Source organism: Ambystoma mexicanum, chromosome 9, assembly GCF_040938575.1.
Source record: "Ambystoma mexicanum isolate Mex_15411 chromosome 9, UKY_AmexF1_1, whole genome shotgun sequence".
Taxonomy (NCBI): domain Eukaryota; kingdom Metazoa; phylum Chordata; class Amphibia; order Caudata; family Ambystomatidae; genus Ambystoma; species Ambystoma mexicanum.
The window spans coordinates 1,044,286,602-1,044,863,317 of NC_090931.1; the positions used below are offsets into that span (position 1 = coordinate 1,044,286,602).

The 576,716-nt window shown below is 47.0% G+C and overlaps 1 protein-coding gene across 2 annotated transcripts; it reads right to left on the minus strand.

Annotated features, from left to right (window-relative positions):
- Positions 1–127,592: 127,592 nt before the first annotated feature.
- GCA (grancalcin) lies at positions 127,593–422,920 on the minus strand. 2 transcript variants are annotated; one of them, XM_069616319.1, is made up of 9 exons: positions 422,459–422,839; positions 382,635–382,793; positions 354,156–354,284; positions 268,708–268,777; positions 220,117–220,160; positions 204,272–204,419; positions 183,463–183,576; positions 174,029–174,087; positions 127,593–128,844 (listed from the first exon to the last, which is right to left on the minus strand). In XM_069616319.1, the coding sequence occupies exons 1-9, from the start codon at positions 422,480–422,482 to the stop codon at positions 128,818–128,820; spliced, it is 774 nt and encodes a 257-aa protein (XP_069472420.1). In that variant the 5' UTR covers positions 422,483–422,839; the 3' UTR covers positions 127,593–128,817. The 2 variants fall into 2 exon arrangements, with proteins under 2 accessions (XP_069472420.1, XP_069472421.1); XM_069616320.1 differs by lacking the exon at positions 354,156–354,284 and having other exon boundaries at positions 422,459–422,920.
- Between the last annotated feature and the right edge of the window lie 153,796 nt (positions 422,921–576,716).

Consider the following 576,716-nt stretch of genomic DNA (forward strand, 5'->3'; position numbering starts at 1 on the left):
ACCAATATGTGATGTCCCAACACGTCTGTACTGCTTAACCGTCAGCTGAAGATATGGGAATGGTTCAATCCTGCAGTGGCTGTTTTTCATGCAGGCAGCACCATTTCGGAGGAAAGGATCAATCCTCCAATATAAAATTTCATAGACTCAAGGGGTACACCCAGAGATTCACAACTCTCCCGTTCCCTATATAAATGAGAAAAAAGGTCAGAACTGTTGATAAGGTCGAGTTGGGGCGAAGCAAAAGTCACTTGAATCACAATAACAATTCGGGTAGAACTCCCGAAGCAAAGATAATCAATTGCCAGGGCTCACGTTACTAACGGGAGAGTGCTCGGCATTGGAAGGGTGTCAGCAGCCGGAGGCATATATAATTCAACAAAGTCAAAGACTCACTGTATGCAAGCCTAATAAATACCGGGTAGCTCGTGGCTGAAAAAATAAATAATGCTTTCTAGCAAGAAACAGGAAGAGTCTACTTACTATTCCGGGACCAGCTGTTAAAAATATGCTTGCTCGCAGGGTCTGTGTGGTCCGTAACCCGACGGCGCCCCTCTGGCGACGTAAGAACTATTCCTACGGCTTCTTAAATACTATACTAGCGCTCACGTGACTGCAAGGGCCGCTCACGTGACTGTAGCTTGTCAATCAAGGTGAAAAACGGACTATGAATGGTATACCGGCCTGTTTTTCTCGTTCTCAGTGGCATCAGAGGGCTCGCGATGGACGGGACCTAAGGTGTTTCCCACGTCAACGTCTCAATGGTGGATCCCCTTTAGGAATATGAAAGACCTGGTTCTAGTGTGTTCAAACCATTACTTAAAGTTTTTAGGTTAAAGATCCATAATTGTTCTTTGTCATTTGGGTTACGTTGGAGGCAATTACTTTTTCAATACAGAACCCCTCCATTTGTTCCGCAGTATGGCCCATTTGAACAAAATGAATTACCATAGGAGCATTTAGATTCCAAGTATTAATTTTTGAGCGATGCTCATTAATTCTGGTGCTTACTTCTCTCGTGGTTTTTCCAATATACATCATTTTGCAAGGACATGAAATTGCATAAATGACGTTTTTACTTTTACACGTTGTAAAGGTGCGTAAGTCCCAGGTTTTATTTTCCATTATGAAAGAAGTCGTTTTTTTTGAGAACTTGCAGGCATTACATGACGTGCATGGATAATGCCCTATCACTGGGTTAAAGTTGGTGTCCCTGATCGCGGTTGGTTTAGCTGAGGTTCTACTTGCACGTGTCATTTTTTGTTTTAGATTTTTGCCTTTCTTGAAAGCAAATAAGGGTTTTGGCAAAATCATGCCGGATTCATTCAGGACCCGCCAATTTTTTAAAATGATGCCTTTAATGGTATTACTGTATTGGCAATAGGTCGAGACACAAACCAATTGTTCTTTTTTAATGTTCTCATTTTTAGGTAATAGTAGCAGATCTCGATTTGCATAGCGGGCTCTCTTTGTAGAGTGTTTGATGAGCTTTTTAGGGTAGCCTCGTTCTAATAGTCTATTTTCTAGGATGGTAGCATGTTTGATAAAATTATCAATATCAGAACAATTCCGGGGTAACCGTAGGAACATACCGAAAGGTAAATTCCGTAGCAAGCTGGAGGGATGTTGACTCTCAAAACAGAGTGTGGTGTTCCTTTCTGTTGTCTTTCTGAATAATTCAGTTCGTAAGACACCTCTTTGTTCAAAGATAGATAAATCTAAGAAAGCAATCCTCATAGTGGAGTACTCAAACGTGAAATGAATATCTGAATCAACTTTGTTGAGCCAATCCACAAATTGAATTAAAGACTGAGTATTGCCTTCCCATATTAAGAGTATGTCGTCAGTGTATCGGCGGTATAACTTAATCTGTTGCCGGAACGGATTTGAGTTTGCCAGGATTTTTTCTTCCTCAAGAAGAGCCATAAAGATGATGGCTAGATTTGGGCAAAAGTACAGCCCATAGCAGTCCCTTTAATTTGTAGAAAGAATTCTTCCTTGAATTTAAAAAAAACTGTTGGTTAAAACTAACTTGGCAGCTTCACACAGAAAATTGGTGGGAACACTATGTGGATATGGTTGTCTATTGAGTATGATTTCTAAGCTCTGTATAGCTCTTTCTTGAGGTATGTTTGTATAAAGAGCCTCAATATCTAATGTGACCAATATTTGTGTGTCGGAATCAAAGTTCAGATTTTCTACCAAATTAATCACATCTCTGGAATCTAAGAGGAAAGTAGGTGTTGCCATGGCCAAGGGTTTGATGAAAAAATCGATGTACTTTGATAGTGGCTTGAGAATCGATCCGCATCCTGAAACAATTGGACGTCCCGGGGGATTTTGAATATCTTTATGCATCTTGGGCATGATATAGAACAGAGGAATGCGATCATCTGAGTGGTTGATGTATTCAATTTCTTTTACCGAAAGGAAACCTGCTAGGCTGGCTTCTTCCGTGAGTTGGAGTATTTTAAGTTTAATCAACTTCGATGGATCTTGTGCTATTTTGGTGTAATGACCTGGAATGTGAAGAAGTCTGAACACTTCTTGGTCATATTTATTGGCATCCCAGACTACTATCCCCCCGCCTTTGTCAGCAGCTTTTATGACTATGGTAGGGTCAGAGGCCAGTGTCTTAATGGCCTGGAATTCTAGTAAATCTAAGTTTGGTCCTGATTGGTGTCTGTAATGGCGGATCTGCTGTTCTACTTCTTTAAGAACCAATTTTTCAAAGATGGCTCCTTCAGGGGGAAGGTCACTCAAACTCGGAGTGAATGAAGAAGGTTTTGAGAGACCGGAGAGGTTAGGCTCCCTTAGTATCGTATGGTCCATAAAATAGAACCGAAGTCTAAGTTTACGTAGAAATTCTTTAATTTCACTTATCAACGCCATTGCACTAGGATTCTGCGATGGAACAAACGATAGGCCACGTTTAAGTACTGATGTTTCCGATGTTGTTAATATACGGGATGAGAGATTAAAGATTGGTAATATTTCATATACCATCTGTAAGCCCGGTTGCGGGTTTGAAAGTCCCGGTGTGTCATACTCTGTCCCGGATTGTTTTGCATGGGCATTCCCTGGGACATTCGGCCTTGGGGCGCTACTCTGCGGCCTTTTCGGCCGCCCCTTCCTCGAAAAGGGGGGTCGCCCAAAGATTGATTAGGATCATCATTGTCCGAATTACTGGACGACGTGTCCGAAAAAGTGACCCATCTTTTTTTAGGACCTATATTCTGATTTATGTTAGTTTTCCAAAATGTTTGGGGATTGAAATCTTCTGCAAGGTATGGATATACCAATTCCTTTTTGAAGAGTGAGATGTCTTTTTTTAGTTTATTCGTCTTTTTTTCAATTGTTAAGTTCTTAAATTCTAGAAAAGATTTATCAATCTGCTCTAGTTTTTGTTTAGCTTCTGTGATTAGCGTATTTTCCAATAGCGTTTCCAAAATCTTACCACTTACTCTCTGGGCTGTTATTATAGTTAGCACCAAGAGGTCACGGCTACATTTGGTAGCTACTTGACTAAATGCTATCTTATAGTCATTGCCATCCAGAAATAAACATGGGATAATTTTCACCTGTAATCCCTGCGGGATGATACTTGATTTTAGATATTCCTTTAGTACATGTCCGTGCATTTCAGTGCGAAATTGCTTCTTTTTCAATCTCAACAGAGATTCGCTTGTAGACCCTTGATTTTGTATGGGTAATTGCAAATTTTCAAAAAATGAGGGACCCTCGATGAGTTCAGCTATCTGTGCCTCCGTAAACGAAATGGTGTCTGATTCAGCCATGTTGGTGTGATACTCTCCAGCACTAGAAAGGGGTACACCAATGCACATGCAAAGTGCACAAAAATGTCAAAACAAATTCCTCAACAGGATCAACACACAGTCAATAACAAAATAAAATAACCTGCACAGCCAAGGGCTGAATTTTATATATTTATCTGAAGGACACAGGAAACCCCACACTCTGGGTCAGGGTATTAGTACATTACTAATTACGGAAGAAAACCAAAGGATACATTTTGGAGACAGAAGGAATCAAGAAATTTAATTGAACCTGATCCATTATTTAAATATCAAATTTTAATCGAGAATTAATCATAGCACTCAATAATTTTACATCGCAGGAAAGGAATTAAGAGCACATAATTAAACATAGTTTCACATATAATCCATCTCATTCGTACACAGGCATCCAATAACCATTCATACATCCATCACAATAATACATGCAAGGTAAAACTTTATCCTAAAAAAGTCATAACAATTGATTTACTTATTGTCTTCATAAAAAAGAGAGAGAAAGAGATATATAATAAATATATATGAAAAGCCACAACAACAGATAGTTCAAGTGGTCATCAGTTTAGGATGGGTCACATCGATGTCCAAAGTGGACCTCATCACTGGTTTCTCAACCGGTTTTGGCGTATTTAACTTTAATTGAGTTACGCCTTCATCAGGAGAATAACAATTCAACTCTAAAAAGACAGGGAGATATACATATATGAGAGACCTCATCATAGAACCACTAGAGAAAACAAAGGGAAACCCCCAATTATCAACCAATTCATATTCATTAAAAGTGATTTAAAATCAAACACAACCTGCCCCCTACCTTGTGCCATAACTCCAAGGGGGTACTTTGCATGCTATAAACAGTGCTACCATGATCATTGATGCCCCAAAGTGCAGAGAGAATCAACCCCTCGTGGCCATCAAGCGGACCCATTAAGTTAGTGAGAAGATGCAAATTCCCATGTATTAAACTTGCGTGATCTATTTATACAGGCAGTGTGCTATGCGAGCGCTTATAGGTCTAATTTTTAATAACTTACCTTCATGAATGAAGAGAGAGAAGGAGAGACAGCTGAAAATTCCTGATATGAAGAACAGGAGTACCAGCTATACCAATAAGCGATGTCCCAACACGTCTGTACTGCGTAACCGTCAGCTGAAGATATGGGAATGGTTCAATCCTGCAGTGGCTGTTTTTCATGCAGGCAGCACCATTTCGGAGGAAAGGATCAATCCTCCAATATAAATTTTCATAGACTCAAGGGGTACACCCAGAGATTCACAACTCTCCCGTTCCCTATATAAATGAGAAATAAGGTCAGAACTGTTGATAAGGTTGAGTTGGGGCGAAGCAAAAGTCACGCGAATCACAGTAACAATTCGGGTAGAACTCCCGAAGCAAAGATAATCAATTGCCAGGGCTCACGTTACTAACGGGAGAGTGCTCGGCATTGGAAGGGTGTCAGCAGCCGGAGGCATATATAATTCAACAAAGTCAAAGACTCACTGTATGCAAGCCTAATAAATACCGGGTAGCTCGTGGCTGAAAAAATAAATAATGCTTTCTAGCAAGAAACAGGAAGAGTCTACTTACTATTCCGGGACGAGCTGTTCAAAATATGCTTGCCCTTATTTGCTTTCAAGAAAGGCAAAATCTAAAACAAAAAATGACACGTGCAAGTAGAACCTCAGCTAAACCAACCGCGATCAGGGACACCAACTTTAACCCAGTGATAGGGCATTATCCATGCCCGTCATGTACTGCCTGCAAGTTCTCAAAAAAAACGACTTCTTTCATAATGGAAAATAAAACCTGGGACTTACGCACCTTTACAACGTGTAAAAGTAAAAACGTCATTTATGCAATTTCATGTCCTTGCAAAATGATGTATATTGGAAAAACCACGAGAGAAGTAAGCACCAGAATTAATGAGCATCGCTCAAAAATTAATACTCGGAATCTAAATGCTCCTATGGTAATTCATTTTGTTCAAATGGGCCATACTGCGGAACAAATGGAGTGGTTCTGTATTGAAAAAGTAATTGCCTCCAACGTATCCCAAATGACAAAAAAAACTGGTTTACAAAGAACAATTATGGATCTTTAATCTAAAAACTTTAACTAATGGTTTGAACACACTAGAACCAGGTCTTTCATATTCCTAAAGGGGATCAACCATTGAGACGTTGACGTGGGAAACACCTTAGGTCCCGTCCATCGCGAGCCCTCTGATGCCACTGAGAACGAGAAAAACAGGCCGGTATACCATTCATAGTCCGTTTTTCACCTTGATTGACAAGCTACAGTCACGTGAGCGGCCCTTGCAGTCACTTGAGCGCTAGTATAGTATTTAAGAAGCCGTAGGAATAGTTCTTACGTCACCAGAGGTGCGCCGTCGGGTTACGGACCACACAGACCCTGCGAGCAAGCATATTTTTAACAGCTCGTCCCGAAATAGTAAGTAGACTCTTCCTGTTTCTTGCTAGAAAGCATTATTTATTTTTTCAGCCACGAGCTACCCGGTATTTATTAGGCTTCCATACAGTGAGTCTTTGACTTTGTTGAATTATATATGCCTCCGGCTGCTGACACCCTTCCAATGCTGAGCACTCTCCCGTTAGTAACGTGAGCCCTGGCAATTGATTATCTTTGCTTCGGGAGTTCTACCCGAATTGTTATTGTGATTCGCGTGACTTTTGCTTCACCCCAACTCGACCTTATCAACAGTTCTGACCTTTTTTCTCATTTATATAGGAAACGGGAGAGTTGTGAATCTCTGGGTGTACCCCTTGAGTCTATGAAAATTTATATTGGAGGATTGATCCTTTCCTCCGAAATGGTGCTGCCTGCATGAAAAACAGCCACTGCAGGATTGAACCATTCCCATATCTTCAGCTGACGGTTACGCAGTACAGACGTGTTGGGACATCGCATATTGGTATAGCTGGTACTCCTGTTCTTCATATCAGGAATTTTCAGCTGTCTCTCCTTCTCTCTCTTCATTCATGAAGGTTAGTTATTAAAAATTAGAGCTATAAGCGCTCGCATAGCACACTGCCTGTATAAATAGATCACGCAAGTTTAATACATGGGAATTTGCATCTTCTCACTAACTTAATGGGTCCGCTTAATGGCCACGAGGGGTTGATTCTCTCTGCACTTTGGGGCATCAATGATCATGGTAGCACTGTTTATAGCATGCAAAGTACCCCCCTTGGAGTTATGGCACAAGGTAGGGGGCAGGTTGTGTTTGATTTTAAATCACTTTTAATGAATATGAATTGGTTGATAATTGGGGGTGTCCCTTTGTTTTCTCTAGTGGTTCTATGATGAGGTCTCTCATATATGTATATCTCCCTGTCTTTTTAGAGTTGAATTGTTATTCTCCTGATGAAGGCGTAACTCAATTAAAGTTAAATACGCCAAAACCGGTTGAGAAACCAGTGATGAGGTCAACTTTGGACATCGATGTGACCCATCCTAAACTGATGACCACTTGAACTATCTGTTGTTGTGGCTTTTCATATATATTTATTATAAATCTCTTTCTCTCTCTTTTTTATGAAGACAATAAGTAAATCAATTGTTATGACTTTTTTAGGATAAAGTTTTACCTTGCATGTATTATTGTGATGGATGTATGAATGGTTATTGGATGCCTCTGTACGAATGAGATGGATTATATGTGAAACTATGTGAAATTATGTGTTCTTAATTCCTTTCCTGCGATGTAAAATTATTGAGTGCTATGATTAATTCTCGATTAAAATTTGAACTTATAACATATGCCAGTACTTTTTATTTTAAATATGAGTAGAATGGACCATTTTGCAATGCCGATATAATGCTGCAATGTATTGCCACCATGTCAGCCCACTTAAACGTCACAGCAAAGATTGTTTATCTGCCCAGCCAGCCATACATTGTATAATTATTGTGACTCGACATACCTTTACTAGCAAATATAGACCTTTAAACAGCACTATCCCTTATAGTGATCTCCCTTACCATAGTACTCTATTGGCAAATTAAACCATGCATGCCGTTAGTACCACTATTGTATGCCTTTTGGTGGTACCCACCATTAGTAGTAAACCTGCTCTAGATGCAGTTACCTCCATCCCTACCATTGATCCCATAACTATCACCTCGTGGGCCTCAATCAAGGTTTGTCTTAATGACTACCACTACCCAGCTCAACTGGATTAAGCCAACTAAATTTATTCCACCCATTAAGCCTATCACTCAGTCAAATCTCATCAAACCAACTAAATTGATGCCACTGCCACAGTTAAATATAGGAGTCACCAATCTGAACGCCAATGACATCCGCACTGCTGGGACCCCTTGTCCTTTAACACCTAGACAATGGATTCAACTATTTGCCACAAGACCCACGCCTAGCTAAACCTGCCCTACAATAACAAGAAATCACAGGCTATGTTCCAGACTGAGCAAGCTCTACTTACCATCATCTAACCCTAAACTTAATTTTTAAATATCTACCTAAGAAGAGCCCTAAGCCTAAGACCCACCAATTTAACAGGAACTTGGCTCGGCAGACTACCGTGTCTAATGACCTAATCCATTTAAACAACCATTCTCCTCATATCAAAGGTGCTCTCATCAATGCGCGATCTATGGAAGTCCATGCTGTAGACATAGCCGACCTGATTATCACTAAACAACTAGACTTTTTAGCATTAACAGAGACGTGGCTCCATGCAGCTGCAGGACCTTCCCTTGCACTTGCTATTCCAAACAAGACTATCATCCTGCGGTTAGACAGAGAAAACTCCAGAGGCAGTGGTGGCATTGCCGTCATTGCTAAATGTAATCTGGGACTTGGAGTCACCACTCACCCTTCTTTCGCATCAGGTGAACTCTTGACAGTTAAATGACTTCTGACTAACACTCGTACTATAACTATGCACCTGCTATACAGACCGCCTAGCCCTATTGGCTCGTTTGAAGAAGATATTACCACATTACTTTCAACCAATACTAAACCTACCACACAAATTCTAGTACTAGGAGACTTTAACCTGGGTCTCCATGACCCTAATGATCTACAAGCCTTGGCTATTGAGAACATCATCGCTGAATTAGGCTTTACCCAAAGGGTCAACATGCCTACCCACTCTAAAGGTAGAACCCTAGACTGGGTGGCTGACCTTAATTGTGAATCAGTAATAACCTCTATCAAACCTTGTGTCTGGACCGACCATCACTTACTAGCCTTTACTATCCAAAACAGTCCTCTAAGTCCTCTACCGAGCAAGACAAACATTATGGCCCCTCCACTTCTTACCAGAAAGAAACGTAACATCACAGTGGATAATCTACTGCCACATCTCCTCCCTGTTTTGAATCCTCTGCCTGCTAGTTCAGACCCAGCAGCTCTAGTAGACCTATACAATTCCACCTTTACCCAAGCTTTAGATAATATTGCACCTTTAAAAATGTTCAAAAGCAAGCCGAAAGCCCACCTCAACTCGAGGTTTACCCCAAACCTCAAAGCCCTTTGGGCAGAAAAAAGAGAAGTTGAAGCAATTTGGAGAAATCAGCTTACAATCTTAAACAAAGACAGTCTCCTGAAAACTATAACCAAATATAAAGTGGAAATCCTCCAACCTAAACGTGACACATATAATGATAGGATCAATAAAGTTAGCTCAAGTACCAGAGAACTCTTTGTTATCCTAAGAGAAAAGGAATCCCCTATACCACTGAGCGACACGAGCATTAAGTATAAGACCTGGTGCTCTAATATTCAAAAAGTGTTGTCCAACAAAATTGGCCTTCTACAAAACAAAGTAGAAGTGAAAAAACGTAACCTTCCCAATCCTGGCACCCTACAGAGACCACAATTAGACGCCACCAAACCCTCACAGCGATTTAAATTTGCTCAAGTCTCCATCCAGGAAGTAGAAAACATTACAGCCTCGGTTAAACCTTCTAGATTCCAGGGAGATACATGTCCGGCACCTACAATCAAAGACACTGCAAGACACATAGCCCCCTTCATCACCACTCTTATTAATTTTTCATTAAAAACATGTACTGTCCCTACCAATCTAAAGGACGCCTGGATCCTCCCGCTCCTAAAGAAACCTACACTTGACCCAAATATCCGGACCAACTACAGACCAATAACAACGGTCCCCTTTCTCTTAACAATCATTAACAAGGTAGCTTACCTTCAGATACAGAGCTTCCTAGAACTCAATAATCTTCTGGGGCTCTGGCAGTCTGGCTTCAAACCAAACATGGCACGGAGAGAGCCTTGATTGATCTGAAAACCCAAATTGATGATTTGAAGGACAAAGGTAAATTGTCCCTTTTACTGTTACTAGATCTATCGACCTTCTTCGACTTGGCGGACCATAAAGTCTGTAAGCACCTGTGTACTGCCGCTCACTTCTCACCGGAAGCAACGGCCTGGATCCAATCCTTTCTGGATAATAGGTCTATGAGAGTCTTCTCACCATCTGCTTCGGCGGATCCAGTTCCCTTAACATGTGGAGTGCCTCAAGGTTCTTGCGTATCACCTACCATGTACAATATTTTTACTAAGCCTTCAATGCCTTAGACAATTTGGGTGTCACCTACACTAACTATGCAGATGACACCCAGATCCTCATACCTATATCTGACGATTATGACACTGACTTGGCCTTACTCAACAAAATCTATCGCATCATCCAGGCCTGGATGGCTTCTCATGGCTTATGTCTAAACAATGATAAGACAGAGCTTCTGCTCTTGGGAGCACCTGCAAAACTCACCAAACTAATTAATCAGTTTCAGACATTCAAGATTGATTGTATCGAGATATTAAAGTGGCCAAGGAGGTAAAAACCTTGGGTTTCTACGTAGGTTCAACCTTGAATCTACACAGGCAAGTCAACGCCACAGCCTCAGTAACAGCTTACAGCTGCAAGCTTATCCACGCCTGCAAATAATTTTTATCGACAGCCAACCGCATTACACTAGCAAGAGCCCTAATTCTTTTGAAATTAGACTAGTGTAATGCACTCTATCTTGGCTCAAGTAAACAGAATGTAAAAAAACAACTCCAAATATTACAGAACAATGCCTTAAGAACTGCACTAAGCATCCCAAAAAGCCAACATATGTCTGAGGTCAGACACAATAATAAGTGGTTATCTGTCAAGAACAGGATACAATTTAAAGCGGTCTACCTTACCCACAAATGCCTATTTAACTCGGCCCCAAAATACCTAGTGGAGAAATGTATTGAAAATTCATCAACTTTCCCTACTAGGACCATGCACTCCTTCTGCCTGAAGGTCCCCAGATATAAATTGAAGAAATCTGGGTGTAGTAGCTTTCGTGTTATGGCAGCCCAGCTTTGGAACTCCCTGCCAACATCCCTAAGAGCGGACCAGTCATTCCTTAGTTTTAGAAAAAATACTAAAAGTTGGCTCATGGCTCAGGATCTCTGACCAGCACCTGGCTCCCACTGTTGTTACTAGTCAGTATATAATGCTACTTGTTTCTATGTAATTAGTTATTGGATTTCTCTGTTGTATTATAAAGTTAAATGCACTGTGTAAATCTCAAGAACTACCTTGTAATTTTGATTTGAAGAGGAGATATTGGTGCACTCCTAGTATTCAGAAGTGAATATCTCAGAATCTTGGATATTATTTAACCCATCAAGGGTTTCAAGGTGCAGGGGAGGAACTATGGTTTTGGCACAAAACCACCACAAAACACTAAAGAAAAAAAGACGATTCAAAGGACGGGAGGATTCGAACTTTGAATCGTCTTTTTTTCTTTTGTAATTTTGATTGGTCCTCCTGTAACCAGTAACGCACCCAGATATCCCTGTGTGTGAAGCGCTATACAAGTAAATAAATAAACAAACAAAACAAAAAAACAAAAAGCTAAAAGAAACAAGACTATTCCTACACCTGGAAGCGCAGGTGTTCAGCTTGTACAGCCAACGGCTGCTGTGACAGTACATGGCGACCTATTTTATTTATTTATTTGGATATTTGTAAGGAACCTAAACAACAAATGGTGTTTGAAGACACCAGAAGACAAAAAAGGGGCAGGGGACAAGGGAGAAAGATAACAATAATGGTCCTACTAGGCCTTGTGACATTCGAATCGTGCAAGTGCAGTAACAAGAAGTGCGAAGGAGAGGGGGTGGTGGAGTGGCAGTCTGCACGAAATGTGAAGTGCTAGGGTGGGAAGGGAAGTGCAGGGTAAAGAAGAGAGAGTGCAAGTTAAGGGGGAGGTGGAGGGAGTGGGGAGAGGGACACAGGGGCTAAGGCTGTGCTAAGGGCAGGCCAGGAGGGCACGTCCCAGGGATTGCATGGGATGCAGGGGGTGAGATTCCACATACTAAGTGCAAGGAGGGGGTTGGGCTGGGCAGGTGGGACGTCTGGTGCCCTGTAGAACTCAGAGGGAACTAGACAGCCAATCACTGCGGCACACAGGGGTGTTAGCAGGGAGGGGGAGAGGGAAGAAAGAAGAGAAAAAGAGGGTCTTGAGGAGCTTCCAGAATTTAATGAGATCCAGTTCAAGCCTGAGAGGGCAAGGGAGACCTTTCCAGAGGGAGGCACCTGTGGAGGAGGGAGATCTACCCCCCTCCTCGCTCTGCTTAGAGAAGCATCTGATCTCCAGAGAGTTGGAGCTAGAAGACCAAAGGGCTCAAGCTTGGCGCCATTTAGGGAGAGAGATGCGGATGTAGCTGGGTTCCAGGCCCCAGAAAGTCTTGTGGATGATGCAGAGGGTCTTGAACATGATCCTAGCAGCAAACGGGAGCCAGTTGAGAGATGTTAGGGCTGGAGAGATGCAGTCCCTGGGCTTGAGGCCAAGGATAAATCTTGCAGTCCTATTCTGGATTAGTTCAAGGTGGTGATGGTGGGACAAAGGAAGATTGAGAAAGAGGCTGTTGCAGTAGCCCAGCCTAGAGAGGACCAGCGCTCTGGATAAATTGAGTTTCTATGTTAAGGTGAGGAAAGGGAGAATGCCTCTCAGAAGGTGTGGCTGATAGTGGGCCTTCTTGGCAAGGTATGCTATGTGAGAAGAGGAGGGAGAAGAGTCAAAGATGACACAAAGGATTTTTGCTTCACAAGAGGGTGAGGGGAGGAGACCCATAGAGGGCGGACAAAGGGTAGGCGGGTAGGAGGGAGCTGGGGTACCATTGAGAAGGATCTTAATCTTACTGGCATTAAGGCAGAGTTCATTGGCAGCACACCATGCCTGAATTGTAGTGGGACAGTCAGGGATGAGATAGGAGGAAGAGGAGGCAGTAGAGGGAAGAAAGAGTAGTGCTGAATATGAAGTGGTTTTTGTCTTAAACTAGGAAAAGTTATACAAAAAAGTGAAATTGAATGTTATATTTTCACTGTAAATCAAAGGGCACTGGTTTTTATTTTACTTTTCTACTGCACTGATAGCTGCCACTGTTCAAAATAAGCAATGGCAAAGTCCATAGGCATGTCATTTTAAAGTTGAATGAAAAGTGTGTGTGCCCCAAGAGCAAAGTTGTGATTTATGTATGTTTTAAAACAAAATGCTTGAAGAGTATAATTGCATGTGTAGGTAGATTCAGCACAGAAGGTAATGAGTGAATTGACATGGAATCACAACGCTCTGTTTACTACCCTTCTCAACTGTAATAAATGATGGCGGAATATGTGATAGCTTATTTTTTCCATCGAAATGCACTTGACTTTTGCTCACTATATCGCGCTACCCTTCACTTGGTATCTGGACATCAAGTGAACTTCTTGCAGCGCATAGGCAATTTTTTTATTGTTTTGCCTACTTTTATCTGCAGTTCTTGGTGAATCCAAGAAGGCTGCAGCCTTCTCGGCGTGCTGAATGGCAGTGTGCTGTGGCCTCCCTGCTTTCCTCCTGCGCTCCCATTGGTCACTGGAGTGCTTTTCTACACCAACTGCCGGCCCAATCTACAAAGGCCCACCTCTAAGGCACCCTTCTGCTTCCCTGACCTCTACCGGGACACTACATGAAGCTACTACTACAACCGGACCCTCACTGGTGCTGCCAGTTCTCTAAGCCATGAATTTGGACTACCAAGACTCTTGCACTTCCCTCTCCATAGGTTTGTTTTCCCTTCCTCTGCCTACCGTTTCTCTTCCCTCTGCTTGCTCTAACTGGTCTCCCTGTATGCTCTCAAATGCCCACGCCTTATCACCTCCTTCTAACTCATACCTCATTTCTTTCACATATGTTACCTTAGTATTGGCTTTGAAAGTCAAATCTGGGTATGTTTTGAAATTTGGGTTGTTTTTGAAAAGTCAAATCTGGGCGTGTTTTGAAATTTGGGTTGTTTTTGAAAAGTCAAATCTGGGCGTGTTTTGAAAAGTCAAATCTGGATGTGTTTTAATCCCTTAAGTGCCATGGGTCCCCCCCCAGTGCCAAGGCCTTTTTTGGTGATTTCGGTATGTCGCCATTCAATGCCTTGTAACTTTTTTGTTACATGAGATATCTCAGCCAAATTAAGCCCCTTTTTTTCCTACATGTAGGCGGTCGTAACGCCACCCAGGAATCCTAGGTTGCTGTAGAGGGGTGAGAGAAAATAACCAAAAAGGGCAAAAATATTGTGTTTTTTCAAAAAATGCCAATAAAATAATGTACAAAGAAGCCTGTGTTTTTTTCCTTGTAAGAGGTAGGAATAAATGGTTTGCTGTGCTGAGTTCCCCGATTTCCTGGCTTTCAAGAACAGGTTGAGTGGAAACAAATAAAAAACATTTTGATGTGGTTATCAACCGTTTTGTGAGAGGTAGGCGATTTTGGCAATTTTTGCCTATTGGACATGCAAGACGGAATGGAAGAAAAGGGTAGGAAAGCTAAATTGGAGGACAGAAAGACATACAATTATGAAAAGTAGACAAAATTCCAAGTTTAGGAAGGGGTGATTTGCACAGGTCGGGCAACAACTAGGTATGGGAAAATTCCATAGTTAGGTGAAAAAGCAGGAAAATGACCAAAGAAAAAGGTATGTGGTGGACATGGTTGGCTTGGTACGGCAATGGCTTCTATCAATTATGAGAAAAGCAATGTTCCGCTACATTCCCCTGACTCTTGCAGTTAGGATATCATACATTTTTTGGAGTGTTTCACAAAACAAGCAATACCACAGGCTAAACACTGAGCCATGGTACACAGGAGTTTTATGCTTACGGCCTGAACAGACGTACTTAGCATGTGTAAATCAGGAAAACCAATGTGGTGGGGAACGGCAAGCATACATTTTTTTGAAAGAGCACAGGCTGACCTTTTCAAGAGTAGGTGACTTGTGCAGGTTAAAAAAGTGCATGGTGCCTAAAGCAGCGACTAAATGCAAGGCACATTTGGAAAATGAAAGGTTTGTGTGACAAAGGGCACCAGCAAACGGGTCAAAACGTTATGAAAACCACACAAACACAACAAATCTCATACCTTTGTCCGTTCCCACACGTGTCCCAATGACAACGGTACCTCACATGTGTGGGTGCACCTACCTGGACGCCAAGGGGAAAGGCTAAAACACCCCTAACCCCAAGTCTTTTCCGACAGCTGAATTTCAGAATTTTTCACCAACAGATGTCATACCTTCCCGCGTTCCCAAAGGGGTCCCGACGAAAACAGTACCTCACATGTGTGGGTGCACCTACCGGGCCCCCCCCTTGCAAGCCATCCCTGGTGGTCTACTGAAACCTTACTGCCCCACCCACTGGGGGGCCTGTCCAACAATTATTGGTAGCCCTCTCCCCCCTCAACCCAAATGGGTGGCAATTGCACCTCATGCAGGCCTCCCTGGGCCTCCTACAAAAGGCTGCATGAGGTACACGCCCCTCAATTTGGGGTGGGGGCGAGAGGGCCACCAAAAACTGTGGGACAGGCCCCCCAGTGGGTGGGGCAGTAAGGTTTGGGCACCCTGGTGCCAGATTGGCACACCAATGTGCCCCTCTGTGCCAAGGCAAGGTTGGTAAACAAAGAAAACATTTGAAAATGGCAGGCTGCACTTTAGGGGGGCTGCGGGGCTCCCTACTCTGCAGAGGAACTTTGTAATGTGAAGGGGGTGCACCTGTCCACCCCCACCCCAATTGGAGGGGCGACGCATCTCGTGTAGCCCTCCCTGGGGGCAGATATTTATTTATTTATTTATTTATTAAATTTATATAGCGCGCAGGCAGCCCAGGGGCATTGTGGCACTGTTACTTGCAAGGAAGACTTAGTTACAATGTGAGCAGGTTGTGACTTGGGTTACAGTAAGGCAGTGACCTGTGATCAGATATATCACATAATACATCCTACAATACAATTATGAGGGCTAGGCCATGTAATTGTTAGATGAACAGGGTCGTTTTCAGGGTTTTCCGAAAGGCGGTCAGTGAGGGTTCAGAGCGCAGGGAGCTAGGGAGGGTGTTCCAGTGTACGGCAGCGAGGTACGGGAAACTGGAGCCCCCTGCTCTGGTTCTTTTTACCCTGGGTACTGAGAGCATGTTGGCATAGGGTGATCTAGTGGGTCTTGTGGAGGAGACCAGGTGGATCCTCTGCGAAAGGTACATTGGGGCGGCAAGATGGACACATTTGTGGGTGATGCTTAGAGCTTTGAATAGGATCCTCTCCTTTATGGGGAGCCAGTGGGAAGCTTTTCTGGCAGCGGTGATGTGCTCTCTCTTGGCAATGCCTTGTGCAGCGCGTAGGGCACTGTTCTGTATTACTTGGAGCTTCTCAAGATTTTTGTTGGAGGTCCCAAGGAAAAGAATATTGCAGTAATCAAGTCGCGAGCCGGTTATGGCCCTGGCTATGTTAGTGCAGGTGTCTTTTGACAGATAAGGTCTGATTGCGTTAAGGAGTTTTGCATGGTAAGCGGCCGAGGAGGCAATGGCGTTTACTTGTCTGGTCATGGATAGATTGGAGTCTAAGTAGACGCCTAGTGTTTTTACCGTGTCAAGTACTGGGATCGTGATTGAGTCAATAGTGAAATGGCTGAACTGAGCGTCAAGTTTCTTGATGGTGTCAGGGGAGCCTACGAGTAGGAGCTCAGTTTTGTCGGAGTTAAGGCAGAGGCCGTTGATAGCCATCCACATTTGAATTGTGTTGTAGATGTTGTTGAGGGTAGCAGAGTCCGTGTCATAGTCGCCTGTCAGAGTGAGAAGGATCTGTGTGTCGTCGGCGTAGTTAGTGTAAGAGATGCCCATGGCGTCAAGGATGAGGAAGAGGGGGTGGGTGAAGATGTTGTAGAGGGTGGGGGAGAGGCAGGAGCCTTGGGGCACCCCACATAGCATGATAGAGGGTGATGCAGTGGCTAGGTCAGAGAAGACCTGCATGGTCCTGCCTTGGAGGAAGGAGGTGATCCATGTAATGGCTTCTTGAGAGAAGTTGGCTGTGGAGGAGAGGTGGTGGCAGAGGATGTCGTGGTCTACAAGATCAAAAGCTGCCGACAGATCCAGGAGAAGGAGCAAGACAGGTTTGCCTTGGTCCCTTGCGTCGTCCATTTGGTTTTTTAGGTCGAGTAGGGCGGTCTCTGTCCCATGCCTAGGGCGAAAGCCGGATTGTCTCAGTCCAAGGAGGTTCTGTTCTTCGAGGAAGTGCTGGACCTGCAGGTAGGCTGCTTTGTCTAGAATCTTGAGGAGGAAAGGGACAGTGGTGATGGGGCGGTAGTTATTAGGGGAGGTGGGGTCAAGTGTGGGTTTCTTTATGAGGGGTCGGACCCATGCTTCCTTTAGGCAGGCGGGGACTCTCCCAGTGGTGGTGGTGAAGGAGGCATTGACGAAGGCTGTTAGAAAAGGGGCCAAGGTGTCTGCGCAGTCTTTGATGATGGAGGCAGGACAGGGGTCGCCTTTGCAATTGGAGGGTTTTATGTTTTTCATAATGTTGATCATGTCGTTTTCTTGGACGGTTTTAAACAAGAAGGTGGGTGGGGCCTCAGTGGGTGATGGGGGCAGTGGTGGTGGGGAGGGTGTAGTGTGGGTGGAGAGTGTTAGTTTGGTGTTCAAGATTTTGGCTTGGAGAGAGCTGATCTTATTGCGCATGGCTGTTTGGATGTTGTCACACCATTCTTTGTCCTTAGTGAAGTTTTGGGGGGTGGGTGTGGGGTTCTCAAGTTCCCTGAAAATGGCGAACATTTCCTTGGTGTTCGACTTGGCCTCAGCAATTCTATCTTCGAAGGATTTAGCTTTGGCTTTAATGATGGCTTTCTTGTAATTAATTGCAAGGGATTTGAAGTTGAGTTTGTCTTTCTCATCCCGTGATGTTTGCCAAAGAGCTAATGCTGCCCGTTTGTCGGAGCGTAGTTTTAGAAGGTCTTGGGTGAACCACGCATTAGCATGTCTAGTGGGTTTGGTTTTCCGAAGTTTAAGTGGGGCGATGGTATTGATTGCTGCTGTGATGGCCGTATCATAATTTTTTGCCAGAGTTTCCGGGTCGTTGGAGAATGGGGCTGTGAAGGCAGGTCCCTGTAAGAAGGGTAGGAGTCTTTCTTTGGTCAGTTGACGGGCACTCCTTGTAAGGGCAGGAGGCAAGGGAGGAGGGGGGTGGGATGTGGTTGTAGTGGTGGGGATGTTAAAGGTGATGGTGTGGTGGTCGGACCATGGGGTGGGGTGTTGCCCGTGACTGTGATGGGGCAATTGTGGTGGGCGATCCAGTCTAGTGATCTGCCTAGGGCGTGTGTGGGGTTGTTGATGGTGTTGACGAATCCTAGGGTGCCTAGAGCTGTGTCAAGTGCTTTGGCTGTAGGGTCTTTGGCGTCATTCAGGCCAAGGTTGATGTCTCCAAGGAGAATGGCTTTGGATGACCTTTTGAGGTTGTCCGCCAGGAGGTGGGTGATGGAGGCCTGGAAGTCTCCTAGGGGGCCTGGTGGTCGATAGATGAGGTGCAGGGTGATGGTGCATTGGTGCGAGATGGTGAGTTTTAATTGAAGGTAGTCGCTGTTATTGTTGATAGTTTTGTCAGCCCTTCTGATGGTGATTGAGTCTTTGGCTATGAGTGCGACACCGCCTCCAGTGGTCATGCGATCTTGTCTCGTGATGGCATAGCCAGGTGGGAGAGCGAGGGATAGGGCGGGGCCTGAGGCTTCATGTAGCCAAGTTTCGGTGACCATTAGAAGATCTAGATCTAGGGTGGTAATAAGGTCGTGGATGTCTAGTGCATGCGCATTGATGGAGCGGGCGTTGATGAGGGCACATTTGAGGTGCGGTTCAGGGGTGACATTGATGGTCGGGGGTGGCCTATCCGAACCGGTGGGAGGCATGTTTCCTGGGGTCATAGACACAGATAAAGTGGCATTTGCATCATTAGGTAGCAAGGCAGTGGTAGAAGAATTGCAAATAGCGGTAATTTCATTCAAACCAGTGGGGGGCATGTTTTCTGGGGTCATAGACACAGATAAAGTGGCATTTGCATCATTAGGTAGCAAGGCAGTGGTAGAAGAATTGCAAATAGCGGTAATTTCATTCAAACGTGTGAGTGACACATTAACAAGAGTCTTAGACATTGTATCCAATGCAAATGGCTCACGGTGGTGCTTGATAAGTGGGGTCAGCTTCGTTGTGTGGATTAGATTGTGGTATAGATGCAGTACTGGGGAGGTGGCCTTTCGGTTAGTTGTAGGTAAGGTTCTCGACTGTAGTCGTGCATTGCGTGCACTTGTGGGGATGGGCAGAGTGACCAATACGCTAGGTAGAGTACATGTGCGTAGACGGTCTCACCTTTTTGCGAGTGTGTGGGGTAGTTCCGGAGTGCGGGACTCCTTACCTTGTGATTCCAGCAAGAGTCCGTGGTAAACGGCAGACTTCGAGCAGCGAAGAGCTGCAAAGAGGAGTGCAGGCCTTGTCCTCTGGCCTTCTCCTTGCGGCTTCGCCTGGCGGTGAGCCCCGTCTCTCTTTATGGTGGGGGGGGTGGAGCCGGCAGGGCGGGAAGCCGTATGAGGCTGCGGGCTGCGGACGGGAAGCGGCGTCGTTTCGGCGCCAAATTCAAAAGATGCTTTGTCGGTGCCCATGCCTTCCAAGGCGGGGGCCTTCGCGATGTGCGCGAGATCAGCTGGCGCTCCGAAAAGCAGATGGAATTCTGCTGCCAGCTGATCGAGCACAGCTGATGGAGGCACTCGCAGCGGAGCTGCAAAGAGGAGTGCAGGCCTTGTCCTCTGGCCTTCTCCTTGCGGCTTCGCCTGGCGGTGAGCCCCGTCTCTCTTTATGGTGGGGGGGGTGGAGCCGGCAGGGCGGGAAGCCGTATGAGGCTGCGGGCTGCGGGCGGGAAGCGGCGTCGTTTCGGCGCCAAATTCAAAAGATGCTTTGTCGGTGCCCATGCCTTCCAAGGCGGGGGCCTTCGCGATGTGCGCGAGATCAGCTGGCGCTCCGAAAAGCAGATGGAATTCTGCTGCCAGCTGATCGAGCACAGCTGATGGAGGCACTCGCAGCGGAGCTGCAAAGAGGAGTGCAGGCCTTGTCCTCTGGCCTTCTCCTTGCGGCTTCGCCTGGCGGTGAGCCCCGTCTCTCTTTATGGTGGGGGGGGTGGAGCCGGCAGGGTGGGAAGCCGTATGAGGCTGCGGGCTGCGGGCGGGAAGCGGCGTCGTTTCGGCGCCAAATTCAAAAGATGCTTTGTCGGTGTCGGATAAGGGGGAGGCTAAGGGGGAGGCTGTCCTCCACTCCTCCCTGGGGTCAGGTGTCCCTTCCTAGGAGCAGTTATCTGCCCCGAGGGAGGGCTGCATGACATGGCCTCCACTTCATTGTGGGCGGGGGTCACCACCCCTTCCAATTAGAAAATTCCCCGTCGGTTTGGGGTGCCCCAGAGCCCCCACTAAAATGCGGTCTACCATTTTCACTTTTTTCCTTTGGTAACCCAACACCCCTTGGCGAAGATGGGCCCAATAGTGTGCCAATCTGGCCCCAGGCTGCCCAAACCTTACTGCCCTACCCACTGGGGGCCGGTGCCACAATGTTTGGTGGCCCTCTCCCCCCTCACCCTAAATGGGTGGTGGGGGCACCTCATGCAGGCCTCCCTGGGCCTCCTACAAACGGCTTCAAAAATTGAAAATGGCAGGCTGCACTTTAGGGGGGGCCGAGAGCCACCCTAAACTGCCAGGGAATTTTCCAATGTAAAGGGGGGTGGCCCTCTCTCCCCCACACCAAATGAAAGGGCGGCCATCTCAATTAGCCCTCCCTGGAGACGGATAAGAGGGGGCATCTCCTGCAGCCCTCCCTGGGGTCAGATGCCTCTCCCTAGGAGCAGTTATCTGCCCCCAGGGAGGGCTACAAGGGGTACCCCCATTTCCCATTGGGGTGAGGGGGAGAGGGCCACCCCCCCTCTTCCGTAAAATAAATCCCTGGCGGCCAGTGGCCCCCTGTCAGGTTTTGATTGTCGTGAAGAGTATGAATACCTCCGTCCACAAGTACCTCAGAGAGAGAATACAAGATTACTCCATATGCAGTCATTGAGGCCACAGGTGGGTGATCCTCGATGATAGCCCCAAGACTGCTGCAAAGGAAAGCGTTAATTAGCACCAGATGAGCACAGTACCAAGATCACTTGAATAAACAAGAACTGCTACCTAGCAAGGGAGAAGGTGTGGCTGTACCCCCAGGGGCTTAGTGCCGTGGGAGGGGCACGTGAGCTGGTTCCCCGATGGTAGAGGGGTGATGAACAATGGCCTGGGAACAATCCCCAGCCAACCCGCCTGTGGTGAAGTCTTTGAACGGAACAAAACCAGTGACCAGAAGTTCGGAGGTAACAAGAACAGAAAAGCGCCAAATCCAAGAAGGGTGATCCAAAGCAGTCCGAGTTAACAGTCCGAGGTCTGATGATCTGTTGAGGTAGCAAACAACCAAAGGACAAAAATCAAAGCAAGTCTGTGAAGAATTCCGAGTCGTAAATCCTTGAAACAGGTAAGTCTTGATCGCCGTACAGAGCTCTTGAGAACAGCTGTGAAGCAAAGATTTGCAGGCAGTTCAGTGTTTAAATAGAGTACGCCTCCGTGTCACGTGAACCGCGAGAGGAACAGGTGAACACATCACGTGACCCGTGAGGGAGACACGTGACCGCGAGTTCAGCGTCTCATGTTGCGGAAGCGAGTGTCCGCGAATGCCGTCCCGCAGGCTCCATGGGAGACGCCAACGAAGCAACGGAGAGTTCCATGAACGAATGTTGCGTTTGTGCACTTGAACACAGATGCGGTGGCCCCGTGGGTGAACCTGCCACTCACGTGACACCCTCCCCCCATGAATAGCAGGAAGGGGGGCTGCAGGTAGTGTGAATGCAGTGTGATCCCTGGATGTATTAGGTGCCTGCGTGTGGTGCAAGGTAGAAGGTGAGGAAAGCGTGACACCCCCCTACCCCCACCCAAATCTCCCTGTTTTGTTTTGTTTTTTCATTTTGCTCCCTTCCCTGGGGGAGATGCTCAGCCATCTGCCCCCAGGGGGGCCCTAACCTGCAGGTCCCATCCTTATTCCTGGTGCCCCCCCCTCCAATTGGATGGGGGGCCACCTCATGTACTCCTGTCTGGGGGCAGGCATTTGCCCCCTGGGAGGGCTACAAGGGGTGGCCCCCTTTCCACTTGGTGTGGGAGGGGGAGAGCCACCACCCTTTCATGTGTACAAAAATACCTGGTGCCTAGTGGTCCCCCACCCCCAACCCACATCGCATTTTTTATTTTTTATATTCAATTTTCCCCCCTCCTTGGGGGCAGATGTTCAGCCATCTGCCCCCAGGGTTATCCATATGTGCCCCCATGCTTTGGGGGCCAGGGGGAGAGGGCTGCTTACTGTAAGCAGCCCCCACCTCCCCTCGCTTCTCAGACAGATCCCTGGTGTCTAGTGGGCATTGCTGGGTGCGGATCAAGCGCTCTGCGCCCGATCCGCGCCCAGCAATACTTTCACAAAAGGTGTCGTTGGAAAGGGGAGAATCTCCCCTTTCCAACTACACCTCCCTCAATCTCCGGCTTGAAATACAGCCCAAGATCGAGGGGGAAAAAGGTGGAGACTCACCTTTCATTTTCACTGCGGCAGCCCGCAATGATTGCCGCATTGAAAATTACTTTCACTTTCTCGCCAGCGTGCATTACGCACGCCGACGTGAAATTGAAGGTAATCCAGCCCCTGGCAGTGAGTGGGGACCTGCCCCTCACATAGCCCATGGGTTGGATTACTGTTTTGAGCGATCCCTGCTTTGGAGGACTGCATTACTGACCTAGAAAGACAGATTCTAGGTGACCAGCTACCAGAGGACATCACCACAGTGACACAGCTCACAGATCCAGGTACATCAGAGACGGCTTCTGCCAGGTTTGCGGCCTCTACTACAGACTGAGGTGCCTGTGCGACCTGTGAAGATGGCAGACAGCGATGGGAAGCCACCTGCAGCAGCAAGGGTGGTGAGGAGGCAGCATGGGTCATTACAACCCATACAGGAATTCGACACATCAGGCTCACCATCGAAATTGGGCCCAAGATGGCTCCTATGGATTAATAAACTTGATATGTTTTTGCTGCGACTGGTGAAACTGATGACGATGCGACAGGTACAGAAGTGCTGCGAATTTACAAATCCCTCAATTTGCCAGCAGTGACCTACACAGCCGTCAAAACAGCACTTCATGATCACTTTATCCCCTTATCAAATGTTGACTTTGACCGGTTCCTCATGTGTGGGGAGAAGCAACATGACGACGAGTCTTTAGATCAGTTCTGCGCACGCCTAAGGCAGCTGGCGAGTACCTACAGGTGGCCCGACGCAGAAGTAATGATTTGCAATCAGCTGATCCAAGGCTGCAGCTCCGGCAAGCTGCGCAGGCAGATCCTGAGGGAGCCGGGCATGACTCTAATGCAGATTTTGGACAATGGCAGGGTGTACGAGCTAGCCAAGTGTAGAGGGGCGAAAATGGATGCTGCAGTACGCCCATGCAAAAGCGAGGAAGCCTTTACTGTGGAGAGACAAGCCCTGTCGAAACCACGCTGGAACCAGAAGAGACAAGAACCAGCAACATCGCAGAGTGTCCCTGCCATATGCCAATATTGTGGCTATGATCTGCCGCATTCGGAAGACTGTCCAGCAAAAGCAAGAGTCTGCGGGAGATGTAACACGTCTGGACATTATGCCAGAATGTGTCGGGCCACTGCCCCGGTTACCACACAGAGAGGGCCAGCGAGATCAGGTGGCGGTTTCAGGAGGCAACGCAGTGTTGCCGAGCTGGAGCAGGACACCCAGAGGCTCAACATCGCAGAGTAGGAAGAGGAAGACGAAGAGATCTTTTTCATCTTGAATCTAGCTAAGGGGTCGAAGAGACACAGACAACCGAGGTGTGTCGTGGACATTCAGGGGGCCCCCACACAAGTACTAATGGACACAGGGGCTTGGTGTGCGTGCTGGCCACAGAACATTACAAGGCCATCCCGGGCCCGCCACCCCTGGACAAATCGAGAGCCAAAATGTTCACGTTTGGAGATGACACTCCCCTACCCATCAGAGGGGTGTTTGTGGCATCAGTGTCCCGTGGAGCTAAAGTCATCAAAGCAAGATTCTTTGTCACAGACGTCAGCCCGCATTCCCTGTTGAGCTGTGCCACTTCGGAGGCCCTAGACATTGTGCACTTCGCACTGGAGGTGTATCAAGGGGACATTGACCTGCTTCTGGAGAGGTTCTCCAGCACCTTTCAGGGGATAGGAAAACTGAAGGCAGAACCAGTGCGGCTGCACATTGATGAGACCATTCGGCCCACGGCACTAAAACACCGTCGTATACCGTTCCACCTCCGGTCCCAAGTTGAAGAAGAACTTCAGTCACTTATAAGGATGGACATCATTGAGAGGGTTGAGGGGCCGACTCCATGGGTCTCGCCGATTGTCGTGGCACCAACGCCCAAACAACCTGGTGCTGTCTGCATCTGCGTAGACATGCGGCTTCCGAATGCGCCCATTAATATCAGAGAACGCCACATAACTCCCATGCTAGATGACATCACTGGTGAGCTGCAGGGAGCCAAGATATTCTCTAAACTGGATCTGAGGGCTGGATATCACCAGCTTGAGCTACACCCGGACTCGAGGTACATTACCACCTTTACCACGCACAAGGCTCTATACCAGTTCAAGCGCCTCAGTTTCGGTGTGTCATCTGCCGCAGAGGTTTTTCAGAATACAATCAGAGGTGCTTTGGCGGGACTTAAAGGTGTCATCAATATGAGTGACGACATTCTAGTTTTCGCCACATCCTATGCCAAGCACATGAAGTGTTTGGAGGCAACCCTACAGAGACTGAAAGACCTAGGCCTCACCCTACATCGCGAAAAATGCAAGTTTTTCAAGAACCGCATTGGGTTCTTTGGGTTTGTTTTCCACGCGAGCCGGGTATCTCCAGACCCGGAAAAGATCAAGGACATCCGTGAGGCTGCTGCCCCCCAGTCACCTACAGAGGTACGCAGCTTTCTGAGGATGGTAAACTATTGTGGCAGGTTCATTAAAGGGATGGCATCTCTCTCTGAAGCACTCCGAGCCCTGACAAAGAACGACGCTACCTGGGTCTGGGACAAGAGTGAACAAGAGGCATTTTTGGCAATCAAGAGAGCTCTCTCTGATCATGACAAGATGGCATACTTTGACCCTACTGCGGAATCAGAGATCGTCGTAGATGCCAGTCCGGTAGGCCTAGGGGAAGTTCTCATGCAGGCGGACGCCAGAGGCGACATGCTGCCCATTGCATATGCGAGCAAGGCCCTCACAGAGACGGAAAGACGCTACTCGCAGATCGAGAGGGAGGCGCTGGCAATCCTGTGGGGCTGTAGGCATTTTAGATTGTATATCCTCGGAAAGCCGGTGACGGTCTTAACAGACCACAAGCCACTTCTGCCCGTCCTAGCTGGCGTATCCTCAAACCCCCATCCGCGGATAGAGTGCTGGATGCTTGCCCTCATTGAATATGGTGTCAAATTGGTGTACCGACCGCAAACAAATAATCCAGCAGATTACCTGTCCTGCCACCCGAACAAGGAAAGAAGGATAGGTCAAGGAGAGCTGGAGGAGTGCCAATAATTCATCTACAACATCGTAGAAAGCGCAATGCCGGTGGCGCTGGCCAGGGATGTCGTGGCCCGAGAGTCGTCGAGTGATGAGGTGTTCAAAATCATCCAGGCCGCTATTCGCAGCGGGGAATGGAGAGATGTATTACAGAACAACACCAGGCGGGAAGACAGAGCCCAGAAGGACCTTCAGGCGCTATGGAAAGTTTGTGATGAACTGTCAATTTCGGATGATGGGCTGCTGCTACGGGGGTGGTAGATAGTCGTCCCTCGTTCGCTAAGGCCCAGAGTCCTGGAGCTGGCCCATACAGGTCACCAGGGGGTAGCAAAAACGAAAGCGAGGCTGCGACCGAAAGTATGGTTTCCGGACCTAGAGGGCCTGGTAGAGTCACATGTGAAGAGATGCCTGCCATGCCAAGCAGCAAGCCTCCTTGAAAGAGCGCCACCGATCAACTTCATGGAGAGGAGTGAAAGGCCATGGGGCACTGTGCATGCTGATTTTGGGTCAACCAGGAGGGGCATGGACTTTTTAGCAGTGGTTGACCAGTGGTCGAGGTATACAGAGGTGGAACTAGTCGACTCGACAGCAAGCGACCATACGATACTGGCCCTGGAAAAGATGTTTGCCACGCATGGCTTCCCGGAAGTTCTATGTTCGGACAATGGCCCACCATTTACCGGAAGCCTGTTTGCGCAATATATGAGGGAAAAGGGGATCCAGCACCGAAAGGTATCACTGCTCTGGCCCGAGCAAATGGGGAAGCAGAGAGACTCATGAGGACGCTCAACAAGGTGTTCCGCATAGCAGCAAACGGTGGAGGCGAACTGAAGAGAAACCTCTTCGAATTTCTCAGGGAGTACAGAACAACGCCCCACCAGTCGACAGGAGTTGCACCAGCAGAAGCACTGTTCGGGCGCTGCCCGAGAGGACTCCTCCCGGAAATTGAGGGCCGCGAGCCGGGGGTCATAGACAACGACCAAGTGAGAGAAGAGTGTGAGGCCCACAACGAGAGAGAAAGCGGAAGGAGAGGACTGCAAGACAAGGAGGTAGCCGTGGGAGACTCAGTGCTGGTCCGAAACCGCAGACCCGAAGGGAAACTGTCGTTGCCATACGAACCACAACCCTGGACCGTCACCCATGTAAAGGGGTCAATGGTAACCGCGGCGAGTGAGAGGCGGACCGTCACCCGCAACAGGTCATTCTTCAAAAAAGTAGACGTCCGGCCCCGAGAGACTGAGGTGGCGGAAGCCACCCAGCCAGAGGATGATGTCCAGATCCCCGAAAGGGGCACAGCCATGGACCTGCCACCGGATGCAGGGGCCCTGCCACCAACCCCGAGGAGTGACAGGCAGTATCCGGCGCGACAGAATCGCAACCCACCTGCTCGGTTCAAGGACTATGTCCTGGACTCAGGAGACTGAGCAGGCGACGGGTGCCACGTGTGGTAAATTCAAAGTTGTTGTTTGTTGCACCATTTTGTTTAAAGAAAAAAAAGGGATGTTACGTCTTGAATTTAATCGTGCGCATGCGCGAGCCTCGTTCTGGCCACGCATGAGTGTTGATAATAAAGACGGTCCGTGAGGCAGTTGCCGCCGGGACACTGGAACATACGGACGTGTGGCTCATTGTGCCTGCGGATGCATGCGTGCGTGTATTTGAACAGGGCTGCCCGAGGCACTGGTTCGCCCATCACAATCCCCACTCAAATGTACTCTTCTTTTGAATGCCTTGTCTGCAGGCTCTCTCTCTCTCTCCTAGCTACTCTCTCACTGTTGCTACACTCTACCGGCCCCCTGGTCAAATTATCTCTTTTCTCTCCGAGTGAGCAGACCTCTCCTCCTCCCTCCTGGCCTCAACCACTCAACTCCTCCTCCTTGGTGATCTCAACATCCATCTTGATTCTACCTGTTCCTCATCTGTGCTCTTTCACGACCTCTGTGATTCACTCTCCCTCTCTATCCTCCCCTCCGGCCCGACTCACTCTGCTGGTCACACACTTGATGTCTTGATCCTCCTCTGGCCTCCCCCTCTCTACTCCCCTCACCACTCCTCTCTGCTGGAGTGATCACTGCCTCCTCTCCTCTCATCTGTCCATCTCCTCCCCCCAAGCCAAGCTTTCCCTAAGATTGCCACCCACCTTCTCAGACATCCGGCCCATTAACGCGTGTGTCAATTGAGGCTTTCGCTGCCACCTTCTCTCCCCCCCGTCCCCTACCTATGGTTGACTCACACCCTGACACAGCCCTGTCCCTGCTCTACTCCTCTATTTCTGCTACTCTTGATGTTCTTGCCCCTGTCATGAGGATCAGTTTGAAGTCCAAAGCCAAGTGTAATTCCTCGTATGAATCTGATCTAGCTACACTTAAACACAAGTGAACGGTGGCTGAGAGGAAATGGAGGGCTTCCTGCTCCTCCTCTGACAAACGGGCCTGCCACCTGCTCCAAAGGCAATACCGTCTTCCTGTCCGCTCCAAGAAGAGAGGCCACATTCAAGCCTGTTTCTCTGCAGCATCTAACAACTCGGCCGAACTCTGTAAAATCTGCAAGGAGCTGGCCAACCCTGCTGCAGCCCTCCTCTCGCCTCCCAGGCTCTTTGCAATGCCCTTGCCTCTCACTTCAATTCCAAAACCCAGGACATCTAGTCTACCCTTTCCTCCACCCCCCTCCTGTCTTCTCTCTGTCCCAGCTTGATGACCCTCCCTTAGCCAACCCCCATCTCCCTCCTTCTCCTCCTTTCCTTTTTTCTCCCCAGATGAGGTTGCTAGACAAGTACGATCTATGAAAGCCTCATCAAAACAGGTCCATCCCTGTACCTCTAAAACCATTAAGGACCACATTGATACCCTTGCTCTGACCCGTGCTGATTTCTGTAACCATTATTTTTCCTCTGGATCTTCCCCTCCCCTCTCAAGCACTCCCTTGTGCACCCTCTCTTCAAGAAACCCACAGCTGATCCCTCCTGTCTGGCTAACTATCGCCCAATTTCCATTACACCCATTTAGGGGAAGCTCCTGGAAAAGCTGGCCATCTCCGATCTTAACTTCCATTTCGACTCTGTTGGCTCTCTCCATGACCACCAATTTGGATTCAGAGCTGCCATAAGCATGGAAACTGCTCTCCTGAACATTCGTTAAAACCTGCTCTCCAACCTTGACTATAACATTCCCTCCGTCCCCATCCTACTTGATCTCTCCTCTGCTTTCGACACGGTCAACCATACTATCCTGCTCAATCATCTCCGTGACAACCTGGGTATCACTGATCAGGCCCTGGCCTGGCTGACCTCTTTCCTTTCTGATCGACCCTCCCAGGTACAACTTGGGACCTTCCTATCCTCTATCTCCCTCTCTGCCTGTGGTGTTCCCCAGGGGTCTAACCTCTCGCCCTTTGGCTTTTCAACCAATACCTGGCAACCCTTGCCTACTGCATTTCCGTTTTCTGCTCAAACTTCCAGTGCTACGCTGTTGACACCCAACTCGCCTTCAGGCTTCCCTCAGACACCTCCTCTCCTTCCCTCATCTCCGATTGCCTAATCGCCATTCAAAATTGGTGTGCCGCCAATGCTCTTTCTGAATGCCAAAAAGACTGAGATCCTCCTCATTGGTACACCTTGAAACACTTGTGTACAGGCGCGTGCTAAATGCCAGATCATATCATCTTCACCATCCTTTCCCCTCACTCTCTGCCCTGCATCTCTTGGTCCTTGGTCCTCCTCCTACCCCTACCTGTGAGGCTAGAAATCTCAGGGTCATCTTTGACTCCATACTTTTCTTCTCTGCACACATCTCTGACGTGTCTAAAAAGTCAAACTTCTTACTGCACCTCCTTAGAAGTACTCTGCCTTTCCTCTCCTTACCTTCAGAAGCTCACTGTCTCCCAAGCTCTGGTTCTCTCAAGGTTGCACTACTGTAGCAGCCTCTTTCTAATACTACCTGCCTCCACTCTCCGCCCTTTACAACTAATCCAGAACAGGACTGCAAGACTTGTCCTTGGCCTCAAGCCCTGGGATCGTATCTTGCCAGCTCTGAAATCCCTTCATTGGCTCCCAGTGTATGCAAGGAGTAAATGTAAAACCCTCTGCATTGTCCACGAGGCTTTTTGGGGCCTGGGTCCAAAATATCTTCAACTATCCCTCCGTAAATACCTCCCGTCTCGAGCCCTTCGTTCCCCTCTTCTAACTCCCTCAGTGTCAGTCGTTTTTCAAAGAAACGAGCTGGGGGCAGATCTCTGTCTTCGGCTGGGGCCTCCCTTTGGAACAGCCTCCCAGCCGCACTGAAACTTGAGGAGAACCATCTCAGGTTCCGGAAGCACCTCAAGACCTTCCTCTTTGCTTCTGCCTTTGCCCCTCTTCTCCCCTGCTGATCTGTTTTTCTCCCTCAGCACTGTGCACCTGGCCACCCTCTGTCCTTCGGGGCCAGGTTACCTGCTCACCCTGTCTCCCTCCTGCACTGCCTCCGGGCCACCCCTTGCACTGGGATCTGTATCTGTACCCATACAGTCTCCTTTCTTCTGCACTTATCAGATGTACCCTATCTGACTAATCTTGCACTTCCCACTTGCTGGCTGCACTAACACTTTTCACTGCCTTTATTTATTGCACTTATTATTTATTTTTCTGTTCTCTCCTCTTTTCCGCACTTTCCACTTCTCCCCCTTGCACGCACGTTCCCCCTTTCCCTTCTCCATGCACTTGAGCGTTCTAAATGTCACTAGGCCTAGTAAGATCGTTGTTTGTTCTCCCTTGCCCCCCCCCCTTTGCTTGGTCGCGCTCTGAAACACTTTGCATGAGCGTGATATAAATAAAACATCATATATCATATCAGAAAAAGCTTCAAACAAGGCTGTTATACTTATGAAATAAGACAAACACTCCTAAACTGTTATGTGATGTTTTTACTAAGATATTATAGTAGTTATAGCCAATGTTGCAATATTGTTAATGGCGAAGTATCACACGTTCACATCAGGGCCTCTATGTTTTAATAGGTCCATTCATAACATGTCATTAGAGTTGAAATGCAGTATTACAATACTGTCACTAGTTGCAGGTTTTAGCAGGGTAGCCTAGGGGACAAGGATTTAAAGAGCCTTCTTGAGGGGGTGTGATGAACAATGCATGGTGTACACACAGTAATTTTAACATATCACTTTCCCAGTCATATCAAGTTTTTAAAGAATTGTCTATGTGAAATGGGTGTGGCAAGATTTTGCCCACACCCAAAGTAGATAGAACATGCATAGCAGTACTGGTATTCCATTTAAGCATTGCAATCCTCTGGATCTTGTGTATTTTCATGGGTGGATGAATAGGTTGGACAGTGCATGGGTGGGTGACTGGATGGACGAGTGGGGGATCAATTAAAGTTTCATGTGTGATCTAATGGGGGAAGTCAAACAGTGATTTTGCTGTAACCATACCAGTAACAATACCTGCCTTACAATGAGAAACACCCTCATTGTGAAATGTGTTTTCCTATAAACAGAAGCTCCATTGCTTGCTCTTGGGCCCAGCGAGTGTGCACAAATACTGTGTCTTTAGTTTGACAGCATCTGACAAGGTCATGCTTCCGACCATAATCTAAACCTACTCATAACTTGCACTCGATATTTAATATGTAATGGATTGTGCATTGGCGTTGTCAGTACTTTCGTGGATAAATAAATGTCGAACGTTCAGTGTGCAAGTCCATTAAAATATAACCTTTCAGATAAGCTATGTGAATTATAGAAAGTAGCCTACATACCTCAAAAACCACAATTTCTGATGGCAAAAATATAAAATGTGCTTGTGTAAAAGTGACATGATAATGGTAAATGTAGAAATGTAAGTGCAATACGTGTCTATGAAGCAACAATTTCTAGTGTAAGTATTATGACAAGCACTTTCAGGGGAGACAGAGACTATGCATGTGCCTAATAAAATTAATGAATGATCCCTCAAGTGTGGCTTGATGGAATGGTTAAGAAAAGGTACGCTTATCCATCAAGTTGAAACATTCTTTAAACATGTCTATATGTTTCTAATACCAATATGGTTTAAGCCACGATGCAGTAAAGCACATGAAAACAGTAAGAAATAATAATTGCAGTTGTACAGAACAAATTGTATGTTTGAGAAAGTGTAAAGATGTCCTTTTGCATTTCTATTACGCATGGACTATGACTTAAAGGAGGAAGCCATATTGGAACAAATGGAAAAGAGAATGAATGCCCAATTCCAATAATGTCTCAGCTACATTTTGCACTGGTCTTGTATTGGGCTCCATGTTCTCCAGAGAGGTGGTAAGTCCTATCTGGTTCAATTAGGATATAACTCACTTTCCAACTCAGTGGGAGTTTGAAAAGAAAATTGGATTTTGCCTGTAGGTCCTGTCTCACAGGACTTGCTACATTCTCTGGTCTCCTGATTTGATGGATCGTGCAAGAGGCCTGCAAATAAAAAATATGCCACCAACTCCCCTCTCTGAATTTCGCTGGGTTTAGGAGAGTAGTTTAGAAGGATGAGTTGGAACTCTCCTTCACAGGGAAAAAGGGAAAAAACTAGTAACCAGGTTTTCCGCCAAGGTTTTGCCAGCGGGGTTACATAGACCTGAAATCTTGGGTGAATGTCTACATGAAGACCTAGAATAAGTATATCCTTTTCCATGCCAGATATCCACTGATCACAGGGACTAGAGATCTGATAGTTATTCTCCTCTATGTTCTTCTGAATAGGTAGGATGGTTTTGGAATTGAAGCGGTGCAAGGTGAGACCCAACCTACTTCCATCAGCATGTTGGTGACCACAGGAGTCTTGCCAAGTGGGGTGTAGGGGTCCTAACTCAACTGTGAAGTAGCCCAACTCCCTGTCAGGAGTGTTAATGTCGATGTCTGGTTGATAGACTCCATTACGTGGGCCAGCTTTGTGTCGGGTTATCCATATCCCACCTCTGACTCCATATATGGTGAATCAGAAGAAAGACTCGGACAAGTGTGTTCCATGTTCAGGATTTTTATTGAAATGAAAAAGAAAACACCTATCTAACACTCCCAATATGAGGGAAGGCCCCTACCTAATAAAACTAAAACTAAGAGTGCTCATCAAAGTTAGAAAATAAATAGTCCTGAATCCAAATCCTAGTAGCTAATCGACCTAGCACTTACAAGAAAAACAACAGAAAGAAGGAGGCAGAAGCATAGCCTATGTCTTTGGCTTTTGCCTAGTCCAATCACTTAGATCTCTTTTTCTCATGTACAAAGATCGGCAATGTTCCAAAATACAGGTCACAACCTCTCTGTAGGTTCTGTTGTCAAAAGTTAATATCGTTCATATGGTTTCCTCTTCCTCAGCAAAATTAAAGTTTTTCTTATACAATTTCCTCAGCTTCAGCTAGATGCATGAAACCCTCCAGTGTCTCTTACTCTATTGTTTTCCTGAATAAACTACATGGTTCTCAGACTCAGCAAAGTCCTCTTACCCTCTGACAGGTTTACTTTCTCTTATGGGCCTCAGCCCATTCACGTTTGTTTGGTTCCCAGAGCCCTGATGGCACGCCCAGCCTTGGATGTTATAGTCTATTTGTTTCTCCGGGCACCCCAAAGTCCTCCGGCTTTCTATTTGCCTTGTTGCAATTTTGTTTAAATAATGTGTCTGCCCACTCGTGTTTATCGGGCTCCCGTAACCTTGTCTGCTTCTTCAGCCTTGACTATCAATGTTCATACCTCTCAATTGTGTTCTCTCCATGGGAGCGTTCGCTTTCCTTCTGTCGCTCATATCAGCGGCAAATGCACTTCTTGTGCAGAGTTTGGGTATCCAGGCTCCCTTATGCAATCTGGTCTTGGCGCTGGTTGCCAGGCCCCAGGCCCACCACGGCTTCCTTGTGGTCGCGTCACTAGATGAGACGGTTACTTCTCCGTCTCTGACTTTCCCGACCATGGCTTCCCGGTCAGTCAGAACACCAGTCTTCCATTGCCAGGCTAGAGATTTACTTGCTCTCCTTGCCACCACTGGCTCTGCGTCTATTGTGGCACCCCCATCGCCCCCCTGCAGGATGTCTTCTTGTAAGAGGCTTGCCTCTGTGGAGGAGTCACTCTCCTCCCAGCATAGGAGTTACTCTCTGATTCGAAGTTTCTCTTGGTTTTATACACGTCCTCACAGACACAAGGGGTGTGCCCTTCTTTGACTGTAGCATTCAGGTGAGATCCAGCATTACCTGAAGCCAAAAAGATAGAAGAAATGTCACTGTTTGGTGGAGTCAAAACAGAACTAACAACAGTCTTTCCAATGTAGGCAGACAATGTATTCCAGACTGGGAGTTCCTTATCGAAATGGGAGTCCTTGTCTTCCAGAGGGGAGTCACTCCCAGTGAGATCCCACTTATTCAGACCCTTAGGGAGGGTTTGGCTGAGTGGGCCCCCCATCCCTAGCCTCAAATGGGGTGGCTCCCCTAGGGGAGAAGAGGCAGATACCTTGGATTTGTCACATACCTGTTCCATTAAATCCTGATTGTCCCCTACTGGGGTGGCTATCACCAGAGTCATGATACTTCTTCACCAGTCATAAGGGTTACTTAAGAGTTCTTCTGTGAATTCCTCCCATGAGGACAACAAGGAGTAGGTTTGGCCAATTTCTTCTATTGATGAAACTGAACCATGGTCTCATTTTTTCTGAGAAATCCTCTAATTAATCTGAAACATCCACTGATGCAATGAAATTGTGGGATTCTGCTACCTAGCACTATGTATGGCAGCCCTAGAACCATACATGGTCCTTCCATTCAACACCCATCAGGGGAATGGAGACAGAGCCAGGGCTTCTCAGGACTTTGATAAACAGCAAGGGAAGGCAGTGGCAGTAGACATCTTACCTTTGCTGAAGAAGCCATTCATTCCGATGGCAGTGCCTGGGTGTCCCAAAGTGGGGGAAAACCCAGAGCTCCTGCAAAATCATCATATAGTTGCCACCAACCCATAACTTGCTCTGTGGGGCAACACACAGGTGCCTAGAAACACACACTAGGGGTACCAAGGTGTACCTCTACCCATGGGTGCCATAGAGGTATCCCACAGGTCTTGTTCACCAACACTAAAACATGAAGAGCTGCACTACCAGGAGTCCAAACTAGACTCCTGAGAAGAAGACGGACAGAAAACACAGGCTAGGGGAGTGGTGGGAAGAGGAGGCTGTGCCCTTCCTAAGCATTTGTAGCATCACAGCCATCCTGTGGATTTTAGCCAGATCCCAGTTCACAATCTACATCAAAGCCAGTTTTGACCACAACTCCAAGAAAGGGGCCTCCACTGAAGGTTTGGAGGTTAGACGGGCAACCCTCTGTGGGTCTAAAGAAAGAATGTCAGTCATTTCAAATTGCACCTTGGGTCTTGAAGTCGCTGAAATACCTAGGGTTCCTACCACTCTCGCCATCAGGCACTGAGGCTTACCTGGTATAGGTGCTGGAAGCATGTCAAGTTCTAGAGAAGTATACAGACCACTTTCCCTTTGCAATTCGGTAGCAGTAGCCCCATATAATTCCTCAGGGAAGTCCCCAAATACTCTGGTGCCTAGGTGATCCAGCCCAAAAGGGACAGGATATCCACCCTCTTCATAGATGTCTTCCATTCTCTTTCTAAGCCTAAACATGAACCAGTGCGTAAAGTTGTTCAGAGAAATTATAAGGCCCTCACAGCAGATGAATTATCTGAGTGCATGGTTTCCCTTATGAAAATAACAAGAGAATTAGATCACTCAGATACACTTGTGGAGAAATACAACATAAAGATGAAAATCCTGTTGGATAATGTCGCCCCCACCTGAGCTGGTAAAACCAAAAGCCAGCAAGAGACATGCAGAGCATGCCTGGCTCAAAGATCAAAATGTAAATAACAAAGGGGCCAGGAAGGCACATGAAAAAGCTTACAAAGAAAAAAATCACGGAATCAAAGCGCACTTATTACAATGCCCATATAGAAATTGCAGGAAATAAAACAAAATCACTCTTCCGACTTCTTAGGTCATGGGAGAAACCGCAAGTATTAAATCACGCCATTACTCTCTGTCAAGAGGACTGTATCAGAACACATAAAGCTTTTTCTAATAAATTGCTATGTGCTCAAAATAAAATCAGAAAAGAACTACAGAGCCAAAAATCTGATATCGATTCTTTCACCTTAGGGAATGTTGAAACCAGCCATATGACTAATCACTCACTACCCAGGAATAAAGTTTCGAATCAGGAATCATCCCCTATAGGGTTTACATTTCCAGAGACATTCGTTTCTGAAATCACGGCTATTATTAGAGCTATTAATCAGACTAGTTGCCCTGGTGATCTCATGCCTTCCAAGATCATTTTGGATCCCTCAGATATCTTTGCATCTTTCCTGTGCAGATTCATCAACGCTTCGTTTAAGTACAGTACAGTTCCACAAGCTATTAAAGTGGTGGCAGTTACACCTTTACTGAAGAAGATAGGCTTGGATCCTAAGGATGCTTCAAATTTCCGTCCCATTACAAACACCTTGTTTTTATTTAAGTTGGTTGACAAGGTGGCTACAATCCATCTTCAACTTTATATAGAAAACTCTGGTCTATTGCATGGAAGACAATCAGGTTTTCGCTGCTTTCATGGCATGGAAAGTGCTTTGGTGGACCTCCAGACCTATAAGTTGACACTAGTGGAGAAAAGCAGCTCAGAGCTGCTGATACTGCTGGATTTAAGTGCAGCATTTGATCTGCTAGATCATGAGATCTTATTAAAGCGGCTGCAAGACACGGGTGGACTTGCCGATGTGACAGTAAATTGGGTCAGCTCTTTCCTGGAGAGTAGAAAATCTAGGGTGTATTGGGGAGATTCATCCTCTGAGGTGGAGACCATCTTGTCTGGTGTCCCCCAGAGGGCATGTTTATCCCCTTTATTTTTACACATTTAAATAGTACGCCTATGTAGAGAACTGGAAAGATTGGGTTTTTTCTTTACAAATTATGCAGATGACTTCCAGTTGTCATTAGAGTTGTCAGGAGACCACCAGGAAGATCAGAACAAATTAAATGAGGTCTACCAAGTTATTAAAACTAGATGACCACAAACTGGTTGTGCTTAAATGCCGGAAAAACTGAGCTTATGATATATGGATCTAAGAAGTCCAGCGAGACCTTAGCTCCCACTTTTTCTAGTTTTATGATGGAGGGCAGCCAGATAGCAAGATAAAGACCCTGGGTACATATTTGGAAGCTACTCTGGATGCGGGTGCCCAAGTAGATACCATCGTAAAAAATACTCAATACTACCTGAGAGTATTAAGACAGGTGGCTCCACTCATTTCTAAAAGTAATCGAGCCAAATTGGTGAGGGCCGTTATTCTTCCACGCCTGGATTACTGCAACGCCTTGTGGGGGGTGCCAATAAGGAAGATATTTTCAGATTGTAAAAAATCCAAAATGCGTCTGTTCGCATTGTTTATGGTATGAACTGTTTTTGGGTAAACTGGAGCATAGCAAGTTGGGGTTGCTGATGTTATTAGATCTTTCGGCAGCTTTTGACTTGCTGGACCATAAAATCTTGCTCAACAGAATGGCTTTGGTGGGTGGACTCTCTAAAAATGCTATTTCTTGGCTTAGATCATTTCTGGAGGGTCGCCAGTCTCGTGTTCATTGGGGTGAGTGCGCTTCTGAGCCACAGGTTATCAGATGTGGAGTCCCACAGGGGGCATGTCTCTCCCCCCTGCTGTTCAATATTTACATTCTTCCGTTATGTATTGAGTTGGAATCCCTCGGGATCTTCTTCTGTAACTATGCAGACAACTTCCAACTAGTACTGAATATAACTGGGAATCATTAGGTTGACCAAGAAACGGTAGCCGAAGCTTACGACATCATAAAACAATGGATGTTAACAAATTGGCTCTGCTTGAACGCTGCCAAAACTGAGCTGACGCTTTTCGGCTCCCAGCATGTTCAATCCAAACTAAGCCAAGATTGTAATTGCTTTATGATAGAAGGTGCCAAAATTGAAACTGTGAAGAAAGTTAAGACTCTGGGTATCTATATGGAGGAGAATCTTGGTAGTGAGGCACATGTCACAGCCATCTCTACCAATACCAGCTACCATCTTAAGGTACTTGGACAAGTAGCCCCGTTGATATCGGTAGAAAATTGCATAAAACTCGTAAGAGCAATAATTTTGCCCCGCGTGGACTATTGCAATGCACTGTTGGGGGGAGCTAACAAGGCTGATATTCAACAGCTACAGAAGGTACAAAACGCAGCTGTCAGAATTATCTTCCAGATGAAAAGCTCAGAATCCACCAGTGCGGCCAGAAGAAAACTTCACTGGCTTCCAGTGGCATCGCGGATTCAATTAAAAATATTCACTATTTGCCACAAGTGTATTTTTGGATACGATCAACGCTTATCAACCAACAAGAAGCTTACGGTCTTCGGATGTATCTTTGTTGATTTTACCACGGATAAAAAGATCCGTGGTCTAGGACAAGCCTTTGGTGTCCAAGGCACGCAGGCCTGGAATGCTTTACCGATCCAGATGCGCAAGATTGAGAGTCATCTAGTTTTTCGTAAACAGTTGAAGACAATGCTGTTTAAATAGAATAACCTAGTTCTGCCTTTGCTACTTCTATCCCTCGGCGCCTGGATGCCTGCGGGCTTTGGCGCCTTATAAGTGTAATTAACATAACATAACATAACATGAAACAGTATTAATCGACTAACCTTGCTAGGAAGGAGTTACACTGGCTACCTATATCAGCCAGGATCTCTTGTAAATGATTGACTCTTTGCCACAAGTGCATTTATGGGCTTGCACCCAGCTATCTAAAGGAAAGAGTTTCCATATACCAGCCCACCAGAAGTCTTCGATCAACTTCCGCCCAGTTTCTAAAATTGTCAAGGACCAAGAGAGCACGTGGAAATGGATGCTCATTCCCAGTGCTTGTGGCATATGCATGGATTGACAGGCCTCAAGTGCTCAGAGAAGAAACAAATCACTTTGTTTTCAGAAAATCCTTGAAAACGACACTGTTTACAGAAACATTGGCCATCCTCACTGTCCTTCTTTCTGCTTGTGAGTGAGCGCCTGGATGCCCTAGGGGTTTGGCGCTATATAAATGTTATAACATAACAACATACAAGACATAAACGGGAGCGGGGCATACGCTCAGGGAATCGCTTTGCCAGACAGCGCAGAGCAGTGAGGAGCAGAAGCCAGAAGATGGAACGGTGCGGTGTAGAGATGGGTCCTCGCCTGTGTCAGCCTCTTGCAGGACCTCTGTCAGCTCGTCCAAGCGCGCTGCACCCAGATGGCACTGAAGCCACCAGTGCCTTGGCAAAGGCTTCAAGCATCTTGAACCAAAAGACCTCCCATTCCTCTAGCATGGAAGACTGGGTATGGAAAGGTACCTGTGGTGTATATTCCTCAGAGACGACCCTGCAGCAGGGACTTTTCTTTGAGGAGAAAGAAGAAGAATAGTGTTTAAACAAACCACTTGGTGAAAAAGACATCTTGAAGTGTTTTGCGGACCAAGGTCTATTCCTGGATTTGGAGCGCCACACGTGGCAACTTCTAACAGATCTGTGTGTCACGATCTGTGTGTCACGTTTGTCCCTATGGAGAAAAGTAAAGAGTTTCACTACTAGCTCTCAATGTGCCTTGGTGTGCATCGACTGACCAACCTGTGTGTTCTGTTCCTCACTGAGACAGCACAGGAAAGTCCTGTGGCAGTCAGAGACAGGCATTTGGTGCCTGCAATTAACATAGGGTTCAAAACCAGAGTCCTTTGGCAGATTTGGCAAGGTGCAAAATGACAAAGTAGAATAATTCTAACAAAGTGGTGTTCCCAAAGCGAGCACAGTGTGTAGAAAAAAGGAGCAAAGTTCATCCACCACAGTATCTCTCTATAAACTGGCCAAAACTGGCCTAGATGTAATGTCTGGCATTGGCCACAGATGTCGGACAGAGTCTATGCAGAGCCACGCTGCCCCTTGCGGTGGAAAAGTGCCCAAAGAGTAGCTGCGTTGTGAGATAGATATCAAAGATGAGGAATCCATGGAAGGAAGGTATCCATTAGAAGTGCTGCGGTGACAGCAAGCACCTTGGTGAATACACAAGGCGCTGATGTCATTACAAAAAGGGGCAGTTTGAATTCATGATGACTTTGGTGTATTTTAAAGGGAAGAGGCCTGCAATGACGTCGGAACATTGAAATATGAAAGTATGCATCTTTCATATCCAATGTGATATGATATGATAGTTCATTTATATAGCGCCTATACAAAATGTGTTTCAAAGCACTTCAATCATGGGAGAAAACAAGGGAAAATACAATTACATTCTTACAGGCCATGACCAGTAAGGATGTGAAATTAACTATTGTACTCGGCCTGACGACATTTCACATAGTGCAAGAGCTAAGACATAGATAAGGAAGGGAGGGGGATAGTGGGAAGGGAATGGAAACAGACAGGTTACTGCCGTATTAGAGCTGACGACATTTCTGGCAGAGCTGAAGAAAAAGGTGAGGGAGAGGGGTGCAGAAATGGAGGGGACGAACAAAACAAGTGACTATCGTACAAGGCCTGATGACATTTCAGATAGTGCTGGAGAGGGTGGGGGGGATAAGGGGAGGGAGGAGGAGACAGACGAGGTTGCTATCATACTAGGCTCAGGGACAATTCTGATAGAGTAAGTGCATAGAAGAAAGTAAGGGGAGGAGGGGAGGAGATTGGAAACGGGAGAGGAAGAGAGAACAGAGAGTAAGCAGTCCAAAAGAGTGGAGAAGCAAGAGGGGAGAGCGAATACAATTACAGAAGTCAGTAGTAACAGATAATGTTGCAAGCCAGGATACAGGATGAACATGGGAACAGCATGATTCAGGGCCACCATGAGTACAAGATGCAAAGGAAGTCCAGCATGACAGTTGAGAAAGGGTGACGCACCGTGAATCAATGAAGTCCATAAACGTAAAATCCAGCATTGTCCACAAGATGGTGATGGTGAAACCAGAATGTAATGGTAAAGACTCCTGCAGAAGGAGGATGGAGTGGGGCAGGGGGGAAGCAGGGTAAAAGAATCAAAGAATCAAGCAAAACAGGCAACACCTGTGTGCAAGAAGGGTGGGGGGCACAAGGGAACATCACAGGGGAACCAGTGTGTTCATATAATACTTTATTGAAGGATTGGGTTGTCAGTATGTATGTGTGCACCTCTAAAATGGGGCAATTTGCCCAAGTAATTCCTCTGGAATAGGCTGCTTAGTAAAAGAGGGTCTGCATTGCAAGAAAGGGAGCCATCGCAAGCAACCCTTATGTCAAGGAAATTATGTATAACATTTAAGAGAAAAGGTTCGCTTATGCATGCGCCTTTGTTCATTGATAAATATATTATTCAAAGAGAAACATAGATTCAGTACACCTGCGTGTGATACTGTGTGTTCTCGTATCACACTCAACTAAGGATACAAAAATAAAAAAAGTTTATCATTGTATCACACGTGGCTGTACCGAATCAATTTTCCTCTTTGAATGATATATTAATCAATGAACTAGGATGCATCCATCAGGGAACCTTTTCTATTAAACTGTGTTCATATAAAATCCCCTTTTTAATAAAGGGATGACTTCCTGTAGGGTGGGTGGTCATCCTAACATTTTGTGGAATTACGTATTTGTTCTCTGTCCTTCGGAATAAGACAGGACTTCTGTTTTGTCTTTTTTTGGAACTAGGAACTATAAGAAGTAAATTATCTTGTTTACCTTTTCTGGGGTATTTGTTCTGTTGCTCCATTCAGAATGAGAGCTCGAAACCCTTCTTGTGGAAGTGTCAGGTGTTCTTGAGGAAGCATCCTGCTTCTTGGTGTCAAATCGAGTGGCTTGTCTAGGCGTTCCACACAGCCCCCCTCCCTGACCGTAATGAAAACCCACTTCTCTGAGGTGATCTCCTCCCATGCATGGCCATATCATGTTAATGGACCCTCCCCCTATGGGGTAACATGGGAGGGGACTATTATTGGTGAGTCATTTTGTGGCTGCGTCCACCCCTCTAGGGGAATGGCCTCTGCCATATGCCCTGTCTCTCTTTTAGAGCTGTTGAACTCGGTATACAGTGATTTAAACAAATCCAAAATAACAAATTAATTCATAATGAATCCCAACAAATAAAAAAGAAATAATTTTTGGGTAAAAATGTATATGGGGTGGGAGTTAAGGGGGTAAAACAGGTGGGGAGGGGTTTGGTGAGGGCTTTCAAACATAGGGAAAAGGGGGGTATGGTGAGGGGACCCCCAAATTAAAATAAATACATCAAAATGTGATATTTTCCATTGTTATAGGTTCGTTATTAATTAATTATCCATTATTTCATTAATTTAAATCTCATGGAAACGTTGGGCTCCCGTATAACCTGTGGTTTGTGTCCCTGAACGTGTGAACCAAGAACTGACTGTGGGTCATTGTAGTGGCTTTTAGGTTTGGCTAAAGGGTTGATGATGAGAAGAGGGCCTGTTAGTTGATGCCCTCTTTGTTGATTAGTTTTCCCTATTTGGCCTGGAATTTCAATGGTTTCATGGTCATTTTTTGATTTCTCAAGAGCTTCATCTGCTGATTTGCTAAATGAACAGGGATCCTCAAGAGGTTTATCAAGTTTGAGTCTTTGGTTTAAAACCTGATCTGCTGAGCAATGCATGTCTCTTAGTAATGTTGGATCCAGCTATCAGTCACCAGTTGTGTCCGCCACATCTAGAGAATTTGTAATGACAGCTTTGGCTGATATTTTCCCCTCAATAATGATTTTAGACATGGCTGTTGAGTGACTCTGGGACCTCTTAAATTAACCAATCTATCAGGTCTCATTGTGCTCTTATGTATCTAGCCATTAGAACTGTGGCGTTTGCAATTCTTAATTCGTATGGTGCAGAAGTAGCAACTTTATGCTAAACGCATATCATTTTTTACTTTCTGTATCTCTATGCACTGTGAAGATTCCTACATATCCCTCACTAAAACCCTTGCTAAAGTCTCCTCCCAGGTGGCATGGGAAGGGCAGATGCTTTGATCCTTTCTTTGGGGTGGTGAACTGCGGGAGGATCACCTGGGAGGATACAGGGCCCAGGGTGGTGAGGGGATCCTGTGGATTCCATGCAGTATTTGTTTTCTGAAAGGAGGTGCCTTTCTGGATTGCCAAAGCAGGTAATGGCATATTGTTATTATATTGTCCCTGCCCCACATATAAGATATGTGACCTGCGGTACAAACTCTTTTAAATCTGAGCAAACTTGTCAATAGAAAGACATGTAAGAATAAAAACCGTCCTTACTCCCTAAGGTATAATGTAAAGGGATCTAGAGAAAATGTCTTGAATCCAATTTATTCCTCTGTAACAACTAATACTAATACTCCCCCTTTTACTGAGTTTAAGGCAATTAATTCTACCCTTACAAATAGCTCAACTGTTGAAAAAACTAACTTTGTTACAGGGGAGTACAAGTCCCATAACCCTAGATGTACTGGAATGAGGAAGAGGGCTGAAAAGGCATGCAGTTGCAGGAGTCAGGCAATTAAGCCTAACAGCCCACACCTGGAGGAACCCGGGAAGCATAAAAGACCCCCTGAGGTGCAGGCAACTAGAAGGATTGGAGGGAACTGGAACTATGACTGGAAAGTGAGCTGTAGCAGTAGTAGCAGAATGAAGAAGGCACAAAGCTGGCAAATTAAGCAAAAGTAGAAGAATAAGAGGGACGCCAGAATGTGGAGACAGCATATTTCACCTGCTTGTTTGGAAGGGGTCCTGTGCCCCCAAACTCTGAAGTGCAGAGGCTGCGCAGTGGAAGATGTACAGGAAAGAAGTCTTTTCACATGTGAGCCTGATTACTGTGGTTTCCGAGCTGCAGAAGGCTGAGGCAAGAATTCATTATCAAGCCATGGGTCTCTGGAGTGTAAGGAATTCCCAAACAGTGTGGCCGAACCAGAGACACCTTTTCAGGAGAAGGGTATCTGTCCTCAGCGAGCCAGAAGCAGTAGAGGTTGTGGCAGAAGTTGTGAAAGCAGTGCAACCCGCAGAGGAAGTGTCTAAGAAGCCGGTGAGTGAAGCAAAGCGTTCTAACACATTGTGCAAGCCTTGCCGGTAACAGTATCCAGCTCCTTTTGCACTCATGTAGCGAGTAGAAGTTGTTTGTTGATTCTAAAATACGTTGAACAATTGAAATGTCGTAGCAGTCGCATGTACCGGTAAAACTCTTTACTCAAGTGAGAAGCTAAAGTGACTGAAATCCATTGTTCTGCTATTCTAAGGCTGTTATTGCTTGAAGGAGTGGTCTTGTATCCCCAATTAAGGAGAGGAACGCTGCTGGGGCCATTACCGAATACCTGACAATAACAATACAAGAGTTTCAATATTCAACTTGTGAAAAATACATCAGCGAATGGTTGCATGTGCCTAGTTGTGATTCCCAAAGGAGACTTGAACTCTATCCTTTACTTTCACACAGGAATACAATTAGATACCAATCTTTAAACCCTGAAAACTATTTCAAGAAGTGACTGCATGTGCCTAATTCTGAAATTCAAAGAAAGACTGAATTCTATTCTTTATTCTACCATGGAATACCGTTCATTATAAGAGGTTTAAATTGTATAACAATTGAAAAAGAAGACAAGCATTGTCCAGGTCAAGAGTCTCCCCATATTCCCACTGAAACCAACCTTTCCCACAGTTGAGAAGCAATTTAACTGTACTGAGGAGATGATAACAGTGTATTGCTCTAAGATACAAGTGTGCAAGTATTACCTGAATCGAAAAGAGTGGCACCAAAGCTTCTGGATAATTGGTTGGGCTAATCACTAGCAGAAAGGTGCAGATACAGTTGTGGAAGGGAGACTGGTTGCTTGTAAAGACTATTATAAAGTTGACATAACCTGTAGTGCCAGAGACACTGGATGACAAAAAGAAGTGAGTCTCCAAGGCTAACGCAGAGTATTATTGTTGTGGCAGCCAGACAAGAGAGGCAAAGAGGCTGTCCCTTTTGGAAAGAGTTATTCAGAGGAAGAGTGCCTTGCTTACTTGAAGTTGGTGAAGTACTTTGAAGTATATCTTGTCGGAGCCTGTCTAAAAGTACACATCCCTGTAGTCGTGGTAGTAGTTCAAAATACTGAAGCACTAGTGGTATATCTGATTGCCAGTGGATGCAGTGTTGTAGTAATCCAAACCAAGAGGAGTACTTTAAGACAAAGGTGGCTGTTCTCATAGTAAATTCAGCAGAAGTAAAGTGGTTGAAAGCTGAAGCAGCAGTACTACTAAGTCATACTGACAAATTATCATTGTGAAGTTCAAAACTGCAACAAAGTCAATCCAAACTCTTAACCAAGAACTGTATATCACTGGTGTTAGTGGACATTGCATTTCTTTTTGAACTGTGGCAATTCTTCTTGAGGAAGATGACAAAGCACCATGGCTGGGACTACCATTGGTGCTATTTGGAGGAAGTGGAAAGTGGATATATAACCAAGCAGAAGAGATTTGCCAGTGGAACATTGGTTAACACACTTTTCCATTGACCTTGAAATATCAAGAACTGATTTGAGACATTTCTTTCTTTAGTTGAACTCTAACAGACCTGACATTGAATCCTGGGGAAAGGAAATCACCCAGGATATTAGAAGGTTATTCAGAGATTGTGAATGTTGTTCATGTGATGTTACATTGCCATATATCTTCTTTGTATATTTATTGTGAGGGCCTCTTATCCTGTGTAAAGTGTGTTCCCATAGCTTTAGTTAGGCAGGGAAATCCTCAGCAGAGTAGGGATAGTGAGGCATTTTTTAACATAATTTTTTTAATAAAATAGCAAGTGTTGGTAAATCACCAAACAGTTTTCCACCTCGCATTACTGAAACCTCACAGTTCTCAGAGGATAATCGGGTACAATCTCGTTTTCTTGAGGTAGTGACAACTGGGGAATCTGGTTTCAAATGACCTTCAACAATAGTGGTAAGGTGGGTACTGGCTTACATTTTTTCTCAATTCTTTGATTACAGGTTTTGTTAGTGCTGGATTAATTAGTTAGGATATTGCCCATTTTGTAAAAGTTTAAAAGGGTATCCAGTGATTATACTGAGGATTTATTTGAGGGATTTTTTACAAAAACATATTTACCAAAAAAAGACCAATTTCTTTTTTAAATATATATATATATATATATATTACATGGACGCGGTAGCGTCCATGTAGTTATGGTTAAGTTGGTGTTTCCATAGGAAGAGCATTTTTTGGGTGGTTTATAACTTCGCTCCCTCTGGACGAATCCTCACCAAACTTTGCAAAAAAAGTATATGGCCCACTCTGAATTTTTTTTGCAAAGTTTGGAGAGGTTTGGTCCAGGGGGGGCAAAGTTATAGGGGGGTCCCAAAACTTTTGTTTTTTCCCATAGACATAATGGGAAAAAACTTTGCGCACACCTTTAGCCCAAACCGCTTGACGGATTTACACCAAATTTGCGGCAGGAGCGGGGAATTGGTCCCGAAAGCGTGCTTTTGCAAATTTGATGTAAATCCGTCCGGTAGTTTTTTTTTAAAATTACCAAAATGTAAGGCAAAAAAATTAGTGATATCTCCGTTCGCTCCGCGGACGGACTTCCCGGTTCGCTCCGCAGACAGTGCCCTGATTGGCCGAGCGGCTTGCGCGATGACCGTGGACATCCGACGTGTTCGCTGATTGGACGGCGTGAGGCGTGGAGCGCGTCAGATTTTTGGTGGTGCCCGACATCTTGCATTCGCGGACGACCGCGGACAGCGCGATGAAACTTGGTTTAAAAATTGTATTTAGTGCAGTGTGTTGGTATGTAAGAGTGTTTGGGGAGGGTGGGGGAGTATGAGATAGGTTCAATGTTGTATTTTTTTAATGTGCTACACGCTTTTGTTGTGTTCGATTTGTCTGCGGACACCACGGCTGTTCTGAAATGTTCGTAAATATACAGAATGGATTCTGTGTCAAGTTGAAAGTGTTCTAAGAAGACTTGTGGGGTCCGGGAATGTTCGCAGCAGGTGTCCTGAAGACGTTGTCTGTATTGTTCGTTGTCAAACTGAAAGTGTTCTAAGAACACTCGCGGTGTCCTGAAATGTTCGTACATAAAGAAAATGGGGGTGTTCTAAGGACGTTGTCCGTATTGTTCGCTGGCAAGTTGAATGTGTTCTAAGAACACTCGCGGTGTCCTGAAATGTTCAAAAATAAACAAAATGGGGGTGTTCTGAGGACGTTCTCCGTATTGTGTGCCTGCTTAGGTGTATCCAATGAGGGAATGGCACAGAGAGTGAAGTGGAAATGGTAGAAGGGCTGTCTAAGAGTTACGCGGTCCGCGGACAGGGCGTGCTACATCTGGGGTTTTCCAGCAAATTCAGCATGGAAAGAAGACTGTAGGGATCAGCCAATCAGATTTTGAGGTTGTGGATTTGTGTTCAAAGAGACTGTGTGTAGTGAAGATGGCAGAAGTGGAGAAAGTCAGGGTGTTGGTGCTTGGAGATATGTTTGTGCATGGTTTACAACAGTATGCTCAATGCAGGCATGTTGCAAAGAATTTTGATGTTAAAGGAGTGGAGGTGGTGTGGAGTACTGTGCATGATTGCAATGTACAGGGAATTGTGCAAGTTTGTGAAGATATGGGCAGGATGAACAGTCCCCATTTGGTAGTTTTGCACTATGGTGCTTTCCATTTGGGCTATGTCAGTGCCCCTACTTTGTTTGCAGATTTGGAACACTTGGTTCAAGCAGTAATGAACATCCTTCCAAATGCCAAAGTAATTTTTTCTGGATTAGTACCTAGGGCAATATGGGACAATAGTTCAGTTTTTTGTCCTCAGCAAAACAATGCTAGGTGTGTAATCAACCGAGGCATGTGTGCCTTCATGCTTAGAGCTGGTATGTTCTTCTGTAATAATGAGAATATTGATTCCAGTAATGCTGTTTATTTTAAAGAAGGTGGCATTTCCTTATCTTTTATGGGAAATACCATTCTGTTTTGGAATGTAAGGGTTGCTTTGGAGAAGGTTATGTGAAGATTTTAGGAGTAAAGTAAGAAAAGAAAAAAAATACAAAATAACAGGTGCCTGTCAAGCATCTGCAAAAAAACCAAATAAAACGGCTCTTTTCAGAGCCAAACTAAAAGGGGAAATGGGGCACACTATTTAAATTTAAATTCACCACGCTCAGATTTTCGATATGTCCGCGAACATGGTGGTAGTCCGCGGACATCGAAATCACTAGCTAGGTGTTCAGTATGTTCTATGTTACATGTATATAAAGTGAGGGATATTATGGTTAAGTTGTGCTACTAAAAACCTATGAAATTCAGTAAAAAAAACTTTGTTAAAGGGACGTTATGGTTAAGTTGCACTAATAAAAACCTATGAAATTCAATGAAAAAACTTTGTTAAAAGGGACGTTATGGTTAAGTTGCGCTATTAAAAACCTATCAAATTCAGTAAAAAAACTTTGTTAAAGGGACGTTATGGTTCAAAGTAAAACCGAAAAACCCCTGAAATCCGGCAGTTATGGTAAGATAAGCAACCGTAACTCGCGCCACCATGCACTGCTAACACTAACACCCAGGACATCAAAGATGACATCACAAATGTATAAAAGATGAGCACATTTTATGTCTAAGAATCTGTAACAAAACATGTCAAGAGCAGATTACAATATAAGATATTTTTCAGCTGTGTGATAGCAATTTGTCTGGTCTAATTCTATTCAGTTTTGTAAATTGAAGTCTATATTTGCTTTTCTGAGTTCATGTTGCATTGTATTCAAATGAGAATCTCAAAGTATTCGGCAAGAGCCGAATAGCTTTTTTTCAGCCGGAATTCGGCCGAATACTTACTCGAAGCCGAAGTTCGGTACACCCCTACTTTTATCAAAGTTTTTTCATTGAATATATATATATATATATGTATATATATATATATATATATATATATGTTGTAGTCCCTGTACCTGAGTGCAGGGGAATTGGAAGGCACTCCAGCAAGCGGTCTTGCATGCAGGAATCGCGGCAAAACACAGAAGCAGCAGACCATTTATATCAGCCAAAAAGTCTTCTTTAATACATTAAATGTCCAGGACAGAAAGAAAAAACAGCACAAAAACGACGCGTTTCGCTGTAACAAACCGCTTGCTCACGTTAAGGGCGAGAGACACAAAGGAAGGACCATTTATACAGATTTACACTCTATGATCGTGGTATAGAGTGTCACACACACATATCCTCTGACTCTATTGCACAAATCGGCCATCTTTGATTGGGTTAAAAAGCTAAGCCACACGTAATTGCAAAACAAAAAACAAATCCTGCTTATTTGTTTTTTTGATTTTTTGGAAATAAAGCATTCTAAAAAGCCGGCAATGACATATTACAGAATAGTAAACATTTCATAAAACTTTCCTATGAAATAAGCGGTACGGTCTTTCAAATTTAAGTGCCTAGTGCACTACTTTAAGACTCATGTGTATTAAAATTACTTGTTTTAATGCAAATACCTGTTTAGACTTGCTGTGCAAAATATGCCATATCAAACAAATGTTGTTAAAGTGCTATGTGCAATCAGCAGCCACAGAGTACAACTCCTAATAAGTAAAGTGCAATGTGCATTTAGCAGCCTTACAATATTATTCTCGGTATGAGAATAAAATAAAGTGCTTAGTGCATAAACAGTTATTTTATACTATAAAAATACACAGATGTCATTAATTACTGCAACCATTAAAAATTCTCAACAGTCCACAAGTCAATTGCCTGCATATAAGAAAGCCTTAGTATCAGAATAAACCATAAATAATATTGCCAACCCAAAAATTATGGTCAAAGATGGAAAGAGACAAGAGGAGAAAAATGTGTGTATACAAATAATTGTGTGCCTCTGTTAATTAATACTTCAACAAAAAATGAGTTGCTCGCCCTGACAAGAGAAAGAAGTGAAAAAAATATTAACAAAATATGAAAATAAATATATATTAAAAAGGAAAAGCAATATAAAGGGAGAGGAAGATCTAAAATATGTTCAGTCCTTCATTGATAGAAAAACAATTTTTGATTTGAAAGACCCTCTAACCTTTATACTAATAGATAACCAGTTTTCTGTCTGAACTGCAAACAAACTAATAATCAACTAAAGGAATTAGCATTTACATTGGCACAAGGCTAATGATAAAATTAATCGTGAAAGAAATCATTAAAACACACGTTATTCGAGGAGACAGGAACTACACAGTCTTTGCTGGTATCTGGGATTTTCTTAGGCAGTTCATACTTGTACTTATTTCAAAAGTTGTTATAGAAAATCAGGTGCCTAGAAATGTATATAATTCTTCATCTAGATTGTGGCCCTGTGGTTTCTTGGTCTCATAATCCAGAATATATCTGGTTTCCGTTTGTCTCAGTAAAAGTTCCCTGTTTCCGCCTCTTACTGGTTTTTTAATGGCATGTATTGCAAAGTACCCTAGACCATCCAGTTTCCCTCTGTGTTTCTCTTGGAAATGTAGGGCCATCGGATATGTGGGATCGACATTTTTTATCGCTCTTATATGTTGTAAAATTCTGAGTTTTAGTTTGCTGGTCGTACTCCCAACATAACACTGGTTACACGGGCAGGTAAGGACATACACAACGTACTATATATGGGGGGATAAGCGTTTGGGGGTGAGTCCCCTCCAAATACATTTTCTTTTTAAATTAGGTATTTTTTCAGAAGAAATGTTTCAGTAAAAAATAACTCCAATATCTCAAATAAAAAATCTTCAGTAAAATCAAATAGAACCGTTTAAAAGTGGTATTGAGACACTGGGGCTGATTCATGGAATTATTTGCACCGAAAAACAGGGATTTGTGCACCATTCTGCCTGCAAATCCCCATTTCTTAAACAGGGATTTGCTGGCAGAATGGCGCACAAATCCTCATTTTTCGGTGCAAATAATTCCATGAATCAGCCCAACTGTCTCTTGCAGAATATCTTCAATGAAATTACCATATTCCTCTGATTCGTGAGTTTGGATATTAAAGTTGCCTGCTACTCTTATTAAAAGGTCAGTGTAAATGCATTCATTGTTGGTAGGTGGCGAGGTTATTGAAAGTTCCACAATGCCTGGGAAGATATGGGGTATTCAACGGGGCCAATATCCCCATCATCTAAAATCACCCCTTCTTCAGGTAAATTATCTTCCTGGTGATGTTCAGAATTGCTCACCTTTTTTTTTTAAATGTTCTTTCCTCAGACAATCATTTTTTATTTTCCTGGGTAGTATGTTCGTAAAAATCCATAAAAGATTCCATCATACTTAAAAAGGAGCTGAAACACTCCTTAGACCACTGTTTTCCCTTGCCCTCACTATGGACTGGAGGATGTTTTAAGGCATGTAGGCCTATGAAAGTAAAATCAGATAAAAGGATTAAGGAGACAGATTGGAAATGATCAAAGAAAGAAATTCTTTATTGTTGATTTGCCCACTGCCTACACGGACCCAACCCAACTCCAAGATGCCTTTCCCTTATTTTCCCCCTCATGGTCTGGTCCTTCATATTAACCATCACATCAGTTTTACCTCTTCCGCCCCAAGACATAACAATAATGATCATTGTGTACATCTGTAGACCATCTTCTGCTTCTCCCTCATCTCCGGTTATCATGCGATCCTTCGCTTCTGGGTCAGTTGCTCTGGTCTGACCATATCTGGTGTAGTCCTCCTCTAGCGAGGGGTGTCAGACTGATGCCCCCTGAAGCACTTGTAGCTGCGACTAAGGTCCCATTGTTCAAGATGGTTTGAGCAAGCATGATCCAAGATGAACGCCCCGATGAGCTTCACCCAGCGCACGCCAGAGCTTTCAAAAGCGCTGTATCAGCAATCCTATAGCACATGTCTGTTCTATGAGGCTCTCGTGCAAGTATTGCCTAACGCCAGTTAATGGTGATTTTCCTATCCATTGTCTGTTACAATAAAGAGAATAATAACAAACTCTCAGGCATATATATATATATATATATTCAAGGAAAACACTTTATTTGCTGGGATGTTTAAGGTGGGAACTTAATGCAACTAAACCTCTGAAATTCAGCTAAAGCCACCTTATCTTTGTTGCCCCTGTTGCGCAGCCTATGACCACAATGATGGCATCACAGATCACATCACTAATCACAATGACATCACTAGTTTTTCCTTGCATTTCAAAGGTTTTGTAATTCCATACATAATTGATATCAATAATACAGCGAATTGGGCTAATGATAATGATGTATCATGTAAAGAAAGTAAAACAAAAAGAAATTGAACAACCGCATATTTTAAGTGTTTACATTTATAAGTAATGTTGATGAATACAAAGTTGATAAAGTGTTACTGTAACTGTACAAAGACTACACTGAATATATCTTAAAATAAATCTTTACAAGACTATTGCCCACATATATGTGTAGATATGTTTTTTTTTAAATCAGATTCATAGCCGCGGCTATTAAAATGCATGCATAGCTAAATGCAGCAATGACTGGTGGGCTCTAACCATGGCTCACAAATGCATTCACTGCGGCTATAATAAAATTCATAATGGCATGTCTTTTTTTTTAACAAACACTGTATAGAAAGGATCAATTAAACATATTTGATCCATATTTACATTGTGTTTTTATTTTCTATTTTTATAACTGAAAAATTGGCCCTGAAGGACCATTTTGGGGAATAATGAAAAAAGAGTTAGGAACTGGGTAGGGAACACACTAGGATTCATGCATATAACAAAGAATGGGGTTAAAAAATGGACACTCAAAAATATACTTAGCATTGGCAATTGGCTATATGTTCCGAAAGGTCCTTGCTCAAACTATCTAGGGTGCCACCTCCAACCTCGATCAAGCTGTAACACGTTTTGCACATCACAATAAAGTTCGAAAGATCAGGTGCAGGCAGGATGGACTGAAGTTGGGAATTAGATGGTGGAAAACAGTTAGTAATCATGTTCGAAGTCTCTAGCACAGATGACAAATACTTGCAGTGCTGAAGTTTGCTCTGTGTGCTTTTACCTTATGTTTTACATGAGCCTTCCTATAGGATTCTTTAACTTCATCCAAATGAACATGAACAAGATGTTGGATTAATGTCGATGTCCCCAAGCTTTGCAATGGCTTCTGTGAAGCTCCCATGCGCAAAACCTTTCCACAAAAATTACACAAGACCTCCTCGATCTCCTTTTTGCTGTGTTGGTCCTTTACACTGAAATATTGCCAACTGTCAGCTATGTGTTTTGTGCACATTGCTTCTTCCGCAAGCGTAAGTCTAAAGCCACCCACACCACCTCATCATCACTGCTGGTCATAGTCATATTAAAATGCAGGACCATGGAGGAAAAATAAAAACTATAAAAATACACAACACAAAAAAGACTCTTAATATAAAAAAAAGTTTTACAAAAAGAACAGGCTAAAATAACAAAAAGTGAAACTGCAAAGTACAACACAAAGGACAAAGGTATAGCAAGAACAAAGGTAAAAAAGTAATGGATAAATCAACGTACTATTTTTCTTGCAGGTTCACAATGAAGTTTACCAATCAAGACATGAAAAGCAATGCCAGAAAATGTGAACAACTTGTTTATGAGTGGGGTATAACCGCGGTTACACGATATAATAAACCAGAATGTGTTTTCCACATGCGCAGATAGGCCCAAGCGCAATGACGTGTTTGCACCTACATAATTAACCAATCAGATCATCCAATGAGGATTCGCGCCTGCACGTGGCAGTATCCATGTCAATGTAAGACCCAATAACTTTGAAAGTTACGTTCACGCGGCTATGCGTCTTTGCGCCTGTATTTACCAGCCAATAACAAAGTGGTTTGCTGCCCATCTAGCCGTGTCAACAAATAAACCAATGACACACTGCAATATAATCACGCAACTACGCTCATACAATCCGTGCATACAAAATGACCCAATCATATCACATGCTGCATCTCCACTTATACATGTGAATTCTGTGTTAACAAATGGTTTATTCACATGTTGCGATTTATTTAGGAGGCTACGCCCATGCCGATAGATGAAATCCATGCATGCAAAATCACCCAATAGGATGTCGACCACCTTCAACGTGGCTATGCATCTGTGTGCTTGATGCACCAGCCATTCATATCATGGACTCCGGTTCCGTGCCCACATTTGACTCCTATCCGTGTCAATGAAAGGTCAAATCACTCATTGCAATGTATTGATACGGCTACGCCCACACCCTATGAGGACATCTGCGCATACGAAAGTGTCCAATCTGCACATGCAGCAATGTGTAGCTGTGAATAAACACCCAACTGACAACACAAAAAGATTTATATTGATCATTGCTATCAGTGCTTGTTGGTGAAAGGTTATACAAGTAACTGCAAGAACTTTTACCACTTTAACCCTTTAATCCTTATTCCTTTATTTCCCACTTTTCACCTAATCCTCTTTTCCCTTGTCTTGTGATTTGTTCAGTATGTCTAAGTTTTTCTTCTTTTTTTTTTAAGCGTTTTCATTTTTTTGAGGGATTAGTGATGTCATTTTATTTTTTTATATATTCCTCCCTCGTTGGACATTCCAACATGTCCAGCCAGAATGGAAGCAGCAGTGACAACAAGGTCACATGGTTCTCCAATCCGTTGCCACCCAGAAAGAAAGCAAGTGGAAAGAAGACCGATGCAGATGGTTGGTGATAATTCAGGGTGAAATAACTCTGTTAAAAAAAGAGCCAGAGGACATACTATGCACATGGTGCAAGTAAAACGCTACGAAGGGGCCCTTCTAATGTTCTGCCACAAAGCCTAGAAACATTAATATTCATAGACCATCTGGTGTGAGTCCACTGGGATTATGTGGATGATGCCTATCGGAAATCGCACAAGCACCACAAAATAGAAATGCATTGAGCTCATGCATTACGAACATCAGCACCACCTGCAACATCTGCATCTACCAGTGGAACATCAGCGACACTCAATGAAGCCTCAATGAAGCCTCAACTTCAGCAGCAGCGTCAACTGCACCAGTTGCAATATTACTAGCTTTTGATCTCTCAGTGATGAGTCATGTGTGGATGATGCCTCGCATGGCTAGTCATTTGATGTGCCACAACTAAGGAATGGGAGAAGTTAATTGGTGAACACCAGGTTAACTGTCGTCCTGAGAGAAAATACATAAATGTTTTTTTTTTATTCCCTTTGTTATATGTCTCATCCTGATGTGTTTTCCTCCCCTGTTGCACCCCCCTCTATACTTCTCCCCAAACTGCCCTTTTACGGGCCACACTAAGTTACAAAAATAGATAGAAATGAACACAGACTGAATTTATTTTATGCAGTTTGAGTGCCTAAAATCCCCCCACATTTTTTGTTTATAACTGTGATTACAATGTTAACAGGGGAGTCATTTAGCAGTGGATAGTACTACTCCATAATCCTATGACTCATTGGCTGATGCTGTAGCAGCGGCTAGAAATAATAATATTAAAAAAAATACAAATCTGCGCCTATACATATGGGCATTGCACATATATGTCATATTTATCACATTTCTGACCCAATACCTTTATATATTTTTGCTTCTTTCTTCAATATTACTAACTCTGAAACAGAATGAAATGTATTTTATAATAAAATAAAAACAAGAATATTTTTTTTATTTATAATGGTACTAAGTGAATACTGAATGTATTCCCAGTACACAACCAATAAAAGGTTGTATTCATTAATCATGCAATAGAGGAAACAAACTTTGCATTGGAGAGAAAAAAATCCTCTACTGAGTTCTTTAAAATATGATTCAATAAATATATATGCATATACAAATGATACATTATCTCACTTTCTACAAGTATATCTATATAACATGTGAAATAAAAATGTAAACAATTGTATAAAATAAATATTGTATTAAAAAGAAAATTAAAAATAACACTTTGAAAAAGAAAGGGTTGCTACAGTGTACTATAAGAAAAAAGTGCAGTATGATTACCTCAACTATACTAACCATTTGGGTAACTACGAAATTGGTTTTGCATAAAGCAAATTCTAAAAATAATTGGCCACAAGAGTACGCACACCTATAAAGGCATTTCACTACAATGAAGATATGTTAAAATACTTTGCAAGCATTTTTTAATATTAAATGATGACACATTCATAAATTAATGTATGCAACCTTAACCTGGAAACCAACACATATAACCGAACTAGGTCTTCAGTTTTACAAATAAATAAATGAAGACATGCAAACAGCGTAACATGATTTTAAGTATAAATGTTTTTAAAGCATAGTCATACCAATATTTAAAATAATAGGTAGACAATAAAATCCTTTGTGTGTGCAAACATATTAACACTTAGCAAAAACTACACTATTAACCTAACAAATGTAATTTCTATACTTCTTATAAAATCTGTGTGCATCATTTGTTTGGCCAGCTTCACACATGAGAAGTTCATAATGACATTTCAAAATGTAACCATCCTATTTAAAAAAAAAAGTTTACAAACTCAGAATTCTTAGTTATACTTCTATTAGCACAGATAGTTGTGTGTAGTGTGGAATACTTTTTTATGATATCAAAATTAATTCTACAATATAAAAATGAGATCTACATTGCCATTGCATTACTTCTTTTATAATTTAGTGTGCCTCCTTTTTTGACCACCTACACACCTAGGAATCTAATGACAATTTTCTAAAACCTACTACAAAAAAAGAAAAACCTCCACAGTTGAATGACTCAATACATTGTATGACTTCTCTGAAAATGTCCAAACTGCACATAGAACATATTTAAACATCGAACAAACTAACAGTTCAAGTAAGTTGTTTTCCTTTTTTAATTGAATTGCAATACTTTTTTAAAATGTTGGGTGCATACTTACTTTCACCCCCTACACACATAACAATTAAACACAGTACATCTAAATGCTTCCCTAAAACTCTTATTAGTAGTTATATCATTTATTTTACACACATTTGGCCTCATTACGACCCTGGCGCTAAGGGATTACCGGTACCGGTAAGGGTACCCGTACCGGTAATCCCTTAGTGCCTGATTACGAGGTCCCTTTACGGGTTCCCACCTTAACGGCTGGTTTTACCAGCCGTTAAGGAATGGACCCGCAAAGGGACCTTGGTGCTAATTACGGTACCGCAATTTGCGGTACCGTAATTACCGCCTTCCCCATTCCCATTATGCCCTATGGGGTAAAAATGGGAATGGGGAAGGGCCATGGAGGAAGGGGGAATTACCGCCCCACCAACCTTGTAATGGGGTGGTAATTCCCCCTTTCTCCATGGTGGAGTCGGTAAGTTACCGGCATGGACCATGGTGCTATTAGCACCATGGTTTTCGTCCTGGGTCGTAATGAGGCCCATTGTACTTTATTGTTTTTATATCTACAACCTACTGTTTACTTGTTTCATATATAAACAGTCATGACCTTCTAAACTCCCTAACACTCAAAGTAATGTCCCTGGGACCATTTATGTAACCTAGCACATATAGGGAACACTTGTACATATTTAAATATACACTGTTTTACACAATAAAACCAAAGGAGAAGATTGCAGAATGCTGTTTTCTATTCTAATTTATGTAATCTTCATAATCTTACCTCTACATTTATGTTGTACTGTTTTTTAAATATATCCTAGTAACAATCCATCTTCCACTTTAAACAAAACACGTATATCCTATTCTTCCATTTCAAACATTTATTTTGCACGTTTATATTCACAAAGAATACAAAACATACATTTTTAAACTTTGCTTTTGCCAACATTAAGTAAGCATTATTTAAACCCTTTGGCAATCTAGCTTGGTGTGTGACAATAGAGTCATTACAAACAAGCACATCTACTTCTGTACACACCCATGTTATGAAATGGGTACAGCGAATGGATGCCCCATCATGAGAAACAATTGCACATGTCCTAGCATTTTCTTACTGATGGGAACCTGACTATTTACAAAATTAATTACTGATGTGTAAAATGTTCCTACCATCTACACTGTTTAGAGTTGGGTTAGCTGTTTTTTCCTTACCTCTTTGCTTTGGGTTTCTGTGCTCAAACATCTATGACCATACTCTTTTTTAATCTTGTTTGGCAGTCTAGTTGGCATGTCTGTTGTGGAGTGGTAGTTTTCCTCTGTAGAATTCTAGTGGTATGTGGAGATGGATTATGGGGGTGTGTTGTTCTCTCCCAGTGGTCGGATGGTTAAATTGGGAGATTAGTACGTTCCTTCCCTGGCCATCTAGTGGCGGTTCTTTACCTATGGTGGTTACCCTCTATAAGCTAATGTTACCCTCTATAAGCTAATGTTGTATGGACATGAGTGGTCTGGGCCCCCTCCCCACACCCTCCAGTAAGAGATGATTAATTTAGGGATTATGTGTCCCTCCCTAGGCCTCCTGTTTCCAGCTGGGTCTATGTTTCCTAGTCGTTTCATTCTGGTTTGGGATTGAAGAGCCATGTTTGGAGTACTTTTCTGAATTCCATGTGGTCCCTTGTGTTGCGCATGTTTTTTGGAAGGTTATTCCAGGTTTTTGGTGCTAGGCGAGAGAAAGATGATCCACCAAACTTTCTTTTATTGTATGGTTTTGGTTCTAGGTGAATGTCTTGTGTTCTCTTCGTGGTAGTTTGAGCAGTTTGAGTCTGGCTGATGCATTTTGGATACACTGAAGTTTCATTAATAGGCGTTCTGGCATCACTAGGTATAGGCTGTTGGCGTAGTCTACTCTGGACATGAATGCAGTTATGGTGAGGGTTTTGTGGGTGGAGAAGTATGGTAAGATCCTTTTTACTGTGCGCAGGAGGAAGAAATATTTCTTGATTACAGCGTTTACTTGAGGCTCAAGTGTTAGTCTGTTGTCCATCAGGACCCCCAAGGTTCTTTACTATTGTTGACGGTGTCGGTGCTGCTCCCATTTATGTACTTATGCTTGCTCCAGCAATAGATGTTCTTTCTTATTTTTTATTTTTGTCATTTTCATCCAAATACAGAATAAACCAACATGTCCCCCCCTCTGTCACCGGACTTAGAACGTCCTCCTGGTTGCGACATGTCCTTTAGTGGATAATAGAATATACAATAGTCTTATTTTGTGGTGGGCAATATTGTAGCATAAAGTCTCTCTGCAAGTATGACAATACAGTACCCCCTCTTGAGTAAACAAATCCTGAGCTCCCTGAATCTTGTAGGTCACCCATTCCAAAGAGACAAAGAGACCATACTTTTCTGAGCCAATCTTGGTTCATTGGATTTGTCGTTGTTTCCACATTTGAGCTATGGCCAACCATGCTACTATTATGAGAGTCATAAATCCCCTTTTCTGTCCTCTGGAACATCCCTCCCATCTGTACTTTCACTTAATTGCAGAATGGTTGCAAAACCAGGCAATCCTACCAAAATGTGCGCCCAATCTCCTTTGGTTTGACAACTTCTCCAGCAATGATCTGACACCGATGAGTACATTGTATGCAATCTTTCCGGGGTGTAGTGCCATTGAAGTATAATTTTCTACCGCATTTTCCTCAGCTGTACCGAGCACATTAGTTTCAGGACTGTTTCCCACAAATGGGTCCAGTGTTTTGCTGGTAATGTTTCTCCCCATTGCCTCATATATTTCCACTGGACCTGGGGATCTTGCTCTTTGAGAAAGCCATACAATGTAGAAACTAAATTCGTTGAGCCTGATTAGGTTACAATGTATGTTTCGAATGATGTCAGCTGTCGCGTAGCAGCCGCTTTCATATCTGGATTCGTTAGCCAATGTTAAAGGTATTTGTACCACGCACCGTCACCAATGGAATTGGTCCCCAGGCGATGAGGCAGATCTGCAAACGAGAAGACGGGGTGGGTTAGTAAGGTGAAGAGGGAGTAGGATAGTGAGAGAAGTGATGGCCTGTTGGCAGCTTCAGTTCGGTTTTCACCATGCGCTGAGCTTGGGTGTGAGTATCGGATCAATGTCAGTCCTCGTGTGCTGTTGGTGCGACTTATGTTTTTTTTTGTTTGGTGTTGCAGTGTGGTGACGTACGTGAGGTTTGCTGTGCGAAAGGTGGTTGTGTGGGTTTGTGCGAGTTAAGTAGGAAGAAATTTTAACTTTTTGGTTAGTGGGTTATATGTCTCACGACTAACATTCACAATTTGGCTCAATGCCTAGGTTTGAGAATCCTGTATAGTGGGAGAGAGGACCAGGTTTCGCAATACATTATGTTTCACCATATAATAGACGAAGATGGAGGCTACACCTAGATTTAAGAGTCCTGCTTAGTGGGAGAAAGGCCTAGGTTCCACAATACAGCAGGTTTCACCATGCATTAGAGGAAGATGGAGGCTACACCTAGATTTGAGAGTCCTGTATAGTGGGAGAGAGGCCTAGGTTTCAAAATACATTACGTTTCACCATGCAATAGACAAAGATGGAGGCTCAGCCTAGATGCAAGAGTCCTGCATAGTGGGAGAAAGGACTAGGCTTAACAATACAGTAGGTTTCAATAATGTGATACAGTAGGTTTTGTACTATGACAGACATAGATAGTTTGTTATACCTAGATTTGAGAGTCCTATATGGTGGGAGATTGCTAATATTGACAATTCCCTAAGAGAGCGATGCAGGTTAGCATTCACAGCTCCATCTTAATAATCACAGTTCCATCCCAGTGTGGCACTATCTAGATGTGGCTCAAGGCAAAATCAACAGTTCCCCAAGAGTGTGATGCAAACTAATGTTCACAGTACTGTCCCAGTGTAGCTCGGTTAATAATTAACAATTGTCGCCTGTTGTGAGGTTGGTTAGTAATAGAAGCCTGGCCAGCAATGTTCTGAGCTAAGGTATAGTGGCAGGGCTTTCTGGAGTAGAGTGATTGCTCTACTGCCCACCCATGCCACACTTAGCTTGGTAGTTGCTGCTGTTTGACGGCTGGCCACTGTCTTCCCCTGCTGACACCTGCAGACACAGTTTGGAGCCACCAATGTAGGAGCCGCCCTTTGCCTTGGGGCCCTTAGCCGCAGGGGCTGTCGGGCATGGGGCTGCCTGCAGTGCTGAATTATATGCGGGGGAAGGCCCAATCAGCATGCAGGGGCAGTCTGGGAGACGGGATATGGCCGAGGAGGAAGCTGCCTGGCGCTGGGGAGCATGCCGCGCTCCACGTGGTTTACAAAAATTAAATGCCATTCAAATCATGTTGCTCTGCAGCAGGGGGCTTCAGGGCCACTCCCCTTGGCCAGGGAAATGCAGTGGAATGCACTTCTCTTGGAAAAGGCATCCGATAGTCGGCCTGGTGTTGTGAGCTCAGAGAAGCACCAATCAGCATGCAGGGGCGGTCTGGGAGGTGGGATAAGGCCGAGGAGGAAGTGTCTTGGGGCTCGGGAGCATGCCGCGCTCCACATGGTTTACTAAAATGTAATGGCATTCAAATTGGGTAGCTCTACAGCAGGGGCTAAAGGGGCTCTCACCTTGGGCAGGAAAATGTTGCAGATGGTGCTTCTCTTGGAGAAGGCGAGAAGGTATCCGATAGTTGTCCTGGTGTTGTAAGGTCAGAGAAGCACCAATCATCATGCAGGGGTGGTCTGTGAGGTGGGATAAGGCCAAGGTGGAAGCGGCCTGGAGCTCGGGAGCATGCCACGCTCCACATGGTTTACAAAAATTAAAGGCACTCAAAGCGGGTCGCTCTGCAGCAAGGGGCTGCAGGACCACTCACCTCAGGCAGGAAAAGCTTTATTTGATTAAATTTGAATCTGGACCCCAAAGTCCCACCTACACTCCTTAAATGTACATAGGATCTGATCTTGAAACATATCCGGTATCTTCAGGCATCCCCCTTCTAAGCTGTGTATATTCCTTTTCCCATCCCCGGTGGGAACTCCGGACTCCCGAACAATGGAGCAAATGGCAAGGGTAGTAATGCAAGGGATTCGTATCCTACTGCTGAATCCCAAACTTCCACCACCACCACCTATTTCACCAACCCAGACATTAGGGTGCCTATGCTTCTTATTAAGCCACAGGAGGTCCAAAAGAGGCGATCCTGCTACTGCCCTGTCCTGTCTGACACAAATTTTCTGATGATTATCGGTAAACCATTCTCTTAGCACTCGTAGTTGTGCTGCTTCATAATATCTGAGGAAGTGGGGTAGTGCTATACCTCCCCTCTTACTTGAGGCCGTCAGTGTTGACATTGCTACCTTAGGGGGTTCATTTAGCCAAATATAGGAAGAGAGAAGTTTTGTGAGGGAGCAAAGAAATATCCTCGGCACCCAGATCAGCAGCACCTGAAAATAATACAAGAGTCTTAGTAATATTACAATTTTTTATCGCCGTCATCCTACCAACCCAGGAAATTGCAAGAGGATTCCATTTCCTTAAGTCTGCTTTAACCTTATTGAGTGAAGAGAAGGATAGGACTACTATGGCACACCCTAGTAAGGAAAAATATTTGTAAATGGTAAGAATCGACTTGGATACTATGCGTTTGGAGAATTTGATAGTCAAGTATGAGGTGCAGAGGAGAGAGGGGCAACCTTGACACCTTGGTTGCACAATACAATGAAGAGAATATAATTTCAAAAAAATGACATTGAATCAGATAAGGTTACAAGAACCATTCTTCATTGTTTATTCTTGATGTTGAAGCTGTGGAAGGCCCAACGCGTTTCGAGTGATACAACACTCTTCATCAGGGGCAGTAACAACATTTTTCTTATTGTCTTGATAATCCTATAAGGCCAAGAGAATCCCGCGAGGACTTAGAGTGTACCTTCGTCCGACACTTTGCAAGGACAACAAGGAGTTTGTAAAACGATGGGAACACATCCTAAACAAATGTTCCCTTGATCTGATATTACTCACCATAGAGGAACTCGCAAAATCTCTCCATATCATTAACCAAGACATTGAAGAAGTCTCTACGCAACTCTTGAAACTGAAAACTTCATCTGAACTTCAGACAATCTTGGAAGACACCAATAACAAGCTAGATAGCTATAAACGGGACATTGAGCAACGAAAGATTCGTAAATTCCGGAGAGACACATTAGACTATGCCAGAGAAATTGTATATACTTGGCAAGAATACTATAGTAACCACAAACCAAGACCTGGTCCATCTGGAGTCCCTAAGAAACCATCTCCTGACAATAATACTGACAGTAGTGACATCACAAGAGGGGAACAAGAAGAACAACCCAGTACAAGTACACCAACTCCAACCAACACCCTCATAGTGACGGGCAGTACTATTCCAATCCCAAGGATAATAGATACATCAATTCCAACTATCCCGGCACAGCCTTTTTTAGGAGACGCCCGACCAGAAGAGGGCAAAAGAAAACCACGTCAAAAAAACAAATAGACTCATCCCTGATCATCAATATGTCCTCCAGACAACTATCTAAAGCCCAGACTGATACACTTAGTCTTGGGATATCATTCATTCCCACAAACTCAACTAACCTGTTTGAAGAAGAAGTTAACCTTTTCAAGCTGATACGCAAAATGGAACTAAAAGTCTTTTTTGATAACTTGGGAGAAATTACTCCAGCTAATAAACATGATTTTCTAGAGATGAAGAACCAGAGTAATTTCCATCCGCAAATTAATAATCCACTCATCAATCTCTTCAAAACCAAAACTACTCATGATCTGAGGAAAATCAAATATGAGACCTCTACTCAACAGAATATTCGGCGTCATCAACTTAAAATGATTAAAGAGCTGGCCGATGACACTTCTATCACAATTAAACAAGCCGACAAAGGGGGAGCCCTTGTACTCATGGATACAAATCTATACAATACGGGCTGTCTTAGACTCCTGGACGATAGACAGACTTACTTATTGTTAGATAACGACCCTACAAATGACATTAGCACCATCATCAAACAGACAATTGAAAAGGCTAGTACGATGGATTGGATTCCAGACAAAACGGAAGAATTTTTGATTAAAACTAACCCAATCATCCCAGTTTTTTATGGGTTACCTAAAATTCATAAAGATCCCAAAGACCCGCCCTTTAGACCAATTGTCGCTGGTACTGACAGTATATTTCAACCCCTGGCTGTCTACCTTGATACTGCGCTTCAACCTCTGGTACAGAAAATACCGACATATCTAAAGGATACCACACACTTTCTCCAGAGAATCAATAATTTACAGATCTGCTTTCCAGATCCTCTAATATTCTCTATGGACGTCACAAGTCTATACACTTCAATTCCCCACGATGAAGGCATAGCTGCCTTAGAATGGTTTCTTTTACAACATGATGAAATTCAGGTTCAAAAAACCTTTGCTATTGAACTTATCAACCTGATACTCTACAACAATTATTTCAGATTTAATGATAAGTACTATTTACAGATCTCGGGGACCTCTATGGGTTCGGCTGTGGCTCCATCCTACGCAAACATCTTTATGTTCTACTTTGAGAAAACCCATGTCCTGGATCACCCACATTGGAAACACAGAATACACTGCTGGCTAAGATATATTGACGATGTATTTGGCATTTGGAACGGTACACATCAAGAATTGACAGAGTTTTGGCAATATATAAACCAATGCAACCCACGAATTAAATTTACTATGGAAATCGGCACACCACAGGTGTACTTTCTGGATGTAACAGTTGAATGGAAAAACATGGAATTAACAACGCTAATGTACAGAAAACCAACTGACGTCAACAGCTCCCTCCATTTCAACAGTTTCCACCCGAGACATCTAAAAGAAAACTTACCGTCTAGCCAACTACTATGGGCTAAACGGATAACCTCCAATATAGAAAAACTTCAGACAGAATTTGATACTATACGATCAAGATTTTTAGAAAGAGGATTCCCGGAAGAAGTAGTGGTTCAAGCTATTTCCAGGACAGAAGCACACCCTCGTGACTTATTACTTAATAAACAACCGAAACCAACTAAGTCTAACCTCATTTACACACTGAAGTACTCTGCCCAGAGCTTTCAAATCAAAAAAATTATCACAAATAACTGGGATCTTATAAAATCGGATCCGAATCTCAATCGTCTCTTTCCAGCCCCCCCAATGGGGGCGCAGTGTGTCGGGAAACAACCGAAAGAACCAGAAACAGGCTTAGAAAGAGTGAAGTTTTTTGCTACCTGGTTGTATGCTCTGTGGGCAGGATCAAGAAAGTGGTGATGTTTGTTAGGCGATTTTCATGGATTATCAAGACAATAAGAAAAATGTTGTTACTGCCCCTGATGAAGAGTGTTGTATCACTCGAAACGCGTTGGGCCTTCCACAGCTTCAACATCAAGAATAAACAATGAAGAATGGTTCTTGTAACTTTATCTGATTCAATGTCATTTTTTTGAACTAATCACCTTTCTTTATATATTCCAATCTACAGATCTTCTCGAATTTATTAAGAAACATTTCTTGTAAGATAAACCTTACTGTTGGTCTGGTATTCCAGATATTAGATAGTGTGCAGGGGACGTAAGTTCCCAGCTTGGGAACTTATATTCTCTTAACCTTATTGAGTAGCAGAGTGTAATTTACCCCATATAGTTGCTCTATCGTGCTTGTGAGGGTTATACCTAGATATGAAATTCCTTTTTATGCAATCTTTAGCTGTGTTTGGGAGTTTAGGGTTGGGTCGATAGATTCAAAATCTCAGACTTAAGCCTATTCATTTTTAATCCTGACGCTGCTCCAAACCCCTCTAGTTCTTCCATCAAAGCTGGCACCAAATTACCCAGACCAGATATTGCAATCAGCATATCATCAGCAAATGCTATCGCTTTATGTTCCTCTCCTGCCTTTTCAAGTCCCCCTTCTCTGGTCGCTGTCATGGATCTTAGCTGATAAAGGTTCTAAATTTAGTGCGTACTTCATGGGGGACAGCAGGCATTCTTGCTTGGTCCCTCGCCCAAGTCTTATCGTGTCCGTGATAGACCTGTTCAATGACAGCTAAATTGTAGGAGACCTATAGTTGGCCCAGACCATCTGTACATACTCTGGACCCAACCCCATGTGCTCCATTGTGCAAAATAAAAAGAACCATTCTACTCTATCAAATGCTTTCTCAGCATCAAGGGAGACTAGCAGGGCTGGCTTGTGTTTTGCTCGTTTTCTCTATCAGATGGCAGATTCTGCACGTATTCTTGTGGGTCTGTCTCATCGGTATGAACCCCGCTTGATCTTGGTGAATTAATTTTGGCAACACCATGGATAATCTCCCGCCAATATCTTAGTATATAGTTTAGCATTGAGATTAATCAGTGCTATTGGTCTATATGAGCCCGGCAATAAGGGATCTTTGCCCTGCTTAGGAAATACTACAATGTTTGCCTCATTCATGGATGGGTTATAGAGCCCTTTAACTTGAACATGTTAAATAGTTTTGTTAGCCTTGGGACTAAAATGTACTGATATCGTTTATAAAAACACGCCGGGTACCCGTCCGGACCCAAAGCCTTTTTCTTTGGTAACCATTTAATTCCCATGGTCACCTCTTCCTCATGTACGTTCTTGCCTAGGGAATCTCTTTCCGCTTTGGAAATTTGTGTGATCTAGACTTCCATCAGGAACCTTCCTGTTGGTCGCCTGAGGGATTATCCGTTGTGTATAACGCCTGGTAATATTCCTGAAATATCGCCCCAATGGCTTCATTGGCCATCTGCAAAGCCCCTGTTTTATTGTAAAGTCCCAAAATTGCCTGGGATTTCCCGTTATCATTTAGTTGGCTGGCCAACAGCTTGTCTGCTTTTTTGGCCTTTACATAGTAGCATTGCTTAGTAAATACAGCTTTTTCGGCCCGCTTCATGCGCATTAATTCCAACTGCCCTTTGACATGCTTCAGGGCCCTGTGGAGTTTCTTATTCTGACCCTTGGCCAATTCCCCTTATGTATCTCTCCATTTCCCCTCGAGTTCCATCTCCCACTTCCGCCTCCGTTTATCCTTTGCTGCTTTCGTGGCCATTAGTTGGCCCCTGAAAACTGCCTTAAATGCACCCTAAAACATTTCCGGGGCCACATCTGGGGTCTCAATTTCTGTAAAGTATTGTTCTATTGTATCTCTAATTGTTTCAGAAATAATCTGGTCCCGCAGTATTTCTGACTGGAATTTCCACTTCCATGTCCCCCACCCCACCCCAGGTACTTGTCCATTGATACTGAGACTGATATCGGTGCATGATCTGACATGGAAATAGATCCAAGCTCTATACTGATCACTCTCCCTACCAATCACATAGAAACCCAAACATAATCTATCCTAGATAGAGATGAGTGCACCTGCGAGTAGCATGTGCATCCTTGGTCTAGTCCCTTCATTGTTCGCCACACATCATGCAATGCCAGCATATTCAATATTTTCAGGTTAAAGTACCCCGCATAGAATATGTCCCCTTTGGAAAAGTCTTCCAACCTCAACATTTCCCTTCTCAAGAACTCATCCTGGCTAGTGTTGGGAGAGTATACTGTTAATGAATATATTTATATGCATCTACATCGACATTCAAAAAGAGATACCTCCCATCCAAATGTAAGTGTGATCCAGTCACATGTGACCCCATCCCATCATGTGCAATGAGTACCCCTGCTGTTTTGTCTCCCGCATTAGCCTGCTAAATTTGCAAGAACCCCATAATCCTCATATTGCCTTTATCTCGTTTCATTATGTGGGTTTCCTGAATAACATAACAATATCATGCTTTTCTTGCCTCAAGAGCCCTTATACTTTCTTCCTCTTTACGGGGGTGTTCAAGCTCCGTAAACTGAATGACAAGAGCTTAAAGAGTTTCTTTGCACCTCTTAACCCAGCATGCTTCCAGTATAAGCCAGTCTCTTCATGCTTCTCTCAGGTGACCCCCACTCAACAATCCCCAACAAAACCAACTTTCAACAACCCCATCATGTTCACGGTGTCCTTCCATTTCCCTCCTTCCCAAATGCTTACAAGCAGAGGGAGTCAATTTTGACGGGCCTGCTGCCCTCCCTCAGGTCTTGCTCTCACCCTTGCTTTTTTTTCATAACTTTTTTCCATTCCCATGGCCGCCTTGTTCCTGTCTCGTTCCTCTGTGGTTTTTCCCCCCGATCCTCAACAGAACATTCATGCAGGTTCAAAATCCGTTCCCCCTCGTCACAAGTAGTAATGTGATGTTGCCGTCCTTACCACATGAACAGAAGACCGAAGGGGAAGGTCCATGTGCACCTGACTTGTTTCTTCACAAGGAATCTCACCACTGGGCCGTTATGCCTTCTTTTCTGTAGAGTGGGTTGGGCGAGGTCCTGATACAGCTCTACCTCCAGTCACTTTCATCAGGCCCGATGATCTTGCCTCCTGCAGTATCTGCTTTTTGAAGTGATCGCCGCCAAAATGTCCCTTGGTCGCGTGCCCGATTCCACCACCCTCTTAGGGCCCACTCTGTTTGCGATCAATCTGAACTGGTTCTTCTGTGCCAATTGCCAGGATATCGCCAAACAGCTCTTGTACCTTATCCTTCAGGTCCTTGTCTACTACTGCTTCCGAAAGGTTCTTAATCCTAATGTTGGACCTCCATGAGCGATTCTCCAGGTCTTCACATTGAAGTTCCAAATTATGCGAGAGACCTGAGAGGTGTTCTAGAGCCTCATCACTTTTCTGAGTGTCCTCCTCCTTTTGTTGAATTGCCTTTTCCATGTTATCAGCCCTTTCCTCCAGCTTGGCAACATCCAGTTTTAGTTCTTACACCAACTGTTTCATTTCCACCTTCAGGGTTTCGAATTAGGTTTGAAATGAGGCCATAAAGTGATCTGGAAACTCCTTGAACCAGCTCTGCATGTCCTCCTTAGTAAATATCATTGCCCCCTCTTCCCGAGTTCCCTGCAGAAGAGGGCCTTGAGTGCTCCCCCCAGTGGCTCGTGGCGGGTCTCCAAACCCCACAGTTGTTTGATGCTAGTCTCAAAGTGGGCCCGGGGGCAGGGGGGACAGGGGATTCTGTGTTATTGCAGCTTTGCCCCTGCTCTTTAACATGGGGCAGTATGTAGTGTGCTCAGGAAGCACCGCGCTATAGACCACAGTCCCTCAGCAGTCCCTACACCGGGGGGTTGCCCCAGATATCCTGCCATACTGTTTTTCCGGAGAGTCTGCTCTGTCTTGATAGTGCCCCTGGTATTGGGCCACCTATTTCTGTTTTAGCATAGCAATTTCCTCAAGAATTATTGTTCCAGAATCTCATGCGTGTAGGGCCACTTCTGGTCGTTCCTCCTTTTGCTTAGCAGGCCTTCTCCAGTTGATGGGAGCCTTTCCCCATCTCCCCCAAGCTCCTGGGCCTCTTCATTGCCAATTGCCCCATCCCAACATGTGCTGCCATCTTTCTTTTGTGCCCCTCTCCCTATTGAGTTATTCTATGGTGGGTGCAAGGGGGCCTCTTCCCGTTGTCCAGGTTTGCCACCCGGGGCCTCCTGCTCTGCCTCCGGTGCACCGTTGGAGCTCCTTACTTTCACACTGTGCTCAGCTCTCCCTCTGATCTGTCCTCAGTGGTGCCACTCTGCTTTAGGCCCTCACTCCCCTCCGTTTTGCGTCGGGTTGCTCCCAGTGCATTCCTGCTTTTGTCTGCTTCGGGGGAGAGGCTCTTCCACTCCTAATCCCCTTTGCCTGCACGACACCCCCCCAGGATCGGGTGCTTCCTCCGCTCTCTTCACCTTAGCAGGGGATGGGGGCCCTCCTTTGCACACTCCACAAAGGCCACCCGGTTACTGGGGGGGTGGACACTTGGTGCCTCTGGGAAGTAACGGTCACCTCACCTCCTCCCGGTAGATACGCTCTTCACTCCTGCTTACTCTGCGTCCTGGTAGGGTTGATGCGAGATAGCAGATCGCCCCTTCTCCACACTCCACGTTACATGCTCTGTTGAATGCTGATGGATGCAGCCCAGGACAGACCCTCAAACACGTCCGTCTCTGCCAGCCACCGTCTTGGAATGCAGTAGGTGTTCTTCTATGTATTCCTGTGTTATTCTATAGATGTAGTTTTTGAGTAGTTTTGCTGGGTAGGGGATGTTCGAGATGGGTCTGTAGTTGGAGAAGTCTTCTACGTTTCCTGTTGTGTCCTTGAGGAGCAGCTTGATGTATGCTGATTTGAATGAACTCTCTACTTCCCTGTTGAAAGTGATTGGTTGAAGAAGTTTCTGTAGTATTCCATGGGCGTTCCTTGTGGTGTGAGAATTGATTTGTATATGTCTGGGGGACAGGGGTCCATGGGGGAAGCCTGCTTTCTTGCCATCCATGGGGGAAGCTTTGGAGTTTGTTCTGACAATCCTCGATTGGCAGGGCGGGTTGCATGTTGATTGGTCTGTTCTGCATGATTTGGTGGCTGGTGTTGATTTTATTTTTGCAGTGGTCTGCAAGGTCATTGCATAGTTTCAGTGATGGATTCGCGTGTTGTTGAGCTATGGGGGGGTTTCTCATTTCGTTTATGATGTTAAATAATCCTTTTTGAGCAGGCGGTTTTGGTGATTCAGTTGTCGTTGTATTCCTTTTTGGCTTTATGGATTTTCTTTTTGCACCAACAAATTTGCTGTTGGAATTGTAATTTCTTTGCCTGGTTGTGTTTTTCTTTTCTTCATTCTATCTAGAGCTTCCTGTTTTTCTTTTTCATGGCGCTCAGTAGTGGGGAAAAACATTTTGCTGTCACCCTTTTGCGCGATGGGGTGAAAAGTTTTTCCTTGAAGATCTTGTTGATTGTTTCCAGTGATCCATTCATGAAGTAGTTCTGTTTTTATATCGAGGTCAGCTTTGGTCAGGGTCGTTGGTGGTGTTTGTTGATTTCTAGTTCTACTAAATTGCTAGCTTTGATGGTCCTCCAGTTCTTTTCATGGTAGTCTGAGGTTTGTCAGGTTGTTTGGCTGTTGTCGTGGGAAGCGTCATCACGAAAGGGATGATGAGGTGGTCACTCCAAAGGATCTGTGTTGGTAGTGTCGTGGTGATGAGTTTTTGTTGGCGAAAATTGCATCTAGCGTATGTCCTGCCATGCGAGTTGCTCCTTTGACTAGCTGTTGTAGATTCATTGTCTTCAGTTGTTCGGTTAATGAGTCTCCCAGGATTATAAGGTGTTCCTGTTCAATGGCTACAATGGTGATGGCTTCAGGGAAGGTGTCGACCAAGGTTGCATCGTATGTTGGTAGTCTGTATACCAGAACACATTTCAGGTTTGTTTTAGGGTTTGCTGTTAGGTGAAGGATTAGGGATTTGCAGTTGTTGATGTTTAGTGGTCCATAGGTTTTGATTTTCAGGTGTTCCTTGTATGCTACCGACAGTCCTCTTCCTCTTTTTATTTTTCCCCATTTGCTTGTGAGCACTTGAAGCCATCAGGGATGCAGTTATGCAGTGAGATTTTGAAGTTGTCTAGCCATTTTTTCGATTATGATTAAGATGTTAACACCCACGTCACACAAGTCGAAAATCCCTGTGGCACATTTGGACATTGATCACATGTTGATTAGGTTGAATGGATCTTTTTGACGTGGTTAGGTTTGTTTTTTAGTCCTTGTTTTGTCTTGTGGTTGTTCTGTTGGAGTTCTGTGTTGTTGTCACAAATTGGTTGGTGGTCTGTGTAGTTTACTTCCTCACTGAAACGATCTGTTAGATTGATTATTGGGTGGTGGTCTTTGTCTGTTACCCCCTGATCCCAATTAATTGTCCAATGTTCTGTTTAAAAATGCCCAAAGGGATTGGTCGATAATCTTAACAATCCTATAGCAGCACATTTCTGCTAGTAATATATTTCATAGGTTGTGCCGTGTGGCACATATAGTTCCAGGAGCAACACAGGAAATGATTGACCGATATCCATACTAGATGCAGACAGCAAAGTTTAAGCTGCCAAGTTGCTCGAGTATGTTTAAACGTGTGCAGGGGAAACTGACCGCCTTCAAAGGTGGCAGACAGGCTTCCGTAAACAGGTGAGCACATCGCTAAACAGACTAGTGCTAAACTGTGTCCAATCGATGACTTGGACAAAGAAGTACAACTCCGTCTTTGTTGCCACCATTGACCTGTCTGCTGCCTTTGATGTGGTAAACAGAAACTTTCTATGGACAAAGTTGCAGAACTGGGGGCTGCCAGAGGGTTTATTGCATCTCATTGGCCGCTTACATTAGCAAACTGTAATGCAGGTAAGGCTAAATGCAGAAGGGGTATTGTCATATGAAATTCCAACACTGGAATGTGTCAGACAGGGGTGCGTTCTTGCCCAGTCTTTCTAATTTGTGTATGTCTCACATTGTGGATCTTTTAACATCAGCATCATAAGCGTTGCCCAAGTTAGGAATGTTATTACTTGGCTGAGCAACATAGATGATTTTTTTCAATGTTTTGATTGCACAGAGATCGGTCTCCAACGTATTTGAAAAGCTTTTAATACATTTGCAAACAATCACTTTTTAAAGATCAACACAACAAAAAACAGTTATGAGCAGCTGAGCTTTTTTAAATGGTCGGTACAAAAAGAAGTTTAGGAAAGAGTGGAAAGTTTTATATGCCTAGGTTTCCCCATCATGTCTAGACTGCATAGATCACAAATTAGAGAATTGCTGCATACTGGTGCCTCTGTTTTAACCAATCGAACGATGCAGGTGGCAGCTGAAGGAAAGTTCCTCCCCATGAGGTTCACTACTGTTGGGTATTTGAAACCCATGCCACATTGGAGGGTAACTTCTGGTATAGTGTTCTGAACCTCCAGAAATCAGACCCTCTTCTGGCAATTCAATCCAAACTTAGGATTCATGTCATGTTGAGTAGAGCCTAGTGGAGACTTTTAACCTTATTCAGGAATATCATTTGTCCGGCTTTATTTTATTTATGCATTTATTTACAGTGCACCTAACCTGTAGGTATCTAGGCGCTAGTTTCAGTGCAGGTTAATTATAACACGCTTGGTTTTTTCCAAGCACGGGTCCGGGATTCAAACCTGCGTTTGCTTGGCGCGGTCTCGCTTCCAAGACCCGCGCATTGCCACAGAGCTATCCTCCCATCCGAGATGTTATATTGCAAGTTGGATATCCTGACCAAGGCTAAAAGCCTTGAAAGTTTGAATGAATTGGCAGAATAATGTGCAGGTTTGTTGAACAATTGGGGATGTCACAAGATGATTTGGTTAGCAATTATGGCCAAGTGAAATTAACACTATATACCCACGACTGGATTGACTGATTAATAAGCATGCTTTTTTCCCCTCTTTGTCCCATCTCGTTTATTAACAAACACTGTGGTATTGTGGCACCCTACTTGCCAATTTATCCAAACTGTTTTGTGAGATCCTTTCTAACATCTCATTGGAATCTTTCACACTAAACAAATTATGTTAAGGTGTGGTTTATGCCCAGCTGAATTAGCTAAGTGCAAATTTTGTGGTGCTGCAGACTGTTCTACGTTATTTCGCTGAATGATTTTACATCGTGGGACTTTTTATCGCCACCCTTTCATCGCCAAAAACTCCTCTTTTGTTTTATGGGTGGGCTTTGCCCCCCCCCAAACCCCACCTTACTTAAATAATCATACCCCAAACCGCACCAAACACCCCCCCATAAAAAAGTTTAAAATAAAAAGTTTTTGGCGATGAAGTCCCACGATGTAAAATCATTCGACGAAATGCGTGTATACCCTGCAGACAGAAGAATTAAAGCACTTGGGGATTGCTTGTCCCACATTAACAGGGAAGCGTACAGTTAATTTTAGTACATTTGTTAGCATGCAGTATTTAGTTGGTAGCAATTGTCTTTGGCATTATTGTTTGGCCAGACAGACATTCTCAATGGCCTATTCTGTGGTAGATTTTATTAAATTCTGGAGCTACTTGAATGTGAAATTGTATGAAATATAAGTGTTTATGCATTATGTATTTTTGCATCAGTTTTATTCTTGAAGTGGAATGGAGTTGTATAATTTTTATTCTTGATGACTGGTTTATCTTTAGATATGATTACTTATTGATGAACTTGTTGTAAGACACCTTGTGCTACATTTTAAATGCGGTCTTGTTCTTTCTTGTACTGTGTTAAAGCCTGACTTGCCATATGACAAAAACATATTTATATTTCTAAGCACCATCAATGTAGGAAGATAAAAAAATTCTAACAAAGGTTAGATAGTTTTGCTCAAAAAAGGGTAACCTGGATTAGAACACAGATCTAGCAATAATCAAATTTGACACTAGGCAGTACCAGCTTCCCACACAATATGCTACAATCTTTTGGATTTCATGTTCCTTATTATACTGGTGTTTTTATTCCTTACTGAGGTTTGGAAGAGAAGGGAACTGCACTAAAGTAAGCTTAAGGGAAGTTGATAACATTGGTCACGAGGGGAAGCGAGAGCATCGTGTTACAAAGAGTGCAGTTTAGCCACTAAGGTGCATCCTCTTAGCCAGGCCTTTTGGTTTAATAAAGTGCTCTATATCGGTGTTAATTGTATTCCTATGCATGCACACATTTGACAGAAAGTCAGACAGTAGAGCACCAAGAAAGTATCAATGATCAAACTCAAGTCGGGTGGCCTGGATCAGAACTCAGATCCTCCAGTTCCAAATTTGGACACTAGACTTCTTTTCCCCATCCTTTTCAAATGTTACCCTCCCCTTCTCTTTATACTTTTCACTTCTTTCCTCACCGACTATACTCCAAATGTCCTCTCCTCGAATATACATGTAGTCAGTTGAATTTTGTTTGGGGGGGGTCGTTGGGGTGAGTGAACCTGCGGGAGAATAGGGCTGTGGCCATGCAGATTTGGGGGCAAGTGATGTGCTTTTAAGGGTTCAATGGGGTGTTGCTTCTGGTTAGAACAGGAGTTGTGAGGAAGTGCCATCTGGCTAGGGTTCAAGGCGCTGGCTTTTTTTAAAAATTGTTGCACCTGCTCTACTCGTAGTGCAGGTTCAAAGGTCTCAAGACACCAATTAGACCACCCACTGCAGCGACAGCAACGTTAATGCAGCACATGGGAAGCATTTAGGATATGCACCCTGTACCAAAGCAACAATGATCATAGGTACACCCCCATGCTGGTGGCAGGGTAATTTCTATAAAAAAAAAAAGCTATTCCCGAGTTCAGGCATAGTGCATGGCACTACTTATGATCAAGACCGCAACTTCCAAATTGATATCACACAGGTCCCACACTCAGGTAGAATTGTGAATGTTAGCATGTGCCACATTAGTTAGAATTGTGAGCATTAGCCCACGCCAGACCCAGAAAGGATTGTGAATGTTAGACACGCACTTAGTTGGAATTTTGAATTTTAGCCTGCCCAGACCCTTACTAGATTGTAAGTGTTAGCACTGCTGGCTGCACTTGGTTTGAATTGTGAACATTAGCCTGCGACGGACCCTGACAGGATTGTTAATGTTAGCTATGTCGCACTTAGATTTGTAAACATTATTGTGCGTCTCTTCTAGATAGGACTGTAAATGCTAGCAAAGCCGCAATATGAAATTTGTGACCATTAGCCTGCGCCAGAAACGGAGAGGATTGCAAATGTTAGCAATGCCACACTTCCACACTTAATTAGAATTGTGAACATTAGCCTGCCCCAGACCAATACTAGATTGTAACTGTTAGCAATACCGCACTTGGTTAGAATTGTGAACGTTAGCCTGCCCAGACCCATACTAGATTGTGAATGTCAGCAATGCCACACCTAGTTAGATTTGTAAACAGTATGCTATGTCGCTTCCAGATAGGATTGTGAATGCTAGCAATGCTGCACTTAGTAGATCTGTGAACATTGTCATGCGCTTGACCCAGACGGGATTCTCAATGTCAGCAATGCCACTTCCGCACTTAGAATTGTGCACATTCGCCAGTCCCATACCCATACGAGATTGTGAATGTTAGCAATGCAGCACTTAGAATTGTGAACATTAGCTTGCGCCGGACCAGGACAGGATTGTGCATATTGGCAATACCGCACTCAGAATTGTGAACATTAGCCTGCACCAGACCTTGACAGGATTGTGAACGTTAGCCTGAGTCACTTCTAGATAGAAATGCAAATGCTGGCTTGTCCCACACTTGGATGGAGCTGTAGACATTAGTCTGAATCACATCTGGATAGAAATGTAAATGTTAACATGCCCCACACGTGCATCACTGTGTACTCTACTTTCCTGTTCCCCATGCTGTTGCCATTTATCCGTATCCCCCCTCATGTCTCTGTAAGACATCCCCCTGTCTCTGTGTCTGTGTGTCGCTCTGTGCCGTGCCATCCTGTTCATGTGCCTCATCTCAGGCGCTTTAAAGATAACCATCATATCACATCAGTACACTTACTCTCTACTATACACCATCATTCAACTAGCACACAGCTATACCCCGGATTAATTCGGCCTAGCTGTTCACATAGGAACACAAACCCGTGAACACCTCATCACCCTATAAAACACAGCTAGCCGAGCACATTCAGGCCTAGTTGCTCACATATGCGTCCTTCAGGCCTAATGCAGCCAGAGCCCAGTCTGGATGTCCACCCACCAGACTGCACACATCCAACTGATATCTTCAGAACCACACCTAATGCTAGGATGCAGCTACCATCCGGCAATCGCATCATCTGCACACATATCTGGTGCACCCACGCACCCTACGCCACCATCTCTCTCTCTCTCTACTGACCAGAACTACGGTTCCCGAGGGCGTTCAACCTACCAGCGCTTTGAGGTCATACCAATGATATATATAAGGCGCTATATAAATGCCAGGTAACATAAAATGTGTCGGCTCCAGTGAGTCAGCTCTGCTATGGAAGGGAATGTGTATTCGGGCCGATATTGCAAAACGGCAGGACAGAAGCCCAGAGGACCCATACACTTTGATCGTCTGGGTTAGGGCTGTAACTCCCTCCCTGCCCAGAGACAAAAGCACAGTAGGCAAATATCCTGGGCCCAGGTATCACAGGAGCACAACCATTCAGGCAGAGTAGGCTAACAGCAGGGTGCTGCATGTCCAAAGGCCTTTGTTGTCAATTAGGAGGGAAAGGGACAGAGGGAGGTAGTATAGGCACGAAGGCTCTAGTCACTGGAAAAACCCTTCCACAATCTTGTTTCTCGCCATCTCTTTTCCGTCTCATCCACTTCCTCTGGAGCAACGCCCTTTGAGTGTGACAACAGGGCAAAGTCCACTCCGGCCAGCAGAAGGGATTTGTTAGGTAAAGCAGGCAGGCTTTAGACCAATCACTGGGGGACTTGTGCCTTCAAAAGAAGGTGGCTCTCACCATTTGAGAAGATTCACTCAGTCCCTCAAGGATCCTTTAACGCCAAAGAGACGTTCTGAAGATTCTCAATGGAATTCCTTTGGGACAGTTACACTGTCCAAATCCCTCAGCCTGAAGTGAAGGAGCCGTCCAAGAGAGAAGGAAGATCTGTCCCTTAAGAACTCCTAGACCAACCACTCTGCCATGGATCTCCTAAGCTTATAGAGCACACCCTGCATAGAAGCATCCTGTCCTAGAGTCCTCTGCGGGGGCCTCACAGCTACTGGAGGGCCAGACCCGCCGAAGCTCCCCATTCTGCTGCACCAAAACCGTTGCCACAGGTTCGCCGCATCTTGAACACTAGGGAAGGCAGTGGTGTCTGCATTCCTCCAAGCAGCCGAACTATTACTTGCATCTAAACCAGCTTGACACAGCGTAGTGTCCTAGCGAAGCAGCCCACCTACTAGGCCTGAAGCGACTGCTCAACAACAGAACCCAAAACAAATCACAGGAGAGTCGCTCGCCAACTGTAACCAGGGGTTACAACCACAGCTCAGCCCAGGTAGAACTTGTACTGCCGCCCCACTGATCACACATCGACATACTCTCAATCACCATTTCAACGACTGTCACCCACCGACTTGAGCCTCTGGAGTGTTACAACGACCCCTCCAAACAGCAAATACCAGACACTGCATGGCTAACTGCAGAGCATTTGTGGTACCACCCCAACCTGCATCTTTGAAGAGACGCTGTTCTAATGCACAGAGCATACGCATTTACCCCTACTTGACGACCGCTTTCTGCGAGAGCCTCCACGATTCTACATGCTTGAATTAAGCCAGATCAGCTCACATCAACGTTGCCACGGGGTCTTATGTGTTGGCCAACCAAGAAATGAATCCAGGTGCTGTTGAACTGAATCCACAATGTACTTGGACACTAGAGACTGGTTAGGTCATGATCATCCCACTTTTCAACCCCATATCCTTTTAATGGTAGTAGCTTACCGACCACCCCTGGAACTACACCCAGAGTGCCACTATCTACAATCTGTTGCATCTTCTCTGTTCCGTCCTTTGCGGTGGGTTTGTGTATAATCTCTTTTCTTTCTATTTGCAGATGGTTTTATTAAAGTGATTATCCTTTTTATAGAATATTGATTGGACATTCCCTTTATTTTGGACTGCAATAGGGTCGCTACTGGTTCTCCTTCACACCAGACCCACCTCCCGCTTAAGAGTATAGCCTTCCCTCAACCAACATTAACACAAAAGGCAAAGGCGGTAACATCTCTTGATTGTCCCCATTTTACCTTTATGATTGCGTTGGGTTTTGGTTTGTAAAAGTGTGAGGACTGAGTGGGGCATTTTACCCTTACTCGTCCTTGTACTGCTGCAAGGTAGAATCCAATTTGTCACAGGAGGACTGGTAACTTTTGGCCTGGGGCCAAGCACAACTTTGTGGCACCTACCTATCATTAAAAATCTCTAAGGTGACTGGACCAGGTTTACACAATGTTGCTCCTGTGGGAATTTAGGATTTTAACCCAGGTCTCCTAATTCCAAAATCAAACTGTACTCCAACAATTTCTCTCAAATAAATATATCAGTGCAGGTGTACTAAATGCAATCCCAAACCCACACTCACAAATAGATACATGTATTGTGCAGCCTTACTTTCCATGGTAATCTGAGAACTGGATGCAGAAGATTTTTCTTGTGGTCTATTCGAGACACAGACGGGCACTAGGGAAGCTGATCTAAGCAACAAGTCCCTCAATTATTTTTCTTTGTGAAATATGGCTCTAGCATTTAATTGCTGTTAGTGAGCTAAGAGACAATTCAGACTGTCTTGCACTGTGTATATGGATAGAAGGCGCAACACAGTACTCTATATTTTTGTAAAGTGCAAGCGCACGTTTCACATCATCACCCAGGTTTTCAGTTTTAGCAACACAGCAAGTAAAGTGATTTCATCGTGATAAGATCACTTGGTGAAATATGGAAGCTGAAACTTGCTCTAAAGTGTCCTTGTTCCACCGTTTGCAATATGGCAGCATATTAGGTTTTCTCTCATCACATACTGAGTTTTAAAACAGTGTACAATGCTTTCGTCATAGCTGTTTTTCAATGGCTAATGTAGTACTAAACCTTACAAATCATATGGCAATTCAACAATAATCTCATATACATTTTCTTATTACTGATTGTTCACCAGTCAGTTGAGTGGCACTCTCTGTAGCAATTTCAAAATGATGATCATGATGCCGTTTACTTCACAAAATACTTCCTTTATTATTCATTATGCGGAAATAGTCACAGCAATCAGTAAGTATGTCACTCCCATAATGTAGCACCAAATGTGACAGCGTGGACACGTTTCACGGCTGCCTCGCCGCTTGTTCACAACAAATAGCCCATTCAAATGTGCTCATTAAAATATCCAGTGATTGTTGGAATTAGAGATAGAAAGTGGACTTATTTTTCCAATTTTACATTTCGGCCATCTTTGACTAGTTGTTAGTATCCATGTCTGATCCGAGCAATTTTTATTTATTTTGAAATGCTTTTTACATTTTATGACAGTTAAAGGTGTTTTCCTGGTTCATATTTCCCTTTTTCTAACTCAAATAAGAATTCATGGTTGATGCTTAGTGCCCAGCATAATTATGTCTCTGGACCCGCCGAAGAACTAATGCAATACATATTACTCCATGTTTAAAGTGCATAGTGTTAGCAGCATTTTAACAGTGCAAACCAGATTAGCTTTAAAGTGCATAGTGCTTTAGCAGGATAATTGTCAGAGCATAATGGAATGCATATCAGAGCATAATGGAATGTATTCTGTCCCACAGCCTCTGATGGGTACATACAAATAAAAACAATAGTACTCACTGTCACATAAAAGCCATATGAAAAAGTGCATTATAGTTCACATAACGAGTACATATTCACCAGCATAATTATTTCTTTTTTGTGCCTATTCGCACCTCATAACTAGCATAGAGCCCCGCTCTGCTGGAGCGATGGGCATGTAGTTATACATATCATGTATTAATGGCAGAATAAAGTGCATAGTGCTCACTATTATTTGCTTCCAGTATATGCTGGCATGATCCATCTTTCGCACTGCATGAAAAAACATACATATGTGACTTGCATATCTCAGCCCGTTTTTGTACTTAGCAGTAACTTTTAATATAGTGCTACAATTATCCTTAAATGCATAATAACTGGTTGCTAATATTCTTGCAAAATGGTTAACATTCATCCAAGATTGTTTAGCAGACACAAGCCTGTTGAAAATTGTTTTAACTTATAATATCAACACAAACACCTCATTATCAGTGACTAAACGGCCTTATCATCTATCAAATTCTCAACAGGACTAAAACTAACACTGTAATGTGCCCAATAAAATCATGAGTGTAAAATAAAAGAAACAACCACCCATAGAGAAAGAATAAAAGTGCTTATAGCAACACAATTCCCAAAGAGGTAAACATCTACATCCTTATTTCTTCATAGAGGTACAGATGAGAGACGGACAGAGCTTGACTTTATTTGGTAGAGGGGACAGTATAATTGACACATTTCAATGTCCTAGAAAAGCATATAGTTCTTTGTCAATGTTGTGGCCATTTGGATATTTGCTTTCAGAAAATCGGTTTGTTCATTATACAATTCCACACCAATCTGCACCAGATTTTACATAGCTACCCGTTAGGACCCTCTGGACAGTATAGGCTACATGACATTTGAACAACCCACCCCTTTCCCCAGATTTCATCCACATGACAATTACCTGAAATCGGCGAAACAAATGTGGTTGTAGAAGGGCTGGACAAAGCTCATTTTAAGAACCTCAACAAACATAATTTGAAGGTAAAGAAAATCACATTTCATGGCCCTACGACACAAGTTTCCAAGATATTTGCACCACAATGCACTGCACCATGTCAGGGTGAGGCGACGGGTGAGGAGAGCGCACAGAAAGTCCCAGTATGCTGCAGCACTGCAACTGTCGCCTCCCCTCCACGTCTGCTCCGGGGTATGTCAGCCAGCCATATGTGCCCATTCTCAGTGTTGTGCACTGCAGAGTGCAAAGCATATCAAGAGGTAAGCAACTCAGAACAGCGACCTACCCAATAACTGATTTTCAACAATTGAGGAGTGTTAGGTCAATCTACAGAACCCGTGCAGAGTATGGGTACTTTTTGGTAGTGCATATAGTATTCTGCCCCCTCAAATACTAAGTCACCGGCCAACATCCATCAATAGTATTTGTAAGCATCATGGAACATACAAAATAAGGTGCTACTAAACACCATGGATGCACACTGAAGGGTACCAAATGTGTTTATTTCTTAGAATACATATATCTAAAAACAAAGGTGGCATTAAACCATGTAATCTAGTATATCACTTAATGTTATAGTTCAAACAGAGATCGGTGTTTCAAGCTGTGTCATGAAGAAGCCAATCAACAAATAACTGGAATGCAACATATATATTTGGTCACTGTTATTATTATGTCACATCAGTGAAGATTAAACTTTTGAGTAAACCTCTTTTGGAATAACACACAATGTGAACATAATCACTTTTAAGCACACACTGATAACTAAAGTGTGTAATCATCGACACATTAAGTGGAGTAACCGGAATTTCAGACAATGCTGCAATTTTAGCACTTTGCTACTTATGTTCTCAGCTCCGAGTTCTATATTGACTTTGAAGAGGTAAAAGAATACTATGCACGACTTGTAAAATACACAAATCATATGGTAAACTAACATACATATAGAATATTAAATAAATATTAAAAGCCATATGTTTCACATGCAAAAACAGTCATGCCACTATGGAGACTTCTCACAGGCAATGAAGGCCACACCTAGTCTGTTGTCTGTGGTCATGGCTAGAATATTTGGTACCAGCCATTTTTATTGAATAAGGCACGATGTGATACATAATTTGTTCATGATCATAGTGTCTGTAGGGTTTCTGAACCAAAACGTGACTCAACAGTTTTGCAGCCTCTGCTCTTGCAATAGGAGATGGGAATAATGCACAATTGGCTATAGTATGCAACATGAGTCCTCTGAAAATCCTAATTCAGCATAGCTGTGACAATGTGGCATCCAGACAAAATAGAGAAATTCATACTATAAGTGTATGAGTCTCGAACAATAGATTATCAAAGAGGGCAACAAAAAAACGACTATGTAATGGGCAACAGATTTGGGTCAGCAAGAATTAGAATATAAGATAGATTACGTGCTTCCTTGGTCCATTGTATGGCCACAGAGCTGCTCCAGGTTCTTTAGGCTTGGGCTGGCTATACGGCAGTGACCGAAGGGCAGGTCCAACAAGGCAGTGCAGACAGGTTTTGAGGGCCAATGCTGGCTAGTTTCATGACACAGTGCACTATTCAGCAGGTAGTTTCCCAAAATGACACCCCATGCACTGTTCACACAGTCGTGTGAAAAATCACACATTGTGATTCACAAATGTGGTCTATTTGTGTTACCAGTAGGACCCTGTGACAAGCATGTGCAGCAACAGATAGAAGACACTAAAGTCAGCAGAGGACCAGGAATGTAAGTGCATTGTGCGATCTAGCACGATTGCACTTATTCTCTGCAAGTGCTTGACTAGTAAAAACATACATTCTAAGGGAATTTTATTTGGAGGAGTCCACAGCACCATGGAGTGCTGCTGCCATGGAAAGGAATGCCAGTACTCTCGGCCCTCTAGGAAACATGCAATATAGCTAAAATAGACACACCGACTTCTCTTCAGTGATTACGTACGTTAATGATAATCTGTTATTTATGTAGAATGCTTTTATATACAATTATTAACCAATGGAAATTGGTACGCATTTACAGACCTTAGAAGGAAGAAGGGGACAATGTGCCTCCTGGAAGTCAAAGCTGTAGCTCACACAAGCAACAACTTGACCAACTGCACCATTTTACCAGTGATATGCTAAGCAGGCAGAAATATGTAGCACCGCATATGTCAATCATTGTAACATTGCCATTCAAAATTTCACTTACAGATATGCACACAATCTCTCAGCCATTTGCCAATTTTGTTTTAGCACACAATAGGACAAGCAAAGGCCCTTCGAAGCAGTCCCAGTAGAGATGAGGTACGAGTCAGTCTTCTTGCCTTTCATATTGACTCAATTTCACTGCTGTCATGCTGTTTCTTACTGGTTTCCCTTCAATGCCCACTCTCTTCTCAGACACGGTCATCATAGCGCAGTCTGACTCTTATTTCCATTTCCTGGAGGTAGTGACTGGTAGCCCATGCACTCAAAGGCCAGGGTATTTTTCAACAATGTAATGTTTCCTTTCAGTAGCCAGCACCCGATCGGCATACCCCTCTGTTCATTTCAGGCAGGACGCTTTTCATTTTGTAATTTAGTGCTTGATGCTATAACCGGCAGCTCAGGCGCATGCAGAGATCACGGCCTCGGGGTTAAGGGGGGGGGGGGGGGGGGGGGCAAATGTCCCATTGGATCCACACCACTAGTCAGAATGCACCTTTGGGAGTGCGTTCAAAGAGTGGTGCTATGTTGGTTTAGAGATTGATGTGGAAGGAATATTAACAAGTTACTTTCCTGTAACTCCTGTTCTCCAGAATGGAACTTGCATGATTTGCATGCTCATGAATATTCCCAGTCATCAGGCTTTATACTGCCCCTTTGACAATGGGCCATTTGCGAATTCCCCTAGCGTGGTGAGTAGGCCCAGGCCCCCAGCCCCCCAGAGCATCCCATCTTTATTTTACTTGTGCTTTAAAAGCATGTGCAGCGCACTCGGCGACTGCTTGTCCCAGCAAGCCCCACCGCTTCCTGACTCCCTGTGCCCGCCTCCCGCACCGCCCCCGCGACCGGATTGGTGCCTGGAAGCACCCAGCAACAGAGGCCCTAAAAAACCCTGCTGGCTCGCCGCACCCGCGCCATTTGCGAATTCCCCTGGCGTGGTGAGTAGGCCCAGGCCCCCAGCCCCCCAGAGCATCCCATCTTTATTTTACCTGTGCTTTAAAAAGCACGTGCAGCGCACTCGGCGACTGCTTGTCCCAGCAAGCCCCACCGCTTCCTGACTCCCTGTGCCCGCCTCCCGCACCGCCCCCGCGACCGGATTGGTGCCTGGAAGCACCCAGCAAAAGAGGCCCTAAAATCCCTGCTGGCTCGCCGCACCCGCGCCATTTGCGAATTCCCCTGGCGTGGTGAGTAGGCCCAGGCCCCCAGCCCCCCAGAGCATCCCATCTTTATTTTACTTGTGCTTTAAAAGCACGTGCAGCGCACTCGGCGACTGTTTGTCCCAGCAAGCCCCACCGCTTCCTGACTCCCTGTGCCCGCCTCCCGCACCGCCGCCGCGACCGGATTGGTGCCTGGAAGCACCCAGCAACAGAGGCCCTAAAAAACCCTGCTGGCTCGCCGCACCCGCGCCATTTGCGAATTCCCCTGGCGTGGTGAGTAGGCCCAGGCCCCCAGCCCCCCAGAGCATCCCATCTTTATTTTACCTGTGCTTTAAAAAGCACGTGCAGCGCACTCGGCGACTGCTTGTCCCAGCAAGCCCCACCGCTTCCTGACTCCCTGTGCCCGCCTCCCGCACCGCCCCCGCGACCGGATTGGTGCCTGGAAGCACCCAGCAACAGAGGCCCTAAAATCCCTGCTGGCTCGCCGCACCCGCGCCATTTGCGAATTCCCCTGGCGTGGTGAGTAGGCCCAGGCCCCCAGCCCCCCAGAGCATCCCATCTTTATTTTACTTGTGCTTTAAAAGCACGTGCAGCGCACTCGGCGACTGCTTGTCCCAGCAAGCCCACCGCTTCCTGACTCCCTGTGCCCGCCTCCCGCACCGCCCCCGCGACCGGATTGGTGCTCTGCGCGGCCATAAGGAACACTCCAGGGCAGCCCCCTGCCCGGCAGCCCCTGCGGCTAAGGGCCCCAAGGCCAAGGGCGGCTCCGACATTGGCGGCTCAAAGATGTGTCTGCAGGTGTCTGCAGGGGACGCCAAGGAAGCCAGCAGCCAACAGACACCAACAAAAACCGTGAGTGTGGTATGGGTGGGGAATAGAGCAATCACTCTACTCCAGAAAACCCCCGCCACTCTATCTTACCTACCAAGAACATAGACTGCCATAATACTTACATGTCCACTCTTTATAGAATTGTGATTGTTAACACATCCACTCTTTATAGAACTTTAAATGTTAGCATGTCCACTCTTAGATAGAAGCACCAAATGTGATTGTTAGCATGTGCCACACTTAGATGGAATTTCTCAAGCTTAGCCCGCGTCGCATCTAGATAGAAATACGATGGTTAGCATATGCCACACTCAGATGAAATTTCTCAAGTTTAGTCTGCGCCAAATCTAGACAGAAATGTGACTGTTAGCATATGCCACACTTAGATGGAATTTCAGAAATGTGACTGTTAGCATATGCCACACTTAGATGGAATTTCTCAAGTTTAGTCTGCGCCAAATCTAGACAGAAATGTGATTGTTAACATGTGCCACACTTGCATGGAATCCTCAAGCTTAGCCTGCGTCGCATCTAGATAGAAATACGATGGTTAGCATTTGCCACACTTAGATGGGATTTCAGAAATGTGACTGTTAGCATATGCCACACTTAGATGGGATTTCAGAAATGTGACTGTTAGCATATGCCACACCTAGATGGAATTCTCAAGCTTAGTTTGCGCCAAATCTAGGCAGTAACATGATTGTTGGCATGTGCCACACTTAGACGGAATTCTCAAACTTAGCCCGCGGTGCATCTAAATAGAAATATGATTGTTAGCAAATACCACACCTAGATAGAATTTCAGAAATGTGACTATTAGCATATGTGACTCTTAGCATGCACCACACTTAGAATTATGAACCTAGCTTGCGCGACATCTAGATAGAAATGTGACTGTTAGCATGTACCGGACCTAGATGGAATCCCACAATTGCAAGGACAGCAATGCCAACTAACCAACCAACTAACAATTCCATCCCTCTGCATACACCTCTCAAACTATAACCAAACACAACCACAAGCCTTAAACGCAGCAATCCGCACAAACTTCACAACAATGCAACAACAAAACAAACCACACATAGACTTGCACAACAGCACACGACGACTACGGACCATAAAACACCCCAAGCCCAGCCGACGGACCCACCGGGCTGAGGCTGCCAACAGCACATCACTGCTCTCTTGCACTTTTCCAGCTTATTCCTACTAACCCACCCCCCCTCCTCCCCTTTTCAGAGCCGCCAGAGCGCCAGGGGACCACTTCGGTGGTGATAGTGCGCGGTACAAATGACCTTTAACATTAACATTAACATTAACAATGACACTACTAAATCTGAAGATGGTTGATTAGGAGGACTAGAGCACGTAAAGTGGAAGTATGAACCAAGAACAACCACTGAAGGGAAGGGACAGGTGGTTTGCATGTTAATCCATGCAAGACCCATGCTGGAGAACAGGAGCTGGGGGTAAGTGACTTGTTCCATCTCCAGCATAGGGTCTTGCATGAATTCACATTCTCATGAATACGATTACAGAGCAGCACATACACAACCACAGGTGGTGCAAAGGTTCAACAGAAGTAATACACTTACCCCTGGAAAAGATTTGCATCAAGCAAACAGGTTGCATAGCACTGCTAGGCCGACCCAGGACTCCTCCCTGGAATCGTTGATGCAGTAGAATATCATGAAGGTGTGGGTGGACCACCATGCAGCATTCCTGCAGATGTCAAGCAGGGTCACACCAGAGAGAAACACAGTTGTTGATGCAATGGCTCTGAGGGCCTGGACGGGGTCAGTTAGCCCGCCAATGATAGTGCATGATGCAGGTGGAGAGCCACCTGGAGATGGAAGCCTTCCACACAGCCTTTCCGTGATTCACAGGACCAAAATTGACAAACAGCTAAGAAGTCTTCTGAAAGATCTTTGTGCGTGCCACGAGAAACTTCAAGGCACAAGCAACGTCCAGCAAATTCAAGGCCCTCTCTGCGGCGACAGAGGATTCAGGAAGAAGATATGCAACACCAAAGGCTCGTTGAGGTGGAACTCCCGACTGCACCTTTGGCATAAAGGTGGGGTGTGTACGCAGTACCACCATTGAAGCGTGGAAGGACAGGTACAGCTGGTTGCATGACAGTGCCTGGATCTCCCCAAACCGACAGGCCGAAGTGATCGCCACAAGGAACACCGTCTTCCACAATAGGAACTTGAGAGGGGCCCAATGCATAGGATCAAAAGGCGCCCCCATAAATCTAGTCAAAGCTACATTCAGTTCCCAAGCCGGGGTCCAGCCTTCACTGGTAGAAGTGTCCTGAAAAACCCTTTCAGGAACTTCTTGACAAGTCTGTTCGACCACAGAGAAGGCTTACCCGGTGCTATGGTGTAACGTGATATGGCAGCCAGGTGCACCTTGATAGAGGCATGAGCCAGTCCAGCCTGGGCCAAGGAAAACAGGTATGGTAGGAGCTGCAGGGCTGTGACATGCAGAGGGGTAATCTGAGCCCGGCACCACACAGAACCACTTTCACTTATGGCCATAGCAAGTCAATGTTGAAAAGGCCCTGGCCTTGGCGAGAATGTCCTTACACTCTGCAAGGAAGTCGTGGAAACTTACAGGACAGAGCCGCCAACTGACTTAACAGGTCTGGATACCAGAATTGCCGTGGCCACGTCGAAGCGACGAGTATCATCCTGTAGTGACACTGTGTTGATCACTCATAGGAGTGGAAATGGAGGAAAAGCGTATGGAACAGTCCGTACCACGGGAAAGAGAAAGCACCCCCCCATGCTCCTTGGCTCTGGGAACCTGCTGGCAAACCTCTGACAATTGGAATTCGCTGCCATTGCGAAAAAGTCTATCTGGGGTTGACCCCATTTGTGGAATAGGAAATCCACCTGGTACTGGCAAAGCTCACACTCGTGGAAAGAATGCAGTTCCTTTCCGAAAAAGCCAGCAATGGTGTTCTTGGTGCACACCAGGTGAAAGGGGACGAGAAACATGTCCTGACGAATGGCCCAGCACTACAGATCCTGGGCCTCACTGGAGAAAGCCAGAGAGCATGTCCTGCTCTGCCACCCGATGTAGAACATGGTGGTGGTGTTCTCTGTGAAGATCCTCAACATCTTGCCCCTCATCGACGGCAGTAAAGACCTGAGGGCACAGACAGCCCAAAGCTCCAGTACTGTGATATGAAGGGTCTTTTCTTCTGGCAGCCATAGGCCTCTGGAGTGCAACTGTGCAGTATCAGCTCCCCAAACCTCCAGGGAAGCATCTGTGGTGACTGTCTCCTGGTAAGGAGGGCCTTGGAACGGGGCCCCTTGCGTGAGTTGAGAGCATATGCCCCACCACTGTATTGCTTGTCAGAACTCCTCGTTGAGGGATTTGTCCGTCCAGGGTCCCAAAACATGCAGCCATCTTGCATCCAGAAACTCCCGGAGAGGCCTAGACTGTAGTCTGCAGAAAGGGACAAGGTTGATGCAAGAAGACATCATGCCCAACTGCGACTTGATGGTTCGCACTGTGGCCGACAGCACAGACAGTCGCTGTTCCTTCCCAAGGATGGCTAGCATCCTCTCCTCTGAGCGGGCCACCAGGCAAGCCAGGGGTGTTAAATCGCGCACAGAGAAACACAAGCATTCTGCGATGGTTCAAGAAAGGACTTTGAATAATTTATGGAGAATCCCAGATCGGTCAGCAGATGGACAGTCATTGCTGTGTGCTGGCTTGCCAGAGCATGGGAGCGGGATCCAATCGTCCAGGTAAGGGTAAACGTGGATGCCCTTGAGACAAAGATGCGGCAGCACCACGGCCAATCACTTCGTAAAGACCCTCGGACCGATTTCAGGCTGAAAGGAAGTGCCTTGAACCAATGGTGCCATGTGGACCATGAACTGCAGGAACTTGCAGTGTTTCCGATGAAATGGGGAAGTATGCATCCTCCAAGTCCAGAGACACTAGGACGTTGCCTGCCTCCAGTTGGCCGAGCACATGCTGCAACGTAACCATCCTTAACTTCTGAGCCTTCAGGTACTTGTTGAGGTGTCGTAGGTCCAGGATCGGCATCCACCCTCGGTCTTCTTTCGGACCAGAAACTACCTGGAGTACACCCTGGAGCCAAAGGAGGGGCTGGGGGATGGGTTCCATCGCCCCATTTTGTAACGTGGCTTGGCCCTCCTGCAGCAGCTGTGCCAAGTGTTCTTGACATGCTACAGGGGGAATACAGGGCCACGTGCGCAGAACTCCAAGGGGTGCCCCTGTCCGAGAGCACCCAGCACCAACGCACTACAAACCTAGTCAGCCAGCCTCCCACTGGTGTGCACAAGTGGTGGCCCGAGTCCACGGCTGGTTTAGGCCTGCTTAGGCACAGGGGTCCTGCCCTGCGGACGGTGCTGTCCTCCATTGCTGTATGCCTGCGAGCGGCCTCTGTACACTGCCTGCATTGTGGAATGGGAAGGCTGCCGATAAGGGGCAGTGTAGCCCTTGGACGACCTGCCAGGTTTTCCCCTCGAGGAACGAAAGGACGACCGACATTGCTGCAGAGTACCCAGCAAACGTGCAGTCTCGGTGTCAGCCTTGATGAGTTGAAGAGACTCGATCACCTTGCAAACAGGCTCTCCCCATCAAATGGCATGTCTAACACCTTAGACTGAAAGGCTGGTCTGAAGATGTTGGCTTTCAGCCATCCCTGCAGACGAAGAGACGCTCTGCTTCCCATCTGACAGAATCCGGTTTCTGTCTCGATCGAGGTATGCCTCTCCAGGAACTGTAGACAACAGGGTTCAATCCAAAGCAAGCCACCTTCTAACAAGGGACCCTGGGACCCTTGGTGGTCTGAATAGTAGCCCTCAGGCAGGTGGTCAGTCATCAGAGCTAGTATAAATGTGCCCCGGCACACTGGGCTCAGCTCCCAGTTCTGCACCCCATCTAGGGGTCGTCAGGGCCCTACTCTCCCTCTCTCGACAGAGAGAGACTGCTGGGGGTGGGGAGGAAGAGGCTTCTGTCCCCTTTCCTGGGGTATTCAGCATAACTGTAGCAGGACCTTTCAGCTGTGCCGGCAAGGACACCCACAGTGTAGCAACCGCTGTGACTGGGCACCACCTTCCAAGTCGGCCCTCCCTTCGAAGAAGTAGTGATCGTCAATGAGGTTGTTGACGGGGCCAACGATGTGGCAACAGCAGTCATCGAGGTGGGTACCGATGATGCATCTGATGTTGTCTTGTCTGATTGAGACAGTAATAGAGGTGGTGACTCTTGCTGGTAGGCTCACCGTGGTTGTGGTCAGTGATGGCGACCTTGCTCTGCCCAAGCCAGGACCCGCAGCAGCAGCGGCAAACTCAGTGGGATCTTTTGCCTGCAGCCTCACCTTCTTTTGGACCCCCCACAAGAGGGGCTTCAAATTATCAACCTCTTATGCAAGTGAGTTCAATCGTGGGACCAGCCAGACCTGGGGGTGGGGGAGCCTGATCATGCCCAGAGGCCGAGTCAGAGGCCTTACCCTATTTTAACTATGCCATCAGCATGCTGTACGGTCCTTCTTGGTCTTTTCCGAAAACTCACAGCAGACCTTGCATCCCTCCTCATTATGGTCTGGATGCAGGCAGTAAAGACATTTGTGGTGTTGATCCCCCTACAAAATGGTTTTAGTCCACATTTTGCACAGAGTTTGACGAGGCAACTTCTCCTCTGTGATGGTAAAAAGGTGCAAAGTAGTCCCAAGCCTGGGTTTCCGATGAAGATCCTCGATGAAGCTTGATCTTCACTGACAACGGGTCCCTGCAGCCAGTCATCAGCCTAACAATGAATTCAAAAAATCAGTCAAAACTATTTATCAAAAATTTCAAAATATTAGGAAAAAAGCTCAGAGCACTAAGAGGACTCCCAACACTGAAGCATGCAGTAAAAAGCTGAAGATGGCCACCAGGGGTGGAGCTTAGTAAGAGGACTGTCATTGGTTGGGGGCAATATGACCCCAGAGGACAGTGATTGGTTTAGAGAAACAGTTTTTAAGTTAATGTTTTTTCTTTTACTGAGGATTCCCAGCTTGACTGGGAATATTCATGAGCATGTGAATCCATGCCAAACCCCATGCTGGAGAAACAGTCATTGCAGCGATGGCTCAGGTAGAGTGGATTCTCGGCCGGCATGCAAGAAGTCTCTTGGCCCGACGATGACAGTACATGATACAGCCGAAGAGCCAACTGGATATGGAAGCCTTCGACAGGGTCATCCACTGGGACAAAATTGACTAAATTGAAATGTCGTCTGAAAATTCTTTGTACGCGACACATAAAACTTCAAGGCACAAGTAACATCCAGCGAACGCAACAGCCTGTTAGCAGGCGTAGAAGGGTCCGGAAAGTGAACTGGGAGAACCAAAGGCTTATTTAGATGGAACTCTGAAGGAACCTTCAGCATAAAGGTGGGGTGGGTCCACAGCATAACCTTCATAGCGTGGGAGGGCCTGCCTTTGTTCTCAGAGCCTTCACCTGTGGAAAAGTCCCTCGAGGAACTCCTTGACAAGCCTGTGCGACCACAGGGAGGGCTTGCCTGGTGCCCAGGCTATGGCAGCTAGATGAACCTGGATGGAGGCGTGAGCTAGCCCCGTTTTGGCCAGCGATGAGGGTACAGAAGGAGCAGCGAAACAGTTATCTGAAGAGGTGTAGTCCCCAGTCTTGCACCACACCATGAAGCGCTTCAATTTGTGGCCGTAACAAGACAGCGTAGAGTAAGCTCTGGCCTTGACAAGGATGTTCTTGCACTCCAGCAGCAGGGAATAGTGCCCAAACTCTAGGGCTCCAGCATCTTAGACTGAAAGGCTGGTCTGAAGATGTTGGCTTTCAGCCATCCCTGCAGACGAAGAGACGCTCTTCTTCCCATCTGACAAAATCCGGTTTCAACGATGTCCACCGCCACTGTGATGGCGTGGTCCAAGACCACCTCCCACTCTTGGAACAACTCAAGAGCTTTCCGCCTTCTTGTAATCAGGTAGGAAGTCAAGAATCAGGCCTAGCTTATACCAAAGTTCGTGGTTGTAGCGTGACAAAATGGCCAGCGCATGAGCAGCTTTAATGGAGCTAGCAGCTGTACATATATAATACTCTTCCCCATAGCATCCAGGCACTTGGGGCCGATTCCCACTTCTTCTCAAACCTGTCCTGCTTGGGCGGGCCATTGCTTCGGTTCTTCGACACCGATAGGCCTTCCTCCCAGATATCATCCAGCAAAGTAACAGACATGATGGTCCTCCTCCTGAACTTGCGCAGTTGATAAAGGAACCCTTCATTTTTTTGTCTCCTCAGGAACTAGATGAGGATCAGAGGCCCTGGAAATCATCCTCTGGCCCAAAAATCAGCCTCGTCAGTGTCCATCACTGTAGCCACCGTATCCATGTGTGGGGCAGGATCCCCTGTTGGGGTCAAGTCCTGAGGTGGAATCAGCTGGGCATTGGACCAGCAGGATCCCATGACTTCCGTGTGCGCGGTCTTGGATGACTTGCAGACTGAGCAGGGCACGGGGTGGGAGGCAGCCTCTGCTTAAATTTCTGTTACCATTGTGGTCAGAATGTCCAACGAAACGTCCCTGGGTTAAGGTGCATCAGGAATGGTAGGTGGAAGCTCTAGGCTGGTACGCCTCTCCAGGAACTGTAGACAACAGGGTTCAATCCAAAGCAAGCCACCTTCTAACAAGGGTCCCTGGGACCCTTGGTGGTCTGAATAGTAGCTCCAGGAGCCTGGCTGAAAGGCTCAGCGATGCTGGGTCGTGGGGTGCAGTATTGTTCAGTTTTTCCTGTTGACAGTCTGGAAGTGGAGGCAGCCGGATAGATGGGGACACTGACAGATGGAGCAGGTCCGGGTACCAGATGTGCTGCAGCCACGCTGAAGCATCGAGGATCATCCTGCAATGGTAACGAGTGCTGATCACATGTAGCAGGAGCAGGATTGGAGGGAAGGCGTAGAGGGAGAGTCTGTGCCAGGGGAACGAGAAGGCCACCACCGGGATCCTCGGCTGAGGATCCCTGCTAGCAAACCTCCGGCACTTGGGGTTGGCTGCAGTCACGAATAGGCACATTTGGGTTGGCCCCACTTGCTGAACAGCCATGACACTTGCGCCTGCTGAAGCGCCTACTCGTGGCAGGACTGCAGCACCCTGCTGAATGAGTTTGCAAAGGTGTTCTTGGTGCCTGCTAGATGGAAGGGGACAAGAAACATGTCCTGAAGAATGGCCAAGCGTCTTGGGGACTGGGCTTCCACTGAGGGCAGGGGAGCGGGTTACGCCCCGTTTCCGGATGTAGAACATGGTGGTGGTATTGTCAGTGAAGATCTGCACCACGTTCCCCCGCAGCAGATGTTTGAACAACTTGAGGGCCCAGAAAACAGCACAGAGCTCCAGGATGTTTATTTGCAGGTCCTTGTCCTCTGGGAGCCAGAGGCCTTTGGCATGAAACTGTCCTCGGGGGGGGTGGGGGAGACACTCGCCTTCCAGGGAGGCACCTGTGGTGACTGTAACCTGATACAAGGGGTGTTTGGAAGCATGACGTGGAAGCATACCCCATAAGTGTAGAGCTCGCCAGAACTCCTGAGTGAGGGTAACCTTGTCCATCCAGGCACCTGTGACCTACTGCCACCGGTAGTCAAGAAACTCTTTGAGGCCTCATCTGGAGCCTGCAAAAGGGGACGAGATGGATGCAGGACGACATGCCCAACTGTGACTTGGAGCATACTGTTGCAATGGACACTGCCAACAGCCATTGAACCTTCCCCCAAGATGGCCTTCACCCTCTCCTGAGGGGGTTGCTAGGTACGTGACAATGTTGAGGCGGGCGCCCAGGAACAGAGAATGCTGTGATGCCTCTACACAGGACTTCATATAACTGATGGATAATCCGAGAGCCATCAGACAGGGAATGGTCGCCGTCATGTGCTGGGTCGCAAGGGCATGTGACCGGGAGCAAATTAACCAGATGTCCAGATAAGGGTTTACATGGATGGCCTTGCGACAAATGTGCCGCCATTGGGGTCAAGCACTTTCGTGAACACTCTTGGTGCCGGAAAGGCAGCGCCTTGAACTGGTAGTGCCACCCCTGGACCACAAAACACAGGAACGTCTGAAGTTTCCTGTGAATGGGGGGGAGGGGGGGCCGGGGGTGAAAATATGCATCCTCCAGGTCGTCACCAGAAACTCCCCTTCTTCCAGCTGGTCGAGCACATGCCACAACGTGACCATCCTGAACTTCTCTGCTGAATGAATCCCTGCCATCAATGTGTGCAGGGTGGCAATAATGTCCAGCGACATATCCCTGGGTGCTGGCAGGGGTGCAAAGGGGGTAGCCGTGAACAGATCAGGTCTGAAACCCTTTTGGGGGAGGAGGGGACACTGCTGGAATGGTTCTTGGCAAGGAAATCCCTCTTGGGACATGGGCCCCTGGCCCCCTTCATGGTCTCGGGAGATGTTCAGCCTAAGAACTACAATAGAGGTGGGCGGGGGGGTGGGCAACTCCCTCACCCTACCAGAGTCCTTCACGAAGGAGGCAATGATGGGAATTTGCAAGAGAAAGTCATGTTCGGCACAGCAAACTGAGGTTGCAGAGGCAGAGCCACCCTTGGTGGTGGTGTGACGGTGGAAATGACAGTGGAAAACTTCTCTTCGACAAAGTAATGTTCAATGTGGCAGTCTTCGACTGAGGTGTGGTCGCCAACGAGGTGGTAGTCAACGAGGCTGTGGTCTTGGTAGACTAAGGGGTCGTCGACTGGGTCCTTGGGACTGAAGCAGACTAAGAAGCCAGCAATGAGCCTCCCCCGCAGGTCTACCGTTTGAGGACTTGTGTCTGGAAGGGGTCAGGGACTTCCTCACAGAAGGCACCCCACCTACCAGCAGGCTTCAGTAGACTGCAGGAGACTATGGGCCTCATTACGACCCAGGCGGTAAGTTACCGCCTGGGTCGTACCTTTACCACCATGACGTAAACTACGTTTACGCCATGGTGGTTGGCGGACTTACCGCCCCATTCCTAGGTTGGCGGGGCGGTAAGTCCCCAATCCCCATTTACCCTTCCCCATTCCCATTTTTGCCCCATAGGGCATAATGGGAGTGGGGAAGGCGTTAATTACGCCACCGTAAATTACGGTGGCGTAATTAACATCAAGGTCCCTTAGCGCCATGGATTTTAACACCTGCTAAAAGCAGGTGTTAAAACCTCCATGGCGCGAAGGGACCTCGGAATCAGGCGGTAAGGGTCGGCGCTGTTTACGCCGCCGTAAACCCCTTACCACCTGAGTCGTAATGAGGTCCTATGAGTGGTACCTTCCGAACTACATCCCACAGCGACCATCGTAGGAGCAGATGCATGATGTTTCGCATTCTTTTGGATCCATCGGAGGGAGCAGCTGCAAAGGACCTCAGCCTCTTTCTCAGATGGAGCACGGTCATGGGACCTGCCAGTCCTTAACAAGGAATGACTGTGCCCAGAGGCTGAATTAGAGGCATTCTCCTTGAGCCAAGCCACTAACCTGCGATAGCGATCTCTCTTGGTCTTCACCAGGGAACCACAGCAGATCTCGTATCCGTCATCATCGTGGTCTGGGTATAGCCAATACAGGCACTGGAGGTGCCGATTCGCAACAAACTTTCTTCAGGCCACAGGATTCACAAGCCCCGAAGAGACTTCTCCTGCCCACATCAGACATCTAGGTAAGATGTAGGCTCAAGCCTAGGGATGCCGAAACTCACAGAAAAGATCCAACGATGGACACTATCTTCGACAACGGAGCCCCGCTGCCGGTCGTCAACGCCCGACAGTTGATGAGGAAAGGGTTGAAGAACCAGATCGGAAAAACTTGCAGAGTCAAAATTCAAGGAGCAAAATCGAGATGACTCCCAAAACTGAAATGGGCAGTAGATATCTGAAGATGGCCACTACAGGTGGAACTTAGGACTAGTGTAATTGGCTAGGGGCCGTACGACCCAAAGGACAGTGATTGGTTATTGAGGAGACAAGCGGTTTTCAGTCTAAAGTGAAACTGCTTTCTTTTACTGATGATTTCCAGCCTTACAACAGGGAATATTCATGAGCATGCGAATCCATGCAAGACCTCATGATGGACAATGAGGAACTATATGTAGGGAAAGAATAGGCAGCGCATTGCAATGAGTCTGTAGGCAGAGGGAGGTGGACATTGTGATGCTATGTGCATATTGGAGTCTTCAGCAGTGGGAGCGGTTCCTGTGAGGATATGGTTATATCTGAAAATGGGGCTGGCATGGATACCTGAAACAAACAAGTTACTTACCCCTGGTAATGTTCTTTCGACTGGATGTTCCTCCAACGTATTCCTCATCTTTGCCATGTATTATCCAGCCTCGGAAACATTTCTCAGCAGAGGGTGCCCTGCCTTGATGGCATAGAGACGATGTCCCTCGTAGGCCTCAGTCGAGGGTGCCATCGGATGTTTTAAGTAGCATGCACGGCACGCGTTGGCCTCAGTTCTGTTTTTCCCCACATGTATCAGATATGCCCATAATATGGGCCCGACAGTCCCTGTTGGAGCGAAAGCTGTAATAGCATGGGAAATTCTACAGAGGGTTAGGTTGGGAGGGCGATACGTTGGTGGAACATCCAGTCAAATGAACGTTACCAGGGGTAAGTAACTTGTTCTTCGAATGATTGTGTCCTCCAAATGTATTCCTCATCTTAGACAGACTCCAAAAGCAGTATCCATGATAGGAAAATGGGGGTGGGGTGGTGGGGGGCGGGGGGTTTGAGGAATGTAGACATGCAGATTATCATTTTATTTTTTACTGGGCAGAAAAAAAGGACTTCCTTACCAAAAACAACATCCTGAGCATGGGAAGTATCCAGAGAATAATGCTTAGTAAACGTGTATCGAGGACCATGTTGCAGCATCACAGATGTTTTTAATAGGGACTCCCCTTTGCTGGGCTGTCGATATGCCCATGCCACTGGTGGAATGAGCATGCAAGCCCTCGGGAGGGTTCTTGCCGGCCAGTCAGTCTATAGCATTCAGAAATAGTGAGAATGATCCCCCCTAGAGCAGGTCTGTTGAAATAGCCTGCCGAGCTGGTGTCCTGTATACCCTACAAAGAGCTGGTTGTCCACTCTCAATTTGGACATTCTAAAAATATAAAAGCTTAAAGCTCTCCTAGGGTCCAATCTATGGAGCCTTTCCTCTTCTTTACTAGAATGCGGAGGAGGATAGAAGGCTGGTAGCACAATGTTCTGACTTAATTGTAAGTCCGAAACTACCTTAGGTAGAAAAGAAGGTTTCATCCTCAACACCACCCTGCCCTTGTGGAATATAGTAAAGGGTGGCTTGGAAGAAAGTGTGCAACTGCTCACTCTACGTGTAGATGTAATAGCAACCAATAGAATTGTCTTAAAGGTTAACAACCTCACTGGACATATGTGCAAAGTTTCAAAAGGGGCACACGTCAGAAATTTCAAAACCAGGTTGAGGTTCCAAACCGGAACCTGAAAAGTAGAGGGCGGGAACACATTTGTGAGCCCTTTGAGAATCCGATTGACCAATGGAATCTTGAAATACGAGCATTCCTCGGAAGAACACTTAAAGATTGAAAACGCAGCCAGATAACCCTTTATGGTTCCAACCTTTAGACCCTTATGTGATAATGAAAGCAAAAAGGATAGAACATCCGGAGTTGTACACCGAAAAGCATCAACATTCTTTTCTCTGCACTGGTCGCAAAACTTGTTCCAACAGCAACGGTAAAGAGACTTTGTTGCTGGCGCCTGGCCAAAAGCAACACCTCCACAACGTCATCTGGGAGGTCCCAATCCTTGTACCGCAACCTTTCAGAAACCAAGCGTGAACATTGAGAGTCTTGACCTCTGGATGGAGAACCCGACCTTCCTCTCGCAATAGAAGATACTCTCTTGGTGGAACACGTATCGGAGGTCAGATGGACATGTCCAGAAGGTCCTGGTACCACATTCGCCAGGCCAAATCTGGGACAATGAGGATCATGTGGGACCCAAATCGTCTCAACCTCCTAAGTAGTTGAGGAATGACAGACTGGAGGAAGCTTGCACAGTAGTGGGAATTCCCATTCCGCCATGAACGTGTCTCCTAGAGCCTCTCTAAGGAAATTTCCTTGAGCAGTACAGCTTACACTTATGGTTGATACCACTTGCGAACAGATCCACTTGAGGGGTTCCCCAAAGGGCAAAGATCGCTTGAAGGCCTTCCCCTGAGCTAGTTCCCACCCATGGGAGACTGTGCCCTGCCTGCTCCGAGCGTCCACTGCGGTGTTCTCCTCCCCAGCTAGGGGAACTGCTGATAGATTCCTTCCTGTATAGCCCAGTACTAGAGCTGCATTGCCTCGCTGCACAGTGGTAGTGACCCTAATGCCTCCTCTTGTTGAGGTTGTGCATGACCACTGTGTTGTCAGTCATCATCAGGACATTCTTTCCCTGTACAGATGGCAGAAAAGCCTTCAGCACAAGTCTGATCGCTCTCCGTTCCAAAAGATTGATGTGTAGCCTGGACTCAGATGGAGACCAACGACTGCTTACAGTCAGACCGTTGGCATGAGCTCCCCACCCCGTGAGTGAGGCGTCCGTCATTACAGTGATCTCCAGCCATGGTTGCCAAAAAGGTTCCCCCTTCTGAAAATGTTCCTCGCAGGCCCACCACAGCAGATCCTGGGAATCTCTAGCTGGAATCTGAAGGCGGTCCGACATCTTGCCGGAGAACTGGGACAATTGAGTCCAGAGAGCCCACTGAAGGGATCTCATTCTCAGGCAGGCCTCTGGCACCAGAAAAATGCAGGATGCCATGAGGCTGAGCAACCACAAGAATTCAAAGGCCGGAAGACTCTGGGCTCTCTGGAATGTTGACACCATCTGGAGAATGTCTTGAGCCCTAACCTTGGGTGCAGAGCACTTTCCCAAGAAAGTTTCTAACACAGCCTCAATGCACTGGAGCTGCTGGGAAGTTGTCATATGGGACTTCTTGAAAATGAGGGAGAAGGGAATAGTTTACCTGTAACTCCATTTCTCCAGCATTGGTATCTTTCATGGATTCACATGCTTAGAATATTCCCCGTCAGACTGGGAACCCTTGGTACACTTATAAAGCTGTTTTTCATAGGAAAAAACTTTGACACTTTTGTGTCCTATCCAAGTCATTTTGGGCTGCTTACGCATGCCCCAATAGGACGTAGCGGTATAAATGCCCCGGCCACGCGGCACACTTCAGATTTTAACCCCCCCAAAGTAGCATTCTATAGATTACATGGACGCGCTAGCGTCCATGTAGTTATGGTTAATTTGGTGTTTCCATGGGAAGAGCATTTTTTGGGTGGCTTATAACTTCGCTCCCTCTGGACGAATCCTCACCAAACTTTGCAAAGAGTATATGGCCCACTCTGAATTTTTTTTGCAAAGTTTGGAGAGGGTTGGTCCAGGGGGGAGGGCAAAGTTATAGGGGGGGGTCCCAAAACTTTTGTTTTTTCCCATAGATATAATGGGAAAAAACTTGGCGCACGCCTACAGCCCAAACCGCAGGAGCGGGGCTTGCTCCCGAAAGCATGCTTTTGCAAATTTGGTGTAAATCCGTCCAGTAGTTTTTTTTTGAATGACCAAAATGTAAGGCAAAAAAATTAGTGACATCTCCGTTCGCTTCACGGACGGACTTCCCGGTTCGCTCTGCGGACGGTGCCCTGATTGGCCGGGCGGCTTGCGTGATGTCCGCGGACATGCGACATGTTCGCTGATAGGATGGCGTGGGGCATGGAGCGCGTCAGATTTTTTTTGTGGCGCCCGCCATCGTGCATTCACCGACGACCACGGACAGCGCGGTGAAACTTGGATTAAAAATTGTATTTAGTGGAGTGTGTTGGTGTGTAAGAGTGTTTGGGGAGGGTGGGGGAGTATGAGATAGGTTCAATGTTCTGTTTTTTTTTATGTGCTAGACGCTTTTGTTGTGTTCGATTTTTCTGTGGACTACACAGCTGTTCTGAAATGTTTGTAAAAAACAGAATGATTCAGTGTCAAGTTGAAAGTGTTCTAAGAAAACTCATGGGGTCCTGGAATGTTCGCAGGGGGTGTCCTGAAGACGTTGTCTGTATTGTTCGTTGTCAAGCTGCAAGTGTTCTAAGAACACTTGCGGTGTCCTGAAATGTTCGTACATAAAGAAAATGGGGGTGTTCTGAGGACGTTCTCCGTAATGTGTGCCTGCTTAGCTGTATCCAATGAGGGAATGGCACAGAGTGAAGTGGAAATGGTAGAAGGGCTGTCTAAGAGTTACGCGGTCCGCGGACAGGGCGTGCTACATCCGGGGTTTTCCAGCAAATCCAGCATGGAAAGAAGAATGTAGGGATCAGCCAATCAGATGTTGAGGTTGTGGATTCGTGTTCAAAGAGACTGTGTCTAGTGAAGATGGCAGAAGTGGAGAAAGTCAAGGTGTTGGTGCTTGGAGATATGTTTGTGCATGGTTTACAACAGTATGCTCAATGCAGGCATGTTGCAAATAATTTTGATGTTAAAGGAGTGGAGGTGGTGTGGAGCACTGTGCCTGATTGCAAATGTACAGGGAATTATACAAGTTTGTGAAGATATGGGCAGGATGAACAGTCCCCATGTGGTAGTTTTGCACTATGGTGCTTTCCATTTGGGCAATGTCAGTGCCCTTACTTTGTTGGCAGATTTGGAACACTTGGTTCAAGCAGTAATGAACATCCTTCCAAATGCCAAAGACATTTTTTCTGGATTAGTACCTAGGGCAATATGGGACAATAGTTCAGTTTTTTTGTCCTCAGCAAAACAATGCTAGGTGTGTAATCAAAAGAGGTATGTGTGCCTTCATGCTTAGAGCTGGTATGTTCTTCTGTAATAATGAGAATATTGATTCCAGTAATGCTGTTTATTTTAAAGAAGATGGCATTTCCTTATCTTTTATGGGAAATGCCATTCTGTTTTGGAATGTAAGGGTTGCTTTGGAGAAGGTTATGTGAAGATTTTAGGAGTAAAGTAAGAAAAATAACAAAAATACAAAAAAAACAGGTGTCTGTCAAGCATCTGCAAAAAAAGAAAAAACAATAAAACGGCTTTTTTCAGAGACAACCTCAAAGGGGAAATGGGGCACACTATTTAAATTTACATTCACCACGCTCAGATTTTCGATATGTCCGCGGACAAGGCGGTAGTCGGCGGACATCGAAATCACTAGCTAGGGGTTCAGTATGTTCTACGTTACATGTATATAAAGTCAGGGATATAATGGTTAAGTTGTGCTACTAAAAACATATGAAATTCAGTAAAAAAAAAAAAACTTTGTTAAAGGACGTTATGGTTAAGTTGCGCTAATAACCTATGAAATTCAGTATTAAAAAAAACTGTTAAAGGGACGTTATGGTTCAAAGTAAAACCGAAAACCCCCTGAAATTCGGCAGTTATGGTAAGATAAGCAACCATAATTCGCGCCACCGTGCACTGCTAACACTAACACCCAGGACATCAAAGATGATGTCACAAATGTCATTGATGACATTACATGTGCATTTACTTTTCATGAAAACTCTGTAGGAGGGATTCTTATAATGTTGACCAAAAAGTGTCAAGGATCATTTGAATAAATATGAGCTAATTAGTGCATTAAGCAATGCATTGATATAAATAGCATTCTATTATGAAGTTCTATCCAGTATACTAAGCAACTCATGCAGAAACTTAGGCAGTGTGTGCAGTATACATGATGAAGGTGCAATATTCATAATCTTGCCATGTAGAATAATGAAATGATAACTGCTTTCTTATTAGAGTTTTGCGTACTGTGAAACATGTAATAAGTAGCTAATAAAACCCACTTAATACATAATTACATTATTACAGACAAAACACAAAGAGACAACAATACATACAAATATGAGTATATACAGGGATAGAGAAGTAAGCAAAAAAGCAGAAGTAGTAGCAGAAAGAGTTCATAACCTAACTGATTATCTGTATGCAGAGAAATGATTGCTCTGTTTCAAAGCTGCTACTTACTGTATGTATACGTATCAAATGATGTCAGTGAACCCTAAGGAAAGGAGTGTGAGTACAATGTATACAAATATGAGCATATACAGGGATGGTATAGTAATAAAAATAAAACTATGAGAACGTGCTGATAACTCTAATGATTATCTTCATGCACAGAAAGGATTGCTCTTTCTAGGCTGTGTCTTCCGATATATATATGTTTCATATGATATGACTTGACCCCAAGTCTACAAATATAGTACCTTTTCAATTTTTACTTCCTGACTGTTACTGAAGAAAACTATGTGGCTTAGATATGTCAGTAAACAGTAAAGGAAAAAAAGGGAGAGCCAGCCATGTGATGTCATCTTTGATGTCCTGGGTGTTAGTGTTAGCAGTGCATGGTGGCGCGAGTTATGGTTGCTTATCTTACCATAACTGCCGAATATCAGGGGTTTTTCGGTTTTACTTTGAACCATAACGTCCCTTTAACAAAGTTTTTTTACTGAATGATAGGTTTTTAGTAGCACAACTTAACCATAACGTCCCTTTTAACAAAGTTTTTTCATTAAATATATATATATATATATATATATAAAATAATAACAAGGTCATTCCCCTGAACAGGGCTTACCTCACTGAAACATGGCGCAAGACTGCTCTTCCCATCTGCACATCGTCCGCATGTTGCCGTTCGAGGCAATAATGGTGGGTAAACGTGTGTGGCACTGACCAGGACGCCGCTTGGCAAATGTCTGTCAGCGGAATCCCTGCCCACAGCGCTGCCGAAGACAAAGTTGATCTCGTGGAATGAGCACTCAGACCGCCTTCTAGCGATTGTCCCACCTTGGAGTGACAAAAAGCAATTGTCGACGAGACCCATCGAGCTAATCCTTGTTTTGAGATTGCCTTTCCTCTCGTCAACGGGCCATAAGCCACAAACAGTTGCTGCGTAGTCCTGACTTGCTGAGTCCGATGAAGGTAAAATTTTAGAGCTCTCTTCACGTCCAAAGTATGGAGGGCCTTTTCCGCAGCCGACGAAGGAATCGCGAAAAAGGTAGGTAGAACAATTGACAAATGTTTATGATAAACAGTAGGCACTTTTATAAAATGAGGATTAGTCACCAGCACTACTTTGTCCTTAAAGTACCTCAAGTACGGCGGATCTATGACCAATGCTTGTATCTCCGAGAGCCGTCGAGCTGACGTGATGGCTATTAGAAAAGCCAACTTCCACGATAAGAACTTCATGGACGAGGAAGCCATCGGTTCAAAGTGAGCTTTCATTAGCCCCGCTAACACCAAGTTAAGACTCCATGTCGGTGGGAAGCATTTAAAATCGGTGGAAAAGTACGGAATAAACCCTTCATGAAGTGCTTTATCAGCCTATCACTAAACAAGGGAGACGACTGCCTTCTCCGCGTGAACTTGAAATGGCTGCTAGGTGTACCTTTATCGATGAAAAGGATAACCCGTTCTTCGCCAAATGCAGCAAATATGGTAGAAGCTGTTCCGGAGTTATATTCAGGGGCTGCAATTCCGGCTGACTGACACCACATACAGAATCTCCTCCACTTGCATGCATACGAAGTGTTTGTGGAAGGAGCCTGTGCGGCCTGCAGGATTCTCCAGCAATCCGACCAAATACTCAGGGTACCAAACTCTGAGAAGTCATGAACCAAGCTGTGAGGTTGAGACTGTCCAGGTCGTGGTGCCACAGTGTCCCTTTGTCCCGGGACAGGAGGTTCAGGACTTTCAGAAATGTTATCGGCTGCGCTATTGACAGTTGTAGCAGGTCAGAGAACCACGCTTGTCTCGGCCAATACGGAGCCACTAGGATCACTCGACACCTGTATCTGCGAATCCATTGCAGGGTCCTCCGTATGAGAGGAAACGGGGCAAAGGCGTACAGAAACTTGTCAGTCCATGGGAAGGAGAACGCTTCCCCCAGCAAGCCCATCTGTGGCCACCTGCTGGCATACAGTTTACACTTTTTGTTCTCCTTGTTGCAAAGAGATCCAGAGGAGGCTGCCCCCACTTCTTGAAGTTCGACAACTGAAGCCCGTCTAGCTCCCATTCGTGTATTTGGTCCATTTCCCTGCTGAGGGAATCCGCTTGCTCGTTACTTACTCCAGGGAGATAGTGAGCTACGATGGTTAAATCGTGCGTCAGAGCCCATAGCCATACTTTCTGAGCCTCGGTGGAAAGGGTTCTGGACCAAGTGCCTCCCTGCTTTCTCAAGTAAAACATTGTTGTTGTGTTGTCTGTCAATATTCTCACTACCGAGCTCTTTATGTGCAGTAGAAAGGCTTTCAGGGCCCAGCGCACTGCCCTCAACTCCAGTATGTTGATATGCAGGAGCGATTCCCTCGGTGACCACCGACCTTGTGTTTGGAGAGTGCCCATATGTGCTCCCCAACCCGTCAGCGACGTGTCAGTCACTATGGTCACGCGGAATTCCGGTTCTTGCAGGGGTACACCCCCCTGGATAGGTTCTGAAAGTCCTGCCACCATCGAAGAGCTCGTAGGAGCTTGTCATCGACAATCAGTTTGTCCGACCAGAGTCCTTGGGTCTGGGTCCATCGGTCTGCCAGGAACTCTTGAATCGGCCTCATGAAAAGGCGGCAGTTGTTCACCAAAGGGATGCACGGCGCCATAGCGCCCAGTATCAACATATATCTCCTCACCAATACTTTGGTATTGAGCCTCCACTGACTTGCCAGCTGATTGAGTCTGTGGATGGTCTTACCAACCCTGACTGGGTTTCGAACTGCGCACCTAAGAACACTAAGCTTCTCGACTGAGTCAACAAGGACTTCTCGAAGTTTACTGCAAATCCCAGCCGTCGTAAAAGTTGCAAGGTGGCCTGTAAACTTGCTTGAGTTGCCATAGGGGAGGATCCCCTCACCAACCAGTCGTTGAGATACAGGTACACGTGATGGCCTTGCTTTCTCAACCATGCTGCAACTGGAGCTAAACATTTTGTGAACGTCCTGGGGGAGGACGTTAGTCCAAAAGGAAGCACTGAACTGGTAGTGAGTCCGTCCCACCAAAAACCTTAGGAACTTTGTGTCGTCGACGCAAGTACACGTCTTTAAGGTCCAGCGATGTCAGAAAGTCCCCTTCTTGAACAGATAGGCTCACTTCCTGAAGTGTGAGCATCTTGAATTTTAGATTTTTCAACATTTTGTTGAGGTCTCGAAGGTCGAGAATGGGACACCATTTTCCGTTGGGCTTTTTCACTACAAAGTATCGGGAATAAACACCTTGACCCCTCTGCGACGCAGGTACCAATTCTATTGCCCCTTTTTGTAGCAAAAGCACAACCTCCTGTTTCAACATGCTCAGGTGGGGTTGAGCCGAAAACGCTGGTGGAACATGCAGAGGGTTGCTTTTGAATTGCAGGGAATGCCCGAACCTTACAGTGTCCAACACCCACTGGTCTGTGGTTATTTGTTCCCATTCGTCGACACAATGCGATACCCTGCCCCCCAGGACGTTCTGACGCCCGTCATTGCTGGTCTTTGGCCTGCTTATCTTTCGACGATTAGGAGAAGTAGCTCGTCCTCTCCCTGGAGGCCTGGTAGTCTTGGCGTCTTTTCACGGTCTGAGAGGCCCGCCTGTAGTCCTGCGAGGAGTACGCCGGTCTATTAAACGCCTGGTCCCTTGATGTTGAGAATCGGGAGTTCCCTGAAGCTCCTCTAAAGGGGCGAAAAGAATGAAAATTCCTTCCACTCTGGAGGGCACCCAAAGAACGCGCCATGTCAGAGTCCTCCTTCATGCCCTTCAAGGCCTCGTCCACCTTTTCGCCGAACAGAAGGTCTCCCTCAAAAGGCATATCCAGAACCTTGTATTGCACCTCGGGTCTAAAGTTGGTGCATTTAAGCCACGCCTGTCTCCGTAGAACCACCCCGTTGTTGACTTGCTTAAATCCCGATTCTGTGAGGTCCACAGCGATGTTTATACAATGATATGAGGCCTCTTCCCCCTCTCGGACGAGTAACATCGCCGCCTTCCTGTGTTCTTCTGGGAGATATTCTAGTATGGGTGCCAAATCTCTATCATACCTGGCCATTATAGCCAGAGAGTTGCCCGCCTTCACCGTCGTTGCACCCACCGACAACACCTTCTTGCCAAAGGCATCTTGTCTCCTAGCCTCGCTCTCCGGAGGAGTCGTGCATTTGTGCTGGGACTTTGCTTTTCTCGACGCAGCCACTAACACCACCGACTCTGGGGTTGGTTGGGAGGACAAATATTTGGGAGTGGATTCTGGAGCCCTAAATTTCTTCTCCAGCATACCTTTTATTGCAGGCTCCGAGAAGGGATGACACATCGTCTGTAAACCCTCCTGCCACACATGATCCAGGATGGGTACTGAGAACACCGACCTTCTCTTCCCCATATGGTCGAACAGAAAACAGTTTTTTCTCCTCCTCCTGGGCTAATCCGAATTCGGTACAAGCCTTGCTCATCATGGCATGGAAAGACCCAATGTCGTCCGGGGGCGAAGGTTGAGCTGGGCTCCTTGGGGCTTTGAACTCTGCCTCCGACTCCCAGGTTGGATCCCTAGAGGGGGATAACGAAATATCCGATATGGACCTTCTATCGGATTCTGAGTCCAGCTGCTCTCCTTCCTCTGGGCGTGTACATGGAAGGCCCTCACGGGTCGGTACTGCCGTCGACACCGTTGGAGCTGGACGATGGGAAGGACCGGGTTCGTCGACGTTCGATATCGTTGGAGCTGCCACTTGAGGTAACTTCTCATCCAATTTCCTTAATAAGGTCTGCAACGTGGATAGAACCTCCAGTGATAGAACAGTCTGAAGGTTAAGTAGCGGAGTAGTAACCGGGATATTTATCCCGCTGGAAAGAGACAGCTTGCTAACCCTTTGTAACCCGAGCACTGCAGGCCCAGCTACCCGTTCACTCGTCCACAGAGGATATAGACAAGGCCGCCTCCTGCTGCAGCAAGGATTCCGGCAAAACTGGGTCGTATACTTCCGGCTGCCAGGCCTCCTGCGGGATCTCCATCGACAAGGCTAAATTTGGGCTAGCGGTTGTCATAGCCGCCACCTGCGGCATAACAGCAGACGAAACCAACTGCGTCATAGGTAGTGAGGGAGTCGACGACCGTCCTCCCATCGGCGACGGTGGAATCTGCGCAGCTCCTGGAGGCGTTCCCACCTTTTTTGAACTTGACCTGTGTTTCTCAGACTCTCGACTCGAGGATGATCTATGATGATCACCTGAGGAGGATTTCGACTTCTCTTTCCTCTCCTTTTTCGACGATGAGGTTTTCTTCAGTGACGATTCTCTTGCGGAATGGCTTCCGAAGACCCCTTCTGCGCAGGCCATGGTTTTTTCACCGGGGGGTTCAGCCGATGCTGAACGGCGGGGTCACCCCCTCCCCCCCACCCCCCCCAAGGATTTTGTTGTCGAGGCCACGCTGTGCTTGGAGCCTATCTCCAAAGGCGGGTACGCACCTGCTCCGTCGTTCAACCAGGCCACCAACCGCCGACTTCGGTCTTTAAGAGTCTTCTGGGAGAAGCCTTTACATATGTCGCACTTGTTTGCCGAGTGATGAGGGTGTAGACAATATGTACAGTCCATATGGCCATCCCCATCATACACTTTAAGCCTGCATGTAGCGCATGGGCTACAAAGAGCTTTTCCAGACATTTGGGAAAACACAACAAACAACCTAGTCAAAATAGTAGAAGACGCGAGGTGATCCCACTACTTTGGAAGACGGTTGAAATCTGAAGGGAGCCGCGGGGCATTCATACCGCTACGTCCTATTGGGGCATGCGTAAGCAGCCCAAAGCGACATGGATAGGACACAAAAGTGTCAACGTTTTTTCCTATGAAAAACGGCTTTATAAGTGTACCGAGGGTTCCCAGTCTGACGACGGGGAATATTCTAAGCATGTGAATCCATGAAAGATCCAATGCTGGAGAAGCCCAGTTTGTGAAGGGAGTGGCAGGTAACACTGAGATGATCCAAGGCTTGTTCGGAAGAACACACCCTGATCAGCCAGTCGTCCAGGTAAGGTTAGACGTGAATCCCTCTCTTGAGATGCGCTGCCAACACCATCAGTTTGGTGAAGACCCTCGGGCGGAGGTCAACCCGAATGGCAGGACCCAAAACGGATAGTGCAAGCTGCCAACTGCGAACCTCCAATATTTCCTGTGCTGGAGATCGGCACATGAAAATAAGCATCCTGAAGGTCAAATGACACCAACAACTCCTGAAGTTGGAGGGCCTGAAGGATCTGAGAAAGAGTGACCATCTTGAATTTGTCCTTCTTGAGGAACTTGTTCAAGTATCTCAAGTCCAAGATGGGACTTAGTCCCCCGTCCTTTTTGGGAATCAAAAAATAAGGGGAATACCAAGCCTTGTTCCTCTCAGCTACAGGCACTGGTTTGATAGTGCTTTTCTCCAGCAGGGTCAAGGTTCCTGCACAAGGAGCACATCTGGAATCCTCAAAAAGTGTTTCCCAGGTAAATTGCTCTGAGGCGTTTTTAGAAAAAGAAAGGAAGTAACCATGGGCTATTTGTTTCCAGAGCCCAAGCACCTGAAGTAATGTCTCGCCATTCTTCTAGACTGACTCAAGTCCTCAGAGCGATTTTGAAGCGGCTGTAGCAGAGGCCTGCCGGAGCTGGCTAGGCACCTCTACCGCGTCCACCACGAGAACATTTATGTTGGCCCCTTTGACTGTCCATTCCTCTCGCCCTTCCCAATGAGCAATAGCGAAAAGCTCTACCACCCTAAAGCTGTCCGCTAGGATGAAAAGGCAGAGGTTGTCGAACAGCGTCGCCTAAACACTTGGCTGCCGCTTTAGAGTTCTGCAACTTTGAGGCTCTTGTCAGTCTTGCTGCCAAAAAGATCACACCTGTCAAATGGCATGTTGAGAAGCCCAACCTGCACATCCGGTGCAAAACACCACTTTCGCAACCACGCAAACCTGCGTATCATGGTGCTTGCATTCATGGACCTGCTGATGCGATCTGCATAATCCAACCCAGACTGAAGGGACTCACATGGCTTCTTGCCGTCCTTAATAGCCAGGAAGCGGTCCCTTACTTCCCCTTCAGAAATATTCCCCGCCGCCATAGAGATGCACAGCCACAGAGTGTACAAAAACTTTGCCACGGCCCAAGTGGAGTTGGTCGACTTCAACGCCATACTCCTTGCCGAAAACCCCTTATGCGCCCATCCATCCAGACGCTTATCATCCCAATCATGAGGGATGGTACGGTACACGGCCTGCTTAGAGGTGGCCGTGGCTGCCTGGACCACCACACTCTGGGGAGTGGGGTCATTTGACAGGTAGCCTGGGTCGCTACTGGAGGGGTGGCATTTTCTGGTAAGAAATTGGTTAACCACCGGATTAGTCTCTGGGGTTTCCCCAACTCCTGGCAACCCTTTTTTGCAGAGCCACATGGAAAGGCAACACAGGATCCGTAGGCAGACCCTTGTCCAAATTGTCTGTTAGATCATCCTGATCATAATGCAAGGGAGGTCTAGACCAGCCCAAATATTAAACAAATCTAGACGAACAAGTTACTTACCAACTGGTAACGTTCTTTCGACTGGATGTTACTCCAACGTATTACACATCTTTGACATGTAGTGTGTGCTGCTTCAGAAATATTTCCGCCAGAGGGCATCCTGCATCAATGGTGTCGGGCCGATGTCCCTCGAGGACTCAGTCAAGGGTGACGTCAATGGATGTTATAAATAGGACACGGCGCCCGTAGCTTCAGTTCATGTTTTTTTCCCCCTCCACAACATGTGACATGCCCGTACACAATGCCTGCATGACTACACATAGCCTTGAGGGAACGCAAGCTGCAATAGCATAGGAAATTCTTCAGAGGGGCAGGCTGGGAGGGCGATATGGAATACGTTGGAGGAACATCCAGTCGAAAGAATGTTACCAGTTGGTAAGTAACTTCTTCGAATGGATTGTGCCCTCCAACGTATTCCACATCTTTGACAGTCTCCCAAAGCACTATCAGTGAATGGAGGAGGGAGAAGAATTTAGAATACCCAATCAGATGGCAGAATAAAGCACTGCTTTACCAAAGGCCATATCCTGACCATGTAAAGTATCGAGGGAGTAATGCTTGACAAAGGTGTGGATGGAAGACTACGTTGCTGCATCAGAAATATTCTCAATAGGAACTCCCCGCTGCAGGGCTGTGGATGTAGCCATGTCTCTAGCGGAGTGAGCTCGCAACACCTCAGGAGGGTCCTTGCCCGCCAATTCAGCAATGGTGAGGATAATCCACCTGGACAAGGTCTGTTTGGTAACATACTGGCCCAATCGGTGTCCAGTGTACCCCACAAAAAGATGGTCGTCCACTCTGACCCTGGACATCCTAGAAATATAAACCCTCAAAGCTCTCCTAGTGTCCAACCTATGGAGTTGCTCCTCTTCCTTACCAGGATGAGGGAGGAGGATAGAAAGCAGGAAATACCATTTTCTGGCTCAAATGAAACTCAGGAAAAATACTAAAGCGAGACAACTGGCTATCACACTCTGTCCAACCAGGGCAGGCGTGGTGATCTACAGAGTTATTGTGGTGCGGGTTTACACCTTCGAATTTGGTAAGCCCAGTTCATACAAGACACTTTGTGGAAAAAGGAATGGAACCATCCCACTCAATTAAAACACACTAACATCACTACTCTTCAATAAGTCCACGTCAATTTATTAAGTGTTAAAACCAATTTAGAAAACAAGAGAGAACAACAAACAACTATATTAATCGTAGTACATCAAAAAAACATTTTTCTCGCTCAGTTCTTTAAAACAGTATGCTTTGTATGGGGTTCTTTGCCTTAATGAAAACCACTATGTTCACTTCAGCAGTTTACAGATACAAGACTATATTATTTGGCTAGTCCATTGTCAAGTGTCGACATGTTTCGGCCTTTTATGGAGATGAAACACTATCCCTAGTGTCTCTACAACCAAAAACTTTTACGGCCTTCTTCAGGACAGACAATTTCTTTTCAGATGGGCACCTCTTTCAAATCCCCCGTGACAGGGTAAGCACAATATCCTGGTTGGACCCGAGCTTTACACTAGCTTCATCCTAGTCGTGGCAGGGCTTAATTCCTACTCCTGAGTATTCACGGATTAACTCTGGTTTGTTCAGAAATTCCACACTGTGTAAGGAAACTATTCCTAAGTAGATCCTTCCATGGTTCCTAACTTCTGTTGGCCATTCTCCTTGTGAGCAACTTCTCGTCTGCATCAACTGCTTCAGTTTCTTAATTGGCAGGCTCTCATCGGTGCCCCTGGCCCTGTTAAATTGATAAGGATGAGGAGAAAGTGAATCATGTATCTTGGCAGTTCCAATCTCAAGGTATCCTCTATTGTTATATTAGATATGACTTCAGATGTCTCAAATCACAGTCCCTTCACAGTTAATGCACTCGGCTGGGGGTGATAGATATTGCGGTCCACACCAGCTGTATTGCAGTAGCGTTTTTGCACGTCTTCTGCCTGGCGTTATTATGGTGCCAGTGATTCTTTTTTCTATTCGCTGGCACCGTGATAACGCCAGGCAGAAGACGTGCAAACGCTACTGCAATATTTAAGGGTCATCGCTCACAGACAAGAGAGGATTCTCCAACCCAGGATCCCTCTACGCAGGGGCTTCTCTCCATGAGACGAAAGGCAACTAATTCGAGGAGCACATCCTTTCAGATAGAAGGGAGTCAGCTGGTGTGGCCCGCGATATCTATCACCCCCCCAGCCGAGTACATTAACTGTGAAGGGACCGTGATTTGAGACATCTGAAGTCATATCTAATATAACAATAGAGGATACCTTGAGATTGGAACTGCCAAGATACATGATTCATTTTCTCCTCATCCTTATCAACTCAACAGGGCCAGGGGCACCAATGGGAGCCTGCCAATTAAGAAACTGAAGCAGTTGATGCAGACGAGAAGTTGCTCACAAGGAGAATGGCCAACAGAAGTTAGGAACCATGGAAGGATCTACTTAGGAATAGTTTCCTTACACAGTGTGGAATTTCTGAACAAACCAGAGTTAATCCGTGAATACTCAGGAGTAGGAATTAAGCCCTGCCACGACTAGGATGAAGCTAGTGTAAAGCTCAAGTCCAACCAGGATATTGTGCTTACCCTGTCACGGGGGATTTGAAAGAGGTGCCCATCTGAAAATAAATTGTCTGTCCTGAAGAAGGCCGTAAAAGTTTTTGGTCGTAGAGACACTAGGGATAGTGTTTCATCTCCATAAAAGGCAGAAACATGTCGACACTTGACAATAGACTAGCCAAATAATAGTCTTGTATCCGTAAACTGCTGAAGTGAACATAGTGGTTTTCATTAAGGCAAAGAACCCCATACAAAGCATACTGTTTTTAAGAACTGAGCGAGAAGAACAAGTTGCTTACCAACTGTAACATTCTTTCGACTGGATGTTCCTCCCACGTATTCCTCATCGACCCTCCCATCCTACCCCACAGTACAGTTTACGTTTTACACTTTCCTCTCACGAAGTTCCATATATATATATTTTTATGGAACACCCAGGCGTGCCCCATGACCGATACATTGTTCGTGAGAGGACAGTAAGAAACGTAAACTGAACTGTGGGGTAGGATGGGAGGGTCGATGAGGAATACGTGGGAGGAACATCCAGGCGAAAGAACGTTACAGTTGGTAACTTGTTCTTGGAATGGATTGGGTCCTTCCACGTATTCCTCATCTTGTGATAATGCTATGGGAGCCTATCCATTTTTGGAGGCGGGAGTACTCATTTCAGTTTTCGTGGACAGAATGCAGAACTGCCTTGGCAAATAAACCCTCGTTAGAGGAGGCAGTATCCAAACAATAATGTTTAACAAAAGTATGCATTGTTTTCCAGGTTGCAGGTGCACAAATATCTGCTGCTGGGACTCCCCTCTTTAGAGCTGCAGAAGTAGCCATTTCCCTTGTAGAATGGCACGAAGCCCATCTCGTGGTTCTTTTCCCACTAATCTGTAGCATTCAACTATGGCTAATATGATCCAGCGGGAAATGGTCTGTTTTGTTACAGATAAGCCTAATTTATGACTAGTATAACCCACAAATAGTTGGTCCTCTTGTCTCAATTTAGCCATCCTTGAGAAACTAAGAGCACTCTTGGAATCTAATCTGTTTAATCTCTCCTCTTCTTTGCCCAGATGAGGAGGATGAAAGGTTGGTAGTACTATTTTTTGTGAAAAATGGAAGTCCGAGACTACTTTTGGCAAGAATGAAGGTTTAACTTTAAGGACTACCTTATCCTTACCAAAAATAGTATATGGTGGTTTGCATGAGAGAGCCTGAAGTTTGCTAACCCTGCGGGCTGATGGGGCCACAAGGACAGTTTTTAGAGTCAAAAGCCTCAATGGACATGAGTGCAGAGGATCAAAAGGTATGCAAGTCAAGAATTTGAATACTAAATTCAAGTCCCAAGTTGGTACATGAAAAGGTACTGGAGGGTATACATTAGTAAGCCCCTTTAAGAATTAAATCATTAACGGTATTTTGAAATATGAAACCTCTTCCGAGGAGTGCTTGAAAAACGACAGCGCAGCAAGGTATCCTTTGATTGTTCCCATCTGGAGCCCCAGATGGCTAGATGTAGTAGAAAAGAGCACCATTGGGGTGCCACACTGAAAAAGGTTCACATCCTTGTCTTTGCACCAGTTACTAGACCTGTTCCAGCGACATCGGTACAAAGATTTTGTTGCTGGTCTTTTGGCCGAAAGCAAGATTTCCATTATGTCATCCGGAAGATCCCAATCCTTGTATCTCAACCTCTCAGAAACCATGCGTGAAGGTTGAGTGTCTTGACCTCTGGATGGAGAAACCAACCTTTCTCTTGCGAGAGAAGATCCTCTCTTTGCGGAAGACGTATTGGAGGGCAGATGGACAGGTCTAGAAGGTCTGGGTACCAAGTCCTCCTGGCCCAATCCGGGGCAATTAGGATAATGGTTTTCCTGAACTTTCTCAACCTCCTGATTACTCGAGGAATCACGGGAACTGGGGGAAACGCGTACAGCAGTGGAAACTTCCACTCCACTACGAATGCGTCTCCCAGAGCTCCTCTTTGAGGAAATTCCCTTGAGCAGTACTGATCGCACTTCCGGTTGATCACGGTGGCAAACAGATCCACTTGAGGGGTTCCCCAAAGGGCGAAGATCTCCAGAAGGACTTCCCGAGCCAGCTCCCACTCGCGAGACCGTGCTCTGCCTGCTCAGAGCGTCTGCCGCCGTGTTCTTCTCTCCGGCTAGGTGAATTGCCGATAGAGATATTCCTTCTCGTATTGCCCAGAACCAGAGCTACATTGCTTCTCTGCACAGTGGCAGTGACCCTACTCCTCTTTTGTTGAGGTAGTACATGGCCACCGTGTTGTCCGTCATTATCAGGACATTCTTTCCCTGTACAGAGGGCAGAAAGGCCTTCAGAGCTAGTCTGATTGCCCTGAGCTCCAACAGGTTGATGTGTAGTTTGGACTCCGATGGAGACCAACGAGCATCGATTGTCATATCGCTGGTTTGTGTGCTTCCCCACCCCGTGAGTGAGGCGTCCGTCACTACCGTCATCTCCAGCCATGATTGCCAAAAAGACTCTCCCTTGAGAATGTTGTCGTTGCAAGCCCACCATAGAAGATCCTGAGCAACTGCGCTCGGGACTTGCAGAAGATCCGACATATTCCCTGAGAACTGGGACCACCGAGTTCTGAGTGCCCATTGAAGGGATCTCATTCTCAACCTGGCCTCTGGTACTAGGAAAATGCAGGATGCCATGAGGCCGAGCAACCTGAGAAATTCGAAGGCCGGTAGACGTTGGGCATTCTTTGTTACCATCTGCTGGATGTGGAGAGCTCTCACTTCGGGAGGCGAGGCTTTTCCTGATGAAGTGTCCAAAACTGCTCCGATAAACTGGAGTTTCTGGGATGGTATCATATGACCCTTCTTGAAATTGAGGGAGAAGCCCAATTTGTGGAGGAAGTGGTAGGTGATCGAAAGAGGTTCCTGAGCTTGTTCTGGAGAACTTGCCCTGATAAACCAGTCGTCCAGGTAGGGATATATGTGAATACCACCTCTCCTGAGACTTGCTGCCACAACCGCCAACAGTTTGGTGAAAACCCTCGGGCGGAGGTCAACCCGAATGGCAGACCTCGAAACTGATAAGGAGAATTGCCAATCGCGAACCTCGGGTACCTTCTGTGCTTTGGATGGATTGGCACATGAAAGTAAGCATCCTGAAGATCCAATGATACCAACCAATCTTGGAGTTGGAGAGCCTGAAGGATCTGAGAAAGAGTCACCATCTTGAACTTGTCCTTCCTGAGGAACTTGTTCAAGTTTCTCAAGTCCAAGATGGGTCTCAGTCCTCTGTCCTTTTTTGGGATGAGAAAATATGGGGAGTACCAACCCCTGTTCCTCTCCGCTACAGGTACCAGTTCTATGGCACCTTTCTCTAGCAGGGTTAAAATTTCCTGCAACAGGAGCAGATCTGGAAATTTGGCGGAGTTGGCTCCCGGTGGATGATTGAGGCCTTTTTAGAATGGGGAGACAGTAACTTTGGGCTACTGTTTCCAGTGCCCAAGCATCTGAGGTAATGCCCAGCCATTCCTTCAGATGTTGAGAGATCCTGCCTCCCACTGGTGTTTTGTGTAACAAGGTCTCAGAGGGATTTGGAGGCGGCTGCAGGAGTGGCTGAGGGTACAGATGCCGCTCCTGAGGCGGATTTTGCACCTCTTCCTCGTGCTGCAGGAGGGAAGTTTCTTTTGCCCCTTTGTGAAGCCTGTCCTCTTCGTCTACCAAAAGAGTAGTATCGAAAAGAACGACCCCTCCAGGAAGATGAGCTGGAATAGGGTTTTAGAGGCTGGCGCAAAGAGGCACTAAGTGAATTAGCTGCCGCTTTCGAGGTCTGAAGTTTTTCTAGACTTTCATCAGCCTTTCTGCCAAAGAGCCTCGAGCCATCAAAGGGCATGTTGAGAAGTCTGGCTTGCACGTCCGGGGCAAACCCAGACTTCCTCAACCATGCAAATCTGCGTAGCACAACGCTTGCAGCCATGGATCTGCTGATACTATCAGCAGTATCCAGTCCAGACTGGAGACATTCCCCCATTGCCTCCTTCCCGTCTTTCACTATATTCAAGAAGCCTTCCCTTTCCTCACCTTCCGGAATATGATCAGCCGCCGCCGAAATACAGACCCACAGGGTATGGGTAAACCTGGCTAGGGTACAGGTGACATTTGCCGATTTAAGTGCCATACTGCCTGACGTGAAAACTTTACATGCCCAGGCATCAATCTTTTTGTCCTCTCTATCTGGAGGGATAGTTGGATAAGCAGTCTGTTTTGAAGTAGATGCTACCTGAATGACTAAACTCTGAGTCGGATGTTTATTCAAATATTCAGGATCCGTTCCAGCCTGTCTATATTTTCTTAGAAACTATTGCTGCTGCAGATAGCACTTTTCCGGCTTCTCCCAGTTTTTCTCCACAGTCCTTAGGAGGGCTCTGTGGAAAGGGAGAACAGGATCTTTCTGAGGTCCCTTGACGATTATATCAGTCATGTCATCTTGTTCAAAAATGGGTGAAGTATTACCCCAACCCATATATTCAACTACCCTGGTCATAAGACCCCTGTACCCAGCATCTGCATGCTCTGCAGGATCAGGTTTGGCGAACTCTAATTCTGGGGCTGCGTCAAATCCACTGGCAGAATGTAGAGTATCACTCAGGTCTCTAATTCTAGATTCCTGGTCAAGTTCCTTAGGAACTTGTCTTGTACCATAAGTAACTCCCAAAGGAGTAACCTCGTCTTCTTCTGAAGCAGACTCTTCATAGATTGCTGACATAGATTTGAAAAAGTCTGACCTGGGCAAAGGAGTGAATTTCCTTTCTTACTCTTCCATCTGCTTCGAAAGAATTGGCAAATCCCTCAATGTTGTCGAAGGGGTCTTCGAAGATGACTTCGATAATGGCGTCGAGGACGCTTTTGGCTTTGGAGTCGAAATTATCGACGTCGACGAAGTTGTCGAAGTCTTCGACGACTTGTGTTTCTTGTATGGCACTGGAAAAGTGCTCGACGAAGAGTCTTCGACGGTTTTACGTCGACTCGAGGTTTTTTGGATTCCTCGACGCTACCGGTCTTTGCTATGTAGTCTTGGACTTCCCTTTGTCGTCCAATGGAGCGACTTTAGGGGTATGGCTTTTTCGAGGGTCTTTCGAGGGGGTCGGGCCGCATTCTTGAAAACCTCCATCTTTTTGCGGAATTCTTCCCACTTACTGGGAGAATCCGATTTAGTCTGACAACGAATTTCTTCGGTTGACTCTGAAGAAGAAGGTGGAGATCTATGTCTCCTCCATTATTTTCGATGACGACGAAGAGTGTCTCTATCTACTCCTAGATCGAGATCTCTTTGAGTGCCTATGGCGATCCGATTCCTTAGAATCGGTCGCTTTCTTGTGTCTTTGACGAAACCTTTTTTGATGCCTCCCTCCCCACCGACAGTTTGCCTCTCCTCTCACAAAGAGCTTTTTCGGTCATAGATTGGCGGGACCCGCAGACGTCGGTTTGGAGATTGGAACCAAGACACCAGAGACAAATCTGGTGGGGATCGGTGATCGACATCTTAGATCCACAATCTGCACACTTCTTAAACCCAGTCCTGGGTGTCGAAGATGACATTTTCTTCACAGAAAATAGAAGCGCGCCATTCGATAGCGAAGCGATCGGAAAAACAGAACTGAAGCAACGGGCGAGGCTCAAGCTATTTATACCATCGGTGACGTCGACAGAGTACGGAGTAAGTCGAGGGACAATCGACGCCACGACCTCGAGCACAGCGCCCTCTGGCAAGACATTTTTTTTCCAAAGCAGCGAAGCTGGAGATAACGAATTATCACAAGATGAGGAATACGTGGGAGGACACAATCCATTCGAAAAATATGTTTTTTTGATGTACTACGATTAATATAGTTTGTTGTTCTCTCTTTTTTACATTTTCTAAATTGGTCTTAACACTCAATAAATTGACGTGGACTTATTGAAGAATAGTGATGTTGTTAGTGTGTTTTAATTGAGTGGGATGGTTCCATTCCTTTTTCCACAAAGTATGAGATATGTCTTGTATGAACTGGGCTTACCAAATTTGAAGGTGTATACCCGTGCCACAATAACTCTGTAGATCACCACGCCTGCCCTGGTTGGACAGAGTGGGGTAGCCAGTTGTCTCGCTTTAGTATTTTTCCTGACTGTCTCCCGTTCTGAGATACTGGCCCCCCGAAAACAAAAATTGAGGGAGATTACCTTTGTAGCGGTAACTCAAATGAAACTCAGACACTACCATAGGTAGAAAGGACAGACGTACCTTCAATACAACCCTATCCTTGTGGAACACAGCAAGGGTGGCTTAGATGAAAGTGCCTGCAATTCCCTCACTCTGCGAGCAGATGTAACTGCAACCAAGAAAACCTTCTTGAAAGACAGTCTCAAAGGACAAGAGTGCAGAGGTTCAAACAAAGCACCCATCATGAATTTCAAGACTAAATTCAGATCCCAAATCGGCACTTGAAAAGGGGAAGGCAGGAACACATTCCCTTTTAGAAATTGGGAAATCAAATCTTAAAATAAGAACATTCCTCAGACGTGCGCTTGAAAATAGGAAGCTCTGCCAGGTAACCTTTAATGGTACCCACTTGAAGACCCCTCTGGGCTAAAGAAAGCAGGAAAGAACCATCGGAATGGAACACTGAGAAGGAAAAACATTGTCTTGACCTCTGGATGGTTGACCAGCTGTACAATGGGATGAGCCCTCACCTTGGGAGGTGATCACTTCCCTGAAGATGTGTCCAACACAGCCATGATGTACTGCAGCTGCTGGGAAGGTATCATATGGGACTTCTTGAAATTGAGGGAGAAGCCCAGCTTGTGAAGGGAGTGGCAGGTGAGGCCGAAATGATACAAAGCTTGTTCGAGAGAACGTGCCTGGACCAGCCAGTCATCCAGGTAGGGGTAGACTTGACTGTTAGGGATAATTCTCATTTATGGCTAATTTCCCTTACCTAGCGAGTCCCTCAGCAGCTTTGCTGGATTTCTGGGGTTTATTTTTTTCCACCTGGTAAGAGTGCAAAACTTTTTCCCACTCTTACATCTGTTTTGCCATGTGTATTTCTACTTTTTGTGTGATCTTGGGCTCTTGAGCCACACCACTCCATGAGCCCAACTTCTTGTGTGTGTTACACAGCACCTTCAGTGCAGTGACACAGGGCTATCTAAGACTTCCACTGACTCCATTTTTCTGGGGCCGACTGTCCCCCAGAAACAGGTAAAGTTGCCATTTACTTTATGTAGTCATTTAACCTACAGACCCAGTACACCCCATCTTACATGGAGTATTGGAAAGGGTTAACTGATCCCCTTTTTTGTCTGTACCTCCTGGAGCCTTGTTTCGCTCCCTTAACACTAAGACTTGGCTGGTGGCAGTGGTATCTACCCTAACTTTTCTACCGCGATTAAACTATATAAACGTGGTACTGTTTTAGGTTGTTGTATTAGCCTCAAACAAACCACTTGAATGAATACGTTTTTTCGGCTCCGGTCATTTCTTTTTGTTAATATCCTTGTGTTTTACTTTGTGTGGCAAACCAGGTTTGCCTTCTTTGTTCACCATCCTTTGGCAGCTTCTACGAAGAAGCCCTCCTTTGGTGTCTGGGTGTCTAGGTGGGCTGAATGTGAGGGAGGGGTTGAATAACCCCCTGCACAGGGTCTCCTTGGAGACCCAAGTCGCACTTTGTGTCCATTGGCTGGGGTGGTTCTCCGGGCTGGACAAACCCCCTGCTGGGTGATTGACAGCCAGACTGTGAATGGGAGATTTTTGCATAAAAGGCAGGACTCTTGGGCTGGAAGTCAGTCGCCACTGGAACTACAAGAACCAAAGAGAAGCAGACGGCTGCTGCACCTCCTGATTCAGGGTGAAGCCCTGCTGCAGTCCTGAGCTATCTACCCTTCAACGACAGAAGATCCAGTCCGGAGTCATCTTCCCTTGAGCCTGGTGGGATCAACCAGCTCACCTTCTACAGCCAGAGAATCCTCTTCTGGGTCGAAATCGCTGCACAAAGCTGTAGTGGTCCAGATAGCCATCAGAAGAGCCCTCTCCTGTTTTAAAGGAGCACACCTTTTATTCACTAGCTTTGCTGATGTTGGCCTCATTCCTGGGTAGTGCAGATCCCTCCAGACATCCTCCTTGTCCCCACGACTGAAGCTTCAGGAACCATGAGTCTGCAGGAACTACCGGGAACAACTGCCGTAGCACCAGCTTTCTTCATTTGAATAAGGTACTGTGTCGATTTTGTCGTTCTCTCCATCAGACCTTGAGGCATCGGGGTGAACATTTTTTCCTTGCTGAAAGCTTGTCCTTTCTTTCTTACCTCTTAGAACTTTTGCCTCCCTTTCCAATAGCCAAGTACTCCTGGCTACGTTAATCTTGAACTGTTCTGATTGTGTGATCCTCGACAACAGAGCGCTGCTCCATTTGATACTGGCGCAGGCCTATTGACTCTGTATTTTTGAACACGTCCTCCGATTCTAGTGCCTTGACAAAAGTATTGCCTATGATTTTTATCCCCTTTGCCTTGGTTTTTATTCATTGTGCTAAGTGTGTTTGACTACGGTTGCATTTCTTCCCGCGGGTACGCTTTTCTTTCGTAAGACCGAACTGTCATTACTGTCAAAAAGTGAGTGAGTCTTAACTCCTGGTAACGTCTTTTGTTTCACAACATCAGTCTGTCAAATCCTAATGTACTTACCTTGAATTGACCTGAACCAAAGGAATCGGTTGTGTGTAGTATATTTTAGAGTGTGGTTTTGTTTAATAGAAGTGAAGTGCTTTGTGAACAGATGGTTTAAAAATAAATGTACTTATATTTTTTTAACCAGAAATCTTGAGTCAGTGTTTGAGTCACAGTAATTGTAGTTTGTGTAATTCTTATTCATGCTCATTTGCTCTTGAGATAATCCTGGCTGCTCTGCTACTGCTACCACTATAACTGTAGTACAGGCTTGTACCAAAGGTGAAATTGTACTACCACCTGTAGACTTAATTGTCTGTAGTGTTCCCTAAGGGTACTGCAGAGGATTCTGTCTAACAGTGCCCCCCCCCCCCGTCCTGAGATGCTGCAACCACCATTAGCTTGGTGAAGACCCTCGGGGCGGAGGTCAAGCCGAATGACAGGACAAAACTGAAAGTATGAGTTGCCAGCCACAAACCTCAGGTATTTTCTGTGCTTTGGATGGATGGGCAAATGAAAATAGGCATCCTGTAGGTCTAGAGACACCAACCAATCCTGAAGTCGAAGGGCCTGAAGGACGTGAGAAAGAAAGTGACCATCTTCAACTTGTGCTTCCTGAGGAACTTGGTCAAGCGACGTAAATCCAAGATGGTCTCAGCCCTCTGTCTTTCTGGTGACTTAAAAAATATGGGGAATACCAGCCCTTCTTCCTCTCTGCCACATGCACTAGTTCTACAGTGCCTTTCTCCAGCAGGGTCATAATTTCTTGCACAAGGATTGGATCTGGAAACTTGAAGAGATTCCTCGGTGGATTGTCATGAGGCCGCTTTAGGAAGGGAAGGCAGTAGCCGTGGGCTATTGTTTCCAGAACCCACGCATTCGAAGTAATGGCACGCCAGTCTTCTAGTTGCTGAGACAGTCTGCCCCCAACCGGCAAACAATGGGACCTGGCCTCATAGCTGTTTGGAGCAGCTGTGGCAGTGCCTGAAGGCAGAGGCAGCTACCTGAGCGGCTTTGGCACCTCTTCCCTGTCCAACACAGGTATTTTTACAGAAGCCCCTTTGATTAGTGGCTCCTATCACTCTACCAAAAGAGGAGTAGTAATGAAAGGAACCCCCCTTCACTGCTGTCCACTAGGACGAAAAGGCAGAGGTTGACACAGAGCTGCACCAAAGACATAGCAGCAGCTTTGGAGGTCTGCAACCTCTCAAGGCTATCGTCAGCCTTGCTGCCAAACAAATGCGAACCATCATAGGCCATGTTGAGAAGACTGGCTTGCACATCTGGAGCAAAACCAGAGTTCTGCAACCACGCAAACCTGCGTATCATGGTGCTCGCAGCCATGGACTGGCTAACACTATCAGCCGTGTCCAACTCATACTAAAGGGATTCACACATGGAATCTTTGGCTCCTGCACATGAGCAAGGAACCAATCCCCTTCTTCCCCCCGGCAATATGCTCAGCCGCTCGAGAGAAAATTCCAGAGTGTGTGAAAAGCTTGCCAAGGCACAGGTGGAGTTGGCCGACTTCAGTGCCATACTCCCAGCGGAAAATACCTTGCGTGCCCAACCATCAAAGCGCTTGTTCCCATCAGGAGGGATGCTAGGGTACGCCTAATGCCTCAAGGTGGCTGCATGAACCACCAAACTCTCAGGAGTGGGGTGAGTGGATAGTTAGCTGGGGTTGCCATTGGCTGGGTGGTATTTTTTAGTCAACGGCATGTTGACCACCGGAAGGGTCTCCGGGGTCTGCCAAGTAGCCGCCACCCTTTTCTGTAATGCCAAATGAAAAGGCAACACTGGGTCAGTGGACGGACCCTGATCCAAAACAGTCAGGTCATCCTGTTCGAATTCAAACTGAGGGCCGCCCACCCTACCCGAAGGCTTAAGGGTGCAAACAAAACAGACCAATAAATACAAACAAGTCTTACATAAAACAAGGAAAAAACAGGGTATGTAAAACATCCAAGTACAAATACAAACAGCATGGGAAAACAAGGAGTAATGAAGGACCAACAAATCAGTGGTGCATAAAGAACAAAAAATAAAAGCCTCCCTAAACAAAACAGTGATGGGCATCTAATCAGATTACAGCTGGAGGATCCCCTAGGAAGGTATCTACACAATCTTAAGAATGCAGGTTAAGTGCTAGACCCACAGCCCACTAGGACGCAGACATTATTGGATTGCTAGCTCCAGTCTTTCAGATCCAGCCTATGCAGAAGTCTGAAGTTCGATAATCTGAACACACCTGGCCCAGTTCCCCTGCTTAGCCGGGCTAGAACCTTATACTGCAAGGCTTCTTTAGGCTCCTGACCATTCACCTTGCTGATATTAGTGATAATAAAATGTCTCTGGTCCATAAGAAAGTCATATGTACTCGTGTCGTCTACTTTGGGCATTTGACACTCTTACGCACAAGTTCAGTGAAGATCCCAACTTGAGGGTGGCATTCATCAGTGTAAGTTGTTTGGTCGCTTCTTGGCCCAATTTCTGAACGGAAACTGGGCTAGGAGCAGGTAGATCCAGTGTGGGGTCAGTATTGGTGGTTTCAGTACTTCTATTACTAGTCTATTACTAGTCATGAGGGGCATACTGGGCATCAGGAAATCCCTGCTACAGGGGTTAGATTGTGAGGCCTTGTGTAACAGCTCACTTTGAAAGCTGACGACAGGCCTTGTCCAGATTAAATAACTGGATCCCATCAGTTGAACTGAAGGGCTCATTTGTTTGTGAGGCCATGTTCATGCTTGGTGAACATAGATCCGCAACCCAGTTCTTCAGTGAGTCCACTAAAAGCGAAGATCAAAGGGACTAGTACATAGAAGTAACTCTTTGGCAATACTGGCCATGAGATCTGGTAACGGTACTCCATAACTCTCGGCTTCAACCTCCTATAGGAGGATTCAGCATGAGCCCCAGACTCTGGCCTACCAAACTCCATCTCAGGAGATGTGTCAAGGCAACTGGCATCATGTAGAGACTGACGGAGATCCTCCAACTGACTGTTCTCAGAAAAGACCATGCCAGGAGCCTCCGATGTTACATCAGGATTATCAAAGGTCTCCAACTCCACCTCAGACCTCAAATGTCCTGCAGAGAATGAAAGAACTCCTTTCTAGGGACATGAGTGGATCTGGAGGCAAGAACAGGCCTCAGTCTTAGATTGAGCCTTCCTCGGAAGATCCACTGTCACAGGGGCTTCCAATGGAAAATTACAGCCATTTTGCCCCAAAGGCGTACAGGTTGCAGACGGTCTCTGCGTCGACAAGGGCACCGAAGGCTCCTATGGCCCGGCCCGAAGTCAAAGCCCCGACAGCCTCACCTCGATGCACTGCGCCGACGCTGACCTCAAGCCCTTTCCAGATTTCTTTGGTTTCATTGGGGACGAAGAGCGTGATCTAGACCTGGCATGTCTCTGGCGATCCACCGGAGCCTTGTCCGAACGGGACCTCGAAGGTTCCAGATGTTTATCCCGCCGAATGCACAGGGCGCGCGAGCATCGGACCAAGACCGTTCTCTGCCGGCTTCCATCTAATGCCCGGACAGAACTGTGCCCTGGGATTGAAAAAGAAAAATCGCCAGCATTTTCTCCCTGAATGCCTGCCATTCCTCTATAGTAGAGGATTTAGTGGTGCAAGCCACTTTCCTTGCGACGCCATCATCTGACGAGGACAGAGAAGGTGAAAGGTGACGCTGCTTCCGGTAGTGCCTCAACGAGGACGAGTTGCAGGAACCACTCCGGGACCTAGATCCTGTGGATTCCTTCCGACGGGGAGAGTCACCCCTTGAGTCGTCGGTGGAAATAACCGTAGACTTTTTGGTTTTACGAGGTTTGGAAACCCAACCTACCTGCAACTTCCCCTTAAGCTCGCGCTAGGCCTTAGCAGTCAAAGGTTGGCACTTCGAGCAGTCGTCGGTATCCTGGCTTTCGGTGTGGGTCCATGATGGACATCTTGGACATACAGTCCCGGCTTGTCTTAAAACCAGACAGTGGAGTCGGTAGGGTAGAAGACAAACACATTTTCTCGAAGAAGAAAACAGGAGGCGCGCCGAGTTCTCGAAGCAAACACATTTGGAGAATAAGCAGAACTGAGGTTACGGGCACTGTGCGTCCCATTTATAACATCCAGTGACGTCACCCTCGACAAAGGCCTTTGAGGGACATCAACCAGACGCCATCGACGGAGGATGCCCTCTGCCAAAAGAAATGTACGAAGCAGCACAGCTGTGGACAGCTGTGGACATTACATGTCAAAGATGTGGAATACGTTGGAGGACACAATCCATTCAAAATAGGTTGTCTGTACGAGGAGTCGGCGTGCTCCCCCGCTTCTGGATCGCCAAACTCTAGTTCAGGAGAGGTGTCTATACAACTCAGAGATCCTGCATCCGACTCTCCTCTCAAATAAGGCATTCAGGAACATTAGGGGTCACAAAGAGACCAAAAGGGGCCTCATCCTCATCTGAACGTTCCTCCTCCTCAAAAATGGAAGTGAGGGACTTAAAAAATTTTTTGGTAGAGGGGCCTAGCTTTTCTCAGGGGTAGTACCCAGAGGCTTTGAAATTGTCAAAGATGTCTGCCTTCGGATGGTCAACAGTCACCGGTGGATGCGCCGGTAAAATTGCCACAGATTGCGTTGACTGGCGTTGATAGCAGCGTCGAAGGCAGGACCGGTGTCGAGGACCCGACCGGCACCATCATCAGCCGTGGCGCTGATGGCTTCAAAGTTTTTGAAGGCGTTGATGACCTTAACCGCTCTCCACATCTCGAGTTATTCTTCTATACCTTGTCTGAACGAGGCCACAAGGGCTCCCATTGAGGATCACGCCGTTTACTCTGGCTCGAGGGCGCACAAGTATCCGCGAGTATCGCCTGACGAGGAAGGCGACCAGCTGTGCAGTCTCCTCAAACACTTCGAGGAAGACGAAGACTGGCTGGAACCAATCCTAGACTTAGAGCGCTTGGCCTTCATCCTCTGAAGAGTCGCCTCTCGACTCGTAGGCCCAGCAGGTCGGGACTTATGGGGCTTGGACACCTTGCCTACCTTGAGCTTCCCCTGTCGCTCCCTCAATGCCTTTTCTGTCATGGACTGACACTTGGAGCACTTATCCGTGTCATGGCCCTCGCCGAGGCAACCCAGACAAACTCTATGCAGGTCCAGAATAGACATCTTGGAGCTGCAGTCCCGGCATTTCTTGAATCCGGACCGAGGGGTCGGAGTAGAAGACTAAGACATATTCAATAAACCAAAAGCAAATACTTTCACAAGTACGAGGCGCGCAGACTTTCTCACGAAGCAAACATATTTGCGGAAAAACGGAGCTGAGGCCAATGGGTACCGTGCGTGCTACTTATAACATCCGATGACGTCACCCTCGACGGAGGCCTACGAGGGGCATCGACTCGATGCCATCAGCGCAGGGCACCCTCTGTCGAGACATTTTTCTGCAGCAGCCAAAGCTGGACAATACATGGCAAAGATAGGAAATGCGTTTGAGGACACAATCCATTCGAAATACAATTTATGAGTGGTCCGATTTTATATAGATAACCCTGCATGACCTCATTATGATTTATCCAGTCTGGTCATCTATTAATATTGCATATGGTTAGTACCCCCCGTCAACTGATTATAGCAAGTCACTTACCTGCTAATCAGTATTTCTAGGCATGCCCGATAAAGATTGCCGACTACGACCTGATGCTATTATTGACGGTCTGTTGCTTGCTACTTAATGCAAAATCTGCTTGATGGCCTTATTCCTAATCAGGTTTATCTGATGGCCAGTCTTCCTAATTCAGTTTGTTATTACTCTTTGAGGGGTAGGTTCTATCAGCCCAAGAACTTGAGAAATGTGCTTAAAATGCAACAGGAAAAACGTGTTATTACCATGAAATGGTGATGCTTACCTGCTCAGTGACCCCATGTTTTATTTTATAGTTATGTTAAAGGTACTTATATAGCGCACCGTCACCAATGGAATTGGTCTCCAAGCGCTCTGGCGGATCTGTAAACAAGAGTGAGGGCGGGTAGGGTTAGTCGGGTGGAAAGGGAGTAGGAGAGTGGGAGAGGTGGTGTGCTGTTGGCGGCAACTTGGTATGCACTGTGTGCTGAGCTTTGGTGCAAGTATCGGATCGGGCGAGACCTTGTGTGCTGTAGGTGCTGTATGTGTTTATGCAGTGTGGTAAAGTGCGTGCAGATTGCTGGGAGAGAGATGGCTGTGTGAGTGTTAGGTGGGTTAAGTATGCAGAGATTTGAAAGTTAGGTTAGTGAGGTCTGTATTGTTCCGTTTGAGCAGTATTCCTGTGGGTCGGTTGTTACAGATTCCTTCTGGGCCGTCTCGCTGTAGTGTGTGTGAAGGTGCGATGCGGACCTAGCTGTATTCTAGTGAGCCATGTATGGTGTGATAAGTATAGTCTGGAAATATTTCACAGTGATCCATGGTGTGCTTGGCTTTTCTTGCTTTTCTGAAGATCCTGCAGGGTTGCAAGAGTAAATTATACTGCTGAATTAAGTATTCAATTAAAAAGGGGAGGGATGAAAACTGACTCATAATTACCAATTAATTTAAAAAACTGGATTTGAAAAAAGTGAACAAATATAAAAATAGGCGTTACTCTACCTTGACTTGTACAGGATTTGAAAATATTTGGCAGCAATGACACAAAAGCGATCAAGACAAGAGAAGCGAAATTGAAGGGATTTATTAGTTTCACAGAACATCTAAGAAATGTGTCGCGTAGAACATAATTTAAAAGGGAAATAAGGCAAATTGTAAATAAATCCCCTTCTTATACAGAGTTCAAGTCCTAATTTTAATTCATCCTACTTGGAAATCCCATATGAAACCAAATAAGAAAATCCACTGACTCCCAATGATATATTATTTCCTTGTAAAAAAAAGGATTATTGGAAAGGTTCATCTGAATCAACATGGGACAGATATACACACCACTATATTAGCATACACACACAAGGTAGGGTGATCTTGAACCTGTTATTTTCATGGAGGGGATATGTGTCAGAAATAGTATAAGGACTGGAAAAAACAATTATATAAAGAACACGCAGTTGGTGATTTTACAAACACATTAGCTGGAGGGCACACTGACAAGTCGAAATAAGAATCTGAAATCATTTATGTTGAACAGGACAAAACCACCAGGACCAGAAGAATTTTTGGGGGAAGGTGTGAATAATGGGCACTGTTGGACTTCAGTTTCACATTTAGCAATACAAATCTAAGTATAGAATATCTTCTGGTAGTTCTTTTATAGATCCATCCAAGTCTTAATTAAATGCATGATAACAAACGGCACCAGGATATACTTCAAATGAGAAATGTAATTGAAGTTGAAATAAAGTTATTAAAAAAAATGAAATATTGAAAATATGCAAATTGTTTGTTCCAATGGTTTTGGCTAATATACCATTCCAGGCCAGAGAAAGCCATTTTTCCTGAAATAAAAATAAAATAATAATGCAGGTCATACAAAAGTATGGACAGAAGCAGGATATGCATACCATCCTAAACAGAGGCACATCAGACACTCACGGTAAACTGCCCGTGCTTTTGTATTGGGGCAAATGACCTTTTATAATAAACACATTATATTAGGTTGCGTTACATTTCTTTAAACCTGTGAAAATATCATAAAATGCACTCTAATTTGGCATTCTGAATATAAAAATGGCTATTAGTTCAGAAGACGGTAAAATGCAAAACAAAATCCTTTATTGCTCTGAACTGTGCACTAAAATCAAAACATTTATACAAATGGATGTTCCTTTACAGGCATAAACATGGAAAAGTCTACAACAGCTTTAATTCACAGAAGATAGTTTATGTCTTCTTAGCAGAAGAGTTCACAGGTTGCCTCCTTCCTCCTCTTCCATACTTCAGAAACGGGCACTCAAATAGCCATCGTGCACTGCAAAAACTGAAACAAAATGTATATTCAATTATTTCATATGTAATGTACAAAATAAGGGGCCCAAGACTATCCATTCCTTAACAGAAAATGCTTTGGCTTTGAGTTGAAAGTGGCAGATTAGCACCAATTCCTTTTTAAAACCCATCTATGATGTGCATACTGTGTAAACGAAAGGCAATTTAATGATTTTCTAAAGTACACAGCAAGCCCTTAAAAACTCAACTCAAAACCAAGTGGCAAAAGTAAGCTTCTGGATATTAAATTCAGAATACAATAATTCATGCTTTTATGTATTGCAATAAAAAGGATGTGTACTCTACCCATTTGCAAAACACCTTTTACAAGTAGTTATTGGGTTTCAAGCAGGTTATTAAACTATCTTTAGAACAGAATGTTTTAATTAAAATGCAAGGGCTTCATCTCGGTCCGAACCGAATATCGTACGAACGAAATTCACTCGCACAGCTCCTTCATGAATTCATCTATACAAATAAGAGTCAGTCCAGGACTTCCACTCTATAAAATTAAGAACAAGTGCATTTATGCTAAATTCCATGACATAATCAGTGCAAGAACAGCGCAGTAATTGCTGTCCACTGTTGAGCTATGTGCAGACCCAACGTGGAACTGAAAATGCATGCTCAGTCCACCCCAATTCCATTCGATAGCTAGCACCAGTGTAGTGCAGTTGCCCTCCAGTAGTCCATTTCCCTGTGGGTGCATCTAAAAAAAAAAAAAAAATCTAATCTCGCAGTAATGTTTTCTGATGGGTTAGTTCTTCCTTCCACAGATTCCTCATCTCTAATAGTCCATCAGTGCCACCGGTCTTCTGAAACCCTGCCTCCAAGGAGCACAGAGCAGGTACCCCTGGGAAGACAAATGCGGTGCCAAGAGGGGTAGGTGGCGAAAGCAATGAGGAATCTCTGGGAAGAAGGCCTAATTTATCAGAAAGCATATGATGGAGTGGATTTTTGTTCTTTTAAAGAATTCTTTCCTTCCACAGCATTGATAAAACTTCCATACAGTACAAACATTTGGCAAAGTGAGGAGAGGGCAAAATCACCACCTACACCAGAACATTCTGGAGGACAGCTCAGCCACATTGACCATTCTACCTCAACTTGTAATCCAGGAAGTAATGGTTTGGCAAACGTGTGCAGTGAAGCCCATGGCGCCGCTTGACAGATGTTTGATGTGTTTGTATACAAACATGTACTTGCATACACAAACATGTACGTACATACACAAACACACCCCGACCCGATACACATACACCCCCCATTACGCCTCCCCCCACCCCCCAAAATCTTCAGGCACATCTTTCCCAAGCAGATTGCAGCATTTACTGATGCAGAGAATGACCCATCTGGACAGGGTTTGTTTGGTCAGAGCACAGGCTGCACAAGCATGGCCTACAAAAAGCATGTCATCTTTCAAGATGTTTCTCGGCCGAGATGCATAGTAGCGGAGGGTTTACGCTGACCCAGTCAATGAAATTGCTTCTCCATCTTTGAGGGGTGAGGTGGAAAGCCCAAAGTACGAAGGTCTAACTGGAACTCAGTCGCCAGAAGTGATGGCTATTGAGATGGATTTCTAAACGCTGGCCTGGTGGACATAGTTTAGGAGGCCACCTTAGTTATAGTGAAGGGGAAACTCTGGGAGCTGTAGTCAAACCAAGCAAGGTAGCATGGAGTGTGTTCATGGTTTTTAGGACATTTTTTCTCGAGTCCAACTAAGTACTTCATAAAACCCTACATCTGAGGCAGCGCATAATCTCCAACCTTAGTATAATGCTGTACCACCAGAGAATGTGGAAGCATGGCCAGAACAGCCAGATTCATCCTAGGAAGGAGAGGGCTGTACTTGGTACAAAGAAATTGTAGCATACATATGGTCCAAAGAAACACTGACATTTATTTAAATACAATTAGACCAAAATAATTATTGGGCAACACAATCAAAAAATGTAATACCTATAGTATGCAAACCAAGTTATTACCTTATTTAGAGGAGCAATAAGCAAGTCAAGGTGTGGCAAACCTAAGGTTATACATTCAGGATAGTAATATACTATTAGGGAATAAGACCAGGTCAGATGTACTTTTAGAATATAATCAGTATTTGAAGGGTAGCTGACCCAGTCTGTCATACAGTGACAGGGTTATGGAATCACATAATAAACCAACCCTGTTACAAGTATATTCCTTGCAGCATTACTTTTTAGAACTCACTTCAAGACTTTAGTCTTTTACTAAGATATAGCTGTGTTTAGTCTTGTACTCGCTTACATTTTTGGAAGTGGACCTCTTTCCACTATACAGGACACTCAGGTCTAGTCGCGTTTAGTATCATACTCCACTCACCTAGAAGGGTCCACACTGTGATATTACTCTAATAGCTAGACTGCTCTGTGATAGCATTGCAACTACCAGCCTACTCTACATGGACATAGTATTGTGATCACTAACCTGCGTCACAAACTAGTGAACTGGTTGAGGTCAACTAGACTCATACCTAGGGGGGTCCACACTGTATTGTGGCTGCTGGCCTGCTCTACACTGACAGTATTACAATTGCTAGCCTGCTCTACATTACCATAGTCGGTGTGCAGTCAAAAAGTCGTAAAAATAAAGACGAAAGACAAAAATGTCGAAAAACAATGTCGAAAATAAAAGTCGAATGTTTTATTTTTTTATTTATATGTATTTTTTGGGTTAAGTAAAAAAAGGGGTAAAATTTAAAATAAATAGAAGGGGGGTTGGGGTAACCCCCCTCCCCCCCATTTCGAATAAAAAACGTAACGAAAAAGAAATTCAACTTTTTATTTTCACATTTTTTTTCTATTTTTTTCTATTAATGACTAAACCACCATAGTCTAATTACTAGTCCCAAAATCTGAAGCCCAAGCCTCTCCCACTGCCCAGTCTCGCCTCAGATCTGGATGTTGTATTACTGTTCTCTAAAACCTAGACCTTCCTCTAGTTACCAAGGGGTCTTGAAACGTGCTGTTCGAACTACCGTCTAAAACCTAGACCTTCCTCTAGTTACCAAGGGGTCTTGAAACGTGCTGTTCGAACTACCACCTGTGACCACTTGAAACACAGCCCTCGGACCGTCGAGGTCCCAATTGAAGCACTAAGCACTGCGTGCCAATATCGATCATCAACATCTGTGAAACCAAGTCCCCACCAATACCCCCGAGAACCCATCGCTACTTACCTTAACTGAGCCCTACACCATCCGACAGCCGATCGCCTAGCACTCCCCCAAATTCCCCTGAGTGCGCACCCATAGGAAACACCTGATCCAACTACAGGAAGGACAGACAAGGGGCATCCCACCATATCAAGATTAGAGAAACAAATACTGCCCTAACTCAATACATCACAGAGGACCACTTGTCCAGCTATCTACACCGAGAACCAAAATGCTGCGACACAGAAATGGACGCCGAGAAGGAGAGCAAGATCATGCAACAATGGACAGGGATACACAAAACCAACAGCCCCCAGTAGAAGCAGCCTCAAATGCAGGAAATACCTTGTTTAACACCGTTATCACCATAACAAACTAAGAAAAATCCTTATATCTTACACCATACCCCGCGACAACCACAGTGCCCCCGATACCTCAAATACACTGAAATCTCAACACCCAGAAAAAAAGACAGGAACATCCAATAATAGTGGGATGACTCCAACCCCCTTAACCCATACATCACAAGAACAGAAGGCCACCATCAATACCCACAACATACCAGACAAGACGACGAAGCCCTGGCAACCAACAACCCAACCATTAACCTAACAGACCGATTCAATGAAGAAGCCATCGCTGATCTTCAACCAATCGGCATCACCAGAGAAGCAATGATTGAACAGCCATGTAGATCGCTTCAATGAAGCAGCCATCGCGGTTCTTCATCCAATCAACATCAATACAGAAGTACCATGAATGAACTACAAATCAAAACAAGGAACAACCACTAAACAAAACCACACAAAGAAAATCCACTGTAATTTAATCAACGCAACATCAATGTCCAAACATTCAACCGAAATATACAACCTCCTATCTGACTGAGGTATCGACATCCTATTTGTAACTGAAACATGGCTAGACGACAACTACAAGATCACCCTCAATTGCCTGCCTGAAAACTTCAAATGCATCCAAGCAAACAGAAAAACCAAAAGCAGGGGGGGTTAGGGGGTAACAGCTTGGCAATCATCCACGAGGAACACCCATTAAACATTAATGAATGTGAATCCTTAATACTACTACGCCTATCAGTAAACTCCAAAACAAAACTGAAATTCATACGGATATACAGACCTCCGACGCAATCTTCGTAGACTCCTTCACGGAAGCAATCACTTCTAGCCATCAAGCATAATCATCTGATCATCCTCTGAGATTTCAGCATCTGGTTCGATAAAGAAACCTCAAACAAAGTCTTTAACCGCCCGACTAGCAGCAATGAATCTACTAGTCAAAAGAGCAACCCACTCGGCAGGGCATACACTTTAGGCAATTTTCACGAATAAAGAACTCGTTATCACAGCACCCCCAATTCTAATACTCTGGCCCAACCACCTCATCATTTCGTTCATAATCACAATGATCGCTCCAATAAACAAGCAACAAGACAAACCATTGATCACCATGAAAAAATACTGGAGAACATAAAAAATTCCAACCTACCTGAACTTCTGGAACTCAGCTAACCACAAGCAACAATTATGGAAGAAGCTGACCTGGACAAAGAAGTAGCCCTACTCCACACCTGGATCGTAACATCCATAGACTACATCGCCAAAGAAAAACCCTTCACTCCATCACATAAAACAATGGCAAAATGGTTCACCACACTACTCTGCGCCATGAAAAGGAACAACCGAAAACTAGAATGGAGGATCAAAAACACTGCAAATAAACTGAAATTTCTGCAACATATCCGCTCATACAAAAAGGAAATACAAAAAGTGAACAGGAAACACTACCGACAACCAAATCTTCAAAGCACCAGACACCCAAAAAGAACTCTTCAAAATCATAAATGAAATAAAAGAAACACCAGGGTGCAAAAACACACCAATACCATTGATGAAACTATGCAATGACCCATCAGACCACTTCAAAAACAAAATCATTATCATCCAAAAAATCATACAAGGCAGACCACGCGATCATACTACAGACCCCACCTATCCTTATGAGGATCATCCAAACAAACTACAGAGCTTCCCCAAAATATCAGCGGAGACTTTCGTCAAACTGGCAATTCAAATCAGGCTCTCCTGAGGACCTCTGTCCCCCGGACAAATACAAATCAATTCTCAAGCAAGGAACTCCCATGGAATACCACAGGAATATCCTCAACATTTCATCTCAACAGTTAAAGTGCCACACTCCTTCAAATCAGCGTACATCAGGCCACTACTCAAAGATATAGCAGGAAACGTAGAAGACCTCTCCAACTACAGACCCATCTCCAACATCCTGTACATAGCCAAACTGCTCGAAACGTACATATACAAAACAACCCAAGAATGCCTTCCACTAGACCAGACACACGTTGGCTTCAGACCAATGAGAGGAACAGCATCAGCTCTCCTCTCAATATGGCACGACCTAAAAGCAAACGCTGACTCTGACATCTCTACAGCCTTGATACTTCTAGACCTATCCGCAGCATTCGACAGTCAACCACAACATCCTCATAACGAGATTAGAAGGACTGGGAATAACAGACACTGCCCTATTATGGATCAAATTCTTCCTAACAAATAGAACAGAAACCATATGGATGAAACCTTTCAAGTCCAACCCAAGAGACTCCACATGCGGAGTACCACAAGGAACATCCTTCTTCCCGCTATTAATCAACATCTACCCATCTCTATAAATCAAAATCATCAAAAGACATGACCTCACCTGCAAAAACTACTCTGACGACACAATCTTCAAAATACAAGACACCCAAGAAAGAAAACACTAGAGAACTGCCTTTGTGATGTATTCAACTGGATGAACTCTAACCACTTCAAAATTAACCCAGGCAAAACAGATCATGATCATCACAAAAAAAACGGAGGAGACAACTACATCCCTTGGCCAAGAGAACTCGGTACAACCCCAGCGATTATTGTAAAAAAACGTGGGGGTCCTGATATACAAAAATGTCACTCTAGAGCCACAAGTAAATGCTCTACTCAAGAAATGCTTCGTTCTCCTGCGAGTGGGAAACAGGATCCTACTGTTCTTGTCATTCGCCAACAAACCACTTACCATCATTGCTCTCGTAATGTCCAGATTAGATTATGAAAATAGCCTATACCTGGGTATGCCTGAACGCCTTCTAACAAAATGAAAAAGCATTGAAAATGCAGCAGCCAGACTGCTTCTCAAACTGCCCCGAATAGAACCCATCACGCCTGCGCTAAAAACACTACATTGGCTACCAATAAAACAACAAATAAAATTAAAATCAATGTGCATCCCGCACAGAGCAATACACAACCAAGGCGCAGAATTCCTGAGAGGTAAATTACACCTACGACAGACAAGAACGCTCAGATCAAGCAACGACATACGCCTGGAAGCAAAACTCTACGACAAAAGAAAACTGAGGATCCTCGCTCTCGCATCAGGCACAGAAAATTTGGAACATATCAAAGAATATACATAACACAAGAAACCACCTACTATCCAGGAAACTGCTCAAATTCTGGCTCGAGACACACACAGCTAATACATTGATGAAGATACCGATCCCGGTTCCCATCAAGCAATCGACTCCAATCAGAATCCAAGGAACACCGTCCACGACATACCAAACTGAGAGATAGCCATGAGAGGAGGACACTTAAGACTGAAAACATAGGCAGACCAGGACAGAAACACTGACGATTCATCAATAGCATCCTGGCCCTGTACCACACCCAAGCTCCAACAGACCCATTACCTTAGGACAATAGACACACCCAATTACATTATACACAGTTCATTAGAATTCAACAGTGAGTGCCCCGCGGTAACACCTCAACAGTCAGACTGTCAAGGAAAAGATAGTAGCAACTAATCCTACCCATAGCAATACAAATTAAATCCAACAAGATGTGCCACAACCAGGATTCTCACCCCACTAACCCTACCTTCAATCTCTGCATACCCAACTCACCCCAAGATTCACACAACCAACTCTCACCCAGCAAACTGCACGGACTTTACCACACTGCATCAACACAAACAGCACACAAGGTCTCACCCCGGTCCAATACTTACTCAGCGCACGGTGTATACCGAACTGAAGCCGCCAACAGCACACCACCTCTCATTCTCCTACTCCCTCTTCTCCAGACTAACCCAACCCTGCATGCCTACTTGTTTTACAAATCAGCCAGAGCACCTGGGGACCAACTCCGCTGGTGACGGTGCACGATATAAATGTCTTTAACATTCAACATTTAACTACATGAACTCATACTTTCTGGTGGGGTCTTAAGCTACTAAATGAAGTATGAACACTAGTTTAGAATGCACTTAGAAAATCAGGAAACACAACCCTATTACACTTTAAGACAATGCATTTCACAGTTAAGTAATTGGCTTATTGGTCAATAAGGAACAAGTTACTTACCTGTAACTGTTCTCCAGCAATAAGGAACAATTTACTTACCTGTAACTGTTCTCCAGCATGGGTCTGGCATGGATTCACATGCTCATGAATATTCCCGGTCAGGATGGGAATCCTTGGTAAAGAAAGAAATCAGTTTCAGTTTCGTTTCTGAACTGTCTTTCTACTAGTAATCAATCACTGGTCTCTGGGTCATACTGCCCCCAGCCAATGACTGCCCTCTACCTAAGCCCTTCCTCTGGCAGCCATCTTCAGATTTGGTAGCAATTAAAGTGGCAGTAGAAGAGAACGACTGCAAAGGGGTTGGAGGGAGGGTTCGCATGTTAATCCATGCCAGACCCATGCTGGAGAACAGTTACAGGTAACTTGTTCCTTCTCCAGCATGGGGTCTGGCATGGATTCACATGCTCATGAATACAAGAATACATAGCAGTACACATGCACAACCACAGGAGGTGGCAAGGCTCAACATTAAGCATCTATTACCTCCTCACCAAGCTCACCTTCAAGCGAACAGGTTGCGCAGCACTGCTCGGCAGACTCTGGACTCCTCCCAGGGATCCCCGTCGACTCAGTAGAATCTCAAGGTGTGCTTTGACCTCCACGTAGCAGCCCTGCAGATGTCCAGCAGGGGCACACCAGACAGGAACGCCGTAGTAGCAGCGATCGCTCTGGTCGAATGGGCTCTCAGACGGACGGGCAACGGTCAGCTAACAAACCGGAGACAGTGCATGATGCAGCCGGAGAGCCATCTGAAAATGCAAGCCTTCGAGAGGACCTTCCCTTGGTTCACAGGTCCAAAGTTCACAAACAGCTGTGATGTCTTCCGAAAACTTTGTGCAGTCCATGTACAACTTCAGCGCTCTAGCCACATCCTGAGCATGCAAAGTCCTCTCGGCCAGCGACAAAGGAGACGGGAAGAAAATAGGGAACACGAAGGGCTTGTTGAGATGGAAGTCCAACAGCACCTTGGGCATGAAGGAGGGGTGCGTCCTCAGCACCACCCTCGTCTTGTGGAATGTCAGATATGGAGGTTTACAGGAGGGCCTGGATCTCTCCCACTCGTCATGCGGAGGTGATGGCAACAAGAAACGCTGCTTTCCACAACAGGAATTTCAACAGTGCCGAATGCAGAGGCTCGAATGGCGGGCCCAGCAGTCTGGTCAGCACCACCTTGCGCTCCCACACCGTGGCCTGCACTGACGGGAACGAGCGGAATAGTCCTTTCATGAACTTCTTCACAAGGCAGTGAGACCACAGCGACGACCGCCCCGGAGTTCTGGTGTAGTGGGAGATAGCAGCCAGATGGATCTTGGAGGCATGTGCCAGCCCCGCCTTTGCCAGCGACAGCAAGTACGGCAGCACTTGAGGGGCCGTAATCCGCAGAGGGTTGATCTTCTGTGCACGGCACCAGACAGAGAACCTCTTCCATTTAAGCCCGTAGCACAGAGTCGAGGACGCCCTGGCCTTTGCAAGGACCTCCTTGCAGTCTGTCGGGATATCGTAGCCTCTGAACTCTACTGCTGCAGGAGCCAGGCCTGCAGGTTCAGCAATCCCGGATCGTGATGCAGGATGGCGCCTCCTTCCCTGGCAAGAAGATCTGCGTCCGTTGGCAGTTTGACTGTGGGGGGCACTGACAATTCCTGAAGGTCCGGGAACCATATCTCCTCGGCCACGCCGGTGCGACGAGGATCATCCTGCACCGGGACCGTATGAGTTGACGGATGAGTCGCAGAAGCAACGGGAACGGTGGGAACACATACAGGAACAGGCCGTCCCAGGGGAAGGAGAATGCATCGCCCATGCTCCCTGGCTGGGGAAACCTGCTGGCGAACCTCCGGCACTTTCGCGAATAGATCTATCGGGGGGTTGCCCCATCGTCGGAATAGCAGATCCACTTGATCCTGCAGGAGTTCCCACTCGTGGCACGAGTGCAGCTCCCTGCTGAGCGAGTCAGCGACAGTGTTCTTTACTCCTGCCAGGAGTAAGGGTACCAGGAACATCCCGTGGGCGATGGCCCAGTGCCACATATCCTGCGCTTCCTTGGATAGGGCTGGGGATCAATCGTAGTGGTGTTGTCGGTGAAGACCCTCACCACATTGCCCTTGAGGGACAGGAGGAACGACCCGAGGGCCCAAAACACAGCTCGGCGCTCCAGGACATTGATGTGTAGTGACCTCTCCTCCGGGAGCCAAAGGCCTCTTGCGTGGAGATCTCCTGTGTGCGCTCCCCATACTTCCAGTGAGGCGTCCGTCAGTCTCCTGATGTGTCGGGATCTGGAAGTCCATAGCTGCTGCTAGATGTGTGTGGTTGCCCCACCACTGGGTTGCTTGGCGGAACATCTCGTTGAGGGAGATCTTGTCTTCGAAACTGCCCGCCGCTTGCATCCAACGGGCATCTAGGAACTCCTGCAGTGGTCGCATCCACAACCTGCATAGGCGCACGAGGTAGATGCACGATGACATCATGCCGAGTAGGGATTGGATGGACCTCACCCTGGCCTTGTCCATGGTCAACAGCGTTGTACCTTGCCCAGGATGGCCTGCGTCCTTTCCTCCGACGGCGAAGCCAATTGCGCCGAGTCTGGCTCCCAGGAACAGGGCATCTTGCGACGGTACCAAGGGGGATTTTGCGAAGTTGATTGAGAATCCCAGATCCGTGAGCAGTTGGACAGTCTTCGCTGTGTGATCGACGGCGAGTTGCCTTGACTTTGCTCGGATGAGCCAATCGTCCAGGAAGGGGTATACGTGGATCCCCTGCAGGCACAGCTGCCACCGGTGCCAGGCACCGGGTGAAGTCCCTGGGCGCCGACTTCAATCCGAAGGGCAGAGCCTTGAACTGATAGTGTCGCCCTTGGACCACGAATCGTAGGAACTTTAGATGTCCTTTGAGTATGGGGATGTAGAACTAGGCGTCCTCCAAGTCCAGCGACGATAGGAAGTCGCCCTCCTCCAGCTGTCCCAGCACGTGCTGAAGGGTGACCACCCGGAATTTATGGGACTTTATGCATTTGTTTAGACAACGAAGGTCCAGAATGGGTTACCAACTGCCGGCCTTTTTTCGGACGAGGAAGTACTGCAAGTACACTCCGGAGTCCCGGAGCCTCTTCGGGACGAGTTCTATCGCGCCCTTTTTCAGCATTGCTTATACCTCCAGAAGTAGCTGTGGCACAGGGTTTTCCTTTCTGGCCACAGGTGGTAGATGGCGACGCTTTCTTTGGAATTCCAGAGTGTGTGCCCGTGGGCCAGCGCATCCAACCCCCAAAGGTCGGTGGAGATGGACTCCCACGTGCTGACAAATTTCCCCAGCCGGCCTCCCACTGGGGTGCTTGGTGGGGGCCAGACGTCACGGCCGGTTCAATCTTTCTTTGCCGATGCCTTGCCGCCTTGGTTACGACGTCCTCCGGCCTTGCTGCGGTCTCTGTAGGCTTGCGACGATGAGCGGGCTGCTTGGCGGCACCTTGAGACTTGCCTCCGGGGGTCCGAAAGGGCAGCCGTCATTGGAGAGAACCCAAGGCCCGGGCCGTCTCGGTATCCGCCTCGACTCCTCCACTGCCTTGCCGAACAGGTTGTTTCCGTAAAAGGGCATGTCTAGTACCCTGTTCTGAACGTCCTGACTGAAGTCGGTGGCCTTGAGCCAACCGCACCGGCTAAGGCAAACACTGTTGCCCATCTGTCAAAACCGGATGTTGGCGATGTCCGTGATCTGACGCCACCTCGCCTTCCTGTAGGATTTCAAGGGCCTCCGCCCTCTTGTCTGACAGGAAATCCAGGGGGGGTGAATTTAAACCACAGCTCCCTGTCGTAGTACGCCACGATCGCGTTGGCCGCTTTGATGGTCGTCGCCGCCGCTGAGATGACTCGTCATCCCATGGCGTCCAGCTTCTTCCCCTCGCCGTCCGGTGGGGTAGTGGAAGTTGATCCCATCGCCCCAGCCGATTTCTTCTTGGCCGCTGCGGAGACCACTGAATCCGGGGACGGCTGAGCTCTAAGGCACATCGGGGCAGAATCTGGGACCCGGTACTACTTCTCATACCGGTCCCTCTTCGCAGGAGCCGTGGACGGGTTCTTGAGCAGCAACAGTCCTTCGTCCCAGATGTCATCCAGTAACGGTACTGAGAGGACGGTCTTCCTCTTGGCCTCCCGTCGTTGGTAGAGGAAACCCTCCTCCTGCTCTTCGGGACAAAGCTGGAAAAGTTCCGATGCCATGGCAATCATGGCGTGAAAGGAGCCAATTTCGTCGGGAGGGGAGGCCCGGGCAGGGGGTGATGTGAGATCCGTCCCGTCGTCACCACCGTCGTCATCCGTCCCCGCCGTCTCCGTTCTCGTCTCATCCCTTGGTGGAGGGGGAAGGCTGGAAAGGAGGGGAGGAGGATGGATTCACCTCCCGCTTGTTCGGTGGGCTTCCCGACAGTCCAGGCGCTGCTGGATCATCCGCTTGTCCATCTCCGTACACAGGGTCTGGATAGCCACCAAGATTTCTCCCGAGTTGTCCTGTGGCATAGGCATCTGTTGCGACGGCTGGTTAGTGGGGTCCTCCGTCTCCTCCATGGCCCGCGGCTCCTCGTCTGCTTCACCGTTGCTCTCTACGTCCGCCTCGTCAGGATCCCTCCCGTAGGACTTGACTTCCTTGAACCTCTTGTCCAGGATCTTTGTGACGCCTACCAGCTCATCTTCAGAGGTGGTATCTGTGTCAGTTATGGCTACCGTGCCCCCCCCCTTCTTTCTCCTCCCAGGGGTCTTCGCGATAGACTGAAAAGATGATTCCCCCCCGGGGTGGCAGGGAAACTCTAGGCCCGGCAGTCATCGCCACAGGGGTAGCCTCCACGACTCCTTCGATCGAGGCCTTCGCGACCTTGGGTGCGCCTGAGGCCTTCACCTTGGGCGGAGGGTTGCTGCCTCACTCCCCCTTGGCTGTCTCCGCTGGGATCGACCAGGGCTTCTCCGACTTCCTCTTCATCGAGCCAGAGCATTGGCTCGCGGATGATGCCGTTGGTGACATCGCGCCCTGCCTGGCAGCCAAGGAGCCCAAACCATCAGCGCTCCAGGTGCCCGCGGACTCGCAGTGCTTTGCCTTTTGTTGGGCCCCTGTCGCCAGAGCGCCCTCAAAGGTCTTAGAAGACCGCTTGGACTTACTCTTCTCACCTGCTTCTGGGCTCTTCCCCTCCAGCCAGTTGGTGAGTCGAACGCGACGATCCTTCATTGTCTGTTCAGACATGTTCTTACAAAACGCACAGTCCTTCTCCACGTGCGATTTGTCGTCGTAAAGGCAATAGAGACACCGGGAGTGCTCATCTTCCTTGAACACATTCTGCAATCCGCATCCCAGGCAACAGCTTGGATCCAACAGGCGTCGTGTTTCTTTTGTCCTGGGCTATGACCACGCAGGGTAGGCCTCAAAGATCTTCCGGAATCCTCCAAGAAGTGAAAACTCGATGAAAATTTGCCCTTAAGGGGCGTAGAAAATTTCCGAAACGGGTCCGCGTTGATCGGAAGTAAAAATCGGTGGAGCTTGCGGCTCAATTGACTGAAAATATAAGAGTAAACTCTTTGAAAAAAAAAAATGCAAAATGCAGTAAAAGCTCGAAACGTGCTGTAAAAATGTGAAGATGGCTACCAGATGAGAGGCTTAGGTAGAGGGCAGTCATTGGCTGGGGGCAGTATGACCCAGAAACCAGTGATTGGTTACTTTAGAAAGACAGTTCAGAAACTAAACTGAAACTGATCTTCTTTACCGAGGATTCCTAGCCTAACGACGGGGAATATTCATGAGCATGTGAATCCATGCCAGACCCCATACTGGAGAACTGTCCGCTACCTAAAAGCTAGTTATACCCTGTATACTTTTAAGAAGTGCAAAATACAGTTTCTATGATAAGTAAGAACTTTATGAAACTATTTTAGACTGTCCAAAAGCAATTCAGGGTAGCACAATCCAGATTTACAAGTTTAGAAGAACAGCAGCTAATCAAGGGGAGTAGGACCTTTATACTTTTAAGAGGGGCTGCAAGCAACCCATAAGACAAGTATCTGTATAAAGCAGACCAGGGAAAGCAAAACCCTATGATACACTAAGAATGAGACAATGTTATTCAAGGCAGGAAATTACCTATTGGTAAGCTTTTACACTCATTCAATTTAGAATAAAATGGTACCAATACATATTAGTTTTCATAAGGGTGAAAAACTACATTCAAAGATAGTGAAGCAAGGTTTGGAACAAGTTATTTACCTGTAACTATTGTTTTCCAGCATGGGTCTGGCATCGATTCACATGCTCATGAATATTCCCAGTCAGGCTAAGAATCCTTGGTAAAAAAATCAGTTTCACTTTCACTTCGGAACTGTCTTTCTCCTAACAACCAATCACTGGTCTCCGGGTCATACTGCCTGCAGCCAATGACTGCCCTCTACCTAAGCCCCTCTGGCAGCCATCTTCAGATTTGGTAGCACGGAAAGTGGCAGTATGACCAAGAAGCAGAGGGATGGGAGGGAGAGTTTGCATGTGAATCCGTGGCAGACCCATGCTGGAGAACAATACATACAGGCAAGTAATTTGTTCCTTCTCCAGCATGGGGTCTGGCACAGATTCACATTCTCATGAATAAAGAATACATAGCAGTACAACATTACACAACCACGGGAGGTGGCAAGGTTCAACAGAAGCAAATACTCTTACCTCCGGAACAGGCTCACCTTCAAGTGAACAGGTTGCGTAGCACTGCTTGGCTGACACTGTACTCTCTGTAATCCCTGACGAAGCAGTAGAATCTCGTGAAGTTGTGCGTGGACCTCCACGTAGATGTCCAGCAGGGGCACACCAGACAGGAACGCCATCGTTTCAGCGATCGCTCTGGTGGAATGGGCTCTCGGACGGCTGTCAGTAGCTACCCTGGGATGGAAGTCTTGGACAAGGCCTTCCCATGCTTAACAGGATCAAAGTTCACAAAAAGCTGAGACGTCTTCTGAAAACTTTGTTCGTGCCATGTAAAACTTCAGAGCACGAGCAACATCCAGCGAGAGTAAGGTCCTTTCGGGCAGCGACAAAGGTTTCAGAACGAACACAGGTAACACCAAAGGCTCATTGAGATGGAATTCCAACTAAACCTTTAGCATGAAGGAGGGGTGCATCCGAAGCATCAACCTCGATTCATGAGATGCAGGATGGGGCCTGGATCTCATTCACCCTCCTGGCAGAGGTGATGACCACAAAGAAAGCAGGAGAGGGGCCTGATGCATAGGCTCGAAGGATCAACCCCCCTTCCCAACCCTCCCCCATGAGCCTCATCAGCACCACGTTGAGTTCCCACGCCGGGGCAGGAGATTTCACTGGCGGGAAAGATCAAAACAGTTCTTTGAGGAACTCCTTGACGAGATGGTGGGACCACAGAGAAGATCGTCCTCGAGACCTGGTGTAGCGGGAGCTAGCCGCCAGATGCACCTTGATGGAGGTGTGCGCCAGACATGCCTTGGCCTAGGACAACAAGTAAGGAAGAATCTGCGGAGCTGTGACCCTCAGGAGGGTTGATCTTCTGCCACCAGCACCACATAGCGAAACGTTTCCACTTGTGCCCGTAACACAAAGAGTCGACGATGCTCTGACCCTGGGAAGGATCTCCCTGCGGTCTGCCAGCAGCTTGTACTCTTCGAACTCGAAGGCTGCAGGAGCCAAGCCTTCAGGTTCAGTGATCCTGGGTCATGATGTAGGATTGAGTCTCCTTCTCTGGCGAGCAGATCCATGACCACTGGCAGCTTGACCGGAAGCGACGCCGACAGGCTGAGATCCAGTTACCAAATCTGCCTCGGAAACATCTGGACAACAAGGATCATCCTGCATCTGCACCATTTGAGTTGATGTCTCGCAGCAGGAGAGAAAGCATACAGGAACACACCTTCAAGGGAAGGAGAATGCATCCCCCCCATGCTCTTCGGCTGGTGGAACCTGCTTGCGAATCTCAGGCACTTGTTGCCATCGCAAACAGATCGATCTGGGGGTTGCCCCACTTGAGGAAGAGGCTGTCCACTTGATCCTGTTGAAGCTCCCAATCGTGGTGAGAGTATAGCTCCCTGCTGAGGGAGTCAGCGATTGTGTTCTTGACTCCCGCTGGTGAAAAGGAGTGAGAAACATTCCCTGGGTGACTGCCCAGTGCCGCAAGTCTTGCGCCTCACTGGAGAGCGCTGGGGATCTGGTGCCCCCCCCCCCCTGCATCCTGATGTAGAACATTGTGGTGGTATTGTCCGTGAAGACCCTCACCACCTTGCCCTTGAGGGAGGAAAGGAATGACTTGAGGGCCCAGAACACTGCTTGCAGTTCCAGAACATTGATGTAGAGATCCTTCTCCTCTGGCAGCCACAGGAGTCTGGTGTGGAGACGTCCAGTGGGGGCTCCCCAGCCCTCCAGTGAAGCATCCGTTTTGACAGTGTCCTGGTATGGGGGGGGGGGGGGGGGGGGGGGGGGAGGCTCTGGAAAACTATGCCCCGAAATTGTTGGAGCGCACACCCCACCACCTTATCGCTCGATGGAGTTCCTAGTCGAGAACAATCTTGTCTGCAAAGCTTCGACTCCTGGATCAACCGAGCATTCAGGAATTCTTGCAGGGGTCACATCCCCAACCTGCAGAGTCTGATCAGGTAAATACACCACAACATCATGCTGAGCAGTGACGTGATGGTCCGCACTGTGGCGGTCTTCCGTGCCAACAGCCGTTGCACCTTGCTCAGTATGGACACTATCCTTTCTGCCGAGGGGGCAGCCAGGCAGGAGACTGTTGAGCCTGGACCCCAGGAACAGCACGGTCTATGATGGTATCAAGCAGGACTTTGGATAGTTTACAGAGAATCCCAGATCCATCAGCAGCCAGACAGGGCTCTGTGTTTGACAGAGACTTCCCTTGACTTGACATGGATGAGCCAGTCATTGAGATACAGGTACACATGTATCTCTTGTAGACGCAGACTGGCAGTCACTGGTGCCAGACACTTCGTAAACACCCTGGGAGCCGACTTCAGTCCAAACGGAAGGACTTTGAACTGGTAGTGCTTTCCCTGTATGACGAAGCACAAGAACCTCCGATGCTTCGTGAATGGGACGTGGAAGTAGGCCCCCTTGAGATCCAGCGACGTCAGGGAGTCTCCTTCCTCCAGTTGGCAGAGCATGTGCTGCAAAGTGACCATCCTGAATGTTATGGACTCTAGGTACTTGAGACGCCGCAGGTCGAGAATGGGCCTCCAGCCCCCGGTAGTCTTCTTTACCAAGAAAGTATCTGGAGTAGACTCTGGAGCCCCGGAGTAGTTTTGGAACCAGCTCTAGCACCCCTTTTCTTAACATGGCAGTACCTCCTGCAGGAGCGGAGGGGTGTGCTGCTCCCGTCGGTCCACCAGTGGTATCCGCTGACACTTCTGCTGGAATTCTAGTGCCTTTCAGAGGGCGAGAGCGTCCAGCGCCCATCGGCCCGCCAGCTGGCCTCCCAGAGGGTGCATTGGTGGGGGACCGATGGCCTGGCTGGCTCAATCCTGCTTCGGGGCCTGCGTGCCGCCGTGGGAGTGACTACGGCAGCGGCTACCTCTGAATGGCTTGGAACGGCCCCTGTAGACCGCCTGGGTCATGAAACGGGAGGGGAAGGCTGGCGGTAAGAGCACGATCCCCCACCGAAACCCTTAGACAACCTGCCAGATTTCCCCCGAGGCACGAAAGGAAGAACGATGTTGAAGCGTGCCTAGGGGACGGCCGTCTCCGCGTCGGTCCTGATGGCTTGCAATGATTAGTCAACACCCTTCCCAGATTGTCCCCGTCAAATTGCATGTCCAGGACCCCCAACTTCCTGCTGAAAGTTGGTGGCTTTCAATCCGCCACGACGACTGAGGCAGACACTGTTCCCCATCTATCAGAAACACTGTGTCCACGATGTCCAGGGCCGAAGTGATGGCATGGTCTGATGCCACCTCGTCCTCTGAGGATCTCCAGCGCCTCACACTTCTCAGGGAGAAAATCAAGCAGCGGGCCATCTTATACCACAGCTACTTGTCGCACCTGGCCAGGATCGCAAGTGCATTTGCTGCCTTGACCGTCGTTGCTGCAGAGTAGATCACCTTTCTACCCACGTGTCCAGCTTCTTCCCCTCGCTTGGGGGGGGAAGGCGAGAGGGGGACGGGGCACGCCGGGGCGGAGGCTGAGGGTTTTGAGGACATCTTCCTCGCAGCAGCCAAGACCACAGAGTCCGGTGAGGGTTGTGACCACAGACACTTCCGGCACCATGTACTTTTCCAGCCTGTCTCTTCGCCAGGGCTGGATTCCTCATCAGAGCCAGGCCCTCATCTCAGACGTCGTGAAGGAGAGGCACCACCAGAATGGTCCTTCTGTTGGCCTCACAGCGTTGATAAAGGGAGACTTCCTTCTTGGTCTCTTCTGGCGTCAGCTGGAAGAGCTCAGACGCGCGGGCCACCATGGCGTAGAATGATCCCACTTCGCCCGGGCGAGAAGCCCTCAGCGCCTCACTCATCGGTTGCTGAGGCGGCGTAGGGTGCGGCTTCCTCTTCTTCGCCGGCAGGTCCGGGGCCACAGGGGCAGACACTGGGGGTGCCATCTGCATCCTATTCTGGACCTCCAACAACAGCGTGTGGCAAGCTGACAGGCTGTCCAGCGAGACATCCCTGCGCGGTGTCGGGAGGGGGGGGCGGGGCTGGCTTCTTGCTGGGTCCAGTGCCCACATCAGCATTCCTGTCGTAGTTGTCCCCATCGGGATTTCCGCTGTCGTCCTCCTGGAGAGTGTGTATGGACACCTGGTCCTCCTCGTCCAAAGAAGAACTATCTGTGCCTTAGAGCACGGTAGAGGCCTCCACTCCTCCCCAGGCCCCCTTTCTGCATCTTGAGGGGTCGGTCTCGGGCTCAGGGATGGCATTCTCTTCTATGGCACTCTCCACCGGTTTGACCAAAGCCTCCCGACTGGGGGTCGGTGCGGTTTTGTGAAGGGCCACTCTGGGTGCTGTTGGGGTGCCCTGGACCGGGACTGCCCCTTTCGCCTTCGAGAGGGCGACAGCCACCAGCTCGATTGTCGAGGATGACTTTTCCTGGATGACCTGGGCCTTCAAAGGCAGGTCAGATCCCTTACTGTGCGCCTTGGTCTTCTCTGGTTTCTCCCAGTTACCCCGGGTTAGCAGATTTCCTCTTCGAGAAGCTGGAGCGATGAATTGAGATGGAGGCAGACTGAAGATTAGCACGCCCTGCTCACCACAGGACCCACTTGCGCAGCTACCCCGACAGAAACGGACTTGGCCTTGTCTTGGGCCCCACGGATGGAGCACCCTCAAAGGACTTAGCAGCCCGCTCCTCAGACCAGCCGTCCTGGGTGAGGCATGCCCTCGTTTGCAACACAGGGTAGAGGCCATGGCGTTGAGCTAAGTTGCCAAACTACTGTGCCAATCCTTGATGGTGCGCTTGGAGAAACCAAGGCAGATCTCACAATCCGAGGCACTGGGAGTGTATGTCCTCCACAAACGCATTCCTCAATCTGCAGTTGGAGCAGAGCTTCAAGAGGGAACCTCTGTCCTTTTCTTCCAACATGGTCCGGCGTGCAGTGTAGGCCCGATGGCCTTCTGTAATCTTCGATGAAACTCTTGCCGATTCTTGCCCTTGAGGGGCGCTGAAGACGCTGACAAACTGACCCCTGCTTGCTGGTCAAAGAAACAAAAGGAGAACACAGGCTCTATTTGACAAAAATAGAACCTTTTTAACAGTAAAGTGCAAAAACGTAGAAAAGCTCTGAGCAAAACAAGAGGACTCACAAAACTAGAACTTGCAGTAAAAATCTGAAGATGGCTGCCAGAGGAGGCACTTAGGGAAAGGGCAGTCATTGGCTGGGGCAGTAGGGCCCAGAGCTCAGTGATTGGTTTATAGGAGATACAGTTTTGTAAGTGAAACTTTTTTTCTTTTACCGACTATTCCCGGCCTGACAAAGGGCAATATTCATGAACATGTGCATCCATGCCAGACCCAATGCTGGAGAAGAGATTTTTCCTAGCTCTCGAGCAGTCAAACCACCCCCGGTTTCTTTTCCCACCCAGTATACCTGGGTCACACGAGAACAACTGTATTGCACCAACAGCAGAATCTCAAGTTCAAAAGGACTTGATAACACTTCCTTTCTCAAAAGTTCCTCCTTATCCGCCAAGAGGAATCCAGGGATACCTCCAAGGAGTGTACTCTGTTCAACCTGTCCTTCCTAGGCGCTGACTTGATCTCAAGCTTTATCGGGAAATGGTGACTACATATGTTATCCATTACCTCAAATCCCTTTATGTGACCCAGGTAACTACACTGGTACACAGAAGTTATTGACCGTCAAGCTACCTATTTTGCTGACGAAAAAGTAATTTTGACGGCGTTAGGCAAGATTGTATGCAGTACCCTTTGGGTGCACTACAACAACCCTGACCACCTGGCAATAGGAACCCAACCTTTGGTATAAGATTGTACTAGCCAGTTTTGGTAGCGTGTTGAGCAGTCGGGCTCATCTCAAGAGGGGTCAATGTGAGCTGTAGGGGAGTTACACAGAGATTCACAGTGACGAGTATTCAAATAAACTTACACACAAGGTTTCTTGATTAAACTATCACGGTTAGCATTTATAATCAGTCTTAAGAGTTTGTCAAAGAGAAAGGTTATTAGGACAAAACAAACGATCTGAAATAATCTGAAAGAACTTTTGAACAATCCCCAATGCAAAGTTAGTTGACCCCTTCCTGAAAGCAAGACCAAACACAATGACAGACGGAAAGAGAGTCATTCAGGGAGCTAGGCCAAAGTCAATTGGGCAAAAAAGTCTAGATGAGCTGAAGCACTTCTCTTGCACAATGTTTTAGAAGTCTTTGTAGAAAAGAAGAAATTAAAGTAGGGCCACAAGCTGTTTAGGCTTGTGAAGTAAAGTAGCTGGTAGCAACTCTACAGAGCAACCAAGACAGGTCTCAGGAGAGAACAAGTGAGGCTACACGACAAGTGCTCTTAGACTGTACAGTACCTTTGGTTAGAAGAAAAGTGCTTTGGCAGGTTTCTGTTCCTGTGCCGCTCGGCAGATCCCGTGTTCCTGGGCCTGAGTCGTGTGGACAAGAGGGAGAACGTCTGGAGGACTCCTCCACTGCAACGGGATGATCAGCAACAGAAAAGGACCCACTTCTATTCAGTGGCACTTCGCGGTTTCAGCTCCTCGCATCTAAGCAAAAAGCACCACTGCAGACTCTTGGCTGTTGAGATGGGCTTTCGCTGCGTCTGGGGTCCAGCACTCTGTTGAGGTGGCTCAGGCTCGGTCAGTCCTGCTTCCTAGGAGTTCAGTGGATCTTCCTGGAGCTCTTGGCCAACTTAAAAGCAACGCACACCAAAGTTACAAGTTACTTACCTGTAACTGTTCTCCAGCATGGGTCTTGCATGGATTCACATGCTCATGAATATTCCCCGTTATCAGGCTGGGAATCCTCGGTAAAGAAAAGAAAAGAAAAAAAAAATCAGTTTCACTTCTGAACTGTTTTCTCCTAACAACCAATCACTGGTCTCCGGGTCGTACTGCCCCCAACCAATGACTGCCCTCTATCTAAGCCCCTCCTGTGGGAGCCATCTTCAGATTTGGTAGCACGTAAAGTGGCAGTAGGACCAAGAGAAGAGTCGCAGAGGGCTAGGCGGGAGGGTTCGCATGTGAATCCATGCCAGACCCATGCTGGAGAACAACAGTTACAGGTAAGTAACTTTTTCCTTCTCCAGCATGGGGTCCGGCATGGATTCACATGCTCCTGAATAAAGAATACATAGCAGTTCACACACGCACAATCACAGGAGGTGGCAAGGCTCAACATTAAGCACTTCTTACCTCCTCACCAGGCTCACCTTCAAGCGAACAGATTGCGCAGCACTGCTTGGTTGACTCTGGACTCCTCGCTGGAATCCCTGTCGACACAGTAGAACTTCGTGAAGGTGTGCTTCAACCTCCACATAGCAGCCCTGCAAATGTCCAGCAGGGACACACCAGACAGGAACTCCGTAGTTGTAGTGAACGCTCTGGTCGAGTGGGTTCTTGGACAGCCAGGCAACGGTCGGTTTGCCAACCGGTGACAATGGGTGATGCAGCCGGAGAGCCACCTGGAAATGGAAGCCTTGTAGAGGGCCTTCTCATGGTTCACAGTGCCAAAGTCCTAAAAAAGTTGCATTGTCTTCCGAAAAAACTGTGTTCCACGTAGAACTTCAGTGCTCAAGCCACATCCAGCGAGTGCAAAGTCCTCTCACCCGGCGACAAAGGCGCCGGGATGAATACAGGTAACACCAAGGGCTCGTTTAGATGAAAGTCTGACGGCACCTTGGGCAAGGAGGGGGTGGCGTCCATAGCCCCACCCTTGTCTCGTGGAATGTCAAGTAAGGTGGTTTACAAGAAGGGGGGGGCCTGGATCTCTCCCACTCATTGGCCGGAGGTGATGGCCACAAGAAACACCATTTTCCACAACAAAATTTTACGTGGCGCAGAATGCATAGGCTTGAAGGGTGGACCCAAGAGCCTAGTCAGCACCACATTGAGCTCCCACAACGAGGGCCGGAGCCTTCACCAGCGGGAACTAACGGAAAAGTCCTTTGATGAACACCTTGACCAGGCAGTGTGACCATAATGACGACCGTCCCGGAGTTCTGATGTAGCGAGAGATAGCCGCCAGATGAACCTTGGAGGCATGAGCCAACCCTGCTTTGGCCAACGACAGCAAATATGGCAGTACCTGCAGAGCCGTAATCCGTAGAGGGTTGATCTTCTCTGCACAGCACCAGACCGCAAACTTCTAGCACTTATGTCCGTAGCATGTAAGTGTAAACAAAGCCTTGGCAAGCACCTCCTTGCAGTCCGCTGGGATATCGTATCGCTCCAAACTCGAGCGCTGCAGGAGCCAGGCCTGCAAGTTCAGCGACCCTGGGTCGTGGTCAGGATCACTCTTCCTCTGGCGAGAAGATCTACGGCCGCCAGAAGCTTGACTGGAGGGGACGCTGTCTCGGCCACACCGGTGCAACAAGGTTCATTCTGCACCAGGACAGTCTGAGTTGATTGACTAGTCGAAGAAGCAACGGAGGGAACGCATACAGAAACAGGCCGTCCCAGGGGAATGAGAATGAGTCCCCCATGCTCCCCGGCTGGGGAAACCAGCTGGCGAACCTCAGGCACTTGGTGTTCATCGCTGTCGCAAACAGATCGATCTGGGGATTGCCCCATCGACCGAACAGAAGATCCACTTGGTCCTGCCGAAGCTCCGCCTCTGGCAAGAGCGCAGCTCCGTGATGAGGGAGTTGGCAATGGTGTTCTTCACTCGTGCTAGATGAAATGGGACTAGGAACATCCTCTGGGCAACAGCCCAGTGCCATAGGTCCTGCACCTCTCTGGAGAGCGCTGGGGATCTGGTGCCCCCCCTGCTTGCTGATGTAGAACATTGTGGTGGTGTTGTCCGTAAAGAACGGTATCACCTTGCCCTTGAGGGACGGAAGGAAAGACTTGAGGGCCAAAAACACTGCCCGCAGCTCCAGTAGGTTGATATCCAACGACTTCTCCGGTAGCCACAGGCCCCTTGCGTGGAGACTCCCGATATGCGCCCCAACCTTCCAGGTAGGTGTCCGTTGTGACAGTCTCCTGATGAGTTGGTGTCTGGAAGGCTACGCCAGCCGACAAACGCGCAGACTTCCCCACCACCGTATCGCTCGACGGAAAGTTACATTGAAAGATCTTGTCCTCGAAGCTTCCCGATACCTGAATCCAACGGACATCGAGGAACTCTTGTAGTGCTCGCATCCGCAGCCTGTACAGCCGAATGAGGTATATGCACGATTGCCGAGAAGGGATTTGATGGACCTCACCCTTGCAATGTTCAGGGTCAACAGCCGTTGTACCTTGCCCAGGATGGCTGCTATCCTCTCCTCCGACAGAGACACCAGGCATGAGACCGTGTTGAACCGAGACACCAGACACCGTCAGTCTTGCGATGGCACCAAGCAACATTTTACATAGTTCATGGAGAACCCCAGCTGGACGGTTTTCGCCGTGTGTGCGACAGCGATCTACCTCGATTTTCACTCGGATGAGTCAGTTGTCTAGATAGGGGTAAACATGGATCCCTTGTAGACGCAGACGCGCCGCCACTGGCTCCAGGCACTTGGTGAAAACCCTTGGCGCTGACTTCAAGCCGCAGGGAAGGGCCTTGAACTGATATTGTTGCCCTTGTACCACGAAGCACAGAAACTTGCGCTGTCCCTTGTGAATGGGGATGTGAAAGTAGGCATCCTCCAAGTACAGCAACAACAGGCAATCCCCCCTCTTCCAGCTGTCCTAGCACGTTCTGAAGGGTGACCATCCGAAACTTCTGGGATCTGATGTACTTGTTCAGAGGTCTAGGATGGGACTCCAACTGCCTGTCTTCTTTTTGATGAGGAAGTACCAAGAGTACACTCCGGAGCCTCTTTGGAACAAGCTCTATCGCACTCTTCTTCAGCATGGCCTGCTCCTCCAGTAGAAGCTGAGGGACGTGGTTTTCCTGCCTGGTCACTGGTGGTATGAGAGGACACTTGTTGGAATACCAGGGTGTGTCCATGGGCCAGAGCATCCAGCACCCAATGGTCGGTGGAGATGGACACCCACACGTTGACGAAGCTGAACGCTGACGCGGAAGAGCCAGAAGATTTCTTCCTCATCGTCGCCGAGACTACCGAATCCGGTGAAGGCTGGGACCTCGAACACTTCGGTGCAGAGTGGCACCCTGTACTTTTCGTACCGGTCACTCTTCGCCAGGGCCGAGGACTGATTCTTCATAAGGGACAGCCCCTCGTCCCAAATGTCATCCAATAGAGGGATAGACAGTGAGCTTTTCCTCTTTGCCTTGTGGCTTTGGTACAGGAACCCCTCTTTCTTCGGAGGGGGGTTGGGGGGAGAGGTTCAGCTGAAACAGGTCCGAGGCCCTAGAGATCATGGCATGGAAGAACAAGTTACTTTCTTACTTGGTTACGTTCTTTTGATGGGATGTTCCGACGACTTATTCCACATCTATGACGGGTAATCACCACAGCTGGGCTGCATTGGAAAATGTTCGCCCTTTGCGTCCTGCATCGATGACGTCGATACGGTGTCCTCGAGGGCCTCAGTCGAGCCGACGTCACTGGATGTTACAAGTAGGACGCACGACGCCCATAGCCTCAGTTGTCGTTTTTTCCCAGAACGTGTGGCACCAATCTTCTGCCAGAATACTACAGAAAGCCTTGCGGAAACGGAAGCTGCAATCACATAAGAAATTCTGTAGAGGGGCAGGTAGGGAGGGAGCAATGTGGAATACGTCGTCGGAACATCCCATCGAAAGAAGGTTACCAGGTAAGAAAGTAACTTGTTCTTCGAAGGGATTGGTTCCTCCGACATATTCCACATCTATGACAGACTCCCAAAGCAGTACCAACGTATGGAGGTGGGAAAAGAATTTAGAAGTTTAGAATGCCCAATTAAATTGCAGAATAGAGGACTGCCTAACTAAAGGCCAAATCTTGTGCATGGACAGTATCCAGGGAGTAGTGTTTCACACAAGTATGGACAGAGGCCCATGTGGCTGCTTCACAAATGTTACGAATGGGAACAACCCTCTCCAGAGCAGTGGAGGCAGCCACACCCCTAGTAGAATGGGCCCTCAAGCCAACCGGAGGGTCCTTACCCGTCGGACGGTAGCATTCCAAGATTATCCATCTGGACAAGGTCTGCTTAATAACAGCTTGACCCAAACGCCTTACAGCGTATCCTACAAAGGGCTGATCTTCCACGCTGCCCCGGGACATGCGTGAGATGTAGAAGCTTTACGCTCTCCTAGGATCCAACCTATGGAGTCTCTCCTCTTCCTTATCAGGATGCGGAGGAGGATAGAAGGCCTGAAGAATGACCTTCTGGCTTAAATGAAATTCCGACAACCTTCGGAAGAAAAGGACGAACCCCGAGGACAAACCTGTCCTTATGGAACACCGTGAAGGGTGGCTTAGCAGATAGTGCCTGCAACTCACTCACTCTGCGAGCGGAAGTAACTGCAACTTAAAATACAGTTTTAAAGGACAACAGTCTCAAAGGGCAAGAATGTAAAGGCTCAAACGGAGCTCCCATTAGGAATTTTAGAACCGGTACAAATCCCAACCGGGCACCTGGAAAGGCGACGGTTGGAACACATTAGTGAGCCCTTTCAGAAACTGAGAAATTAAAAGGAATCTTAAAATAAGAACACTCAGATGAGCGCTTAAATATGGACAGCGCCGCCAGGTAACCTTTAATGGTACCCACTTGCAGGCCCTTGTGGGCTAACGAAAGCAAAAGAGACAGAACCACAGGAATGGCACATGAAAAAGGATCCACATTCTGAACCCTGCACCAGTCGCAGAACATTCTCCAACAGCAAGCCAAGCATGAAGGTTGAGTGGCTTGACCTCTGGATGGAGAACCTGACCCCCCTCCCGTGAGAGCAGATCCGTCTCGGTAGGGAAGACAGCGTGGAGGGCAGATGGACATGTCGAGAAGGTCCGGGTACCACGTTCTCCTGGCCCATGCTGGAGCAATGAGGATCACTCGGGAAGCGACCCTCCGCAGCACTCGTGGAATGACGAGGACTGGAGGAAACTCGTACAGTAGTGGGAAGGACCACTCCACTACAACCGCGTCCCCTAAAGCTCTTCTTGGAGGAAATTCCTGCAAGCAGAACCTTTCGCGCTTCTGGATGACACTGGTGGTGAAGAGATCCACTTGTGGGGTCCCCCAAAGGGCGAAGATCTCCAGGAGACTCCTGAGCCAGCTCCCACGCGAGACCGTGCTCTGCCTGCTCAGAGTGTCCGCCACCACGTTTTCGTCTCCGGACAGATGAACTGCCGAGATCGAAATTTCCTGCTGGATGGCCCAGAACCAGAGCTGCATCGCCTCTCTGCACAGAGGGAGAGACCCTGCCGCCCCTTTTTGTTGAGGTAGTGCATGGCCACTGTGTTGTCTGTCAGAATCAGGACAGTCTTCCCCTGCACAGACGGCAGAAAAGCCTTCAGGGCTAGCCTGATGGCCCTCAGCTCCAACAGATTGATATGGAGTCTGGACTCCGACAGAGACCAACGACCACGGACTGTCAACTTGTTGGCATGAGCGCCCCATCCTGTGAGGGACGCGTCCGTCACGATCGTCACCTCCGGCCAGGGTAGCCAAAATGGAGCCCCCTTCATCAGATTGCCTTCGTCAGCCCACCACAGAAGATCCTGGGCGACCAAGGGCGGCACCTGAACGGGGTCCGACATCCTGCCAGAGGACTGCGACCACTGGAGCTTGAGAGCCCATTGCAGAGATCACATCCGCAACCTGGCCTTTGGCACCAGAAGAATGCAGGATGCCATGAGGCCGAGCAACCTCAAGAACTCGAACGCCGGGAGACTCTGGGCATGTTGAAACTTGTGCACCATATGCAGAATGTGATGAGCCCTCACCTGGGGAGGCGAACACTGCCCCAGAGATGTGTCGAGCACTGCTCCGATGTACTGGAGCCGCTGGGTAGGTGTGAAGTGGGACTTCTTGAAGTTGAGTGAGAAGCCCAGCTTGTGAAGGGAGCGGCAGGTGACTGACAGATGATCCAGGACTTGCTCGGGAGAGCGCGCCCTGATCAACCAATCGTCCAGGTCGGGTTAGACGTGAATCCCTCCTTTCCTGAGATATGCTGCCACCACCACCATGAGCTTGGTGAAGACCCTCGGGCGGAGGTCAATCCTAACGGCAGGACCCGAAACTGAAAATGCTAGTCGCCAACCATGCACCTCAGGTACTTCTTGTGCTTGGGATGAATCGGCACATGAAATTAAGCATCCTTGAGGTCGAGAGACACCAACCAGTCCTGAATTTGAAGGGCCTGGAGGACCTGAGAAAGAGTAACCATCTTGAACTTGTCCTTCCTGAGGAGCATGTTCAAACCATGCAAGTCCATGATGGGTCTCAATCCCCCGTCTTTCTTCGGGATCAAAAAATATGGTGAATATCATCCTTGTTCCTCGCCGCTACAGGCACCAGTTCCATGGCACCTTTCTCCAGCAGGGATTTGATTTCCTGCGCAAGGAGCGGATCCGGACACTTCAAAGAGATTCCCTGGTGGATTGTCGTGAGGCCTCTGCCGGAAAGGAAGACAGTAACCGTGGGCTATGATCTCCAGAACCCACACATCTGAAGTAATGGCACGCCATTCTACAAGATTCTGCGCCTGCCTTCCCCCAACCGCGAACCATGGGACATGGACTCATGACTGAGCTAACGTGGCTGCAGCAGTGCCTGAGGGCAAAGAGGCAACTGCCCGAGCGGCCTTGGCACCTCAAGTACCTTGTTTTCCACCTCTGGTACTCCTACGGTGGCCCCTTTCACTTGCAGCTCCCCTGATCTACCAAAAGAGTAGTATTGAAAGGAACCTCCCCTCCATTGCTGTGCCCTAGGACGAAAAGGCGGAGGTTGGCGAACTACAGCGCTCAACGACTTTGCTGCAGCTTTGGAGGTCTGCAACCTCTCAAGGCTCTCGTCAGCCTTGCTGCCAAAAAGATGGACACCATCAAAGGGCATGTTGAGAAGCCGGGACTGTACATCAGGAGCAAACCCCGACTTCTGCAACCACGCAAATCTGCGCATCATGGTGCTCGCTGCCATGGACATGTCCAGACCCAACTGAACGGATTCACACGTGGCATTCTTGCCATCCTGAACGAGAGCAAGAAAACCGTCCCGTTCCTCCTTCGGGAATATGTTCAGCTGCCAAAGAGAATTCCACAGAGTGCGAGTGAAAGCCATACCCCCTGAAGAAAACACTTTCTTCACCCAGCCATCAAAACTTTTGTCTTCCCTATCGGGAGGGATGGTAGGGTACGACGCCTGCTTTGCTGGGTCCGTAGCCACCTGCACCACCAAACTCTCCCGAGTGGGGTGCTTAGTCAAGTAGCAGGAGTTGCTACTGGCTGGATGGTATTTTTTTGGCAATGACTTGCTCACTGCTGGGAGACTCTCGGAGCAGTCCAAGCCGCTGCCGCCCTTCTCTGTAAAGCCATATGAAATGGCATCACCGGGTCGGTGGGTGGACCTTGGTCAAGGATATCTGCCAGGTCATCCTGCAGAAAATCCACTGGTGGCGCAGACCACCCAAGTACTTGGTCACCCTCGACATGAGGCGCCTGTACAAAGATTCAGCATGCATGCCAGGCTCAAGCCTGCCAACCTCAACCACCGGGGAGGTATTAAGACCACTGGCGTCGTGCAAAGACTGATACAGGTCTTCCAATAACAGGCCGTCCGGAACCTCATCAGGTACCAAACCTTCCTCAGACCCTTCATCCACCTCAGATATAATCCAGAGGCTGGAATAAATCCCTGGATGAGGGCACAGAAAAAGGTTCAAATACAGGCCTCACTGACTTCTTCAGGGCCTTCCTCGGAGTCTCCACTGATGCACAGGGTACCTCTGGTACAGCCTCCACAAAAGTGGTCGAGGGCGTCGACGGAATCAGCGTCGAGTGTGGCACAGATGGCTTCGACACAGGCCTCGAGGGCGGTGCCCCGAGCGGGTCCTTTGACAGCCTCATCGCCGATGACTTCCTCGGGGGCGGAGCCTTGAGAGAGTCCCTCGACGGACATGGCGCGGACGTCTTCTTAGAAGACCTCACAGGCTTTACCGATCTAGAGGGCGTCGAGGACTGGGACCTGGAGCGGGCAAGGCTAGAGTGATCCACCTTGTCTGACTGGGACCTCGAAGGTTCCCGGTGATCGCGCCGCCCGCCCCCAAACGTGTGCGAATGGTGGCCCTAGCACTTTCCTTGCCAGCTTCTCTCGAAGGCGCGGACGGAGCGGAGCCCTGTGACTCAAAAATCACCATCATTTCCTTTCGAAATGCGTCCCATTCCGCAGGAGAGGAATGCTTGGTAGGACAAGCTACCCGCCGTCTGGCGGAGTCCTCGGACAAGGACGGCGACCGGTGACAGCGCTTCCGCAAGTGCCTCGAGGAGGCAGAGGAATAGTGGGACCCACCCCACGACTGAGACCCCCCCCCGTGGACTTACGCCAACGACGTGGAGAGTCGCCCCGTGAATCGCCGGTCGAAAGCACAGCGGATTTTGACTTTCAGGGTTTGGAAACCCTACCTACAGAAAGCTTCCGCTCCTGCAAGGCCTTCGACGTTAACGACTGGCAACCGTCACAGACATCGGTGGCGTGGTCCGCGACGAGGCACCTGTGGCAGACGTCGTGAGGGTCCGTAAGTGACATCTTGGAACTTCTTGAATCCCGACCGCGGGGTAGAAGACGATGAAGACATGATATCTTCACAAACACCAAGTTCGAACAGAAAAACCGAGGCGCGCCGAGATCTCCGAAGCAAACACGTTCGCGCAAAAAATTGAACTGAGGCTACGGGCATCATGCGTCCTACTTACAAGATCCGGTAACGTAGGCTCGACGGAGGCCCTAGAGGACAGCGCATCAACGTCATCGATGCAGGACGCAGAAAATTTTCCGAAGCAGCACAGCTGTGGCGATTACCTTCAGATGTGGAATACGTCGGAGGAACCAATCCCTTCGAACTAGCCTATCTCGTCGGGTGCTGAGGCTCTGGGCAGCGGGAACGGGAGGGTCTCCTAAACCGCCGTCATCATCCGTGCCAGTCGTCGCTGTGTCCGGGTCCATATCCTCCTCGGTGGAGGGTGAACTCGGAAGGGGGCATGCCTGATGGCCCCGATATCTTCCGTTGCCGCGGGATCTTCCATCGGCAGAAAGGGCATCGAACACAATGTGTGGAGTGCCTGGAGAATGTCCACCGAAATGCCTGCTGGGGGTTTAGGTGGTCGCTCAGGTGGCCTAAGTGGGAGCGATGGAGACAGCTTTGTAGGGTTCTCCAACTCCTCCACAGCCTGCTCACCCTCCTCTGTCTCGTCGGCACTCTCGAAGTCTCCCTCGTCGGGATTCTTCCCGTAGGACTTGGCCTCGAACTGCTTGTCCACAATGGTCTGGAGAGTAGAAAGCTCCTCAAAGATGCCCGTGCCCCACAGGACTACCGTGCCCCCCCCTTCTCTGCAACCAGGGGAGACTGTTTCGGGGGAGATGGGCATCACCTTCTCTGGTGTCTTCTCTATGGGTTGAAAAGACAATTCCCTCCTGGCAGGCAGGGAAAAACTTGGGGACCGTACCCTGCGAACCCGGGCCCACTGCCTTCGCTAGGGGCGCCTTCGATGGAAGGCTTTGCCGGGTGAATCTGGGCCTGCATGACGGGCCTTCACTGTGGGGTGTGTGGACGGTCAGTGCCCCACTCGCCCTTGGCCTTCTCTAACTGGCCCGCCCAGGACTTCTGCATAAGCTTACCCGGGTGGTCCGACTTCCTCTTCTTCGCCAAACAAGAGCAATGGCTTGTGGGTGAAGGTGCTGGCGACACCGAGCTCGCCATGGCCACCGGGGAGCCCGTCGCAACGGTGCTACTGGTGTCTGTGGACTCAGTGCTTAGACTTAGGTTGGGCCCCTGTCGCCAGAGCGCCCTCAAAGGACTTCGAAGACCGCTCAGTTTTCTTCTTGTGGCTGGGCGAGGCATGCTGCCGGGACTCACCCGTAGCAAGGACCTTGGCCTGGAGCCACTCGGAGACACCTGCGCCGATCCTTCACGGTGCGGGAGACCATCTCCTTGCAAAACGCAGTCTTCCTCCACATGCGTTTGGTCTGAATTTAGGCAACAGAGGCACAGGGAGTGTCCAAGCAGATGTTCCGTAGGGCAAATTCTGAACAGAGGCATCGAGTCTTCCTTCTCCTCAGCCATGTCCACGCGGAGTAGGCCTCAAAGAATCTTCTGGAATCCTAACTATGAAATTCCGCCATTGCAGTGCACTGGAAAATCCAAAAACAGGCCCCTGTATATCGGATGATGGGTCGATGGAGCTTGAGGCTCGATTGTCTGAAAAAAAGAGCAAAACTCTGCAAAAAAGTGCAAAACGCAGTAAAAAGCATGAGAGCTAATCACGAGGACTACCACCACTCGAACGTGCAGTAAAAAACTGAAGATGGCTGCCAGAGGAGGGGCTTAGGTAGAGGGCAGTCATTGGCTGGGGAGCAGTACGACCCAGAGACCAGTGATTGGTTGTTAGGAGAAAGACAGTTCAGAAGTGAAACTGATTTTTTTCTTTACTGCTGAGGATTCCCAGCCTGACAGGGAATATTCATGAGCATGTGAATCCATGCCAGATCCCATGCTGGAGAACTGGTGTTCTTCTCCATGGCTATTCGGTTCCAGCAGCAACTGCGGTGGAATTTCAACCAGCTCTGAGAGGATGTCCAGGTGGCTTACTTTGGAGTTGATTGGTCCCACCAACTCAAAGGGTCGATACAAATTTGGAGCTTCAGCACAGCAGCAGGGCTTCACTGGGAAAACCAACCGGACAGCCAGCTCGCCAATTGCCTAAAAGTGCATTCCGGTCTCCTAGGAGACTAGGCACAAGGAGTTTCGGGCACCTCCCTCGCTTCCTGCCAGACACCCTAGAGCCAGAGACGGGCTTCACTCGTGATTCCTGCCAAAAGGCAAAGAACAAAGGGACCAAATATGGTTTGGCACGTAGAGTAAATCTCAAGAAGGACCTTTCCACAAAGCAATGGTGAAAAATGACCGGGCCATTTTGACAGAAATGGCACCAATGGGTGCTTTACTGCAGCTGGGAACGCAGTATACTGACCCACTGCCACCAGCCATTCATCGAGGAAAGGATAACACAATATTGTTGCATGAGAAGCTAGACTAAGGGGATACTAAGTTACCCCTCCAGCACTCTATTGTAAGATAGTGTGTGCTGGGTCTAGAAAGTTACAATGTAAGAAAAGTCAATTTCACTTCACTGCTCTTGGAAACAGTTTATCCAAGAGAAGGTATTTAAACCTTGGGGAAATCTGAGAGACTTCCCTGTGTCACTGCACTGAAGGTGCAGTGTGACAGAATGTAAAAGATGATGCCTATGGAGTTTGTCAGACTCCACAACCAAAAGAAACAGTTCAAATAACAGAAAAAATACATGAGAGAGTGGGGGAAAAAAGGGTCTCTCTCCAGGTTAAAAATTCAAGTCCTCAAAAACCAGCAAAGTTGCTGGGGGTCTCAAAGGTAGAGAGGAATTAGCACATTTCTGAGAATTCTCCCCAACAAACAGGAATATCCCCACACAACCGCCTGTTGACTCTAGTCCTTATTCATACAAATAATGCCAGACACGAATCCCTTCTGCACAGCGCTTGGTGTCCATCATAACTGGGGAATAAATTCCTGCCACCATTTCTTCGGTGGCATATAAATTATCCTCCGGACCAGTCCCCAGTTTAGCATTAAAGTCACCGCCCAAAACTACACATCCATTACCCACAGAGAAACTTGCATAGAGTTCCTCAAGGACTAAGGTCAACCCACCCAGGCAGTTTTTTTACCATACTGTTTGTGGGGGATGTTCTAAAAATGTATAACTACAAGGTCGAACTGGCCTGAGTTTAAGGATTTTAAAAACCAGTATGTATTGCTTTGGAGTTGTCAGAATCACCTGCATGCTCTAGTTGGGTTTTAAACCAATATACAAATCCCATCATAATGCCTCCCATGCTTTTTTTTCTGCAATACAATGATACGAGACAAAACCCATCAACATTGATATCCTCCTGTGAACATGTTTCCTGCAGCAGAATAACATCTACCTCATTCAGTACAATCTGTCGCCGCATGGGCCAAAATAGTTTTATTTCCGGCACAGTCCATGACGGTAGAGACAGTTTCATCCCCCTCCTGCCGAATCCCACAGCAGCACCTAGTGACAGCTCCTAACATTGCTTGTGGGCCTCCACGGGAGTTTCACATCATTCAATATCATCCATATGGGACAGGCAGGCGTATTGATTTTGAGTTAATATCGGGATAGATGCACTGCCATTTTGCCCAGACACTCCCACCCTCCTGGATCCCCACCAAGTGACTGCTGAGCCACATGTGGCGTGATCCAACTTGGCCACAAGGGCAGGTTTACATTGTCATGACCCCTGGCTCTAGTAGGTGCTCCACCTCTCCTGGGGGTAAAAGATGTAGTGGTACTAGCCAGGCCCTGCAGTGGTGGTTAAGTTAACCACCACAGAGTCCCCCGAAATTGATTTTGTCAAAGAGCCCGCGCACGGTACTCTAAGGGCTATTAGCATCGAACAGGGATCTATAAGACTCCCCATGATAGGAGAGTTGACCTATTGAGCTGATTTATTAATCAAAGCCCCACAGTCCTCACTATGCCCAATCCCCAGAGTTGGTACATTGAGTATTACAGCCAACAGGGGGCAAGGCTTCTGGGGGCAACTGAAAGGCGGGGGGGGGGTGAGTCGGAGGGGAATGTCACCTTGTGTCCGTCCTCCCTTGTGGCAACAGTTGTGCCCCTCCTTGAGTACCCCAACGTATCAGAAGCTGGGGTGGTGGCAGTGATCATTCTAACAAGGGGGGGGTGCACATACTGGCTGGGCACACGGAAGGAGCATGAATTTCCAAAGTGACCACTAATTCTTGACTTTGACTCATCATATTCACCACACCCCCACACCCCATGTACCACTCCCCGGGGGTTATATGCGGTCATACAATGGGGTTTCAGGTTCCCTGTGCAGTCTCCTTCCCTGTGATGTTACAGGTCAGACAGACCAAGCTCACTGCTTAAAGTCTCAACCTCTTTTTTTCCGGTGACCTCACCTGGTCATCCAAGATAGAGGGTATTATACCAGTTTTAAAGGTTGTCAAAATATTTATCAGGTGCAACATCACTTCTCTATCTAGTCCTTCAATACTTCCTCCTCCCAGACAACCCTGTGGGTCCATTGTCAAAGGGAGAGTGGCAATATTACCCTCCTGGAGAATATTACGGCATGTAGCCTGGGCACAGGCCCTCGTAGGTGGAGGGGGCATTGGCTACTAGTACAACCTCCTGATTAGACAGTGTGCCCGTGTTAGCCATGCAACATGGACCGTCCCCTACTCCAGGTACAGTGGCACTGTATCCGAGGGGTTTAACCGGGTAGTTTGTCAAATGGTTGTACGTCTCCCGGTAGAGGCAATTACCTGTTCTGCAATCCTATTCTGTTCATCTAGTCGTATGACTTTGTAAATAGGAGTGCAAGGTCCCCCCTTTTCGAGCCCTGTGACACCCCTCATACCCACTCTGATGATACCACCATTTTCACCAATGGGGATTTTTCCTTGTCCCCCGTTTTCCTAACTTATTTGGGACCCTTGCTCGCCAAAAGCTAGTGGTTACTTTATGTTTTATCACGCTCGGTATCCTACTAGGCCGTGACCATATAGCGGGTCCATTTTGTCACTCCCGAGGTCACCTTAGATGAACACCAGGTGAGAGCAAGAGGATGGGGTGGGGCTAAAAGTCAGTTCAGATACGAGTAGGAAAAAACCCATTGGTAATATTTCAAGTTACACAATTCTTTTAAAAGAATCAATCACAATTAGTTAAAATTGTTAATGGATAAAAAACAAGTGATCAAAATTTATGAGAATAATTAAACAGCAAATAGGGATCATCTACCAATTATTTAATCTGTTAAATTACAAAGCAATTCAAATCGCCAACCTAAATTAGCTTTAAATATTCAGATCTTTCGATATTAGCTTCCTCTATAAAAGTGGGGTGAACAGCACAATAAAAAGGCCCAATCCTCAGGTCTTGGGGTCAGAGAATTACTCCAAACACAGATCACAAACCCCAATTAGCCACCAGGCAGCCACACTGAGGGAGAGAGCATGCTTGCAGCCCTATGCACCCTCCCCAGTGGGGAATTAGTCAGAATGTTAATATGACCATTACGTAATAGCAAGTCAGGGGTCACCCCGAGTGAGGATGACAATGCATTACTTACCGTAAAAGCATTTCTGATGGTTGTATCTGCTTAGATTCACATGCTGTGCATAGGTCCGACATCCAGTGGTCACTGCGGAGTATTGCATTTTGTTTTTCGTAGTCGAAAAGGGGACGTCGACAAGGCGTGTCTGTAACACTATCCCTATAGTGACGTGCGTTGTACCCACAATCCCTCACGCGTCGAGGTCCCTCTGTTTGTATTTTTCTGCCCTGAGGGAGCCTTTTAGCCGTGAGTGAGTACAGAAAAGAGAGAAATATATATAAAAGGATGTCTATGTTCCTTCCATCCGAGCGGGGAGGAAGGGTGGGCGCATGTGAATCTAAGCAGATACAACCATCAGAAATGCTTTTACGGTAAGTAATGCATTGTCTTCTGATGTTTGTTAATCTGCTTAGAATCACATGCTGTGCATAGACTAGCGAGCAGTACCCGGAGTTGGCGGTGGGTTATGAGAAGGAACAGTAGAGAAAAGAGGTCTTAATACTGCCTGCCCAACCTGGGAATCAGATCTAGAGTGTGCATCTAGACAGTAGTGTTTTGTAAATGTGTGCACAGAACTCCAGGTTGCCGCTTTGCAGATGGACTCAAGGGGAACATTTGCAATGAATGCTATGGAAGCCCCCGTGCCTCGAGTGGAATGTGCTCTTGGCTTGAAGGGTAGTTCTCTCTTAGCAAGAGTGTAACAGAGAGTGATGCATTGAACAATCCATCTAGATATAGTGGATTTTGAGACCGCATCTCCTTCTCTTCCTGCTGCCACCGAGACAAAGAACTGATTAGTCTTTCTCAGTGGTCTGGTTCTTTCCATGTAGAACATGACAGCTCTGCGTACATCTAGTGTATGCAGATTTTTTTCTCCCGAGCTGGAAGGGTTTTGAAAGAACGTTGGTAGTTCTATAGTTTGGTTTACATGAAATTTCGAGATGAATTTAGGTGCAAACCTTGGGTGTGTGCGTAGAACCACCTTATCTTTGTGAACTGTTACGAAGGGGTCTAGTACAGAAAGAGCCTGTAGTTCACTTACTCTCCTAATGGAGGTGATAGCTATTAGGAAAGCAGTCTTAAGGGTGATATCTTTAAGAGTTGCCTTGTGCATGGGTTCGAAGGGAGGTCCCATGAGTCTGGAAAGTACCACATTTAAGTCCCATCCGGGAGCTGGGTTAGCTATCTGAGGGTGTATCCTCTTTACCCCCTCCATGAAGGCTTTGATAACTGGTATCTTCCACCACGACACTTTAAGTTGGGAAGTGGTGTATGCAGAAAGTGCCGCTAGGTGGACTTTAATGGAATTGAACACTAAACCTGAATCCAGTAAATGGGTCAAGTATAGAATAATGTCAGTAGGAGAGCAGTCAACTGGGTTGATGCTAGTACCTCTACACCAGATAACGAATCTTTTCCATTTGCTAGAATAGCAGTGTCGAGTATTAGGTTTTCTGGCTTCCCTGAGGATGTCCATACATCTCTGTGGGAGTTGTAATTGTCCAAATTCTATGATCTCAGGAGCCAGGCTGCTAAGTTCATGGTCTGAGGGCATGGATGCAGTGTTCTGCCCTTGTCTTGTGACAGCATGTTGTACGGGCAGGGAAGTTTCACTGGGGGAGATAGGGACATCTCCATCAAGTGAGCGAACCATGGCTGCCGGGCCCACATTGGGGCCACTAGTATCATTGTAACCTGCTCCTGATGCATCTTGTGCACCACTTTGTTGAGAAGGGGAGTCGGGGGAAAGGCGTAAACAAATTTCCCTGACCATAGAATCGACAGACCGTTCCCCTTGGACTGGTTCTGGGGGTACCTGGAGGCGTAACTTTGGCATTGTGAGTTTTCCAGAGTTGCGAACAGGTCTATTTCCGGGAAACCCCATTGAGTGAAGACGTCTAAGACGATGTCTTTGTGTAATTGCCATTCGTACTCTCCGGGCAGGGGGAAGTCTCTGCTGAGTTTGTCTGCTAGAAGATTGAGTTCCCCTGGTACATGTTGTGACAGTAGGAACATGTTGTGTCTGAGAGCCCACTTCCATATATTCTGGGACAGTTTGGACAGTCCTGGAGAGTGAGTGCCTCCTTGCTTGAGGTAGTTCATGGCTGTGGTGCTGTCTGTGAGGACCATCACTGTCTTTTCTTGTAGCTGTTTCTGAAAGGCTTTCAGTGCTTTGAACACCGCTAGTAGTTCCAGCAGGTTTATATGCTTGGATGCTAAGCTCGGAGTCCAAACTCCGTGGGCCGTCTGATGGGATAGGTGAGCCCCCCATCCTGTAAGGGATGCGTCTGTGGTTAGAGTGGCTTCCACTGCGGGTGTGGCAAAAGTTTTCCCTAATAACAGGTTTTCTTTTGTCCACCACCGTAGCGAGAGAACCAAGGCCTGCGAGACCACCACTAGATCGTCCCATTGTCCGTTGGCCTGACACCACTGGCTGTAGAGCCACTCTTGCATTGGGCGCATGCGCAGGCGCGCGTGAGGTACCAAATAAATACATGACGCCATCATCCCTAGCAAGCGCATTGCTTTGCGTACCGTCACCTCTCGGCCTGCTACATAATCGGGAATTTGAAACAGCATGTTTTGGACCCTCTCGTTGGAGGGGAATACGAGGCCGTCCTTTGTTCGAATTAGAGCCCCTAGGAATTGTTTGGTTTGGCTGGGATCTAAGCTGGACTTCTTTTCGTTGATGGAGAAGCCCAGTTGGGACAAAAGGTCTACGGTCTTTTGGGTATTGGAGAAGCATGTTTCGTAAGAATCCCCTGTTATGAGCCAGTCGTCGAGGTAAGGGTATACCGGGATGGATAATCTGCGCAGGTGGGCCGCTGCCACTGCCAGTACTTTCGTGAATACCCTTGGTGCAGATGCTATCCCGAAGGGTAGTACTCTGAACTGGTAGTGTTTGTCCTCTATTTTGAACCCGAGGTATTTTCTGTGCGATGTCAACATTAAAATATGAAAGTATGCATCTTTCATGTCCAGTGTTGTCATGTAATCCCCTTGTGATAACAGTGGGATTACCTCCTGTAAGGTCACCATACGAAACTTTTGGGGTTTGACAAATATGTTCGCTGGGCGCAGATCTAATACAGGGCGCATGGTTAAGTCCTTTTTGGGTACAAGGAAGTACACTGAATAAATACCTTCTGTTACCTGTGATAGGGGGACGGGCTCTATAGCTTCTTTCTTCAGTAGTTCTTCCACCTCTTGAAGAAGAATGGAGAGGTGTTGCGGTGTCATGTGTCGGTTCCGTGGGGGTTTGTACTTCGGGGAACCGTTGAACTCTATGCAGTATCCGTGGGCTATGGTGGATAATACCCAACGGTCTGACGTGATTCCCTCCCATGCTGAAAGGAACGATGTTAGCCGGCCCCCGACCGGTGATGCATGGGAGGGGACCCGAATTTTCGGGTCATTTGCTGGTATTGGGCGTGGAACCTCTGGGGCTGGAGCCACGACCTCTTCCTTTGCCACGGCGTTGGCCTCTTTGACTGAACTGGGTGTTACCCTGGTTAGTGGGCCAGTTGGAGCCAGAGTAATATTGTTGTTGTTGGTTCTGCTGCTGTCTTTGGCCACGAAAGGAGCGTATTTTACCATAGCCTCGCCCGTTAGGGGGCCTAGAAATTTGATCAAGAGTCTTGATGGTATCAAACTCTTTTTTAGCATGTTCTAGGGCCTCATCTACTGCTTTCCCAAACAGATGCGTCTGTTCAATGGGTTTATTTATGAGGGAGGCTTGGGTTTCGGGCTTAAAACCTGAATTGCGTAGCCAAACGTGGCGCTTGAGAAGTATTCCCTGTACTAGGGAGCGGCCAGCCGTCTCAGCGGCATCTAGGGAGTTTTTAACGATGCCCTGGTTTACCAGTGTGCCCTCTGATATTATAGCTAGCAGGCGAGAACGCAGAGGTTCAGGTGCTTCCTCTGCTTCGCTGCGCAGCTTGTTCCACTGTGCATCTGCGTAGCTAGCTAAAAGTGAGTTGTTATTAGCAATTCTAGTAGAGAAGGCGGCGGAGGTCGTGATTCTCTTCCCCAGTGCGTAGAGTTTTTTGCCTTCTTTGTCTGGAGGTGCTTCACTAGTGGATAGTGGCACCCCTGCTCTTTTTCTTGTGTTGGTAACCACAAGGGAGTCCGGAATAGAGTGTCCTCTGATGTATAAAGGGTCAGAGGATGAAGGGCTGAAGAGCTTTTCTATTCTAGGGTTGACCCCTCTTACTAAAGCTGGGTTAGTAAGGGAAGGAGAAATTCTTCTTTTAATAGAAGCCAGAAGTGGAATAGATTGGCTAACAGGGGCTTTTTCTTTGATGACTTTTTCTACAAATTCAATGCCTGGAAGAGTTTCCCCTGTATCAATCTCAAAATGCGCTGCTGCCTTGCGCAATAGTGCATTGAGGGAAGGTTGGTCATCTATGGGAGAGGAGTTCCCATGTGAATCCTTGAGAGGAGAAGGGAGAAAGGCATCAGGGTCTGAATGTACTGATGGGGATTGCCAAGGCTGCACTGACGGTGAATGCCAGGGCTGCGAGGTAGCTGTATCCTCTTCAAACCCTGTAGCAGTGGTGTAAGGATCTTCTTCGAACCCCTCTTCCTCAAGTTCTACCTCTTCTTCTCCACCCAAACACTCATCTTCTTGGAGGTATTGCTCCTCCTCAGTGAGGTCAACCAGCCTAGGAATCTTGACTCTAGGGTCATCCTGTGGCCATTCTCTTTGTCTTTTGTGAGTGGGTGGGTCTTGGTTTCCTAGAAACCTTTCCATTTTCTCCATGCAAGAATGGAGTCTTTCAAGGGTCTCATGGGGTACCCCTGAATAGTCTAGAGGGGGGAAATTAGTGTTTTCGCCTTCGAATCGTTTCGAACGCTCCCACAACGTCGACGAGAGGTTCCCGTCTCCTTCTGAAAAGCCTTCAGGTAGTTCGGAAGCGTCCTTTGGAGAAAGGGGGAGTTCCTGGCTACTTTTATGTTTTTTCGACGCGGTATTCGACGTTTGTTTCGTCGTCCGCGTACGTTTGTCTTCGGCGACAATTCTCGCTAGGCTCTCGACCACGATTTTGTCCGTCGAGGGCTCTGGTGTCGACGTTGTGTGCGTTGCGCGTTGTACCTCGACGGTCGCTCTATGGAGCGTTGCGTCGGATGTTTTTGGGGTAGCGCCCGTGTTAGATGGAAGCCCAATCGCTGGTCGCGGCTGCGTTTGCGGGTGGGGCTTGTGACCTTTACGGTCTGCGGTAGACGCCGGAGTGCCCTGCGTCCCCTTCGGCGCTGATGGATCCTTCGTTCTCGACGAAGAAGAGCCGTGGGTAGTGTGTTTAGCCTTATGGGGTTTGTGTGCGTCCTTGTCGCCGGGGTGTTCATCCCCATAAGCAGGGCATGAGCCGAGCCCGTCGGGGCCGGGGACGGACGACGAGGAGCGGGAGCGCTCCTTCTGGGGGTTCATGACTTCCGTAACGGACGTCGAGTTATCGCACTCCTCGTCACTTTCAGTAACAGCGGCAGCGGGTGAGGAAACTGACTTCGACATCGCGTAGTCCGCCCACCTCTTAACCCTACGTTCTTTAAGAGTCCTGGGTTTTAAGAGCTTGCAGGCTGCGCAGCTGTTCTCTATGTGATCGAGGGGTAAGCAACGATTACAGAGCTTGTGCTTATCTTTCCAAGTATATTTGCCCCTGCAGCGTGGGCAAAACTTAAATGGTGTCCTCTCCATAGCTGAGGCAATAATAGCTGGCGATAACAACCCCAAGGGAAAGAAAGGGGAGAAAGAAAGACATTCTCAAAGAGAAGAGACAAAGTTCTAACCCCCACTCTCCCTACTGTAAGTTGGCCGTCGAGGCCAGGCCACGTGTTCGGCAGCGCCGAAGGATCTCCTCCGCTCTTCCTCTCCGTCGAAAATCAGTTCGGCGGAGAAACAGCTTCACAGCTAACGTCGAGGGGGAGGGATCGTTATCAGTATATTAAGTTATGACAAAAGGACCTAGGTCCGTGGCAAGTATAGCAATGTCTCTCTAGGAGCTCCGCGAAAGGCGACCAGAAACTGGGCGGAAAAAAACAATCTGAGGGACCTCGACGCGTGAGGGATTGTGGGTACAACGCACGTCACTATAGGGATAGTGTTACAGACACGCCTTGTCGACGTCCCCTTTTCGACTACGAAAAACAAAATGCAATACTCCGCAGTGACCACTGGATGTCGGACCGATGCACAGCATGTGATTCTAAGCAGATTAACAAACATCAGAAACTATGCTACGCTTCTCCCGCGTCCAAATTGCCTTCTAGGTGAAATATCCACAAAATTAGTAAAATGGTGACAGTTAATATGCAATCCGAAAAATAAAATTCAACAAGTAAAAACAGATTTTAAAACATACATTTTTGGTTACCAAGTGAGGAACCCCCGATTGACACACAGGCTGCCATAGTCTGACTCCCCGCCTTCCGGCAAATTAATGTACTTGGTGTTTCCTATGAGAGTATCTCCCACTTGTAGGAAGTAGCAAGCCCCTTCAAAAGTGTTAGGCAGGAAGCGTAACCATTCCACCGCTTACTACTAGTCTCTGTTGCATGTACTGCAATCCACAGTCCACAAACCAGAAACCCCAAAGGAGAGCACTGCTTGCAGTCTGGGGTTTTTACCAGAAACTATTCAGTTGTAGCTCAGACAATCACACAGAGGGGGAATTATTAACTTTCCAAGCCCCTGACGTGTAGGGTTTTTTGCAGTTCCGCGTGAAGAGGCTAACCTCAGAGGCAGCAGGCAACAACGCTCAAAACCAAAAAGGTAGCGGTTAACAGTTAGAATTTAACCATTAGTAATTATACAGAAATCCTGCCGGGACACTGTCGGAAGCAGGAAAAGCAAGGGCGGTAATAGGAGAATGGGAGCATTTGCAGTTTGGGAGAATAAAATGTAACAAACATTACACTGCTCCTCCAGCAAAAATAACCAAATGTTGTTTAGCTGGGGAGAAGTTACTTCGCTGGTTCCAGATGATGCTCACACCGCTTCTTCACCCCACAAGCCACTGTCACGGCACAGTCCTGCAGGGACTATCCTTTGCCGCGGAGGTGAAATTTATGCACAAACTCCAGGCAGGCATGTGAGCTCAACTACTCCTCTTCCTCCTCCTAGCACACCCAGGGACTGTCCTTTGCCGTCCTTCGCCCACCGCGAGTTGTTCACTTCCAGGCAAGGTGGAAGGCAAAGGGCTGGGAGTTTAGAACTCCTCCCTCGCTTACTGCCCTTCCAGACACTCTGGAGCCTGTGCGGGGTATCCACAGGATTCACACCAAAGACAAAACAGCCACTGAGGTCGTTCCCACCTAAAAATGGCAGGGGAAGACCTCAAACAGCAAGCATACAAGAAATGTCGAAAAAGAAGGAGCCCACCATTTTGGAAAACTGATGGCGCTTCTGTACTTTACCGAGGCTGAATTAACAGCCTGCGAGTTAAAGACTAAAAGTCATAAAGGTAAAACCACTGCCACCAGCCATTCATTTAAAACTAGCAATTGTAACAAAATAGTACAAGGCAAGTAAAACACTCCACTTAAGATGGGGTGTGCTGGCTCACTATATAAAATGTAAAGGGTAGTTCACCCAAGTACATGAAATAGAAATTAACAAGGGAGCACATAGGGGCAGCCCAGCCTAAGCCCAAAGGTTGTAGGGAGCTATAACTCCGATCATACACTACAGAGAGACAAAAAGGTCACCCATAAAAAGAGTAAAAGACTAGGTGAGAGGGAAACAAGATTCCCACTCCCCTAGTGACAAGGTAAAATAACTACAAAGACCAAGCAAAAAAGTTATGGGGTTGACACAGGTCAAGAAGATTTATCATAAAGATGAAAATTGTGCCCAACATAGCCATGTGTGCAGAAAAAAGTAACTTGGGTATGGGCTCTAGTGACGTATACATACTACCGTCTTCACATCTGAGTCGAGGAGTGGTGCATTTAAGAAGACACAGTCACACTACACCCACGGTTGTAATTTTCTGAGTAACTAGCACAGAGATAGATCAAGATGAGGAATCTGTGGGAGAATGCAATCCATTGAAACTTATTCCTCATGTGTGCACATCCTAAATCTTGTTGTAGCCTGCGTCATTATGTGTTATTTGGCCCAATCATTTGGTGATTGACGGTGGAGGCTCTCATCTGGCAAGTCCATTCTGTAGTCACCTCGGACACTTTCTTCAAGTCATACTCCTCTACCCATACAAGCGGCCATACCCTTGGGATCTTCTAAGGAACAGTAGATCATAAATCTGCCTTTCCATTACATTTACCCGAATATTAACCTTTATCAATGATTCTTGAAGGTTGTGTATGAAGCAGACTCATTTCTGTAAATATAAATACATGGTTCATTGTGAGGGATTAGGTGTGGTTAATGTATAAATACTTGCAAGAGTCTTTCACAGTTGGTGGTGTCCAACTAAAGGCCTTCTTTCAGTGCCATGTGTGAGGTCCTCTGCATCATGCCCTGCCGTGATGGCAGGATTTTCTTGGGCGCCTCGTGTTCAATTTGCCATCTGGACTGTGTACATGTGTTGCAGCTTTTATGCAATCTTTTAGCACAAATCCTCGACTCAGCCCATACGGCCATAGTGCTCATTTCAGAACCAGGTCCTCCCTCAAACCTTTCATGCCCCTTTGAAAAACAACCAACACCAAAATGGAAACATTGGCCTTGGTGAAAGTTATCTGCATTTTCCATCTGGGGAACCTTTAGAATCAATGCGTCTCTCGGTGCACAGCTAATTTTCATATGATTAGTTATTTATAACTAAGTGCGGACCTGGGGTTCGAACGTGTGTTGCTCCGTGTCGTCTTGCCCCTGAGCTATCCTCCCAAGACATAGTATAAAATTACTCTGCTCCATGAGACACACTGAGGTGAGGCGGTGCGGACCAAAGTACAAACAGGCATTGCTTGTTGAGGCAGACAAAAGAAATTGATTTCTCCCAGTCTTTGAAGAGCTTAAAGTCAGAGGCCTTTGGAGAAGACCGGACACAGGTAAATAAAAAAATGCTACAAGCGCTAAAGTGTTCTACAAGCAGATTTCTAAGCACATAGGAAAAATAAAGGAACAAAGGTCATATGGCCCAGCTGGCTCCATATTTACTACCCATTACGCAACATATGGAGTCATGGGTAACGAGAACAACTAGCAGAGCCACAGTGCAGGCCCCTGAAAAAGATTCTTAAAGCCAGACTGAAGCACAGAGGATAATTCAAAAATGGAGTTTGTGGTAGGAAGGAATCCATTCAAAGGTTTATGAAAAAAAAATAGGAGAGTTATCTTGCATTTGTGCCCAATGAATGCCTTTTCTGGATTTCTAGGGTGTTAATTTGACAAAAAATTTCAGGAACATGCACCATGCTGTGTGCAACAAGCATTCAAGGCAGAAGCAAAACACACACCAGGAAGTCTAAACCAATTCTTCACAATATTATACCTGAAAATTACCCAATGAGTCGAGGGCCAGTTTTGATTCTAATTAACAGAAAACCCGACCTCAGAAAAGTAATAAAAAGGTGTGGCTGCAGCCTACCTTGTCTCACAAAAATACAGCTCTGCTAACTCTGATAAATAAACTATGCAATATTACACAACGCTTGACTTGGTTTGAAAATTATGTACTTACATCATCATAGGCAAAATTGACAAATCCTTGCTGCATGTTATCTCTTCGCCGCAACACATCTTTGGGAACAAGAGAAAATGCTGTCAAAATTCTGTAAATTTATGCATTTACAATCTAAACACAATCACACTTGTAACATTACTTTAACACAAGGATAACAGTCCAATTATTAAATGGCTGTCAGTGTACTTCACCAAAAGCATTTTTGAGCTCTACATGAGGCAAATTCAGAGTGCAGCTGGGCATTTAGTGTTCGCTGAACACTAAAAAACACAAGGACACACAAAGTACTACTTCTTACAATGGACTTACTTTTAACAAGTACATTACTGAACTCTTGGTAATGTTCTCGACTAGTTAAAATGACTTAACTAATAATAGAATAATAGTCTTTGTGGCTTGTATCTGCTTGGAATCACATGCTATGCATTCTCCATCTAGTGGTGGACTACGAGCATTACATATTCTCGAATTTGAAAACAAGGCGCCGACAGGGGTATTCCTGTCACACTATCCCTTTTCTATATGCACAGAGGCCCACAATCATTCACACGTTGTGCTCAGATTGTTTTCCACCCTCGGTTGGAAGCAACTTCGCAATGAGAACTTTTTGACCCAGTTCAATGCGTTATCTCGCTCTGTGTGTCTGACATAACAGCCAAAATGAAACCTAAGGAAAAACGAAATACAGTTCACTCATTCAAGACTTACCAGTGATGTACGCACCTATTCCCAGTTTGTAAACCGTAACAAATGTATTTACACATTCTATTAATCATAGGTTAAATCATTGGCAACAATTAAGATATTAAATAACGTAATACCAGGGGACTGTACAGTGGGGAAGTGGGAAAGCTAAAAGGCGAAAGAAGACTGAAGACGGAGACCGACGGGCCCAAGAAATGTTCATGGCCTTAACCTTTACCAAGTCTTTGTCAGTGTGTAGTTATTACATGAATTAAATGAATAATAAACAAGGAGGATGTGTCCAAAGTGCACAGTTCAATGTTTAAATGAGGAAAAATTATTTTGCGTTTCTTATTTTACAGTTTTCCATTAAATATTAAACAATTTTTTTGTTTCCATCACTATATGCAAGGGAAAACGAAGAGACCACCACATTTTCTACTTCTGTGTAAAGTTTGCTTTATGTAGAGGGGTCTGCCAACGTGTGTACAAAATAGTTGATGCCACTACATGTTCTGTGGGGTTTCCTTGAGGTGGGGTAGGATCCTCAAATTCAACTCGTTTCGGCAGTGCAAGGTACAAATAAGAGCATCTTCTTCAGGGCGTGTTCATAGACCCTGTGGAATTAACAAGTTACTTACCTGTAACTATTGTTCTCCAGCATGTGTCTGGCATGGATTTGCATGCTCATGAATATTCCCCATCCTCTAAAAGAAAAAACGGTTTCACTTACAAACTGCATTTCTCTAAACCAATTGCTGCACTCTGGGTCATACTGCCCCCCAGCCAATGACTGCTCTCTACCTAAGCCCCTCCTCTGGCATCCATCTTCAGATTTGGTAAGCACATACAGTATCAGAATGCCAATAAGAGGCACAGAGGGGTATGGGGGAGGGTTCGCATGTGAATCCATGGCCAGACCCAGGCTGGATCACAATAGTTACAGGCAAGTAACTTGTTCCGTCTCCAGCATGGGGTCTGGCATTGATTCACATGCTCATGAATAAAGAATACATAGCAGTACCACATTACACAACCACGGGAGGGGGCAAAGGCTCAAAAGAAGCAATCAACTCCTACCTCTGGAACACACTCACCTCAAGCAAACAGGCTGGGTAGCACTGCTTGGCCGACCCAGGACTCTGCTGGAACCCCTGTCGACGCAGAAGAACCTTGGAAAGGTGTGTGTAGACCATGTAGCAGCACTGCATATGTCCAGCAAGGGCACACCAGACAGTAATGCAGTTGTTGCATCGATCGCTCTGGTGGAATGAGCTCTCTGGCGGCCGGGCAGCGGTCGGCTAACCAATGACAGTGTGATGCGGCCGGAGAGTCACGTGGAGATGGAGGCCTTGGACAAGGCTTTGCCATGGTTCACAGGACCAAAGTTCTCGAATAGTTGAGACGTCTTCCGGAAACTCATGCGTGCCACATAGAATTTCAGAGCCACATCCAGTGAGTGCAAAGTCCTTTTAGCCAGCGACAAAGGATTCGGAAAAACACAGGCAACAAAGGCTTGTTGAGGTGGAATTCTGACAGAATCTTTGGCATGAAGGAAGGGGTGCGTCCGTAGCACACCACTTGTGTCGTGAAAAGTCAGATACCGCTGTTTGCAGGATAGGGCCTGATCTCCCATACCCTTTGGGCCGAGGTGATGGCCACGAGGAAAGCCATTTTCCAAGAGAGGAACTTGAGCGGGGCCCGATGCATAGGCTTGAAGTCTCCCTCACCTCCCCCCGTTGAGCCTAGTCAGCGCCACGTTGAGTTCACACGCCAGAGCAGGTGCCTTCACTGGCGGGAACAATCGGAACAGTCCCTTGACGAGACGTGCGCCAGCACCACCTTGGCCAAGGACAAGTACGGAAGAATCTACGAGGCCGCAACCCTCAGAGGATTGATTTTAAGCACCTGGCACAATGTAGCAAACCGCTTCCACTTGTGCCCATAGCACTTCAGAGTCGATGCCGCTCTCGCAATGACCTCCCTGCAGTCCGCCAGCAACTGGTATCCTGCAAACTAAGGCTGCAGTGTCGTGCTGCAGGATTGCGCCTCTTTCTCTGGCGAGCAGATAAGCGAAAATTGGCAGCTTGAACGGGGCGACGTTCATAGGCTGAAAAGGTCTGGGTACCAAATCTGCCTCAGTCATGCCAGGGTGACGAAGGTCATTCGGCATTGGCACCGTGCAAGTTGATTAATGACTTGCAGAAGTAGCGGCCACGGGGGATAGGGCAGATGCAGCAGGACTCTTACAGGAACAGGCCTTCCCACGGGAAGGAAATCGCATCTCAGATGCACCTCGGCTGGTGGACCCTGCTGGTGAATTTCTGGCATTTGGAATTTGTCACTGTCTCAAACAGATCGATCTGGGGTCTGCCCCATTTGAGGAAGAGGCCGTCCACTTGCTCTGATCGAAGCTCCCATTCATGGCAAGAGCGCAGTTCCCTGAGGGAGTCGGCAAAGGTGTTCGACTCCCGCCAGGTGGAAAGGAATGAGTAACATTTCCTGGCCGACAGCCCAAGTCCTGTGCCTCTCTGGAGAGCGCTGGGGATCTGGTTCCCCCTGCTTTCTGATGTAGAACATTGTGGTGGTGTTGTCCGTGAACTCTCACCACCTTGCCCTTGAGGGACGAAAGGAACGACTTGAGGGCCCAGAACACTGCCCGCAGCTCCACAAAATTCATGTGGATATCCCTCTTCTATGGCACCCACAGGGCTCTGGATTTGAGACGTCCGGTGTGGGCTCCCCAGCCCTCCAGGGAAGCATCAGTGGTGACCGTCTCCTGGCACGAAGGGCTCACGAATGCCGTGCCCGCAGATGTTGGAGCCCACACCCTACCACCTAATTGCTTGACGAACTCCTCGTCGAGAGGAATCTTGTCTGCAAAGCTTCTGGAGACCTGAATTCACTGAGCGTCCAGGAATTCCTGAAGGGGTTGCATCCGCAACCTGCAGAGTCGGATCAGGTAAATGCCTGACAACATGCCGAGCAGCGACTTGATGGTCCGCACCGCGGCAGGCTTCAGTGTCAACAGCCGCTGCACCTTGCCGCCATCCGATCATAGGGAGCCACCAGGCAGGAGACCGTGTTGAGTCTGGCCCCCAGGAACAGTGCGTTCTGCGACGGTATCAAGCAGGACTTTGGATAGTTGAAGGAGAACCCCAGATCCGTCAGCAGCCGGATGGTCCACTCCATGGGTTCGACGGCCAGTTCCCTTGACTTGGCCCGGATGAGCCAGTCGCCGAGGTACAGATGTATCCCCTGTAGAGGCAGATGGGCCGCCAGCAATGCCAGGCACTTCGTAAACACCCTGGGCACCGACTTCAGACCGAAGAGAAGGGCCTGGAATTGATAATGCTTTCTGTGCACTACGAAGCGCAGGAATTTGCGTAGGAATTTCTGATTTTTTTTTCGTGAATGGAGACATGGATGTAAGCGTCTTCCAGATCCAGCGACGTCAGGAAGTCTGCTTCCTCCAGTTGGCAGAGCACATGTTGCAACGTGACCATCATGAATTTATGGGACTAGTTATTTGTTGAGGCGCTGCAGGTCTAGAATGGGCCTCCTGCCCCGGGTCTTTACCAAGAAGTATCTGGAGTAGACTCCGGAGCCGCTTTGGCACCAGCTTTGTCACCCCTTCCCTCCTGCAGGAGCTCAGGGATGTGCTGCCCCTTCCGGGCCACCAGCAGCATCCGCTGACACTTTCGTTGGAATTCCAGGGTGTGTCCGTGGGCAAAAGCATCCAGCACAGAACAGTTGGTAGAGATCTTTTGCCACTCGCCGACAAAGCCCACCAGCCAGCCAGCGAGCCTCCCACCGGGGTGCATGGGTGGGAGCACGACGTCCTGGCCGGTTCAATCTTGCTTCAGGGCCAGCGTGCCCCCTAGGGAGCAACGACATCAGCCACCTCCACCGAAAGCCTTGGAACATCCCCTGTAAGCCTCCTGAGTCGGTGATCGAGAGGGCGGTCGGTACGAAGAGGAGCCCCGCCAAAGTCCTTCGAAGATCTCCCGGATTTCCCTCTTGAGGCACGAAAGGAAGGACGATGTTACTGAAGCATGCCCATGGCAGAGGCTGTCGGTCTCCATCTTAATGGCCTGCAACAATTCGTTGGACTTCCCAAAGACGTCCCCGTCGAAAGGCATGTCCAGCACCCTTGTCTGGACCTCCTGATGGAGGTCGGTGGCTTTCAACCAGCCACGACGACCGAGGCAGACACCATTTCCTATCTGCCGGAACCCTGTGTCCGTTATGTCCAGGGCCATAGTGAAGGCACGGTCCGATGCCACCTCGCCCTCCTGGAAGATCTTCAGCACTTCCACCCGCTTGTAGTCTGGCAGAAACTCCAGCAGCAGGGCCATTTTATACCACAGCTCCCTGTCGTATCTGGCCAGGATTGCAAGCGCGGTAGCGCCGAGTAGATCACTTTCCTACACATGGCATGTAACTTCTTCCCTTCGTTGTCCGGAGGAACGGAGGCTGAAGACCGAGACCACAGACCGGAGAAGGCTGCGAACGTAGGCACTTGTGTGTGGACTCCAGCACCTGGTACTTATTCTCCAGCCTATTCCTCTGGGCTGAGGTTGAGTTTCTCATCAACGCCAAGCCTTCATCCCACACGTCGTCCAGGAGAGGCACCGCCAGAATGTTTTTTCTCTTGGCCTCATGCCGTTGATAAAGGAAACCTTCCTTGTTCTCTTCCGACGTCAGCAGGCAGAGCTCAGTTGCTCTGGCTACCAAATCCCCTTCGTCCGGGGGAGAAGCCCTCGGCAGCAGAGATATGCTGATGTCGTCCATGTCCATAGTCGCTGTGCCCGTCCCCGTATCCCCGGAGGGGGGGCGGGGCCCATGTATGAAGGTTGATGCGGCAGTGTAGGGCCAGTCTCCTCTTCTTTGTCGGTGGCTGGCCTAGTGTCGCCCGGCCCACCAGTGTCAGCATCCTCTTAATTCCCCGACACCAGGGTGTGGAGGGTCGAAAGAAAGAATGTCCAGCGATACGTCCCTCAGAGGTGTAGGGGGGGGGGGGATTGCTAGCATTTCCGGCCATGCCCCCCTCGGCATTTCCCCAGTCGCTACCCACGTCCTCCAGGACCGCGTGAACGGACACCAGGTCCTCCTCACCCGAGAAGAAATATCTGTGGCCTGGAGCACGGTTGAGGCCTCCTCTCCCCCACCCCCTTTATTTTTGCATCCTGAGGGGCCGGTCTCTGGCTTAGGGATGGCATCCTCTTCTCTGGCGTCTTCTCCATCGGCTTGGACGAGGCCTCCCGCCTCAGGGGCACGGATACTATGGGCACTGCCGATGGGCACTGCCGGGGCCACCCTGGACCGGTTCGCCCCCTTTTTGCTTTCGAGAGGGCAGCCGCCACCAGCTCGATCGATGAGGATGACTTTGCCTGGGCCTTCAGGGGCAGGTCGGACACATTTTCCTGTGCCTTGGTCTTCTCCAGCTTCTCCCAGTGTTTCCCTGGGTTAGCCAATTTCCTCGTCGAGAAGGAGCTGGAGCGGTGACTGGAGATGGAGGCAGACAGTGAAGATGAGCGCAGACGGTGAAGATGAGCACATGCGGGACCAGCTTGCGCAGCAACCCTGAAGGAAACCGACTTCTCGGTGCTCGGCCTTTTCTTGGGCCCCCATGGATGGAGCGCCCTCAAAGGTCTTAGAGGACCGCTCCTGGGTGAGGTATGCCCCGGCTTGCCGCACGGGGTAGAGGCCTTGGCGTTGAGCCACGTCACCAACCTACTGTGACGATCCTTGGTGGTTCGCTTGGAAAAACGAAGGCAGATTTCACCATCTGCTTCCCTGTGGTCGGGATCAAGACAGAGGCACTGGAGGTATTTGCACCAGCTGCGGATTGAGAAACGTGTTTGTAGGGGACAGAGCTTGAAGAGAGCCTTCCTTCTCCTCAGACATGGTCCGTCGTGCAGTGTAGGTCCAATGGCCTTCTGGAATCTTTGATGAAACTTCGATGATTCTTGCCTTGAGGGGCATTGAAAGATCCCGACAAACTGATCCCTGCTTGCTGGTCGAAGAAGCGAAAGAGCACATGGGCTCTACTGACCAAAAATAGAACATCGAAAAAAGTGCAAAAACGTAGAAAAGCTCAGGTAGAAAAACTCCCAACACTTGACTGTGCAGTAAAAATCTGACGATGGCTGCCAGATGTAGGGTGCAGGGAGAGGATAGTCATTTGCAGGCGGGGGGGGGGGAATCAGGGGGGGGTGGCGATTGGTTTAGAGCAGGGTTGTCCAACATTAGGCTTACTTTTGTACGTTTTGTATTTATTTTATACACAGCAAGCGTTGTGGCGGCAGTTTCAGGGTAGGAATTGTAGTCCACACACATTACGATTTCCATTGGCTGAGAAACAGCCAATGGAAATACTGTTAGCATGCAAGGCACGTTGTAGTGGAAATAAATAAAACAAATAACTGCCTTGCATGGTAACAGTATTTCCATTGGCTGTTTTTCAGCCAATGGAAATCATAATCACGTAATGTGTGTGGGTGGAGTGATAGGCACATAGCGCTACCTTCACACATCTGTGTTGCCGAGCCCAGGGCAGAGCCTGCGTGAGCCAGAAGCTCCGCTCAGCCCAGGTTCACAGTGCTACGTGCGGTGCACACCGAGGCCTAGTTCTCCTTGCCTCCAGCAGTGGGAATTATAGCCTGCCATATTTTCCAATGTATGTTTGCGGCATGCAGTGCTTTTGAGCCTGAGATAGTGCTGGCCAGATACACCGAAACACGTATCTGGCCAGCAGTATCTTGGAGGCTCAAAAGCAGGGTGGGCTGCCTTGATATTTGAACATTCCGCCTCGGGAGGGTGGGTACAATTTGCATCACTTAAAAAAAAAAAACTCCCCCTTGGGTACTGTTCAAATTGCGTCACAAAAGGAATGAATTCCCACATGATTTTACTGCATGTGGGAAGTCATTCATCGCCAAAATGGCGAGGCAACACAATCACGCCATCCACACCCGGAAAAGCAGCACAGCGGGTAAAAATGCCTGGGGCTCTATCCAGTTTTTGTTTATTTTATTTCTATAGCGCTCCGGACCCGGGAGTAAAGGGGCGCTTAGTTTTTGCAATTGACAAGTGCTAACCTGAACAAGGCAGAACAGCCCTTGGGAGGTGTCCGTGCCCCTGTCGGAGGAAGGCCAGCTGAAGGAGTGAATTTTCAGAGCGCATAACACCGTAGCCTACCAGATCCAACGCACTGTGGGCTTTACAGCAGACACCATGAAGTCAATTTCCTCCCCGGTTCCTACAACATGGCCCTCAGCTCAGCTGGAGTGATCCGATTACCGGCACACCGGCCACCCCTGGGAGCAGGGAGCAGAGGGCACCTGGCCATGTTTATTTCTTCATACTTTAAGATTGTGCTCACAATGCGTTTCTTCAATTAGGTTCACCTTTGGGTGATCGCTTTTCCCCCCCATTTATCTGTTGAATTGGATTATGCTTCCTTCATTAGCACAGAAGTAATGTATGTGTATTACAGAGATAAGCTGCCATATGTATTGGGCACATTGCACATGCTCAAGGCAGCATCAATCATGCTTTGTAAAGGACAATGTTGGCCTAAATTGGGAACAGCCAGGATAAACATGTTGCTACAGAGGCATATTTTGGGTACACCCAGCATGGCTGTTACACATGGGTGTTACATCAGTGACAGTGCTGTCTTACACTGTGGACACATAGATAATTAAAATGTGTTGTGTTGTAAAATGTTCTTGTCTGCTGTTGGTGACATGGAATTTTCATGTTCCCCTTTAGAACCGATTATAAACGTATGGCTTTTTGGTCAGTTTTACTGCTGTAAAATGCACCCTTTCAACCCCATATTTGAAAAAAATTCTTGGAGGGGGATCCCTGCCCCCCAAACCCTCCCTCGATCCTTATAGCTCCCTCGCTACGCTCGGTCACCCCCACTATTTCAGGAAAATATGAACACACACACACTGAAAGAAATCACAAGCAACTGACCTCAGATCATTTGATGGAGGGCCTCCCTTAGATACTCACTGCCCCTGACACCAAAAGCTATCTTTGGGACTGCATGGCACATCACTGCCTGTGATGCTATTGTGTTAAAGGTCACACAATCGTTTAATATAATGCTTGGGTGAGGTTGTTGCCTTTGGCTCGCCGGCCCACAGGGTGACAAAAAGTTAATGCTTCGGCCCCACATTCAAAAAGGTTGGACAAGCCTGGTTTAGAGGAGAGCTCAGTTATTGGTTTAGAGGAGAAAGACAGTTAAAGTTAAACTTTTTTCTTTTACCCAGGATTCCCGGCCCGACGACATGGTATATTCATGTGCATGTGAATCCATGCCAGACCCCATGCTGGAGAAACAATGTTTCCCAGTACTGACAGCCTGAAGGACATGTCATTTTCCCCATAACATGTGCAAATGCCAGTGTAGTGAAGCTTAAGGCTTCACTGCACTGCAAAAAGAGCAGGTCAGCATCAAAAATAAAAGCAAAAGCTTTGGGGGTTCCATAAAGATGGAAGGAAAGGTGCAGTAAAGAGAAATCTTTCCCATTTCCTAACAGCTCTGCAAAAAAGCATAGTTGGCAGTCATTTTGCCCATTCAGTGTGGTCCAAACAAATCACAATAAAAGGCCAGCACTGTCAAACTACATTCTGACCAATTTACAGTTTGTACAACAAACTGATCAGAATTAACTTACAAAATAATGGTACACTAGTGTATTCTAACAAAGCAAATGGCAAAACTATACCTGTCAGTGCTCGAAGCTTCACACAACAAGCCACATAATCATCAAAATAGATTCGACCATTCTTGCTGTATCGCTTTACAATGGCATTTAAGGTTGGGTGGCTTAACCTGTAACCTAAGAACAAAAAATGTATAGTTATTTATTCAATATCAGTTTTAAATAAGCATTCTTTAAAAAAGGCAAATAATTTTAATTGAGTACACTTTGAAATTACTTTTCAGAATCAATAGAGCCAGTGAATCTATGGATATGCTCAAAACAATTCTCCTACACTGTAAGGTGACTTCAATTATAAGGATAGTATTTGCATTTATAGATCACACCAATATACTTGGTAGATTGTGAGTTGCAGAAAGGAAGGGTTAAGGGAAGTAAAAAGGTTGGAAGGAACAAGCTACTTACCTGTAACTGTTCTCCAGCATGGGTCTGGCATGGATTTGCATGCTCATGAATATTCCCAGCTAGGCCAGGAATCCTTGGTAAAAGAAAAAACAGTTTCACTCAAACTGTATTACTCCTCTAAACCAATTGCTGCACTCAGGGTCATACTGCCCTCTCATCAAGCCCAGCCACTGGCATCCATCTTCAGATTTGGTTAGCACATATAGTGGCAGAATAAGAACCGCAGAGGGGTAGGGTTCGCATGTGAATCCATGCCAGACCCAGGCTGGAGCACAATAGTTACATGAAAGTAACTTGTTCCTTCTACAGCATGGGATCTGGCATGGCTTCACATTATCATGAATAAAGAATACATAGCAGTACACACATGCACAACCACAGGAGGTGGCAAAGCTCAGCATAAGCATCTCTTACCTCCTCAATAGGCTCAACTTCAAGCGGACAGGTTGTGCAGCACTGCCTGGACGACACTGGACTCCTCCCTGGAATCCCTGTCGACGCAGTAGAATCTGGTCAAGGTGTGCGTCGACATCCACGTAACAGCCCTGCAGATGTCCAGCAGGGGTATACCAGACAGGAAAGCTGTAGTTGCAGAGATCGCTCTGGCCGAATGGGCTCTCGGACAGCCAGACAACTGTCAGTTTGCCAACCAGTGACAATGGGTGATGCAGCCGGAGAGCCACCTGGAAATGGAAGCCTTCGAGAGGGCCTTCCCACGGTTCACAGGGCCAAAGTTAACAAAAATTTGTCTTCCGAAAACTCTATGTCGTCCACATAGAACTTCAGCGCTCCAGCCACATCCAGAGAGTGCAGAGTCCTCTCAGCCGGCGACGAAGGCATCAGGAAGAATACAGGTAACCAAGGGCTTGTTTAGATGAGTCTGACGGCACCTTGGGCATGAAGGAGGGGTGTCTCTGTAGCACTACTCTCGTCTCGTGGAATGTCAAGTTTGGTGGTTTACAAGAGAGGGCCTGGATCTCTCCCACTCTTTGTGCAGCGGTGATGGCCACAAGAAACACTGTTTTCCAGCCAAGAATTTCAGCAGCGTCCAATGCATAGGTTCGAACGGTGGACCCATGAGCCTAGTCAGCACCACATTGAGCTCCCACGCCGGGTGCCTGAGCCTTCACCGGCGGGAACGAACTGAAAAGTCCTTTTATGAGATCCTTGACCAGGCGGTGTGACCATAACTACGACTGTCCCGGAGTTCTGGTGTAGCGCGAGATAGCCGCCAGATGAACCTTGATGGAAGCATGAGGCAGCCCTGCTTTGGCTACCGATGGCAAATACGGCAGCATCTGCGGAGCCGTAATCCGTAGAGGCTCGATCTGTGCATGGCACCAGACGGCAAACCTCTTCCACTTACGTCTGTAGCATTTCAGTGTAGAAGAAGTACTCGCCCTGGAAAGCAACTCCTTGCAGTCTCCCGGGATATTGTATCCCCCAAACTCTAGCGCTGCAGGAGCCAGGCCTGCAAGTTCAGCGACCCTGGATCATGATGCAGAACCGCGCCTCCTTCTCTGGCGAGCAGATCTGCGGCCGCCGGAAGGTTGACTGGAGGGGAAGCTGCCACGCCAGTGCGACGAGGATCATCCTGCACCGGGACCGTCTGAGTTGATTGACTAGTCAAAGAAGCAACAGAGGGAATGCATACAGGAACAAGCCGTCCCAGGGGAATGAGAATGCGTATCCCATGCTCCCCAGCTGGGGAAACCTGCTGGCAAACCTCCGGCACTTGGTGTTCGTCACCGCCGCAAAGAGATCGATCTGGGGATTGCCCCATCGTCGGAACAGAAGATCCACTTGGTCATGCCGAAGCTCTTCCCTGCTGAGGAAGTAGGCGACAGTGTTCTACACTCCTGCCAGATGAAATGGGACAAGGAACATCCCCTGGGCAACAGCCCAATGCCATAGGTCCTGAGCCTCTCTGGAGAGCTCTGGGGCTGGTGCCCTCCTGCTTCTGGATGTCGAACATCGCTGTGGTGCTGTTTGTGAAGACCCGTACCACCTTGTCCTTGAGGGATGGCAGGAAGGACTTGAGGGCCCAAAACAATGCCCGCAGCTCCAGTAGGTTTATACACAAAGAGTTCTACTGTGGCAGCCACAGGCCTCTTGCGTAGAAACTTGTGGTATGCGCGTCCCATCCTTCCAGGGAGGCGTCCATCGTGACCTTCTCCTGATGAGGTGGGGTCTGGAAGTCTGCACCTGCTGACAGATGCGTGGACTCCCCACCACCATATCGCTCGATGGAAAGTCGTCGAGAGTGATTTTGTCCTCGATGATCTCAGATACCTGAATCCAACGGGCGTCGAGGAACTCTTGCAGTGGGTGCATTTGTAACCTTCAAAGCCGAATGAGGTATATGCATGATGACATCATGCTGAGAAGGGACTTGATGGACCTCACCCCTTGCGATCTTCAGGGTCAACAGCCGTTGCACCTTGCCTAGAATGGCGGCAATCCTCTCCTACGATGGAGACAGATAAGACAGTGTTGAGCCGAGACCCCAGAAACAGCATGTCTTGCGATAGCACCAAGCAGGACTTTGCATAGTTTGAGAACCCCAGCTCAGTCAGCAGCTGGACGGGCTTCGCTGTGTGTGCGACGGCGATCCCTCGATTCCGTCGTCCAGGTAGGGGGAACATTGATCCCACGTAGACGCAGACATGCCGCCACTGGCGCTAGGCACTTGTTGTAAACCCTTGGCGAATTGGTAGTGCTTCCCTTGAACCACGAAGCGTAGAAACATGCAGTGCCCCTTGTGAATGGGGAAGTACACATCCTCCAAGTCCAGTGACGACAGGAAGTGCCCCTCTCCCAGCTGTCCGAGCACGTGTTGAAGCGTGACCATCCGGAATCTGAGACTGGATGTATTTGTTTAGTCGACGGAGATCCAGGATGGGCCCCCAGCCTCCAGTTTTCTTTATGAGGAAGTACCTCGAGTACACTCCGGAGCCTCTTTGGACAAGCTCTATCGTGCCTCTTCTTAACACGGCATGCACCTCCAGCAACAGCTGTGGGACGTGGTTTTCCTGCCGGGCCACCGGTGGTATTCGGGGACACTTCAGTTGAAATTCCAGGGTGTGTCCGTGGGCGAAAGCGTCCAGCACTTGACGGTCGGTGGAGATGGTCTTCCACACGTTGACGAACTTCGCCAGCCAGCCTCCCACCGGGGTGCACAGGTGGGGCCCGACGCCACAGTTGGTTTAATCCTGCTTGGACATCGAAGGGACGCCTTGGGGACCTTGGCGACGACATACTCCTCTGAAGGCCTTGGCGCAGTTTCCTGGGCCGAAGAGCAGGAGGGTTGGCAGTAACTTGCGGAGCCCCCGCAGAAACCCTTGGAGAAGACTTGGAACTTGCTGCATAAGGGCTGAAAGGAAGGCCTCAGTTGTTGAAGAGTGCCCAAGTCCTGCGCCGTCTCGGTGTCCATCTTTATGGCTTGTAGAAACTCATCTGCAGCCTTCCCGAACAAGTTGTCCCCGTCGAAGGGCATGTCCTATACCTTTGGCTGAACGTCTTGACGAAAGTTGGTGACCTTGAGCCAGCTACGACTAAGGCAAATGCTGTTGCCCATTTAGCAGAATCCCATGTCGGCAACGTCCATGGCCAATGTGATGGCGTGGTCCGACGCCACTTCGCCTTCCTGCAGAATCTCCAGCGCCTCCGACCTCGTGTCAGGCAGAAAATCCATAATGGGAGCGATCTTGAACCATAGCTCCTGGTCGTAGCGTGCCACAATGGCGAGAGCGGCCTTGTTTGTTTATTGAATTTCTAATGCGCACCAGACCCAGAGGTAGCAGGGCGCAGCAAAAAGAATGTGCAAAGTTTACAAGTTACATAATGAGAATCACAGTGACATGATAGTAAATACAGAAGACAAAGGTAGGTGCATTTGCAAAGTAGTTACAATGGTTACAATCAGTTTTAGTTCGAGAAGAAGTAGCACATCATATTTACAAAGGCAGACAAGAGGAGTGATCAGATACAGACGGTTATGCAGTAGTCACGTAGGCAGTAATGCCTTTTGGTTGAGAAAGGCAAGGTAGCTCTTTCTGAAGTGAAGGTAGGGTTGGTCAGCTCTTAACTCGTGAGGTAGGGAGTTCTAGAGTTTAGCGGCCTTCACCGGGAAGCTATTGCCACCAATCTTGGTGGATTTGAATCTGGGTACCACAAGACAATTGGCATTGATGGTTCTAGTGGGCCTGGTGGAGGCTCTTAGACAGTTTGTCAATTAGGTAGATAGGGGCAGCATCGTGTAATGCTTTGTGAGTTAAGGAGGCAATTTTTAGTTGCATCTTATCTTGTGTGGAAAGCCATTTGTGTTGGTGTCTAATGGAGGTCATAAGTACTCTTTGTTGCCTAATGCTGCTCTGAGAGCATTATTTTGTACGATTTGGAGTTTATGGGTGTTGGTTTTGTTGGTGCCGCAGTAGAGGGCATTACAATAATCTAGTCTTGATAAGATTAGTGCTCTGGCCAGAATAATGCAGGTGTCGTTTGACAAGAAAGGCTTGCCCGCTCTGATCAACTTGCATGTCTATGCTGTAGTGGAGGCCAGGGATTTCACTTGTCTATTGAAGGACATAGTTGCATCCAGATAGAATGCCAAGGTTTTTACTTCCTTAGAGACTTTGATATTATTGCCATCAATGATGAATGAGGTGTCTGCAGGACCTAGTTTGATGATATTGGAAGGGGTACCCAAAATTATCAACTCTTGTCTTATCATTCAGGCAGAGGCCGTGAGTGGCCATCCATGCCTGAATGATGAGATAGATTCTATTCACCAGCGCCACGTCCTTGTCATGATCCCCAGAAAGCGGGAGGAGAATCTGTTTATCATCAGCATAGTTAGTGTAGGCGATACCCAGAAGGTCCAGATCGAACAGAGGCTTGGTGAATATGTTGTAGAGGGTAGGCGACACGCAGGAGCCCTGAAGCACCCCCACAGGTGATCGGGAACGGGTCAGCCTCGGCTGACGGGGAGAACACTTGTTCTGTCGCTCAGGAATGATTCTATCCACCCAACCGCTTCGGCAGAGAAGTGGGCTGCTGAGTCCAGATGCCTGCAGAGGACCTTGTGGTCCACCAGGTCGAATGCTGCTGAGAGGTCTAGTAATACGATAAGGGCAGTCTTCCCACTGTCTCTCAGCTCATCGGGTTTTTAGGTCCACCAGTGCCGTTTCCATCCCGTCTAACGGTCGGTAGCCCGATTGCCTAACCCCTAGGAGATTATGGAGCTCGAGGTATTTCTCTATCTGCACCTGCACGTAGGCAGCTTTATCCAGGATTTTTAGGAGAAATGGTACCGTCGTGATAGGACGCTAGTTAGTAGCGATATGAGGGTCTAGGGTTTGCTTTTTCAGAAGTGGGAGTACCCAGGATTGTTTGAGGTTGGCTGGGACAATTCCAGTAGAGAATGAGCTATTAATAAGTTTAGAAATGAATGGGGAGAGGTCTCTGGCCGCATCTTTTATAATGTGTGCTGGGCAGACATCAATCACCCTCTCAGTTCGAGGGTTTAAGTGATAGAATGATTTTTTTCTACCTCTAGAAGAGATATTTTAGTGAAACGGAAGCTGTTATTTAGTGCCGGTGTTGTGCCATTAGATGGCAAGGAGTTAGTCGGCTGTGCTAGTTTTAGATCATCTTTTTTGGTTTTTATTTTGTAAGGTTCTTATTTTGTTAGTTAGGGCTTGTTGAATCTCAGCACCAGTTTTTATTTTTAGTGCATACATCAGGAGGTGGGATTGGTGACTCCAATTCTTTTAATATGGACAAAAGTTCTTTCATACTAGAGTTGGCGTTGGCTATTCGTTCATTGTAAGAATTTCTTTTTGCCAGATGCATTTCATTTTTGTATTGTGTTGAGATTGAGGACAGCTCATTTTTGTTCTCGCTGGATGGGCAGAATCTCCAGGTGTTTTCACACTTTTTCAGTGCAAGTCCTTCAGTTTAGGCGTAAACCACTTGTTGAGGTGAGCTTTAATTTTGCTCTGTCTCAGTTTAAGTGGGGCAATTTTGTCTAAGGTGGTCAACATGATATTATTGTATTCCTGTACTAGGGTACTTGGGTCAAGGTTGCCTTGATTGTTGTCGCTGCAGAATAGACGACCCGTCGTCCCATGGCATCCAACTTCTTGCCCTCACTGTACGGAGGGGCGGATGCTGCAGAGGAAGATGCGCCCGAGGACTTCTTGGCCGCCACCAACTCCAGAGTTCAGAGACGGTTGGGCCCGCAAGCACTTTGGTGCAGAGTCCGTAACCCTGTACTTCTCAAGACGATCCTCTTCGTCAGGGCCACAGAAGGGTTTTTCATGAGACAAACTTTCGTCCCAGATGCCATTCAGGAGCGGGACCGAGCGGATGTCTTACCCTTCGGCAAGCAGCTCTGATATAAGAAGCCCTCCTCCCCTGGAGCAAGCTGAAAAAGTTTGACGCTCTGGAGATCACGTTCAGCGGGGAAGATCTGGGCGACAGACGGGAGGTCCCGAACCTGCATTGTCGTCCGTGCCAGTCGTCGCCATGTCCGTTTCAGTGTCATCCTCGGAGGGGGCGGCGGGGGGGGGGGGGGGGGGGACTGGTGGCAAGGAGGTGGAGGGTGAACTCTTCTTGTACGGAGTCTCCCCCGTTGCCAGGGGGTCGGCCGTCGCTGGCGCCGTAGGAGGGCCGCCGGAGCGATAGGCATCCTTGTCTGTATCTCCAAAACCAAAGTATGCAGTGACGACAGAATGTCCAGCGAGAGGTCTCTAGGAGGCAGCTGAGGTGGGGGTGGCAGCTGAGGTGGAAGAGGCTGCTCGGGCACCAGCTGTGAGCCCAGGCCCTCGTTGCCTTGCTGCTCTTCCCCACCGGTGTCCTCGCCGTCACCTTCATCACAGGGCCTGCTTCCCATGTTTTCCACCTTCTGGATAGCATGCAGACCGGTGAGGTCCTGCTCAGAGGGGATATCCATACCCAGGAGGGCCACCGCACCTCCCCTCCCTTTGCCTCCAGAGGGGAAGGCCTCAGGGAGAGGACGGGCATCTTCTCCGGGGTTCTCTATGGGCCGGAATGCAGCCTCCCTGCTGGGAGGAAGGGACACCCTCATTTTCGGGGTTGCGCCCTGTAAAGCCAACTCTGCGGCCTTCACAAGCGCTGCCGCCACCCGAGCGATGGAAGCCTTCTCCTGGAGGGTGCGGGGGGGGGGGGTTCTGCGCACTGATCCCCAGTGGCCTTCTCCAGTAGGACATGTTTGGGCTTCTCCTTGGAGTTTGCCCGGATGATCTGACTTCCACTTGGCCGATGATCCTGAGTGTTGACTGGTGACGGAGGCCGGAGATGTTGATCGTGCCCTGGCCACCGAGGAGCCCGTCGCAACGGCGCTCCCGGTGGCAGTGGACTCGCAGTGCTTAGCCTTCCGTTGGACCCCCCCCGTGGGAGGGGTGCCCTCAAAGGTTTTAGAAGCCCGCTCAGACTTCTTGGAGCTAGGAGAGGCATGCTGCTGGGGCCCACCCAGCGCAGGGTACTTGGTCTGTAGCCACTCGTTCAGCCACCTGGCCACCTGTGCCGATCCATAAATGTGTGAGGGACCATCACCTGGCAAAAGGAACAATCTTCCTCCTTGTGCGTGGGATACAGCAGCAAAGAATGCTTGTCGCCCGAGAAGACATTCCGCAAGCCGCAGCTGGAGCAAATCCTGAATAGGGGAGTCGAATCCTTCTCCTCCGACATGGTCCACGCAACCTAGGCCTGGATTATCTTCTGGAAGCCTCCATGAAGAAACTCAACGAAATTCACCCTCGACGGGCACTGAAGAAACCGAAAACGGCTCTCGGTTAATCGGAAGTTTGATCGGTGGAGCACAAGGCTCGATTGACCGGGAAAATAGAGTAAAACTCTTCCAAATAGTGCATAATGCAGTAAAAGCTGAGCGCTGAACACAAGGACTCCCAACACTTGACGTGCGGAAAAAACCTGAAGATGGCTGCCAGAGGAGGGCTTAGGTAGAGGGCAGTTATTGGCTGGGGGCAGTATGACTCAGAGCTCAGTGATTGGTTGTTAGAAGAAAGACAGTTCAGACACGAAACTTTCTTTACCGAGGCTTCCTAGCCGGACAACAGGGAATATTCATGGGCATGTGAATCCATGCCAGACCATATGCTGGAGAAGGCCTGGGTACCAGATTTGCCTCAGCCACGCTGGAGTGACGAGGATCATCTTGCACCAGCACCATTTGAGTTGAGTGAGCATCCTCACGAACAAACGACAAAGTCTTCCTCCTCCAGCTGGCCGAACAAGTGCTGCATTTTTGAATTTCTGGGACTGTATGTATTTGTTAAGTCGTAGATAGAGAATGGGCTTCCAGCCCCCAGTCTTCTTTCTTACTAGAGAGTATCTTGAGTAAACTCAGGAGCCCTGAGGTCGCTTCGGAACAAGCTCCATCGCCCCTCCCCCCCCCTTTTTTTTTACCTGGACCGAACCTCCAGCAGCAACTGAGGGATGGGTGGTTCCTGCCGGGCCACTGGTGGTATTTGCGGACCATTCTGCTGAAACTCCAAGTGTGTCCGTGGGTGAGAGCATCCAGCACCCATCAATCAGTGGAGATGTTTTTGGCCAGTTGGCCTCCCACCGGGGTGCAGGGGTAGGGGCCTTGATGTCTTGGTTGGTTCAATCCTGCTTGGAGGCTGGCACACCACCCTGGAAGCCTTCACAACGGCGGCCACCTCCGAAGGCCTTGAAACGAACCCTGTATTCTTCCCTGGGTCATGGAATGGGAGGGTTGGCGGTAAGCGGACAATCCTCTGTCGAATATCTCAGAAGACCTGCCCGACTTCCCTCCCAAGGAACGAAATGACTGATTGTTTTGTTGCAGCGTGCCCAGGGCACGGGCTGTCTTGATTGCCTGAACAGATTAGTCGACGGCCTTCCCAGAGAGATTTGTCTCCGAAACGGCATGTGCAAGACCTTCGCCTGGACCTTCTGCCTAAAGTTGGTGGCCTTCAGTCAGCCATAACGACCGAAGCAAACCCTGTTGCCCATCTGGCGGAAACCTGTGTCTGCAATGTCCAGGGTCGCGTTAATGGTGTGGTCCAATGCCACCTCGCCTTTCTGAAGGATCTACATTGTCTCAACCAGTTTGTCCTCTGTGAGGAAATGCAGGATCGGAGCCATCTTGTACCAAAGCTCCCAGTCGTACCTGGCCAGGATAGACTTAACATTGGCGTCTTGATTGATTGTCGCCGCCGAGTAGATTACCTTCCCTACCCACGGCATCCAACTTTTTCCCCTCGCCGTCTGGGGGGGAACAGGGGCTGAAGAGAACGGGTTGGAGGACTTGTTCCTCGCAGTAGCCGAGACCAGAGTCTGGTGACGGCTGTGACCGCAAACTCTTGTGTGCAGACTCCAGGACCCAGTATTTGTCAAGCCGGAGCTGAGGTGGGGTTCTTCAGCAGCGCCAGCCCAACGTCTAGGAGGGGCACCGCTAAGATGGTCTTCCTCTTTGCCTCCCTGGGTTGATACAGGAAACCCTCCTTTTCCTCCGGTGTGAGCTGAAAGAGCTCTGAAGTGCGGGTGATCATTGAAAGGAAGGAGCCCACTTAATCCGGGGAGACGCCCTTGGCGGTGGGAAGGCTGCTGTCATCTGTGTCAGTCGTCGCCGTGTCCGTCCCTGTGTCCCCTATGGGGGCCCATAGTGGTTGGAGCGGATGCATAGGGCGTCTCCTTTTTCCACAGTGGTAGCCCTGGTGTCAACAGGGTCGTTGCCGGTGGAGCGGGCGGTGGCCCCCAACGGCATCCTCTTCTGAATCTCCGACACCAGTGTGCGGAGGGTCAAGAGAATTTCCAGAGAAAGATCTCTGGGAGGTGCCTGGGGAGCAGGGTCGCTGGGCTCAGCTCCCAAGTCTTCCTCCCTGCCTACGTACTCACCTCCGGCGGGTACCTCCTCGACGTTTCCGTTGTAGTCTCCAACATCCTTCTGGATGGTGTGGACTGAAAGCTCATCCTACACTTCGAAAGAAACCTGCGCACTGTAGTTCTACACTCCTCCCACCCTCTCTCTTTGGGTTCTGAGGGTTCTGCTATGGGCTCAGGGACGGCATCCTCTTCTCCAGGTTCTTTTCTACTGACTTGGCCTCACGCCTGGGAGTACGAGCCACCCTGGCTGCCGTAGGGTTACCGAACCGGGTAGGCCCCTTTCACATTCGAAAGTGTGGATGCCACCAGCTCGATAGATGAGGATGACTTGGCCTGTATCATCTGGGTCTTCATGGGCTGGTCGGCAACCTTTTCCTGTTGCTTGGCCCGCTTCGGTTTCTCTCGTAGCTTCCCCAGGGTAGCAAACTTCCTCTTCGATGAAGAGCTGGAGGTGGAGGCCACTGGCACTGATGAATGCGCCCTGGCCGATGCGGGACCCGCTTGCGCGGTGACCCGACGGGACCAGATTCTTGGTGCCCGGCCTGGTCTTGGACCCCCAGGGATGGAGCATCCTCCAAGGACTTAGAAGCCCACTTTGGCTGGCTGGATCCAGAGGAGGCATGCTCCTGTGAACCACACAGGGCAGGGGCCTTGGCTTTGAGCCACACAGCCAGTGACGTGCTGATACTACGAAGTGCGCTTCGAGAAGCCACGACAGATCTCGCAATCCTCTTCCTTGCATGTCGGGTGAAGACAAAGGCACTGGGAATGTTGGTCGTCCACGAAAACATTCCACAAACCACACCTGGTGCAGAGCTTGAAGAGGGAAGCCACATCCTTCTCCTCTGACATTATCCAGCACGGGGTAGGCCTGATGACCTTTGGAAACTTCCAAGAAGAAACACTCAACGAATCCACCCTTGAGGGGGTATAAAGTATGCCGAAAAACTGATCCCTGTTAATCGGATGAAGAAACTATGGAGCACACGGGCTCGATTGAACAAAAATAGGGTTTTCACAGGCCAAAAAAAGTGCAGAAAATGCAGAAAGCTCTAAGAGCGAAACACAAGGACTTCCAACACTTGAACGTGCGGTAAAAATCAGAAGATGGCTGGCAGAGGAAGGGCTTAGGGAGAGGGCAGTCATTGGCTGGGGGCAGCATAACCCACAGCTCAGTGATTGGTTTATAGAAAAAAGACAGTTTATAAAACAAAAGTGAAACTTTTTTCTTTTACAGAGGATTCCCCGGCCTGACTCGGAATATTCATGAGCATGTAAATCCATGCCAGACCCCATGCTGGAGAACAGTTTCTCAGAACATGTAAGGACAACTGAATCCTCCAATGAAGTCTAGATAAGCCTTTCCCAGCGGTTATTATTCAACAAGCTACAACCTATGTGGGGATAAGCAATACCAAAGTCAATGGATTTAGACGAGTGCCTTTAGGGAGCCAGGACAGCTAAAGTTATTTGGACACAGTCTATGGTGCTAATGCACTTCTTGAATAAAAGTCTTGCAAATTTAGAGTTCAGAAAAATCACTTGTAGAAACACAAGCTGTTAATACTGTGCAAAGGGAGTTGAAATCAACTCACAAATTGAGCAGTGCAAAGGGAGACAGCACGACTTAAGGCAAGTACCCCCAAGCCCGAAAATGTTCCTTTGGTTAGAAGAAAGGGCTAGATTCCGGGTTGCTACAGCCAGCCAAGCAGACCCTGGTTCCTGAGCCTCAGTAGTGGGGGACAAGAGTGAGGACGTCTGGAGTGCTCCTGCGGCAGTACACAGAAAGGTAGTCGGCAGATACAGGTTTTCTTCAGTTCAGCAGCACTTTGCGATTTCAGCGATTCGCAAACAGCACTGATGCAGAACGATTGACACTGGTTGGACTTTCCTTGCTCCCTCGGTCCTGCACTGGTGAGGGGACTCTGATCAGGATTTCCTGCTTCTGGAGGGTGCTGGAGCTTTTGGCTGGATTTGTTCCGTGGCAGACATTGCACTCTACTATGGACACTCGACCCCTGGTATTAGACTTCTGCAGCAACGGAGACACATCAAGTCGGGGATTTAGGTGGTCCTTCTAACCCAAGGTGAGATGTTGTTCCGTCTGAGCTCCGTCGAGGTGAAAAAGGAGGTCAGCACAGCAGCTGGGCTTCACCGGGCAATTGAAGGTCCAGGCGGTTGCAGCAGGCTTCTCTTCAGTTTCTACTTCGGAGGTTTCTTCCAGTGGTCGACTGCAGTCCCAAGAACCTTGCCTTTTAAGCAGGTTTTCCCATTCATGCTCAGCCTAGGCTGTCGATCACACAGCAGGGTGGTTGTCCTTTAAAAACCGCCAGCTTTTGTTCAGGCACGCCTAGAGACAAAGGACACAGGAATTCCGGGACCCTCCCACACATACGGTCCTTCCAGGCTCACTGGAGCCAAAGGCAAGACAGCAGAAGGGCTCAAACCTGTCTCAATGCACAGTGAAAGCCAAGAAAGACCTCACAAACCCGAAAATGGCAAATAAAGAAGACAGGGGGGCATTTTGACAAAATGGTCACCCATGGGTATACGGAGTTCCGCCTGTGGTAGAAAAAGGTAAACTACTCCCACCAGCCCTTTAGTAGTGAGAGTAACAAAAAAATGTTTACATGGGAAAGTAGGATAATGGGCTGAGTAACCCCCAAGCACTGCACATAAAATGGGGTGGCTGGAGCTACAAACAGAAAAGGTAAATAAAGCCAATTTCACTTTACTATTTCTTGGGAACTGTAGTTCATCCAAGAAAAGGTTTTTAAATGTTGGGAGAAATCAAAGGGGATTTCTCTGTAACACTGCACTGAAGGTGCTGTGTGTCACCATACCAAAAGTAGATGCCTATGGAGTTTGTCAGACTCCAAAAACACTAAAAACACACAATCCAAATCAGGTCAAAAACACAAGAGTGAGAAAAGTCTCATTCACTTCAGGGTAAACTTAAGAAGCCCTCAAGTCCAGCAAAGGAGCTGGGGGTCTCCAGGGGTGAAGGGAATTAGCACAGAAATTAGAATTCTCCCTAATAGGAGGTCAGAGAAACGGGCTTGTCCGAGCCAGTACGGTGCTACCAGAATTATTTTGCTGTGATATTTGCGTATCATCTGGTCTGTGAACATGCTGGTCCATGGGAACGAGAATGCCCCACCCCCCCACGAGAGTCAGGCTGTGGAGTCCTGCTCGCAAATTTCTTGCACTGCTTGTTGCTCTGAGTGGCAAAGAGGTCCAGAGCAGGATGGCCCTATGTCGAGAAGATTTTGTTTACTTGGTTGTTGTGTAGTTGCCATTCGTGGGTCTGCGACTACTCCCTGCTGAAGGTGTCCGTTTGTTTGTTGTGCATCCCCGGGAGGCAGAAGACTTGCAACAGAATGTTTTTGTGAATGGTCCAGTGCCAAATGATCTGCAGTTCTTGAGACAGGGTGTTTGACCGTGTTCCACCTTGTTTATGCAGACAAAACATTGTGGTTGTATTGTCGGTAAGGAAACTCACAACTGGATTCCTGATTAGAAGGAGGAAAGACTTTAGGGCCCAATGCACAGCACGCAGTTCCAGCACATTTATGTGGAGGATGGATTATTCTGGAGGTCCAGAGGCCTTTGAGATGGTGCTCGTCTAGGTGAGCTCCCCACCCCGCCAGGGAAGCATCAGTTACGATCGCGAGATGGTAATTGGGTTCTACAAGGGGGATCATTTTCGAGATGTTGCCGAGGACTGTCCACCATTGTAGTGAGTTTGATAGCGACAGGGTGATGGTAATATTGTCTGACCAGGACCTGTGTGCTTGGGACCATCTAGTAGCTAGAAATCATTGTACCGGTCGCATGTTTAGCCTGCAATTGGGTATAAGTGGAATGCAGGACAACATGGTCCTTAGTAGAGCCATGTATTTGCGAAAAGTGATTTTTCTGTTTGGAGTGAAGGATGTTGACCGGGTTATTAATTTTTTCACCCTGTCGGATGAGGTTTTGACAAGGCTTTGGTTTGTGACAAATTGCACGCCCAGGAACACCAAACTCTTGGATGGAACTCTGCCAGATTTGGTGTAACTAACTGATTGCAAATCCCAATAGTTGTAGAAGGGCTTCCGTTTGTCCCAGAGAAACCGTGGTTGGTTGAAATGTTGGACCTTGAACCAACCAATCGTCTAGGTATGGGTAGACGTGGTGGCCCGTTTTCCCGAGAAAAGCTGCCACTCTAGCCAAGCATTTGGTGAATGTCCTGGGGGCCGATTTGAGGCCGAATGGAAGTACTCGAAATTGGTAATGATTTTCGCCGGCCTTAAATCTGAGAAACATTTGGTGTCTTGGATGTATCGGGATGTGGAAGCATGCGTCTGAAGTTTACCGCTGCTAGATAGTTGTGGAGTTGTACCGCCTTTATGACGTCTTCTAGTGTGACCATCTTTTGCCGTTTGATGTCGCAAGTCCAGGATTGGATGCCACCTTCAGTCCGGTTTCTTGACAACGAAATACCTGGAGTAACTCCCTTTCCCTTTGATGAATTAGGAACTCTTTCGATTTAACATTTAACGCACTTCCTGTTAATTGAAAGGTGTGGATGCAATACTTTTATGGGAGAACGGTTTCTGTGTGCGTTTGAATTCCAACAAGTGGCCGTGTTGGATGGCATCTAGAATCCTTCTGTCTTTTGTAATTGCTTGCCACTTGTGGAGATGAAACGCCACATATCCTCCCACCCGTGTGTCCCTGTGGCGGCCATTGCTTGGCTTTGCTCAGTCTACCTCTTTGAGAAGATGATCCGTGTTTGCGCTGTCCCTGGTGATAATCCCTGCTCCGCTGACTGGTAGTTTCTCTTGTATCCCTGAGCGTAGTATCCGGATCTGCTGTAGTTTTTGTTGTCCCTTGAGAATGAGAACCTAGAGTGAGCAGAGGCACCTTGAAAGGAAGGAAAAGATGTTCTGCCCTGTAAGGAGGTTAATGACCTAGCAGTATTGGAGTCTGCTTTCATCATTTTGAGGGCCTCGATTTTGTCACCAAAAACGTTTTCTCCCTCAAACCGCATGTCGACCACCTTAGGTTGTACCTCCAGCCTGAAATCTGTGCAATGTAGCCATCCTCGACTTCTGAGGACGACCCCATTACTAATTAGTTTGAATCCTCCTTCTGCAAAACTCACTGCAATGTTAATGCTGTGGTTTGAGGTCTCCTCCCTTTTACGCACCAGTGTCATGGCTTCTTTATGTGGTTGCTCTGGCAAGTGCTCTAGTAAAGGAGCCAAGCGATGCCACGTTGGGGAGCACTTTTTTTTACCGAAGGTAACGATTATTCTGCCTTCATTATCTGGGGGAGTGGCGCATTTGTGTTGCATACGAGCCTTGCAACCCGCCGTCGCTGACACAACCGACTCTGGAGAGGGCTGGGAGGTGAGACATTTTGGTGTTGTATCTAGTGCCTTACATTTTTTTGTCCAGTCAAGTGCCAGTTCAGAGAATGGGTGTTTGAGAGTACGTAGCCCTTCATGCCAAACGATCTAGGATGGGAATAGAAAACCCAGACTTTCTGCACTTCTGCAGAAGAAAAGGACTGCTTTCTTTTTGGAGTTAAACCGGATTCCTGGCACGCCTTAGATACCATGCAGTGGAAAGCCCCAATGTCATATGGAGGTGAGGTTTGAGCAGGACTACCTTGTGCATCTTGATCTGGGTCATATGTGTCCTACGTATGGTCTCTGCGAGGAGATTAAGAGGCGGTAGGGCGTGTGTCCCTTGGCCCTGTGTCTTGGTCTGTATCTACTAGTTACCTCTTTACTTTTGCTTATTATTGGACTATCCCTTCGTGGAGGTCTAGGAGGAGATTGGGCTCTTGGACGTTTGTCTTGGTCCCTGGAAGAATGCTCTGGATCCCTTTATTGCTGCTGACCTGGTGTACCGTTGTCTTTCCTGCATAGATGAACTACCTGCGGATGAGGAGGTGGAAGCCGGGCATTGAGTTGTCCCAGCAGTGTTTGTAGAGTGGAAAGCATTTGCAAGGGGAGCAAGGATTGCAGGTTTAAAAGGGGGGTATTGTGGAGTCATGCCTCCCGTTCCCAAAGGTGTTGATAGAGTAGGTGGTAGGTTATGTATTCCTAGAGACGTTTCTTCTCTTCTTGACAGAAGGCAATCAGTGCGTTTGTCCTGAATATGAGGATTGGACTGATTTCTTGCTGAGTGTCACGGTATTGTATTCGTTATTTATATAGTGCTCTTTCCCCATTTGTATGTCCTTTATGCACTTTGTGATTGGTATGCCCTCAGTCAATGTGTAGGAGGTTCCAAGTTTAGATTAAGAGATGCACGTGTGCATTTCTGCCGGCTTAGGTGGCGGGCTAAGCTCCAGTAAGCAGCCCTAAGGTCAGGCACGTGGGTGGGCACTGTTGGTGGTTAAGGATAGAGTGCTATTGCTGAAGATTCGATGTGTGCCCAGCTATACCGAACTTAATTTTCATTGGTAGTCGCTGCATGCTAGTGGCAGAGGTGTTGCGGTACATCAGGGGTTTCAGTGTGGACGGCTATGTGCGCTGCTAGACAAGAATGGCATAGCCATAACTGCATTCTGTGGTGCATGGATGGATGGGCGTGCCTGTGGCCTGTGTCCACAGATGTGGTGTAAGGTATACGTACTGTATGCTTTAATGTAGTTCGGCTGCAGCGTTCTTTTTCTTTGGCCAATGTGGACGGCATGGGCTCTTATTTGTGGTCTCTCTGTAGCGAAAGTCTGAGCAGTGAGAGCAAGTCCCAGAGGGGGGAGGGCGTGGGAGATGAGGATGATGGGCAGAGGGAGGACAACTGAGGGCGAACGTTTGTTGTGGAGTGCCTCTGCGAAAGCTGCCAGCATTTGTGAGATATTTAGTGGGTAGAAGTGTTTTTCTTCGAGGAGTAAGGTTTATTGCGGTGTGCATCAGCGAACGCTGCTGGCACCCCGCAGTATTAATGGGGTAGCAGTGTTGTTGTGCATGGGGGTAAAGGGGGGGGGGGGTTGCGATCGTTTGTCACGGCATCCGTGCTGTAATTGGTGGATAGTAATGTTATGTTTGAATTCAGCCATCAAGTTTAGAGAGAGGGGGAGGGGTTCAAGAGGATGTTGAAAAAAGGACTTTCGGAATTTCAGGTGATTTTAGAATGTAAATGTGTAGGGATAGGGAGTTCAAGATGATCTGCGCTTGGAAGGAGAATGAGGATCTGCCCATCCTGGAGGAGTTGTAAAGTGGTCAGCCAGTCAGATAGCACAGCTAGTAGAGCGCTCGCTTTGACACCCGTGCAGAGCCTGCTGACAGCGGTTCGAATCCAGGCAGGGCCAAACTCAGCCTTTCATCCTTCCGAGGTCGATAAATGAGCACCGCACACCGTGGGCAAGCGACGCAGATGCCTGAGGGTTTGTAGCGCTATATCAATGCAACAAAAAAAAAAACAAGTGGGTCCGGTGTGGATGGCCCAGTGGATGATTCACATGGCTTTAAAAAGGTAGTGTGTCGACCAATCGGGAGAAAATTGAGGACTATTTTAGGGCTGATGTGTTCTCTAGGAGGTAAGTCAATGAGCAGGCGTGCTACAGCGTTTTGGATTCTTTGCAGTCGCCTTTGTTGAGACGCCAGTGCACCTAGGTAAAGCCAGTTTGCGTAGTCTAAGCGGGAGAGGATGATGGAGTTGATGGCCGAGAAGCAGTGAGGTAAGGGAAAATACGCCCGAGAAGCCGTAGATGGAAAAGTAGGCTTTAAATACAGAGATGGTGTGTTGGGAGAGGGTAATTCAGTGCCCTGTGTGCATCCAAGGTTTTTCACCAAGTTTGAATTTGCTGGTGCGAGTCCTACGGATTGCAGCCACTGAATCGGTTGTGGAAGGAGCGCTGTTTTCCCACAGACTAGGATTTCAGTTTTCCAAAGGTGGAGGATGAGGCGGTTGGTCGTCATCCAGTGGTCAACATCTGAAAGGCATGATGACTGGTCTGGACTGTAGAAGCCTGGAGATTTGGGGAGTTTAAGGATAATCTGGGTGTCGTCAGCGTAGTTGTAGCAAGTAAGATTGTGGCAGAGGATGATTGCGGGCAGGGGTTTTAGGTAGAGGTTGAAGATTAGGGGAGATGGCGATGCTCCTTGTGGGACCCCTTTTCTTACTAGTCGTGAGGTGAGGTGCATGATTTGTGAGCGATTATGATGAAAGAGGAGAGCCATGTGAGGGCTGTGTTTTTGATTCTAGTGTTTGTAGCCTTTCAACAGGATAGTGTGATCAAACCTATCGAAGGCTGCTGAGAGGTCAAGGAGGATGAGTACAGCATAGCCTTCCTCATCAGCTGTTCTTTTTAGGTCGTCCCAGACGAAGACTAGGGAGGATTCTGTTCCTCTGAGCGGTCTGAACCCCGATTGCACAGGGTCTAGTAGGTTGTTGGCTTCAGTGAATAGATCAAGTTGCTCATATGCTCTGCGGTCCAGGAGTTTGGCCATGAAGCGTGTGTTGGAGATTAGCCGGTAGTTCTGGGGGAGGAGAATTCTCAACGTTCCCTGGCTCACAGGCCAGTTTTGATCTAGAATTAAGTCAGAGTGATGTCACAACCAGGGCCCCTTTCCAGAAAAATCGCACTACTGGATTGGGTAATAGTCCACCTATAGTGGACACTATACATGTTAGTCTACTGGCTCTCGCATGTCAGGTGACTGGTCTGGCCCATTCCCAAAATTGCTATCTCTAACAATGTTGCAGTGTGGGGGTCTTGACATTGGGTCTTGCCTGTTGCTACCCACCCCTAGGGGTCTGAACTGTGATTGGCTAGAGCCGACCTCCCCAGGCCTGGGATCCACAATGGTTCTGAGCTCTTGGGTGTACATTCTCATGGTAATAAGAATGACTAGGTGTCTGCGTTGTAACTTGTGGTCACCACCTTAGACTATGAGCGTGCCTGTTCATCTCATGCAACACTTGTCTCACATTGTAACATCTTTGTTGCCAGCTTGTCTGACGGCGCAAGATCGACTCTTTCCCAGCTCTGGTTTCTATTCATTGTCGGAGTCTGCGGGTCACGTGTTTGGAGACCATGATTTGGAGTTTCTGCAGCTCTGAATTATGAGTAATTATTTACATTTATTGCAACTGGCGTTACTGTCGTTCAGGAAATGGAAAGCTGTTCGTATCTGGTGGCCCTGGTAATGGGTCCTGTCTTGTTGCAGCCTGCGTTCTCCTCAGCTCTTGCTGAGAGGCTTGTGGCCTGCTGTAATTTTCTGAAGCCATAACGTGGCTTCTACATGTTCATGCCATCCTATATTCTCCATGTTAGTCACATGTGGTTCTGTCAGGTCCCATAGGTGCTCCTGCAGCTCCATAAGTTTATTTGCATATAAGGATCTGCAAGCGTTATTCAGGATCTCGTGTGGTTCCTGCATTGCTGCGTTAAGCTAATGACTAAATAAAAGCAATGACAATTATAGGTGTCAGTCCTCTAACTATAGAACTGCACACTTGTGTATTTGAGTGTGTGTTTGTGTCCCGACGTGCGGATGGCACGTTTGCTTCCCGTCTAACGCTGTTAAGTCGTGGTTTCTCCAACTAAGTCAGTGACTTTGGCTTCTCGGCGCTTTAGTCAATAATGTCAATTGGAGTCTCTTTGGTTGCCACTCTGCGAAGATTTGTACCACACCTGGTCTGTAAGGCTGGCTTGGTGGGTACCTCTCGACATACCCATCAATTATTGGAGCAATAGGAATTGATCCGAAATAGTATGGGCGTTCACGATTTCTCTTGGCCTTCTTACGTGTCCTGTACCTTATAGTAGGGGTCAAATTTGGCCTTCCATCTTCATTTTCTTACAATGACCTCCAGGGATGGACCTAAGGGAGACACTGCCCATTGGCTATAGGACAAGATAACCCAAAATGACAAAGAACACGGAAGTGACTGCAGTTTTTCCAATTCAAATGAAAACTGCTTTAACGTTACCAAGGATTCCCAACCTGACAGAGAATATTCCAACAGCATGTGAATCTATGAAAGACCAAATGCTGGGGAAGATAGCAGTTCACAGGCTGTTCAGTAAACATCACAAAAGTAAATGTGAGGTTACTTATAGTAAAATAAAAAAGGGATACAAATCCCTGAACCATGCCACTGAATGTGGCTTGGGCTACACTTTAAAAAGTAAAGGTGAATAACAAAAGGGAGACCTAGGGACCGTCACTGGCAGACAGATTGACCAGTAAACCCTGAACCAAACGAGGCAAGCAGGTAGTGAGGCAAAAGGGACATATCATAAAAATGTAAGACTTCATCTGTGGAGGCTCTCCATTAAAGTCAATGGATAAAAAAAAGCAAAAATAAATTCTCAACAAGTGAGTTAAAGCTTCATCTGCAGAACAGTAGTACTACCTTAGTTGCCTGCCAAGCAAGCCACATCCCCAAGAGCTTACGTTTTCTGTCCATCGAAGAACAAAGATTTCTCATCTTGATTCTGCAATCCACAATGAAATAAGGGTTCATATGTCATACAGTTTGCTTGTAATGTCCACATGTTTACTCACCCATTGCAGCAATTGCTTGACCTAGTTCATGAGGCTCCACCGTACCACTTCTGTCTTGATCAAACATTGTGAAGTTTTGCTTCCAGGCATTTAGTGCTGCCCAGAGTTCCTTGAATTCATTAAATCCCATTTTTCCAGTGTGGTCTCGCTGATGCAAATTGTTAAGAAAACTTGGACGGAAATAAGGAAAACAGAAGGATACAAGCATAAAGCCCATTGAAAGTTAGTAATGTTGTAAATGCTTCTACACAGACACCTTACAAACTGTGCCCATTTTCCAACCTCCACACAAAGATAAAAGTTTTATATCACTTGATATTCTTCAAGTTCGACACATACGCAAGTGACTAAAGTCAAAACATTAAGTAAGTAAAAGTCAAAAGACGGTACAATTTCACCCGACATGCTACCAGGAAAAAAAATAAAAAGGCCACAACCCTCTGCCACACTCCAACTTACCAAGTAGCAGAAAAGGAAAAAGTGTGCTGTGCCTACCTGACACCTCATTGTCTAATACATACAAAACAGACTAAAATCTGCACCTGTAAATTGTCCAGGCAGATCGCGCGTAGGGTGGTTTTCCTGTAGATGCACGGATGCAAAATTAAAAAAAGCAAAACACCTGTTAAGCTCCCAACCTACAACCTCAAGACCACCAGTTTGTATGCAAGTCATAGGGCCCCATCTTCTGGTGAAATTGCTAGTGTGGCTGCTGAAAAATAACACTGCACAGGAGCAAGAGCAGACGGGCAACCCGGACACAGCATAGAGTCCAATTAAAGTGTACCAGAGACCAAACTATAGTATGAAAATAAGGGGCTGGCCTTCAAACATTCAATATCTCTATAGGAGGTCAGAACGGTCACTCTGCCTACCAGAACATGTGGTATCAACAGTCATCTGTCAATCAAGAACCCCAAAGACCTGGCTGACATCTAGTTTAGGCCAGACTCACTACCTTACAGATCTAGAAATCCCTCAGACGGTTTGCAGCTTTACCTTTCTGGAAAAGTACTCCTCCACCTACCCACACCGCCAAACAAACAAGCTACAGCTAAGGAGCAGCAGACCAAACTATAGTATGAAAATAAGACAGACCAAACTATAGTATTGGTCTCTTAGTATATAGTCACTTGGGCATTAATAAAGCACAAGGCAGGGCAACTCAAAGAGAAAAGAGGTATGGTAACAATTACCATCAGCAATATAACATCCCAGATCCCATTAACAGTTCAAGGGGGCAAAAAGTAAGAAACAAGTTACTTACCTGTAACTGTTTATCTCCAGCATGTGTCTGGCATGGATTCACATGCTCGTGAATATTCCCCGTCAGGCTGGGAATCCTTGGTAAAGAAAAAAAAATCAGTATCAGTTTCGTTTCTGATCTGTCTTTCTTAGTAGTAACCAATCGCTGGTCTCTGGGTCATACTGCCCCCAGCCAATGACTGCCCTCTCCCTAAGACGCTCCCCTGTCAGCCATCTTCAGATTTGGTAGCACGTAAAGTGGCAGTAGGACCAAGTGAAGAGCCGCAGAGGGGAAGGAGGGAGGTTTTGCATGTGAATCCATGCCAGACCCATGCTGGAGAACAACAGTTACAGGTAAGTAACTTGTTCCTTCTCCAGCATGGGGGTCTGGCATGGATTCACATGCTCATGAATATAAGAATACATAGCAATAAACACATGCACAACCAGGTGGCAAGGCTCAACATTAAGCATTACAACAACTGAACATTAAGCATCCCTTACCTCCTCACCAGGCCCACCTTCAGGCGAACGGGTTGCGCAGCACTGCTTGGCCGACTCTGGACTCCTCCCTGGAATCCCGGTCGACGCAGTAGAATCTCGTGAAGGTGTGCATCGACCTCCACGTTGCAGCCCTGCAGATGTCCAGCAGGGGCACGCCAGACAGGAACGCCGTGGTAGCAGCGATTGCTCTGGTCGAATGGGCTCTCGGACAGCCAGGCAACGGTCGGTTTGCCAACCTGTGACAGTGCATGATACAGCCAGAGAGCCACCTGGAAATGGAAGCCTTCGAGAGGGCCTTCCCTTGGTTCACAGGTCCAAAGTTCACAAACAGTTGTGATGTCTTCCGGAAACTCTTCGTGCGGTCCACGTAGAACTTCAGCACTCTAGCTACATCCAGCAAGTGCAAAGTCCTCTCGGCCGGCGACGAAGGCGACGGGAAGAAAACTCGTAACACCAAGGGCTCGTTGAGATGAAGTCTGACGGCACCTTGGGCATGAACAAAGGATGCGTCCTCAGCACCACCCTCGTCTCGTGAAAAGTCAAGTATGGAGGCTTGCAGGATAGGGCCTGGATCTCTCCCACTCGTCGTGCGGAGGGGACGGCCACAAGAAATGCTGTTTTCCACAACAAGAACTTCAACGGTCCCGAATGCAGGCTCGAAAGGCACCCCCATGTGCCTGGTCAGCACCACGTTGAGCTCCAACGCCGGAGCCTTCACCGGCGGGAATGAACGGAACAGTCCCTTCATAAACTCCTTCACCAGGCGATGAGACCACAGAGATGATAGTCCCGTAGTTCTGGTGTAGCGGGAGATCGCCGCTAGATGTATTTTGATGGAGGCGTGAACCAGCCCCGCCTTGGCCAGCGCCAGCAGGTACGGCAGCACTTGAGGGGCTGTAATTCGCAGAGGGTTAATCTTCTGTGCATGGCACCAGACAGAAAACCTCTTCCATTTGTGTCCATAGCACGAGAGTTGATGACGCCCTGGCCTTTGCAAGCACCTCCTTGCAGTCAGCCGGGATATCGTACCCTCCAACTCTAGTGCCGCAGGAGCCAGGCCTGCAAGTTCAGCGACCCTGGGTTGTGATGGAGGATGGCGCCTCCTTCTCTGGAGAGAAGGTCTACGTCCGTCGATAGTTTGACTGGGTGGGGGACGCTGACAAGTCCAGAAGGTCCAGGAACCAGATCTGTCTCAGCCACGCCGATGCGACGAGGATCAACCTGCACCGGGACCTCTTGAGTTGGTTGACAAGTCGCAATAGCAATGGCAACGGGGGGTGGGTGGGGACTCATACAGGAACAGGGCGTCCCAGGGGAACGAGAAAGCATCGCCCATGCTCCTCGACTGGGGAAACATGCTGGCGAACCTCTGGCACTTGGAGTTCGCCGCCGTCGTGAACAGGTCGGTCTGGTGTTTGCCCCATCGTTGGAAGAGTTGATCCGCTTGATCCTGACGTAGCTCCCACTCGTGGCATGAGCGCGGCTCCCTGTTGAATGAGTCGGCGATGGTGTGCTTTATTCCTGCCAGATGGAAGGGCACCAGAAACATCCCCTGGGCGACGGCCCAGTGCCATAGATCCTGGGCCTCCTTGAATAGGGCTGGGGATCTGGTGCCTCCCTGCTTTCGGATGTAGAACATCGTGGTGGTTTTGTCGGTGAAGACCATCACCACCTTGCCCTTGAGGGACGGAAGGAACGACCTGAGGGCCCAGAACACAGCTCGGAGCTGCAGAATGTTGATGTGGAGTGACCTCTCCTCCGGGAGCCAAAGGGCTCTTGCATGGAGATCTCCAGTGTGCGCTCCCCATCCCTCCAGGGAGGCGTCCGTCCTCACCGTCTCCTGATGTCCTGGGGTCTGAAAGTCCTTGCCTGTCGTGAGACACGCGCGGGTGCCCCACCATCTAATCGCTTGGCGGAAAGCCTCGTTGAGCAGGATCCTGTCTTCAAAGCTGCCAGTCGCTTGTATCCAACGGGCGTCGAGGAACTCTTGTAGAGGGCGCATCCGTAGCCTGCACAGGGGCACCACGTAGATGCTTGAGGACATCATTCCGAGCAGGGACTTTATGGATCTGCACCTTGCCCAAGATGGCCTTCGTCCTCTCCTCCGACGGAGAAGCCAATCACGCCACTGTATCGAGCTTGGCTCCCAGAAACAGTGCGACCTGTGACGGAACCAGGCGGGATTTCGAGTATTTGATGGAGAATCCCAGATCTGTGAGCAGTTGGACAGTCTTCGCTGTGTGTTCGACGGCGAGTTCTCTTGTCCTTGCATGGATGAGCCAATCATCCAGGTAGGGGTATACGTGGATACCCCGCAGGCGCAGCCGCCACTGGTGCTAGGCACTTGGTAAATACCCTGGGCACAGACTTCAATCCGAAGGCAGGGCCTTGAATTGGTAGTGCCGCCCTTGGACTACGAATCTGAGAAACTTTCGGTGTCCTTTTAGACTAGGGATGTGGAAGTAAGCATCCTCCAAGTCCAGCGACGATAGGAAGTCGCCTTCCTCCAGCTGTCCCAGCATGTGCTGGAGGGTGACCATCCTGAACTTTTGGGCCTTGATGTATTTGTTCAACCGACGCAGGTCCAGGATGGGGTGCCAACCGCCTGGTCTTCTTTCTGACGAGTAAGTACCTTGAGTATATTCCGGAGCCCCAGAGCCTCTTCGGGACAAGCTCGATGGCACTCTTGAGTATCGCCCTTACCTCTAACAGCAGTTAGAGGTACGGGATTTTCCTTCCTGGCCATGGGAGGAATGCAGGGGCACTTCTTTAGAAATCCGAGTGTGCACCCGTGGGCCAGGGCATCCAGCACCCAATGGTCAGTGGAGATTGACTCCCACACGCTGATGAACTTCGCCAGCTGGCCTCCCACCGGGGTGCTCAGTTGGGGGCCCAACGCTACGGCTGGTTCAGTCCTGCTTGGCGGCGGCCTTGCCGACAACGAGATCCTCCTGACTGGCCGGGTCCTCTATAGGCCTCCTGCAAAGAGGAGCGGGCCGCTTGGCGGTACATCGAGGAGCCGCCGCCAGATCCCTTGGAGGCACCCTGTCTGCCTACGGGGTGCCGAAAGGGCGACCGTTGTTGCTGCAAAACTCCCAAGGCCCGAGCCGTCTCTATCGGTCTTGATGGCCTGAAATGACTCATCCACTGTTTTTCCAAACAGGTTGTTCCCGTCGAAGGGCTTGTCCAAAACTTTGGTTTGCAAGTCCTGTCGGAAATCTGTTGCCTTGAGCCATCCCCGCTGTCGAAGGCAAACACTGTTGCACAACTGGCGGAACCCGGTGTCAGCGATGTCCGTGGCCACCGTTATGGCGTGGTCCGACCCACCTCACCTTCCTGCAGGATCTCCAGGGCCTCAGCCCTCTTGTCGTCCGGTAAGAAGTCTAGCAGGGGAGCGATCTTGTACCACAGCTTCCCGTCGTAGCGGGCCACAATCGGTAGGGCATTGGCCGCCTTAATTGTCGTCGCCGCAGACGAGATGACTCGTCGTCCCATGGCGTCAAGTTTCTTTCCCTCACCATCAGGTGGGGAGGTTGAAGTTGAAGCCGTCGCCCCCGCAGCCTTCTTCTTGGCTGCCGCCGCTGACACGACTGAATCTGGGGGTCGGCTGTGCCCTAAGGCACAAAGGGGCCGAATTGGGGACCCTCGTAACGATCCCTCTTGGTGGGTGTCGTGGATGGGTTCTTCAGGAGAGCAAGTCCCTCGTCCCAGATATCGTCAATCAATGGCACCGCGAGGACCGTCTTCCTCTTGCCCTTGCGCCGCTGATAGAGGAAGCCTTCCTTCTTCTGTTCTTCGGGACAGAGCTGGAAAAGCTTGGATGCCCCGGCAATCATGGCGTGGAAGGAGCCAATTTCGTCGGGCGGGGAGGCCAGAGGAAGTGGTGATGGAAGGCCCATCCCAGCGTCACCACCGTCATCTGTCCCCGTCTTGGCTGTATCTGTTCCCGTGTCTTCCCTAGGATCAGGGGAAGGTGAAGGCTGAGCGGGCCACAAATGCTGGAAAGAGGGAAGGGGGGGTTAACTCTCCTCCGCTTGTTTGGAGGGCTTCCCGACGGGCCCGGGTCTGCTGGGTCGTCCGTTGGGGTTAGAGGCAACCTCATCCATCTCTGTACATAAGGTTTGGAATGCCATCAAAATGGCCACCGAGTCCTGAGGCTCGGGCACTGGCTGTGATGGGCGCAATGGTTGCTCCTCCTCCACAGGAGCCTCGTCAGCGCCACCGTCGCTTTCTTTGTCTGCCTCCTCAGGGTTCCTCCCCTGGGACCAGACCTCCTCGAACCTCTCGTTGAGGCCCTTCACGACTTCAACCAGCTCCTCCTCAGAGGCTGGTATCTGTGTCCGTAACGGCCACCGCCCCCCTCCTCTTTTTCCACCGGGTCTTCACAGGGGTCTGAACGATGGGCTGAAAAAGAGGATTCCCTCCGCGGTGGCAGGGAAACTCTGGGCCCCCGAGGTCGCCTCAACAGGCTTCGCCAGGGCCGCCGCAACTCCCTCGATAGAGGCCTTAGCCGAGTGAATCGAGGCCTTCACCACCTTGGGCGCGCTTGAGGCCTTCACTTTGGGGGGCAAGGTCACCGCCTCGCTCCCCTCGGCTGATTCCTTCGAGATCGACTGGCGCCTCTCCAGAAGCTTACCCGGGTTCTCAGATTTTCTCTTCCACGAGCCAGAGCGTTGGCTCGTGGTTGATGATGTCGGTGAAAGTGCGCCCTGCCTGGCAGCTGAGGAGCCCGACGCTTCGGCGCTCCCGGTGCCCGCGGACTCGCAGTGCTTTGCCTTCTGTTGGGTCTCTGTCGCCAGGGCACCCTCACAGGTCTTAGAAGACCGCTCAGACTTCTTCCTCTCGCCTGCTGGGCCCTTCTCCAGCAAGCTGGCGAGGCGGACCCGACGATCCCTCATAGTCCGTTCCAACAAGTTCTTGCAAAACGCAGTGCTTTTCCACATGCATTTTGTCTTCGTGAAGGCAGTAGAGACATCTTGAATGCTCATCCTCCTTGAAAACATTCTGTAATCCGCATCCAGGGCAGTGCCTGAACAGCTTATCCGGGTATCGAGCTTCCCTTGTCCTGGGCCATGTCCACGAGGTAGGCCTCAGATCTTCTGGAATCCTCCAAGAAGGGTAGCTCGATGAAACTTCACCATTGAGGGGTGTAGAAAAATCCGAAACGGGTCCCCGTTGATCGGAAGTAGAAACAGTGGAGCTTGAGGCTCGATTGACCAAAAAAATGAGATTAAACTCTTTGAAAAAAACGCAGTAAAAGCTTGAGAGCTATAGCACGAGGACTCCCAACACTTAAACGTGCGGTAAAAATCTGGAGGATGGCTGCCTGGGGAGGGCTTTAGGGAGAGGGCAGTCATTGGCTAGGGGCAGTATGACCCAGAGACCAGCGATTGGTTACTACTAAGAAAGACCGATCAGAAATGTAACCGATACTGATTTTTTCTTTACCGAGGATTCCCAGCCTGACGGGGAATATTCATGAGCATGTGAATCCATCCCAGACCCCATGCTGGAGAATGTATTCTTTATGGCAAAAGCATCAAGAGCATGCAAGTAAACCAATATTCCCTTAAAAACTAAATAATACATTGGTTAAGGCAAATGAAAGGTTGTTGTGCGATTGTGAAGAAAGACATCTTCGATGCCAAACACCAGCACAGCCATTAGATTGTCTTGCTAATTTGTATCTGGCACAGGGTCTCTTATTAATAGGTTTAAGAAGCCTTCCGCCACAAGGGTCCTCCATACAAATAAAAGTCTTCCCAGCCAGTAGGTGTGAACTTTCAGTGGAACACATCAGCAGACCCGAGAATGTACCAGTAATATGCAAGAACGGAAAAGGCGTTCAGCCTATATCAGCGTATAAGGCCTATACTCGGCACCATAACCGAGACCAAGCACAGCATCAACCCTCAGCCCAACCCACCCATAGCACACTCCATCGAGAAATTCCACCACCATATTCCTCAATATCAACATGATGCGCCAACACAGACAACGCCACAACTGACAACACACTACACATTCCATTTTGAAAAACTAACTACCTGGACAACTTTCAAGACAGCAACTATGGAAGATCTCATTGCCACCTTAGCATCCCTCAAGGCCACATCATATGCGGACATCCTCCCTGTCCTGTACTCAAGACCCTTTCAACTGAAGCACTCCTCCCTTACCTGACAATCATCAAAAGCTCCCCAACTCAAGGCACCGTCCCCTCGAGATGGACAAATCCTCCCGCTTCTTAAACCAATGTTAGGTAAGATTTTCATATCTATGATAACTCTTCCTGGCCTCTGAACTCCAGAACTTTTTTCTTTGACCAGGTAACTATTTTACATTGTCCCTAGGTAAAGAAGAATCTTTTTCCCCTCTCATCTAATATTTTACTCTTTTTATGGGTGACCCTTTTCTGTCTCTCCATAGTGTATGGTTGAAGTTCGTTTCTTACAACTTTTGGGTTTAGGCTGGGTTGCCCCTATGGGCACCCATGTTAATTTCACTTTCATGTACTTGGGTGAACTACAGTTCCCAAGTAGTAAAGATTTTCCTCCACCTTCACATTTTATATAGTGAGCCAGCACACCAATTTATGTGGAGCGCTGGTGGTGGTTACAATGTATCCTCTTTCTCACTTACTTGGTAAAATTTTGTTACAATCGCAAGTTTCCTTGAATGGCTGGTGGATGTGTAACTACTTATGACTTTTTAGTTAATTACTCGCAGGCTGTTAATTCCACCTCAGAAATGTACAGAAGGGCCACCATTTTGATAAAATGGTGGGCTTTTTTGCCCATATCTTGTGTGCTTGCTGTTTCTGAGATCTACACCTGCCATTCTAGGCGGGAACTACCTCAGTGGCCGTTTTGTCAGTTAGGCAAGATTTTGATGTAGTAACCCGGTGGGAGACTACACAACACTTGTCCTCTTGGTATTAGGTAACCCACCTATTGGTATAGGCCTGTAATAAACGAGTTAGTAGTGTGACTGAGCAGCCAGGCTTATCTCAAGAGGGGTAAATGTGAGCTGTAGCAATGAAATCCACACATACAAGTAGCCAAGTAACACTTATACTCCAGGTATTGTTATAAATAATTATCAGTAGTTTTTAAATAAAGGGCAATGTATGTGTTAGGCAAGATTGTATGCAGTACCCTGTGGGAAACTGCACCAGCCTAATCCTCTTGGCAATAGTTAACCCAACCTTTGGTATAAGTATGTACTACACAAGTTGGTAGACTGAGCAGCCAGGCTCATCTCAAAAGGGGTCAATGTGAGCTGGGTTAGGGTTATAACAGATTCACAGTGACAAGTATCCAAATAAACACTTGCTCTCAAGGTTTCTTGATTAAACAATTATTTATTAATTTAACAGTTGAATAAGCCTTCTTTGAAAGGGAGCAAAATATGTAACAATAATATACTTCAAAACATACACACTCTCAGTTTCAATAAATCAGTAGATAACCATTTGGGATGGCACACAGACACTTCCTACACCCGGAGGTGACTGGCACATTTAGAGCGATACTGAGGTTAGTGTCAAAAGGAAAAGATGGGGTAATAAAACTATGGTAAACAAATATTCTTCAGCAGGTAAGTACTTTTTGAACCCTTCAATGCAAAATAAATGAACCCTTTCCGAGCTACACAAGTTATCTAATGTGAGACTTTTGTTGAGGGATAGTTAAAGCACAAACTCAGAGGCGAGAAGTGTCTTTCAGGGAGCCAAGACAGCCAATGTCAATTGAGCAAGAGTCTAGGTGAGCTGAAGCACTTCTTGTAGGTAGGTAAAAGGTCTTGCACATGTTTTATACATCTTTGTAGAATATGAAATCACTGTAGGGCCACAAGCTGGGAGGCTTGTGAGGGGCAAAGCTACAAGCAAATCTGCAAAAGCAACCAAGACAAGTCGCAACTGAGAGCTAGCAAGGCTACACAACAAGAGGTAAGCAACCCCTTAGTTTTACCGTACACCTTAGTGTTAGAGAGAATTCTCAAAAAATATGCCAATTCCCTTAACCTTAGAGACCCCCAGCAATTTTGCTGGATTTTGAGGACTGATTTTTTTTTACCTGGAAAGAGTGCGCCTTTGTCCCACTCTCGTATTTTGATTGTGTGTTTTACTAGTTTTCTTTGATTATGGTGTTTTAAGATAACTCCAGAGGCATCTTTTCATGTGTGTTACACAGCACCCCCAGTGCAGTGACAAATTCTACCCCTTTCTATCTAAATGGCTGGTGGCAGTGGTTTTACAACGAACTACCATGATTTTACCTGATCGCGAACACCGGTAGCTAAAAATCGCGGGAGCCATGTTTTTCAAGATGGCGCCTTAAGCCCCTTTGTTTAAACGGGTCCCGGTCTTCTTTTTTTGCCATTTCTTTTTGGAAAGGTCCTTCTGTTTGTCTCTGCGTGCCAAACCAGGTTTGGTCCCTTCGTTTTCATGCCTTTGGCGGGCTTCAGGACTGAAGACCGCCTCTGGTGCCTGACTGTCTGGGGTGGGCAGGAAGTGAGGGAGGTGCCCAAAACTCGCTATGCTTAGTCTCCTAGGAGACCCAAATGCACTGGTGTGATTGGCTGGCTGACTGTCCGGCAAGGACAGCCACCCTGCTGGTCGAGTGGCAGCTAGGCTGGAATGAATGGAGAAAACTGTTTAAAAGGCGAGTCTCTTGGACTGGAAAGCAGAGTTGACCACTGGAACGAAAGAACCGAAGACGAGCTGGTAGAGGATGGCTGTTGCAACTCCTGGACCTTGGTTCGCCCGGTGAAGCCCTGCTGCAGGTCTGAATTGCGAAAGCTCCTTTCGACAGAGAAACCCCTTCAAGGACAACTTCTTCCTTTGAGTTGGTGGGACCAACTAACTCACATTCTCGGAGCTGGTTAGGATTAACCAGGGTAAAAGGGGGGGGGGGAGGACACCAGCTTGTGTGCTTGATGAACAGCTACTCAAACTGAATTGATAGTCACCGATGGACCCGTGCAGTGCAGGAGTCCCAACATCCTCCCTCTTGTCCCCATGACGGAGGCTAGGGAACAGAGATCTGCAGGAACTGCCAGGAACCAACGTCTTCAGCTGCATCTTTTGCTTCATACTAAGGTACTGTGCCAACCCGATTGAGAGAACGCTTCTCTTGTGGTGAAAGTTCGGGAAACTTTCCCAACTTGCAGGCCTAATCAGCTTGTGACCCAACAGATTATTCTTTTTTGTACAAACTTCTGAGAACTTTTGCAAAGACTTCATTGTTTACTTCAAGAACTGCTCTTTCCGATCCAAGACACTAATCCATTGAATTTGGCCTAGGCCTATTGAACTGAATCGAGCCCTCTAGTGAACTATAACTATTTGCACTGCCTAAGAAAGTATTTGTGATCTATTCTGCCAACTTGTGCCTTTTTACTCCCATTGAAAGTAACTGAAATGCCATTTGCTCCCATTTAAGGGGAGCCTAATTTGTTCAGAAACTCATTGGTTTGCTATTGAAGTGTATTTAAATATAATAAGTTGCCTCCTTCTAGTGAATGTTTTGCTTGAGTGTAAGTGTCTACTTGAACCACTGATTGTAAGACCTCTGTGTAACCTCTTGTACTGCTCACATTTCCTCTTGAGATAAGCCTGGCTGCTCAGCTCGCTACCCAAAACTGCAGCACAGACTTATACCAAAGGTTGGGTTTTGCGTACACCTGTAGTCCTAAATTGTATGTGGTGGTCCCAGAGGGTACTGCATGCAATTCTGCCCAACACTTTGGTTTGAAGAAATTGGTTCCACCTGGCTTCTGATCCAGTTGTACGTCTGCAGATACTGTTTCACGGCCTCAGTTGTGGGGACAAGAGGGGGACGTCTGGGGACTCCTGCACTACGAATTGAAGGTCGGCGGCAGCAATTCAGATCAGCAGCACTTCGTGGTTTCAGCTCATTGCGGCTCTCGCAAACAGCACCACAGCTTTTCTCAGATACCTTATGGACTTTCCTCACATCTGGGGTGCAGCACTCTTGAGGTGGCTCAGGCCTGGTCAGCCCTGCTTCATGGGAGTACGGAGGATCTTCCTGGATCTCGGGTGCGACTTAAAAACTATGCACTCGATCCTGGTGTTCCTCTCCCTGGCAATCTGTTCCTGCAGCAGCAATGGAAGTACAGCCAGCTTCAAGAGGATGTCCAGACGAGTTCGCTTTGGGGTCGATTGGTCCCACCAACCCAAGGGGAGAAGTGGTCCTGTGCATGGCTTCTCTAGTCGACCTGTGCTTCCCCTCCCATGCGTGGGTGAAGTGTGAAATTCAGCCTCCTATTGGAGTGATATGGGAGAGTATCTGAAGCGGTGCGTCATTGTTTGGTAGCGGTGAAGCCTCGCCCAGGTGAGCTTCTGCTCCTTTTATTTCCTCTTTGAAAATTGGAAGAGGAACCTTAACCTTGCGATTGGCCCCAAGACGAGGACAGTCCGCCCGGAGTATAGCCCAAGGAACGTTGGAGCACCCGACCCCGAAACCTTCTAGAGATTGAGGCAGTTAACATAGGGCTGGTTGGTTAACTGGCCAAGAGATAGGAGGGTGTCGTATTCCTCCTTAGCACTCTTAAGGGAGTCTTTGACGGCCTTCCCGAATAATACATTAAGCTCCACTGGCATGTTTAGGAGGGTTGCCCGAGTTTATAACTTAAGCCTGATAGTCTGAGCCGTGTGTCGAGCTTGATGAACGTACCCGTTGCTATGACGCGTCCTGCATTATCTGCTGCATCAAGGTTATTTTTCAGGATGCAGTTTGCCATCTGCTTGCCTTCTGTAATAGTCTAGCAATTGAGCTTTTAGGGGTTCCGGGACTGCTTCGATTTGGCGTTCCAGGTCATCCAATTTGTGGCAGTAGTATCTAGCTAGAAGCTTTGTGTTGGCAATCCTGGTTTGGTATGCAGCCGAGGAGGCGACATTTCTCCTGAAAGTATATATTTTATTTTCTTTCCTTGTCTGCCGGGGCCTCTGCCGATGCCAGAGGAGTGCCTGCCCTCCTCCTGGCAGTGGTAACAACTAACAAATCAGGTTTAAGACGACCCTTAATATAAAGGGAGCCAGTGAGCGCCGGTCTGAACAATTTTTCTATTCTGGGGTTGACTGCCCTAGTGAGACTAGGCGCCAGTAGGGACGGCTGGAGGTGTCTTTGTACTGACTGCAGGAGCGGAATATACTGGGTTGCATACCTTTTGTCCCCCAGAATGTCTTTAACCAAGTCTTTGTCGACCTGTGCTTCCTGAGCGTTGATGAGTGTTGTGCACTCTTTAGTAGCAGTTCATTGTAGTTGGTTATCAATGGGAGAGAATGCTACCTGCTGGTCTGGCGACTGGATTATGTGAATGTCATCATAAAATTGGTCTCGACTATAAAAACGCCACTAAAAATACCTGGCGTTGTAAGAACAGAACCGGAGAACCTATGTAGATCCTCAAGCGATCATACCATTAGTTTAAAAACTGCCCAATTCTTGCACCGTGCCTGGTCGATTAGACAAAAAGCTTTAGGAGATTCCTCAGAAGCATAACCATTTAGATGTGACGTGCCTAATACCACTTGTCAGGATTCATTACGAAACAATTGATCACCACGTTCGGAAATAAGCGAATAGAAACGAGTGCTAGAAGTGAGCTATATTGAAAGTACCTAATTCAAATAAGGCCTTAATACAATTAACTTGCGTAAAATCTACATTTGAAAATAGTTTTTTTAATGTGTTCTTGTATAGTAACTAGCTGGGGTACCCGGTGTTGCATGTGCCCTGTAGGATTTTGCTCTTGTTGGCAAGTCTTGCTTCAGTTTGCTCCGGCATCTCATTTGTCCTGGAGAAAGCTAATCTTGTCCTCTGGTCAGCAAGTCGTGCTGCCGTTTGTGGCTGTGTATCAGAAGCTCTTGATCTCGATTTTCGCTTTTCAGCAGGGTGAGCTTTTCCAAGCGGTGTTCATTTTTTGAGAGGCATGTTTCAGTCACTTCATGGCTTCAGCACATTTGAGAAAATGTGCTAGATTGATTCTGCTCTCTTCTCATGAAAGTAAACTAACCTTGCCATTTCCCATATTTGGAGTGGCGCGATATAAAAAAGAATGTTTTTTATTCCCTTTAAAAATGTTTTAACACTTTGAACTGTATACAGTAGTAATACATTTCAAAGGAATAACCAACATCAAACATTTTGCTTCAGACACTTTACAAGTGTTGCCTCCTAGTATCTACTGTAGTGAATCAGGGTGAGCATCCGTAAATAGGGTGTCTACGGAGTGAATTTTTGCATCCAAACAGACTACACTCTTGGCCCAGACAAATGAGGAATCCATGCAAAATGAGGTCGCAGTGGGTTCAAGGGTGTGGATTTGTATAGCCGGACAAACACACGCATACATTCAGCTTTATAAAGGATTGTGGATAATTATTACATCAGAAACCGATAAAAGCTATTGCGAAAGGTCTCAAAATTCGTTCCCCACAATTGCAATATGGAGGGTGATAAGTGGGGCTTGTTGTGTATACACTGAATAATAGGATTATATACTTTAGGTCTAGAAAGCATTTTGACTTTTAGATAAGAATTATTGGTTAGATTATGTCGATGTTAATTAATAAATATTTTTGAGGCTCCGTATGCGAGGACGTCATTACAAATGTGAATTTCGCTGCACATATACGAGATACTAGCTCAAAATGTGTATTTATGTTTGATTTATAGGACCAATTAGGTCAAGTGATTATTTATATTTGTAATATATAATTTTTATAGCAGCACACCAAAATAAACTATACACAGATGCACCTGCAAGTAACACCAGTTTTTCAGCCACCTATTGGGGAACAGTACGTCAGCACCAACTACAGTCTGATATGTACGGCAGACAAAAAACTGTCCATGGGCTCCGTATCTCGATCAGGTTATTGATTTTCATGAATGGAGGTGAACGAGTCAAAAACTCCTCTTTCCTCCCTGCCAAATTCAGAACAAGTGTTTTAATAGCCCATGGTCAATTGTGTAGAAGGGTACCGATAGGTGCCCCAATCGCCCAAAACACACATGTAAACCTGTAACTTGTAAGTTTAAAGTATTCTTGTTCTCGCGCCCCGATACCCTCGGGTCTGGCGCGCGCTAAAATAAAAGTCTTCTGGAGCCTCCAGGGTTCCACTCTATAGTGCTGCCAGTCACAAATCCAGAAGGTATAATCCGGGATCAAAATTTGGATTTGTTGTTCAGGAGCTAAAAGCAACTCATGGATAAGAGGCTTAACAATTAGGCATAAGTCACCTCTGACGAGCTAGAACATAAATATATAGCAAACAAAGTGTACGAGATGCAAACTAGCATTTTGGCCATTATATATGATCCATTATGCTCAAAGTGCCCCTTAGGTGTATCCTTTATTCTACTTCATACACATTTCCAAAAAGATTTTATATCACATAGCTAAGTAAAGTATGGCACCACTCTCCTGGGAGCCCAAAGTAGCTCCTGGTAGCTATTGGTTTCAAGCTAACCTTGCTCTACATGGCTATAAATCAAAAGCGAAATAGCTACCAGCTTCCGGCAGTTTCAGACCCTGCCATTTGCCTACACAGCCACCGTCATGCCCGTAGTTTGCCCCAAACAACTTTCTAAGACCAAAGTAGTTACTCAGCACCTATAGCTTCAGAGTAATCTAGGATCCTTTGTAGCCAGAAAAATATAAGCCTCTTCCATCTCCAACCCCAGCAACAGCCTGAAACACCCATAAACGTACAAACCCTGCAGACATATTCACAGGCTTAAATTATTTATAAAGACTCGCAACACATTCCATTTTCTTGCAAGTTAATTGGTTTCAATTCCAAAGTCACCACAGTATGCTCATATTTTCTAGAGAGTTTGATAAACTTAATGTGAGATTCTGCTCAACTTAATGTCAGTTTATTATGAAAAAACCTAAATGACCTGCACAGCGGTAAATTCTGCGATTGCACACTAAATTGAAAAACCACCAAAAAAAACAAAAAAAGGATTCCATTCATAACTAGTAACACCTTTTTGGCGTACAGAAAAGAGTCAATCGCAACAAAATATGGCTTTGTAAAACTGCATATTGTTTTAGGATACATCCAACATGGCGATCATAATTCGGCAGGTTTCCAAGCTGAACGCTGAAAAGAAACAAATTGTACAAAATGAAAACTTCTCATAGCGCAATATTTACATACCGTCATATCACGTGCAATACATTTTGCAGACAAGAGAATAAGACTGCTTAAACACCATTACGTTGCCATGTTAAGTAACGCAGGTGAAATATTCAGTCCTGGAACTCAAGGAATGGGTACCGTCTGAAGGCAAAACCTATTACAGTAATAAGTATCTAGGACAAAAATCTAAGATCAATACATTTTGTTGCACAAATTTAAAATATTGTAGCCAAAAACGCACCATTCACTTTTGCCTTGTAAACAACCAATTTGCCTTAAAGCTTCAATCAAAACGTTCAATGTTGGCATTGTCGAATCGATAAGGCCAACTCTAATTTTATGGACTACACGGTCAGTTGATACATCTTTCAATAAAGATGTTCTTGTTGCCACTTTCTTCCATAGACTTCTATGGATGCCCTTTCGTTTTGCTTTGACTGCTGACCTGACTCTTTGGAAGTGAAGCCTTCTCAGGGTTCGAAATTGCTAGGAGCTATTAAGCTCCTTCTTTTAGCCTAGGAGAGCATGGTTGGTTTGATACAAAGAGCTACGAGGAGTTCGTTTTCGCTCTTCATGCAAACTGATGCCTTACAAACATGTACTATTTGACATTAATTGGAGTATTTGAGAATGTAAAAAAGAATTAGAACACATCTAATAGACATTTTAACACAATAGATCATACATAATGGAGGCGGGGTGTGTGTGGGGGGGGGGTAAGACATGCATTACTTACCGTAATAGCATTTCTGATGATTGTATCTGCTTAGATTCACATGCTGTGCATAGGGTCTGACATCCAGTGGTAACTACAGAGTATTGCATCTCGTCTTTCGGGGACTGAAAGGGGACGTCGGCATAAGCGGGTCTATAACACCATCCCTATCGTGACGTGTAGTGTACCCAAAATCCCTCACGCGCCGAGGTCCCTCTGAATGTATTTTTTCTGCCATGGAGTGAGTGTTAGGCAGAATCCACTGCAGATCCCTTGGGGAGCACTACAGCAGATTAGGACTACAGGTATATGCAATAAATTCCCTTTGGTATCAGTCAGTACCACAAAGATTTAGTTGGTAGATGTGGCTGAGCAGTCAGTTATCTCAAGAGGAAGATGAGCAGTACTCAGGGTTTACACAGTACTATGGTACAATGAAACACTGACCAAAGCTTGGTGTAAAAAATAATATATATATTTATTTTACACACTTTTAGTTCAACACATAAAATCACAATTATAAACGTAAGTTAAAACCATCAAGAAAAGTATATACAACTCCCTATTTAAATTATAGACGTTTGAGCAAGAGTGAAACCTGAGCAAAATGGCACAGGGTCAACCAAGCAAAAATGGCAGTCTAGTAATTTCTCAAAAGGGAGGGAAAGGACAAGCTATACAGAGTTAACCTCTTAGACACACTAGCAAAACTTCCCAAGTGGATTGTGAACATGTTAGGCAAGGTAGCACTTTAGCAATTGTCATACATGGGTGAAAACCAAGCAAAATGGCACTTCAGCAATACTTAACAAGGAAGGAAGAGTGGTTATGAGAGTTTTGGTGCACCAACACAGTGGAGGGTGAAAAGCAATCTAGTGAAGGCAGTTGTAACAGATTTAGCCAAAGTCAATAGGCCTGTGCCAGAGTTTGTGGTACAAGGCAATGTGCCCAGGATCAAACTGTTTTAGTAGCTGCAGTCAAGTCTTTGGATTATCGATTCAAAAAGAGGGTGCAGAAGGTAAAAGATAATGTTAGTCGATAGGGGCGGCCAACCCAGGAGGTAGGTAAAGGATTTCAAACACCTTTAGCAGTACCCCACGGAACGGGAGGGCTGGTGGAACAACACACCTGAAAAAGTGAAAGCGGCTCCTGCGGTGGTTCCTGGCAGTTCCTGCAGTTCGTGTTGTCCAGCAGAGGAAGAGAGGCTCTCGGCGTGGAGGAAGGTTAGAGTTACTGCACTGCCCAGGGAAGAAGCCAGCCGCGGTGATGCCGAAACGGTGGACGGGTGCCTGGCTATCCGGTCTCCGAGTGCAGGGCAATGGCAATTTGACCAAGGCAGGTCCTGGAAGGCGATTGGCAAACTGGTTGGCCCCACCAGCTCAAGGGAAGAAGGCTCTTGTAGATCAAGATCTTCTCTCGTCGTGTGGAAAGAAGTGGCGAGACGCTGCAGCAGGGCTTCACCGGTGGTTCAGTCGTTGCAGAGGTCTTTGGCTTCTCTTCGGCTTCTTAGTTCCAGTGGCGACGTCTTGCTCTTCCAGTCCTCAGGATCCTGCTTTTATGCAAAAAGACCCCCATTCATACAGCCTAGCTGTCACTCACACAGTGGAGTGGTCATCCTGGCAGGAGACCCTCCGGCCTATCAGGGCAGAGTGCGACTTGGGCTGCTTAGGCAACCCTGTCCAGGGGGCCTACTCCCCCCTCCCACGCAATGGGTCTACCCCAGACTCAGTGGCGCCGAGAGGATGGCTTCTTGCCAGAAGCCCGCCAAAAGGACAAACAACCTGGGTTAGGATCACAGAGAAAGGCACGAGAAAGAATTATAAAAGTTCTGGCTAAAAAACCCAACCGGATTAAAGTTAATAAAAATATAAACCGGCGGTTCGTTCGAGGCTGTCCGTAAAAGTGGTAGCCTCGAACAATGGAAAAATCCCATAGGAAAATATTTGCGATCGAATATTTATGGTAGTAACCACTGCCACCAGCCAGAAACTTAAGGGACTGTACGGTACCCTCTTGAAAATGAACATAAGGGGAAAATGATTAACCCTTTCCAGTACTTCCATAGTAAGATGGTTTGTACTGGTTTAGTTCATAATTATTGACTAGTAAAGTCAATGGGGACTTTACATACCCTGGGAGACAGTAGTCAGTCCCAGGGAAATGGAGTATATATGTTTGGGGGGTCACTATGACACCCCTATGTTACGGCAATGAGGGTGCTGTGCAACACATGTGAAAAAAGATGGTTTCTATGAGGGTGAGATAAACACCATAGACATTAAACACAAAAATAGCATAGAACACACATAGCAAACATGCCTAAGAGTGGGGAAAAAAAAAGAATAAAGTTCTCACTCTTAGCAGGAGAAAAAAACAAACCCTTCAAATCCAGCAAAGCTGCTGGGGGGGTCTCTATAGGTAAGGGAATTAGCCATAGAATGAGAATGCTCCCTAACAGGGAGCCCAAGGCTATAGTGACTGAGTACATAAAGAGAGAAGGTAGTAAAACGTCCATGTTCTTTCCACCCCGAGTGGGAAGGTAGGGAGGGCGCATGTGAATCTAAGCACATACAATCATCAGAAATGCTATTACGGTAAGTAATGCCTGTCTTCTGATGCTCGTTAACCTGCTTGGAATCACATGCTGCGCATAGACTAGCAAGCAATACCCAGAGTTGGAGGTGGGTTGTGAGAAGGAACAGTAGAGAAAAGATGTCTTAGTATTGCTTGTCCCACCTGAGAATCAGACCTAGAATGAGTGTCTAGGCAATAGTGTTTTGTAAAGGTGTGTACAGAACTCCAGGTTGCCACTTTGCAAATGGACTAAGGGGAACATTTGCAGTGAATGCTATGGATGCCCGAGTGCCCAGAGTAGAATGTGCTCTAGACTTGAAGGGCAGTTCCCTCTTAGCAAGAGAGAAACAAAGTGTGATGCATTTGACAATCCACCTTCAGATAGCCGATTTAGAAACAGTATCCCCTTCTCTGCCAGCTGTCACTGTTCTTTCCAGGTAGAATAGGACTGCCCTGCGCACATCTACTGTGTGTAGCCTTCTTTCGCCCATGCTAGTGGGATTCTGGAAAAGGATAGGAAGTTCAATCGATTGGTTCCCATAGAACTTCGAGATGAATTTAGGCGCAAATCTGGGACGCGTGCACAGAACTACCTTATCCAAGTGGACTGTAGCAAAGGGCCTGTAGTTCACTAACCCTTCTGATAGAAGTTATAGCCCCTAGGAAGGCTGTCTTATAAGTAATGTCTTTTAGACTTGCTTTATGCATTGGCTCAAAGGGTGACCCCATGAGCCGGGTTAAAACCACATTTAGATCCCATCCGGACGCTAGGTGAGAAATGGGAAGATACATTCTTTTAACCCTTTCCATAAAGGCCTTAATCACCGTTATCTTCCACCACGACACTGTTGTGATGTGGTGTAGGCTGAAAGAGCAGTCAGATGAACCTTTGGGGAATTGAAGACCAACCCAGTGTCTAACAGATGGGTTAGGTACAGCACAAAGTGTGTGGGTGAGCGATCGATGTGATTGACGCCCTTGGAATTACACGAGATGACAAAACGTTTCCATTTGCTGGCATAGCAAGAACGTGTTAGGTTTTCGAGGTGTCAAAACTCTGAATTTAGCAGCTTGACTCCTGAGGTCAGAGTATGTGGGCATGGGTGTAGGGTCTCCCCCTGTCCTGAGACAACATGTTGCATGGGCAGGGTAGTCTTACTGGTGGGGAGAGGGACATTTCCATTAGATGAGAACCAGGGTTGGCAGGCCCACATGGGGGCCACCAGTATCATGGTGACAGGTTCCTGGTGCATCTTGTGCACTATCTTGTTGAGAAGGGGAGTCGGGCGGGTCCTAGACAAATTTACCTAACCATGTTATCCAGAGACCGTTCCCCCTTGGAGCGGTTCTGGGGGTACCTGGAGGAGTAGTCTTGGCATTGGGCGTTCCCCCGAGTTGCGAACAAGTCGATCTCTGGGAAGCCCCATTCTGCGAAGACATTGAACACAATGTCTTCGGGCAGACGCCATTCATTTTCTACGGGCAGAGGAAAATCTCTGCTGAGCACGTCTGCCAGAAGATTGAGCTCCCCTGGAACATGTTGGGACACCAGAAACATCATGTGTCTGAGAGCCCATAACCAAATGTTTTGGGACAGCTTGGATAGCCCTGGAGAGTGCCCCCCTGTTTGTTCAGGTAATACATGGCTGTAGTGCTGTCTGTTACAATCAGCACGGTCTTCCCTTGAAGTTGCATCTGAAAGATCTTTAGTGCCTTAAACACTGCCAATAGCTTCAGTAAATTTATATGGTTGGACGCTACTTGTGGGGACCACATTCCATGTGCTGTCTGCTGAGGAGGGGGGGGGGGGGGGGCCTCCCCACCCCGTGAGAGATGCATCTGTCGTGAGAGTGGCTTCTACTGCAGGGGTGGTGAAGGTTATCCCCTCCAAGAGGTTTTCTCTTGACCACCACTGCAGATAGAGAACAAGGGTTGGCGAGACAACTACCAGATCTTCCCATTGTCCGCTGGCCTGACACCACTGGATGTTGAGCCACTCTTGCAAGGGACGCATGCGCAGCCGCGAGTGGGGAACCAAGTATATGCACAACGCCATCATCCCTAGCAAATGCATGCCTTTGCGCACCGTCACCTCCCGACTGGCTACATATTGAGGGATCTGAAAAAGCATGTTCTGAACCCTCTCGCAGGTGAAGACGAGGACGTCTTTCGTCTGGATAAGAGCTCCCAGAAATTGTTTTATTTGACTGGGGACTAGACTGGATTTTTTCTCGTTGATGGAGAACCCCAGACTAAACAGAAGGTCTACGGTCTTTTGGGTGGTCTAAAAACATGTGTCATTGTTAGGGAGAATTATCATTTATGGCCAATTTCCCTCACCTAGTGAGTGTCCCCCAGCAGCTTTGCTGGACTTTGAGTTTATTTTTTTCCACTTGGTAAGAGTGAGCTTTTCCCTGACTCTTACCTGCGTTTTGCTATGGGTTTCCATCTGTTTTTGTGATTGTGGACTCTGAAGTACATCACTTCAGTAGCCCCCTTCTTTGCGTGCGTCAGAGCACCTTCAGTGCCGTGGCACAGGGTTGTCTTTGAGAATTCCCTCGACTCCATTTCTGAGGCAACTACTGTTCCCCAGAAAAGGGTAAAGTTACCATTAACTTTACTTAGTCAATCTACCACAGATCCAGTACACCCCAACTTCCATGGAGTACTGGAAAGGGTTAACTCGTAACCCTTTTTATCTGTACCTCCTAGAGCATTGTTTTGCTCTTAACATTTAGACTTGGCTGGTGGCAGTGGCATCTACCCTAACTTTTCTACCACGATTCTATTAGATAAACGTGGTACTGTTCTTGGCTATTATATTAGCCTCGAACATAAACCCGCTCGACCAAATAGTCTCTCTTGGCTCCGATTGAACTTATTCGCCATTTCTTTTTTGTTAAAGTCCTTCTTGCGTTTTACTTTGCGCGGCAAACTAGGTTCGCCTTCTTAGTTCACTGTCTTTTGGCGGGCTTCTGCCCAGAGCCCTCCTCAAGGCGCCTGGGTGTCTAGGTTGGCTGAACGTGAGGGAGGGGTGTAGTCACCCCCTGCACAGGGTATCCTAGGAAACCCAAGTTGCACTTTGTCATGATTGGCCAGAGTAGTTGTCCGGGCTGGACAACCCCCCTGCTGGGTGATTGACAGCCAGGCTGTGTGAATGGGGGTTTTTCGCATAAAAAGGCACGTCTCTTGGGCTAGAAGTCAGAAAGTCACCACTGGAACTACAAGGAACCGAAGAGAAGCAGAGAGAACGAAGGCTGCTGCAACTACCCCGTCCCGGTGAAGCCCTGCTGCAGTCCTGAGCTATCTGCCCTTCAACAACTCAGAAGATCCACTCCGGAGTCTTCTTCCCTTGAGCTTGGTGGGGATTAACCAGCTCATCTTCTACAGCCAGAGGATCCTCTTCCGTGGTCGAAATCGCTGCACACTGCTATAGTGGTCCGGATAGCCACCTGAAGAGCCTCTCCCGTTTTAAGGAGCGCACCTTTTATTCCGTGTCGCTGCTGCCGCCCTCATCCCTGTGTGGTGCAGACCCCCTTCAGACGTCCTTCGACAAAGCTCCAGGAATCGTGGGTCTGCGGGAAAAAAACAGGAACAGCTAGGGCACCAGCTGCACCATTGGAACAAGGTACTGTGTTCTGTTGAGGAAACTGGGTGAATCCATTTCTTCTTCATTTCCAAGGCTTGCCCTGGTCTTCCCTCCTCCGAACATTGACAATAAAGTACTTCTGGCTATGTTGAATCGTGAACTGTCGGACCGTGTGATCTTCGGCAACTGGCCCCGGTGTCTTTCGACCCTGGCTCTGGCCCTTTGACTTTTGAACTCCTGTCTCTGAGTGTTTCTTGATTCTGCCTGCCTAACCAAAATATTGCCTGTGATTTTTGCCTCCAACTCCCTCTGGGTATCTCAGGTGCCAAGTGTGTTTTTGCCCCGGTAGCATTTCATGTCACGGATATACGTTTGTTTAGGAGACCGAACTGTCAAAAAGTGATCGTAATCGTATTCGCGGTAACGTGTTTTGTTCATAACACCGGTTCATTCCAACACAGGGTACTTATCTTGAGACTTACTGTACAAAGTGAATTAGTTAGTTGTACTATATTTAACGTGTGGTTTTTATTGAAGTTTAATAGAAGTGCTGTGTTTATAACGAATGGTTTAAAGATAAATGTACTTCTATTTTTCTACCTGAAACCTTGAGTCTGTTTGCTTGATTCACAGTAATTGTGGTCCCTTTGTGTAATCTCTGCTACTGCTCATATACTCTTGAGATAAGCCTGGCTGCTCCGCCACTGCTACCACATAGTACCCATAACATAGTAGTACAGGCTTGTACCAAAGGTAAAACATGCATCACCACCTGTAGTCTTAATTGTGTGTAGTGGTCCCTAAGGGCACTGCACAGGATTCTGCCAAACAGTCGTACGAGTCCCCTGTTATGAGCCACTCATCGAGGTAAGGGTAAACTGGGACAGATAACCTGCACAGGTGTGCTGCAGCTACTGCCAGGACCTTTGTAAACACCCTTGGTGCCTAGGCGATGCCAAAGGGGTGTACCTTGAATTGGTAATGCCTCTTCTCGATCATGAAGCTTAGATATTTCTTGTGCGCTGGCAACATTGAAATATAAAAGTATGCATCTTTCATGTCCAATGTTGCCATGTAGTCCCCCTGTTTCAACAGTGGGATCACCTTCTGTAGCGTTACCATGCAAACCTTTTGAGATTTTATGAACTTGTTCGCTGGGCGCAGGTCTAGAACAGGGCGCATGGTGAGGTCCTTTTTGGGTACAAGGAAGTACACTGAATAAATAAGTTTACCTGAAGAATAGGGACGGTTGCCATGGTGTCCTTTCCCAGCAGCGCTTCCACCTCTTGATTCAGGATCTCTAGATAGTCCGGTGAAAGGCACCGTGAGCACACAGTGGTCTGAATTGTGGAGGTCAGTCGAATTCCATGCAGTACCCGTGGGCGACCGTCTTCATGACCCACTGGTCTGAAGTTATCCCCTCCCATACCGTGAAGAAAGATGTTAAGCGCCACCACCCCCCAACCGGGGTGACATGGGAGGGGACCTGGATCTGATGGTCATTTCTTTTCTGACCGGAGGCTGCGGCTCCTCTAGGATTGGGACCTCTACCTCTGGCTTTGCCACATCGCTGACCCCTTGGTGGGTAGTATGCGGGGCTTCCTGATGTTTGTCCAGCATTAAAGATTCCTGTGCCATAGTTGTTCTGACTTGCACAGGACTGCCCTTGAAAGGACCACCGAGAATGACTTCCTCTGGGAGAGGGGTCCGGGGGGGAGGGGGCAGGGGGGGGAATGGTCTGAGTAATTTGTTGCAGGGACTTAAGAGTCTCATGCTCTTTTTCTCAATAGTGAGAAGTTTGGACCTGATGGGCTCTGGGACCTCTTGGAGACCTCCCTGTATTAGGTTCCATTGAGCGTCAGCATAACTCGCCAGTAGCATAGTGTTATTCGATATGCGCATGGTATATGTGTCAGCCGAGGTAACCCATTTACCTAGGGCATATAACCTCTTGGTTTCTCTATCTGGAGGTGCCTCCCCCGTAGCAAGGGGTACTCCTGCCCATTTCCGGGTGGTAGTTACTACCAGGGAATCGTGGGAGGCGTGCCCTTTAATGTATTGAGGGTCCGAAGGAGCTGGCCGAAATAACTTTTCTACTCTTAGGTTCACTGCCCGGGTTTGAGCTGGCGACACCAGGGAGGGAGCCAATCTTCTAATAGAATTAAGGAGGGGAAATAGCCTGGCTATAGGGTGGTTTCTCCTTAAGAATATCTTCTACCAAGTCCTGCTCAGGCACTGCCTCTTGAGTAGAGATTTGAAAATGCTCAGCTGCCTTCTTTAACATGGCATTGGAACCATTTGGTTGTCTACAGGCGAGGCCTGGCGAGCCGGGGTGGACAGAGGGTAATCCAGGCACAATACATCAGTGTCCTGATCTTGTTGGGGGGAGCGTCCATAGGTCCGTCCCCACTTGCTGGGTTTCTTCCCAATTGTCTGTGGCATCTGACTGGTCCTCATTGTAATTCTGTAGGAAGTACGGTTCTTCATCCTCACTGTAAATGTCCTGATAAATATCCATCTGGACAATTTCATGATGGATGGGGACAGAGGGCTGATCTTCTTGGAAATGTGAAGCAGATTGAAGATTAGGTTCTCCACAAAATCTTTTTTCAAGACGGTCCATAGACCCTTCAAAGTTCTCCCTTGTCCATTTAGAGGGCCCAGAAGAGCCTACTGGTGGAAAAGCGTCGTCTTCCGCCCTTTGGCACCGAAAATTGTGTCTCAGGGTGTTGGACAGATGGTCTTGACTGTCCTCATAGGCATCGTGAGAATCAGGGGCACCCTGGCGTATCTAAAGATTTGTTCACAGCCCTCCCCGTGTTTTTTGGCGGAACAGGAATAAGCCCAACCGCAGAGGTAATTCTTGCGATACTGTGTTAGATTGCTGCCAAATCGGCGTGAGTTAGTGGGTCTGAAGGTCTATCGGTAGACTTGCCGCCTACTGCAGCGTTAGAGGGCCCAGCGGTCGGTGATTCGCCTGGCGGCCTAGTCATGATTTTTGAGCCTACCGAGGACTTTGGGACAGTCGTAGCATCGGATTTCCGCGCTTCGACGTGCAAACCCGATTTAGGGGTATCACCCTAGTTTGTTTTGGAATGCTGCGGTGGATGCGAGGAAGGCTGTTGATCTGAACGATCAGAGGAATCTGCTGAAATTTGATGGCCCTGCTGGCGCCTTCACCTTTTGACGTACCCGTAAACATAGGTGTAGGGGTTGTGTGTTTAATGTAATGCGCATGTATGGCCCTGTCGCCAGCTGTTGCCCCTGAAGCAAGACCAGAGTCAGGCCTTACAGGGTCAGGGACATGCGTGGCGGACCTAGAAATCTCTGCCTCAAGGTCTATCACATCTGCAACAGATGTGATGTCATCGGAGGTGCCCCCATCCCTTTCAGCGGGTGTGGCGGTGGGGGAAGGGGGTTCCGCCCGCAACATGCTGTACGCGGCCCACTGCTTTACATGGCGCTCTTTAAGGGTCTTAGGCCGAAGGAGTTTACATGCCGCACACTGCTTCTCGTCGTGATCTAAGGGGATACAGGAGTAGCACGTCCTGTGTTCGTCCTTCCACTGGTATCTGACCCTACACTTGGGGCAGAATCTAAAAAGGAGTCCTTTCCATAGCAAAAGGGGAAGATGACCAGGGAAAGAGGGGCAAAGAGGAAAGACAACAGAAATATGGCCACCCCGACCCCACTCTCCCTACTGTAAAGGCTGTGCAGTAGGCCCGGCCACGTGGATGCTTCAGCCACCGGATCTTCTGAATTCCACCGCCGACGACAAGTCCCTTGCAGTCTTCGTCGAAGTTGTTCTTGGCGTCAAAATGACTTAAGGGGGAATAACCGACAAGTTGGTTTAGGATAAAACAAGGTCTCTTATGTAAGAGCTCTGCTATACGGTGACCAGTTATCTGGGCGGTAAAAAATAATCTGAGGGACCTCGGTGCGTGAGAGATTTTGGGTACACTACACGTCACAATAGGGATACTGTTAGACACGCTTATGCCGACGTCCCCTTTCGGTCCCTGAGAGACAAGATGCAATACTCCACGGTAACCACTAGATGTCGGACCATATGCACAGCATGCAATTCTAAACAGATTAACAAGCATCAGAAATTAGCATCTCATAGGTCTCCTGGTTCACTGCGGTAGCACCTGCCTACTGGGTGATGCCGGACACCCAGAAGGTGGTTTTAGAGCCTGCTCATCGAACCTCAATTTCAAACCCTGCTTTACTTTCTTACGAGGAAACTAATCAGTCCCTAAAACCATCCTTACTGGGAGACGGCCTTCCTTAGTGAATTTACCATTTTAAAGCTGCACGCATCACCTCTGTTAGGGCAGTTTTTCTAAAGTCCACTTATGGTAGGACTGTCATACTGAGCCCAAACCTCTCGTATGACAATGCATTACTTACCGTAAAAGCATTTCTGATGGTTGTATCTGCTTAGATTCACATGCTGTGCATAGGTCCGACATCCAGTGGTCACTGCGGAGTATTGCATTTTGTTTTTCGTAGTCGAAAAGGGGACGTCGACAAGGCGTGTCTGTAACACTATCCCTATAGTGACGTGCATTGTACCCACAATCCCTCACGCGTCGAGGTCCCTCTGTTTGTATTTTTCTGCCCTGAGGGAGCCTTCTAGACGTGAGTGAGTACAGAAAAGAGAGAATATATAAAAAAGGTGTCTATGTTCCTTCCATCCGAGCGGGGAGGAAGGGTGGGCGCATGTGAATCTAAGCAGATACAACCATCAGAAATGCTTTTACGGTAAGTAATGCATTGTCTTCTGATGTTTGTTAATCTGCTTAGAATCACATGCTGTGCATAGACTAGCGAGCAGTACCCGGAGTTGGCGGTGGGTTATGAGAAGGAACAGTAGAGAAAAGATGTCTTAATACTGCCTGTCCCACCTGGGAGTCAGATCTAGAGTGTGTATCTAGACAGTAGTGTTTTGTAAAGGTGTGCACAGAACTCCAGGTAGCCGCTTTGCAGATGGACTCAAGGGGAACATTTGCAATGAATGCTATGGAAGCCCCAGTGCCTCGAGTGGAATGTGCTCTTGGCTTGAAGGGTAGTTCTCTCTTAGCAAGAGTGTAACAGAGTGATGCATAGAACAATCCATCTAGATATAGTGGACTTTGAAACTGCATCTCCTTCTCTTCCTGCTGCCACAGAGACAAAGAACTGATTAGTCTTTCTCAGTGGTCTGGTTCTTTCCATGTAGAACATGACTGCTCTGCGTACATCTAGTGTATGCAGACTTTTTTCTCCCAAGCTGGAAGGGTTTTGAAAGAACGTTGGTAGTTCTATAGACTGGTTTACATGAAATTTTGAGATGAATTTTGGTGCAAACCTTGGGTGTGTGCGTAGAACCACTTTATCTTTGTGAACTGTTACGAAGGGGTCTAGTACAGAAAGAGCCTGTAGTGCACTTACTCCCCTAATGGAGGTGATAGCTATTAGGAAAGCAGTCTTAAGAGTGAGGTCTTTAAGAGTTGCTTTGTGCATGGGTTCGAAAGGGGGGCCCATGAGTCTAGAAAGTACCACATTTAAGTCCCATCCGGGAGCTGGGTTAGCTATTGGAGGGTGTATTCTTTTTACCCCTTCCATGAAGGCTTTGATAACTGGTATCTTCCACCACGACACTTTAAGTTGGGAAGTGGTGTATGCAGAAAGTGCCGCTAGGTGGACTTGAATAGAATTGAACACTAGACCTGAATCCAGTAAATGGGTCAAGTATAGGACAATGTCAGTAGGAGAGCAGTCAATTGGGTTGATGCTCCTATTTGTACACCAGATGACAAATCTTTTCCATTTGCTAGCATAGCAGTGGCGAGTGTTTGGTTTTCTGGCTTCCCTGAGGATGTCCATACATCTCTGAGGGAGTTGTAAATGGCCAAATTCTACGATCTCAGGAGCCAGGCTGCTAAGTTCATGGTCTGAGGGCATGGGTGCAGTGTCTTGCCCTTGTCTTGTGACAGCATGTTGTATGGGCAGGGAAGTTTCACTGGGGGAGATAGGGACATCTCCATCAAGTGAGCGAACCAAGGTTGCCGGGCCCACATTGGGGCCACTAGTATCATGGTAACCTGCTCCTGGTGCATCTTGTGCACCACTTTGTTGAGAAGGGGAGTCGGGGGAAAGGCGTAAACAAATTTCCCTGACCATTGAATCGACAGACCGTTCCCCTTGGATTGGTTCTGGGGGTACCTGGAGGCGTAACTTTGGCATTGTGAGTTTTCCATAGTTGCGAACAGGTCTATTTCCGGAAAACCCCATTGCGTGAAGACGTCGAAGACGATGTTTTCGTGCAATTGCCATTCGTACTCTTCGGGCAGTGGGAAGTCTCTGCTGAGCTTGTCTGCTAGCAGATTGAGTTCCCCTGGTACATGTTGCGATAGTAGAAACATGTTGTGTCCGAGAGCCCACTTCCATATATTCTGGGACAGTTTGGACAGTCCTGGAGAGTGAGTGCCCCCTTGTTTGTTGAGGTAGTACATGGCTGTGGTGCTGTCTGTGAGGACCATCACTGTCTTTCCTTGCAGGTGTTTCTGAAAGGCTTTCAGTGCCTTGAACACTGCTAGAAGTTCCAGCAGGTTTATATGTTTGGATGCTAAGCTCGGAGTCCACGCTCCGTGAGCAGTCTGATGGGATAGGTGAGCCCCCCATCCTGTGAGGGATGCGTCTGTGGTTAGAGTGGCTTCTACCGCGGGTGTGGCAAAAGTCTTCCCTATTAGCAGGTTTTCTTTTGTCCACCACCTCAGCGAAAGTACTAAGGCCTGCGAGACCACCACTAGATCGTCCCATTGTCCGCTGGCCTGACACCACTGGCTGTTGAGCCACTCCTGCATTGGGCGCATGCGCAGACGCGCGTGAGGTACCAAATAAATACATGACGCCATCATCCCTAGCAAGCGCATAGCTTTGCGTACCGTCACCTCCCGACCTGTTACATAATGGGGGATCTGAAACAGCATGTTTTGGACCCTCTCGTTGGAGGGGAAGGCGAGGCCGTCCTTTGTTTGAATTAGAGCCCCTAAAAATTGTTTGGTTTGGCTGGGTTCTAAGCTGGACTTCTTTTCGTTGATGGAGAAGCCCAGTTGGTACAAAAGGTTTACGGTCTTTTGGGTATTGGAGAAGCATGTTTCGTAAGAATCCCCGGTTATGAGCCAGTCGTCGAGGTAAGGGTATATTGGGATGGATAGCCTTCGCAGGTGGGCCGCTGCTACTGCCAGTACTTTTGTGAATACTCTTGGAGCAGAAGCTATCCCGAAGGGTAGTACTCTGAATTGGTAGTGTTTGTTCTCTATCTTGAACCTGAGGTATTTTCTGTGTGCTGGCAACATTAAAATATGAAAGTATGCATCTTTCATGTCTAGCGTTGTCATGTAATCCCCCTGTGATAACAGTGGGATTACTTCCTGCAAGGTTACCATACGGAACTTCTGTGGTTTGACAAAGTTGTTCGCTGGGCGCAGATCTAATACAGGGCGCATGGTTAAGTCCTTTTTGGGTACAAGGAAGTACACTGAATAAATACCTTCTGTTACCCGAGATAGGGGGACAGGTTCTATTGCTTCTTTTTTCAGCAGTTTTTACTTCTTGTAAAAGAATGGTGAGGTGCTCCGGTGATCTGCGTTGGTTCCGTGGGGGTTTGTACTTCGGGTAACCGTTGAATTCTATGCAGTATCCGTGGGTTATGGTTGATAATACCCATCGGTCTGACGATATTCCCTCCCATGCTGATAGGAACGATGTTAGCCGGCCCCCGACCGGTGATGCATGGGAGGGGACCCGAATCTTCGGGTCATTTGTTGGTATTGGGCGTGGAACCTCTGGGGCTGGAGCCACGACCTCTTCCTCTGCCACGCCGTTGGCCACTTTGACTGAACTGGGTGTTACCCTGGTTAGAGGGCCAGTTGGTAGCAGAGTAACATTGTTGTTGGTTTTGCTGCTGTCTTTGGCCACGAAAGGAACGTCTATTACCATAGCCTCGCCTGTTAGGGGGTCTAGATATTTGATCAAGAGTCTTGATGGTATCAAACTCTTTCTTAGCATGTTCTAGTGCCTCATCAACTGCCTTCCCAAACAGATGCGTCTGTTCTATGGGTTTATTTATGAGGGAGGCTTGGGTTTCGGGTTTAAAACCTGAATTGCGTAGCCAAACGTGTCGTTTGAGAAGTATTCCCTGAACCAGGGATCGGCCAGCAGTCTCAGCGGCATCTAGGGAGTTCTTAACGATGCCCTGGTTTACAAGTGTTCCTTCTGATATTACAGTTAGCAGACGTGACCGCAGGGGTTCAGGTGCGTCCTCTGCCTCGCTGCGCAGCTTGCTCCACTGTGCATCTGCGTAGCTAGCTAATAGGGAGTTGTTATTAGCAATTCTAGTAGAGAAGGCGGCGGAGGTCGTGATTCTCTTCCCAAGTGCGTACAGCTTCTTGCCTTCTTTGTCAGGTGGTGCTTCACTAGTGGATAGTGGTACCCCTGCTCTTTTCCTTGTGTTGGTAACTACAAGGGAGTCCGGAATAGAGTGTCCTCTGATGTATAAAGGGTCAGAGGATGAAGGGCTGAAGAGCTTTTCTATTCTAGGGTTGACCCCTCTTACTAAAGCTGGATTAGAAAGGGAAGGAGAAATTCTTCTCTTAATTAGAAGCCAGGAGTGGAATAGACTGGCTAACAGGGGCTTTTTCTTTAATAACTCTTTCTACAAAGTCTATGTCTGAAGAGCTTCCCCTGTGTCAAGCTCAAAATGCGCTGCTGCCTTGCGCAATAGTCCATTGAGGGAAGGTTGGTCATCTATGGGAGAGGAGTTCCCAATATGTGAATCCGAGAGAAGGGTGAAAGGCATCAGGGTCTGAGTGCACTGATGGGGATTGCCACGGCTGCACTGACGGGGATTGCCAGGGCTGCGATGTAGCTGTATCCTCTTCGAAATTAGTGTAAGGATCTTCTTCGAACCCCTCTTCCTCAAGTTCTTCTTCTTGCCCACCCAAACACTCATCTTCCTGAAGGTATTGCTCCTCCTCAGTGAGGTCATATACATCTGTGGAAGGGGGAACCAGCCTAGGAATCTGGACTCTAGGGTCATCCTGGGGCCATTCTCTTTTTCTTTTGTGAGTGGGTGGGTCTTGGTTTCCTAGAAACCTTTCCATTTTCTCCATGCAAGAATGGAGTCTTTCAAGGGTCTCATGGGGTACCCCTGAATAGTCTAGAGGGGGGAAATCTGTGTTTTCACCTTCGAACCGCTTCGAACGCTCCCACAACGTCGACGAGAGGTTACCGTCTCCTTCTGAAAAGCCCTCCGGTAGCTCAGAAGCGTCCTTAGATGAAAGGGGCAGTTCTTGGCTACCTTTGTGCTTTTTCGTCGCGGTATTCGACGTTTGTTTCGTCGTCCGCGCACGTTTGTCTTCTGAGACAATTCTCGCTAGGCTCTCGACAACGAGTTTGTCAGTCGAGGGCTCTGGTGTCGACGTTGTGCGCGTTGTACCTCGACGGCCGCTCTATGGAGCGTTACGTCGGATGTTTTTGGGGTAGCGCCCGTGTTAGATGAAAGCCCAATCGCTGGTCGCGGCTGCGTTTGCGGGTGGGGCTTGAGACCTTTACGGTCTGCGGTAGACGCCGGAGTGCCCTGCGTCCCCTTCGGCGCTGATGGATCCTTCGTTCTCGACGAAGAAGAGCCGTGGGTTGTATGTTTAGCCTTATGGGGTTTATGTGCATCCTTGTCGCCGGGGTGTTCATCCCCATAAGCAGGTCGTGAGCCGAGCCCGTCCGGGCCGGGGACGGACGTCGAGGAGCGGGAACGCTCCTTCTGGGGGTTCATGACTTCTGTAACGGACGTCGAGTTATCGCCCTCCTCGTCACTTTCAGTAACAGCGGCAGCGGGTGAGGAAACTGACTTCGACATTGCGTAGTCCGCCCACCTTTTAACCCTTCGTTCTTTAAGGGTTCTAGGTTTCAAGAGCTTGCAGGCTGCGCAGCTGTCCTCTTTGTGATCGAGGGGCAAGCAACGATTACAGAGCTTGTGCTTATCCTTCCAAGTATATTTGCCCCTGCAGCGTGGGCAGAACTTAAAAGGTGTCCTCTCCATAGCTGAGGCAATAATAGCTGGCGATAACAACCCCAAGGGAAAGAAAGGGGAGAAAGAAAGACATTCTCAAAGAGAAGAGACAAAGTTCGAACCCCCACTCTCCCTACTGTATGTTGGCCGTCGAGGCCAGGCCACGTGTTCGGCAGCGCCGAAGGATCTCCTCCGCTCTTCCTCTCCGTCGAAAATCTGTTCGGCGGAGAAACAGCTTCACAGCTAACGTCGAGGGGAGGGATAGTTAATAATATATTAAGTATAACAAAGGACCGAGGTCCGTGGCAAGTATTAGCAATGTCTCTCTAGGAGCTCCGCGAAAGGCGACCAGAAACTGGGCGGAAAAAAACAATCTGAGGGACCTCGACGCGTGAGGGACTGTGGGTACAATGCACGTCACTATAGGGATAGTGTTACAGACACGCCTTGTCGACGTCCCCTTTTCGACTACGAAAAACAAAATGCAATACTCCGCAGTGACCACTGGATGTCGGACCTATGCACAGCATGTGATTCTAAGCAGATTAACAAACATCAGAAAAATCTGTACTAAAGGTTTTGGTAGTATGGCAGAGCAGCCAGGGTTATCTTAGGAGGGAGATGTGAGTTGTAGTAAAGTACACAGAACTTACAAATATACATAGACTTTGGGAAAGATTTTCTTTTCAGTGAATAACCTTCCTGACCAGCGTCAACCTCGTTAGGTAAGAATTGGTGCGGTCGCACTGAGACTACAAAACACTTATCAGCTTGGTATTAGGTAACTCACCTTTTGGTATAGGTCTGTACTACACAGGTTTGTAGTGTGACGAAACAACCAGGCCCATCTCAAGAGGAGTAACACTTACACTCAACCGTTTCAGTTATAGTTATTTAATTAACATACAATTTTAAATAAGCATTCTTTAAATAGGAAATTTGTTGTAACAATGTAAATAGACCTTAAAATTACTTTTCAGAATCAAAACAAGGTAGTGGAGAATCTTTGGATATGTTTCTTACACAATTCCTACACCCTGAGGTGACTTTAATCAAAAGGACAGTAATGGCATTTATATGTCACACTAGTAAACTTTGCAGATTGAGGTTGTAGAAAGGAAAGGTTAAGGGAAATAAAGAGGTTAGAATTGTTTCTCAAAAAATGTGAGGACAACTAAATCTTCTAATGAAGTCTAGATAAGCCTTTCCCAGCAGTACCCGTTTTACAACACGTTACCACCTATGAGGGACAAACAGTATCAAAGTCAATGGACTAGAAGAGTCTTCAGGGAGCCAGGACAGCCAAAGTCATTTGGGACACAGTCTATGGATCTGATGTACTTCTTGGATCAAAGTCTTTCACAGTTGGAGAGGTGCAGAAAAATCACTGTAGCGTCACAAGCTGTAATGCCTGTGAGAAGGGAGTTGGAATCAACTCAAAATGAAGGTAAACCAATGCAATTCCCAAGTGAGGAAAAGCATGGCTACAGGAAGTGAGGCAAGTACGCCAAGCCTAAACAGTACCTCTGGTTAGAAGAGTGGTCCAGCTGGATTCTGTCTTGCTACACCAGTGCAGACCCTTGTTCCTGAGCCTCAGTCGTGGTAACAAGAGGGAGGACATCTGGAGGGCTCCTGCAGCGGTACTTGGGAGGTCTCGGCAGCTACAGGCTCTTTCCTGTTCAACAGCACTTCGTAGTTTCAGCACTTAGCAAACAGCATCACGGATACCGGTTGGACTTCCCTGACTCCTTCGGTCCTGCACTCTGGTGAGGGGACTCGGATCTGGAGATCCTGCTTCTGGGAAGTCCCTAGGAGGCTCCTGGAGCTTCTAGCCAGGTTTGATATTAGTTGGCATTCCTAGAGATAAAGGACAGGGGCATTTCGGGACCCTCCCTCACATCCAGTCATTCCAGACACACTGGAGCCATGGGCGGGCTTCAGTGCTGAAGCCCGCCAAAGGCAAGACAAACAAAGGGCTCAAACCTGTCTCAATGCAGAGTAAAACCAAAGAAAGACCTCACAAACAGTAAATGGCGAAAAAAAGAATACAGGGGCCATTTTGACAAAATGGTCACCCATGGGTGCTGTACTGCAGCTGAGGGTTCAGCCTCCGGTAGAAAAGCTCAATGGTAGGAAAAAGTAAACCACTGCCACCGGCCTTTTAAAAGTAGGGAGGGTAACAAAACTGTTACATGAGAATGTAGGATAACGGGTAATACCGCCCCAGCACTCCACATAAGATGGTGTGCGCTGGATCTACCAAGAGAAAAAGGTAAGTAAAGTCAATTTCACTTTACTATTCTTGGGAACTGCAGTTCACACAAGAAAAGGTATTTAAACCTTAAGAGAAATCTAAACAATTTCTAAGTGACACTGCACTGAAGGTGCTGGGTGTCACCATACAAACAGCAGATGCCTATGGAGTTTGTCAGACTCCAAAAACAGTGAAAACAAAATCCAAAGCAGGTCAAAACAAATGAGAAAAAGGTCTCTCACTCCCGGGTTAAAGTTAAAAAGTCCCAAGTCCAGCAAAAGAGCTGGGGGTCTCCAAGGTTGAAGGAAATTAGCACAGAAATGATAATTCTCCCCAGCGAACCCCAGAAAATGTTTTGCTTGGAAATTATTTTACCTTGTCAATAGGGGAGTGGGAATCTTCCCCCCTCTCATCTAGTCTTTTACTCTTGTTATGGGTGACCTTTTTACTTCTCTCCATAGAGTGTGATTAAAGTTATAGTTGCCTATAACTTTGGACTGACTAAATAACTATGGTGGCACACTGCATTTTAAATGCAGTGGCTTCCTTTTTAATTCTCATATCTTGGGCAAACTACTGTTCCCGACAAGCAAAGTGGGATTCACATCCCCTTATGTGGAGTGCTGGGGGTATACAATGTATCCCCTTTCTTATTTACCTGGTAACATTTCTGTTTCAATTGCAAGTTTACTTTAATGGCTGGTGGCAATGAAACTACTTTTATGACTTCAAGTCATTACTCGCAGGGTGTCGAATCATCCTCGGTAATGCACAGGAGGGCCACCATTCTGCTAGAACGGCGGGCTCCTTTTTCAACCCCATTTGTTAGTTGTTTCCTAGTTCTTCTGCCATTCTAGGCGGAAGCAACCTCGGTTGAAGTTTTGTCTTCGGCAGGAATCCTTTGTATTCTCAGCTGAGGCTCCAGAGTGTCTGAGAAGGCAGAAAGCAAGGGAGGAGTCCAAAACCATGGAGCCCTTTGTCTTTCACCTTGCCTGAAAGGAACCAGTTCCCACTGGGGAAAACGGTTGTCCTGATTGGATAGCCAGACCGCCCCTTTCTGTAACTGCAGGGAGAGTTTGCAGAAGTGATGCTGTGCTGTAGCTCCTAAAGACTGATTCTGGAAGCTACTGGCAAGTGGACCACTGACGCTGAATCCGAAGATGAAGGAAATACATCTGTAGGGATTTCCAGCAACCAGAGAGCGTGCTGTGTAACTGGAGCCTGATGCAACCCTTCCTTCCAATCGACCTGGGGGTCCCAATTGGGAAGACTCCTACCCAGAGGCTGGTGAGATCCACTAGTCTCAGGAAGTCCTGCAAAACGAGCCATCCCTCAACATGCTGCGACCTTCCTGGGCTGCAAACCACCAATACAAGGGGACCTCGAGCATGAGTGAAGTGCATGGGCCTTCTGAAGTCCAAATCCCGCTGAAACTTGTGGACTCTTGCTGGACCTCCAGAGAGACGATTCAAATACCTGAAGTCCCCTCACCAGAGTGCAGCACTGAGAAAGTGAAAACCATCCAACCAGCGATATTCGTCCTTCATCTGGTTCCTGTAAAAAGGCACCAAATCCACAGCCTTGAGAAACCGGTAAGAATCCTTTACTGTAAGCCTCCTCTGGCAACTGCTGCTCAAGTTCCCATCCAGTGTCCATTTCTTTAGTCTTCAGACTAAAGAATACAGGGACCGGGTCCTGTGCAGCTGCATCCTGAAGACATCCACCCAGAAGTTCTTCCAAGCTACTTTGTTGGCTTCATTAATACTTACCTTAAGCCTTGTGTGAATCCTATGAGGCTGGGTGGGTGATTCGTGTGGTGGGGAGTTTGCCCATACAATTCGCCAAGGCCTAATGCTGGAATGGATATAGGGAGCCTTCTATGAAGTCCATGAACACGTCTAACTAACTCTGAAGCCAATACTTACATGTTAAAGAAGATATTCTCTGGAACTCTTTCCTGTACCTGAACCCTATCCTGACCTGCCTACAGCTGGTTCCTAGGCCACTCATGTTTAGAATATAAAGGACTGCCAAAGATGAGGCTGCTGTCTTGAAAGCTACAAGAAGTGTAAAAGTACTCACTTGTAAAAGTTGGTGTTGCCATGAATATCTCTGGAAGAGAATAAGTTAGAGTGTTTCAAAAGTTATTACTTAATTTTAAGTTGCTGGTTGCTCCTTGAGAAAGTACATTACTTTGAATCGTGTTCCACTCTTCTTAAAAGTAATAGTGTTGGTACTGTTTTATTCTTCACTGAATTAGTGTAAAAGCTTACCGATAGGGTTTGCCTACCATGAATACTGGGGTGGTTCTTAAAGTGTACCATTGGGTTTTGATTTGCCTGAGCTGCTTTGTGCGTTTCTAAAACAGTCTTGGAGTTGCTTGTAGCCCCTCTGAAAAGTATATAGGTCCTTACTTCCCTTGCCCTTGAACTGCGGATTGCTTTTCCTAGTCTGCTAGAGTTCTTATTTAAGTTCGAATTGTAGAATGCAATTCTGAAAAGTATTGTTGGTACAACAATCCATTCCTTGATAAGTAATAGTGTAAGAGTTACGTACCAATAGGTTATACGGACCTTGAATCGCTGCGGCTCTTCTAAAACGAATACTGGGTTATGCTTTCCCTGAACTGCTCTAGGGCGCTTCTAAAATAGTGTGACTTTATAACTGAATGTTATTGTGCTAATTGTTGGTGCAAACTGCTACTAGTTAAACAGTGGTACTGTCATTACTGTAATTTCTCTTAATTGTAGGTACAAGTCACTATTTTATTTATTGCATTTATTTTACGCCCAAACCCAGAGTTACCACGGCGTACAGTATACTTACTCTTGGTGTTTACATAATTTGATAGATGGTACAGTAAGATTTACAGCTACATATAGAATTACATTTCTTTAGCAAGCAACAGATATAAGCTTAACACCTTCATATCTTTAGCAATTTAACAGTGGTAAGCTTGACACAGGAATGATTCTTGCGACTAGGAGTAGGTCTCAAGAGTGTTGCTAAAGGGAAGATTGGGGCGAGGAAGAGGAAGGTCAGTATAAAGCAGTAATGAGAAAGGAGAGAAGTTAAGGGAGGGTTGTGAGGTTAGAATTTGTTAAAGGGCCATGTTTTCAGAAGTTTTGAATTTGTTGCGTGTGGGCACATTGTTGATGTTGGGGGGTGGGCGGGGTGTGTATTCCAAATTCTTGGGGCCGCTATTGGGAAACTAGATTTACCCATTCTGGTGTTCTTGAAGCGAGGAGTGAATAGGTGTAGGTGTGCATTAGATCAGAGTGTTCGAGTGGTTGTTTTGTGGCTCAGACAAGGTAACTCAGTGCAGTTCCAGAGACACATTTATGAGCTAGGGTGAGCGTTCTGTATTATTCTTGCTTCAATAGGGAGCCAGTGGGCGTCTCTTCTATGATGGGATATGTGCCCTCTTTATTTCTAATGCTGCTTTTAGTGCTTTATTTTGGATAAGCAGCATTTTGTTTATTTTTTTTTAGGTGCCTAATAGTAGTATGTTGCAGTAATCGATCTTGGAAAGTATAAGGGCTCTGGCAAGAGTGATGCAATTATGTTGCGTCTGCTTAGTTACAAGTTTAGCTGTATATGCCGCGGATGAAGCAAGGGCGTTTATGTGTTTGCTCATGGTGAGGCCATAAGAGACTCCTAAAGTTTTTACTTGTTTTGAGATGGTGCTAGGGGTGCCATCAATGTTTATTGCGGTGTATTGGGGGAACCTTTGCTAGTTTAGTAGGAGAGCCTACAATAAGGATCTCCGTTTTTTAAACCTTTAGGCATAGACTGTTTGCTGCCATCCAGTTCTGGATGATGGGGTAGATTGTGTTTACCTGGATGGGGTCTTGTTCGAGATTCCCTCTTATGGGAATAAGTATTTGAGTATTGTCAGCAAAGTTTGTGTGTATTACTCCCATTGCATCTAACGCTGCTTAGTATATGCATTGTATAGCGTTGGGGAGAGGCAAGAGCCTTAGGGAACTCCAAGGGTGAATGGGATGGGGTCAGCTGCTACATCTCCTATTGCTTCTCTGGAGGTGCGGTCTGAGAGGAATGAGTTGATCCAGGATGTGGTATCCTTAGAGAATCTGAAGTTGTTGGCCAGCGTTTTGGCAGAGTTTTTGGCGATCTACTAGATCAAATGCCGCAGACAAATCGGGTAAGAGTAGTAAGCATAGTTGGCCTGATTCCCTAACCACATCCATCTGGTTTTTTGTAGGTCCAACAGTGCTGTCTCTGTGCTATGGCCTGGGCGAAACCCAGACGGTATCTCCCTAGCAGGTGGAAGTTTGAGGTGGGATTGGACTTTAGTATATGCGATTTTGTCTGACCAAGGAGGAAGGGGACAGTGGTGATAGGGCGGTAGTTAGTCGGGATGGTGGGATCTAGGGTAGTTTTAAAAAAAAAAAAAACTATTTATTTTTAGCTTGGCAACGCATCAGAGAACAGGTTGTAACATATCACATGTAGCGTACATACAAGTGCATGGACGAATCAAGAGCAATAGCACAACAGTAAAACATACAAAATGGAGGAAGCATTGAACTGTCATGCATCTGCAATATATGTCATTAACCAGTGATAGGGAGAGGGGGCTGCGGCGCACTTTCCCCGTCTCCAGAGTCTGGCGAGAGGGAGGAGATGTAGAGGCAGAAGGGACCCCAAATGTTCCTTGGTCTAGATCTACTTGGTTGCAGTGGTAGCCAGCACTCCTCTGTGTCTGATGCCCACGTGAGGGCACGGAGCCACTGTTCGTGCGTAGGGGATCTGGGTCGGAGCCATAACAAGAGGATACATCGGGTTGCAAAAAGGAGCCCCAGACTTGCCAATCTCCTAAAGCCACTGCTTAATACAGGGAGTTCGTAAAAGAGACAAGTCAGTAGGGATGGGGTGATGGTGCACTCTAGCATCTCTGACAAGGAAGTGCATACTGTGGCCCAGAACCAGCTTAACTGAGGGCATGACCATAGCATGTGTATGTAGTCCGCATCTTCAGAATTACATCTTGGACATGTAGGTGGGTGGTCAAGTGACATATGATGTGGCCTGATCGGTGTGTAGTGGAACTTATGCAGAACCTTCAATTGAGTTAGTTTAAAGCAGGAGTTACATGAGATTGTCTGCGAGCGGGCACGCATGCATTCCCAGAGCTTATTGGACACCGACTCCCAGGTCCCTTGACCAGTATTCCCCCGAGTTCAGTAAATGGTGGGGATGCCCTACTCTGGAATGTGGTGTATAGTCTAGAGACCTTACCCCTGAAGGCTGTAGTATTAATTATTTCTGATAAAATAGAGTCGTCGAGGAGTGGTGGGGGAAGTCAAGGAGCCTGGTTTTTAGGGCTCGTCGCAGGCCTGCATATTATAGCCAGCGGCAGGGTCTACCCCGTAGTTGCCCTGGGAGGTGTCACCACTCAACGAAGGTGCCCTGTTCAAAAACATCCCGGACAGCAAGCATCCCGGCTGCATCCCAGCGAACCACTGTTGCAGTGGATACTCTAGGGGAACCAGGGAGGAAGTTCCAGAGAGGGAGATCCCCCTGGAACAGATGCGCACTGCTGATCTGCTTCCATAACCTGGTTAAGGCCTGGGCCGTGCACCAACAGGATCAGAAGATTCAAATTTAGCTGTGCAATAGAAAAAGAGCAAAGACCAGATATCATAGTTGTCCGCAGCGAGGCGTTCTAGCTTGACATGCAGGGGTGGGTCAGTGGGAATAAACCAGAATGATGCGAAGTGGGCCTGAGCCGCTATCCGGTATCCCTCAAAGTTGGGAGTACCGAGTCCACCCCTTGACACGGGGGCTATCAGTGTTGACAGTTTCAGACGGACCTCACCTGAATGCCAAAGGAAGAAGTTAGTGGTACGCGCAAGAGTCTTAAAGAAATCGCGTCCCTGCCATATCGGGACATTTAGAAATCCTCGCCCAGCACGCACATTTGCGATCAAGTTTAGTAAAATATTTCCTGCAGTTTGCATCGTGTAGTGTAGCCAAGTCACGTGCGACAACTACACCCAAGTATGTGAACCCCGACTGCACCCACACAAATCCCTGGAGATTCGAGGGAGGGGTAGTGGCGGCAGTCAGTGGAAGTAGCATAGATTTAGTGTAGTTTACTTGTAGACCCGACAGCTTACTAAACCGAATAACGTCCTCCAGTATTGGGGAAAGGTTTAACTTGTTGACGAATAAAAAAAGTGGAGCGTCATCCGCGTACAATGAAATAATCTCGGGTGGACCAGTCAGTCTAAGGCCCCTGTGTGCGTGTTGACCAGGGCAAAGATCAACGGCGCGAAGGGGCACCCCTGTCTCGTGCCTCTTGCTATCGGAAACTGAGTCGAGCATAGATTGCTGGTACGGACTCGTGCGACAGGAGAGGAGTACAGCAATTTGACCCAGGTTCTAAATTGAGGACCAAAATTACATTTTTTCCAGTACCTGCCATAGAAATCTCCATGAAACGGAATCAAAGGCTTTTTGTAAATCTAGGGTCGCTGCGACTGCTTGGGTAGTAAGATCTATATTGGTTAAGACATTAACTAGTCTGTGCAGATTCTAAGAGGTAGAGTGGCCCGGGATAAATCCCGATTGGTCCGGATGTATGATGTAGTGCATGTATGGGGCCAGTGGTAAGGCCAAGACTTTGGCATAAATCTTAGCATCACAGTTGATGAGTGAAAGAGGGCGGTAGGAGCCACACTGAGGGTTGGGGAGGAGGGGGTTTACCCGGTTTAGGCAAGACTGTTACTATTGCTTCGCGGAGGGAGGGGGGTAGGATGCCCATCTGGCAAGCCTCATTCCACAGGGCCAATAGAGGAGGGATGTGGCGGGATTTGTAGGTCTTATAGAACTCGATCGGGAATCTGTCGAATCCCAGAGATTTCCCAGGAGCAAGCAAGTCAATGGCATTAGACCTCTCTTCGGGGGTGATTGGGGAATCAAGGGTGCCCCTAGTTTCCAAGGAGAGGACCGAAAGTGGAAGTCTGTCCAGGAATGTACTTCTGTCATTATCTGTGGCTGTATCAGAGTTAGTATAGAGTTTCTCGTGAAAGGCGGAATTCAGCGTTGACCTCGTGCGATAAAAGGGCCAGGGTGTCTTCAGCTCTATAGCCGGGATGTGTGATGTACCCTTTTTGAGTCGGATCAGCCTAGCAAGAACCTGGCCAGGGTGTTCACCCTCCCCATATCTCCGCATAGCCAGAGGGGTATCTAGAAATTTCCGCTCGCGTTCTACATGGGCACGGAACACATCCAGTTCAGTCCCTATATTGGCGAGCGTCTCAGTGGATTGTGTAAGTGCATACTGCGACTCGAGAGAAGCCAGTTTAGCTTCACTTTTGGCAATGTCCCTCCTAATGGTTCGGAGTACCCCTGCTTCCTTAGAGATCGCCATCCCCCTGATATATGCCTTGAATGCCTCCCATAGAGTGGTTTGAGATGCAACAGTGCCAGAGTTCAGGGAAAATAAATAATCAATATCAGTGCACAGCTTGGCTTCAAAAGGCGATGTCTAAAAGAGCATGGCTTTAGTTTCCATGACAGAGTATTATGTTCATCTGCAGTGTCCACCTCAGGGATATCATTACTGGTGAGTGGTCAGAGAACGTCCTTGCAAGGATAGAAACATGCGTGATATTTGTGAGGAGTGTCCATAATAAGCCATCTGTCAATGCGGGAATGAGAGTCATGTACGGACAAATAAAATGAAAAAGTACAGGTGTCGGACAAATAAAATGAAAAAGTACAGGTGTCGGGGTGGAGTAATCACCATGGATCTACCAGGTCGAATTGGGCTTGCAGGAAAAGAATAGTTTTAGCTGCCTTGGATAGTTATCGTGGTTTGGTGCCAGATCTGTCATAGTGGACATCAAGGATGGTATTGAAATCCCCCCCCCGCCCCAGAGTAGGAACCCAGCTTGGAGAGAGAGATATATGTAGAAGTCAGGATCATTTATGTTTGGACCATAAATGTTTAGCAGTACTACCTCTTTCCCCTGTAGTGTTCCATGAAGCAGGATATAGCGTCCTGCGGAGTCAATGTGCACAGCCTTCTGTAGAAATTGGACACTCTTGTTAAGGGTCATGACACCACGGTTCTGAGTAGAGTAAACAGTATAATACCGCTGAGGGCTCCAGGATTTAGCAAATCCCTCGCATAGGACTGCGAGGGCGTGCGCCTCTTGCAAAAAAGAGCAGATTAACATGATGTCCTTCAACAGAGCTGTAGTTTCCGCATTTTAGCATAATTGCCCAGCCCCCTGACATTCCAGCTCATGCACGTAATAGTCAGCTATCACTCCGATTGTACATAATCAATAGCTGGCGGTGCCGCGCAGTAGATACAGAACAGCCACTCAGTCTGTAAGCACAGTACAAAAGGCCCACCAGACTCACTAATTGTACAGAGGAGATTCCCGTTCCCCGTCGCTTGCCAAGCATTTTTCTAACTAACCTCCTTCCCACCATCCCCCACCCCTCTCCCAATCAGAGAGGCGGTACCCAGCTAGAAACTAACCCAAAACATAATCAGTGGCGGCATCGCCTGGGGGCTTTAGCATCAATCAAGCGGCCACTCGCTCGTACTGGGACATATACTAGGTATACAGTGACGTGTCTTCACTAACAACCATTATTGCGACAAAACGGATCAACGGATGCGGGTCCAGGCCCAACGTCAAGGCTTTGATAAAAGGCAATTTTCAGGCGTCATTTCAAGGTCTGGCCCACTGCAGAGGTGTAATAACACAAAATAGAAACGAGGACACTCCAGGGAACAATCATAACCAGCCGGTCACCCCAGGAAGTGCTACTTGACAAACTTGGCTGCCTCCTCTGGGATGGTAAAGAAAAAAAACTGATATGCGTGTTCAATCCTGAACTTGGCAGGATATAGCAGTGTACTTGACTCCCAGATCCTGTAATTTCTTCTTCACAGACAGGAATGTCTTCCTTTCCTGCTGGACGGCAGTGGAGAAGTCTGGATAGAGATGGACCCTAGAGGAACCCAGTAGGAGATCGCCCTTGATCCTTGTGGCACAAAGTAGTGTCTCCCTGTCATGGTAGTTCAGCACTCTCGCTATAACAGGGCGGGGAGGGGCCACCGGCCTGTGCTTATCTGTGGGCCCTTTCGATAGCGAATTGTGGAGACAATTTCAGGGAATCCAGTAGGGTCAGCAGAGTCTGCTCTATATAGTCCTCCATGGGCCCCTCAATGTTGTCTTCCCGGATGCCATTGATGCGAAGATTATTACGTCTAGAGCGTGTTTCGAGATCCTAGTTTTTCTTGCTGATCTCCTGGACTCTTCTGGATAAAGTGTTCAGTTCGGTCCGAAGGGTACCAATATCGCCCTCAACCGCACCCACTCTATTCTCAACCTACGTCACTTGATTACCAGTCTTCTCCATGTGAGCTTTGATAGAACAGATAGTCCCACTGATGCAGTCTACATGCAGTCTAGCTTTGAGTGGAGGGTAGTGAACCCCTCACGCATGTACTCAAACATTTTTGATGCTTCCGGGGGCGTCAGAGGGCAACAACATGGCTGCCCCCTGCTGCGGCTCCCCCGATTTTTACATTGTCTTCGTATACATATTGATGGAGAACTGTTTATTGGCCCCTTTAGTCATGCTGTCTAGGAGTGTATGTATGTATAGGAGATTCCAATTGACAGACTTCCACAAGTATGCAGCCGCCTCCCCTAGTGCAGCTTATCAGGGGCAGGGTGCTTTCCTCACGGTGGCGGCCTGCCAGGCCCAGCAGGTCTTAATATACTGCACAAAATAAGAACACTGTCAACCCCTGCTCCAAGGATCCGTCTATGAGGTTTCAGCTTTAGGTCTACTGAGCGGAAGGGAGTGTGGGGGGGGGGGCGACTTTATGATTCACCCAGTTATTCTGGATGGGGTTTTGCAGTAGAAGGTTGTATGGTGGGGGGGGGGGGGGGGGGGGGGAAGGGTGTTTATTCACAGCGGCTTCCGCCCCAGGGCCGGATAGTTGTAATGAGTCAAGGGGCAGGGGGGGATGGTGGGGCGGGTGTACCTGAATACGGCAGCTCGTCCCCCATCTACAAGTGGACCGCGGCCACTCAGACCAATGGGAATATTAAGATTGCGCTCATGGGGCTCTCGCTAGTAGTGGTTATCCCCACCACTCAAAGGGTCGCCCCCACATAACCGGTGGAGACAATACCTATGTATGGGTCCTGGGGGTACTAGGCAGCTATGTGTCCACGAAGACTCAGTACTCAAGTGATCCGGCACTCACATGTTCCAAATACAGAAGTCTCCTTGTGCCCTCCCCAGCTGGTTCTGCTCCTCACCCTGGGGAGGGGGTGTATCCCACCCAACTTGGAGGGTATGGGTAGATTAACAGCCATCCGGCGCAGCACAAGTTCGCCGCCTCAGGGTCCTGCAAGGCAATGGCTGTGTTGTGGTATGCTGCTCCTTATGAGATTGGAGGTATGGGTTGTCTTTCAGATTTCGTCACCATGGGGGTAGACAGTTGCAACGGGACCAAGGGGTGCAGCCCACTATATAATGTAGGCTGTTCAGTATCACTCAGACGGGTAGTGGTCTCCAGCGTATATCCAGTAATCAAGTCATACAACCATAACATCTCCTGTGCAAGGGGCTAACTCAGCTTTTAGGTTTCCTCCATAGCATGCTAGAGTGTCAGCTGGCTGAAGCCACTGTGGGCCGTGCGCAGGTGCTGCCTAAACAGTTCGCTGGTCAAGTGCAGAGTATGAAGGAGATGGTGTCAAGCGTGTGGTGTTGGCCAGTCACGCCACCCTCAGGTGTCCTCAGCAATCACGTAGACCTCACCCCCAAGGGAAACCACGAGCTCCAGCAAGGAGACCATCAGTGACCCGTGGAGTTAGGGGGCCAAATCAATAGTGCTCTTGATACCAAAAGCAGTGCGTCATCATCAGGGTTTCCACATAAGTTAGAGCATGGGCCCAGCAGAAGGGTCCAACGGGGGGGGGGGGGGTTTGCACCCTACCCCAAGACAGTCACAGGCGCGGGGGTGCCCTCCTCGCTCCAGACAGTGGTTAGGTAGTCAAAATAGTCTGCACAATCTGTGCCAATGGTGTGCTGAGGCCGCACAGAGTGAGCTGCTGCACGGCAGGACTACGTGGCCGGGTTGGTTCCTACCTTATTTCTGTCCGTCGACTGTAACCAGATGGTGGCGGCAGGGCAAGAGCCGCAGGGGCTACACTACTCGGCTCAGCCCCCAGGCACAGTTCGTCGCCGAACACTATCCAGCGCTCCAACGGTGACCCACAACCGCTGCACCAAACAGTGAGCGCCAGATGTCCACGCCGGTCGATTCCCAACAGGCCGATGGTGAGTCAGGTGCGATGGCGCCAGCCACCCGAACGTCGTCCCAGATGGCGAGTCCCCCACCCTGTCCGGGGCGTCCAGTCGGTATGGTTAGGAGGCGCGAGCGTGGTGTGCATCGGGGCCAGCAACGCCCCTCCCCCAGCAGGCCTGCAGAGCCCCGCCCTCAGCTGCCAACCAAAGTGTGCCGTGTGGAGCTGCAACTTGACTATACTCAGAGTTCCAGCGGGGAACTTCAGCCAACAATAACTCCACGGGTACGGCACGCCTGGAGCCAGAAGTCGAGGTGGTCGCAGGGACTTCCCGTGATTCTGGCAACCCAATTTGGATAGGATTCACAGCGCCACTAGGGGTAAATCGGTAGTAAGGATGTTCCCAGCACAGAGCTTCTCACTTATGCGCCCATTCTCGATCAAGCGAAACAGCGCCCCCTAGGGTAGGTTTTTTGAGGAGTGGGGTAACTCATGCCTCTGATATTGGCCGGGATAGTGTTGGTATTGAAGGAGGCATTGACAAAGTTGGCAATGGTTGTTGCTAGGATGGGAGCGCATTCCTTGACTAATTTGGCAGTCAAAGTATCTCCTTTACAATTAGGAGGTTTTAGTGACGCTATGGTTTTTAGTATTTGATCAGTGGTTACTGAGGTGAAGTGGAATTCAGGTGTATCCGTAAAAGTGTCTGCCGTGGGCAGGACCGTGGAATTTGAGGGGGTGGCTAGTATTTTTTTTTGTAGCTGGATATGGTTTTGCAGGGTGGTTATTTTGGAAGCTAGTGCATCCTGGATGGTAGTGCACCATACTTTGTTCACTGTGACTGTACTGGGGTTGGGGGTTAGATTGGGGTTTCGAATTCTTTTATAAAATGGTGGATAATTCTTTACAGCTTGAGGTGGCATTGGTGATGCGGAAGTTAAGGGAATTAGACAGTACATAATGCAAAACTAGGACTAGTGCCATTTGAAATCAACATCCAAGCGTGTGAATACTCGGCAACATTACCTAAATTCATTCCACTACGTTAGGCAAGATTGTGTGCTGTCCCCTTTGGGAGAAAGCAGCAAGCTTGACCTCCTGGCAGTAGGACCCCAACCTTTGGTATAAGTCTGTACTACACAGGTTGGTAGTGTGGCTGAGCAGCCAGGCTAATCTCAAGAGGAGTCAATGTGAGCAGTAGCGTTTACACAGAGATTCATAATGACAAGCATTAAAACAGACTTACACTCAAGGTTACTTGATTATTTTTACAGCCAGTTATATAAGCGTTCTTCAGAAGGGAGCAAAACATGCAACACTTCAAAACACACTCCGTTTCTCTAAATCAGTTGATACCAATTGGCGATGGCACACGGACACTTCCTACACCCAAGGTGACTTAAATAGCTAGGAGACTGGACATCGATTCATCACTGGTACATTTAGAGCAATAGTGAGTTATGTGCAAAGGTTAGATAGGTGAATAAAACAAAGGTTAACAAATACTTGATAAAACTGGTAATTTATTTTTCAACCCTACAACGCTAAGTAAATTAACCCTTTACTGAGGGAAAGGTAAAAATACAAAGGCAGAGGTAAGAAGAGTGAGGGAGCCAGAACAGCCAATGCTCGTTCAGCCAAGTCTAGGGGAGCTGAAGATGGTAAAATCACTTGAAGGGCCACAAGCTGGGAGGCTTGTGAGGGGCAAAGCTATAAGCAACGCGGCAAGGTTAACCAAGACAAGTCTCAACTGGGAACAAGCAAGGCTACACCCCAAGAGGCAAGTCCTCTTAACTTTACAGTACCTTTGGTTAGAAGAAATGGTTCCAGCTCACTTCTGTTCCTGTGCAGCTCTGCAGAACCTTGTGTTCCTGGGCCTCAGTCGTGGGGACAAGAGGGAGGACTTCTGGGGACTCCTGCACTGCAATGGGTAGGTCAGCGGCAGCAATGGGCAAACTTCAATTCAGCAGCACTTCAGGGTTTCAGCTCCTTGCGTCTGACAGCAAATAGCAACACCATGGTTCTCGGATACCACTCAGACTTTACGAGCATCTGGGGCCCAGCACGCAGTTGAGGTGGCTCAGGCCCGGTCAGCACTGCTTCAGGGAAGTCTGGAGGATCTTCCTGGCACTCTGGTCAGACTTAAGAGATCCACTCGATGCGATGTTCCTCTCCCTGGCACTTCGGTTCCAGCAGCGAAGTACAGCCAGCTGCGAGACGATGTCCAAACAAGTTCACTTTGGGGTTAATTGGGCCCACCGACCCAAGGGGAGAAGTTGTCCTTGCAGGGCTTCTCTAGTCTAAATGAATCCGGAGCTGCAGCACAGCAGCAGGGCTTCACCGGGCAAACCAACGGTCCAGGAGTTGCAGCAGGCGTCTCTTCCAAGTACTTCGGATTCCTTCGTCCAGTGTTCGACTGCCTTCGATGCCAAAAAGCCTCACCTTTTATGCAGGTTTCTCCCATTCATTCCAGCCTAGCTGTCAATCACACCTCCAAGGACAGCCACCTGGCCAATCACCTTTGGGTGCATTCCTGTAACCAAGGGGATTAAGCACAGGGAGTTGTGCACCTCCCTCACTTCCTGCCTCTGCCAGACATACTGGAGCCAGAGGTGGGCTTCACTCGTGAATCCCGCAAAAGACAAAACAAAGGGACCAAACCTGGGTTGGCGCGCAGAGTAAATCTCAAGAAGGACCCTTCCGACAAGAAATTGAGAAAAGGAATACCGGGCCATTTTGACAAAATGGGCACCCATTGGGTGTCTTACTGCAGCTGCAATTGCAGCCCGCAGTAAAAACACACAATGGTAGTAAAATGAAAACCACTGCCACCAACCATTGGATAACATTAAATTGATACATGAGAAACTAGACAATGGGGATACTAAGTAACCCCTCCATCACCCTATTGTAAGATAGTGTGTGCTGGGTTTAGAAAGTTACAAAATGTAAGTAAAGTCAATTTCACTTCACTGCTCTTGGAAACAGTTTTACCAAGGGAAGGTATTTAAACCTTTGTGAAATCTAAGACTTCCCTGTGCCACTGCACTGAAGTGATGCCTATGGAGTTGGTCAGACTCCAAAGTCTAAATCACAGGAAATTACGAGAGTGGGAAAAAGGTCTCACTCTCACCAGGTTAGAGATAAAAATAAAGTCCAGCAAAAAGAGATGGGGGGGGGGTGTCTAAGTTAGAGAGGAATTAGCACATTTCTGAGAATTCTCCCTAACACTCCTCATACATCTAGAAGGGCGTCCATGGTGAAACCTGCAACAGAGCTCCCTGACGAGATGTGGCTGTACGCCCCACCACCATCGCCCGACAAACTCCTCGTTGAGCAAGATCTTGTCGGCAAAGTTCCCAGGAACCTGCACCCACCTTGCATCCAGGAACTCCTGGAGAGCTCTTGTGCGAAGTCTGCACCGGCGAACAAGGAATATGCAGGAGGACATCATGCACAGCAGCAACTTGATGGGACGAACCGTCGCCGTCTGAACAGACAAGCGCTGTACTTTGCCTTGTAAGGCTCTCACCCTCTCCTCCGAGGGCAATGCAAAACAAGTCACGGTGTTGAGTCGGGCACCTAGAAACAGCACGTCGTGAGATGGCGTCAAGCAAGACTTTGGATAGTTTATGGAGAACCTAAACTCCAGACGTACGCCTTCGATGTGTAATCACCGGTCGGAGCATGTGAGCAGGAACGCACCAGCCAGTTGCCCAGGTAGGGGTGTACATGGATGCCTTGTAGAGAAAGATGCGCCACCACCAGGCCGGGCCTTGAACTGGTAATGCTAACCTTAAAACTATGAAATGTAGTAACTTGCAGCGTTTCTTGTGAACGAAGATGCGGAAGTAGGCGTCATCCAGATCCAACAAAGTAAGAAAATATCCTTGCTCCAGCTGGCCGAGCATGTGTTGCAACATGACCAGCTAGAACTTTTGGGACTTCGTACTTTTTGAGGCAAAGATCTAGAAATCGGATGCCACCCTGCTGTTTTCTTTCGAACCAGAAAGTATCTGGAGTATACCCCAGAGCCCGGAGACACTGGGGGATGGGTTCTATCACCCGATTCGGTAACATGGCCTGCACTTCTTACAGGCATGTGTTCTTGTCGCTGAATCAGCGGAAAACAAGGACACCTACGTTGGAACTCCAAGGTGTGCTCCTGTCCAACAGCATCCAGCACCCATCTGTCCGTGGTGATCTTTTCCCACGTGCTGATGAACTTCGACATCCAGCCTCTCAATGGGGTGCAAAAGTGGGGCCAGAGACCGCAGCCGGTCCAGGCTTGCTTGGGGGCCGCAACTCTGCACGGTGGGCGGCGCCGCCGCTGTCATCATCGCTTCCTTGAGAGACACCCCTATATGCTCCCCGAGAGGAGGTAAGCTGCTGGTACGGGTTATTATAGCCCTTGGAGGTTCTTCTCAATTTCCCCTGGAAGAGTGAAAGGATGACAGCCGTCGCTGCTGCAATGTCCCCAGGGAGCGTGCCGTCACTGTCAGTCTTTATCGTCTGTAAAGACTCACCTGTTCTCCCCGTCCAACGGCATACCTAGCACCTTAGTTTGAAGGTCCTGGCGGAAGTTTGTTGCCTTCAACCAATCTTCATGACATAGGGACACCCAGTTGCACATCTCATGGAAACCTGTGTCCGCGATGTCCACTGCCACCGTGATGGTGTGATGCAAAGCCACATTCCCTTCTTAACAAGAGCTCTAGCGCTCAACCTTCTTGTCTTCAGGCAAGAAGTCCAGTCTCTGACCCAACTTGAACAAAATGACTAGGGCTTTAGCTGTCTCGATGGTAGAGGAGGTTGTATAAATTATCCTCTTGCCCATTGCATCCAGCTTCTTCCTTATCTGGTCCGGAAATACCATGGTTGCCGATGACTGGTTCGCGGAGTGCTTCCTGGCTGCAGCTGAGACCACTGAATCAGGCAAGGGCTGAGACCTTATGAACCTGGGAGCTGAATATGGAACCCTGTACTTTTTCTACAACCTGAGCCGCTTGGTTGGGGTTGTACTCTTGTTTCTCATTTGAGCTAGGCCTTCCTCCTAAATGTCGACCAGAAGGGAACAGACAATGGTCTTTCTTCTCGACTCGCGGCATTGGTACATAAAGCCTTCTTTCTTGGTCTCCTATGGGACCAACTCAAACAGTTCAGAGACCCTTGACACGACGGAAGGAAAGGATCCCAGTTTGTTGGGAGGCCTGAAGGGGCTCACCTGCATGCAGTGTTTCACAGTCAGCCGCAATGAAGTCAACCTCATCTGTACACGTAGCTATGATATCCATGTCCGTGTCCAGGGCTCCGGGTGGTGTCTTCACAATGATGTGGAGGATCCCGAGGACCCACGCCCCCTTTGGCTTTTCTCTCCAACAGGGACGAGCTTAGCCTCAGAGGATTTTGCGAGTCCCGTGAAAGCTGTGAGGAACTCATGCCGACAACATTACAAGTTACTCACCATAGTGACTAACGTACTCGTAGTCCATAGTCTCCTTTCCTCCATACTGCAAGGGCGTCCATCACGAGGGACAGGAGATGAAACCTTTTCACCAGAAAAATCTTCCCCTCTAAATCTAGAGGCGCAGCCCGGGAGCATGCGCTGCCCTGACTCCGCCCTCTGGCGCCACACCTCAGTCCCCAAAGACGCATCGACAACAGGTTTGCCATTGCCTAATGACACCAGATTATTGGTGGGGGGTGGGGGGGGGAAATGGTGGGACGTATGGAGGAAAGGGGACTATGGACTAAGAGTGTTAGTCACTACGGTGACTAAGTTATAATTACTCTTCCGTCCCGTCCCCTTTCCTCCATAGTGCATGGGCGATTACAACTGAATGTAGCAATGTAGCCCCAGGGTGGGGAGGAGACCCTTCTTAAGCAAAGAGGTTCCGGAGAACCGCCTGTCCGAAAGCCGCATCTGATCTGGAACTGGCATCCAAACAGTATGCTTGCAGAAAGCCGAGGGAGTGGTCCATATGGCCGCCCTGCTGATGACCTGACAGGGGCGCTGAAAGGCGATGGCCGTTGCCTTGGCCCTGACCGCGTGGGCATGCATGTTCGGAAGGGGTCTATGCTGGCCCTTGTACGCTTCCTTGATGGGTGAGACCATCCCGCGGGAGATGGAGGATTTGGAGGCCTGATAGCCCAGCCTGGCGCCTCTGAAGGTGATGAATAGGGCATCTGACTTGCGGAAGCCCTTGGTCCTGTCCAGGTAGAATTTCAGGGCACGCCTGACATCCAGGCAGTGCAGAACTCTTTGGCTCGAAGGACGATCTCCTTGTTCAAGTAAAAGGCTGATGGCACTTTAGGTAGAGATGCTGGATAGGTCCGCAACGACCACCTTATCCTTGTGAAAGGTGATGTACAGCTCTGAGGAGACTAGGGCGTGGATCTTGCTGATCCTGCGCGCCGATGTGAGGCCGACTAGCAGGGCCATCTTGATGGTGACCAGCCTGATGTCTGCCGATGCCATAGCCTCAAATGGCTTATGCGCGAGGGCGCCCAAGACTAGGTTTAAATCCCACACGGGGTGTAGCTTCCTGATGGGTGGGTAGAGTCTAGTGAGCCCGGCCAAAAGTCTCTTGACTATCGGGTTGGAGGAGGAGAAGACCCCTTCCTCCGAATTCCTGTAGGCCCCAATGGCTGAGAGGTATGTGCAGCAGGTGTCCACCTGCACGCCAGAGTTGGCGAGGTGCACTGAGAATGACAGCATGTCGTCCAGTGAAAAAGCCAGCAGGTCAATATCCTTGGAGTGCGCCCAGTGGCAGAACCTGGTCCATGGACTCTTATACTGGGCTCTGGTAGCCTTGCTCCTAGCCCCTTTTATGATTTCCAGGTTGGCTTGAGATAGGTGGAGGTGGCCGAGCATCACTTGCTCAGAAACCACGCTGTGAGGACCAGCTTCAGGGGGGCAGTGTGGACGACCTTTACCCCTCCCCCCTCATCCCCCCCCCACTTTTTCAGAAGATGTTCTGGGCCCATCAGGAGGTGGACTGGAGGGACCGCCGAGAGGCTGAGCAGCTCTGAGAACCATGGCCTGGCTTGCCTCTACAGAGCCATCAGAATGAGGTGGAGTTGGTGCGACTCCTTGAACTTGCGAAGTACTCTGAATCAATGGAGTGGGCGGGAAGGCGTATGCTGACCTGCCGTTCCACTGGATCCACAACGCATCGCCTAGGGAGCCTAGGCGCTGCCCCTGCCAGGAGGTGAACTGGGAGCACTTCTTGTGCCTGGTGGCAAAGAGATCCACCTCTGGGAGGCCCGAACAGACAAAGATCTCCTGTGCAACGAGGTCATTCAGCTGCCACTTGTCCGCTCCCAGCCTGCTGAGCCTGTCCGCTTCCAGGTTGGATTCCCCTGGAAGGTGCACTGCCGTGAGGTAGAGGTCATTCTCCAAGGCCCATTCCCACATGTTGATCGCCAGTCTGCACAGGGACGGGGTCCCACCTTGCTTGTTGATGTAGTACATACTGGTTGAGTTGTCCGTCTGGATGACGACAACCCTTCCCTTGAAACGTGGGAGGAAGGCTCCGAGCGCTAACCAGATGGCGTTCAGTTCCAGCTAACTGATGTGGTATTCTTGTTCTTGATGTGTCCACATGCCGTGAGCCGAGAGGTCCTCCAAGGTGGCACCCCAGCCCTCTAGGGAGGAGTCCGTGGTGGTAGACACCTGTGTGACAGGGGGACCGGAAGGGCTTGCCGATCCGCAGGTTGCAGTCCTTGGACCACCATGTGAGGTCCCGGTGGAGAGAACTAGGGATCTTGATCATTTCGGCCTGAGAGCCCCTCTCCTGGTTCCACGACGCTACGAAGTGCAGCCGAGTCCTCCTCATCATGAGTGTCGTGTGGGGGATGGCCAACAGAACCGCTGCAAACAGACCTAGTAGATGCTGTAACCACCAAGCCGCAGTAGCGCTACGACTGAGAAAGCGGCCCAAATGATGGCCGCTATCTTGTCCTCTGAGGGGGGAAGACCCTCAGAGCGTGTGCCCCAGATTAGGCCCAGGAAGGTCAAAGACTGTGTGGGCTCCAGCTGTGATTTCTTGAAGTTGAGCAGAAAGCCCAGGTCGTGTAGCGTGCTCATCAGTGCATGGGAGGAGTGGTGAACCGCTTCTTGAGATGTAGCCATGACGAGCCAGTCATCTAGTTAGGGGTATATATGGAGGCCCTGAGGAGGGCTGCCACCGCATTCATGAGTCTGGTAAAGACAGTGGGAGCCGAGTTGAGGCCAAAAGGGAGGACCTTGTACTGAAAATGGCAGCCCATGATCCTGAACTGGAGGAAAGAACGATGGGGTTGCCAAATTGGGAAATGCAGATAGGCATCCTTCAGGTCCAGGGAGCACATCCAGTCTCCCCTGCCTAATGTCTCTGCAATAAAGGCTGGCGTCACCATCTTGAATCTCTGGAGAGGTTGAGGGTGGAAAGGTCCATTACAACTCTCAGGCCAGCCTGGTTCTTTTTCTGAATGGCGAAGATCCTGGAGTAAAAGCCCAATCCTCGCTGAGAGGCTGGGACTTCCTCCACGGCCTGGCTCAGGACGAGCAACCGAATCTCTGCCAAGAGTTGCTGTCCCAACTTGCTGGAGAGGCAGAGATAGATAAATGGTACCCCGAGGAGACTACTGACAGGATCCAGGGTTCTGCAAAGTGTTGTCACCAGAAGTGTGCTTTAAGAGCAAGCCTACCTCCCGCTGACAACTCGTGGACCCCTATGGGTCTGTTGAGACTTCTTACCCTCGGAGACAGAGGCGGAGGAGGGGGGACTGGAAAAAGCCCTTGCCTTCCACCTCACTTTTGCGCCGACTAGGGGTTGGCGAGCGTTCCGGCTGCCTAGACCTCCGTTCCTGGAAGCCTCCAGATTATCGACCCTTATCTGAGAGTTGCTGAGACTGGGAGTACGCTTTGGGCGTGGTCTTTCTCAGAATGGATAAAGACTTAGCCGTCTGAGAGCTATTCTTCTTGTCCAGCTCCTCGTCTGTGCTGGAGTGAAAGAGGCCACTGCCCTCGAAGGGCAGGTGTAAAATACGTTCCTGGACATCCGGGTTGAACTTGGTTGCCCGAAGCCAGGGCATCCTTCTCATGTCCATGCCAATACAGATGGCACGTCCAGAGGTATCAATGTGTGCCAGAGTGGACTCCATGATATCCTGAGCCACAAGCTTGGCTTCGGCTAGCCCCGCCTTAAAAGGTGATTGGCTGTGGGTGGGGAGTTCTGGGAGGAAGCCAATTCCTGCCATAACCTCTGGTTATCGGCTGCCAGCATGGCGTCTGCGTTGGCCTGTCGCAGGTCCAAGGAAGCATTGGAGTACAGCTTCTTACAGTATGCGTCCAATGTCTCCTCCTTGCCTAACAGCGCCGTAGAGGACGACTGAGGCTTGGAGTACAGTGATGCAGCAGCGATCACCGAGGTGTGTGGAGGAGAGCAAGCGTGTATCCCCCTCCATCTGCCTGTACTTGGCATCCAGGTGGCGGTTGACTGACAAGACAGTGGGGTTTGAGCCAACCTTCTTGGCGAGGGATACAAAGGTCTGCAGTGGAATCCCAGTTCTGGCAGAAGGGCACCTCGTGAGGACTTCAGCGAGGACGCCCATTGCCGGTTCAACCTGGGGCTGGGGGAGGCCCAGGTATTCCGCCAGGTCCGAGAGACGTTTGTGGAAGGCCCTGGCCGATGGGGTGTCAGGATCCTCCTCATCAGTATCCGTGGGGTCTGGGGGATCCTGTGGGGGATGGGTGTATCCAGAGCCGGCGGCTGGGGCGCAGGGACCACCGCCGGAGGCTGAGGAAGAGGCTGGGATGGAACCGCCTGCGGAGTAGGCTGAGGAGCTGGAGGAGGCGGAGGCTGCACCTGGGCCAGAGGCTTCGGCAGAGGCATCTGTGGTGCTGCTAGCACAGCGGGAAGGACTTCCCTTACTGCATCCTTGATGATGGCCCCATATTCATGAGGCAGAGGAACCTCTCAAATTTCCAGTCCTTGTTGGCCGAAGAGGGGGAGGGCACTGAAGGGGTTACTAGAGGCAACTGAGGCCGCTGCCGACCCAGTACATAGACGCAAGGGAAAACAGCCTTGCGCATAAGAAGGGTAGGCTGTAGGCCACGTACCTGGTTGATGCCAGTCCCACCTCAATACTCCTTCGCCGAAGTCCTGCATAGGCGCCAAATGGGTGTCCTTATCCGGCATGTCAGCCATTTTGTTGAGCTGCCTACCACGTGGCTGCGACGTGTTGCTTGGCTCGCTGGGGCCGGCCTCTGCCAAGTCTCATGTGTGAGGCCCACGACTAGCCCCACTCCTCGGGTGCATGCCCAGTAGGTGTACCAACCTCGACCCCGGGGGTCGTTAGATCTGCGTTCAGGTGCCCCCCCTAGGATGTACTGCCGGTAGAAGGGCATAGCCCCTCAGCCATAATGCCAGTATAAGGGCAGAGCCCCTCGGGCGCAAGCCCAGTAACAGAGCCTAGCAGGCCCTCAACCTTGACACCGGGAGGATACGCGGACCCCCTCAGCCCGAAGGCCGGCAACTGTGGCAGCCTCGGTGCATGCGTTGGTGAAAGGACTTGACCTGTCCCTTCCGCGCAGGAGAGTCCCTGGGAAGGAGTCTCCCTTGCGAGGTGCAGATGAAAATATAGGCCCTATCTCAGTCCTGGATCTATGTTTCAGAGCGAGCCGCACGCCGAACAGGCTTGCCAGCTGTGGTCTGGGCCAAGGCAACGTAGGCAGAGAGCGTGGGGGTCTGAAGTTGGGAAGAGCCCGTTGCAGGATGGGCACCTGCTGAACCCTGTCGAAGTCGATATGCGCCGGGGGAGGAGCTGTGGAGTCTGAGGAAAAAGAAAAAGAATAAATAGAGGAAGAATACGTGCGTGGAATTACATGGCCGAAGCCAAACCCAGGAGCGCTGGTGAATAGGCCCGTTCCTGTCGATGCGGAAAAGGGGACTGGGGTGTGGTGCCGGAGGGTGGAGTCAGGGTAGCGCATGCTCCCAGGGCCACACATCCGCGCGCCTCTAGATTTAGATGGGAAGAAGATATTTCTGGTGAAAAAGGTTCCGTCTCCCGTCACTGACGCCCATGCAGTATGGAGGAAAGGGGACGGGACGTAACAGTAAAGCAAGACAGACGCAAGTGATCACAGTTCAAGGGTGTTTATTGAACAATAAGTTCTGTATGCAGGGTGGAAAGATGCCTAAACTTAAATCTAAAATGGGAGCAAGCGTCGATCATCAAATGAAAAATAAGGCAGTCCTTGTGGCTTTGTGTCAAAATAAGGGCCCATACTAAAAAACCTATTGCCAACCTCACAACTAGTACCATAAAAAGGAGTGTGGGATATTTCTCAAGAAAAGAAAGAAGTGTTCTCAAAATAATATGTCAGGATGCGATAGCCTGGGTCTCCCTTCCCCATGTTTTGACCACAGGGTAAGATGGGAGCTTGGAGCACAGTACAGTCTCAGGCCTCTTCAGCATGAGACGACAGTTTCAATGGCAGCTGGCAGGACTGCCGATCGCCAATTCTCTTCTCACTTGAAAGTCTCTTGCCCTAGAGGGCCTGTCGTGTTCAGTTAACAAAAACAAAAGTTCCTTTAACAAATGAAAGTTAGTTTCTAATATTCGCTGGGTGATGGGTTCACCCCAGGGTCCCACTCTTCTGGGCGCTGACCCCTCGACTTCATATTCACTTTACTCTCAGGTGATACGGGATTCACTTCCCTTGCTTTCTCTCAATGTGGAATTCACGTCCCTTGCTTTCAAAGTGATTATAGATCAAAGTCTTTGGATTGCACAGGAATTTTGCTCGACCATCTGTATGACCACTTTAACCTATTTCGCTGGCCCTCATACAGCCTTCTGGTACTTGTTGTTTCTCTTGTAAGGAGCTCGACCAGAGTCTCTTGAATTAGCACCCACGTGGTGCCGGTTTCCCTTTGCAACTGGTCTCTCCTTCCACCTTTTCACATTTCCTTCAAAGTTTGTTAAACTTGGTTCAAACTTGTCACTTTGAGCTTCTCATTCAACAAAGCCTGGTTCTGATCGATTCATTCCTCGACTCACTGGCTGCGATGAACCGCTTGGCTGTTCCTTCTCGGGAATCCAGGCCGGTAACACGGGCGCAGGAGCTTCCCTTGCTCCTGCTTATCGGCATAAGTTTGCCCTGTGTACTGCTGACATCTGCAGCAGGACACTTGTGCTATTGTTCGTGGTCTTAGGCTCTTATCCACGAAGGCTCTGCGGCACTGGGGCTAAAAGGGTAAAGTCACTTTTCTCCTTGCCACCCTCTCGATTCCTGCCGCCTGGTAACCATCCCGACATGCTGTCTGTGGTACTCTGCTTGCTCGTACTGTGCTCTCTGGCTCCACCTTTTATCCCTGTGGGGAAGGGAAATTGCCATCAAGATCAACTGCCCGGGTCATCAAGATCAATTGCCCGACTTTGCCTGACCCTTGTATTGGGACAGGTCAGGTAAACCGGTAAACTGCTCTGGTGTTAGTACGTTGTCCTTTGTGTTGTGTGAAAGTGCTCGTTTTGGGAAGGGGGTGGGGGGGCAGTGGTTTGGAATGTCCTGCAATAAAGAATGGGAAAAGGTGTTAAAGGAAGGGGGATACCGCGTCTCACGTGTCAGAGTCACACTCCGCGAGCACCCCACCTCCGCACCCCCCCCTCCAGGTGATCCTCCCTCACTGGTCCACCCCCCAGGAACTGGATCCCGATGACTGTGTCCTGGCCACCTGGATGACAGATCCCAGGGGGTTAGCTAGGGAGACACCATCAGGTTCCTCACAAGGCATCGGCCCCAGTAGCGGCATCCTCTGCTGGATTTCAGAGACCAGTGTGTGCAGAGCCCTTGGAATGTCCAGCAACACATACCTAGGACTAGGAGTGAAAGGAGCCAGCGGTGTTGGGTCTGGGCTAAAGGGCCTCCTCTTGCAAGCAGGGGGCCCTTTGTGTTTTGTGCAGCAATCGTCCTGCAGACCATTGTCCTCGTCGGTACTGAAGTAGTACCAGAGCAGCCCGCTGGTCCACGTACCGGGGAAATTCCACTGGAGGGCCAATCTCCCTCTCCTTCTTAGGAGGATGCTGGTCTGTGCGGTGGCTGGTTCTTTCCCTGACCCCGGAGTGTCTGCCACCATCACCACCTCCACAGCCGTATCTCGCCTCGGGGGTAAGTGCACCAGTGCAGTGGCTGCCACTTCCTTCAGAGCTGACTTGGTGGACATCGTTGACCTAGTCAACGATGTGCTTGTCGCTGCTTTTGTTGACGTTGTTGGCCTGGCATGCTGCAAGGTTTTAGCCAGCTTCGAAGAGTTCCGCCTGGACTTGTCCCACGTCGGCTTATCCACGGACACACAGAGATTGGACAGGGTTAGGGATTTCCTCTTTGAAGAGGCCCCTTTCACTGGTAGGCTCACCGTGGAGGCTGATGGTGATGGAGATTGCCTTTTGCCCGACTCCAGATATGCATCAGCAGCATGCCCAGCAGCGCAGAGCTTGGCCTTCTCTTGAACCTTCACGAGTGGGGCATCCTCAAAGGATCTCTACCTCCTCCCGGAGGTAGTTCGCTCCAGGGTCCGGCCTGTCCTAGATGAAGCTTGACCCTGCCCCACGGCTGAGTCAGTGGCCTTGCTCGACTTGAGGCACGCTGACAGTCTGCTGTAGCAGTCTTTCTTAGTATTCTTTGAGAAACACGGCACACCTTGCATCGCTCTTCATCGTGGTTCGGATGCTGGCAATATAAGCATTTATGATGCGGATCTTACACAAAGATGTTTCTTAATCCACACTTCGCGCAGAGTTTGAAGAGGCTTCGACTTTCAGTCATGGTTGAAAGGCGCGAAGTAGGCCCAAGGCTGGGCCTTCTCGAAACTTTGATGACGATCCGACTGTAGATGAAGATCTCTGCCGGTAGCAGATCCCCACTGCCGGTCTCTTTCCTTCGTCAAAGATGATCAAGCAAACCTTTTTTTAATAAAAACTGTTTTGGACATAAATTTGAAAAAAACAATTAGCTTGGAGGGCAACTGAAAGACTCCACACTGAAGCGAGCGGTACAAATCTGAAGATGGCCACCAGGGGTGGAGCTTAGGGAGAGGACCGTTATTGGATGGTGGTAGTATGCCCCAGAGGACAGTGACTAACTAGTTTAGAGGAGAAATACGGTTTCAAAGTGAAAGTGGAACAGTTTTTTCTTTTACAGACGATTCCCAGCCGGACGACGGGGAATAGTCATGAGCATGTGAATCCATGCCAGATCACATGCTGGAGAAGAGGCATTCTCTTAAAGGTAATAAGTGTATGGCCTCCCCCACTCTCCCTACTGTGAAGGGCCAAGGCCGGGTGAGGCCCTTGTAGGCCATAGTCTGAACGATGATCGAGTCGTCCGTCGAAAGACGCAAGCAGTTATTAGTGAACCGGCGTGACGGGTACAAGGATAGAAAGAATTCTAAAAATGTAAACTTTGTTTAATAAAGGCATTAGCCAGAAAGTGACTTTGTGACTAGTGACGGAACACGATAGCAGGAAAAAAACAATCTGAGGGATCTTGATGCGTGAAGGACCATGGGTACAGTAGGCTTCACCCTACCCTACCCACGTCATCCACTGGATCAAGGGGAATGACATCTAACCTCCCAATATATACACTGGAATTTTTGCTCCTTTTGTACACATTGTATAGACTACCTATTGTCTTTTGTGTTTTTATTGTGTAACCAACCAGTCTCATGCCTATCCTGTACAGACTGCCCTTATCACTACTGACTGTATATAAATGTATGATACTGTACAGCATTGTAACCCAAGCTGAACAACCCTCTTGATGCCTAATGCGCCCCGATACCCCCGGGTCTGGTGCGCATTATAAATATTAAAAGAAACTAGGGATGGGGATCATATTATTGGCACGCCCAGTCGACTTCCCTTTTCAAATTTTGAAAAACAAATCATGGACTACTCCAACTACCACTAGATGTCGGCCTATGCATGGCATGTGATCTAAGTAGGTCCACAAGCTTCAGAAATACATATCACAACACCAGTTTCTGAAAATGCATGTGTTCAGCCTCTACAAATGGGTGGGTTCCAGAAACTAGCCACTGAAAAACCAACACACTAGTAACCATCACCTCCCATCATCTGTATACATTATATCAGAATAGGTAGGGAATTGAAACACAAAATCAGGGCACTCGATCTGTGCTTTAACAAACATTCAAATTGTATTCATTTTCAGTTTTTAAAAAAGTACCATAGTTCCAAACATGGACTTACTGAAAGAATCATGGGTCGAGGAGTCAGCACACCTAAAATCACCATGTGTTCCACCCTTACATCAGGGCTTTGTAAATAATTTACCTGTAACCTGCTCAGACTCCATTTTTATAGACTTCCCTTAAGGCACACCCCGATCACCTGACCAGTTGAATTTTCGGTCACATGAACGCAATTTTAAAATGGCACGCCTATTACTAAAACTAGCGCCATTTTGCAACAAGCTTTCCTCAGTGTATATCAATCAAAAAGTTCTATCCACTCAAAGTTTAAAAGTATATGGATAATTAAAAGTGGGTGAATCCCAAAATACAGGGATCGGGCTGTTCAAAAGAATCATTGTACATTTAGACATATCAATTAAATTCTTATATTGCGCCATACGCCCATGGGCCTCAAGGCGCTCACAAGACAGTTACAACTAAACAGAAATGGCCATTTACAGTGGAAAAAAAAGTCAGTCTGAAGGCATAGGTGCTTAACCTGTACCTGTGTCAGATTTTCTTTTTTTAATTATTATTTTATTTTTTTTATTTGGCACTCGACACAGCTCATCAGAAGAGAAGGTAGACGATTCCAAATACTCGGGGCCCAGGCATGAAAGCCTGAACCTCCAGTCTTTTTCAGGAAGTCTTGTGGTTGCTGTAGGAGAAGGTCTTTGTTGGAGCAAAGAGTTTGCCTAGAAGGAACTCTAGAAACTCTGGCTGAAAGATAATTCGGTGTTTCACCTGTCAGGCACTTGAAGACTAGCATGGTCCCTTTAAACCCAATTCTTTGACGGTACCAATGCAGTCTCCTTCGGACCTCGGTAACATGGGTCTGAGGACAGAGACCACAAAAGTGTACAGGTGATCCAAAATTGGAGCAGTCTGGGCCGTTTTACATTTGCCTGAGAGCATCCAATAAGTAAGCTAGTGCAGTGGTCCAATTTGGTATTAATGATGGCAGTTGCAATCATAGCTCTATTGCTATTGGTCTCGGAGACGTATGGGCGAATTTGCCACAGTAGATGAATGTAATAGGAACAGGAAGACTTAAGGTGTAAAACATGTTTTTTGAAACACCTGTGTATATGCGTGTTACAAATGCCATATCATAAAGAGATGGGAGTATTGGCCTGAGAAAAGAAAAAGTAAAATCATTTCAAATGGCTACATTTCAGCAGCCATTCATATAAACATGCGGACGCATAGGAAATTCGGATGTCATGTTCCTGAACCCTGTAGAGGAAAAGAAATGCTCATGGTTGCCAGCATTCGTGCTGTACTGCTTCTGTGTTTATTGTTTGGGCTTCCAATTTTGCTGTTCTACTTACTAAAACTGGCCCCAGTGGCCAAACAAAGTACATGTTGACTTGTACCACTCAAAACACGAGCGGCTAGATTCGCTACTGTGAATACACATTGCTCAGTGTCGGCTAATCCACCCTTTCAATCAAAGTGATAGACTCAAGACTAGATAGTTTGTAATCTCAATTGTCCATCAGATGTACCACCAGCTCTTCAAGGCTTTTGAGTATTAAATTTAATAATCAATTTAGATTCAAATTTTCTTAAGTGTCTTTCTTTATTTCAGGTGACCGCAAATTGAACTAGTCAGGTAATCAGGTTGTGCCTTAAGGGAAGGCTATAAAAATGGAGTCTGAACAAGTTAGTGAAATTACACCTGGCAAAGCCCAGATGTAAGGGCGGAACGCATGGTGACTTTAGGAGTGCTGACTCCTGGACCCATGATTCTCTCAGTAAGTCCATGTCTAACTACGGTACTTTTGTACTGAAAATAATGTATTTTGCACGTTAAAAAAAGCGCAGAGTGCCCTGGTTTTTTGTTTCAATACCTACCTATTCCGATTTAAGGTATACAGATGACAGGAAGCGATTGTTACTAGTGTGTCAATATAGAGATATCAATATCTTTGTGGTGAAGAAGCATCCACACTTCAAGGACATACTTTAGCACAACTACAGCACATTCCAGCACCAAAAACCACTGTACTAGAAAAGGCCCTCACAAAGATTTGGTCTGCATCAGAGGCCGATATTACCATTTACAATCAACATTTGTTTGAACCTATTGACGCATGTATCACTACTAAAAGCATGCACCCTCTGCAAACCTCCATACCTCTGGTTTCTCTCATTTCTATCCTGGTCTTGCTTCTGATCTAATCCACCCATATTTCCTTTCCACCATATACCATTGCCTGGATCACAACTGGCTGGGGAAAAGGCTCTACTATCCGGATACGCTTTGGTGCTGTAAGCCCACTATGGTGGGGATGGGCACAGTATCAAAGCTATTTTAACTTAACATAGTTGAGTTAAAGACACACATTTGAGAGTTGAGACCAAAGAGTTCTCCAAAATGTCCCAATTCACAAAGAGCACTGGACTGTACTATGATTCAAAGAGAATCTGTGTAAACAAGACGCCTGAACGCTACCAAATTTTTATCTTTCAGTGCTAAGCCATTTTCCCCCTCGAGTAGCCTGCTCATCAGTCCAAAAATAGTCTCTAGCCCCTTAGTCCCCCCTATGCACACAATTATCTTTACTATGCATGCCCACAATAGATGCAAATGCTGCGAGGCATTTCGGTTTTATAGGGAATGGTTGCTTCTAGCTCCAAGGAACATTTAGTCTTCCATCTCACTTATTACTGTGGTTCGTACTAGTTTAGCATGAGAAGATTATTTTGGGCATGACATGTACTGAGACCATTATAAAAAGTAACTGGGGTCTTACGTGTGTAGGTTCCATGCAGACCAGACTGTGTTAAACATCTCTGAAGTTCTTCAGCATCCACTTCCCCATCCTGAAAGAGAAAATATCCTCATCAACTTTTGTGGCCAACTATACAATGCTACAGCAATAATTTCTCAGTGCCCGTCTGATGATGATCATAACATTAAAACTCTAGTGCACAAACAGGTTTAACATTTTTGTGTTCAAGTCTACAGAGGCAAACTACAAATCTTGTGAAACATCTCAAAGCAACTTAAATTAGTACCGAAAAAAATAGTCATGCTTGCGTATGTTTTCCTACTGCCCACATACATTCGAGAATATAGTTTCTTCAAGGACACATTGTCCTACAATTCCAATCGTGTAGGCTTTAAGGGTCACTAACATCGGCCTGAACATCAGGCTTCTGGATTATTAGAACCCAGCGGGGGGGGGGGGGGTGGTGGTTGTTTCTCAGCCAATGATGAGGCTCGGAACGGCAGGGGAATTGCCAGCGGTAATGCCCCTGCTCTGAGCTGCCTCATAGCTGGAGGCCACCATCTTTCCCCGCTTAGGCAAGAATGGATGTAGTAACCCTGGGGGAGTCTACAGCAGCCTTATTCTCTTGGTATTAGGTAACCCACCCATTGGTATAGGTCTGTACTACACAAGTAGTTGGTGTGACTGAGCAGCCACACATCTCAAGAGGGGTACAAACGTGAGCTGTAGCATTGAAATTCACAAATACAAGTATCTAAATTACACTTCCGCTCAATGTTTTCTAGTAAAATAATTATTTAACAGTCAGTTTTAAATAAGCAGTCTTTAAAAAGGGCAAAGTGCAACAATAAAAACACACTTCAAAATACTCAAGGTGATTCATACACGCTTCCTACACCCTGAGGCGACTTCACTAACTAGGACAGTATTGGCATCTATATATCACTTTTGCACTTTGTAAAATTCTGAGGTTGGTAGAAAGGAAAGAGGTTAAAAACAGGTACTCCGAGCATGTGAGCACTTTTAAATCTCCCAATGAAGTCTAGATAAAATCCTTTCCCAGCAATATTAGTTAAAAACCAATGCATCACCCATGAGGGACAGTAAGAATCAAAGTCAATGGACTAGACGAGTCTGCAGGGAGCCAGGACAGCCAAAGTCAATTGGAGCAAAATCTATGGAGCTGAGGCACTTCTTCGATAGAAAAAAGTCTTGCACAAAGTTAAGAGTTTGTTGTAGAAAATCACTGTTGCGTCACAAGCCGTTACACTTGTGAAAATTAAGAGCTGAAATCAACTCTAAAAGAGCAAAACTACAGACAATGAGGTAAGTACCTCAAAGTCAGAACAGTACCTTTGGTTAGAAGAAGAGGGTCGAGCTGTCTTTTGGCTGGTTGTAGTGATGCAGATCCTGTGCTTCCAAGCCTCAGTCGTGGGCACGAGAGGGAGGCCATCTGGAGGACTACTGCACAGAAATTCAAATGTTCGGCAGCAGCTAGGGGCGTCCTTCCGATCACCAGCACTTTGCGGTTTCAGCGCTCTGTAAACCGCACCACCACTGTTCTTGGACACAGGTTGGGCTTCCTTCTCCCCTGGAGTCCAGCACTCTGGTGAGGTGACACGAGCTTCGGTTGTCCTGCTTCGGTAGGGTCCTTAACAGACTACAGGAGTTTTTGGCTGGCTTATACACGTTGCACTCTACTACAGATTTCTCAACCCCCTGGCACTCGGTTCCAGCAGCAGCAAAGTAGTACAGCCAGTTGTGGAAGGTCTTCCAGCAAAGTTAGTCTCAGGGTTAGCTGGTCCCACTAACCCAAAAGGAAGAAGTCGTCCTTTCTGGGGCTTCTCTTGACTATCAGAAATACAGGTATTCAATTAAACACTTAAATAAATGTTTATGCAAGAAACCTCGAGTGTATCAGTCAGTTATAAAGCCTTCTTCAGAAGGGGGCAATACTAACAGAAATATACTTCAATGGTATAGTACAAAATGGCCTACGCCCAAAGGTCCGACCCCCAATATATATATATATATGGCATAAAGTGAATAAAAACATGTATAGGGGTAAGGTGGGGGGTCTCCCCCTACATATATATTTGCGGAAAATTAAAAATATAAATATATTTTTTTAAAAGGACTTTTGGGAGTCGAACTTCAGTTCGGTAAAAATCACATACTTCCTACTGCAATACTGTACACCGAGTTTCTGAATCAGAAAAGACCCTTTTGGGATGGCCCACAAACACAATCTACACCCACAAGTGACTTCAGTAACAAGGGTGCTGGGGACATTAATATCTTACTGTTGGCATTCAGAACACTCTTTAAAAAGTGGGTAAAAGGCAAAGGTTATTAGAATACAAGACGCCAAATATTCTTAAGCCGTGCAGATTCTTTTAGAGTTCACTAGAAGAGACAATCAATTCAATAGGGTATGCAAAGTAAATGGGCAAAAGTTTTGGATAGGATAAAGCCCTTCTGGTAAGTCAATGGAAGTCTTTGCACAGGTTCTTAAAAGTCTGATGAAAAGAAAAATCAAATGTAGGGCCACAAGCGGATTAGACTTGTGGAAGTTACAAGCACTTCTACAGTAAGAGGTAAGTTCTCTTAGACTTGTTTTACAGTACCTTGGTAAAGAAGAAAAGATGCAGATGACGAATTCTGTTCCTGTGCAGCTCTGGAGATCTGACTGTTCCCAGGCCTTAGTCGTGTGGACAAGAGGGAGGACGTCTGGGGACTCCTGCAATGCACTGGGACTGCCAAAACCCACAACTGGCAAACTTCACTTTCAGTGGCTGTTTTGCGTTTCAACTCCTGCAAATAGAAACAACGCGGTTCCTGGCCGTCAAGGTGTGCTGTCCTTGCTTCTGGGGTCCCGCACTTGCTGAGGGGGCTCAGGCTTTGTCAGTCCTGCTTCGTGGGAGTCCGGAAGATCTTCTAAAAGCTTTCGGCCAGCTTAAAAGTAACGCACACAATCCAGTGTCCCTCTCCCTGGCTACACGGTTTCCTGCAGCAACTCTGAGGCAATTCAGCCAGCTCCGAGATTAGTGTTCAGGGGGCTTACTTTGGAGTGGATTGGTCCCACCAACCCGAAGCGAAAAAATTCGTCCTTGCAGGGGCTTCTCTGTCGATGCAAACTTTGCATTTCAGCACTGCAGCAGGGCTTCACCGGGCAAACTAACGGTCCAGGAGTTGCAGCAGGCATCCTCTTCAAGCTCTTCAGTTCCTTCGTCCAGTGGTCGATTCTGCCTTCCAAGCCAAAAGACTCACCTTTTATTCAGTTCTCTCCCATTCATTACAGCCTGTCACTCACCCAGCAGGATAGCAGTCCTTGCCTGACAGTCAGCCAGCCAATCACCACAGAGTGCATTTAGGTTTCCTAGGAGACTAAACACTAAGTTTTTGGCACCTCCCTCACTTCCTGCCTACCGACAGACACTCTGGAGCCAGAGACGGGTAAACCTGATTTGGCTCACAGAGAAACTCCAGAAGGACCTTTCCACAAAGAAATGGCGAAAAAAGATCAGGGACCATTTTGTCAAAGATGGCTTAGCGCCATTTTGAAAAAGATGGCTTCCGCGGTTAGTGTTACCCAAGGTGCGAACAGCCGCAGTAAATGCAAACCCTGGGAGTTTGGAACGAAACCACTGCCACCAGCCATTCTGTAAGGAAAGGGTAACTTACAAATGTAACATGAGCATTTAGACACAGGGGATACTAAGTAAACCCTCCAGCACTCTATTGTAAGATAGCATTATACCTGCTAGACCCAGCACACCCAAAGTAAAGTCAATTTTACTTTACTGTTCTGGGAAACAGTAGTTTACCCCAGAGAAGGTATTTAAACCATGGGAAATCTAAAAGACTTCCCTGTGCCACTGCACTGAAGGTGCTATGTGACAATTGTGAAAGATGATGCCTATGGAGTCAGACTCCATAACCAAAAGAAACACACGGATAAAATTCACACAAAAATACGAGAGTGGGAAAAAGGGTCACACCTCTCCAGGTAAAAAAATCAAGTCCTTAAAATCCAGCAAAGTTGCTGGGGGTCTCCAAGGTGGTGGGAATCAGCACATTTTTGAGAATTCTCCGTAACACCTATGTAGTTGGTCAGACTCCAAAAACAAAGGAAACAATCCAAATCAGATCAAAAATACGAGTCCAGCAAAAGAGCTGGGGGGTCTCCAAGTTGGGAGGAATTTAGCACTAAAATGAAAATTATCCTCAACAGGGAATGGGGTAAGTGCTCCACCCCCCCACCCTTCAATCCACCCCCCCCCCCCGATAGCTCCCACCTCCACTTACCCGTTTATTGCTTCTCTTCGATATCGTACGTGCTGTCCCAGTGCGTCCACTCGTGATCTGCGGCAGGCCACCATGGAAAGGAAGAAGGAACTCCATGGCGGCCATTTTGTTTGATTTTATTGTTTTCAATGGCCGCCATGGAAAGGGAAAACTGACTGTTTTCCCTTCACCGGGTGCCATTTTTTAAAACTTTTTCTTTTCTGTTCTGAAATGCTGGAGCGTTTCAGAACAGAATATTGTGTAGTACCTCAGTCTTTACGGGCCGGGGTAATAATAGCAATAAGCCCCTCGTGGGGGTTGGGGATTACCACTTCAGGTAATGCCCTGGGGCCTTTGTTAAGGCCCGAGCAAACTATGGTCCCCAAGGCCCCCTTGCTCTAGGCGTATTGCTTAAGTAAACTATGGCATTACCACTGGTTATCATGTAGAGTTCATTTGGGTACATAAAACACCAAACAATGGAAACAAAGCAATTCTGCAGTCCACATTGTATTTGTAGATTGAAGAGTTTCTTCCCATGGAGACCTTGCAGAAAATGTGTTTGCTTTACTGAATTTTTCCAAAAAGCCAACATCTTTAAAGCCTCCTAAGGAACAAATCTGTGGCAAAGGATGACACAGATGTATTCCTCGGTCTTGCAAGTGTAGCTGTATCAAAAAAGTACATTTGTAAATGGTTTGTGCATTCAACTGGAACTAGAGCAGACAGTGCAGGCAAATTTCCAAAACAAACTCTTGCGGCTGGTTTGGGGTAAGATGTGGGGATCCTTGTCAAATGTAAGATGTTAAACCTAGAACAGTATACAAACACACAAGTGTTTATCGTTTTGTCTTTTATGTAGAAAAGATGGTGCCACTGTCCTGTCTTGGCGCTGCAACCTAGAAGACCAGCCTCAAAATTTGCCCTAGCCAATGGCAAGTGATAATGGACTTTTGAGAAGAAAGAAATAATGAGGGCATGTGGAGAATGGAGGGAGCAAGTGAATGCATGCCTGTTTAGTAGCATGAAACTTGAAAGGTTTCCATTGTGTAAGAGAATGTGTTTAGCAAGAAGAGCATGGAGACGTGGCTACGCTTATTGTGAAATAAAAGCGGTTACAGCACTGCTTGACCAAATGCAGACGCACACCTGGTGTCCTCATCAATGCAATAGTGCCTGGCAAAGGTGTAAAGTACCATATTTGTCTGGTCCAAGCAGGTACAATGAATATAATTTTCTGCACTCGGAGTACCCATGGAACTGTCGAAAGCAGAGGGAATGTGTATAGGAATTTGTCTTTCAAATGGGATGGAATCTGCTGGGTCCCAGGGCAGGCACTTGGGTGTGTTTTTTTTTAGCTCGAAGGTCGGTGTGCAGGGTTCTACATATTGCAAACACTCAAGGAAGTTCCTGGTTGTACTGTCCCGCTCGTGGGTTGTGCATCCCCTGCTGAGGGCATCTGCCAGATCATCATCTTGCCCTTCAAGGTGCTCCACATTGATGAATGTTTTTCCTTTAAAGCCCATTCCTTCAGACACTGGGCATCCCCAGACAGCAAAGTGGAACTGGATCTCCCTGCTTATTTGTGCAATGCATGGATATATGTGTTGTCCAACTGCACCGTCACTGATGTCCTTTAAAAGGCTGAAGGGATGTCATGGCCCACCAGCTTATTCTCTGTTCAGAGATATTGATATGTAGTTTGGACTTGGGCTCTGTCCATAATCCTTTAACATAGAGATGCTTTAGATGGTACTTCCCAGTCTTCTAGAGACACATCCATCCAGAGTGTGAAAGTGGATGAAGGTGTCGGAAACGGCAACTCTTCTACAAGTTGCTCTTTTTCCATCCACCAGAGCAGCGAATGGTGAAAGTGAGAAGATTACCTCAAGTTAAGCCATCAAGAGCACATGGCTTTAGGTCATTGTGCAAACTCCTCCTCCTGTAGGGGGCGCACGCTCAGTCTGTCATGAGGTATCGGCACACACACAGACTTGCGAGTCCCGCCCAGCACGTTTTGCTGGACTCTTGGATTTTTTTTTTACAATTTCTCCTGAGTGAGTGGGAAACATTTTTCCAGACTCATTCTTTTAATCTACCCTTGGGAACCTTTAACCTTTTTCGTTACATCTTTTTGGAGTCATGCTTTCCTCCAACTTTTAAAAGACATTTGCAATTTATTATTGCAGTACAAAGCACTTTGTGCAGTGTTGCTAGGAACTCCTTGAGCTGGCTTTTTTCTTTTCCTGTTCTAATTTAATGTTACCAGGACAGGGGATTATTTTATCCTACCTATGCTTTTCTTTTGTTAGATCATCAGACCGCACCTTTTGTGGAGTGCTGAGGGGACACATTCCTTTTCTCACTTCTGTAACTTTCTAGTTAAAGTGACAAGTCTGAATGGCTGGTGGCAGTGGATGATTCTACAGATTTTGTAAAACCTACATCGCAGGCTGTATTAGCAGCTGCAGTAAAGGACGCAAAGGGGCGCATTGACCCAAAATGGTGCCTGCCTTCTTATTTTGCCAACTCATTTTCTTGAGCCGTCTTCTGCCGACCTGTGAGGGACGCTCTGCTCACTCTGGACTTTGACAGGCTCCCAATGAAAAACCTGCCCAGAGGCGCCAGTGTGTCTGGGAGGACAGGAGACACCTAAACTCCTCAGGCCTTTGTCCTCCAGTGGGTCTGCGTGGATCCAGTTCTGACTGGGTGCCTGGCTTTTTTGCCCAAAACAAAAAACCCATTACTATCTAGACAGCCACTATACATGAGCATTGGGATACCAATGCTCTAAGAAGGAGTACTTCCATGGGGTATTTAAAACAAACGTACAGGTACCACCCAGTGCACTGCCCTCCCAGACGAGGGAGCCAAATTCACTCAGACCAAAATGAGGCGCTAAAAAAAAATTAAACTAAAAAGAAAAAATATGAAAATCCTGTTAAGTCATACGGCCCACCACAGAACAGCACTTGAAGGGTTGAGTTGACAGGGGGACTGAGGTAGAAGTCTGCCTGAACACACAAAAAGGACAAAAAACCCCTTGAAGCCAGAAAACTATTTAGAGGACACAAAGTAAGACAAAATAAAGCTAAAAACGGAATCCTGCGCCAATTGCCATGATCAGCTAAAAAGTGGAACCAATCCAGAGGTGGATGCTGCCCGGACAAGGGCAGTTTCCAATAATCTGTTCAGAATTTGATTCACAATATTTAAACCCTCTGCCAAGTCAAAGATCATACCGAGGGAATCAATTACCCTCTTGTGCATAGCAGTGAATACAGCCAAACAGAAGATCAATTTCAGCATTGTGCTTGGAGTAAGAGTAATACCCAGATTGGTTACAGTTAACTCCAGTGGAGTCCAAGAAAATGTGAAGTTGCTTAGTTACTTCCTTTGCTCTAACTTTGAAAATATCGGGTAGCCCAGCAATGGGTAGTTTTCCATAATTAAGACAATCCAAAGAGGCCTTTTTCAAAATGGGATTGGAATGGCCTCGTTTTAGAGAGGCAGCCCCTCCCAAGGATCAAGAAATACTGATAAACCTTGAAACCCCCGGGGCAGAGGGGCAAAATAGGCAGTGTTGGTCACAATAACAGGAATGGTATCCACTGAACTAGATGGACACAGAATAACCACGCGATGGCAAAGTAATGTTTGAATTAGTAGCCGTGAGAAAAAAAGACCCAGATTCAATAGGAGAGGGGATAGCCAAAGGTGCAAAGGAGGATTGACTTTTTTGCTCCACCTCCCGAAAATGAAAGAACTTTATTAAAATTTTCCAGGGAGACCTACACTGTGCCACTTCAAAAAGTGCGGCCTAACTGGGGTGGGGTTAGGAAATGGTATATGGTTGCCAGACCTTGTTAAGTTTGGTGTACAAGTATAAACGCAAGTGTCTGCCAGGAAATACTTTTTGGAAGAGAAGGCGACTGGTTTGTGGATCCTAAAAACATTTCAGTCATTGAAGTATTTCTTCCACAGGAATGTAAGTGCCTGCAGCTCCACCGAAGTAGGTGGCCTGCAGTCAGCCCTAAAAATGAGGGGTGTATCAGCCACTTTAACCCTAAAAATAGGCAAATGCTCAGAAAAATAAAGACTAGGAGTCCAAATACTCCCAACAAAAAAAATAAACAGACACATAGAACCTTGTGCCCCTGCTCCCCTCCCCTCCCCTCAACCCCCCCCCCCCCGCAATCCCCCCATACAGCTCCACAGATATGTTTGGACCAGTAGTGCAGGTAGGATCACAGGAAGAAAGTACTTTTATTGTTGCCTGATCAATAGAAATAAAGTTGCATCTTTTAATGTGCATGAATAACTAGGTGCAACGAAATGATTACAAAAACATACATTTTTACTTGCTTATATAGTAATCCAATTAGGAATTGGACTCACGTTTTTATTCACTAACAAAATCAGTTTACCCAACTTTAAAAACGAGGGAGTAAAATGATCCCACTTCCAAATCTCATCCGGAGCACTGTCTGCAGTAAACAAGGGGGATTTATAAAGTCTGGATTTAGCTGAGGAGATAGAGTATCAAGCTCTCGAGTTATAGCTGCATGGAAAGCATCAAATCTGAGGGACAAATTGGAGAGAGCCTGGGACAAGCAAACAGATCCATTTACTTTTAAACTATACCCATGTGGTACGAGACACAAAGTGTATGGTAGATGATGGGATTGGTAATTAAGAATAGCGGAAGAGCATGGTCAGAACAAGCAGTAGGGCAGGTCTACTTTTGGGCAGAATCAGGTCTAGGCAATGCCCGTTCTGTTACCAAGTAGTTCTCAACTACAATGCATCAAAGAGTTATACATTTCAGAGTGCTGTTCATGTGGGGCATCAACCCAATGGCTAAACACATCTAAATTCATGAGCTGGGAAGCAGTAACAAGCTTGCCGTGCCTAGAAAGCCAAAATACATCTCAGTGAACACCCAATTACGTCACATGTCAGGCGTTGCGTTGGGCTTTGTGTAGAAGGGATTCAACCAAAGCTCAAACTCAGTTTGCATAGGTCTTCCACCTTATGTACTGGCATGACCAGCTGAAAAACGATTGTTTGGAGGACTACCTGAAGAAATATGTGTTTAACAACTGAAAAATTAAATTAACCTATCCACACAACCAAAACCATGGAAGTTGGCTATCCACTAGTGTTTACACTGCTCTACCCATGGTTAATCAGATTGCAAAACATCAAATTAGTTACAAATTGGACAAGTAAACAGATCCAAAGAGACCAGTTTTGGTTATTCTCGAAGGGGCTAATGGCTCTTCATCACAAGAGAAACTAGGGACTAAGCAGAAGGGCACATGGCAGTTTTAGCTTTCGCCATTAGGTGGTGGCAGGTGAACTAAAAGTACAATTTACAAATAAGTGCTTTTAAACGGCTTGCCCTAATTGAGAATCTGTTCTTGACTGTGCATCTACACAATGGTGCAGTCTGAACATCTACCCTCAACTCCATGTTGTGGCTTTACAAATTTGTTTTAGAGGTACATAAGCAATAAAAGAGCATAGCTCCTGTACTATGTGTAGAACGTGCTTTTGGCAGAACAGGGAGTCTTGTTGGATAGCGTATAACAATACTGTATAACTCTCACAATCTAGGATGCGTCTTTAAAACCACCTTGTTTTTGCGCATTGACGCAAATGGTTCCGAGACAGACCATGCCTGTAGTTCACTTATTCTTCGCAGAAGGTATGGCAACAAGGAAAGCAAATTTGTATCTAAAGTCCTTGAGAGGCTTTGTGCATAGACTACAAATGTGGCCTCAATCTCACATAGCACAACGTTTAGATCCCAACCTGGTCCTGGGTGTGCCACTGAGCACATGTGCTTTACCGCTTCGCTAAAAGCTTAGACCACAGGAACTCTCCACCAAGATAACTTATGCTCATATTTGTGCACGTGGATAATGCTATAAAATGCACTTTTAAGTGATCTGTAAAAGAGGTTAAGAGTAGGTTTGTTGGTTAGAAATCAATGGGACAGACTTGCTCTTTAGTACACAAGATGACAAACCTTTTTCATTTATTGAAGTAACTATGCCTGGTTTTGGGTGCAAGTGCCTCCTTTAACATTTCCATTCATTGTATAGGTAATTGCAAATGACTAAATTCTATCACATCAGGAGCGAAGCTACAAAGTTGGTTGTTAGAGGTGTTGGGTGTGTAATCATGAGAAGGAACTTGAATGCTGGAGCCACTGTTTTGCAGCTGTTATGGCCCCTTCCGAGCATGTCCATGTTGTGGTTGGCTCTGATGCAGTGTCGCTTAAAGGTGGTGCTCCTGTGTGATCAGTCTGCCTTCTGATGCATGGCTATATGGAGTACAGGCTTGGTAATAGGTAAGTGGATGAAAAGTACACCAACTAGCAGATGTCACCAGTTGTTGATCCAGTCTCTCTGCAACCTAGACTACAGATTCACCAATGCATCATGCCCACTTGTGCACTCTGCACCGTGCCATCAACTACTTCCCCAAACAGAACAGACTTCTATTGGTTTTTCAACATGGTATGCTAGGGTCTTAGATTAAAGCCCGTCATATGGAGCCAAGCATGCCTAAATGACAGTTGCCCCGCAATCGGTCAACCTGCTGCACGGCATCAAGAGCATTTTTAACAGCGTAAAATTATAGCTTGCCCCTCTTGAGAACTTTGTGGCAGGCTGGTGGAGTACTTGTTGCATCACACTGACCAAGTCCTCAAACATGTCCAATGGCATGCAATGAATGCCATGGGTGTTAGCAATACACTCGATAGGCAGGGGAGGTGGCCATTCTGCACCCAAATATGTAGAGTTTCTTAATTTCTCTCTCTGCAAGGTACTCTTTGAAAGGGGCGTCAGTATTCCTTCTACATGCTGTTGGGATTGCAAGGGAATCTGAAACTAGCTGTTCTCTTGTGTAAAACTGATCTGATGGAGAGGGCTTGTATTTCTTCATTGGTGGGCTGACTGCTTTTGTAACCACACGATTTATGAGTAAGGAAACCACTTTTGTATGACCAACTTTAGTAGGGAAATATAATATTTGCTTTTTCTCCTGCAAAACACTATGAAATCCACCTTCTCATCTGACTCTTCCCAACAGTGCTGCTGCTCTGCACGATATTGAAAGAAAAAAGGAAAAAATAAATACATTTTAAAAAAATATATATATCGGACTTCATTTGCTGAAGGTGTTACTGGGAGTTTATGTTAGGTATTCCTCAGTAAATTAGTTCAGCCTAATCAGGTAGAAACTTTCCTTGTTTGTATCCCCTTTCTCAACTAAATCTATGCCTGGTGTGTCCGATACAACGTATGGGCTTTAGCCCTTTCTGATTGATGTACTTCGAAACAGAGGGTGGTCTCTTTTGTAACTAAAGTTCATAATCTTACATAACATATAACATTGTGGCCACAGTGGCACGGAAGTCCTCTAATGTCCATCCCTGTTGGTCTGGTCTTAAAGACTTGTCTCCAACTACCTCAGACTCCAAAAGTTCAGGTGGCCCTCTTTTCATGTATGTGTCCCGGGTGTGCCAAGTGGCCTTGATGGAAAACTATGCAAATGTATCCATCATAGGATCTTCATTATAACCAAACACGAATAGAAAACCTGGGACACAGGAGTGAAGCAGTGGGGGCAGGTTAGTGTAGCAGTAGGGAAGAGGGGATGGGTTGGTGTGTAGTAGTATTGGGAAGACAGGAATGAATTGGTAATAGTTACGCAAAGGGTGGAGAAGCGTGACTCATCAGGGACAAGGAATTGGAGGCCTGATTAAGACAGCAAGTGCAAGGCACTATGCAATGTCCCATTAGAAGACTAACCTTTTGTTAGAGTAGGGAAAGTTATGAAGTCCCTGAGGGAGGCAAGATAGCCTGCATTTAGGGAGACAGAAAATGAGACCACAGACAGTAGGGGTTACTGTTCGGTAGCACCAACCAGGTGTTATGGATGCAAGGGTGAGGGAGGACATCAAGGGAGACACGAGAGGGCCTGTCCTAAACCCCACAAATATAAAAATAATAAACAATGAACTAGTCTTGAGACCAAGTTGTTTTCTGTGGAAACTCTCCTGTCTCTCCGATGTCTTTCACACTTTGTAGGTCTTGCCTCCACCCTTTAATGTTCATCCTCCCTCTTACTACCACCAGCAGCACTCCTCCCATACAACTACGCAAACACCCTCCTTTCACTCAGTTCCATCCATTTGGAAAATCACCCCATACACTAACCACAATAGAAAGTCACAAGTGAGCATCCAGTATAAGATTCATGGTGAGAGTCAAGCTTGGACTGCAAAGAAACATGCTGCCAGATGAGAGAGGGTCTAGGCTGTGACTTTACGCCACCTAGTAGGCCTCCCACCCTCGGCTGCGAGGAGTTCCTCTCCCTTCCAGGCAAGGCCAGGATACTGGCCTTGTCACACTTAGCAGGAAAGACTAAAAGGGTACAGAGATTCATGCATGCGCTTCACTAGTTTAAACTAGTGTTGGGTGGTTCGGACGTTACTTACAATGACGGGTCATTCAACTCAAGTTTATAATCTCCCTGAAAGGTTGACATAACCTTTTCAGCGCACACCACACATGCAGTGGTTTTCCAGGTTTCTTTGCACAACCCCTCACTCCAATTCTCTGGCCGCAATGTCAACCTCCAGAACTGAGCCCAACTTGCGAGGACTCTTTGACCCATGGGTTATCTTGATCAGAAATGTTCAACACTGCCACAAATTCACATCGTATGTGCTGGACTTTCACCTGCACGATCACAGGACACATCATGAATGATTAGGTCTGGCAATTACCCGTCCTGATGAAGGCCGATATAGCTAAAGCAATCCACTTCTGTTGCAAGGCCGAAACACAGACATGTCGACAATACCATCGCCACACAGTGCTCATTACGCAACACTGTTGATCAAGCAGATTAATTTGGCATTTCTAAACATTCTGCACTCCAGACAAGGTTAAGGCGCTATGTAGCCAGCATGTAATCCTTAATGAATTTATTAGTCTTTTTAGTATTGCTGTTTTTTTTGTATGTAGTGAGTGTATGCTTTCTATTAACCTGTGTCACCCTTTTTATTTATTATGTTCCATTTGTTGTTGGTCAAGATAATAAGTAATTAAATAGTGGGTCATCATATTTCCGGAATCGCCCTGATCAGTTCTTTGATTTATAGATGTTCCCTGATCTCTCCAGGTGGAAACGTACAAGCTTTAGACATCTTGTGTATTAATGAAAGCTCAAAGCCCTCCATCTAATGAGCTTGTTCATAGCGATTGCTCAGATGCCAGACTGCACACCTAGATTTGCTTTTTGCCACCAAGAAAGTGGCAGGAACTCCTGTTGGCAACCAGATGAAAAAAAGCATTTTTCCCAGTGATGAAAGCTGCTGGGATCGGAAGCAGGACCAACATAAATGAAGGACTAGTGGTTAGTCAGGACTTTGGGCCAGGAGTTTATATTTTTTATTTATGTATTTGTACTGTGTAACCACAAGGACCATTTGAGTGGTTGGTGCACTTGTATTACGTATGCAGTAAACGCATGCTCCTGAAGAAAAATTGCAAGCAGTGGCAGGAAGATTAAACCGTTTAATACACTTTTTTTTAGCAGTTTAACTTGGAGGTTTGTGGTGTTAAATGTAATTTACTTTTTTTGGGCAGAGATTATGGCCAATTGATTTCCTATGGCATTAAAGATGTAATTTTTTTATTGCCGTCGACTTGGTTTTGCGCCATTTGGACTGTCATGCACAGCCCTTTCAGTTAATTTCTTGACAACTATGGGTGAACCAAGAAACAAAATTGGTCGCAGAAGATTCCTAGTGAAATCTAAAAGATAACCTCAATGAGCATGCGGTAGTCCAATTTGAAACCAGTTTTGCAGCCGCTGAACAATATTAGGATTTGACGTGTGCGTGTGGCTCATACAGAGCCAACGATTATTGCAACATGATTGCAAGTATATTTAGCTCAGAGCGTTCATTAAATGGCACAGTATTCAAAAATAAAATGTGCAGTGTCTACACGGGCACTTCCGAGCTAAAGGTTTATTTTCCAAAAGGTCACGTGAAAAAGTAAATTCAAATCTATAGAGCCGCTTCAGTTGGATTTTACATTTACTGTGTAAGCATTACTTTTACATCATTTTTCTTTAAATATGAATGCAGCCTATTACAGTAAATCTTATACGTTTTGGCTGAACATACATTTAAAGAATCAATCCTGCTCATTGGGACCCCTGCTCACCGTTTCCCTCTCACTCTGGTCACCCTCCATGAGCTCCCTCCCCTAACCAGCCTGAGAGTCAAAATACCTCGGTCTCCTCGCTTTCTCCCCTGACATCACATCACAGACCTTGCCAAGAAGGCCCACTTTTAGCTGCACCTCCTCAGCCATTCTCCTTTTTCCTGGTTCCCCAGAAACTCAAGGGTTGGACTGCTGCAACAGCCTCTTCCTTAATCTGCCCAACTCCCCCACCCCCTCAACTAGGATTGCAAGACTTATCCTTGACTTCAAGGCCAGGGGCTGCATCTCTCCAGCCCTAAAAGCTCTCCACTGGCTCCTGGTTGCTGCGAGAATCAAGTTCAAGACCCTCTGTATCATCCACAAGGCTGTGTCCTGGGACCCAATTACATCCAACTCTCCCCAAATACTTCCCTGCCAGAGCCCTTCGGTCGTCCAACTCTATGCAGATAAGACAGTTTCCAAGCAGAGCGTGGGGTAGATTCCTCCCTCCTCCACAGGAACCTTCCTACCCCTCCAACTTGAGCGGGGATCTCCTTAAGTTCCGGAAGCTTCTCAAGACCTTCCTTTTCTCTTCCTCCTTCCCCCTCCTCTGCTAATGTCCCCGTCTGCTTCTTCACTGGCTGCCTAGTTCGTTCAGAGTTCCCCTGGGCACCAGCCCCCCACCCTCCCATTATACTCTAGCCCTGGACTTTGTCTCCCCGGACCACTGACCCCACACCCCCAAGCTGCACTTGCCTGGGCCTGCACCCTTGTAGCCCTTACTTTGCACTTGCTCATGGACCTTCCTTCCCCGGTACACTCCGCTTTCCCCCGGCTCTGTCCACCTGGCCTCCCCTGGCACTCCTGTTTCCTCACAGGCCCTTCTGCCCTGACCAGCACTTACTACCCCCTCTCTCCACTGCCCCCCCGCGCATCTCTTACTGAACTAGTAGTATTGGCTTTGTCCTCCCCACCCCCCCCCCCATCTTGTCTTGTCGCGCACTGAAATAGGCACATTATACATACCCAATAAATAAAAATGCCCATGAACGCACAACAGGCAGGTCAAAAGACTTATTCCAACCTACAATAATGTGCAACAAATTTCACTTTGCACTACAGCTTATAACAGGAATTTGGTGGCTGTGAGCACCTCCCAGTGTCTTGCCTTTGGGGGGTCGAGGGGGAGCGGAGATGGAGGAAGAGGTTGTTCGTCATCAACACAGGATAAATATTAGCCAAGAACTTGTTTATTTTTCAAACAGGTCTACTTCGGACTAATCTACGATCTGGTGCAGGCTGTGCTTTACTAAAATCGGTCAACAGAACACACCATGCTTAAGGTTCGATCTACCAGTCACAAAGAAAGAAAAAAAGCCACTCCCCTTGGAATGCAGACGTGGCAAGCAGTTTTTTTTCCCCTGCAGTGTCAAAAAGGCAATGGAATGCAGTGAAGCAAGGCTGAACTCCAATTCAATAATCTTGGGTTGGGCTTGAAATGTTTCAGTGGGGCAGATTCGACATGTACATGAACCCTTTTCTACACAACTTTTGCCACATCCAATTCATGACCTACACACAAAAAACATGCAGTAAAGTCCAATTTCATTATGAGAGTTCAATATTATAGCTGAACTCTTCAGTCTACAGAGGCAACAATATCGGAGATGGAACAATCTCAGTTAACTTGACCAAGTGGCAGGCTAGCTTCCCATGCTTTGACAAAAATACAAATTCTACTTGCTAATCCCACCTGGTGTCCTCTTCACGCCACTCAACTCATGAAGGCTGAAGTCTCTCCACCAAATGGCCGAAATTAAAGATATTCTGCAAAGAAATTACATCTAATAAGAAACCTACATGATAAAAGACTGTCGCCAAATAGAAAACTAGCACCAGCATTGAGGATTTCACAATTGGTTCAGACTACACACGACCACACAACACCACTCACTTAGAAGGTGCTATTCGAAAACGTGTTTGGTTAAAGATATCCAGATTGTGTTCCTTTGGAGAATAGATTGTGACGCTAAGGTTTGGTTTTGCAACCGTCTTTAAAACGAGCAGTGAACGTTGACTCCCTGCAACGAGCCGTTGCGCTTGCACTGCACAATAATTGGCTACTTGGGTTAACGTATCCCAACGTGAAATTCCTGCTTAAATCTTTAATTTATTTTAATAAAAATTAAAACCATGGGTTGTAAAGGCCAGCCCATTTAAGAAAGCCTCAAAATGTGCACACCAGAAAATAAAAGGAAAAACAAGGGAACGTAAGCTAAAAAAGCTGTGCCAATGTATTCAGCATACAGGAATGTCTCAAACGCCGCCAGATAGTGATTGAGCAAGTCTGTTCTGGGCACCTTTAAGCGATGGGTTTCTATAAGGAGCACTTCGGATTTCATGAAATACGCCAACAATGGATTTTCACAATTCAGCTTTGCACAAGCAAAAACGGTTTGCACCAAAAAACAAATTGACTGATAAATTGATGCCCCATTAAAAAACATTATACAACCCCCACTGTCACTTGGTAATTACACGTTTATAATGTCGTGTTGTACAGGAACGATTAAGGTTCCATAGTGCATGGCCCCGTGGCATGGATTGCCAGGGGGAAGAGGTCAGCACACGAATCCCACACGTGCCCTCTTTCAATCTGCCCCTTTCGAGTGGATCTGTATACCTAGCGTACACTGATCTGAATGCCTGTAGACCCTCCTGATTTTTGCAGACGTAACCTGGGCATAGAGAAACACGATTCGTCGGGGTCAACTATCTGGTCAAGTGAGGGGTGTAGCTTTGAAAGGAACCTGAAAGCATCCCCATTCAAAGGGCTCTACAGCCAGTGGAGTAACTTTGCTAAAAATGTTGGGGGGGGGGGCATGACATCTGTAGAAAAGGTACCCCAGCCAAATGAATGGGGACACAATGGTATGCCATGAAAGTTGGGGGGACAAACACATGTCCCCCCTAAAATTACGCCGATGTCTCCAGCATCTCCTTTGTAATTAGCCAAGTTTAAAAAACTTGGTAATGTCAGTGAAAAGCTTCAAGTCTTATGACCCAACAGAATAGGCCATTTCAGTTTACATCAGTGGTCTTCAAACTAGGAGGGTGCTCCTCCCACCCTTTTTAGAAGTCCCAGGGATTAAGATGACAGTTTTTAATATACAAATATAAAATGATTAAGGGAACTGCATTTGAAAGAAAATATAAGCAGTAGAAAATCTGCTTTGTATTTTAAAGAGCCTGGAAACAATATTTTTACTCCGGGGAGGAGGGGAGAGGGTGGCTTGGTACGAAAACTTTACCACCGGCTTAAGGCATGCTGCAGTGCTACACAAATAGCCATCCCTGGAAGTTATGCTACAGCGCAGAGGCACAGAGTAGCGCATTGTGGGTGTGATCATTAGATCAAAAGCATACTTTTTGACCAAACACTCATACAATTTTATGCTATTGAAGTTTCCTTGGCTTGCTAAAGAATTTCTTCCGACGTAATGTGTTTGGACTTCTACGCTCAAGGTCGTCACATCTATAACACCAGGAAGGTGAGTTTCAGCCAATCAAATGGCTCAGAATGTGAGCACTACCCACCGGTATAGTTCTGACAATCAAGATGCTCACTACAGCTCCCGGCATCTTTTTCTCCCCTACCTTCCTCCTAGTCTCACTGTTCCTCATTTTCTTTAACCCTTGGTTAACATTTGCCCGCTCCCGCAGCTCCTACCCTTCCAAGCAGCCACCCAACCACAGAGATACCCAGTCTGAACAAACAGTTGCCTGCTCTACAGCAGCCATCTTAGAACAGGTGATCGTTGACTGAGTTAGGTGCATTCTAGGCTACGAACAAGCAGTCTTTGGGGCCCATGCCCCCCCTTTCTAAAATCACCAAGGGCCTCCTGCTGAGGTGATCAATTGTTACAGTCTACATTAACCGCCTATACTAGCATATTAATGGCACTAAGCCCGATAGGACGCCCTTGCTTAGCTCAAGCATTAACTTAGGTTGATGGGACATTCACAACTGGCATAGCCCATTCATATGGGCTATAAAGGTTGCATCAATTCAGGACACAAAAATCTACATTTTTTACTAGCCATTGGCAATTCACTCTCGGTAGGTAAGAAATGATGTGCTCTGTGCATGTGGAGAATCAGCTTTCTTGCCATGGGGCAAGTTACATTTATGCCAGACTAGTAGATTGCAACCGACCATTTGCTTTTACCCCAGTGAATATATAATTAGCCTGCATCTCAATTGTCAGCCATATGGGCAATGTAAAGAAGGCTTTCTGCGCCACTACAGCACTGACTTTGCTAATGCAAACTGAAGGGTTACTACAATTATCATTTTGACGCTTAATCGGGTACATTTTACATTGCACTAACACTAAAACAAAACAAAAGTCAAAACCCAGGAGCAAGAGGGTACAAAACACTTGAGGAACTTCGGGGTTACACAAGTCAGGACAGGTGTGCAATATTTACAGGAGACAGCCGCTTCACTAGCAATACAAGTGCGTGAGCAGTAAACAAACGATAGAAAGAAAAGAAACACCAAAAAAACAAATGCAGGATTGTACACGAAATTAGGTTTTATATGCTATGCCTTAGTTTAGATTTTTAGATTACTGCAGCGCACAGATTATTTTACATTGCACAAAAGGGTAAGAAGACCAGAAAAGGAAAAAATGTCTATCAAATAAGGTGAAAAAAAAAACAAAAAAAAGTCTCAAGAGCAGACAAAGGAGTACGAAATAGGAGACAGATTGCATGTTAGTTCTCATTTCAGTACTACGAATGCATGCTAGCTGCAGGAAAATAAATGGCTAGTTCTGGGAAATCTTATTTGATGAAAACGCAATCACGAAGTTTTGCCGCTGAGTTCAAACAATGGATTCTACAACAGAGTTACAAATGGAATACATGCGATTTATAGTTCTAGGCACGAGAGACTAGTATCCCATTTCAAGAGCTGGCACAGTTTTTGGTGGAATAGTTTAGTTTCCACAATCAAATATATTTTTTCCTTCCTTTTAGAGAGGCACCTCATTAGCGAGGAGAAAGAATTACCCTTAACTGGTGGGTTTCGATTCCTGCACTCCATTGCCCCAGAGCAGGGAGTGACATTACAATTGGCTAAGCAGGAGCTTAAAGTAGCTGCTCGGTATCCAGCATTTGCAAGTGACCAGGAGCTACCACCGGGGACCGAGGAGCTAGCATTTAGTGCTCTGCAAAACTAGCTTCCCATAATTAGCATATCATTTTGTCCATTTATTATGGCAGCAAATGCTTTAAATGTTTCATAGGTGTGTCCCAATGTTTCTTTATAGATTGGGAACATTCAACAAGTGTGTTTATTCACCACCAGTTGGCCTGAGAAGCAAAAAGTAGCTTGTGGTAGATGTTGGTATCAAGCTAACCAAGCTCGTCTACAGGCAGGAGCTCCCTTCCCCTCAAATTCCCAGCTCCCCTCAAGGTTGCACCCTGCCAGAGCTTGGGTTGATCAGTCCTCCCCAAGAACTACACTACAGACTCTCGCCCAAGTGCGCGCAGTTCAAAATCCAGCTGGTGGACTTCACTATGGCTAGACCTACTTTGTCTGGGGCTTCGATCGATAACCAAAGCAACCTTTAATTCCATTTCTAAGCCCTCAGTAAAACAGATTCTTCCGTACGGTCCCGACTCAAACCTAGCAACTCACAATCTACTGGCCAAGTTAATTATGATGACATTTGTCTAATCTCTCCCGAAAAGCTCAAAATCTTACAAAATTGGGCCGTCTCTGGACACCAGTGGTAGGCCTAAACATTTAAAATAACCATTAGCAAATAAGAAATGATGGGCTGTATGTGGAAAACTAAGGGGTGAGAGACTTTATGCCTGGCGAGTAGCTTGAAACTTCCACCCTAGGCAACCGTATAGAGCAGGTCATAAAACTAAAATAAAGGCTACCTTGGCTTTGGACGCTGAGAAACGTAAGCATTGCATCATACATCACTGATAATTCCACGTGTCTGTCCATTTCACCTTAACGGGGCTGCCACAGGAATAGCTAAGCGAGAGACTGTGGAGGAGCTGCCTCTCATTGGGGGCTGCTCCCATCTAGCCACGTCTTCCCGAGGGTCTGAGATGGTCGCAGAACCCAAAGCCCCAGTGAGAACATGTTCAGACTAGTAAAAGGATCTGCCTAGCCTGAAGCAAACTCACCCTCTTATACAATCGCTCTACATGCGGTCCTTATTCGCCTGAAGACCTGGAGGAATTTGCCATAGGAAACAATCCTCTGCATCCATATGGGTTCGGGTAGAGTACTACTGTGGGCCTTTCAATCTGTCAGGATGCGGTTTTCAAGGATCCACTGGAGCAGCTATGCCCGACAGATCTCTTTACACGGTAAGCATTCTGCAGCTCTACATACCACTAGGGATGGACAGCCTTCAGAAGGGGGAATAGGATACATTAGAAGCCAGGGCAGGTGCCACAGCCAATCCGGTTGCTCAGAAGGGTGGCTGCACCTCATGCTATAAGCTCACATTCCAAGCAACCTGAAGGGTACTCCCAGCCACCCCGCCATCTTCCCCACACCTCTTCTGATCTCTGCTCCCTACTGCACTAACCTTCCTTCAGCGGCGGCGCCAACAGTGCTCCCCGCCCTGGGCTACCATGGAAATGGAAGCAGAGCTCTGCATGAAACACCACCTTCATTTCCATGCTGGTTATCTAGGTGAGCATTTGTTTGACTGAACGGGACTCCAAGAGCGTATCAGCAGCCCGGATTTAAAACCCATGGGTGCTTATAGCAAGTGCCAGTGGGCAGGATCGGGTGGTAACGGCGGCGCCGAGGCCGATCGTTACGCCCTTGCAACCCAAATCGGCCCAGTGGTTCAAGTTATTGATTAATAAACTCCGCTTTCTCTTCTTGTGTGGTCAGGCTAAAGGGAGACTAACACGAGTAGCTTACTGTGCTAAACTCAATCCCAACCCACTTGAGCCCCAGTTTTATAACGCACTGTAACAGCCCCTCTCGCTTGAAGGTGATACTTTTCACTCTACTTCATCAATGAATTGCTATATTAGAAGGCGGCGAATTCCAGTTGGAAAAATTGTTATATGTGATTTTACTGTTTTTATAACCCCGAGATGGTTATTAATCAATTGCAAACCACTGTGGAGGAAAAACATCGAGGTCCCCTTTTCAGAGCTGCCTGCATTCACGATCTATGGATGCTGTCAGAGTGCCCTCTTGTGGCTCTTCCAATAATGCGTTTGTGTTGCTAAAACGTTTGTAAGGTTGTTTCCGGTCATCTCAACATGCATACTATCCGCATCTGGCTTACAAATAACTTTTCGGAGGTGGGGGTTGGGGGGACGGAGACAATCCCCTCCCCCACCCCCAACTCCCTTTCCTCCCTCGGGACCTCGCAGTCCTTCCCTTTTTGCAACGGAACTCTACCTTGACAGGTTTTTGCTATAAAATCCGACATGCAAATATTCAATTTTACATGCTCGTCGATAAGCAAACTACACGTTGGTATTTTTTACCCTTGTTTTTAGAATGTCGTTATTATTACACCTTATATTATTGACATCACTTGTTACCTGACTGACAGGTTCTGGGCTACTCCCTTGAACTAGATAAGATCCATCTAGTCGTGTCCGGAACAAATGAGCATCTACCCATGAGAAGTCTGGATGGGGTCACTACGTTCCTGCAACTGCTAAAGTTGCTGGGTGAAAGTTTCCAGAAAATGACAAATCTAGAAAGAAACTACGTATACAACAGTCCAAGTATTCCAATCCGACACTAAACTATATAACAAAAACGAAACTAGGACGCCCTTCATTGTAAGGAACCCTCAAGTAGTAAGGAGGTTTAACTATTTTTCCAATATCAAAACATACATGGAGATCATTTCAAATGTTGAATGGATTCCCCCACCCCCTTACCTTGTCAGCTTCTTAGTGAAAACTAGATCGATGGCCCTAGTAACTTGCAGAAAGTCTACTACATGGCCGTTTTGACCTCACGTAGGACCAACACTAATCACGAGTCTTGGCAAAAGGATGCAGGTACATGGATCGGGTCTTGATTTCTTGTCCCTGGCCGTGTGGAAGGGGAATGCCGGATAGCCTGATAACGTCACCCCAACAGTGGATATGCAGTAGGGCTCCTCACTTCAGTATCCACAAAGGCTGCACTCGAAGTGCATGCAGAGACGGATCAGTGACCACTGCGCCACCATCTTGTATCAGGTTCCAAGGCCGAGGCCAACAACCGGGGGTTTAAAACCACTAACCTTTCCCACCCAGACCTTAAACAGTATTTAATTCTAAAAATGCGTGCAGACCAATGTCCACATAGGTTTACACTTTAGCCCCCCTCCCCCGATTCCCCCACACATTTTTCACCAATGGCATCCAGTGTTCTTGCTTTACGGAGAACACTTGCCCGAGCCAGATACATCACAATTATAAAAGCTTACTTTTATAATTTCTCAAGCCACCCAGCAAATGTTTATCGCAAACACAAATTGTCTAAAGTAAAAGTGCGATTGTCTGCTAGTAACTACTCAATCTGGTAGGACACGTCGATTTATTCATACACTTCACCACTCCTTGAACTAGGTAGGCTCAGTCACTAAGGTAGGACCAACCTACTTAAGAAATAATTGTACCATTTCTTAACTTCTCTGCTTCGCCCCCATTGTTCTCCATCTGTGTTCATCTGGACCCTGTTACACTATGCAGCCAAGCTGGGAATCTCCCGGAATTTTTTTTCCAGGGTTTTTTCTAGGTACGCAACGAAGCCAAAGCAAAACAGCCTTCCATGTTAAAAGGTTCATGTGAGCACATCAAGCCCGATTATCACTCGTAAATGGCTTTCATGTACGAGTATGGAATTACAGTGTGTATGCCAAATTCTTTTTTTATTCATATTTATTCAATTTTAAACTAAACCATACAACAAACCAACATATACATGTATACACCTTTACATATGAATCTTCTCTAAACTCAATTTTCCCATGAATAAACATGGACTCGGATCTACTCAGACAGTTTTCCCTCCATCTAGCCTGCGTGACTAATGGGTTCAACCGACTTCAGGGGTGGCATGCAAATGTTCACAGGGCACTTCAGTTAACCAATGTCAAGTTCACCATATCGAAGCCATTGTAGCTACAGAAACCACCATTTTACAGGCATACGAGTAAGCAGTATTTTAAAAATAAAAATTAGGTGGGACCCTCGCTATATAGAGCATATCCCGATCAGATCACAAAATAATTTGCTTACAACATAAGCCCAGGGAATGTGACTGCTACTCTGTTATGGCCTAAAGAACATAGGCCCACAAATAAAGGGATTACAGTTCCGCAAAGTTATCAGTTCAACGACTCCGGCTACAACTTTAGACCAGGATAGTTGAAACGATAACCGTTTTAGTGGCTTACTCTATAAAAAACAGTTTCTAGAACGGCCTCGAGAAAATCCACTTGTACACTCCCACTTGCTACGTTTGCATCCATCCAACTCCAATAACAAAAGAAAACAGCTGGAAAAACAATGATTCATCAGTTGGCACTACAATAAGTAACTGCAAGGTGACAAAAGCAACACGGCTTGCACTTTCTCGTGCTCTTACCTGCTGATCTTTCCTTTCTAGTGTTAAAACGAAGCACAAGTAGCCATTACCCTTGGAACACCCAATTTCTATAGCAGAGTACAAACCAATAACTGCGAACATATTCAGTATCCCGATTAACAGGATTCCAGGCACACTATGCCCAACAAGAAAATGTCAAAACGTGCTTCCAATTCGAGAACTACTTCTAGGAAATGAAAATGTGTAGTCTTTACTGAAGAAACCATGCAAGTTGAATGAGCCAAGCAATGGACTTCTGTTACTCCAAGCAAGGGGAGTAACAGAACTCTTAAAGAGGACAAGTGGACAGGCATAGGCGAGTAAACAAAACTGCGGCAACGAGAATTTTGAAAACATGAAGAGCCTGGAAGTGGGCGGGCAAGGTGCAATCTCTGGTCGAACTTACGGCAATAACTCGAATTTTATATCCTGGTGAAGGAGCCAGAAATTAGTTGGAAACAAGCTAGTAGAATCTGTAGTGAATGGAGCCAGCAAGGACTCCAGAAATGAAACACTGGACAAGTCACTGCCATCTCTGGAATTAAAACTAAACTAGGGTTAAAAGGATTCCGATTCACTCACAACAAGAGCTAATTTTCATTTAAGAGGGTGTCTTATCAAAGATCAGTAGAGGCATTGGCCTTTCACAGAAAAACTTTTCCATAAAGGGCAGAAGGATTCTTACCTCCTAGAGTTTTGGATGCTTGATCTGCTGGTGCAGTAGAGAAAGGAGCTTGCAGTTGTATCCACAAGTGATCCAGGAGGATGACACTAAAGTTAACACAGGAGTCCTTGGAACACTTTGTGATCCATGTTCTTCAGTACTGCTTGCACAGAATTAGGTTTTCCATACCTCAAAGCACGATTCCATGAGATGTTGATTTCAGTATAGGCTTAGAGGTGGAACATCAAGCCTGCATGGGAGACAACAGGAAGGACTTTAGCCTTTGCTGTGGCCTTAAGAGTTCTTAGAACCTGCTGTAAAAATCTATAACTTACGGAACTCCTTTTACACAGCATAACCACACGAGGTATGCTCACATTGGAGTTCACACCCTTTGGTGCAGAGGGTAGTCTTGCATCAGTGTCTGAACCCCATTCCTATGGCCCGTACTGTAAAAGGCTAAAGCAGTTTTTGGCAGGTTTGTCCAAGGTGGTGGCTGGGGGGTGGGTAGTGGTCAGCCACCTACTTGTAAATGGTAACTGAAGAATACAAATCAAACAACTGTGGGATGGATTCAAAGAAACCTCTGACAATTGTGGTAGTATTTACTTCAATTTATGGTGGAAACATGTAAACTAGTTCCAGCAAAAGATTTTTGGGAGGTCAAATGAGGCAGAGTGCATTTAGAATTAGGAGCAAAGCATCCCCACAAACACGTATGCAATGGACAGTTGGGTTGACCACTCCCACTTCTACTAATATAACACACAACACAAAAAGCGCTATGAAAGCAGGCAAGATGTTTGACATAGTGGCAATGAAAGAGTGCAGTTGTCATGAAATGCAGGCTGATGGGAGACTATTCTGGGTGTCTAGATTTGCTGTCACATTCATCTTGGTTGACAAATGGTGTGATGCTTAAGAGTCTGTGGGAGGTGTAGAACACAAGATTCAAGGTGCTCCTAAAATCAAAGAAAGGCCCCTTCTTTCCATGTAGACTGACAGATTACTAGTTTACTTCAGGTCTCCTCTCAACCAGAGGCAACAATGATGGCAGGAAGGTTTGGAATTAATCTGTTAAGTAAAAATTGGTGCAGTCATACCGTGTGCGACTACACAACACTTATCTGCTTGGTTTTCGGTAACCCACCTTTCGGTATGGGTCTGTACTATGCAAGTTGGTAGTGTGACTGAGCAGCCAGGACTATCTCCAGAGGGGTAAATGAGATGTAGAGCTGTACAAAGGAAATCCATAAATACAATAACACTTACACACAAGGTTTGTTATAATTATTTATCCAACATCAATTTTTAAATAAGCGTTCTGTAAAAAAAGGCAATTCACGTAACAATCAAAATATACTTTAAAATTACTTCTCAGAATCAGAACAAGTTATTGGATAATCTTTAGGTACGCTTCTTACACAATTCCTACCCCCTGAGTTGACTTCATTCACAGGGAAAGTAATGGCATTTATATATCACATTAGTTATACTTGAGGTTGCAGAAAGAAAAGGTTTAAGGAAGGAAAAAGGTTAATCAGGTTCTCAGAATATGTGAAGACACTACATTTTCCAATGACATCTCAACAAGCCTTGCCCAGCAGTAACAGTCTAAAGCAAGCTACCACCTATGAGGGACAAACAATGTCAAAGGGCTAGAGTCTGCAGAGAGCCAGGACAGCCAAAGTCAATTTGAAACAGTCTATGGAGCTGAGGCACAAGTCTTGCATAGAGTTTGCTAGAAAAATCACTTGTACGATCACAAGATGTTAAGCCTGCACAAAGAGTTGGAGTCAAATCTAAAAAAGGTAAGCCACTGCAATTCCCAACTGAGAAAAACACAGCTAAAGACAATGAGGCAACTACCCCAATTCTAAACAGTACCTCTGGTTTGAAGAAGAGTGGTCCAGCTGGATTCTGTCTTGCTACAGCGGTGCAGACCTGGTGTTCCTGAGCCTCATTCGTGGGGACAAGAGGGAGGATGTCCGGAGGGCGCCTGCAACGGTACTGTGCAAGTCACCAGCAGCTACAGGCTCTTTTCGGTTCAGCGGCACGCGGTTTCAGCTCTTAAACAGCACCGTCACGGATCTCGGATACCGGCTGGGCTTCATTTACTCTTTGGGTCCTGCAATCTGGTGAGGGGACTCAAGCTCTGGTCGACCTGCTTCTGGAGGGTCCTTAGGAGACTCCTGGAGCTTCTAGCCAGATTACAGACGTGTCACTAGACTACGGATTTCTCAACCCTTGGCACTCGTTTTTTGAAGCAGCAAAGAAGTACAGCCAGTCGGGGAAGATGGTCCAGTGCAGTTAGTCTCAGGGTTAGTTGGACCCACTAACCCAAGGGAAGAAGTCGTTCCTTCCGGAGCTGCTCTGTCGAATTGAAAGAGGATTTTCAACACAGCAGCAGGGTTTCACCGGGCAATTCAAAGGTCCAGGAGGATGCAGCAAGCTTCGGTCACGATTTCGTCGGGTATTTCTCCACAGTGGTAGACTCTGCCTCTGGTCCCAAAACACTCAACTTTTAAGCAGGTTTCTCCCATTCATGCACAGCCTAGGCTGTCGATCACACAGCAGAGCCAGCCAGCTGGTTTCAGGGCTGAAGACCGTCAAAGGCAAAATGAAAAAAGGCCTTAAATCTGCCTCGACGCACAGAGTAAAACTCAATAAAGACCTCACAAACAGAAAATGGCAAAAAAAGACCAGGGCCATTTTGACGAAATGGTCACCCACGGATGCGGTAATGCAGTTGAGGGTTCAGCCTGCGGTAGAAAAGCACAATGGTAAGAAAATTAAACCACTGCCACCAGTCATTTAAAGTAGGGAAGGTAACAAAAAAAATATTACATGAGAATGTAGGATAAGGGGTTACTAGGTGACCCCCCGCCCCCCAGCCCTCCACATAAGATGGGCTTTGCTGGACCTACAAAGAGAGAAGGTAAGTAAAGTCAATTTCACTTGACTATTCTTGGGAACAGTAGTTCACACAAGAAAAGCTATTTAAACCTTATGAGATATCTAAAGGATTTCTCTGTGACACTGCACGGAAGGTGCTGTGTCAACATACAAAAAGTAGATGACTATGAGGTTTGTCAGACTCCAAAAACTGTGGACAGGTCAAAACACACGAGGGTGAGAAAAAGTCTCACTCACTCCACGGTTAAAATTAAAGTCCTAAAGTCCAGCAAAAGTACTGGCGGTCTCCAAGGTTGAAGGGAATTCGCACAGAAATGAGAATTCTCCCTAACAATCTTAAACTCTGGCATTGTGCTGGGCAACACTCCAGACCATTGTTCTTGGACTGCCAAGCCATTACAAAAGGGGAGAGACCATATGCAAATTAGGCTTGGTCCCACCCGAAAGGGGCCGTCCAGCCCAAACTGCTTGGTCATATTCCTTCTGCATGAGACCACAAGTATCCCTAAAGAGGTTTCGGCCTGTTGGGCCTCATTGAGGAGGAGCTTGTGTCTCTAGACCCAACAGGTACAGGATCCATGTCTGGGCATACCCGACCCACTCTGGGCGACTTATGCAAAAATAAAGAGGTGATGTGATCTAGGAGTTCTGGCTGCACTGACCCTTTTGTGGTGGGACCAAGCTTGATTTTCATGTCTTTCCCCTTCTGTAATGGCTTAGCAGGCTAAAGTATGATGTCTGGAGCGTTGCTCAGAGCAATGGCAGAGGTTAGGATTCATTCCAAACCTTCCAGCTATCAACTCTGGTTTTGCATAAATCACCCCGAATTGGACGGGTATGCCCATACATGTGTGCCGAGCCTGCTAGGCCTGGAGACCCAAGCTACTTCTCACTGAAGACGCCCAGCAAAGCTGAACCATGTCTGGGGATGCGTGTGGTCTCGTGCAGAAGGGATGTGACCTAGCAGTTTGTTCTGATTGCCCCTTTTGGGGTGTGACAAGGTCTGATTTGCATATGGTGTTTCCACTTCTGTAAAGGCTTAGCAGGCTGAAGAATGGTGATCTGGAGGGTTGCCCAGAGCAATGCCAGAGGTTAGGATTCATTCCAGACCTACCAGCTATCGCCAGTTTTACATTCTGTGCATAGCATACTTTTAAGCACTTTTTGGAATATCCATACAAAAATGAAAAAAAAAAAAAAGACTTGCATGTAATCAGATTTCTCCATCATGGATATCACAATGAATTCAAAACCTCCACCTGCATGAAGCCTCTAAACACTTAAACCTTTAAATATGTGCCCATTGAGCTTATGATTTGGTTTCCACTTTAGAGTACAGAGCTAAACTGCAACTGTTCCCCCAGTTTTAAAAAGTTTTAAAAAAGAAAAAAATTTCAGGGTGCAAGATTTGCCAACACCATTCGACTCTTGGCGAGTAAGACATGGTGTACTGTGAGTATGTACAGAATTGAGGTGGCGAGTGACTCATGGCTGGCTAGTAGCTTACAAATTCAATTTTTGCACCCTGGTAAAAATGGTCCTCTATAGTGCACATTCTTCCCATTGTGGACGCCTCTTGGATTATTCTGGAAGGATGAGGGGAAGAAGGAATAGTGCAAGGGGGTCTGACAGAGTAGGAGAAGCAGGTATACAAACTGGAGGGGGTTGATCGATGCAGGTCCTACACGCTGGCAAATCGTGAGGCGGTTTGTGACAGACACTTGGGTATTGGTCTCCAGAGGAGCTCTAGATCGATTAGCCGTAGCTGCTGCAATTCTGCAACAATGGGGATTGAGTGGTAAGGGTTTAGAGGTTTTCTAGAGCAATGTAGAGAGCTCTCCATGGTGGTTTGTGTAATGGTGGGTGTAAATGAGCATCTATTGTAAAAGAATGTGTATAGGGATTAGTGTAGGTGGGAAGAGATTGGAAAGGTGATTAGGCAGAAGTGGTGGACTGATAAGGTGGTAGGATTTTCACCATGACATGCATTACTTACCGTAATAGCATTTCTGATGATTGCATCTGCTTAGATTCACATGCTGTGCATATGGTCCGACATCCAGTAGTAACCGCGGAGTATTGCATCTCGTCTTACAGGGATCGAAAGGGTACATCGGCATAGGCGTGTCTAACACTATCCCTATCGTGACGTGTGTAGTACCCAAAATACCCTCACGCGCCAAGGTCCCCCTGATTGTATTTTTTCTGCCATGAGGGAGCCCAAGGCTTATAGCGAGTGAGTACATAAAGAGAAGGTAGCGAGACGTCTATGTTCCTTCCACCCCGAGCGGGGAGGTAGGGAGGGCGCATTTGAATGTAAGCAGATACAATCATCAGAAATGCTATTACGGTAAGTAATACATGTCTTCTAATGCTTGTCAATCTGCTTAGAATCACATGCTGTGCATAGACTAGCAAGCAGTACCCGGAGTTGGAGGTGGGTTGTGAGAAGGAACAGTAGAGAAAAGATGTCTTAGTACTGCTTGCCCCACCTGAGAATCAGACCTAGAATGAGTGTCTAGGCAATAGGATTTTGTAAAGGTGTGTACAGAACTCCAGGTTGCAGCTTGGCAAATGGACTCAAGAGGAACATTTGCAATGAATGCTATGGATGCCCCAGAGCCTCGAGGAGTGTGCTCTAGGCTTGAAGGGCAGTTCTCTCTTAGCAAGAGTGTAACAGTGTGATGTATTCGACAATCCACCTTGAGATAGCCGATTTAGAGAGGCAGGATCCCCTTCTCTACCAGCTGCCACTGAAACAAAGAATTGTTTAGTCTTCCGTAGTGGTTTAGTTCTTTCCAGGTAAAACATGACTGCCCTGCGCACGTCTAGTGTGTGAAGGCTTCTTTCGGCCATGTTAGTAGGGTTCTGTAACAAAGTGGGAGTTCGATTGATTGGTTGGTTCAGATGGATCTTCGAGACGAATTTAGGCGCAAACCTGGGATGTGTGCGCAGAACTACCTTTGTGGACTGTAACAAAGGGGTCAAACAGAAAGTCTGTAGTTCGCTAACCCTTCTGATAGAAGTGATGGCCACTAGGAAGGCTGTCTTATAAGTCCGGTCTTTCAGACTTGCTTTATGCATACGAGCCTGGTCAAAACCACATTCAGATCCCTATCCAGGGGGTGGGTGAGAAATGGGAGGATAAATCCTCTTAACCCCTTCCATAAAGGCTTTAATCACCGGTATTTTCCACCACTATACCTTTTGTTGTGATGTGGTGTAGGCCGACAAAGCAGCCAGATGAACCTTTAGGGAGTTGAAGACTAACCCAGTGTCTAACAGGTGGGTTAGATACCTCACAATGTGCGAGGGTGAGCAATCGATGGGATCGACGCCCTTGGAATTGCACCAGGATGACAAAACGTTTCCACTTGCTGGTATAGCAATAACGTGTTTTAGGTTTCCTCGCTTCCCAGAGTATGTCCATGCACCTCTGAGGGAGTTGCAGGTGTCCAAACTATGACCTCAGGAGCCAAGCAGCTAAGTTCAGAGTTTGTGGGCATGGGTGCAGGGTCTCCCCCCTGTCCCGAGACAACATGTTGTACCGCAGGGTAGCTTGACTGGTGGGGAGAGAGACATTTCCATCAGGTGAGCGAACCAGGGTTGGCGGGCCCACATGGCGGCCACCAGTATCGTGGTAACTGGTTCCTGGTGCATCTTGTGCACTATGTTGAGAAGGGGAGTCAGGGCGGGAGGGAGGGGTGGGGAAGCGTAGATAAATTTCCCCAACCAAGTTATCCAGAGACCGTTCCCCTTGGATCTGTTCTGGGGGTACCTGGAGGCGTAGTCTTGGCATTGGGCGTTCTCCTGAGTAACGCCCAGGTCGATCTCTGGGAAACCCCATTCTGCGAAGACGTTGGACACAATGTCTTCATGCAGTCGCCATTCGTCGGTTCTGGCAGAGGAAAATCTCTGTTGAGTACGTCTGCCAGAAGATCGAGTTCCCCTGGAACATGTTGGGACAACATATCCAAATGTTTTGGGACAGCTTGGATAGTCCTAGAGAGCGAGTGCCCCCCTGTTTGTTCAGGTAATACATTGTTGTAGTGCTGTCAGTTAGGATCAGCACGGTCTTCCCTTGCAGTTGCATTCTGAAAGGCTTTCAATGCTTTGAACACCCCCAATAGCTCCAGTAAGTTTATATCATTGGACGCTACTTAGAGACCACACTCTGTGCGCTGTCTGCTGAAGCAGGTGAGGCCCCCCCCCCCCACCCCATGAGAGATGAGTCTGTCGTGAGAGTGGCTTCCACTGCAGGGGTGCTGAAGGTCTTCCCCTTCAAGAGGTTTTCTCTTGACCACCACTGCAGAGAGAACGAGGGCTGGCGAGACAACTAACAGATCTTCCCATTGTCCGCTGGCCTGACACCACTGGCTGTTGAGCCACTCTTGCATGGGACGCATGCGCAGCCATGCGTGGGGAACCAAGTATATACACGACGCCATCATTCCTAGCAAACGCATGGCCTTGCGTACCGTCAGCTTCCGACTGGCTACATATTGAGGAATCCGAGAGCATGTTTTGAATCCTCTCGCTGGAGGGGAAGACAAGACCGTCTTCCAACCAAATTAGCGCTCCCAGAAATTGTTTTACTTGGCTGGGGACTAAGCTGGATTTCTTTTTGTTGATTGGAAAACCCAGGCTAAAGAGGAGATCTACTGTTTTTTGGGTGTTCAAAAAAAACAAGCGTCGAACGAGTCCCCTGTAATGAGCCAGTCGTCGAGGTAAGGGTGAACAGGGACCGATAGTCTGCGCAGGTGTGCTGCTGCCAGGACTTTGGTAAACACCCTTGGTGCTGAGGCGATGCCAAAGGGGAGTACCTTGAATTGGTAGTGCCTGTCCTGGATCATGAACCTTGGATATTTCCTGTGCGCTGGCAACATTGAAATATGAAAGTATGCATCTTTCATGTCCAACGTTACCATGAAGTCCCTTGTTTTAGCAATGGGCTCACCTCCTGCAGTGTTACCATGCGAAACTTCTGGGGTTTTATAAACTTGTTCACTGGGCGCAGATCCACAACAGGACGCATGGTGAGATCCTTTTTGGGTACAAGGAAGTACACTGAATAAAATACCCTCGTTTACCTGAAGAATAGGGATGGCTTCTATGGTGTCCTTTCCCAGCAGTGCTTCCACCTCTTGGATCAGGATTTTCAGATGGTCCGGTAAAAGGCGCCATGAGCGCGGCGGTCTGAACTGTGGAGGCCGAATAACCGTGGGCGATCGTCTTCAAGACCCACTGGTCGGAAGTTATCCCCTCCCATGCCTTGAGGAAAGATGTTAAATGGCCCCCCCCGACTGGGGTGACATGGGAGGGTACCTGGACTTGGTGGTCATTTCTGACCAGAGGCTGTGTCTCCTCTGGGATTGGGGCCTCTGCCTCTACCTTTGCCACGTTTCTGACCCCTTGAGAGGTAGTAAGTGGGGCTTCCAGATGTTTGATTTGTGTTGAAGTTACCCGTGCCGTAGTTTTGACCAGCACGGGCTTGTCCTCGAAAGGACCGCCGAGAGTTATTACCCCTCTAGTTGGAGGGTTTGTGTAATTTGGTGCAGAGACCTTATAGTCTCATGCTCCTTCTTGGCTGTCTCCAACACTTCATCCACTGCTTTCCTGAAGAGATAAGTCTCCTCAATGGGCTTATTAATGAGGGAGGCCTGAGTCTCGGGTCTAAATCCTGATGTACGCAGCCATGCGTGTCTTTTCAGTAGAGTCCCTTGTGCCAGAGACCTGCCTGCAGTTTCTGCAGTGTCAAGGGTCTTCACCACATTCTGGTTAACCAGTCTTCCCTCTGAAACAATGGCGAGAAGCTTTGATCTGGCGGGTTCGGGAACCTCTTGGATGCCTTCCTGGAGCAAATTCCATTGGGCATCAGCATAGCTTGCTAATAGAGTAGTATTATTAGCAACCTGAATGGTGTAAGCAGTTGCTGATGTGACACGTTTGCCCAGAGCATACAGCGGCTTAGACTCCTTGTCCGGTGGTGATTCTCCCGTGGCAAGGGGAACCCCTGCCCTCTTTCGAGTGGTAGTCACTACCAGTGAGTCTGGGATGGCGTGCCCTTTGATATATAGAGGGTCGGAAGGAGCAGGTCGAAATAATTTTTCGACTCTCGGGTTCACTGCCCGTGTCTGGGCAGGTGAGACCAATGAGGGAGCTACCCGTCTCTTAACAGAGTTAAGGAGGGGGATGGATTGACTCACCGGAGGTTTTTCCTTAATATCTTCCACAAAATCCTGCTCAGGTACCGCCTCTCGAGTGGCAATTTTGAATAATTCAGCTGCTTTCTTCAACATGGAGTTGAATGCCATTTGGTCATCCACAGGGGAGGCCTGGTGAGCCGGGGTGGACGGAGGAGAGTCTAGGCACAAAACATCAGTGTCCTGATCTTGCAGTGTCCATGGGTCTTTGCCTTCCTGCTGGGTTCTTTCCCAGTTGTCCGTACTATCCTGTTGATCTTCCTCATAGTTTGAGAAAAGAAGCATCTTCTTCATTACAGATATCTCTGTATGTGTCCATCTGGACCACGTCTTGTTGGAAAACAAGAGACTGATCTTCCTGAATTTGGAGGTTAGGGTCTACCTGAGCCCTTTTCAGGGGAGGATGATCAGACTCGTAATCTACTCCAGCCGATCCATACAACCCTCACATTTTTCTGTAGTCCATTTAGAGGACCCAAACGGGCCCACGCAAGGAGAAACGTTATCCGCTCTGCGGCGTCGAAAGGAACCTCGCAGGGTGTCGGAAAGAGGCTCTCGACTATTTTCGTAAGCCTCAACGGAATCGGGAAACCAATCTGCCGAAAATGTTTCTGCGGTTTGGCCCATAACCTTAGGTGGAACCGGATAAAGCCCGCCACCGCTGCGATTCTTCCAATGCTACTTTGAATAGTCGCCGAATCGTCGTGAGACAAAGGCTCAGATGATTTATCACCAGTTGTAATACCGTCCACGGCACTAGGGGGCCCAACGGTCGGTTTCCCGGGTAGAGGCCTAGCCATAGTTTTTGGGCCTACTGAGGCCTTGGAAACAGTTGAAACATTGGGCTCCCGCACTTCCATGCGTGTAGGTTTCGGAGTAGTGCCTTTAGTTTGTTTCGATTGCCCAGTCACAAGACGCTGCTGCGGATGCGGGGAAGGCTTTGGATCTGAACGATCCGAGGGAACCGGCGAAGTTTTCGGCAGACCCGTTGGCGCCTTCGCCTTTTTTCGACAATGGCGTCGAAATTGGCGGAGGGGGTTGTGTGCTTAGTGCGATGCGCTTGTACGCCCCTGTCGCCGGGTGTAGTCCCTGTAGTAAGACCAAAGTCGAGCATGGAAGGGTCGGGGACGGGCATGGCGGACCTAGAAGCGTCCGCCTCAAGGTCTATAACATCCGCATTGGACGTTTGGTCATCTGAAGTACCTCCATCACTTTCAACTGGCGTTGCGGTGGGTGGGGGCTCCATGCGTGACATACCGTACGCGGCCCACCGCTTTACACGGCGCTCCTTAAGGGTCTTGGGCCGAAGGAGTTTGCACGCCGCACACCTTCGCGTCGCGCTCTAGGGGGAGACGGGCATTACACGTCCTGTGTACGTTCTTCCAAGGATATCTAACCCTACATTTAGAGCAGAATCTAAAAGGAGTCCTTTCCATAGCAAAAAGGGAAGGATGACCAGACCAACAGGGAAAAGAGGGGAAAGGAGGTACGACATACTATGGCCACCCCGACCCCACTCTCCCCCTACTGTATAGGTCGGCCAGAGGGCCCGACCACATGGAAAATCCAGCCGCCGGATCTTAGGCGCCGAAATCCACAGCCGTAGACCATTCCCCAGTAGTCTTCGTCAAAGATGTTCTTGTTGGGCGAAGTGACTTAACGGGGAATAAACCGACAATTCGGTAAAGATAAACAATGTCTCTAGTAAGAGCTCCACTATAGGGCGACCAGTTATCTGGGCGGAAAAAAACAATCTGAGGGACCGCGGCGCGTGAAGGATTTTGGGTACTACACACGTCACAATAGGGATTGATTGATATTTTATTTCTATCGCGCTCGTACACAAATGTTTCAGAGCGCGACAAGGCAAGGGAGGGGGAACAGGGGAGAACAAAACAGCAATCTTACTAGGCATAGTGACATTGAGTACGCGCAAGTGCATGGGAGAGGGGGGAGGGGAAAGCTGCATGGAAGGGGGAGAGGTGGAAAGTGTGAAGCAGAGGAGAAACAGATAAATAACAAAAATAAACAATCAAGGCAACAAACAGTGGTAAGGCAGCCAGCAATTTGCAAGTGCTAGGTTTAAGGCAGCAGACAGGGTAGGTCCGATACGTGCAGGAAGAAAAAAGGGGGGGGGCTGTATGGGTACAGATACAGACCCCAGAGCAAGGGGTGGCCCGGAGGCAGTGCGGGAGGGTGACAGGGTGAGCAGGTACCTGGGCCCAAAAGACAGAGGATGGCCATGTGCACGGTGCCAAGAGAGAACAGATCAGCAGGGGAGAGGGGGAGCGAAGGCAGAAGAAGGTATTGAGGTGCTTCCGGAACCGGAGATGGTTCTCCTCAAGTTTTAGAGTGGCAGGGAGGCTGTTCCAGAGGGAGGCCCCAGCCGAAGACAGATCTACCCCCAGCTCGTTTCTTAGAAAAACGACTGACCCTGAGTGAGTTGGAGGTAGAGGAGCGAAGAGCTCGAGAGGGGAGGTATTTGCGGAGGGATAGCTGAAGGTATTTTGGACCCAGGCCCCAGAAAGCCTTGTGGACAATGCAAGAGGGTTTTGAATTTAATCCTTGCATCCACTGGGAGTCAGTGAAGAGATTTCAGAGCTGGAGAGATAGGGATAGTGTTAGAGACACGCCTATGCCGACGTCCCCCTTCGGTCCCCGAAAGACAAGATGCAATACACTGCGGTTACCACTGGATGTCGGACCATATGCACAGCATGTGATTCTAAGCAGATTAACAAGCATCAGAATTTTATTAGGATTGTTGGGAGATTTCTGGTATCCCGGGCCCGAACTATTGAATGCTTGTGGGCCCAGAGAGAAGGGATAAAGCCTATAGTCCTTGCTTAAAAGCTATGGCGAATCTGAAGGGTTTTCAGCCACTAGGTGGGAAAAATATTGCAAAAAAGATCTTCAACCCATGTGTCTGATATGGTGGGCTATTGAGTGAGGTACAGTACATTTTGAGGCACTGTTCTGATCGTCCCAGGGGTGGCCTGGGCACGTTTTTGGTGATGCCACTGTGTTAGAGACCACACAGATGGAATCTGCAGGGCTTGCAAAATCTACCAGACCACTTGCAAGGAGATTTTATGAAGGTAGAGTACAATATGCATGATACTCCACCATGCAGGCTAGTATGGGGATGTTGACATTTACTGCAAACAAATAAAATGTCACTGTGCGTGGCTATCCTTTCCGTGGAAGCATCGCACCGAATACACATGGCCATCTTTTTCTTGATGATTTCTGGGTACCCTACCATTGCCGGTCAAGTGACACAGCGAGTAGAGCGCTCGCTTTGACATCTTTGCAGAGCTTGCCAACGCAGGTTCGAATCTCGGCAGGGCCAAACTCAGCCATCCTGCGGAGTTCGATAAATGAGCACCACACACCGTGGGTAATAAGCAGCGCTCAGATACCTGAGGGTTCGTAGCGCCATATAAATGCGAAATGATTGCATGCACTGTAGGCAATTCAAAGGATTTTAAATTGGATTCAGTATTTGACAGCACACCAGTGCAGTGTCAAGAGCCAGGGCGAGGTGTTTCTACTCCTGGGCTTCTTGCTAGGTTTTGCACTTTTTGCAAATGGTTTGCAGGTATTTTAGCTGCTACTATACCAATGACTGGCATGGTTAAGTGATATCCTGAAACCTTTGCACAGGAAAAAAAAAAAAAAAAAAAAAAAAAAAAAAAAAAAAAAATCAGTGTTTACTACTTAGCTATTTCTATTGTGAATAAAAATTCTTTCAAAAAAACAGAAAGACATCAAACTAATACGCGCAATTACCACATTTATCAACATTATTTCATGTCTTTAATCACTCAGAACTTAATCAGTAAACATAACCCACATTCCAAAATAACCAACAAAAATGCCAATTCCATATACATTCTACAACAAACCTGTGGGTTCGGTTTGGCTTTCAAGGTGACTGCCTAGTGAATCCAGGACAGTTGGTAGTACGCTACTTTGTCTGAAGGTAATCTTTCCAGTAGATTCGCCCAATCCTGTTATATTGGATGGGGAGTCTTTACACTTGGTCAGACGTACCCCTCTTGCACTTTTTTTGTGCCTTCAGAATACAAAACAGGGCAAAAGCCATTCCAACCTTAGGAAGGGACAATTTTAAAAAAAAAGGGACAATTTAAAGAAGAAAAAAAAAAAGCCCACAGGACTGGAGCACATTTACTAAATATCTTTTAAGTAGGTCACTGTGAAGAGGGCAAAACAGCATGAAGTGCAACTATGTTTCCATCTCCACACAGCAGTGGCCGTCATTCGGATTAAGAGAACCCAACCATTTGCAAGTGATCGTTTTGAGAGGTGTTGGTTTTATGAATATGAGTTTATTGTAGATGCAATGGTGGAAAATTAGGGTTACTCTGCATCGCTATCTTGAATATTCAGAAACCATAAATATAAAAGGCAAGTCCATTATATATTATTGGGGACTGTTAGCAGAGAGGAGGGTATCGGAAGGCAAAAATGGAAAACACAACAAATAACTGCGTTAATTTATGTGAAGTTTGAATAACTTCAACATTTGCTCTATCCTCTGTGACAAGGCAGTTTTCCACTTAGTGGCTGCGTTTTCCTTAGTTGTACTTGTTATGTTCTGGTAGCGCAACTTAGATAAGAGATTAGAGGCTGGTAAACCCATACACAAATCAACCAAAATCGCTTACAAATACTTGGGAGTTTTTTACTCAACCTTTATCCTGTCCAGATGTTAGGGAGAAGTCTCAGAAATGTGCTAATTCCCTTCAACCTTAGAGACCCCCAGCTCTTTTGCTGGACTTTAGGACTTTTAATTTTTATCCTGGAGAGAGCAAGACCTTTCCCCACTCTCTCATATATTCTTCTTTGATTTGAACCCTGTGTTTCCTTTGGATTTTGTGTCTGACAAAACTCCATAGGCATATCTTTTTACATTGACATGCAGCACCTTCAGTGCAGTGGCAGAGGTTTAAATACCTTCTCTTGGTTATACTACTGTTTCCAAGAGCAGTTAAGTGAAATTGACTTTACTTACCTTTTGTAACTTTGTAGACCCAGCATACACCATCTTACATAGAGTGCTGGAGGGGTTAACTAGTATTTCCCTTTGTCTACTTTCTCATGAAACATTTTTAGGTTACCCTTTCTACAATTAATGGCTGGCGGCAGTGGTTTACTTTTTCCTACCATTGGGGGTTTACTGCGGGCTGCGTTCGCAGCTGCAATCAAACATCCACTTTGTCAAAATGGGCCAGTTTTCCATTTCTTAAGTCTTTCTGGACTTTTTTATACTCTGTGCGCCAAACCAGGTCCCTTTGCCACCCTGCTGTGTGAGTGACCGCTAAGCTGCAAATGAATGGGAGAGACTTGCATAAAAGGCAAAGTCTTTTGCAAGGAAAGCAGAGTCGACCACTGGACGGGGGAAAATCGGAAGAAGAACTTGGAAGAGAGGTTTGCTGCAACTCCTGCACCGTTGGTTTGCCCGGTGAAGCCCTGCTGCAGTGCTGAAGCTCTGAATTTGCCTAGACTAGAGAAGCCCTGCAAAGGATGACTTCTCCCCTTGGGTTGATAGGACCAATCTACCCCAAGACGAACTCGACTGGAAATCCTCTCTGCTGGCTGTACTTCCACTGCTGCTGCAGGGACCGGGTGCCAGGGGACCGGAACACCACCCGAGCTCCAGAAAGATCCTCCCAACTCCCTCAAAGCAGGGCTGACCAAGCCTGAACCACCTCAACAAGTGCTGGACCCCAGAAGCAAGTAAAATCCAGTAAGTGTCCAGGAACCGTGGTGGTGCTATACACGAGACGCTGAAACTGTGAAGTGCTGATTATCTCAACTTTGCCAATTGCTGCTGCCGACCTTCGAATGTTAGTGTAGGGAGACCCCACACCTCCTCACTCTCGTCCCCCACGACTGGGGCCCAGGAACAGGATCTGCCATACTTCAACAGGAACAGAAGCCAGCTGGAAAAATTTCTATAGACCCAAGGTATTTATTTTTTATTTGCATCGCGCTCGTACACAAGTGTTTCAAAGCACGACAAGGCAAGCGAGGGTAAACAAGGGAGAAAAAAAAAAAGATTTTACTAGGCCCAGTGATCTTGAGAACGCGCAAGTGCATGGGAGAGGGAAAGGGGAAAAGTGCATGGAAGAGGAGAAGTGGAAAGTGCGGAGCAAAGGAAAAAACAGATAAATAAAAAAATAATTAAGGAACAAGTTACTTACCTGTAACTGTTCTCCAGCATGGGTCTGGCATGGATTCACATGCTCATGATTATTCCCCGTCATCAGGCTGGGAATCCTCGGTAAAGAAAAAATCAGTTTAGTTTCTGAACTGTCTTTCTCCTAACAACCAATCACTGGTCTCTGGGTCATACTACCCCCAGCCAATGACTGCCCTCTACCTAAGCCCCTCCTCTGGCAGGCATCTTCAGATTTGGTAGCAAGCACATAAAGTGGCAGTAGGACCAAGAGAAGAGCCGCAGAGGGGTAGGCAGGAGGGTTCGCATGTGAATCCATGCCAGACCCATGCTGGAGAACAGTAAGTAACTTGTTCCTTCGCAGGCATGGGATCTGGCATGGATTCACATGCTCATGAATAAAGCATACATAGCAGTACACACATGCACAACCACCGGAGGTGGAAAGGCTCAACATTAAAGCACTCCTCTTACCTCCTCAGCTTCAAGCTAACAGGTTGCGCAGCACTGCTTGACCGACTCTGGACTCCTCCCTGGAATCCGCGTTGACGCAGTAGAATCTCGTGAAGGTGTGTGTCGACCTCCACGTAGCAGCCCTGCAGATGTCCAGCAGGGGCACACCAGACAGGAACGCCGTAGTAGCAGAAATCACTCTGGTCGAATGGGCTTGGACGGCCAGGCAACGGTCGGTTTGCCAACCGGTGACAATGGGTGATGCAGCCGGAGAGCCACCTGGAAATGGAAGCCTTGGAGAGGGCCTTCCCCTGATATAAATACCATATCATAACGCGCTTAATATCCAGAGGTTTCTAAGCACTTACCCGGGGATCGAACCTGTAGTGCTCCGTGTCGTCTTGCTTCCAAGGTGAGCACGTTTCCCCTTAGCTATCCTCCCGAGACAAGACCAAACGACCAAAGTTCACAAACAGCTGTGATGTCTTCCAAAAACTCTTTGTGCGGTCCACGTAGAACTTAAGCGCTCTAGCTACATCAAGCGAATGCAGTGTCCTCTCAGCCGGCAAAGAGAAGAAAACGGGTAACACCAAGGGCTCATTTAGATGAAAGTCCAACTGCACCTTGGGCATGAAGGAGGGGTGCATCCGCAGCACCACCCTCGTTTCGTGAAATGTCAAGTACGGAGGTTTACAGGAGAGGGCATGGATCTCTCCCGCTCGTCGTGCGGAGGTGATGGCCACAAGAAACGCTGTCTTCCACAATAAGAATTTCAGGGGCGCCGAATAGGCTTGAACGGAGGACCCATGAGCCTAGTCAGCACCACGCTAAGCTCCGACACCTGGGCCGGAGCCTTTCCCCGGTGGGAATGAGCAGAAAAATCCTTTCATGAACTCCTTGACCAGGTGGTGCGACCACAGCGGCGACCGCCCTGGAGTTCTGGTGTAGCAGGTGATAGCCGCCGACTAATCTTGATGGAAGCGTGCGCTAGTCCTGCTTTGGCCAGCAACAGCAAGTACAGCAATAACCAAGGGGTCGTAACTCAGAGGGTTTATCTTCTGTACACGGTACCAGACGGTGAACCTCTTCCACTTAGGTCCGTAGCACTTCAGTGTAGACTAAGCCCTGGCAAGTACCTCCTTGCAATCCGCCGGGATCTCATATCCTCAGAAATTTAGTGCTGCAGGAGCCAGGCCTGCAAGTTCAGCGACCCTGGATCGTGATGCAGAATTGCGCCACCTTCTCTGGCGAGGAGATCTGCGGCCGCTGGAAGCTTGACTGGAGGGGACGCCGACATGCCCAGAATGTCCGGTACCATATCTGTCTCGGTCACGCCGGTGCAACGAGATCATCCTGCACCGGGACAGTCTGAGTTGATTGATGAGTCGCAGAAGCAACGGCATATAGAACCAGGCCGTCCCAGGGGAACAGAACGCATCCCCCCTCCCCTCCCCCTCCCCCTCCCCTTCGCCTCCCCTCCCCCAATGCCCCCCCCCGGCTGGGGAAACCTGCTGGTGAACCTCCAGCACTTGGTGTTCTGCAAACAGACCGATGTGGGGATTGCCCCACCATCTGAACAGAAGATCCACTTGATCTTGTCGAATCTCCCACTCGTGGCACGAGCGCAGCTCCCTGCTGAGGGAGTCTGATGATTTTCTTCACTCACGCCAGATGAAACAGGACGAGGAATATCCCCTGGGCCACAGCCCAGTGCCATAGGTCCCACGCCTCTCTGGAGAGTGCTGGGGATCTGGTGCCCCCGTGCTTCCGGATGTAGAACATTGTGGTGGTGTTGTCCGTGAAGATCCGTACCACCTTGCCTTTGAGGGATGGAAGGAACGACTTGAGGGACCAAACCACTGCCCATAGCTCCAGAATGTTGATATGCAACAACAACTCCTCCGGCAGCCACAGGCCTCTTGCGTGGAGATCTCTGATGTGAGCGCCCCATCCTTCCAGAGAGGCATGATTCGTGAGCGTCTCCTTATGGCGAGGGGTCTGGAAGTGGGTGCCCGCCGCCAGATGCGGACACCCCCACCATCGCATTGCTTTACGCAACGTCTCGTCGAGAGGGATCTTGTTCTCAAAGCTTCCAGATACCTGGATCCACCGTGTCGAGGTACTCTTGCAATGGCCACATCCGCAGCCTGCACAGTCGAACGAGGTATATGCATGACAACATGGCGAGAAGGGATTTGATGCAACTTGCCCAGGATGGCCGCTATCCTCTCCTTCAACGTAGATGCCAGGCATGACAGAGTGTTGAGTCGGGACACCAGGAACAGTGAATCTTGCAACGGCACAAAGCAAGACTTTGCATACTTTACCGAGAACCCCAGTTCCGTTAGCAGCCGGACGGTTTCCGCCGCGTGAGCGATGGCAATCTCTCAATTTCGCTCGTCGGATGAGCCAGTCGTCCAGGTAGGGGTAAACATGGATCCCTCGGAGACGCAGCCGCGCCGCCACTGGTGCCAGGCACTTGGTGAACACCCTTGGCGCGGACTTTAAAACGAAGGAAAGGGCCTTTAACTGATAGTGCTGCCCTTGAACCACAAAGCGCAGGAACTTGCGGTGCCCCTTGTGGATGGGGATGGGAAAGTAAGCGTCCTCCAAGTCCAGCGTCGACAGGAAGTCCCCTTCTTCTAGTTGTCCCAGCACGTGCTGAAGGGTAACCACCCGAAACTTCTGGGACCTGATGTACTTGTTCAAGCGGTGGAGGACCAGGATGGGCCACCAACCGCCCGTCTTCTTGACGAAAGTACACTCCAGAGCCTCTTTGGAACCAGTTCTATGGCGCGCACCTCCAGCAGAAGCTGGGGGACATCGTTTTCCTGCCCTGCCACGGGTGGTATACGCAGACACTTCCATAGGAATTCCAGAGTGTCCGTGGGCCAGCGCATCCAACACCCAACGGTTGTTGGATATGGTCTTCCAGACGCCGAAGTTCAGCCCAAACGACGCCTCGGCCGGTTCAGTCCTGCTTCGCCGAGGAAAAGCCGCATTGGGAACCATGCGGATGACTGAGACCTCCTCCGGGCTTGCTGCGGCCCCTGTAGGCCTCCTGGGTCGAAGAGCGGGACGGTTGACGGTAGAATGACGCAAAGCCACCAAAGCCTTTGGAGGAACCCTGGAACCTTCCTCCGGAGCGCCGAAAGGACAGCCGTCGCTGCTGAAGCATGCCCAAAACACGCGCTTTCTCCGTATCTGCCTTGATGGCCTCGCGAGACTCATCCACAGTCTTGCCAAACAAGTTATCCCCATCGAAGGGCATGTCCAACACCTTGGCAGAAGTTAGTGGCCTTCAACCAGCCCCGCTGACGAGGCAAACACCGTTGCCCATCTGGTGGAACCCCATGTTAGCGAAGTCAGTGGCTACCGTGATGGCATGGCCCAACACCACCTCGCCTTCCTGGGGGAGGGAGGCGGTGGATGGTAAGGAGGTGGAGGATGAACTCTCTCCTTGTGCGGGGGTTCCCCCGACGGCCCAGGTGCCGTGGGGGTCTCCCGCCGGCGACAGGGGAACCCTTGTCTGAATCTCTAAGCACAGAGTGCGTAGCGCCTGAAGGATGTCCACAGATATGTCCGCTGGAGGCAGCGGTGGCTGCAGCGGAATGGACGGCAGCAGAGCCGCCGGCTCCTGAACGCCCTCGTCAGTGTCTCCATCACTCTCCACATCTGCCTCGTCGATCCCTCCCGTAGGACCTGACCGACGAATCTTTGGTTTAAGACCATCTTGAGAATAGCAAGCTCCTCGGAGGAGGAGCTCTGTGCCTTGTAGGACTACCGTGCCCCCCCCCCTCTTCTCGATCAGGGGCGACAGTCTCTGGGAGATGACCGCATAGTCTTCACCGGCGTCTTCTCTACAGGCTGAAAAGTAGATTCCCTCCTGGCCGGCAGGGAAACTCACGCTTTGGGGCCTGTGACCTGTGAACCCGTATCAATGGCCTTCGCCAGGGACGCCACCACTCCTTCAATGGAGGTTTTCGCCAGGTGAATCTGGCTCTTAACCTTGCTCGTGCTTGGGGCCTTCACCGTGAGGGGGTGGGGTGCTCAGTGCCACGCTCCCCTTTGGCCTTCTCCGTCGGAGCCTACTGGGACTTCTCCAGAAGTTTACCCAGGTGCTCGGACTTCCTTTTCTTCGCTGAGCTGGACTGTTGGTTCATGGTCGACTTCCCAACGGCGCTCCTGGTGCCCACGGACTCGCAATGCTTTGCCTTCTGTTGGGCCCCCGTCGGCGGGGCGCCCTCAAAGGTCTTAGAAGACCGCTCAGATTTCTTCTTGCGGCTGGGTGACCTGGACTCACCCGACTGAAGCCACTTGGTAAGTCGCTCGCAACGGTCCTTCATGGAGCGGGGAACCATATCCTTACAGAACGCACAAGCCTCCTCCACGTGCGTCTGGTCGGTATGCAGGCAGTAGAGGCACAGGGAGTGACCGTCCAGGAAAATGTTCCGTAGACCGCACCCAGGGCAAATCCTGAACAGAGGCATTGAGTCTCCATCTTCAGCCATGTCCACGCAGCGTAGGCCTCCAAGAATCTTCTGGAATCCTCCAAGAAGGTAACTCGACGAAAAATCGCCCTCGAGGGGCACAGAAAGTTCCAAAAAACGGGTCAGCGTTAGTCGGATCGATAGAGCTTGAGGCTCGATTGACTGAAAAAAGAAGGGCTAAATCTTAGAAAAATTGCAAACGCAGTAAAAGCTCGAGAACTATAGCTTGAGGACTCCCAAAACTTGAACGTGCGGTAAAAATCTGAAGATGGCTGCCAGAGGAGGGGCTTAGGTAGGGGGCAGTCATTGGTTGTTAGGGGAAAGACAATTCAGAAACTAAAATGAAACTGATTTTTTCTTTACCGAGGATTCCCAGCCTGACAGGGAATATTCAAGAGCATGTGAATCCATGCCAGACCCCATGCTGGAGAATAAAAGCCAACAGTGGTAAGTGCATCCAGCAAGTGCAGGGTTAAGGCAGCAGACATGGTAAGCCTTACAAGTGCAACAACAACAAAAAAAACAAAAAGGGAGGGGGCTGTATGGTTACAGATACAGACCCCAGTGCAAGGGCCAGCCCAGAGGCAGTGCGAGTGGGTGGCAGGGTGATCAGGTACCTGGCCCGGGAGACAGAGGGTGGGCCAGGTGCACTGTGCCAAGAGAAGATCAACAGGGGAGAGGAGGGGCGAAGGCAGATGCAAAGAGTAAGGGTTTGAGGTGCTTCCGGAACCGGAGATGGTTCTCAAGTTTCAGAGTGGAGGGGAGGCTGTTCCAGAGGGAGGCCCCGCCCGAGATCTACCCTCAGCTCGATTCTTTGAAAACGACTGACTCTGAGGGAGTTGGAGGTAGAGGAGTGAAGAGCTTGAGAGGGGAGATTTATGGAGGGATAACTGAAGGTATTTTGGACCCAGGCCCCAGAAAGCCTTGTGGACAATGCAGAGGGTTTGGAGTTTAATCCTTGCACCCACTGGGAGGTGGAGAGATTTCAGAGCTGGAGAGATACGATCCCAGGGCTTGAGGCCAAGGACCAGTCGTGCAGTCCTGTTCTGGATGAGTTGAAGGGCGGAGAGTAGAGGCAGCTAGATTTAGAAAAGAGGCTGTTACAATAGTCCAACCTAGAGAGAACCAGGGCTCAGGAAACAGTGAGCTTTTAGGTGGGGTGGGGGGGGGGGGGGCGAGGAAAGGCAAGATACCTCTGAGGGGGTGCAGTAGGAAATGTGATGTTTTAGACACATCCGCAATATGGGCAGAGAAGGAAAGTGTGGAATCAAAGATGACCAAGGTTCTTGGCCTCGCAGGTGGGGGTAGAGGCAGGGCCAAGGGATGCCGGCCAAAGAGGGAGGGGGGAAAGTAGGGTGAAGGTGTGCCGATGAGGAGCATCTGTCTTGCTGGCATTCAGGGAACGATCGTTGGCGGCACACCAATCGTGAATGGCAGTTAGGCAATCAGAGGAGAGCAGGTAGTAGAGGGAAGCCTGAAAATGAGTAGAGTTTTGTCAGCATAGTACTGAAAAATGGAGCAGAAAATGGCAATGCAGTGGGCGAGAGTTGCCAGGTATTGCTTGAAAAGCCAGGGTAAGAGGTTAGACCCCTGGGGAACATCACAGGTAGAAAGGGGGATAGATGAAACGAAGGACCCAAGTTGGACCAGGGAGGGTCGATAAGAAAGCGACCAGGTCAGCCAGGCCAGAGCCGGATCGGTGATACCCAGGTTGTCACAGACGGTTGAGCAGGATGGTATGGTTGACAGTGTCGAAGGCATAAGAGAGAATAGGATGAGGACAGAGAGAATGTTAAGAGTCTAGGTGGGAGAGCAGATCTTCACAGATGTTCTGGAGAGCAGTTTTCGTGCTTCTGGCAGCTCTCAAGCCAGACTGATGGTCGTGGAGACAGTCGACAGCATCAGAATGAAGGTTAAACTGAGATGGTCAGCTTTTCCAGCAGTTTGCACAGAAAAGGAGTAATGGGGAAGATAGTTAGCCAGGCAAGAAGGATCAGCTGTGGGTTTCTTGAGAAGATGACTTTAGAGGAGTCGAAGGATGCCATGAAAGCTTCCCAGCAAGTGCCACCATTAATGGGAGAAGAGGACACGGGACAGAGCACATAGATCAGACTCCATAGATGTGGCAAAGGGACACCAAAGGATGTCAGTGAGGGTCTGTCTGGAGGAAGAGCTTGAGTAGATGTCAGCGATAGGAAGACCAGGGTTGGAGGCCAAGATATCCTTTTTAAACTTCTTCATATCAGACTTAGTGAGAAGGGAAGGATAGTCAATGGAGAAGCAGTTAGAAAAGATGGGATAAACAGAAAGCACCATGTGAGTGGTAGCATGATAAGGAAGGGGCAGCAAGGGGGGGCAAAAGGCAGATGGGTGTGGAACAAAAGAGCAATGAAGTCACTGGGCCGGCAAGTTAGAGAATCAACAATTTACAAGCTAAGTACAGAGAAGTTAACAATGGACAGCAAAATTTGACTATGAAAGCAAAAAAACTGCAAAATGGACTTTCAATGCAAAAGCAAAACAGCAATTTGACTTTAAGCAAAAGAGCAAAATGTGAATTTCCAATATGGTACAGATGTAATATGGTACAGATGTAAACAAAAAGTGTTTAAAGAGGCAATGCAATCAAACAAGGGTGAAGACATGAATAAGAAAGAATAGTGAAAGACCAAGGTGGTAGGTGAGAGTCCAGTAGGAGGGAACTAACCCATTGTTGAGGTGACAATTTCAAGGCAGTCCGGATTTGACCAGGAGTGAGGTGGAAACATGTTTGTTTGTTTGTTTGTTTAGAATTTATTGTGCGCACCGGACCCTGGAGTATAAGGGCGCAAACAGTAAGAATATGTACAGCTTAGAGCATAGGTTACAGGTTACAGTTACAAGTTACAGACATTACCAGTTACAGAAATTACCAGTTACAGGTGCAAGTTTACAATACAGGTTTACAATCGTATGATGCAGATACTGTGTAGCAAACAGGCGTGAGCATTATCATGGGTTCAATTATTCACATCATTGTGAATAAGGTGCTCGGAGTGGAGAAAACCCACGTAGCGTTCCGGTAGCGGACAGGGAGCAGACAGGGGCCTTAGGTGAGGGGGACAGGCTAAAGCCTGCCAGTTCCCAATTGCTCAGAAAGACATTCCGCCAATCAATCACAATGAAGATGAATAGGAATGAAAATCCCAGCTTGCATAAGCACTACAATAAGGTGGCGTCCATCTTGCAAATGCTGCATGGTTCCATTTGCAAAAATATAGGCCGAGCACAACAAATGCGGAAAATACCGAAATAGGCAGCTTGTGGCCAAAGTATGAATACTAAGGTACTATAGGCACTGTGAACTAAGGGGTACTTAGCCTCTTGTTGGGTAGCTTGCTTGCTCTCAGTTGAGACTTACGTTTGCTGCCTTTTGCAGAGTTGCTTGCAGCTTTGTACCTCACAAGCCTCACACCTTGTGGCACAAAAGTAATTTCTTTTTCTACAAAACTAACATTGCCAAGACTTTTTACTTGCCTTCAAGAAGTGCCTCAGCTCACCTAGACTTTGCTCAAGTAACATTGGCTTTCCTGGCTCCCTGAAGACTTGTCTAACCTCGGACTGTGTTTTTATATGTCCCTCCAAAATGTCATACATTCTTTACTTGTATAGCTGGGAAAGGGTCGATAGACATTGCATTGGGGGGGTTCAAAAGTGCTTACCCGTTTCAGAAACTTCTTAACCATTGTTTCCTTTTCTAACCTTTTCCTTTTTGACACCAAACTCAGTATTGCTCTAAATGTACCAGCGATCTATCATTGTCCACAGTGTCCTAGTTATTGAAGTCACCTAAGGGTGTAGAAATTGTCTGTGTGCCATCCCAAAGGGCATCTACTGATGTATTGAAACAGAGTGTATATTTTGAAGTATATTTAATTGTTACTTATTTTTTCCCCAAAGAAGGCTTATTTGAAAACTGACTTAAAATGTATAAATTGTTTAATCAAGAAACCTTGAGTAGAAGTATTATTTGTATACTTGTCACTGTGAAACTATGTTGCAACCCTACAGCTCAAATTGACCCCTCTTGATAATCCTGGCTGCTCAGTCACTCTACCACCTTGTGTAGTACAGGTCTATACCAAAGGTTAAATGAACTATTCCCAAGAGGACAAGGCTGGTGTATTCTCCCACAGGGTTACTACATACAATCTTGCCGAACACCTGGCAGGAGCAGAATATACATTTATCACAAGTAAAATACAGCTTTGCAATTTAATGGTATATGTAGAAAGCAGCTTGGGGTTGGTGGTCTAGTTAAAGCTGCCTTGCTTTTATGGAATACTTTGCATGGAGCCACTCAACAATGTTAGCTGATTTCAGAGCTAGAAATAACTATACTGAAATATTCCCCTCAATTACACATATATAGTAGCGCAAGTAGTACTTTTCTGGGGGACCATAACATGTGGCCAGCAGCACCACAGACAAGAAAATAGAGGTAGTAGAGAGTGAAGCCAAAAGCAATGAAACGACAGGAAACCCAAGACCCGCATAGGGAAGCTCAGCTGTGAAGTCCAGAAAACAGGAAAGCGTACCACAAATAAGTATGGATACAGCGGTCAAAATGGAACAAAAATGAGAGGCACAGACAGGTGGGACAAAAGGGAAGTCCATGGGGGGTTGAGAAAAGGAAGCCAGTGTTCTGTGTAGAGACGCAAACTGAACTTGCACAGGGAGTGCCACGACTCCAGGGAAGAGTACATTAGAAAAGGAAAGCCGCTAACGGGAATATGAAGAACATGTTTCAGCAGCCTCTTAAGAAGTTGAGATACAGAAAGGAGCCGATGGCTGGAAACAGGAAGGAGGGTTCCCAGAGTCTTGGAGGAACATGTTGGAAACCAATACCAGCACACAATGGGTACTCAAAAGTTCATGTTAGCTACTGACAAGACTATAGGATTGAGGTCCAAGCAAGACGTACTGTAGCTAACACCAATACAAACAAATGAACACTAAAGTAGCCTTGGAATTCAAGTCCAAATTCCCAGCCAAACTTGATACTACTGATTAGTTGATGCTGAAAATCAAAAATTCAACTAAAAATAAAGGTACAACAAAGGGGGCGGGGGTTAGAAACACATACTACTGTACATTAGTAATAGCAGTCCATAGTCCCACTGCAACCCACCACATCGAAGTGAAGGCAGGCCCTGGGGGCTTATTACAAGCATAGCGCGATAGAGCGCAAGTTTTTGAATTTGTGTCCCGAATTCTGCTTTACACTTCAATCAGCGGTTTCTCTGCTGTTAACTTGAAACGAAAAGTGATATTACTGCTGTTCGCTCTTGCCAGAGTCAGCCCGTTTTCCCGAATTCTTCGTTTGGCTGGCCACTCCATGATGGTCAGCCTTAGACCAAGACAGTGCCATTCAAACCACATGCACCGGAGTGCCTTGGCGTTGCTGCGGCCCCCGACTGGCAGGTGCCGTCTACCTCTTGGCCCATTGGAGAGCCGGCAGGCTTGGCCGGCCCTCTTCGCAAGGTCCACTCCTAAGGCCCCCGTCTACTCCCTGTACGCTGCCAGTTCATTGCGAGGACTTCCTACTCCCCCTCACGAATGCACCGAAGATGTCACTCCCACATTTTGCAGTGGAACCTGAACTACTGTGACATTTTCTCCACCATGGGTTAGTCCCCTCTTACTCAACACTCTCCTACCCCTCCGACTGTCCCGCCCCCTCTCACAGCGTGTCTGCACCGACTTCCCTTCTGCTGCCGATTTGAATTTTTGTTGTGTCCTTTTTGGCTGCACTGTTTGCTTTTCTCATGAACTTGGTTGGCCCAGTGATGATGATCCTCATCCTCCTCCTCCTCCTCCTCCTCCTCCTCCTCCTCCTCCCAGCCCTTGCCCCTCATTTCACCTAAAGAAAACAAGGACATCCTGTCCACCTCTTCTCCCTTCGCCATCTGCTAACTCGGCCCTCCTGCAGCCACACCTCCTCCCTCTTTCTCTTCCTTTCCTCTGTTCTCCCCCCGACAAGGTTTCTAGACAAGTTCAATTTATGATAGTCTCGTCAAAGGTTTTTCCCCTGCTTGTCTAAAACCATCAAGGACCACATTGACAGCCTGGCTCCTGCTCTGGCAGACTTCTGAAACCTCTCCTTCACCCCTGGAACCTTCCCCCTCCCCTCTGAAGCACTCTTGTGTACCCCTCTTCTCAACAAACCCACAGCCGACCCCTCATGCCCTATCTCGATCACTCCTTTCCTGGTCAAACCCCTGGAAAAGCTGGCCATCTCCGGGCTTAATCTTCAAACCGACAGATGGTTTGTCTCCATGACCATCACTCTGGCTTTAGAGCTGGCAGAAGCAGGGAAACTGCTCTCCTGAACATCCATGAAGACTTGCTCTCCCCAACATCCCCTCTGTCCTCATCCTACTCCATCTCTCTTCTGTTTTTGACAAAGTCAACCATGCCATCCTGCTCAACAATCTCCATGATAACCCTGTCCTGGCTGACTCTTTCCTCTCCGATTGAACCTCCCAGGTCCAGCTTGGGTCCTTTCTTTTCTCCATCTCCCTCTCTACCTTTGGTGTCCCCCCAAGGGTCCAACCTCTCTCCCTGGCTGTTCAACCAATACCAGGCACCCCTCGCCCACCACATTGCAGCGCTCTGCTCCAATTTTAAGTGCTATGCGGATGACTCAGCTCGTTCTCAGGCTTCCCACTGCCACCTCTTCTCCTCTCACCCCTGACTGTCTGCTACCCCGAAGTGGTGTGCGCCAATGATCTATGCCTTAATGCCAGTAAATGGGATTCTCCTCATCGGCACACCTGCACCCTCCTTTCCTGTCACGCTCTGGCCGGCCTCAATTGGCCCTCTTCCTGCTCCCACCTGTGAGACCAAGAATCTCAGGGTCATCTTCAATTCCACACTCTTCTCCTCACATCACATCACGGATGTATCTGAGAAGCCAAATTACCAACTGCACCTCCTCAAGAGGGATTCTTTCCCCCCCCCTCCATCCCCCAGAAGCTTACCGTCTCTAGAGCTCTGGTTCTCTCTAGGCTGGACTATTGTAACAGCCTCTTTCTAAATCTGCCTGCTTCTACTCTCTGCCCTCTGCAACTCATACAGAACATTACAGCAAGAATTAAATTCAAGACCCTTTGCATTGTCCACAAGGCTTTCTGGGGCTTGGGTCCAAAATACCTTCAACTCTCCCTCCGTAAATACCTTCCTCTCGAGCTCTTCGCTCCTCCACCTCCAACTGCCTCAGGGTCAGTCGCTTCTCCAAGCAACGAGTTGGGAGTAGACCTATTTCCTCGGCTGGGGCCTCCCCCTCTGGAAAAGCCTCCCTACCACACAAACTTGAGAACTCGTTCCGCAAGCACCTCAAGACCTTCCTCTTTGCTTCTGCCTTCGCTCTTCCCCTCGCCTGCTGATCTGTTGCTCTGGCACCGTGCACCTGGATACCCTCAGATTATGGGCTCAGGTCCCTGCCCACCCAGCCACACACCCACACTGCCTCCTGGCAACCCTTGCACTTGGGTCTGCATCTGTAACCCTACAGTCCCCTTACTTGCACTTTATCACCCCTTGTCTGCGCTTTAAAACGTGCACTTGCCACCTTGCTGGTGTTTTTATCCTTTGCTCAGCACTTTCCAGCCCCCCCCCCTTCCCTCTCACCTGCACATGCACGTTCTCAAGGTCACTGGGCCTAGTAAGATTGTTGTTTTGTCCTCCCTTGTTACCCTCCCTTGCCTCGTTGCGCTCTGAAACACTTGTGTATGAGCGCAATACAAATATAGCACTCAGTAAAACCCAGAGCATGCTGGGGTTGAAGTCAAAGTTCCTATCCAGATTGATTGAAAGGTGATCCATTCCATGTCCAAGGTAAATCTGTCAAACTCCAGAAATACATCATCTTAGTATCCTAGGAATTGCAGGTTCCATGACACTATTGATTTGACACAGAGTGCTCTGTGTGTAGATTTGCCTTGAATCCCCAAACACCGATAAGCAACTGATGGGTCATTGAAGGCAAGGCCCCCAAACTGCAGTGGCAGACTGAAGACGGCAGTCATGTCCCAACCACTAATGATAGAGACTGAAAGGATAATCACTGCCTGCTAGGAGTGCAAGTCTGAACGCCCCCTCCTACTAGAGTTGACCTAAAGTAAAGAATTGTGGCAAAAAAGACAAAGATTGGAGTTAAACCAACTGTCCCTCAAAGTCTTCTGCACATCAATACATGCAAGGTTCCTGTGACAGATCGCAGAAATCCGTCACTTCTCCCCAAAGTGGAGCCTTTCCCAGTGAGGCTAGGACGATTAGCCCGCTCTGCAATGCCCTCCCTAGGGGAGGAGGCAAGCGGGACCTCACCAGGAGACACTCTCCCCCCTCACCCCCACCCATTGGGGACAAAGACTCCCGTTCTTTTGAAGAACTCCCTAAGAGCCATACCAATGGTGCACTTTTACAACCATTCAGTAAAGAGAAATATGAAGTTGTGATCAAGAAATGCAAATCATCCCATTAAAAGAAAGACAACCCAATACTGAGACGAAGGGAAACCTAGGAATACAGAAACAAACAGAAAGCACTCCAATATTGCGCCAGGCCCACGGCACAGCACAATAAAGGAAAGAGGTGGAGACTGGCAAGGAGCTGAAAAAGCCTGCTCGCAGGCATGTGTTGAGGATGCGCAGGTTCCATTGGAAGGATATGGACGCGCAGCACAAGAAGGGACAGACAAGTTAGACGTGAGGCATCCTTACCAGAGGCAATAAATGGGTGGCGGTGTGACCGAGAAAAACAGAGGTGGACCCCTAGTTCTGTAAACATCAAGACCACTGTGGAGCAAACAGATGAGAAGCGTGAAAAGCTGTGGCTGCAAGCACAGACTGCACAAGGCCAACCTGACGAAGAAACAGGAACGTCCCAAGCAAGAACCCCGGTGACGCTATCCCGGTACACCACAGGTAACACGGAAGCTGCGAGGCCCCGGGAGGTGGACTGACTCCTTAAACACCTCCTAAATCGTCCCAATGTCAAGAAATTGACATTGGGTACAGACAAAAGCCCAGAGACATTGCAAAATAGGCAACTTTGTGAAAGGTGGAAAACTGCAGAACCGCTCAAGACCAAGATTAAACATCAGACCCAAAACAGATGTAAAGACCGCTATAAAGATTAAAAACCCAGGAAGTCAAAAGAGAAGTGATGGAAAACCTGGTCCTATGAGAGGACAAGGATAAATATAAACAAAAAAGAAGGTCATAAGGATCAGAAGAGTAAACCAAAGCAAGAGAAGAACGCTAGATCAGAACTTTGTGACTTAATAGTAGTTACCCAGAACTATTTAAGAATAACCTATTGAGGTGATTTGGGAAGAATGCTAAACTACAGGAGAAGGAAGTATTCTCCTGATTTTTGTGGTTAGAATAGTGGTAGGGTCAGAACAGGTTAGTTTGGACAGCGGACTGAGTTGGAGTTTGACTTGCTCATATAGGGAAAGTTAGGAGTTACCCTTTTTGTTTAATAAAATTGTCAGTGAAATAGCTGACCAGAGTCTGTGTCCTCCTGAATTGCCAAATACTGCAGGTAAGATTTGTCCAAGCTAGGTTTACGCAACAAAAAGACAGCACATAGGTACATGCATAAACAAACATGCATAAAGAAACGCCCCCATTTGATGGTGTAGGAATATTTGTACATTATGCCCTCACGTGACAGACATTTTAAAAAGTCTGCTAGAAGATTAAAGTGTCCATCTTGTAGGTATGAGACATGCAGTCAAGTTCAGCCATGGTAGATGGTGAGGTACAGGCCGATGTTGATCCTGGATGTAGGATTTGATCAGCAAAGCGATCTAGTGTGGGTCTTTCAGTAGTGAACGATATGCTACTGCCACCAATAGTGGGCCATAAGAGGACAATAAGGATGGTTGTCCAGCATCACCCTAACATGGAAACAGTAATCTCAGGGAAGGTAAAGAAACAGACTAGTTCATCAAAAGAAGACCTTACAGGATGGCTTAAGATTCCGGTTGACACGGTCCTCCCGGACTTGGGACACCCTTTCTTTTTGCTTGGTTTAAAACCTGGTCCTGACTTTTTGGAGGCAAGCAAAGCCTTCTGCTTCACTTCCCATGTACACACTCATCAGGAAACTGATCAATCCGTAAGATTGTATTTTTACAATTGCAGAAATCACCTTCAGGTGAATGGTGGTTAGGATACTTTGTATATTTTTAAATTACTTCTGGTTACTTATACAATGTGCTGAGGATGAGTTGGTGGCAGCAGTTATTTTTCTACAGTTTTTGTAAAATTTTACTTGTACACTTTTGCGGTCACTGCAAATGGCTACCAACGGCAGCTAGTACTCCAAGATGGCTGTGACACAAGGTTTTCACTTGTCCTTTGGCCATTTCTTTGGCCATCTTCCTGCCTTCTGTCAGGCAATGCCATATATGTGAAGGCCTTTCCCGAGGAAAGTTGCTGCTTTTGTAGGCAGAGGGGTGGTTTGCCCGTCAGGCCAGATGTGGGGGGCTGGGACTTTCTGGTCTCAGTATACATTCAGGTGCATGGAAGTCTGTTGCTGGGCAGATGCTGTGGCAAGTGGATATCGACTGCCTGTTTGAATGTTGAAGATCCTTACTTTTGGTGAGCTTGGGCATGCACCCAGCACACATCTTGGATAGAGGGAGGGCTCATGCAGCCATTTGACAGATCACTGTAGGAGGCAAAAGTGTAGCCAGCTGACAAACCCCTCCTGCTGATCAGCAACAACTCCAGTGAAGTTAGAGTGAAGCGCTGCTCCTCTGCCTGATCACAAGAGAACCCTAGTCGCTGCTTGTAGGCAGAAGCATATGCAATGCAATACCCTTTGGGAACACCAAACACAATTAAGACTACGAGTGCAAGTACAAATTCACCTTTGGTACAAGCCTGTACTACACAGTAAAGTGGTAGCGATGGCTGAGAAGCCAGACTTCTCATGAGTAAAGTGAGCAGTATCAGAAGTTACACAAAGGACAGCAATTGCTATGGTTCAAACAAACACTGACTCAAGGTTTCGGAGTAAAAGAATATACATGTATTTACACCATCAGTTATAAAACAATTCACCAATATAAAGCAGCAGACAATCACAATCTTAATATACTACACAACACCCAATGAATTCTGGATAAGTTAAGCTCAAAATTAAGTGTGAGCAAAATGGCACTCCAGCAATTTAAAAAGGGAGGGAAAGACAGTTATTCAAAAACCAAGCAGCACCAACAAGTAAGTAGGCAGGCCAATCTAGAAAAGGCTTACTACAACTAGGATTCGAATCAATAGGCCTGGGCCAATGTTAATGGTTCAGAGTCTTAGCAGAGGATCACACAGTTCAGAGTAGCTTGTGGTGAAGTCTTTGCCAAGAGTTCGAAACAGAGTTGGTCGAAGGAAAAGTTATTTAAAAATGAAAAGAGAAGGACAAGCCCTCGGATTGGCAAAAGATTTACTTTCACCGCGGTCGGACAAAACGAACAACCGGGTTTGAACAGTACCTTAGAAGAAGGCTGTAGCTGAGGCAGAGGTTCCTGGCAGATCCTGCAGGCTCACAGTTCCTGAAGCAACTGTCGGACTGACATGAAGGAGGAAGACTGGAGGGTCCTGCACTGCCCAGGGAAGAGACCAGCAGCAGTGTAAAGCAACAAATAAAAGGTGCACTCCTTAAAACCCAAACAGGGTTCGGTCCTCCTGGCTATCCGGTTCACTGCAGCGGTGCACAGCAAATTCGACCGGGGGAGGGAGGCCTTGCTTGGTGTTTGGTGAACTGGTTGGTCCCACCAGCTCAAGGGAAAGAGATTCCGTGTAGATCTTCTCCGACGTCAAAGTTTAGGAGATTAGGACCCGCAGGAGGGCTTCACTGGGAGGTTCAGTAGTTGCAGTAGTCCTCTTCCTTCAGCTTCTCTTCGGTTCTCTGGATCCAGTGGCGACTCTGCCTTCCAAGTCCCAGAGACCTGCTTTTTATGCAGTTTTCCCCCATTCACACAGTCTGGCTGTCAATCACACAGCAGGGTGGCTGTCCTGGCAGTACAGTCACCTAGCCAATCAAACAAGAGTGCGACTTGGGGTCTCCAAGGAGACCCTGTGCAGGGGGCCTAAAACCCCTGTCACAGCCAGTCCACCCAGACTCGGAGGCACCTGAGGGCTTCTATGCAGAAGCCTGCCAAAGGACAGCGAACAAAGGAACCAAACCTGGTTTGGCGTGCAGAGTAAAACACGAGAATGACCTTTACAAAAAGAAACGGTGAATAAACCCAGCCGGAACCAAATAAAATTAAAAGGGGTCCAGCAGATTAAAGTTCGAGGCTACTAACATAGCCTAAAACAGTATCAAGGCTATTTTCATAGTCCACAGTAGAAAACAAATAAATGGTATATACCACCGTCACCAGCCAAATCTTAAAGAAAGGGGAACGAAATAATGTTCCATGAGAAACAGACAAAAAGGGATAACTATTAACCCTTTCCAGTACTCTATGGAAGATAGTTTGTACTAGGTCTATGAATTTTAAAAAAAGACTAATAAAGTCAATGGCAACTTTACATGTTCTGGGAGACCGTAGTCAGCCCCAAAAAATTGAGTTTAAAGTGGGAAGCCGGAAAAAGACTCCGTGTCACTGCACTAAAGGTACTGTGCGACACACATTAAAAAGATGATGCCTATGGAGTAGATGAGACCCCACAGTCTTATCAACACAAAAATGTAAAAACACACAGCAAAACGCATGTAAGAGTGGGGAAAAAAAGGCTCCCACTCTTACCAGGTGAAAAAAATAAATCTTAGAAATCCAGCAAAGCTGCTGAGGCACTCAGTAGGTAAGGGAAATTAGCCATTCTGGAGAATTCTCCCTAACACTGCGAGACTTGGACTGGTGGGAACAACCAGTTGCGACATCTGCTCAAGGATCCGCACCTTCGGAAGTGACCCTGGATCAACTCGTGGACCGACCTGCTCTCTCCTGGGCTACCATACTGTAGCCATTGCAGTTTTGAGTGCATCTTTGGAACTTGGGAGGATCTTCAACTTGTGTAAACAAGATGCCTGCTCCTGCATTTCCTTCTAGCATCAACAGAAGCTGGCTGTGCAGGGACTGCACTCCTTAGTTCGTCCATTAAAGATCACCTGCCGCCTGACCGTGGCGTCACCTGCTGCAACAACTCTTCTTAGCTCACTAGAGGTGTCCTGAGGAGGTCTGTTCCAAAGACGACCATCTTTCTTCGTTTGGTTGATCTCGTGAATTGTCTGGAACAGATTCCTAAGCACCACAACTGACCGAAGTGAAATCTTGCATCCAAAGGTGACCTCTGCAACTGATGCATAGGCCTTCCTGTAGCTTTCACGGCCTGGCAGGGCGGACAGACCTGGCGTTTAGCTTTCAATCTGCCTTTCCCCAGGTGCGAACGGATGATACCAAGCACAGAAGATGGAGTCCACAGCGGAATCTGAAACACCAGCAGTGGCCTCTAGACTAAACTGAGTTGGGGGTTAGGGGGTAAGCTTCCATACTGGTTTGTCACCTGTCCTTCATAGGGTTAACATAGGTGTAAAGTCCTGTCCCTAAACCACTCTTTCCCGACTTAGGTCAGGTGGTGGCCTGGTCATGGATCCCTTCCTAGGACTATGGGATTGAGCAAGTTTACTTACCTGAACTGTAACTAACTTTTTGACTCTTCATTAAATCATTAACACAGACACTAATCTTTTAAGAAGCTTAGATGTGAAGTAGAACTTTACAACGTGTGACTTTTGGGCACAAGGCGCCAAACCATCTTTTAAGGTTTGACTTTCTATGAGTTATGGAGAATTCTCATTTCTGTGCCGATTCCCCTTAACCTTAGAGAAACCCAACTCTTTTTCTGGACTTTTTAAATTTTACTCCTGAATGAGTGGGACCTTTTTCTCACTCATGTGTTTTTCCGACTATGCTTTTCTATGTTCGGTACTATTTTATGGAGTCTGGTAAACTCCATAGGCATCCGATTTGCATTGTGACACAGAACCCTTGGGCTTCTCTTAATGTTTAACTAGGTTTTCTTGGGTGAAATACTGTTCAAGAATCGTAAGATGACCTCTGTCTTACTTCTCTTTACTTTATGGCTCCCCACCCTATGTGAAGTGGCAGTTCAGTTATAGTTTCTACTCAATTGTCAATGTTGCTATGATTAATGATAGGTGATTTATAACGCACTCAATCCGTGCACCCGGAGAGCGAACCTGCATCGCTTTGTGTCATCTTGCTTCCAAGGCGAGCACGTTGCTGCTGAGCTATCCTCCCATACTTAATATACAGTTAATGTTCCCACTCAGCTGAGTAGGTAGAAAGAGCCCACAAGATTTCTTGTTTTTTCATTTTCTTTTGATTTATTTGGTCTTCAAGTGGTGCTGGCACGTGTTCGACCATAAAACCGTCTTTTTCAAGGCTGGGGCGTATCTGTGGTTGGCATGGTTATAAGTTGAGAGAAGAGTAGTCTCTAGTGGTCAAATGGTGGAATCCACTAAGGACACCAGTAGCCACCCTGCTGTGTAATTGACACACTAGGGCTGTGAATGAATGGGCACTTCATTAAAAAAAAGCAAGGTTTTTGGGACTACGAGCAGAGTCAACCACTGGAGGAAAACAACCGAAGCAGATGACGAGAGAAGACGCAAGAAGAACCCTCCTGCAATGTAAAGTGCCTGGTTAAGCCCTGCAGCTGTGCCGACCCAGTTTCCGCAGACTTCCTCCCTCAGGCTGGTGGGACTAAGTAGCCTCTAGACCAGGGGTCTCCAACCTTTACGTTAGCTAGAGCTACTTGCAGTGGAGAGCGACTAGCAGGCAATATCGGAGTGTGGATATTTATAAACCTCTGAATTTTGACCAAATTTTTTTTGCCCCAATTATTTCCCCCTCGATAAACAGATGGAATAATAAATGCCTTCACAATTATGTTAAGAAATTAAAAAACCTTTTTGTTGCTTTATTATTTATTAGTAGCGGTCTCAAAAAGACATATATTTGTTGGACTATCACACAAATATCCTGTCATTTTTGTGCTCTTCCTTTGCGTTTTATTCAGGCTTTCTACACGCTAGACACTATTGTTTTCCAAATGTGCATTTCACACTTAATTTCCAAATTGAAAAATGCTGCTTGCGGACACCACACATACTCTGTTATTTGTGTGCCCCTCTGTGTTTTAGCACAAGTTATTTATAAAAATGTTATATGCTTGTCAAACTGGTTAATCACAAATAAATGCTTCTGTTGTGCTGACAGCAGTTTTTTTTTAGGAAATGAAACTGTGGGTTCATGGGTGCCAACTTTTGATTTTCACTACAGTAGCAGAAATATCCCCACCTATCCCCACCTCCGTCCTGAATATAAGCAAGCAAACAGCCCAACCCATACCCTGACCAAAAACATTTTATAGCACTTTCTATGCTTCCAGTGCTATGCGCTGGAAGCATAGAAAGCTAATTTTCAGTCTACCCTCAGCCACCTCTTCTCCCTCCCTCATCTCTGATTGTCTGTCCGCCACCCAGGAGAGGTGTGCCGCCAATGATCTCTGCCTTTATGCCAGTAAGATCAAGATTCTCCTCATTGGAACACCTGCTCCCTCCTTTCCCGTCACTCTCTGGCCGGCCTCCCTTAGCTCTCCTCCAGCTTCCACCTGTGTGGCTAAAAAGCTTGGGGTCATCTTAGACTCCATACTCTCATTCTCTCCTCACATCTCTGACATCTCTAAGAAGTCACACTACCAGCTGCACCTCCTCAGAGGCATTCTTCCTTTCCTCTCCTTCCCCCAGAAGCTCACTGTCTCCAGAGCTCTGGTTCTCTCTAGGCTGGACTATTGCAACAGCCCCTTTCTAAATCTGCCTGCTTCTACTCTCCGCCCTCTGCAACTTATCCAGAACAGGACTGCGAGACTTGTCCTTGGCCTCAAGCCCAGGGATCGTATCTCTCCAGGACTAAAATCTCTGCACTGGCTCCCAGTGGGTGCGAGGATTAAGTTCAAAACCCCCTGTATTGTCCACAAGGCCTTCTGGGGCCTGGGGCCTCAATACCTTCAGCTCTCTTCCAAAATATCTTCCTTCTCTAGCTCTTCGCTCATCCGCCTCCAACTCCCTCAGGGCCAGCCGCTTCTCCAAGCAACGAGTTGGTAGTAGATCTCTTTCCTCGGCTGGGGCCTCCCTCTGGAACAGCCTCCCTGCAACTTCAGGAGCATAATCTATGGTTCCGGAAGCACCTCAAACCTCTCTTTGCTTCTGCCTTTTCTCCTCCTCTCCCATGCTGACTTCCTGGCAGATCCTGAAACTGCACTGGTCACCTGCACTGCCTTCCTGGCAACCCCCCGTACTTGGGGACTGTTCGGTACCCCTGCAGTTCCATCACTAGCACTTGACACCTGATGTCTGCACTGCACTTGTCACCAGCTGGCCAGAGGCTACGTATTGTTATTTATTATCCCATGTACTGCGCTGTCCCCTTCCCCTCACACTTTCCTCCTTCCTCCTTCAAATGCAATTGCGTGATCTGAGTGACACCTGGCCTAGTAGGATCATTGTCCGTCTCATCTCTGTTCCCCCTCCCTTGCCTCGTCGCGCCTTGAAACACTTCTGATACAGCATTTAGTTTTGAATATATAACATCTCAGCATCGGTCCGTCAACCTGTTGAGCTACCCTGGTAGGCTACTACTGTACAGCGTGTCTATGGATCGCTTAGGTGGGTGTACCCGTGTCATGGAAGTGATTTAAAGTGGAAATGTACAGTGTGGAGTTTGTAAAGAAGCCACATGAAAGAAATTGCACCATTTTTTAAATATTATTTTGAACATTTCCAGGCGAGCAGCAGTGCTACTGTGATATTTTCATTGCGTGGTCAATGGTCCTGATCCAGCCCCTCTGACATCTCTGGCAAACAAAAGCAGCTTGCTTAAGCAAGACAGTGTCGGGGGCGCACAAGGCCAACTCTGGTACTACTGGCAGCCTCCAGAAGGAGAACGCAATAGTGACATCTGTCAGGGAATTTACAAGCAGCTCCAGGTGGCACAGCAGTCAAGCTCCCTGCCCGCAAGTGCGACGACCAGGGTTCAGATCCTGATCAAGGAAAATAGCTGCAAACACAGCATTGAATAATTTAACTTTAAAAAGTGTTTATTTTTCAGTATTTCCAGCGCGGGCGACTAAAGAGGCTCAGGCGAGCTACTAGTCGCCCGCGATCGACCGTTTGGCGACCTCTGCTCTAGACAAACTATTTTGGCGCAACCCCCGACTTGCTGCGACTTAAAGGCTGCAGTAGCCCCATACCCAGGGTACCTCAACTACCTGTGGGTGCATTGTTTTCCCAAGCCCGAATCCAGCCAGATATTCATGGGCATCCAGAAGACCCTACAGAAGCAAAAAATCTGCATCCAGAGTCCCCTAACCAGAGCCCAGGGATCAAGGAAATCCTAACTAAAGTTTCACTTTTCCTATACTTTATTTTAAAAAGAAACCATTCTGGAATGGTTTAGTTTTAAAATAAAAAGGTAGGAAGAAGTTTAAGCTTGCACTTCAGTGCACTGCAATGCACATTCCCATAAATAGCAGGTGTGTTTGTATGGTGTGTAGGAGGGGACGCAGGGATGGGCTTAGTGTGGAGCGGGGCAGACCAGGAGGTCATATTTCCACTACTTATTTTCGTACACTTCGACCACTGAACCAGAGATTTTCGTTCTTTTTTGGCACTGAGAAAAAAGGTGCCAAAACCACAAAAAGCTGCTGAATCGACACAAATCCATTGCTGCAGAGTCCCTCTCTCGAGTGCTGCCGCAGGAGCCCGCCAGACGTCCTCCCTTTGGTCACCACGACCAAGGACCAGGAACAAGAGTCTACTGTATTGCATTGTGAAGGCAACCAGCTCAAACACTCTTCAAGGTACTGTGGGGTTTGGGGTATTTTATCCTTTTGCAATTTGAGGTGCTTCCCATCTTTGGGAGTGCGATTTAACCCTACACTAAGTTGACCTCAACTTACCTGCATTGGCCTTACAGCTTGTGCTTTCTAAAGAGAACTCCTCTTGAGTTGCTGCAAATTATCTTTAACACAGCATCAGAACCTGGACTTTGCCCATTGACTTTGGCTGTCCTGGCTCCCAAAAGGCCTCCTTCTGAACCCATTTGCTTTGGCAGTGCTTGTTCCCTTACAGGTTTTAAATGTTGACCAGTTTAATGCTGCAATAGACAGCCTGCATCCCTTTGGGAGAATCTAACTGTTCTCATAACCAGTCATTCAGTTCTGATCGGACCCTAACCTTTCCTTCATTGAAAACTCAATATTGCAAAGGTGATACTATGCTATACTGACCTCAAATGACATCACCTCCAGATGCTGGAACATGTGTAACATATGAATGAATTACTCACGTGCTATTGTTCACTTTTTTAATTCAATCCGAACTTGGGATTAATGTTGCAGCCAATTACTGCTTTTTAGGGAATGCTTTCAATACCTGTGTATGTATAAATAATAACCAAGTGCGTAGTTGTTTAATTGGATACTTGCATTTACTGGTTTCATTGCACAGCTCTCATTACCACTCTTAAGATAAGCCTGGCTGCTCGGTCACACTACCAACTTGTGTAGTACAGGTCTATATTAAAGAGGTGGTTTCCTAATGCCAAGGAGAAGCCTTGTGTAGTACCACACCAGTTCAGCACCACAAATTCTTACCCAACAATGAGGAAGCTATGGAACAAGTTACTTACATTTAACTATTGTTCTCCAGCATGGGTCTGGCATGGATTCACATGCTCATGAATATTCCCAGTTGTTAGGCTGGGAATCCTCGGTAAAAGAAAAAACAGTTTCACTTACAAACTATTTTTCCAATAAGCCAATCACTGAGCTCTAGGTCATACTGCCCTCTCCCCAAGCCCCTACTCTGGCAGCCCTCTCCAGATATGGTAGACCGCAAAGTGGCAGCATGACCAAGAAGAGCCGCAGAGGGGCAGGAGGGAGGGTCCACATGTGAATTCATCCCAGACCCATACTGGAGCAGACATACATGCCTTACCGTAATAGCATTTCTGAGGATTGTATCGTCAGAGATTCACATGCTGTGCGTATAGTCTGACATCTAGTGGCAGTCGCAGAGTATTGCATTTTTCTTTTGAGGATCGAAAGGGGACATCGACATGGGTGTGATTGTAACACTATCCCGAACGGGACATGTAGTGTACCCAAAATCCCTCACGCATCGAGGTCCCTTCGATTGTGCTTTTTCTACTGTGAGGGAGCCTTATGACCATCGTGAGCGAGTACAGAGAGAGAAGGTACAAGTATAAGATATCTATGTTCCGTCTACTGCAAGAGGGGAGGAAGGGTGGGCGCATGTGAATCCAAGGAGATATAAGCATCAGAAATGCTATTATGGTAGGTAATGCATGTCCTCTGATGCTTTTTAATCTGCTTGGAATCACATGCTGTGGATAGACTAGCGAGCAGCACCCAGAGATGGTGTTATGATGTGTGAAGGAACAGTAGCAAAGCGATGTCTTAGCAATGCTTGTACCACCTGAGAATCGGACCTAGAGTGTGTATCCAGGCAGTAGTGTTTTGTAAAGGTGTGTATATAACTCCAGGTTGCTGCTTTACAAATGGACTCAAGAGGAACAACTGCAATGAATGCTATGGAAGACCCCGTGCCGAGTAGTGTGCTCTAGGCTTAAAGGGCAGATCTCTCTTGGATAGAGTAACAGAGTGTGATGCAGTTCACGATCCACTTTGAAATAGCCGATTTAGAGACAGTGTCCCTTTCTCTACCAGCTGCCACTGAAACGAAAAACTGTTTTAGTGGTCTTGTTTTTCCAGATAATAGATCACCGCTCCACTCACATCAAGTGTGTGGAGGCTTCTTTCTGCCACATCTGTGGGTTCTGGAAAAAGGTGGGCAGTTCCATTGATTGGTTCACATGGAACTGTGAAATAAAATGTAGGTGCAAATCATGGGCGAGTGCACAGGACCACCTTATCCTTCTGAAACATGACAAACGGGTCATGAACTTAAAGAGCCTGCAGTTCACCAACTCACCTCACTGATGTGACTGCCACCAAGAAGGCGGTCTTGTAAGTGAGTGCTTTAAGGCTAGCCTTAGCATAGGTTCAAAGGGAGGCCCCATTAGTCTAGTACAATGTTCAGGTGCCACCCGGGAGCTGGGTTGGAAATAGGGGGAGGACGTCTTTTGACCCGTTCCATAAAAACCTTGATAACTGGAATTTTCCATCACAAAACCTTCTTTTGGGACGCGGAGTATACTGAAAGTGCAGCTTAGTGGACTTTTAAGGAATTGAAAACCAAGCCTGAATCTAGTAGGCGAGTTAGGTACAGGACACTAGGTTTTGGTGTGCATTCAATAGGATTGATGCTCTTGCCACTGCACCAGATGACAAAGCATTTCCATTTGCGGGAGTAGCAATGTCTGGCGTTAGGTCTGCGCGCTTCCCCAAGTATGTCCATACATCTTTGAGGGAGTTGGAGGTGCCCAAACATGACCTCAGGCGTCACGCTGCTAACGAGAGGGCATGGGTGAAGTTGCCCCACGCCCCCCCCACCTCCGTCTTGTGACATGTTGGGAAGCCCCAGTCTGCGAAGACGTTGAGAACAAGGTCTTCATGTAAACGCCACTTCTACTCTACGGGTAGTGGGAAGTCTCTGCTGAGCACATCTGCCAGAAGATGGAGTTCCCCTGGAACGTGTTGTCACAGGAGGAACATCTTGTGTTTGAGAGCCTGTTTCTCTATGTTCTGACACAGTCTGGATCGCCCTGGAGAGTGAGTTCCCCCCTCGTTTGTTCAGGTAACACGTGGCCGTGGTACTGTCCGTGAGGACCAGGACTGTCTTCCCCTGGAGGTGTGTTTGAAATGCCTTCAGGGCCTTGAACACCGCTAGCAGTTCCAACAGGTTTATGTGATTGGTTGCTACCGCTGAGGACCACACGCCATGCGCTGTCTGAGGAAGGTGGTGAGTCAGATGAGTCTGTGGTTATTCTACTGCGGGGGTGGTGAAGGTCTTCCCTTGCAAGAGGTTATCTCTTGAGCACCACTGCAGAGAGAACAAGGGCTGCCGAGACAACCACTAGACCGTCCCATTGTCCGCTGGCCTGACACCATTGGCTTGAGAGGCATTCTTGCATTGGGCGCATGAGCAGATAAATCTAAAGTGGAACTAGATAAATGCAGGCGGCCATCATCCCCAATAGTTGCATGGCTTTGCGTACGGTCACCTCGCGATTGGCTACATAGTGAGGGATCCGGAACAGCATGTTCTGAACCCGCTCGGAGGGAAAGGCAAGATAGTCTTTGGTCCAAATTCGAGACCCCAGAAATTGCTCAACTTGGCCAGGTTCTAGGCGGGACTTTTTCTCCTTGATCGAGAACCCTAGACTGAAGGAGATCTACCGTCTTCTGGGTATTTGTTAGGCATGTTCTGTACGAATCCCCAGTTATTAGCCAGTCGTCGAGGCAAGGGCAGACTGGGATGGACTGTCTGCGCAGGTGAGCAGCTACTACCGCCAATACCTTTGTGAATACCCGTGGAGCTGAGGCATTGCCGAAGGGAAGGATCTTGAACCGATAGTGCTTGTCCTCCATCTGTGCGCTGGCAATATTGAAATATGAAAGTATGCATCTTTCATATCCAATGTTGCCATATAATCCCCTTGCACCAGTAGTGGGATTACTTCCTGCAATGTTGTCATTCTGAACTTTTGCGGCTTGACAAATTTGTTCTCTGGGCGCAAGTCTAACACAGGGTGCATGGGGAGATCCTTTTTGGGTACAAGGAAGTACACTAAATAAATACCCTCGTTTACCTGATGAATGGGGACGACTTCTATGGCGCCCATTTCCTGAAGAATCTGCACCTCTTCCAGCAGGATTTGAAGGTGTGCTGGTGATGGGCTTCTGCTCTTTGGTGGATGGTATAGTGGTGGCCGGTGGAACTCTATACAATGACCGTGGGCGACGGTGTTGAGCACCAACTCGTCTGATGTGACCCCCACCCATGCTTGGAGGAATGACAACCGTCCCCCAACCGGGGAGGCATGGGAAGGGACCCGGATTGGCGAGTCATTTTGATGCGGAGACCAGGGAGCCTCCTGGGGTGGAGTTTCTGCCTCTACCCATGCCTCTCTGTTGCCCCCTCTGCTGGTATTGGCTGCTGCCAGCTGAGCCTTGTCTGGAGGACATTGGGGTACCTCCTGCACCATACTGTCCGTGTGGAGATCAGGAGTAGGACTGGCCCTGAAAGGAACAGCAAGATTTTGCACCTCCCCGCTGTTGAAAAGGTTTGGCTGGGATTTGGTTGAGAGATTTCAGTGCATCATGCTCTTTTTTTGCAGTTCCCAAGGAGACATCCAAAGCCTTACCAAACAAATTAGTTTCTTGCACGGGCATGTTCATCAACGAGGCCCGAGTCTCCGGCTTAAACCCAGAGTTTTTTAGCCAGACGTGCTTCTTGAGACAAGTACCCTGCGTCAGAGTATGTCTCGCCGTCTCAGCAGCATCTATTGTGGTTTTAAGGATGTTGTGGGTCGCCTGCCTACCCTAAGACAACCGCCAGAAGGCGTGACCGCACGTGTTCAGTGATCCCTTGGAGGCCTTCTTGAAGCAGGTTCCAGTGCACATCACTGTAACTCGCAAGAAGAGTAGTATTTTTTGCAATTCTGGTAGCATATGCTGCCGGCGGGGTGATACGCTTGCAAAGGGAATAGAGTTTCTTGCAGTCTTTGTCGGGGGGAGCCTCTGCAGTAGACAGTGGCACCCCAGCCCTTTTCCTGGTGGTGGTAACAACCAGGGAGTTTGGTGTGGCATGCCCCGAATGTACTTGGGATCGGGCAGAGAGGGGCGAAACAGTCTCAACCGGAGGGTTGACAGACCTTGTAATAGAAGGGGACAGTAAGGAAGGTGCAAGGTGCTTCTTAATGGAATTCAGCAGGGGGATAGCCTGACCTATGGGGGTTCTTTCCTTTAGAATATCCTCAACAAAATCTGAACCGCTTCCTGCGTGGCGATTTGGAAGTGGTCTGCGGCCCTCATCAGGATTGCATTGAAAGCCATTTGGTCGTCAATAGGCGATGGCTGCCTCCGTTGAGACAAGGAGGGCGGATCCAGATACATTACGTCTGGTCCGGGGTTGGGAGTGGGTGAGAGCCATCTGCTGGCCGATCAATCTGGGCACTGGTCAGTTGGGTCCTGCCCAAAAGGATTGTCCTCATATGACTCCTCCGGTTCCGAAAACACAAATACTGCCTGGTGAGTTTGAGTTGGAAGCTTCTGCAGCTTTGGTAAAATCGAGCAGGAATCCTCCTCCCTAGGTCTCTTGGGAGTAATGAACTTTACAGAAAAGTCTACAAATTGTGACAGTTTGGCCATGAAATTTTCGAAACCTCACCCTGGTCCACAGGGATGAACCAGAGGGGTCTGGAGGAGGGAAAGGCTCTCTGGAAGGAGGGGATTTATCAGATAAAGCCTAGAGAGGATCCGGGGCCCTTCAGAGTACTCCTCTCAATGAGAGGGGGTAGTCTTTGGTCGTTCCGACATAAATAATAGTGAGACTCACGTAGCTTCGGTTGCTGTGAGGGATTTCAACGTGCCTGTAGGAGTCATCGCGGTTACCGGCTCTGCCAAAACCATTGGGGCTGACGCACTCTTAGACGGTGTGTCAGCACTCATGTGCTTTTTAGAAAATACGCCCTTATAAGTGGAATGCCCGGACGCATGGCGAGTAGACCGATGCAGGGAGGGTGCCGAATCATGAAGTTCGGGAGGCGCCATCGGGCCTGTTGGCATCTGATGCTTCTTTGACGCATTCATTGAGAAAGCCCGGGGGGGTTGGGTCGGGGTTGTACGTTTATCCTTGGGTGGTGCGTGTGTGCACCTGTCGCCAGGTGGTGCGTGTGCACCCGTCGCCAGGGTGCGATCTCCCCATAGCAGTACCGATGGCCTGTCGGGGCCAGCGACGGTCACCTGGGAACAGGGCGGTTCCACTGGTCTATGGCCTCCACATCGGAGCCATGGCTGCTGCTAGACTCCTTGTCACTTGAAACGTCGCCGATGGGTAACCGACTCTCGGCATGCATCGCTTTGTCCGCCTATCTTTTAACGTCTTAGGCCGAAAGAGTTTGCAAGACTTATAGGAGTGCTCGTGGTGGTAACGAGGTAAGCACCTATTGCACTTGCGATGGGTGTCCTGCCAGGGGTATTTACCGTTGGAAGACAGACAAAACTTCATTGAGTCCTCTCCATAGCATAGGTGAAAGGTGGCAGCCAGACCAGAAAGGAAGGCGGGTGGGGGTAGGAAATGCATGCTCAGTAAGAATCAACCCCAGGGTCCCACTCTTCCTATGGTACAGGCCTGGATGGAGGGCTGAGGCCACAGGGTCAGACGTCAACCGATGCACTAGTCGCTGAACACCAGCGGATGTTCAGCAGCGTAGGGGTTGACGAAGTAGCGGTCGAAGCAGGAAGGTCGAAGACTAGTCTACCATTAGTCGTGGGACAAAGCAGTAGCTAGACCTGCAATTGATCCCTTTCGAGCTCTGCATAAGGCGGCCAGCTAGTTTGGGTACATTACACGTCACATTGGGGCTAGGGTTACAGTCGCGGCCATGTCGACATCCACTCTCGAAAGAAAGATGCAATACTCCGCGATTACTACTAGATGTCCGACTATATGCACAGCATGTGATTCTAAGCAGATTGACAAGCATCAGAACAATAGTTACAGGTAAGAAACTTGTTCCTTCTCTGGGATAGATTCACATGCTCATGAATAAATACATAGCAGTAAGTCCAACATTACACAACCACGGCAAATACTCTAACCTCCGTAACAGGCTCTCTTCAAGCGAACAGGTTGCGTAGCACTGCTTGGCCGACCTTGCACTCTCTGGAATTCCCGTTGATGCAGTAGAAACTCGTAAAGATGTGTGGACCTCCACGCAGCAGCCCTGCAGATGTCCAGCAGGGTACATAAGACAGGAACGTCATCGTCGCATCGATCGCTCTAGTGGAATGGGCCCTTGGACGGCCAGGCAGAAGTCAGTTTGCCAACTGGTGACAGTGGGCCTCATCACGAGTTGGGCAGTAACGCCAGCGCTATTAGTCCTACCGCCAAACCCCCCAGCGCTATTAGCGCCGGATCATGGGTTCGGCAGAAGGGTTATTGCCCATTCCCTATTGGGCCCTTTCGGGAATTCCTCACTCCCCATTGGGCCCAATGGGGAAATTTGCGATATTACCGCCGGCGGATTTCCCGCCAGCGGTAATCGCTGAAAATCAGCAATTTTTCAGCGGATTTCCCCGCCGGCTGGGGGGAAATCCGCCAAAGCCATGATCTGGGGGACCTTTAAAAGCAGCAGTAATAGCGCTACCGCCACATTTAAGGGTTACCGCCAGACTCGTGATGAGGCCCAGTGTGTGATAAAGCCGGAGAGCCACCTGGAAATGGAAGCCTTGGACAAGGCCATCCCCATGGTTCACAGGACCAAAGTTCACAAATAGATGAGATGTCTTCTGGAAACGTTGCACGTGCCACATATCACTTCAGCGCACAAGCTACATCCAGCAAGTGCAAAGTCCCTTCAGCTGATTTTAGAAAAAACAAAAGGCAACACCAAAGGCTCGTTGAGGTGGAATTTTAACTGAACCTTTGGCATGAAGGAGGGGTGCGTCCGCAGCACCACCCTTTTGTCGTGAAAAGGCTGTTTGCAGGAAAAGGCCTGGATCTCACCTATCCTCCTGGCAAAGGTGATGGCCACGAGAAAAGCAGTCTTCCACAAAAGTAACTTGAAGGGCCTGATGCATAGGCTCGTTGGGAGCCCCCCAGGAGCCTCGTCAGCACATTGTTTAGTTTCCACGCTAGGGCAGGGGCCTTCACCGGCGGGAACAATTGAGAAGACCGTCCTGGAGACCTGGTGTAGCAGGAGATAGCCGCCAGATGCAGTCATCGAGGTGTGCGCCAGCCCCGCCTTGGCCAAGGACATGTACAAAAGAATCTGTCGAGCCGAGACCCTTACAGGGTTGATCTTCTGCGTCCGGCACCACGTTGCAAAACGTTTCCACTTGTGCCCGTAGCATTGAAGAGTCAACGATAATCTGGCAAAGACCTCCCTGTAGTCCACTGGTAGCGCGTACCCTACGAACTCTATGGCTGCAATCCTGGGTCGCGATGTAGGATTGCGCCCCTTCTCGGGCAAGCAGATCCACGACCACCGTCAGCTTCACCAGGGGCGATGTTGACAGGCTAAGAAGATCCAAGTACCAAATCTGCCTCGGCCACACAGGGGCGATGAGGATCATCCTGCATCAACGCAGTTTGATTTGATTGATGACTCGCAGAAGGAGGGGCGATGGGGAGGGGACATGTACTGGAACAGCCACAGGCCTCTCGGCAACGTGTCCCCCATGCTCCTGGAACCTGCTGGTGCATCTCTGGCATTTGGATTCGTTTTGCCGTCGCTAACCGCAAACTGATCAATCTGGTGTCTGCCCCATTTGAGGAAGAGGCTGTCCACTTGATCCTGTCGAAGTTGCCACTCGTGGCAAGAGCGCAGCTCCCTGCTGAGGGAGTCGGCAATGGTGTTCTTGACCCCCGCCAGGTGAAAAGGAATTAGAAACATCTCTTGGGTGATGGCCTTGTGCCACAAGTCCTGAGCCTCTCTGGAGAGCGCTGGGGATCTGGAACCCCCTTGCTTCCTGATGTAAACAGCGTGGTGGTATTATCCATGAAGACCCTCACTACTTTGCCCTTGAGGGACGAAAGGAACGACTTGCTCGCAACTCCAAGACATTGATGTGGAGATCCCTCTCCTCCGGTAGCCACAGGCCTCTGGCATGGAGACGTCTGGTGTGGGTTCCCCAGCCCTCCAGGGAAGCATTCGTGGTGACAGTCTCCCGGTGTGCTGGGCTCTGGAAATCAGTGTCCTCCAGCGATGTTGGAGCGCACACCCCACCACCTTACTGCTCGACCGAACTCCTAGTCAAGAACAATCTTGTCTGCAAAGCTTCCGGACACCTGGCTCCACTGAGCATCCAGGAATTCCTGAAGGGCTTGCATCCGCAAACTGTAGAGTCGGATCAGGTAATACAGAGTAGGGACTTGAGGGTCCTTCAGTACCAACAGCCGATTCACCTTCCGAGGGGACCACCTGGCCCCCAAGAATAGCACGTTTTGCGATGGTATCAAGCAGGATTTCGGATAATTGACTGAGAACCCCAGATCCGTCAGCAGCCAGACGGTCCTGTGTGTGTTTGACGGCTACTTCCCTGGACCTGGTGCGGATGAGCCAGTCGTCAATGTACACCTGTATCCCTTGTAGACGCAGATGGGCCGCGACTGGAGCCTGGCACTTCGTGAACAACCTGGGCGCCGACTTCAATCCGAAGGGAAGGGCTTTGAACCGGTAGTGCCTTCCCTGTACCACGAAGGACAAGAAGCATCAAAAGTATGCGTCCTCCAGATCCAGCGATAAGAAGTTCCTTCCTCCAGTTGGCAGAGCATGTGCTGCAATTCAGTTGGTGGAGCTCTTTCCCAGCTTACTGACGAAGCCCGCCAGCCGGCCTCCCACCAGGGTGCATGGGTGGGGGAACGTTTCAATCTTGCTTCAGGGCATGCATGCCACCTTGGGAGCGACGACAACGTCGGCCACCTCCACCGAAAGCCTTGAGTGATCCCTGTAGGCCTCTTGGGTAGTGGACCGGGAGGGTTAATGTTAAGGACCACACTCCGTCGAACCTCTTCGACGATCTGCCCGATTTTCCATCGCAGGCACGAAAGCATGGACAATGCTGCTGAAGAGTGCCCAGGGCACGGGTCATCTCCGTGTCTGTTTTAATGGCCTGAAACAATTGGTCAATGGCTTTCCCAAAGAGGTTGCGCCTGTAGGGCATGTCCAGCACCCTCGTCTGGCCCTCTTGATGAGAATAGGTGGCCTTCAACCAGCCACGACGATGGAGGCAGACACTGTTCCCTACTGTTGGAACCCAGTTTCCGCGATGTCTAGGGCCACAGTGATGGCATAGTCCGATGCCACCTCGCCCTCCTGGAGGATCTCAAGCGCCTTGACTTGCTTGTCGCAGGATAGAAATTCCAGCATCGGGGCCATCTTCTACCACAGCTCCCTGTTGTAGCTGGCCAGGGTCGTAAGTGCATTTGCTGCCTTGACGGTCATCGCTGCAGACTTTATTTATAGCGCGCGCCAGGCCCGAATGTATCAGGACGCGAAGACAAGAATACTTTTAGTACATCACTTTACTACCCGTGGCATCCAACTTCTTCCCCTCGCTGTCCGGAGAGGATAGATTAGAAGACTTCTTCCTTGCTGCTGCCGAGACCAGAGTCTCTGGGGAGGGCTGGGACCGTAGGCACTTGTGTGCGGACACCGGCACCCGGCACTTCTTCTCCAGCCTATCCCTCTTCACCAGGGCTGAGGCTGGGTTTCTCATCAGCGCCAGGCTCTCATACCAAACATCGTCCAGGAGAGGTAGCACCAGAATGGTCTTCCCTTTGGCCTCACGTAGTTGATAAAGGAAACCTTCCTTCTTGGTCACTTCTGGCGTCAGCTGGAGAGCTCCGACGCACAGGCGACTATGGCGTGGAATTACCCACTACGCCTGGAGAAGCCCTCGGCGGCTGAGAAACGCCACAGTCGTCCGTAGTCACGTCTGTCCCCGTATTTCATAGGGAGGGGGTGGGGGCATGTGCAGCAGTTGATGAGGCAGCCTAGGGTGCCGCTTCCTCCTCTTTACCGGCAGCGGGCCCAGTGGTGCCGTCGGCATCCTCTTATGGATCTTTGACACCAGGGTGTGGAGAGTTGAAAGGATGTCCAGTCTCACGTCCCTAGAGGTGGGGGGTGTTGGCGGTCGGGGAGGTTTATTTAGGCTTGCTGGGCCCAGTGCCCACGTCCTCCAGGACCGTCTGAACAGACACCAGGTCCTCCTCATCCCAGGAAGAAATATCCATGCCCTGGAGCGAGTTTGAAGCCTCCATTCCCACCGCACACCCTTTTTTGCATCATGAGGGGTCGGTCTCTGGCTTAGGGATGGCATCCTCTTCTCTGGCGTTTTCCCCACCATCTTGGCCGAGGCCTCCCGCCTCGGGGTCACTCTGGGCGCCACTGGGGTCTCTGGACCGGGTCAGCCACTATCGAGAGGGCGACTGCCACCAGCTTGATCGTCGAAGATGACTTCGCCTGGTCGCCCTGGGTATTTAGGGGCAGGTCTGACAGCTTTCCCTGCGCCTTGGTCTTCTCCCGCAGCATCCCTGGGTTAGCAGATTATCTTCAAGGAGGAGCTGAAGTAATGACTGGAGATGGAGGCAGATGGCGAAGATGAACACGCCCGGCCTCCGTGGGAACCGCTTGCACAGCGATGCCAACGGAAATTGACTTACGGTGCTTGGTCTGGTCTTGGGCCCACACAGATGGCACGCCCTCAAAGGACTTGGAAGCCTGCTCCTCGGACAGGCTGGTCCTGCAGGAGGCATGCCCCTGCTTGCCGCACAGGGTAGAAACCTTGGCGCCGCCAACCTAGTGTGACGATCCTTGACCGTGTGCTTGAAGAACCCAAGGCAGATTTGACAATCCACTTCCCTGTGGTCCGGATGGAGACAGAGGCACTGGGAGTGTTGGTTCTCCACAAACACTTTCCTCAATCTGCAGCTGGAGCAGAGCTTGAAGAGGGATCCTCCCTCGTTCTTCTCTTCCAACATGGTCCGGCGTGCGTTGTCGGCCTGATGGCCTTCTGGAATCCTCAATGACTCTCGACGATTCTTGCCCTTGAGGGGCATTGAAAGACTCTGACAAGCAGATCCCCGCTTGTCGGTCAAAGGAACGAAAGATCACACAAGCTCTATTTGACAACAATAGGAACTTTTTAATCAAAAAAGCGTGAAAACCTAGTAAAGGTCAGAGCAAAACACGAGAACTCCCAACACTTGAACGTGCAGTAAAAATCTGAAGATGGGAGCAGGGGCTTATGGAGAGGGCAGTCACTGGCTGGGGGCAGTATGACCCAGAGCTCAGTTATTGGTTTATAGGAGAAGTGAAACTTCAAGTGAAGTTCAAGTGAAACTTTTTTCTTCACCAAGGATTATTCATGAGCATGTGAATCCATGCCGGACCCCATGCAGGAGAATGACAATGCATTACTTACCGTAAAAGAATTTGATGGTTTTATCGGCTTAGATTCACATGCTGTGCATAGGTCCGACATCCAGTGGTCACTGCGGAGTATTGCATTTTGTTTTTCGTAGTCGAAAAGGGGACGTCGACAAGTGACGTGCGTTGTACCCACAATCCCTCACGCGTCGAGGTCCCTCTGTTTGTATTTTTTCTGCCCTGAGGGAGCCTTCTATACGCGAGTGAGTACAGAAAAGAGAGAGATGTAGAAAGATGTCTATGTTCCTTCCATCCGAGCGGGGAGGAAGGGTGGGCGCATGTGAATCTAAGCAGATACAACCATCAGAAATGCTTTTACGGTAAGTAATGCATTGTCTTCTGATGTTTGTTAATCTGCTTAGAATCACATGCTGTGCATAGACTAGCGAGCAGTACCCGGAGTTGGCAGTGGGTTATGAGAAGGAACAGTAGAGAAAAGATGTCTTAATACTGCCTGTCCCACCTGGGAGTCAGATCTAGAGTGTGCATCTAGACAGTAGTGTTTTGTAAAGGTGTGCACAGAACTCCAGGTAGCCGCTTTGCAGATGGACTCAAGGGGAACATTTGCAATGAATGCTATGGATGCCCCAGTGCCTCGAGTAGAATGTGCTCTTGGCTTGAAGGCTAGTTCTCTCTTAGCAAGAGAGAAACAGAGTGATGCATTGAACAATCCATCTAGATATAGTGGACTTTGAGACTGCATCTCCTTCTCTTCCTGCTGCCACCGAGACAAAGAACTGATTAGTCTCTCAGTGGCCTGGTTCTTTCCATGTAGAACATGACAGCTCTGCGTACATCCAGTGTATGCAGACTTTTTTCTCCCAAGTTGGAAGGGTTTTGAAAGAACGTTGGTAGTTCCATTGACTGGTTTACATGGAATATCGAGATGAATTTCGGTGCAAACCTTGGGTGTGTGCGTAGAACCACCTTATCCTTGTGAACTGTTACGAAGGGGTCTATAACAGAAAGAGCCTGTAGTTCACTTACTCTCCTAATGGAGGTGATAGCTATTAGAAAAGCAGTCTTAAGAGTGAGGTCCTTAAGAGTTGCCTTGTGCATGGGTTCAAATGGCGAGCCCATGAATCTGGTAAGTACCACATTTAAGTCCCATCCGGGAGCTGGGTTAGCTATCGGAGGGTGTATTCTCTTTACACCCCCTCCATGAAGGCCTTGATAACTGGGATCTTCCACCACGACACTAAGTTGGGAAGTGGTGTATGCAGAAAGTGCCGCCAGGTGGACTTTAATGGAATTGAACACTAGACCTGAATCCAATAAATGGGTCAGGTACAGAACAATTTGTGTGGGAGAGCAGTCAACCGGGTTGATGCTCTTTCCTCTACACCAGATGACAAATCTTCTCCACTTGCTAGAATAGCAGTGGCGAGTATTAGGTTTTCTGGCTTCCCTGAGGATGTCCATACATCTCTGCGGGAGTTTTAGATGTCCAAATTCTAAGTTCATGGTCTGAGGGCATGGATGCAGTGTCCTGCCCTTGTCCTGTGACAGCATGTTGTGCGGGCAGGGAAGTTTCACTGGGGGAGATAGGGACATCTCCATCAAGTGAGCGAACCATGGCTGTCGGGCCCACATAAGGGCCACTAGTATCATGGCGACTTGTTCCTGGTGCATCTTGTGCACAACTTTGTTGAGAAGGGGAGTCGGGGGGGGGGGGGGGGGGGGGGGGGGGGGAGCGTAAACAAATTTCCCTGACCATTGAATCGACAGACCGTTCCCCTTGGACTGGTTCTGGGGGTACCTGGAGGCGTAACTTTGGCATTGTGAGTTCTCCAGAGTTGCGAACAGGTCTATTTCGGGGAATCCCCATTGCGTGAAGACGTCTAAGACGATGTCCTCGTGCAATCGCCATTCGTACTCTTCGGGCAGGGGGAAGTCTCTGCTGAGTTCGTCTGCTAGCAGATTGAGTTCCCCTGGTACGTGTTTTGACAGTAGGAATATGTTTCTGAGAGCCCACTTCCATATATTCTGGGACAGCTTGGACAGTCCTGGAGAGTGGGTGCCCCCCCCCCCTGCTTGTTGATGTAGTACATGGCTGTGGTGCTGTCTGTAAGGATCATCACTGTCTTCCCTTGTAGGTGTTCTTGGAAGGCTTTTAGTGCGTTGAACACCGCCAGTAGCTCCAGTAGGTTTATGTGCTTGGATGCTACGCTCGGAGTCCACACTCCGTGAGCAGTCTGATGGGATAGGCAAGCCTCCCATCCTGTGAGGGATGTGTCCGTGGTTAGAGTGGCCTCCACCGCGGGTGTGGCAAAAGGTTTCCCTATTATCAGGTTTTCCTTTGTTCACCACCGTAGCGAGAGAACCAAGGCCTGCGAGACCACCACTAGATCGTCCCATTGTCCGCTGGCCTGACACCACTGGCTGTTGAGCCACTCTTGCATTGGGCGCATGCGCAGGCGCGCGTGAGGTACCAAATAACTACACAACGCCATCATTCCTAGCAAGCACATCGCTTTGCGCACCGTCACCTCTCGACCTGCCACATATTGGGGGATCTGAAACAGCACGTTTAGGACCCCCTCGTTGGAGGGGAAGACGAGGCCGTCCTTTGTTCGAATTAGAGCCCTTAGGAATTGTTTGACTTGGGTGGGGTCTAAGCTGGACTTCTTCTTGTTGATTGAGAAGCCCAGCTGGAACAAAAGGTCTACAGTCTTTTGGGTATTTGAGAAGCAGGTCTCGTAAGAGTCCCCTGTTATGAGCCAGTCGTCGAGGTAAGGGTATACTGGGATGGATAACCTGGGCAGGTGGGCCGCTGCCACTGCCAGTACCTTCGTGAGTACCCTTGGAGCAGATGCTATGCCGAAGGGTAGCACTCTAAACTGGTAGTGTTTGCCCTCTATCATGAACCCGAGGTATTTTCTGTGCGCTGGCAACATTAAAATATGAAAGTATGCATCTTTCATGTCCAGTGTCGCCATGTAATCTCCCTGTGATAGCAGTGGGATCACCTCCTGTAAGGTCACCATACGAAACTTTTGGGGTTTGACAAACTTGTTCGCTGGGCGCAGATCTAATACAGGGCGCATGGTTAGATCCTTTTTGGGTTCAAGAAGTACACTGAATAAATACCTTCCGTTACCTGAGAGAGGCATGACCTCTATGGCTCCTTTTTCCAGCAGTTGGTCCACTTCTTGGAGAAGGATGGCGAGGTGTTCTGGTGTCATGCGGCGTCCCCTCGGGGGTCTGTAAGTTGGGGAACTGTTGAACTCTACAGTAGCCGCGAGCTACAGTGGAAAGTACCCAGCGGTCTGATGTTATTCCCTCCCATGCTGGAAGAAAACCGGCCCTCCGACCGGTGTTGCATGGGAGGGGACGCGAATCTTCACGTCACTTGGTGGTGTTGGTGGCTTGGGAGCCTCTGGGGGTGGACCCCCGGCCTCTCCCTTTGCCACGGCATTGACCCCTCTGATTGTACTGGCCACTATTTCCTTGGTAGTTGCTGGCAGAATACTGTTAGTTTTGTTGCTGGCGTTGGCCAAGAAAAAAGCGCTCATTACCAAATCCCCGCCTGTTAGGGGGTTTTGAAGTTTGGTCTAAGGTCTTTATTGTGCCAAATTCTTTCTTCGCGTTCTCCAGCGCGTCATCAACTGCTTTCCCAAAGAGGTTGGACTCCTCTATGGGCTTATTAATAAGGGACGCTTGCATTTCTGCCTTAAACCCGGAATTGCGAAGCCAGACATGACGCTTCAGCAAAATTCCTTGTACCAAAGTGCGGCCAGCCGTCTCTGCTGCATCGAGGGTATTCTTGACGATGCTTTGGTTGACCAGAGAGCCCTCGTTAACTGTAGCCAGCAAACAAGTTCTTAAGGGTTCGGGAGCTTCTTCAATGTCCTGTTTAAGCTTTTCCCATTGAGCATCAGCGTAGCTTGCCAATAGTGTGTTATTATTGGCAATTCTGGTAGAGAATGCTGCAGAGGTGGTGATTCTCTTGGCTAGGGCATAAAGTTTCTCCCCCTCTTTATCTGGGGGTGCCTCACTGGTAGATAGTGGGACTCCGGCCCTTTTCCTGGTGTTGGTCACGACCAGGGAGTCCGGGATTGAGTGACCCTTAATATATAATGGGTCTGATTGAGAGGGAGAGAACAGTTTCTCAATCCTCGGATTGACCCCTCTCACCAGTGGACAGAGAAGGGGTAATGCGTCTCTTAACTGAGGCGAGGATGGGGATAGTTTGGCTAGTGGAGGGTTTTTCTTTGATAATCCTCTCCACAAAAAAAAAAAATCCCCAGTTTCAATTTCAAAATGTGCTGCTGCCTTCTTCAGCAGTGCATTGAAGGTGGGTTGATCATCAACAGGCGAAGGGTTCCCGACTGGTGTAGTTTCAGTAGACCTGATGACTATACTGCTACTGTCTGTAGACCTAGCTGGTGACTGCCAGGGATTTGGGTCGCCCTCGCCTGTGTCCTCCTGGAATCCCTCCTCACCTAGGTTAGTGTCCTCGTGAAAACCTTCCTCTTCTTGTTGGTCTTCAACATAGGTGAACTCATCTTCCTCCTGGAAGAGGGTGTCTTCCTCAGTGAGGTCGTAAGAGTATATGTCCTCCTGTATGGGGTTATAAAAACTTCTGGTATTTAGCCCTTGGACTCTCCGGGGGTGCCTCCCTTGGTCTCTTGGGTGCCCTGTCTTCTGGGATGGACATGAACCTGTCTAGTTTATCCATACAGGTCTGGAACCTTTCAAAGGTCCACTGAGGTCGGCCAGGACGGTCTGGGAATGAAAAAGGAGTTTCTTCCTCCTGTAGTTGTCTGGTTCTGTCCCATAACGTCGAAGCAAGTGAGCCTTCGCCTTCCGAGTAGCCTTCTCGCTGGCTAGGGCCTTCCGTCGGCGTCGGGAACTGGCCTGATCCGTTTTCCGGCGCTTTCGGCATATCTTTGGCCTTGTGCACGGTTTTCGGCGTCTCACTCGCCGTACGTCTCCGGCCATCCTTAGATGCTATGCGCGAGGCTTTCGGCGATCATTCTCTCTTCCGAGGGATCGGTCGCCGTCGCGCTATGTAACGTGCGAGTCCTTGCTCGTCGAGTCTTTGCTGGCAACGGGAGCGCTCTTACGATGCGCGTCGCCGGAGGTTTTGGTGTTAGCGCCCTTATTTTTAGAATGCCCAGTCACCTGTCGGAGGCGGTGGCAGGGTGGGCCCGGCGCCCCCGTTGGCGCTATGGCTGCCTTCGTCTTCGACGAATGTGTGCCGGGGGGGGTATGTGCTTTGGTGTTTTTCCGTGTGCGTCCTTGTCGCCGGGGTGTTCATCCCCATAAACTGGGCGTGAGCCGGGCTTGTCAGGGCTGGGGACGGACGAGGAGCGTGAACGCTCCTTTGAGAGGTCTACAACCTCCGTTACGGGTGCCGTGTAGTCACTGTCCTCGTCACATTCGGCGGCGGGCGAGGAGTCAGGCCTAGACATGGCGTAGGCCGCCCACCTTTTGACCCTGCGTCTTTTAGAGTTTTGGGCTTTAGTAATTTACAGGCCGCACAGCCGTCCTCCTGGTGATCGAGGGGTAAGCAACGGTTGCACCGTTTGTGCTTATCCTTCCAGGTATATTTACCCTTGCAAAGCGGGCAAAACCTAAATGGCGTCCTCTCCATAGCTGAGGGCAAGAAGTGTGACTACGACCTCGAAAGAGAGGGAGGGGAAAGAGAAAGGCATTCTTAAAGAGAAAGAAAGACGACACAACCCCACTCTCCCTACTGTGTATGGCCGGCGAGGCCAGGCCACGTGTTCAGCAGCGCCGAAGGATCCCCTCCGCCCGTCCTTCCGTCGAAGATCTTGCTCGGCGGAGAAACAGCTCTGCGTCGAGGGAGGGATCTATGTTATTGATATTAATAACAAACGACCAAAGGTCGAAGAAACTATTTGGCAATGTCTCTCGAGGAGCTCCGTATAAAGGCGACCAGTAGCTGGGTGGAAAAAAACAATCTGAGGGACCTCGACGCGTGAGGGATTGTGGGTAGAACGCACGTCACTATAGGGATAGTGTTACAGACACGCCTTGCCGACGTCCCCCTTTCGACTACGAAAAACAAAATGCAATACTCCGCAGTGACCACTGGATGTCGGACTTATGCACAGCATGTGATTCTAAGCAGATTAACAAACATCAGAAATATGGTTACTCTAAAGTGTGTTTTACATTTCCAATGCATCAAGTACTTACCTGTGTTGTACTGGTTATTGAATCTAATGCTTTCCCATATCTCCCAAGGGTGAATGTATGTACACGTTTTATAGTGTTGGTGGGACAATATTGTACTAAAAGGTTTGAATTGCTTAGTGTGCATTTTAAAAGGCCTAATAAATAATTGTATTTTTGTACTTGCCCGTCTAACTGAATTACACGGTGCTGCTCTGTGTAAACGCAATGTAGCCCAAGACCTATGGCCGCCCCTTTGAGACTAAGCCTTCTGCTCTGCTACCTACCTGCATTGGATTTGGCTAAAAGGTCTCCCAAAATCTCCCCACGCACAACAAACTCAGTAGGTGGGGGGGAGTAGCCATTATCTCTAAAGCCCATCTCAAAATAAGAAACAGCCCTATTGAGAGCCCAGTCGGCTAAGAAGTCCTGCTAGCTAAACTAGCTACAGACCACAAAACCACTATAAACATAATAACCATTTACAGAGCACCCAACACCATATCTCAACCAGAATTAGACATACCACTATTGTTAACGCGACTTATTAAACCAAACACAAAATGCCTAGTCCTAGGGGACCTGAATCTAGGATTTAACGACCCAAGACCACAAAGCAGATGCACTACACAGTGCACTTAAAGACATGGCTTTCACGCAACTTGTGAACGCCCCTACCCATACAAAAGGGAGGTCACTAGACTGGATACTACATCTTAACACTATAGTATCCATAGACTCCATCACCCCGGTACCCTGGTCAGACCATCATTGCATAAACTTCACTATCCTGTGCAAAAAAACAGACTTACCGAAAACGGTTGTTGAAGAATCCTATGTAAGAAGGAACATCCGCAAATTCACAGCAGAAAACATCAACCCCCTATTAGCCAATGCCCTCAATAACAATATCATTACTGCCAAAGAACCTTGTACCCTGGAAGACCATTACCATAACTGTCTTACCAGTACAATTGACGTCCTAGCACCCTGCGTTAACAAAACCAAACGTAAAGACAAAAAGTCCTCCTTTTGGTTCAACGAGGAATTAGTCTCTCTTAGATGGATCAAAAGATCGTTTGAACACCGCCTAAAGAAAAACCACACCCCAGAAGCTCTGCAAGAATTCCACTCTGCAAACAAAACCTATAAATCAGCCATCATCGCCCATAACGCATATGCCTTCAATACTAGAATTAGTAATGCGGCCTCTGATAGCAAAGAGCTATTTACCATACTCAAGGAGCTGGAGAATCCAATCCCCATAATTAACCCAGTCAAACCAAGTAAATAATGGTGCACCACCATCTAAGATGCCTTGGCCACTAAAATTAAACTATTACAAAACAAAATTATCTCCAAAAGAAACCTCTTGTCCGACAAACACTCCACGGCCAACCAGATCTCCACGATTATAGAAAATACCGCCCCCCTCTTTAACTTCACACCAGTCTCTCATGATACAGTACTTTATACTATAGCCAAACTTAAAGCGTCCAACTGCAAAGGAGATAACTTTCCACCACACCTAATTAAACTCTGTGCCCCCACTCTCACGCCTATAATCACTAACTTTGTAAATGCCTGCTTCACAAATCAGGTCTCAGTCAGCAGTAAAGCGGCTTGGGTTACCCCTCTACTAAAAAAGCCCACACTAGACCCACTAGTGCCCACCATCTACCGGCCCATAACAACTGTCCCATTCTTACTTAAAATCATTGATAAAATAGCCTACAACCAACTACAAACTCACCTAGAACAAAATAACCTGCTAGGAGCCAGACAATCAGGCTTTAGGCCTAATCACAGTACTGAGACAGCCCTCCTGGATCTTAAAATCCAAATAGACTCTTAGAGATTCAGGCAAACTAGCCACACTACTGCTACTGGACCTATCAGCAGCATTCGACTTGGTAGATCATGACAAACTATGCAACACTCTAAAAAAAGATTTTAATCTTTCCAACAACGCCACACACTGATCAAATCCTCTCACTGACCGTACATCCAGACTTGCCATTGGAAACTTTGCAGCGGACCCCATAATAGTACCCATTGGAGTCCCCCAGGGATCCTGCCTCTCCCCCACCCTCTATAGTGCATATACTAAACTTTTATTCTCAGCCTTAGACGATATGGGTGTCATTTACACCAAGTTTGCAGATGACACACAGATCCTCATCCCTATTACAGGCGACTACACCCAAGACACCCTCACCATTAATAAAGTTTACTCCATAACCCAAAACTGGATGGCCCTGAACAGTCTCAGCCTAAATGATGAGAAAAGGGAGGTCCTCATTGTGGGCTCCCAAAAAAGAATAAGCACCCTCCACCCGGACTACTCATTAATGTCGACGGTACCCCGGATCCCAGTACTTAAACAAGTCAAAACGTTAGGTGTCTACATTGACGCCAACCTGTCCATGCATAAACAAATAGCAGCCCTTTCCTCGTCCACAGCAAAACTTATTGCACTCAGTTGCCAATTTCTCACCCCTGTAAATTGCATCACCCTGGCTAGAGCCCTAATCCTAACAAAACTAGATTACTGTAACGTCCTCTTCCTAGGAACTTCCAAAACCAATTTAAACAAAATCCAATTACTACAGAATAAAGCCCTCAGAGAGGCTTTAGGGATAAAGAAATCTGAACATATATCCAGCACTACAAAAGAAAACCACTGGCTGCCAATTGAAGCAAGGATCATATTCAAAACCCTTAGTATCGTCTACAAATGTACCACCAACATAGCGCCCAGCTACCTCAACAAATCCATTAAAAAAAATGTCATGTAGGTCGCCGAGATCTAATAATCTGGCCCTCTTAGAAGTTCCTCAATACAAATACAGCAGAGCAGGAGGAAGTAGTTTCAAAGTTCTAGCCCCTTCGCACTGGAATGCACTACCTCTGAGTATCAAAAACGAGGATTCCATACGAAAATTCAAAAAAGCATTGAAAACCTGGTTATTCAATAAATATTTACCGCTCAAGCCCTACCCTCCCATGACCAACTACACTGCTTAGGACAGCCGCTGTACTGCAAATAAGGCTGAAACAAAATGGGAAAGGCTAACTGACCAATTGGAATCTGGTATATGACTACGTGATATCTTGTAACCTATGTATAAAGAAAAATGTATTATTTGTATTGTAACTGCAACATTGTATAATGAGTTTAACTCTCCTGTATCTTTCGCCGTGATACCCTAGGGTCTGGGCAAGTAACAAATGTAAAAATCCTCCCCCCACACCAGGACCGATTTTGAAAACCCATCTTAACAGATGCATGCATAGACACCCTCCTGCCTCTCCCCTCTACCCTCTCCCCTCCCCCCACCCAAGTCCAAGGTCTCAGGCTCCGGATATTTTACATCTGGTAAGATAGTGACCCAAGACAGGGTTGTAGATCCTCCAGAGTAGAAACAATTCCATAAAAAGGCAATTGCCAGTGTTCATTCACATTACAAATGAACACACATTTAAAAAAAATAAAAAAATAAAAATGTAAATGTAACTTCTTGGGGCACAGGTAAAGTTTTGAAGTTACAACCCAACCTACTGGCCTGCCATAAAAAGTCACTCACCAGCTGAATTCTACACATACACAGCACACCATTAGCTAAGTGCACATTTTGGGCCTGCTTGGGGTTTTAACACAAGAAAGCTTAATCAAGACATGGACTACATTTATGGCCTAGAAACGGTACCAAAGGCACACCTCATTGATGGACCACCCCCCCACAAACAAGCATAGGGGTTTGCTAGTGACACTCTTGTTCAGAGAAGCCTTGCTTAGCATTTCTCTGTTGGGACTGCCCTCATGCGGAGAACAGGCCGATATTCAAAAGGTTATTTCCCCATGTGTCAAGGTGCAGTGGACGAAGCATGATTGTAGCCCCTCCAGAGTTGGCATGATCCTATAAAACAGGCTAACCATTTTTTTTCTCAGTTTAGGAAGGCATGCATATTCTTATTTGTCAAGCTGAAAAAGTACCTCAACATTGGAGTGGGCATATCCCAGAGGGTCACTGCTTTGGAACTTCAACGGGTGTCCATGTTGCCACTGTGGCTTTACGTCCCTCTTCAACTGGAACATCTGATTGTACGGAGGCTTTTGTGCCTGCTGTAAAAACGGTTTTTGAGCAAAGTATTAGTTGACCAGAAAGGTGCTGTGAGGTCTTCAGGCGAGGCTGAAAGAACTCATGGACCTTCCCTTCGGTTTGCCTTCTAAAAACATACTACACTGCAGGGAATCAATGATTCTTTAGAGAAAGGGAAACGCAAGGTAGTTCGCCGGTGGTCAACGTTCAAGGTAGTTAACCTGAGCCAGGACCAGTAACTCATTAAGAAGCTACAGCAATTTCCCTTGTAATTACAATAGAGTTATGTAGCTTTTGCAGAGCATGGTCAGCATTTTTGGTCTCCTTCCCCAATCAATATCCAATTGCACCTATTCACACATTTTCATAGCTTCATGTAAATAACCAGGATTTCTTCATTTATCCACTCATTCTCAAAGCTTCACCTCAGACCATGAATACCTGGTTACCCAAAACGTACAATACTCCCTTCTCTGTGTACATAGAGAAAGGTTTACACGTTTCATGTTATGTTATTTGGCATTTATATAGTGCTCTATACATCATTGGTATGACCTCAAAGCGCTGGTAGGTTGAACGCCCTCAGGGACCATAGTCCAGGTCAGTGGAGAGAATAAGGTGTCGTAGGGTGCACCAGATGTGTGCAGCTGGTGTAATTGCCTGATGGTGGCTGCATTTTAGCATTTAGGTGTTGGGTTATTGATATCAGTTGAATGTGTGCAGTCTGGTGGGTGGACACCAAGACTGGGTTTTGGCTGCGTTAGGCATGCTAGACGCTTATGTGTGCAGCTAGGCCTGTTTGGGATTGGATATAGCTGTTTATTCGAATGAGGAGGAGTTTATGGGGTAATGTTCGTATGTGAGCAGCTAAACCGAATTTGACCGAGGGGTATAGCTGTACTCTGAGTGATGGTGAAGAGTAGAGAGTAAGCATATTGATATGGGGGTGAGTTTGGGTCGAGTTATGATCTAAGACATAGGTAAGTAACATTTACAATTCTATCCAAGTGTGTCACATGCTACGATTCACAATTCCGTCTGTGTGGCACTTGCTGTCACTCATAGCCTGAGTCACATCTTGATAGGTTAATGTTCACAATTCCATCTAGGTTTGGCACGTGCTATCATTCACAATTCTATCTAGATCAATACAAAACACACACAATGCAAGGTGTATATATAGTTGGGAACCCCACTATACAATCCTTAGTAGAGGTCATCCTCAATTTTTAAGCTGAACCCTTTACAATTTCCCTTAGACTTTTAAAGGATGTGTGCTCAGTCCGCTACCATAATGCAAGAAGCTTTGAGCACTTGCACGCTCTGAATGTCACAAGGCCTAGTAGAACCATTATTTTGTTTCTTTTTATACATTGTCAATGTTTATGTTTATGTCTACTGCTCCCTTGTTCCCTTTTGCCTTGTGGAATGCCTTGTGGCACTTTGATACACTGTCCTGTTGTAGAAGGGCCTTTTAAATAACCAATAAATTAAAATCAGTAATCTGCATACTGCTGATCTTTGTTAGACTAATCATAAGAGTCCCCACCCCAAAAGGCCTCCTCTAACCTTACATCTCAGTTCATGTGCTGTAACACAGTCAAGGTACTACCGGACCTGGCCGAAGCACTGTTACGCGCCCATCCCTCACTTCGGACCACAGACAGACACTTACCCATAGAGCTCTTTGCTTCCTGGCTAAAGGACTCACTCATTCCTCTAACCCGTTCCGGAAAGGACCTACCCAGAAATGGTTCATCCCCACCTGGAGACTCTAAAAACCCATAACCTTTCCAATGAGCACGGAGAGCTTCAAGAACTACGCAAAATAGTCGCCCGCCACCACAGATACAAATCAGAGATCCAAAAGGACAAAAAAAAGTCTATTATAGTAAAAGGATCCTGAACTGTTGCAGCAGCAAAGATATCCACAGCATAATCACAGAATTCCTGAACCCGCCCAGCACCACAGTTCCTTCACTCTGCGACTCCCTGTCTGAGCATTTCCACGAAACAGCCCAATGATGGCCACCCTCCATGCCAAACTCTCCAACCTGTCTGGCCCCCTGCCCCCCACCCAAAAGAACCCTCATTCTACTTTTTCAAACCTATCTAGAGGATAGAGTTTGTGAAACTACTATCAGCTGACCTTCCGCCCCCCCCCCCACCTCTCCCAATTTTCCCACCTCAACCCTTGTCCCGCCCCTCTCCCACCTTCACTTGTGCAGGAGAATTGTGAGGTCCATTCTTAATGAGTCCATCACCTCTGGCAACTTCCCAGAACCCTAAAAAAAAAATTAAAAAAAATATGTGCACATGTAAAAAGAAAAAGTGACCCTCTACTACCAATTATAGGGCCATTTATCTGGGCAAAGCTCATCGACAGCACTGCATACTCACGACTCAATGGTTTTGTGGAGTGAAACAATCTCCTAGACCTCACGCAGTCAGGGTTCCGTGCATGCCATGGGACAGAATCTAAACTAATCTCCATCTGGGATGACCTCGAAGACAGTGCAGACTGATGTATGCGCAGCACTTGTTCTCCTTGACCCCTCAACAGCGTTTGACACCACGGACCACAATCTTCCTTGACGGAGTCCACTCCCTACGAATCAGATTCGGTGCTCATCTGGATTGGCTCATTCCTCAACAAAAGACAGCAAATCCCTCCTCCCCCACCCGAAAGGCACCTGCCTCGCACCCCTTCTCTTCAACCTTTACTTGACACCTCTGCCCAAGATCATCCGCTCACACAACCTCACGTGCTACACCTATACAGAAGACAAATCTTGAGAATCCCAAAATCGACCTCAGACACTCGCCCTGACCTAGCAGCATGTCTCACTGACATGGACCGCTGGATGACGACTAACCACATCATCCTCCTACACCCAGGTAAAACAGATCATGGTATGCAGCAAATCTGCCCTATTCCCCCTCTGCCCCCCTCCCAACCAAAAACCTTGGCTGCATAGTGGACTGGAACCCTGCTCTGTCTGACCACATCAACAATTAATCCAAATCCAGTAATTTCCACCTCAGGCTTCTGAAACACATCTTCCCTTACTTCACCTACCCCAATAGGCTGGCTGCAATAATGTCCAGACTTTATTATGAGAACTTCCTCTATCTGGGTGCACCGGCCTACCAACTAAACAACAAAGAGTCCAAAACTCAGCTGCCAGACTGCTACTCGCATTGGGACGAAGGAACCACATCTCACCCGCTGTCCACGCCCTACACTGGCTCACAATTGGACATAGAGCAACCTGCAAAAGCCTGTGCATTACTCACTGAGCAGTGCACAAAGCAGGCCCCAAATACCTACAAGACAAAATTATGCCAAACCACCCAACGCGAACCCAAAGGTCAGCACAGTGGTTCCCGCTTCCAATTCAGCCAGGATCAGAGGGTCTGCCTACTCAACCCTGGCGCCAACTATGTGGAACTCACTGACTCTGTGCATTGCACACAGCCAAGAATACATGGCTTTCCAGAAGGCACTCAAAACCTGGTTTCCTCAAAACTCAAGGGACCGCCCTGAACACCCGACTTACCACCACATCCAAGAAATGTCTGTATAACACTTCAATAAGGGCCCTCAGTAGTTTCTCCGGCCAGGAGGCATCTACCTCAAGCTATCCTGAGCCAGTGCCCTAGGTGTGAAACCCGAATCTTAGGAACACATGTACCTACCCCTTGACTGAGTTGAATCACTGCCTCCCTCCACCCAGCATGCACTAGGTTCTGATGCAAAGATATATCCTTCTCCAATTATCTGGATCAACTGTGCTAGACTCAAAACACAAGCACTAATAGAACTTATGTAACAATGCAATAGCTGAGCTTGATCATTATTCGATCCAGATATGCACTACGCTAACAGACCAGGAGATGCCCTTCCTTGCAGAGGTTACCCATCTAGAAATCTTCATACCAAGGGATATCTTTGCTAATCCTATCTATGTGGGAATGTATCTAACAGAACTACAGACCAAGGCCCTCTACAACACCTATAATGAAAAATTATATCGCATCCCAACAGAAAACAAAATAAGCAATAACAAACCCAACAAGACAAGGAAGCCAGAGCCTAATAGCCGAACCCCAAGGGAGATACAATCTCTTGTGCAGGCCCTGGAAACTCCTCAGGAACAAGGTCTGCCTCAAATTCACACCCCAACAGCAATATTTTAACTCTTCCCTCTGCACCAACAAATGATAGAATGCAGCTATTGATTATTTGTGTAGCGCCTATACACAATGTCTTTCAAAGCGCTTCAAGGAGGGAGGGAACATGGGAGAATACAGTTACATTCTTAAAGGTCCTTGAAACAATTAAAGAATGTGAGAATAACTAAATGACTATCATAATAGATATAACAGATAGTACAAGTGCGTGAAAAAACATTAAGGGAGAAAAAAAAAATATAACAAAAAAGGACTAAACAGCAGTAGCAGTACTATGCCGGACAGCAATTGTTGCAGTGCAAGAGTGACACGAGGAGGGGGAGGAGCGGAAGAGGGGGGCAGGGGTGAAGGGAAGAGGAGAATTACAAAACAAGTGACTATCTTAAGGGTCAGCATCTGATCAAGGTAGTACTGGGGGAGGGGGAGAGGACAGGAGGGCAAAGGGGACAGACAAGCTCATATCATGGAAAGGGGACAGTGATAGGAGTAAGTGCATAGGTCATAGAAAAGGGAGGTGGAGGAGGAGGAGGATAACTTCAGAGGGCAGGCGGCTACAAATGACTATGCCTGACGGCAATTGGGGTAGTGCCGACAATAAACAGGAACAAGGGGTGGGAGAGGAAGAGGCTAGGATAGGGCAAGCTGGTAACTAACAAGCAGCTACAATTACTATGCCAGACGGCAATTGGGGTAGTGCCAGAGTTTTCCAGGGGGAGGGAGAAGAAGGTAGGAGGTAGAGATTGGGTGAGGGAGGGGGAGGCTGGAGGGAGGGGATAAAGAGGAGGGGAAAGGCCCAGGATTGGTAGAGAGCACACTGGTTAACAGGGGCAAAGGGGGGGGGCATACTGGTGGACACAGGGGAAGGGGGGGCACATAGATTGACACGGGGCCATGGGGGAGGCCACATAGTTTGTTCGGCCTAGCTGCACACAAATCTCCAACACCGCCATGCATCAACAATCCAAGTCCACTGGCCTTGCTGCACACATTCTACTGGTGTCACACAATCACCGCACCACGCCTAGCAGTAGAATGCAGCCACAAGACTTAATCCGCCCTGGCTGTACATTCAACCCACAGCGCTTAAATCACTAACAAGAACCTGCATGACTGACAGGCTTACTGCACAAGTAAATTCGGATTTAAAATTGACTAAACATTGTGTCGCTTTTTTACACTAGAGATCAAAAGTGATAACAGCTGCCCCAAATGTAAAATGATTTTGTTTGTCAGACAATGCAACTGCAGATGACATCATGGACTCAGCAAAACTAAAAAGGGTAATATGACATGTAGTAGACACCATGAAAACGGTAAGTTAGCCAAAAGCTCCCCTTTACATCAATACACAAAAATCAACAATTTGGGCAAGGTGGAAAGTCAAACCCAAGATAGTAGATCAAAGGGAGAGAACTTGCGGAATTCTAGAACCAGCACAATGGAAGAAAAAAGTCAGGGAGTGAGGTGGGAAACTTTGAAATTGGTTTTGACGACTGTCAGATTAAAAAGATGTGCGTAATTCTGCAAGTTAGCAGTCGGCCTTTTCTTTTTTGTAAAGAATAAAAGACAAAAACGATGCAAAACAGTTTCAGCAGACTGCAGAACCCTGAAAGGCAGGCCCTTCAATATAGTCCTAACGCACCTCTCTCAGATCCGCCAGGCAGTCTGAGACAATGAAACCTCAGCAGTGTGAAGTATATATTCCAGAAACACATTTTAGGAGTTAGAATGTAACAGCTTTTAATGACAATTGCTGAAAAAAATCTTCATCATTAGCTGTTGCACCAGCGTTGAAAAGGCTGGTGCATAGGTAGTGTAGGGTTTGGCCATGGAATACCATGAAATACCATGAAATACCATGAAATCCCACCAGCCCGGCTCAACGGTAAGCATGGTTTTCTGCAACCATTACCTGCAAAATCAAATACCCCTTTCACAAAGCAAACCAGTTTTCAGTACTGACAAACAGTGCAAGTGAAGTGGGCACACGCACACAAAAAAAATGAATTGCCCCTTCAAGGTGATTCAAGAACATTAGGAAAAACCTTCAGGGTGTGAAAGAATCTGCGTGCCAGTCACACATAAAACGGTTCCCGGTCTTAAAATCGTGGCAAAAATGGAGGGGGGACAAGTTCCATCGCTACTTTTTCTAGTAGCGATTGCACTTCTGCTTTCGACCATCTGCTGATGCGCTCTGGATCCCTTTGTTGCTCTTCCACTATGTCCCACTGGTCCCCATTGCAACTGGCCATGAGGGAGGTATTTGTGGGCGATTCTAGTATGAAAAGCTGCAGAAGTTGCCACTTTCATATATATGGGTTGTGATCAAGCGGCAAGGAAGCCACGAAACGCGTCAACGCCAGGTTTATGAGCTACACTATGGGAGCTTCATATTTGATGAACTTTAATTTTCCTTTTTTTGCTATTGTCATGATTCTAAATAAATGCTAAATAATGGAAGAATGTTAACGAATTAAGCTGGATCCTGATGATTATTTCCAACCACGGAGAGTGCTGCTCATCTGAATGACGAGTGTGAAGAGGGGATACGACAATGCGTTACTTACCGTAAAAGCATTTCTGATGGTTGTATCTGCTTAGATTCACATGCTGTGCATAGTCCGACATCCAGTGGTCACTGCGGAGTATTGCATTTTGTTTTTCGTAGTCGAAAAGGGGACGTCGACAAGGCCTGTCTGTAACACTATCCCTATAGTGACGTGCGGTGTACCCACAATCGCTCACGCGTCGAGGTCCCTCTGTTTGTATTTTTTCTGCCCTGAGGGAAGCCTTCTAGACGTGAGTCAGTACAGAAAAGAGATAATAAAAAGATGTCTATGTTCCTTCCATCCGAGCGGGAAGGAAAGGTGGGCGCATGTGAATCTAAGCAGATACAACCATCAGAAATGCTTTTACGGTAAGTAATGCATTGTCTTCTGATGTTTGTTAATCTGCTTAGAATCACATGCTGTGCATAGACTAGCGAGCAGTACCCGGAGTTGGAGGTGGGTTGTGAGAAGGAACAGTAGAGAAAAGATATATTCATACTGCTTGTCCCGCCTGGGAATCAGATCTAGAGTGGGCATCTAGACAGTAGTGTTTTGTAAAGGTGTCTACAGAACTCCAGGTTGCCGCTTTGCAAATGGACTCAAGGGGAACATTTGCAGTGAATGCTATGGATGCCCCAGTGCCTCGAGTAGAGTGTGCTCTTGGCTTGAAGGGTAGTTCTCTCTTAGCAAGAGTGTAACAGAGTGATGCATTGACCAATCCATCTAGATATAGTGGACTTTGAGACTGCATCTCCTTCTCTTCCTGCTGCCACCGAGACAAAGAACGGATTAGTCTTTCTCAGTGGTCTAGTTCTTTCCATATAAAACATGACAGCTCTGCGCACATCAAGTGTATGCAGGATTTTTTCTCCCAAATTTGAAGGGTTTTGAAAGAACGTTGGTAGTTCTATAGACTGGTTGACATGGAATTTCGAGATGAATTTCGGCGCAAACCTTGGGTGTGTGCGTAGAACCACCTTATCTTTATGAACCGTTACAAAGGGGTCTAGAACAGAAAGAGCCTGTAGTTCACTTAACACTCCTAATGGAGGTGATAGCTATTAGGAAGGCGGTCTTAAGAGTGAGGTCTTTAAGAGTTGCCTTGTGCATGGGTTCAAATGGTGAGCCCATGAGCCTGTAAGTACCACATTTAGGTCCCAGCCGGGAGCAGTGTTTGCTATCAGAGGATGCATTCTCTTTACCCCCTCCATAAAGGCTTTAATAACTGGGACTTTCCACCATGACACTAAGTTGGGAAGTGGTGTATGCAGAAAGTGCCGCTAGATGGACTTTAATAGAATTGAATACTAGACCGGAGTCCAGTAAATGGGTCAGGTACAGAAACAATTTGCGTGGGAGAGCAGTCAACAGGGTTGATGTTTCTTCCTCTACACCAGATGACAAATCTCTTCCATTTGCTAGAATAACAGTGACGAGTGTTAGGCTTTCTAGCCTCCCTGAGGATGTCCATGCATCTCTGCAGGAGTTGTAAATGTCCAAATTCTATGATCTCAGGAGCCAGGCTGCTAAGTTCATGGTCTGAGGGCATGGATGCAGTGTCCTGTGACAGCATGTTGAACGGGCAGGGAAGTTTCACTGGAGGAGATAGAGACATCTCCATCAGGTGAGCAAACCATGGCTGCCGGGCCCACATAGGGGCCACTAGTATCATGGTCACTTGTTCCTGGTGCATCTTGTGCACAATCTTGTTGAGAAGGGGAGTCGGGAGGAAAAGCGTAAACAAATTTCCCTGACCATGGAATCGATAGACCGTTCCCCTTGGATTGGTTCTGGGGGTACCTGGAGGCGTAATCTAGGCATTGCGAGTTCTCCAGGGTTGCAAACAGGTCTATTTCTGGGAATCTCCATTGTGTGAAAACGTCGAAGACGATGTCTTCGTGTAAACACCATTCGTACTCTGAGGGCAGAGGGAAGTCTCCGCTTAGTTCGTCTGCTACCGATGGAGTTCCCCTGGTATATGTTGTGACAGTAGGAACATGTGTTTGAGAGCCCACTTCCAGATGTTCTGGGAAAGCTTGGACAGTCCTGGTGAGTCAGTACCCCTTGTTTGTGGAGGTAGTACATGGCTGTGGTACTGTCCGTGAGGGCCATCACCGTTTACCCTTGTAGGTGTGCCTGGAAGGCTTTTAGTGCCTTAAACACAGCAAGTAGCTCCAGTAAGTTTGTGTGCTTGGAAGCTACGCTCGGAGTCCAAATTCTGTGAGCAGTCTGATGGGATAGGTGAGCCCCCCCCCCATCCTGTGAGGGATGAGTCTGTGCTTAGAGTGGCTTGCACTGCGGGGGTGGCGAATGGTTTCCCTATTACCAGGTTTTCCTTCGACCACCACCGTAGCGAGAGAACCACGGCCTGCGAGACCACCACTAGATCGTCCCATTGTCCGCTGGCCTGACAGCACTGGCTGTTGAGCCACTCTTGCATTGGGCGCAGGCGCGCGTGGGGTACCAAATAAATACAGGACGCCATCATTCCTAGCAATCGCATTGCTTTGCGTACCGTCACCTCTCGACCTGCTACATTGAGGGATCTGAAACAGCATGTTTTGGACCCTCTCGTTGGAGGGGAAGAGGAGGCCGTCCTTTGTTCGAATTAGAGCCCCTAGGAATTGTTTGACTTGGCTGGGGTCTAGGCTGGACTTCTTCTCGTTGATGGAGAAGCTCAGTTGGAACAAAAGGTCTACAGTCTTTTGGGTATTTGAGAAGCATGTTTCATAAGAATCCCCCGTTATGAGCCAATCATCGAGGTAAGGGTATACTGGGATAGACAACCTGCGCAGATGGGCCGCTGCCACTGCCAGTACTTTCGTGAATACCCTCGGTGCTGATGCTATCCCGAAGGGTAGCACTCTGAACTGGTAGTGTTTGCCCTCTATCATGAACCTGAGGTATTTTCTGTGCGCTGGCAATATTAAAATATGAAAGTATGCATCTTTCATGTCCAGTGTTGTCATGTAATTTCCTTGTGATAGCAAGGGGATCACTTCCTGTAAGGTCACCATACAAAACCTTTGAGGTTTGACAAATTTGTTCGCTGGGCGCAGATCTAATACAGGGCGCATGGTCAAGTCCTTTTTGGGTACAAGGAAGTACACTGAATAAATACCTTCCGTTACCCGAGATAGAGGCACGACCTCTATAGCTCCTTTTTCCAGTAGCGGGTCCACTTCTTGTAGAAGGATGGCGAGGTGTTCTGGTGTCATGCGTCGTCCCCTTGGGGGTCTGTACGTTGGGGAACTGTTGCATTCTATACAGTAGCCGCGGGCTATGGTTGATAGTACCCAGCGGTCTGAAGTTATTCCCTCCCATGCTGGAAGAAAGGATGTTAACCGGCCCCCGACTGGCAATGCATGGGAGGGGACCCGGATCTTCGAGTCATTTGGTGTTGGTGGCTTGGGAACCTCTAGGGGTAGAACCCCGACCTCTCCCTTTGCCACGGCGTTGTCCTCTCTGGTTGTATTGGCCACTGGTGTCTTGGTTAGAGGACCAGTTGTTTGCAGAGTATTGCTGCTGCCGATTTTGCTGCTGGCGTTGGCCTCGAAAAAAGCGCCTATTGCCATAGCCCCGTTTGCTAGGAGGCCTAGAAATCTGGTCTAGGGTTTTGATGGTTTCAAACTCTTTCTTTACCGTTTCTAGTGCCTCATCAACCGCCTTTCCAAAGAGGTTGGCATCTGCTATAGGCTTGTTGATTAGAGATGCTTGTGTTTCAGGTTTAAACCCCGAATTACACAGCCAGACATGGCGTTTGAGGAGTATTCCTTGGACTAGGGAACGGCCAGCCGTTTCTGCAGCATCCAGAGTGTTTTTCACGATGCTTTGGTTGACTAGGGTCCCTTCAGTAATCGTGGCCAGAAGGCGTGTACGTAGGGGTTCTGGTACCTCCTTGGCGTCCTTTCGTAGCTTGCATTTTTATTTATTTGTATTTTATTTATTTGTATCGCGCGCCTTGCCCAGAGGCTTGCGGGCGCATGTTTAGGGGAAGTTACAGGTTACAGAAGTGAAGTTATGGGTTACAGAGGGGGTGATACAGTATACAATTACAGGTGATAGTAACAGTGATAGTAAAAACAATGTAGCAGTACCTGGTTACAGGACAAGGTACAAGCTGTATGCAGTTACAAGTTACAGGATATATTTACAAGTCAGTTTACGTTACAACAGAATCGCCAGGGTGGCGAACCTATACACGTTAGGCAAATATGAGTGCAGGAGTCACAAGGTGCAGTCAGCCGTGCAGAAAACAGCACTAGCAGCAGATGGATGCAGGCTGAGTTATCTTGTTCCAGTAACCAAAGTTTAGTTTTGGCTTTGAAGGTGTGGCAGTGCGGAATGTTCCTTAGGGCATTGGGAAGTGAGTTCCAGAGCTTGGCAGCAAGGACCGGGAAACTCGACCCTCCAGCAGAGCGTAGTTTGAAGCTGGGGATGTCCAGTGTGTGAACCTGTGCGGATCTCAGTGGTCTGGTGGCTGTGTGTTGAGAGAAGTGTGATACTAGGTAGGCAGGAGCTGCGTTGTTCTGTGCCTTGTGGGTAAGCACAAGTGATTTGAGTGAAATGCGGTGAGAGATGGGTAACCACTGAATGTTGCGTCTAGTAGTGGAGATGAGATTCCGTCAAGGTATGTTGAGTGCTGCCCTTATGGCATTGTTTTGAGCGATAAAAAGAGTTTGTCCAGGTGCGTCTGCGTAACTTGCTAGCAAGGAATTGTTTGCAATCCTTGCGTAAAAAGCAGCGGAGGCTGTGATCCTCTTCCCCAGGGCATACCATTTTTTGCCCTCCTTATCTGGTGGTGCTTCGCTGGTAGACAGCGGGACCCCTGCTCTTTTCCTTGTATTTGTCACCACTAGGGAGTCTGGTACAGAGTGGCCCCTGACGTACAACGGGTCTGAAGGGGAGGGACTGAATAGTTTTTCTATCCTCGGGTTGACCCCTCTGACCAACGCGGGTGTAGATGGTGAAGGGATAATTCGTCTTCTTACTGAGGCGGGGAGGGGAAATGGTTTGGCTGACAGGGGGTTTCTCCTTGATTACCTTCTACACAAAGTCAATGTCAGGAGAAATCTCCCCAGTGTCCATTTCGAAATGCGCTGCTGCCTTGCGCAGTAGTGCATTAAATGTAGGTTGATCGTCTATAGGTGACGTGTTCCTATTAGGTGAGTCCTCGGGAGGGGACAGGTTAAGTGCATCAGGGTCCGAAAACGCTGATGGGGACTGCCAGGGCTGTGAAGCACCTTCCTCTGGGTCTTCTCCGAACCCACCAATATCTGGATTTTCTTCAAAACCCTCTTCCTCTAGGTTTTGTTCCTCTTCGTTGCCTAAAAATTCGTCCTGAGGGTCTTTGGCCTGAAAACGCTTTGACCTCTCCCATAACGTCGAAGAAAGGTCTCCGTCGCCATCTGAAAAGCCTTCTGGTAGGCTAGGAGTCCCTTTAGATGAAGGGGGCAGTTCCCGCCTTCCTTCAGGCCTTTTCGGCGTTTCTCTAGCCTTCTGAGCGGTATTCAGCGTATCTTTCGCCGTCCGCTTCTGGCTATCGGCAGAAACGATCCTCGCCAGGCTCTCAACGACTAATCTGTGGAGGGCTCTGGTATTGACGTTACGGGCGTCGCGCATTCTACGGCTACAGGTGCTCTGACGGAGCGCTTCGTCTGGCGGTTTGGGGGGTAGCGCCCTTACCTGGGGGAAGCCTGGTCGCTGGTCGCGTCTGCGAGGGGGGGCTTAGGACTCTTACGGTCTGAGGAGGTCCGAGGAGGATGCCGGTGGAACCTGCGTCTCCGTTGGCGCTGATGGTTTCTTCGTCTTCGAAGAAGAGCCGTGGTTTATGTGTTTATGGGAGTGTTTTTTGTGTGCGTCAGTGTTGGCGGGGGGTTCATCCCCATAAGCAGGGCGTGAGCTGAACTTGTCGGGCCGGGGACAGACGAGGAGCGTGAGCGCTCCTTAGAGAGGTCTACGACTTCCGTAACGGATGTCGGGTTATCACATTCCTCGTCACTTTCTGCGGCGGGTGAGGAATCTGAACTCGACATGGCGTAGGCCGCCCACCTTTTGACCCTGCGGTCCTTTAAAGTCTTAGGCTTAAGAAGCTGACAAGCCGCACAGCTGTCTTCCTTGTGGTCGAGGGGCAAGCAACAGTTACACCGTTTATGCTGGTCTTTCCAGGTAAACTTGCCCTTGCAACGCGGCAAAACCTAGAGGGTGTCCTCTCCATAGTTGAGGAAATATTTCACGGTGATAACAACCCAGAGGGAAAGGGAGGGGAAAAGGAAAGGCATTCTCAGAGAAACAAGAAATGTCTCTCGAGGAGCTCCGTGTAAAGGCGACCGATATCTGGGTGGAAAAAAACTATCCGAGGGACCTCGACGCGTGAGGGATTGTGGGTACACCACACGTCACTATAGGGATAGTGTTACAGACACGCCTTGTCGACGTCCCCTTTCCGACTACGAAAAGCAAAATGCAATACTCCGCAGTGACCACTGGATGTCGGACTATGCACAGCATGTGATTCTAAGCAGATCAGAAATATATATATCACCATAATCGTATTTCTGATGCTTGTATCTGCTTAGATTCACATGCTGTGCATAGGCCGACATCTAGTGGAAGCTGCAGATTATTACAGTTTTTGAAACTCGAAAAGGGACGTTGACAGGGCGTGCCAGTAATACTATCCCTAGTGTGATGTCCACTGTACCCATGTTCCCTCACGCGTCGAGGGACCTCAGATTGTAATTTTTTTCTTATATGGTGTAGCCTGAGTACAGTTGTATCCAAGCAGCTATGTATCAGGCAAGTTCAAAAGAATCCATGCGCCTTCTCTACGAGGGGAGGAAAAGGTGGGTTGCATGTGAATTTAAGCAGATACAAGCATCAGAAATAACATTAGGGTGAGTAATATATCCCTTCTAAGTGGTTTGCATAGGTGGGGGGAGGAGGGTTATGAGAAGGTTCATGAGCGAATAAATGTCTTAGAACCGCTTGACCGACTTGTGTATCTGTCTTGGAATGGGTGTCAATGCAGTAGTGCTGAATGAAAGTATGAACAAAGCTCCATGTAGCTGCCTTGCAAATACTGTCTAAGGGAACATTTGCAATGAATGCCAGAGTGGCCCCAGTACCTCTCGGAGTGAGCCCTGGGTGTAAAAGGCAGGGTTTTATCTTAGGGAATAGCACAGTTGGATACATCCGACTATCCACCTAGAGATAGCGTTCTTGGTCCGGCGCTATGGAGAGAAAGAATTGATCTGTTTTTCTTAGCGGTCTGGTCTTGTATGCGTAGTAGAGGACTGCTCTTCTCACATCCAGTGTGTGGAGTTTTACCTCAGCAGATCTCTTGGGCTCCTGGAAGAAAGCCGGTAGCTCAATTGACTGATTAACATGAAACCAGGAGATGAATTTAAATGAACCAGGAGGGGGGAGGGGGGGGAAGAGGGTTCGGAGTACGTAAAACCAGCTTGTCCTTATGTATAATAAAGTATCCTGCACTGAATGCTTGGATTTCACTAACCCTTCTTATGGAAGTGATAGCCACTAAGAAGGCAGTCTTATAAGTCAGGTGTTTGAGACTAGACTTGTGCATAGGCTCGAAAGGGGGTCCCATGAGCTTAGCGAGTACCACATTGAGGTCCCAACCTGGCAGTGGGTTAGAAAAATGGAGGGTGGAGTCTTTTTACCCCATCCATAAATGCTTTGATGACCAAAACTTTCCACCATGAATTATGGGAAGTGGTGTAGGCTGACAAGGCCACCAGGTGGACTTTCAGGGAGTTAACCACTAACCCTGCATCTAGCAAGTGGAGCATATAAGGGAGAATGTTAGATGGAGTACATTCTATGGGGGTGATCTGGTTAGTCTGGCACCAAATTAAGAATCTTCTCCATTTGTCAAAGTAACAGTGCCTAGTGTTTGGTTTTCTTGATTCTTTCAAGATATCCATGCATCTTTGAGGTAGATTGAGATGCCCGAATTCTATGACCTCAGGAGCCATGCTGCCAAGTTCATAGAGTGTGGTTGAGGGTGCACTGTTAGCCCCTCATGCTGGGTGAGTAGGTTGTACTGGCACGGGAGTTTGATGGGATCGCACATCGCCAGTTTGCCCAGGTGTGGATACCATGGTTGTCTTGCCTACATGGGAGCAACTAGGATAAGGGTAATCGGTTCCTTGTGTAACCTCTTCAACACCTTCATGAGAGGAGTGGGGGGGGGGGGGGGGGGGGGGGAAGCGACGTCTGGGCATTGACGGTTTTTGCTTGTGTCGAATAAGTCTATAATTGGGAAAACCAATTGAGAGAAGAGGTGTTCTACGACTCCTTCGTGTAGGCGCCACTCGTGTTCCTCTGGTAGGGGATCTCTGCTCGACGAGTCTGATAGAGGATTGAGTTTGCCTGGAACATATTGTGATGACAGGAATATCTTCCATCCGAGTGCCCATTTCCAGATTTTTTTGTGCAAGTCTGGACAGATTTGGAACACGTGTACCCCCTGCTTGTTGATATGAAACAATTGCTGTTAGGATCTGCACTGACAAGTTTGTTAAATGGGATTTGAATGCCTGAAGGGCTTTGAATACTGCCAGAAGTTCCAGCACATTGATGTGGTTCTGAGCTACAGTGTGAGACCACAGACCCTGAGCTATGTGGTGAAGGTAGTGAGCCCCCCACCACCCTGCCAGTGAGGTGTCCGCTGTGACCACTGCCTGCATCTCTGGATCGTAGAAAGGTTTTCCTTGCGTTAGGTTAGCAAAGATTTTGTACAAGTGTTGGCGAAACGACCACTAGATCGTCCCACTGACTCCTTGCCTGAGACCACTGTTTCGCCAACCACTCCTGTATGGTACACATGCGCAGGCCCACGTGAGGAGCCAGGTAAATGCAAGATGCCATCATGCCTATTAAACGCATTGCGTTGCGCACCCTAATCTGGCAGCCGGCCTGAGAATGGTATTTGCAGTAACATTTCTTACTCTTTCCTCTGAAGGAAAGACCAATCCTTCCTCTGTGTTTAGGACAGCTCCTAGGAACTGTTTTGAAGTGCTTGGCACTAGGCTTGATTTTTTTTCGTTGACGGAGAAGCCCAATTGAAAGAGGAGGTTGATTGTTCTTTGGATGTTTTGTCTGCAAATCAGAGGCGATTCCCCTGTTATGAGCTAGTCGTCCAGTTAAGGGTACACTGGGATTGCCTCCCTGCGCAGGTGCGCTGCCAATACCGGCAGTACCTTTGTGAATACCCTTGGAGCTGAGGCTATTGCAAAGGGCAGCACTTTCAATTGGTAGTGCTTGTTCGCCATCTTGCAACGCAAGAATCTTCTGTGCGCTGGTAACACCTCTTGCAGTGTAGTCATGCAGAACCTTTGTGGCTTGACATACTTGTTTGCAGGGCGTAAATCTAATACAGGGCGCATTAGATCTTTCTTTGGCACAAGGAATTAAGTTGCTGTTCTACTGAGTGGATTTTCTGTCGTGAGGGGTGGTTGTGAGGACGTTGAAGTAGTTCTATACAGTAGCCCCCTGCTACCGTGGACAGCACCCATCTGTCCGAGGCGATACACTCCCACTCGTGGGTCAAGTTGGAAATGCGTCCTACTGGAGAAGCATGGGAGGGCACCTGGAGCAGAATGTCACTTGCTCCGAGGTGGAGTGCCACCTCGCGCAAGGCCTCTGCCACAACCACAATCTCTGCGTTGTCCTCTGGGATAGCCTTGGAAGGATTGGCTTTGATTACTTCCCCAGGAGCCTTGTCCCAGATTGTGGCTGGATCCTCGTTGAGAATTTTGGCCTCGAAAATGGCAAAAATGTCTTACCTCTCTGTCCAGTAGGCTTGTTAGTGAGATGACCTAAAGATTTTAGAGCGTCATACTCGTCCTTTGTTGTTTTAAGTGCATCTTCAACAGCCTTACCGAAGAGCACATTAGGTTCCACTGGCATGTTTGAGCGGCCAGCGTTTCCGACCTAAAACCTGACTGGCGCAGCCATGCAGGCCTTTTTATAACGTCCCCTCTGCAATGACTCTCGCGGCATTGTCAGCCACCATCAAAATGTTATTTAAGGAGACGGGTAGATACGGCCCATCAATCTGCTGCCACCTGAGCTAGTTGGGATCTGAGTGGCTCTGAGGCAGATGAAAGTAAATCAGATATTTCATCCCACTTGTGGCAGTTATAACTAGCCCAGAGGGTTGCGTTGTTCGCTATCCTGGTTTGAAAGGACGCAGAGGAGGTGACCTTTTTGCCCATGGCATAGATCTTTTTACTTTATCAGGTGGAGCCTCGGAGGGAGACAACTATGGAGTCTGGTTTTAGTTGCCCTCTAATATATAAAGGGTCCGAGGGGGCAGGTCTAAATAATTTCTCCACACGTGGGTTAACAGACAGTGTGAGATTAGGTGCTTCCAGGGATGGCTGTATTCTGCGTTGCACGGATTTTAGTAGGGGATAGCCTACTGTCTTTTTGTCCAAGGATTTGTTCTACAAAGTCTCCATCTTCCTGTACGTCAATCTGAAAGTGTTCAACCGCCTTGGCTAATACTTCACTGAGGAGGGGTTGAATATCAACGGGGGAACCGACAACTGGAGTGTCTTGATTAAGAGGGGCATCTATAGAGTACATTTTAGCCTGCCTCTGGGTCCTTGTCATCCCCATAATCCGGTTCATCTGTATCCTCCTCAATAAGTTGAGGGTCAGATGCCTCCACAAAGGAGAGATCGTCTTGGTCTGATTCAGGGTCATAGATATCTAGAACTGTACTCTGTAAGGGAACATTGGAGCAAGACCTCTTAGAAGGGGGTTGAGTAGGTAAGGCAGAGGCTCGAGAGCCAGAAGAGGATGCGATGGGAGGAGTGGAGTGGAACCTTTGAAAGAAATCTGGGTTTTTCTTGTAAAAATTGGCCATAAAGGTCATTCTTCGCATTACTCGATCAATATCTTGGGAAGAGCATTCCTTGTAACTTGGAATCACCACAGACTGAGTGGGAAGTCCCAAGTCCTCATTAGTGGGAGGCATTACTTTAGGCCTAGAATCCTTAGGTTTTTCTACGTGCTTGGATGATTTAGGCTTTTCCTTCTGTGGTGTCTTCTCCCTAGGAGGGCTTTTGTCCCTATGAGGGGGTCTTGGAGGTCTTTTTGTGATGTTTTCCCACACTCTGGGGCCCAGAGGAGTGTTTAACAGCTTTTTGGGGCCTGCTGCCTTACCCAACGTCGAGCGTCTAATTTCGGATGTGGGCGCAGATGTGTCGTCCACGGACAATCGACCTTCGGAGGGAGTTTTCCGAGCGACACCCTTGCCGTCCTTAGACGGTTGAAGCCTGTCGTGCGGCGATCCTGCTCGAGACTGCCCAGAGGACCGGGACTCGGCGGACCCTTCTCTTGGTGTTGAACGTTGTCATGTGTCGAGTCTTGACTAGGGCGTATGTGCTTGTTGGTGTGCGTTTTGTAGCGCTGCCGCCGCCGGGAGTAATCCCCACAACATGGCTGCCAGCCTGTCCTACGGGGTCAGGGGCTTGCGCTCACGTAGCTGAAACTGCTCCGTCGCCGTCCAAAAGTACGGCGTCGCTGCCATCGCTAAATGTTCCCTCTACCTCCATGGCCACGACTTGCCTAGCGTAGGGGGCCCAACGTTTCGTTGAGCGGTCCTTTAACGTCTTCGGCTTGAAGAGCTTGCATGCTCAAGACATTTTGACGTGGTCTCTTGGAAGACACAAATTACAAACTGAGTGTTTGTCTAGCCACAGGAATTTTCAGTTACACTAGGGGCAACATTTAAATGGTGTATTTTCCATAATTATAGGTTATGGCAGCTGGGCGAACAAAGTGTAGGAAGGGGAGAATATGCATTCTAAAATGGCCTCCCCCATCTGTCCCTACTGTCCGGGCCAAGGCCTGGGGTGGTCTTCCAAGGCCGAACAGTCCGTCGCGGTGGTCTTGGAGGTCGGTGAAAGGATAGAAAGACTTACTATTGTTAATTGTGAAAAGTCAGTGTCTTAGCACCGAAAGGAACTCTGCTATACGCATCCGTCTAACATAGCGGAAAAAAGCAATCTGAGGGACCTCGACGCGTGAGGGATCATGGGTACAGTGGACGTCACACTAGGGACAGATCATGCATTACTCACCGTATTAGCATTCCTGATGATTGTATCTGCTTAGATTCACATGCTGTGCATATAGTCCGACATCTAGTGGAAATCACGAAGTATTGCAGCTTTCTTTCAAAGATCAAAAGGGGACATCGACATGGGCGTGACTAACACTATCCCGAACGTGACTTGTAGTGTACCCAAAATCTCACATCGAGGTCCCTTTGGCCGTGTTGTTTCTGCCGCGGGGGAACCTTCTAGTCAGCGCGAGAGAGTACACATGAGAGAAGGTGTAAGCGATCTATGTTCCTTCTACTCCACGAGGGGAGGAAGGGTGGGCGCATGTTAATCTAAGCCGATACAATAATCAACAATGTGATTACGGAGAGTAATGCATGTCTTCTGTGCTTGTAAATCTGCTTAGAATCACATGCTGTGCATAGACTAGCACGCAGTTCCCAGAGATGGTGGTGGGATGTGAGAAGGAACAGTCGCAAAGATGTCTCATCAATGCTCGTCCCACCTGAGAATCAGACCTAGAGTGCATCTAGGCAGTGTTGTGTAAAGGGGTTACAGAACTCCAGGTTGCTGCTTTGCAAATGAAATCAAGAGGAACATTTGCAATGAATGCTATGGTAGCCCCTGTGTCCAGAGTAGTGTGCTCTAGGCGTGAAGGGTAAATCTTTCTTGGCAAGAATGTAACAGTGTGATGCAGTTTACGACTACTTGGAGATAGCTGAGAGACAGAGTCCCCTTCTCTAGTAGCTGCCACTAAAACGAAGAACCGATTCATTTTCTTCGTGGATTTGTTTTTCCAGTTAGTAGAAAACGGCTTTCCTTACATCCAGTGTGTGGAGGCTTATTTCCGCAGCGTTAGTGGGTGTCTGGTATGGACTGGTTTACATAAAACTGAGATAAATGTAGGCAAAAAACGATGGTGTGTGTGTGCAAAACCACCTTCTCTGTGAAATCGTACCGAAAATGGGTCCTGAACTGAAAGGGCCTGCAGTTCACCAACTCTCCTTATAGAGGTGATAGTCACTTTGTGTATTGGTTCAAAGAGAGGCCCCATTAATCTGGTAATAACAACATTCAGGTCCCACCCGGGAGCCTAGTTGGAAATCTGGGAATAATATTAGTGCAAGTTTGTGTCCCTGGTCTGATCATTCTTTTGTGCATTTCACGTTGGCTACGCCTTTTCCTATGAAGCTGCCAATCATGCCTCTGCAATTGGAAATTCGGAGTCAAAAAAAGATTATGCTGGCCAACATTGAACCTCTGTTAAAGGACAGTTTAGTAAACTTCCATACTGAGATGTCTCCACAAGATATGGCTATAGTATTGATACATAACCTGGCGTGCATCGCCAACAAACTAGAACCTCTTAAACAGAAAAAGATTAAGGTTAATGAGCATAGAAGTAAGGCCTGGTTCTCGAAAACCTTAGAACTAAAAAAGTTGGTTAGTAAAGCTTACTTTGCCTGGAAAAAGGAGCATCACTCAGAGTTATTGGTTAAGTATAAGAACTCTGTGCGTGGATATAAAAAGTCGATTTTGGAAGCAAAAAAAAAATACTTCCATAACGGCCGGATAAGTAAAGCTAAATCCAACACAAGGAAAATCTTTAAGATATTAAAGGAACAGGAAACTACTCCAGTCTCTCTAGTTAAACTGATGCGGCATGGGGTCAACAGATTCAAAAAGGTTTATATAATAAACTTCACAAAATTAGGGAATCCATGCTTGAAAAAAGGGAATTAAACATCGCTACGGGCGAGGCTGGTACTGATGGTTTTACGTGTGACCCGCCAGTCCCCCAGTTTAATTTTCATTCAATCACAGAAAGTGAGTTGTTAAAAATCATAGAGCATATGAAACCATTTTAGAGTACTGGTTATTGTTTTCAAACGCCGGCTTCAAGTAATGCCTGAGTATTTACAGCAGTATATAATTTCTAAGAGTAATGTACGTTGTCTGAGATCTGATTTCTCTAATCAAATTATACAGCCAAGATGTAAAACAATGAAGGCGGAAAAGGGAGCATTTGAGGTGAGGGCCCCCTCGCTCTGGAACAACCTTCCTTCAAGCTTGAGGAGTCACTCCTCTCTTGCATCGTTCAAGAAGGCACTGAAGACATTTATTTAAGACATATTTGTCTGATCTTGGGAACATAAGGATATTTCCAAATAGGGGATAGTGGAATAACCTGCTGAGGAGTCTTACGATCTTTCATCTCCAAGCCTGCCCTCTTTTCTGCTATATGTCTTTCCGTTTGTCAGCTCCTTTATGCCTAAGGGTCAATAGTGCGCTTAACAAATGTAATGTAATATAATGTAATGGGAATGAAGTCTCTTTACCCCTTCCATAAAGGCTTTAATTACAGGAATTGTCCACCGTGCAAACTTGCTCTGGGACGTGGTGTACACCGAAAAGCACAGCCAAGCGGACCTTTAGAGAATTGAAAACCAGTCCTGAATCTAACAGGTGGGTTAGGTATAGGATGATATCTTTAGGTGATCATTCAATAGGATTGATGCCCTTGCAATTACACCAGATGACAAAGCGCTTCCATTTGCTGGAGTAGCAATGCCTGGCGTTAGGTTTTTGTGCTTCTCAAGAGTATGTCCATGCATCTTTTAGAGAGTTGTAGGTGCCCGAACTCTGACCTTGGGAGCCAGGCTGCCAAGTTGAGAGTTTGAGGGCATGGATGTAGTGTTTCCCCCACCAGGTCTTGAGACAGCATGTTGTACGGGCACAGCAGCTCCCTGGAAGGGGAGCCAACATTGCCATAAGATGAAGAACCAAGGCTGGCAGGCCTACAGAATCATCCGGACTGGCTCTTGGTACATTTTGTGCACTATTCTGTTGAGCAGGGAAATCGGGGGAAAAGACATTTTCCAGACCATGTTACCCAAAGACAGCTCCCCTTTGAGCGGTTCCGGGGGGTACCTTGAGTCGTAATCTGCGCATTAGGTGTTCTCCAGAGTGGCAAACAAGTCGATCTAAGCTCCATTCTGCGAAGACCTTTGCTCTACGGGTGGGGGGATAGGGGGGGGTTGCCGAGAAAGTCTGCCAGAAGATTGAGTTCCTCTGGAACCTGTTGTGAAAGGAGGAACATTTTGTGTTTGAGAACCCACTTCCATATGTTCTGGGACAGTTTGGACAGCCCTAGAGAGTGAGTGCCCCCTTGTTTGTTTAAGTAATACATGGCCGTGGTACTGTCCGTGAGGACTAGAATGGTTTTCCACTGGAGGTGCGTCTGGAAGGCCTTCAGGGTCTTGAACACTGCTAGCATTTCCAACAGGTTGATGTGATTTGATGCCACCGCTGGGGACCACACGCCGTGCGCCATCTGTTGAAGGAGGCGAGGCACCCCCCACCCAGTCGGAGATTAGGGGCTTCTTCTGCACGGGTGGTGGAGGTTTTCCCCTGCAGAAGGTTTACCCTTGACCACCACTGCAGAGACTGAACGAGGGCTGCTGAGAGAATGACTAGATCATCCCACTGGCCCGACAGCATCGGCACGAGAGCCACTCTTGCATGGGGCGCATGCGCAGACTAGCGTGAGGAACTAGGTAGACGCGGGAAGCCATTATCCCCAACAGTTGCATGGCTTTGCGTACGGTCACCTGGTGACTGGCTACTTAGTGAGGGATCTGGAACAGCATGTTTTGAACCCCCTCGTTGGAGGAAAAGACGAGGCAGTCTTTGGTCCGAATTAGAGCCCCAGAAATGGTTTGACTTGATTGGTTTGGTTTTTAGACTGGATTTGTTCTAATCGATTGGCCCGCTTCATACGTAGCCCCCGTTATGAGCCAGTCGTCGAGGTAAGGATAGACTGCCTGCGCAGGTGAGCAGCTCCTATCGCCAGTACCTTTGTGAATATCCGTGGTGCTGAGGCAATGCCGAAGGGGAGAATCTTGAACTGATCGTGGATGATCATGAGCCTGAGGTACTCTGTGCACTGGCAACAATGAACTATGAAAGTATGCATCTTTCATGTCCAATGTGGCCATGTAATCCCCCCATTGCAGCAGTTGGATTACCTCCTGCAGTGTGCTCATCCTGAAGTTGAGGTTCGACATAATTTTGCCGGGGTGCAGGTCTAAAACAGGGTGCATGGTGAGATCCTTTTTGGGGTACAACGAAGTACACTGAATAAATACCCTTGTTTACTTTGAGAATGGGGACAACTTCAATGGTGTCTTTTCCAGCAGGACCTGAACTTCTTTCAGCAGGATGTGCAGCTGTTCTGGCGACAGGCGTCTGCTTTTCGGGGGGTGGTATCGAGGTGGCCATTTAAACTAGACGCAGCAGCCGTGGGCAGCGGTCTTTAGCACCCACTGGTCTGAAGTGATTCCCCCTCCCAGGCATGGATGAATGACAAGTGACCAGGGAATTGTGGAAGGGGACCCGAACCGGCGAGTCACTTTGAGGTGGACCCTGGGGAGCCTCTAGGAGTAGAGTTCCTGCCTCAACCATTGCCCGTACAGGGGCCTCTTTGTTGATCTTGGTTGTTACTAGAAGAGCTTTGGCCCGAGGACCAGGAACCATATTTGTCCATGGGGAGAGCGGGAAAAATAATGCCCATGAAAGGACTGGCGTGAGTCATAGCCTCCACGCTGGGGGGGAATGGCTTAGCCGTGATCTGGCTGAGCGAATTTATTGTTTCGTGTTCTTTTTTCACAGGCTCCGGGGGGGGGGGGGGGGGGGGGGGGTCATCAACAGCCTTCCCAAAAAGGTTGGAGTCATCAACTGGTTTGTAGGGAGGCCTGAGTTCTGGTTTAAAGCAGAGTTTTTTAGCCATGTGTGCCTTTTAAGTAAGGTCCCCTGGGCTACGGTGCGTCCAGTGGTCTCAGCAGAGTCCAGAGTGTTCAATATATTCTGGGTAACCCGTCTGCCCTCAGCCACGACCGCCAGCAGGTGTGGGCTCTGGGACATCTTGAAGGCCATCCTGGACTAGGCCCCATCGGACATCGCTGTAACTTGCCAGGAGCGGGGTATGGTTTGTGATCCCAGTAGAGTAGGCTGCAGAGGCGGTGACCCATTTTCCCAGGGCAGACCTTTTTTTCCAGTGTTTGTCCGGAGGGGCTTCCGTCGAGGACAGTGGAAACCCCCCCCCCCCCCGCTTTTTTCAAGTGGTAGTAACCACCAGGGAGTCCCATGTAGCATGACCCCTGATGTCTAGTGGGTCGGATGGTGATGGGCGACTGTGTGAGACAGTGACAGTAAGGAAGGGGCCAGGCGCCTCTATAGAGTTCAGTAAGGGGGATGGCTGTTGTATGCTTCTCCTTGAGGATATCCTCAAAGTGCGAGTCCAGAGCTGCCTCTGGAAACTATTGGCTGCTCTTTATAAAAAATTTAAAAAAAAATAAAAAAAAACACATTGGACAACTGCTGTGTCAGCAGGTGACAAATCCCTCTGAGGCAAACAAGGGGGATCTAGACAGATGCTGTCCGGGTCAGGGGTATGTAGGTGATAGGCAGGGGAATCAGGGCCCTTGGCTATCTTGATCCCAGTCTGGGTCCTGATCAGCTGTGTCTTGTGCAAAGGGATTACTGTCCTCATAGGTATGCTCTTGTGTTGGGTCTCAGGGACATCCAAGATATCCTCCTGGTGTCCCTGTGCAGAGATGGGGAATTTCGGCAGTCTGTAGGGAATGGGGCAGAAGTCCTCTTCCCTGGGACTTGTGTAACGTACCCATCAGAAATCTCAGTAAATTGCGCATTTTGTCCATATATTGTTCAAATCTGTCTAGTCCATAGGAAGAGGCCGAAGGGTCTGGAGGAGATTTTCCTAATAAAGGCCTTCAAGAGAGGCTGGGAGGGCCTCAGAATACTCCTCTCGACGAGAGGGTGTGCCCTTGTGCTCTGTGGCTGACAAAATGATAGCCGCAAGGCTTTTGCAGAAATCAAAGTTCTTGACACGCCCATGCGCCTTTGGACGGTGTGTCAACGACGGTATGCTTTTTTAGGATTAACGCCCATTCCAGATCAATACCCAGTCGCATGCCGCAAAGGCGGTTGCGTGGAGGGTGCCGATCCCCAACAGTGACATTTTCGGTGGCCCTGTGTGTGTGGTGCGCTTCTTCGACGACTCCGTCTAAGAGGCCTTAGGGATTGCGAGTTTTGGTATCCATGGTGCATGCGTGCCCTTGTTCTGAACTCTGCATAACAGAGCCGGTGGCCTGTGTTGGGGCCAGGCACTTGGGAGCCTGTAGGCTCAACTGAGAGGATAATGGCTTCCAATTCAGAGCCAAAGCTGCTGACTGATTCCTCGTCGTCCGAAGCGGTGCCAACGGGGCGGCGGGGGATGGGGAACAGGCTTTCGGCCTGCATAGCACAGGCCGCCCACCGTTTAGTCCGCCTGTCTCATGTTTTCGGTCGAAAGAGCTTCCATGCGCGCTCGTCATGGTCTCAAAGACACCGTGCAGCGGCGATGGGTGTCCTACCAAGGAAACTCGCGGCGGGCAAAATTTAAAGTGTGTCCTCTCCATAGCAGAGGGTAGTCGCAGCCAGACCAAGTAGAGAAAGAGATGGGTAAAGGAAATCCATTCTTAAAGAAGAATGGACCTAGGGCCCCACTCTCCCTACTGTAAGGGCCTGGCCAGCAGGCCAGCAGGCCAAGGACACGCAGTCAACAGTTGCCAATTAAGTGTAGATGTCTTCAGTGGCAGGAAACCCACAAGGCAGTCGAGAAGATTGGAGACTAGACAACCGTAGGTCGTGGGGACAATATAAAACTCGTGAGCTCCGCATAGGCAACCAACTAGGTTGGCAGGAAAACAATCGGAGGGACGTCGATGCGTGAGGGATTTTGGGTACACACCTCACATTGGGGATAGTGTTACAGTCAAGCCTGTGTCGACATCCCCTTTCGATCTTCGACATCTAGTGGCATTCGCAGAGTATTGCATCTTCAAGTGGCACAGCGAGTAGAGCGCTCGCTTTGACATCAGTGCAGAGCCTGCGAACGCAGGTTCGAATCCCGGCAGCGCCAAACTCAGCGTTTCATCCTTCCGAGGTCGATAAATGAGCACCACACACCGTGGGTAATAATAAGCAGCGCTCAGATACCTGAGGGTTCGTAGCGCTATATAAATGCCAAATTATTATTTTATTTCGGACTATACGCACAGCATGTGGTTTATCTGCCCTCTTACTTGTGGTTGTTACTACAAGTGAATCTGGTTTTACATGGCCACTGATGTATAATGGGTCTGTTGGAGCTGGTTTAAACCTCTTCTATATGCAAGGGTTTACAGCTTTAGTTAAAAGGGAGTAGCCAACGATGGTGTGATGCGGTTTTTAACAAACTGCAATAAAAAAGATATACATTGACACAGATTTTTTTTAAAGTTATCCACTAAATCAGTGCCCTCCTCTGAGTTTTCATTTTAAAGTGCTCCATTGCTCTCTCTAACAACTCATTAAAAAGAAGCCGATCACCAATGAGCGAATTTGCTACCGGCTCTTCTGGAGATTGAATAGAGTATTGATCTGGGTCATCCAAATCAAACTGTGGTTGATCCTGATCTAAAGAATCGTCTTAACTATCTTCATCTAATGTGATGACCAACGGTCCTCATACACCCTAGGCACCTTGGCTGGAAGTTCACCCTCCCCCTTGTCATATATACTTTTGCTCGATGGGATATTTCCCCAGAAAATCTACAAAAGAGGTTACCTTGTCCATAGTGGTTTCAAAGCGCTCTTCATCCAAGTGCCTGTAACAAGAGTTTCCTTTAAAGGAAAAACTACCTCTTCTGGATTGAGGGCGTGGGACTTCCCATGAAGACCCTGTGACAATGGGCAGGTGACAGGTATAAATGGGGCTTGAAGAAACAGCCTTCGAGTGCTTCAGCAGCTATTTTGGGGATTGCGTTTGTTTAGATGCATACGCCAGTAATGCGTGAATAGAGCTGAAAACAAAGATTTAGGCACGGTACTAATAGCGCTTGACGGTTGTTTGGATTGTGGGACATATGTTGAAGACTTACCTGTGGACGCAGAGGCCTTATTAACTGTAGACACACTTGTAATAAACAGGAGTGTTGAATAACACAAACCCACTTTTTGGCGTTTTGGCCAAGCTGGGGTTACTTGTGTGCATGCGAGTGCGTGCGTCGCCCGCGATTGTCTCCAAAGCTGCCCGTGAGGCCTGCCCTTTGGAGCTGGGGACGAGTATGCAGGAGTTATCTGGCTCCCTCAACGTTTCCTCAGCGTCACTGAAGGCCGAGATGCTGTAGTCCTCTTAATCTGACTCCTCTGTGCCAGCGGTGTAGTTAGATGACGCCTCCGCCTGCCCAGTTCCAAACTTCTATCCTTTACGGTCTTTGGTCTAAAGAGTATGGACTACTCCCACTGTTTCCCAATGATCACGTGGAAGATAATGATTATAAACGGGCGCATCTTTCCACAGAAACCTGCGGTTGCAAAATGGGAAGAATTTTAAAAAGCCTTTTCCAAGATAAAACAGCTAAGACAAGGAGTAGAATAGGGGAAGCTAAATGGAGGCATTCTGTAAGTGTGAGCCCCGCTCTCCCTACTGTATAGGCCGAGGCCCAGTGTAGTCCAAAGCCTGATCAGGGAAGTCGATAAGCCATCAAAACCGACTCGTCCATTGAATACTGGCGCTTGTATGATACATCGGTGCAGGGTCGCCGACCACTGGCGACATCATTAGTAAAGAATAGCATAGCTCAGGCTGGTCCAACTCAAGATCCTGCACCGCACCTACTATCCGAGAGTGGCACTGTTCCGATGGGGCAGGGCTTCGGACTTGCGATGCCTACGCTGCAAGCGCGAGGAAGGAACCTTCTTCCATATCATATGGGAATGCAACAACATACAACAGCTCTGGCAGAAATGCTGCGATAAACTGTCCAGTCATGGGCAAAATAATACAAAGGGCACCAAAACAACTCCTACTGGGGATCTCCAATGAGTGTGATCTGTCTCGATACGAGAAACTGCTCTGGTCGACCGTACAGCGGTACTTAGAAGGAATATTGCACAGCTATGGGGAATCAAGAGAACACCCAGCTACAACCAATTGGTCACAGACATCTGCGCGGCAATGGAACGCAGAGTTTACGCAGCAAGGGGATGCCCGCAAAAAGCAAGCAAAACATGGCAAAGATGGGAGGCCAGCTAAGCACCCGACGAGGCGGCACAAGCAATACATACTAGGTGGACTGAGCAACGCCACGCAAGTGGGCGCAACACGAACAAACTGTTATATGAGATCCCTCGCCAAAGGCTTGGCGGTCCGAGGGGCTAAGGCCCCATTTCTTTTGATGTTTTTATCCCCTTCGTTTTCCCTTCCCTGCAATGCAAAGTGTTATTTGCAATGTTTATCAGTATTACACAGACACGCCATGTTGACAACAGTGCGAAAACAAGTCTCTCAATATTCTGCACCAGCCACTAGATGGCGGACGATGCCAAGCATGCAATTCTAAGCAGATGAACAAGTCTCAGAAATATATAAACTATTTAATAAAATAAAAATACAAATGTGACAATTAATGGACATTCAGAAACTTACTTGCCCTGCTACTGCAGTGAAGTAACTCCACATAGGATCACCTGCTGAATATGGATATCCCGCGTATGTACCATGAGGTACACCTTGTACTGCACCAGACATTGCCTGCCCCATTTGCATCTGCATTCCAGACATCTGTGCTGCACTGTAGCCAGCATACTAATCAAAAGGAAACAAGTGTCAGATTTTAAAATCAGAGCTACGGAAGAGAAAGCAAAAAAGCAACACAGATAACTAAATGCACTCACCCAATACATACAGCTTAACATTCCAACCAAAATAAGCGGAAGCCTGCTTTGTTAAAAAAATGAAACCCATTGATCGATCATTCGCTTCTAGATAATATAGCTTTAGTGGCATGTAGCATGAGCAGCACCAGGCCTGTGCCAGTAAAACAGTTAACAAGGTTTTCAGGACCATAACTGATGGTGAGGCCCAAACTATTCTAAGTGCCCCCCCAGAAAGGGATATTTAAAACGGAGTATGTAAAGGTTGGTGGATAGCACACGAATCTGCCAGAATAGTTTGTGGGAGGGGCGTGAGGGGGGGTACACATGTTGCCAGCCGTAACATGCTGGACAATCGGTGGGATATAACGCTTGTATATATGTGGATTGTTCAATCATCTCTCACAAGGACCCTTCAAAAAGGGTTATGAACAGGGAGTGCTTGCTATATTACTGTATGGCTACATTTATGGGTGCAGGAAAGGCGGGATACTTCAGGGCTAAAAATGTGCACTAGTCATTAACTCTTAGCAAGTAACAAGTGGTGTTCTGGATGCAGGTGTAGAATTTAGGTGGTGAAAGTATGCGTTACTCACTGTAGTGACTAACATACTCTCCCTTTCCGCCATACTGCATGGGCGTCGCTTCCAAGGGACGGGGGACAACCTTTTTCACCAGAAAAAGCCTTCCCCTTTAAATTTAGAACGCACGTGGGGGTGCAGCCCTGGGAGCATGCACTGCCCTGACACCGCCCTCCGGCGCCACACCTCGGTCCCCATAGACTCGTCGACAATGGATTAACCTTGCCTAATGACACCCGTTTTATTAGGGGGGGTGGGATCTGTGGGACATATGGAGGAAAGGGGACTAAGAGTACATTAGTCACTACGGTGAGTAACTTATAATTACTCTTACGTCCCGTCCCCTTTCCTCCATACTGCATGGGCGATTACAACCAAGTGTAGCCCCAGGGTGGAGAGGAGACCCTGCTTAAGCAAACATGTTTCCAAGAACCGCCTGTCCAAAAGCTGCGTCTGATCTAGAGCCGGTGTCCAAACAGTAATGCTTGCAGAAAGCCGAAGGGGTGGCCCAGGTGGCCTCCCTGCTTATGACTTGCCATGGGACATGCCGCTGGAATGCGAGGACTGTTGCCTTGGCTTTGACTGCGTGGGCGTGCATGTTGAGGGAAGTGGCTTACGATGTCCCACGTATGTTTCTTTGATGGCAGAGACCATCTATCGGGCTATAGAGGCCTTGGATGCCCGATACCCCGGTATTGATCCGACGAAGGTGACTTAACAGTGCGTCCGATTTGCAGAAGCCCTTGGTCCTGTCCAAGGACAATTTTACGGCACGCCCGACATCGAGAGTGCAGAACTCGGAGTCTCCTTTTTAGGTTCAGCAGAAACGTAGGCAGCACCATCTCTTTGTTTAGATGGAAAGCGGACAGCACCTTATGTAGGAATGCTGGGTGTGTCCGCAGGACTAATGTATCCTTGTGAAAAGTAGTATAGGGCTCTGAGGCAACTAGTGTCTGGCTTTAACTGACTGTGCGAGCCGAAGTAAGGCTGACTAGCAAGGGCAGTGGGTCTCTCAGAGGCTGAGCAGCTCAGAGAACCATGGCCTGGCTGGCCACCATGGAGCTATCGGAATGACGCTGAGGTGGCGAGACTCCATGATCTTGCACATCACCCTGTGGATCAGCGGTGTGGAAGGGACGGCGTATGCCGTCATGCCATTCCAGTGAATCTGAAACGTGTCGCCCAGGGAGCCGGGGCCCTGTCCCTGCCAGGACACGAACTGCACTTCTTGTTGTCCCAGGAGGCAAAGAGGTCTACCTGGGGGTGTCCCCATCTGCTGAAGATCTCCTGCAGCACAAAGTCATTAAGTTGCCACTTGTAATCTGCAGAGCCTGTCCGCCTCCAGGCTGGTTTCCCCCAGAAGGTGAACGGCCCCGAGGTAGATGTTCTCCAGGGTCCATTCCCACATGCGGACTACGAGCCTGCACAGTGGAGGGGATCTGGTACCTCCCTGCTTGTTGACATAGAACATGCTGGTCGATATATGTCCCTAAATAAGGATGACCTTGCCTCCGATCACCGGAAGGAAGGCTCTGAACACTAGCTAGATGGCCTTTAGTTTCAGCCAATTGATGTGGTACTCCTGCCGGGTCCAGATGCCATGAACACAGTGGTTGTCCAGGGTGTACCCTCCCCCATCCCTCGAGAGAGGAGTCCGTAGTGATTGTGACCTGTAGGGTAGTTTGCCGGAAAGGCTTGCCCGTCCACAGGTTGCAGTCCCTAGACCACTGGGTGACGAGAAAGAGGAACATTGATCATCTCCGCTTGAGAGCCCCGCTCCTGGTTCCATGATGATCCAAAGTGCCGCTGTAGCCTCCTCATCCTGAGTCTCATGTGGGGGACGGCCTATAGAACCGCTGCCATGAGACCCAGTAGGTGCTGGTACCACCAGGCCAATGTCTCTGCTGAGAAAGTGAGCAGTGGCCCTCCTGATGGCAGTGATCTTGTCCTCTGAAGGAAAAACTCGGAGCATGTGTCCCAGATGAGCCCCAAGAAAGTCACACTCTGCGAAGGCTGCAGCTGTGACTTCTTGAGATTGAGCAAAAAGCCCAGATTGTGCAGTGTGTTCATAATAGCGTGGGAAGTGTGTTGCACCACTTCCGGGGATGTTGCCCTGGCTAGCCAGTTGTCAAGGTACGGGTAGATGTGGTGGCCCTAAGGAGGGCCGCCACTGTATTCATCAGGCTGGTAAAGACCCTGGGGGCCGAGTTGAGGCCGAAGGGAAGCATCTTGTATTGGAAATGGTAGCCCATGATTCGGAATAGTAGAAAAGAACGATGAGGCTGCCAAATCGGGATGTGTAGGAACGAGTCCTTCAGATCCAGGGAGCACATCCAGGTTCCCTTGCACAATATTAGAGCTGGCGTAACCACATTGAATTTTTGTAGAGGTAGGGAGAGGTTGAGGGTGGAAAGGTCCAGCACAATTCACAGGCCCGCCTGGTTCTTTTTGTCTGAATGGTGAAAATCCTGGAGTAGAAGCCCAAGCCTCGCTGGGAGTTCCTCCACTGCCTGGCTCTTGACGAGCAACCGGATCTCCGCCAAAAGAGTTGCTGTCGCAACCTGTGGGAGTGGAGGGGGAAGAGGAAGGAAAGGCAGGGATAGGTACCCCGTGGATACTACAGAGAGGAGCCAGCAAAATTCTGGCGCCAGAAATGTGCATGGAGAGCAAGCCTGCCTCCACTGGAGGCACATGGACCCAGAGGGGTGTGTCAGGCCTTCTTTGCCTCAGCCTTTTGCAGGAGGGGGGTGGGGGTGCTGGAAAATGGCCTTACTCCCCGCCACCCCGCCCTTTTTCGTTGCTTGCACCGATGTTGGGTCGGCGAACAGTCTGGCTGCCTGGACCTCTGCTCTTGGAAGCCTTGGAACCCTCCCTATGTACGCCCCCTTGTCAGAGCGCTGCTGTGACTGGGTGTACGTGGGTGGGGCCTTTGTAAGGATGGATAAAGACTTTGCCATTTTTCTTAGCTCCTCGTCTGTGGTGGAGTGAAAGAGGTCCCCCCCCCGCCCCAACTCGAATGACAGGTCTAAAATGCATTCCTGGACATCCAGGTTGAATTTAGTAGCACAGAGCCAGGCAGTTCTTCTTATGTCCATGACAACGCAGATGGCCCGGCCAGCGGTGTCAATGTGGGCCACAGTGGACTCCAGGTCGTCTTGGCCCACAATTAGGCCTCCACCAGTCCCGCCTTGAATCGTGACTGGCTCTGCACCCGAAGCTCTGGGAGGAAGTCCACAATTTCCCGCCAAAGCCTCTGGTTAACGGCTGCCAGCGTGGCATCCGCGTTGACTTGACCAAGATGCAGAGACGCGTTGGAATAAAGCTTCTTTCCGTATGCCTCCAAGATAATCTCCTCCTTGCCTAGCAGTGCGCTGACGAGGAGGCCGAGGACGGCTGAGGCTTGGAGTAGAGTGATGCTGCAGCAATCACCGAGGAGTGTGGCTGAGGATGGGCCTATAGCAAGAGCTTATCCCCCCCCCTCCATCTGCCTGTACTTGGCGTCCAGGCGTCAACTTACCGAGTGGGGCTTAAGCCAGCCCATTTTTGGCCAAGGCAACCACACCCTTCTGCACCGGGATCCCCATTCTAGCTGCGGGACGCAACATGAGGACTTCGGCGAGGACCCCTTCTGCTGGTTGCTCGACCTCGGGTTGAGGAAGGCCCAAGTACTCTGCCAGCCCTGCAAGAAGTTCATGGAAGGGTTTGGATGACGGTGGTGTGTCGAGGTCCTCCTCCTCGTCTTTGTCCACCTGGCGGTCTGGTTGATCGGCACTGGCTGAGGGGTGCTGGGAGAAAGGCTGGGGTGTGGCGACAGGAGGCTAGTACGAAAGCGCCTGCACCATCGGTTGGGGGGCGGGGGGTGTTCAGCTGGGGCTGTACTGGGGCCTGCGGCACCTGCACTGGGGCGGCGCCAGAGCCATTGGTGGGAGCACATCCGTGATGGTATCCCTGAGGATGACCCCCCATGAGAGGAGATTTCATGAGCCTGAGGAACCTTTCAAAGAACCTGTCCTCACAGGCCGGAGGGGTGATAGGCGATATTGACAGGATAGCAGGCGGCTGCTGGAGCCGTTGCATGCCCTGCCCATACCGACACAGCAGGAACCTGCCCTGCGCATGTGAAGGATAGGCTGTAGGCCACGTACCCGGTTGACACCAGTCCCACCTTGACTTGTTCCTCCACCTACTCCCTTCCTGGTATCTGAATGGCGCCCATGATGTCTGGCACAGTGGCCATTTTGTCAAGCTGCCCTCCACGTGCCTGCGTCGTGTTGCTTGGCTCACTGGGCCCAGCCTCACCGAGGACTCTCGAGTGTGGATCATGAGGCCTGCCCTGCACTTCAGATCGAGACTGGTCGCCCTCAGCGGAGCTGCCGGTAGTGCCGCGTACAGGCACCCCCTCGGAAATGCCTCGGGTGAAGACCCAGTAAAAGAACCTTCCGGCCCCTCTGCACTGACACCAGGAGGATCCACTGACCCTGTCGGCCGGTAGCTAGATTAGCCTCGGTATTCGTGCTTGTACGAGAACCGGAGATGTTACACCCGTGCGGGTGAGTCCGTGGAAAGGATTCTCCTTTGCGGGACATGCTGGAAAAGAGTGGCCCTACCTTGGGCCTGGATCAATGTTTGACGAAGTCCTTCAGGTCCTCTGGAGGCGACCTCCGGAAGAGGTCCCTCCACCTGGCTAATCAGTTCTTCAGAGACCTTGAAGAAAGCGCATTGCAGGCGGTACATGCTTGCCAGCTGTGGTCGAGGCCAAGGCAACGAAGGCAGAGGGCAGGGCGGTCCGAAGTCGGGAAAAGTCCCTCGCAGGATGTACACCTAATGAACCCTGTTGGAAGTCGACATGCGCCTGGGAGGACCGAGTACCTGACTAAAAAAGGACAAAAAGACAGAAGTATCCGCACGTAGAATTACATGGCCAAACCCAAACCCAGGAGCACTTGTGAATTTGGCCCGTTCCAGTCGACGCGGAAAAGGGGACTGGGGTGTGGCACCAGTGGGTGGGGTCCGGGCAGCGCATGTTCCCAGGGCCGCACCCCTGCGCGCCTCTAAATTTAAAGGGGAAGAAGGTTTTTTCTGGTGAAAGGTTCTGTCACACATCCCTTGGAAGGGACGCCCATGCAGTATGGAGGAAAGGTGACGGGACGAAGAGTATGAATATGTAGCTGGCTAGTAGCTTGCAACTTAAGACATTGATCCCCCAGTCATCATTTGTACTCTTGTTTGCCATCATTTGTGTCTGTTATATTCATAAACGCGCCATTAACTCCCTTTGTGCATGGGGGCTCTGAAAACCTTTGGATGCATGAAGAAACGCTGAGGCACTATTTTCACATATAAAGCAATTGCTCAATTTTAAAGAGCGCATTATGGGTGGCAAGCAAGAATGCCAGCAGAATCGAAAACCATGTTCTGTCCCCATATAAGGACAACAGGCTTGAGGCAGGAATAGACATGCAAAACGTGTATTTATTATTTATGCATCTCAAATAAAAACATATATTTATTTTAATCACAACAGCAAATGTGACAATTTAACAAAGTCACACTGAGCAACACCCATCCATTACGCCCTGGGGGCCTCTGAACCACTTTCGTCCTCTCACACAGGATCCAGCTTTGGAGATCGGATGATCTTTGAGACACAAGGAGGAGCGTATGATAGAGCTGGAAGAACTCCAAAGAGCCAGCCACATAAGGACTAGGAGGCAAGTTCAGTGGTGCTGTCAGAGGATTCAAGGCAACACAACCTCTGGCGCTTCCCAAGCAAGCGTACCTGGTGCTTGTCTGAGATCCTGTGATAAATCTTCTCAAGATCGGTTTGGCTTAAAATCTTCAGTGTCCTTCGCGTCTTGGTCCGGCGATGCAGGCACAGTCAAGCGGATCAGCGAGAGGATGCCTTCAAGCAGGAGCTGTGATCCAGTTGTCCCCACCAGATCAGGGGAAGGGGTGCTTCTGTGGGTTCCTTCTGGTCTTCTTTGGAGAGTCAGTGCTTCACCACCGGATTCTCTGGTGTGTGAAAGGTGCCGGTGCAGAGCCTTCATCCTTCCTCGAGCAGCAGGCCTCAAATAGTGCATGTTTGGCTATCCACATGTAAACAAGGCGAGTAGGCAAGGGAGTATGCTTTTATTCTCCTCAGGAACCAGTGAGTGAACACAGGACCCAATCACACCCCAGACAATTCAAGCAGAGGGGTGATCTGCCAACGCCAGACCCACTCGCCAAACACACACACACACACTCTGGAAAGGTTGCCCGCAAAGAGGAATGAATCCACACTGTCCCTGACAAGCATCTGCATACCCCAGTCTCAGAACACATCCACTGACCAAAGATCGCCACCTACTCTCTCATACTAAAGGGACAACTGAAAATAATGCGACTGCTTAGGTCTGAGAGGCTACGACTACAACCTCCATTTGATGAATGGATGAGTGGGTTAAAATGAAACCAGCCAGGTCAAATCGAGCACACCCAGTGGAACCATTTTACACAAGGGGAAAAAAACACCACCAGCGTAGCCACCGGAGGGTGCTCTCTGTGAGATTAGTAAAACCATTCAACTGAGACAGTACAAGACTCCACTCCTAGTAGGCGGCTGTACGACCCGACTATATGGCAGCGTAGACAGAGCAGCCAGGCTTACCTTGGGAGGGAGAGAGGGCTGTAGGAAGATACACTGAACCTGTATTACACCTGTATCACACCAAGGATTCAATAGAAAAACTTACAACCAGAAGTATCATACAAAATAAAGGTGGATTATAAATACAAGTAGGCCAAGTCATGTCTTGGGCAAGAACTGGTCAGAGTCAAACACATAACACACCACAATGCTTGAACGTACACAGACCAGAGCCTAAAACCTTCTTCAGAATACCTAACAGTAGTTCTAGGGAAGTCAGACCGTATACTCATTTAGTATAGGACACACCTATTCATGAGGAGTAAAAGCAGAAGTTCATTTTAGATTACTTTCTTTTTCATTGAACATGTTTTACAACCCATCTCCTAGAGGTCCAGAAGGAAAAGACAGACAAATTAAACCAAAGATGCTGCTTGCCAAAAAGATTTCCCCATAGAGCAATGTAAATAATAAATAAAATCCTCAGTGGCCATGGAGAAACTATCTTCAATCAAGGGGAATGCAAATAGACCTCAGTCACTGACAGACATGTTTCAATAGCCAAGACCATGCGAGAGCAGTTCCAGACATTCACCAATTTGATTTATGGCACGTTGCCAAATCAAGCAATACATTTTTTTTTCTAAAAAATAAATAAATAAATAAAAAAGGTTCTGGCAATATTTTACAGTGGTCCCAGTCTTTCAGCAACCATCTTTGGTGGAGCTTCAGAACTTGCGATTGGTCTGTGCAAATTCTACTTGAAAAATGGTGCTCAATGCACCACTGTTCCAACATCCACTCATGGACAGAAAACCAACATGTTCACCAATGTGCACATGGACTTTTATCGGAGGAACAGGAACTCAAGAAGTGGTTGGTTCCATCTTCACCTCCACACAAAGCTCTTGAGAAGATTGCGTTTTTACCGCAGAGGCTCCGCGAGTATTGATGTGTGCCCTACTGTTGAGCGTTGCTTGTGCCCCTAAATTGTAACTTCATCGCCACCAGGCCCCCAATTCCCTTGCTGTGCTCTGCACTCTGTCCCCGCACCCACTTCCTGGTTGCCCTTCCTCCCGCCTCCCAGTTCCGCCCACTCTATCCTCATTGGTCAGACCTCTGGTCCTATCAGACTCTCCTAGCGAAGCCCACAGGCGAAGGGCCCGAGGCAGAGGGCAGCTCCTGCAGAGGCAGCGACAGATCGTATCTGCAGGTATCCGCAGGAGAAGCAAGGAGCCAGTAACCTGACCAGCACCAACCAAGTAAAGTAAGACTGACAAGGGTGAGGACTGAAGCAATTACTTCAATCCAGAAATCCCTACCATTGTTACTTAACAGTTCTACTGTATTAAATCATACAGCTACATATCAAGCCATTTTATTTGTACCCCACTAGAGTCACTGTGTTGACTCTTGCATCTAGATTGTGCTAAAGTTTGAATTTAGAAAGTGCGCCCAATATCATCGAGTCTGCCCTAATAGCATCACGGTGTTCAAGCTCGACTTTAGAAAGCGTGCTCAACAACACTCAACGTGCCCCAACAGCATCCCTGTTGAATCTTGCATCTAGATTACTTCCCTAAAAACATTGTGTGCCCAATAGCGTCACTGTGTTAAAGTTTGATCTTAGAAGTCACTCTGTGCTGAAACTTCCATCGTAACTGTGTGAATTTGGAAAGCGTGCCCAACAACATTGAGTGTACCCCGATTGCATCACTGTGCCGAGTCGTGCATCTAGATTATGTCCCCAACAACATCAAGTGCGCCCTGTTAACGCCACGGCGTTGAAGCTTAAAATTAGAAAGTGTGCCCAACATAATCCGCGTTGAATCCTACAACTGAAAGCGTCCACTAAGGTTTTCTGTATTGAATTGTGCAGCTACATATAGGGGTCAAGCGATATTGAGTCTACCCCATTAATTTCACAGTACAGTGAATCCACTGCGTCAAACTCCACTTCTTAATATCACAACCAAGACTAATTCTGCCCACACCACGAGTCCATCCCGCACAGCTAGGTCCAGGGTGAGAGCCTCACTCTGACATACCTCCCTAACCCCTCCCCTTAATTCCTTCCCCCTCCCATCCCAAACCATCCCACCCCCTATCCAATCCCAAGCCAGAGGAGCCCGATGGTGTGCCAACCATCAGACCCCAGTTCCTCCCATCCCTTTCACCCCACCCCCCCAGCACACACCCCTTTTCCCCAGAGCCCACCCCACCACTGAACCGGCCACCCATCCTCCCAGATCCATCCTCCAACCCCCACGACCCCCTGCCCTTTCCTCCCATCGACTCCCACTACCCACCACATCCCTTCCCCAATAACTGCACGATCGCCCTGGCAAGACCAGTGGCTGCATCTCCATGGCCCTCCAACCCCCCCCTACCCTCTCACACACACCCCCAACTGCGATGAAACCCCTGGAAAAAAGAAAACGGGCCTGGTCCCCTTCAATCTCCCACTACTCCTCGCCCCCCCCCCCCCTACCTCGACCCACCCCATCAATCTCTCACCCCCCACCATCACCACCTACTCCCACTCCCTCACCCTTGCCTTCTCGCCAAACACCCCTAGAATCCCTAACCCCATATGATTCACCCTTGAATCCGCAGCCCCAAATCCCTCTGCCCAACTGACCACACACACACACACACACACACACGTCCATCTCCATCCTCCCCACACCCTCCTCCGCCCACCTACTCTTACCAACTACCATCGACCGGTCTGCATCTTTTACCTCCGAGATACCGCTCCCACCCCCACCACCCTCCCCACCCAGTCACCCAATTCACCCCACCACCACAACCCCCATTCTGAAGTAAGATGCATCCTTTTTAATGCCCACAGCATCTTTGACCTCCTCGCCTCAAACAATCCAGACCTAGCCTTTATCAGGGAAACCTGGTTCTCAGACGACTTTGCCCATATTGCCAATGACGCCTTCCCCCCAGACTACCCACTCAGAGCCTCTAGAGGAGGTGGAATAGCAGTCGTTTTCACGTCACACTTCTCTGCCTCAGACTGCCAATCACTCCCCCTTGCAAGTCGCTTCTCGTCAAACTATCCCTCCCCTGATGTTCTCCCACAGCTTCCTAATCATCGACAGACCCCCCCGGCTATGACAGACATTTCTGAAGCAACCTCTGTGATTCTATAGCCACCATCCAAATAAACCACCCGCCCTCAGCCTTCAAGGGGACTTCAATATCTGGCTTGACATTCCCACCAACCCCATGACCTACTCACTGATCGACTGCCTAGATGTGCTTAACCTTCGCCTTCACATGAACGGCCCAACTCACTCTAAAGGACACACCCTTGATGCCATCTTTAGTTCCCACGACCGAATACATCTAACCCCCCTATACTCATCATCTGGTCCGATCACTTCATTGTTCCCTTCACCATTTGCTCACCTGCTCCCATGCCCATACTTTAACCAGCTGCCCCCATCCGCTGCAATTGCTGGAAGAAACTAAAGATCCTCCCTAACCTAGCCGAAGCCCTGCTTCAAAGACCTCCCTCAACCATCCCACGTAATGAAGCCTTAACCATCGAATCCTGGCTCAATATATCACTAATCCCGCTCCTTATCCCAGATGGTTTACACCAGAACTGAAGCTTGCAAGACAACTGTATAAATCCCCCAAACGCAAATGGTGGAAAGTTAAAACCAACCCGAGTCGATCCACCCTCAGCCTCAGCCTCTACAAAGCCGAAATCCGGAAAGCAAAAAAAAGCCCACTACAATTCTCACTGTGAAAACCGCAGCAAGGAATTCCACAAATTTCCAAAGTCATCAAACAACCTGTACATCTGCCCAATTTCTCCCTCTCCTCTCTTCCCACCCCCCTCCCCCATTTCTACACCACTGCTCTCGACAGAACAACTTCTCTCAACAACAAACTGGCCCGCCTGTCCCGGCCACACAATCCATCTGCACTTCGTCACCAGTCTCCCCCCACCCCCGCCACAGCAACAACCCCACCAACCTTCGACTCGTTCACACCAATCTCGAGGGATGAATTTCTAGACCTTTTCTCTGCTCTGAAACCATATGGCTCCAACCTTTGATCCCTGCCCTGCCGCAATCCTCAAAGAAATATTCTCATCCACCTGCGCAGGGGAGTATGCAACAACCTCCTAGACCTTGCACAATCAGGTTTTAGACCACAACACGGAACCAAAACCACTCTGACCTTTGCAATCAGTTTCACGTTTCTAAAAGCTTCTCAGATATGATTTTTTTTAAAAGGATTATTTTGGTTTAAAATGCAATATGCATCTTTCCCATTCAGTTGATAAAGAAATGGAGACTTCAGCCTAGAACTGGCAGTTCATGGGAAATGGCTCTTTCATAATACTGCTAGATTAAGCTCAAAATCAGTGTAATGTGGCGGATGTCAGACGGTTCGGAGGCTATGGGCGCTACGGACAGTGCAGATGGTACGAACGGTGCAGATGTGACGGATGGTGTGGGAATGACCAATGATGCGGATGCCACTGATGCAACACCTATGTGCCATGTTACCAAATATCTGTATCCCATATGTACCTGTATCCCCATATATATCTGTATCCCCATATCTATCCTGTCGCTTTAAATATGTATGTCTCTATGTACGTCCCCCACTGTCCTGCTCACGTGCCTGGTCTCAGGCATTTTACTGATAAACCACCATATCACACTACTACGCTCTTCTATACACCATCATTCATCTAGAACACAGCTATACCCCCGATAATTCGGCCTAGCTGTTCACATACAAACAACCCCACGATCACCTCATCGCCCTAATAAACAGCTAGCTGAAGAACATTTCGGCTAGCATAACGCAGCCAGAACCCAGTATGGGTGTCCACCCACCAGACTGCACACATCCAACTGATATCTTCAGCACCACACCCATCGCTAGGAAGCAGCTATCATTCAACAACTACACCAGCTGCACACATATCTGGTGCACCCACGCACCATAAGACTCTCTCTCCCGCTACTGACTTGAACTGCAGTTCCCGAGGGCGTTGAACCTACCAGCGCTTTGAGGTCATACTAATGATCTAGAAGGCGCTATATAAATGCCAACATAACATAACATAAAACTATTTCAAGAGACCTGGAGGGACTCAGTTCTGTCACACTGGAGATTTGGGGGTGTTCCACAATATGTGCCTAACTTTCAAGCCCAAGAGGTTGCATTTCGGCATAGACGGTATGCAATCTCAAACATTACTAGCCGTATTAGCGCATAACGAGAATCTAGGCAGAGAACAATTGAGAACGGCAGGAAACTTTGGAATGCTTCATTACACAATGGCCTTTTCAAAACTAAGCCAAAAAAATGGGTTGCCAAGCCGATATAGCAGGAAACGGAGTTCGATTTTGTGAAAGATCTCACTTTGACTGTGTTGGCCATGCATACTCATGGAATCCTGATTTTGTTCCTAGGACATATACATTGCCACAAAACATTGCAAACGAGCCCTGTCAACCAAAAGTGGAACTCGTTTACCAGTTGACTTCTCGGTATAAAGGATTAGCAGTGGTGTGCATTTTCCACAATGTTTGTACATTGTATATGACCAATGGAAATCTATTGAACTTTAATTTCAAAGCTATTAAAAGCTATTAAAAGTATTAAGTGTCCAAATTGTCTTTTCAAATGTATCCTCTGTCCAATTTTTTTGCAATAAGCCTGTTGGAGCATGCCATACAGTGCAACTGTGTTTTACCCCTTCCTGCTTTTGGCCAGCTCTTGTGGGTCCTTCACTGATCAGGGCACGGAAGGGGCAGATGGATATCAACATGAAAGCAACTGCAGGGTCTGCAGTTGCCTTAGCATGCACATGTCCAAATAGACAGAATAAATACACGTCCCACTAGGGAATGAGACACAAGCTAGATAACGGCATGCAAGAACCAATGACTAAGCAAAACACTTCATGAAAGGTGGCTGTTGGTGTTAAATGGGTGCATTCTGACCTATATTTTTATGGGGCATGTGTTAGTGGTCGTTCCTTTCGGATGCCTCATCAGAAGGGGAGATCTTGGATTTGTGGCCTTTAGAGTCTTACGATTTAAAGCATAGGGGGGATAGGTGTTAGTGTTATCAAACTATATGGCCACTCTAAAATAGGTATATGGTAGGTGAATTGGAGGTGGTGCGGGGGTAGGGTCCGGTGACCATATGCATTCAGAGGGAATAGGGGGCATGGGTTCAGAGGACCGTGGCCTTGCAGGGAGGGGGTGGAGATGGCATGAGTTGGTTAGCAGAGATGGATGGGGCACTAAGGTTGGAGCAGGCCTTGGTCTCAACATTCTTGGGTGAGCACATTTTGGCATGGCTCGATACGCGCAAAAATTAATAGCTGCATTTCCGTGAGAACAGGAGTTGCGCTGAGCTGACAGAGGTGATGGGGCTGGCTGTGCGCGGCGCTGGAAGAGGGAGAGTGTACATGAATGGTGCAGGGGAGCGGGATATATGGCCTTTCCTCCAACATTTGTTAGTGCACGGGAAGTTCAGCGGAGATGGAAGGTCACTTGGATTTAGGACTTGAATGTGCTCTGCAGATAATGCGAGACACTGACGTTATAGGAGATAGTATAGTAGATAATATAGATCTATAAATAAAACTTGTAAGACTTTTCTTTGCCACAGGACTTTGTAAAAATTTGAACAATTTAAATGTTATTTTATGGGCTTTCATTTAAGACGTCAGACTTCACGGACACATGGGGAATAGAAATGGCAGAGAATTGGGTATTACAAGGAAAGTATCCATGATGCCCTTGTGAATTTTAATACTTGCATGCCTAATGATAATCCACACCCATGTATAAAGTTATAGAATTTTAAGTAATATAATTATCACTGAAATGCGTGGAAAAACTGGTAGAAGGGCGAAACAAGGTCCCACAACCGTGAGGATTGGACTGCTATGCTCTACATACAATAGGTAATCTGCCCATGTGATTTGTTAAAGTGCCACAAATGTATAAAATGTGTGAATTAGGTTACGACTGATTTTTGGCAAAGAGGACTGTGTGATGGCTTTTTACCTGATAAAAAGCAACCTCATAAACTGGACGACTTCGAGTAGGCAACCAACATTGATTGTCCTAACCGCTTCTTGGAGGTAGGCCTAGCTCAGTTCTGCCCACCAATAATTCTGTGAGGTCACCATGCTCAGAAGAGTGATTGACAGAGCTCCAGACACTCTCGCCTGAATTCCTGCACTGCGTTCCGGATCTCCATTCATCTTGCTGATTCAAGATTTTTCCTACATGGCCAGCGCATTGCTGACCCTACTCCAGAGCCCACTGCAAAACCCAAACAAAGCGGATTCCTACTCCAGCAAGGCCATTGATCCAGAAAAACCCACCAACATCCCATTAACAAAAAGGGGAAAGCGGTGGTAGCTTTTGCATCCTGAAATCAGGACCGGCTTGCTGCCCACTACATGCATTCCCGCTGACCTTTAGTATCCAGTGACCAGAACTGCCCAGCTGTTTTCTGTAAAGGTGCGCCCGCCGTATGGTTGCCAGACCCCGCTAACTGTCCAAAATACCAGATTCAAAAGTGGACTGCTAGTATCCCGCATCCCATAACCCATAGTCTACCGCCTCTTGACCATTTTGTCTGTATTACACTCTCTAAGCAATCCCATTTATACCCTGGTAACGTGTTGAACCTGTTAGTTAGCCGTGTGCCTGTCCTCGACTTTCTAAAGTGCTAGCTCCATCCCTTTATTAATTTTGTCTTGTGTAAATCCTAAGCCCCTAGTCATATTTTGAGTGATCAGACTAGTTTCTGCTTAGGGTTGACGCTGGGTTTATAAGGTTGAATTTGCAAATCAACCTTGGATCTTACTGCGTCCCTCTTTGGCGGTGTAGTCTGAATAGTCTAGTTTAAAGTAAACCTGTTCTTGTCTCAACTGATACGTTCCTATTCCATGGCTTCATCTTACTCAAATCGACCCCTTTTCTATCTCGCATATCTCAACCAGTGTATTAGCTAGAGAACTGCTTTCACTGTTGTCTTGTCCCTGTGATATATAGCAAACCAGAGTATTTCACCTGTTTTTCATAGAAACCATTTATGGCATTTTAAACGTGAATTCGGTCAATTGCAAGTTCTCCAACGGGTCATTTGGCTGCAGCATGTTCTAAACTTTCCACTTGTATGCCTTTTGCTGATCCATTGCTTTGCGATTGCCAGTGATGTGACATACATGCTATCGTGATACAACATATGTATATTTTAACTTAACCATACATTAATTCATTATTTGTTGAAATTGAGTGTTATTTTAGGCCTTTGCAAAGGGTTTAAAATCACTTCTTATTTTATGAGGGAAGGATTTGGATTAGGTTTACTGCCTCTTATTCCCCGACTACCTGCTGCTTCTTTCATTCCACTCACAATGTTATTAATTGTGGGTTGAGGGAACATTGCAGGGGGAAATCCTAACTTGGTTGCTACCTATCCTAATTCTAGAAGTGCTCCCATTTACTTGTGCTTCTAGGAAAACGTTCATATTAGTGCATTGCTTACATTTTCATTGTATTATCCCATTGGTGATTGCTGCCCCATATTGTATGATTTCTTTGAATTTTAAAAATAAATATTGTATTTTCACCAACCGGCCTGATTCATGGTCCTTTGTGACCCAGGGTATTTGAAAAAGGGGGCGTGATACGATTTGTATACAATAAAGAAAAAGACATCTCAGTTGTGCGCTACATACTAGGCTGAGACCATGGTGTGTGTTGCCCGAATGAAATCCTTAACAGTAAACCAATTCCAATGAAGCACATGTATATAGGCGCGTTACAAATACCATATCATATCAATTAGACAGTTCACTGGTAGGTTTATTAAAGAAAAGGAATAAAGCCGGTTTTTTCCTACTCTACAAGGTATCGAAATTTAATTAAAATAGCCACGGTGCTCTCCAGTAGTCGGTGAATGTCTTGAAATTAAATGGTCCAACTCCAACCCATCTGACCCTACCACTAATTGTAACAACTCAATAACAGGAGGGTTTCGTCTGAGGCGAGTGCACTTATCCTTCAGCCACTTTTCAATAGATTACGAACCGGTCATCCCCAGAAAATGTTTCACTTCTCTTTGTACTGGCTGCACAATAATTCTGTCTGGACAAAACAGTACGAGCAGTCCAATGATGATTCTCACTCTTGCTAGGTCTTCTCTCTTGACTGACATGAGTGTTCCAATAACAATGGTGTTCACTTCCTCGGGTCTTCCGTTATCCCCACTATCTTCCGTTCTTGGAGACAACATCCTCAGGGTTTACATTCATTGATCCCCTCCTCCTAATCTGGAGTGTCCTGTCCTTTCACAAGACTCTCTTCTCTCTAGTCATCTTGGATGGGGGTCTGGCATCTCAGTCAACAGCTAGTACCGAGTTGGTATCGGCACTGTTTCTGCATTGTTACTTGGTCCTCTGGTCCAAATGGGGTCCCCCTTTCTTTTTCTCTGGTGGATTCTCCTTCATACGTCCTCATGGAATTGGAGTTTAACAGGATATTTTCTATTTTGTTATGGCAATAACACATTGACCTTTTCTTGACAGTTCTTAAAGGTGTTATTTTACATGTCTCTGGGGAGTGCCTCCTGGTAACGGGAGTCATTGGCTCCATCCTGGTGAGGTCCCACTTTTCCCTACCCCTAGGGAGGGTATTGCATAACAGGCTCCCCTCTCTAACTGCCACCGGGGGAAGGTGCTTGGGGAGAAGGGACAAATTCCCCCGATTCGTCACAATGTCTTCTCCGGTGTATTGACGCATCTTTCTCTTCCATGGTCCAACTCCATTCTCCCCCTCCTCCTTTTGATCTTCTCTTCAAATGTTATTCTCCTCCTCAGTCCTGGATTCTGTATCCTCCTACTTTTACCCCCTCACACAAATTTCAACCCTGCCTTACTGCCTTCTTTGAAATGCAGATCACAGGCACCTTCGCAAACTTGAACATTATAGATGGTATGCTTGTTCCTCAGCTGATCGCATCACCATGTCCTCTTATTGCTTCCTATGATCTTAATCTTGCATGTAAAATAGCTTTACTATCAATCGCTTACTTGCTCATCTGTAATGCCTTTTTCCTCTCAGAACTGTCTCCCTCTCTCCGGATCCTTCAATTCGTCTCCTGCAGCGCAATTTGCGTCATAACTTCCAAGACTGATCATCCCCATTAGTATAGCTCTTCTGCAGTGACCTTATCTCATTTCTCTTTAAGAACCAGTCTTCCTTGCTGCAACAGGTTAATCCTAACATGTTTCCTGTGCATGCCTCCCTTCGACTCTTATTTCTCTGGTATAGCCTATCTTTTTCATCCCTCTGTTCTCTGGTGTTACATCTTCCTTTAACACCCCATGTGGTCCTACAAGAAAACATCTGGTGAGCAGTCCTCTTCCAATTATTGTCCTGGTGCTCTGATTTCTCCCCCCCCTCCCCATCTGGAATGTGGAGGCTATTTTCGGCTTACAATTATTTGGAAGATAATGCTCCTCTTGCCGCTCTTCAAATCTGGTTTCTGCACCACACTCAACTGGGACTGTTCCTCTCCATTTTACCAACTTTCAGCTCCACCAATGTTCACCTGTATCCTGCAAAGCAATCGTCCCTCTTTATTCGTTTTGATCAGGACACCTCTTGATAAGGTGGACCATGCAGTTCTTTATTCATCTACTATTAGTATTTTTGGTACACTGATCACAGATCTTGCATATACTAAGAATTTCTTCATCACTGCTGCTTCACAGTGGTGTTTCTGCAAAGCTCCATCCTTCATACTCTCTTTGTATAAATACCATCTCTCTTCCCACCATTAAAACAGTCATTTGATTTTTTTGTGTCATTGTTATACTGTTTCTCAGGTGTTCCCTCACGTGCTTCGCCTTAACCATTCTAACAGATGATTTCCTGCTCCACCCACCCACACATTGTTCTCCCCTTCATTTATTTTATTTCCCCCAGTCAACTACTCACAACCTAGGTGTTCATGGAGTCTGCTCTCCTCTTGGCAAATCACTCCTCTTACCAGTTTTAGACAACTAGCAAAAAAACAACTACAATTACTTTTTCAGCTGCCAATATTCAGATCTTGACTTTGCGTTACGTCATCTATTGTCCTTGTCTGGGTTCTCACCCCTCTGCCAAAATATTTCAATTCTGCTATTTGTGCTACCTCTTTCCGTACAATCCACATTATCTAGCCATAGCCATAGTTTTGTATCCATATTCGGGGTCCATTCTTATAGGGGTGCTACAGCTTCAAAGTCCTTTTGGTCAGGTGCAGGGATTCTACATTCACTGATTGAGCACCTTTTTAACATGAAAACGAATATTTAACACATTTTTATTGCAAGCCTGTCGCTCAGCTTTGAGGTGTGCCTAATACCAGCCCCCATGCCATAGAACACGGTTGTTGTTCTGTTAAAGACAGAGATTATCCTAAAGTATTCCTATTGTTGCATTTATTTCCTTCACAACCGGCTGAGGATCTAGTCCACGTGTTTCTCCTCTACAATGGTTAGAGTGGCGGATTTGGGCAGAACGTTTCTACACAATGGAATGAAACCATTGTTTTAAATAATCACCTTTACACATAAATAGAAAAAGAAAAATGTCAAGCATTCCGTACTACTACTAGGCGGTTGTTGGCCGTAAGTGGGTTCTGATTTGGGAGTTGGCCCTGGGATCGATAAGCAGAGCAGGACAACATAAACATGACAGCCGTGGTTAGCATTCACAGATTGCTCGACATAATCAAGCAGTCCCTCAAGAATACCTCCGACACAAGAACGCAGGAGGAATATGGACATAGGACCTAGAAAAGGAAGCAGCAGGTCCAATGGATAAGGATGGAGAATCAGATCAGGAGTGTACTCCAGTATGCATCTTCCAAGGAGCATCTTTCCTTCAAAGCTTAAGTCCATACGAGGCACATCAGACCCAAGATGGTCTAACAAATGTTTTTAAAGAGGGACACTGGCATGTATCCAGTGATTGGTTTGTTTATTATTTATAATGCACATCATACCCGGGGGGGGAGGGGGTGTAACACAAGTATATGCAAAGCTTGGTTACACAGAATTATACAGGATGCATACAGGTAAAAATGATATACAGAGAAGGCATATTTACAAACATGGTGTACAGTAGGAGAATATATAGACACAGGGAGGTATATACAAAATAGAGTCTGGAGGAGGGCTAATTACAAGCTGTAGTTGTCATAAAAGTAAGCAAAACGATAGAGTGATGGTTGTTGGATTTTAGCCGTATAATGGTGTTGGCTCTAAACATTGTGGTAAGTTTTGTCTATTCTTAGGCTGGGAGGCAAGGTGTTCCATAATTTGGACGCTTTCACAGGGGAAGCGGTTACCTCCAATAGTAGACTGTTTGAAGCTAGGTATGACCAGACCTACCAGAACTCCCTACCTGCACCAACTAAAGGTTCCCAACAACCTAAAAACTGCAGGAGGCTCCAGCTTCCCAGTTCTTGCAGCTCAATGCTGGAATTCTCTCCCTCTTGCGATCAGATCAGAAGCCTCATTCTGGCCATTCAGAGCCATGGTGAAATCCTGGCTCTCGGCCTAATACTTTGCCACTAGCTTACGCAAACTCCAGGTATCTCCACTCCACCAATTACCACAGTATGACAACTATATCTTGAAATGGACCACATTGTAACCCGGTCCTCACCATCTCATGCCACATACTGTACCACTATTTTTAACCTTTGAATGCATGTACCTTTTTCTTCTCCTTATGCTTCGCGCAACTATGTTGTCCACATGATTATTCGCCCAGCTACCGAGGGTTCAGACGCGCTTTATAAATAAACAAACTAAACAAGACAATCTGTATTGGCAAGTCTTACTGGTCTAGTAGATGTCGGCTTGTGAAATCTCTCAGCCAGGTAGATGGGTGCGGCATTGTTAAGGGATTTGTATGTCAGGGAGAGAGTTTTTAGGAGGACTGTCATGGGTTGGGAGCCAGTTATTCTGTCGACTGGTCGCAGAGATATGGTCTCTTCTAGAAACGCCTAGGACCACTCTAAGGGCATTATTTTGTAGAATTTGTATTCTTTTAATAGTGTCTTTGGGTGATCCTAGGTAGAGGGCATTACAGTAGTCTAGGCGTGAGAGGATGAGGGCTCTGGCAAGTGTAATGCAACTGCTTCTAGAGAGGAATGGCTTGCCAGTGCGTATCAGTTTGCACGTGTAGGCAGTAGAAGATGCTAGGGAATTGACCCGTTTAGTGAATGAGAGGTGACAGTCAGGTAGAAACCAAGTGTTTTTACCTCGTGTTCTACTTTTATGATATTGCCATCAATTGGGAATGATGAAAATTTGGGATCTAGTTTTTTTTAAGTTGGGCTGGGTGCCCAGGATGATGAGGTCAGTTTTATCATCATTCAGGCATAGACCGTGCGTGGCCATCCATGCCTGGATTATAATATACACTCTGTTCACCAAGGCCAAATCCTCTTCATAATCCCCAAAAAAAGAGGAGGAGGATCTGGGTATCTGCATAGTTGGTGTAGGCGATACCGAGATGATCCAAATCATCGAAGAGGGGCTTAGTGAAAATGTTGTAGAGTAAACGAGACACATGATCCCTGGGGCACACCGCAGGTAATGGGTATGGGGTCTGTGGCAGCTAGCGGTGAGAAGACCCTCATTGCTCTACCATTTAAAAAAGGATCTAATCCAGGTAACCGCTTCATCAGAGAAGTGTGCTGCTGTATTTAGATGGTTGCAGAGGATAGTGTGGTCGATTCGATCGGAGGCACCTGAGAGATCTAGGAGGAGTAGTGCTGATTTCCCACTGCCTTTAAGCCCGTCGATTTGCATCTTCAAAACGATGAGGGCGGTTTCTGTACCATGCTGGGGACGGAAACCTGATGGTCTAGCTCCCAACAGATGATGTTGTTCCAGGTGTTTTTGAATTTGAGTATATGCTACCATATCCAAGATTTTTAGAAGGAAGGGCACAGTAGTAGTGGGTCTATAGTTGGTGGGTGTAGATGGGTCGAGGGTAGGTTTTTTTAAAGAGCGGAAGTACCCATGATTGTTTGAGGTTAGTGGGAATAATGCCCGTGGTGAAGGACGAATTAACGAGTTTGGGGATGAATGGAGATAAATCACGGGCAGCATCATTGATAAGCTGCGCAGGGCATAGGTCTCCCTGACAGTTCGATGGTTTAAGGGACAGAATAATTCTCTCCACTTCAAGGATGGAGACTTTGGTGAAGTTGAATCGCGTGGGTTCGTCTCTGCTAGCCTTATCAGTAGTACTAGAGGCGAGGGGATCATTTAAGCCAATTCTTTTACATGACATTTTATTTTGTAGAGAGGCTATTTTATTGGCTAGGGCGAATTGGATATCATCACACCATTTTTTATATTTCGTGCATGTGTCAGGTGGTGCTATTGGAGTCTATTTCTTTAAGAATGGTGAACAGTTCCTTTATGTTATATTTGGCATTGGATGTGTGTGTCAAAGGATGTTCGTTTTGCTAAGCAGATTTCTTTTTTGTAGAGGGATGACTGTTTAGTAAGTGCGAGTTTATTGGCTTCAGAGGGGTGTTTTATCCATGTAGCCTCCCTGTTTCTTTTTTGTTGTCTTAGTTTTTTTTTTTTAAAGAAAGGTGTAAACCAATTATTCAGATGAGTTTTCTGCTTACTTGGTCTTAGTTTTGCAGGGGCAATCTGACCCAAGGAAGTGGTCATGATTTTATTATATTCTTCAACCAATCTCTCAGGGTCAGTGTTGTCATGTAGGGAATTGAGAGTGGGGAGTAGTAACGGGATAAGCCTATCCACGGTAATGCTCTTTATTTCTGGTTAGTGTAGGTGGGGCCCTGTGGCCCGTAGTCAGTGGAGGTTTATTGGTGGAGAGCAGGAAAGACACAAGGTGGTGGTCCGTCCAGGCTAAAAGGAGAGATGGATATAATGCTGGCCTGGCAGTTGTGGTCTGCAACCCAGTCAAGAATTCTGCCTGCCTTTCTCATGGGTGGCAGTGTTACTTCTTTGGGTAAATTCAAGTTCCGATAGGGTGTTCGCTGTGGTTATGGCAAGCTGGTCTGATTGGTCATTGAAGCCCATATTCAGGTCTCCAAGAAGAATTACTTGGTTAGGATAGAGTTAATGTCATCCACGAGGGTTCCAGGAGGGCCTGGCGGGCGGTATATCAAATGGATGTTTAAGGTTTGGGCATTGGTTAGAGGAACGTTGACTGAAAGTGATCGCACGACTGAGCTTTCTTTAGTAGGCTTGGAGCTGCAGTGGGGGACAGAGGGCATGCCAGGGGTCCTAGAGTCAGGGGATATGTTTAGTGACCTAGTGAGAGGCTTGTATATTTTGGCTAGTCTAGCTCTAAGGCAGAGGTTTCTGTCCGTGGTTGGGCATGGCTTGCATGGGAGATAATTTACGGCATCTGCCATGTCAAGGAGAGACGCGGTAGACTGACTAGATGAGGTGGTAGATGTCACGGATGGCAATGTCCTGTTGGCAGGAGCCATGATGTAGAACGAGGGTCTGGTTGGTAACTAATAGGGGCATGCTGAAGCTAATGCAGTGAAGGATTGGTAGTTTGCCTAAGGCTAGGTACCATGGAGACAGCAAAGGTGTAATAGGCTGTCAAAATGGTTCACAATCAAAGGCTCTCCTAGATTCAATGTAGGATATACCGGCTATATGTTACTAGGCAGACTGGGATGTAATGTGCAGATAGGGATATACAGTTCGGTAACAATAGTTCACCTAGATTCATTATTAACTATATGTACTAATGTATGGTGTGCTGACGCTATATGCATTATCAGTGTCAGTGGTTCACCCGGATCAATTCACTGTCAATATTGCATTAATATGCATAATTTCATTGTAGGCTAACATGCAATGTGCATGCGGGAGTATGCAGATTCAGTGACAGTAGTTCAGATAAAGACAATTCAGTATCAGAGGGTTCACCAAGGGTCCTAGAGTCAGTTCACTAGAATGGTACACCGAGATTCGAAATTTGCAGTTGAGGCTAAAAGGCAGTGTATATGCGGCGGTATGCTATACACACACAGATACGAAATATACAGTGCAGGCTTAGAGAGCAAAGCAAGTGGGGCAGTATACAGTGTGCACAATCAATGCAACACCTAGATTCGAGGTTTACAGTGCAGGCTATAGAGCAATGTAGATAAGGCAGCAAGCATTAAGCAGAATTAAAGAAGCACCTAAGTCCAAAATATACAGTGCAGGCTTAGGGAGCAACGTAAATAGGGCAGTATACAGGGTGCACAATCCGTGGAACACCTAAGCACAGGAATATGCAATACAGGCTAGAGAGCAATGAGTATACAGTGGTAAACAGGTTTGATGGCAAGAGGGATTTGGGAAACCAGAATTGCAGTATAGACAGAGGTACAGAGTGACAACAGGCATATGCTCATTTAAGCGGTTAAAGGTTCGTTTGGTTTCAAGAGTCGCTGTCTCTGCTGGGTATCATGTATGTAGGTACATGTTCATTTTACCTGGAGCGTAATGCAAGGATGTGCGTGGGGGGTTGTTAGTGCAGGTAATATATTGAGCAAATGTCTTTCTAGGAGGGTGCAGATCAGCGTAGTTATGCCTGGGAGACAGGCGCTGTAATAACGGCCATAGTCTAGCAGCAGGGCGATAGTTTAAGCATATCGTGGGCAATGCATGGGCCCGTGGGTCTATGATACGTTGGTTAAGACACGCGGGAGGAGGGCGCATCAGAGATAAAGTTAGCGCCGGCAATAGGTGAGGTACTCTTACTGCATGCTATATCATACCTGGTGAATGAGTCCGCTGATGGATCCGCAGCTGCCAAAAGAGAGGCAGGGTTTCTGGCCGACGGCCGGAAAGGCTGGGACAAGGAGAAGGCCTTTGTGCAGGCCTGGGATAGGCTGGTAATATGGGCAGGTGAGCCAATCAGGCAAAGCGGCACCCTGGGTAGCCGTTACATGAATAGGTCAGCTGTTAAAGTCGGGCGGCCAACTCGGAATGACGTGCACAGAAGTATCCAGCTGATTCAAAAGGCAACAAAAATGCAGGATGGCGAACGTTGCAGGGCACAAAGCGAATACTTGCTGAAAGTTGAGCAAAGCACATTAAAGTGGCGCTTTTGTGTAGAATTGCGGCGAGATCTTGGCGAGTGAGGATGAGCCCATAGGCTTACCAATGTGTGGGGAGAAGCACCTGCTTCTCACCCGTGCAGCGTGCACTGCTTCAGCCGCGTTTAGGGGCTTCTGCTCCCTCGGTGCCTGAACGATCACAGTTGGGTGTTGGGGGGGGGCGGGAGGCATGAGAAGGGGTTGCTTTTAAAAAATATATTTAGACTGGGACATACTTGTAATAAACTGACTGTCTCTTCTTGCACTCACAAATTAATTGTGTGGACTTCTTGCCGTTTTGAAATATTGAGTTTATACTAAAGGACATTATTGGCGAGCAACAACTCGGAGTAGGATTTATGGGAGGTCTTGCCGGTTGTCAAAAAATGTTTTCTTGCTGCAAAAAAATGTACTAGGGCTTTAAACTGCGCCATACTTAAAAAGGTTAAGTGCCGGACGAGTATACTCGTCCTTTTTACATAGACTTCAATAATAGCCTGGCACTTTGAGTAATCATGGTGTTTTTCGGTATATGAATTGAGATAGCGTATTAATTGTGCACGACCATGCAGCATGAACGCAAAATCCATATGACCCGGTCATGTGTGTGAATGGGTAAATCAGACAGATACAAGCCAGCAATTCCCAGGAGCCTCTTCCAAAACTGCCTTTGATCTTAATCTGAGCCACAAGGTTCCTCAAGTTCTTTAAGGTTACAGATGAAACACCTCGCATTATTTGTATTTGCAGATTTCGCGGTTTTTTTTTTTTTTACTCTTCATTTTCTTTAATTGGTTTTGGTTTCAGCTATCTTTTTTGTGTTTGCTCCTTTTTCTTGTATGGAGAACGTTAGTTTTGACTCAGTTTTCATCTTCATTTTCCGGTATGTCCATGCTAGTGTTTCGAGAAGTCATTAAAAAAGAGATGAATCCATGCCTCTATGAAGAAGAGGTTTAATTCCAACACTTGAATAGCAACCAAGACAGCAAGAACATGAACCAAAGGTTAAGCAAACAGCATTGTTCAAAACTGCAAATCAAACCCAAAGCTTTGCTTTAGATTTCACAAAATAATGGGTCTAGAGTTAGCAGGCAAAAGTGCCTAACCCTAGCAGTTGTGCAAAAAGCAGCCCAACAAATTGTTCTAGTTTCCCTTTGCAGCCTGGCTGTGGTCCAAGTAGTAAGGTCAAGTGAGGATTGCACAGCCCAATCTCAACATCGGGACAATTCACATGTGAAAAACCACCAGACCGTGGTAACAATGGACTGCTTTTTTTTTTTAGACAGCATTCATTAGGATTTCCTGGTAAGAACAAATCTAGTCTGTTCCAAATGATGCAGGATTTGAAGTGATACATGGAGAAAGTACAGACAACACAGACCTTAACCCAACAGAGTTATACCCAGTACCCAATAAATGTACACAGGACCACACCTCAAAAGGGCATGGTGTGCTTCACAAGCACCAGTCAAAATAAAAAAAAGACACAGAATAAGCGATCAATAAATACATCTAAATCAAACAAAAAGTAAAAAAAATAAAGCAACAGCGGCATAGGTCTTGCAGAACAAGCGTGTTTAGAGCTCAAATAGATGCCAGAAAATATAGGAATAGCAAAGCGTGTGAGGAGCAATTGAAAAAGTTCTGATGGGTGCAAGCAGAATTTCTAGCCACAATAGCAGCACTAAGGGCGGCCAGACTAGCACCAGACATTAAGTGGGGGCAGCCAGAAAGTCGGGCACTGCTGAACGATAACTGCTTCATACTGGAGCCAGGCTGTCAGCAGAAAAACCATGGTGGAATCGGAGGGGTCTAATCACAACAGGCCCCCTTACGCAACTCGCATAATGGAGAACAATGAATCAGAGTACCAAGCAGCAACGGGACAACTCTTTAAATCCAAAAGCATTAGGGGCGCTAAGAGAATTGGCGGTAAAGGACCCTCTGAACCAAGATGCCAGGATAATAGGGGTTGGTGGACGACAGAAAGGAATCTGTGCCATGCAAGCTAATGAAGACTAAAAGAGAAGTCAACGCACGTATTCTTTTCATCGGGATGGCAACGGAAAAATTCAAAAAGTGATGCTCGGAGAAGCTTGGTTTTTTTAGAGGAGCTATGCAGGTGGACGAGGCCTTGGATGCAGGGTGTTGCCCTACCAATGTGTTGCATGGTGGTTTGTACAGACTGCCTTAGAAGGCCTTTCACAGCCACGACAGGCATTGGATTAATCATTCCAATGAGCGTAACTAGACCAGAGTTTAGTTCCTAGCTGTAAGCCAGCCTGAGTAACGTGGGACAGGCACTATGCACACAAGCTGCATTCCTACCACTAATTGGTGGTTGTTTTGAATAAGTTGGATGAAGGGGCGTCAGCTCAGGAGGGAGGCAAGCATGTACTTTGCCACTTCTAGCAATGATCCAATTTCACTATGTGGACACATTTCGGGCTAAATTGATGGTCCCTTAAGAGTTTACAGAAATTATTGCTAACCAGCAGCAAATCAACTGAAATCTGCACAGGTCCTAGGACGTTTCTGCATATACAATACAAATGGTGACTTGAGCAGGTTCAGTTCACCCTGGAAAATTTGGAATAGAGCCTACACCAATTCACCAGTAAGTGAATTAATGTAATATATTTTTGGCAGCAAGATGTAATCAATAGGTTCATTTTGAAGGTCTTCTGGCACACGCCATCTCCATACCCCTCCGAGTAGTTGGCGCGACACCCATGTAAACATTCAAAGACCTCTCGCACATTAAATATCTTCACAGTAGAGAAGTGATCCTGTAGAATGCGTGGATAGGTTCTCGGGCCACATTAACTTTCTCACCTGCTTTAGGCTCAATCACAAATGCAGGGTCCAATATCCAATTCTCTGTGTTTCTGTATCAAACCCACCAGAGAAACATAACAGACAAGGGACCATTCCAATAAATATGTCACAGAACTTGCCAGTGCGCAACAAAATTGAGAAATTAATAAAATTGTGGCCAAATTCTCTAAATGGGAAATCTTATCATTGAAAAACCAAAATATGCAATCAGATTTCGGAGTGCGGACTTGAGTGCAGTCGTTCTGCAGTCTTTGGATACTTGCAGTCTTCAGTCTTTCTACTCTTACTCTATTGCTGTTGAAAGGAGAAGTTGGTCACCCTTATAACGTCCAGCACAACATGAAGAGGGATGCGGAGTGCAGACGTGAGTGCAGTCGTTCCGCAGTCTGCCTGCAATCTGGCTGCCAACATGCAGAAGACGTGGCGACAGAAGGAATTCCTCAAAACACCCCAAACCAACTGCGAATTACCAGAAGAGGCAACAGACTTGGACCCTGACCGTGATAACTTACCATCGATAGGCATGCAGGTGAGCGGTGGCGGGGATACAGGCTTAGGTACAGAGGTGATATGCCATAAAAACACTTCCCTTGCAAATAAATATGACCAGGACTCCTCTGTCCTAGACCGCCGAGTGGTTGAAACGATTAAAATGTGTTATTAACGACCATCAGTCTGTACCTAAACCAGAGCTAACTTTACCCTCTACTCCCAAGAGCACCTTGTCCCAGTAAATTTACCTCTGCCCTCACTTGTGACAACAGTACACAGTGACTCTGACCCCCCCGCCCCCTATCCAAGTTCGACATGTAAATGACAATGGCAGTGTGAACGATCCAGCGTCTGCCGGAGAGAAAGTGGTTGATTGTGAGTTTGACCCTCAAGAACGACAAGCAAATGGCGACATAACCAAAGCAGACATTGCACGACTTACGTGTGTGGGTCAGAATCTTTTCCGGGGAAACGCCATCAAGTAACACCCACGATTCATAGATTCTGCCCAATTGTCCACAGTCAGTTAGGAAGTGTACCGACACCTACGAACAGAAATAAGGATGGCCGTAGACATGGAGAAACTTTCACATCAACACCAAGTGCCACGCACTCGGTCTCATTTGTGAAATGCCCAAAGGCATAAAACAAAGTAGTACCAACAAAAAGACCAACAAGATGAGTAGTACAAGCAATGTAGACAACTTGACACCATCCATCTCCCGGCATCCGACAGTGCTACCAGTTGCCTATGCTACAGAAAATAATTCATGCCTACAACAGTCATCAGACTTAGTATTGACTGACTTCATGGATCAGTCGGAAATGGATTTACTCATCCAAATGGATGTGTAGGAGGAATTACATGATCAACAAGCCTGTAAAAAACACTTGACATTAGCGCAGAGTACTCCAAGAGAAACCAAGAAAATGACATGTTGGGGAAAAAAAAAACCTGACCGAAAACAGAACTAAATGCTGAAGGATGGCAAAATTCTACAAACAAAACGTCATGGTGTTGAGACATATGGGCTTGTGTCTACTTCATTGAAATAAAGTTCAAATCAATTTAATCGGCGAAATGAAGATCATATTCTGAATCCTGGCACACAAACAGACTATTCAGATCAATCTGATAAAGCCTAATAAGAAATCTTTCAGCCGACAGAAAAGAGAAGAGGAAACTAAAGCCACACTTTCGGAACAGGTCAGCCTTTTCAATAGTGTTAGCTCTGTTAACCAAACTGTACGAAACCCTAAATGAAGTTCACGAAGATCAAGCAACCTTATTAGCCAAGGCCAACATGAAATTGCTACACATTGAAAGTGTCACTGGTGGCCATGAGAAACAATTAGACACAGAAACCTCCACGCGGGTTTTGCTTCATAAACTATTGTGTTAACATGTGACACAATCAGGAACAAAGTAATCCAACTAGAAGCTGATAAAGAAATCCTGAAGTGGGGCAAAAGCCCTTAAACAACTTTCAGACACTGAGTAAATCAATTTCAACATAGATATAAATCAACTTCCAATAAATAAATCTTGCCTCAGATACAGCAAAGTGAACCGCCAAATAGTTTGACATGGACCACGCCACATCATCATGTAAGAGCAAACTAAATCTAAATAAGTCACAACTGCATCTAACTCCCTCCAAGGCAGCAGTGTCTTTACACGAACCAATAACGGATGCTGAGACAATAGAAATTGCAGACATACCGGAAAATGAAGATGAAAACTGAGTCAAAACTAACGTTCTCCATACAAGAAAAAGGAGCAAACACAAAAAAAATAGCTGAAACCCAAAGAAAATGAAGAGTAAAAAAAAAAAAAAAACGCGAAATCTGCAAATACAAATAATGCGAGGTGTTTCATCTGTAACCTTAAAGAACTTGAGGAACCTTGTGGCTCAGATTAAATGTCATCAGAATTATCCCCGAGCAAACCAATATCCGAAAAAACAGTAAAAAGTAAAAGACCAGAACAAAGAAGAAGTGATTTATCAGACTTGCAGAAGGATTCCATCGAGAGAACTGAGGTTTCATTTGATCAAGAGTCAAGTGTGATTCAAGCCTTAGTTGACCTAACACACAGGATGATGCACCAGACACGCACACTCAAGAAAAGCCTGTAAAACAGGTTGTAACCAGAGAGCCACAAAAGGTGCATCAGAACAAAGTGCAAGCTTTCATTACTTTGGCAGGCAAATGTTAACTCCTCTGACAAGAGAAGTCAAAATCAACTTCCTGAAATACATGTAAATGCAAACAAAGTCAACAAGTATACATCTCAGGAATTAGCTGAACCTTTTATAAGCTGAGAGCTCAAACAATTTCGCCCTATACTCAAATGTTGTGCACCTCACAGCAGAATTGCAGAACTAATAACCATACTTTACCCACAACTCGGAACCAAAGTCAATGGATGCATGGTTCGCCGAGACATGAACGAAAACTCAATACTATATCTAAGAATTGAGTGCTCAAATGATGGACTTAAAATGCACCTAACAAACATCTTGAAGCTATATAATCACATTCTGGCTTTATGGTCCATCGACAGGAGAGACACCCAGGCAGTAGCTTTTTGGACACCTCACAAATACGATCTTGCATCCATGAAGTTTGAATTCAGATTGATTGCTCAACTACTCTTGATCTTTGGCCACTTGGATTTGATATAAGCGACCAACTACAACAGGTTCATTCCTCAGCATCTGTGCAACGAAAACTGCCAACTCAAGCAAACAGAAAAGCGCAATCTGAATCCGTACTAGAACCTAAAGAGCAACCCATACTGCGAGAACTAAACTCAAATCAGACACCGGTAACTGTAGCAGATGTGAGTCCTAATAAAAAGATGCCTGCAAGTAACATTTCAACCGCAAGAAGCTGGCACGACAACGCGCATTATCACTACGCAAAGCGAGGTTAGGAAATCGAATCTGAAACTAGAAATTGGGACTGGTTAGCAGGAACATTTAATGCAACAAAATCGCCGTAGAATTAGGCACCGCCCATTAAAAAGAACGTTGTAATCAGCTCTTGGAACACGATGGGGAACCATCATCCATTTAACATGAACATGAGAGCATGGAACTCCAATATATTTGCAAGAAACATGGATGACTGATAAACCACTAGCGGAATGACATGATGTAATTTCAAATCCAGCACAAAAAGAAAAACAGGACGTCCTTTGTCTGGTTTACTAATCAGGTTTCAAGAAAAATCTTTCCGCATTCACACAATTAAGCATCCAAATATTAACATGAAAATTAATAAACATCCCCTAGATCACCACGAGATTGTAACTACAATGAACATTTATTGGAACCCAATCGAATGGGAACCTGGGACATTCATGGATACCACGATGACCAATCTTGATGAATGCTTAGCTAAATTCGATAATCAATTACTTCTTCATAACAAGCAATTTAGTAGATCGAGTAGGACATCTGGCAATTACCAAAATGTCGAAGAGTGACCACAGAATACTCACAATGAAGTGGACTTCGCTTCTCTGAGGAAAAGTAGCAACATCATGTAAATCTTCATGCCGGTAAAAAACAAAAATCATCTCTTCGTCAAGTGCGAGGGATTTAGACCAACTATGTGAACCATATGAAAATGGTGTAATAAACAGTCTTGGACGCAATTACGTACCGTTGCTACAAATGTTCGAACAAAAAGCTGATAAGCACATGAAACCAAGCTTCAAAACACAAGCATGTGGCGGACACACTTGTGCAACAACAGAACTGTGCCTTAAGATCCAAAATTCGAAAGACCAAGAAACAATACCAGCTTAAAACGCATTGTAATTGTTTACTGGTTACTATCGCACAAAAACATCCAATTACAATAAGATCCTGAGAGAATGATGAAACTAATAGCAAATAAAAACACAGATAACTTGTGGTCAACATTGAATGAGACCACCACTGCAAATGATGCATTTACCAATAATCCCGATACGAGGAAACACATGGACCAAGTTTTACACATGGAACTTCTGCATCTACTCCTAGTGTACAACATAATTTTCTAGTTGTACACCAAATAACAAAAGAAAAAGAGTGCAAAGAAGTAGAAACAGCAATGAATGATCGGGATCTCAAAATAGCTAACATCCAGATTTTGACCCTGATCAAGAAGTTGAGCACCCCACGAGCACCTGGCCCGGATTGGTTAACTAATTTCGTATTAAAACAGGCACCTGAAGAGTGGTCACATTTTTGCCAATCACTCTTTGTAACAACAACAAAGAATATCCCACCATCCTAGAAAAGCTCAGTGAGCATCCCAATCTTTAAAAAGGGCTACAGGGGCGATATAAAAAACAACCGTCCCATTGCACTTTTAGATGTGCTAGGTCAAATATATACCTCAGTGCTACGAGATAGCCTTAAAGATTGGAGTAGAATTTCTGGTAACAACGACGCGCGCCAATGTGGATTCGTAAGAGAAGTAGGGTGTGTCTTAAACCTGTTCCTCCTGAACATCAGAGCCCTTTACAAAAGGTAAAAAAAAAACATACATTGCTCTAGTAGACTTTGCACAGGCCTTTGATAGTGTCGACCGGACACTAGTATGGTCAAAGTTACGTCAATGAAGTGCCCTCTGAACATCTTGGAACCAATAATGGCTGTGTATACAAACACCACAGTTAAAATAAGATTGAACCAGCACAGGCTTTTGACCGACAAAATAAAAACGAAAGGCCTTAAAACAAGGCTTTCCCTTGGCTTAGGAACTGTTTAAACTATATAAGACATGGCCCTTACCATTCGTGAAGAATCAACATTCTCACCAAAGAACAAATGGGCACAGAACTGGAAGGCTACTATATGCAGATGATTTAATATTGTTGGATCAAACAAAAATTGGTCTGCAACGAAAATTACACCTCTTAATTTGTACAGAAAATAATGGGCTTAAGATCAACACCGATAAGACCACGATTTTAGTTCTCGAATCCACGAAAGGAAGAGCAGAAAAGACAAAAAGTCATGGTATCTAGCTAATCAAACTCCAACAGCGAAGTACCTAGGAGTGGTGATCAATTCAAGCAAAAATGACAAGCATCAAAATATGGCATTTAAAGCTAAGATACAGGCACACAACTCAACGTCAAGTTATACACCGCAAATTTGGAAAATGTTCTTTAATACCTATACTTAGCTTTTATAAGCAGACGGTTTGGCCAATAGTCACCTATGGTGCGGAAACAGCACTATGTATAACGAATGAAATTTAGCCAACCACCGAGGGACACTTTTGGGAAGAGAAAAAAAAACGTACACTTACCTCAAAGTAGGTCTGTTCAACTTATTAGACACGAACTAGGTCTACGGTCTCTCTTGGCGGCAGTAGAGAGAAATGCATTGTCACCATTTTGGAAAAACTCTACTGAATATCACGAACATGCAGTATCTCATCTTAAAAAGTGAAGAGGTTAAGCAACTTGATTTTGTTATCCAAACCTGGTGAAAATGCTGCACTACCCTTTTGGTTAACGTGAGCATCACGGAAGATCGCATCAATAATTCAGATGCGGCAAAGAAAAAAAATCTGGATCTATGATTGTATCAGAACAGAAGACCTGGACAAACTACAGACCATCCTGAATAATGCCCGCCAAAAGGGAACACATTTCTGTAGCCAGACAAAACGCTCACTGGCTACCTGTACGGCAGCGCATCTCGTTTAAGACACTGGCCATCCCGCATAGATGCATCCACCATACTGCACCTACCTAACTCTCTGACAAGAGTCCTCCTGCCTCCGGCGGCAAGACCTATCAGAACCCCTTATACCAACCTACTGCCGGTCCAGACAATCAAACGAGCTAGAGTTGGTAGAGCAAGCTTCCCCTTCATTGCATCTAGACAATGGAACTCACTGCCTCACGCCATCAGAAATGAACCACCTTGCCTTCCGTAAAGTTGTCAAAACCAGGCTATTTACCCAAAAGTCTTCTGTATGGTGTATATCGTCCACAGCAACATGCTGCCTAACAATGTATCTTGTATTATCCTATATATGTGGGCCAATGTAACCAACCACCGCGTTGCTGCAATGAAGACATTCTTGCAACAGCGCCTCGATTCCCCTGGACAGTGTGTACGTATCTATAAATGCAAATAAAATAAAAATAAAGACAGTAGAGCAAAAATCAAGTTGCAATCCTTCATGGAAAAAGCCCTGAATAGAATATCAAGTTATTTTAACAGGTTTCCGAGCCCAATATACAGAGCGACGTTTATGCATTGTAGGCTACATTTGCTTAAAACAAAGCAACATTAGCCTCTAAGAAACAGATGAACGCAAACAAACAATCAACTATGCCACAAAGAAAAAGACACTAAAACATGCACTCAGCTAGAGTCAACAAGGACAAAATATCTTGGAGTGTTTGTAAACAAGGCTGATGTTCGCATAAAAGATGCCAATGTGTGGTGGTTCAAGCTGTGCGAGAGCGAAAACCAATAATATCCGCCCTGGTAAAAAGGTTACATGAGATTTTCAACTAAGACACATGGGATACTATGATCCTCGAATGAATATTTAGATTCACACTGTCAACTTATTAAAGAGAAACATCAGCTGAGAAAACTTGATACTTATTTCGAATTACCTGTAACTATACATTCTTAATTTGAATGTTTGTTTAAATGTTGGCAAAGGTTTGTAATAAACCGTCTACCAAATAAAAATAAAAAACAATCAGATTTACACAAATCATCTGAGAGATACTCGTACATACAGTATCCGCAACTGAACATAAAACTAGAAAGAGCTGTGAACAGACCAGCCTTTGTCGGGCCACTGAACCTGTGGATCTTGTTCTGCCTGTTCCCAGACTAAACGTAGTCTATCTATAGACATTGGATGGCGGCCCTCTTGGGCACAAAGGGAACGTACCCATTGTAACTCTCAGAACATAATACACATCACAAGTCCATGCAATTTGAAATATCTGCATGACAAATAGACTGATAAAGAAAATGCCTATCGAAATAAGTCCTGCATTAGAATAAAAGGAATCACAGCACCATTAGTGGAACAGTTCCTCAAAAATAACCACACAGCAGATCAACTACAACGGACAGACCTGGAAAAGGTCAAGCGACCCAAAAAGGAGAAGAATTGGGACATATGCTCCTCCGAAGATAACAAAATTGTATCTTTCGATTACACAGATCACAATGTCTCACTGAATCTATACATTGGCAAAAGTTAGCAGTAATCTAACTTAAGACAGCACCAGTATAATGGCTATGTTCCATTGGTATGTCTTGACCTTAGTGGCCGAGTTATCCGGCATCAAAAAGATGACATTTCAGTAAAGGCTGTGGGAAGTGGGGCTCTCAATTAAAGATGACCCCTTCACCCAGTGTATGTGGCAGACAAGACACTCAAAGAACTGGTGACTACCATAGTTGAAATAGCAATAAGACAATGTACATACGCACCTTCCGGCAGAGACAGGAATACATTTACTAATAGGCAGTCTCCTGAACAATTCTGTGATACACAGTGGGCTTATCATGTTTCCTAGAAGATGCCTCAGCTATACACATTGCTACTACAAGATGGTGGCGACACCAATCGGCGACAATGATGTGTGGTGCTCCAGTACAGAGACATCAGATGCTGCGATTCGTTGCTCACAAGCAGGATGCCAGTACATATATAGGTTAGAGCTAGGGTAATGTGACCATTACTCGGGACAACTCCTCAATTGTAAATAAGCAATGATTTGGACCCATGATGTCTTGCACAGAGGCGTCATGCATCATGTATGGACTCACTGCACTGACTAACAGACAGCCCAGGAGGCTGTCGTAATGTGGTAATGCAGTAATTTCACTCACACATTTGATTTTCAACAGAGGTGAAAACAAGGCATATACGGCGCTCCTCTCCTCCCACGTGCTGCAAGTTTAAATAATTAAAGTAGTTCTCACCATGAATGAAATAGTCAGAAATTTTGAACTAATTCTCTGTGTTCCCTCTACAGTCAAAGGCTGACCGGGCAACCGACATTTAGAGCCAAGATAAACTCTCCAGACCCAAAAATAAACCTGTAGTTCCGCCCTGATGAATTCCACATCACTTCTAAAAGTCACTAAAACGGGTCGACCTCGACTCGTTACCCTTTAAGGTGCGACTGACCCAGTGAAAGAAATTAGATAATATTTCTGTAAAGAACACTTTCCTGGTACAAGTTTTACCAGTTACACACACTTCGGAGGGTATAATAAAAAACATAAATCCCAGCATGATGCTACCTATGTTTTCAACATAATCGTATTGCCTTCTTTCTTTGGGTATATATTGGGGCGGAACATTGTTTTTAATAACCAGTCGTTGTCACAATACAACTCCCTCACTCCTGTGGGGATAGTGATAGGGTGGGTACGCCACCACTGCCCTAGGGACAGACCCCCCAAACCACCAAGACATGTTTTATTACACTAGTAGCACTTTTTACAGCTCCAAATAAGTCATAGGCTCTCAGAAGACTGCTTTGAAAACACTGGCAGGCACTTCTGATAAAGGCTTGATAAAACTAGCTCAAAGAGATCCTAGCAGGATGCGTTTTGGGCAGGGAGAGAAAAAGGTTGGACAGCCATAGGGAAACAACAGCTACAAGCTTTATCTGCCGCATATGCCATATCTTCCTAGCTGTACTCTGGTGCAATAGTCGGCTTATAGGTGGCGCTGGGCCACCCCCTAATTAAAACAAACTTTTAGGCCCAAATCACACCAGAGAAATAGCAGTGATACCAGAGAATACCAACAAAATCGACCTGAAAAGGGGGCGGGGGAGGTGGGCTTAGATGATTTAAGCTATGCAACAGTCGCAGGGAAAAATAACAGCACAGATTGGAGACTAGAGTCAGGTGTGTGCTGGAGCCAATGGAGTGGGTGGAAAATGTTAGAAGCAGGAGTCATATTAAAAAAGGGAAGCAGGTGAAAGGCAGGGTGTGGGTGCTGAGGTAGACCAAACGAAAACAGAAGAGTGGGGTGCTGAGTAGTTAGCGGCAGAATTAAAGTGAGTGCAGATGAGGTATAGGTGGTGAACGAGAGTGTTTGTAGGGGGTGAAGGTAGTAGTGAGGGAAGAGTGGAAATTAGAAAAGGAGTGTGAAGGTAGTATAGGGAGTGGGTGTTGTGAGTAAGAACAGTAGAAGGGTGCAGGAGTAGTGAGGGATGGGCGCGAGAACAGCGGGTATTGGAAGGATGAGCAGGGCACAATATCCCCGAGTAAGGTGCGAGTAGTAGAAAGGTGTAGTGAAAGGAAAGATGAAAATGGTAGGAGAAAGTTAAGCGAGTTATCACTTTACTTTAATGGTTAAGTTAATTAATTCAAATAAAGTTCAGATAATGGGAGACGGGATGATATAACTGGCAAAGCCGGGGGAACCACAACAGAGATTGTGCTGCCTCTCAAGTGCTGAGATGTTAAATACACAATAGGCAAACAAAAGATTTTGCCAAATCGTGGTCAGAAAAAGAGTGGTACTGAAAAATCAGTCCATACGGTGGTAGTGAATGACAAAAGCCTTAAAGCAGAAATTGTATTGGGTTATGAAGGTGAAATCTGGAACAATGAAGCAATGCTGTTGGTAACTTATTTTGAGCGCAAAAAAGTGGGACAATAATATTCACGTGTTAGTAGAGTTACCCAAGCTAAACAATGTTTGGGTTATAAATCACATATGCTGAACAGGCATAAGTTAAAAATGGATTTCCACTGGAGTCACACCCTCGACAGAAAAATGTGTTGCAAACCAAGTAACTTTCCTCGCTAATGATAGTTGTGTCAGATTAAGGTGAGGCGTAACATACCTAAATCAAGTATTCGACCCCTCTTAAAGAATTGGGAGGACAAGACTTTGTAAATAGTAACAGAAGATAAAGATAGGTTATTGAACTTGTATTATGCAACGCATATGCAGAACGTTTTACTTCAGGGAGAAACTTAGTTAAGGAAGGCGAAGGATAAAAACGTATTCATACGTGGAACAAGTGCAAAATAATTGTGTGTGCAATGCACCTGTAAGAGTTCAGGTAAGACGGGCCCATGGCTGCACACAGGTTATAGACCCAACGCTGTCATATGAGCGATAACTAGTGTCCTCGAATGGGAGGAGGGGCACTTTGTCTACAAGCCCACTGACTGACCATGGCCAAACCATTCTGTACAGCCATTCCCACCACTACCTGCCCCTCCCCAAACAATATCCTTGAATCTATCTGAAACGTCCTACTATACAGGTCCTGTAAGCCGTTTCCTGAGAGTTAGTTGTAGCAATAAATGTGCTACAACATTAATACAAACGTCTTAATCAAGTGTGCATTTAGCCATTTGATTGCAAACAATGCATAACCTTGCATCTGTTCCTTGCAGTTTTGGTATTAGAAACAAAGCCAACGGTTTTGGTTTGTCTGTAGGTATTAGATTCAAAATACAAAAAACATTTGGCAGATGTTGCAATCTAACGGCCAGGTAATGCCATTGTTGCAGTGTCTGCCAAATGCCCTTGCAATGCCTACGCAAAAGTAGCTTTGCAAATGTGCACTGCTACGAAGAAATAAAGCGTGTGTGGATTGCCCAATTACGATATAAAATGGTTTCCAATACGACTGCATGCCCCAGAGAAAGGGTTCCCAGCAAAAATGTATACTACTCAAAAGTAGCATATTGTGAATTGCTGGCCAACTTCCGTAGTGAGCGTCAAACTTCCCGAGGCGGTTTTCAATTGCTACACAATTTACGACAATAGAAACACGCAGCGTTAGTCACTGTTCCTGCGGACGGACTCGTAACCCATTGTAGGGTAAATAATAGTGCCCGTCACTCAACGCGAGCAGCGCAGAGACTTGATATACCTAGGTGCTCGACTCTCGAAGCTCCAGAGACGTTTAGTAACCTAACACTTGCATGACAATTAAGTCATAATGGGATGCCATCGGTGACAGGCTTCTGCATTTAAATCATTGCGCCCCATTCACTTAACACGGACCCTTGCACCCCCCCCCCCTGCAAGCTCCAGCGTGCCCGTACATAAACAAGGCAGAAAAGTCACCCTGGCACAACAGGTCCGCTGCAATTTTCCTGTTCATAATAAAACGGCCGTGGGTCGCATGTTTGCACACCCACGCAGGGATACCAAAAAAGATCCTGTGCGCAATTGACTAGCCTTAGGCATCCATAAACCACGATATGTGGAAGAGAAGGGCCTTAGCGGTCGCAGTCCTTTTGTTTGCCCAAACCACAGATTCTCGCCGCTGCTCACGAACGTGAAGGGGACATTTTGGATTTGACGCGTTCGCGTAATTGATGATCTCTGAAGCTGGAGTCTGCATCTCCGTGGCGACTGTACGGTGACAGGAGATTCGCCTGCTGCCTAGGCCGCAACACCCCGGGAGGCATCGAGGCTTAATACTACGCCATGGCGATTGCACGAGCACAAGTCAGACCACCACACAGGCCGTACTGCATAAAGGTAGACCCATCCCAGCCCCCTCTACCAAAACCAGATAGTAACGTACCCCACCCAGCCCATATCAACCATGCCAACTACTCCCCCTGGTTTATAACAGGCCTCATTCACTCCATCAGTCAACACATTCTTCAGTCTCCCTTGAAGCAGACTACCCCCTTAAAGTACTGGGGCATGGCAGGCTCTCTTTCTTTCCCCCCACACAGTGGAGTCATCCATCATCCCTCCCACAACACCCGTGGAGAATAGCCCCCCCTTCTCACTTTAAGCAGTCCAACTGCGCACCCACTGACCCAATAAGCATCCGATCGACCAATGCACCGCTCTACAAAGCGGCTGAAAATATCCCCCCCACGTACTCACCCCTCCAAATCCCTGGTACGCCATGGCGGCTCGAAACCGGGAAAGACCAACAGAGGACGGAGCAGGGCGCAGAGCCGCTACTGCCGCGATGCCTGCTCTACCGCCGCCTCAGTGATCCGCCCGCGACTCCGATTTTCTCTTCCCGGCACCGCTTCCCTGCCCTCGGCCGCGATCTGTGCTAATTTATTATTACAAATCTCGGAAGTCCCAACTGCCCAAAGAAAGCTTCAGAGCGTGTCCGTCGTTCTGCGATTGGCTGCCAGCGGCCCCGCGAGCTTTGCTTCCTCTTCCGTCAGCCCCCTCCCCCCCGCTCGCGACGTGACGTCACCGCAGCCTGTCTTCCTTTCCAGTAATGCTAGCGGAGGGGGAGGGGTGTGGATGCCTGCCTGCGCTGGGTGTTTCTGGTTGAGTGTGGAAAGAACACCCGCGAGGCTTGCTGCTTCCGGCGAGCTCTGCAACATTTGGCTACCAATATTAAGAAGGGGTGGTGGGGGTGGGCTTGCTCTGCTCAAAGCAAGGACTGCTGTGTTTCCTTAGTTCTCACGCTGCTCGTGTTCTCGAGACACTACGTCTGTTGCGTTAGTGGACCCAGGCGTTATCCCACACTGTGAATGTTACACCTACGTTTGCTAATTTGCTCTTGTCTGTTTGTTTCCCTCACAACAGTAGCTGTCATCCCTGAGGGTCACTGAATCGTACATTATCAGTGTAACTGCACTCCGGCTCTTTCAAAGGGGCAGCATACGTGCCAACTTTTGAGGTATGCGAATAGAAAGATTTTGAGAGGGAACTATGGTTCAACATACCCATTAGCTTGTTGCTGATGTGTATTTAATTACAAATAAAACATTTTGAATACGTACAGAGTATTACCTAGATGGGGAGGGTTAGTATGTAAGAAACCGCGCTCGTTGACAGTCGGTTATCCACTGCAATTGATTCAATGTCCTCGTTAACGGTAAATACGCTTCTGCTACAGTCTGGCATCAAATCTACAGAGGGAGGCATTTTCCTTGAAATGTTAATTGCACGGAGGAGATTGCATCCGTATTCTTTTGTCCCATCCTTTCATTTTTTCTCATTTGCACTACTAAGTGCAAAAAAGTGAACTTGCATTCGTACCTTATTTTTTCCACTTGTATTGCAAAAAGTGTAAATGCTGTGGGTTATGTTGATTTATACTGTGCACAGCTGCCGTTTGCATGGTGTCCAAGCGCCCATGTGGCTCTGTAAAGAGGTTGTTAGTGAGGGATAAAATGGAGGTTCTGCTCATCTGTTGATTTGTGCAGAACCAGGAGAAACTGGCGTCTGTGCGTGTCAGTTTTGTGCGTGTCAGCTTTCTAGATGTGCTTCATGTACACTAGGCTTGCTGTGTCCAGAAGGGTGGCATCTAGTGTCTGAGTTATTTATTGTCTGCAGGTATTGGGTTTGTAGCATAATTATAGAGAGGTGTGTGACTGCTATTCTATTGGTGTGTGATTGCTATTCTGCTACTCTAATGGAGAAGCAGAAAGAATATGAACTATGTTTTTAGAACAAAGGAAGTGTTTTTTTTTCGGGGCCAACGGCAAGTGCAACAAGACGCTGACATTCCAGATCTCAAGAAGGGCACGCAGTGGTGATGGACAGCTACTGGGTCTGTGGTCAGCAGGCATTTATGCACCCCCCGCCTTCATGCATGGGCTCCTGCTTGCTGACCAAGTTGCACTCAGCTCGCCTCGGGATCCCTGAAGAGCATTTAATAGTGGGGTCCCATGGCCTGCTCCCCCAACAACAGTGACAGTGGCCCCCACAATTCCAGTGCCGCCCCCATATTCCGTAACTTACCATAGCAAAAAAAGAAAGAAAAGTAGCGCAGAAGGCGTGGGTCCAATTATCTATCTCAAGACTCATCACAGCTGCTTAAAGACATACCAGATCCATATAGACTACATAGCAAGGAAGAGATGTTCTTTATATCGCTCTTGGTGCATGGAATACAAGCAGCTGCTAATGCCAAATGGCTCCAGATTGTTGGCTGGGAGGTGATACAGTTGGCAAATTGACACTGAGCAGGGCCTCAATGCTATCAAGGCCGAAATGCGCACTATCAGACTGATGACACTGCAGAACCACCATTATGTATTAGACTTACTAACGGCAATGGAAGGAGGCGTGTGCCGCAAGATTGGCGATTCTTGCTGCACATTCATATCTCCAAATGATGCCGACAATGGTTCCCTCATTCAAATGACAGGGGCCCTGGACACTCTTGGCACCCACATGCAAACAGAAGCTGGCATACAGAAGAGTGACTGGTTTGACAACCTTTTTTCCTAGGCACCATCCTGGATGGGGTGATTGTGAAGCTACTGGTTACTGTGATATTGTTGATGATCTTCTGTACCTGCAAGCTGGGGCTCTACTACTGTGCCAAAGCAGTGCCTAGCAGCGCAATGATGATGGTCTCAATTGGGCTACAGAGTGCACCTTGTGGTACAAAAGGTAGTGCACTTCAAATTGATGACCCAGAAAAGCCACATATGGTTGCAATAGAGCAACGCCTTCACCCTCCAGGCACCACCACAATTCCCCCACCAGACCCTGAGAATTACATAGAACAGTGGGTAGATTTAGCAGGTGATGGAGGGTGTATATATATATATTCACTAAAAAAACTTTGTTAAGGGGACGTTATGGTTAAGTTGCACTACTAAAAACCTGTGAAATTCACACAAAAAAACATTACAAACGTGACATTATGGTTCAAAGTAAAACCGAAAAACCCCTGAAATTCGCCAGTTATGGTAGGCTAGGCAACCATAACTGCCCGCACCACTGTGCACTGCTAACACTAACACCCAGGACATCAAAGATGACATCACAAATGTCATTGATAACATCACTGATGACATCACATGTGTAGCCCCTTTGTTTTTGTTCACTGCCATATCTAGGCCAGGTGGGTTTATTTACTGACAGTCAGAAACTTAACTTTCAAAAGGTATTACATTTATAGACATTGCTATTCTCACATGTTCTTACACTACTTTCCTTAGAATTTAATCACATCTTTTGATGTACATATATAGCGGAAGAAGCAGGCCTGAAAAAAAGCAATCATTTTTGTGCATGAATACAATCATGTTGATTATACACAGTTGCTAATGATACTGCCTCTTGTATGCTTACTTTACTCTCCATATATAAGCCCCATCTTTGTATGCATTGTAGTCTATTTATGTTTTGTGTGTATTACTAGAAATATGTAGTAAGTGATGCATTATTAGCAACTTAGTACATGTTTCACAGACCAGAAAAGTTTTATACAGAAACATTCACCTTTTTATTATACAACTTTGGAACGTACAAACTTAGCACCACTGTGGTGTGTGCTGCAGCCAATACCTACATTTCTGTATGAGTAGGTTCCTGTACTAGAAAGAACACTGCAATGGAATTTTCTTTAGAACACTACATTGCGTGATGAAGTATGTACTTTATAACACATGTCCCGATAATCCCTGATATTCTTTTGCGAAAATTACAGTCACAACCCCTCTGCTGAAAAGTAAATGCACATGTGATGTCATCAGTGATGTCATCAATGACATTTGTGATGTCATCTTTGATGTCCTGGTTATTAGTGTTAGCAGTGCACAGTGGTGTGGGCAGTTATGGTTGCTTAGCCTACCATAACTGGTGAATTTCAGGGGTTTTACGGTTTTACTTTGAACAATAATGTCACATTTATAACGTTTTATTAGTGAATTTCACAGGTTTTTAGTAGTGCAACTTAACCATAACGTCCCCTTAACAAAGTTTTTTTTAGTGAATTTTACGGGTTTTTAGTAGGGCAACTTAACCATAACGTCCCCTTAACAAAGTTTTTTTTAGTGAATTTCATAGTTTTTTAGTAGGGCAACTTACTCATAACATCCCGTTAACAAAGTTTTTGTACTGAATGTACACTTTCATCATGTGAATTTGGGAGATATGTACTATAATTCCCTTACTTTATATACATGTAACATAGGACATACCGAACCTCCTCGCTAATGCGTGCCTTTTTTTCACTTACTATTTTTACAAGAAAATAGTAAGTGAACTTCATTTTTCTTATATGTGTGTGTACTTTTTTGTATGAGGTGCAGAAAAAGTAATGTATTTCTGTTGTTTTGATACAGAAATGTACAGTACTTTGGAGTGGTTGGAGGAGAATTTTCCGCATGGGGAAATGTCGGAAGATAGCGATAATAATGGCAAACACTTCTCTGCATAAGCAAATAAACAGTCAGTATTTTATGGGCATTTTTTAACATATATATATATTCATGTTTAACAGAACAGGTAAAAAAAGAAGAAAGTCCACCAAAGGACACAGAGCAAGACAGCCTGAAATGGATAGAACAGACAATGGACATACTGAATGAGAATTTTAACAGCTCAAGGCAATTTGTGGAAGAGTACATGAGAGGAAAAATAAGATACCACTGTCCCACCAGTACCAGTCCCCCTTCTCCATTTCCTAGTGACCCATCCCTAAACCCTCAAGAGGAACATAAACGTTTTGACGAAACATCCATCCCTTCATCCCCTCACAATCAGCCCAGCAATGTTGACAGTTTGGTTTATAAGGGATTGTTTGTCGTGGGCCTGTTGGGGGTTGCCCACCCAAGGGAGGGATTCGAGTTCAACACAGCCATCTTTCACCCCGAACCCCCACCCCGCAATGAGCACGCAGCTCAAAGCTGTCCGAACAGAAGCCAAGCTCTCCAGAATCTCGCATGAATCTATTCATCAGTCACATCATTCAAACCCATCAAATATAAATTCACCAGACCTCCCTCATGGCAGCGACAACACTTAAGGTCGCCACCTGGAACATTCATGGTGGTAACCAGCCAGCGAAAACAAGGAAAGTCTTCCAATATCTCCGAAGGCATAAAATCAACATTGCCATACTGCAGGAAACACATCTCCTGCCATCGTCGGAACTGCACTGGGCCAGATCCTGGGGCTGCCATAGGTATTTCTCATCATACTCATCCTATGCCAGAGGAGTCGCAATTTTAATAGATAGGAGAACAGACTTCAGTGTAATAGACTCGCAGAAAGACTCTGAGGGAAGAGCCCTATTGGTGAAGGGGATAATCGCGGGAAAGGAAGTAGTAATTGTGAACCCTTATGCACCGAATACCGATGGCCCAAACAACTTTTAACTGGGTGATGTCCCAACTGGGAAAAACCAATGTGCCAACCATTATATGGGGATCAGATCTCAACACACCAATTGATCCCAGACTAGACAAATCCCACAACACAGCGGGGAACCCAACCAAAGCCAGCGCTCAAGTTCAAGAGATCTACCAGACATTTGGCCTAACTGACATCTGGAAGCAGCATAATCGTGACGCGAAGGACTATACATTCCACTCTGCCGTCCACAAAACCAGTTCCCGGATTGATTACATTTTGGCATCCTCCCACAGTCCATTCATCTGGGGGACGAGTCAAATCTTGCCACGCACCATGTCCGACCACTCAATGGTCACACTCGATGTCTCCCTAGCGAACGCAACTGTTCCTGGACTCAACTGGAGATTCAAGCATGGCTCTCTCGCCGACACAGTCTTTGCAGACAAACTACACAAGGAAATAATGGCCTTCATCGAGACAAACGTTGGTTCTGTCGATTCCCCCAGCACCATTTGGGAAGCCCTAAAATGCTTTGTACTAGGCATATGCCTAGCCAAAGAAAACGGCATACTAAGACTGATCCGGAGTGAGCTCTCAAGTAGTGAGAAGCGTTTGAAAGCTCTAGAGCATCAAGTTCTCATTGCTCCAAATTCTCACACTGAAGCTGACCTAAAGGAGGAACTTCTGAAGTTCAGGGAAACGGCCGAAAGGGAGATAAAATTCCTGGGTCATGGTCACCAGATCCGGCAATATGGGGAGGGACAGAAACCAGGCACCTTGTTCGCCCGCCGACTGTCAATGGACAAAACCCCGACACAAGTGGAATGTGTCAAAGAGGCTCAAGGACAGCGGGTATATGCTGAGGAGGAAATCGCTCTCACGTTCCGGAATTTCTATCAGAACCTGAAAAGTTCCAAAGGTAACTCCGATCCGAACTCTATACAGGAGTATCTTAACGACACTGAGCTATACTGGGTGGAGGAACACCTGCGAGAACCATTAAACGCTCCGATAACAGAGGAAGAAATTCTGGAGGCAATAAAATCCCTTCCAAACTCCAAAGCGCCAGGACCAGACAGGCTCATTGGAGAGTTTTACAAAGCCCACGCATCCATCCTCGCCCCACTCCTGCTCCGCGTCTACGAAGAAGCAGTTGAGCACGGAAGCCTTACCCCCACACTGCGCGAAGCCAATGTTATGGTACTACATAAAGCCGGCAAACCCGCAGATGAATGCGCATCTTACAGGCCGATCTCCTTAATCAACCTGGACAATAAAATTCTTGCCAAAATACTTCCAACAGGGCTACTCTCTCTCATGCCGGCCCTGGTGATTGGAGACCAAGCCGGATTCATTCCAGGACGCAGTATCACATACGGCATCACAAGACTGTTCGGAGTCATCGAGGCCATAGATCCAACACAACAGGCGATTGCAGTACTTCTTGACGCCAAGAAGGCGTTCAAATCTGTTGAATGGCCATTCATAATGGCAGCGCTTAGACAAATGGGCTTTGGTAATTTCTTTATCAAGTTAGTGTCTCTGTTATATAACGACCCGTGGTCATATGTCACTCTGGGTAACACTAGCTCCACGAGCATATCACTAGAGCGTGGAATAAGACAAGGCTGCCCGCTTTCAGCACTGATATTCGCCCTTATCATGGAGCCTTTGGCTTCGAGATTACGAGAAAACCAACTGCACAGAGGGCTTAAACTAGGTCCTCACAGATTGATTGTTTCTCTTTACGCTGATGACATCATATTGTTTGTTAGTGACCCCCAAGAGAATCTTAACCCTGTAATGCGCGAAGTGATAAGATTCGGTAAAATGTCTGGGCTGAAAATTAATCATTCCAAATCGGTAGTGTTTCCCTTGACCCCCAATACAACTGAATTTGTTGACGATCACGGCTTTAAATGGGAGCACTCAAAGGTGCGCTATCTGGGCATTTACATGTCACGTAACCATCATGAGATTTACAAAGATAAATATGTCACCACGCTAAACTTAATGCAAGAACGTATCCATAGGTGGAAATCATTACCGTTAACGATATGGGGCAGAGTATCTTTGATCAAGATGGTCATTCTTCCTAAACTTCTGTATTTATTTATAAACATCCCACTACTCCTTCCCAAATCCTTTCTCCAAAAAATCAGGACGGCAGTTCTAGAGCTCATATGGGCAGGTAAACCGGCTCGTGTCGCGTATAGCACCCAGGTGTTGCCAACATCCAAGGGGGGTCTGGCGCTCCCAGATATAGAAAAATACTATTGGGCGGCCCAGGCTCACTTCCTGAGCTATTGGTACGCAGATCATTTCGTTCGCCCACACATGCAAGTGGAACGAGCCCTGGCCTCACCCGACCTGCTAAGCGCTGTCATTATAAGCCAAATCCCAGTCCCATATAACACGCTTAACACAGTCTTGTCTACATATGCAATCTGGAAAAAGATGGCGACCAAATACGGAGTAGACGTGAGATTCTCCCCTCTACTTCCAATCAGATTTATTCCCGGCATTCCCCTCACAAATGAAAAAGTGTTTCTAATATGGGCTGACAAGGTCAATGTCCACTCACTCGGAGACCTGTTCCCTGAGGGCACCTTTCTAGCCCCACAAATGGCCAAAGATAGGTGGGGTAATACTTCCCTAGATGTTTTCCTTTATTTTAGATTACGCCATACCTTACACAAGTTAGTTCCCTCATTTCCTAAACGACCCCCCACCTGGGAGTTACTACATGACACAATTCAAACGCAGGGGGAAGGGAGATTGGTCTTGCTGTTATATAAATCCATGGTGGCTGATATTGGGAAACCCAAAACTAAAACCCAGCAAAATTGGGAACCTGCCATTCAGGAGACGATATCCTAAACCAAACCCAAAAGGTTGCACTGAATACTCGTTTCAAATTAATACATTTTAACTTTGTACACCAAATATACTATACCCCAGTCAAGAAGACACGTCGCTCCAATGCGAAAGATGCGCAGCGGCTCGTGCGGACTTCCTCCACTTGGCCTGGGACTGCCCCGGAATACGACGTTTCTGGAACTCAGTCTTACAAATAACTGCTGACATCATAGGCGAACAGGTGACCCCGCTTCCGCTGGGGCCACTCCTGGGTCTCACTAAATACCTTCAAGCTGCATCATGTAAATTAGCAGCCCTTCATCTGGTGCTGGCCCGGAGCAGGATCGCCATGTCATGGGGCAGAGGCCCACTACCCAAACTTGATGACTGGAAAAGAGACATAACATACTGCCAGAATGTGGAAAGCAAATTTATAAGAATCCTACCATTGCATGCACGCCCCCCAGACATCTGGGGACCGTATATTGTATATCTGCTAAACAGTAATGAATCTGTAGGCTCTGATTCGACTGGCACCTGAAAGGAGACTATGGAACTGAGATCCTCCACATCCCTCTGAACTTTACATTTCGGACGTTGATGAAGAATTAAATTGGGCTCTAATTTCATACGGGGGCGGGAAAGGAAGGGGCGGCTTCGGGGGGGGAACAGTTAATGGGTAATGTTATGAAGTTTTTTTCCTTTCTTTCTTCCCTTCCTTTTCTCCCAACCCTCCACCTTTTACACCTCCCCGTTTCCTTTTCCTCAAGTTTCGATCGTGCACCTTGTTGGTGCGATTGTATTTTGAGGGTATGTAAAATTCAAAAATAAAGTTTAAAAAAAAAAAAAAGGACATTCCAGAGACATAGCCTAAACGGTTTCCTCCACAATGAATGATAATTATATCAGGATGACGTTCTGTCTGTAAAGTAGCACAGAGAGGTACCAAGTCCAGCCACTGCATTCCATGCACTCCATGCCAGTGCACTTCCACATGAGAAAATCCAAGATCTGCAGATATACCGCAACTTTCTGCATGCACTTTCAACCAATGTATCCATGAGTCTCCCAAAATCCAGACAATCTGTTTTCGAGCACACAGCCATGGCTGTCTGGTCTCCTGTCAGGGAAAAGACGTTCTCACTAAATTTCTCCATTCAGAACACACTCACTGACCTTTACTTACCATTCCTTAGCTTTGCACATTCTCATTTGCATGCGTCTCCACCCCAGAAACCCAGTTGGTAATACGCGCTGACTGCAGACTACCGCCATGTCCGCGGACACGTAGAGGATCTGAACATGACGACTGTCAAAAAAAAATTCTTCTTACTTTACTCCTACAATCATTACAGAACCTTCTCCAAAGCAAGCCTTACATTCCAAAAGAACATGGCATTTCCCAAACAAGATAACGAAACACCATCTGCTTCCAAATAAGCCGCATTACTGGAAACAATGTTCTCGTGGCTGCAGAAAAACATACCAGCTCGTAACGCATGCCACGATTGATGTTACACCTCCCAATACTTTGATCAGGACAGAAAACAGAACTGTTGTCCAATTTTCCTATAGGGAGTAAACCAGAAAAAATTACTTTCGTATTTGGAAAGATGTTAATGACTGCTTGCACCAACTGTTCTGAACTCACGTAGCCCAAATGGCAAGCACCGTAGTGCAAAAGTACCACATGGGGACTGGTCATCCTACGCATATCTCTGCAAACTTGGAGAATTGCCCAACATTGCGATCAGTCTCAACGCTTCACACCACCTCCACTCGTCTCACATAGAAATTGAGTGCCACATGCCTACTTTCGGAATAGTGTTGTAAACCATCGAAAAAAATATCTCTGAGCACCAAAACCCTGACTGTCTCCACCTTTGCCATCTTCAGTACACGCACCGTCTTTCGACACAAATGAACAATGTGAACATCTGATTGGCTGATGCCTACAGTCCCCTTTCCATGCTGGATTTGCTGTAGAAACCCGCATGTGGCACGCCCTACCCGCGGACAAGCGCTGTCTACGTGCAGCACGTAACTGTTAGCCAGTCCTTCTACCCTTTCCACATCACTCGCAAATCCATTCCCTCATTGGACACAGCTAAGCAGTCACACAACCATCCACCAATCACATTCAACATCTCTACATCTAACTCCGTCATCAAAATTTCGCACTTCAAATGTACTATTGATCACTCTGAATGCAAGTCGCATATCATTGCAAAGCACCTACTTCAAAAATGACTGTGCAAGTGTCACGGTTTTCTACGTACAGCTCCATGAATGCGCACATGCATGAGTACAAAGTACAGGTATGCATATTTTCATCAGAGAACATGTGCAACCCTTATGATTTCATTTAAACAAATTAATGCCACTAAATCTGCATAGCCAATACATACCAACGCTCCCCCTTTAAGTGCAAGACTTCTGATTTTTTATTGACAAACCGCACTACTTCTTACTGTCTCCCGCATAACCTATACATACGTAACAACCCTCCCGATTTAGGCGCAAAACTCGATTTTCTATTAGAAAATGTTACAAATTTTCACTGTTTACGCCTAAATTAATGCTACTTCCAATGCGATCGTATAAGAAAAATAAACGTTCCCGATTGCTGTGGTGACATCTCCCTCTGAGAGTCTCCCGATTTTTCGGATTCGTACTTATATATGAAAATAATGACATTTTTCCCATCTACTATAATGACCTATCACTTACAAACCTCTCTGCTATGGACAACACAGCTTCAATAAAACAAGGCATTTTCAGAAACTGAAAATTGTACTCATTTGGGAATCAGGTTCAACTAACATACTGCAAATAACATACAAAGGCTGCACATAGTGAAATGAAAGGCACACATGTACTGTGTTGAGATATCAAAGGAGAGTACTCCAACAAAAGATGCAAAATGAACGTCTACAATAACATCACTGCTTTAAACACACAAAGTTACTAACTTCTTCCTTTTACAATTGCAGTGAAGACTACTCTCCTGAAAATCAACAGCATCTGCACTGCAAACGACATATCCGAAGAAACCTGGTCATTCGGCAAAAAAAAGTAAGTATAGTACTACCTTTATATTCTTACTGTTCCTCAAAGAGACTGTGTGGGTTATTTATGTAATTTGCGCACCAAAACATTGATTTCTGAACCATTCTACCCACAAATCCCCATTTATTAAAGAAAGAATAACAGGCAGAATGGCTCACAAATCCCCGTGTTTTTGGAACACAAATAACATACAGAAGCCTTAGAATGTTAGTACTAGAAAACAAATAGCTGTTTTAATTTTATACCATTACATTTACTATTAATGCTTCTCCTAACAACTAGCTCACTTTCTACTCTAATCTGAAGCACAGTGTAGTAATATACAAACAGAAAAATAGCCTTCCCAACTCATTGTAACTGCTCAATGCACATTCACACACCACCACAAACAGCTTCCCCATCAAACTCATGCACACATGCACAAAGCAAACATACTTTGTACAACAGACCAAATCATGCCTTCATTTTTCAACAGACCCCAAATAATGCCTACCAAAAAGCAAGTCCATAGAAAGGAACGCAGAAATAGAGCAAATGAAAATAAAACAGTCCAAATTAAGCATCCATCTGTAGCAGAGTTTGTAGAGAACGTTGGAACAAAACAGCTAATACAGTTGTTGAGCAAAACAAAGGCAGCGTCAACTACTGAAACTTTGGCTCCTCTATCAAAATGTGGCACAAAACAGAAAACCCTTTACAAAAAATCGGCTACCAGTACTACTAACAATGCTCCTATTAATCCTGATATAGTAAGAAGAACCCATAGTAAAAAAAGTATTTTAGCAAAAATTATTCGCCACAGAGTCCTTCAGAATCTAATAAGAAGAGGACCGAAATCATCCTCAACCCTTAAAACCTACCAAAGAAAATTAATCCTACAAGCTCTGGTAGACAGAGCAATCCTTCTCAAAAGGAAGTTATTTATTTTAGTGTTAAATAGGATGAAACCACTAACAAAACTAAGTACTAAACTACAAAAGAAACTTATCAATAAACGGAATGTCAACAAAAATAACTTCTTAAATATTTGTGGAGGTGAATGGAATCACACAACAACCACAGAACCATATTTTAATGAAGAAGCATACAAACAAAATCAAACAAACACAATTGCCATCCATAGCAGTGGACGAGGGTATGAAAAAATCAATAATACCATCATGGAACAAGAAACACTGCTTACAAAAGTGTCCCCTGCAAACTCAGAATTACCTCTACATTCGACTGAACCAGACCGTCCAGTATACAAATGGCCGTGCACGTCAATGTAAGACGTTCCTAACAAATCTTTCAAATCTTTACCTCAGTTCCTCAATCAGTTTGTGAAAGGTAAAGACAAAATCAAAATGAAAGTGCTGCAAAATATGGATATCTGTCCAGTGCGCAAATACACAGGACTACAAGGACATTCATTAGCCTGCATTTGAGGACCTATTTGCAAAAGCACCTTCCATGATATCAAAAGGATATCAATACATCATTCAAATGTAAGAAACCTTGTCAGGAATTTAGATTGGGGCAAAGGATGGTGCTTTATAGGCAAGAAATAAACTGTCCTTGGGAAAATACTACATTTCCCAGCATGCTTAGGGGAATTCTGTAGTTCCTTGGTTTCGCGCGAATCAACAGCTCTTAATCAGGAACTGGTTAAAGCCTCCAACCGCCTGTGCCTCAGGGCAGATAATTAATAATTATGTGCACAGGCGGCAGGAGACGTGAGGAGCCAGGCAATCTTTTCGGATGCCGAAGGACTGGTGGGCGTCAACATTAATTTAAGAAGCAGATAAGCATGAAATAGATGGCGCCGGGCCATGGCGGTGATTTACGAGCGGCTTGGGCATTCGCTGAAAGCTACAGTCTTCAAGATCCGGATGTCCTCGTGAGGCCCTGGGCCATCAGCTAAGTGCATTCTCCCTTTTTGTTTTGGTTATGGCTACAAACGTCTAAATCATATTCAGCTTGTATTGGGTACGCGTGTGAAGGAACACGCGGCCACATTGGTATATGGATTCAAAAAGCATGCCGAATTACTCGTCAGGCATGCCAGCAGTGTTTCACTGAGAGCTATGAATTATGTTCCAATTTAAAGTCTCAAGAGAGTAAGACACGGTGTCTTTCTTGGAACATATATGTGGCATGTAATCAATGTGCAGCATTTTGTTTGTTGCTTTACTGTGCCCAGTGGGCCATGAGTCTAATGTGTTTCATCCCAGTTTGTGCCATCATGCTTTATGTGCAAGAGTCTGCTTACGCATAATTATATTTCATATGTTTGTGTCCATTATGTATGAGTTTCTAACACTATGTGCAGTATGTTTAAAGTCATGTTATGGATGTCTTCATTATGAAAAATGCTAAGAGTATAAATATGCATATGAATGGTTTACCATAGGTTCAGGTATCATTGTGGAGGTCAGGTTAGGGCAGGTCAGGTTCAGGAGTTAGACTCTAGACATAAGTGTATTAATTTGGAGTTAGGTACAGTTATACTTGCATGTTTGTTTTCCCCTCCTTCTCTTTGTCATTCTATCCCCTTTCCCTAACTCCGTCTTCCACCCATTGGCTGCCACGTGGCTCCCTGTGTTACTTAGTTCAGGCACCCATGCTAACCAAGGTGGGAGGGTCAATCTATTCAGCTTCTGTGGTTCGGGAGAGGGGGTCGAGACCCTTATCCCTTTTGCTGGCATTGACAGAATTATCTGGCCCCGATTTCGGGGTAATTGAACCACCCAGGCCAAATGGAGACAAATCCTCCTTCTTTAGCGGATGTGCTAAAAGCACTACAGGATATTCAAGTGGAGTTAGTGCAAGCCAGACAAGAATCAAATACATTGAAGGTTCAGGTGCAGGGTTTGGTCGCACAGGGCACCCCGTTGGATGGCGCTGGTTCATCTACAGGAGCTTCAACAAGTAGAGCCCCAGCAACGGTGATTGTGCAGCCCCCCAGTAGTGTGCCCTTAGCGGCACCCGAAAGATTCACAGGGGATCCGAGGAAATATATGACCTTCTTAACCCTGTGTCGCTTACACTTTTTATGTAAACCTACGGCCTTTGAGACCATACAGGCTAGAACAGCTTTCGTCATTTCATATTTAACTGGAGATGCGGCAGCTTGGGCAATGCCTCTGGTACAGAAGGATGATCCTTTATTGTATAACTGGGATACTTTCCCGGGGGAATTTGGAAGGTTGTCTGACCGCATGGAAGTTTCTCTGGCTCAAGATAAAGAATTGTTGGCTTTACGACAAGGAACTCACAATTTAGTGTCATATGTTACCCAGTTTTATAGATTAGTGATTGAAACAGATTGGCCCGAGAATAAACAGACTATGTTATTTTATCAAGGGTTAAAGGAAGAATTGAAGGATGCAATTGCGCAAGTCGGACCTCAACCGACTGCTTGTACAGCCATGATTTATTTAGCGTTAAGACTAGATCATCGTATCAATGAGCGCAAGGGAGACAAGAAAAGACCTGAAGTAACGCCGTTTACCCGACTAGATCGGGAAAGAGGCAGTAGGAATATAGAAGAGCCCATGCAGATTCGTGGAGTGAGAGGGCCCTTGTCTACAGCAGAAAAGGAACAACGCAAGGCAAACAATTTGTGTTTGTACTGTGGGCAACCAGGACATTATATTAAGACATGCCCGAACACTCCCAAGAAAGGAGTCAGCGGAGACCAAAGTAAAGGGGAGATGGGAAAAGGATTGGTCCGGCCTTTGGGGGAACTAAGGTGACAGGCCCGAAGGAGACTAGGTTCCCCAATTGGATAGCCAATACGGCAGGAAACAGGAAGTCTCATGTGTATATTTTGGTGACTTTATTCTTTGCCTGTACTAAACAGATAATATCAGCCATGGTTGACTCAGGAGCCACTGGTAATTTCATTGTTATTGGGTTGGCCAAGAGGTTAGGTTTACCATTAAGAGAAAAATCACAGGTGGAGGGGGTGCAATCGGTGGATGGGTCTCCTTTGATTTATGGACCCGTTTGCCAGCAGACTCAGCCCATTAAAATGAAGTGTGGGTCTGGGCATATGGAGGAAATTGTGTTTGATTTGATAGCGGCACCTCAGTTTGGACTCATTTTGGGCATGCCTTGGCTAATGCAGCACAATCCTAGGATTGATTGGGTTAAGCGTGAGGTGAATTTTGAAGATTCAGGGTGTGAGAGTCACATGGAGGAGGAGATGGGCCCCGCATTATTGTTGGCAGAACAAGTGGCAGAACCTCAAATGGTGGGAGCAGTGGTGGGGAATCTTCCGGCCAGTACCAAGATTTGTCTAAGGTATTTGACAAAGGGGGAGCAGACAGGTTACTGCCCCATAGATCATATGATTGTGTAATTGAATTGGAGCCGGGGGCCATGTTACCTTGTAGTAGAATCTATGCTTTGACTGAAACAGAAAACCAGTATTTACGGGAATATTTGGATGAAATGTTGAGTAAGGGTTTTATCAGACACTCAACCTCACCTGTCTCTTCTCCTTTGTTCTTTGTCCCCAAGAAAGAGGGAACTCTTAGGACATGTATTGATTACAGAGCGTTGAATAAGGTGACAGTAAAGAACAGATATCCTTTGCCTTTGATTTCAGTGTTATTAGAGCAAGTTAAGACAGCAGTGGTGTACACAAAACTAGACCTGAGATGGGCCTATCATTTAATCCTGGTGAAACAGGGAGATGAGTGGAAGACGGCCTTCAGAACTAAATTTGGTTTGTTCGAATACCTTGTCATGCCTTTCGGGCTGTGTAATGCCCCTGCAGCATTTCAATACTTTATGCAGGAGGTGTTGAGTGAGTTTCTAGATGTGTTTGTCATTGTATATATAGATGACATTTTAATTTACTCAGCTACGGAAGAGCAACACATTGGTCATGTTAGAGCAGTGTTGAAAAAATGACAGGACTATCAGTTGTATGTCAAACTGGAAAGATTTGCCTTTCATACCACTCAAGTGGAATTTCTTGGTTTTATTTTGACCCCTTCTGGTATAGTGATGGACAAGAAAAAGGTTTAAGCAGTCAATGAATGGCCAGCGCCTCAATGCATCAAGGACATTCAGTCCTTTTTGGGTTTTGCTAACTTTTACAGAAAATGTATTTCTAATTTTTCACAAATTGTTACACCCATCACGAAATTATTAAAGAAGGCCACTAGGTTCTGTTGGAATTCTGAGGCGGAAGTAGCTTTTCAAGAATTGAAGAAGGCGTTCACATCAGCTCCGGTACTGAGACACCCGGATCCGGAGAATCCTTTCCAAGTGGAAACAGATGCGTCCAATCTGGCAGTTCAGGCAGTTTTGTCTCAACAGGACGAAGCAGGGGTGTGGCATCCAGTAGCCTTCTATTCTCGTAAGCTTACTAGTTGTGAACAAAACTATTCCATTACTGACAAAGAACTATTGGCAATTCGAGCAGCCTTCTTGGAGTGGCGACATTACTTGCTGGGGACCAAACATCAGGTGGTGGTTGTCACTGATCATAAGAACCTACAGTATTTCAAGACGGCCAATACTCTGAGTCCCAGGCAGTTATGGTGGTCGCAGTACTTTAATGAATTTGACTTCTTGGTAACTTTTAGACCAGGCACAAAGAATGGAAAAGCGTATGCTGTGTCTAGGCAGAGAAATCTGGAAAATACTATAACCGAAACTAAAACTATCATTCCAGTGGAAAGAGTAGTGGGAGCGGTAATAACGCAACTACTGAGACAAGTGAAACAGGAGATGTGAAAATCAGAAAAAGTGCAGCGGGGAAAGGAGAATCCATTAGAAACTTTTCGCAAGGGTCTTCCCTATTATGCTGGTAGATTGTATTTACCCATGCTTAATTTACAAAAGAAAGCATTGCATTTGTGTCACGATTCTCCTTTGGCAGGGCAATCGGGAAGTAAAAAGACACAAATTATGCTGGAAAAGTATTTTTGGTGGCCAGGATTGAGACAGGACTCTATGAAATATATCCAAGAGTGTGAAATCTATGTACATAGTAAGGCAGACCATTCCAAGAAAGCGGGGTTGCTCCAACCACTACCCCCACCTGAGAAGGTTTGGACACATATATCCATGGATTTCATTACTGACTTACCTCCAGATGAGCAGTATGACACTATATGGGTGGTGGTGGATTATTTATGAAAGCAAGCTCATTTCGTGCCATGTAAAGGTATTCCGGGAGCGGGGAAATTGGCAGAATTGTTCCTGCAACATGTGGTCAGATTACATGGTTTACCTCAGAGGATTGTGTCGGACAGAGGTCCTCAATTTACTTCCAAATTTTGGCCTGCATTCTGTCTGATGCTAGAAATTGACTGTGCCTTGTCCACAAGCTATCACCCACAGACGGATGGACAAACGGAGAGAGTCAATCAGACACCGGAGCAATATTTGCGTTGTTATTTAAATGATGGTCGTGACTCTTGGGTACAATCATTATGGTTGGCGGAATGCACGTATAATAATACTGAACACGCATCATTGGGTATGGGTCCGAATTAATGTTTGTATGGCCAAGTGCAAAATATGTTACCTGAATATCTACCTGATGTTGAGAATATTCCCACGCTACAGGAAAGAAAACAGTTACTTCTGATCATCAGACAGAAGGCACAAGCCAATTTAGAACAAGCTAAGGAACAGTATAAAAAACATGCAGACAAGAATAGGAAAGAGGCTCTGCAGTACAAGGTGGGAGATAAGGTATGGTTGTCTACTCACAATCTGCTGTTAAGGGGGCCTCGAAAATTTGCACCTAAGTTTATTGGACCTTATGAGGTAATTAAGTGTATATCTAAGGTGGCGGTTAAACTACAATTGCCTCAATCACTGAAGATATATCCAGTGTTCCATGTGTCTTTGCTTAAACCCGCAGTTCCGGGACAGGAGCATAGAGACCTCTAGCAATTATCAAGGATGGGGAAACGGAATACGAGGTGAAGAAAATACTGGACTCCAGGCGCAGGCAGAAGGAATTATGGTATCTCATTCAATGGGTGGGATATGGACCAGAGGATTGTTCATGGGAACTGGCTACTGCGGTTCATGCACCTCGTTCGGTGCACCAATTTCATTTGCGTCATCCGGAGAAAGCATAACTTGGAAAGTGCCCTGAGAGAGGAGGTACTGTCAGGAATTTAGGTTGGGGCAAAGGACGGTGCTTTACAGTCAAGAAATAAGCTGTCCTTGGGAAAAGACTACATTTCCCAGCATGCTTAGGGGAATTCTGTAGTTCATTGGTTTCGCGCGAATCAACAGCTGTTAATCAGGAACTGGTTAAAGACTCCAACCGCCTGTGCTTCAGTGCAGATAATTAATGATTATGTGCACGGGTGGCAGGAGACGTGAGGAGCCAGGCAATCTTTTCGGACGCCGAAGGACTGGTGGGCATCAACATTGATTTCAGAAGCAGATAAGCATGAAATAGATGGCGCCGGGCCACGGCGGTGATTTACGAGCGGCTTGGGCATTCGCTGAAAGCTACAGTCTTCAAGGTCCGGGTGTCCCCGTGAGGCGCCCGGGCCATCAGCTAAGTGCATTCTCCCTTTTTGTTTTGGTTATGGCTACAAACGTCTAAATCATATTCAGCTTGTATTGGGTGCACGTGTGAAGGAACACGTGACCACATTGGTATATGGATTAAAAAAGCATGCCGAATTACTCGTCAGGCATGCCAGCAGTGTTTCACTGAGAACTATGAATTATGTTCCAGTTTAAAGTCTCAGGAGAGTAAGACATATGTGGCATGTAATCAATGTGCAGCATTTTGTTCGTTGCTTCACTGTGCCCAGTGGGCCATGAGTCTTATGTGTTTCATCCCAGTTTGTGCCATCATGCTTTATGTCAAAGAGTCTGCTTACGCATAATTATCTTTCATATATTTGTGTCCATTATGTATGAGTTGCTAACACTATGTGCAGTATGTTTAAAGTCATGTTATGGGTGTCTTCATTATGAAAAATGCTAAGAGTATAAATATGCATATGAATGGTTTACCATAGGTTCAGGTATCATTGTGGAGGTCAGGTTAGGGTAGGTCAGGTTCAGGAGTTAGACTCTAGATATGAGTGTATTAATTTGGAGTTAGGTACAGTTATACTTGCATGTTTGTTTTCCCCTCCTTCCCTTTGTCATTCCACCCCCTTTCCCTAACTCCGTCTTCCCCCCATTGGCTGCCACGTGGCTCCCTGTGTTACTTAGTTCAGGTGCCCGTGCTAACCAAGGTGGGAGGGTCGATCTATTCAGCTTCTGTGGTTTGGGAGAGGGGGTCGAGACCCTTATCCCTTTTGCTGGCATTGACAAATCTAGTGTATAAACTGTACTATGCTAAAAGTCCAGCTTTAGAATTAGCCAATTTAAATAACACTCTTTTACATGGTACACCCAAATACCTACAAGAAGAAATCGACCGTATCCACAGAAAATACTTTGGAAGTGAAAGCCACTTACAAAATGCAATAATTTTAGAACAGACTAGCAACAATTCTGCACATAGCAACCTTCTATTACACACATACAAAAAAGAGATACTACAATTTAAAGGAGAGTTCCAGGACTTTTTTTTTATTGTCCCTACGGTTCGGCCATGTGTTTTTAAGCATAACTCGGTAGATCGTAGAAAACTTTCCTATGGACCTTACCCGACTTTTCGTCCATTAACGCACTCGAAATCAGCCGCCATTTTCTGATAATCCTATCATTTCCCCCCATCGACCTGGCTCACCTGCTTTTGCGGCACTAAATCAAATCCCCCGCCCCTGAGCCTGACATCAGCAGACGCGTACCGCCCATTTCCCAACGCCAAAGCACGTTTCGTGTCAACAATCGCTGCGCCTCAGCTAATGAAGTGTCGCCATGGAAACGGCAGGACGCCTCTTTCCTCAATAAGTATAAACACACAGTTTCACAACACACAGCAGCAGATTTTCGATTCCATTACTCTCTGTGTGTTACTTTGAGTATTCTGTGACTCGTTTCTGTGCTCTGGTCAGCTACCTTCGTTGATTGTAGCCCGTGTGAACAGATACCAGTACCACCGCTATAAATTATTTTACTTTCTTTACCACACAATGGCTACAATAATGCCGTATATGTACGAGCCCGAGTACACCGAGGAAGAACTACTGGAAAGGCAAGCACGCGAAAATGATGGGGATTCGGACGGCAGTTGGGAGGACCAGTCAACGGATGAAGAGCCTGGACCATGTCGCATGGACGGCGTCTCCACCTGGTGCACGTGCAATCGGTGCAAGCTAATGCCAACTGAGGAGGAGAACTGCTGCTGCCGTGAAAATTCCGGGTGCTTGGCCTACATTTCGGAAGGTGAGCCAAGTCCACAATGCATCACCGAGCTGCCAGAGTTCAGGGAAGCCTGCCTCTCACGGACAGTGTTGAGGATGATGATGGTGCTTATGCACGAACTTTGCGGCACTGTTCGTCCGCGTAATCCGAGTAACGAGTAAGTATACTCTGGTTGTGATGTCAGTGATGCCACTACTATTTCATGGTCGTCTTCCACATATAAAACTACATCTACATATCATTCGAATGCATGTAAATTGGTTCCATGTTGTGCATTTTCTAGATAGAATTTTTTTCAAAGCAGAATGACATTTTTGTACCTGAATCGACAGTGATAAGAAAGTTGTCATTTTAATACAGTTTGCATCTTTCATTTTCACAGGTGGTACAGGCTGGTGGCCTATCGTTGCTTCACTTGGTGGCTTCACGGGAGGCTCGGACACCGCGTTCGGAGAGTAATACCTGCCTGTGCGGTACTCGCCATTAGACAACATTTCCCCAGCGACAGTGGACAATACCGCGGATTTTCCCTGGATGTGCTGCAACCGCAACTTTACAATGTGTAATGTTTATTATTTATGTTCAATTGAAATTAAGATCTAAAATAAAACCCAACATATATTTTAACAAGGTTGTTTTGATTTTTTAAATGAATCTAGTGTGTCTCCATTGAATAGTCTTCCTGTGCCTTGTCTTGTCACACCACATGTCTCCGGCCAGCATCCTCCCTCACGCTGGCCGCCCACCTTCAATCCACATAACCGTTGAACCCATATGCAGCAGACATACATATGTTATTTTGCGGGTTGGCATCAAGCCTCCCGGCCTTGCCTCCTCCCCCAAAAATACTTACCACACCACTTTGTTCAAGCGTTGGCAATAAAAGGAAGGCCGTTGGATTTTATTGATACAAAACATGGTTATAGGTAAATAATCAATACGGTTGATCATAATAAATCATCCTTTTGGGCACCGGGTACAGAGATGACCCCCTCTGGCCCGTGCCGCCTTGCCACCACAGGCCAGCCTGCTGCTGACTAACTGCCTAGGGATCCAGGGTCTCCAGGGTGAACTGCACCCATATATTCTCCTGGGAGGGTGAGGTATTTATAAACTCACCCCCCTGCCTTCCATGTACTAGATCCTGCAGCCTGCCTCTTACATGCAGTTAGATGGCCTCTCCTTGGTGAGGCCCTGCGGCAAACGAGTCTTGTCTGCACGACCACCGCCCCAATCCACCCCCCGCCCTATCAAAGGCAGTTCGCACCGGGGTACTTGCGCTGGCAAGTGGAGCTGTCAGGGAGCGATAAAGGCCAAGAGGTGCCAAAGACCATGTACACTTCAAAGTGGTCTATAGAGCATGGGTTGTTGTTCCCATGTCTACCGCCAGACCCCGTGTCTCCTGCCAAGCATCCCCCCTCACGCTGGACGGCCCCCTGCAAACCGCATAAGTGTGTCTCCATTCACGAGTCTTCCTGTGTCTTGTCTGCACGACCACCGCCCCAATCCACCCCCCGCCCTATCAAAGGCAGTTCGCACCGGGGTACTTGCGCTGGCAAGTGGAGCTGTCAGGGAGCGATAAAGGCCAAGAGGTGCCAAAGACCATGTACACTTCAAAGTGGTCTATAGAGCATGGGTTGTTGTTCCCATGTCTACCGCCAGACCCCGTGTCTCCTGCCAAGCATCCCCCCTCACGCTGGACAGCCCCCTGCAAACCGCATAAGTGTGTCTCCATTCACGAGTCTTCCTGTGTCTTGTCTGCACGACCACCGCCCCAATCCACCCCCCGCCCTATCAAAGGCAGTTCGCACCGGGGTACTTGCGCTGGCAAGTGGAGCTGTCAGGGAGCGATAAAGGCCAAGAGGTGCCAAAGACCATGTACACTTCAAAGTGGTCTATAGAGCATGGGTTGTTGTTCCCATGTCTACCGCCAGACCCCGTGTCTCCTGCCAAGCATCCCCCCTCACGCTGGATGGCCCCCTGCAAACCGCATAATGCCACGACATATACACGTCATTCATTCACAAACACACCCCTGTTTCGAATTCTTTATAACCCACTTCATATTTATAATGAGAACTTCTTTGCACTTTGCTAGTCAACCCGTGAAGGTGCTGGTTATCTGCTCTTCGTCTCTGTGAACTTCCGTGACCACTTCGAGGAAACTCGTCAGTTTGCAACCTGTGAACTGCTCCCTGTTCTACGACAAGAAACTACTCTGATCCCTGCATCTAACTGTTTGCTCGTCAAGGTAAGGCCATGTACCATACTCATTTTGCGTCCAATTTCTTTTCGTTCAAGACAGTACATGCAAGGAACTAGTCACATGTTCTGAGTTTAGTCAAATTATTTTTCTATTTTTTTAAAGTTATTCAAATACTTATCCGCATGTGAATAACGTGTATAGTTCCAAGAACCAAAACATACCTTGCATTGAACCTTTTATGTGTCATTTAATTTTTTAACACATTGGTATTCATAGAGAATTGTTGATCTTTACTTTTCAGAACTTTCCACAATGCCTGCCTGTTCCATTGGCGGTTGTCCTTCGAAGACCCATAATAAATCTGAAGGTACTATAATGCATGTTTTCCCTAAGACAATAGATCAGATAAGAGAATGGGTCCGATACTGCGGATATCCACCCTCTGAGCTTGAAAGTAGAGTCCTAGAAGTCTTTGCGGACAAGAGGGGTGATCGATACCGCATCTGCAGCAGGCACTTTACCTCTGACATGTACTCCACATCATTGCTAATAAAGAAAAACACACCGCGAGCGAGGCGAAAATTGCTCTCAACCGCTATTCCCACTCTATTCGTCCACATCCCTCCACTGGTGAGTCAAGTTTACGTATTTATCTCTCGGCCTTGCGGTAGTGTGTAGCATTAGCTAACAATAATTTCCCCATTTATGTATCCACTCAATATGAAGGCGGAAGATTCTCCATCCGTGTCGTTATTGCAGTCATCAGCCACTTCAAGCGCCTATCGGGTAATCTTACTTGGCTATTCTACCACTGACTTGTTTTAGGCATGTAAATCAATAGTTTTAATTTATCGTGTAATTATTTTACCTAATGGTACACCCTTGTACTCGTCCTCTAGTCTTTGTTTTCAGTTATAATTATTGTTATCCAAAATAATTCAAGTACTGTCTTTCAGGGAGATGCTGAGGAGTCCAACGTATTGACGACTACCGTTGATGTCACTCAGATGCTCGAGGTACGTTTCAGGACAGTTCCATCTATGGAGATCATCAGATCTTGCATTCTTGTAGCGTGATTGTTACACACAATGTTTCTTTCGTTTTTAGCCATTGATATGTCCTTTTGTCGTCGCCCTCCTATGTGTCTTCTTTTTTCAATATTGTGTTCATTACTAATGAAAGTCCTATGTTTCAGGGAGTCGATGGAGCATTAGTCCAAGAAGAAGGGGGAGCGTGCAGTTACGGGTCGGCGCAACAGCTTGCAGAAGTGTGCACCGCAGTTACATCGTCCCTTGATGTTCTTATGCATTTCGAGGTATGGATACTGACAGTTCGATGAAGCGAAATCATATGACGTGATTACATCCGCTATACTTCCTTCTTTATTAACACAAGTACTATGTTTCAGGGAGATGACGGAGCTTCTTCTACAAGAACATCACCCCTAGTAGTTGATGCAGATTTCTGGGTGGTGACACTTCCAACGATCGAGCAAATCGAATCATATTTAGATATCCATTATTTATTTTAGACAACTGATCATTTGTGCAGGTCTATTTAGATGAGCCGTTCACGCCTGCACAAACTTTATGTTCTTTTTAACAAAATAGAAAACCATACTAATGCAATTACTGTGTTTCAGGGAGTCACTGAAGCATCATCTTCAATAATATCATCAATGGAAGTCTATGAGGAGCCCGAGGTATGGATCTTGACAGTTCCATCTAACTAGATCAACAATGCGTGAATAATTGTCGTTTGAATTTTCTACACAAAGCGTTCATTCGTGTTTTGCTATTGAGATGTACGTGGGTATTGGTCCCCAAGTACATTTTGTGTTTTCGATATTATTATACATACTAATGAAAGTTCTATGTTTCAGGGAGTCGATGGAGCGTCAGTGCGTGATGGATGTGCTTATCAGGAAAACATAGTCGTTTCAGCGCAAGAGGAAGTGGAGACATGCACACACGAGTCGGAGCAACAGCGTCCTGATGTTGAAGTTCGAGGCAAGAAAGTTTCAAAGAAAAGAAAGCAAAAGAAGGTTAGTGTCCTGGTCACTATATTATGTTGTTTTTCACTGTTAATAGTTCAATACTGTAAGTTGTGTTTAAACTGAACACCCCTTTTCCAATCTGTCCTCTAGTTGCCAGTGGGTGTACGAACTAGATCTACACAGACAGTGAAGCGAACGAGAGATGTTGCTTGTCAAACCTTTTGGCAGGGACTTGAGACTGGAGAAGCATCGTGCCAATGGGAAGAATATGAAGTGATTGACAACGGAGCTATACCACCACCAGCCATTGATAGTGAATGTCCTCCTGGTAGTTCGTATGCAGTCGGAGATCAATTCACAGAATCCACACCCGCAAAAACTAAGACCGCGAGAAAGTTGAAGAAATTGTTTTATTCACCCATCGCCGGAGAAGGAACAGATGTTGCAATGGAAGAGAATGAAGTAGACGACAATGAAACACCATCAATATCACTGAACATAGCGGAAGACGATATCAGAGATTCTACCTTTCATGTGAGTGACATGTCCTCAACGTTACAGGCCGAACCAGCTGGGATGCAGAGTGACAGTATAAGGAAAGAGGCCAAATTCATTGTATTCGATAGTTGTTTGATTGATATTATTATTCGGATTAAATGTGGGCATTTGGTAGGTGGGGAAGTATGTGGGGAGCCATTGATTAATGTGACTCGTGCAATTCGAGGCACTAACCTTAAAATACATGCCACCTGTACAAAATATCATCCTTTCACATGGTCTGCACAACCTATGCTGGGACAACTGCCAGCAGGCAATCTACTTTGTGCAGCGGCTGCACTTTTTAGTGGTTCAAGTTTTAAAAAATTAGAGTCTTTCTTTCAGTTTGTGGGAATCCATTTCATTGCGAAAACTCAGTTCTACAAATACCAAACCGATTATCTATTTCCAGCCATTAGCGAAGCTTGGAGAATGGAAAAAATGTCTATTGATAGTACATTCGCGGGCAAACGGTTCAGGCTAGCCGGTGATGGACAGTGCGACAGCCCAGGATTTTCAGCCAAGTACTGCACCTACCACTTTCAGGACATGGAAAGTAAGAAAATTGTGAGTTCGGTGGTCGTGCAGGTGTCACAAAGTACATCCTCAGTGGCCATAGAGAAAGTTGGCTTTGTAGCATCATTGCAAGAACTACAATCGCGGGGAATGGTGATCGACCTGATAGCCACGGACAGACACGTTTCAATTGCCAAGACAATGAGAGAACAGTACAAAAATATAAATCACCAATTTGACGTTTGGCATCTTGCAAAATCAATCAATAAAAAATTGTCGGCTGCAGGTAAAAAAAAAGAATTGCAATGTATTTCACAGTGGTCCAAGTCAATCAGCAACCATCTTTGGTGGAGCTCAAAAACATGTGGAGGGTCGTTGGAAATTCTACTGGAAAAATGGCGGTCAGTAATGCCACACTGTACAAACGTTCACCGATGGAACACGAACCAACATTTCCACAATTGTGAACATGGCCATTTGTCCACAGAGGAGGCACGGAAGAAGAAGTGGTTGATTCCTTCATCACCCACTCACAAAGCCATTGAAAAGATTGTATTTGATAAAACTATAACAAAAGCTTTGAGGGGACTCACGGAATTCTGCCACACAGGAGATTTGGAGGTGTTCCACAATATGTGCCTCAAGTACAGGCCAAAACGATTGCATTTTGGCATGGAGGGCATGATAAATCGGACTCTTTTAGCGGTCTTGGCACATAACCATAATGTTGGCCGTCAACAAAGTAGGACGACCGGAACTTTAGGGACGCTTCGCTACAATAAGGCCTTCACTAAAAGAAGTAAACAATGGGTGATCAAACCAGTGTTTGAGGATATGCAATATGAGTTTATTGAGAAACTTATTGTTGACGTCCTAGATAGGCACATAAATGGAGTTGTGAACGAACCTGTGCAGGGGACAACTGCATTGCCACCCAACATTGCCTCTGTTCCATGTCCACCTAAAGAAGAACTCATTGAGAAATACACATCACGGTTTAAATGATTGTAATTTGATTGTCTGTTCTCTCGAGTCTCCTCATGTCGCAGGCCCATTGAATATGTGTATCTATCCAACCTTGTTCATTTGCGCATTAAATTAAACCAAACAGTAATATAAATCATTTTTCAAAAAATATAGAATGTCTCCGTATTTATGGTTCTGTGGGGCTGCAAAGCACGCAGACAAAATGCAAAGATGGAGTGTAAATTTCAAGTCCTGTGAAAATGCCTTACACTGAATGTAGCTAACTAGGAATGTGTGCTCGTTCAAAGTGAAGGTCAGCTGCTTTGATTTTTTCTCGGGTGCCAGAATGGCCCATGACTCAGTATAAGGTTCTATTGTATTTTGACCTTGACAGGCCGGGACCACGTAAGAAACGATAATGAATATAATTTCAGAAACGAAAGCCATTTCATGTTCGTTCATTAGAAGAAATAACGTCGGCATAGAAGGAGTGGTATTTCGGGGCTGCCCTACGGACAGACACAATGGAAAATGCAAATATAATGTAAGTAACTCTTTAGATGAGTTTATACCGCAATTTAATTACTATACAGTAGCTTTAAAGACGGGTTAAGTTGTACTTGTTCGTTCTATGTGGCATATTGTTTTGTACCGCGCATCTTGGGGAGAACCGTCTACTTTTACGGAAGCACCTCAAAACCTTTGCTTCTGCTTTCTCTCTCCCTCTCCCCTGCTACAACTGGTCCACTGTCTGCGATCTCGGTCCTGGGCCCTTCCACTCTCCACCTGCACTCCCTGTCAACCCCTGCACTGAGGGACTGTCTCAGTATCCTACAGCCCCCCCTTGACGTTTAAAACCCAGTTGCACTGTCCTAGCTATGAAATAATTTCCCGACCGAATATATAAAATGAATAATTTTAATAAAGATCTGATGGTGAGACTAATTTCATTGTTTATGTTTTTCAAACAGGTACATCATGCATTACTGCATGTGTCACGAGTACCAGACACCGGCGGACGGCTTTTTTAACCGCCAGTTGCTTCTCCGCGTGAACAACGTTACCACCCTGACCATTTTATGGGACGATCGCCAAGTACAAGTATGCCCTTACGCGGTACTAACGGCTAGATGCAACATACAGACCGTTGTGGTGGCCTAGTGCCTCGTTGTTGGAACAGCCATGCGATTATCAGTGCGACCGAAGAGCTTATTTTATCGTAAACCAACACCCTGTTTACTGCACACGAACATCGCTTGCCTCAAGACGAACTATTTTGGATCGAGAGCAAATAAAAATGAAAATCGCTGAATATTCTCTAAACATTTGATGTCAAATAAATGTACTTTACCAAATTTACAATCTTGCGGTTTGATTTAAAAGTACAGTTTCATATTGCGAATTGTGGCGCGCTGTGTTGTGAGCTGATCTGTGTTGATTTCCGGGTTCTGTGTGGAGTCGCGTAGAAGACGCCTGGGCGCGTTTGCCTACGCAGCACAGTCACGTCACGGATAGAGGCGGGGAATATGAATGTTTTGATAAAGTCTGTTTCAGGGGCGGGGGATTTGATTTAGTGCCGCAAAAGCAGGTGAGCCAGGGCGATGCGGCAAGTGATAGGATTATCAGAAAATGGCGGCTGATTTCGAGTGCGTTAATGGACGAAAAGTCGGGTAAGGTCCATAGGAAAGTTTTCTACGATCTACCGAGTTATGCTTAAAAACACATGGCCGAACCGTAGGGACAATAAAAATAAAGTCCCGGAACTCTCCTTTAAAAGTGCATCGGCTGAAGTACCAAACCATGTGTGTGTGTATTGCCACAGAACGTTTTACAAAAGAAACACAAAAACTATAGATGTTACATACAAAATAGAAGACAATGAAGATTCCAAGTGGTTTGAATTAGCTCTCTACCTTTTAGCAGAAAACAAATACCAAATAAGTGAACCCCTAATATGTTGCAGTTACTGCAATACAAAACTGGACAACAAGCAAACTCCTTCACGTGCTATCACAAATAATTTAGAATTATTCCCACTACAAAACCCCTGCAACAACTCCATTTGTATGAGAGCATCATAATTCAAACAGTTTACCCATTTCATGCAATAATATGCCTTCAACCAAAAACAGAAAAATTACCTCCCTCTGAATTGGTGAAAGGCATTCGTGGCAAAGTGGTTTATTTGCCATTAGATCTGACAGAAAATGTACACACTCTAGGAATGCAACATTGTAAGAGGATTCAATCCAACACTACAGCTAAATCAGTGCCTAGTCTGGGATACTGAATGGAAACCCTTATTGATATATCTTTATGTCCAGTTCATGAGTTCTGGATGACTACCCCTATATAACACCCCTCTCTTAGAATCCCCTGACCCCAGTGAGCCAAGAAGTAGTTCTGTTTTGCAAGTTTAAAAGGTTTATTTGAGAATTTAAACAATATATATATATCACACTTTATAATAAATTAATATCTGATAGTACACTTAGACATATGATGTTGATCAACAATGGGTAATCTGGCACTAGCACACTTCTTTACAATCAATGAGGAGTTAGTATAGGATGGATAAAGTAGCAAAAATACTTTTATGATTTCAAGGGGAAAAGCAATGAGGAATAAAATGCAGTACAGAAATACTTGATATGATTTTAGCAAAAGATAAGATAATCACTTTTTCTCTGGCAATTCACCCCCTCCCCTATGCAATGTAAGAAATGGAAGGAGATGGAAAGAGGAGCACACAGTTCTCAGGAATGCAATCAAATACAATACGAAATTCAGTCCCCCCCCAGCAAGCTTAGAGGAAACAGGTAGGAGTTTGAAACACAGGCCCAAAATGCTTTTAAATGTGATGGCAATGGATGGGAAAATGTGCCAACTGATTTTAATTCCCTCTAGAGATTCAGGGTGAGTGGGAGATGCGTGTTGGTATTAGTTCAGGCTCACTTTAGCAATGCTCTATGAGTTATTACCAAGTTGCAAACGGATTTTAACAAAAGAAAGAATGGAGCTGCTATTTTGACAAGTGGAGAAATTGAGCCAAAATCGCAAATCGCGGTAAATTTCGCGAGTGCGTGAATCGTGATTGCGGATAAAGTATAAGAAGTAGGAAGTCGGTTCTAGGTTCGTTGGAAAGCTTAGATTCTAAGCTTTCAGAGGAAAGTTACATTTCGTTCCTAGCCCAAACGGTTCCAGAGATACGGACGATCAAATAAAGGTAGATTTTCGGATTTAAAGTAAAACTCAAAATGACAGGTGACAGCTTGCAGCTTTAAAAATGACAGATGACACGATTTCTAGGAGGCAGTTCTACTTAGGTTAAAATAGTTTGGGTTAGATTATTTTAACTAAGAGATTGGTTCTGCACAGTTCTGCTAGGTACTCACAATATAAATTTGAAATAGGCCTCGCCACGGATCTGGTCAGGTTTTGGACTGGACTCCGGTTCTGGTCTCGGCACTTCACAGTGATCTGGGTCAGCTCTCTGGTTATGCTCACAGCGGTCTGGGTCACTCTGGATCTCTGGCCTCTGGTTCTGGATACTGCTCTGCTTTCTCTGGGTACAGCACTGCTTCTGGATCTTTCTGGCGCAGGGTTTCAGCTAAATGTCACTTTTTGTTCCCAGTTTTCTACATTCAAATCAAACTGACAATTTTTACCTATACATTAAATAATAACTCCCTTCAAGTCATTTCTGAATATAGTTTTAGATTGTATCCACCTCTTAGCAAGTCTTTCCTTGGTCTGGTTTTGTTTCATTTGTTCAGTTTTACACAAAAGTCTGGTGGTTTTAAAACGCCGGCTTTATGATAGTGGTGAGTACTGGTAATGCAACCATTTTTGGGATTAAGAAAATGAATTCCCCACAAGAAGGTTGTATCTTTGGAGTGGGCTCGTGCCAACTGCGCAGTTCTCCTATTCTGGCGTGAATGTGGGCGGCGATAGCTCATCCCCACATCTACCCAGTCTATTGATTCAACATGGGTCAAAACCCATGACAAATCCCCCCCGCCCGACTGCGCTTTGATTCAAGTCGAGGGGAAGTCGGGTGCAAAGGAGGTTTTGAGCCCTTGCGCTGGTATGTCCCCATTATCTTCTTCCAATCCTGTAGGTGGCACAGTTCAGCATCTTTTCCTCCCTCCAGTCAATCAATCAGTTCTCCTTGCTGGTCCTGATGGGAGGATTGGGCGGTACCCTGGGCCCCTCGGGTCTCTGCTCCCGGTCCCCGGTCGTCCTTCTTGGTCAGTCTCCAGGTTTTCTTTCTCCTAGGACGACAAAGGAACAGCGGCAATACCTATTCGTAGACATTTTTCCACCACTATTAATGGTGTGGCAGACATATACATTTTATACTTTAACATACCTAACATTTTACTTTTGAGATACAAGTTATCATTCAAAGACAGTGGCTTACAAGAGTATAATATTTTAGAGACTATATGTGAGATATTTTAGGGTTGGAACTGAATTAATCTGGAGCGGTCCCCTCTGGTATTGCAGAGGACTCCTCCAGTTGCTGCAGAGTGTGCCTGGGATGGCAACACTTTAGCTGGTTAAGATGGACCCACTTGTCTTCCCCTTCCGCCAGACTGCCTTTGGGGATGCAGATCTTATAGGCAACAGGGGAGATCTTGTCTATAATTTCAAGCGGTCCCTTCCATGTAGGCAAGAATTTTCGCTGTTTGGCCTGGTTCCTTTGGAAATTGTATAGATAGACCCGATCACCCACCTTATATTCCCTTCGGGTAGTTTTTAAATCATAGTGGGTCTTCATGCTCTCGGCTGATCTTTCTAGATTCCGCTGAGCATAGGCAAAAGCATGCTGAAGGTGTTTCCTTAAATTCTCCACATACTCATGAGTTGTGGAGGCATTTATCAACGTTTGCTCTTGGGTTCTGTAGAGCAAATGCTGGGGAAGCACCATCTTGCACCCAGTCATCAACTCAAATGGTGACATTTTGGTTGCAGATGAAGGGGTAGATCTGATGGCCATTAGGACCAGAGGTAATCGGATATCCCAACTTGGCCCAGAATCTGCCACAAACTTTTTTAAGATGCTCACAATGGTTCGGTTATATCTCTCTACTGCTCCAGAAGAAGCTGGCCGGTAAGCAATATGTAGCTTTCTTTTGACCCCCAGTATCTCCCACATCTTTTTCATTACTTCACTGGTGAAGTGGCTACCTCTGTCTGACTCAATCCTTTGAGGTAGACCAAAACGGGAAAAGATGTGGTTAATCATCAGGGCAGCTGCTGTTTCTGCCTTGCAATGAGACATTCCACCCACTTGGTAAACAAGCATGTAACGGTCAACATGTACTTGTTTCTTCTAGACGAGCGAATCACAGGGCCTACAAAGTCGATTTGCAAATCTGACCATGGCAGTGTCATCCCCCTCTTTTGGAGAGGCGCACGGTGTGTGAGGGATGATGGCTGAAATTGTGCACACACGAGACACCCCTTCAAGTATTGGTCGAGGTCCTGCCCCATGTGTGGCCAGTATGTAACCTCTCTTAAGATTTCCAGTGTTGTGTGAAACCCCCTATGACCGGCGGTGGCCGCATCATGGGCGTGACTTAACATCAGGCTTCGGAAAGAGGTAGGAACCACCCACTGATCATGGCCAGCTTGGGATTTCCTTACCAACAAACCGTCTTGGATTCGGAACATTTTTGGACATTTCATCAACACTCTTAGGTCCTCTTTCCCAATGTAATCGGTATCCGTCAGGGGAAAGTTCTCAGGGTCCTCAAGGTGTTGGTAAAACTTACCAATAATTGGATCCCCCTTCTGAGCTGTAATTAAATCAGCATCAGTGGTCTCCTTACTCCATTGTGCAGTTGAAAGATCATTGTGAGCATTTGTCTGGGACCTAGTGATAGCAGTGACCTGGATTTCCCCCAACAGGGACTCTATTTCTATTAGATCCCCTTGGATGGCCCCGGTTTTGGTCAGCTGATCAGCTAAGTCATTTCCAGTTTTGTCTGGTCCCTCTACTTTGGGATGACCCTTGATCTTTTTCCAGTAGATGGTCATCCCATTCGATGTGACCAGATCATCAATGTTTTGGATTAACTTCCCATGTTTCAAGGGTTTGTTATTAGCACATAACATGCCTCTGGGTTTCCAATTAACCAGGTGCTCCACGAACCCGTTCCGTACATAATCCGAATCTGTGATTATGACCAGTTTGTGGAGTTGATGTTGGACAGCAGTGAGGATGGCCTGATGCACAGCCATCAATTCTGCCACTTGACTACTTCGGGGACCAATTTTGTATCCAGCGGAGGGTTCTGGGAACTCCTTCACCCATGCATTCCCTACGCCAGCCACCAGTTCTTTCTCCCCGTCGTTGTCAACATGGTAAGAGCATCCATCCACATAGACAGTGGGCATTCCCTCACACTTGTCTTCTTCAAAGACTTTGTGTGGGGAATTAAGGTATGCCTCCATGTTGTCCTTGATTTTTAGACTTTCGTCCTCGAGACAGTTTTCTCTGGCACAATCATGCAAGTAAGCCAGACCTTGCGGGAGGGGACTCTTCTTGTTTTGGCCATATCTGACCTCCACAGGAAAGCCTTACATTGACAGAATCCAGGAAGTAATTCGGGAATTACTCACATTTCCAGCCCGGATTCTGTCAATTTGGAGATATTGCAGAGGCTGGTGTGGAGTCTCCACTATGATGTGTTCCCCCTGGATAAACGGGCGGTAATTATTCAATGCCCACACCGTTGCCAGGAGTGCCTTCTCACAATCGTTGAATTTTTCCTCCACAGAGGATAAAGTTTTGCTCCCATTGGAGATTACTTTATTGACCTTGTCATGCTTTTGGTATAATACTGCCGTCAAGCACGTATTAGAGAACCCCGTCTCCAGGAAGAACTCCTTGTTTCCGACAGGGTAAGCTAGGCAAGGCGCTTGTGAGAGGCTTCTTTTGAGTTGTCTTACCGCCTCGGATTGTTCTGGACCCCATTCCCACTTGACCCCCCCCTTCAAGAGATGAATCAGGGGTCTAGTGATCTCTGCGTAGCCTTCAATGAACTTTCTGCTGTAATTAGTCAGTCCAAGGAGGCTCCTTAGTTCCCACAGAGTTGTGGGGTCTTTCAGTTTCTGGAGTGCTTCCACATTCTTTTCTTGGGGACAGAGACCCTGAGGAGTAATCTCATGCCCCAAGAAATTAACACGGGTTCTACACCACTGTGCTTTCTGAAAGGAAAGTTTTGCTCCGGCGGCCCTCAACTGTGTCAGAACATAACGGATCTCCGCTATGTGTTCCTCCACAGATGAACTTTTGATGAGGACATCATCTACATAAGCCAGGTTACCCCTCGCACCCAGGTCGGGCATGGCCTTATGTGGGAAAAAGTTTAATTCATTGCCGGAGTTGAGGTATCCGAAGAGAGTCCGGGTCCATGTGTACTGCTGGCCCCCAAAGGTAAAAGCCAGTTTGTATTGGTCCTCCCTACTGACAGGCACGGTCCAGTATCCATTGGTCAGGTCTATTGCTGTGAATACCTGTGACCCCTGAATCTGGGCCAGCCCTTGGCCAATGTAGGGCAGAGGCCATCGGGAAGTATGGACCCGTTTGTTGAGCTCCCTAAGGTCGGCGGAGAGTCTCCACTGGCCGTTTGGCTTCAATATTCCCAGCACCGGATTATTGAAAGTGCTGTGGACTGGACGGATTATTCCCCGGGACTCAAGGTTCTTAATTATTTCAGTAAGGGACTCCATGGATGCGAGAGGCAAGCGATATTGCTTCACAAACACTGGAGTCATTCCAGGGTCCGTGGGAATTGTTGTGGTGTGGATGTCGGTGCGACCACAGTCATATGAGTCTACCGCAAAGAGATCTTGGAAATCCAAGAAAACTTGTTTCAACTTTTGCTTCTGTTCCAGAGTCACACAGGCATCAGCTAGGTTGACTCTCTCTTCCACCATCTGCCTGAAGCCTGGAAAGACTTCTGGTTTGGCTATCTCAGCGGCCTCCTCCAGCTGGGTGGAGAAGTCCCTGGTCAGAGTGCTGATTTGGACTGGAGGCTTCCGGTGGGAAAGGCAGCCCTCATGGACCTGGAAAATCACCTCATCCCTCCTGAAGTCACAAGTCACATCTTCCTTACCGTAAGGGCAAGAAGTGTACACCAGGAAGTTCCCCCCATGCCGGGTGAAGATCCTGTCTGGTGTTGTTTTGTCATCACTGTCACTGTCAAAACAGTCCTTGGGGATTGGTCCTAAAAGTTCATTTCCTAAATCAATGGAGAAATGTCGGTCATCAACCGCCATTCCAATAATGGTGCCTGCGGCTAGAGTAATACTCTTTAAGACGCTGTTATCCACCTCTATTGGAATGGTGTCATGTTCTATGTTGACTAATGGAGTTGGGTTTACCCCCAACCCTTGCTGTTGGAGAGAAGCATTTAGATGTATATAAGCATCAGGGTTTTGCAATTTTTGTCCTCTTTTAACTTTCACTTCCAGGGAGAATTGTCGGGTCCTTTCTGGGATGGTGACTTCCTCTTTGATCTGAATTTCAACTGCATAAGGTAGCAATTGAGCTGACCTAAATGCTTTTTCTGGATCATCAAAGCCCATGGGATTATCCGCTAATTGGGACCAAGCTTTGAAGTTTATTAGGTCCAAACTAATGGCAAAGCGATTGAGAATGTCACTGCCTAAGTAAAAGGCGGCAGTGACGTCTCGCACGACCCAACAATTATGGACTATGCTCTTGTTGCCAATGGAGATTTTGAGCATACACCTGCTTGGCAGGAGATGTTTGGAATTAGGTGCTTCCAGGTCCATTTCCCATTTGTCTATCAGTTTGAATGTGGGAATGGCTGGATCTTTTGGGAGTTGGCGGAACATGGCTTCGCTGATGAAGCTCTTACCGTTGTTCACACACACTCGAGCGAGAACAGAGTCCTTCCCATCATTTAACTGGACAGGGATGAACAACTGCTCTCCAATTTGCTGAATATCAGCCAGGCTCTGAGCTGATTTCACATCTTTCTGGACTATAGGAGTGGGAGTTTCTGATTGTGGATTAGTAAAGAATTTCAGGGTGTTCCCTTCCAGTGTGGAATACCACCTTAAACTGGAAGGAAGGTTGATTTTCAGAAATAGAGAGGACCCCCCCATCACCAGTCTGTTGTCCTACTGTTATTACTGTCACGTCTGGAATTTGGTTATTCTGGAAGTGAAATTCTACTTGGTCAGATTTTTGTTCAACCATGTGGCAGGTGCCATTTAAACTAACATGGTTGACACTCTGTTTTAATTTTATTGGTCGGCTAGTCTGGGTCCAGAGGACCCTGTTTACGCAATCTATTAGGGGTGACAACCTTCTCAGGAGGTCATTCCCTATTAAACAAGGGGTGCCCTCTGGAGTAACTACTATGACCGGGTGTTTCACCTTGTGTCGCCCAATTTTGATGTCCAAATCTGCAGTCCTCTCGACGGGAATTTCCTTCCCGTCAAAGTTCTGCAGTTGTCCAGGAAGAGAGGTGAGAGGAATTTGGTAATTCTCCCCCCTTCCTGCATTTAGTTCCTCAAAGGCCCTTTTGGACAGAAGGGTAGCTTGGGATCCATTGTCCACCAGTGCCAAAATTGTACCCTGCCCCTGTACTTGTACCGGGGCATAGTATCTTCCCTCCTTCTCCTCAAGGGGGCACAGAAAATGCACATTTTTGGACAACTGGTGGCCTAACTTTCTGGTTTTGGACATTGCTAGCGAAGAGATTTGGGCAGAATTCTGTGGAGAGACTGGGGAATCTGAAAGAAAAAGTTGGCAACTGGAAATGGTTTCGGGTTCTGGGCCACCCCCCCCCCTTTTTGGAGGCCGTCCTCAGGATGGGTTTGACCCACGGGATTTTGGTATTGTCGGTTCTGGGATGAGATGATGGGCGGCGGTAGCTCAGTCTCCACATCTCCCCAGTCTGAATTTGCATCCCTTCGGACCCATGTTTCCTTGGGAGGAGTTCCCCTATCCCTGAAGGAGAAGATCCTTTTCCCAGGATCTTCTGAGGATCCCTCTTCCTCAAATTGGAAGACCTGTACCTCCTCCACAAAGTGGGTCTTTTTGGGTCCTTTGTTTCTCCTACCCCCCTCTGCTCCTTGGGAGGCAGGCTTTCAGGGGCAGGAGATTTTGTTTCCGGTTCCTGGTTTTCCAGGGGCTGTTTACAAGTTGGGAAGGAAGTTTCCTCCAAGGCTTTACACCCCCCTTCCCCTTGTGCCTCCTCCCTGGGAACCGGTGTGTTATCGGGGTGCTGACCCCTTCATTGTTCTGGAGCACCAGGTCCAGAGTTTGGGGCATTCTGCGGTGGCATGCTCATCTGAGGGTTCTGTTGAGCCCTCAGTATGTGACCCAGATCCCGTGCCATATTTTGGACCTGGCGCTCTAACTGGGGAACCCGCTCAGGCTGATACGGGGCTCTATTTTCTCCCCTGGGCTGATCCCGGGAAGGGTAGCTATCCCTTCTCTGGTAGTACCCCTGGTTGGGAAGATTTTGGTACCCCTCCACCATTGGCCTCCCCTCTCCCGGATTAGGTTGTCTGGGCTCAGGGAATTGGGGAAGGAAGGATGGATGATTTTGGGGCTGGAAATTGGGTGGATACATGGGGAAAAAGTTCTGTCCAGGATTTGGAGAATTTCTGCCCTCCTGTGGGAAGTTGGGAGGGAAGTTCCCTGGGTTAGGTGCTTGGCTGGATCCCCCCCTTGGGCTGGAGGAGTCCACACATAACCCAGGATTGGTCGGTTTCCCCTGTAGCGGGGACTTACATAGTCAGGGGAGCGGGGGACCCCATTTGTGGGACTACCTCCTCGACTCCCTGTCTGTGACTGGCCCGAGGGCCTTCTGGGCTGTGAATTATTTGGTGCAGGCAGGTTTTTAGCCCCCCCCCATCTCCAAATCTAAAACGGGGGCAACCTTTACCTCTGCCACCTTGGCAGCAGCAGGGGTGCTGTTGGTTTTGGGGTTTTTCGGCGCGTTATTTTTATTTTCGATGGGCTTCTGCACCTCATAGATCCGGGTAGCCTGTTCAATGACCCAGTCTAAAGATCTTTTCTCATGAAAATCTCTCACGAGCTGGGTCATTATGTATTTGGGTAAGGCATGGAAAAACGTATTGATAAATTCTCTGCTATCCGTGCGCACCCTTCTGGTGGTCTGCGCAAAAGCACGCTTTAATTCTTACACAAACTCTTGTGGGGCCTGATCCTCCCCACATTGCAAATTGTAGGCTGCCTTGCGAGCCTCTTGAGGATTTCTGTGCACAGAAAAATGTTTCAAGATGGCCGCCCTGTATGTGGACCACCTTGAATGGTTTTGATCCTCCAGCCCCGCAAAGAAACTGGAGTATTCTGGTGAGAAGGTCCACTTTACATATTGAATACAGCTTTGGCTGTGCTTCAAATGGAAAGTCTCCATCATTTGCTCATAGAGCTCCAAGTGTTCCCAAACAGAATACTTGGCGTTCTTATGATAAGGCGTGATGACACTCCTTATTGCCTTTATTTGTTTCAATGGGTCCTTAAGCAAGGCCCTTTTTGCCTTATTGGCCTTTTTGGTTCGGATAACCCTGGTCCATTCATCCTCCGACTCAGAAGCGCTGCTCCCAGAGGTGCCCGTCTGATCTTCCAGGTTTTCCCGGATTCTGCCAGCCTGGGAATGGCTGGCAGAATGTGGGGACCTGGTCTCCTGTGTCCTGTAATGCTCAGAGGAGTTTTCAGACCCCTCCTTGCTGCCAGGATTTGATGGGTAGCCCCCCCACTGACCTAACGGCAGAGGTTTTCAGGATGCCCTTAATGGGCCTACTCTCCTGGGGTTCCCCACTAAATTGCACTGTGCTTGGGTGCCCATACCCGGATGCCCGCCCATCCATTCCTGGGAGGTACTGGCCTATGAGCCCCATACGTCTAGCTGGATAGTAATCTGCCATCCCCGTGGCCCTGGGCTCATGTGCGCGAGGGGACATGGGCGTGGCAGAGTCCAGGGACTGGGAGAGATGAAGGCCTCTGGTACTAGGGCTCCTGAGGTTATGCTCAGGAGTTTCTCTTTCCCAGCGAACCTCATCTCTATCCGCCCCTGCTTCCTGTTGCAATGCAAGAGCCTGCGCTTTCAGTTCCTCAGTTAAGGCCTTACTAGACTCTATCAGTCTCTCCTGCATGGCTACCTGTTGCTGGAGCCTATCATTGTGCTGGCAGAGAGCCTCATTCTCTCTCTTTGCCTCCTGATTGGTCCTGGAGTACTGGGCCAGTCTTTGCTGCAGGAGGGTTACCTCCTGAGCTGTGTCCCTATTGGCCTGCTCCTTTCTTGCCAGAGCATCCTCCACCCTCCTGGTGTGCTCTAACAAGTTCTGGTGTTCCTTTTGGAGGTCACCCAGTCCCTGGAGGGCCAGGTGATTTTCTTCCATTTTCCTTTTTAAGTGGCAGACTTCCTGGCCTAAGGTATCCCTTTCCTGAGCCTGCATCTGTGCCGCCAGGTCGTCCCTTTGCCTTTGGAAGGTATCCAGGTCTTTCAAAATCAGTTTATTGCTCTCTGCCTTCTCCCTATCTAGGTGGCTTTGCAGGGTGACCTCCTGCTCAGCACATGCCCTATTGAAGTCTAACTGTTGCTCCAGCTTTTTCTGGCTCTGCAGTAGGGAGTCCAAACCTTCTTGGTACTCCTTCTGCAAGGCCAGAAATCTGGTATCCTGGTCCGCCTTTTCCTGTTGCAGCACATCCATATCCTCCTTTATTTTAGTGATGTACTGTTTGCTGTCCTTTTCTGACTCCTGGCTCCTGAGCAGCCTCTGCTCAGAAGAGTCCAGATCAGATTGGTCCTTCTCTAACGCCATCTGTTGCCTATTTGCCAGATCTTGGCCTTCAGCACATTTGTCCTGCATGGCTCCCATATATAGGTACAAATATGCTGCTATCCTGGCAATCTTATTATGTTCATCTTTGGCTTTAGGGGCCATATATAGTTCACTCAGGGCCACATGTAGGGGACCCTGATCTCTACATATATCTGACCCTGTTTCAGTGACCTGTTGCGCGATTGCCTGCAACCAGACCGTTTGGTCCTGATGAGTCCACTCACCTCTCACAAATAGCTTATGTAAGAAGTGCTCTCTGGCTATTTTGATGTCTACCAGTGTCGTCATTCTGGAATTTGAGTTCCTTCCTGATTTACAGAAGTTTGTATTTTATTTTTGCAAAACAGACCGTTTCCTTAGAGCGTCCTTTTGAGGAGTGCTTTACAGCGTAACACAGCGTGGTGATCCGACCGGATGTATGTTTCTTGTCAGTTAGCACACTGTATTAATCTGCACAAGTGATAGATCTAATCCGGAATCCCCGGCTACGAGCCCCCAATTTGTAAGAGGATTCAATCCAACACTACAGCTAAGTCAGTGCCTAGTCTGGGATACTGAATGGAAACCCTTATTGATATATCTTTATGTCCAGTTCATGAGTTCTGGATGACTACCCCTATATAACACCCCTCTCTTAGAATCCCCCTGACCCCAGTGAGCCAAGAAGTAGTTCTGTTTTGCAAGTTTAAAAGGTTTATTTGAGAATTTAAACAATATATATATATCACACTTTATAATAAATTAATATCTGATAGTACACTTAGACATATGATGTTGATCAACAATGGGTAATCTGGCACTAGAACACTTCTTTACAATCAATGAGGAGTTAGTAGAGGATGGATAAAGTAGCAAAAATACTTTTATGATTTCAAGGGGAAAAGCAATGAGGAATAAAATGCAGTACAGAAATACTTGATATGATTTTAGCAAAAGATAAGATAATCACTTTTTCTCTGGCAATTCACCCCCTCCCCTATGCAATGTAAGAAATGGAAGGAGATGGAAAGAGGAGCACACAGTTCTCAGGAATGCAATCAAATACAATACGAAATTCATTTCCTCCCCAGCAAGCTTAGAGGAAACAGGTAGGAGTTTGAAACACAGGCCCAAAATGCTTTTAAATGTGATGGCAATGGATGGGAAAATGTGCCAACTGATTTTAATTCCCTCTAGAGATTCAGGGTGAGTGGGAGATGCGTGTTGGTATTAGTTCAGGCTCACTTTAGCAATGCTCTATGAGTTATTACCAAGTTGCAAACGGATTTTAACAAAAGAAAGAATGGAGCTGCTATTTTGACAAGTGGAGAAATTGAGCCAAAATCGCAAATCGCGGTAAATTTCGCGAGTGCGTGAATCGTGATTGCGGAAAAAGTATAAGGAGTAGATTCTAAGCTTTCAGAGGAAAGTTACATTTCGTTCCTAGCCCAAACGGTTCCAGAGATACGGACGATTAAATAAAGGTAGATTTTCGGATTTAAAGTAAAACTCAAAATGACAGGTGACAGCTTGCAGCTTTAAAAATGACAGATGACACGATTTCTAGGAGGCAGTTCTGCTTAGGTTAAAATAGTTTGGATTAGATAATTTTAACTAAGAGATTGGTTCTGCACAGTTCTGCTAGGTACTCACAATATAAATTTGAAATAGGCCTCGCCACGGATCTGGTCAGGTTTTGGACTGGACTCCGCTTCTGGTCTCAGTACTTCACAGTGATCTGGGTCAGCTCTCTGGTTCTGCTCACAGCGGTCTGGGTCACTCTGGATCTCTGGCCTCTGGTTCTGGATACTGCTCTGCTTTCTCTGGGTACAGCACTGCTTCTGGATCTTTCTGGCGCAGGGTTTCAGCTAAATGTCACTTTTTGTTCCCAGTTTTCTACATTCAAATCAAACTGACAATTTTTACCTATACATTAAATAATTACTCCCTTCAAGTCATTTCAGAATATAGTTTTACATTGTATCCACCTCTTAGCAAGTCTTTCCTTGGTCTGGTTTTGTTTCATTTGTTCAGTTTTACACAAAAGTCTGGTGGTTTTAAAACGCTAGCTTTCTGATAGTGGTGAGTACTGGTAATGCAACCATTTTTGGGATTAAGGAAATGAATTCCCCACAAGAAGGTTGTATCTTTGGAGTGGTCTCGTGCCAACTGCGCAGTTCTCCTATTCTGGCGTGAATGTGGGCGGCGATAGCTCATCCCCACATCCACCCAGTCTATTGATTTAGTTTGTTCTGGGATAGAATAATGGGCGGCAACAGCTCATCCCCACATCTACCCAGTCTATTGATTCAACATGGGTCAAAACCCATGACAACATCCAATAGAGCATTCTTTAATTGTCTTAGTAAATGGTGTGCCAACAAAAGACAACAAAAATTTGGCAACAACTGGTGGACTTACATAAAGTTAGACAAGCCTTGCAATATCTGAAAGACAATAACGAATACTACAAAGAAATAAATATTGAAGAAAGCTTAAGGGGAACACTGAAATAATTCATCAGAAACTGGTCAACTTGAACTTCTGGATCCTGCTGCAGTATCCACTCTTTTGGACCATTACACAATTCATCCATTGCATTCCAATGAAAGCATAGATGATGCACTAGAAACTTACCAAATGTGACAAACCAAAGGGTCTCCAATGAGCATATGGGAAAAAAGTATAGAAGCACGTGCTTTTCCACTGCTATTTCCTACTGGCAAAGGCGGAAGATACGATGATAGACCTACTCAGATTACAGCATCAGAATACCGCTCATTACGAATGTATATTCTCAAGATCCCAGATTTAGACAAAATGTGGAATACATATTCCACCTACTATTTGAAAGTTTAGTTTAGTTTAGTTTATTCATTTGTATTGCGCACCAGAACCGAGGGTAGGAGGGCGCAGGAGCAACAAGGTTATTCACAGCTTGGTTACAGGTTACTATGCATTACAGTATTACAATATGACAATGGAGACAAAAGTTTACAAGTTTACAATAAGGCAAATAGTTTACAAATTTACAAATAAGCATAATTTACATGGTGTACAGCAGCGTGGTGGGCTGGTAGTATTAGTGGTCCTTGTTCTTTATCCACTGTATATATTTGCGTCTAAAGTGTGTACAAGTTTGGGGTGTCCTAAGGGTGGGTGGTAGGGCGTTCCAGTGTTGGGCTGCTTTCACCTGGAAGCTGTTGCCCCACATTTTGGTGCGTTTGAACCTCGGAACTATGAGCAGGTTTGCATTGGAGGTTCTGGTAGGTCTGTTGGGGGAGTATTTGCTTATTCTATCGACTAGGTAGCGTGGGGCAGTGTTGTTGAGGCATTTGTGTGTTAATGAGGCTACTTTGAGCAGGATTCTGTCTGTGGTGTTAAGCCAGTTATGGGTTCTCCTGATGTTAGAGATGTGTTCTCTCCTGGGGATGCTGAGCACTGCTCTGAGAGCGTTGTTTTGTAGCGTCTGTATTTTGTTAGTGACCTGCTTGCTAGCTCCTACGTAAAGGGCATTACAGTAGTCCAGTTTTGATAATACCAGGGCTCTGGCTAGCGTAATGGAGCTCTGGGTGAATAAGAAGGGTTTGGCTGCTCTTATAAGCTTACATGTGTAGGCCGTGGAGGATGCCATGGCGCTAACCTGTTTATGGAAGGAAAGGGAGGAGTCAATGTATATTCCTAAGGTTTTCACTTCTTTGGCTACCTTGATCGGGTTTCCGTCTATAATGAAGTTGGTGTAGTTGTGGTCCAGTTTGGTTAGGTTTGAAGTGGAACCAAGGATGATGAGTTCAGGCTTGTCATCATTCAGGCATAGACTGTGCGAAGCCATCCACGCCTGGATGATGAGGTACACCTTGTTCACCAAGGCCAAATCATGGTTGTAATCTCCCGTCAACGGGATGAGGATCTGTGTATCATCGGCGTGGTTAGTGTAGGTGATACCCAGGCCGTCTAGATCATCAAACAAGGGCTTTGTGAACACGTTGTTCAGTGTAGGGGAGACGCAAGAGCCCTGTGGGACTCCACATGTGATGGGGATAGGGTCGACGGCAGCAGAGGTGGAGAAGACACGCATGGACCGTTGCTGAGGAATGACTCAATCCAGCCGATGGCTTCTTGGGAAAAGTGGGCAGCTGAATCCAAGTGATTACATAAGATTTTGTGATCAACTAGCTCGAATGCCACGGAGAGGTCCAGGAGAAGTAATAGGGCAGTTTTCCCATTGTCTCTAAGGGTGTCAATTTGAGCCTTCAGATCAATGAGGGCCGTTTCTGTCCCGTGTTGGGGTCTGAAGCCTGATTGTCGAATACCTAGGAGGTGGTTTATTTCAAGGTATTTTTGGATTTGTTGGTATGCTGTCTTGTCTAGTATCTTGAGCAGGAATGGGACGGTGGTAATGGGTCTGTAGTTAGTGGGAATGGAGGGTCAAGAAAGTGCTTTTTGAGGAGGGGGAGGACCCAGGGCTCTTTAAGGTTGCTGGGGACTGTACCTGAGGAGAAGGAGGCGTTAATGCGTCTGGTGATGAATGGCAAGAGGTCTTTTGCTGCATCTTTAATGATTTGTGGGGGGCAAAGATCGCCCTGACAGTTAGATGGTTTAAGGCTGAGAATGATTTTTTCCACTTCGATAGTGGAGACTCTGGAGAAGCTTCAGCGAGTGGGGTTGGGTGGAGGGAGTAGGGGTGAGGAGCGCGGGGCGGTATTGTTGGGGTTAGTTGGTTTAGCTATGGATTCTTTTTTATTTTTAATTTTAGTTTGTAGGCCTGTGATTTTATTGATTAGGGCATTTTGGACACTAGTGCACCATTGCTTATCCTTCACACAGGTGTCTGGAGTTAGCACTGGTGTTTCCAATTCTTTAATGATCGTAAACAACTCTTTGGTGCTGGAGTTGGATTGTGCAATTCTCTGGTTGTAGGATTCTTGTTTGGCAGCTATGATTTCTTTTTTGTAGGTGGACGTTGTTTTATTAAGCATTAACTTGTTGTGGTCTGTGGGAGACTGTCTCCAGGCTTGTTCCATTTTGCGTTTTTCCAGTCTGAGAGCTTTAAGGTGGCTGGAGAACCATTGCTTGAGGTGCTTTTTGGGTTTGCATTTTCTTAGTTTTAGGGTGCAATGGAGTCTAAAGCTGTGCGCATGGTTTTGTTATAGCCTTCTACGAGGTCATAGGGGTTGCAGGTAGCAGGGAGTTGGTTAAGCGTTGGGAGGATGAGAGGGATCAATTTTTCCACTGTGATATTTTTCTTACTTCTCGTGGGGCTAGCACATTATTGGTGATGATACGATATGATATGATATGATAGGTTATTTATAACGCGCTTAATACCCAGAGGTTTCTAAGCGCGGACCCAGGGATCGAACCCGTGTTGCTCCGTGTTATTTTGCTTTCAAGGTAAGCACATTGCCACTGAGCTATCCTCCCGAGACGGGCTCAAAGCTTCGAGGGAAAAGGAGAGTAGATGGTGGTCAGACCAAGATTGGGGGGAGTTATTAGTGATGGATGCCGGGCAGTTATATTCAGCTACCCAGTCAAGGGTTCTCCCTTTGTTATGGGTGGGGCCAGATACTTTTTGTGTGAAGCCTAGTTCAGACAGAGTGTTATTGATGAGGGTGGCCTGGTGATCTTTGGGGTCTTTGTAGCCTAGGTTGAAGTCCCCTAGGAGGAGGCACTGGGAGGAGCTTTTTAAGTTGTTGGTGAGGATGGTGCTGAGGTCTTCCTCGGAAGATCCTAAGGGTCCAGGTGGTCTGTAGAGTAGGTGAATGGATATCGTTTGGGAATTAGCAGTGGGCAACTTAGCTGTGAGTGATTCACATGATGGGAGGTGGGTAGAGGAGTCAAGTCTAACGTTGAGGTGAGTTTTGGCAATTACTTCCAGGCCTACGCCTCTAGATTCTGTTCTATCCGCTCGGATGATGGTGTAGTAGTTGTGGATGGCTAGCGAGAGGGCTGGGCCGGCGGCTGCATGGAGCCAGGACTCGGTTATGGCTAAAAAAATCTAAGTCTTCAGCTAGAATGAGGTCAGCTATGTCTGTAGCATGGGTAATTATAGATTGTGCGTTAATGAGGGCACCTTTTATAGATGGGGAGGTAGTCCTGGTGGGGGTGGTTGCTATGTTGTGCGCTTTGTCTTTGGTCGTAGTATTAGGTGGGCTGGGTTTGAGTCTTTTCAACGTAAGCTTGGCGCATGTGCTAATGGTAGTGGAGCGGTTGGTTAGTTTGGATTGGATAGAGTCCCTGGCTCGGGGCTCGTACAGTTTAGGTAGTCTGGACCGTAATCTGGTGTTTCTTTCAGAGAGGCATGGAGGGGAGAATTGGGGTAGCATGGCTGTGGCGTGTGGCTCTATGGGGAGGGGTGAAGTGGTGCCTAAGGCCGTCGAGGGTGGAGCTAGGTGAGCATGAGGAATTGATAATGTGTTGAATAGTTCTCAGCACTATTGAGTAAATAGCTGGGAGGAACATTTTGTTGGCAGTGGGTGGGCGAAGGTGGCTAGATTCGAATATCATAAAATAGTGCAAAATGCAATGTGCAGGCTGATAATAACAACTGAGGCAGCCTACCTAGATTCGAAAATCATAATATAAGGCAAAATGCAATGTGTAGGCCGAGATTGCAGTAGCGTAGAAGCTAGGAGCAGCAGCTATATGTGTGCAAGGTAGTGCTAAGCAGGTAACAACAGGTGGGTAATACCTAAGGCTCGTAATTAGCGTCGAGGAGCAGTGCTGTTGGTAGCAGGCAGGCAGGTTAGATGTTAGGTTTAGCAGACAGATCAGGGTGCAAGAGCACAACAATATGTGGCATTCAATGGCAATAGTGGCAGATACTAGGAGTTGCAGCATTCAAAGGCATTCAAATAATCATATATCGGTACAATCAGGTGCATCAAGCAGCATTGAGTCACATTGAGGGCATATAAGGGAGGAGTGCAGCCGTGGGTAGCGAGCAGTATACCGTGGCAAGTTCATAGTACAATTGTCACGTGAGGGTTAGGCAGCTACTGTGAGCTGAGTGGCCATGCCTTGGGAGGGTGATGCACGTGGATGGTGACAAGTTGTGGCAGTGGACAGGGCGCTTATGTGTGCATCGGATGCACTGCTAATGCGCTTGTGGGCCAGAGGCAGTAGGTGCGTGGGGCGACAACCAGGTGGTAGGGTTTAGCGCATGGAAATGGATGTTAGGGTAGCCAGTGTAGTGATCGGGGGGGTGCGGATAGTATGCTGGTGGATAGCTTACCCGTTGACCTCAGGAGCTGGATGGCGATGGTAAACGTTCCTGGGACAGCTCTTCCATGCTGGTGCTCGCCTGAGTGGGCCAGGGGGACTGGCAGATGGCAGATCTGGCAAGTAACAGGCAAGGAACAGGTAGCAGCCTTGCATTCGTGGGCCTTGAGGTGAGTGGGCCGGCTACGCCTGCCGGCGGCCAATCAGGGGGTATATGGCGCAGGCAGCCAATCGGGATAAGGTGATGCCTGAGGTGGGCCTCGTTAGGCTCTTGTGGGATTAAACCAAGAGCGGGCGGCCATCTTGGAGCGTGGCAATCAACTGCTGCTCATCAATGCGCAAGTGCCATTTCCAGAAGGTTTGAGAAATCGCCACCTCTTTTCGGAGTGTGCATTTATGCAGGGCTCTGGGGGTGGTCAGGTGGGACTTCAGCCGGAGGAGGATGCTTACGTCCGGCATTCCTGTGAGCTGTGGTGCTCTCGGCCTGGCTGTTATCGGGGTCTTCCAGCCGCTTCTGGCGAGATGAGGAATCAAATTACGCTCACGGTGATGTATTTCCTTTTGAATTCTTTGCTTCTTCTGCAATTTATGTCTATGTTACTTCTGTGAGTTATTTCTATGTTATTACTGGTTGCTTCTAAGCTTTGAATAAATAGCCGTATAAGTGCTTATTATTTTCTAAGAGTGTGTGGTTGCGAGTTATTGCGTCTTTCTGCGTTCAAAGTATTGGCTCGATAATTGCATTGGTGATTTATGATTTTCCGTGCACTTCGGGGAGAGCAATACATTTTTGGCGTCACGAACAGGATATTTGTGCTGAATTGTTCCAAATATTCAAGAATCTGTTTGAACGTAGATAGGATTCTGTTATCTTGCAAGCGAAAGTAATTGGGTAGTGAAGTTGTTGAGAAGTGAAGTTTTTTCCTTTGCCGGTGTGTGCGTGCCTGTGGGAGTGATTGCAGTGTGGAGAGGAAAAATATATAGATATAAAGAGATTTTGTTTTGTTTGTGATAATGAGTAGTTTGTTCAGGAAAAAGAGCGTTACCGCTGGCGGTGACTGTACTGATGTTGTTATTCCAGGCTGGACTAACAGTCCATATGATAAGTTGGCCCAGGCGTGGGCATGTGGTGCAGGGCTAAGTGAAACATGGGATCAGGGATTGGGAGATGCCGATCCGTCTGATGTAATGGCATGCTTGCAACAAGTTCCAGTGGAACGTGGCAGAGAATGTGCGGCATTAGGTAGGCGAGGTTGGGTTCTTTTGCATGCTTATAGGAAAATACATCAAATGAAGGTGGAAATGAAAAATGAGGTTTTGCGATTAGAAAGAGAGCTGGCTGCAGAAAGGCAGACTGCGTTAATGCAGCAGATTCAAATGAAACTGTTTAAAGATAAGGCTGACACATATCAAGCTGTGGCCGAGAGGGCAGCAGTCAGAGTAGCCCGGTATAAGTATAGGAAAGGACGGGGAGGGGTCAACAAAAGAAAGGTGGCAGCTGTAATCGCTACCGCTGGTGTGGACTGGGATCCGGATAAGTGGGATGGTGATATTTTTGATTCAACCAGTCTAGGAAGTAGTTCCGCAAATGAGTCTGACCCCAAAATGGAAATGAAACAGAAAACAGTGGCGGCTAAGCCCGTTAGAAGACAGCGAGCCGGACCCCATCCGCAGAATCCTGCTGGCGGAATGGTGGATTTAACCACGCTGGAGGATTACACACAGCAGGAGGTTGGGGAAATTATTACCCGTTTGAGGCAAAAATCAGGGGAAGCTTTATTGACATGGATGGTGAGATTGCTAGATGGGGGTACTGCAGGGTTGTTGGTAGATTCTACGGATTCACCACGTTTTTTACCCCTGTCAACTGACACCAATGTACAGGAGGTCTTAAGGGCAGGACCGCCCCCTGATAGCAATGGTCAAGATGCACAGGTGTCTTTGTTGCACCTGATAGCCCAAGCATGTAACCGTAAATACCCCATTACCACAGATTGGCCTAGCGAAGAAACGGAGTGGTATACTTTGAGAGAGGCAATTCAAAAAGTCAGAGAGCATGCTATGAAAGAGGCTATTCATGTAGATGCTCCTGATCACATGGGAGCCATGCCGCTCTCAGTTTCAACTAGAAACATGGTGATTAGAACCGGGCCACCCGCATACAAAAGTGTCATTATGACTTTGCTCGTAGGTATGACGGGCAAAGCTGCTGATGAGGTAGTGGATGCCATTCGGCAACTTGCAGATTTAGGGGAGTGGGATAAGAGCAATGACAAGCCATGGGAGAGAGAGGGGCATAGTGAGAGAAGAACCAAAGGCAGGCAGCAAGATAGCAGAGACTCCCGAGTGTCCCGAAAGGACATGTTTCTGGCTTTGTTAAAAGATGGTGTGCCACACGAAGAAATTGATGGCATTGAAACCAGAGTAATGTATGAATTATACAAAAAACAAGGACTTGCAGCCAAAGAGCGCTATAAATAGGTTAAGAAACAGGTAGTCACCACGCCACAGGGGGATACCTCACCTTTTGCCCCCCCTGCGGAAGAACAAGAAGAAGGGTTTATGGGGACACCTTCCCTGTACCAGCCAACATACGCTGATTTGAGAAAGGTGGTGAGTGCAATGTTAGAGGCGGAGTCGAGTCACACTCATTCGAAATTTGACTAGGGCTACGGCCAAGCTCCAGCTGCGCCTGCCCGCATAAAAGTTGATAGGCGGCCCCATGTTGATGTTAAGATTTTTTGGGGGCCAGGAAATATACAAGGGGTGCGAGCATTGATAGCACTGGGGTGGAGGCCTCTTTGATTCATGGCAATCCAGCACGATTTAAAGGCAAACAATTTACTATTACAGGTCAAGGGGGAAAGGAGACCCCCACAGTACAAACGAACGTGGAGATGAAAATAGGCAATTTGAATAGGCAGAAATACCAAGTGTTGATTGTCCCGATACCTGAATATATAATTGGCTTTGACATTTTGGAAGTGTTAACCTTGGGACTTGGTGGTAAAACGTACCAGTTTGGGGTGAGTGCATTGATCTGTACACCCATTACCGTAGCAAATTGAAGATGCCCCCAGTGCAAGTGCCGGTGGCAACCAAGCGGGTAGCAATGAAACAATACCACATTCCTGGGGGGGCACAAGGAAATTTCAGACACCATCAAAGAGTACGTGGAGGCGGGTGTGTTACGCCCCATTACCACCGCATTGAACAATCCTCTCTGGCCTATTAAAAAGGGGGAGGGGTCGTGGAGGATGACGGTGGATTACCGGGAGTTGAATAAACACACTCCTCCCTTAGTGCCCGCAGTCCCAGATGCCATTACCTTGATTGAGAATGTCCAAAAGTTTGAGAGGACTTGGTATGCAGTGATCGATTTAGCCAATGCATTTTTCTCTGTGCCAATTGCTGAAGAGTGTCAAGAGCAGTTTGCATTTTCATGGAGTCGACGTCAGTACACTTTCACGAGGCTACCTATGGGGTACATACATAGCCCGACTATCTGTCACCGGCTGGTGGCAGAGCACTTACACAAGATACCGTGTAAACCTGACATACAAATCTCTCATTACATTGATGATATTTTGATTCAGGGCAAGGATGAGCACAGTGTGCAAAGCCAGTTATATGTCATTATAGAAGGATTGAAGAAGGAAGGGTGGGAGATTAACCCGAGTAAAATTCAAGGTCCAGCTGAAACGGTGATATTCCTAGGGATTCAGTGGCATCATGGGCATCGGGAAATGGTGCCAAAAGCCAGACAGAAAATACTTGAATTCACCACTCCAATGACCAAAAAGCAAGCTCAGCAGTTTGTAGGGCTGTTTGGGTTTTGGAGACAGCACATTCCCCATTTAGGGCAGATATTGGCCCCCCTCTACAAGGTGACACGAAAGAAATATGAGTTTCAGTGGGGGGAAGAGCAGCAGAAAGCCTTTGAGCTGGCGAAAGACACCGTGCAGCAGGTGCTTGATTTATGGCCATTGAAGGAAGGCGAAGTGGAATTAAATGTGTCTGTACAAGACAATTATGCTAACTGGAGTGTGTGGCAGAAACAAGACTTGAAACGTGTGCCATTGGGGTTTTGGAGTCGTAAGTTGCCCGATGCTGGTAACTCACACATTCCGTTTGAGAAGCAATTGCTGGCGTGCTATTGGGCCCTTGTTGATACCGAGCAAATAACGGTGGGCCATGATGTATTAATGAGACCAGAAATACCAATCATGCAATGGGTACTGAGCTCTCCTAAAACGCATAGAATAGGACATGCTCAAGAAGCCAGCATAATTAAATGGAAATGGTATATTCAAGACAGAGCCAAATCATGGAAGGGTGGAGTTGCAAAATTACATGAGCAAGTAGCCAACATACCGCCCTCAGATTACATACTACCAGAAGTGCCTGAAAAACGTGAGTCTCCCATGAAATGGGGAGTACCTTACAGCGATTTGACCTTGGAGCAAACAGAGCATGCTTGGTTCACGGATGGCCAGCTCGATATGTGGGAACTGAGCAGTACTGGAAAGCAGTGTCGTACAATCCCAAGACAAAAAAGAAGTTGACAACGTTAGGGAAAGGGAAGAGCAGTCAGTTTGCAGAGCTTTACGCAGTTTACCAAGCACTGAAACAAGAGACCCCTGGCCAATGTTATGTGTACACAGATTCATGGTCAGTGGCGAATGGATAGGCAGTGTGGTTGCCAACCTGGCAAAAGAATGGGTGGAAGATTCATTCAAAAGAGTTGTGGGGAAAAGAACTGTGGCAAGATATTGCAGAAATGTTATCACAAAGTGAAGTCACTGTATATCATGTGGACACGCATTTTGCCACAGACTCATTAGAACGTTGGTTTAATTCTGTTGCAGACGAATACACCAATATTTCATCTGTGGATGCAGAGGCTCAGGAAGACGATTTGGAGGGTTTGGCCAAATGGGCTCATCAGAAATGTGGGCACCTTGGGGAATAGGCTACTATCAGGTGGGCACAAGCTCGAGGAATCAGTCTTCCTTTAGAAGTAGTGAAAACGATCATTTTGCAATGTCCAGTGTGCCAACACCAAATGCATAGACCTATCCCTCAGATTGTTCGAGGTACATTGCGAAGAGGAAAATTACCAGGTCAAATTTGGCAGATTGATTATATCGGTCCCATGCCAATCAGTAAAGGTTGTCAGTATGCATGCACTATTGTGGATACATACTCAGGATATTTGATGGTTTTGCCGTGCAAGCGTGCACCACAACCGAACACCATCAGGTTGTTAGATCAGATCATACTACATTATGGAGTGCCTTTCCAGATTCAAAGTGACAATGGGTCACATTTCAAAGGCAAATTAATTCAGGAGCACTGTCAGGAAAAGAGCATTGAGTGGTTGTATCACGTACCGTATTACCCAGCTGCTTCTGGGTTAATTGAACGAATTAATGGGTTATTGAAAGAACAGTTGCGCAAATCTGGAGAGGGCAATTTGGCAGGCTGGCGTGATCGTGTGTTTGATGCGGTGCAAGTATTAAACAATAAACCTGTGAATGAGCATGAAACTCCTTTAATGCAATTAATGACTCCTACTTTACAGGTTCAACCCAATTCAGTCAGAGAAACACTATTGTATTGGGAAATTACTCCGGGTTCTTTAGCTCCCTATAGAGCAACTCCAGAGTCAGCAGGGGTAGACTTGCATTCCCATGAAGAAATCAGATTAGACCCGAGAGGGATGGTTGTAATTGAAACAGGGATTGGAGTACAAATTCCCCCAGAGCATATGGGATGGATTGCCCCTAGATCTGGCCTAGCATTGAAGGGAGTTCAAGTGTTGGGAGGGGTAATTGATGCTGATTACCAAGGCAAGATTAAAGACATCCTAATGAATAGTGGGGACCAATAGTTATCGATCCACAAGGGTGATCGAGTGGCCCAATTGATCATTATTCCCGTTAAGTTGTCCATGATTAAGAAGGGGAAGCCTCCTACAGTGTTAACTACCCGTGGGGATCGCGGTTTTGGCTCTTCAGACAGTATGGTACCGGGTGCAAAGGTGTGGGTGGAAAGGCCAAGTGGCCCACCAGTGCCCGCAGATGTCATTGCATCAGGCAAATATCAAGTAGTTTTAGTCATGGAGCCTGGTAGAAAGAAATGGCAATATGTGCCCGCAGACAAATGTTACCTGAGAGAGTGAGGTACAACACTGATATCTCTTTTCTGGGTTTGCCTTGTAGATCCTGTGTCTGGCTGGTGTAATTGTGGTACTAAATGGACTCCATTTGGGAGAGTTAAACAGCCTGCTGCTACCAACGAAAAATGTCACATCTGTGCCAGCGATCAAGGGGATACTGATAGTGATGAATAATGTTGTCCCAAATTAGCCTTATGCCGATGCCGAAAAGCCAGCCAGACCGAAGACATGGATTTGTGAAATGCGGCAAACACGTCAGGAGTAAGTGAAAACAACCTTGATGCCAGTCAAGCGAGAAGCATTTTCAGGATGGTGAAAACATTCTCCTGTAATCACCCAGACGGAGAATATGTGGATATATCTGGCACAGCAGGTGCTCAACATATCGCACTTCTGTCTTACTGATGTGCCCAATGCTGAAGCTTTACTGACTAAGTGCTTAGTAGCAGTACCGACGCCTGTTCCGGTTTTAAAGCATATCTTCGGCGTCACACACAATGATTCTTTGGTTCAAGATTCTGATATTAGGCAATCTTTTTCCGTTTATGAATACTGTAGGTTTTGCCAAGAAACCAATTGCAAATGGAGAAATTTGACACATGTTATTACTTATGATATAACCCAAGGTGATGTATGCTATTTATTGACCTGCAACGCACAAGAAATTGGCAAATGCCAACAGATCGATTTAACCAAACAGCACAATCACACAATGTTTGAGAGACGACTGTGTTTGCGAGTGCCACGCACATGCACCAGTGTAAATAATACTATGTCTTGTAATCATACAGTGAGAGCTGCCAGTCATCTGAATCATGTGAAACTTCCAACAGGGTGGCTCTTTTCATGTGGCAACATCACATACACTTATATTCCAGCTAACATTTCCGGAGGTCCATGTGCTTTAACTCGATTAGGACTAATGATGTTTCCTTTACACCCAGCGATAACTCGAGGTAAAAGGTCAAATTTCGAATCTGTGGGTCTATCTCCTGATTGTGATTCACATGTACACTTCTTATCAGAAGCTGAGGTTCTAGCATTAACCCTTTCATTAGTGGGAGTTTGGGGTTTAGCTGCTGGGGGTTACAAATAATTGATGAAATTAGCATGTTCAGTAGTCAAAAGCCTTAATCATAATTCTCAGGCATTAGAAGAATTACTCCTTGAGAGTCAAGTTATTAGAAATGCAACTTTGCAGAACAGAGCTGCTGTTGATCATCTATTGCTAAAGCATCATTTAGGGTTTAACGCATTTCAAGGTATTTGTTGTTTCAATCTAAGTGACCATTCACGATCCATTGAAAGTCATATTCGTGGTTTGAGGGATCTCATTTCTCAAGTGTCCCAAGATCGTACTGGGAATTGGTGGGATTGGTTGTTTTCATGGATCCCTGATATTGGGGGTACACTACGTTACGCTTTTGCTTGCATTTGCATTATTTTAGTTATCATAATAGCTTGTTGATGTTGCATTCAATGTATTCCTAATTTAATTTTAATGTTTCGTCGGTTTCAGAGACTGGCTCCTCTGCCACTGGGCTATGGAAGGTAAATATCCAAGGGTGGAATTGTTATGCTTGAACTAATATGGCGCTGGTGCGCAGTGCATTCTGGGAGCGCTCGGAGCCATTATGGATATTTACTTCATGCCGCAGTGAAAAGCTGCACACATTTTGCTGAGTGTTAGATTCACAGTGCTGAAAAAACATGCTTTCCAAACCTGGTATGCGGTCAAGGACATTTCTGCTGGGAAAGCTAACTTTGTTATGGTTTGTTATGAGCGTGTTTTTAGAGGAGGGAGGCACTCTGCTCCTTGAGGGTGGCTGTCGATTGACTCAGCTGGCAACCAACGGCTGTTCATCAATGCGCAAGTGCCATTTCCAGAAGGTTTGAGAAATCGCCACCCCTTTTCGGAGTGTGCATTTATGCGAGGCCCTGGGGGTGGTCAGGTGAGACTTCAGCCGGAGGAGGACGCTTACGTCCGGCATTCCTGTGAGCTGTGGTGCTCTCGGCCTGGCTGTTATCGGGGTCTTCCAGCCGCTTCTGGCGAGATGAGGAATCAAATTACGCTCACAGTGATGTATTTCCTTTTGAATTCTTTGCTTCTTCTGTGATTTATGTCTGTGTTACTTCTGTGAGTTATTTCTATGTTATTACTGGTTGCTTCTAAGCTTTGAATAAATAGCCGTATAAGTGCTTATTATTTTCTAAGAGTGTGTGGTTGCGAGTTATTGCGTCTTTCTGCGTTCAAAGTATTGGCTCTATAATTGGATTGGTGATTTATGATTTTCCGTGCACTTTGGGGAGAGCAATACAGTCAGTGGATCCTGATGCAGGGTGCCCACTGCTCCTGCAGGGGCTGGACCTGGACAAGGAGCTCCTGCTCCTGGGCTGGGTGGGTGGTAATGATCCACAGGCAAGGAACAGGCCTTGCATTCGTGGGCCTTGAGGTTAGTGGGCCGGCTACGCCTGCCGGCGGCCAATCAGGGGGTATATGGCACAGGCAGCCAATCGGGATAAGGTGATGCCTGAGGTGGGCCTCGTTAGGCTCTTGTGGCATTAAACAAAGAGCGGACGGCCATCTTGGAGCGTGGTGGCCTCGTGTGTAGCTGGATGGAGAGGCTAGTAGTGTAGAAGGAAATCTTCTACCTTTAGATACGGCAGCCTAATTTCTCCTTCATGTAGCGGTGTTGCTTCTTTTATTGAAGCTTTGCTGCTTTTTGGCCGTGATTTCACCGGCGCGGGCGCTATGCATATAGCGATCGTGGAATTTCCAGCGCGGGTCCGTGGATCCTGCTGCAGGGTGCCCATTGCTCCTGCAGGGGCTAGACCTGGACAAGGAGCTCCTGGGCTGGGTGAGTGAACTAGCAACCCTATGTTACGGAGTTGCACACATTTTGAAATCTGGAACCCACTTTCAAAATATGTCAGCTATGCAAATAATACAAAAAGTACAAGAAAAAGATGAGGTTTTACAATCAAGTATAACAAATCTGTTTGCAAACATGCGTGGTACAAAAGAATACTGGTTCCGATGGCACGGAGATGTACATTGTATGATCAGAAACCTTGGAACATCAACTTGGTTTGTTACACTAAGTTGTGCAGAGTATGCATGGGAAGATTTACATGAGTTCCTACGCATATCAAACAACAACAAAACCAACATAGATATACTAACACCTGGAGAACTTTGCTCTCTAGATCCAGTTAATGTGTCAAGATATTTCCATCATCGTTTCATTGCTATGCTACACGTTATTTGTAATAAAACTGTTCCTCCTCTCGGAGAAGTGCAACACTTCTTTTGGAGAAAAGAATACCAATCGAGAGGAGGACCACATATTCACATGCTTTTATGGATCAAAGGTGCACCTAAATTTGGTCACGACAGTGTTGCCACTGTTTTGCACTTCATCCAAAAATATGTCACTTGTGAAATCCCTTCACAACAGACACATAGTGACCTGCATGGACAGATTTTACAATTTCAAAGACACAAATGTGGCAAATATTGTCGTCGCAAATACAAAAGCAAAGGGAAATACTACACCTAATGCCGCTTTGATTTCCCTAGACCAGTTACAGAAACAGGTGAAGTGAACAACTTCATGTCTTCAGTTCAACATAGTGTTAAAGGTAAATCACCTAAGAACACGTATTACATAAAAAGAACAGAAGAATCAACATATATCAATGATTACAATTCAATCATTGCCCTCTTATGAAATGCAAACATAGATGTGCAGTACATTGCAGACAATTCCACTGCAGTTGCACGATATGTTACAGCCTACTTTACAAAAGCAGAAAAAACAGAGCTTCAAGACCTCCGGAATTACCTATCATCAGTCAAAACACTATCTCAGAAATTGTACAGCTTAGGCATAAAAATGCTCTCTCATAGGGAATGTGGCACCTATGAAGCGGCAGATCGTTTAAACGGTACTGCTTGGTATGGAAAATCAGACAACATAGTATGGCAAAGTCTTGGCCCTGCTAAATCTAGAAAAAGAGTTCTGAAATCATATGAAGACATAGAAACAATTGCCAGAAATGATCCCAACAGCCAAGACATTTTAAAAAACAATTTACTGGACAAATACTATCCGAACAGGAGTACCACTTTGGAAACCATGTGTCTATACCACATAGCTCAAAACTTTGCATACAAAAATAATATAAAACCCGATGAAAGCAAAGGTAGACATAGAGTGACAGATTGTGAAGGCAGCTTAGTGAAACTTAACAAACGAAGCTTAATTAATCATGTCAAATTGTCATTAAAAACTCCTCAACAGTAAGAACTATATTACATGTCTCTGCTACAACATTTTAAACCATGGATAAAAGAGGAAGAGATAATAGATAACTATGACTGCTATGAAGATGCTTTCAAAGCAAATGAAAGCGCCATCACCGATGTGAACTTTACGCAGTACAAAACAATATTGGACAATGAACAGCAACATGAAGAAGAACTTCAGGCCCAACTAGATAAGGACACTTCTGACAGTAGCCAACCTTCTGTAACAGGAAGCCAAGAACCACTAGGACAGCCACTAATAGCAAATGAGGCAGAATTAGCTATGACCGAAGTGGAAAACATCATGTGTCACTATGAAGAAGATAGAGAAGACTTAACTGTACTACAAGCAAAACTTAACAAAGATCAGCACACCATTTTTGAAGAAGTACAAAAGAAATTGCACATGGTGTACAACACGAAAATAAAGAATGTACCTGCCAAAATTACAAACCTATACTGCTGTACGTCAGTGGTGAAGCTGGGTAAGGAAAAACATTCATAATCAAAATCATCAGCAAGTTCCTTCAACAATTGACAAACAACAAACTGTCAGCTGTTGTAACTGCCCCCACAGGTTTAGCTGCCTACAACATAGGCGGTGTCACTTTACACCGATTACTACTCCTTCCAGTAGAACACCAAAACAAATTAGACTATTACAAACTTTCTGCAGAAGCTGCAATGGAACTACGCAGAGTATTAAAACAAATGAAAATGCTACTAATAGATGAAGTGAGCATGGTCTCCAACCTAATGTTGGCTTTGATTCACCTCAGATTGCAAGAAGTACTTAAAACAAACTACGAGGAACTCTTTGCAGGGAAACACATTATCGTTTTTTCGGAGATCTTCTACAATTGACACCAGTGAAAGGTGAACCTATTTTTAAAACCTTAGGACACAAACTCTGCCGTAAAACTGTTGGCAGCATAGGAAATGTCACCCTTTGGCAACATTTCCAATACAGATAATTAACAGAAAACATTTGTCAATCTGCAGATCTCACTTACGCCAACATTTTAAAAAGTATTAGAGTTGGTGTACTATCTCAAGAAGCACAAGCAATATTGAAAAACCAGCACATTCATGCACTTTATGGCGATAACGCATGTGCTACTGATGTTATGGAACAGTTAGCCAACAAACATGTCAAATGTATGGCCTTAATGCCAACTCTTGCAAGCTGTTTCAAATTCAATGAAACAATGTTAAAAAAGAAATGCAACCAATAATGGAAATTTGCACCACAGACAAACTAGATGTACATGGTATGACACTACCCATGTGTGAGCAAGCCACAACAAGACTAAATACCATAGAAAATTCAATCTCCAACACAGCTGGGTTGGAAAAAATATTAAAATTATCCTTAAATTGTAGAGTAATGCTTAAACATAACCTTGACGTGGAGCAAGGGCTAGTTAATGGGGCACTGGGTACAGTTGTTGGCTTTCAAACATACCAACGTGACAACAACGTTCAGTTTGTCAATATTCGCTTTGACAAACTTTCAGAAGTGAAAAGGATAGGGCGCTCAACTGCTCGATTTCTTCTCTTCAAAGACATGTATGTACGTAGACAACAGTTTTCTCTAACTCTTGCATATGCAGTCACCATTCATAAATCCCAAGGTCTTACCCTGGACAAAGCATTGATAGATATAGGAAACACAGTCTTTAAATCACGCTATCACGCTTACGTACACTTGACAGTCTATTTCTAATCAACTTTGATGCAAGTAAACTGAACGCTGATATTCCTTGCATTTTAGAATACAATAGACTGCGTTCGCTGTACACCCCACATCTGAAATCATATCCTGTTCCAGAAAAAGTAAAACGTGGTAAAAGAAAACTAAATCAAACTGAAATGCAACAGAATCTGACGGCAAATTCTTCAAAGAAAACAAAAGAAGCAAAAATGTCCTCAATTACCACAAGCAAAGAAGAACCTATTAGGGAAAGTAAATCAGGTACTTCTTCAAAGAAGGAACAGAAACTCCGAAAAAAGCACTCAGAGACAGAACTAGCTGGCCCATTCAAATTTTCAAATGAAACTGGTGTAAGTTGCTATGCAAATGTAGCAATGAATATTCTATTTCAATTGCCACCGATTGTTAACAATATTTACTTACACAGTACAGACCACTTGTGTTTGCAAATGTTAGTCCTTCATAGAAACGCAACAAACAATCCTGAACACACGTACAGTGTTCACGGAATAAGACAAGAATTGGACTACAGTGCTGGAATGGTGAAATTCACTATAAACTCACAAGAAGATCCACAAGAATTTCTAATGTACTTACTATAAGTACTGGAAAACCAAAACCTACCAATAAATGTGGAAACATACATGCACTCTCTGTAACAATGTGATACAGGAACAAATCCCATATGAGCTATTTGATTATGTATCCATACCAAATTGTGACTACATTCCATTTCAGCAACTTCTACAGAATGCAAACCATGGCAGATTAAGTACTATGTGCAATTCAGATAATCGCTCCACCTTACTGATACAAACACATAGTAACTACATTATACTTATGCTTCTACGTTACAATGCAGATGATACCAAAAACAACTGAAAGCTGACTGGATTCAAAAACGGTCAAGTGTCACTTGGGAAGAAAACCTTTACAACAATACGTATAATCTACCACGCAGGAGCTACAACCAATGCAGGTCACTACACTGCATACATTAAAAAGAAATGTGGATGGTTCGAATGTAATGATAGCACCATTACTCTAAAGCAGAGATTGCCAGCTAATCTTACAAATGCGTTTTTAATCTTCTTAAAGCCAAAATTTAATAACTAATGTGTACTTCAACATTAACAAAAATTCAAGTAAAATATTATAAACAGTTAGAATACGCCAACAGGTATCTAACTGCCCAAGAGTGTATAACAACCACACAGAAAAATGAATACCACAGATCTGTTACAAAAAATGCACAGTTAGAATACGCCAACAGGCCTCTAACTGTTTTAAAAAATCTGCAACAAGCCAACAGACATAACATTAATCAGAAACAGCATGTAAACACTCAAAGGAAACAAAGAAATAGTTTGTAGCATAGCAAAGAAAGGATTTTTTTCCCCCAGACCCAAGGATTTGAAAAACAAACACAGAAACTGAGCAAAATGCACAGTACACTGGTTTGTAAACTAAATATGAGGGTAAAAAAAAAAGCTAAAGAGGGTAATTCATAGAATTCAGTGCACAAGTGACACACGCGGCTGGCGCACATTGTGCGCGTGCAACTTTCTGCGCCAGCCGCGTGCACTAAAATCCATTTCCGTGCACATCGTATTCATGGATTTTAACATCCAAAACCAGCCGTGGCGCAGAGTGGCGCATCGACCCTGCAGCAGTGCCAGTGACGCCCCCAACCCCTCCCCGTGCGCCATGTACAGCGCACAAATCCCGGACATGGCGCACAGGCTCACAACCTCGAAAACGCCTGTAAAACTCCCCGCGCACCCCTTGGAATACACGTACCCCGCTGCGCGGGTAGTATCACACGCGATTGGCCCTGTACGAGCGGGTTACGTGTATTACTGGGGTTTGCAGGAAGTGTCACACGTGATTGGCCCTGTGCAAGTGGAGTACGTGTATTACTGGGGTTCGCGGGAAGTGTCACACGCGATTGGCCCTGTGCGAGCGGGGTACGTGTATTACTGGGGTTCGTGGGAAGTTTCACACACGATTGGCCCTGTGCGAGCGGGGTAGGTGTATTACTGAGGTTCGCGGGAAGTTTCACACAAGATTGGCCCTGTGCGAGTGGTGTACGTGTATTACTGGGGTTCGCAGGAAGTGTCACACGCGATTGGCCCTGTGCGAGAGGGGTATGTGTATTACTGGGGTTCGCGGGAAGTTTCACACACGATTGGCCCTGTGCGAGCGGGGTACGTGTATTACTGGGGTTCGCGGGAAGTGTCACACGCGATTGGCCCTGTACGAGCGGAGTACGTGTATTACTGGGGTTTGCGGGAAGTTTCACACGCGATTGGCTCTTTGCAAGCGGGGTACATGTATTACTGGGGTTTGCGGGAAATTTCACACTTGATTGGCCCTGTGCGAGCGGGGTACGTGTATTACTGGGGTTTCCGGGAAGTGTCACACGCGATTGGCCCTGTGCGAGCGGGGTATGTGTATTTCTGGGGTGCGCGTGAAGTTTCACATGCGATTATGCTGTCAGAGTGGGGTACGTGTATTTCGGGGATGCGCTTGAAGTTTGACACGTGATTTTGCTGTCAGAGCGGGGTACGTGTATTTCGGGGGTGCGCGTGACGTTTCACACGTGATTTTGCTGTCAGAGCGGGGTACGTGTATCCAGTGTGGTGCGCGGGGAGTCCTACACGTTAATTGGCAGTGTGGGTCCTCCCAGGTGTCCCCTCCACCCCCTCCATGGCCCCTGCAGGCAGCCCACACCACAGGGGACTACCCTGCACCCCTGGTCATGTCCCGCAAGCAGCCCATCCACCATGGGCATGCCCCCCAGCCAAGCCACATGTCACGTTGCAATATGATCACCAACTCATGTCCCCCAGCACCCCCACCCCCCAGCAGTGAGGGGCACCTGCCAGCAGGCCCCCTCTCATGTCCCCCAGCACCCCCACCCCCAGCAGTGAGGGACACCTGCCAACAGGCCCCCACTCATGTCCCCCAGCACCCCCACCCCCCAGCAGTGAGGGGCACCTGCCAGCAGGCCCCCACTCATGTCCCCCTGCACCCCCACCCCCTAGCAGTGAGGGGCACCTGCCAGCAGGCCCCCATTCATGTCCCACTCATGTCCCCCTGCACCCCCAACCCCCAGCAGTGAGGGGCACCTGCCAGCAGGCCCCCACTCATGTCCCCCAGCACCCACACCCCCCAGCAGTGAGGGGCACCTGCCAGCAGGCTCCCACTAATGTCCCCCTGCACCCCACCCCCCAGCAGTGATGGGTACCTGCCAGCAGGCCCCCACTCATGTCCCACTCATGTCCCCCTGCACCCCCACCCCCCAACAGTGAGGGGCACCTGCCAGCAGGCCCCCACTCATGTCCCCCTGCACCCCCACCCCCCAGCAGTGAGGGGCACCTGCCAGCAGGCCCCCACTCATCTCCACCAGCACCCACACCCTCCAGCAGTGAGGGGCACCTGCCAGCAGGCCCCCACTCATGTCCCCCTGCACTCCCAACCCCAGCAGTGAGGGGTACCTGCCAGCAGGCCCCCACTCATGTCCCACTCATGTCCCCCTGTACCCCCGCCCCCCAGCAGTGAGGGGCACCTGCCAGCAGGCCCCCACTCATGTCCCCAGCACCCCCACCCCCAGCAGTGAGGGGCACCTGCCAGCAGGCCCCCACTCATGTCCCCCTGCACCCCCACCCCCCAGCAGTGAGGGGCACCTGCCAGCAGGCCCCCACTCATGTCCCCCAGCACCCACACCCCCCAGCAGGGAGGGGCACTTGCCAGCAGGCCCCCACTCATGCCCCCCTGAACCCCCACCCCCCAGCAGTGAGGGGTACCTGCCAGCAGGCCCCCACTCATGTCCCACTCATGTCCCCCTGCACCCCCACCCCCCAGCAGTGAGGGGCAGTGAGGGGCACCTGCCAGCAGGCCCCCACTCATGTCCCCCAGCTCCCCCACCCCCCAGCAGTGAGGGGCAACTGCCAGCAGGCCCCCACTCATGTCCCCCAGCACCCACAACCCCCAGCAGTGAGGGGCACCTGCCAGCAGGCCCCCACTCATGTCCCCCTGCACCCCCACCCCCCAGCAGTGAGGGGTACCTGCCAGCAGGCCCCCACTCATGTCCACCTGCACCCCCACCCCCCAGCAGTGAGGGGCAGCTGCCAGCAGGCCCCCACTCATGTCCCCCTGCATCCCCACCCCCCAGTAGTGAGGGGCACCTGCCAGCAGGCCCCCACTCATCCCCCCCAACATATCAACATGACCCACAATCATGGCCCTCATGGCCACCAAAATCCCACGGCAAGCCTCCCCTGCCCAAATAACCAACCAAGCATAACATATACCCCACATTGAAATGCCCATTACATGAAACAACCCAAATGGCATGTATGTACATCAACACATGTCCGTCACACACACAATGGGTGCCAGTGAATGTGAAAACCCACATCATGACATGCATGAAACCAATGAGAGAATACCACACATTGAAGTACGGAACAAATGTATTGAACAAAAAATGTGGTGAAAGAAAATCAAATACCAAACAATGGACATAAGGAAAACAATGCAGAATGTCGCATAATGATAAAAAAAGGAAATCAGAATCCAAAATATATGAAATCAAAAATGTCTCCAAAGTCTCCTTCCAACAAAGCAGATCCAAATAGAAATGAAAAAGTAAAATCCATTGCTCCATGGAAAAATCAAAAAAGAAAATGCCGACAAATCCACACTCCAACTATTTACAAGGATGAAATCCTGGGTCCATGAGCCCAACTGTCCAAATTAAACCTACAAGAATACACTAACTAATGAAGAACTATATACAAAAATGTGGGGTATTGTCCAAGCACCCCAAAATAAAATGAAAACCAAAATGAAACCTAACTCTAACTAACTAACTAACTATTTACAATGGCAGCGGGCTAGTCCGATGGCTCACTTTAGGATGTCCCGGGCCAGGGCATCATCGAACTCCCGCTCAATGTCCTGGTGGCGGTCCTCTTTCATGGCCCAGAGGGTTCGCAGGGACGATGGCATGTTGGCCTCCAACTCCCTGCAAATTGCCTCGAGGCACTTTGCCCGCCTCAGTGCCCTCCGCATGGTGTTCTCCTCCCTGACCATTGTGAGCCGTGTCTCTTCCGCCCGCTGCTGCTCTGCATCTATGGCGTGGCCCAACCGCTGCTACACGGAAGACACTTGCAATCCTGGGTCCCTCTGGCCGATGCCTGCCCCTCCGATGTCGATGGCCCCGAGCCATCATTGCTCCCACCATGTTGCTGCTGCTGCTGTGCTCTTGCTGCCTGCACGTCCTCCTCCGGCTGGGGTGCAGTTGTCGTGGTGGCCACCCCTGCTGGACGTCGGACTCCTGACTGTGGCAGGGATGTGTCCTCCACCAGCCTGGCCGCTGGGTCAGAGGCAGCTCCACAGGGTACCCAGGTGATACATGGGTGGGAAGATGGCATGGAGGACAACTGGCGCGTAGGGGTTTCAGGTGAGGAGGGGGTCGCAAGAAGGTCCAGCACACGGAGGAATTCAGCACTGGTGACCCGTCCCAGTAGGTCAACGCGGTCAAAGAGGCATCCAAGATGACGTGCAGTGTCTTCACGAAAACACTGCAGGTCACCTCGCATGCCCCGTTGATGCAACGCTATCCCAGCCAGGACAGGCTAGCACGGTCCCAGATAGCCATGTCCGCAGGGAGAGGAAGGCCAGTTGGTCTGGACGTAGGCATCCCCTCTGGTGCCGGATGATGCAGTCACAGGATCAGGGACAGGATTACTCACAGGCACCTCCGCGGCGGCCTGTGCTGCCTCCTGTCCCTGCCCCTGCACTGCACCACTAGCACCAGTGGAATCCCCACATCCAGACCACGCACATGCCATTTCTACTCACACACATGAGCAATTCCACAGCAATATTGCACCAGGCAGCACCATTCATACACATACAACAGCATCAGCATCCGATGGTGAGCCTGACATCACATGAAACACAGGGAGTACACAACACATGCACACACACCAACACACCTACATGCATGTGTGCATGTCCACCATCTGTCAGAGTGATGAGATCGCCATCCATGTCACATCTGGCATTCAGCCTTCTATATGTCAGTGCCACATGCATCCATGTTGCATCATAGTTGCACACTTGTCAAATACACACACATGCACATGTACATAGTGCAGATACATGCAGCTGGAACCAACATCCATGTGTGACACCACAACCATGCCAACGTACATGCACAGTAATTCAAACATGTGTGCTCCCACATCTGCATTTGGCCTGCATGCTTACCCACACATACACCATCAATGTGTCTCACACATGAGAGGACTCGCATGTGTCAGCCTCACGCCCCTGTACATACACATCCATACATGGCCCTACAAAAACGCATGTGCAACCTGCACACTACTGGCACACCACGACACGCACAGCGTCCAATCAGTATGCATGTACACTTAGCGCTCGACTCCAGGCGGGTCTGCCTGTCAAGGACCTGGACGTGGAGCGCTGGGCATATGCGTTCCAGGACCCTCATTTGGTGGTCGGACAGGTGGCCCCGGCGTCCCTTGGCATCCGCTGCCTTCAAGAGGCGCTGGGCCTTCTCGAGGGTCCTGGACCTGAAGTCCTCCCAGCGCTTCTTGACATGTTTGATGTCGTGGACTGCCACCCCCTCCTCGTTGATGGCAGTCACGATGTCCATCCAGATCCTGGTCCATCCTTCATAGTCGGCGCGAGAACTTCCAAAGAGGGCATCATACTGCCCCAGGACTTGCTCCACCAGGACACCAACTTCCCTGGCACTGAAGCTGGTGCCCCTCTGCCTCTCTGGCTGGTGGTTGCCAGTGGTGCCAGATGGTGGTGTGCCCGACATGGCAACCCCAGAGGCAGGTGTGGGTGGGCAACTGGGTCCTGGGGCTAGGCTGTGGAGCGATGGTATCACAGTCGGGAGTCTTCTGTTCCAGCAGGGGTGGTCACAACAACTGCACCCCTGAGGATGGATGATATGCATGCAGCAAATAGCAGGGCACGTGGGCAGCAGGCAGGAAGCAGCAGATGGCAGGTGGGAGCGTGCTCGCGGCTCTGGGGGGCAGTAATTCGGCCTTCTGGGCAGGAGCGTGGTCTTCCGTGTGTTGTTTCGTGGCCAGCTTGATACCGAGTGATTTGGCACATGAAAATCTTGCACGTCTGCGTGTAATTTGAGGAAAGGCCCTTAGCGCGTAAGCGTGTCAGCACACGTGCGTGGTTTCATTGGACCAAAGGCCCTTAGCGCGTAAGCGCATCTGTGACGTGACGCGTGCGGGCGTTTCCCTCGTGACGTGGCCATAGTGGCTCATGGCGCGTGCAAAAACTGCACGTCCGTGTGTGAATGCGTGTAATCCGAGGAAAGGGCCTATGCGTCTGTGACTTGACGCGCGTGGGCATTTCCATCAACACGGGTGCATGTTCATCGTACACGTCCAAAAACTGCACGTCCGAGTGTCAGCTTGTGTAATTGGAGGAAAGGGCCTTAGCACGTACACGTGTAAGTGATGTTGTACGTGTGGGCCACTTTAAAAGGTACGTGTAGAACCCCATTTCCTTGTACGTACTTTTCGTGCAGAGTGAGTGGGTGAATTCTGTACTTCTTGTCGGTTCACACGCGATTACTTCACAGCGTTTCAAGTTCGTACTCCTTGTTACCTCTGACAGCGTTCATTTCTTTTGTTGGGCCTGTTTCCTCAAACAGCGTTCACTTCTTCTTTTGTCCTGTCTCCTCAGACAGCGTACAATTCTTCTTTTGGCGGGGGTGCTGCCAACGCGCACACGTGCGTTTTTTTCACATTCTTTTTCCAGGCAGACGGTGAGTCGCGCACGCATTTACCAACTGTGCTTGCCCCGTGTGTCGTGTACCCCTTCAGAGGTCATTGTAGGCTGCGTGTCACACGCGTACGCTTATTTCTGTGTTCCTGGGTGCCACAGCGTAGTGCGGGTTCATTTTTCCACGCACGTGGTCTACGAGGGGTTGCATGCACGTTATTTTTTGTTTTCGGGGTGCCTGTGCGTTGCGTGACCCGTCATATTCCGCCAGGGGTCAAAGAAAGCCTTGCTAGAGCACTAGGGTACAATTTCCATCTAATACCCTACCCCTTTCACCCCCAATTGCCCAGGACAATCGTTTACTGCTACTCCCATACGCACAACAACATCAGTGCCATGGTTGGGAGGCGACCAAGCGGTAAGGGAGGCAAAGGTGGCCGACCTCCAAAAGGTGGGCGTGGTGGGCACGGTAGGGGACGTGGCCAGGATTTGCAGGGTATCCCTAGACCCCCATGTGTTGAGCACCAATCAGGACACCCATGCCCCCCCCATGGTTGTGGGAAACATAGCTAACACCATCCCAGCTCAGCCCTAGTTGGACCAGCCCATTGTGGCACCTTACCCGGCACAGGATGACTCCCAGGCTGACTTCCAGGTCAGCAAGTCTAAGCCACGTGTGGTGGTGCAAGTTGGTGTCACCAGGCCACGTGGATCTGGGGCAGCGATGTCATCTGCTGCCCCAAGTAGGCAGGGTGGGGAGGCTGCAGGGGCAGCTGCAGCTCTATCCACCCCAGCTCTGAGTCTCCCAGCCGGGACAGTGTCGGTCCAGGTCCATCAAACTGACGTTGCCCCTGCCAACATCACACTTCAGCCAATGCCTGCACCAAGACCTATGGTCATTGTGCCTTCGCACACTCCCAGTACCCAGTCCACCGGCGCTTCTGCCCCTACTGACCAGAGCGGCGTAAGCCACTCAGGCTCCGCTCCACCTTTGAAAAAGAGGAAGAAGGGTGCTCTGGCACTACAGGCTGAGACCCCAGACACAGCTACACAGTCCGGCACATCAAGGAAGCCTAGCTTTAATGACACCGAACTTGATGCACTTGTGACTATGTGTCGGCACATAGCCGTAAAATGGTGGTGACTGCAGGGTGCAAGACCACACCTGGTCAACGTAGGGCACACTGGCAGACCATCGTGGACCGCATAAGTGCCCTTGGATTTGTGAGGCGCACACTGATGATTGCTACAAGCGGTGGAATGACCTGAAACGCAGAGCAAAGAACAAGCTGGCCTCAAATCATGCCGCTACTCTGTTGACAGGCGGTTGGTCTCCACCAGAGGACAACAAACTCACTGAACATGAGTCTGTTGCTGGGACCTTCGCCACAGAGGAACAGATCCAAGGCGTGGGAGAGCTACCTGATTGCGACGCATTGTCCGGTGAGTGCCCATGCATGTGTGTGTAATCCATGTGTATGTTGTTTGGGTGACGGCTTCTGATTGAGTGCGAGGTGAGGGTGTGTACTCCTGGGTGTTATGGGTCACCCATGTGCTTCCTCCAATACATTCACGTGCCTTTGATTTGGGTATGACAGTATCCCTTCTGCCCACAGTAGCAAATTAGCCCCACATTACTGCTGTTGCACTTGAACTATCATCTTGCAACAACATTTTTCTGATTTTGTCTGTGTTCATTCAGGCTGATTGTTTAGATCATCCCATTTTTCATATGCTTTTTTCATCCCTAATGCCACATATGTGACATGCTTCTGTCATTGTTTACACCCCACATTGTGCCACTTTAGTTACCTGGTTATGTGAATGATTAGACCATTCAAGGCGAGGGAGTATTGGCCTGCTGAAATTTATTTTTAGGGCCTGTTTGCATGTGGAACATGATAGTTGTTTCCTGTCATGTTGAAGTGACCAACCATTGATGTGTACATCTGCCTACAATCACTGTCTTACTGTACACTGGATGTGTTGCAGTGTGTGGCACATGCATATTTTGCAACACTATTCTGCATTAATCTTCTCATCATGTCCATGTGACATGGATGTGTGACAGTACTCATTCACTGACATATCGCTGTAGTTGTCTAATTTACCATGGCTATGCTACATGACTTCTGTGTGCTAGCATGTGTCATGTATGTGTATTGGACATGCCACTCACAGGCTGATGTGTGATGCCAGTGCTACACAACATGCTGCGAATGTGTTGCTTTTCCATCTTGGTGTCCTCATTGTCTGCCTTTTTGACTCCCCTTCAACCTCATTGACAGTGCATGAATGCCAGGGTTATAGTCATGTGGGACATGTGTAAACCATGTACAGGATCTCTGTCTTGTCAGGCCGATGTGTGTGCTATGGTGCTCATGCCTGTTTCCATTTCTTGTATTTCATGTTTTTGCAGGTGACGACGCACTTGATGCTGGTGAGGTTCAGGAGATGGTGCAGACCCAGGAGGATTCTCAGCCACGACCATGCACCAGTGAGGGACGTGGTGTGGTGGTGGGTGAAAACACTTTGGTACTGCAGATAGTACTGTCGAGGGGTGTCTCTGGGTGCAGCTCCCCAGACCTCTATTCAGGTGCTGAGTCGGATGATGAGACTTATGTGCTGTCGCAGGTTAGTGCTTCTGGCAGGGATTCTGTTCTGTCCAACCCACCTGCACCAGGGGTAGAACCCTCTATGGGGCTGTCAGTGTTGGTAGGTCCGCCTTTGGCGGTTACGGATGCAGGGACACACTCCACAGCATCTGATCCTGTTCCTGGGCCAGCAGATCAGAGGGGGAATGCAGTCCTGCAGCCTCAGGCAGTGCCAGCACAGCAAGGTGCAGATCGCCTTGCCCCGAACAGGTGTGGTGCCCGCCGACGCGGTGGCCGTGCACCACCAGGCAATACTGTATGGGAAAACTCCATGTACGGTATGGCAACGCAACAGGCAGCATCAGTAGAACTGATGGCTCAGGCAATGGAGAGGGTGGCCACTTCCATTATCACCCCTGAAAGGCAGATGGAGCAACAACAGCAGGCAACAGACTCCATTTGCCAATCACACAGGGAAGACATGTTGGCGTCCAACAGGGACCAACGGGTGGCACTGGAGACTCTGTGCAAATCCATATCAATAGAGTCACAGGGCCACAGGGAAGCCCTGAGGGTAGAACTCCATAACCTCAGGCAGAGTCTGCTTGAACTTGAGGCTTCCCGAATTGTTAGGGCAGAACAGCAGCTGGAGCAGCTCACACGTCTGCTCTCAGCTGAGCTGCAGGCAACACGTGAGGAGATCCGGGCATCCCGCGAGGCCATGCGTGCAGAAGTGCAGGCAACCCGTGAGGTGCTGCATGGGGATCTCTGCACTTTAATCCTCCAGAATCAGACCTTCCAGACCTGTATGCTTGCTGCCATGGAGGACCATACCAGGGCTTTGCGTGGGCTGTCTCCCATAGTGCCACCACCTCCTGATGCAGCAGCAGAGGGTGAAGAGAGCGACAGTAGTTCTCCCACAATGGCATATCCGTGCAGGCCATGAGCCCATGGAGGTATTTTTTTTTCTCGCAACATCCAAGCAGGTGGGTGTTGGTATGTACCCTGTCCTCGAACCTCCTGGGTGCCCCCCCGTGGCCCCCAAATGGCCATTTTAGATTTTTATGTTTTATTTACAGTGTGTTGCCTTGTGTGGCTCCCGTGGGCATCCACTGTATTCCGGCTGGGCACATGTAGGCTTGTCCTGAGTTTGGGTTAGATGCTTGGGTTCATGACACACACACACCCCTGCTGCTTCCCGTTTCCATGCGTGTGACCAAGTGACAGTGACTTACAAAGTGACATTGGGCTCCCATGAGCTGTGTGGGCAGTCTGTAGTCAATACTGTGTGGACATCCCTAGTGGGTATTGTTGTTGTATTGTACACTGCATGGTGTATTGATATGTGCTTGTGCATCCATGTCTTCCTCCTAATTTGCAGGTTCCTACCTCATGTCTTCACAAGGCCGTCTCCTTTGCAGATGGAGTTCACGTTGTTTGCAGTACACTGACACATTTGCGTGGCAGCAACACTCTACAGTTGGAAGGGGTCAATGTGCTGGCTTATTCAGGTTGTAAGACTACCACTACTTTGACTTAGTACTGTCATGTTTTTGCAATGTGTCATGGTGTGTTGCTGTATTGTGTTGGTGGTATTTGTTCATGTGTGCTGTTTGTTATTGATTACTGTGAGCATATTGTCTGTGGGCAGTTTCCATTTGGGACAGTGCACTTTGTGACACTTGTGTCAGGTCTTGTGCATTGCTTTGTTTGCTTTCACATTGCATGACATGCCAAGGTGTGTTGGGTGGCGGAGCTGGGGAGGGGTTGGGTGACATGGCGCTGTTTTCATGTTGTATTTTGCAAGGGGGTTATCAATTTAGCAGCATAGATGTATGTCTTATAATGACACAGCATTGGTGGTGCTTCGGTAGGTAGGGATGCACACAATGTAACACTTCCAGGTGACCAATATCAGGCTGGTATGGTTGTGACAGTTGACTGTCCCTTATGTCATCATCATTGATTGTCAGCTGGTATGTGCCATGGCTGTGTGCACTCCACAGGGGTGTGATTTTAGGTGAAGTAATTAGCCACCAGCTGCGTACGGGCTGCCTCACCACGTGCCCTTTCCCCTCCCATGCGCAGTGGCCGTGCATGTGGTTGGGGATGTGGGGGCACCACCATGTCCACCGGCAGGCCCCGGCGTGTTGCAACTTTGTGCAGGACACATGCTGCCACTATGATCCTGCACACTACTGGGGGAGCGTATAGCAGCTGCCCACCAGAGCGGTCAAGGGAGCGAAAGCGTGACTTGAGCACTCCGAATGTGCGCTCCACTATGCCCCGGGTTGCAATATGGGCTGTGTTGTATCTTACCACTGGTGGTGTGGTGGGGTTCCAAATTGGCATCATCATGTGGGTGCTCAGAGGGTAGGCACTGTCCCCTGGGGAGGTGGTGATGGGTATCATTAGTGGGTTTGTGACATTACTCAGTATCTGACATGCATGCATGCATGTGCAGTGGCATTTATACTCACCAAGCAGCCATGTATCGCCATGCCGCCCAGCTTCTAGGTCCCGGTTTAGGGTTGACATTCTGTAAATGAAACTGTCATGGGTGGACCCTGGATAGTTGGCATATACTGAGGTGATGATTCCCTTGGCCTCACATACTACCTGCACGTTGATGGAATGCCAGTGCTTGCGGTTTCTATATATGTGCTCCATAGAGCCACATGGGTGCAATCAATGGCACCTAGCACTTTGGGGAATTGTGCCACCCCGTAGAAATCCTGGACGGCAGCCTGCCTTTCTGCTGGTGTTCTGGGCCGGTAAATGTGCCTGCGGACTGATGGGTGTGCAGTCATGATGGCCAACACCTGGTGTAGGCAGCGTGACTGCGTGGCCTGTGACACCCCCCCACTATAGCACTTGTCCGCTGAAATGGGTGTAAAAATTCTGGGCCTGACTATCCTCCTCCTCCTCTTGCGGTATCCCACGACCACTGTTGCAAGGAACGGTATATTCATCTTAGCGTCTGAGCTTGTTTGTTGTTTGCGCGCACTTTTGTGCTGCGCGGGTCCACGTACGCCTGCTTCCTGCTGGCGTACGTGTTTCCGGATTAGCGCGTCTTTTTTGGCGCACGCATTAGCCCCGTTCGATTCCATGAATACGTGTTGTGGGCACGCGTGTGGGCATTCCGCGCATTTGCCTCCTGTACTTCCCCCGTGACGCCCACATTTTCACGCGTTGTTCCCCATTACGCGTGTTACGCCCCATGTTACACCTACTTTTGTTGTGTGCGCTGCGCTATGTGCACTCTCGCTGTTTGAAGACGTGTGCGCCAGCATGCGCCACGCAGGATTTTAGCACACATCCATGGATTTACACGCGCACGGACTTCCATGAATCGCTGTGCGCAGGTTTTGCTGCGATTTTCGCACTTGCGCTGCGATTTGCACACTTTTGCACGCTTGCGCGGAAATTTTCAGCGCACATTAATTCCATGAATCGGCCTTTCTATGTCTATTATACAATGTAATGTCTTTATAAAATACAAACACTAACATGCTCTTTTCTTTTATCACAGCAATTTAAAAAGAAATTAAGAAATATATGGAATCTCAACAAAGTAAACAGTAAGTATAATTTCACACATGTCATACATATTTGAATCTATATGTCTAATCTATGGCAGTAATATGGTGTAGTGGCTGTAGGCAGGGCCTAGCGTCTTGGATGTATAACCTACCACCTACACCCTGAGGCCAAACAACCAAGACTATAGGTCCTACCCACAACCATCGCAGCATATGAAAACCATGGTGCTTATAATTTCACTACTTATAAGTTTACTCTGGGGTGCATGGTCTGCGGCCATGCACCTAAGACTCTAGGTCGTGCACACAACCACTGCCCCAAAGCACACCTATACTAACTTATAACCTCACTGCTTATGACTTCAGTCCTGGCAGAACCACCACAGCATATCGCACCCATTGAGGCTTCTAACTTCACTACATATAAATTTGGTTTGGGGTGCAGACTGCAGACTGCAGGCCCTCCCCACAACCACCTGAGTGATGTTCGATACTAGGGGTGTATCCATAGCTGTGATATGCTGCATTGGTTGTGGCCAGGGCCTAGAGTCTTAGGTGTATGTCCATAGATATTTGAATGTATGGGTGTGCAGTATATAAAACCCATAGTGGCTTATAAATCCAGTGCTTATAACTTTGTTCTTGGGTGCATGGCCTTCGCAATATCATACCCATTGTTGCTTGTAACTACACTACATATAAATGTGATCTTGGATGCATGGCCTTCGGCCATGCACCCAAGACTGCAGGCCCTCCCCACAACCACCTGAGTGATGTTCAATACTACGGGTGTATCTATAGCTGTGATATGCTGCAGTGATTGTGGCCAGGGTCTACACTCTTGGGTGTATGGCCTACGGGCTGCAGCCATGCACTCAAAAGTCTACGTCCTGCCCACAACCACCGCACTATATAAAACCCATGTTGGCTTATAACTTCAGTGCTTATAACTGTGTTATTGGGTGCATGGCCTTTGGCCATGCACCCAAGACTCTAGCTCCTGCCCAGAACCACCACACCATATCGCACCGATTGTGGCTTGTAACTTCACTACGTATACATTTTGACTCTAGGCCCTCCCCACAACCACCTGTTTGATGTTTGATACTACGGGTATACCTATAGCTGTGATATGCTCCAGTGGTTGTGGCCAGAGGCTAGAGTCTTGGGTGTAAGGCCATAGATATTTGAATGTATGGGTGTGCAGTGGCTTATAACTCCAGTGCTTAAAACTTTGTTCTTGGGTGCATGGCCTTTGGCCATGCACCCAAGACTGTACACGCTCCCCACAACCATCTGATCAATAAGCGATACTACAGGTGTATCCATTCCTATGATATGCTGCGGTGGTTGTGGCCAGAGCCTAGAGTCTTGGAAGTATGGCCTACGGCCTACGGCCATGCAGCCAAGACTCTAGGCCCTGGTCACAACCACTGCAGCATATTACACCCATAATCGCTTATAAATCATTAGCACACCCATAGAATGAAACATTTTAACTGTAGCATTTACTCTACTTGTACCCAGGACTCTAGGCCCTGCCCACACCTACCAGATACATAATAGATTGTATGGGTGTGATGTATGAATGTGATATGCTGCAGTGGTTGTGGGCAGGGTCTACACTCTTGGGTGTATGGCCTACGGCCTGCAGCCATGCACCCAAAAGTCTACTTCCTACCCACAACCACTGCACTATGTCAAACCCATGTTGGCTTATAACTTCAGTGCTTATAACTTTGTTTTTGGGTGCATGGCCAAAGGCCATGCACCCAAGACTCTAGCTCCTGCCCAGAACCACCACACCATATCGCACTGATTGTGGCTTGTAACTTCACTACGTATAAATTTGGACTCTAGGCCCTCCCCACAACCACCTGATTGATGTTTGATACTACGGGTATACCTATAGCTGTGATATGCTCCAGTGGTTGTGGCCAAAGGCTAGAGTCTTGGGTGTAAGGCCATAGATATTTGAATGTATGGGTGTGCAGTGGCTTATAACTCCAGTGCTTATAACTTTGTTCTTGGGTGCATGGCCTTTGGCCATGCACCCAAGACTGTACACGCTACCCACAACCATCTGATCAATAAGCGATACTACAGGTGTATCCATTCCTGTGATATGCTGGGGTGGTTGTGGCCAGGGCCTAGAGTCTTGGAAGTATGGCCTACAGCCTACGGCCATGCAGCCAAGACTCTAGGCCCTGGCCACAACCACCGCAGCATATTACATCCATAGTCGCTTATAAATCATTAGCACACCCATAGAATGAAACATTTTAACTGTAGCATTTACTCTATTTGTACCCAGGACTCTAGGCCCTGCCCACACCTACCAGATACATAATAGATTGTATGGGTGTGATGTATGAATGTGATATGCTGCAGTAGTTGTGGGCAGGGTCTACACTCTTGGGTGTATGGCCTACGGCCTGCAGCCATGCACCCAAAAGTCTACGTCCTACCCACAACCACTGCACTATGTCAAACCCATGTTGGCTTATAACTTCAGTGCTTATAACTTTGTTCTTGGGTGCATGGCCAAAGGCCATGCACCCAAGACTCTAGGTCCTGGCCAGAACCACCACACCATATCGCACCCATTGTGGCTTCTAACCTCACTACATATAAATTTGGTCTTAGGTGCATGGCCTTTGGCCATGCACTCTAGGCCCTCCCCACAACCACCTGATTGATGTTTGATCCTACAAGTGTATCTATAGCAGTGATATGCTGCAGTGGTTGTGCCCAGAGGCTAGAGTCTTGGGTGTAAGGCCATAGATATAGTATGGCCTACGGCCTATGGCCATGCACCCAAGACTCTGGGCCCTGGCCACAACCACCGCAGCATATCAAACCCATGGCAGCGTATAAATCAATAGCACACCCATAGAAACAAAAAATGTAACTACGGAATAAAGTCAATTTCAATGTTCGCTAACACCACGCGTGTCCTTAGAAGAGTTTCAAGTTGCCTGCGCACAGCACGGACTGAAGTACTATCCTTATGAGACCCCTCATTTTCAGTACTTACAAACATCCTGTAAGTGGTTTCAACCTGGCACTCCGCCTAAGTCAATGCCTGGCGTGAGATGCCCAGCTGGAACCCTTAAATATATATTTTTATGTCTAAAGTTATTTTATTTCTGAATGATGTACCCTTATATCACGCCCCTCTCTTTAAATCCCCCTCCCGGTCTCACTGAACCAAGAAGTAGGTTGTTTTGCAAAGTTAAAAGAGTTATTTTATGAAATTGAACAATATATATATCACACTTCTATGAATTTGAACAATATCTAGATATCACACTATTAATATTTATACAATGATCAGCAATGGGTGATATTACAATCAACAATCTTTTTAATCAATAGGAGTATGGATGAGAAGAATAATGGAGCATAGAGTAAAACTTGGCGTGGGTTCAATGAAATGCAATGATAGGAAATTAATGCAGCACAGAAATAATACTTTTATGTGTTCAATCAAATGCAATGCAATCACTCTTTCCCCCTGATACTACTCAATCCTCCCTAATATGCAATATAAAGATGGAAGGAGAGAAAACAGGTTTCAGGAATATACAATCAACAAATGCAGGTTCAATCCCAATTCCCCCCAGCAAGCTTAGAGAGAAACATGAATGATTTCAAAACAGGTCAATTGCTTTTGAATGTGATTTTAAATGGATGGGAAAAATGCTAAAAATGGATTTTTATTCTCTAAATAGGATTCAGAACTAGTGGGAACCGCTTTGGATAGATTCAGGTAAACACTAGCAATGATGGTTGAATGACTGGCAGATAGGAAACTGAATTCAGAGGTTGAATGCAAAGAAATAGCTGTTTTACATGTGTAGAAATTGAGCCAAATTCAGAATTGCGGTAAACCTTTCCGCGCGCGTTAAGCGCGATTGCGGCAAACTGTAAGGAATTGGAATTCGTTTAAAAGCCGAGGATGTTAGCTTCAATTTGACACTTCAATTCCGTTCCTAGCAATGTACTGTTCAGAAGTTATGAAGGCTTTAGTAAAGGTCGATTTTTCTCAAAAAGAGTCAAGATTTCAAATGAAAGATGCGCTTTTGAATATTACAAACAAGAATTGGCTTTAGACTAAGGGGCTATGAAGACGCAAGATACCAACGGTACAGCCACCAGTCCAGAGGCGCCTCTGTCTGATCTTTGCCCGCTGCAACACTTGCCTTTCTTCAGCAACTATATATTAGCGCAAAGATGATTTATCACTACAATTATCACAGAACTATATGGATGAGAGAAGGATTCAGGACAGACAAAAGAAATTCTACAATGCAGTCTGGATATGATAGAATGGTTTGGGATTGGATTACTTAAGGGAAAGGATTGGCTATGGACAGTTCTATGCTAAATACTCACAACTATGGTTTTGGAACAGGCCCGTCAGGATCTGGTCAAGGTGTTTTGGACTGGAATCTGCTCGCCACCGGGCAGGATTCAGGTGCTTAGTTCTGCTCTCAGCAAGGCACTCTGGTCTCTGCACGACCTCTTGGAATGTATCTGATCGGTTGGTTCTGGGTTACAACTCTGCTCTACTGGTTTGGATCTCTGGGTTCTAGCAAGGGTTCCTGTTCAGTATGTGGTGCCCCTTGGAAGTTTGTGGTTAAAATCAGGTTGCAATACTTTAAAGGCCAGCTGAGAAGGGTTCAGCTTTGGATTTGGGCCTTCTGCTTTCAGAGTTCTGGAGTCTGGATCTGGGTTCCTCCTGCAGAGCGCTTCACCAGTAAATCAGTTGATGGGTGAATGTGTGTGTGTCTCTAGGTCCTCAACAGTCCCTATTTATGTATTTCCCAAGGGGATGGATAAGCTGATTATACTAAGCACACCCTCTAGGAAACTGATTGGTCAAAGTATTCCCTCTCTCCTGATTTGAGAAGGAAACCAGAGTGCCATGATGTGTCCTGATGATGCTGTGTTTATGGTCCAGGGAAAAACTTCCCCTTTGTTTTTACACAGAAAATATATTTTTCATATAAAGCATGTTTACAATATCACCAACTTACTAATACTACATATTTACATCCCAAATTAAACAAGGCACCTATCTGTCCAAGTCCCATCTTCTTAAGAGTTTGGTTCACAAATGACAGTTTTTTGCACTTTTGGTTGTTTACCCAGTGTCAGATCTGTACACATTTTCCACGTATGTGCGCATAACACCGGGGCACAATCCTGTAAATTTTCATATTCCTAGCATTATCACAATTGCTACAATATCAACATTTTTAGTGGTTCAGTCTCTGAACATTTCACAAATTCCAGAGTAGTTTCTACTTCTGAGCCACATTTTCATTTTAACAACCTATAAATTCCAGATTTATATCAGTTTGGCACAGTTTTCTAGGAGTCTTTTTCTCAAAACTATATTTTCGTCTGTTCCAGATACACATTTCAGTCTAGCCCCGCCTCCAAGGTTTGGCTGAGCCAAGAGCAACCTGAGCCTCTTCCTGCCAGCAGCTGGTTTCTGTTGATGCCCAAATTTGCATTGCCTTTCATTCAAGGGAGCCTTTTGTCTCTACTCAGAGCAACAGGCCAAAATCCCCTCCCACTTCCCTTCACAACTCAATGCCAGTTCCTCAGCAGAGACCAGCGGGGAAGATTCCTTTTTTTGGCAGAACCTGTGGAATGTCTTTGAAGCCCAGTGTGGCTGGCTTTAACTCACTTTTATAACAATGTTTAAAATAGTCTTTTTCTAGAATACAATTTACTTTTTAACAAATATAGCCACAAATCTCTTAATTCCAGCCTTTTTTAATCATAGAGATTGAATTGTATCCCTATATTGCTTTTGAGGGGAAGTCTCTTCTTTTCCATACTTTGATCTTAATGTACAAGTTTAAATGACAGTATAAGTCAATGCCAGTTTCTGACACAGGCAAGCAACCCTACTGCGCCCATTTCTGACATATTTTTCCAAGCAAGCACGTTTGAATGTGGATTTCTTTATGATGAAATGTGCTTCTGATGACATTTGTGCTTAGGTGGATTCTTTTAAATAAAGTGATGTTTAACACCCAACAAGGATGTTGGATCTTTTGTGATGTTTGGGAACCATGATTTTTGCACTTTACACAGCCAAGGAAAAATTGATTTTTAAAGCAGTTCTGGGTTTCCCTTGCAATGCAGCACTGCTTTTTCAAGTACTTTCATTTTACTCTGTGGGCAGCCCAATGATAGGTTTTGGCAGTGGTCTTCTGTGTTACCACTGACATAGGCAAAATGGATTGGCGGCCTATTTTTCAGGTTTCCCTGTGCAATTCTCTGAGATGTATAGCGCATAGATCTCTTTGGCGGCCATCATGTTGTCTCTGATGCAAGCAGCGCACAGTGATGTTGCAGGGCATAGACTAGTGAGTTAGAACATCCCACAAGTCCCCCCCCCTTGTGATTTGGCATTGATCGCCCATCAATGGGAAGTCGCAAGACTGGGATGTCAGTCTCATTTATTTTGGTTCCAAAATGGCAAAGTTCATCATCTTTTCTTCCATCAGGGGTGGATCGACCAGTTCTCCTTGCCTTGTCCTGATGTGAGTATTGAGTGATACTCCGGGCTCCTTGGGTCTTTGCTCCCGGTCCCCGAGTAGTCCTCCTTGGTCTTAGTCTTCATGGTTTCCAATCCTAGGATGACAAAGCAAAAGCATATTTGTAGACATTTCCCCACCACTATTAATGTAGTGGGGCGGACACATATGTTTTGATAAATCAGGACACATTTTTCTATTGTAATTTATGGACTATATATGGAATATTTTATAGTTGGAATTCTAGGGAGCTGGGGTGACCCCCTCTGGGGTTCCAGAAGACTCCTCCAGTTGCTGCAGAGTGTGCCTAGGCAACACTTTAGTTGGTTAATATGGACCCACTTATCTTCCCCCTCTGCCAAACTGCCTTTGGGGATGCAGATTCTGTAGGCGACTGGTGAGATTTTGTCTACAATTTCAAAAGGACCCCTCCAGGAAGGCAAAAATGTGCGCTGTTTGGCCTGGTTCCTTTGGAAATTGTATAAGTAGACCCGTTCTCCTACGTTGTATTCTTTTCTGGTAGTCCTTAAGTCATAGTGGGTCTTCATGCTGTCTGCAGATATCTCTAGATTTCGCCGAGCATAGGCAAAAGCATGTTAAAGGTGTTTTCTTAGATTTTCAACATAATCATGAGTTGTGAAGGCATTGATCAGTGTCTGCTCTTGGGTTCTGTAGAGCAGATGCTGGGGAAGCACCATCTTGCGTCCAGTCATCAGCTCAAACAGTGACATTTTAGCTGCAGATGAAGGGGTAGATCTGATGGCCATAAGGACAAGAGGTAATCAAATATCCCAACTTGGCCCAGAATCTGCCACAAACTTTTTTAATATGCTCACAATTGTTTTATTGTATCTCTCTCCTGCACCTCTAGAGGCTGGCCAGTAAGCAATGTGTAGCTTCCTTTTGACCCCCAAGTATCGCCCACATCTTTGTCATTACTTTGCTAGTGAAGTGGCTACCTCGGTCTGACTCGAGGGGTAGTCCAAAACGCGAAAAGATGTGGTTGATCATCAGGGCAGCTGCTGTCTCTGCCTTGCAATTTGGGGCTGGGAGACATTCCACCCATTTAGTAAACAAGCATGTCACGGTCGGCATGTACTTGTTCCCCCTAGAGGAGCGAATCACAGGCTCTATATAGTCGACTTGTAAATCTGACCAAGGCAGTGTCATCCCCCTCTTTTGGAGAGGCGCACAGTGTGTGACGGATGTTGGCTGAAATTGTGCACACACAAGACACCCCTTCAAGTATTGGTCGAGGTCCTGCCTCATGTGTGGCCAGTATGCAACCTCTCTTAAGATTTCAAGTGTTGTATGAAACCCCCTATGACCGGCTGTGGCCGCATCATGGGTGTGACTTAACATCAGGCTTCAGAATGAGGTAGGGACCACCCACTGATCATGGCCAGCTAGGGATCTCCTTACCAACAAACCTTCTTGGATTCGGAACATTTTTGGACATTTCATCAACACTCTGAGGTCCTCTTTCCCAATGTAATCGGTATCCGTCAGGGGAAAGTTCTCAGGGTCCTCAATGTGTTGATAAAACTTTTTGAGCTGTAATCAAATCAGCATCTGGGGTCTCCTTACACCATTGTGCAGTTGAGAGTTCATTGTGAGCATTTGTCTGGGACCTAGTGATAGCAGTGACCTGGATTACCCCCAACAGGGACTCAATTTCAAGCAGATCCCCTTGGATGGCGTGCCGGTTTTGGCCAGCTGATCAGCTAAGTCATTTCCAGTTTTGTCTGGTCCCTCTACTTTAGAATGACCTTTGATCTTTTTCCAGTAGATGGTCATCCCATTCGAGGTGACCAGATCATCAATGTTTTGAATTTATTTCCCATGTTTCAAGGGTTTATTATTAGCACATAACATGCCTCTGGTTTTCCAGTTAACCAGGTGCTCCACGAACCTGTTCCGTACATAATCCAAATCTGTGATTATGACCAGTTTGTGGAGTTGGTGTTGGGCAGCAGTGAGGATGGCTTGATGCACAGCCATCAACTCTGTCACTTGACTACTTCGGGGACCAATCTTGTACCCAGCGGAGGGTTCTGGGGCATCATTCACCCATGCATTCCCTACGCCGGCCACAAGTTCTTTTTCCCTGTTGTTGTCAACATGGTAAGAGCACCCATCCACATAGACAGTGGGCATTCCCTCACACTTGTCTTCTTCAAAGACTTTGTGTGGGGAATTGAGGTATGCCTCCATGTTGTCCTTGATTTTTAGACTCTCGTCCTCGAGACCGTTTTCTCTGGCACAATCATGCAAGTCAGCTAGACCTTTTGCGAGGGGACTCTTCTTGTTTTGGCCATATCTGACCTCCACAGGAAAGCCTTGCATTGACAGAATCCAGGAAGTATTTCGGGAATTACTCACATTTCCGGCCCGGATTCTGTCACTTTGGAGATATTGCAGAGGCTGGTGTGGAGTCTCCACTATGATGTGTTCCCCCTGGATAAACGGGCGGTAATTCTTCAATGCCCACACCGTTGCCAGGAGTGCCTTCTCACAATCGTTGAATTTTTCCTCCATGGAGGATAAAGTTTTGCTCGCATAGGAGATTACTTTATTGACCTTATTTGAGAACCCTGTCTCCAAGAAGAGCTCCTTGTTTTTGACAGGGTAAACTAGGCAAGGCGCTTGTGAGAGGCTTCTTTTGAGTTGTCTTAATGCCTCGGCTTGTTCTGGACCCCATTCCCACTTAACCCCCCCCTTCAAAAGATGAATCAGGGGTCTTGTGATCTCTGCGTAGTCCTCAATGAACTTTCTACTGTAATTAGTCAGTTCAAGGAGGCTCCTTAGTAACCGCAGAGTCTTTCAATTTCTGGAGTGCTTCCACTTTCTTTTCCTGGGGACAGAGACCCTGAGGAGTAATCTGATGCCCCAAGAAATTTACACAGGTTCTACACCACTGTGCCTTTTGAAAGGAATGTTTTGCTCCGGCTGCCCTCAACTGCATCAGAACATAACGGATCTCCTCTATGTGTTCCTCCACAGTTGAGCTTTTGATGAGAACATCATCTACATAAGCTAGGTTACCTCTTTCACCCAGGTCGGGCATGGCCTTATGTAGAAAAATGTTGAATTCATTGCCGGAGTTGATGTATCCAAAGGGAGTCTGGGTCCATGTGTACTGTTGCCCCCCAAAGGTGAAGGCCAGCTTGTATTGGTCCTCCCTACTGACAGGTACAGTCCAGTATCCATTGGTCAGGTCTATTGCAGTGAATACCTGTGACCTCTGGATCTGGGCCAGCCCTTGGTCAATGTAGGAAAGAGGCCATCGGGAAGTATGAACCCGTTTGTTGAGCTCCCTAAGGTCGGCGCAGAGTCTCCACTGGCCGTTTGGCTTCAATATCCCCAGCACCAGATTATTGAAGGTTCTGTGGACTGGACGGATTCTCCCACGGGACTCAAGGTTCTTAATTATTTCAATAAGGGACTCCATTGATGCGAGAGGCAAGCAATATTGCTTCACAAACACTGGAGTCAAGCCAGGGTCCGAGGGGATTGTTGTTGTGTGGATGTCGGTGCGACCACAGTCATATGAGTCCACCGCAAAGAGATCTTGAAAATCCAAGAAAACTTGTTTCAATTTTTGCTTCCGCTCCAGAGTCTCACAGGCATCAGCTAGGTTGACTCTCTCTTCAACCATGTGCCTGAAGCCTGGAAAGACTTCTGGTTTTGCTTTCTCAGCGGCCTCCTCCAGCTGGGTGGAGAAGTCCCTGGTCAAAGTGCTGATTTGGACTGGTGGCTTCAGGTGGGAAAGGAAGTCCTGGTGGACTTGGAAAATCACCTCATGCCTCCTGAAGTCACAGGTCACATCTTCCTTACCATAAGGGCAGGAAGTGTACACCAGGAAGTTCCCCCATGCCGGGTAAAGATCATGTCTGGTGTTGTGTTGTCATCACTGTCACTGTCAGAACAGTCCTTGGGGATTGGTCCTAACAGTTCATTTCCTAAATCTATGGAAAAATGTCAGTCATCAACCGCCATTCCAATAATGGTGCCTGCGGCTAGAGTGATACTCTTTAAGTCGCTTTTATCCACCTCTATTGGAATGGTGTCATGTTCTATGTTGACTAGTGGTGTTGGGTTTATCTCCAACCCTTGCTGTTGGAGAGAAGCATTTAGATGAATATTGGTGTCAGGGTTTTTCAGTTTCTGTCCTCTTTTAACTTTCACTTCCAGGGAGAATTGTCGGGTCCTTTCTGGGATGGTGACTTCCTCTCCAATCTGAACTTCAACAGCTCAAGGCAGCAGTTGAGCTGACCTAAATGTTTTCTCTGGGTCATCAAAGCCCATGTGATTATAGTCTAATTGGGACCTAGCTTTGAAGTTTATTAGGTCCAAAGTAATGGCAAAGTGACTGAGAATGTCACTGCCTAAGTAAAAGGCAGCCGTGACGTCTCGCACGACCCAACAATTATGGACTATGCTCTTGTTGCCTATGGAGATTTTGAGCATACATCTGCTTGGCAAGACATGTTTGGAATTGGGTGTTTCCAGATCCATTTCCCATTTGTCTATCAGTCTAAATGGCTTCGCTGATGAAGCTCTTACCGTTGTTCACACACACTCGGCCGAGAACAGAGTCCTTCCCTTCATTTAACTGAACAGGGATGAACAACTGCTCTCCAATTTGCTGAATATCAGCCAGGCTTTGAGCTGATTTCTCATCTTTCTGAACTATAGGAGTGGGAATGCTGCCTGATTGTGGATTGGTAAAGAATTTCAGAGTGTTTCCTTCCAGTGTGGAATACCACCTTAAACTGGAAGGAAGGTTGATTTTCAGAAAAAGAGAGGACCCCCCATCACCAGTTTGTTGTCCTACTGCTATTACTGTGACGTCTGGGATTTGGTTGTTCTGGAAGTGAAATTCTACTTGGTCAGGTTTTTGTTCAACCATGTCGAAGGTGCCGTTTAAACTAACATGGTTGACACTCTGTTTTAACTTTATTGGTCGGCTAGTCTGGGTCCAGAGGAACTTGTTTACGCAATCTATTAGGGGTGACAACCTTCGCAGGAGGTCATTCCCTAGTAAACAAGGGGTGCCCTCTGGAGTCACAACTATGACCGGGTGCTTCACCTTGGGTCACCCAATTTTAATGTCCAAATCCGCAGTCCCCTCAACGGGGAATTTCCTTCCCGTCAAAGTTCTGAAGTTGTCCAGGAAGAAGGGTAAGAGGAATTTGGTAATTCTCCCCCCTTCCTGCATTCAGTTTATCAAAGGCCTTTTTGGACAGAAGGGTAGCTTGAGATCCAGTGTCCACCAGTGCCAAAATTGTACCCTGCCCCTGTATTTGGACCGGGGCATAGAATCTTCCCTCCTTCTCTGCAACGGGGCACAGATAATGTACATTTTTGGACAACTGGTGGGTTAGTTTTCTAGTTTTGGACACTGATAGAGAAGAGATTTGGGCAGAATTCTGTTTGGAGTCTAGGGAATCTGAAAAGAAAAGGTGACAACTAGATATGGGAGAAGTTTTGGGTTCCCCTGGTTCCGGTTCTGCCCCCCCCCTTTTTGGAGGCAGTCACCAGGATGGGTTTGATCCATGGGATTTTCATGTTGTTGGTTCTGGGGTTGGATGATGGGCGGCGCTAGCTCAGTCCCCACATCTACCCAGTCTGGATTTGGGTCTTTTGGGACCCATTTTTCTTTGGGAGGAGTTCCCCCATCTCTGAAGGAGAAGATGCTTTTCCCAGAATCCTCTGAGGATCCCTCTCCTTCAAACTGGAAGATCTGTACCTCCTCCACAAAATGTGTCTGTTTGGGTTCTTTGTTTCTCCTACCCTCTGCTCCTTAGGTGGTAGACTTCCAAATCTAAAATGGGGACAACCTTCACCTCTGCCACCTTAGCAGCAGCATGGGTGTTGGTTGTTTTGGGGCTTTTAGCAGTATTCTTGTTTTCTATGGGCTTTTGCACCTCATAAATTCGGGTGGCCTGTTCAATGACCCAGTCTAGTGAGCCTTTCTCATGAAAATCTCTCACTAGCTGGGTCATGATGTACTTTGGTAGAGCGTGGAAAAAAGTATTCACAAATTCTTTGCTGTCCGTGTGCACCCTTCTGGTAGTCTGCGCAAAGGCAAGCTTTAATTCCTGCACAAATTCTCGTGGGGGATGTTCCTCCCCACATTGCAAGTTGTAGGCTGCCTTACGAGCCTCCTGAGGATTTCTATGTACAGAAAAATGCTTCAAGATGGCAACCCTATAGGTGGACCATCTAGAATGATTTTGGTCCTCCAGCCCCGCAAAGAAGCTGGAGTATTTTGGTGAGAAGGTCCATTTCACATACTGAATACAGCTACTGCTGTCTTTCAAATGGAAAGTTTCCATCATCTGCTCAAAGAGCTCTAAGTGCTCCCAAACAGAATACTTAGCGTTCTTATGATAAGGCGGAATGACGCTCCTTATCGCCTTGATTTGCTTTAAGGGGTCCTTAAGCAAAGCCCTTTTTCCCTTATTGGCCTTCTTAGTTTGGGTAACCCTGGTCCATTCCTCCTCTGACTCAGAGGCACTGCTCCCAGAGGTGCTCGTCTGATCCTCTATGCTTTCCCGGATTCTGCGACCCTGGGAATGGCTGGCAGAATGTGGGGACCTAGTCTCCTGTGTCCTGGGGTGCTCAGAGGAGTCTTCTGATTCCTCCTTGCTCCCAGGATTTGATGGGTACCCGCCCCACTGTCCTATCTGGGCAGAGGATTTCAGGATGCCCTTAGTGGGCCTACACTCATGGAGTTTCCCACTAAATTTCACAGAACTTGGATACCGATACCCAGATGCCCGCCCATCCATTCCTGGGAGGTGCTGGTCTATGAGCCCCATACTTCTGATCTGATTGGATTGAAATCTGGCATCCCCTGGGCTCATGTGTGCCAGTGGACATGGGGGTGGCAGAGTCCAGGGATTGGGATAGATGAAGGCCTCTGGTACTAGGGTTCCTGAGGTTATGCTCAGGTGTTTCCCTTTCCCAGCGAACCTCATCTCTATCAGCTCCTGCTCCCTGTTGCCATGCAAGAACCTGAGCTTTCTGTTCCTCAATCAAGGCCTTACTAGTCTCTATCAATCTCTCTTGCATGGCTACCTGTCTGTGGAGCTTGTCATTGTTCTTACAGAGAGCCTCATTTTCTCTCTGTGCTTCCTGGGTTGTTTTTGAGTACTGGGCCAGTCTTTGCTGCAGGAGGGTTACCTCCTGAGTCCTGTCCATACTGGCCTGGTCCTTCCTTGCTAGAGCCTCTTCCACCCTCCTGGTGTGCTCTAACAATTGTTGATGGTCTTTTTGGAGGTCACCCAGTCCCTGGAGGGCCAGGTGATTTTCTTCTACTTTCTCTTTTAATTGACAGACTTCCTGGCCTAAGGTGTCCCTTTCCTGAGCAAGAGCCTGCCTCTGTGCCGCCAGGTCGTCCCTCTGTCTTTGAAGTGCACCAGCTTTCTGGCGCTCTTCATCAAATTCTGCCTGGGTGTCCAGGTCTTTCAGAATAAATGTATTGCTCTCCTCTTTCTCTCTGTCTATTTGGCTTTGCAGGGTGGCTACCTGCTCTGTGCATGCCCTGTTGAAATGCATCTGTTGCTCCAGCTTTTTCTGGCTCTGCAGTAGAGAGTCCAAACTTTCTTGGTACTCCTTCTGCAAGGCCAGTATTCTGGTATCCTGTTCTGCCTTTTCCTGATGTAGGATTCCCATGTCCTCTTTTATTTTAATGATATAATTCCTACTTTCATTTTCTGATTCCTGGCTCCTCTGCAGCCTCTGCTCAGAAGAGTCCAGATCAGTTTGGGCCTTTTCTAATGCCTGCAGTTGCTTACTTGTCAGATCTTGGCCTTCAGCACATTTATCCTGTATGGCTCCAATATATAAGTATAGATATGCCGCTATTTTGGCAATCTTGTTTTGCTCATCCTTTGCCTTAGGGGCCATATATAGTTCACTCAGGGCCATGTGTAACGGACCCTGGTCTTTCCATATAACTAACTCTGCTGCAGTGATCTGTTGTGTGATTGCCTGCAACCACACATTCTGATCCTGCTCTATCCATTCACCTCTCACAAATAACTTATGCAAAAGGTGTTCTCTAGCCATATTGATCTCTACCAATGTTGCCATTCTGGAAATATTGATTTCCTTCCTGACTTACAGAAGTTTATTTTTATTTTTACAAAACAGACCAATTCCTTAGAGGGTTCCTATTGAGGGGTGCTTTTCACAGTGTAACACAGCATGGTAGCCCAACAGGACTTATGTACCCTGTCAGTTAGCACACTGTATTAGACTGTCACAAGTGATATATCTAATTCAGAAATCCCGGATTCGAGCCCCCAATCTGTAAGTGGTTTCAACCCAGCACTCCACCTAAGTCAATGCCTGGCATGAGATGCCCATCTGGAACCCTTAATTATATATTTTTATGTCTAAAGTTCTTTTATTTCTGAATGATGTACCCTTATATCACGCCCCTCTCTTTGAATCCCCCCCGGTCTCACTGAACCAAGAAGTAGGTTGTTTTGCAAAGTTAAAAGATTTATTTTATGAAATTGAACAATATATATATCACACTTCTATGAATTTGAACAATATCTAGATATCACACTATTAATATTTATACAATGATCAGCAATGGGTGGTGATATTACAATCAACAATCTCTTTAATCAATAAGAGTATGGATGAGAAGAATAATGGAGCACAGAATAAAACTTGGTGTGGGTTCAATGAAATGCAATGATAGGGAATTAATGCAGCACAGAAATAATACTTTTATGTGTTCAATCAAATGCAATGCAATCACTCTTTCCCCCTGATACTACTCAATCCCCCCTAATATGCAATATAGAGATGGAAGGAGAGAAAAAAGGTTTCAGGAATATACAATCAACAAATGCAGTTTCAATCCCAATTCCCCCAGCAAGCTTAGAGAGAAACAGGAATGATTTAAAAACAGGTCAATTGCTTTTGAATGTGTTTTTAAATGGAAGGGAAACATGCTAAATATGGATTTTTATTCTCTAAGTAGGATTCAGAACTAGTGGGAGCTGCTTTGGATAGGTTCAGGTAAACACTATCAATGATGGTTGAATGACTGGCAGATAGGAAACTGAATTCAGAGGTTCAATGCAAAGAAATAGCTGTTTTATATGTGTAGAAATTGAGCCAAATGCAGAATCGCAGCAAACATTTTTGCGCGCGTTAAGCACGATTGTGGCAAAACTATAAGGAGTTGGTTTTGGATTGGTTTGAAAGCTGAGGATGTTAGCGTCAATTTGACACTTAATTTCCGTTCCTAGCATGTACGGTCCAGATGTTATGAAGGTTTTAGTAAAGGTCGATTTTTCTCACAAACAAGGATTGGCTTTACACTAAGGGGCTATGAAGATGCGAGATACCAACGGTACAGCCACCAGTCCAGAGGCGCCTCTGTCTGATCTTTGCCCGCTGCAACACTTGCCTTTCTTCAGCAACTATATATTAGCGCAAAGATGATTTATCACTACAATTATCACAGAACTATATGGATGAGAGAAGGATTCAGGACAGACAAAAGAAATTCTACAATGCTGTCTGGATATGATAGAATGGTTTGTGATTGGATTACCTAAGGATAAAGGATTGGCTATGGACAGTTCTATGCTAAATACTCACAATTATGGTTTTGGAACAGGCCTGTCAGGATCTGGTCAAGGGGTTTTGGACTGGAATTTGCTTGCCACTGGACAGGATTCATTCGCTTAGTTCTGCTCTCAGCAAGGCACTCTGGTCTCTGCACGCCCTCTTAGACTGGATCTGACGGGTTGGTTCTGGGTTACAGCTCTGCTCTACTGGTTTGGATCTCTGGGTTCTAGCAAGGGTTCTTGGCAAGAACCAGAAACAGCACAGCCCGGCTGTTCAATTTGTGGTGCCCCTTGGAATTTGTGGGTCAAAATCAGGTTGCAAGATTTTAAAGGCCAGCTGAGAAGGGTTCAGTTTTGGATTTGGGCCTTCTGCTTTCAGAGTTCTGGAGTCTGGATCTGGGTTCCTCCTGCAGAGCACTTCGCCAGTAAATCAGTTGATGGGTGAATGTGTGTGTGTCTGTAGGTCCTCAACAGTCCCTATTTATGTATTTCCCAAGGGGGTGGATAGACTGATTATACTAAGCACACCCTCTAGGAAACTGATTGGTCAAAGTATTCCCTCTCTCCTGATTTGAGAAGGAAACCATAGTGTCATGATGTGTCATGACGATGCTGTGTTTATGGTCCAGGGAAAAACCTCCCCTTTGTTTCTACACAGAAAATATATTTTTTATATAAAGCATGTTTACAATATCACCATCTTACTAATAATACATATTTACATCCCAAATTAAACAAGGCACGTATCTGTCCAAATCCCATCTTCTTAAGAGTTTCGGTTCACAAATGACAGTTTTTTGCGCTTTTGGTTGTTTACCCAGTGTCAGATCTGTACACATTTTTCCACATACGTGCGCATAACACTTGGGCACAATCCTGTAAATTTTCATATTCCTTACATTATCACAATTGCTACAATATCAACATTTTTAGTGGTTCAGTCTCTGAACATCGCACAAATTCCAGAGTAGTTTCTACTTGTGAGCCACATTTTCATTTTAACAACCTATAAATTCCAGATTTTTATCAGTTTGACACAGTTTTCTAGGAGTCTTTTTCTCAAAACTTTATTTTCTTCTGTTCCAGATACACATTTCAGTTTAGCCCTGCCTCCAAGGTTTGGCTGAGCCAAGAGCAACCTGAGCAACCTCTTCCTGCCAGCAGCTGGTTTCTGTTGACGCCAAAATTTTCATTTCCTTTCATTCAAGGGAGCCTTTTGTCCCTACTCAGAGCAACAAGCCAAAATCCCCTCCCACTTCCCTTCACAACTCAATGCCAGTTCCTCAGCAGAGAGCAGCGGGGAAGATTCCTTTGTTTGGGAGAAGCTGTGGAATGTCTTTGAAGCCCAGTGTGGCTGGCTTTAACTCACTTTTATAACAATGTTTAAAATAGTCTTTTTCTAGAATACAATTTACATTTTTAACAAATATAGCCACAAATATCTTAATTCCAGCCCTTTTAAAACATAGAGATTGAATTGTATCCATATATTGCTTTTGATGGGAAGTCTCTTCTTTTCCATACTTTGATTTTAATGTACTAGTTTAAATGACAGTATAAGTAAATGCTAGTTTCTGACACAGGCGAGCGGCGGTACTGAGCCCATTTCTGACATATTTTTTCCAAGCAAGCACCTTTGAATGTGGATTTTCTTATGATGAAATGTGCTTCTGCTGACATTTGTATTTGTATTTTTATCTATTTAGTTTATATAGCGCTTTACACCAAAGCGCTGCACATTTTAACAACAGGATACATATACCAGTTAACATTATAACAGTAACAGAGGAAGCAATTTACAATTGAGAATCAGACCAACAAAACAATAAGTAGAGCAATTAACTGGAGGGGAGAAGGAGAGCAGTGCAGTAGAACTGAGAGAGAGAGGGGGAAGAGGAGGAGGAGGAGGAGGGAAAGGATGGGATGATGGTGAGAATGGGAGGGGGATGAGGGGGAGGGATATGAACAAGGAGGTAAGGAAAGGGGGGAGGAGTGCGGAGAGGAGATGATTCATGGCGGGGGATGGAGAAGGAGAGATTTGAGGGAAGATCGGAATGAGGAAAAGGTAGAAATAGAGCAGAGCAGGAGAGGTAAGCACATTTGTGCTTAGGTAGATTCTTTTAAATAAAGTGATGTTTAACACCCAACAAGGATGTTGGATCTTTTGTGATGTTTGGGAACCATGATTTTTGCACTTTCCACAGCCAAGGAAAAACGGATTTTTAAAGCAGTTTTGGGTTTCCCTTGCAATGCAGAACTGCTTTTTCAAGTAATTTCATTTTACTCTGTGGGCAGCCCAATGATAGGTTTTGGCAGTGGTCTTCTGTGTTACCACTGACATAGGCAAAATGGATTGGCGGCCTATTTTTCAGGTTTCCCTGTGCAATTCTCAGAGATTTTTAGCACATAGATCTCTTTGGCGGCCATCCTGTTGTCTCTGAAGCAAGCAGCGCACAGTGATGTTGCAGGGCATAGAGTCGTGGGTTAGAACATCCCGCAATCCCGAACAAGGCGGGCATAGGGAATACAACATTAACACCTACCGCCTAAACAAATACAGTATTTCACCCATCTCTTACTCTCTGAACCTCCCCAAGCACTCTGACACACCAAAACAGTTTCCGAAATAGCATTTCGCCTCTGGTCGCTGCCGCGCTTTCGGCGGATCCAAGATGTCGGGTGCATCCAAACAAACTTACGCCCAACACGGCTCACTGCAGCCAATAGGCAGAGACATCGCATGTCCGCGGTCATGACGCCAGCCCCTTAGCCAAACGGTATCTTGTCTGCGGAGCGAAAAGGGAAGTGTGACCGCGTAGCAGACATAGATATCACTAATTTTTGTAGACCTACTTTTTGGTCGTTTTAAAGGAAACTACTAGACGGATTGTCACCAAATTTACAAAAGCACACTTTCGGGACCAAGCCCCTGCCCCTGCCCCAAATCTGGTGAACATCCGTCCAGTGGTTTGCCCTGTAGGCGTGCGCAAAGTTTTTCCCCCATTCAGTCTATGGGAAAAAAATATGTTTTGGGACCCCCCTATAACTTTTCCCCCTCCGGGCCAAATATCACCAAACTTTGCAAAAAATGTCAGAGTGGCCCATATACTCTTTTTGCAAAGCTTGGAGAGGATACGTCCAGGGGGAGCAGAGTTATAGGCCGCCCAAAAAGTGCTCTTCCTATGGAAACAGCAACTTAACCATAACTACACAGCCACTGCTGTGGCTGTGTAATATGACTTGTACCCCCAAGCAATATGCACAAGCAGGGGAAGGTTTATGGTCCATGTGTTGAGCATGGGAACCAAAGGAAGTGTTGCCACCAAACTTTGAAGCAGAAACGTTAGAAAAGGAAAGAATGGAGAAGGAGGAACAGAAGCTCACCTGGGAGTTGGTTAATGTGGGATTAACGAAAGTGGGCAATGTTGAGAAGCGGGACAATTGTTCCAGACCTCGAAGTGGTTTTGGATGAGGCAGAGGCCTGGAAGTTTACGGCAGGGGCTCGGGGAGCGTACAGGGAGGAGGAGAGGCGCTGCCAGGGGCTACAGTGCAGGGAGGGTAGTGCATGCTTTGGGTTTAGGATACATTAGGTATCAAACGCCATCTTAGACAATAGCAGCCATATTGAAATTTTGGCATAACTCAGCGCTGCAGCCAGGACCACAGCCCTAGGCCACAAATGGGATAATAAGTGTGTGCATGCGGGAATAGGTTGTATTTTGACCACTGGTGAGGAAGAGCCAGAGCTGCAGAGATTCATAGACCTTTCATTGTCTCATGTTGCCAGCATTTGTATCATAGGAGGAATGTGCCCTGCTAGGCCGTAAGGGGGTTGAGAGCTCCCTGCGAAAAGCGATCCCACGAGAAGGAGGGTATGAGTAATGGCACCCAGATGCCCCTGTCCTAAGACCCCAGCATTCCACGGTACCAGTCAGTCCCAGACGACCGACCATAAAGCTGTTAGGCCCCCCAATCTATCAGAAAAGATTAGTAAGAGGGACAGGTTGCCTTCACCATAGGTCACGTGATTTGTGCCGCGAGGTGCCAGGAGGGGCAAAGTAACAACCCTAAAACGAGGATGGAGTGCTTTGGAAAGGTGATGACGTTTCTGGAATCAAACTGGGGTTGTGAGTTACAATGACCTCGAAGTAGCCTCTTCATCCTTGTCTGCAGTACAAGGTGCACATTAGGTTAGAGATAGAGAATGCATTGCTTTTCCTCTACTAACAAGCAATTAATCATAGTTTCATGCCTGATGACGTGGAAGAAGAAACCCAAGTGGGAGAAAATTAACAGAAGTGGCTGGGACCAACGGCCTGGCATCCCTTATGGAGCAGGTAGCCTATGTATAGGGTCGCCCCAACCAGCTACTCGGATTGGTACCATATGTAACTTACATCACTGATGACGCTGCGTGCCTTTTTAATGTGTTGCTTGTACTGATTTTGCCAGAACATTCTGTGGCAGCAGAGTGCTTTGATGGCGCATCTCTATTTTTGTAGAAAGAAACTTTTTCCCTAGTGGGTTGCATTCATTCTAGTGTGAGCATTGCAGGGCTTCTCTACAACTTAATTGGATGATACAAAAAATGTATCCCCCATTTTCCCATGAGAAGACCCCATCATGCCCAATACCCTAATGGCCTATTGCCATGCCTCTGCCCCCCAACACGGAAATACTGAGACAAGGCAGATGAATGTACTAATGCAGAGCAACAGGAACCTCAACTCAATGAACTTGCTAGTTGTTTAGAAAAAGCACCTATACGTGGGACTGTTAAAAATGGTAACTAAACTGTGAGAGGAAGCGCAGGAGAGGACGTTGCATCTCACTTGAAGGCGTGCAGAAGCTGGAGCCACAGGTCAATGTGAAAGAGCCAAGGTGCTCACCAGCAAGGAGGGAAGGAATCATTTTGAGAGTAAGCAGGGCCGCAGAAACGCCAGTAGCCACGAGAGGATTCCTGGGCGTTTGACAGCTGGAGGAAGCAGTGTTACCCTCACTGAAGCCTGAAGGCAAGCAGGCGTGCAGGAGCAGAGACATGGGAGAAGGCGTATGAAATTCAAGGCAGTGCAGAGTAGAAGGTAAGCGGCAGAGCTGTGCTGCGTAAGCACAAATGGGACTGAAGATGCTGGCCGAGTAGGTGTGTCAGCCCATCCGAAGTAAGTAGTTTCGGCGACCACAGCAAATACAAATTGAACTTTGTAATGCTACCAAAACAGAACTCATAAGAAGAGTACTTGTAATTCTATGCCAAGGAGAGGAAATTGAAAGTGAATGTTAAAAGCATTAAAAATACTGAATCCAAGAAAAGATCTACAAGCATTGAATGTAAAGAGAGATACAACTATATATGGAAATAAGAAGTCCTGGCAGGTGAGTTAACCAGGCAAAGTGCAAGCATATGAGAAGATGTGACAGGGGAGTATAACAGGCATTTGGAATTACTTAAGGAGTCCTGGCAAGGAAGTATACGAGGCAGTGGAAGCGCATGAGAAGTTCTGGCAGGGGAGTATATCAGGCGAATTGCAAACCACAAGAAGTGTCAAGAAAGGATGGTGCTTTTGTTAAAGAAGGAACGGAACGTCTGTTAAAGAAAAGCTAAACAGCTGTTCACCTAACAGGATTTTTGTGGCCAAGGAGAGACACAAAGAACTGTTAGGATGAGAGACATTGCTATCCCATTGAAGAATCCAGGGGAAGCAAAGCAGTCTCTGGAACCAAGATTTTGTTACCATGGAGAACTTTTATGTTGGAGGTGCTATATTTTTATTAATGAACACCTTTTTGTGAATACCAGGTTAAAGAAATTTCCCCTCTCACTTTATTAATTTGTTAATAGTGTGAGGGTCAGGATAGAACATTTGGACACAAGGACGGCTTTTGATTTCTGACATCCTGACAAAGGCAGATCCTTAGTTTTTGGTTTTAGATAGAGAAACTCCTCTTTAGAATAGGGTCAGAGAGGCATTTTCCCAACAAATTTCAGTTAATAAAAGTCTTTAACCAAAACAAAAAATGACACCTTATTGTCTAGCTTTCATTTCTGACCCCTCACATTGCCCTCACCTGATCCTTTTTCCCCGGGTGTAATTCCCTTCCAACTCTGCCATGATGGCGTCACCCCAGTAAACACTTGCCATTCCTCGCCAAACATATCTTTCCCTTTACCACCTTCCCACCATATTCTATAGTGTCTCGCACAAATCTGCATATGCAGATTCTTTCTCCTGTACAGACTTTTGGTAGTATGTCCCTATTGTGCATACACTGCCTCTGCCCTTTCATAATTTCTGTGTATTTCTCCTCAGATATGATATGGTGATCCCGAATCTGCTAACATCCACACCACTTTTCCCAACACTGGTGGCACATACTCGCCATCCCCTTTCTCCTCATCACCACCAACCACATTCATGACTTTGTTACAAAAACCTTCACTGCTCTCACACACTTTATGCTTTTTTCACTTCCCCCTGCTCTGTACGTTCTGCACAATCTCACAAAAGGGCCAATTTTACCACATTTCGGGCATGTTAATCTTATGGTAGGACACTTTTGCATTCATGGTGTGTTTCTCGAACCCACACTGGTGCATTGGGCCTTTTTCGTGTTATCCTGTGGTGATAGTGGTCTACTCTTCACATCACCTTTCCTTAATGCATATACCATTCCTTCATCTATCACCACTTCACCCTTGCTCCGTTCATCATTTACCACTATGTTGGGATTCAAGTGCAGTGTCCCAACCATGGGAAAAGGTCCAGACTGCGTACATTGTATTGGCATGGAGAGCTGGTCATTTACTGTCAGCATTTTCAACATTTAATTTAGCATTTCTGCACACATGTTATTTGTAATTAGCTTGAACACACTTTAGAGAGCATTATGTGGTGAAAGGAGGAGCAACAACAATATTGCTCATTATGTTTTGAGTTTAGGCTGCGATAATTATGTTGTGTTTTGATTATATTTAGGATAACTCAGAATATGTTGTTTTGGTAGTCAGTGAAAGTATGGCTGAGGTACCATATAGCATGAGCATTTATTAGGATAGATGTTGATGTTTAGTAACATAAGGGCTGTTAGCCGTGTTAACAGGAGTTCCACCATTTTGGATTAGGCCCCATTAGAGGTTGCAACTTCTGCTAGCTAGAACATTGGGCTGCATCTTGGAGCTTCTGGTTTGTTCATTTAATTAGATTTTATCTTGCTTTCCCCCAATGAGCATTCAGAATGTCACGGTCCCTGGTTAGTGGGTGAAGAGATTGGCTATGGTTTTGAGGGCTAGCAGCTCACAGGGGCTGGTGCTGAATCTCATAACATTCCTGCTCCAGATAATAGATTAGTGTTGCAGCTGTGAAAGACACATTTTACTGAGAACAAGGCCAAGGATCCAGACATTGCCAAGGCATGGAAACAGGTTGAGGGTATACGCCCCCATTGTGAAGAGGCAACAGCATTGGAACTGCAGCAGACACACCAAATAGAGCAAATTAATCAGAAAAATGTATCCCCAAGAGCAGTGCCACATCTGTATTTTTTATAAGACACCTGGTTTCAAGATAGATGAAACCAGGTGTTTCAAGATAGATGAAACCAGGTCCCAACTTGAAAGATGTTTCAAGTTGGGAGTCGCAAGAGGTGTTGCTAAAAGGTACAGCTGCAAGGTCAAAAGAGCTGTTTGGGGTTGCCAAGTTGTCTGGTATCATGGGAGAGAAGTATTGGGCCCATTGTATTGCCATGGGTTGTTTACTTCACTGTTCACATTCGCTCCATGATTGAGTCCTGTTGGGGGTATGCACATCACCTGAGTGTAAATTGACCAATTAAAACAAACATTTTCTGCGTACTACACAATTAGATCATTTGTAGGGGGTGGTATTCATGTTGTCCCAGATGGGATTTTGACCAATGGGGTAATAAAATATAAGTGAGGTTTAGATTTTTGTATAGGGGACCACCAAAACGAAAAGTGGATTTGACTTGTATTTGATAAATGTTGTAAATGGAGATTTTGTAGTTTTCTGCTATAAAACTTGTAACTGAAATGGGCGTGTCAAGAGTGTTTTCAGTTTTCCAGTTCTACGCAGTTGGTTGACCCTCCTGGTTGTTTTTGCATGGAACAAAACATGCACTCCTTATTGACCCAGTGGATTCGCTCATTGAGGGGGAGTTCACTCACGTGATCCATACCACGTCTGCTGAATAGTGAATGTTCCGCCCTGCCATTATGCTTCCTCACACACTGGCTTCGTCATGACGATTGTCTTCCGTCTCGCATATTTTCCCTTCAACACAACCATGCTGCAGCGCCTGCAATTAACAGAGCCTACCAGTCCGGATATGTTAAGCTGGTATTACACCTTTGTTGTGCTTGTTATGTTTCCCTTTGGCCTCACGCATATGATCACTGGCGCATTTGCCACTGCTGCGTCTGTCCCTGCAGCTCTGCAGTTGCTAATCGGCACCGTCGCTACTCTGCCACAGCTGTAGGCCTTTTTTGTTGCTCGGCCTGTGCTTACAAGCAACTTTGCTTTTTCGCCCTCTCATGCTGCCCTAGCAAGCGCTGTGGACAATATCTTCACGCACAGGCATGCTGGAGTTGTGGCAACTCGTCGCCACTAATGTCATAATGACCAAACTGGCAGTGACCACATTTGAATGAAAGCAGTGAAAAACGTTACGCACCATCACAAGGTACTACAAGATCCTAGCCCTAAAGCTGGCAATCACAAGCCGACCAACCCCTCCTACTCCCAACACTTACCCTAGCAGCACTCAATTTTTGGCTACTTTCCAGCTACATTTGTTGACTATTTTGTCACTGCAGAGGCATTTTCACCATTTTTTTCCATTTACTACATTTTTTACTACATTTTCGTTAGCAACATTTTTACTGGATACACTCCCAACAGAGGATGCAGAGAAACGGATATACATGCAGAGCTAAGGGTACTTAAAATCTGCACACATCAGCACAATGTCAAAATGATATTGCATTTCGACAGAGCTGTCTGACCCTGCCGGACATATTTGCATGTAATAAAACTTGTTTTTCTTGCAAAACGTGCCCTCTTTATTGACCCCATAGATTGTTTTTTATTGGTTTCTGGACCTACCTTTCATAGTGGTGACCAGACGTAATTCTAGATCTCCTTAGAGGCTGGGGGCTACCCCGCCGCCTATCCTGGGTTGTGCCACCTGTTTGCAGTGACCAGTCTGTGTGCACACCAAGAGGAGATTGTCAGGTGCTATGGTTCTATGAAGGCCTGCCTGATCCGTGGATCAGGTCTCTGCAACCAGCTGTACAGGCACAGTAAGGGGGACACCATATTGGAGGAACTCGGAAGAACGTCTAGAACATGAGTGCACTCTTGCATGAAAAACATGGGAGGGTTAACATGGTTGTTTGTGTATGCATGAGGAAGGGACAGGAGAGAACCAGAAGCCCCTCGAAGAGGAAGGAAGACAACATTGTGATATTATATGAGTAGTATTAGTAATAAGGGAGGTGAAGCTCCCCCATTGAGCGAAAAGTTAATGTCGTAAGAGCAGCAGAGATGAAGAAATGATGTGGGGTATCTCCTCTTAGAATGAGGAAGAACAGTGCTGTACTTCAAGTGACGGGCTGTAAGAAAGGGCCTGGGATCTCTCCATCCTAGAGTGAAAGGGGCGTGAGAAAGGTTGAGTTCCCTCGTTTCGAGAGAAGTAACAGAGGAATGGTCTACACCATTGTGTAAATGATTCTCAAAGATAACGGAAGCCTGTTCCATAGAGTGAGGTCTAGAACCAAAGAGGAGCGCCCCCTGCAATGTGTTCTCTGGTACCTTGGCACTTCAGGAAGTACCAAAAAGGAGGAACGCAAATGCCTAGAGAGGTGGTAGCTCTATTTTACTTTTAGGATAACTAGCACCAGCATCATGGAGAGCTCGATGGGTAACGCAGATAGTCTTAAACTCAATATGAGCTGCTACCGGAAGCTAGTGAAGTTGGTGAAGGAGAGTGGCCTGTCGAGGAGCATTCAGCGCCATTCTGGCTGATGCATTTTGAAGTACTTTCAGCCATTGTAACTGGTATTTTGGCTACCCCAGATAGATCCTGTTGCAGTAGTCTAAAGAACGCATTATTGTAAAGGTGACTATCTAGATTTGACTTTCCGGTGGTAGCCGTGGTAAGATCTTTCTCAGAGCTCTAAGTTTGTCGAAATCAGCATTACAAATAGCCATAATATGGGCTTCATGAGAGCCACTAGACAAAAGCTTATCCCCTAAACCTTTTACAGATATACTTGGCGAGCGGCAGGGCCCAAGTGAATCAGGCCAAAACTGAGAGCTCCAGGAGCTGCTGGCAGCTTGGGGGCCATATACCAACACTTCAGTTGTTTTCCATTTGAGCTTTAGCAAGTTGGCAGACATCGATCTACCGAAGGTAAAAAGACAGTTTCAGAGTTTGGTGACGGGTTCAGTCCAAGGGGAGTTCAACCGAAACACAAGTTGTGTGTCATCGACACAGGTTTAAAATAAGACACCAGACTCTGAGATAAGGTCTTCCAGTGGACGCAGGTACAAATTAAACAGAAGTGGGGACAAAGCTGACCCCTGGGGGATACCGCAGGGCAGTGCGACACAGGGAGAATGACAAGCCTGCAAGGAAACAGTTTGAGTCCGTTTTGCATGAAATGACTTGAATCATGCCATTAGAGCCCCTGTAATCCCTGCCTGCTCCTGACGGGCGAACAGAATGCCATGATCCACGGTATCGAAAGCCACGGAGAGGTCAAGAAGGATTAACACTCCAACCACTCCACGGTCCCAGAGAATTGCCAGATCATCCAGGAGTGATATCATGACTGATTATGTGCCCGTCAGGGGTGTAAAGCCAGATTGAAGCGAATGCAAGCAGTGATTAGTTTCCAGAAACTGCAAAAAAACAGAGCAATCCCTGCTTCCATAAGCTTCATCAGGGCAGGTAATGGAGATATAGGCTGGTAGTTGTCAACTAGCGAAAGGTCCAAATGGGGCTTTTAAGGAGAGGAGTAACAAATGCATGTTTCACGGAAGCTGTAACCTCCCCTGAGGCAAAGGAGTACTGCAGTGCCACTGAAAGCAGGGAGATGTCCTTCTGCGGAAGTGGCTGACTTCAGAGTATTGAGAGCCCTCAGTGTGGTGGCATCGTCGATGGGCTCCAGATGGAAAACGCCAGTTGGAGTAGCAGTAGTACATCTCCTTGGGTGGCTGACCAGTAAGGTAACATTCTTGCAAACCAGGTTTTTGTCACTAATGGTTTGATGATAACCACTCATTTTATCTGCAAGAAAAGTTCTAATCGCACGGCACTGTGTTTGGGAATCTGGCAGCTTGTCATGCCTCTTTGGTGGAAAAGAAGAGAGCTCTTTGGCAACATTGTACAGTTCCCGAGAGGAGCATGCTGCCTTTGAGTTTCTGTTTGTATAGAATTTTGATTTTTCACTTGCAAGCATCTTATGGTAGCGTAATACTGCTTGCTTATAGGAATTGCGAGCTTCTGGGCAATAGTTTATCTGTCATTTCCTCTACAGGCGATGGCAAAATTGATTCCGGGCCAGCAAATTGATTGTAAACCAGGGCGCAGTAGTCTTGGACCATCCAAACCGAGATTTCATTGGGGCTAAAAAAGTCTGCTACACTTGCAAGGGATTGAAGAAGAGACGTACAAGGATTGTGTATATTTGCCATAAACCGAGTCTTAGCCTCAGCCAACTGGTCTGCCAAAAGAGAAGAATCAACCCGAATCCACAACACAGAGTTTGCAGACAGTGGGAAGCCTCAGAGGAGTGGTGCAGTGCAGTAACAATAAATGGCACCAGGAAGTGATCTGACCAGGTTACCGGAAGAGGGATACAAGTCTTGGTCAGACTTTCTTCTGAGAAATTAAGATCAAGAGTGTTTCCGTTGAGTAGGTAGGTGGTTGCGGAGGCCCAAAGATAAATCATCTAAACCAGCCACCAGATTTTTTGTGCATAAATCAAAAAAATCACTAGAATGAAGATTAACATCACCAAGTACAACTAGATTATAATTATTCAGAGTCTAATCAGCAACCAACTGCGAGACGTTGGTAGGGAAATTGGCCAGACTTTGAGAAGGTGCTCTGTACAGCAATAAAAAGTGAATTGTCACATTTGGTGTTGTAAAGACTGGAGGGGGGGTGTCTGTACTCCTGCTCTCTATATGGCAGAGGAGAGGCACAGAGGACCCCAGCCAAGATTCTCTATAAGGTAGCAATGGACGAGCAATCAAGGCCTAGCTTCTCAGAAGGTGATGCAGGCTGGCTCTTAAGTACAGTGTAGTCCCCAAGCCCCCACAAAAGAATGTCCACGGACTGTATTAGTTAAAACACAGTCTTTATATAATTAATATTCAAGGTTATGTACACTATCACAATAACTCACTTTGTGCTCAGAAAATCCACAATGGCAAATATATACAGTTCTAAAGTGGTACCACAATTATTATCAGATCTCATTAAAGTGCATCAACTATACTCTGGTCAAATGTCACACAGATCAAGGAATAAAAGTAACCAACAATAGATATAGGAGGAAAGCAGTTGGTTAGAACAATGGGCAGAATATTGACCCCTACCAACTAGGCACACTTCTGTGTGGAGATCCCCCCACCTGGGCAACCTGTAAATTAAAGATATATCACAAGCCCAGTCCATATATTGTTCTATAAGTCTTATTTCCTTCTAAAATAGTTCTACCACCCCAATGTACCTGGAATAGCAGAGTTTGTTGTCGGGTCGTCGACGGATTCTTCTTGAGCAGCTCCCTTTAAGGCAGGAGCCATGGATTGTCAAGATCCCACGAGGAAAAAGGGGTGAACGATGACGGCGAGGTGGCAGCTTCGTTCCTAGCGGTGCTGGGCGATGACAGAGCATTGGCGTCCTGCAAGGAAGAGGCGTGCGGGGCACCTCGATGACGATAGTTCAGGACCGCAAAGAGATTGTGAAGAACTGTGGCCCAGCAAGGGCGTTGAGTCGTCCGGCGTCTCTACAGTCGTCAGGTGGCGGGAAACCCACCGGCGGATGCTCCTCGGCGTGTCGGCGGCCTCGACTTTCTCCGGCGGGACAAAGCAGTCCACGGTGCAGGCGAGAGCATCCTTGGATCAAATGTTACTTAGGCAAAGGAAGCACGACGGCTCCGGTCGGCGACGGCGGTCGTCGACAATGGTGGACAACAGTGTCCGGGCGCTTCTCCTTGTGATTCCACGGCAGTCCCTGTCTCTGGTTGGCAGCTTGCTTTGGCAAAGATCAGCTGGTTCACGATGGTCCCTCATAGCTCGGGAAGAGGGCGCCTTACCAGGTCAGTCTCTGGGTCAGTCCTTGGAGACACAGCAGCTTTCAGATTGATGAAGTAGATCAGCATCAAGACTTCTCTTCCAGCAGGGCTTCAAGGTTAAGCTTCAGTTTCAACTCCAGTTTCTCTTCAGCTTCTGAACACGAATCCTAGCAGTGAGAGGCCCCCAGATGTACTAGTTTATCTCCCATTCATTCTGCTGGGTCACACTTAGGCAACCAATCGGTCAGAAGGCATTCATGCAGGCAGGCATCCAATCAGGTGCATAGTGCATTCAGGCCATTCACTTCTCTCTAGACACTCACAACAATTTATGTGTATTGGGACAGCCATTCAACACTCCACACTGCATTCATACCAGTTTCGGGCAAGGCTGTCTCAGTCATTGTGTCAAACACCAGATACTAGACATCCACAACACAGAATGCGTATTCGTCACACACACTCCATTCACCCAGGTCCCACCCACAGGGTGTACCCACAACATACAGTCACTGGGAAGGCTCCAGCCAGTCTGGCCTGGGCTTCACAACAACACCATATATGGAACTTCCACCTAACAGCCAGTCAGGGGGAAGGGACAGAGTCATGGCTTCCCAGGACTTTGGGAAAACCAGGTAACAGGCAATAGAAAGCAAGAGGCCACAGGGGCCATCTTGTTTCCTATCAGGAATCAACTGATTCCAATGGTAGGGCTTGGGTATCCCAAAATGGAGGATACTCAGAGCACCTGTCAAATTCAGCATGGAGCTGCCACCAGCCCATACCCTGCTCTGTGGGCCACACACAGGTGCCCAAAAACATACGCTAGGGGCACAGGTTTGTACCACCACCCATGGGTGCCATAAGGGTATCCCATGTGTCTGTGCACCAAACCAAAAGAGAGAGCTGCATCGCCAGGAGTCCCACATGAACTCCTTCATGGAAAACACAACAGAACACACAATAAAAGGCAGTAAAGGACAAGGATACAGAGGCCCTGTCCCTCCGATGCATTTCCAGCATCACAGGTGTCACCTGCGCAATGACCATAACGAGTTCACAGGGCAATGTGTATTCTACCAGGATAAGTAGGTATTGAAGGGAGGCCTTGTGGATTATCGCAAGGCCACCACCCCAACTGTGGGGGGAGCGGGGCTATCCCAGCACAATGCCACATAAAACTCAGGCAGCATCTGACAGAGATCCGGGCTGGAACTAGTGGAGAACAAAGTGTCCATCATGCACAGAAAGTCTGGAGTCATGCCCTACATTAAATCATAGATGTCATAGCGGTGTGCTCCAGCTGCCTTCACCAGAGGGACTAACTGCCCTCTGCTGTCCAAATGGCAAAATGCTCCCCCTTCAACAACAACTACCATTTCAACAAACAGAATGAGCATGGTTCTATGTGGCCACCTTCACCTTCGGCTATCGCAAACATTCACAAGTCTTTTCCAACCCCACTTCTCTTCACACAGGGCACGGCCGTTCAGTGTCAATGAACAGTTAATTACTGGCTCAACGTTTCAGTCTCTAAAGAGTGAAACGCTGTAGGACAAATGCCTCTTTGTTAGCTAAAACTGAAAATAGGTGCTTTAATTATGCTACTACGCAATTGTATGCCATCACAGGAACTCTGCAATAGAACAAGGTTGACGATTATGCATCTACAAAGACACATTATAGAGGCTTTTGTGATAGATGTGACTTAAATACTGTTCTTATACCGCGCATACCTCTCATTCCATCTGATACGTTTAGCCTTTTCAATGACCATTAATAAGCCACAGGGACCTACCCCACCTTCTTGGAAGCTAATCAGTGGTAATTCTCATATTTAAGAAGGTGGCAGAAGTGACCTATTGTCCTTTAACCCCTTAACTGCCAGGCTATTATGCAAGTCTATGCAAAAAGTATGAGCACACTCGTCCTTGGCAAATAAGGGGTTAAGAAATGCTAGAACGGCATCTGTTATGCCAGGAACCACTAGTGTTTACATATTTAACATCAACTAATAAAGAGAAAAAGTGAGAGAGTAGGCAGAGCGTACTCGAATTATGGAACATTTTCAAGGCTGTAGAGAGAACCCCCTATACCAGCACAGAGGGAGTCAATCAGATACACACACACGCTGTGGGCTATGGATGAGGAAGAGAGGGTGAACAAGTGTGAAATGTCACTATGGGGCCCAAGGATTAGAGTGTGCCACAGCCAAATGACTGTAGAAAAGGGCAAGAAGGGAGGAGAGCCCTCCCAGACTAAGAAGAGAGGAATGCAGTTCACATTGTTGTAAAAGGGACTAGGGGAGAGCACACTACGTGCCCTGATCCCTTATGGACCGGAACAGTTAAATGAAGGCACTGCCTTCACTTATAGCTTGAGCAGGTAAATAGATCTATGCCCTCGAAAAGCAGCTAGTAGAAATCATGTTAACTGTAGGGGACAAGAAGTGTTTGTTCAGCGCACTGTTGGGGGGGCAGGTGGACAAACATGGGAGAAGGCGGGGTATCCAGGGATACAGCTGAGCAGTGACAATCACAATGACGCGCACGACTCTCAAGCACACATATACTCTCTCCCACTATACAGGACTCTCAAAGCTAGCTGTGTTTAGTCTTGTACACAAATTGCATCGTTAGGTAGCTGTGTTTAGTCTTGTACACAAATGACATTGTTATGTAGGTGTGTTTAGCCTTGTACAAAAATGCATTGTTAGGTAGCTGTGCTTTGTCTTGTACACAAATTGCATTGTTAGGTATAGGCCTCTCTCACACTATACAGGACTGTCAAAGCTAGCTGTGTTTAGTCTTCTACACAAATTGCATTGTTAGCTAGCTGTGTTTAGTCTTGTACACAAATTACATTGTTAGGTAGCTGTGTTTAGCCTTGGACACAAATTGCACTGTTAGGTAGCTGTGTTTAGTCTTGTACACAAATTGCATTGTTAGGTATATGCCTCTCTCACACTATACAGGATTCTCAAAGCTAGCTGTGTTTAGTTTTGTACATAAATTGCATTGTTGGGTGTAGGCCTCTCTCGCACTTCTTTCCTCTCTGATCGACCCTCCCAGGTTCAACTTGGGTCCTTCCTCTCCGCTATCTCTATCTCTACCTGTGGTGTTCCCAAGGGGTCTAACCTCTCTCCCTGGCACTTCAACCAATACCTGCACTTCTTGCCCACCGCATTGCCACGCTGAGCCCCAACTTCCAGTGCTATGCGGATGACACTCAGCTAATTTTCAGGCTACCCCCAGCCACCTCTTCTCCCTCTCTCATCTCTGACTGTCTGTGTGCCAACCAGGAACTGGTGTGCCGCCAATGATCTCTGCCTTAATGCCAGTAAGACCGATATTCTCCTCATCGGCACACCCACTCCCTCCTTTCACGTCACTCTCTAGCCGGCCTCTCTTGGCCCCCCTCCAGCTCCCACCTGTGAGGATAAAAACCTCGGGGTCATCTTCGATTCCACACTCTCCTTCTCTCCTCACATCTCGGATTTCTCTAAGAAGTCACACTACCAGCTGCATCTCCTCAGAGGTATTCTTCCTTTCCTCTCCTTCCCCCAGAAGCTCACATTCTCCAGAGATCTGGTTCTCGCTAGGCTGGACTATTGCAACGAGTTGGTGGTAGTGTTAAACGGGAAATCATATCGTGCCTCCTTTCTCATATATATTTGCCTAAGCCCAGTCGCTCTGCGAAGAAAACCGCGTTTCAATGTTCCGATTTTAGATCGACTTCGCTGCCATTTTAGGATCATCCGCCATTTTGATTTCTGTTCAAATGTAACTCTGTGTTCTAAAATGGTGGACTGTGTTTCCAACGGTTTATAGTCATTTGGTCGAAAACAAAAATGTCGAATGTCAAAATGTAGAAAAAAAAATGTCGCAAAAAAAAGTAGAATTTCTTTTTCAATACGCTTTTTTTTCGAAAAGAGGGGTTCCTCCGTAACCCCCCTTTTTTCTATTTTTTTTGCTTACCGAACCCAAAAAATATATATAAATAAAAAAATAATACATTCGACTTTTTTTTTTTCGATATTTTTTTTTGACATTTTTGTCATTCCACTTTTTTTTCTCGACATTTTGACTGACCACCGTTTCCAACATGTAACCGAGCCTTCTCAACCCTTGCACCTTAGTTAATGTTTAGACTGTCCGCAGGCCGAATGTTTAGACTGGGTAAAGAGACCTTGTCCCATGCCTGACTTGTGGTTTTAGGCTTGTCTGCACCAATAAGCCTCATCCACGAACATACATCGAAACAATGTAAAGTAAATGTCGAACGTGGACATTGGCTGAACTGCACTGTGAAGGGACATGTGCTAAGGCTTACTGTTAATCCGGGAATACACTGTTGCCATTGTAACTTGTTTTAACATAAACCAAAGATAATCCGTGTGCATATTGTTGTATGAGCCATAAGGGAACGCGGCACAAACTCTAGACCATGGATTATTAACTTGCAGAGGGGCTGGACATTATTACTGAAATTGTATAAATAACTGAATCTCCAGATGTCCAGTACCTCTCACTTCTCACACTGAAGGGCTGGTATTCACTGTGATGTACTGAGGGCCAGATAGCTATCTGTTTTTGTTCTTTGTAAACTGTGCAGTAGTAATAAAGATATGTAAATCTTTATAAGCCTGTGTTTGGTGTATTTCCTTTTGGTGGTACTCAGCCTCGATATTTCCTCTTGCTTTTACAGATGGCGCCCGAATAGGGCCCCTAAAGATTGATGCCATCTCGTTGAAGGTTGACATGGCTATCGGACCGGGATCGGACGGTGAAAAAGGGGGCCCCTTTCTTGGATGAGAAGCGATACCTCAACAGTACTCCACGACCCGATCCCTGGACGGTGAGCCCATCGTCCGAGACGGCATCTTGACGAGGGTCCATATATCGAGGCGGGCAGTTTTGCCAAAATCACCAACCACGTGGGTCCTTTATGTCCTTAGAAATCCGATCGGACCTCCTTAGTTCTTTGATCAGGTGAGTCGTGACCCGATTCTTAAGTATCCTGATAATTCGTTTTGGCGTATTGCACTCGCAAGTACAATTATTGACCAGGTAACACCAGTAATCTGATATGCTAAGAAATGGTCTGCCTGCTTCAGGGCATTATTCCGCAAGGACAGACAATCTTTGGAATTTGGCTGACCAGCGCCAATGGAGGGGTCTCCGGGATGTACTATATACTGTAAGAACGGCATTGGTAGTATAGTGTTTAATGATATTTGGAACAGACAAACTAGACATGCTTCTGAACTTCAGTGGCCAACCAATGGTAGTTTTGAAATTCCTCGTATAGAATATTTAGAGTCTATATTATTAAAGAAAAAGGCAAGACAGAATTGGAAGAAAGAAGCTATGCAGCAACTTAAAAGTAGAGAAAAACATGCGCGCCGTCATATGTCCAACGCCGAAAAAGCATTGTTGTACGATGAAAATAAACAGTCTGAGTTAGTTAGAAATATGGATAGGGCTTTTTCACTTGGTATTCAGAAAATCTATCCGTCTAAAGACTTTCATGTATCTGATGAGCTAATTGACAAACTTCTAAATGAACGAAGGCCTGGTGCCACAGCGCGACCCCCGTATGTACCTATTCCTGCTGTTTTGCCTCTTCCTGCTGTTGTTCCTCCTCCCATAGTAATTGCTGCTCCTCCTATTGTCCTTCCTAATGTTCCTCTTCCTCCGGTTGTTGTTACTCCTCCTATCGTTGTTCCTCCACCTGCTCCTCCACCTCTGCCTACTGTTATGGGTGACATTGCTATGCGGATGACACTCAGCTCATTTTCAGGCTACCTCCAGCCACCTCTTCTCCCTCTCTCATCTCTGACTGTCTGTGTGCCATCCAGGAGTGCTGTGCCGCCAATGATCTCTGCCTTAATGCCAGTAAGACCGAGATTCTCCTCATCGGTACACCCACTCCCTCCTTTCACGTCACTCTCTGGCCGGCCTCTCTTGGCCCTCCTCCAGCTCCCACCTGTGAGGCTAAAAACTTCGGGGTCATCTTCGATTCCACACTCTCCTTCTCTCCTCACATTTCTGATTTCTCTAAGAAGTCACACTACCAGCTGCACCTCCTCAGAGGTATTCTTCCTTTCCTCTCCTTCCCCCAGAAGCTCACTGTCTCCAGAGATCTGGTTCTCTCTAGGCTGGACTATTGCAAAAGCCTCTTTCTAAATCTGCCTGCTACTACTCTCCGCCCTCTTCAACTCTTCCAGAACAGGACTGCAAGACTTGTCCTTGGCCTCAAGCCCATGGATCATGTCTCTCCAGGTCTGAAATCTCTCAGTTGGCTCCCTGTGGCTGCACTATTAAGTTCAAAACTCTCTGCATTGTCCACAATGCCTTCTGGGGCCTGGGGTTTCAATACCTTAACCTCTCTTTTCCTAAATATCTTCCTTCTCGAGCCCTTCGTTCATCTGCGTCGAACTCCCTCAGGGTCAGTCGCTTCTCCAAACGAGTTGGTGGTAGTGTTAAACGGGAAATCATATCGTGGCTCCTTTCTCATATATATTTGCCTAAGCCCAGTCGCTCTGCGAAGAAAACCGTGTTTCAATGTTCCGATTTTAGATCGACTTTGACGCCATTTTAGGATCATCCGCCATTTTGATTTCTGTTCAAATGTAACTCTGTGTTCTAAAATGGTGGACTGTGTTTCCAACGGTTTATAGTCATTTGGTCGAAAACAAAAATGTCGAATGTCAAAATGTAGAAAAAAAATGTCAAAAAAAAAAAGTTGAATTTCTTTTTCAATACGCTTATTTTTCGAAATGAGGGGTTCCCCCCCAAGCCCTCTTTTTTCTATTTTTTTTATTTTACCCCTTTTTTTACTTACCGAACCCAAAAAATACATATAAATAAAAAAATAATACATTCGACTTTTTTTTTTCTCGATATTTTGTTTTGACATTTTTGTCATTCCACTTTTTTTTCTCGACATTTTGACTGACCACCGTTTCCAACATGTAACCGAGCCTTCTCAACCCTTGCACCTTAGTTAATGTTTAGACTGTCCGCAGGCCGAATGTTTAGACTGGGTAAAGAGACCTTGTCCCATGCCTGACTTGTGGTTTTAGGCTTGTCTGCACCAATAAGCCTCATCCACGAACATACATCGAAACAATGTAAAGTAAATGTCGAACGTGGACATTGGCTGAACTGCATTGTGAAGGGACATGTGCTAAGGCTTACTGTTAATCCGGGAATACACTGTTGCCATTGTAACTTGTTTTAACATAAACCAAAGATAATCCGTGTCATATTGTTGTATGAGCCATAAGTGAACTCGGCACAAACTCTAGACCATGGATTATTAACTTGCAGAGGGGCTGGACATTATTACTGAAATTGTATAAATAACCGAATCTCCAGATGTCCAGTACCTCTCACTTCTCACACTGAAGGGCTGGTATTCACTGTGATGTACTGGGGGCCAGATAGCTATCTGTTTTTATTCTTTGTAAACTGTGCAGTAGTAATAAAGATATGTAAATCTTTATAAACCCGTGTTTGGTGTATTTCCTTTTGGTGGTACTCAGCCTCGATATTTCCTCTTGCTTTTACAGATGGCGCCCGAATAGGGCCCCTCAAGATTGATGCCATCTCGTTGAAGGTTGACATGGCTATCGGACCGGGATCGGACGGTGAAAAAGGGGGCCCCTTTCTTGGATGAGAAGCGATACCTCAACAGTACTGCATGACCCGATCCCTGGACGGTGAGCCCACCGTCCGAGACGGCATCTTGACGACGGTCCATATATCGAGGGAGGCAGTTTTGCCAAAATCACCAACCACGTGGGTCCTTTATGTCCTTAGAAATCCGATCTGACCTCCTTAGTTCTTTGATCAGGTGAGTCGTGACCTGATTCTTAAGTATCCTGATAATTCGTTTTGGCGTATTGCACTCGCGAGTACAATTATTGACCAGGTAACACCAGTAATCTGATATGCCTAAGAAATGGTCTGCCTGCTTCAGGGCATTATTTTTCCGCAAGGACAGACAATCTTTGGAATTTGGCCGACCAGCGCCAATGGAGGGGTCTCCGGGATGTACTATGTACTGTAAGAACGGCATTGGTAGTATAGTGTTTAATGATATTTGGCACAGACAAACTAGACATGCTTCTGAACTTCAGTGGCCAACCAATGGTAGTTTTGAAATTCCTTGTATAGAATATTTAGAGTTTATATTATTAAAGAAAAAGGCAAGACAGAATTGGAAGAAAGAAGCTATGCAGCAACTTAAAAGTAGAGAAAAACATGCGCGCCGTCATATGTCCAACGCCGAAAAAGCATTGTTGTACGATGAAAATAAACAGTATGAGTTAGTTAGAAATATGGATAGGGCTTTTTCACTTGGTATTCAGAAAATCTATCCGTCTAAAGACTTTCATGTATCTGATGAGCTAATTGACAAACTTCTAAATGAACGAAGGCCTGGTGCCACTGCGCCACCCCCGTATGTACCTATTCCTGCTGTTTTGCCTCTTCCTGCTGTTGTTCCTCCTCCCATAGTAATTCCTGCTCCTCCTATCGTCCTTCCTAATGTTCCTATTCCTCCGGTTGTTGTTACTCCTCCTATCGTTGTTCCTCCACCTGCTCCTCCACCTCTGCCTACTGTTATGGGTGACATTGCTATGCGGATGACACTCAGCTCATTTTCAGGCTACCTCCTGCCACCTCTTCTCCCTCTCTCATCTTTGACTGTCTGTGTGCCATCCAGGAGTGCTGTGCCGCCAATGATCTCTGCCTTAATGCCAGTAAGACCGAGATTCTCCTCATCGGTACACCCACTCCCTCCTTTCAGGTCACTCTCTGGCCGGCCTCTCTTGGCCCTCCTCCAGCTCCCACCTGTGAGGCTAAAAACTTTGGGGTCATCTTCGATTCCACACTCTCCTTCTCTCCTCACATCTCCGATTTCTCTAAGAAGTCACACTACCAGCTGCACCTCCTCAGAGGTATTCTTCCTTTCCTCTCCTTCCCCCAGAAGCTCACTGTCTCCAGAGATCTGGTTCTCTCTAGGCTGGACTATTGCAATAGCCTCTTTCTAAATCTGCCTGCTACTACTCTCCACCCTCTGCAACTCTTCCAGAACAGGACTGCAAGACTTGTCCTTGGCCTCAAGCCTATGGATCATGTCTCTCCAGGTCTGAAATCTCTCAGTTGGCTCCCTGCGGCTGCACGATAAAGTTGAAAACTCTCTGCATTGTCCACAATGCCTTCTGGGGCCTGGGGTTTCAATACCTTCAGCTCTCTCTTCCTAAATATCTTCCTTCTCGAGCCCTTCGTTCATCTGCGTCGAACTCCCTCAGGGTCAGTCGCTTCTTCAAACAACAAGTTGGTGGTAGTGTTAAACGGGAAATCATATTGTGCCTCATTTCTCACATATATTGTCCTAAGCCCAGTCGCTCAACGAAGAAAACCACGTTTCAAATGTTCCGATTTTAGATCGACTTCGCCACCATTTTAGGATCATCCGCCATTTTGATTTCTGTTCAAATGTAACTCTGTGTTCTAAAATGGTGGACTGTGTTTCCAACATGTAACCGAGCCTTCTCAACCCTTGCACCTTAGTTAATGTTTAGACTGTCCGCAGGCCGAATGTTTAGACTGGGTAAAGAGACCTTGTCCCATGCCTGACTTGTGGTCTTAGGCTTGTCTGCACCAATAAGCCTCATCCACCAACATACATCGAAACAATGTAAAGTAAATGTCGAACGTGGACATTGGCTGAACTGCATTGTGAAGGGACATGTGCTAAGGTTTACTGTTAATCCGGGAATACACTGTTGCCATTGTAACTTGTTTGAACATAAACCAAAGATAATCCGTGTGCATATTGTTGTATGAGCCATAAGTGAACTCGGCACAAATTCTAGACCAAGGATTATTAACTTGCAGAGGGGCTGGACATTATTACTGAAATTGTATAAATAACCGAATGTCCAGATTTCCAGTACCTCTCACTTCTCACGCTGAAGGGCTGATATTCACTGTGATGTACTGAGGACCAGATGGCTATCTGTTTTTGTTCTTTGTAAACTGCGCAGTAGTAATAAAGATCTGTGAATCTTTATGAGCCCGTGTTTGGTGTATTTCCTTTTGGTGGTACTCAGCCTCGATATTTCCTCTTGCTTTTACAGATAGCGCCTGAATAGGGACTCGCAAGATTGATGCCATCTCGTTGAAGGTTGACATGGCTATTGGACCGGGATCGGACGGTGAAAAAGGGGGCCCCTTTCTTGGATGAGAAGCGATACCTGAACAGTACTGGACGACCCGATCCCTGGATGGTGAGCCCACGGTCCGAGATGGCATCTTGACGAGGGTCCATATATTGAGGTGGGCAGTTTTGCCGAAATCACCAACCACGTGGGTCCTATGTGTCCTTAGAAATCCGATCGGACCTCCTTAGTTCTTTGATCAGGTGAGTCGTGACCCGATTCTTAACTATCCTGATAATTCATTTTGGCGTATTGCACTCGCGAGTACAATTATTGACCAGGTAACACCAGTAATCTGATATGCCTAAGAAATTGTTTGCCTGCTTCAGGGCATTATTCCACAAGGACAGACAATCTTTGGAATTTGGCCGACCGGCGCCAATGGAGGGGTCTCCGGCATGTACTATGTACTGTAAGAATGGCATTGGTATTATAGTGTTTAATGATATTTGGCACATACAAACTAGACATGCTTCCGAACTTCAGTGGCCAACCATTGGTAGTTTTGAAATTCCTCATATATAATATTTAGAGTCTATAATATTAAAGAAAAAGGCAAGACAGAATTGGAAGAAAAAAGCTTTGCAGCAACTTAAAAGTAGAGAAAAACATGCGCGCTGTCATATGTCCAACGCCGAAAAAGCGTTGTTGTATGATCAAAATAAACAGTCTGAGTTAGTTAGAAATATGGATAGGGCTTTTTCACTTGGTATTCAGAAAATCTATCCGTCTAAAGACTTCCATGTATCTGATGATGCTAATTGACAAACTTCTAAATGAACGAAGGCCTGGTGTCACTGCGCCACCTCCGTATGTACCTATTCCTGCTGTTTTGCTCTTCCTGCTGGTGTTCCTCCTCCCGTAGTAATTCCTGCTCCTCCTATCGTCCTTCCTAATGTTCCTTTTCCTCCGGTTGTTGTTCCTCCTCCTGTCGTTGTTCCTCCACATGCTCCTCCACATCTGCCTACTGTTACGGGTGACAGTGCTATGCGCATGACAATCAGCTCATTTTCAGGCTACCCCCAGCCACCTCTTCTCCCTCTCTCATCTCTGACTGTCTGTGTGCCATCCAGGAGTGGTGTGCCACCAATGATCTCTGCCTTAATGCCAGTAAGACCGAGATTCTCCTCATCGGCACACCCACTCCCTCCTTTCACGTCATTCTCTGGCCAGCCTCTCTTGGCCCTCCTCCAGCTCCCACCTGTGAGGCTAAAAACCTCGGGGTCATCTTCGATTCCACACTCTCCTTCTCTCCTCACATCTCCGATTTCTCTAAGAAGTCCCACTACCAGCTGCACCTCCTCAGAGGTATTCTTCCTTTCCTCTCCTTCCCCAGAAGCTCACTGTCTCCAGAGATCTGGTTCTCTCTAGGCTGGACTATTGCAATAGCCTCTAAATCTGCCTATTTCTACTCTCCGCCCTCTGCAACTCATCCATTACAGGACTGCAAGACTTGTCCTTGGCCTCAAGCCCAGGGATCGTATCTCTCCAGGTCTGAAATCTCTCCATTGGCTCCCTGTGGCTGCAAGGATTAAATTCAAAACACTCTGCATTGTTCACAATTCCTTCTGAGGCCTGGGGCTTCAATACCTTCAGCTCTCTCTTCCTAAATATCTTCCTTCTCGAGCCCTTCGTCCATCTGCCTCAAACTCCGTCAGGGTCAGTTGCTTCTCCAAACAACAAGTTGGTGGTAGTGTTAAACGGGAAATCATATTGTGCCTCCTTTCTCATATATATTGGCCTAAGCCCAGTCGCTCTGCGAAGAAAACCGCGTTTCAAATGTTCCGATTTTAGATCGACTTTGCCGCCATTTTAGGATCATCCGCCATTTTGATTTCTGTTGAAATGTAACTGTGTTCTAAAATGGTGGTCTGTGTTTCCAACATGTAACCGAGCCTTCTCAACCCTTGCACCTTAGTTAATGTTTAGACTGTCCGCAGGCCGAATATTTAGACTGGGTAACGCGACCTTGTCCCATGCCTGACTTGTGGTCTTAGGCTTGTCTGCACCAATAAGCCTCATCCACGAACATACATCGAAACAATGTAAAGTAAATGTCGAACATGGACACTGGCTGAACTGCATTGTGAAGGGACATGTGCCAAGGCTTACTGTTAATCCGGGAATACACTGTTGCCATTGTAACTTGTTTGAACATAAACCAAAGATAATCCGTGTGCATATTGTTGTATGAGCCATAAGTGAACTCGGCACGAACTCTAGACCATGGATTATTAACTTGCAGAGGAGCTGGACATTATTACTGAAATTGTATAAATAACCGAATGTCCAGATGTCCAGTACCTCTCACTTCTTACACTGAAGGGCTGGTATTCACTGTGATGTACTGACGGCCAGATAGCTATCTGTTTTTGTTCTTTGTAAACTGCGCAGTAGTAATAAAGATCTGTGAATCTTTATAAGCCTGTGTTTCGTGTATTTCCTTTTGGTGGTACTCAGCCTCGATATTTCCTCTTGCTTTTACAGATGACGCCCAAATGGGCACCCTCAAGATTGATGCCATCTCGTTGAACGTTGACGCGGCTATCGGACCGGGATCGGACGGTGAAAAAGGGGGCCCCTTTCTTGAATGAGAAGCGATACCTCAACAGTACTGCACGACCCGATCCCTGGACGGTGAGCCCGCGGTCTGAGACGGCATCTTGACGAGGGTCCATATATCGAGGCGGGCGGTTTTGCCGAAATCACCAACCACGTGGGTCCTTTGTGTCCTTTTTTTTAGCATATTCAAGAGATACTGCGGAGAAGGTACATGAGCACATCGAGAGAGTTTTTGAGTATAGAAGGGAGTTAGAAAGGTTACAGAATGAAGAAATTGATGGTGATAGTTTGGACGCTATGTTTGTACAGAAACAGTTTCTTCCTTGTTGTAAATCGATAAGTGAGGAAACACGAATTTGCACAAAGGATGCAATTAGGTGGATTTCAGACATGTCGATATCTCCCGTAGGAGTATATGACACGTATAGTCAGTATACGCCACAAATGCAGAGGAAAGTGATACAGGTTATGGTACAATATCTTCAGGATGAATGCATAAAAAAAAAGATTTGTTGTCCCAGAGAATTATTGAATATCTACAAGAGAGCTTTTTCGTCTGACACTCCTTCAGCTGCTTTAGCGCTTGATTTAGCTCTGTTGCTCAGTAAGCGTTCAGAGTTTCCTATCTCTCAGTTGCCTATGAGAGAGGTTCCGCCAACATTTGTCCCAAAAGTGGAAATTCCAGCCGATCCTGCAACAGGTGCACTTGCTCAGGATATTTCTGCACATTATGTGTCGCAGTTTGTTCACGTTCCGTTCTCAAGACAGGAAGTGAACACCATTAAACAATCCATTCCCGATATTAGAAAGAATCCAACAGGGTTCTATTAAGAGATAGAATCTGTCTTGCAGTCATCAGTATTTACCTTGAGCGATATTGATTTGTTATTTCCCGTGCTCCTCCTGTTGATTTGTGGAAGAAAATTAGGACTGTAGACGATGTACCAGGGTTAGGAGACACATGGGTTAATATAGTTCGATTAGATAGAGAAAGGCCAGCTGGCGAAAGACCGCCACAGGTAATACTGACTTTGCCTGATAGAATAGTCACGAAATTAAAAGCTATAATTCCTGAAAATTTGGGACAAATTTACTGCTTGTGTCCAAGGGAAGTCTGAGGGTGCTACCGAATTCTTTAATTGGTTCAAACAAGTGTTTTCAGATTACAGTGGATAAGATTTGAGCACAGAGTCTGGGAAATAACTTTTTGTAGACAAATTTGTGCGTGGATTGTTGCCTGACATCCAATCCCAAATGATGTCTTCTGAGAGCGCTTGTCAGGCTAAGTCTCAGTCTGAAGTATTGAATATGGCTCAGTACTATGAGAACCGTGTCAATAATGAAAAGGAAAGAATTGAAATGAGAAAGGGAGACCTGAAAACTAAAGTACTATTACAGCAAATTGTTAGAGGCCCTATAGGGGGTACTTCACAATTTAGGGGACAATATGCTCCACAGGGAAATGTGCCGTTGGGTCCTGTAAATGTGAACCATTGTGCTTATTGCAGACAAGAGGTGCATTGGCATGCACAATGCCCGATCCTCCAGCAGAGGTCGAATAACGCATTTGGTAACATGGGTAGATGATCCAGAGGCCGCCCTGGCGCAGGGGATCCTGGTAGAAGTCAGTTGTCCGAGAATTTGCAACCTTTCTCACAGGATAATCAGGCACCGAGTGTGGATAATAGAAACATTTTTGATCATACTTCTGCTGCATATCTCTCTGAAGAACTTCCTTTTGGCGACATTCTGTTTCGTTAGGATTGCCCGAAGCAGGGTTTGGAACCGACACCTATTCCCATTAATCAGAAAGGTCCCTACGTTGAGATGATAGTGGGAAATAGGAAACATCTATTCTTGATAGATACAGGAGCACAGAAGTGTTCCATTGACCATTCACGGGTTCCAAACATTCCACTGTCAGGGCAAACCAATGTTTCTGTAGGGTTTTCTGGTACGCCAGTAGTTTGTCCGGTTTCTTCGCCGGTAACGATTACATTGGGTCCATTCATGGACCACTGTCCCTTTCATTTGACTACGAACTGTGCAGAGAATTTGTTGGGGTTGAATCTGTTGAAGGAATTAAATGCGGTAATTCATTGTTCTTCAGATGGAGTGCGTTTGACGATTTCACCACAGCAACTTTCTGTCTCTCAGTTCTTAACTAGACCTTTGCCGCCGGAATTTAGTGATGTTCCGGAGTGTTTGTGGGCAATTGATGATAATGACGTCGGTGTTTTGCAAATTGAGCCTGTTAAGATCATTTTGAAACATGGAGTAAAGTTGCCACGTATTCCTCAGTATAAGATTTCGGTTGATGGTGAACAAGCTTTGAAATGCATAGTCTCCGATTTTGTACATCGTGGGGTAATTGAGGAAATTGCAGGAAGTTTGTGCAATAGTCCGATTTTGCCCTTCTACAAGAAAGGCTATAATGCAATTCCTTTTCGTTTCATCATTGATTTACGTGCCATCAATAAGATTGTTGCTCCACAATTTCCTATTGTGCCTGATGTGACGACAATATTAACTATGATTCCGGCTTCTGCTACTTTCTTTAGTGTTGTAGATCTTAAGAATGCTTTCTTTAGCATCCCTATACATAAGGATAGTAGATATCTGTTCGTGTTCACCTTACGGGGACGCTCGTTTACATTCGCCCGTGCGCCGCAAGGTTACACGGAAAGTCCGAGCATCTATAGTAGGGCTTTGAAAGAGCAGCTTGATACACTCCAGTTGCCTACCACTTGTACATTGCTTCAATATGTAGACAATCTACTTTTAGCTGCTGACTCAGAGAGTGCCTGTAAGGAGGGCACCGTGTTGTTGCTTATTCACCTACCAAAACATGGACATAAAGCTTCACTGAAAAAGTTTCAATATTGTCGACAGGAGGTCGCCTATTTAGGCTATCTCCTGTCAAAGGAGGGAAGAAGGTTGACGCCTGAGCAGATAAAAATCTTTTCTAGCATGTCTGTCCCAAATACACAGAAGGAAGTCAGAGCCTTGATAGGAATGGCTTCTTACTGTAGGTAGTGGATCCCGAACTTCTCGTTAACGATTAAACCAATGTTGGCTTTGAAGAAGAAGGGCATTTCTTCGCCATTGCCGTGGAACTTGGAACACCAGCAAGTGTTTGATCTCCTCAAGACTGCACTGTGTTCAGCACCAGTTTTGGGCACACCAAATTATGAAAAGGCCTTCGTGTTGTATGTGCATGAACGTGATGGATGTGCTTTGGCTGTATTAACGCAGGAACATGGAGGGAAGAATAGGCCGTGTGGCTACTTTTCCTCTGCCCTTGATCCTGTTGCATGCGCTTTGCCAAGATGTTTGAGAGCTGTCACTGCTGCTGCTGAGTCTGTAAAACAGAGCAAGGGTATGGTCCTAGGCCATGCTTTAACCCTAATGGTACCTCACTCTATAGATGTTCTATTAAACAGAACACAAACGCAACACCTCACCTATGCACGATTAATGAGTTACAAATTGATCTTTGCTCCGCACATTAAAATTCAGAGGTGTTGCATTCTGAATCTGGCTGAACTTCTACCTTTCCCGCAAGGTGCCTTTAAACCACAGAGCAAGAGACTAAAGGCAGAATCGACTTGAAAGATACTCCTTTGAACAATCCACAAGGGGAGCTGTTTTGTGATGGCTCCTGTTTCAAACTCCCAGATGGTACATCCACAGCTGCTATGCAATTACCACATTGAGCACGATTGTGGAAACCAAAAAAATCACACATAACTCCGCGCAGGCCGCAGAGATTATAGCATTGACTCGAGCTTGTGAACTTTCCGAAGGGCTTACAGTAAATATATGTACTGATAGTCAGTATGCTTTTGGGGTGGTTCACAACTTCGGCGACTTTGGGCAGAACGAGGTTTCTTGACATCACATGGAACAAAGAACTAAAATGGCTCCTTGATAGTACGGTTACTCTCAGCGCTTGCGCTCCCCACTCAGTTAGCAATTATGAAATGCGCAGCGCATCAGAAAATCATAGATGATGTGGGAAAAGGGAACCCTTTCGCTGACCAGATAGCCAAACAGACTGCCAATGATCTCTATTCAGAAATGTATACTTCAAGGGAAGCCACAAATGTTTGTACTTTGGATGAGGGTATTGAATCTGTAAAGAATATTCAAGCTGATGCCACATTAGAAGAATCGAAACAATGGGCTGAGGGTTTGGCAAGATTGGATGATGACGGGTGTTGGGTGGACAAGTTAGAAGGAAAATGGTTGCTGCCAGATGCGTACATTACAATGATGGTCACAATGGCTCATGGCCCCACCCACATCTGTACACGGAAGGTTACCAAAATGTTACAAAATGTCTGGGTGAATGATAAAATCTCCAAAATAGCTGAACGTTTTGTTCAGAGTTGTATGATCTGTTTACAGCATAATATGGGAAAGGGCACATCGACTACATGGGGTAGTTTTGGTCCACTTTCTGTCCCCTTTGAGGTCATACATTTTGATTTCATTGAAATGGAGCGTTGTAATAACTACAAGCATGTATTAGTTGTTATCTGCACTTTTAGTAAATGGGTTGAAGCCTTTCCTGTTAAATATGCCACAGCAATGACAACGGCAAAAAACATGCTGAAGGAATATTTTCCTAGGTTTGGTTTGCCAAGGGTCATCTGGTCGGACAATGGTCCCCATTTTATTGCTGCTGTAATTTTACAGATATGCGCGGGATTACAGATCGATAAACTGTTCCATTCGGCCAGACATGCTCAAAGTGCTGGTTTGGTAGAGAGACACAACGGCAGTATAAAGAACAAGCTCGCTAAAACGTGTGCCAGCACCAATCTGAAATGGGCGCACGCCTTACCAATCGTGTTATTATCAATGAGAACGACCCCACAGACTAAGACTGGGCTCTCTCCATTTGAGGTGGTAATGGGTAGGCCAGCTAACATTTGGAATCTCCCAAAGCCGAGATCTTTGCGCGACATTGAACATGTACTTCTTTCCGACTACTGTGACCGATTAACTAAAAATCTGTATTTGATTTATCAACAGGAGTCAGAAGCCCTCCCCGTAAAATACGAGGGTCCAGGTCACGGCTTATGGCCTGAGAGCTGGGTACTGATCAAATCATTTGACAGAGCATCCTGCCTTGCACCGCGTTGGAGGGGCACACATCAGGTTCTATTGGCCACACAGACAGCAGTACGAGTGTCGGGGCGAAAGCATTGGATTCACGCGTCACATGTCAAGAGGATTCCCTTCCCTTTGCCACACGATACAGAAGACACAGAAATCCTTACCAGCGCTGCTCCCAATGATCACGTAGCATCGAGCAGCATCGAGAGTTCTTCGGAGACTCTCCCTGAGCCCGTGGGGCCTGGGGAAACAGCCGCTTTATCTCCACACTCTCCTACAGATCCTTTTCCACCATTGTCAGAGTCTGTCACAAATTCACCACTTGCATCAGGAAGCAACGACGTGTTGTTCGCAGATCACGCAGTACCAGGAGTCACAAGGTACGATCTGCATCCACGGAGCTAGACTTACTGCACGGTTCGACTGTGCCACCAGGAAAAATCATCGGAGGGCTTGTCTTTTGGCCCTGTTCTTTTTGCACGTGAGGAATTCTGTTGGCTGGGGTTTGGGGAGGGCTAAGAAAACGCACAATCAGGAGATCGCCAGCAAACAAACTCTGGGTTGTATCGTTTGAAGAAACAATGCCTGCAATCGCTCCCACTCATACGGAACAAATAAGAGACCGTGTGTCTGATAGTAATAATGAACAATCGAATTTGTGGGCCCTGAAAACATATTGTTGTCTTGTAATTATGTTAACCGGCTTCACAATAGTAATCGCCTTAGGATTTTGATATTTGGAAGAAGTACATCCGGTTGAAATTCTTTTGCCTACAGAAAATGTACCTACTGTTTCTACACCTTTTGTGCATCTGCACACTCTATCTCCTAGAGACTCTCAGCACAGACAGAGTTACCACAACAACACTTTATTACTCATAGTGAATGCCACACATGCCATTTTTAACAGGTCTAATTGTTGGGTCTGCTCGCATTTACCACAACACGGAGACAAGGGGTTGGGCTGGTATATTCATCCTTTACCTCTGACTACTGCATGCTATGCTTCTTTGAGGGCACTATTCTTTGGCCGATGGAACGATAGCATCTCTGGGAACTTCGATGGAACGAATTTGAATGATTTTGAGAAATGAGCTCTAACGCCCCTGGGATGCTCACTCTTTGTGAATAGAAGCAAGCTTAATCTTGCCTCTATTAGGCCTTCTGATAGACTGTCTCGTCCTTTTCAATCTCTGATCTCTTTCAAGATGGCTCCTATGGGCAATAGGGATGCCACGCCACCTTCCTACACTGTTAACCACAGCACCGATTCAGTTTCTTTCTGCATACAGAGGAATGGTACTCAGTCAATGGGTGATTTCAAGGGCTGCGCCAATGTTGTGAACTTGACCAGTGAGGACAGACCTTTGTATGTAGGCGACTCTGTCTACTTTGTTTGATGTAATTAAGCTTTCCCATGGTTACCTAGGGATTGGCAGGGAACCTGTTATTTAGGGATTCTGTTACCTGGGGTATTCATAGCAAGCACCATAGAAATCTCTAAGGCTCGTCCAAGGCGGGACAAGAATGGCGATACTTCAGCACAAGTTCTGGGTGATGTAGCTAAACCCTTTGTACCTTTTTGGGGGCAAATATTGAACTCTGAGAATATCAGAAGACTAGCGAGAGTACTGGAGAGGACCATCAACCGGGCCACTGACATACTCTATAACATGACTTTAGAACAAAAAGCGATAAGGTTAGTGGCACTTCAGAACCGGATGGCATTAGACGTCATCCTGGCTGAGCGTGGTGGGGTATGTAAATTAGTGGGGTCCGCTTGTTGCGTTTTCATGCCAGATTCCTCCCCAACTATCTTTAAAGCAATACAAAATCTGCACGTCCTTAGTTCAGAAGTGCATGTTCCCGAGGGAAACTGGGATCTTAGCACTTGGTTCTGGGACTTCTTACGATCTTGGGGATGGAAGCTACTTTCAGTCTTGCTGATCATTTTGGGTACTCTGTTGTTTTTCTGTTGCTGTATATCTTCCTGGCATATGTTCGGTGTTAGTTGCTTCTGCTTTTCCTCTTCCTCTCCCCTGATGACTCCTGGCTGTAACTGATACTGCACTGGTTACCTGGCCACTCTCTGCTCTCGGCCCCAGGTCTCCTCCCCCGCTAGTCACCCACCTGCCCTGCCCTCCCTGCAACGCACGTACTTGGGGACTACTTCTGTATCCCTACAGCCCCACTAACAGCACTTGACACCTGATGTCTGCACTTACCCTTGCACTTTCCACCTGCTGGCCGTACTTTAGTTATTCTATTATCCCATGTACTGCACTGTCCCTCCCCATTCCCCCTGCACTTCCCCACTTCCCCGTGCACTTCCTCACTTCCCCCTTCCCATGCACTTGCACAATCTGAATGACACCCGGCCTAGTAGGATCGTTGTCTGTCTTCTCTCTGTTCCCCCCTGGCCTCATCGCGCCTTGAAACATGTGTGTATAGGCGCGTTATAAATGCCATATCATATCATATCTTATCATATCATATCATATTATACGGCACTGTAAAAGCTAGCTGTGTTTAGTCTTGTACATAAATTGCATTGTTAAGTATAGGCCTCTCTCCCGCTATACAGGACTCTTAAATCTGGCTGTGTTGGTCCTTTACCCAAATGGTATTGTTAGATAGCAGTGTTTAGCCTTGCACTCAAATTGCACTGTTAGGTTTAGGCCTCTCTCACACGATACAGGATTCTCAAATCTAGCTGTGTTTAGTCTTGTACTCAAACTGCATTGTTAGGTGTAGGCCTCTCTTCCACTTTACAGGACTCTCAAAGCTAGCTGTGTTCAATCTTGTACACAAAGGTAGTTCTGTCCTACCTTGCATTGACCCTGCATCGTGAAACCTAGGCCTCAATCCGTAACACAGTCATCTAGCCACCATGTTACTCACTCGCCACAACCGTGCAGCTCCCTGGTGCACCTCTAGCCCCACTGGGACCCACCGCAGTCTCTCATTACGCCCGCTATCACACAACCCACCAATCATCCACAGTGCACTTCCAACCGGCATCCCTCACCCCACCTTCTTCCCCCACCCCAACCATAGCCTCCCGCCTCAAACTGTCACACTCTTCCCCACCCATAGATCCCACTCTGCACAATTAAGAGCGACAAGATGGAGAGACGGATTAGATAGCACCCCCCCATGAAACACCCAATCCCTGACAACACACACTCGCATTCCTTCCTCCCAAATGCAGACCACTCCCAACTCCCCCTTCCGCACACTTAGTGCAGCAAGAGAAGTGCTAGCCAATACTGCACTCACCAGAGAACCACCCACTCTCTCTCATACACCCATAACTGCACATAATGCAAGTAAAGGGCGAGACCGCAGTCACCTAATGCCCACCCCTAGCATCACCCCTTCTCTGACACAGTTCACAACCGCTGCCACTGCAATATAGGAGCGAAACCTCGCCGCCCACACCCAACCCAGTCCTAGTTCTCTTCCCCTCCGTCCCCTGTCCACCCACTCCAACTACTCTCTCATCCACAAAGGCGTCCCTCCAAATATCCTGCACCCTCATCAACGCCAAGTCTGTCTCCAAAAACAAACTCCACATCTACGACCTCATCATAGAAGAAAACCCAGACATCCTTTTTATGGAGTATTTTCATCCACGCCACTGCACCACACTGCACCCCTTTGCCAATTGGGAAAGGAAATTGCTAAGAATGGAGGCAATAACCCCTGTGCGCACTTAGTCTGCAAAATTGCGCAGAGTTCATAACCCATCAAAAGAGCTGCACGCCCTGCCACATACACCGGCAAAGTGGTGTAAAAGCAGGAATCAGTGGTGTAAAAGCAGGAATCACTGCCGTCATCTGTCATCTGTCACTGGAATGGCTAAATCCAAAAATGCCCCTAAACCCAGTTTCCTAATCAATGGCAATCTTCAAAGTGCTGTTTTGGCGCTAAGTTCAGTTATTTCCCCAGTGAATTATTGAAAGGAAAGTGTGCTGGAATCATGGATCCTCCAGGCAGTTAGAGGAACCCAGGCATCACAGCCTGACAGCTGCCTAAAGAAATTGGCTGTAAAACTTATCTTAAATGTATTTTCTTTACCCTAAAAAAATGCAAAATCCACTATTTCAAACATGTTGGTGAAGGGCTAATTCTTTTAAAAGGTTTAAATCCTTCATACACTGGTCTTATATTTTATATGTGAACTGAAAAGATTTTAATGTATAGGAATCCGTTCTGAAACCAATCCACATGTGAACTCTAATCTGACAGGGCCTGGCCTGGGAAAACTGACATCTCCGTTGACACCCCCTTGAGAACAGGAAGGCTAATGTCTGTTAATGGCTCACGCATAATCCCAGCAAGCCTCTGAATGGGGCTGCATTAGACAGTCGTCTGCGGGCTGACCAAAGAACAAAGGACATGCTGAGAATTGGCCTCTGCAAGGAGGAGCAGGATGTGGGGGAGGTTTCTCAGTGGATTTCAAAGGACTGGCCATCTGCTCACTTTGGAAGCAAGAAAAAAAACCTGGTCTGGATTGTGAATGGAAATTACTTGTTTTGCCTCAGAACTTTATGACATTTAACATGACAGCCAAAATAAGTAGACAAGTGAAAAATACAAATTTATAAATCTGAACTCATGCTAGACAGTTGAAGATGTGGTAGGAGTTCTTATTACATAAGGGACCAAATATACACTAAAACAATGATAGTGGCAAAACTATTAATGTTGCAAGCTTAAAATTGTATGTACACAATCCAATGATCAGCGCCCAAAGATTTGTCAAATTAGATATGATTAATCCAAAGTGTTATGGGTAAAACTGATAAAAATCCATAGAATAACCAATACAGCTCTCACAAAGATGGAAATTGAATGTAAATGTAGACAATCAAATGTGAAAATATCTGTCTAATTATATGAGGTTACATAATGGTAGAAATGTACATTTGTGCAAAAGTATGTTTTGGGTAAAAATCCAGGTGGGAGTTCCTAAATCCCGTCATAAGATGACAGCTCTGTTTAGGCTGCCAACCAAAACAAAGCGCATGCCTGTAGCCACTCACAGACATAGGGGTGTGTTTTGAAGTTCTGCCCAAGCCATAAAATTTGTAATGGATAAATATAGGAGTTTGACTACACATAGACACACACTGCTTCCAGAGACACTGCTTCCAGAACCCATCCAGACGTCCGCGCAGCACCTTATTACAGAACTCTTCATTTTGTAGCTGACTCCAGAATTCTTTGAGAGAGACAGATTTCTTTGCAGAATCCAGATTCTAGCATTGCAAAATTATTGCTAGCCTGACCATTTGCAAAAATCCCAAACTTGAAGGGACTTAATTTTAATTCAGTTTGGCTGGCTACTATTAGGCTTGCCCACTGAAAACTTGCATCTGGCTATCTACTGTGTCCAGTAACCAGAAAAGGCCCTTCCAAATCCAGTCTGAGGTGCAGTCCAAAATTGACCAGAACCACGCTGCTGATCCAAATCCCTCCAGATGTGCCCTGTGCCGGTAGACCAGACCTAATTCACTGACCAGAGCTGATGGTCCAATTTAATAACTTATTCTTTAAGTATTAATAGGAAGAACAGTAACCCATAATATATCTGCATCGTATGATCCCAATCTCAAACCCATACCATCTTTAATTCAGAACCATAGTATTGTTAGAACTATCCTTGCGCTGACTTTTCTCTCATCTGTGTTACTGAACCATACCTCTTTATTGATTTGATTAAGAAAAGTAATTCCCAAACCAAACGGAAACTAGAGTATCACGCATTAATAGAGTTATGATCGGCCGTGAATAACTGATTCCTGTGTGGCATTCTCTTTTTCGTAGTCCTTAATATAGTATAAGAAAACCTATCTGTCATTTTAAACCCAAATTTCTGTATTCCATTTTCGCGCCTATTTTGCAAAAACTCCTCTCACGAAAACCTCTATAACTCCCTCAGTTTTTAAGATAGAAGCGAAATTTCAACTCCCACTTGTACCTAACATTCTTAGCTATCTCTAGAACCCAAAACCGCAGCGCGTTATATCAAGAATCGCATAAGGAAAAGTTTGCTACATATTGACATTTTGAAAAGTTTTACATGTGTGAATTAGCTTTAAATTATTTCCCACTTTGATTTTGAGATTCCTAATGTTTCCTTTTGATTAAGTCACTGCTTTTTTTTGCTTGCATCTGTTCAAAGCAGCTCCTGTAGAAATGTATAATAATTTAAGCATTTTTGACCACATTTGGTGTTTTTGCTCAGCCAATTTCAAAGCCATCCTGACAGTTGAAAAGTCAATTCCGTTTTTCTCTTGTGTTTAAAGGGGTAAGGTGGGAGTGCTATTCTGTTTGATTTGTGTTATTCCTGAGTACCTGCTCTCTCCTCACATCTATTTAAATTGCCTATTGGTGGGTTGAGAGGTGTTGCAGGGGGAACCTCTAACCATAGCGCTATCTGTTCCAAACAACCCAAAAGTTTTATTTTCTGTGCTGCTTTTATTTTTATGTTCATTATTTGATTCCCAGTGCATAAAAGATATTATTCAGTGTTCTGTCACCCCGTTGGTGATTGTGTTACCTATTAGAATATATTGTGATTTAATTTCCAAATACATAAATAAATATTTTCCTTTGTAAACTAGCCTGATTCCTGGTTTAGTGTGACCGGGGGGGGGGTCTCAGGAGAAGGGTGTGATATGAGTGGTATATCATTCAGAATATTGAACTTATAGATATGAATAAATAAGGGTTTCATTTGCGCCCTACATGCTGAGCGAGACTTGGGTGTGTGCCAGATTGAAATCACTTTCATTTTCGTTACTGAGACTTGGTTCTCGGATGATTACGAACCTCTCGCGCATGAGACTTTCCCACCTGGTCACACTCTCACCGTTCAGAACAGATCTCATAGGGGAGGTGAGTTTGCAATATTACACAAAGACCAATTCAAACTATTAACCAAGGACACCTCCACCAGCACTACAGACTACGAATCCCTACTGGTAAAACTCCAACTCAGACCATCCACCTTACTCATCTATAGACCCCCGCGGCTATAACAAAAACTTTTCAGACAGATTTGGTGAAGCTCTGGCCGCCAACCCCATTCAACACCCAACTCTCACCATCCTAGGAGACTTCAAAATATGGTTTGACTCACCATCAAACCCCATGACCAGGTCACTCACAGGTAGTCTGGATCCACTCAATCTGAAACAGCACACATCCACCCCCACCCACATGAGAGGGCACACCCTCAATGCAATATTGAGTACCACAACCATATCCATCCAACCCCATGCCCACTGACATGGTCTGATCACTCAGCACTCTGTTTCACCATAGCGCTCAACACAGTGGTCAGCGGGCAACACCCAACACGTCCACCAGAAATTGCCCCCCTCTACTTTCCCATTATGGAACAAAGTGATTGCCACTCCAGATCTTGAATTCTCACTCTGCAACTTCCTCAACTCACTCTTCCTAGCAGAAGGACCCCTGGCAATTGATTCCTTCGACCTCTGGCTTACCAAGGCCCTCAAGCCCCTCACCTCATCAAAACGTTCCTCACAAAGATGTGGACCATCGCCAAGGTAGATCACCCCCAATCTCAAACCCCTCATAATTCTCAAGCACCATCTGGAATGGGTCTGGAGAGCCGACTCATCAGCCCAAAACAAAACCGCCCTAGCAAGGACAACCAGAATCTACAGATCAGAAATCAGAAAAAGCAAGAAATCATTCTATGGGAACCGAATCCAAAATGCCCACAACCCAAGTAAGGAACTACATGAAATCATAGTAGAATTCAAATCTCCCTCATGCTCTCGCCTGGCCATCCCAAGCCTTATGCGACACCCTCTCGCTCCACTTCTACAACGCCACCAACGAAAGACACAACGTCATCATTGCCAAATTAAAAATCCTACCACCACCGTCCAGCCGCCCGCAGCACCCCACACACACCCGATCCCAATCACAATCTTCCTTTGATTCTTTCTCTCCAGTCAAACACCAAGAATTCCTGTCGCTGGTAGCGGTCACCCACCCGTCAGGCTCTACAGAAGACCTGTGCCCACCCACAATACTCAGGAAAATACGAAGCGCCACCTGTGCAGGTAATGTCACTTGCGCAATCCTTAACCACTTACTCACCTCAGGATCCTTCCCTAAAGCACTAAAAACATCCTACACCAAACCGATTCTCAAAAAACCGACACTTGACCCATTTCTTCCCCAAAACTACCGACCTATCTCCAATACGTGTTTCATAGCCAAACTGATTGACTGCGAGGCTTACAAACAGCTTGGCCAATTTGCTGAATCCAATAAACTCCTAGACCCAGCACAATCAGGTTTCAGGCCACCAAGGGGAACAGAAGCCACCCTAGTCTCCTTTTGGGATGACCTAAAAAGAACAGCCGACGCAGACAGCTGTGCAGTTCTCATCCTTCTAGACCTTTCCGCAGCTTTCGATACCATTGATCACAAGATTCTATTAGACACACTACAAACACTAGGAATCAAAAGGACAGCCCTTTCGTGGATCTCTTCCTTCATTGCTAACCGGTCACAAATCATGCACCTCGACCAATTCACATCCATATCACATCCAGTTTGCAAAGGTGTCCCCAAGGAGCATCCATGTCACCGCTAATCCTCAACTTCTACATGCAACCCATTCCAGCAATCATCCGTTCGTACAACCTTACCTGTTACAACTACGCAGATGATACCCAGATCATCCTCAAAATCCCAAATTCCGAAGGATCCGGCAGCCTGGACCTTTCATCGTGCCTCTCTGATATTGAACACTGGATGACAACCAACCACCTCATTCTCAACCCTGGGAAAACCAAAATCCTACTCTGTGGGAAAACATCACTCGTCCCCTAACCGATCCCTTGGCCCAAATCATTAGGACAAGCACCGGCACCTTCAAACGTGGTTAAAAACCTTGGATGCAAATTCGACTCAGATTTATCCCTCACCCAAGACACCACCAGCGTATCTGAAACCTGTTTCCTTCACTTACATATACTCAGGCGGATTTTCCCCTACCTCACCTATCCCCACCGCTTCCCGGCTATCAACTCCATCATCTTCTCCCACCTTGACTATGTAAACTACCACTAGCTAGGAGCCCCCGCATCCCAACTACGGAAACTCAAAAGAATCCAAAATGCAGCAGTACGCCTGCTCATTAACCTTTCCACCAGAGAACACATCAGCCCTACCCTGAGAGTCCTCCACTGGCTCCCTATTGTTCGATGCACCACCTTCAAAGCCATGTGTATCACCCATCGCGCAATCCACAACACTGGTCTTGAATTCCTGCGAGACAAAATTGACCCATACCAACCTTCCAGGAACATCAGATCTTGCAATGCATTTCGCCTAGTGATCCCACTGCATAGCTCCATAAGACTTGGCGGCTCTTCATTCTCCGTCCAAGCGCCAATCATTTGGAATTCCATCCCCTTACACATTCGCAACATCGAAAACCACCTGATATTCAGGAAGGCCCTTAAAACATGGCTCTTCCCAATACTCTCCTAAGCCACTCCACCCCACGAATACACCACTAATAAACTCCACCGCTTTCACTCATATCTCAGGGGCCAGCAGCTTTGCAGGGGTTTCACCTGACACACCACCACATACAGCTCAGCAACACTGCCTGCTGACTAGTACTCCATGTAAGCCAGCAGCTTTCATTGTGGCATTCTTGATCCACCATCAACCCACCCAAAACAACATTCCCACCCGACAAGCACCTGAGCTAAGCCAGCAGCCTTTGCTGTGGCTACACTCGCATCCTACTCACCGCGCCCCTGCCCACCAGTCCACATGAGAGACGACTAACAATGAGATAAGTGGCCCTAGTTAACAAAAGCATATCATTAACTATTCACTGCCACTATTAACCCGCATCGCTCATTCTGGGAAGCTCCCAACACTAGCAATCCGCCACCACAAACCTATTCCCCAAGCTAGGTACAACAAACCATTGATGACTGTTACATTACGGATACTTACTATACAATAGAGTGAAACCTATGACCTTTCAAGCCTAGGCTCCCCCCCAACTACACGAATCTAGGTGTAGCCCCCCCGTTTGTTCATTATATGTTGAGACCTCCTGCACTGTGAATCCTGGGCCGCCTGCCCTCCATACATGATTCCCAATTTTAGGTGTAGCCTCCACCTTGGCTTACTATATGAGGAATCATACTGCAGGGTGATACCTAGGCCTCTCTCCCACTAAACAGAATCCTCAAATCTAGGTGTAGCCTCAAACTAGGTTAGCCACATGCTTAAACATATGGCACTCTGAAACATAGGCCTTTCTCACACTGTACAGGATCCTCTAATCTAGGTTTTGACTCCATCTCTCTACGCTGATACTGGTTACAGTATGAAACCTAGGCCCATCGCTATAGGACTATCAATTCTAGATCCGGACAAATAAGCAAACTCGCAGCCTACAGTACATATAGCTCACACCACTTGCCTGTACACAGGCCGCAGGCACGGCCAAACATCCATGCACGATAGAAAACGTCTACGGCTAAGCCCATTCGGCTTAGTTTCACACATAGCCGTCCAGACTGAAACACCTGACGTACCCCGACACCTCTGCCACTAGCATACAGCGACCACCACCGAAAGGAACCCGGTATAACCGGCCTCACATAGAGTCTCCCAACAATAGCAATCTTTCTCTAACCCTCAAGAGCACCCACCTACGTGTCTGACCTCTAGTGGGCTGCTTGGTCGAGCCTTGCCAGCCACCAAGTCTTAGAACGGCAACAACTGTATACAAGAGAAAGGAGGGGTCCTGCCAGTGAAAATACTATTTGTTTGCAAACCTGTTCAAATGCAAATTTACTTACATAAATGGCAAACTGGCAGCATACTATTTACTGTCATGTTATGTACAGCTGTGTAAAAATGTAGTTAGGCACTCTAAGTGAATTTCACTTTGTTTACTGATAGTTGACACATTCTTTTTGAAAACATCCATAAACGTTAAAAAGTACTGTGAACAATGTACATAAAGACCCAAGAGGGTTCATAGAGCAAGAAACAGGTTGTCTCATGATAAGAAGAAGGGTACAGATAACAGTATAATCCCAACAAAATGAATTATTTATACATGCAAGGGTGAGTTTCCTAAGTCAGTGAATACCCAAACCAAGCAAACACAAGCATTACTTCATGCCAATGTACATGTACCTATGTAATACCAACAGTGTTAATTGTTTTCACATATGAGGGAGGGAGAGAAAGGGTATTTCCAGACACAAGCGCATTACTTCATGCAGATTTGTCATTCAATGTGAACACTGTAGATATGTGTAAAGAAAAGAGTCCCAAATGATAGAGTCTGTAAGATGCACACAATTCTACATTTTGTACTTAAAAGTGGAAACTCCATGTAAAGTTTTTTTGGGGGTGTCTTCTGTCTTCCTTAGTTAGAATATAATCAATACATTCCATCTAGAAGACTAGACCTTGAGAAGGTCTTTTTGAGCCAGGCTAAAGGGTGACCTTGTAATAAGTCGACGTCTAGAAATTAAATCAGAAAACCCGGATGGGGTGGAACCAGTGAGCAGCAAAAAAGTTGTGCTGGGTTGGCAGACGTTTCGGCATATGTTGTGAACAAGCCTTCTTCTGGAGCCAAGGCGCAGAGTCCCCTGCAAAAAGCAGAGGGGACCGTAAGTGGAGGGGAAGCGATATACATAATAGTACTGCTCAGTGTAACTGACTACTTGAGTGACACAGCATTGGGTATACAGACTAAAAAGGTAAGTTAAAAAAGAGCTATTATTCTCTAGAAAACACAGTTCCATTCGTACACTGACCTCAACAGGAGTGGCAACAGATGAGGTTGCCTTTCTGGCTTAGTGATTGAGGTTGGAGGGTGGGTAGCCCATTGTAGAAAAGGCTGCTACGGCTCCTTCACCACCCAACAGAAAGAATGGGGCACTAAAAATGTTGTAGAGAAACAATAAAGCACACAAGAAAATGCTGTGAGGAAACAAGCAGTTAAAAGGGCATGGTCCTAGTGGCATAAAAGATGTAAAATATGGGTTCCATGGAGTCCAAGATGAGGTAAGCACTGAGGTTGGGTTGAATCATCCAAGTCACCCCAGGGGGAGATTGCAGCGCATAGGTAGATGCATGCTGCTATAAGATGGGAAACAGACAAAGAAATTGTGAGTGTTATTGCTCTAGTAGCGCTAAAATGGCGGTAAGCCCTAAGTTGGATGGCCATGGGAAGGTACTCTAAGGACTCACCACAGACTATACAGGACACGTGAAATCGGGTCCGTGATGCCACAGCGTTGTACTGCTCTACCGGCGTGGAACTGCTGAATGCTATGAGCAGTTGCCGGTAGAGCTGTATCAGAAGTAGTGGTTTTGAGCATGCGTGCGGAGCGAGCGGCTATTCCCGCGTGCATGCGCATTCATGCGGACCGGCTCGCTGGTCCCGTGCACATGTGTATTCGCTGGAGCACACGAGAAGAAGTGCTGTGCCGAGCGAATTTGGGGGAGCATGCAAGCGAAGGTATGGCAGCGGATGCCCAGTATCTGTGTGGGCGTGTGGATGGCAACTGTAGTAACAGATAAGGCGATCCTAACCAAGGAGATGGGTACTGTCTCCTTGTCCAAGGCACATGCATATATATAAGGATGGGTCATGCCCAATATACCAGCTGTGCTGACAACGTGTCAGATCTGTGTGCCAGCCATATTGGACAGCCTCAGAAAGAGGTGGGCTATACCAATAGCTGGGACACAGCAGCCAGGACTATGGAGCCCTTGGCTAGTGTGCAAGTTAGTGCCAACATGTGTCGGAACAGGGGAGAGAGTAGCCCTGGACTGGCTAGCATGTTGTGTGTAGATTGTAAATGGTAGAAGCAGAATAACTAGCAAGATATAGTATAGCATGCAGAGTGGCTGGTGTGGAAAAATGATAAATCACAAATAGTAGCCTGCCAGGTGCTGCAAAGTAATCCCTGATAGGAGGCGGGAAGGGACGTAGCAGTGCCCTGATGGAAAATTAATCACAGCAGTAAAAGGTGGGATAAAGAGCCCCAAAGTTGTTTCATGTATAGGGGCCTGCTGGATGTGCCTCATTAAGTCCAAGTCTTATGGATTTTAACTTGAACATCCACCAGGCTTCTTTGAAGTTGAGTGAGCTAGCTGGATATTCATCTGTGGTACCTTGTCCACTACCCACCAAAGGAAGTTGTCTGGGCCATGGCGGAGTTCTACAAAATGAGATACCAGTGGTGCGGTCATGTTCTTGAACCGTATTCTGGACCTGTGTTCACTGATTCTTTTGTGAATAGGCCTGGAGGTTTGCTCCACATATCTGAGGCCACAAGGACATTCGATTACATATATGACATTTGCAGATTTGCAGTTTGAAAAATGGCGTAAATGCCAGTCCTTGTTGCCTATAGGGAACAAGGTCATTTTGTGGGTGAATTTGCACGTAGTGCAACTCCCACAAGGATGATGACCTACTATTTCCCTGAGGTTCCACAGGGAGGATCTAGTGCTGGTTTTGCTTATTCTCACATGGGTCAAAATGTCCTTTAAGTTTTTGCATCTTTTTAGAGCCCTTCTCGGTGGTGGTTTATCTGGTAGGCTAAGTTGAATAAGCGGCCAGAATTTCTTAATGACCCCTTTCAGTTTGGTTGTATAAGGACAGAACGTGGTGACACAGGTGATGTTGTCCTCTCCAGTTTGGTCTCTCTCTTTGATGTTAAGTAGGGATTCTATGGGAGTGAATCTTGATCTCTTTGGGGTATTGCATAGATGTTTCTTGGGGTACCCCCTGGCTGATAGTTTATTTTGCAGTAAAGATGCATGTTTCTTAAATTCATTGAGGTCAGTGCAGTTCCTGCGGGTCCGTAGGAACTGTCCGTAAGGTAAGTTATCACAGAGATTTTGTGGGTGATGACTTTGATAGTGCAAGATGGTATTGCGGTCCGTCTCCTTAGTAAATAGAGTGCACTCCAGTTTGTCATTCTGATGTCTGATGGTGAGGTCCAGAAAATGTATTTCTGTTTTACTATGATGTATGGTAAATTTGATTTTGTCAGTACAATTGTTGATCCAGTTGAAAAATTCAGACAGGTTGTTCTCTTCTCCTTTCCAAATGAAGATGACATCATCTATCTATCTATGCCAAAGTATGATGTTGTCCAAAAAGGGGTTGTTGATGTTGAGAACTAAGTTATGCTCATATTCGGCCATAAAGATAATGGCCATGCTGGGTGCAAATGCTGCACCCATAGCGGTTCCACATATCTGCATGTAAAAAGTTTCATTAAATTCAAAGAAGTTGTGTGTGAGGGCTAATTCTGGCAGTTCCACTATGAAGTTGGTGGGTACTCTTTTTTGTTTCATGTGGTGGGTGAAGTGCATCCTGATGCATTCAATTGCCATCTCTTGTGGTATGCTGGTATACAAGCTATTGATGTCCATAGTGACCAGTAGATCTTCCGAGGGGTTGAATGGTTGGTTTTCGAACTTTAGTATCATGGCCATTATATCTCTGAGGTATGTCGGAGTTTCCTGACTAAGTGGCTTAAGAAAATAATCAATACATTTGCAGATGGGTTCTAAAATAGAACCTCAGCCTGAGACAATAGGCCTGCCAGGGGGTAATGTCTGGTTTTTGTGCATCTTGGGCAGAGCGTAAAATGCTGGAGTCCTGCCTTCAGAGGTGTTTAAGAAGACGTCCTCTTTGTCCGAGATCCAATCATTGCTGGCTGCGAACTGTATGATCTCCTGGATTTTTCTTTTAATGATTTCTGTAGGGTCTTTTTTGAGTCTTTTGTAGTTTCCTTCGTCATTCAGAAGAGTCATGACCATTTCTTTGTATTGATCTTTATTTTGGACCGCGATGCCCCCCCCCCCTCCCTTATCAGCTGGTTTAATAAGAATGGATTTGTTATCAGCCAGATTTTTGAGAGCTTTCTGCTCACTTAGGGTCAGGTACTGTCTTTTGGATGCGGACAACATTTGTTCTTTTTTCATTTCCTCTTTTATGCATTTCTCAAATGCTAGAACTGTTGGTGGCATCTCGTTGTCTTTAGGATTAAAATCGGATTTAACCCTAAGACCAGAGTCATCTTCCTTGGTTGGTATATCTTTGTCTTGAAAATAAACATTTCTCCGAATGGTCCTGTAGAAGTTGGCCAGTTCTTGATTTAATTTAAACCAGTCAGTGTGATTGGTGGGTACGAAAGATAGACCTTTGGCAAGAAGGCTGTTTTCTGCCCGAGTTAAGGTGATCCCTGACAAGTTGAAAATCAGGATTTCTTTTAGAATCTCCTCCGTCTCCTGCCGCGGTTGGGGGCCCTCCTTTGAGGGAAGTTGTAATAAGGCATCTGTTGAAACGGTGTTAGGCCCCAGAAGCCTCCTCTGGGGCCCCTTTGTCCTAAAAAAGGCATCATCAGGGGTTGCTGAAACTGTCCTCGAGTGGCATGGCTGCCTCTGATTGTCGCTTGATCATCTCCTGAGGAATTGGAACTTGAAGTGTCCCAAAAGGACAGTGTTTTGCGTCTATTCCTGGTAGGTCCTGATTGGTTCTGCAGTCTAAACTACCTCTAGTTTAAAGTTTTTAATGTCTTTAGCAATTTTTATGCTTCTTCACCAAGGTGCTGGACATGAAGCTGTCCATGGTTTTATCAATTTCCTTAAGTTTCTCACGGCAACATGCACGCAAGCACGCATGTAAGCTAATCTCCCTAGAATCTCCAATCACATCGACTACGGTCACCATTTTGTTCCAACCAAGGAAAAAGCACATTGAGGCCACACAAGTGGGGAAATAGCGCTATATAAATAACAAAATATAATACAATACAATATGGAAAGCGTTGAGGAACACATACCGAGACACACCTGGCATACATTCAATCATAGTCTGTACCATGAAGGCAGATGAAGACCCTGAACTGTACATTCATTATATTCAGGAGCTGTGGCGAGCAGAGACAGGGGAACTGTGGGACAAGAATATAGAAATATTTAATCACATGTTATGTAAGGGTCTTCCAAAGTAAGGGCAAAAAGACTTGGATAGGGTGGTTGGTATTGAGGCGAAGAGATGGGCCGAAATACAGGCAAACATAGTGCATCATTCTAAAAGGAGGTAAGAGAAAGAAATTGTGCAGCAAGAGCAAAGGGCGGAAGCAAAACTAGTACAAAAGAAATTTGCTAAATTAAGTGTGGAAGGAGCAATGACTCATAGCACCACAGAAGGGCAGCCCGACCAGACACAGGGATGGGTCGAGGGATATGCCATAAGGGAGATGGGAATTTTCCAGAGGGAAGAAGAGGTTTTCAGAGAGGTAGAGGGGGTGGATTCAGAGGGATGAGGCCCAGGTTTTGAGGACTGTGCTGGTCTTGTGGGAAGATATGACATTTTGCGTGAGAATGCAGAAGCAGACCATCTTTTTTGTACAACCACTACTGGTACCCCATCGGTCCAGTATTTGTACTCACCTATCATCCGTCATGTCAAATGCAGCACCCAGTTATCTCATACGCCTCGGGCCCCATGCACGCCCAAAGTGCACCACAACCACAACCAATTCAGTACCCAGTGCCAAATGTCACACAGACGTACATGCAGCAGTCACCCACGCAGGCCTCTACACTACCATGGGATACAAATCCCCTGCCTCAAAGCACAGTGATGCATTACACCGGTTGTAGCATCTTAGGGCGCAATCCCTTCCCACTTCCAGGCATGAACGCATATCCCCAATAGGACAGCCCACAGATAGCTCTGTCATGCCCAGTTCTGTCAGTCACTGTCGACCTGGAAGAGGAACCCCAGGTAGGAGTGAATATAGGAGATAGAACATTTATGTTTATGGTTGACACAGGAGCTAGAAATGTTTTCATTAGGGAAGAAAGGTTTCCCTTGTCAGATAAAATAATATGCACACACAGATTCTCTAAGGCAATTGGATCGGTTCCTTTTACTGAAGATTTACCCATCACTGAAGGCATGCAAGAATTGTCAGCACCCTTATTGTTTTTGAAAGATAAGCCAGTTAACCTTCTGGGCAGGGATCTCCTGAGTAAACTGAACGTGACTATTTCATTCACAGAGGAAGGTATAGTATGCTCAATACCATGCAAGGGCTGCAGCCATAACACAAGCACTTTGAGGTGACAGTGCCATACGAGGAGTGCCCCTACACCCAGATTTGTGTCTCTACAGGGTAAGGGTACTGCTAGGATGGGTAGCCGGAATTAAGGATAAGACACTGCTCGTATCAGCTGAGTTTTGGTTTAGGTGAGCTGTCACCAGGAAAAGGCACCAGTCACCATTATTGCATTAGATTTAGTAGCTGTAATAACAAAAAAGGACAAGGTGATTCTGTCTGACACAGACAAAGAAGGGAGGAATGGTGCACAGTTTTGTGCATAGACCCAACGCAGCCACTGTGAGGGATGTCTGGCGTACAGCTGTTTGAGGATACTGAGGACATAGGAGAAATGATCTTTGAAATGTGCATACCCTGCCAAATAATGAAACAACACAGAGAAATACCACAAACCATGCTCATTGCTAAAAAATCACCATCATACTTGTAGGAAGATATGGAGAAGGTACCCAGTCACCTATGGACTAGCAATCCCTGCAATGTATGATTACTGAAGAGCCTAGGGACAATCCATATAAAGCTGAAACCAGGAGCAGTGGTACCCCGAGGAAGGCAGTACCCCATGTCAAGGGAAGCTGATGAATGGCTATATCCCACCATTGTAGCATTTTGGCAACAGGGCATAATACAACCATCAGAATCCTCATGTAACACAGCCATATACCCTGTGTAAAAAGCAAAAGGTTCAAGTTGGAGGATAGTGCATGACTTTGGGAATATTTATAGAGCGCACATACACTGAAGGCATCTTGGCACTAAGGATTTGAACTGAGAGGCTAGAAGGAAAAAGAATCATAAAGCTTGAAAAGATAGGAAGGGCAGTAACCACTGGAGCACAAAGATGGTAATGAAGAAAACAGATGACCTTACAAAGGGCCTTAAGGTGGTAGTGACCACTCTGGCAGATGGAGCTAATTTGCGCTGTGGGGGACATAGCAGCTTTCCTTTAGGAAAGCTGCTATGGAGCATGTGGCACCCACTCACGACGAGTCCTCCAGTGACCAACCAACAGACACTACACCATCAGCCTAAAAGGTAAACCCTCCTGAGCTGATTGCAACGGGCGGCATGCTCACCATAAAAACCTTTTTTAAAAGTGTTTTATTCCTTCTTTTTTTCCTGAAGAAGGCTTCTGATGCAAAAATCACTTTGGGTGTTGAGCGGCTGCATTTCGTTTGTGGGCACTTGTGTGCCACTACTGTTTTTTCCTTTGTCTGGACACTCAAAGAGGGGCGCCTGTACCAAGAGCACTGGAGTGCCTTGTGTGTTCAAGCAGAGGGCCTAGGATTGGCTGAGCCCATATTTTTGTGGGCCTATCGTAAAGCCTGCAGGCTTGGCCGGCCCACTACCAAAGGCCCCATTCCTGGCTCTTGCACCTGGCATCCACTCTCTTCGTGCCCACTTCTCGAGAAAAGCTTCTATGGAGCAGGTGGCACCCTAGCTCCCTCCACCCACCACGAGTCCTCCAGTGACCAACCAGCACATACTACACCATCAGCCTAAAAGGTAAGCCCTCCTGGGCTGATTGCAACAGGCGGCACACTCGCCATAAAATACTTGAAAAAAACGTTTTGTATTCTTTCCTTTTTTTCCAGAAGAAGGCTTCTGATGCAAAAATCACTTTGGGTGTTGAGTGGCTGCATTTCACTAGTGGGCAAGTGTGTGCCACTACTGTTTTGTTCCTTTGTCTGGATAGACCAAGATAGTCACCCGCACCAAGAGCACTGGAGTGCCTTGTGTGTTCGAGCAGAGGTCCTCGGATTGGCTGAGACCATATACTTCTGGGCCTATCGCAAAGCCGGCAGGCCCACTACCAAAGGCCCCACTCTTAAGGCTCCTGTCTGTGCATGTCTGGGCTCTGTGGGCCCCTTAACATTCTACAACCAGAAATATGCATTTTGAGGCTGGGTACCTCATCCATGAGCCCTTGGACCATGGGATCCCCCCCTTGGGTGTCACATAAGTGTGGACTGTTGCTCTGTTTGCCTCATCATCTATCTGACTCTGTGCCTGTGCCACTCCTGACAATCTCCCTAATGTATCTCAGAAGGCACCTTCTTCCAGTCCCTGGTCATACAACATTAACTAGTTTCTGCGTTCCTGTGCTCACATTTCCACTGCCTACCCCTCTGTACTGCTGTGCTGTAATACCTGTTGTCCATAATAAAATCGAATTTAGGTGTGTGCACATCCTGCATTGTTCTGTTGCTAGTTACAAAAAATTGAATTTAGCTGTGCGCACATCCTGCATTGATCTGATGCTAGTTAAAAAATATCAAATTTAGGTGTGTGTACATCCAGCATTGTTCTGCTGCTAGTAAATAAAAAAAATAGAATTTAGATGTGTGCACATCCTGCATTGTTCTGCTGCTAGTTAAAAAATCGGAATTTAGGTGTGTGCACATCATGCGTTTCGTGTAATGCGCTGACTGGTTACTCCCTTTGCCCTTTGTTCTGGTCTGCTATATGCTCCCTCACTCTCTTCAGTTACCATTGTTTCTTCCCAGTCATGTTTGTGTCTCCTTGTGTGTCTGCTCCCTCATTGCCTACTTCCCCCCAAGTACCTCAGCTGCTCTGCCTGGTTAAGTTTACCACACTCTGTGCCCCTCACTATGGCGCTTTCGATCTCCCCTATCTTCTCTAACTGCTTCTCCATTTCCTATCCTTGACCTCTCACTAAGTCTGGCAGGAAGAAACTCAAGTAGGACACACTGGGCTCCAACCCAGGCCTACCTATCGCTGACACCTATGTCAGCGCTTCCGCCAGAGAGACTCTCACCGACATCCTCTTTGTCGTTCCTTCTCCCGACGTATGGACTCTCCATATTGGCGCTCTGCTCTCTCCTTACTTTTCCTCACACATAAATGGCGGCACCCGCTGTGAGGTCCTTCTTGCCTTCTTTTCCACCTCCAAGGGTCACGATACATGTCTATTGAAATGGTACCATCCTGGTACAACGGCCTCAAGCCAACCTCTTACGTTTTGATAGGCTTCTTCCTCGCCTTATCAACTTTCGTCTTTCCTCCTCACAGGCTCCTTTGCCATCTGTTTCTATGGCCTCTCAGGCTCCCTTGCAAGCTATGCCCACCTTGGCTACCTTGCCTCCTACCAACCTCACTGCCTCACTGCCTCTAAACTGCTCCCTTGTCATTTTCAACTGTACAGGCTCCCTTACCTACTTTCACTGCACTGACAACCTCGTCAGCCTCCTCCACTCTGGTGCCTTGGCCACCCACTGCCACCGAATCTGGGCCTCCCTTGCCTCCTGTGGATTCTCCCACACTTGCTCCCTTGCCATCTACCACTGTACTGGCTCCCTTGGCTGTACTCTCCTCTCCAACATCCTTGTCATCCTCGCCTCCTCTGCTTCCTTCCACCTCCATCTCTCAGGCACTCTTGCCGCTTACGGGGGGGAACTCTGCAACCCCCTCATAACTCCTTTAAAAGTGGCAATCTTCTCCACGTTGCCACACTAAACCCTTGCTCTTTGGTGAAGCACTCCTCTGACATCTGCCACCTCCTTGAACTCCTGCACCTTGATGATCTTGCTCTTACTGAGACATGGTTTAAGGACAGGTCCGTCACAAGCTTTGACACACTTCTCCCTGAAGGCTACAAGATCCTCTCTGAGCCCAGGCCCAATGGGCCAGGACGTGGAGTAGCCCTGATCTTTCCTCAGTGGATCCCTGTTTCCATAATTCCCACCCAGGTCTACTCTTCTTTTGAATGCCTAGTCTGCAGGCTCTCTCTGTCTCCTGTCTTCTCTCTTACTCTGGCCACCTTCTGTCAGCCGCCTGGCCAGTCCACCCTCTTCCTCTCAGAATGGGCTGACCTGGCCTCTTCTCTCCTCTCCTCCTCTTCCCAACTCCTCCTGCGGGGGGATCTTAACATCCATCTTGACTCTTCAGGACCTTTCTGCAACCTGTGCGGCTCCCTTTCTCTTTCCATTCTACCCTCTGATTCTCTCATCTCCACAGACATCCCGATTCCTATTGCTCTCACTACCTTACTCTCCTGGACTGGTCATTCTCTTCTTTCTTCACACTTGAAGCTCGCTTCTACTTTAGCACTGGCACCCCCTGCACCGACTCCTGCCTTCAAGTTCATCTGACCCATGAAAAGAGTGTCAGTGGCTGCCTATGCCTCCTCCTACTCTCCTCCTTCTACTCCTGCAGTTGACTCCCACCCTGACACAACCCTCTCTAACTTCCACCATTCCATCTCCAACACTCTTGACCTTCTTGACCCTGTCATCAGGGTCTGACTGAAGCCTGACAAAAAGTGCAACTTTTGGTACAACTCTGATCTGGCTGCCCTTAAACGCAAGTGCAGAGCAGCTGAACGGAAATGGGGTTCTTCATGTGCACACTCTGACAAAAAATGGCCTGCTGCCTTCTTCAAAGGCAATATAGACTCTGTATCCACTTCAAGAAAAGAGTATATATCCAAACCAGCATCTCCGCGGCATCTAACACCATGGCTGAACTTTTCAAAGTCTGCAAGGAACTGGCCAACCCTACCGCAGCCATAATCTCTAATGCACCTACCCATGCCCTTTGCTTGGCCCTGGCTGCACACTTCACGGCCAAAACACAGAACATCCTAGCCTGTCTCTCTGCTGCACCCTCTCCTGCACCAACATCTCTTGGAGCCCCTAGGCCGACCCCAACCCTCCCTTTCCTCCACTCTCCTCCCCCTCCCCTGCCACACCTGATGAGGTCCCGGGACAAGTCTGGTCTATGAAAGCCTCTTCCAAACAGGTGGACCCCTGCCCCTCCAAAACCATCAAGGACAATATTGGCACCCTAGCTCCAGCCCTGGCCGACCTCTGCAACCTCTCCTTCACCACTGGAGTTTTTCCCACTCCTCTCAAGCACTCTCTTGTGCACCCTCTGCTCAGAAAACCCTCTGCTGATGCATCTATTCCAGCAAACTATCACTCGATCTCAATCACTCCTTTCCCGGGCAAACTCCTAGAGAAGTTGGCTATCACAAAGCTTACCCTCCACACTGAATCTGTTGGTTGTCCCCATGATCATCCAGAGGCACAGAAACTGCTCTTCTGAACACCTGTGAAGACCTGCTCTCAAATCTTGACTTCAACTATCCTTCTGTCCGCATTCTTCTTGACATCTCTTCTGCCTTTCATATGCTAAACCAAAACATCCTGATCTCCCGTCTCTGTGATATCCTGGGCATCATAGATCAGGCCCTGGTGTTGCTCACCTCCTTTCTCTCTGACCGTCCTTCCCAGGTGTAACTTGTGTCCCTTCTCTCCTCTATCACTCTCTCTACTTGTGGTGTCCGCAAGGATGTAACCTATCCCCCTGGTTCTTCAATGTCTACATGGACCCCCTGGCTCACAGGACCTCTACATTTACCTCCAGCTTTCAGGGTTATGCGGATGACATGCAGATCTCTTTCAGGCTGCCCTTGGCCTCCTCCTCCTCCTTGCTCATCCATGACTGTCTCTCCGCAATTCAGTCTTGGTGTGCTGCTAACAATCTCTGCCTGAATGCCAGTAAGACAAGATCGTCCTCCCTCTTTCCCATTCTCACTCTGGCCGGCCCCCCTTGGCCCTGTGCCCTCACCTACTAATGAGGCAATACATCTAGGGGTCATCTTCGACTCCACTCTCTCCTTCTTTTCTCACATCTCTGACATCTCTAAAAAGTCCCACTAGCAGCTGCACCTCGTCAAAGGTATGCTACCTTTCCTCACTTTCCCCCAGAGTGTCACCATCTCCAGAGCCCTGGTTCTCTCTCAGCTTGACTACTGCAACAACCTCTTTCTCAATCTTCCTACTTCTACTCTCTGTCATCTACAACTCATCCAGAACAGAAACACAAGACTTATCCTTGGTCTCAAGCCCAGGGACCGCATCTCTCTGGGAGTGAAATCCCTCAATTGGCTCCCCATGGCTGCGAGGATTAAGTTCAAGACCCTCTGCATAGTCTACGAGGCTTTCTGGGGCCAGGGCCCATACTATCTACAATGCTCTCTTCCTAGATATTCTCCCTCTAGAGCCCTCTGCTCGTTCTTCTCCAACTCTTTGCGTGTGAGCCGTCTTTCCAGACAGAGATTTGCGGGTAGATCTTTATCCTCTGCAGGTGCCTCCCTCGGGAACAGCCTCCCTGCCTCTCTTCGTCTGGAGCCGGAGCACTGTAAGTTCCGGAAACACCTCAAGACATTCCTCTTCTCTTCCTCCTACTCTCTCCCTCTCCCCTGCTAACCTCCTTTCTTTTATCTCCAGCCTCCTTTCTCCTGCTGTTCCCTAACTCTGTTCAGTTTTCACTGACTGGCTGCCTGGTTGCCTGAATCGCCTCTAGAGCCTTACAGGTCCCAGGCTCCCCCGCCAGTCCTTGCACTTGCCTCTGGGCCTCTGCACTATGTTCAGCATTACTGAACTTTCAGCTTACGTCGCAGGAGTGGGGCAATCTCTCTGCACTTAACCCAGGGCCCTGCTGGGCTGGGCACACTTGTTCCCCCCTCCACCCATCCTCTTACCTCTGTCTGAACACAAGCATGACCTGAATGTACTAGGACTAGTACGTTTGTTTGTCCTGTCCCGCCCCCTTTTTGCCTCCCCTCCCTAGCCTGGTCACGACTGTAACACTTCATACACTTGCACTAGGAGAATTGCTGTCAGGCCTAGTAAGCTAGTTATTTTTCTTGTTTGTTAGATTATTCGGAAACTTCAAGGCCTAAGAATGATCACTATATTTGCTTGCTCCCTTCCCACCTTGAAGCGCTTTGAAGCACTCCACTTGTGTATAAGCACTGTATAAATAAACAATTACAATTACAGTGAGGTAGACATTTTAAAGCCACGTTTTTTCCACCACTGACACAGGAGCGGGACGAGGGCCAAGATCAGGGGGCCAGAAGGAAGAGGTCCAAAGGGCAGAAGAAGGGGAAACAGAAGAAGAAGCAAAGAGGGGGAGCCAACGACCAGTACCTCAGTTTTGTCCCTATTCAATTTAAGCCAGTTGCTGCCCATCCCAGCTCTGATCGCTGCCAAGCAACCCCTTGACTTGCACCCATTGAACAATATTGTAGAAGCAGAATTCCCAGCGGTGCCCAATCCCGCCACCATCCTTTGCAATATTCCCACAGAAGCGACACACTTCACAGTGATTGACCTTAAGAATGCATTTTTCTCCATCCCATTGCACCATGACTGTCAATATGTCACAACATTTACCTATTGAGGGCAGAGATTTCAACCCACAAGATTTCATCAGGGCTGCTGCAAGTCCCTGAATATTTTTAAGAGTATTACAAATGAATTTAGGAAACATACAGGTACAGAGCACAATCATTCAATATGTAGTCTGCAGCCCAAAAGAAGAACAATGTAGGGTGGATTTAGTAACACTCTTAACTTTACTTGCAGAGAACGGCTATGTGGTAGACGAAGAGAAATTGCAGTATTGCCAGAAAGAGGTAGTATATCTAGGACAAATAATATCATCAATAGGAAGAAAACTAACCCTAGAAATAGCGGAAGCAGTACAAAATACACCACAGCCAACCACAGTATGATATGATAAGATATGATATGGCATTTATAACGCGCCTATACACAAGTGTTTCAAGGCGCGATGAGGCAAGGGGGTAAACAGAGGGAAGACAGAGACAACGATCCTACTAGGCCAGGTGCCAATGAGATTGCGCAAGTGCTGGGGAGGGGGGAGGGGGAAGGGAAAAGTACAAGGGGTAAGGGGAGAGGGCAGTGCAGTACATAAAATAACAGTAAAAATAAATAAATAAATAAAGACAATAAATAAAAGTGCGGGCAGCTGGTGGCAAATGCAATGGTAAGTGCAGACTTCAGGAGTCAAGTGCAAGTAGGGGCTGTAGGTATACAGAAAAAGTCCCTGAGTGCATGGGTTGCTAGGGGGCAGTGCAGGTAAGCAACTGACAGGGGAGGGGACCTGGGCCCGAGATCAGAGGGTAGCCAGGTGACCAGTGCAGTTTCAGATTCAGCCAGCAATTCAGCAGGGGAGAGGAGGGGAGAAAGCAGAAGCCAAGAAGAAGGTCTTGAGGTGCTTCCGGAACCGAAGATGGTTCTCCTCAAGTTTCAGATAGCCAGGGAGGCAGTTCCAGAAGAGGGCCGCGCAGAAGAAAGAGATCTACCACCAACTCGCTGCTTGGAGAAGCAACTGACCCTGAGGGAGTTGGAGGCGGATGAGCGAAGAGCTCAAGACGGAAGATATTTAGGAAGAGAGAGTTGAAGGTATTGAGGTCCCAGGCCCCAGAAGGCCTTGTGGACAATGCAGAGGGTTTTGAACTTAATCCACGCCGCCACTGGGAGCCAGTGCAGAGATTTCAGCCCTGGAGAGATACGATCCTGGGGCTTGAGGCCAAGGACAAGGCTTGCAGTCCTGTTTTGGATGAGTTGCAGGGGGCAGAGAGTAGAGGCAGGCAGATTTAGAAAGAGGCTCTTGCAGTAATCCAGCCTAGAGAGAACCAGAGGTCTGAAGACAGTGAGCTTTTGGGGGAAGGAGAGGAAAGGAAGAACACCTCTGAGGAGGTGCAGCTGGTAGTATGACTTCTTAGAGACGTCAGCGATGTGAGGAGAGAAGGAAAGTGTGGCGTCAAAGAGGTCCCCAAGGTTTTTAGCCTTACAGGTGGGAGCAGGAAGAGGGCCAAGAAAGTCCGGCCAGAGAGTGACAGGAAAGGATGGAGCAGGAGTGCTGATGAGGAGAATCTCGGTCTTACTGGCATTAAGACAGAGATCATTGGCGGCACACCACTCCTGGATGGCGGACAGACAGTCATAGATGTGAGAAGGAGAAGAGGTGGCTAAGGGTGCCTGAAAATGAGTTGGGTGTCATCCGCATAGCACTGAACATTGGGGCAGAGAGCAGCAATGTGGTGGGCAAGAAGTGCCAGTTATTGGCTGAACAGCCAGGGAGAGAGGTTAGACCGCTGGGGAACACCACAGGTAGAGATAGAGATAGAGGAGAGAAAGTACCCAAGTTGGACCTGGGAGGGTCGATCGGAGAGGAAGGAGGTCAGCCATGCCAGGGCCTGATCAGTGATACCCAGGTTATCACAAAGACGGCTGAGCAGGATGGCATGTTGACTGTTTTGAAGGCAGAAGAGAGATAAAGTAAGATGAGGACACAGGGTGTGTTGTAATTGAGGTTGGAGAGCAGGTCTTCGCGGATGTTCAGAAGAGCAGGTTCCGTACTTCTGGCAGCTCTGAAGCCAGACTGATGGTCATTGAGACAACCAACAGATTCAGTGTGAAGATTAAGCTGGGAGAGGGTCAGCTTTTCCAGGGGTTTGCCCAGGAAGGGAGTGATGGAGATTGGATGATAGTTCGTCAGGCAGAAAGGGTCGACAGAGGGTTTCTTGAGAAGATGGTGCACAAGGGAGTGCTTGAGCGGTGAGGGGAAGAGTCCAGTGACGAAGGAGTTGTTGCAAAAATCAGCCAGAGCAGGAGCCAGGGTGTCAATGTGGTCCTTGGTGGTTTTGGATGAACAGGGGGGAACCTGTTTTAACGAGACCTTCATAAATGGGACTTGTCTAGAAACCTTGTCTGAGAATAACAGGGGAAAGGCAGAGAAGGAGGGTGGAGAGGCGGCCACAGAAGGGCCCGAGGAAGAGTAAAAGAGATGCAAACGTTTTTGGGACTATGTAACTACTGTAGGTCTTAAATATTTTTTTATTTTTATTTTTTACTTGAATTTTAATTAAAAAGACATTTTTAATTTTTACAGGGGTTTTTCTCAACTTAGAGAGTCTCGAAGCAAAAAACGTGTGCTTCTGAGTCCGGAGTCCTTTCCTCACAGTCTCTTTTCTTGTTTGGTTTTTAGGCGATGCAAATACCAACCTCTTTGCCTCTTGGATTTAGTCTCCGGTTTTCCGTGACTCTCTCGCTGAGCCTAGCTGGTTTATCAATCTAAAGGCTGCTTCTATTGTTTCACCATTGTCAGGGACCAACGTGTTGTCTCTCCTGAGATTAGCCTGTTCCACAAAACCTCTTCCTCTAATGTTGTTACCCCTTGGAGTCGAGGTTGGAGGTATGTGACTCTGCTTTGTTTGGTCATCGGGCACTGGAGCGTCAAGTGTTTCAAGGTTTCTACTTTGTCCGTGTTCTTGCATAAGCGGCAGCTATTGTCCATTGCCGGACTGCGGATGGCTAAGATTTCATGCGTCATTAGTAGATTAAGTCTAGCCTTCAAGATCATACTTCGCATGCCTTTGTTTGGGAATTTCAGGCAGTAGTTTTGCGATTTTTTGACTTTGTTAAATGTTGGCGGGAAGTGGGCCAATAGTTTGTTAGTACTGGCTTTTTCAATTGTCGAAATCCAGTCCATCCATTCCATTTTCCGTTTCACCCGGTCCGGATTGGATATAAGATCTTCTTCTGTACAGGCTATTTCTGTCAAGATGAGTTGGAGTCTTGTTGCCCAAGTCTTGAAAGCCTTACATGAGCCACTCTTTAGTTATTCTGCGATAATGTTGTAAATTGGTAGGGTGTCCGACATCAAGATTTTTCTCCATAGTCTCATTTTGCTTTGTTCTACCAGTGAGGCTAGCGAGACAAGGCCTAGTTCCCGCCTGATCGCGGGCATGGAAGTTGACTTTGGTAGACCCAAAACTGACTTCCAGACGTGGCCTTCCAGCTTCTGCCACACACTTCTGGGGATGTTTAGTGAAGCTTCCATGCCGTAAATGATCGATGGGACCACCTTCCCTTTATAAAAATTGATGGCCGGCAGCATAGAAAATTTTCCAAATTTTCTGTCCACCACTCTCGTCTGTGCTGTTAACGTTCTCACCTTGCTCCATAGATGTTCTTGCATTGCTTTTTCTCTTGCTGACCCATCAATGATCACCCCCAAGTATTTGAACTCATTCACAACCTCAATTGTTTTGTTCAGATAGCATTTTGGTGGTCGCGCCGACTTCTTTGTTGATTTGTCGAAAACTAGCATTTTTGTTTTTGCTATATTGATTTCCAAGTGGTTCGTTTCCATATATTTTTCCAAGTTTGTTAATTTGCGCTGGAGTCCAATTTGCGTTTGGTCGATGATGATGGCATCATCTGCATAGAGTAGTCGTGATATTTGTGCTTTACCTATTGTGGGCGGAAAGGCTCTGATTTGTTCCTCCTCCGATTGATAGTCCCCCAAAAAAGTAATAAACAAGGCCGGAGCTAAGGGGCATCCTTGCTTAACGTCACGCTTCACCTGGATCTCCTTTGACTGTGCACCTTGGTTGTTCAATTTCACCCTGATTTTCGTGTCGGCATGGAGTGCTTTGATCGGGTTCAAGATTGCCGGGGGGCAATTCCAATGATTTAACTTATCCCATAGTTTTGCCCGATCAATTTTATCGAAGGCTTTCGACAAGTATACAAATGTAAGATACACTTTTGGGGCACCTTCTCTCACTTTGGCCTTTAGTATGTTGATCAATAGGATGTTTATAGAAGTGCTCCCATTTTTCTGAAACCCTGTTTGAAAGGCATTGTTGCATCGAGCCGTTTTGGCCCAGGTTCTAAAGTGGTCCAATAACTGTGATGCAAAAATCTTCCCCACGATGTCTAGCAAGGCTATGGGCCTATAGCTTTCTGGATTTTCTCTGCCACCTTTCTTGTAAATGGGGACGATTATAGCCTTCAGCCAGGTTTCGGGGATCATGTTAGTGTTCCTACAGTGGGAGAAGATTTTGCTGATCACACCCGCCCATGCTTTTGGTGATTTTTTCAGATCTGCGTTGGTCAATCCATCCGGACCGGGGGCTCTTGAGGTTTTTAGTTTGAGGATGGCGTTTTCGATTTCAGCCACGTTTGACACATCTACCTACTCTGCTGTGGCATCTTCGTCACTCTCCGGTGCTCTCTCTTGCGGGCGGTCAAATTGGGCCATTAAATATGCCACCCATTTCTCCTCTGACACTGAGTTTGCGATTTCTGTGGCTGTGTTCGAGTTCGCAGTTTTGATTAGTCCCCAGAAATTGCTTGACTTTTTTGTGTTGAGGGCTCTCAGCATTTGCTCGGCATCTTGTTGGTACAGTTGGAGTTTGTGATGTTTTAACCAATGTTTGTACTTTTTTGTTTCCTTTTGCCACTGCTCCCATGCTTCTTTGGTGTTTGTTTTCTTCGCAGTTCTCTTCGCTTTACGAACAATTTTCCTCTTTTCGACTACCAGTTTATCATAGGTATGTTTAGGATGCGTCGCCTGTCTTTGTTTGCCAGCGACTACTCTTCTAAATGGAAGCAACATCGGTAGATAGTTTGGACGCTCTGCGCCGCTATTTGTTGCGTCTACTTCCGTTGACCACCCATAGTTTCTGGATATCTTTGTAATGTCTGTTTCCGTCAGTCGTAATCGAGTTTGCTGGATGTTCACCTCCACTTGAAACTGATATGTTGTGTTGACCGGCTGCTTCCCATTCCATACGCACATCACGAGGTTATGATCACTGTGCGTGGTTCTTTGTACTTTGAATTCCAGGATACTCGTCAGAAGACCCTGGGAGGCGTAGATGTAATCCAAAGTGGCTTTGGAGGACAAGTTTTCCCAGGTCGGGATGTTCACTTGGTTAGGGAATAGTGTTTCGATGTTATATAAATATCGCGATTTGGTAACCGCCCTCCAGGCCTTTCCCCGTTTCACTGTGTTACCTTGAGGGGCCTTGTCTTTTGTGGTCCACTGTGGTTCTGCACAATCAGCGTTCAAGTCGCCACACACGATAATGTCAATCTTTTCGAACTCTGAGTAGATCCAGTCTATTGTCTCATCTTTCTACAATATGCTTTTGTGTTTGTCCGTTGGGGGTTCCAATATGTATTTATTATGTACATATAATAATATATAAATATTATGTATTTATTATTGCTAGGTGGGTAGTGTCTTCCTGTTCCCTCTGTGTTGTTTCTTTGCGCCACGTTGTGATTGTCACCAGCAACTCGTAAGATTCCATTATTTTCTTTGGCGAAGACAAACCGGAGCCCATTTTTATTGCGGTCAACAGGCCCGACGATGGACGACCCAACAGGCCTTTTATGGCCGGTGATATTTCCACTTCGAATCCATCTAGTGTCGGTTTCTCTAATAGCCATGTCTCTTGGAGACACACGATATCCATGCTGGTTAGGTCCACGTCGCTCGCCACTGTCAGGTGAGCGTGACCTCGCGTGTTCCATGAACCTAGGGTTATTCTTTCGACGCTTGCCTCTCTCTGTGTGTTGACTGCTCCTGTCTGCGATTGTGCCGTAGTCAAATTTCGCTGCTATCTCTGAGATTTCGGGTTTAGTGTTGCTTTTAGCCAAGACCAAGGACCTTGTGGTGTTGCAGTTGCCTTTATTTTTTCCAAGTTTCTCATTTGATTTATCTCTGATGACTTCCTACGCGTTGTTCTTCTTGGACTAAGGTTTGTTGCCCTTTGAGGCTCCTCTCTGTTCAACCGTGGGTTATAATTTTGCTGATTACTCTTGTATCTTTCTTTCTCTCTTTTCACATGGGAGCTTGTTTTCGGAGGTATAGTTGCGATGGTTATACTGGTGCTCCAGTTCCTCCTGGCGGGTATATCTGTTAGGACTGAAGCGCCTTTTTTCACGCCATTCTTTGCCCAGTCGGTTTGCTTTGTATCACTCTTCCGTTCTAGATATGTATCGATGTGTTCGTTCCTCCCTGTCTTGTACCTTCCTCATTGTATCTTCGCTGTAACTTATGGTTTTTATTTCTGTTAATGTAAAGCCACTTTTTTCCAATTCTCTCACTGCGATAGGGTTAATGTATTGAATTCCCACCGCCTTGACATGGAGGTATGCCTTTGCTGTATTCCCTCTATGGTACGGCTCCACTAGTATGATATCTTCCGACTTGATGCTTTTTAACGTCGTCGTTTTGCTTATTATTTGCAGGATAGTTCTCCTATTCAAGACTAGGTAGTCTTTCATTGCTTTGGTTTGTTCGATTTTGAATGTGCGTTCTGCATCATCTGTTCTTACATTTTTGCTTTGCTGTCTACTTGCGTTTTTGTCCTCTCTTATTGGCTCTGGAGTTGCTAGCCTTCTTGTTCTGACCCTGTCCTCTTTGCTGTCTCTTTTGCTGCAGAGTCGCTTCTTGTTTTCGTTTTCCTTTGCATTTGGCTCCTGACGATCTTTCGGGCCTGGCCATTCCTTATTTCCATCTGCTTCCTTCATTTCTTTTCTGCTTGCTGATTGCTCCTGAACTGAAGTTTTTATTTCTTCGTCCTTTTCTATGATAAATACCTCCTGGTCTCTGTCCCCAGGGTTTTCTTCCCAATGTTGCGAGAGATTCATCAAGCCTGAGTCTTCCAAAAACACTTTGGTTGAACTTGGGGAGCCCTGGTTGTGGGGCCTCTGTTTCAGTGATCCCACAGTTTCTACGGATTCCTTTTTTTGGGTCGCGTTCTTTGGGTAATCCCTCTTTGATTTTTGCTTCGCTCCTGTGGGTGAACGAAGCGGCATGATCTTCAGACTAGTAGACTTGGTTCTCCCAAATTCGGTGCTGACGCGTCGGTGGTGCTTGAAGAGACCCTGTTTTTCTCTTTTGCATGTTCTTTTGACTCTTGCAAGGCGTCCAGTTCTTTCAGCCTTTCTCTGATTTTGTTTTGATTCCGTTGTGTTTGATCTATTACTGTTTGCCTTTTCTTCTCGGCTTGGAGCGAGTCTACTAATTTTTTCAGATCTTTTTTAAGGTCTTTTACTTTTTTCTCCCAGCATTTTTGTTGGTTGTTATTTCTCTCTTCTAGGGCGGTAATGTATCCTTCAATATAGGTCATTTTTGTTGTTAAATTAGCCAGGATTACGGTGTTGTCTTGTACTCCGTCTTTTATTGCCTCATATAGTTTGCAAAAAGGAGCTAGGGCGATCATCATGGCTGACATGACTGTTTCCATATCTGATTTTTTGCTAGGAAATTCTTTTAAGGTTGATGAAGATGTTTCACTGGTCCGTCTGGGTTTCGGGGATGATGTCAGTGTCACTTGTCTGTCGGCGTTTCGGGGCCCCTCCCTCAATGCGTTCTCCCTTAAATGCTTTCCCGATTGGTCCTGGTCTGACCTGTTTGCTGACGTGGATCTTCTGTTCCTGTGCCCTAGCTGGGCATTTGGGTCTTGTGCCCCTGATCTGACTGGGGTCAGAGAATCTTGATTCCTACTAATGTGAATTTTGGTCCAGTCAAGGCGATGATCTGTAGTGCTTTTGTGCCGTCCACCTGTGTGCCTGGCGGCCTTTCTATATTAGGTGACTGGTCCTGTCGACTTCTTTCCTCGTCTTGAGGGGTCTTATTTCTCTCTCTCGACAGATCCTTTGCAATTTGTTGTGAAGCAGCTTTTACCGCATTACTCTCTTCACCGTGTTTCTCCCCACGGAGTTGGTTCCCTGCCAGGACATCTGATGTGGTGATGTCTTTTGGTGCTTGGTTGTTTTCTGTATTTTTCCCTGTGCTCAGTGCGATTCGAGGTGGGCAGGGATCATTTGTCGATGGGATTGCAGCATGCCATCGTACTGCTCTGGTTTTGCGCGCTTTGCTGACCGGCGAGATTTCCTGGACAGCTTCCAAAATGTCTGCGTCTGACAATTCTGTTTCTGTGTCTAATTTTGTTTTCTGATGTTTGCAGAAAAAAGCTTTTAGAGTGCCCGACATCAGGGGTGTAGGAAGCCATTTCAGTTGCACCTCACTTTTTTTCTGGTGTTTTTGCTGCCTGCTTATTGCCCCTTTCCCTTGGTTTGTTTTCTCCTTTTCTTGATTTCTTCTTTTTTGTGATTTCAACTTTGTCGTGCCAGCTTGAGCCTTTCTTTTTGTTATTGGTTTATCTGCATTTTTTGTTTTGGCGTTAGCCAGCAGTTGTTTGTCTTCTAAGTCTGAACCCGACTCTGAATTTTTTTCTTCATCGGATTCTGTATTAGTAGATTCGCTCTCATTTGCTTCCATATCGTCATCACTTTCCTGATTTATCGGTCTGAGAGACCCTTTGTTGTTGTATTTTGTCATGTTTTCAGGTTTTTGTCTAGGAATTCCGCTTTCCTTCTCAGTGGTTTGGTTGGGAATCTTATCTGCCAGACTGGGCTCCCTGTGTACTGTGGCCGTGATGCATGTTTTTTTCTCTGTCTTTTTGTTTGTTCAGACCTGCGTCTCCGGCCTGTTCCACATTCAGAGGCCGCCCTCCGCCCCCCACACCCTGCGACTCCGTACCTGGAGCGCCGATTCCAGCGCAGGTCACATACGAGGCCGACTCCACCCCCTCAGGCAGCGTGTCTGCAGCCGACGGCGTCCACACCATCGTGCTTTCCTGGGGGGCCAGGAGGGCCGGCGTCGCGGGCGGTGCGAACGCCACGGTATCAGTGTATGCTGCAGCACCAGCACCCGCTCCCTCCCCAGCGTTCAAGACCGGCGTGCCGCACCGCTCAGGGCCCAGCAGGAGCCGCCCTCCGGCTGCCACCGTTGGGAACCCGCTCGCCATGCCGGCGGTCAGTGGTGCGCCGCCTGCAAAATCAGACGCGTCTCGCAACGGGGAGGGTGAGTGTGTAGGGTTCCCAATGTTTGCTTTGTTGCTTTCTTTTCTGTTTTGTGGGGTACGCTCCGATTTCTTTGATGTTGTTGTTCTTGGATTTCTCGGATTTCATCCTGAATTTTGTCCTCATCCGCCCTTTGCTCTCCTTGGGGCGAGATCTTAGAAGCCTCCCCTAGCCTGAATGGTTGGCTGTGGGTATGGCAGTCTTTCATGTTTCTCGACTTTGTCTTTGCGGTCGAATTTATGTTAAAGTTTGTTATTGTGTTTTTGGTGTGTTTAGTGCTTCTGAGTCGGCGAGGACTTAGATCTGCGTCCCTCTCCGCATCTG

Excerpts from the sequence above, each read along its gene's own strand:
- GCA (XM_069616319.1), bottom strand. The coding sequence starts at position 422,482 with ATGGCGTACCAGGGATTTGGAGGG. Across the intron at positions 220,161-268,707 it reads TCTGCATGGAACCTACACAC|CGTTCAGCTTGGAAACCTGC; the intron begins GTAAGACCCCAG and ends GTTTCTTTTCAG. Across the intron at positions 204,420-220,116 it reads TTATGATCGCCATGTTGGAT|CGAGACCACACTGGAAAAAT; the intron begins GTATCCTAAAAC and ends AATTTGCATCAG.